This window comes from Eublepharis macularius, chromosome 2, assembly GCF_028583425.1.
Source record: "Eublepharis macularius isolate TG4126 chromosome 2, MPM_Emac_v1.0, whole genome shotgun sequence".
In the NCBI taxonomy this organism is placed as follows: Eukaryota; Metazoa; Chordata; class Lepidosauria; order Squamata; family Eublepharidae; genus Eublepharis; species Eublepharis macularius.
In genome coordinates this window covers 229,769,626-230,343,098 of record NC_072791.1, presented here as the reverse complement: position 1 = coordinate 230,343,098, position 573,473 = coordinate 229,769,626, and the positions used below count along the sequence as shown (strand labels likewise).

At 46.1% G+C, this 573,473-nt stretch overlaps 1 protein-coding gene across 3 annotated transcripts; it reads left to right on the top strand.

The window, feature by feature from the left end:
- The first annotated feature begins 86,395 nt into the window (after positions 1 to 86,395).
- Positions 86,396 to 340,994, top strand: NRP2 (neuropilin 2). 3 transcript variants are annotated; one of them, XM_054970181.1, is made up of 17 exons: positions 86,396 to 86,838; positions 129,427 to 129,604; positions 180,074 to 180,255; positions 190,494 to 190,724; positions 191,736 to 191,891; positions 194,416 to 194,585; positions 196,774 to 196,929; positions 217,835 to 217,979; positions 222,959 to 223,308; positions 230,315 to 230,459; positions 240,983 to 241,099; positions 246,591 to 246,743; positions 278,071 to 278,333; positions 279,722 to 279,818; positions 286,478 to 286,522; positions 332,686 to 332,754; positions 335,903 to 340,994. In XM_054970181.1, the coding sequence occupies exons 1-17, from the start codon at positions 86,766 to 86,768 to the stop codon at positions 336,205 to 336,207; spliced, it is 2,835 nt and encodes a 944-aa protein (XP_054826156.1). In that variant the 5' UTR covers positions 86,396 to 86,765; the 3' UTR covers positions 336,208 to 340,994. The 3 variants fall into 3 exon arrangements, with proteins under 3 accessions (XP_054826156.1, XP_054826159.1, XP_054826158.1); XM_054970184.1 differs by lacking the exons at positions 332,686 to 332,754; positions 335,903 to 340,994 and adding an exon at positions 306,255 to 306,441; XM_054970183.1 differs by lacking the exons at positions 332,686 to 332,754; positions 335,903 to 340,994 and adding an exon at positions 298,848 to 302,252.
- Positions 340,995 to 573,473: the final 232,479 nt, after the last annotated feature.

Below are 573,473 nucleotides of genomic sequence, written 5' to 3'. Positions count from 1 at the left end.
AAATTGGCTCCTGTGTGGTGAAGACCGCTGTCCTAGCAGATCCTAGAGAGTTTTCCCCTTCTACATCCAAGGAGAACTGGTCTGAAAAGCCTGCTTTAAAATACAAAGGAATACGGCCCCCCCAGCCAGCAGCTTCCACCGATAAGGCTGGGGGCCGCTCTTTGGCTCCCTGGAAGGAGAAGGAGACAGAGCATTTCCATGGTATCTGGGTCTCAGGCCGGAGGGGCGGAGAAAGGAGTCTTATGAGGCAACTCCGCCCAGCCAGCTGGCAGTTGCTCTGCATGCTCGGCCTGAGCAGAGCCCACCTCAAGCTCTCTCAGCCAAGCTCCTCTGAGGCTGTTTTACCAAAGGCCCTCCTGGTTGTGCAGTGCCAGCTGCCTTGGAGAAGTGGTGACATTCCCCTGCTGGCTCCCTTCAGACTCCAGGAGGAGAGCCAGGGCCCAGCGCCAGGCCCAGGGGTTTGGCAGAGGCTTTTTCTTATTTACATTGGGGGGGCCTGTTGTCTCTCAGTCAGGAGGGCTGAAGCAGGATCATACCCAGCCCTTGCAGGCCTCTGGCCTACCTAGGCTCCCCTCCCCTCTCCCCCATTTTGTCAGAACCGTGGCTAGATAGTATCCTTACTCCAGTCTGCCTTCTGCAATTAGACAATAGTCCATTGTTTCCAAAAAGCATTTAATGAAGAAAAAGATCATTATAGTCCACTGGCCTGAATGCAATATTCAGGTTGGTACATATGCATTGTTACCAATGACTAGCAAAGCATGAGGTACAAAGTAACAGATGACAGAAGGCCCAACCTCCCCCCATAGTTTTCAAAACAACCCCTTTGAAGTCAGGATAGCGAAAGTTCCCAAGGCCGATTCTTGGTGGAACGGCGGTAGCCAAAACAATCCTCTTCTGTAAGATAGCTGCCTGGGAATCTTGGCACCTGGGGAGAGAGCACTTAAACACTGAAAGGATTAAATATGGAGTCGGTTAAGCAAAGCATACAAGACAGCATTCTGATCCTGACATTCTGCCCCCCCTAAGATGCTCCTCCCCCGGGTTTATGTGGGTAACGAGAGTGGAACGCTTTCACCAGTCTAGGAGCATGAACATGTATAGAATTCACCCACTCATCAAACCCAGAATCAAAGTCCTTCCACCTGATGAGGTAAAATAGCTGATTCCTTTTTATTTTAGAGTCCAATATTTGTTGCACCTCATAGTGGGTCTGGTCATCGATCAATGTGGGGATTGGAGGGGCCCGGGTGTGCCATTGTTCATCAATGGGGGCTTTTTTCAATAGGCTTACATGAAAAGTATCATGCACATGGCGTAGATTTTTTGGTAAATCTAAGGCAACAGTCACTTTGTTAATTACTTTGCGAACAGGAAAAGGTCTTAGGAACTTTAACGCTAGCTTGCGGCTGGTTTGAGTTACTTTCAGATTCTTCGTAGAAAGATAAACAAGGTCGCCTGGTTGTAAATCCCATTCCGCCGCACGGTGGCGGTCGGCGTATTTTTTGTAATCCTGTTTGGCTTTGTCGAGGTGTTTTTTGATTTGAGTCCATTGTTGAGCTGCTTCCCCCCACCATTCGGTGACGTCTTTGGAAGCTGTAGTAGGAGGGGGGAGCGCTTCAAACGGAAATGGTTTGAAGTGGAAGCCATAGACGACTTTGAAGGGAGTTTCTCCCGTGGAAGCATGGACGCTGTTATTATATGAGAATTCTGCCAAGGGTAGCAAGTCAAACCAATTATCTTGCTGGAAATTAATATAACAACGTAGAAATTGCTCTAATATCTGATTAGTTTTTTCTGATTGTCCATCTGTTTCTGGGTGATGGCTTGAACTGAGGCCTTGTTCAATGCCCAGTAGGTGTAAAAGCTCCCGCCAGAAGTTGGCAACGAACTGTCCGCCGCGATCCGAGATCACCTTGGATGGAAAAGAATGTATTTTTACAATGTTTTTGATAAAAATGTCCGCCAGTTTTCTAGCGGAAGGAATTGTGGTGCACGGTATGAAATGAGCTTGCTTGGAAAACAAATCAACCACAACTAAAATACAAGTATGCCCCTTTGAGGGGGGTAAATCAGTGATAAAGTCCATAGAGATTATTTCCCACGGTCGATTGGGCGTTTCTAAAGGTTGTAAGAGTCCCGGGGGTTTGCCCTTTCGGGACTTGGCGCTGAGACAGATGGGGCAAGACGCAACATATTGGGAAATGTCCTTGCGCATGCCCGGCCACCAAAATTGGCGTTGCACTAAGTGAAGCGTTTTTAAGTACCCGTAGTGCCCTGCCGTGGGGGCATCATGACAACGGTGTAAAACTTCTTTCCGCAAACTTTTGGGTACATAGAAGCGATCTCCCCAAAGCCATTCCCCTTGGGCGGACTGTTGCAGCTTGTCTTTGGGCACATTCCCCCCCTCCTTTTCCACTTCAGCTTTCAGCTTTTCTCTCCATCCCTGGTCGGGTTGATGGGAGGGGTTTGCGCGGCTGCGAGTGGTCACCACGCCCCCTAATTGCGTAGATGAAAAGACTGTGTCAATTGTCTCCTCCCTTTTGCTTTTGTGTTGGGGCATGCGTGATAGCGCGTCGGCCAAAAAGTTAGTTTTGCCCGGGAGAAAGTTTAAGGTGAAGTCGAATTTGGAGAAAAATTCCGCCCATCTCAGTTGTTTGGCGTTTAGCCTGCGAGGGCTGCAAAGGGCCTCTAGATTCTTATGGTCCGTCCAGACTTCGAACGGATGACGGGCTCCCTCTAACCAATGCCTCCAGTTAGTGAGAGCTGCCTTTACAGCAAAAGCCTCCTTTTCCCATACATTCCAATTCCTTTCCGCCTCTGAAAACTTTCTGGAAAGGAAGGCGCAGGGTTTGAGCTTTCCGTCCGCCCCCCGCTATAGCAGCACGCCCCCAATCGCCATGTCGCTGGCGTCGACCTGTACTATGAAGGGGCGGTTTTCATCGGGGTGTTGCAGAACGGGCTCTGAGACAAACTGCGTTTTAAGGTGACTGAACGCTGTTTGGCATTCTGGTGTCCACGACAGTTTTGCGCTCGGCTTTCTGGCCTGGTCCCCCTTGTCTTTGGTTTTTAACAGTTCAGTTAGGGGGAGTGTGATTTGAGCGAAATTTGCAATGAATTCTCTATAGAAGTTGGCAAAGCCCAAGAATGATTGCAGTTCTTTGCGGGTCGTGGGGGTTTGCCAATTTAATACGGCCTGTATTTTGCCTGGATCCATTTTCAAGCCCTCTTGAGAAATACAATAGCCTAAATAAGTGAGTTCTGTTTTGTGGAACTCACATTTAGAGAGCTTAATGGGCAGCTTGTTATTCATGAGAGTGGTTAAGACCCTTTTTACAAGGTCTACGTGTTCCTCTTCGGTCTCCGAATAGATTAACACATCATCTAGGTACACCACAACGCCTTTATATAAAAATTCATGCAGTACTTCATTGATCATGGACATGAAAACCGATGGGGCCCCGGCCAGGCCAAAAGGCATAACTAAATATTCATATTGGCCGAGGGGTGTATTAAACGCGGTTTTCCATTCATCCCCTTTTCGGATACGGACATGAAAGTAGGCGTCTTTTAAATCTAATTTCGTAAAGACCTTACCTTGAGCCACGACGTTGAGTAGATCTCTGATGAGCGGGATGGGGTAGGCGTTGCTGGAGGAGACGGCGTTAAGTCCCCGAAAGTCGGTGCACAGTCTTAAGCCTCCGTCTTTCTTTTTGACGAAAAGTACTGGCGCGGCATGGGGACTGTTAGCAGGGCGAATGAATCCCCTTTGGAGATTGAGATCGATGAATTTGCGGAGCTCTTCTCTTTCGTTGGGACTCATGGGATAGAGACGGCCCTTGGGCAGCGAGGCTCCCGGTATGATTTCTACGGCACAGTCCGTCCTCCTGTGGGGAGGTAAAGCATTAGCTTCTTCCTCTGTGAAGGCTTGGGTGTATACTCTGTATTGCTTGGGTATTTGGTTGATTTCTTCTTGGGTGAGGAGAGCAGATTCACTTGTAGTTGGGTCATTGCCCCAGTTTTGATCCCAACGATGATGTTTACAGGATTCATGGGTAAATGTGATACTTCCCTCTGCCCAGTTGATATAGGGGTTATGATCGCATAACCACCGGCTTCCCAGGATCAGGGGGTATTTCGCTGTGGCACTAATGACGAATGATCTCACCTCCCAGTGTTGTCCCATGCCGGTTATAATTGGAGTGGTTTCGGTAGTGACTGGATTCATGTTGGTGCCATCCATTTGCTCGAAAATTACCGGTATCTCCAAATTTTTTACCGGAAGCACTAGTCCATTAACTAAGGCTGGCGCAATAATGTCTCTGGAACAGCCTGAATCAATCAGAGCTTGTACACGGATATGCATTTTCCGGTCCGGATTCACCAACGTTACTGGTATGAAGAGTATGGACCCATGGGGTCGGTTTGGAACCGGAATCCCCGAAGGTTTGATCTGCCGTTTGGGCCCCTTTACGACAGATCCATTTCATTTCCCGATGCGGGGCTCTCTGGATTCTCTCCCCCCGTTAGGGCAGTCAGATCGTCCTCCATAACTTCCTCCAATTCCAGTCCTCTCTCGGGAAGGTTTCTCCTCGACGCTCCCCTACCTCTTGGAGCGGTTCTTGGAGCTGGAGTTGGGCGCGATGGTGCCGGGTAGGCTGCGGGGGCTGGGCGTCTTAGTTGGAGCAGAGGTCTTTGCACAGGCCGATATGGGCATTGTGCCGCAAAATGACCGCTTTGGCCACATTGCAAACAGAGCCCTTGTTGCCATCTAGCATCTCTTGCTCCACGAGTGGCATATCCAGCCCCCCGGCTCCCCCTCAGGGGAGTGGAGGAACGTCTTTGGTCCGGAGGTTGTTGGTGTTGTTCCACTAAACGAACTTCTAGTAGACGATTTTCAACTTCGCAGGTCAATTGTATCCACCCTAACAGCGTAGGAGGGTTATCTTGCATGAGAGCTCGGTCTAGCAATTTAGGATTCAACCCTTGTTTGTACAAAATAATCTTGGTAGACTCCTCGCATCGTGGGCATTTGGCAGCGAGCTGTCGGAATTTTGTAGCATAGTCTCTAGCCGACATGCTGCCTTGTCTAATTGCTTGCAATTCCGTTCTGGCCCTAGTTTCTTCTAGGGGATCTTCATACTGGGCGCGGATCGCATCCACTAGCCCTTGGAGCGTATCTAATTCGGGGGGCCCCATGTTATACAGTCCCACATACCAATCGGCAGCTTTACCTTGGAGACGTGATCCCAGGTGCTCTATTTGGCTGGCCTCACTCCCGAAAAGATGTCCCCATCGGTTGAAGAATTGCACCACTTGCACAAGGAAAAAACCCAATTTGGAAGGGTCTCCATCAAACGTAGCGTCCAGTTTGACCCATCCCATGGGAAGATCTTGTCTTGGAGCTGGTGCCGGCATTGGGTAGGCATCAATCGGAGCGAGTTGTAAGGGAGGCTGTCTCGGCGTAGGCGGTAACTGTGGAGGAGGATATTGCGGGTATGGTTGAGGTTGAGGTTGGTGCGGTAAGGGCGCTCCCGGAATCGGCTGGGGAGTCGGTTGGGGGATCGGCTGAGGGATTGGTTGGGGCCCTCTTGGTGCCGGATGCATTGGGGCTGGTCGAGAAGGTGTTGGACGCTCCCTCGGTAGGTCCCTGGGTACTGGTTGGAGGGGAGTGGGAGCTGGCCGCAACGGAGGTGGGAGAGGGGAGATGGGTTGGAGAGGGACCGTATCCCCTCGCGGTCCTGGTGTAGGAAGAGGCCTGTCCGCTCCTGGAATGACCGGCGGTGTGGTTCCTCCCGGAAGACCTGGGGGTTGGCTCGCTTGTGTTGTAGGTGGTGGATCTATTGGGGCAGCTGGCTCCAGCGGCCGTCTTGGTTCTTCCCCACCTCCTCCATTCCCATTGCCCGTCGGAATTATAGGGCGATCGGGACGAGGGTCTTCTGGGCATGGTTCTCCACCTCCACCGCCGGTGCCGACATCTCCTGGTACAATCGGTTGATCGGGGCAGGGATCATCTGGGCAGGGTCCTTCCCCGGTGACCGAGTCCTCGTCTCCCGTCTCTGGTGGCTGTTGCAGCCACAGTTGATTTTGCAGGTTAGCCAAACTTTGGCTAATGCCAGGTAGCCCAGTTGGCGGAACACGACCTCTGTCTCCCGCCACTAGCACCGACAGCAGGTGGACTGCATTCGCCAAACTTTCTTCCATATTTAAAAGTCTGTTCTCCAACAGCTGTACTCTATCCACAGGTTCCTCCTCCCATAATTCTGTGGACCCCACATCTCCCATCGTTTGTGAAGTCGGTATAGTTTCGGGCGGCGGTCCCGTGGTTAACGTCTGCTGCCACGGCAAGGGTGTTTCTAATCCTTGTTCCTCTTGAGATCTCGCCGCTAACACTCCTTTCGTCAGACCAGTGATTGCCGAGATCCCTGAGTCAATGGCAATCGTCCGGCTCTGGAGCTGCACCCATTTGTGCTCGCTTACATCCTGTTGCCCCGACCACGGGGTGACTTCTGCATAATCCCAACTCAGGGTGCCACGGCGGGACGTTTCCCATTCCGTTTGTTGGGTCATCCTGTTCCAAAACAGCCATGGTCGGCCACCGGTTTGCTCCGGTATGGATTCCAAACTGCGCCGGCTATCCAACTGTAGCTGTGTAAACATTGTGCTGGCCCTCCGCTCTCTCGTTTCCCTTGGCCTTGCACCCCACTGCGTCGGGGTGGGCAAGTTGAAGAGTGGCGCGGCTGTGGCTCTAGGCCGCGTATCCGCATTGCTGGGAGCGAGGGTATAAATCGTTGTAACCGAGGAACTGTCTCCCCGCGGTACAGGTTCAAGGGATTCCAAACCTTGAGAGCCGGGAGAGGCATACGGGTCAAACAAAGGATCCCTGACTGGGACAGCTTTGGAGTCCGTCTGATCCGGCTTAGGCATTGGAAAAGGTGATTGGTAACAAAATGTCAGAACCGTGGCTAGATAGTATCCTTACTCCAGTCTGCCTTCTGCAATTAGACAATAGTCCATTGTTTCCAAAAAGCATTTAATGAAGAAAAAGATCATTATAGTCCACTGGCCTGAATGCAATATTCAGGTTGGTACATATGCATTGTTACCAATGACTAGCAAAGCATGAGGTACAAAGTAACAGATGACAGAAGGCCCAACCTCCCCCCATAGTTCTCAAAACAACCCCTTTGAAGTCAGGATAGCGAAAGTTCCCAAGGCCGATTCTTGGTGGAACGTCGGTAGCCAAAACAATCCTCTTCTGTGAGATAGCTGCCTGGGAATCGTGGCACCTGGGGAGAGAGCACTTAAACACTGAAAGGATTAAATATGGAGTCGGTTAAGCAAAGGCATACAAGACAGCATTCTGATCCTGACACATTTTACTTTATTGGGAGAGAGGACTTTGAGCAGCAGCAGCAATAGGCTTGGCTGTAGGCCACAGGGGTGAGTTGCAGCCATCTAAAGGGTGCATTAATTCGTACTTTATTGCTCCTGGCCTAGCATGGTGGGTGCTGGTAGCCCCCCTCCCCCTGTCTGGGCTTTCCCCTCCCCTGCCATTACACTTACTTGGGAGGGAGTATTGCCAGCGGCAACAGCTTGGCCTAAGGACTTCAGGCAGCAGGGGCCATTTTGTGGGAGGGCTTGGCAGTTTATTCAGTTGGGTGCAGCCATTTTGAGAGTGGCACCCTGTGGCCTGCTTAGCCTCCTGGCAGTGGCGGCCATGTTGTGAAGGCATCTACAATATGCAGAGCTCTGGGAGGTGGCCATTTTGAGTGTGGCATTTGTGTGGCCTCATTTACCTCCTGCTTACTAGCAGTAGCAGCCATTTTAGTGGGGCTTTTGCAGCTTATCATGTGCTAGGGTGGCCATTTTGAGAGTGGCACCTTTGCTTAGCTTCCTGGCAATGGCGGCCTTGTTGTGAAGGCATCTGCAATATGCACAGCACCAGGGGTGGCCATTTTGAGTGTGGAATTTGTGTGGCCTGATTTACCTCCTGCTTACTGGCAGTAGCAGCCATTTTAGTGGGGCTTTTGCAGCGTATCCTGTGCTAGGGTGGCCATTTTGAGAGTTGCACCCAATGATCTGCTTAGTTTCTTGGCAATGGCGGCCTTGTTGTAAAGGCATCTGCAATATGCACAGCACCAGGGGTGGCCATTTTGTTTGTGGGCTTTGTGTGGCCTGATTTGCCTCCTGCTTACTGGCAGTAGTGGCCATTTTTGTGGGCTTTTTGCAGCTTATCCTGTGCTGGCAGTGACCATTTTGAGTGTGCCTGCTTAGCTTCCTTGCACTGGTGGCCATTCTATAGAAGCCTCGACAGTCTACACAGTGTTTGGGCTGCCGTTTGGGGGGTGCTGTGTGCCTATTGGGCTTTGAAGCTCTCAAAGCAGTCATTTTACAGTACATTACATTACTTTACTGTACGTTTCCATTATGCCACCCAGAAAAGGGTAGTAGCCCTGGGCCGTTTCCAGATGGCTTACCTTCTGCCGCTCCATGCCGCAACGTTGCGGCTTGTGCCGGGGAAAATGCAAAATATCGTGTTTTCTTGCGCGAGTTTTACGCAACGTCGCACAAAACTTGCGCGATATTTCGCGTTCACCCCAGGACGAGCTGCGACGTTGCGGCATGGAGCGGCAGGAGGTGAGCCATCTGGAAACGGCCCTGCTAAGGGCAAGCAGACAGCAAATAGGCCTCCTGCAAAACGGCCCTGCAGACTCTTCCTTTGAGGATGATGAAGCAGCCAAGGAGAGGAAAGAAATACTGCTATCAGTGTCTCTCAGTCAGGAGGGCTGAAGCAGGGTTAGGCCCAGCCCCTGCAGGCCTCCAGTCTATCTAGGCTCCCTCGCTGTTTTCACTTTATTTGGAGAGGGTATTTACAGCAGCAGCAGTACTTACAGCACCAGCACTTATAGCAGTGAAGGCCTGGCTGAAGCTCGGGTGGGGGGCTTGCAGTCATCTGAAGGGTGGTTTGCTGCACACATTGTTTCTACTGGCTTAGCAAGGATCTACAGTCCCAGAGTGGTGGCTGGTTAAACCCCTCCTCCTTTTTCCCTGCTCAGTTTTGCAGCCTTGGTGGGCCTAAAGAGCTGTTTTTGTTTTTTAGGTTTTGTCACTCAGGCCACCTAATGACATGCTGTGTTATGGCATCTGCTGAAGTCTGCAATGCTGTCACGCAGGGCACTGAAGTCTAAGATGTGATCTGATCTTTCTACTAGATTAGCACAACGGCCGGCCGGTAGCGGATCTGGCCTGGGCTGCTGTAATCCAGTCAGGTTGAGGTGTGAGTGGATGATTGACAAGGTAGGTAAGTCCACTGGCCCCTAGTGCTTGGTTGTGGGTGCTCTGGCGGGGGGCGGTCAGACAACAGTCTCCTGACTCCCATGTTCTGACTCCTGAGTTGTATCATCTTGGGTCTTGCCTTCGAGTTTCGCAGTTTAACCATTGGGCTGTTACTTGACTCAGTCCTAAAGGGACAGCCATAAAGGGAGCAGCATGTTGGGGGTTAACTTTCCTCTTCAGGAAGTGGAGGAGAAGAATGAGGTGGACCTGAGGAGGGAGACAAGTAAATGAGACGTAAGAAGGTTTACTGCACCTGGGCCAGTCGCCGGCTGGCCAGCCTTTATGGGAGCTCCAGCAGCTGGCGGGGCACCGAGCCTTGTCTCCAGGGTGTGGGCACCTAGAAGAGTCCTTGGAGTCTATGCTGCCTTGGGGCCCCATGGCTTCTGGGTTTAGTGCAGGGGCAGTGGTGGGCTGAGCAGTGGCCCATTGACCAGTCAGTACAGGAGTCTTAATCTAAATCATATATGATTGGAATTTTCCAATCCTCATGGCAGTTGGATTGTGGGGGAGGGAACTAGATAACCCCTCAGTCCATCCGAGCAGCATAGGATTTTGAGATGGGTCCTGGTGGGTTTTAGGTTTTAAGGCAGTGCCTTAGGTTTTAAGGTTTTAGGTTTTAAGGCAGGTTTTAAGGCATTTAGGTTTTAAGGCAGTGCCCAGTATTGCCTGCAGATGGAATGGTGCAGCTTGTCCCTCGGATTTCCTCTGAGCTATGCCTCCAGGGCTATTGTTGCTTGGCAACCGGGTGGATCACCCTCAGCATCTGGTGAACCTATGACCAAGTGGCCAGCAGTCTCTAGGCTGGGGTACCAGTTGGTCTGTAGGAGTTCTGCCTGAGCTGATAGATCTCTCCCACAGTTTCAGTGAACCAGTTTGGTGTAGTGGTGCGTTAGTGCAGTGATGACCCAAGCCCTTAAGGAAGGATCTGGTTGACTCCGCATTAGCCACGGGGGAAGTGATGGCTGAGCTGCTACTTCTGTTTGTTGGGATGTGGGGTCCTTCGCCTCACTCCTGGTCATTCACCTGGGAGTAATAAGCTGGGCTTCCCAAGGGCACAGCTCTTCCGTTACGGGCCCCAGAGATGTGCATGCATAGGCAAGGTGGCCCAGTGCACTGAAGGGGAGGAGCAGTCCTCCACCTCACATACTGGTCATTTACCGGGGCTGTAATGACCTTGGCTGCGGGGCATGGCCGTTCCAGTATAGGCTCAGGCAGATTTGCACACATAAGCATGGTGGCCTCATGAGCTGTAGGGGAGGAGTGGCCTCCATTTCATGTTCGGGTCATTCACTTGGGTGGTATGACCTTGGCTCACAGGGCATGGCCCTTTCTTTACAGGCTCACACAGGATTGCAGTGCCCAGGCAAGTAGTGGCCTGGTGTGTTGATGATTGGTCCTCAATGCTTCCATGTCAGTGTGGCGGGAAGCTTGGGACTCATTAGCCCCTGAGATGGCTAGACAAAAGGCTAACAGAGCCATAGAGAAAGCTTTGGGGGAGGGTCTGGGCATTTATTTGCCACACTTCCACATACTAGGCTGAATTTGCCAACCTCTACCGTGGTAATGGGGGTTCACCTGGCCACTGAAAGCAAGGAGGACATCTTCCTCAATGACCTAGGCAAGGGCTGAGGTTGGCACTAGGCCACCTGTGGGGCACTAGGGCCTAAGCAGAGGCTTGGCCCTGATGGTGGCAGGATACAGTTTGGGAATAGGGGGAGGGCCAGTGAGTACCCTAGGCGCTTCTCCACTGATGGGGAAGAGGGGTCTGCCAGGAGCGGATGGTACTGCTTGTGACGGCTGCCATGCTGCGTGGGCAGACTGCCTTGGGGAACCCCATGTGCAAGTCCTTCCCTCACTGCTGTATGGCTGAGGCTTAAGAGCTTGAGCTGGGAGGATCCATTTTGCTGGCCGACTGGGTCTTAGCCGTCCATAGGATGGCTCGCACCTGGGGCTTCGGGGCTTGCCCAGACAGGTCAAAGCGGAGGTCCAGGGGTGACCCCGTGGCTTGACCTGTACCGCTAGTTGGCCCTTGCCATATTAATGGTTGATGTTATGTTTAATAAAGTGGCCCTTTAGTTCCAAGCCTTGTGTCTGTCTCATTATTCCGACTAGGGTGGCAAATGCACTTCTCACTCCATATTTAACACTCAGAACCCAAATTGTTGACTGATCTAAGTGGCAGCGGGAAGGGAGGGCTGGTGAGAGGGTGACTCTTTCTTAATCTGAGCCCTGTTGAGCAGTGATGTAATGCATGAATAAGTGGGAAAGTTGCCTAGTTTGGTGAATGGAGAGACGGCCACTTTCAATAGCCTTCTGGCAACCTAGGAACAGACTTACCTGTGGAGGAAGGGATCTGCTCAGCCCCGTCAGGGCTCACGTCCTGGACAAGAAGCAGAGGAGCTGCCCCTGTTGCCTGCTTGCTCCCCTCTCTGGTTGGTGCCTGGTTCCAAGGGCAGCAAACAGTGGCTGCAGCCTCCCTGCGGCAGGAAACTGAGGAACTACAGGCACAAACAGAAAGAAAGGGACGGGATCCTCATACACTCCCTTGCTGGCTCACTTGGGGCAGCCCCCCAGTGGCTTCTCCCTGGCTGTCCCCCAGGCCCCCATCACAGTGCAATGCTTACCTTCTGGTGATGCTGACTTTGGACCCAACGATGAAGGATGCAGTTTGGCATGGCACTATCTGCTTCAGACCATAGGCATGTGCGTGTGCACGCGTGCGTGTGTGTGTGTGTGTGTCTGTGAGAGAGAGAGAGAGAGAGAGAGAGAGAGAGAGAGAGAGAGAGAGAGAGAGAGAGAGAGACCTTTGAGAATACAGAATCTGGCCATTCCTGCATAGTTAATGGTACAATGCAGCTTTTCGGAGGCGTCATCTCCAGCAATAGAACGTCAGTGATCATTGTGAAAATGCTAAAATGTTGCTACCCTGTTAGCACAGATGCAACAGGAAAAGGTATCCCATTCTGTATCACAGCACATAACATAGCCATTGTAATCGCCTGGGCACAGAAATTGGTGGCTCTCGCTCCTTCCTGAGCTGACACTTTCACTAAAGTGGTGATGGGGACTAGGAACTTAAGAATGTTCTTAGAGCTGTTCCCTTGCAAATACTGAAGAGAAGCATCATTGAAGCAGGAGAGCTAGAAGTGCATGCCATGTAGTGGAACTGCTCTGGGAACAGGAAGCAACGTCTCATGTATAATAAGCCCCAGCAACTTCAGTAGAAAGACTGCAAAAAATCTCCACGGGGCTTTGTTGATACAATTTTTTATTTCTAATCTGCGTGCCAGGGACAGACTGGGATGTTAAAGCAACCCTGGAGCAGGCAGCCAAACCTATACCCATTGTCACTTCTGCCAAGACCTTGGCCTTTACCACAAGGGCCACTTGGTGGCTCAACTTGTTCCTGGCCACTAGCGACCTTCCTCGCCACAAACCACTTCTCAATAAGTTAAAAGGCCAGTCTGCCCACATGTACAACAACAAAGCCCGGCGAAATGAGCTAAGCCAAAAGATGCCAAGGCCTATAAAATAAGATGTGGCTACTCTCCTATTTCCTCCAAGCACAATAGTGCAGAACCCTCCCTGATCTCTATGCTTGCTTTTAAGATGCTCTACGGCAGTGGAATCATTCATCACCTGCTCTCGGTCTCTCCTAAATACCAGGGCCGTTTCCAGACGGCTTACTGGCCCCCGGAACGTCACGCCACGTTGTGGGGAAAACGCGATATTTCGTGTTTTCCCCGCAACATGGCACGACGTTCCGGGGGCCAGTAAGCCGTCTGGAAACGGCCCAGCTCAAATAAACAAAGGTGCCTCATTTGAACCCACTTTGCATGGAGGTGAAGAGCTGCATAAGGCAGGCAGTGACATCCCCCAGGCATTTCAGAGAACCTGGTAGATCTCACCAATAAAAGCTAGTCATGCTCCAAACCCAGCCATCAGTTACTCAGAGGTGACTCCTAATTAAAATGTGGCATATGGTTAACCTTTCAGTTGCAATTCCCTTACCAACTACTGCAATAAAAGTGACTCTGGTATCATAAAGCATTACGGCTTCATTTTCAGCCCTAGCACCAAGTAGTCAAAGAAATGTAAAACCAAAGACGGTGAAACTATTTCCATCAGCAATTCTCTCTCTCTCTCTCTCTTATAATTTTATTACAGCTCAAAGTACTGGTGTGAGAAAAAATGGAATTGTTAACAAATTATAAGTTCATTCCCAGTATGGGTCTTGTATTTCACACCTTTTACCCATAACTAATTTTTAACAGATTTTACTAGTAAATGACTATTGGGTAATGAATATCAGAGGACCTAATAATGACATTTAAGTTCATCTACTTGCTAATGCGCCAATACGTTATGTCTTGTTCTGAGTCAACAATTCCTTTCTGCTCTCTACAAATGATAAACAGGTCAGTTCCTTTGCAAAAGAAAAAGTAGATACATATCTAACACTCAAAAAGGCAAGATTTGGAAACAAGCAGGGCTTTTTTTCAGCTGGAACGTGGTGGAACGGAGTTCCGGCGCAGAGGGCAATCTCAACTCCCCTCTATCCGGAGATCAGGGGGTGGGGCCACCGGCCATGTGACCATTTTCTCTGAGGGCGATTTAAACTTTTTAAAACTCTCCCCTTGTTCCAGCTGACCCAGAGTGACATCATTGTGTGATCTTGAGTTCCACCACCTCTTTTCCCAGAAAAAAAACCCTGGAAACAATTGGAAAAACATTTCAGCCTCCCAAGACGCACTGTGGTTGATCTCAATGTCAGCTTTCTTGAGCAAAAGAGCTGCAAAGGGAAACTCCAACTGCTCAAGCAGAATTCATCAAGAAATCTGATCCCATTCCCCAAGGACTCCTCAGCCAGGACAGGTGGCGTAGCAAAACTGGAGCCTTGCATTATCACAACTGTTGCCGTGATGAATAGTCTCTATTGTTCTTAATTAAGTTTAAGTTTACTAATGATTTCTCATCTCACACGTCCATGCATTTCCTGGCTTTCAGAGCTGCTGGAAACGCATGAAGAAAAAACTTCATAGCATTCTGTGTACGTCTGCTGAGTGAGGACACACAACACACATCCAGTCAGTGGAAGCGTAAGACAAAGCGGAGTGGAAACGGTGACTCTTAAGATGCCGCAAGACTCCTGCTGTTTCTTCCTGTCCAACTTCGTCTGCACACAGAGATCTCCCCCCCCCCCCCCGCCAGCTCCTGGGCTCTGAGATCGAATGTTGTTATTATGCTGCAGGCAGGCACATGGAACCAGCAGAGGGTCAAAGAGCCTGCTATTTTTTCTAGCCAAAGCATGCAGTGTGGAAGGGAGGGAATGCGGAAGCCCCTCCTCCTCCTGCTGCTGCTGCTGTATACTCAGGGGATGCCCTCCCCATACTCTGTTTTTAAGGCGAATCCCAATCACACATGAAATGCAAGTGGGCTGGGTTTCCCCCCCCCCCCCGCCACCCCAACTTGCATTTCACGTCTCATGTAATCCGACCCAAACAGCTTTTCTAATCCAGGAACATTGTGAGCTCTCCTAATGTGGTTAACACAAAGACATGGACGCAATGTTTTAACATAACTATGTTTTGAAAGACATAGAAAGGGTGGAAAGATTTTTTCCCCCTTTCAATTTAATTGAAGCAGTATGTTTTGTGACTTCCATGAGTGAAAGCCTGTTCTTAATGACCTACGTGAGTTTTTTGATAGTGATCTCAGTAAGAGCATTTGTAGCAGTGGCTTGAAACAATGCTCCTTTGCTCTGTCCCTAACAGTCCATCCAGTTTCCTGAAATGGTTGCATGGCTGTTCATTCTCCCCAGGGTGCCCAAGGAGAAAGGAGCTGGGGATCTCTCACAAAGAAGCCTTCGAACCATCAACACACTAAAAAGCCTTGAAAGTTCTTTGGATGAAGACATGGCAGTTAAAGCAGTATCAAACTGCTTAGGTTTGGAGCATAGATAGACCCCCCCACCCTCTCCTACCTCCCTTGAGCTGGGCCTATAAGTAGGCAGGTTTGGGGGATAGGGTTGCCAACCTCCAGGTGCTGGTTAGAGATCTCCCAGAATTGCAACTAATCTCCAGGGCATAGGGATCAGTCTCCTGGAGAAAATGGCTGCTTCGCTGGGTGGACTCTATGGCATTATACCCTGTTGAGGTCCTTCCCCAAGGCCTGCCCTCTGGGAGTCTCCATCCTCAAAACCTTCAGGAATTTCCCAACCTGGAACTGGCAACCCTATTTGGGAATCCTACAAAAGCAGAAAATTCTCTGTTGTTGATTCTTGTTTAGTATGTTTTACCATCCTCCGTTTGCAGTGCAATCCTAAATTGCACCCTTTCAAGACCATTGATTTTACTGAACTTAGCAGAATGTAACTTTGTTTAGGAGAACACTGTTAGTCTACTTCATGGCGTCTCTCAAAATGGTGCTCAAGTAAACATGATGTGTGCATTGAGTTCCCTGCACAGTTCTTCTAGTCTGAAATCTGGAGAATGGCTTTGCAGAGGATTCCAAAACTAGCAAGTATTTTTTATAAAAGTCGGAGTGAGTGAGATAAGTGTTGTGCAACCATAGAATTTGGGACATTTTAACTTGGAAACTCTGTTTTGAGAGGCTGAACCAACTTTTTTTTGTAACACATTTTTGTGCCTGCTTGAAAGAGCTTCGAGGGCTAACTTGGGTGTGGCATCTCTCCAGGGAATTGCCCCCCGCTGCCATCTTTTTCAAGCCCCTTTTCGGGAAGACGAAACAGCAGGAACAAACCGGACCTGCGAGTTGGGCATCAGGGCTCTGGTGGAGCCTTCTCTGTGCTTTAATTAACTTTCAACCACAAGGCTTGAGTTCATGGACTTTATTACCTTTATTGATGTTAAGAAATACAATATAGGCATTTAAATTTACTTGTTCATAATTTACCTTTGTGTTTGTTCACTTTATTAATAACCTAGAAAGTGATTGTTCATAATTTGAGCCACCCACTGATGGGGTTACACTGTTTGTATTACTATCCTTTTCAAGCCAGCAGATTTCATGTTGTCCTTATCATCCCACTCATGAACGTTGCATTGTTTGGACTATAAACACAGGAAAATGTTCAAGACAAAAATGAATTCAGGATGGTAGTTTTTTTTGCCAGGATAGTTCTTTTCCTAACAGGATATAGTCTTACAAGTTTCTAGATGCATGCATCTTAGAAAGTTTAAAATGTCATTGGGCAACATGGGAAGTTAAAGCTCAAGGTACCGGGCCACGTTGGGCCAGATGATACCATGCTAAATTTGTTGCAAACGAAGCAAATCAAAGTTCAAAAGAGAGACTTTGGCTTGTGAGTTCAAAGCAAGCAGTGCTAATGGTTCATCTAAAATTACTAATGCTTAACGAGTTATGTATTTAGCCGGGGAAAAGGTTTTTAAAGTTACAGAGGAGGCAATGCCTGCTCGGCATATATGTGTGTTATTCCTAGACTTTTACAGATAATAAAAGGAACTTCGAAGGATTTATGATGAACAAATGCTACACAAAATGATGTAATAATATGTTAGAAGGGTGAATGAGTTCACTTCTTACATTTGTCCAGTGTAAGGAAAATAGTAGTAGATTTTGTGTTTGAGAATGAAATGAAGGAATGAAGACGGAGCATGAAAAAGGCACCTTCTAGAGCCCTTGAAACTCATTGCCTTTGGAGACACCATTTCCCTCCCTCCACGCCCCTGTATATAAAGCTGCTAACAAAGTACACACTTCATGCATCTAACAAGTGGGCTCTGGTCCCTGGAAGCTCATATCACATTAAATCTTTTAGTCCTTAAAATGCTAGAAAACTCCTTTTTTCTTTCTTATTTTTGCTGCAACATGAGAACATGGGCGTCCCTCTAGAACTGGTCAGAATGTTCTATGTCCTCCAAGGCTTAGCTCCAAGGCTCACCCCTCGCTCCACACTGGTTTCAGCTGGGCAAGGGAAGCAAAGCAGAAGGGAGGGCCAGAAAGCATTATGCAGCATGTACGTCACAGTTAAGAGTGTGGGAGGCGCAATCCTTGGAATTGTGGCCAGTGGAGAGAGAGAGTTTTCATGTTCCAGGGGGGGGGGAGCAAAAGGTGTTAACTCCTTGCTAGTTATTGGGAGGATAATCCTGCCATTGCAGTGCTATTATCAGGATCACTTTGAAGACGAAGGGGGAAAACTATCTACATATTAAGCAGGATTTCAGTATGTACGGCTGTCCCGCACAGACGCACAAGGCAAGGAGAATGTGTGTTAGTAGCAGCAGTGAAGAACACCACCTAGGTATAGCATTGTGGGCAGGGCTTTTTTTCTGGGAAAAGAGGTGGTGGGACTCAGTGGGTTGCCCTCGGGGAAAATGGTCACATTGCTGGTGGCCCCGCCCCCTGATCTCCAGACAGAGGGGAGTTGAGATTGCCCTCCGCGCCACTTGGCGGTGTGGAGGGCAATCTCAACTCCCCTCTGTCTGGAGATCAGGGGGCGGGGCCACCAGCCATGTGACCATTTTCAAGAGTTTCCAGAACTCCGTTCCCCCGCATTCCAGCTGAAAAAAAGTCCTGGTTGTGGGCAGCATGCAAGGGCTTCTGTCGCAGGTAATCCACTTGTCCTAGTGCTGTGTGGAAGCCTCCTCAATGAACTCTCATCTAACTACTTACAGCATAAGATGTTTCAAGAAGTACAGGCAGAATTTTCTTTAAACGTCCCAAGTGCCAAAGCAACCAGAAGATATTGGCAGTTGAAGCTCTTTTTGGATTCCATACAATACGTAGTCCTTGTGAGGGGATTGGAACATTTCCCCCGTTTTGTCACTGATAAAATAGTTTTCCGTCATTTGTCAGATATGCTAAGATTAGGAACAGAGCTGCTCAAACACCTGCCAGGTCAGCTCATGGCCTGCTTGCTGGTTGAGCTGGTTTTTCGTTGAACAGTTTGAGCCCGTTTCTTGGATTACTTTTTAATTATTCAAAAGATACAGAAGAATACAGACGAGAGCCACCTGCAGTTTCACGCAGGCAGCTCAACCCACATTGCCCCGAACCCACAGATCTATTGTCACTGCTCATTGTTCAGCGGCCAGTCATATAAACAAACGATGAGGAAGCCAGTATTTATTAACACAGTATTTTTTTTTTAGTATTACTGTTCGTTTTTTGTTTACGTCTGTGTTATCCATGAATTTTTTTTGCATTTTTGCATGGCCTTATGAGAGGTAAAGTCCCCCCACTCACATGACTTAATTACCTCCCCCAAGCATCCCCAACACTGGGTAAAATCATATCTGCTATGCAGAAGCAACGTCCCAGCCCAAGCAAGGAAATCAAACCACTCCAACAGTTACTGCGCAGTAGGAAAACTTTTTGACCACCATTCTAGGCAGACGGCCGACACGTAAACACATTGGGCGCTGAGACTCCCAGGTTATTGTGGCTTTCAGAAACATTTTGTTTGCAGTAAGGCTCATGGCATCCCTCTTTAGGAAAGCTGAGTCGAATATGGTTGTGCCACTATCACAAGGACCTATCAGTAGGAAGAATTTGTGTGTCACCAATGGCCAATGATGTCATGTTATGTGCTGGTCACCAATGACACGACTTCATTCCCCAATGTGCACTATACCAAGAGTTCCCAGCATTCCCTTGACAAATGCCAGAAGATTTTGACGGCAGTGCCTGTAGAAAGGACGTGACATCACTTGTGTGTGACATCATCCAGCTCTAGGAATTTCTCCTAATCTCTGTGGTAAAAACCACAGAAACGTGGGGAAATTCCTAGAGCATTACTATAGAGGCCATTTTCTGGATGTTTTTTCTCCTCCAGTGTTTCATGGGCCAGAGGTTGTCCGTCACATGCAAGCAAAGGGTAAGCCTCCAAATGGTAACTCCAGCTGGTGAGCTGTGTATAAGTCAACTTTTGAAATATTTTCTTGTATCTAAACCACTAAAATATGCTCTTTACATAAATAAACAACAAGACTGCTGTGTCCACTTGCCCTCTCCTTCCATCAGTATGAACCTCTTCTGTCATCTCAGTTTATTTGGTGGCTGTGCATTCCCCCCCCCCCCGGAATCACCCCTCCCGTTTCCTTTTTGAAGTGGCAAATAGAAATACAATAAAGGGTACAGCAAATAAACAAATCATTTAGCGTCCACATCATTAATGGTCCTTTCCTGTAGGCACTGGACAAAACTGTCTGTTGCTATTTACATCTCAGTTTCTCCCAAAGGAGACTGGACACTTTACATTACAATTCCACATTAAGAACAACCTAAGACGTTGAATAGCCCTTAAATAATTCCACACAGAGCTCTAAAGTAGCAAGAGCAAGCCAAGGGGAGAACGTGTGGCCATTCATAAGGAATTTGTGCTGAACAGGAAGGGACAGAGGCTGCCATATCATGGCCCTACTCTCACTTTCCTGCACTTTGCTTCCTGTGTAACTTCTGAGTAATTAGAAGTTTGTAGCTATTATCAGTGGCGCTGCCAGGACTGTATTTCAGGGTAAAAGCCTGGCTCTCCACTTCATGATCTCCAAACCCAGGCTGTTGCTAGGAAGCCCTAATGAACACAGTGGGACGCGCCACAGAGTGAATGTGCATGGAAGCAGATTAGACCCTGTGGCTCATCTGTGGTGGGGGTGGGATGAGGCGAGCTTGTTTGAATGCTTCATTTTGTGCTTCATGTCTGAAGTATCCCTTGCCACCGAAAGGCCAGCCCTTCTCCCTCCCAATAAAAACCGTTAAATCGAGAGTCTGCAATTAAATGCACCACTGACCATTATCATCGCATGCCACCTGCACATTCGTGCTCAGCTGACGACGGTCTGCCAGTGAAATCCTGGCAGGACGGCAAGACGAGAACAAAAGGAAGGTTTGGGCAGGAGCCTTATCTCCAATCAGTGCTTGGACTTACAATGGGATGCCGTACAACCACAATGCTTCCTGGGGCAGCTTTTGTTTGGTTTTGGCTACTGCTACAAGAGGACAGAAAAGGGTCCTCCCTCTGCAAAGAGAAGCAAAGCTTCAGGGGAAAAACCACCCTCGCCCGGGAAGAGCCAAGTCAGCTGAAAGGCCTGAGAGCACACGGAAGTGTTGCCGTCAGTCTCCCAGGGCTTGGGATATGTTTGACTTACCCTAGGTGAGGCTGAACTCTCGCAAGTAGGGTTGCCACTGCCAGTCCCCCGCTTCTACCCTCCACCCCTACCCACGCTTACATGGCCAGCAGGGGAGGCACGGGCCTAGATCAGGCCTGAATCGGGCCGCTGCAGGCTGCGGCAGCTCCATGTCTTACTTACTCAAAGAGCTCTTTGGAAGATACATCCATTAGTGGAGCTGTGATGTTCCCCCAGAATATTAAAGTGCAGAAGTAAAGATGGTTTTTGCGTGTTACTTGGATTTAGGGAAACATGGGTGAGTTGCAGGCCTGGATAAATCTAGTCCAGAACTAGAAATCACCTCCAAACTTTTATCCTAGAGGACTAGTCAATGTTACTCGGTTACAGCAAAAATAAACAGAAGTCCTGTGGCCCCTTAAAAGCTGACAAGGATTTTATTCCACCATAACCTTTTAGGGACTCTGTCTGATGATGAGGGCCCTAGTCAACTTATGCTGGAATAAAGTCTTTAAGGTGCTCTGGTTTATATATGTTCCAAAATTTACCAGCCCTCTCTCAAAATGTACTGATATGGATATAAAATGCCTCATAATACAAAACATTACTTCATGCTGATTGGGCAATGCTCTTGAGATGTTCTAAAATGAAATATGTTCCAGTATGTCTCAGCTGAAAATAGGGACACCCTATTTTCTTCACAAGGGCCACCTTTTGTGTTCTTCTGCCTTTTACACTTGGCTAAAACCTCTACTTTATCCACTTCATGAAGTATTCATTTATGCTGAAAGAGCAGCCAAGGGGGTGCTGATGGTTCTCCTGGCTAGAGTGGTTCAAAATATTCCTCATCAGTAGGGTTACCAACCTCAAGATGCGACCTGGCCTTTCAACTGACCTCCAGATTACAGAGATGTGTTCTCCTGAGAAAATGGCCGCTTCAGGGGGCGGGGTGGATGGAATTACACCCCTGCTCAGCTCCCTCCGCTCCCCAAACTCGGCCTTCCCGAGGGACCACCCTCAAATCTCCAGTAATTTCCAAAGCCGGATGTGGCAGCCTGTTGGATAAGTATTGTGGCAGAGCAGAATATGCACAGCAGATAAAGAATCACAGGCACGTGTGTTTTAGCTTCTAAAAATAAACGTTTGTCACATACAAGGAAAAACAAGGTACACTGGAGAAAAATAAAGAATACCTAACTTAGCTCCTACAACTTTACATCTAACAGTGACATCCTAAGCAAAGTTACACCAGTCTAACTCATTGAAATCAACTGTAAGAAACTGGAGAGCAATGGTGTCCTGAGAATTGGAAAGAATATCAATTGCCCCCCAATAAAACTGGCCAGCCAATAATCAATCCTAGACCTGTTCATTAAGTATGCAACTCCCCTTTTACCCTGGCGGGAAGAACAACTGGACATCTAAGTGGTCTCATGCAAACTAGTTGTCTCTAACTAAACACAAACAAATTAACTCATGAGTGAAGAGAATTACACTTGTAAAAATCCCAACACAGCCTACTCAGCAGCCACCGTGTAATGGCAAGCTATGTCCTATGCTTGCATTTGAGCACATGTATTTACACAATTCATGTGGGGGCTGGGATAGAGGATGTAGATTTTACTGTTAGAGAAAAAGCTACAAAGAATTGCAACTCATGCAGAAGTTTTTAGCGAACCATCTCCAAAAAAGCAATGATAGGGACAGTACACAGCCAGAGAAAGGGGGTGATGCTGGAAGAGTCGGCCTCAGACTAGCTTCGTAGGGGCTGCCTGGCCTGGTCCCCCCCACCCCCAACACTTCCATTCATGTCCAGGTTTGCAGTTGGGAAGGGGCTAGTGCAGATTAACAATTTCACCACTGCCCAGGAGGACCCATGTTTGGGTTAAGATAGGGCAGCTGCAGCTATTGCCTGGGGAAGGGGTGACCCCCAGCCTCCTTCCTCATTTACATCTCCAGGCAGCCTTCTCCAGCCCCTGTCTAGCCACAGGCACATATATTTATATATTTTTTTCCAATTTGTATACCGCTTCTCTTCAGTTAAGATCTTGAAGTAGTTCAAAACAATTACAACAGTTAAAAACAATACAAAATATAATATTCAATAACATCATCATAAAAACAGCCTAATAGAAATAATTAAAAAACACTCGAGTCCCACTCCCAGCCTATAAAACCCTGCAAATAACATAAAAACTGCAGGTAGATAAAAATGCACAGACCACATGAGCCATGGCAGCGAGGGGGGCACTGTTTGCTCAACCAAATGAGTGGGCACTTGCAAATTGTCTAGCTCCTAGTGAGTTGTACAAGTTGAGTGCTCAAAAAACATCTTGGTTTCATGAAAAATTCCCCCATGGAGCTGTTGCTTTTCTGCTTTGGAGTTGGTACAAGTGACATGGAGAAATGTACCAACTCCAGAAGCAGAAAAGCAACAGCTCCGTGGGGGAATTTTTCATGAAACCAAGACATTCAGCCCACTCTCTTGTTCACTCTCCAGCTTCTGGAAAACATGGAAATCCACTGCTATGCCTTTGCCTTGATGAAATAGACTTTAACATACCAGAAGCAAGCTTTCAGGACCCTTCTTCTGCTTATGTGCTCAGTCCTGCCTTGTTTCTCTGCTGCAATTGGCCAGTATGTTCCACAGATCCAGGTGGACATCAGTTTTCTCCAGCTCTCCTTTTAACTTACGGAATTGGCTGTCTTCAGGAGGCCACTAGCTTGGATGGAGGTAGGCAAGAGCTCTTGGAGACCAGATGCCGTGGATAAGCACCGCGTCTCCTGCTATGAATTCCCTGAGGCACCCAGCTGGCCCCTCTCTGAAGTAGAATGTTAGACAAGATGGTTTTGTTTGAATGAGGCAATTCTTATGTCATACTATCCCCCCCCCCTTGGGGAAAGGGAGGGAAATAAGAGGGAGGAGGAATCAATGTTGGATTGCGAAGCTGAAATTTACCTATCTAGTCTGCTGCCTCTCAAGGCTAGAAACAAAGAGAAAGGGCGAGAGACGATGATCATGTTGGAATATAGGTTGCCAAGTCTGACATTCAGCCATTACGGAGTTCACGTGTTTACCCAGGGTTCTATTGTTTTCATTGACCTGGAAGGAAACCTGGCACAGAGCCAATAGCTTTAGCTTTCTCAAAGCCTGGAAAATAAGATGTGTTTATTGGCTAAAAGGTCAGGTGACTTCCTCTCTAAGGGTCAAGTGGTCCTAGTAGTGTAAAGATGTAGGAAATAGAGTTATTTGTTTCTGTAGGAATCCCGTGTACCTTTTTTTCTTTAGAAGTAAATATTTCTTTAAAACAAACAAGCGTCTGACTCTCTATTGAACAAGATCCATTACAGCTCTGGATTTAAGCTAGTTTAACCCACTTTTCCCCAACAGATCAAAATTCTATCAGAAGAACCCACAGTGTCCCTTAAAAGGCGTGCCATTTCCCATATTCAAATGTAAGCAAGCACATGAGTGCTGTTAGCAACAAACACTGGCATGGTACATCACATCCTGGCAGACTGACACCCGCTGTCAAAATAGGATTGATATCGACAGAGATGGGGCAAAAATGGAGGAAACCGTTTCAGGTATCATGTTAACTTGGTTATAGATACCAGGTGAGTGAAGAATGGAGATTCACTCCCTGCTTTCAGTATCTGGGGCACTACTTTGCCGTGGGTAACTCATCTCCCTTTCTGCAAACCAGCTGGATCCTGCACAACAGAGATGTGTTGTTTGGTTGATGTGTGTAGGTTTTTGCCAAGTCAATAAAGACAATTTGAATAGCATCAAAAGGCTAAAATTGTGTGCATTACTCATGGCTGTCTCTTCCTAACGTGATGTCAAGCGGTTATTATGCAGTGCCATGCCAGCACTTCACTCTCCCAGGTGCGTAATTCCTCATTACTTTTTGATGGACTATCGTGGAGGGTCTCTGATCATCTGAAGACACCTGGCACGGCCTCAGACCAAAGGCAAGACAGTGAAAAGAAATGTGTACTTATGTGGACGAGTGTGCTGCTGTCTCTGTCCAACTCAGCAGCAGTGTGCCAGTTTTGTGAGCTGACACGATGTGCACAGCTTGAAAAATCCTGTACAAACTATTTTTATGCATTTATTGGTTTTATGAACTTTTAAAAAGTATTTTTAATAAAATCAGTTTTCAAAGGCACGATCAAAAATATGTATAACCTGGATTCAGTTATTTAATTGTTTTCTTTCTCTTATTGGTCTTCACATCCGTTCTGTGAGACTGGTCACTCCATTTTCTTTTAATTTACCTAGAGATTTTGTGATTGAGGCTGGGTTAACACGTTGCTTGCTTGTCGATGGCACAATGTCCACAAAAAAGGTGTCTAAATATTCAGGTTTGTATGAGTTATACTTATGACCTCTACACTCCGGGTTTGGGGGGTTTGTCTTTATGTATTTATTTATTTATGTCATTTATGGTCCGTCTTTCTCACTGAGACTCAAGGCAGACTACACAGTGTGAGATTATCAAGGACAATTTACTTAAAAATGTTATAAGGTAAATAAAGACACATTTATAAAGACATAGCATGAGTAAGAACCCAATACAGAGTTGAAGAAATGCTGAAACAGAACATAAGCCATTCTAGGGCTGACATTAGACCGCATGAAGCACAGGTAGCTCATAGGAGCACATATTTAATGCAACAGGTAGTATGTAAGGCAACATAGTGGTGAAGTCCCTAACTCATTAGCGGAGCATCTGAGACCCCCACCCTACAAATACAAAAGCCTTTTTGAATAATTAGATTTTGCATTGTTTGTGGAAATCGTTTGCCACAATCGAGTGCACAATTAGGAATACATTCAACCATTTGAATTCAAGATGTGACCCACTCCCTGTTTGAATTGCTCCCCTTGTATTGTTCCTTCCTGCCAAGGAGCTCATTTAATGGAGATCCCATCAAATCCATACTTGAAAGGTTCTCGAGACACTGGAGGCCAGACCCAGATGTTGGACTCTTGTGGGCCACTCTGGCAAATTGTCACAGAAAGGAATTGAGAGCCAGCAGGGCATAGCAGATAGAGAGTCAGACTAGGATCCTGGGAGAGCCAGGTTTGAATCCCTGCTTCTACCATGGAAAATCTCTGGGTGACCTTTGGCCCATCACAAGGCTGGTCTACCTCACAGGGTGGTTATTGTGAGAGAAGGAAGGGGGAGAACGATGTTCTAAGCCTCTTTAGTTTATTTGATTTTTAGCCCACCCTCCCTACAAGCAGGCTCAGGGAAGGGTAGAACAAATAATAACAATCTCAAAGAGTGTAACTTCAGTGTTAAAATCAATGGGGGAGAAAAGTGGGATATAAATAAATGCAAAAATAAATGCAAAATGCCTGCACTTTAGTGCCTCCACTGCAAGTGGCTAGCTGGTGGTACTGCCACAATTAGTTCAGCAGGGGTCCTGTGACACAGGTTACCACTAGATCAGACTGCCGTTGCATGCTGGTTCACTTACCAGCTGATCACCTTATCAACCAGTTGCCAAGCTATTGTTTGCCAATCTGCCCTGCCTGCTTGCTTCGACTTATCCAGATTGTCTTGTGTTTGCATGCGTGCAGCCACTGCTGCCCTGGATTCTGTGTATGTTGAATAAACAACATTTTGAGACTGCAATCCCAGCCTCATTACTAGGCAATAAATCTCATGGGGCCTAGTAGGACTTCCTTCTGAGTAAACTTCTTCTACATAACCCGTCATAATCTGTATGTCAATCAGTTGCACTGTGCTGAGAGGGGTGGTGGCTGGCTTGTTGAACCAAGCTGCTGTCACTGATCAACACAGCCAGCATGATGTAGTGGTGACAGTGTCACATGCAGATCTGGGTGTCCCAAGTTCAAATCCTCACTCTGCCATGGAAGATCACTGGACGGCCCTGAGCTAGTCAGTTTCTTCACGCCTTAAATACTTCACAGAGAGGACAAAGCAGAGAAGAGCAGAACGAAGCTGTAAGGGCCCCATTGTGGAGAAAGATCCAGTGATAACGAGTATCAGAGTTCCAGAGGGGTTAGCCATGTTAGTCAGTAGTTGCAAAATAGTAAAGAGTCCAGTAGCACCTTTAAGACTAACCGACATTGAAGCATAAACTTTCGAGGACCGCAGCTCGCTTCATCAGATACAGCTGACCAGGGCTTTTTTTCAGGGGGAGCACGGGGGAATGGAGTTCCGGCACCTCTTGAAAATACTCAACAATAGTACTTGAAAATAATACTATTTCAAAGAATCCCATGTGTTTCTTCCTCATTTTCCTCTTGAGAGTTCCGCCACTTCTTTTCCCAGAAAAAAACCCCTGCATCTGACAAAGAGAGCTGTGGTTCTCAAAATCTTATGCTACAATAAAGTCGGTTAGTCTTAAAGGTGCTACTGGACTCTTTACTATTGTGGAGAAAGAGAGGTATAAACATTGAAATAAATACAAAGTAGATGAGACTGACAAAAATGAAAAAGATCATTAACAGTAAGGAGGAACCATATTCCAGCCTGGTCTTTTCCTTCCCTGCACTGCACAGACAACCCCAGTAGAGAAGAAAGTGGGGGGGGGGGGTCTTGGCCATTTTCACACTGCTTACTGGCCCCGGAACATCGTGCCAAGCTCCCGGAATGACAGCGGCAAGACCGTTCTTGCACGAAATCATGCCAGGAAGATGCTGTCATTCCGGGAGCTTGGCACGATGTTCCGGGGCCGGTAAGCAGTGTGAAAATGCCCCTTGTCTGCTGTAAGACAGGATCCCATCCAGACGGTTGAGGGGAGGGCAACATTCCCTCTGCAGTAAATATATTTGATAATTCAGTTACCAAGGGGGAAAGTGGCCTTTTTGGAGAATGCCTCATGTAGACAGGGAGACAAGGGAATACATGCCCTGTTACCGTCCCGGATGCAGAAAGCTCTCTGAGTAAAAGCCAGAAGGGTAAGTGTTGATGTTTCACAGGATCTCTGATCAGCAATCATAGTAAAGATAAGCACCCCGCAAACTGATAAGCCTGTGGCTCTCTCTAGGCATATGCTCTCTCTGTCCTTCTGCCCCCCCCTCTTCGAAATTTCCCTCCAATGAAGGTTTTGGCTTTCCAGCAACTGGTGATTGGACCTTCCCTGTGGAAGCCCTTCATTGCAGCCCCTTCTAATCCCACGGCTGCTGGCAAATACCAGCCGGGTGCCCTCTGTTCTCAGCCCCCAACGCACAGGGCACCCTCTGCTGTTTCTCTTTCTGCAGTTTATTCATCTCTGTGTCCTTGAAAACAGGCTTGGCTAAAGAGGCCACCTTTTATCCACTCGTTATCCCTTTACTGTAATAACCTCAAACAGAAACTCTTCAAAGCGCCAGGCCAAGTTTGATTCTAATTTGCTACCAGATTGGTCGTGTAGTGAAGATGCGAAAAGTGTCTGAAGAGTTTTGCTTCACAGACATCTCGTCAGAATAAGATGCAGCCTGTTGTGTTTTCTTTTTTATTTTTGGAGGGGGGGGGCACGCAAATCCCTCTATTACACTTCCCCTATTACACTAACATGGGAATAATCCCCTCAGCTCCATCACTCCAGTTTGGTCTAGGGACAACCTGTTAGCCAGCAGGCCATTTTGAACTCTTCCACTGTATGTCTCAGCAGGTCAGCTCTGGCGAACAACAGGCCCCTGCTGGACCTTCGTTAATCAGTGCCATAATTAACAGGGGCGAGGACTAGATTGGATGGGGGAGGCACAGGCCCATTCGATGTTGTAAGCATGGGGTAAATTTTTTGCAGATGTGCCAAATTCTGCCACTGGAATAAATGAATAAAACAAAAACAGTTGAAATTCTGCATTTTGCATGGTGTTAAAAGTTACCTTGGATAGCAGAGCCATGTTCCCACGTTCGAGTTTGCTGAGGTGTTGCTGTGTGTTATCTCACCTGCAGCGGGGGGAGCATTCCTTTTAAGATAGACACCTGGAAATGAAGAGCCTCGAGTTCAACACAGCACTTTAACCACTAAATCATATGGCTGTATTGGAATGGCTGTTCTCCCACAGCAAATCCCTTGCAAACTAACAGCTCTCTGACTGAACAGAAGTCAGAAGTTTATTTATTCTAGTTGTCAAGTGAAAACAGTGATTCCCAGCCAATTATCACTCAGTTTTGAGACTTTTATTTAAAATCATTCTAATCAATCTCGAAATGATCAAATATACAAAGATCACTATGATACAAAAAAAGTTCCATATGTCAAAGATATCAGAAAATGATAAGCATATGCCATCATCCCTTATCTATCTTAAAAGTTAATTTGAAGAATCTCACCAATGCGCTTTCAGAAAGATTAGATAGTCTCACTCAACCCAAGTCTGAGAGATTTCAGGATGTTTGGGGTGTGGCGAGATTATATATGCTCAGTTACATGAAACCCTTATGACCAGGGCTTTTTTTCAGCAGGAACGTTCCGGCACCTCTTGAAAATGGTCACATGGCTGGTGGCCCCGCCCCCTGATCTCCAGACAGAGGGGAGTTTAGATTGCCCTCCGCACTGGAGTGGAGTGGTGCGGAGGGCAATCTCAACTCCCCTCTGTCTGGAGAGCAGGGGACGGGACCACCAGCCATGTGACCATTTTCTCCGAAGGCAATTTAAACTTTAAAAAACTTCCCCCTTGTTCCAGCTGACCCAAAGTGATGTCATTGTGCGGTTCTGGGAGTCGCCCCCTGTGCTGGCAACCTACTGAGTTCCACCACTTCTTTCCCCAGAAAAAAAGCCCTGCTTATGACCATATCAAAACCTTCCAATTCATCACTTCTGATGGTACGATATGAGCACTTTTCTGAGGTTTAGAGGAAATTTCCCATCAGAATATGTAATCAAAACTTTTTAGACTAAATTGTTCAGATATTTGATTCTGGGCATCCATCTGACGTTTGAAAGCTCTCTCTTCCCAGGTTGGAACAACAAGAACTTAGCTAAGCAAGTCACCTGTACATGTTTTGTAAATATAAAACTGAAGCAAATTCCTGCTTCTTTGTTCAAGACTATAGTGACAAAGGAATGGGGAGCACGGGCGTTTCAGAGTCTTTGTGAGAAAGGCGGACTATAAAATTTGTCAGGGGGGGTTGGCTGGTGGGAGGAGCGCTTGCCTTTTCTTGCCCTGATGGGATTTCTCTTGCTTTGCCGTGCCCTTTGAGACCTTGGTTGTTGGCTATTGCAGATTTGAAATACCGACCATGCTTTCCTTCCCCTCACACAGGCACTTTTTCAGACTTGGAGGTCAGCTGGGGGAAAAGATTTGAAACATCCTGGAAGAAGCATTTGCAGTGTGCCCAGTGTTAAGGACAAACCGGGAGCAGTTCACTGAAGTACTTTTTGACTCCTGCAAGCCCTCCTCAATTCTGAAACTGTAGTTTATCGAGTTAGAGCTAGTGTGGTCAGAATGTCAGACTAGAACCAAGGCCTCAACAACACACCCCCAGCCATGATGCTTCCTGAGTAACTGGGCAGCCACGCTCTTTCCATCTAATTTTCCTCACACGCTCATGTATACTGCCTTGAACTGCTCAGAAGTAGGCCGGGATAGAAAACAAATTAAATGAAAATGTCTGTGTACTGTCAACTTTTTCCACTATTGTGCTTGCACAAATATTGCCGATTCCACTGCTGAATCACTCTTAACATTAAAAGGTTTTCCCTACTGTCCCGCTGGTACCTTCCCTCCTGTAGTTTAAACCCATTATTTCAACTCCTCTCCTCCGTTGCCAACAGGAACAGCTACACAGACAGCATTCCCATGGTCCGGTCGGCCTGTCACTTGATCATAAAAGGAGATGAGGTTGGTCTGGCAGGACCTGTTGGGGGAAAATCCGTGCTGACTTCCTCGTATCAGATGCTTGCAGGTTGACGCCTTTAATATCTGCTCCAGTATCTTCCCTGGGACAGAGGTCAGGCTGACTGGCCTGTAGTTCCCTGGATTGTCTTTGTCCCCCTTTTTTGAAGATTAGGATGACATTTGCCCTCCTCCAGTCTTCCGGCATATCACCTGTCCTCTAAGAGGCCTGGAAGCTGATTGGCAAAGGGTCTGCAGAGTTCTCTAAGCACTCTCAGGTGCACCCCATCTGGCCCAGGGGATTTGTACACATCCAGTGCCCCGTGGTTCTCAACAACTTCTCTGCCCATGTTAACCAGTAGCCCTGAAACCATGCCTTGCCTACTACCATCTCTAGGTGGACCTGTTTCTCCTTCAGGGAGAAAACTGAGGCAAAATAGGCAGTGAGCCTTTCTGCCTTTTCTCTAACCTCTGTCAGAGTTTCTCCATTTTCACCTAGCAATGGGGGTATAACCACTTTTCCTTTCCTTTCCTTTCCTTTCCTTTCCTTTCCTTTCCTTTCCTTTCCTTTCCTTTCCTTAGATCCAGTGATCCTGGGCAGCATATAAGGAGTCTTTCTTTCTTTCTTTCTTTCTTTCTTTCTTTCTTTCTTTCTTTCTTTCTTTCTTTTTCTTTCTTTCTTTCTTTCTTTCTTTGGCATAGTCCATCATTTTCTCCAGCCACTCTTCTACTGTAAGTAATATTGTAGTTTTCCATTTTTGAGCATGTAACAGTCTTGCTGCTGTACATCATATACAGAAACAGTGTGCCATGCGTACCTTTCAACTGTTTAGCAATTAAAACCAACAAAAAAGCCTCTGGTTTTATTTGTACATTAGTCTTTAGAATCTTCTGAATAACTGAGTGCATTTGTTTTCAAAACTTATTTACTTTGTTACATGTCCACCATAGATGATAAAATGTCCCCTCATATTGTTCACATTTCCTAAATCTATTTAAAACATTTTTGCTAGTCTTTCCAGTGACATATACCAGCCATTTTGTAAGAAAATTCTTTCAAACCAGAATTTAATGTAGTAATAGAATAAATAAAAGATTACTGGTGTTTAGAGGGACATGACTTTGATCAGACTATGACAGTATTTGAAACAGAACTCTGTACGAATGATGACCATGTTGCTGCCAAAATGTATAAATTTTTGTTGAGATTGGATACAGAAGAAGAAGAAGTTAAAGTACATATGATAAAATGGGCAAAGAACTTTGGATATAATATACAATTTGAACAATGGGAGAATATGTGGTTGAAGGATCTTGAATTTACATTAAATCCAAGTATTTATGTCTTTAAGGAAAACATAGTGGATAGATACTTGGCCACAGCCAACGTAGTCCTTGGGTCTGTATCCACCAAGAGATAGGAAACTATATTATCTTTTAATACAGTAGAAGATAATTTAGTTAAAATAGGGGCAATCCATAATTCATAATAAATTTATAATGAGGGCATTCCAATATCATATGGGACAGGGAGTCAACCTTTTCCAAAACTCATTGGCTATCTGAGTAAGGCATATTACAGTATCTCCCATATAAGACTGCTGAGAGGGCAGTGTTAAGGCAAGTGAACATAAATACTCTACAATAACAAGGATTCGTTAAGTGTTTAATGTAGGCTGGAATGGTTGGAGGTGGAAAGATGCCAAAAAACTGGGTAGAGCATACTCTCTGAGATCATATAACGGAGACTTTCCTTCTTAGTGGAGAAAAGAACCTCTAGCCGATGTTTAAATGCATGCAGCTATGCTTTGGTTTCTATAGATCCCTGGCCCAATTCTAATCTTAAGGCTATCCCAGCTATGCATTTTGGGGTTCCTGTAATACACCACAGAAAATGGCAAAGTGAGTGATCTAGGTTCTCATTTACTCATAGAATCCATACTGAAGCCCCATAAAGGAGTTGTGGAATGATTTCTACTTGCTCCTCACATACCCGAAGAAACTATTTTTGTTGTGGTAAACCCCCCTGGCCAGTCTCATCTCATTCTGAGCTTTGGCCTCTCTGATGGCTACCCTACAGTGCCTAACTAGCCCTATAGAAAAGAGTACCCCTAAGAAAAGAGCTCTTCATCAGAGAGCTTATGCTACAATAAAGTTGGTTAGTCTTAAAGGTGCTACTGTTTGCTATTTTGCTACTGACTAACACGACTAACACGAGAGCCTACTATTTTACTACTGCAGACTAACATGAGAGCCAGTTTGGTGTAGTGGTTAAGGGTGCGGGACTCTAATCTGGAGAGACGGGGTTGATTCCCCACTCCTCCACTTGAAGCCAGCTGGGTGACCTTGGGCCAGTCACGGCTCTCTGGAGCTCTCTCAGCCCCACCCACCTCACAAGGTGTTTTGTTGTGGGGATAATAATGGCATACTTTGTAAACCGCTCTAAGTGGGCATTAAGTTGTCCTGAAGGGCAGTATATAAATCAAATGTTGTTGTTGTTGTTGTTGTTACTAACTCCTCTGGATCTATAACTACCCCTAGATACTCCTCAGTTTCTTGAACATTGTCCTTGTCTTTCTCAGTTCATCACAGAGCTCTCTGTTCTTCCGCACTGGCTTTTTAGATCCTCTACCGCATTTCTGTCCTACTGGAATGGTGATAGCTTGAGCCGGCAAGAGCTGACAGAGAGAAGTTCCCCTGGAGAAAATGGCTACTCTGGAGAGCTCCCTCCCTAAACCCCGCCCTCCACAGGCCCCACCCCCAAATCTCCAGGAACTTCCAAGCCAGAGTTGGCAACCCTACCACCAGGAGAGAAGGCTTTAGAGGGGGATTAGACAGATCGTGGAATGGCAGGTGTCCATTCAAAAGAACCACCACATTTGGAGGCAGTAAGTCTCTGCCTCTATGCCCTGTTGTTGTCCCTCCAGAGTAACTCATTGTGTAATTCATGAGACAGGATGCTGGACTAAAGGAACCGCTGGTGTGATCCAGCAGGGCTCCTCCGATGTTTCAGCTGTTCCTGCCTCTCTTGCCCCATTCCCAGGCAACAGAACTCCAGCAGCATGCAGATGTTTCAATCGCGACCGAAAGGGGTTTGGGGGAGGGTGTGCGGAAATATACCTTTCCTCCCTGAAATCCAGAGCAGTTGATTGGGCTACTGGCTTGGCCTTCACTGCCACAGGAATATTCAAGCACTTACTTGTCAGAAACCCATGTAGGCTGGATGCTGTTGCTTTCCAAACAAGCAGATCTATCCCTCTCTCCCCCTCCCTTCCACTCTCTCTTTCTGGGTTTGTTTTGAATCAAATCCACATGGCCCTGAAAATCCTGGCTTCCATTTGCACATGGCACAGAAGAGCACATTCTGGAGTTTCATTTCCTTCAGACTGATGAAAGAGAAACAGGGAGGGAGAGGCAGAAAGGGCTGAGAAAGGCAGGTAACAAAGCACAGCCAAGAAGCAACCAGATCACAGCATTTCTTAAAAAGTGGCAATCCAGGTGCCGTCTGTTGAGCACAGCTACTGTGTGCTGTTCATGCAGATGTCTTTATGTAAAGTATGTACTGCCCCCTCCCAGTCTCTTTGTATGCTGGTGCACCAAAGGCTAGAATGAGAAACAATATAAATTAATATCCATTGGAATGACAGCTGTTTGTGTTTCACATTGCTGGGGACACGTGCCGTAGAACTCAGAGTGATTAGCACAAGCACTCGAGTGGGATATTTGGGATATTGATTGCAGAAAACAGCCGCTCTTCCTTTTATTAATTTTCTTCTAGCCAAGGGAGTTCTGCTATTCTTAGCAACAACAAAAAAATCATATATAGTTTGCAAACTCTTTGATGCCATTTAAGGCTGATTTGCTCCTGATGGAGTCAGTGGGGCTTTGATGCAATCAGCACCTTTGAAAGTAATTTTTGCTTTGTCTCTATTGCTATAACATAAGAAGGAGGGGTTCAGATGTCCAAAACAAAGGATGAACAAGATCTGATTAGCCTTTCCTTCTTAAAGCACAAGAGTGTTACTATGCAAAAAACGTGATTGTACCTATAGCCATAAAGAGATCTTTAATTTTGTTTTGTTCCCTAATTGTCTCTTCCCCTCCCCCCCACCTCAGTAAAGCAATAAGCTACTTGTCAGATGAGTGTCCAATTAGTAGCTGTAATGAGTTACAGTAATATGACAGCGGCTTCCATTCCAATTCCTTAGCAACTGTAATTGTGGAGACAGATTGCATGTTTCTTTTGCCCTAAAAAGAAGTTAAGTTACCCCGAGTAATGTTTTTAATGAAAATACTAATGGGCTGAATAGTAAAATCCAGCTGGTCTATGACCCATCAATAGCTTCTTTGCTGGCAAACAATGACTGACCGCCTATTCCATCCTCCGAAAATTCCCCCCTTTTTATTAGAAGAATTGTAATGTGCAGAGACCATTCTTTAGGATGTGTGAATCAATAGGGAAGGACCACCATGGAGTTGTGAAGTGCAAGCAACTGCTCAAAGATTAGACTGGCCAATCACCAGCCAGTCACAGGCTGTTCGTGTAATCCTAGCTGTGGATGCCGTATACAAAGAGCAAGTGAAATGTAGGCACATTTGGATTAAAATCAGTCAAGTGCCAGGGACCAGGTAAAGATGCTTTAGGTCCTTAGGCAGAGATCCAAATGCACCACAGGTTAATTTTCATGAGTTTGCGTGGCAAGCTCTACCGAAGATTTTTCAAAATATTAAATCTATCTGTCTATATAAAGACAAGTGTCCTGACTGACTCATCAACGCCCAGCCCAAACCCCTGGACCTAGAAGCATGAAATTTGGGCAGGACATTTCTTTTGTGATGTAGGGGCTCACTAAGAAGGGATTTTAAGAAATTTGCCCCCTAAGGGGGTAAAATGTGTTTTCCCATAGGGATAGAGCTTCCCTGTGTGGCTGGCAGGGTGCTCCTCCCCTGCCAACTGCCAACTCAGGCACTCTTCCCTGAGGTCATTTGCATATGCGGCCTTGATTGGTCATCTCTCCAGCATTTTAAAGAGTATATACTTGCTATTGGGAGTCACTGAATGTGTCCTGAGGTAAAAATACACCTCCCAGTCTAGGGTTGCCAATCTCCCTGTGGGGTCTGGCTTTCCTGTGTGTGTGGCTGGCAGGCTGATGGGTCAGCTGTGGGACTCTGTGTTCTGAGGTAAAAATCATGCAAAGGAAATAGCAGGCAGTTGAAGAAGGACAGTACAAGACCCCTGAATAGGGATTTTATATATAAGTCAGTATGGCAGCTGAGTTTTTAAATGGTCATGGGGAGATGGTGCACGGCCTTTCTAGGGGCCGTTTCAATGCGAACCTCTCACATGAACCTACCGAAGTGCCCACCATACCATCCCTCCCTCAGTCCAACTCTACCTCACACCTCTTGCAACCATCATCTCTTACTGCTTCCAAGAAGCCTCCTGGCAGACGTTGTGCAAGAAATATGCACATTGTACTCCTGCGGTGCACTGAGCAGCAGTGGCCAAGTACCAGCAAGCCCCAAGTCCAAAGGAAAGGTGACCATCCCTGCAGGCCTGGGCACAGCAGTGACGACCCTGGCAGACCTAACAGCCACGATATACCCTGATATCGCCACTATCAGGGAGTAGTCCATGGACGGGCTGTGCAAGCGTGCCATTCTGACCCCTAAGAATGGCAAGGCTGCCATCATTAATGAAACACAACTTAACTCCCTCGAAGGGGCAGAAATGGAGTACAGATCTGTGGACTTAGTGGTGCAAATGGATGATGCGGTCCACTACCCTGTGGAGTTCCTCAACATGCTCAACTCTCCTGGCTTCCCAGCCCACAAGCTTCTCCTCAAAGTAGGGGCTCCAGTGATGCTAGTCCAGAACCACAGCTCATCCAAACTCTGCAATGACACCAGACTACGAGTGAAAGCCCTCCACAGGAACATCATTGAGGCCACATTATTCATCAGCAGTGCTTGGCGGGGGGGAGGGGTCGGTGTTCATACCATGCATACCACTCATACCATCATAGAACCCCTTCAAATTCAAGAGACTGCCGTTCCCCCTCAAGACCTGCTTTGCTATGACGATGAACAAGTCCCAGGGTCAGACACTGAAGGTGGCAGGAATTGACTTGAGGGAGGACTGCTTCTCACATGGGCAGTTCTACGTGGCCTGCTCCAGAGTGAGCTCACCCAGCAGCCTGGTGATCCCAGCACCTGAGGGGAAAACCACCAATGAGGTCTACAAAGAGGTCCTTCAGTAGAAAAAAATAGAAGGTTGTATTTTTCACTTTATTTATTGCACTACAACCTTTTCCTTTTAAAATCTCTTCGACAAATGTTACATTTTGAAATTCACTTCATCAGTTTTCGGCATCAACATGCTTTGCTTTATTCAAACACCTTTGTGAAGCTCGGGTACTATACTATTATACTACAAAACCAACTCCAACCCCCCCAACCTAAAAATCTTACATACCCATAAGTATTATAACTGGAAATAAAGTAGTTAGCGAAGCACAGGCATCAAGCTAGTCTATATATAAATATATAAAGACAAGTGTCCTGACTGACTCATCAACGCCCAGCCCAAACCCCTGAACCCAGAAACATGAAATTTGAGGAAAACATTCCTTTCATGATGTAAACACCCACTAAGAAGGAATTTTAAGAAATTTGCCCCCCTAAGGGGATAAAAAGGGGTAAAATGTGTTTTCACAAAGGGATACAGCTTCCCTGTGTGGCTAGCAGGCTGCTGCCTGCTCGCATCTCTGCCCACTGCCAGCTCAGCCATTCTTCCCTGATTGGGCCAGCCTTCCAGGGTCATTTGCATATGTGGCCTGATTGGTCCTCATTCTAAACAGTCTGCAGTTGCTATTGGGAGTCATTGAATGTGTCCTGAGGTAAAATGCACCTCCCAGCCTTCCTTGAAACGTTCACTAGGGTTGCCAACTCAACAAACAAACAAACAAACAAACAAACAAACAAACAAACAAACAAACAAACAAACAAAAATGTTACACACCCATAAGTATTATAACTGGACTTAAATTAGTTAAATACCTTAGCGAAGCACGGGTATCAAGCTAGTCCCAAATAAATGTCTCCTTACAGCTTCAAGTACATTTTTTCGTTTAGATGTCAATGGTCTGATCATTTGTAGTGGAAGCTCTTTTCTCCACCTGACTGACACTGTGAGGGGACTCAGTCAAACATACCAACAGTTTGGGGAACAAGGGTACAGTGGCCAAAGGGGCACTGTTCATATGTTGATATTGCTCTGTAATGACTGAATTCCATTTAGTGTTTTCTAATTCATTTCAACACTATAGTGTGTGTGTGATGAAACAGTGATGACCACATCCCAAGAGCCAATGCGAAATCTTGTAATCCTGGCAAAAGAGAGAGAAAAGTCCACGGACAGCTCCCATGTATGGAAGTTCCATCGCCAGCGTGCCGGGAAGCAGCCTGAGCAAAGTCCCTCAGAGAAAAATTATGAGGAAAGTGGGAGAAAACACTGAGGTATATCATTTCTTTGCCCAGTTTCCACACACCTCAAAGTCTGTGAGAAATGAATTCGGCACTCTCAGGTCTGAGAGATGAGTGTGAACACCAAGAACAACGGTTAAGTCACACTCTTTGCAGCGCTCTGATTCTCCAGGGAGGGAAATAAATAGAAAAAAGAGAAGGTTTTGTATGAAATGAATGTGTGTGTTTATAAAATTCCCTGTGATGTCTCACAGCTATTTTTGCTATTGACTAAAGAGGAAACAGAAGGGACACCGACTCTGTGAGAGATCTGCTTTGAAACGGTGTCTTAGCAGCAAATCTTGAAAGGCACAGGTATGCTTTGGGGACTTCCATCTATTTTCCTGGGTGCCCCCTCCCCAATATAGGCTGGATGATTTCCTTGTTTTTATAGCTGCTTCTATCTTCTTTTTTTAAGCTGTAAATTCAGCGATAAAGCCATAAGGCAATCACAGGAGGGTGGTTTTCCTTCCTGAATTTGGCAATCATCACAAACACAGAAACGCAGCTACTCAATGCCAATTTCTATTTGTCCCCAACCAATATATTTTTTTTAAAACTTGGGCAGCCTCCCAGACAGACAGCAGGAGTAAGAGGTTGTGAATCCAAAGCCTTTCCAGATGAACTCCCCAGATTCTTGCATGTTCTGTAATTCCAGTCTCGAAATGGTATGTCTCACAGCTGGCTTGATAGGAAAGGACTGTGTATGAAGGTGGTGGGAGAACAGGGCTTTTTTTCTGGGAAAAGAGGTGGTGGAACTCAGTGGGTTGCCCTGGGAGAAAATTGTCACATGGCTGGTGGCCCCGCCCCCTGATCTCCAGACAGAGGGCAATTGAGATGGCCCTCCGTGCCACTCAGCAGTGCAGAGGGCAATCTGAACTCCCCTCTGTCTGGAGATCAGGGGGCGGGGCCACCAGCCATGTGACCATTTTCAAGAGATTTCGGAACTCCGTTCCACTGCGTTCCTGCTGAAAAAAAGCCCTGTGGGAGACCATACACTAGTTTATGCTTCCAGTGTTTTATCTGTGATGATTCATTCATACATGCAGATCACCAGATAACGGGAGAGGACTAATTTACCAAGCATTGCTTTCCTTACGAGGTCTCCCACAACCTCTCCATTACCTAAACTCAACTCCAAATTTTGTGGTTTCCAAGGGGAGAGTTCTTGATTCTCCCTTCACAGCTGGGGCAGGATTTGCAGCTCTTGAGATTATTTAAAGCAGAGAAGATATGGCTTCCATGGGATAAGCTTAGCCAAGTGGTTCCCAATAGACCTGCAGAGATCACTTTCCTTAGAACAATGGTGTAAGCTTGCCCCTCACCACCAGTGGTCCTCCAGCCACCCTTGTGTCTTAACCTATAGTTTGAGAGCTAATGGTCTAAGGGGAGCAATTTCCCAGTGTAGTGTAGTGGTTTTAGGCTCAAAACACACGAGACAAAATACCTAGATTCAACTCGTGTTCTCTTACCTAAAGGTTTGCTGGAAAGTGTAGGCGTCCTTGCAGCTTAAAGTTTAGCACTTACAGAGCAGCGAGGAGGGAAGTGCAGGCGTGGGGTGCCTTTCCTCCCACTCTCAAGGTGCATCACGGCATTTTCCCTTCCCCTCACCCGGCCTGGCCCTGCAGAGCGACGCCTGGCTGCACCAGGAGACTTTCAGCTGCAAGGACCCCCGGACATCCCTCTCTGCTGCTCTGTAAATGCTCAACTTTAAGCTGCAAGGACGCCTGCACTTCTCGCTGCTGCTCTGTAAATGCTAAACTTTAAGCTGCAAGGACGCCTACACTTCCCGACAAACCTTTAGGTAAGAGAACACAAGTTGAATCTTGGTATTTCATCTCGTGTGTTTCGACTGATAGTGTAGGTCTAGAATCTGGGAACCCAGGTTCAAATCCCCCATTCTACCATGGAAGCTTACTGGGTAACCTTGGGCCACTCTCATAATAACATTCGATTTATATACCGCCCTTCAGGACAACTTAATGCCCACTCAGAGCGGTTTACAAAGTATGTCATTATTATCCCCACAACAATTATCACCCTGTAAGGTGGGTGGGGCTGAGAGAGCTCCTAGAAGTTGTGACTGACCCGAAGCCAGGGTTGTTGATAGGATAAAATAGAGCCGAGGAAAGTGAGGTGTCAGTTTATGGAATTCACGTTACTCTGATTTCATCTCCCACCCCTTGCTGCAAGAAATCCAAGGCTTCTTGGTTCAAAGGTTCTTTATTGAAAGATTACATTCAAAGTACAGGTGTCCATTATTAATCCAAAGGCATGAAAGCTTCTGGCTGACCATGAAGCTTTGTTGAGAATGGCGTGTTAGTTACAAGTTGCAATATATCCAAACCTCCTTCCACTCTCCCCCCCCCCACTGCCCGGCTACAGTAGATGCCTGGGAAGGCGAGGGAAGCTCCTCCAAGGTCGATGTCTAGTCCGGGTAGATAAGGCCTGGGAACACAGCTGGCTCTCTGTGAACCTGTAGACAAATAACACTGGAAAACTACAGCATCAGAAAACAATATGGCGTTACTGTGGACAGCAGGCCTGACAGCTTTGGGAATGTATGCTGTTGGGTGGAGCAAAACTACATAAGTTGGTGGGAGCAGCGAATGTAGCTATTTCATTGGCTGTATTCTTAGTGAGTTGTGGCGCATGAGGGCTGTTTATTTTGAAGCTGGAAAGAGAAAATAGGGGAAGCTTTTTGAAAGGCTCCAAGCAACTCTTATGTTGTTGGGAAAGCCTCAGCTGAAGAAGCTGCAGGTAGGAGCTACAACAAAAACAAGTTCCGATGGACGAATATTCAGGATTTGGCTGCTGAGCCCATTTCTTCTGGTGTGGGCCTTTTTTCCTCAATTCACTTCTTGGACAGGTTGGCCCCCATACTGTCTTTTCGGACTGGAGGGGATTGTTTCTGGCAATTCTTTGCTAGTGGAAATCACTCCCTTGGACAAAATCTTTTCTTCACTTTGGTGGTCTGGAACTCAGAACTGCGGGTGCTGCAAGAAGGCAACGCTTCCAAGGCTGCGGGGAACCACTGAACTGCACTCTTAGGGGAGGCCATCTTCCACCCCGGGACCCTGGGCCTTTGAGGAGGGAGCTCCATGTGCAGCATTGCAAGTTCTGTTGTCTCTGTTACAATAAATGCAGTTTTGGTTATACCAAGGTGTGTGAGTAGAAAGTGGGGTGCTTTAAGAAAGGAGACCCTAGACCATGAACTCACCCTTCATTCCAACTCCTAGGTTACAGATGTAAACTGCTTTGGGTACCCATTACAGAGAAAGTAAATGGCATAAATAAACTTGCCTTTGACAACTGACACAACTGCCAGCCCTACTTAGGGCTAGTGCCTCTGTGCTGCCCTTTGGATAAAGCAAGGTTTGGAGGAACACAAGGTGCATTTTCTTACTCCTTCTTGTCATCCTTTTCATTTGGGATCCCAACATGTCCAAATGTGGGGGACACAACTGACTGATGGAGTGTCATGCTGGGCACAACGGAAGTGACATCATTACACCAGGGAGGCCGATGCTGCCACAAAACTGAAAGCCCCCCCAAACTCCCCGCTGGTGGCCAGGCTACAACCTGATGCTAACCTTAGCTGCAGGAGTGGACCGGGCAGTGAAAACAGCCAAGGAGCAAGCTAAACCCAGTGTCCCCTAAGGCATTACCATTGCCAATGAAAAAGTCTCTCAGCCACCATCTCTTTGAGTCTGTCTACACTAGACGCCTTGGCACGTGTTCATCTAATGTAGGAAGATGCAATGTTAGCCAGGAAGTGTAGTTTAAAAAGAGTCGGCGGAAATTGCTCCTCAGAGGGTTTGTTAATTTCATCTTCAACTCCCTGAAGGCTCTGTCAATTTCACCTCTCCAGTCTAAAACTGTGTGGGATGGCAACCAGAAGGCAGCCAGGAATGGAAATGGGCTGGAGCTGCCTTCCAGAGCCGGGCTTGGACCTGGGGAGGTTATAATGGGCTGAAGTTTCCCTTCTGGCATTTCACAGCCCCTTCACACTGCTCCAATGTATAGCAAAACCTTTGCCCTGCCACCAGCTCTGTCTTTTTAAACTACCCTTCCCCACTAACTGCACATCCTGACACGTTTTCTTCATGTGTCAGATGTCTTGTGTAGAGAGACTGTTTGTCTGGCCCCTTTGCAACCTTTGCATGGCTTCCCTCCTTTGTTGTACTCTGTATCCCTTCCAGTCCTCACATTTTCCCAGTTCTCTGGTATTTTGTCTTCTTTGATACTCAGGGACATTTGGGTAACCATCCATCTGAATATCTGTTTCTTTGTTTTGGCAGCGCCCAGTCACTGTTTGACTTGGTTCCTGGCTTCCGTTATTCACCAATGACACAACCTTGAACTCCCTCGCCCACCTTGGCCCCTTCCCAGCTGCGGCTGCTATCGACGCTCCTTCTCCCAAACTCTCCCCAACCACAATTTTCAGGAATGATGAGGCAATTAATATGCATTCTTTCAATATAATGGTTTAAAACAACAAGGGGAAAAATGTTTTTACAGCTACTCCCCAGTCAGAGCTGCTTTGACTATTGTGAGGCAGAAAACCCTAAGAAACGGCAGCTGTAAAACATATTATAGAGCGTTTTATTCATTCCTCCAACAATGTGGCAAAAGACACTAAATACAGCTTTCCGTTTGTTTTGCTAAAAGCTGCCATTCCACAGCCACTGTAATGGTAATGATCCTCACGCTTACAATCAAACACACACACACACGCGCGCGCGCGCACACACACAAACTTCGAAATTTACCCCAACTTTGCCGGAGGAATTATTGACGACTGGCTCTCTCACCAATACCATGCTTTGAAAAACTGACAGGAAATCTGAACGCATTGTATTTCTGCTGGGTGTATTTTTAAGAAGTACCAAAAATGAAAATCCTACCTGCATTCCTGATGTGTATTATTTTAACAGCTGGTACGTTTCTCCTGAGAATGGCAGAAAGTCTTGAAGGAAGAAAATGGCATTCCAGGGCCGTTTCCAGATGGCTTACCTTCTGCTGCGGCTCGTGCTGTGGCGAACGCAACGCCGCGGCTTGTGCTGTGGCGAACGCGAAATAGCGCGTTTTCTCGCGTGAGTTTTGCGCGATGTTGCGCAAAACTTGCGCGAGAAAGCGCGCTATTTCGCGTTTTCTCCGGCACGAGCCATAACGTTGCAGCATGGAGCGGCAGAAGGTAAGCCATCTGGAAATGGCCCAGGAGATAATCCTGAGGGGTGATTTTAAACATTTGGGCCACCGCACAGAAGCGACTGGGAAGCCGATCCCATTTGAAGGTGAAGCCCTGCAGCGGCTGGGATATTTGAAAGTGGCTCCCCATGTGGAGGGTCTCCACACACTGCCTCCCACTTGCTGCACAGCCAGCGCAGTGTAGTGGTTAGACTGTCAGACTAGGATCCAGCAGGCCTGAGTTCGAATCCCCACTTTGCTGTGGAAGCTCACTGCATGACCTTGGGGTGGTCACACTCTCTCAGCCTAACATACCTCACAAGTTTCTTGTCAGGATAAAATGGAGAAGGGGAGAATGAGCAAAATCAAAAAGAGTCCAGTAGCCGCTTTGGGTCCCCACCGGAGAGAAAGGCAGGATAAAAATAAAGTAAAAAAATAACAACAATAAATTGCTGAGCCTGTCGAGGACTCCCTCCATTGAATCAGGACAATTCCATGTAATGTTATAACCTCCCCCAGTGCGCTCCTATGCACAGTCACTCCAGTCTAAACTGATTGAAATCAATAGGCTTAGACTGGAGTAACTCTGCCCAGGCCAGGATGGCCCTGCTTGTCTCTGGTATCTGGAAGCCATTCCAGTGGCCTCCATGTCAGAGGCATCTTGTTTCCATTGGCTCCTAAATCTGACACAGCCCCTCAGCAAGTACCTGTTTGGGTGTTTTGGATTTCCTCTCTACCTGGCTGAAAAAAGCTCATAAATTCTCTTTCCCAAATGTGTGTGTGTGTTTCCGTTTTCCACAGCTCTATAATTCTTTTCCGTAGAAGCTGGAAATATTGCATCCTGGATGTCTGGAAGGGTTTCTGTGGTTTTAATGACTACGTCACAGGCAGGAAGGCAAGAATCCAAAGTTTTCCAGCAGGGAGAGGCACAAACCGAGGGAGCGTTGCCTCCTGAACTGCGGCCTGTCCTGTGGGAATCCTGCCAGGGGAAAGGCAGCAGCCTGGCTTTGGCAGCTATTTCTGGGGGCAAAACCTCCCCCCCCCCCCCGCCCCATAACTGAACTCCATGCTTTTTGGTTGCAAACTGCAACTTGGGAAGGGCGCCTCCTTCAGTTCTCTGGCAGACAAGAGAGTTAGAACATTTAGTGAGGGAGAGAATGTTGTCGAAGCAGTCAGATACTGGCCGCAAAGAGTTCCTCTTGTTTGCCTACAGGCCTACTAGTCATACTAGTCGTATCTGTTAACCTAGCCCTACATTAATAGATTGCTTCATTCTTTGCCCAGTATCATGCACTAGGGTTGCCAACTGTACATTTGGCAAGTCCTGGAGATTTGGGGGCAGGGCCTAGGGAAGGCGGAGTTTGGAGGGGAGAGGGAGCTCCGTGGTCATGTGTTGCCATTTTCTCCAAGGGAACTGATCCCTGTAGTCTGGGGACCAATTGTTATAGTGGGAGATATCAAGCAGCGGCATAGCATGGGTTGTGAGCGCCTGGGGCAACTCCCGGCAGGAGGTGGTGCCTGTGGCACCATGCACGCGTGCTCCCGGGCCCCTGTGTGATAACATCACTTCCAGGAAGTGACCGCATTGTGCAGGGTGCAGCTGCCCCCAACAAGTGCTTCTCTGATTCAGGGCTGTTTGCCTCCCCACCCCTTACCTCCTCTACCGCAGCTGCTTGCTGCAGCTGCCCGCGGCTCACCACGCTCCTCAGCCAGCAGCCGCAGAGGGCCAGCTTGGCACCCAGCAAGCCGGCCATTCTGTTGGCACAGCAGGCAGCCAAGGCAGCACAGGTGGCCTCCTGGTTCCCGCAGCCATGGCGCAGGCTTTCCTCGGTGGCCAGCGCCACCTAATAATTTGGCACCCAGGGCGGCCACCCTTCTGGACCCCCCATGCTATGCCACTGATATCAAGGCCCCTCCACGAGGGGCAATGTTGTAAGTATGAATTGATCATGGCTTGAGTTTGTGTAACAAGGTTGGGTAGATATCAGCAGATCATGTGTATTTTTGTGCTTGTGTAACATAGGGAAGTCTTGATTGACTCTTCACGGCCTTGAAAAAGAATATTTTGAAACAGGAAATGAGCTAGCATCCTGTTGGATGTGTTGTGGAGATTATATATGGTTTATGACTGTGGAACACTTTGACGGTCTGGCAAGCGCCTCTGGGGGATTTCCTTGTTGGACCAGCGGACCCGTTCCTTGTTGGACCCGTTCTTGGACAATTCTGGGAGTGATTTACATGCATCTGAAAAGAAAAGAAAACAGGATATAAATCAGGAGTTCTATCTTCATGGACTTACTTTGATTTGGTCCTCCCACTTATGCTGGATGCCTTGCCAGCTGGACATTCACGAGCCTGATGTAAGTGGGAAGCCGAGGAGCTTCTCAGCAGGACGTGGTCTTTTGATCTTTCGGAGATTCTAGAATTGGTTGTGAGAAATTAATGTGGATGGGAACATTGTTTAACATTGTCTGTATATGACCGTATGCTTAATGGTTAAAGTAACAGGCAGCTATATCTCTGCATCTAGTACTTATTGCTGTATTGATTGATCTTGAAGCACAGGGCACTTCCAGTGGTATCTTGGGATGTTTTAATGTCTATAGAGTAATAGCTTTGTGACACGGTGCACTTGAAGTATAAAACGGCTATAGATGAGCAGTTTTCTCCACGGAAGACTGTGTATCTTTCCTTCGCTACCCTCTGTGAGGTGGGCAAGCCGGTGTGCGTGCTCTAACAGAGGCCCTTTATGGTCTTCTTGGCAGACGAATTGTTCCTGTCAGCAACCAAAGTGCCACTAAGAGAAATGAGCCGTGATCCAAGAAGTTTTGGTCAGACTGTCAGAACTCGATTATCTTAGCTAAGGCCTAAGTCTTCATCTGTGATGTGGGACTGATAATAAGGCTGGCCCGCCTTGCAGGGGTGATTTGGCGATTAGGATGATAATATATTTGTGAAGTGCATTGAACCCTGAAAACAACATAAAAGTACTATGCTTCTGTCTTTCTGCAAACTCTGGAAAATAGAGCACTTTAGAGACCAACTCGATTCCCAGGATATGAGCTTTCGAGAGTCAAAGCTCCTGGAGATCTCGCTGGTCTTGAAGGTCTGCTGGACCCAAATCTTGCTCTTTTTTGGTATAAGTTGCAGCAGCAACGAGAGATGATGATGATGATGATGATGATGATGATGATGATGATGATGATAAGTTTGCAGAGTAGCAGAGTTTGATAATAGCACAGCGGAAATAAGTAGACAGACTTCTGTGATTCTAGCTCTATAAAAATACTTTACTACATAATAGGGTAAAAAGGGTACATTTGATAGGAAAAACAACAAAGAGTTTCTGACTACATCTTGATAGTCTCAACTAGGTACTAGAGAGAGAGAAGCTTAGACTGCATGGTCTAGTGAAGTAGTAGAAGTGTTGTAGCAGACTGAACAAAGAGCAATAAAACCTTAGTATATGTTGCTAGCTAATTGCCCCCCAATAAACTGGCTCATCCAATAGACAATCCTGGATTCCCTCATTAAGACTAAAGGCTCCCACTTTCTCTGGCGGGAACTTCTCTCGAGGCCTAAGTGGTCCTATGCTAACTAGCTATCTGACTAAACAAACAGAACAACAATTTAACTCTTTCACAACTGAGCGTAGGGCACTTGCACAGATTCCAACACTCTTCTGTAAAACAGTTGTTCGGGAGGGCATTTCTATAAAGGCAACATTAGAATGGAATAGTTCAAGAAGGTGCTTTCTACAAAGATGACTGTGGGCCAGACTGCTGTGAATAATATGCATTATATGTTTGCTGTATGTATTATCCTGCTCCCACTGCATTATCTTCCACATATAATACCAATTTGTCCATTGTTTAACATATGTCTAACACTTTTTGCTTTGTTTCTATGTGCATTTACGTTGCTTATTAGATGTCAGATCCTATTAATTGCACGGGTTCCCGGAGTCTCAGTGAGAAAGGCGGATGATAAATAAAATAAATACAAATAAATCAATTAGTATTTCCCCTGGCCAGATGCTTTTGACAGGAGATGGGGGGATTGCATGCAAAGCATGTGAGCTGTGCTCCTCCCTCGATATATTTAATGCGCGATATTGAAGTCCATGTAAACACTAAGGCTTCCAAACCCTTGAGGGATGTTTAAATTGGGGGTTGAATGGAGCCATGTCCTCAAAATGCCATTTGAGAGCCTACTTTCCCTCAGATAAGCGGGATAAGCGTCTTTCACCTTAGTTTTCCTTTCAATCTGGATTCATGCAACGTTCTGCATTCTGTCCTGTAGGGTTTTTACTTCTACTTCTGGCTGTTCGAGTCAGCCATGTAGAATATTCCAAGAGTTTAATTTAATTTAATTTATTGTATTTATATTCCGCCCTCCCCGCTTTCGCAGGCTCAGGGCAGATAACAGAATACAAATATACACATCATTAAAAACACCTTAAAAAACACAATCATCTCATCTACATCTATTACATATAAATAATTTTAAAAAAAAATTAAAAGCAGCACATAGCAAAAGTTTAGTGTATCACACAGCGGTGTTACCAGAGCAAATCCATACCGTAATAATAAGTGTGGCAGCAGCATCTGCGTTCACACTGGGGAATAGTTTAACCCCCCCTCCACGGGGGGGGGGCACCGCCCGGTGTCAGCCATATGCCTGGCAGAATAGCTCCGCCTTACAGTTGATGCAAACATATCCTGATGAAGAATTTCAACCCATCTGGGGAATTCCGGTTCTGAAAATTCCAATGCTGGGAACTTCTTCTCTATGTTGTGCATAGAATCAGTCATACATGCTTCTTTAGCTCTTGGCCATGATCTTTAATTGCTAATGAGATTTTTTATTTCTTTTATCCAGAGGAGTTAGCCGTGCTAGGTCATTGGATTGCTTTGGAAGGTCATTGGATTGCTTTGTTGTGGGCTGCATCATAGACTCAGGTGCTGTGTACTCCTCTGCCTACTTCTGTAACGGTTTGGTGGGTGAGAGTGGCCAGGCGACATGCGCACATGCTTGCCATGTGCTTGGGAACTACACTGTGGTAAGTGTCTAAAACAGAGAAAGGCAACTGTCTTGGACCACATGCCCCAAACCTCACATCATCTACCAGTAACAACGTTGGTGTGCTGGCAAACAGGGCTGGAGAGATGTGAGGGGCAAATACTGTAACAGATAAATTGGAAGCAAGCTGAGCCCCATTTATTTTTTAATTTATTTATTAAAATAATGATGCCCCGCCTTTCCTTTGGGCTGAAGGAGTCTGCCAGTGCCTCATAGGCTTGTCTCAGACAGAGAACAAGTCCTGCAGGCTGAGCAAAATGGCATTTGGCTGTTCAGAACACATACTGGGCCTTGTCTATCACCATCATTTTTGTTATTGTTATTCAGGGCCTTTTTCTGGGAAAAGAGGTGATGGAACTCAGTGATGGAATTTAGGACATCACTTTGGGTCAGCTGGAACAAGGGGGGAGTTTTTTAAAGTTTAAAGCACCCTTGACGAAAATGGTCACATGGCCGGTGGCCTGCCCCCAGATTGTCAGGCTATGGCATCCCAGATATCCAGAGTCTGCCTTCCTCCCTTCTGCAAGAAGCCAAGGTCTCTTGATTTCAAAAGGTTTATTAGAAAGACAGCATTTAGGCCCAGCTGTCCACATTCCAGGACCAAGATAGTCCTGGCTGAACACAAGCTTTGTTAGGAATGAGGTACAAAGTGAAAGTTGCTACACATCAGACTCTCTGTTCCCAGCCTCCCCCAAGAGTTCACATTGCTGAGCGCTCCTCTGTGGGAAAGCGGCCTACTCAAGGCCGATTCTGAAGAAAGCAGATAAGACACATCCTCTCCCATGGAAAGTGCGGTCCTGGCATGGCTGAGACCTGGAGGGAGAGAAAGACTAACAACTATACAGTTTAACATGGCGGAACTTAGGTCAGGTTCATAACTCAGTAACTTTAGAACAAAGACATAATTCTTTAGAACATAACTTTCAGTAACTTTGGTCAGGTTAAGAACTTGGAATATGACAGATCCTGACATCCTGAGCGGCGCGGAGGGCAATCTAAACTCCCCTCTGTCTGGAGATCAGGGGGCGGGGCCACTGGCCATGTGACCATTTTCAAGAATTGCCGGAACTCCGTTCCACCATGTTCCAGCTGAAAAAAAGCCCTGTAGTTAGCCTGCCTTTCTCACTGAAATCCAAGGTGGATTACACAGTGCAAATGGAAATACAATATAATCAACAGCTAGGATAGTTGCTGAGCAAAGTACAATAATGAACAACAGTTAGGACATTCAGTGAAAGAGATTCAATAAGGTATGAAAGCCAAAAAAAATGAAAAACAGGCATAAAGCTGACCACAGAGATGAAATCTTTCTGAACCAAAGTATAACTAATTTATTTGGCAGGTTTAGGAACGTGGAGACTCTCCTCCCCATCACACGTACCTGCAGAGGACTTTTAGGTCCAAGAGCCCCCCGGGCTCCCAACCTGTTCCTTCAAGGGGAGTGCGACCCCACCCAGAATGGGTGAAGCTTCATATCCTGCCTCAGACTCTCCACTTACCAGTAGCACGGGTCATCTCCCCCAACTGCAGTCAACAAAGCAGTGGCGGTGCGAAGCTGACGTCCCTCAGAAGTCAGGAAATTTCTGCTCTCATCCTTCAGCACAAATCCACGAAATTGCTTGTGAGTTGGAATATGGACCTGACATGACCACATCTTCCATATGAAGGGGGGAAGTTAAAAACAATGCCAAACCAAAGGAGGTTTCTATCTTCTGCCTCAACAACTAGCTATATAAAATTCTTTCTTCATCATCTGCTACTTTTAACATATTCCAGGAATGACAAAGGAAGGTATGTATGCTGCGGGCCAAGGAGTGGGCGTTTTGCTACGCCAGAGGGCCTGCTTCGCCTTGAAATCTTGTACACATGAAGCCACTTTCCACTGAATCAGAAGCCACAAGGGAGTCTGCCTGGGAGGGGTAAAGCTGGGGCAGACCCACCCCGGCCAAGACTCAGCCAGCCCCATCCTGTGAGAGGGAGGAAAACGCTGGGGATGGGGACGGGGCTTAGAAGGAAACGGGAGGCATGCTGGGATAGGTCAGCTCAGCTGGCAATATCTGGGCGGGGGGGGGCGTCAAGGACAGGTCAGCGCCTGGAGGGGGGCAGGAACCAAGACCTGGGATGGCCCCATAAAAGCGGGCATGAAAGGGAAGCCGGTGCGGAGTGCTGAGAGACAGAGTGGGTGAGAGAGAGAGAAGCCGGACAAGCCAGAGAGAGAGAGAAGGGGGAATACTGTCTACCTGACAGAAGGAGGGAGGGAAGTGGGTACTGTAACCCCCCCCCCTCCTGCTTCCTATTCTGAGGTGCCTCCTTTATCTAGACCACTGGTGAGGCCAGCCTGGGAAGGCCACCAACCCTCAGACGCCGACATCCCCGGAGCTGAGGCTGATACTGGCAATGGCTCTCCATGAACTTTTGCATTACCTCCTACTTTTTAGCTGGGACCTTCTGCACTCCAAGCAGATGCTCTACCACTGAGCCACAACATTGCTATTTCAGCAGGTGCTAACACAATCGCGGTCTTGTGCACCTATCTGCCAGGAGGTGCAACGGCCACTTGCTAAGAGGGAGGTCAATGATGGTGGGACATTTACAGGGGAAAGCAACCAGCCAGCCGACCATCAGCCCATTGCCAGCAGGCCCTGTTTGTGGGCATCCCTGCACCAGAGCATGCAGTGCTGGAAACAGGGCGCAGGAGGAGGTGGCCATTAGAGGGCTGCTCTCACGTTCTTCAGGACATAGCCGGCCCTGCCATGAGTGCAGACAGAGAGGTGACCCTCTTAAGGTCTGCAGCGTGGGAGGCCCATCATAGGCACAGTCCACCAGTGGTGATCATTGTAATTGAGAGAGAGAGCTCTGCAAAATATAGAGGGGGGAGTTATAGAGGAGAGCAGCCCCTAGGAGTTGGGGACTATCCAGGGAAGCCAGGATATTCGGCGATAAACAATGACATTTGCTTTTACTATGCTGCGTCCCTCATATGATTGAACCTCGACTTATCCCACCACCCGGAAGTTCTCCTATTTAAAACCCCTTAAAGCCTCAGAGCAGTCATTTCAATTAGATTTGATGGGGAATACTTCAGATAGATCTTACCACTTGTGAGTATTTATGTGCAGGGGGTAGGGAACCAAGATGTCTTCAGCTTCCATGCCATGCCATCCTGTCTTACCTTGTCTCGACCCGTCCCATCCCGTCCCATCCTGTCCTGTCCCATCCCTTTCCCCAAGGATCGCCGGAGGATGTCCTCCTCCATTCTGTTCATACAACAGAACTATGAGATGGGCTGAGAAGGACTGGCCCAAGGTCACCTGACAAGCTTCAATAAATTGCAGAATGGAATCTTGATTTCCAAGATTGTAGCCCCATATCAGAACCATATCGGCTCTAAGGATCGCCGTAAAGATGACAGGGTTCTCTAGGTGAAAGGCTTTAAAAGCTTTCAAGCTCTCTCTTTGTGCCAGTTGGTTCCTGGTCAATGCAAACTACTCTGTCTTGCGACCCAGGGCAGTTGCTGAGCCTGGGTCACTTGTAGAGTTTGGGGCATGGGCAGGGGGCACTGCCATAAGCTGGCTGCCAGGGGTACTGGGGCCAGTCCCCAAATGTTGGGAGACTGCAAGCCAGGCATTCTCCTATGAGGAAGCCAGAGATTTCAATCTGTGCGCTCCTTGCAGGCACACTTGGAAATTCACGGGAGCACAGAAATCCCACATCCAGATTTTGTGCAGGTGGCATCTGCCAGTTGCAAAGAGCCAGGAACTTGTCCCTCCTACCCTTTCTAAGCCAGCAGCCCAATCTCCCCTGTAAAGCCACACCACATCCAGCACTCTATCTGCCCCCGCCCCCAGAGGGCCACCCCCTACCCCCCCACCCCATAGTGCTATGCAGTACAGAGTTTACATGAACCAAAATTTTATTTCAAATGGGACACAGGAAGATGTAGAAAAGGAGCATTATATCACTCTGAAAGGGCAGAGTGGGAGGAGGAAGATGAGTCGAGGGGGGAAGGGGGCTGTGTACAGGTAAGTTTAACGCTTCCCAGGAGGAGTAGACAGGGAGCCAGAGCTGGCTCAGATGGCAACTCCATCTTCCCTGGAGGAAGTGGCCACTTTGGAGGGGGGGCTGTGTGGCTTTATAGCCCTCCGAAGGCCCTGGACTTACAGTGCAATCCTAAGAAGAGTCAATCCTAAGCAGAGTCTAAGCCCAGTGAAATCAATGGGTTTAGACTGGAGTAACAGCTTAGGATTGGGCTGTTAGTTGCTTAAATCAGTCCCCAGAAAGCGAAGGGCTCCAAGTGCTGGCAGGAGACAATGCCCAGCATGTCTTTCTTGGACGTCTTCCTGGTGAAAAAGTTCCGGAGTCTCTGCCATTGAGACAGTCTTTCTTGTTACCCCCCTGCAGGATTTCAGAGCAGAGACTGAGTGTCAATTTCAGAAGCGCAGCGCAACCGTCAGGCTCTGGGTAAATGCAGAGCAATTGAGGTTCATTTGAAAGGCTCTTTCCCAGTGCTCCCATAACTGGCAAATGCAAACCATACCTGCAGCATTTTTGACTGGCACAGGAGAGGCCCTCCGGCAATAGCGCAGGGAATGGAATTTGCATGGGAGCACTCCTGCACTTTGCACGGGGCCGATTCTTTTAGGATCAGTGTGTTTTAGGGCCCAAATAGGCCCTTGCGAAGTGACGCTGTCATGCCCCGCTGAGAGCACATCTGTGGTGTGCTTGCCTGGGTCACCTGATTGGCATGCCTTGGGGGAACCACCTTGACTTTTCCCATCACTGGTGGGCATCTGGGTAGCCTACCTGAAACTCAAGGGCATCCCAATGCCTTGTCTTGAGAGCTACATTGAGAAATGATGTGTCGGGCTGACCCAGGATGGGCCAGGTCTGCCCCATGTTTTCTCCACAGCTTGCTCCAAAGTAAGCAGAGTCTACCAGCAAGGAAGATGGGAGCGAGTTGCTCACCTTCTCCATGCAAAGGGCCTGCTAGGATAAGCATGGCAGAAAAGGAGGCTCCTTGGAGGTTTTGGAGCGGTAAAATCCCCGGAAGGAGGAGGAATGAGACTGGGAGCTCTGGGCAGTGGGAGTGGAAGAGCCAAAGGAAGGGGGGCTGCTGGTGGCCCACAGGTTGTACTTCTGAAGCCCCAGCTCTAAACCCATATTTTCTTTCTACCCCCAACCCCTTCAGGGACGTGTGTCAGCTCCCCCTGCCCTGATTTCCCTCTCCTTGATTGTCCCATAATGGAAATTCCAGTGGCAGAATAAATGAGATAAATTTGCTAGTTGAGGGATGCAACCTGGGGGTGGGTGGGGGGGTGGGCAGGTGTTCTGTTGAACTCTTGGAATTGTGTGTATGGTTCAATTTAATCAGGGTATCTTTTGATGTGGCTTTTAAAATATCTTGTTAAATACTGATATTTTAATGGTTGTTTTTATTATATGTACTGGTCACAGACTGTAATAATAAACTTGACTTGATTTGGTTGTTTTTATTAATTTATTGCATTGTTTTTAATTGTTGAAGAACCATAGCCCAGCCCTAAACGGACTGGGACCAGCATACCTGAGGGACCGTCTCTTCCCATATACTCCCCGGAGGGTGCTGAGATCAGCTGGTAAGCATCTACTGGTGGTCCCTGGCCCCAGGGAGGCTCAACTGGCCTCAACCAGGGCCAGGTCCTTTTCGGTCCTGGCCGCGACCTGGTGGAACTCTCTGTCTGAGGACACCCGGGCCCACCAGGATCTTGTCTCCTTCAGGTGGGCCTGTAAGACGGAGATGTTCCACCACGCTTATGGTTGAGGCCATCAGGGATTCCACCAAATGAGCCTCTCTCCCGGTCTCCTCTATGTCTGTAGGGGGTATTGACCATCTACCCCCCCCCATATATGAGTGACCACGCATGGTTAAGCCGCACCTCCACCTCCAGCAGATGCTATATAGTTTTTATATGGCGAGCAAGTGTTTTATTAGAAAGCTGTGTTAATTGATGGTGATTTTATCTTTGTATATTTTATCTTCTGTTGTGGCCCACCCTCAGCCCACTTGCAGGGAGGGCGGGATATTAACAACAACAACAACAACAACAACAACAACAACAACAACAACAACAACAACAACAACAACAACAACAGAGTGTGAAAAGGAGGTGTAGGCCTGTGGCCTTCCAATAAGGCCAGCTAATAGAAAAGTTGCTCACACAACAAAGCTTTTCTTTCCCCCCGGTGGTGTTTTTGTTTGCTTGTTAGCTTTGTTAGGAGAGGATTGGAAGGGCAAGGAAGCTCTTCAGCTGGAGTTGTCAAGCGAGCTGCATCCTGGTTTCACAAATGGACCACTATTAAAATAAACCACAGTGTCGCGTGACTCTAGAATTGAGCCTGTACCTAGTTGGTTGGATCATCTTCAGTGTTGAGTGTCTTACATAGAACCAAAGTTACTAGACTCAAAATCTGACGGTGTGAAAAATCTTAATATTTAGGACAGCGATATTGTATGATAACTAAAACCATACAACATACATTGTTTCCGTTGCATCTGCTCCAAGTGAGTCCGATGAATAGGCGTTGAGTTGAAAACAAATATAGCCCCTGAGAAAGTTAAGACTGCAAAACCAAATCGGTTAGCTATTTTGTCGGGCTGACCGAGAGAGGCTACTTCCTGGTACTGATTGGAAGTGATTCCAGCGGTTCTACATTTAATGTATTGTTTTTAATGAACATGAATTTTTAATTGTATTTTTAATATGTTGTTATCCGCCCTGAGCCCGCTCGCGGGGAGGGTGGAATACAAATTTGAAAGAAATAAAATAAAAATAAATAAAAATAAACTCCAGTACTACACCAAGGAAAGTAACCCTCTCAAGATAAGACACTTCTATTTGTATGAAATTGTCTTCTAATATTTATTGGACTACATAAATTTATGGACTATACCTTGGAACGACTTGGAAGAATTTGGATAATAGGAAATTAACTACATAGGAACATTTATATTGATTGGAGTGTGCTTTATATGTGGAAATTTGTAATACTATAATATTGTTGTTACTGTATATATACTTGCACATTTCACTTTTCTAGTGTTTGAAATTAGAAACTACAAGTTGGTAGACGATACAGTGTTCTTTATGAATTTATTGTATTGAGAACTATTTGAGAGGGACCGGCTTCTGTTGTGCCAATGTACATCCAAGACTGAAGAGCAGTATTTCGACAGGGGTTTCGCTGGGATTTTCCGTGAGACCCCGCAAGCGTGGCTTGGTCATTTGCTTTGGCCGCTACCACACCGACTCTCTTGCTCACATTCTGAGGAACAAGCGTACCTATTTCCCTTTCTTTTTGTGGCATAAAGATATGTGGTAGCCCTCTGTTATTCTAGCACACGAGCCAATGTTTTCTGGAATTTGAACTGGGCCTCTTGGGACTCATTCCTTTTTGCACTATGTTTGTGTGAGATACTGAGAAATTGTCTCCAAACAACAGGGATCAAGAAATTCTTGGCTGTGTTATTTGAGAGACTGTGAAAGCAAAGGTCTCCCTTTAGAAACAACAAACAACCTTCTTTGCAGAGGTGCCCTTTCAGGCGATGGTGGGGAAAGGGGGGAAAGAGTAGAGGGAGCAACCTATGCGAAGGCCTTCCTTTCCCCTGTTTGTGTGCCAAGAGAAGAAAAACAAAGCTCCGTTAGGATCCACAGAGATCCTTCCACGAAGAGGTGCTGTACCTGCACAGGGCAGGGCCCTGCCTAGTTTGTTCTAAGAGCATTAGCTGTTCCAGAAAAAGTGGAAAGATTTCTTTGATTACCTAGCTCGAAGCTAAGAAAAACTAAGAGTAATTAATACGGAAATAGAGTAATCATAACATAGAGACCTTTAAAAATGTTGAATATAAAATATGGAAGAGATGACTGATTAAAAACTATTGACATTATAGTTTAGGTATAAGCAATCAAGGAAAGGGTTACATAACTAGCTGTTACATAAGCTAGTTGTGCTGTCACATATTTTGAATATACTTTTCTGTTGTAGCTTAAACGTAGCTAAAATGTAGTGCTTTGTATTCTGCATAAGTTTCAATGCACTTTCTATTGTCATTTCTATTTCTTTTTTCAAAAAAACCTTTATTTTAGAAAAAAGAACATTAGCTGTAGCTGTAGCCCCAAACGGGGCCGCAATCGGCCTGCTACGAAGGGCACATGCGCTCCCAGGCCTGTGCGGTGACATTGTCACGCCACCCCAAAAGCATGCCCGAGAGGCCTGTTCCCCCGCTTTGCCCCCTGCCAGCTGGGTGAGTGGTGGCAGGGGGGAGGGGGGAGCAGGCGACTTCCCCTGGGGACCCAAAGCAGCTAATGTGATTCCCCTCCTCTCCATTTTATCCTCCCCACATCTCTGGCTGTGAAGAAGGTTAAACTGAGTTAGGCTGGGCCAAGGTCACCCAGCCCACTTTCCTGGCAGAATGAATAATGATAAGGACTGAAATTGAAAATAAAAGCAGAAAAAACCCAGACTGCTAAAAGATACTAGTTTCAAAGAGCAAGTGTTGGTTTGAAAGAGGGATTACTGTTGGTATTACATTACCCCACTTCCATGTCCGGCTTGGAAGTTTTACAGGCTTTTTTGCATTGCTTTTAAGCCTGTAAAACAGCCTGGGTCCGTAACTCAGTGCAGACATGACTCCTGACTAGGGGTGTGCACCAGAAAAGAAAATTGGGTTTCCTGTGTCAGTTAATTTGATACGGTATTTAAATCACTTCGGTATGCTCCATAAAGTTTCGGAGCATACCGAAGTGAGGGAAGAAGCTTCTAGCCCCCCCCCTCATGGCCAACATCCCCACCCCACTTACCTGGCCCTGAAAAGGGGTATTTGAACCCCCGCCAACAGCTGCTTGGCTGGGATGTCCCCGCCAAACAGCTGATCCCGGGGTGTAAATGCCCCTTTCCATGCTGCTGCGCAGTGGCAGGGAGAGGGAAATTTAAACCTCTGTCAGGCTGCACTCAGCCTCTTCTTAGGGAAACCCCCGACAAACAACTGATTGGCAGTTTAAATGTCCCTCTTCCTCCCGCTGCGCAGCATGGAGAGGGACATTTCAACCTTTTGACCCTAAGTTTCTCGAAGCTACACAAATAGCTTCAGGAATCTTTGATGTGGGGTTTCTGAAACAGCCCCAGTACACTGGGGCCATTTTGGAAATCCTGAATCTTTGTGAATCGGGTCGATTCGGGTATTTTTCCCGAAATAGAAACCCGAAGCGCACACCCCTACTACTGACTCAGGTTAGGGCTAACTATGCTTTAACTCTGGTTGAAATCACAAACCTACAATGAAACCACTCGGCTAAACACTGTCCCTGAAGAGGACATATGTTGGGGAGATGTCAGTGAGACTTGCTCCTCTCCTTTTCAAGCAGAGAGCAAGGAAAGACAGGGAAACGGCCTTATTAACCATGCTCTGCTAATATAAACCATGGTTTGCAAACCCAGTTCAGTCCAAGCATTCATCATCCTGCCTTGTGGCTGATCTTCAATTGTGGTTTGTTCTGACAATTTTTAACCTGCGGTTAAGGAAAGCAAACCATTGTTAAGTGTGATGTCTGTAGTGAGTCATCGTCAGGGAGGTTGTCTGTGTGTACATGCATGTCATCAGAGGGCAGTTCCCACATCTTTCCCCTCTTGCCTCCCCCTTGGCCCACTGTAACTTTGGTTCCTGCCACCACCAAACGAATTCCAGTCACTCTCCAATAGTTTGGCCTCTGCTGGGCTGGGAGTGTGTGCAAAATAGAGACGCCCTCACTTTCTCTACTTCCTTTTTCTCCTGTTTGCTCCTTGCCCAGTCAGGAGCCTGTCTCAGACCCTGGTCTGAAACAGATACTGGCTGAATTTAAAAAAAAAAAAAAAGCAGGCCCGATCATTTGCTTTAGCTCTATATTTCTCACTGTACATCCTTGAATAAGTTAATTCACAACAGTCGGATGGATGCCCAAAATAATCTAAACAATTTGCTTGAACAAGAACTACGGTGTGTTTTTTTACATTTATGAGGAAGGTCTTCTATAGCTCAGAGAGAACTTAAGACATGCCACTAGAAGTGATTCATTGGAGGATTTTGGTACGGTCATGTTGGTTTCATGGAACTGAGCCTATATAAGATAGCCACACCCGAAGACCCCTGAATCTCTCAGACTTGAGTTGCATGATCCTATCTAATCTTTCTGAAAGCAATTTGGTGAGATTCTTCAAATTATATTTTACTTTTCAGAACGAACATAGACAAGATAAGGGATAATGACATGTATGCTTATTTGTTTCTTCTGTCTTCGACAAATGGAATCGTCTTCTGTCCCCTTCATCTCTTTTCAATCATGACGGCAAGACAGGTTCCCTTATAGCGGTGGAGAGGCACGTTCAGATACTTCATCCCCACAAAAGTTCTCCCTCTTCCCCCCTGACCCGGCCACCCTCTTGGTCCAGAAATGCACTTCCAGCATAGGACTCCTTTCCTAGCTGGTAACGGTCATTTTTCTGACTCCTCCTCTTCCTGTGGTTGTGACTTCACATGACTTCCTGTGATGTTTCTGCAGCTCAGCAGGTCCATGGCTGCTGGTTGGCTTGTGAAGAGCAATGGTGAGCTTTGGCCTTAGCAGGAACCAGTACAGCTGCTCTTACGCCTTTATGGACAAAGGGAATGTGTATAGACATGATGGGAAGCAAAGATAATCTCTTTCAACTCTCTTAAAAAGAATTGTCGGCCTCCATGCAAAACTGAACGAGTCCCTGCATTCAAGCTGGTTGAACTGTTCAGCTAATGGGGCAGCTAAATGTATATGGGATTAATTCCCTGTACGGGTAGTGCATTGTGTGTGTTACGGGGAAAATATATTCCAAAATGTGTGTAAATATTGGGGAATGAGAGGTCGCAAACATGACAAAATCTTACGGGGTGAGTAGAAGGCAGCTGAAACATATGGAGATTTTGTTGCCAGGACGGATCAAAAGGAAAGTCAAAACATTGCAAATCACACTTTTCTTTTTTCTTTTTTGGAGGGGAGGGGAAGGGGATGAGGAAAGAATCACTTCTGGCCTGAGGATTTATTTGCTGAGTTCCAGGCAGGAGGGAGATGAAATATCCTTGTGATAATTTGGTTTGGGGATCTAAATTTTTATGACACTGTTTATAACAGAACTACTGGCAGAAAAATAAATATTAAATAAAATACTGCATCCAACTTCTGGAACTTAATTCTCTGCCCCTGGACGCTGAAATGGGGAGCGTAGCATCCTGGAGTGTTGAAAACTACCATGAAATGTAGAATGCGGTGAGGGACGCAGTTCCATAAAATGTTGCCTGTTCCTATTTAAGAACAGTGACAAGAACAACAATTTTAAAAACCTCCCACAGAAAAGGGTATGTGAAGATCTTTTTTCAAACATCTTTATAACCATCTGCTTTGTTTCCCTTTGTACCTCTTTGTGCCTGCATTTCTCAGTCCGTTTGTGGTTGCCATTATTGTTTTAAGAGCAATGGTATGTTCAGGAACATTTAATGTCTTATTTATTCACGCTGCAGGCATCTGCCTATGCATTCAGCAGTCACAACTTTCTTTCTTTCTTTCTTTCTTTCTTTCTTTCTTTCTTTCTTTCTTTCTTTCTTTCTTTCTTTCTTTCTTTCTTTCTTTCTTTCTTTCTTTCTTTCTTTCTTTCTTTCTTTCTTTCTTTCTTTCTTTGTGGAGAATCTTTTGCATTTAAGAAAAAAAGATGTTTAAGCAAAAGGTCAGTGAATTGCCTGGAAATATTTGCCGACACAGCCAGCCAGTGTGGTGTAGTGGTTAGAATGTCAGACGAGGATCTAGGTGACCCAGGATCGAATCCCCACTCTGCCTTGGAAGTTTGCTGGGTTGCCATGGACCAGTCACACACCGGCAACTTGTCCTACCTCGCAGGGTTGTTTTGAGGAAGGAGGAGGGGAGAATTTTGTAAGCCATTGGAGAGAAAAGTAGGATATAAATGAAATAAATATGTAAATATTTGCTGAAGCTAAACAGGGGTGGGCCACCACACCATATACCCTGTTTTTCTCCTAGCACAGTTGGGACCCAAGGTGGGCAACCACATTGAATTGTTAACCACTTTTATTATGTTTTATGTTTTTTATCATTTTTTATTTTGTGAGCTGCCTCATGCAGGTTCTTTGGAGAGGTGGCACAGAAACCTTCTAAATAAATATAGTACCAAAAAAGTCATCTATTAAAATAAGTAAAACACAAAATGAAAACAAGTGATTTAAACAGATCGTTAAAACGGTTATGCTGCAGTCTGTTCAACCTGCCCCAGAAACTCTGTTTTGTAGCTTTGCGAGAAGGACCCCCCCCGGGGTCGCTCGCTGCCCCCGCCCCATCCAGGAGGCTGTTTCATAGCAATGGGGCAGCAACAGAAAACCAGACTGTATCCTTGAGAGTGAGGGAACTGCTAAGGGATCTTGTGCTGGGGGGTGCAATTGCTACACAGGTTCGTATAGGGAGAGGCAGTCCTTTGAGTGTGTGGCCACAAGTCCACAAAGTGCCATCAACTTAAACTTAGGGTGCCAACAGTGGTTTAAAGAGTTCTTGAAGATCTGAAGCATGGGGAGGGGGGTTGTTGTTCGGGGAACCCAACAGGGACCTCCTGGTCCAACCCAGGAGGTGAGGGGGTAGGGGGCAAATAGGGTGCTTACCTCCGCATGCACGTGCTCCCATGCCTACCAATTGTGCTGGAAAAGGACATAATGACATGGACACTATGGGTTACACCAGGGGCCAATTCAGTAAAAATCACACCCGAACTTTGTGCTTGGGAGCGATTTTTAACGAATTGCCTCTTGGCACAATTCGTTCAGAATCACTTCCAAATTGCACAAAGCTTCCATGTCACGCTGTAAAACAATGACATTTTCTGGCAGGATGGACTTTTTGCCCATGCCTCTCTCCCGGTTGCCTCCCCCCACCAACCAGGTGAGTAGAGGCGGGGGGAGGGGCTGGGGGCAGGGAATCCCTTGCCCCCAGTGGTGATGGGAATGCCACCTTATGCCATGGAGTCCATCCTCCAAAGCTGCCATTTTCTCCAGCAGACCTGGGCCGATTCCAGACGGCCCTCTGCATGCCGAAACGTTGTGCGTTGTCGCACGGAAAACGCGAAATATCGCGTTTTCTCGCGCGAGTTTTGCGCAACGTCGCGCAAAACTCACGCAAGAAAACGCAATATTCCGCGTTTTCCGCGCGACTATGCACGACGTTTTGGCATGCAGAGGGCCGTCTGGAATCGGCCCTGATTTCTGTAATCTGGAGATCAGTTGTAATTCCAGATCTGCAGCTCCTGCCTGGAGGTTGGCAACCCTACATAAACTAGATCCAGAAACCCGCTAGGAGCCAGTGAAGGGACTTCATAACCAATGTGGTCCCCAGAGGCAGAGCCTGATAACAAATAGGTGGGTTGTTCCAACATTGTTTCCAGCATTCTGTATCGGATTTCTCTTGTTTCCAAATTTCTGCCACCCGTCCCCTATGGAAAGTCTCAGTCGTTGACCGCATTGGACTTTTACTGTGTAATCTGCCTTGAGTCTCAGCAAGAAAGGCAGCCTATAAATAACATAAATAAAATAAATATTCGTGATTGACAGGTCCATCCATGTCCACTATCCAGGCCAAAGGAACTCCGTATGGCCGTGCTAGGAGGCAACTCCGTGCCTCCTAGCCTCCGTGCTCCGCTTGTTGGCCGTCAGGGCAACTGGTTGGACACTGTACAAAACAGGATGCCGGATTAAACGAATCAGTAGTCTGATCCAGCAGGGAAACTCTTGTGTTTTTACATTTCAGGTGCGGAGTAAAATCCTAGGCACCCGACTGGACTGATTGAATTCCTTCCTCCCATTCTTCTTGTTTCTCTTTAGGCAGAGTTAATATTTTAACTCTGTTTTCCTGGTTTGATGATGGCTTGATCTTTAGGATGCTTTTTAATTAAGGGGGGTGGGGTTGTTGATTTTATATACTTTGTCCCAGGAGGAACCTGATAGTTGAGGGGAAGGCATATAAATCCTTTGTACAAACAAATAGGAGTGGTGGGAGAAGAGTTTGGAGCCTGTCTTTAGCATCTGTAAATAATTCTTGGTGGGGGAGAGGAAAGATCAAGGCCACACGGAGTGCTGCGTAGAGTTGCCCAGCATAAGGAAATCATAGCATCGAGAGGGGCTTTGTGGGCTACCTTTTCCAACCCCCTGCCCAGTTCAGGAACAGGATTCCCCTGTTATTTCTACCATAAAGAACAAATCCATGATGAATAGGGGCACCGGTGGGCAAGGAAGCTGATTGCACTTTGTGGTATAACATCCGATTTATATACCACCCTTCAGGACAACTTAACCCCCACTTAGAGCAGTTTACAAAGTGTGTTGTTATTATCCCCACAACAATCACCCTGTGAAGTGGGAGAGGCTGAGAGAGCTCTGAGAGAGCTGTGACTGACCCAAGGTCACCCAGCTGGCTTCAACTGGAGGAGTGAGGAATCAAACCCGGTTCTCCAGATTAGAGTCCTGCCGCTCTTAACTGCTTCACCAAACTTGTGCTACTGACTTCTGGGGTTTTATTTACTGGTCCTGTTGAACACAAATTTTCCAAGTCCTCTTCCAAGGCTTGCGGTGGACTTTGAACATAGGAGGAACACTTACAAAGGAAAAAGAAAAGCCCAAGTGACAAAGCGTTGAGAGGAGGCCCAGCATAATAAGGAGGGAAACACCATCCACTGAGATTCCTGATCACAGAGAGGTCAGCCGCAGACTTCACGCTGAGTCTCTTCCGTTCCTTAGTATTCAATCAGTAACATTTCCAATCCTAAGGCAATTCCTTGCTCAAGGCTGAGGCCTGGTGTGGTGGGGAATTAATAGCTGTGGAGGACCTGCCTCTTGCCAACAGCTCTTCTTTCTCTCCACCCCTCCCCATCCTATTCACCCGTGTGTAAAACATCCGTTTACAACCCTCCAGCCAAGGGGTTTTTCTCTGCCTAATGTAGCCACCCAGTAGGGATCCCAGCAAACATGAAAGCGGCAGAAGGAACTCTTTAATGAAGTTAACCTGCTGGAACCGAGAGCGGCTGGGATGGAGTGCACCTTGAAAGCCTTCGATTACACAGAAGCGGCTTTTTCTTTTTCTTTTTTGCTTTTTAAAAATCCACTGGCTCCTTTTATACTGCTGAGGTAATGAGAGAAATAATATAGCACCTTTATATTCAGGCTCATTTAGTTCACTTGGCTGAGGTCTGAAAGCTTTTTTTATTAACTTTGAAGGGGTGGCAGGTTTTCTCTCTCTCTCTCAAGGAGTTTTTGAAAAACTTAAACAAGCTCTTTCCTGTTTCCTCAGTGCTCAGTTGCCTTCCTCTTCTACTATAGTTATGTATTTCAGCTTTGATTGATTCGGGTTTTTAATTTGTCTTCTCTGTGATCATTCTTCCTCAATCCATGTCTTAACATTTTTCCTTTTCATCTGCTCTTTTCACTGGGTCTTTAACATCCAGCACGGCCCCTTTTGTTTCTCTCCCTGCCTCGATTCTCTCTTCTTGGCTATTTCCTTCCTTTTACCCGCCGCCACCGTCTCTCACCGTTCTTTCTCTTTCCATCTCATTCTTCTGGTTTTGTCCTTTTCTGGTCACAGCTGCCCCCTGATGGTTCCTGGGCACATTACAGGTTCAAAGTGATGCGGGGAGGGGGAGCAGTGCCTAACATGGATTTAATAGAAAGCTGATTAATCTGAGAAGCTATGCATTCAGATGTGCACCTTTAAGGGGGGAAAAAACGATGTTAATTTTCTTTTCTTGCAACTATTATTAAAAAGAAGTGGAGGGGAGGTGGGAAGCACACACCGAGCCTGGCGTGACATCCAGGAACAGAAGGATATAATAAGTCCGTGTGTGGTGCTCTACTGGTAGCGTTAAGCTTTGACGTGAGAAAATGGAAGTTCCCACTCGGCAATGAAACTCACCAGGTGGCCTTAGATAAGTCACTGCCTCTTAACTGAGCCCAGAGTTGTGAGTCTAACAGTGCAATCCTAAACAGTGTTACACCTTTCGAAGCCCGTTTGTGTCAATCAGCTTAGAAGGGTGTAACTTTGCTAAGAACTGCACTGTAAAAATGGTATTTTATCTTCCTTGGTGGAAGATTTTAGAAAATAACATGCAAGTTATATTGCATGCTAGAAGAAGCTGCAGCCTGTAGCATCCACCTTTGGCTGTAAACTCACAAGTGAACCTTACTGGAGCAAGGTTCGAATCTAGTAGCAACAGGGTTTTTTTTCAGCTGGAACGCGGGGGAACGGAGTTCCAGAACCTCTTGAAAATGGTCACGTGGCTGGTGACCCCCCCCCCCCGATCTCCAGACAGAGGGGAGTTGAGATTGCCCTCTGCACCGCTGGAGCGGCGCAGAGGGCAATCTTAACTCCCCTCTGGAGTTCAGGGGGCAGGGCCACCAGCCATGTGACCATTTTCTCCAAGGGCAACCCACTGAGTTCCACCACCTCTTTTCCCAGAAAAAAAGCCCTGAGTAGCACCATAAATACCAACAAGAATCTTAGGCACCCACCTACAATATAGGGATATCATACACTAATCCACTTCACAGGGTTTTGTGACATGTACTTTGAATCGTCTACATATTAAATTCTCCTTGTTCTGCGACTGTGAAAACTGGCTAAGCATTGAGCTTCAGCTTTCAGAATATTTAAGGTTTCACTCTTCAGTTATATGCAGTATCTAATGTATCCACGATCAGTTGACTGATTACAGACTGGCTGGCAAAATATACTATAAAATGGTTTTAGATTAATTTTAGACAATGTAATTGAATATTCTGTTAAGAAACAAAGCAAGCTGGGTTGGTCTGTGTAGGAACCCCTGGCCCACTTTTCCCTTGTAGAGATGTTTGATTGACATCTCTGCAAACTGTGTAGGAGTTTGATGAGGAGTGAGAGCTAATTGTAGTTGTTAGTTTGACCTGCTGTGAGGTCTCTTCAGTCCCCAAAGGTCATCTTCCTCCAAGTTGCCGTCTCCTTTGTTTCAGCCTTTCCAGATTGCTTTCACACTGGAACAATGGCTCTCTACCCAAGGTGCTAATTAAACTAACAGTAGTTTTCAAGTTTAGGGAGAAAGTAATTCAGACCACGGTATGCTAGAACAACAGCTCTGTTTATTCTGCCTCTGTCTAAATTTCCCCCCAAAAGAAATCTGACCCTATTTAAATAGGAAGTTGTTGAAGATGAGCCTTCATTAATTTTTTAAAAACAGAATAAGCTAAGACATTGGCTGTGTTTGGTCAAAGATAACATATTGGTTTATACTGTGGTTGCCAAGTTGGTACCAGAAGGGGGAAAGATACGTAATAGGTAAGGTTTTTTTAAAAAATAGGACCAACTATACTTGGTGGCTGAACTCCCCTGAATTTGGTTGATAATTGGTGTCCTTAAAATAGATTAATTAAGGGACTGTCTGCTGGATGTCTGAAATTAATTAATTTTTAAAGGGACCAGTTACAAATTGGCAGTGCCTCTAGGTCATACTATACTCACACACTGTTGGCTACTGAGCTGTTGTGGTATAGCCAGGGCTTTTTTTCTGGGAAAAGAGGTGGCGGAACTCAGAGGGTTGCCCTGGGAGAAAATGGTCACATGGCTGGTGGCCCCGCCCCCTGAACTCCAGACAGAGGGGAGTTGAGATTGCCCTCCGCGCCACTCCAGCGGCGCGGAGAGCAATCTCAACTCCCCTCTGTCTGGAGATCAGGGGGCAGGGCCACCGGCCACGTGACCATTTTCAAGAGGTTCTGGAACTCCGTTCCACCGCGTTCCTTGCTGGAAAAAAGCCCTGGGTATAGCTATCATTTGCAACCAGTTGGCTTGTCAACACAGGAAGATCCAGTTGCAATGGATCACTATTATACAGTAAAAGCAAAATATCCAATAATATGTGGATGCCGCCCTGTTGCTGTCAGGTGTTTATGGAGGCTCAGAAGCTTTCTTGCCCCCACCTCGAGTATGCTGGGAGCCCTCCTGGTCCTTTGGATACATTGCATCTTCACAGAGGCTCCTTTTGATGTTGCTGGGACCCTTTCCTTTGCCTCAGGAAAAACACACCAAGCAAAGGGTTGCATGAGATGGGGGTGGGGTGGGGGGATCCTGCCCTGCCAGGAGGAAGTGCAAACTACAGGGAGGTTTCTCTTGGGCCTTACTAAGGGCGTCTCCATGAGAGCACTGGAACTGGAACAAATGGAATCCCCCAAAGACATATTCCAGAGCAGATAGTTATGGAAATCTGGAATCCTTCCTCAGTACTTAGTGTAAGAATACACCATTTTTAGTTATACAACTCATCAGAAACACCTTCAACCGTATGGTTTGCCACCTATCCAGAATGAGTAACAACCCCCATCCCCAGCACACACCAGGTAAGTGATCAGCTAGAATCTCTGCTCAGGCTGCTTTTATACATAGATACAGACAAAGAGCAGATCTGATGAAATATTTTGTAACTCAAGTAAAACATATGAGCATACTATGTGCTTTCTTTCTTTCTTTTCTTTCTTTCATTTGGTATAGTGGTTAAGAGTGGCAGGACTCTAATCTGGAGAGCCGGGTTTGTTTCCCCACTCCTCCACTTGAAGCCAGCTGGGTGACCTTGGGTCAGTCACAGCTCTCTCAGAGCTCTCTCAGCCCCACCTGCTTCACAGGGTGATTGTCCTGAGGATAATAATAACACACTTTGTAAATTGCTCTGAGTGTGGTATTAAGTTGTCCTGAAGGGCAATATATAAACTGAATGTTGTTGTTGTTATTTATTGTCTCCCTTTCTCCCCAAATGTAGGCCTAAAGCTGCTCACAAGAAAAACATATAGGCCATTTCCACACACATTGAATAATGCACTTTCAATGCACTTTTGCAATCCTTTGGAAGTGGATTTTTTGTTCCACACATGGAAAAGCAGTTCCAAATGTTCACTAAAGAGTATTGAAAATGGATTATCCAACATGTGTGGAAGCAGCCATAATAACACAAAAACGAACAAAGAGGAAAAGAGAAAGCTTCTAAATGCCAAGCAGATCTTCCCCTCCTCTCTGTCTCTCTGCCAGGAAATGTTCCACCTGGCTATAGCTCAAGAGCTGAAGGCCAAGAGCCCTTTGGCTTGGCCCCCTGGCAATATCCAGGCCTTGAGGACCTGCCCAGAAGGGAGACAAACAGTCAAGGCAAAGCTACATGTTACATCTACTAGGAGCTAGCCTGGCTTTCCACAAATGATGCAAAACCGAATTATTCAAAAAGGCTTTTTACTCAGATAGGAGGGCGGTATTGTAGGGAGGGGTCTCAGGTGCTCTGCTAATGAGTTAGGAACCACAGATCTCACCACTATGTTGTATTGGATTCCAGCTAATGTCTTTGTGAACTTGTATCTACTTTCCCTATGGCTTTGTATATGGAAATGTTCTTGATATTGACTGTACTAATCTCACACTGTGTAATCCGTCTTGAGTCTCAGTGAGAAAGGCGGACTATAAATGGCATTAATAATGCTGCTGCTGCTGGTGGTTGTGGTGGTGGTGGTGGTGGGGATTTGCAGCAGGATACCAGCTGTGAGTTCCCCATGGGAACTCAGTTCAGAAGTCCCAGGGGGCCCCAACTTGGATTGGGACTGTGCTGTTCGGGGGAAGCAGGCCCAGTCTTTCCTTGTACTGTTTTTCTAGCCCAAAACAGCCTCAGAGGGCTCTGTTTGTCCCACATGGGGGCAGAACTTGCAAACATTCAGCGCTCAACCATTTACCCCAGTAGAGCAAATAACTTGCATGGCTATTTCGGATTGGGAAAGCCATGCAGAGAGGGGAAGACAGGAACACACACACCCCGCCCACCCACCCCGAATTGGACCCCTGCAGCGCTTTCTTTCCACCTGGTATCTTGTCAAATGCAGCCTGTAAATTGATATAAGTCACATGCAGGACACCTCCCTGGCCTTTAACATGTTTATGTTTAAGAAAGCTTAACGTAGCAATTATCAACAGTTGATCTGCCACACAATGTGGACAAAGTTAGATGATTACGAAACTCAGGCCTGTGTTTCTGCTGTGCATTGAAGCTCAGTGCCACTATGTCGTTTCTAGTTTCTTACCAGAAGGTCATTTTTTCTGGCCCAGTCAATGTGTGCTTATCTTTCTGGTGTGAATGATTTCAGATCCATGGGTGCAACTTTGGTTGCATCCATACCGCTATGGAATGGTTCATGTCAATACACTGTGTACCACAAATCTGGTAGCTGATCTGAGTTCCATGGCCTTGAAGCTAGTACAAAATGCACAAGTGTTTTTAAAATAAATGACTAGTTTCTCTAACCTATTTCACAAGGTTAATGTATGGGCTAAAATGCCACTCTGTTCTTTGAAGGAATTTCAGGACACAAACACAACAAAAAGCCCATCAAACAGAGGAGTAGGTGGGCTGCTATGGAAAGAGAGCTCCGTTTCTGACTTTTCCCGATCCTTTGCTTATGCTGCAGCTTTCCCCCTTTGCTCAGGCTTTCCCTCCTGCATCGCTCATGTTGGAAGAGACAGCCAGTACGTGCAGAGTTAGATTCTTAGGACCATGCATTCCCCCCAAATGGCCTAACTTCTGCCACCACATCAGGCAAGCAAGAGTGGGGACTCAAGAGGAATATCTTGCGGGGAAGGGAAGTTACACATGCAGTCACAGAGGCCCAACTGATAGAGGCAATGCACCTCACATTGTCTACATGTTCTCGTGGGGCACAGTCCCAGTCGTCAGAACATCAGATTTCTGTGGGTTTTCAGATTTCTGCAACCCAAACCCTACTGCATCATTTATTGGATATTCCAGCCATTCATCATATTGACATTGGCTGAATCCACATGTCCCGGCATAGCGCTAAACTGCCGGAATGAAATCCTGGCGTGATTTCTGATGACATCACGCCATGTGGCGCTATCATTCTGGCGGTTTAGCACTATGCCAGGACGTGTGGATTCAGCCTTTCACTGTGTAATCCACCTTGAGTCTCAGTGAGAACGGCAGACTAAAAATAACATAAATAAACTTCTAAGAATCCCTGCTCTTACGGAGATGGAGGAAGGTTCCTAACCTCTGTGGAATTTTGAGAATAGGAAGTGGACACCTCAACCACATTGCTGCCATGGGGAACTGTTTGTAATCACAAAATGGCTGCCACAGGGGCTGGGTCGTATAACTAGAACAATGGGAAATTCAAAAATGTTGTTAAGAGCTTCAAAAGCAAGCATCCTGTTATGGAGGGAGCGATTTTCAAATGAGTCATCCTTGTAGACACCAAGGTGATGCCTTCAGGGTTCTTCTGGAATTCCTCCTACTCTTTGCTTTGGAGGAGAAACAGATGGGCAACAGGAGACACGATAGCAGATGCCTTGGTGCCCCATGGACACCTTGTTGGGGATCACGTTTTGCCTCATGGGTCAAGTAACCGAAGGAAGTCCCATTCCAGATCACTCATTGTCTTGGGGCAGAAGCCCTTCTACAGGGCTGATTTAGAGAAGCTTCCATCTCTCGGTCATTCAAGTGTGTGACAAAAATATCCATCTTTTATCTATCTGCCTGCTAAGGTCAGAGCCAGGTCCATGTATGCAGCTAAGAATTCTTTGTCTTCCTCAAGTCAGGTCATCATGAAGTGAAGAGGCATCTTTCAGAGATAAAGAAAGGAAAGATCATCTTCAGAGGCAGTAATAAAAGGAGGGTAAGGCATTATATGGATGAGGGAAATCCTTTCTGTCAAAAAACGAATAGAGAAAAACAGGACGGGGTGGGGGGCAGGTTAGGCTGAGGGCTTCCTCTCCAGCAAGAGGAAATTCCATCTCATGCAAGCTACAGCCGGCACTTCATCTGTGAAATCCTTCCAGCTAAATTTAATACAGATGGTGAAGTAAACAAACTATTAAAGAGCAATTAAATTACAGATTGTCCTATTTTTCAGTGAAGTTTTGTGGATGTTTCTCATATACTATGATGGGGAAAAGACTACTAGTTCCAGTAGTGGGCTCAGGGCATTTGCTGATCCTTTAGATCCCAGTGAAAACAACACACGGGGCCTCATCTTCTCTACCCTTTGAACGCAGAGCTCCTGCTGCAGTTAGTGGAAATGCAGAAGCCGTATCCTGGTCAAGGGTGCTGGTCCCCAACAGCCATCTCTTTAGCTAGAGGCCACTCGATACACCCGTAGGCATGTACAGATTATTACAGATCAGGTACTTTCCAGATACGGGCAAAGGGTATGATTTTGTACAAGTAATGAAGGGAAAGATGCCTATCTAAGGAGTGAATATACGCATTCCTTCTCTTCTAAAGCACAGGATGTCCTATAACTTGTTCCTTCCCTATGATTTCCCTGAGAGGAAATTCTGTGTAGGTTGCATACAGCACAGACATTAGATTCTTGAGACCTTGAATTTTCCTTCTGAATTTTCAGTCCTCATTGCTGAGGAGAGATTGGAAAACATTGGTCGTTTTCACACGTCTTACCGGCTGCTCAAAATCGCACAAAACTCCCGAAACAACGGCGTCTTCCTGGCGTGATTTCTCGTCATGACTCTGGTTTACAAATGACGAGAAATCGCGCCAGGAAGATGCTGTCATTTTGGGAGTTTTGTGCGATTTTGCACGGCTGGTAAGACGTGTGAAAACGGCCATTATTGGCATCTGCCACACTGAGGAGAGGTGAAGTTATGGTGCTCTCTATGGCGACCAGTTTGTGGCCTCTTCTAATTGGTTCCTATCTGTATGCCATCTCTCCCTAAATCACTGATTTAACAAAAAAATGGCTGTGGTGACCATTTTGTGAACCAGCCCACTTCACCCAGCCTCCATTTTGTTGTGGCACCCACTTTGTGTTCTCAAAAATCCCCCAAAGTGTTCCCAGGTCCAACAAATAGCCCCCCCTCTCAGCATTTAGGTCTGGGAGGTCAGGGATTCTGTCACAGCAGAAAATCTAGACTATTGAGAGGCATTGCTCTTCCCTGTCAATGGGGCCACAGTTGGCAGGTGTATTAAACAAAATTAGCCCTTTCCTTCCTTGTATAATCTATTTGCATATTTTATTTTGGCGAAAAAATTGAATTTTTGATACTGAATATGCATTTTCCCGTCAAGAAGGTGTGGCTGATTTAAATGAAGACTTGACCATGTGGCTATTGTGATCTAATTGTTCATGGCTGTTAGTTGTGTAGCGAGCTATGTGGGTTGTCTCATTGTTAGCTATGTTAGTCATTACTGGCAAAAGTAAAAAGGAGTCTTCTGAAACTTTAAAGACTGGCATTTTTTTAAAATTCTAGCATAAATCTTTGGTCCAGTAGCACCATAAAGACCAATGAGATTTCCAGGGGATAAGTTTTTGAGAGTCAGAGCTCCCAGGAGATGAGCTCTGACTCTCGAAAGCTCATCCCCTGGAAATCTTCTTGGTCTATAAGGTGCTTCTACACCTGAATCTTGATCTTCTGCTACAGACCAACATGACTACCCACCTGAAACTAGGATAAATTTTTGTGAGCTAGAGCTCACAAGTTTGTTGTGTTCATCCTGCATAAATTGGCAACATAGGGAGGGTCCACTAACTGCACTGGAAAAAGCGGACTCCGGTCTACAGAATCTTACACTGAGAGGTACCACCAGAATCAATTTTGCCATATCATATTGGCATGGTAAATTTGTTTGAAACTGCACATTGTGGCCTGCCACAGAGAAAGAACACTGGACATCAGTTTCAGGTGGATAGCCTTGTTGATCTGTAGTAGACCAACAAGATCCGGATAAAATAACACCCACCAGGTGTAGTAAGAAAACAGATAAACAATTCCAGAATGACGCCAAGAGATGACCTGCTCCAAGATAAACACAAGACGAACAACAACAGAACACCACTGGACACCATACAGCTCCCAGCTCAAACCAGTTCAACGCATCATTCATTAGTGACCACCAACCTATGCTGGACAATGATCCTGCTCTCTCACAGGCTCTGGGAGGCAAACCTTTTCTTGCCCATAGACAGCCCTCCAACCTTAAACAACTCCTCACTCAATGTACTTCCCAACAGGGACATGAACTCGGTCCAGGGCCTACAATAAACCAAGATGCCAACTCTGCCCCCATATTCAACAACACAATCACTGGACTATGCCAGCTATGCCACCTCAGGCTCATTCACTTGTTCATCTCCCAATGTTATATATGATATCAAGTATCAGCAATGCTCTTCCATTCTCTATATTGGACAAACAGGTCAGCCTCTTTGCAAAAGAATAGATAGACATAAACCTGATAACAAAAATCACAACATTCAAAAACCAATGGAAGAACATTTCAATCTGCCGGGACAATCCATCGCTGACCGAAGAGTAGCCGTTCTTAAGCAGAAAAACTTCAAAGGAAAATTACGATGTGAGATGGCTGAAACTGAGTATTTGCAAATTTGGAACAAAGGTTGAATTAGGACATAGGATTTTTCTTGTATTACAGTTGCTAATTTTCTGCACTTCACATCCTTGCTCTGTCAATGTAATTACATGTCTTATAGTTAGTTTCCTGACACTCTAATTTACAATACCCCTCCTGCCTGGATTATAAAGACCCCTTTCCTCGTTCCACTCCTTGTATCTGATGAAGGGAGTTCTGACTCTCAAATGCTCACACTTTGGAATTAGATATTAGCTGATAACCTTAATTCTGGTAACCAATCTGTGTTTCTAAAGTGAATGTTTAATTTGGCAGAAATGCCATGTTGCTCTGGCTGAATTTTATACATTGTTTTCTAAACAAGCAACTTCATTATTGTACATTATTGTATTGTTTATTTCACCTTCATTATTGTACATTATTGTATTGTTTATTTCACCAGACTTGACAGTACAAATATGTGAGCCGTTCTCAGGACGCGTTCGCACCAAAAGTCCTGTTTGGCTGATGGGAGGGGGAAGGAGCAAATGTGTGAGCTAAGAGGAAGGGTTGTCCCACATATTGTCATTTCTGTCAAATTGATCCTTACTGCTTAGTAGCTTACCTTGCTTCTGAGTAACCCTATGGACATATCTGTGGAAATGATTTAATTTCTGAATAAAACCATTTAACCAAGAGCGTGGATTCGTGCAGCAATGGTACAGGGATCTATCTGCCATAGCCTGTTATCCATAGCCTGACATTTTGACAGGAAACCTTTCCTTATTTCCTCTGTACCTGGAACCTCTGGAGAATGGCTACTGGCTTCATGTCATCAGAGTCAAACCCGGGGACTATGGAGCCAGGGGACCTACCAATAACCCAGACCTGCAACTGGGACCTGGTGCAACTCCTGGAGGACATTCTAGAGAGCTGGTGCCTGTGACTCAATTGAGACTGGACTACCTTATAGACTCTAATATATCTGAGATGAGGGGACTTGGAGCTGCAGGGACCCTCCCGATGTATCCTGAACTGGGAGCGATCCCCAAGGCCAGGTCTACCTACCAAGAGTGGAACTTACCACCCAACCGTGAGTGGGCTCCTCACAGGTCCATAACTGCAGAGGAGAGGATCCAATGCCATGGGAGGATGGCATATTTTTGGTGCTCCCTGGGGATGGAGGAGTATTTTGCCCATCCTAGAGTAATGGAAGGCCCAGCGACCCGTCGTCGGTAAGAGCAATTGCTCCCGCAGGGTCAGCAGAGAGGAGCGCACCAGAGACCACATCGATGGAGCACCTGACTGCTGAGATCCTCAAATATTGACTTCATGGAATATGGGAAAAATGGGGGACCCTGGATTACCCCCCAGCAACACCACCGAGTATCGTGGGCTTACGCTAGAAGCTGGAGAGGATCCATTAAGCACATGTGAAATGGGGGCTGTGGCTGGGCCGAGCAACCAGGATTGGTGCCAGATGCCGCAGCTACCCGCGCTACCCGCGATACAGTCTTCTCCCCAGCTCAACTAGGAGAAGCAGTGACAACACACAGCCAGGCTGCGAAAACAGAAGGCAGCACGAAACCTGAGCCCTCAGAATGGGGAGAGAGGATAAAAGCTGAAATGGAGAAGGAGGGGGAAAAGGTGCCCAAAGCCGATTTGAAACAGGAGGAAAATGGCCACTGGTACCGAATGGGCAAATTATACATCCCAACCAGCCTGAGAGAAGAAATTTTACAACAGTGCCATGATGCCCAAACGGCTGGACATTTTGGGTATCTCAAAACCCTCCACTTAGTACAAAGACAGTTTTGGAGGCCAGCTATAAAAAAAGATGTTTCTCAATACACAAGTTCATGCCCAGTGTGCATAATGGGAAAATCTAGGAAGGGAAAACCCTCTGGACTGTTGCAACCTTTAGAAACCCCTCCTAGACCATGGGCTGTGATCTCAATGGATTTTATCACAGATCTTCCCCCCTTAAAGCGATATACAGTAATTTTAGTAGTGGTGGATTTATTCTCAAAGCAGGCTCATTTTATTCCGTGCACTACTATTCTGACTGCCAAAAAACTGGCCAGTCTTTTTATGAAGCGCATAGTCAAACTGCATTCATTTCCTACCAAAATAATTTCAGATCGAGGGGTACAGTTTGTTGCCAACTTTAGGCGGGAGCTTTTAAAAGTTGCTGGTATTGAACAAGGCCTTAGCTCCGTCCATCATCCTCAAACTAACGGACAAACCGAATGCACCAACCAAGTGCTAGAACAGTTTTTAAGATGCTACATCAATTATCAACAGGATGATTGGATTGATTTTCTTGATTTTGCTGAATATGCATACAACAACTCACTACACAGCTCTACAGGAGCTACTCCTTTTAAAATAGTACATGGATATGAAGGAAATGCCTTACCTTTTACTACAACACCTGACTCCGAACAGGCAGGAGATTTAGGAGAATGGTGGAGTAACTTAACCTCCCAATGGGAAATCATACAGAAGACTTTGAAAAAAGCAAAAGAGGACTATAAAAAGTTTGCTAACAGAAAACATTCTGAGCAATGGACACTGCAACCAGGAGATTTTGTACACATCTCCACGAAAAATACAAAAGGGGAGCAACCAAGCAAAAAGTTAGGGTGGAGATACTTAGGTCCATTTCATGTTAAAAAATTAATCAATGAAGTGACTGTTGAAATAGAGCTCCCCAAAAACTTAAGACAAATCCACCCTGTTTTCCACTTCAGTCTTCTGAAAAAAGCCCCCCCCCCGCCTGACCAATGGCATCTAGAAAAGGGAGCCCCTCATCCAATGCTGGTAGATGGACAAATTCACTATGAAGTGGAAGAGATCTTAGACTCCAAAATAAAATACAATAAACTTTTTTATCTTGTCAGGTGTAAAGACTTTGATGAATCTTAGAGAGAATGGGTGGAGCAATCCCATATGAATGCCCCTAGACTTATTTCAAACTTCCACAAACGTTATTCTGATAAACCTGGACCCTAGAAGGAGAGGGGCCATCTTTGGGTGGGGGGCAGAAATTTCATGTCTGTTCTTCATCCATGCCATTATTTTCATGCTGAACCAGTGATGCTGTTCTGAACCAATGTTTCATGCTGTAACTTAATATCATATTACCAATGCCATAACTGTTTTGCATTCACAGGCTTATAGAAGCTGCAGTGGCTTATCTAACGGACTGTAGAAACTCTCAGTGCTTCTGACCTTGTACCCCACTCACTCCCATGCACTGCTATATTACAACTTTGATCTCCTGCTTTCTCGGTGTCTAGATTTGATAGTACAAATATGTGAGATGTTCTCACGATGTGTTCGCGCCAAAAGTCCTGTTTGGCTGATGGGAGGGGGAAGGAGTAAATGTGTGAGTTAAGTGGAAGGGTTTTCCCACATATTGTCATTCCTGTCAAATTGATCCTTACTGCTTAGCAGCTTACCTTGCTATGGACATATCTGTGGAAATGATTTGATTTCTGAATAAAACCATTTAACCAAGAGCCTGGATCTTGCAGCAATGGTACAGGGATCTATCTGCCATAGCCTGTCATCTGCCATAGCCTGACACTCACATCTTTTCATGTTGAAAATCTAGTGAATAAATGACCTCATTTTCATTAATGTTTTAATAGACTGGTATTAAAGTTGCCAACTTTGTGTTGGGAAATTGGGGGGGGGGGTTAGACCCTGAGGAGGATGGAGTTTGATAAGGGGAGAAATCCCAATGGAAATGTGAGGCAATACAGCCTACCTTCTGAAGCAGCCATTTTCTCCCGGGAAACTGATAGCTGTATTCTGGAGATCAGTTGTAATTCCAAGAGATCTCCAGGCTCCGCTTGGATGCTGGAAACCTTTACTGATATAGATGGTAAAAGAGACAGATCAAAGAAGAAACGGCAAGTGGCAAAGACAGACAGTGCAAATCATTATAAAGGTTTTACAAGATGGACCTCTTGACAACCTGACTATATTGTACCAAGAGAGAGATTTATATTTTGAGTATTTGTGAAATATACAGATTTTATTGGTATGAATTCAACCAACAAGTGACATCCTTAGACTCTCAATCTCAAACCATTGCCACCAACTTAATTTTATTACATTGTTTATTGTATTTATTGAATGCCTTTATGCCTCAGACATTCCATTATGTAAAAAAAGGAGGTTTTTTTCTTAAGATACTTCTCTCCAGAGACAAAGTACACTCTCCATATAACCACTAAAAATCTGAACCACCAAAGAATCCTTTGTTATATTAGCAACTGACCTGGATGTCCAGATGTCAGAGGTCACCATTAGAGATGGGCATGAACAGAAAAAAAATGAACATGATGTTCGTTGTTCATTGCCATCCACAAACAACCACGAACATGGCCCTGTTCACGAACATGTTCATAGTTGGCTGTTTGTGGGGGCCAGCAGGCTCTCCTCCAGCCATCATCCAAGTCAGGATCCCTACTGCACCACTCCCAGAATCCTGACCTGAGCAGGCACCAGGAAAGGTACCGATAATAAACAATAGCTTGGCCCCAGAGCCTGGCAGCAGCCCTGGAACTTGAAGGGGTAGATCCCTATCCCACCACACACAAAGAAAATTCACGCTCCAATGCACTCTCTCTATCAAAATGCCAACAGCAACTCTCTCCCTCTCCACTGTCTGCAAACTAAGCCAGAGCTGGGAGCCCCCCTCCCCCCTGCTCCCTTGTAACCAATTTGGAGCTCCACAATTGAAAGGAAGACCTGCCTATCAAGCTAAATTGGGCTTAGATTGGGGTTTCCAGGGCAACAGCAGGAATTCAGACAGAGTTCAGACAATCCCTGCCTAAGTTGCCAAGGGAATTGATTGCAGGTGCCAGACTGTCTGGCTTGACGGACAGCAATGAAGGAGGCTTGCAACGACCCCTGTTCGTTTAGAATGGGGCCTCACGAACAGCTTGTTCACAAACACCAGATTGGGCTGTTTGTGGCTTTCCCCCCCGTTCGTATTGCTGTTCGTGCCCATCTCTAGTCACCATCCCTCAAGGATAATACTTAGATGATACTCCTGGTGATATCTTTCAAGGAGATATTCCTTGTTGCTTGTGATCAAAACATAGCGTAGGAACCCTCTGAAATCATGAACACTGTTATTTTAACTTGTTTGTGGCCGTGACCCTCACCCCCCCAAAGAGTCATTCTTGGCTCTCAAAACAAGAAAAATAAAATTGGGCACATAGTTTTATTAAAAGCTCCTCTTAGACATCTGTGATAAGCTTTGGAATATTACAAGAAGTTTAAAAAAATCATGAGCAGGTGCAACTTGTCATTAAGACAAAAATATACATTATCATACGTCTTACAGAAATACTTATTACAAATACCAATTTGCAGGATCTATGGAGAAGTTCTTCTGAACAAGAGCCAACAAGGGGATGATATATGAAAATCCAAAAACGGTAGACCCCTGGGTCTTCCCTGAGACCTACGAATCTTCTGGTACACTCACACACTTTACACCATGCTGAAAAAGACCAAGTTAAATAAGGTCACATTTGAAGAATGTCGAGGTCGTTCAACTCACCTTCTGTATACTAAAACCAAGCAACATTCAAAAGACTTTGCTAATATTTTAAGTTGCATAGTAGATGTAAGTCTATGTTTATTAATAATTTTAACCTTTAAGGATTGGCACCTATCTCTTGCAAAAATTCTTTTGCTCATCTTCACTTTAGAGTTGGATGCAGACTAAATTTGCCAGTCATGGAAGGGGAGACATAATCTCTGCCAATTCCCCCTCCCTGCTGCAAAAGGGTTCTTTGTCCCCCGGGGAACAGTATTTAGGGGAGATCTGGGGGGCTGCAGCTGGTGGGGCAGAGACAGGAAAGTTCTCTTCTGCTGATAGAGCAGCGTTCGTGAAACGTTTTGTCTGGATTACTGAGGAGCAAAACGCTTTCATGAAGCCTTTGTTTGGTCTTGCACCTTCTTCATTTATGCTACATGAAACTGAATAAACTGGCAGACCATTTTGCCCCAAATCCCTCTTGTACTTCAACTTTTGTAACTTCTGTTGTAATTGCCAGGAACTCTCTTATGAAGTCTTCAATGAAATAATAAGCATTTTGCTGCACCTTAGATGAAAACAGTCAGAATAAAACCACAGTCAGAACTCACTGACCAGGCATGCGGCTTTAGAATCACCCCGATGAATCCCAGGGCTGCATATTCATGCAACAATGTTCTATAAATAGCTCAGATACAGGAACTGACCCCCAGTGATCTCATGAATAATAATTTCCCTAAGTCACAAGACTGTTAGGGAAGAGACACCATGCCACGTCAATACAATTTGGGATCAGGTTTTATTGTAAGGGGGGGGAGTGCTCATTAAATTTTCTGATGATACCAAATTGGGAGGAGTGGCAAACACCCAAGAAGGCCTGAATACTCTGGAGAAGTGGGAAGTTGTGAACAGGATGCAATTCAACATAGATAAGTGCACAGTATTACATCTGGGCCACAAAAATGGGAAGCACAAATACTGGATGGGGGATACACTTCTGGGTAGTAGCGTATGCAAAAGAGATCTTGGGGTAAGAGTGGACTGTAAACTAAATATGAACAGTCAGTGTGATGCGGTGGCAAAAAAGGCAAAGTCTTGGGTTGTATCAAAAGGGCCATTGCATCGAAATCGCAGGAGGTCATAGTCCCTCTCTATACTGCCTTGGTCAGGCCACACCTGGAGTATTGTGTTCAGTTCTGGAGGCCTCACTACAAAAAGGATGTGGACAAAATCAAGAGAGTGTAGACGAGAGAGATGAGGATGGTTAGGGGTCTGGAGACTTAGCCCTACGAGGAAAGGCTGAGGGCCTTGGGAATGTTTAGTTTGGAGGAGGTTGAGGGGGGACATGATTACTCTCTTTAAATATTTGAAAGGCTGTCATTTGGAGGAGGGCAAGGAGCTGTTCCAACTGGCAGCAGAGGGTAGGACCCGAAGCAATGGGCTTAAACTACATGCACAAAGGTACCGGCTGGATATTAGGAAAAACCTTTTCACAGTCAGAGTAGTTCAAAGGTGGAATCAGCTGCCTAGGAAGGTGGTGAGCTCCCCTTCACTGGAAGTTTTCAAGAAGAGGCTGGATGAATATTGGTCAGGGATGCTTTAGGCTGATCCTGCACTGGGCAGGGGGTTGGACTAGAAGGTCTGTATGGCCCCTTCCAACTCTGTGATTAGGTGATTCTGTGCTATGAACATTCTGAAGTTCTGTGCAAGCCCTAAGCAGTATTATGATTCATAAATAATAATCATTAATAATGAACACTAACAAGGATTCAAATAGTGCATCTTTAATACCATACAACAATATTGTAAGGTAGGCCACTATTGCTATTTCCCCCTACTGCAGAAGAAGGTATGGGGGGGGTTGGTGCTGATTAAGGTCAGATTTTAGTAGCAACTTCCCTCATTCGCAAGCCCCACTTTGAACCACCAGTCAGCACTCACAATGTACTATTTCAAAAAGTAGTAACGTGAAGACATCTCATGCAGCCAATCTACGCATACAGTGGGGACATGTGCAACTGGAACCCCAGAAAAACAAACTAACCAAGGTTTGGAATGAGTGAAAATGTGTGGTGATGACTTAAGCCAACCAGATTTTTTTAAAAACTCAGAAGGAATGACAGAGAATTGGAGAACATCGGAGGCTGTCAAAATAATCACTGTTCCGCAAGTAAGACCTAGAGCCTCGTCCACAAGCACAGGACCCACCCACCCCAATACCTTCCCTTCCTATGTATTTACTTTATTTATAGTCTGCCTTTTTCATTGAGACTCAGGATGGATTTACAAAGCATAAAAACAATGGGATAAAGTAGTGTAAGACATAGAAGAAACAATGCAATACAATGATTACAAAAAAGAGAGCAATACAAATAAAAACACAGTTTAAGACAATTTACCTTAAACAATGCAAAAGCTGGATTACAAAAACAGAAAACAACGCAGTACAAACAAGAAGCAATAAACAGTGCACAAACTGCAATCCCATTCCCTTTAAATAAGCACCCTCCTGAACAATTCCATTTTACTACAATCCCATTCCCCTTACTTGTATAAGAATTATGTGTGATATAGCCTTTTCCCTTGCAAGGGGAAAGCACTTCACTTGTCTCAAAAATCCTTCTACTGATCCTCTTCAATCTATGTTAGATGGCAAGAGAAGACTTGAAGGGCAAATGCAGGTCTTGACTGAAGACGATGAGCTGCAAGGAAGGGGTAGAGGTGACCAGTGGACATGCAGGTAGAATGAGATGAGGGAGCAGTTATTGAAAGGAAGTCTTCGGAGCAATAATTGCTTCTGCTTTACTTTTCTAGTGTAAAAGAAGTATCATGCTATCTAACTTTGTGGCGGGGAGGGGGGGATAAACACACAATACAAACAATATAAACATGCAATTCTTTCTTTCAGAAGCAGTAACAGGGTGGTAGCGCCCATGGGCCCAACCAGATAGGCAAAAGAGGTGGCTCGCTAGGGTGTTAAGACTTTGAAAGAAAACCCAAATGAGATAGAAATGATTTTTTTTCCTCTATTTTTTAAAATGAATGTAATGTAATCTCTAGATTTCTCACTTTTCTCTATATTGAATTTGAGGTAGGGGCAAGGTCTTCGTTTTCATCTCTTGGAATGGCCCTAAGTAAGTTTGACATTATACAGTCTGTTAGACAGATGTAAAAGGACAAACGTGCATGTCCTTCTTATGCAGCGATTCTCACAACCAGGAAATGCAGTACAGTGCCTTTGCACAACTGCTTGAACCATTTCAGCGCATCTTCACAGCCTCAATGTATATTTTTGTTTGTTGACGTAAGGGTGATACTGAGAATCCACAATATTCTCACTCAGGATTCCGAGGTGAAGCTGAAATGTTTCCAGCCCTCTTAGACTCCTGACTGTGTGTGAAGTTGGGAAAACACACACACAACACACACACACACACACACACACACATCCAATCTTTTGTAAGAGTCCAGATGGGTAGCCGTGTCAGCCTCTACCAACAAACTAAAACAGGAGTCCCGTGGTCCTTTAAAGGCTAACATTTATTCCAGAACAAATACATTATAAATAGATCATGAAAGCTTATCCTAGAACAAATGTCTTTAAAGTGCGGCTGGACTTCTGTTCTGCTTCCCATCCTTTTTGACACGTGTGTTGCCACATTACCCAGATGACTAAGAAAGAAGTGCCTCCTCCTTCCTTCCTTTCCCATTGAGATTAATGATGATGTCTTTTTTGATATTGCCTCAATGAGAACAAACCAAAGTCTTAGTTTGGCAAAGATATCCCCCCCCCCACCTCCTCAATGTATATTTAGGAACAGTGTTCTCAGCGTGTGTGTGTGTGTGTGTGTGCACGCATGTGTGCATGTAGAGCATGCAACAGTAAATCAATGCCTGCTCTTATCGCAATGACAAACAAGTACACTGTTTTTAATTATGTGGATCGTTAGCATTAAATGCTGCATGTTTACCTTTCCCTTGGAAAGTCAAAGTGACTGATAGCCCGCTCAGGTGGGCTCATGTATGGGTTATTGCTGAGGTCATTTCAAAGACAGCCCGGAATGTGATACATCTGTGGATCATTCTCACCTTTGGGGCATGGCACACCATTCCTAAACATGTAAACGGATTCTCCACCTCAGCTGGCTTTTCATACACGCCTGCTTCTTCTCAGTGAAGCTACTGGTATATTAACCTCTTTTGCAGAGATGGTTTCTATTTGGCCACCAGACGTTTGGTAGAAGGCCACACAAGACAGGGTCTTGGATCAATTGGCACTGGGGTTGTGATCTTCCCACAGGATGTCTGCTTTGATCCTTTCCCGATGGGGGTTTAGGTGTCAGGTTAAGGCATTGGTTTTTAGAAGGGTTTTGGGGAGCCCCCGTTAAGTGTTTCCTGGCTGCTGCTCATTTCTGTTGCTTGACAAGTCTGTACATTATATCGATGTATCTAACTCTTGATGTGGCCCTACCTGTTACCTCTGGATATTTAAATCCAGAGAGAGGAGCCATGGATGGACAAGATAGATTTTTCTGCAAAGCCACAGATTTGTTTTAAAAAGCCTTGAAATCTTAAAAAAAAAACCAAATAAAATTGGGAGGGGTTTTAGCCCTCCAATGATAAAAAGAGTGTAGCTTTAAGAAACACATGCTCTCAGTGGCTGTTACTAGGCAACTGCAATATTATTGTCAGCCTCCAAGCCTTGGTTTCTGTCAGTAAACGGCAGGGAAAGGAGGGTAGGGTCCTTTCCAGGGCTGCTGTGCTTTTGAGGGAGGACTCATTGGGGCCAGGTCCAGCAACAATCACTGGGCAACTTGATATCACATGACTTGCATGGCTCACCCTCACTGTTCAACAGCCACCCCGGAATTCAGTATGGTCTAGTGGCTATAGTTTTAGACTAGGATCCAGGAAGCCCAAGTTTGGATGCTCAGTCTGCCATGGAAGCACACCTTGGGCCACTTTCACATTCTCAAATTATGCCATAGGGTTGTTGTGAGGATAAAAGAGGAGAATGATGTGAGCTGCTTTGGGTCCCCACTGTAGAGAAGGGTGGGGTATAAATGAAGTAAATAAATAAATAGAAGTGGAGACCCACAAGGACTTGCCAGAGACTTCTCATTTTCCCCTCCCCCACAATGTCTTCTTTCCCTTCCCTGTCCCCATAGTCTCCCCCTTCCCTGCTTCCTTTTCTCCTGCTCACCCACCTTTTCCTGCCTCCCTGTATTCACCTTTTCCCCTCTCCCTCAGCAGCCTGCCTCCTATGGTCCAATTGTGTGGTGCCAGCTGAACCAGGCCCAGTTGTGTGGGGGGGGGACCCACAAGAGCTTGATGGGAGCATCTAGATCCCGCCATCTTCTTTCCCTTCTCTTTTCATGCTTCCTTCTCTCCACCTCGCCCAACTCTGTCTGCCCCGTCTTCGCCTTTCCCACTCTCCCCAGCAGGCTCTCCCCTATGGTCCACTTGCATGGTGCCAGCTGAGCCCATGTGAGGAACCTGCAAGGAGTTGCTGGGGGAGGCTTCCCCCCCCCCGCCCACCTCCCCTTCCCCACACTATTCCCTCTTCACCTCCTCCTGGCAGCCTCCATGCGCTCACTTTCCCTACACCCTTCTCCTTCAAACCCACCAGTCACCTTTTATCTGCCCCTCCATCTTCACCTATAATTCTTAGTTTATTTCATGTATACGGCCTTTCTCCCCAATGGGAACTCAAAGCAGCTTACATAATTTTCCCTGCCTCCATATTACCCTCAAAACAACCCTGAGAAGTAGATTACGCTGAGTATGTGTGACTGGATCAAAGTCACCCAGTGAATTTTCACAGCAAAGTGGTGATTTGAACCTGGGTCTCCTGAATCCTGCTCTGAAAATTCTAACCACTACACTGGCTTTTGTTGGGGGGGGGGGCTGCTGTTGAACAGTAGCAAGCAGCCAGACCTCAGGAGTCATGCAACTCATGTGATATCAAGTTGGCGGGTGGTTGTTTTTCAGTTGGCCCCAATGAGTCCTCCCTCAAAGGCCAAACAGCCCCAGACACCAAGCCTGGAATACTGGCTGAACTTTTATGGTTGCCAAGCAACAGCCACTGCGGGCATCTAGTTAAAGCTACAGGTGCTCCTTGTATCACTTTGGGTTTTTACCCCATGTATATATATATTTTTTAGATTTCATATTTTTCTGTAAACCTGGCGCATTTTTCATGGGTGTAGAAGATATGTGTGTCTAAAGATGGGGGGGGGGGTCAGATAAAATGTGGGTAGGAAGGAGGGAAAGTTAAGGATATAGGGATTGCCAGGAAGAGGGAAAAGACAGGGAGAAATGAGGTGCCCTACACAACCCCTTGTGAGTTCCCCACGATGCAACAGGTCCTGGCTTGGCAGCCAGCACTGCACAACTCAGCCAGACTTTTCCCAGGGAGGGGCTGCCAGGGACAGAGAAAGAGGGAAAACTGAGTGGGGAGGAAGAAGCTAGTTTGGCTGGTGTGCGGGAAGAGGTTAAGGCAGCAGAAAAAGGGGAGAGGCTATGGGGACTTTCAGGAAAGGGAAAGAACGGGGTAGTGGAAATGAGCCACCCTCCACAATTCCTTGTGGGTCCTGTGCTTGTATTTATAGCGATTGGCTTTGCACTTCTTTATTTGTACTTTTAGCGCTGAAGATTTTAATTGTGATGATGTTTCCAATCTAGGTTTCTGTTAGCAGACTCAGTTAAAGGGAAAGGCTGGAGATAAGTATTTTAAAGAAATAAATTATCGTTAAGAGCTAGTGCTGGGGCTTTCTAGGACGGTGGGCTGCCTGCAGGGATACTTCTGGTTTCCAGGCCAGACAGCAGTTAACAGAACTCCTTGCAGTGATGCGCACAGCATTTGTTCGGCTCCTTTAAGGTGTTGGTTGTATGCACAAGCACACCAATAGCTCACTAGACCAGTCCACCACAAGCAAGAACCAGCGTGGTTTAGTGGTTAGAATGCCAGACTAGGTTCAGATCCCCACTCCATCTTGAAAGCCTGCTGGATGAACTTGGGGCCATCACACACTCTCGGCCTGGTCTACTTCACAGGGTGGCTGTGAGGATAATATGGAAGAAAGGAAAACAATGTCTGTAACCCCTCTTGAGTCTCCGGGGGTGGGGGGTGGGGGTGGGGAATGGGGCATAAATAAATCAGACAAATAAATAAGCGCTTTTGAAGCCAATTGAAACCGAGAAGCATCGAAACTGTGCGTAACAATCATGTGACCAGCTTGGCTTTGGTCAGATCTTTCGGCCACTTCTGGTGCAGTGGCATGTGCGGAGGCTTGTAGTGCCTCCTCTGGTGGAGGCTGAACCCATGCCAAACCCTTTGCTCATTGGTTTTGAAAATGGTGTTGCAGGTTTCAAAAATCAGCATGGCAAGGTGTGTTAAATGCTAGGGTTCACTGTCCCCCCATGTCGCTCCCCCACACTTGGTGCACGCAGCATTTCCATGTCAGGGGTTTTTATGAGAAGCAGCCTCTGAGCCCCACTGGGTTTGATCAACCAGGCTTCTCAGGAAATGTTGTTAGGAACATGTGACATGGGAACAAATAGAAACCAGAGGCCTTTCTTCCTTGGTGGAAGTATGTCAGCTTCCCAGTGACACAGAGCGCATTATCAGGCAGCCTCTTGCCTCATCGCCCCCCCCCCCCCCGCCCATTAAAGCCCGGGTCTTCTTGGCTGTCACCTTCAGCGCATCTTGGCATGCTTGGGTCGCATCCCGGAGCCGGTGTGTGTGTGTGGGGGGGGGGGGGGTTCTCGACTGCCTCTGGCAAGTTTGAAGGAAACCCTCCTCGGGGTGTTACCGCAGACAGGGCGCCTCCTCGGCGGCGGCGGCGGGCAGCTCCGGGCCGTGCTTTCCCGTTCCGGAGGAAGCCGCGGGAGCTCGGCGGGGGCGCCCCTCCCCTCCCCTGGCGCGCGCCTGCTCTTGCGCGTGTCTCTGGCACACGTCTGCACGCGGAGACCCGCCGCCAGGAGCGCCCAGCCGGGGATGCCCGCAGGAGGCGGCGGCGAGCGCGCGCGAGGACCTGTTGCAGGCGCCGAGGGCCGGGCCGGGCCCTCCGGCGAAGGAGCGCGCGGGCTGCGGCCGGGGCTGAGCCGGGAGCGGCGGCGCTGCGTTGCGTTGCGCGGCCGCCTCTCCCCGCCTGCGCCGCCGCCGCCGCCGCCCGTGCGAGTGGCGGCGAGAGGCAGCTCGAAGGGGCGGGCCCTGGGCGAGCGTGTAATCGGAGAGCTCTGCCTTGCGCGCTGACATCCACATGCCGCTCCGCCTGAAAAGGCTGCGAGGGAGCCGCCGGGGAGCAAAGGCGGCTGAGAAGGCGCCGGTAACGCAACGCAGCGCAGCGCACCGCCGGCAGGAGCGACAGGCGGGCAGGCAGGCAGGCAGGCAAGCAGGCGACGGCCGCGGACGAGGAGCGGCGCAGCAGCCCGGCCCCCCTCCCGCCTGCAGCCCGCCGCGCCACACGCGCAACTGAGCGGCCGCCCTCCGCCTCGCCACCGCCGCTCCGCCGGCCCCGGGCCATGCCGGGGCGGCCAGCGAGGGATGCCTCCGCCGCCGCCGTGAGCGGGACGCCGCCGTGAGCAGCCCGAGCGCGCCCCGCCTGCCGCGGACCGCGGAGTTTCCCCGCCGGGGCCGGAGTCCGGAAGCCCCGTGGAGGGCGGCGCAGCGTAGCGGGCTCGCCCGGGCCGCGAAATGGATACCGTCGCTGGCCTTGCGGGATTTGTTCTCCTCTGCTTGGCCGGATCCGGCGCCCTGGGGCAAGCAGGTAAGGCCAGCCCGCCGGCGGAGCTCCGCGCCGCGCCTCCCTTCTTCAGGGGCAACTTTTGCGCCGGCGGCGTTGCGCGGGAGGCGGGGAGCAGCGGTGGTTTTGCTGCGCGGCCGCCGCGTCTGGAATAAACCCGAGGCTTGGAAATTCTCCGGCGCTGCCTCGCCTGCCCCCAACTTTTCTTGGCGCCGTTGGAGGTTTGGCGGCGGGCGGCGCGATCCTAAGCGGGGCTCCTGCAGCCTCGGGCCGTCGAGAGCCGCGGGCTCGGAGCGGGGTGACTCTCCCTGGGATCGCGCGGCTAAGCGAAGACGGCTCTGCCCTGCGCTCCGACGCCCACACGCCGCTCTGCCGGAAAAGGCTGCGAGGAGGTCGGCGGCCGTGATGGGCTCTGAGGTGCTTCTGGACCCGAACCTGGCTGGCAGCCCAGCGGCCCGCACAGCCGTTTCCAAAGGGGAAGGGGGGACACCCCGCGCTCCGCGACGCGCTGCCCCGGGGCGACCGGGCAGGGGTTGGCGCGCAGCCCGCTCCCGCCTGGCCTCCGGCCGGCTGCGCTCTCGCTGGGGCCTGCCTGTACAGAGCGGCAGAGATGCCGCGATGAGCGCCCCGGCCGCCACCCGCGAGGCGGCTTCCTCGCCGCGCGCTTAGGAAACTTTTCCTGGCGGAACTCGCCCGCCGCGCGGAGGACGGACGCGGGGCCGCGATCACGGCGATGCGTCGAATCCCGGCCGGCGATGCTCGCCCCGACTCTCGTTCGCGAAGGCGGCTGGAGCTGGGGCCCGTTGGCGGGCGACCAGGCGCACCAAACCCGCCGCCTGGCGTGCCTCGGCCGGCTCCGCGGGGAAACGCCGCGCCGGGAGGAGAATGCGTCGCCCGGCGATTCCTGCGGCTCGAGGCGGGTGGAAGCGGCGCGGCACCCCCTGCGGACCTCCTGCAGCCGAAGTCCTGCGGAAGCGACGCGCTTGGGCCGGAGTCTCTGCGGGGTTCGCGCTGCGAGTGTGCTGCGCGGTGCTGCCTTTACTCGCGGACGGGGCCGAAGACCTTGCCGGGCCGCCTCGTGGCTGCCGGCGAAGCGCCCTTTTCCTGGTGCGGCAACCCAGGCTGCCGGCTGCTCGTGGGGAGGTGTGGAGACAAGAGCGCCTCTGAGCGCGTGCAGAGCTCCTCCGCCTCCCGGGGAGGCACCCGAGTCGCCCCTCTGGGGCAGAAGGAGACGGCCGAGGGGTCTTGGAGCGACTGACGATGGCCTGGCGGGAAGCAGAGGCGCAAGGGTTGCCAGTCTCCAGGTGGCGGCTGGAGACTCCCCAGCGTTACCACTGAACTCCAGACCAGGGACACCAGTTCCCGTGTGTGTGTGTGGGGGGGGGGGGTGGCTGCGTTGTGCCCCGCTGAGGAATAAATGAAAGGCTCTCCGCCCCAGCCTCCAGGAGTTTCCGAACCGGGAGCTGGCAACCAGCAGGGCGCCCTTCCTAGGGCTGCTTTGGCCAAAGGAGGCGCCGGGGAGCCTGGCCGGGCTGCGGCCCCGCAGTCCAAGCCGGAGCCCTTCCCTGCGCTTGGCTGCTGGGGCGCGGCACGTGGCGCCGCTCCCTGCCCGGGCTCGACGAGCCTGGCTTTGGGGCCGAGGCCGCCTCCGGGTTGGGCTCTCCGTGCCCGGGGCGAGCCAAGCCAATCCAATCCAAGGGCCTCCCGCCTCGGGGCTCTCGTCGGGCGGGTCCAGGCCGCCTTGCTTCGGGCTTCCTCCCGCGAGCCTCGGCCTTCGCCCTCGCCCGCTCTCCTCTTGCCCCCGTGCCCGGCCGGCTGCAGACGCGCCTTCGCTGCCCAAGCCCGCTGCTCCGGCCACTGCAAGGAGCCCGGCAGAAGTGCGCGCCTGGCTCGGGGAAGCCAGGCGCGGGGCCGGGAAAGGCTGCGGATCCCGAGCGGCCGTGGAGGGACCCCGGCCGGGGCGCTGGAGGCTCGGCTCGGCCCGGCCGGGCTCTTAACGGGCAGGGCGAAGCCCCGGCGGCGATGGCGGAGCAGGAGCGCCCGCGGGCGGAATCCGGAGCCATGCGGGCGCTGCTCCTGGCTCGGGGCGGGGGATCAGGGCGGCGGCGGAGAGCCTGGAGCGGAGCCCGGCTCGTCCCCGACCCTTTGGCGGCGGCGCCTTGCCGCAGAGGCGACTGCAGCCCCCGCAGCAGCCTCTGCGCCGACCCCGGGCGCGGGGGCGGGCGGGCGGAGGCGCGGCTTCGGGGAGAGCCGCGGCCCTCCGAGCAGCCCTTGCGGCGCAGGCCGAGCGGCTCTGGAGCGAGCAGCGGCGCCGCAGCAGGGCAGCTTCCCCGGCCGCCCCGCGCGATGGGAAGCTCGGCGCGGGCAGCGGCCTCCAAGGCGCCCCCGCGCGTCGGAAGGGGCCGCCCGGTTGTTCTCCTCCTGGGCTGGGGCTTTCTGGGGGTCCCGGAATTACCCGGAGCCGATCTCCAGGCTGCGGAGATGGGGGAGGCAGGAGAAAGGGACGCCCCTCGCCAAACCCCGCCCTCTTCAGGCCCCACCCCTCAATCGCCAGGAATTTCCCGCCCTGGAGCTGGCACCCATGAGTTTAGCCCCGTTCAGGGCAGCAGGCAGCAGAGGTGGGGGCGCCTCTGTTCACCTTACTTGGGAAAGACACCTGTGCCCGTTGGATGCTAAAAGCTCTTTAGCGGTGAGGTTGAGGCCAGGCTGGCTGGCAAAAACCATCTGGAGCAGATTTATTATGCTAGTTTTGTGTGGGGGGGTGCGCACCTGTTTGTGGCGCTTGACGGTCTCGATTTGGGGGAGGGGAGAGGGAGGGGCTGAGAAGGTGCTGGTTTCCTTGCTGAGGACTGGGGGAGGACACCTGGGCCTCCCCGGTGCTGTGGCGCTGTGAAGGAGAAGCCAGGGAGAGCGCCTTGCAGCCGGCTGTCTTGGGAGTCCTTGTGCGCAGGGAGGATTTTTTGCTGGCGGTGTGGTGCATGGAGGGAGCGCTGCAGCACATGATGTAACTTTTTCAGATCCCTCCGGGGATTTCCTATACTGTTAAATTCTAACTAAGGCTTGATGCAAACCAAATGGCATTGTTAACTGAGTTAGGAGAGGTGTAAATCAGGTGACTTGGCTTTTGGCCAGCAGTAATCTGGTGGAACTACAACTTTGCTTTTTCCCCACCTTGCACGTGGGCCAAAGCACAGCCCTGGAAGACGAGATTCCAGAGAGCTGCCTGCCGGTGCCTTCCCCAAGGGGGGGGAGGAGGGCTGTCTGTTTGCAGCGAAGAACAATCTCTTTTTACCACTTGGCATTGATTTGCTTGGGCCACTGAAGCAGAAATGAAACCCAGGCAATCTATAAAAATTCTATTAAGACAAAGATTACCCACCCAAACAAAATACAAGTACAGAGGCAAGACAAAACAGACCCCTGGTCTGCTCCCAAGCGGTTCCATTCGTGGGACTGAGGTGGAACATGGGAAGCTGCTTTAAGGGCCACCTCAGCGTGAAGAAAAAAAGGCGCACCCAGGGGAATGTTCCTCAGGCTGTGGGATAACATACATTGATGGCTGAAACTACCCACAGCTTTCCTGTTTGGCGTTTTAAGACTTTAGAAAGCCTGCCTTTCATTTGTTTTCAGGTTAAGTGTCTCGTCCTCAAGTTTCAAAATTGGAATCTGTTGGCAAACCAAAGCCAAAGGCCTAGAAACACGGATGTAAATAAAAGAAGAAAAGCCCACCGTCATGAGGTCCTGAAATTCTCAAGATATGCAAATCCCAAGATTTTTTCAAGGGCTGGCACACGTTTATTCTGTTTGAAATTTCGGAAGGAGGATACTGCAGCACAGCGCCACATGTCCACTCACTGGAGTTTAGCATCTGTTGTGTTCATGAAAATGATACGTAAATTGCATTAATGACACGTAACAACAGCATGCAAATGAGCTGCAGCTCTGCAGGCTAGTGATGTATTGCCGGCTTGCTTGCTTGGCAGTACTGCTGCAAGGAAAGGAAGGGCTGCATTAGAAACTGGGGAGGGGAGGTGTCTTGCAGGGGGAGACATTTGGGGATTGGGACTGTTCCCAATCTCCCAGCTCCCTGAGGAACAGTCGCAGTTGCAAATGAACCCCCCCTGCCCCTTGTTGCTTTTCCCACATGCGGAGGAAATTGTGGCTAATGCTTCATTTCAGCTGATTGATTTCTCCTTAATAACAGCATAAAGTTAATAGAGGAGAGAAGAGCTGTAATTAAGCCGTATAGTCCCAACTGCTTGACTTGCTTTGATTGAATCTCTGCTCTTTACAAATATAATCAAAGAGGCCTGAAACTTGTTTTGGATCAAAAAAACCAACAACAACGAGTTAACAGTAAAGAGGAGAGAGAAAAAGAACCAGTTGTACCCAAATGTGATGTAGCACTCTTTGTCTTCAACACCAGTGTACTTGTCCCATACTATATATATATGGGGGGGGGTGCGTTGTCCTTTAACACTCCTTGATCATCCCACTAAAGCAGGACTAACAAGTGGCATGTCAGCCCTGTTGAATTCAGTGGATCCAGTCGGATTAATTACGCCCCCCCCCCGTCCAGTTCTGTATTTAAAATAACTGTTCTGGAGTGCTAACTGTAAGTAAAAGAGAGTGAGGAAAGAGCATGTGTTCTCGGGTGTACACAAGCAAATGTGAGCGCTTACACTCAGGGGACAACCACTTAAGAAGCAAATCTGCTATCAGTGGAAGTTTCTTGTGCTGTAATTTGAGTTCAGCGTTCATTGAAAGGCACCTGACTGGGAGCCGCAGAAAGCAAAGTCAATCCACCCCCCCCACCCCTGCAGCAGAAGTAAGCAGCGGCTTTCTTCTTGTGCCCCCGTCCTGACCCAGGCAGACCACAGCTGAGGGAGGGGGTGTGGAGTTTTCTCTCTGGCTGTTCTCTTCTGCTCTGCCCTTTTGGCTTGGTCTCCCAATTAGTTCTTGTAATTTAGAGGAAAGACATCTGCTGGTTTAAGCTTCAGGTACAGCGTGTGAGAAACTCCCATGTTGCATGCAGGGCCTATGGACAACTTCAGCTTCTGGAGATCAAAAGTTCCTTTGTCTATAAAAGTGGAAAACTGTATGTTAAGTCCAAAGGGAGAATTAGGAGAAGTACATTCATCAGGGAGAATTGGGAGAAATAGTCCTTCTATTGCACGTCTTGAACGAAAGCTGCCTAGCAGCTCAACCCCATCAAATTTAACGATGTTGCATCAAAATTCCGTTGTATGTATGGTTCTTCCAATACTGCTAAACCAGTCTGAGAGAGCAAGCTTATGCAGGTTTACACAGCATCGTACTACTGTGTCATGGGGCTTACTCCCAGGAAAGTGTTCTTAGGATTTCAGTGTGCGTATCCAAGATTGAACGTTTCCCCAGTGTTTGAGTTATTGTGTCCTCAGAAATCCCAAACATAGAGTAATGGAGGTGTGAGGTTTAGAAACGTTTGACTCCTAAGAAGGGCCAGAAGTTGACAAGCTGTTAGTAACAACTCCCCCTGAAGACCAAATGAGTTACTTCATAATTCTGAGAACTCAAAATATATACAGAGGGAAACTTTCATCTCCTTTGAAGAGTGTCCCTTGGGTCTGCTCTCATCCAGTCCAACACTCTACAGTTAAGCAACATTTATAAGCACAACATGTTACTGCATGCTAAACTCAGCATACTTTACAAAAACGAATGTAAACATTCCCAGCGAATGTACCTCATGTAGTTTTGCCAAGTGCCACTGCCTCACTGTGGCAATGAGAGAACAGTTACATTTAAAATAAATGGAGAAACCCAGAGGAAAGATTCCTTGCTTCCGTTGCTGCTGGCGCAGCGGGTGTAAAATGGGGAGGGAAAATTCTTGGGGGAGCCTTTCTGATAGTGACTGTGGCAAAGGGCCGGGGCCGGGGTTGCAAACATACATGCTTGGAAGCAGGGCTTTTTTTCAGCAGGAACGCGGGGGAACGGAGTTCCGGAACCTCTTGAAAATGGTCACATGGCCGGTGGCCCCGCCCCCTGATCTCCAGACAGAGGGGAGTTTAGAGTGCCCTCCGTGCCGCTTGGCAGCACAGACGGCAATCTCAACTCCCCTCTGCCTGGAGATCAGGGGGCGGGGCCACCGGCCATGTGACCATTTTCTCCGAGGGCAACCCACTGAGTTCCACCACCTCTTTCCCCAGAAAAAAAGCCCTGCTTGGAAGTAACTTCTATTGAAATCAGTGAGGATTTCTTAGGGGTAAAATGTGTTTAGGCCTTTATGCCATGGATCTTTAAGGTGATGTTTTCTCTGAAATAAGTCTCAACATCTTCAGTGGAGCAGAGCTTACTGTTAAATAAATGGGTTTAATGACTGCGGCCTTTGGGCTCTATGAGCTCCGAGATCAGCATACGTCTGCTTCACAGCCCTGTTGATTGTGCCGTCCATTCCCTTGGTGTGGATTTTCTTTGCCAAGAATTGATGCTGTTTTGGGTAGAAGCATTTTTTTAGCAAAAGAGCTGCCAAAAAGTCTGGAAAGCACCTTTGTTCCCAGAGCCTTTCTGTTGTGCTCTCTCTGATCTGTTGTGATTAAAGTTAGTGCTGGTTTTAATCGAGACTTTAAAAAAATGTGTTCTGTATTAACTTTTTTGAAAAGGTAGGTTGTTAGCCACTTAAGCAGGGGGTATACACCATAAACAATTTTTTGAAAAGCTTGTTTCATTGGGCTGTGTTTTGGGGTGCTTATTTTATTCCCAGAGACTTTTTTCTGTCAGACTTTCTTGACTATTCAGCTGTGCTGCCGGTGTTGTGACACTGTCCTGTGATCGCTTTGCTGCCTTGCGGGATTAAAACCCCCAAATGAGGCCTGCTGCTGCGAAGTGAACCATTCTGTAGGCAGCTGTGAGGGTTGATTTGACCACTGGTCTCTCGTCTTAGGGTTGCCAGCTCCAGGAGGGGAAATTCCTGGAGATTTGGGGGGGGGGTGGAGCCTGGAGTGAGCAGGGTTTGGGGAGGGACCTGTGTGTGCTGTCACACCATAGAGCCCCCCTTCCAAAGCAGCCATTTTCTCCAAGGGAACTGATCTTTACCGCCTGGAGATCAGTTGTAATTCCAGGAGATCTCCAGCTACCACCTGGAGGTTGGCAAACATGTCTAGCCTTGACTAATCAGCTCTCCAAAGCTTGAGAGTCCTAGACAGCAAAAGGATCTCAAAACTACCTCACTCTCCATTTGTTTGGAGAATTAGGCTTGAATCAGGAGAAAGAGTTGCCACCTCTGGGTTACGAAATTCCTGGAGATTTAAGGGGTGGAGCCTGGAGATGGTGGAGTTTGGGGAGAAGAGGGACTTCAGCTAGCTATAATGCCATGGAGTCCCCCTTCCAAGGCAGCCATTTTCTCCAGGGGGACTGATCCCTGTCACCTGGAGATCAGTTGTAATTCTGGGAGATCTCCAGCCACCACCGGGCAGATGGCAAACCTATCAGGAGACCTTTAAACCTATGATTTGGCCTCCAGCCCAGCCAGGCCATTGATCTGGGTTGCAGAGAAAAATAACCTGGGCAAAACAGAGCCTTGGGGCCCTTCTTCAGTACCCCCCCCCATGCTCTCTGTAGACAGCATATACTGAAGTACATGCATTGTCAACATCAGTGTATTATGTAGTGTTTAATGATGACAAATGCATTAAAAAACCACAGATGCCAGTTCGGTAGACAGGAAAATGACTTCTTATTTGTCTCTGCAAGCCGTGGCCCTGAAGAGCAAAGGTTGAATGGCTGCAATAGGATTGCTAGACCCATCTACTATCCTTAAGCAAAAGAGGCAGTATGTTAGGGCCACGGTTGTCTGCCTTGCCCTGCAGCGGTTTGGTCCCCTTGCCTCCCCCACTTGCCTCTTGGCTTTTTACAGAGTGGAGGGCATAACCTGTTGAGGCCATGAGGCTGCTGAGACTAATGTGGTAGGGGCATATCAGGAATATAAGAATGGACAAGCCATGCTGACGTGGCGTGCACCTGCCCTCCCCCCTTCTCCTCAGAGTTCGGGGTAGCAATGCCTCCGTCTTCCCTTCGCTGCTGCGCTCTGCTAGGCCAGCAGTCCGGAAAGCATTATGTTATTTTTGCATGGCATTGCTGAGACTTGGTTGAATGAGACGTCAATTTTAGTGCTTATCCATTTGGCAGCTCCTATAAGGAGGCTTACGATCTTTTTTTAAATTTGCAAGTTCAGTTTAATGGGAGTAATTGGAACAGTCTGAAGGTCATCTGTTTCCAAAATACGGGGAGGACATTTGTTGAGTTAATCAAAATTGTGCCTACAACTGTACCTTTTGCAGCCGGTAAACTCATTCATTTTAAAGACAGAGAGAGAGTAATCGGTGACTGATATTTGGGAAGAGAACAGAAGAGGAATAGATAAATTTGCCTCACTCTGATAACTGCTGTTTGTTTATGCTAGGTTTGTGGTGTGGAATGATGACCGACTAAAATATCACAAAGCAGTGGCTGCCAGTTCCCCTGACCTTTTTTTAAAAAAAATCAGGTTGGATGTTAAGTCCCAGGAAGGTGGAAGGAGAAGAGGTGTTCCAGGGCATGTTGGAAGAGTCAAAGGTCTGCAGTTTGTAGCTTGCATAAAATGTTGCTGACACAATTAGATTGCAGGGGGATGGACGCAAAATTGACTTCAATCTTAGAGGTTCTTGGAATGAAGAAACAAACAGAAAAATCTCTCTCACTTTGAGAATATAAATTCCAGCTATGAACCTTTCTCCCCCCTTAATATCCAACTTGATGAAGAAATTCTCAGGAGCTTAAAATCTTATGATTATTTTGGTTGGTTTTAATAAAAAAAAAGTATAAGATTAAAGTAGTTTCAATAGCAACAACAACAACAACAACAACATTCAGTTATATACCGCCCTTCAGGAAAACACCCACTCAGAGTAGTTTACAAAGTACATTATTATTTATTATCCCCACCACAACAATCACCCTGCGAGGTGTGTGGGGCTGAGAGAGCTCTGAGAGAGCTGTGACTGATCCAAGGTCACCCAGCTGGCTTCAAGTGGAGGAGGGGGGAATCAAGCCCAGTTCTCCAGATTAGAGTCCTGCCGCTCTCAACCTCTACACCAAACTGGCTCTTCAAGTGGGTAGCTGTGCTGGTCTGCAGGGGGCCAAGATTTGGGACTGGTAGCACCTTAAAGACCAACTAGATTTCCTGGTCATGAACTTTTGAGAGTCAAAGAGCTTTCTCTGACAAAGAGAGTTGTGTTCTCGAAAACTTACGCTACAGTAAAGTTGGTTAGTCTTAAAGGTGCTACTGGACTCTTTACTATTTTGCAACTACAGGCCGCGCAGGCCACAGCGGTTAACAGGGCTAACTCTGCCGGATCAAAGAGCTTTGACTCTCAAAAGTGTGTACTCTGGAAATCTCATTGGACTTTAAGGTGCTACTGGATCTGAATACTGGAGTAAGCCAAGGTGGTGACCTACAGATGTTCCCTCTCAGTAATGGGATGTGTTGTGCCTCCGTTTGCTGGGAGTAAATCATATTGGGGTAATGATTAGAGTCTGTGTAAGGCACATTGTGATGGTCACAGGAAATGGAATTGCTTGGTTATGCTCCTAATTCTAAAAGAGTACTTTTCAAGGGATACAGTTCAGATGTTCTGTTGTGACTTGTAGTCTAGTCGTTAGCTGTGGAACGGTAAAAGTGTATGAGAAAATGGTTTTTCCTCATCAACAACAGTCACTCACTTGAGTGTCATATCCCTCTCTGCCTCTGCCCAGCTCTGGTTAATTTGGAAAAAAAAATGGATCCAGTGTCGAATCTGGTAATTAAATTTCAGTCCTGTTTACGGCGTTAGGACCTGTCATCAAAGGAAGAAGCATGATATCAGAGATACAGTAGTACGACTTCACAGCATAATCCGGCAAATGATAAAGATAAATTGTGACAAGGAGGAAACCCTGACTTCACCACAGATGGCTTTGGTAATTAGCAAAGAAGAGTAAGGGGGAAAAAAAAAACATGCTAGCGGTAGATAGATTTATGTCAAAATCTGGCATGTTTGAAAGCTTTTCCCCATTATGAAAGTCTCTCTCATCTCCCTAAAGGAATGTAAGATGAGGTGGGGGGAGTTTTAAATAGACAATAATATGATAATCGACAAAAGGAGGGGGTGGGGATGCCGCCTTCGAGATGTCTATATAAAGTGTCTTTTATATATATATAAAAGGTGTCTTTTATATATATATATATATGAAAAAAACTGGAGGAGGTAAACAGTGTAGCTGCCAATTTGTAGGCAGCAAGCAAATGTTAAGATAACAGTTTAAGGTGGTGGGTGGGAGCCCAAGGGTCAATCAGATGCCTGGACGACTGAGTCTTTTACTCGTCGCCAAGGGAGGTGGAAGAAGCAAGCAAGAGGAAAAAGAGAGCGTTTCATGTGACCGTGGCCCAAAGCAATGCAGATATTGTTGATGCAACTCTGAGCAATGTGTGCTCATAAAGGCTTCGAAATGTTTTGCGAAGAGCTAGTATTTTTAGACATGACTTCAGTAAATCTAGCAGAATGTATTGCGGTACAGGGGGAGGCCTGCGGCAAAACATTTTGTACACACTTGCTGGTTTTGTTTGAGGATTCTGAAGTTCTGTTTTTGAAGTGAATTCAGCTCTTACTGGAAACAAGGAAGTGGACAGCTGTCACAAACATCATTAAAACATCCGAGCTTGCCTTTAATTAAAAATCCTAATCCCTTAGTGGGTCAGTGGCATTTGCTTTGCTAACTTCTCTGGCCTCAAGTTGGGAGATCTGCAGTAACCAGCAGATGCTGTTCCCCAGCGGGCTTTGAACGTCGGCTTAACCATCCTTGGACACTTCTGATGTTATCCTTTGTCTGGGCTTGTCCTTCTGCTGCTCAGAAAGATCATTCACTCTTGAATGCCTGAAGAGTAGCTGTATCGGGACTATGCACAGTGTAGCTGTTATAAACGCAACAGGGTATTATCCAGCCAAAACAAAATACTTGGAAAACTCACTGATTTCAGTTTAAAAAATAGAAACAGAATTATAGAAACATAGAACGGAAAGGGGTCGCAAGGGTCATCTAGTCCAACCCCCTGTACAATGCAGGAAATTCCCAGCTACTCCCCATCCCCCCAGTGGCCCCTGTTTAATGCCAGTCGAAAAGCCTCCAGGATCCCTGCCCAATTTTCCTGGAGGAAAAATCCTTCCTGGCCCCAAAGTGGTGATTGGCATTACCCTGGGCACATAGAAAAGGGGCACGAGAGCCACGGTGGCTCCTCCCGTTTTGCTCTCAGTCTCACAATATGCCTAAATCCATGCATGCTTACATAGTTTCCCACAATGCTGTGTATTGTGGGCTTTGTGCAATGGAACTTACCTGCTTCCCCCTCCTGCTGCAGCCCGCCGAGACCTCCCAGAAAGTTTGTTCCTGCATGGGGGGAGGGGAGAGTGATTTTGCACAGGGAGAAAAATGTGGGTCCATACTTGGAGGGGAAGTTTGTTGGGAATCGTCACCCCCTCTCCTATTAATGGAAATGCTGTTATGTCAGAAGAACCGTGTGGTTGGGTACATGCCAATGAATTCAAAAGTGCTTCACTTTGACTGGGTTATGTACCAATTTCTTAAGGAGAGTACAAACAAGTGTAACGTGGGGAAAATAGCACATGCGTATTACACAAGGAAGGTGCCATATTCTCTGACCAGCGTTTTACCAAAGGAGTATTTTTTAGAGGAAATTTTAACACCTCCGTGCACAATTGCGAAGCCCAGCACACAGAGGGGTGCCCTGGGCCTCACCTTCCCTGTTTCCTGCCCCCCCATGCCCCTGAATGATGTTCACACACATTTTAAGACGTGAATTAACTCTAATGTCTTAGAACAAGAAGGTGACACCACTAATAGCTATCAGTGATAAATCAATCTAGTTAGGAGTAAGCGATGTATGTAAAGAAGCCAATGGCAATTTCAGGGAACGCTCAACCTTCTTTCAGTTCCCATTCATGTATTATTTTCTTCTTTAGATGTTGAGTTGTTTTCTTAAGATTCTGTTCAGACACAAGATCTCTGAGACAGATGTCTGTGAAAGTGGTTCTGTGACAAGATCCCTGCGAAAAAATCACTGCACCGAAGTTGAACCTGCTCTGATTCCTTGGAACCCTTCCTGTTGTTGGGAACTTACGTGGCCGAACCGTGTACAGCGCTCTGTGAAACGTAAATTCGTGTTATTTCCTGATGCTGTTTCCCACCTCTGGTTATGTGATAAAGCAACTAGTTGACTCCAGAGAATCTCCTGTGGAGCGATACTCTTATTCTTCTTCTACAGATAGGAACCAGGTTCTAAGTGTTGAAACAGGCAACGGTCAAGATGTGGGGGGAGATCTGTAATTTGACCCAACATTTAATTTTTTAAAAATTATAAGCAGCAAAGGGGCTTGATTGGATCAGCATGGATTGCTTAGTTTTACCAGTTCACCCCACACTATCAGCCCTCAGAGAAAAATAATACTGGGGGAAAAGAGTTAACTCCCCCCCCATTTAACCCTGTTGCCAAGTGGACTTGGCTGAGCGGCGCGGAGGGCACTCTAAACTCCCCTCTGTCTGGAGATCGGGGCGGGGCCACCAGCCATGTGACCATTTTCAAGAGGTTCCAGAACACCGTTCCCCCGCGTTCCAGCTGACAAAAAGCCCTGCCTCCACTATACCCTCACAACAACCCTGTAAGGTAGGTTTGGCAGAGTTTGCGACTGGCTGGTAACCCAGCAAGTTCCCATGGCAGATTGAGGATATGAACCTGAATTTCCTAGATCCTAGTCCAACACTCTAAGCACTACTCCATGTTGCCATGGTCATAGCGAACCCATGGCATTTTACTCAGAAATGTTTATTGGCTCCCTGTTCGCTTCTGGGCACAAGCCAAAGTACTGACTTTTAAACATTTACATTATTTATATTAGTGGGTGTTATGTAGTCCTGAAGGGCGGTGTATAAATCGATTGTTGCAATTGCTATTATGGTCTGCCTTTCTCACTGAGACTCAAGGTGTACTTGAAATACAGTCAACAAGAAGGGGCATCCAATAAACAGCGCAATAGGATTTGGATTGTAAAACTTGAGCCAACCTGAAATCTAAAATGGAGCTGAAACAAACCTGACAACGAAGCACCAGCATTTAAACGTGACACGTTAACCGATTGCACACCTTGTATGGAAAACCTGGGGAAGACCCACATAGGGTTGCCAGCCTCCAGGTGGTGGCTGGAGAGCTCCCGGAATTACAACTGATCTCCAGGTGACAGGGATCAGTTCCCCTGGAGGAAATGGCTGCTTTGGAGGGGGGACTGTAGGGTATTATACCATTCTGAGGCCCCTCCCCCAACCCCACCCTCTCCAGGCTCCACCCCCAAAATCTCCAGGAATTTCCCAACCTGGACCTGGCAACCTGGTGTGTTCTCTGTTGCTCTTTTGTTTCTTTTTTTGGTGTTAGGCAAAATCTGTCCATTGCATCTGGGTTTTAGCCATACTTGTTTTTGTGCATTTTGATTTCCTCCCCTGTATCCATTTCTTATTATTTCCCAGACCTTGGAAATCTGACTGGTGTGATGTTCCTGGTTTATATTGGCATTTTAATATATTTTATGAGGAGCCCCGTGGTGCAGAGTGGTAAGCTGCAGTACTGCAGCCCAAGCTCTGCTCATGACCTGAGTTGGATCCCGGCAGAAGCCGGGTTCAGGTAGCCTGCTCAAGGTTGATGTCACTTCCAGTTTTATGCCAGACACTGTGCATTGGCACGATGCTGAAGAGATTGCCCCCCTGTTCTTCCACTGGGGTGCCAGCTACAGGTGGCAACCTTATTCTCCCTGCTGTCTCTCAGCCTTCCATCCTTCCGAGGTCGGCAAAATGAGTACCCAGTTTCCTGGGGGTAAAGTGTAGATGACTGGGGAAGGCAATGGCAAACCACCCCGTAACAAAAGTCTGCCAAGAAAACGTCATGATGTGACTCCCCCCATGGGTCAGTAATGACTCGGTGCTTGCACAGGGCACTACCTTTACCTTATGGCTTGTTTTATTTGGAGATTCATAAGCTGCCTTGGATCCCAAACAGAGAGAAAGGTGGCATAGAATTTAAAAAATAATGAATTATAGAACAGTTCCAGATATTGTATCATTTTGTGCTGTTGGACTCCTGTGTAGGGCCATGGGGCTGTGTTTAGGAAGCAAACAACTCCTGTTTTTCTGTATCTAGGTTTTGCCAAAAAGCCAGCTTTCTTTCTATACCTCAAAACAACAGCAGTCCGTGCACACAAGAAAAAACAGAATGTATGAAGAATTTGGTTTGGTTTCCTAAGGATTCCAGAGCCTTCAAATTCCAGGACGCAGCGGCCTTGTACTGCCCAATAGCCTTAGAGGAGAAAGCATCCTTCATATGCTTTAGGAAGCTGTCTGCTTCAGATAAGGCTGAGATCCCATCCTGTGGGACCCTCCATAGTATTAATAAGGAAAAATTAATTTTTAAACACTGGGATGGCTGCCAAATCATGTGACCTTTTGGCAGCCCAGCTGTGCTATAAAAAAATAGCAGTTATCTAAGAATGGTTTGGGGAGGGGCGAGGCCCTCTCTCAAGTCAGAACGGAGAAGTATGAATTTATTTGTAATGATGGGGGAAGGGTGTTGTTGTGCGCCGAAGAGAGAAATCTGCACAAACCTCTCTCTGCTCAGGGATATGCAGCCGCAGATGCAGGCATCGGTTCCCCCTCGAGGTCCCAGATTAGACGTCTAATCCAGAAAGTGTGGCGAGATGACAGTGAATGCCCTCTCGAGGGAGAGAGGGAGGCGTTAACAATTCCAGCTTTACTCTCGCCCTAACCACAACCCTTTGACACTTCTAATTAATACACAGGCAGACGGAAGGAAAATTTAGTTCTTTGCAAAAAAAAAAAAACATCCCTCTTGTGTCCAACTGTCTGAAATCCTGGTAGCCATGGTTGTGTATTATAAATCTTCTATTTTTATCCTGATTCAACACTGGTGCTTAACAGAAGCATGATTTTTCGTCACCGCCTTGTAAAATAAAGGGCTAGCCCCTTTTGAAGTCCAGAGTCGTATCCAAACCTCAGAGGACTAGGTCCTTGTGTTTTTCTGTGTGTAATTACAGACAGAAAACCATGGAACAAGATGGGAGTTTCGCCTTAATAAAGCCTCCTGGAATTTACCAGCATTCAGCAGTGTATATTTTTGAAGACGAGGTTCCAATTCTCAGTTGTTTGCTTTGTCAAAACATGACAGTGGAGACCACCTGGTCCCCCCCTCCTTCCAAGTGCAAACTCTTGGGATCGTGTTATTATATATAGTTTTTCAGACCTGCTTAAAAATCTGACACTCCCAAGCTTCAATTGGGGGGGGGGGTGCTGGTCTCTCTGTACCAGAGAAGCAGAACCCTTGTCCCCAGCCCCAGACTTTCAGGGTCTCACGCAGGCAGCCGATGGGCATTTTCTGCTCTAGTTACAGCCCTTGGACGTCTGTTTTGCCACTGAGGGGTGGGGGCAGAAAGAAGCTCTCTGTTGTTGCTTAGCAACTACAAAAGACTTGCTGGTTTTGAGTGACAAACTACCAATTTTTCTGTCAAGCTCCCATCCTCCCTCTCCGTAGCTTCTAATCTTCCATTACTTGGCAGAGTTACCTTTATCCCCACACCTGCCCTTTGCTAAGTTGGCGGCTGTGGGTTGTCATGCTTTTCATGCCACAGGTTTGAAATGCCCTAAGAGCCTGTGCTGGCAATGGAAAGCGTGTCCAGGAGGGAGTAGGGGTGGGACGTACCTCTTTGGCTTTTGGAAATGTGGAAGGTACACAGGCCAGAGGAATTGTAATGGGTGCGTAGGAGTGAGAGAGGGTTCTTGCTTCAGTATGAAAACAGGCATGTTTATGTGAGGAACCATATCCTGACTCGTCGCACTCTAGCGTGCCATAAACTTTTCTTGCGTTCTAGTATCAGGAGAGGGGGCAGAGTTCAACTCCCCTCACCCACACACCCTGTTTCGTAATAAGACCTCCTTTTGTATGTGAATGGGGCAAATGCTTTGGTAACAAAATGTCTGCCCCATCATTCCTAGTCCAGCCTTTAGACTTTGGTCAACTGTGGCCAGTTGGAGTTGACGGTAATTGGCTGAGTGGACACTTTCTGTTTCGAGTAGAGTCCCCTGCCCTTCTTCTCCAACTCAGTATGGGAGGACAGCTGATATCCTTTCCCTTCGTTTGAGCCATTGTAATTGCTTGGCAGAGAGAAGATCAAGAGATGCAGTTTCACTTGTTATGTATTATGAGAAGATAAGATTCTCTGGAAAAGTCAATAATGCTAGGAAAAGTGGAAGGCAGCAGGAAAAGAGGAAGACCTAAAACTAGATGGCTGGACTCAGTAAAAGAAGCCACATCCTCCAGTTTGCAGGATCTGAGCAAGTCTGTTAATGATAGGACCTTTTGGAGGTCTTTCATTCATAGGGTCGTCATAGGTTGGAGGTGACTTGGCGGCACATCACACACACACAGTGCTGCCAAGATGGAAGGGGCTGTGGCTCAGTGGAACACCGACCATCTGTTTTGTAGATGGAACGTCCCAGATTTAATCCCCTGCACCCCCCTTCCCAATTAACAGAACCAGGCAGAAGGTGATGTGCAAAGACCCCAACCAGAGACCCTGGAGACCTGCTGCCTTTAAGAGTTGGCAATACTGGCCTTGATAGACCAAAGATCTGACTCAGAATGTGTCCATGTGAGGGGAACCTATCCACCTGAGGTGTAAGAGGAATGGGATAGCGTAAGCATCAGCAGGAATGGGATAGAGTAAGCATCAGTCCGGCATATTGATGGGTTCCTGCCATGCTTGTGGTAGGGCAGGATGGTTCCTATCTCTGGAATCAAGAGTACCAGCATGGTTTCCTCTTGGTTGGTCCCAAGTTGCTCATTTGACCCATGAATTTGAAGCCAACCCAGAAGCGATTTTACCCCAACTATACGGGCTATTTTGGGTGCGCAATGGGTCTATAGAATCGAATTCGAACTTAAGTTTTGTCAAACACTGAGCGACTTTAGGAATTTTATAAATAATTCACCCTAAAATGCTAGGACAGATGTGAACTGTGGATCCACATGCTGTTTGGGAGCTCTGACTCTTGAAAGCTCATACCGTGGAAATCTAGTTGGTCTTTCACGTCCCGTAGCTCCTTACTTTCGCTCTTCTGCTACAGGCCAGTCACCTGAACCCCCTCCTTAATCTTCCTTATTTTCTTCCTGATAGAGTTTGTTCAGTGGAGACTGATGTGTGTTTAGGGCAGTAGGCAGAACGGATAATCAACTCTGTCTTGGCACCCAGACTTACAGCAGGAGCTGAACTGGAGAAGGTTATCCTAAAGACAAAATAGCTTTCACTCAGCAAGGCTTTTAATAGTCCTGCCTCTGCCCTTGCCTCGGTAGAAGAGGCCCTAATCTAATGGGTGTGGCAAGATGGCTGCTGGGGATTCTTGCATGTTGGGTGCATTAGCACAGGGCTGGCAGGCCTGCTGGACACCCCCCTGCCCGTTGTTCAGTGAAAAGCATGGAAGTCGCTCAGCAGCTTCAGCGGAGTCGTCATGGGTAGCAAGGAGCTGCGTTCTTTGGAGGCTGAGGGTTTCTTAGCCACTTGTATACTAGGCTGGTTCCCCTTCAGGATCACACACAGATGTGATCCTGAGCGCACACCCAGAATGCTGTTACATAATTCTAGTCTGAAGAACTGCAGAAAACAGGTTTGCAAGAATAGTTTGCTTCTGTTTATGTTTCGGGTAGTGGGCCCAGACTGTCCTGCTTCTGCATGTGGGACTTATTCAGACTTTATGAACACAGCAGGGATCTCTGCGGCCAAATCCTGCTTCTTGGGGAAGGGTGAAGCAGCCCAAACAGAGGACACCTGCATCTGGGTCTCACAGCGCTCCCAAGCTGGGAATCTGCTCTTGTTGCGGGGGGTGGGGGGAGTTCAGCCCCATCTAGGACAGGCTGACCCATCGACTCAGTCTTATTTGGATTGAGCGTCCGGTGTGCTGGGCTGTTCTCTAGCCCATTCCCAGCGTTGTCCAGCCCCTGACCAGAATGTCAACAGCTTCATCTGTGTCTGAAGAAGAGAAGTAGACCTGGTTGTCAGTGCAATGGCCACCTCATTTTTTCCTTCTTTTCCAGCCTACTCTTTAGTACTGTAATGAAAACTTGTGACAAGACATCTGGAAGCCGTGAGTTTCCCCACCCTTGTAAGTGTCAGGCAATGAAGTAGAGCAAGGATGGGGAAATTCTTAACCCGACCTCATGTTACAGAGGGAAGGAGTGGAGATGATGTGGCCTAACATGTAGTTCCAGCTTAAACGGCTGGCTTTCCTTGCTGTATTCTTTGAAGCTGTAATTTTTCCTTCTGTGTCACTTGCAAGGAAACCCAGCCAGTTGAAGACATGCACCCATCTGCAATCCACGCTTTGCAGAAACACGTGCTTTGTATTTATGTCTAAGAACTGTAGGTACTCAGCCCTTACTCATCTCTGTCCAGAAAGATAGCTGTGTTAGCAAAAGTAAACAGGACTCTTGTGACACTTAAAAGGCTACCAAGATTTCATTCCATTTTTGATTTAAAAAAAAAATATCCTGCATCTCCCCCTTTTAGAAAAGACCCCACAACTCCAGCCCCAGTTTACATGCAAACAAGAGGACCCACATGGGTCCCTCGATCACATTTAGTTTGTCCCTTGGATTCAGAGTATTTTGAATAGATCTGTCATGTGAAACAAATTTATGTATGTCAAGGCTATTTGCAAGCCTGGAGTTGATTTGCATACTTAATTTGGGGCATGGGATTTGAGTTTCCATGTTGGAGAAATCGAGATTCCTTTTCACAAATGGATCTCACTATTTTGGGGAGGGCTGGGAGGCAGCAGTATAGTATCAATATACCTTTATGTACATACATTGCACTGGAATTGCCCAGCATGTAACCTTACATTATCTTGTGCTTACAACTACAGATTATGTCCCTCCCAAAAACAGATGGCAAAATCATATGTTAGAGTTGGAATAAAGACGGAAGATTCATGAGTGGAATACACATTTTTCACGTATAAAGATCTATTAGAACATAGCATTTGGTGATTCCCAAATGCTATGTTGATATTAGATGTCCAGATGTGGGTTTTGGACAGGAAGAATGCCCCGACTTTGATGTGACAGCACTTCTCAGTGAGAAATCCCAAAAGTTGCGGACACAGCTATCAATCAGTGCTTGAGCTAGAGAAAATACTAGTTACCTCTTTTTGCTGTCTGGGTGAACAGCAAAACAACCCAAAGGATGGAAGAGCGCTCATACGCCATTCAGCTGCATTATCCAGCTGTGCAATTGCCAGTGTTGTGCACACCTGTGTTTTAGGAATCAAGCAAACATCATGTAGGGCTGGTTAGAGCCATGTTCTTTTCAGGACAGTGATGTGCGTTCAAACTGGCTTACGGTGAAATCCTAAGCAGAGTTACTCAACGCTGTCATTAGTCTTGTTGAAAATGCCCAGGCCTGAGTGTGTCACTTTGGATGCAGACAAAGTAGCATTCAACATCCTGCTTGCCCCAGGCAACACACCCTTAATATATATTTTAAAATTATTAAATTTTATTCCAGCCAACTTCCAGGGGGCTCTAAGGAAGGGCGCAAAGGTCCTTTTCTTCATCTTACAAGCCTGAGAGTAGAGTTCAGCGGAGAGAGTGGCTGAATAGGAATTTGAATACCCAGGTCCCCCAGTCTCAGACTAATACTCTAAAGCCACCACACCACGCTCCACAAATGGCACCAGAAACTTACTTTACAATGTGAAGAGGAAGCGACAAAGCAATAAAGAGTATACAAACATTCATATTAATAATATTCATATTCATAATATCCTAAGTGTAGTTACAGCCTTCTAAGTCTGTTGGGGATAACTGTGCTTAGGAAGATACTGCAAATCAGCGTTTTTAATAGAGGTCTTGTTCAAAAACAATTAACGTTTCCATAGAGTTGTAATATCAGGAATAATGAAACACTGCAATGAAATTTGGGGATGTAGGAATGGTATCTTATTTTTCATGGGAACAAAATAAAGGGGTTAAGTAACAAACTAAAAATATATTCGAAAATATTTATTATAAATGTGCACAAATGTAGATTAAAAACAAGTTTAAAACATAAGGCTTGAATGGCAGGCTACATGTATTTGCTAAAACTTGCTAAAACATCTCAAGGTACAGATGATGGTACAGTGCAATGACCAACACAAATAGACCAAGGGACAGTAAAAAAAAAAGCAGACGCGTTTCGGCCCTCAGGCCTTCTTCAGTGGTCAATTGTAAACAATTTATAATCAAACACACCCACACATATAGAAACCAATCATGAAAAGCTCCCGGTGTTTAGAGCTGTAACAAAAGAAGGGGGGAGGAGAAAATGTCTTAATATAGTCTATTAAGTGCTAGAATGATTTTAGGCAAAATACTAAATCAAAATTTACCTCTAGTATTGTGTGTGAAAATACAAATATTGCAGTAGACCGAGGACTGCATTCACACAATGCTCTTCATTTATTGTTGTACTCTAAAGGAAAAATATACCAAATTAGATAATTATTCCATAACAAGCTCTTAATTATCCCCCCAGGTTCTCAAAACCCAATCACAAACCAACCGGAGGCTTGGTTTCCAATGTATAAGGGTGTGTTACATCAATCTGCAGTAAAGATAGGATGGCACTTTATCTTATTTTTCCTGGCCAGGCTGTTTTTCCTTTGGCCAGCTGTGTGCCAGGCAGAAATTCAGAGGATGCAGCTTCTCTCAGGCTTTTCCATGTTGGGGGGAAAATGGCTGGCTGCTGTTCTGCTTGCCCAACAACCATTTGAACCAAGCTCTTCTTGGCGGTGGGCAGCAGGGCCCTTGCTGCTGACACGGGTCTGATCTTTAGCTTTTGCCGCTGAGTTGTTTGGCTTTTTAATCCCCCCTTTTACAAGCTGAGGGCCAAGCTAGACGTGACTCCCTCTGTGAGTCTGCCGAGGAGACGGCCTGCTGCCGCACTGGAGAGGAGCGTTTCCAATGGGAACTGCTTTCCAAAGTGCCTTGGGGGCCCAACTCTGCTTGGGAGCAGGGTATGGGGCGGGGGAGGATGGGCTCCTGTGTTCCTCACTCACCATTTCCCCAAGCTGAATGCACACCTGGGGTGTTACTTGCCCCATGGTGGGAGGCCTGGCTTGTTGAAAAGGAGTTCCCAATGGGAACTTCCAGGGCTTTTTTTCAGCTGGAACGCGGTGGAATGGAGTTCTGGAACCTCTTGAAAATGGTCACATGGCTGGTGGCCCCGCCCCCTGATCTCCAGAGGGGAGATCTAAACTTCCCTCTGGAGATCGGGGTGGGGCCACCAGCCATGTGACCATTTTCCCCGAGGGCAACCCACTGAGTTCCACCACCTCTTTCCCCAGAAAAAAGCCCTGGGAACTTCCATTTCCAACGTGGCAGCGAGTTCCCGTGACGGACGCTCAGGGGGTGTACAATCTAGCTTGGCCCTGAGCTGCTGAGGTTCATCATGCTGGTGTGTTTACACACCATGTGAGCGCCCTCTGAGGCACTGGGCATGGTGTGTGTGGCATGAAAATACAGTGCCAGGACCAACCTGTGGCTAGAAGCCTTTACATGTGTCTGGACTTTCAACAACCAACAGCCACAGAAGCAGTGGGGGCTGCACATGGTAAAAGTGCATGCAAACTGTGTGGGTACTAACTAATATTGTGCAAGGCATTTGCTTGGCTGCTGCGTATCATGCAGAACAAGTGATTGTTGATGTTGCTTTAAATGGTAATTGCTATCAGCAGTGACCCCAGAATTGCATTTGCAGTAATGCTTAGACAACAGGAGACATAAATATAAATTAACACCATTAAATCACATATCCTATTGGAATTACATTTGTTTATGATCTAAGATGACAGATAATGATGTTAGCGTGAGCAGCATTATGGGTCAGTCAGGATGCGAAATCTCATCGGAGTAACATTTGTTAAAAAGCAAAATGTGGATATTAAAAGATAAATCTTGGGTTGTCCCTCAGCCTTTCTGAAGATGGATTTGTTCCGTTGACTGTCTGGTGGTTTGGTCGATCAGCAAGCTGCGCATCACACACAGTGCATGCAAGCTGTGTAGCAAAGCCCTAGTGGCTCTTTTGTTATTGTGAAATGGAAATTGGCTTTGTGTGGAATTTCAAGGGTAGAAATATGGGGGGTGGGGGGGAGGGATGCTTAACCATTGTTGGGTAGGTGGCTTGAGGGGTGGGATCTACAATGGAAGGGAAAGGGTGAAGCGTCGTTTCCCTGCTTCTCTGTTGTAAAAGTTTCCCTTTCCAAAGCTGCTTTATGTGTTTAAAATGAGTGTTGTGACTTCATGTTTTATACCGAGGCAAACTGATATAACATGGATCCAGAGGACTTAGCCGTGTGAGTCTCTTGTTGCAAAATTGTAAAGAGTCCAGTGGCACCTTTAAAACTAACCAACTTGAATGTAGCATAAACTTTCAAGAACCACAGCTCGAAAGCATCTGGCGAAGAGAGCTGTGGTTCTCGAAAGCTGACGATGCCTCTGACGAAGAGAGCTGTGGTTCTCGAAAGCTTATACTACAATAAAATTGGTTAACCTTAAAGGTGCTACTGGACTCTTTATTATTTGATATAACATAGTTTGTGCCTAAGTTATTCTGGCTCCATAGACGTAGCAGGTGATGCTTTAGTTTCCCTGTAGATTGAAAATTCTGCTTCAGGAATACATTTAACCAAAAGTTTTAAGTGCTACAAATATATACATTTCACACTCATCTGAACAACAAAAGAATTCCTGGTATACTGTTGTGTGTAATCACCCATTGCTTGCTTATTACATATTGTGATACAGATTTAGGGCTAAAGGAAGAATGAACTGATCTCATACACGCATATTTATCAGATTCTGGGAGGAAATGAGATTTCTCTTTGATTAGTATTGCTAATTGTATTGCCCTTGTAAATTATCACATTTGTATTCCACCACTCCTCAAAAAGCTCTGGGGGTGCAAGAGGGGTTGCATGTTTGGTGAGCCCAATTTATACAGTTTGGGATATTGAGAGACTGAGGGCCAAGCTACACATGATGAATGATACTTGAACGGCAAGTGGATTGAGTGGAGGGCAAGTGAACAGGGAGAAATACACTTGCTGTTCAAGTGTCATTCGTCACTTGTAGCTTGGCCCTAAGTAGGTCTACTCAGTGTCTGACTCGGGTCTATTCAATGGGGCTAACCAGGGCTTTTTTTCTGGGAAAAGAGGTGGTGGAACTCAGTGGTTTGCCCTCGGAGAAAATGGTCACATGGCTGGTGGCCCCGCCCCTGATCTCCAGACAGAGGGGAGTTGAGATTGCCCTCCGTGCTGCTGGAGTGGTGCGGAGGGCAATCTCAACTCCCCTCTGTCTGGAGATCAGGGGGCGGGGCCACCGGCCATGTGACCATTTTCAAGAGGTTCCGGAACTCCGTCCCCCCGCGTTCCCGCTGAAAAAAAGCCCTGGGGCTAACTCCCAGGAAAGAGTTCTTAGGATCGCACTGTGAATATATGAAATCTATAGCTCTAAATATGAAAGACGACACTGAGTCCAAAATCTAGACTTCTACTGTGTCTGAAAACTGGACATTATTTCCCAAATGAGGCAAACATCACTGATTTTGGGGGGGGGGGTAGCAGTGGTGTTGTTGAATATAAATTATGCCACTAGAATTTTATACATAGGACTTATTTGGGGGTTCAGGTATTGCTAGATATTTATTAAGACTCGTGTGCGGTATTAAACACTGTACTAGAATTACTTAGTATGGTATCATAGCTGGATGGTTAGACTTTGAGAAGATCTGTTTGAATCCCTGTTCAGTCATGAAGCTTATTGGGTAATTTTGGTCTTTACCTATCTGATGAGGTTGTGAGACTGAAGGGAGAAGCGGCTGGAATCATAGACATCAGTTGGAGTCCCTTGAAAGATAGTAACATAATAAATAAATACTGGCAAAAATAGTTGAAGTAAAGGTGACACAGGGCTGAGGTTTGAAAATCTTGGGTGTGGCCTGTGAGTGAGAAAGACAGCTCTCGTGTGTTTGAGAAAGGAAGGTTTTGATTGGTTTCTTCTTGTGAAAATTCACCAGAAAAACAAAGCCATATGCTGAGGTTTCAAGAGTTCCTCTCCGACTTCGGTTCTGTGCTATGAAGGGGATATATTCTATACCCTTCCCCACTTTGCCTTAGGAAGTGGTCAAATGGCTGCATTCCTGAGCTGACGGGCTCCTTTTGCTTAAGCCCAGACGTGGCATTTATGAGGTGGTCTCATGACGAGCTGAAGTCACTTCGAGGACAGCAACAGAATCCTAGTTCAGGGGGTCAGGGGGAGGGGGAGGCTTACAAGTCTGCTTATTCATGTCCCTAGCATGAAATTTAGTTAAAAATCTGCTGGGGGAAGGAACACTGAAGAAAGAATTCCTATCACTTGGAAGTTGCCAATGAAAAGTTGTGCGTGTGTGCATGCATGCATAAATGTTACTATGCTCTGAAAAAAATATGTGGCATTATACAAGTGTAAACATATTTGAGATAACGTCTCTTCCTTATTTTTAATTTTTTTTTGCAGTATTATTATTTTAGTTCAGGAGTATTTTAAAATGTACCCCCAGGGCACATATTAAACCAGTGTTAAAGCAGCGCGACAGGGCTATTAAAAATGTCCTTTGCCATCAGGTTGAAACTGCCTTTTCTCCACCTTATTAGTGGCTCCTGTCGTGGATGTCGCTCTTTGATAAATCATTTTCATAAGCGCTGTTGTTTAAATCGGAGGATGTCAGATTTACATTATTGGATCCCTCTTCGTGCCTCTAGGCCACAGCTTTATGTTGGGACTTTGCCTTGTGATCTTTAGAATATTCTTTTGCCTCTGATACTTCTAAGCGACTGCACAAAACCCAAAAGTATCAGTTCTAAATCTTGTCCTAGAGTGAACCTTCTTAGAACAGGGAGCAATATTTGATTTAGATGGAACACGGGGATAGGGCTGAAGCTCCCCAAGATTTCCTGCCGCTGCAAATGAATCCCAGATGAGCTTGTTGAAGTCTGCGTCTTAAGAAAAGGCATTGGTGTTGCTAACCATGTAACAATCACTTTAGATGCTACCACAAAAGAGGAATTCTTGTGTTTGCACTTTAGAATGATGCCATCCCTTCTGTCCTGTTTGAAAGGCACCAGCATGTCTGAAAAAGCACAGTAAACGTGTACCCCGGTGTGATTCCTAGAGATGGTGTATGCTGTGTGTTTTCATGCATCCTATCATGCTTCAGATGTTGCAGCGAAGACACAAGACAGCTTTCAGTGGAAATTCAGGGCACATCTTTGCTGTAACTGGTGAAGTGACCCTGAGCAAATGGGTGTTTAAGTACAATGCAGAGATACTTAACATCCTGCAGGACTACAATTCTAAACTGTTGCTCCATGCATGTGCGGTTTTATGCATATGTAGTTTCTGGGCTCTGCTGGGGAAGTTACAGTTCTCAGAAGGCCTGATGTAGGGTGGTGCCAATCACTTTCCATGCTCATTTGCCTGGAGAGCTGAAGGCATCCAGCGCTTCTTGCAAGAGGCACTCCGTCTCCACTGGATGCAGTCAGCAGTGAGCTAAAAATGGACACCCGTGCGGGTGGGAAAAGCTGCCTTCGGGGAAATCTTCCCTCTACTGTACAGAATTGCGATGAGCAGAAAATCTTCTTTGCTCAGAAGGCAGGCAGGAGTTGAGAGGGGATCCAAATGTGTGTGGCATTTAGAAAAGAGTAAATACAGAATTCAGCTTCAGGGGATGGAGCTCTGGCAGCTTAGAAATGCAGTTTTCTATATTCTTCCTTCTTGGTGCTCTTAGCTGGAGATCCGTAGCATCAGTTCTTCCTCGCTGTTATTGCTGAAAGCAGAGGTATCATTTCGGGAAGGCCTTTTGTGGCACTAACTCATGTGATGTTCTTGACTGCAACATTGCTTTTATTTTCCCCTTGGGGTTGGATGATTTTTATGGCAGTGGGCAGGGCAGCACCTAGAATTCAGGGCTCCCAACAGCGTTGCTATTTCACAGATGCTCCCGAATTAGTCGCAAGGAGCTTTTCAGTCTCTGTCTTTCAGGTCCCTTTCTCTGCCTATCCTCTTCCAAAATGAGAGGTCAAAATTAATCTGGTAGCTTTATCTGTCTATTTACCAGGAGCCTGTTAAAGTACAGTGAGGTGGTTCAAGAAAAATTGTGTTCAGATTTTCTCTAGGCTTTTGTTCGGCAGTGTTTGTCTTATATGTTTTAGTATTTTCAGTGTTTTTCTATGGGGGGGGGCGTTAAATGAGAAATATATTGTGGTTGTGCTAATTTGCTAGGCTGGTAGGAAAACATCTGTTCAAACTGCTGTTTATAATGTATGTGGGGGGCGGGCAAGGATTCAGTATCCTACTATATAAAAGGCTAACCAAGGTCAAATCCATATTCACCCATTACCCGCATGTTTATTGGATATCTTCCATTTGCCTCCAGTACGTGATTTTTTCCTCTTTGTTCACATTCTTGCTTCCAATCCGTCTTTCTCGCGCGTCCCTCCAGTCACACGGCCGCTCGAAAACCGCTTTTTTGGGCGGGACCTTTTTTCCCACCCATTTTTTTTTATTTTTTTGAGCGCACTTTTCCGTTATTTTGATCTTGCCTTATAAAGAAACATCATTGAAGATAATGATGCCTCTCTTTCCCCCACTGACAGCACTGATGGCTCTCTCCCGTTTCTTTTTTGGAAATTTGGAAGCATGTGGGAGGCTTTCGTGGGCATTTCCTATGCAGGACAGTTCAGTGCCTGAATTTTACTGAAGTTTCACTTCCTTGGAGTGTAATTATTTTGATATTTCGTAATTTCGATATTACAGTAATATAAAATAAAAAAAAATAAAAAACAGTTAAAAAGGAAGTTTCGCGAATCCGTTCTGAGGATGGATTCACCCCAAAATGATTTTTCAAACTACCAGATTTGATTCAGAAACAGCATAGTCAATAAATCCAATGCTATGATGAAGTCAAAAACAGTCTTTTGCAGACTACGGAGCACTTGCAAGTTGAATCAACCAATAGGAACTCTCGGAACGGCCGGAGAGATAGGAAGGGGGGTGGTTTTTTTAAAAAAATGCCTAAATTGCACATTGGCCTGTTCACGGCCACCGTGAAACTCCCGTTGAAAACCTGTGACCACATATTCCGGAGAAATGAGAATGAAATGCGCCTGTTTAATGAGGTAATGTGACCGGCACTCGGGATTGCGTGGGGAATGCGGGGAACATGCGACTTAGAATGAGTAATGTGGATTTGCCCCAAGTTCCAGACAGCTCACTTCCTACCCTGGAGCGCCTCCAGAGCGCGCTGCTGTGGAAGGAAGCCCAGAAGAGGCAGCCCGTCCCTCCGGAGAGCGTGTCATGGTGGGAAGCCCAGGCCGGGAGCAGGCGCGGAGCAGGTGGCAATCCCCCCCCTTCACCCAGCTGGGATGGAGCAGGTAGCAATGCCCTCCCCCGCCTTCACCCAGCTGGGATCAGCAGTGGAGCAGGTGGCTATGCCCGCCACTGCCATCACTCGGCCAGGAGCAGGAGGCAATGCCCGCTCCCCCCTTCACCCAGCCAGGATCAGGAGCAGAGCAGGTGGCAAAGCCCGCTTCCCCTTCAACCTGCCAGAATCAGACCAGGAGAAGGCAGCAATGCCTGCCTCCCCTTCACCTGGCCGGGATCAGGAGCAGAACAGGTGGCGATGTCTGTTCCCCTCCCTTCACCTGGCTGGTATCAGGCACGGAGGAGGAGGCAATGCCCACATGCCCACCCTCCCCTTTCTAGAGCCTGTATTTCCCGCACACAATGGGTTTTGTTACTAATCAACTTATAATTGCTTAGTGCTATAACTATATTTTGTTTTATTTGCTTAAATTATACCCACCTTTCTCCCCAATGGGGCCCCAAAGCATCTTGCATGATTTTCCTCCCCTCCATTTTATCTTCCTCCCCTCCGTTTTGTCCTCACAACAACCCTGTAAGGTAGGTTAGGCTGACGGTGTGTGACTGGCCCAAACTTCCATGGCAGAATGGGGATTTGAATCTGGCTCTTGAAGATCCTAGTCCGGCGTTCTATCCACTATACCACACCAGCTCTTTTTTATACTTTTATAACGGTGGGGTTTGATATGCCTGGAGGAATTCAATAAAATAACGACTTTTGTTAGAAGTGCTGCTTAATTTAAAAGCAGTGTTGGTTGGTGAGTTATGATACGTGACGGGCCATTTAATATGTATATATTTAGTTCTAGCTAGTGAGATGTTATTTATGATCATTCTGGATAGCAAGAGCATTAAACCCACCTGTAGCTAGGTTCTGAACAAAGGGGCCGTTCTCAAGGGACTACATGGTACTCTTATGTGGTGGAGAGTGCCCTCAAGTCATAGCTGACTTATGGCGACCCCTGGTGGAGTTTTCATGGCAAGAGACTAACAGAGGTGGCATGCCATTGCCTGCCTCTGCAACCCTGGTCTTTTTCTTAAATATTTTATTTTATTATAACTCAAAGGGAATACACAAAAAGAGGGATAAAAGAGGGGAACAAGAAAAACAAATAAAGAGCTGTGTGCTACAAGGATTGTTAAAGTACATAGTACGAAAATCATAACCTTTAAAGGTGATAGAATAATAATTAAAACTGTTTAGTGTATATATTTTCAAATAAACAACATGTGCAGAATTCAAACCTATTTCTACTAATCTTAAAAAAATAAAAAACTCATTATTCCATTATTACCAATATCTTATCATTACCTTTTCGTAATACAACTAATTATCATAACCTTTTAAGAGTGTTTAAAATAATATTGGGAATTCAAACCTATTTCTACTCCTTATCTTAACAATTTAAAAAGTCCTTATTTCCCCTGTTTTGTCATTACCTTTTACTTATATATTTCTTAACAATGACAATGTTGACTTTTTATCAGTATTTCAATATTATCTGTCATACATTCTATTCTACTGGTTAGCTTTATTTAACTAATTATCTTACAGTCAAATTATGAAACATCAATGTGTAATAGGGGTACCATTCCCCTACCCACCCAGGTTGGGGATCCCCTGGTCCCACCCTCCCCCAGCCCCCGCTTACTTGGCTGGTGGGGGGTGCATTTCCCGCAGCACCCCCCTGGGCGGCACAGCGTGCCCCTGGGCAGCACAGTGCGCTCCTGCACCCACAGTGGGCTGATTTGGCACCCTGGTGAGTGCAGAAGCGCTCCCAGGCTGCCCCTTGACCCACGCAATGATGTCACTTCCCGGAAGTGACTGTGCGCACAAACAGGAACCCAGGAACAGAGCAAAGTAAGGGCCATCCCCCTGATCTCCCACCAGGGGAGTGACAACCCTAATGTGTAATCGTATTCAAATTTACAGAGCTAAAATGTCTTATGAATTTTATCCGTCGTAAGCAAAATAGTTTCCCTGTCTCTCTTCAAATTCTTTAATTGGCCTTCTGTTTATATAACGTGTCAGTTTTGCCCTCACCACATAGTCTGATGTTTTGTCTTTCCAAATTTCCCTGGTTGGACATTCTTCTTTCCAATTGCTTGCCATTACTGTTCTTGCCACTGTCAGCAAATACTTTAATAGTTCACACAGTGTTCTGTCAAGTTTATCTGGTATTATTCCCTATAACATAGTCTGGGGGTTCATGGCAAAATCAATTCTTAAAATCTTCTGAATCTCAGTGTGTGTATCTTTCCAATTTTTTGTATTTTTTTACATGTCCACCACATACGAGCCATCTTCTTCCTTGCATGACCCTACGTATTTCTTATCCATTTTTTCAATATCTTCTGGTGTGACGTACCATCAAAAAATATCTTACACCAATTTTCTCTCAGAGTTTGGATTGCTGTAAATTTTATGTCCATAGTCCATAAATTTTCCCACTGTTGAAATGTTATTTCTTCTCTCAAATTTTGCGTCCATTTTAGCATACAGGTTTTAATTTACTCTGTTTCTGTATCGTATTGAAGTAGAAGTTTGCAACTCTGATCTTTGTTGGAGGTCTCCCATCCAATTACTAATCAAGGCCAACCCTACTTAGCTTCTGAGATCTGATGAGATCAGGCTCACTTGGGCTATCTAGGTCAAGGCAGTACTCTTTTTGCACTGTGTATAATACAATTAATGCCATGCAAGATAGTTTCACCCCCGCAGTTAGTGCCTGACTTACCAAACCATGCCTGGATGTCTAGGAGAGGGTTCCTCTGGGCCCACTCTGCCCATCTGCTAACCCTAGACGAGGCTTATGAGTGCCTCCTCCAGGTTCCACTTGACCCACCCAAGAGTTTAGTCCTTGCCTGGGCCTGTCCCTGCCTGAGCCTCCCTCCTCTGAAGGGTTGCCTCTCTCCAGGTGGTGACTGGAGATCCCCTGGAATTACAACTGATCTCCAGGCGACAGAGATCAGTTCCTCTGGAGAAAATATCTGCCTTGGAAGGTGGACTGTATGGCATTATGCCCTGCTGAGCTCACTTCCCTCAAGCTCCACCCTGCCCAAGCTCCACCCCCCCCCCCCCAAATCTCCAGGAATTTCCCAGTACAGAGCTGGCAACCCTACTCCACTGCTGCTCCTCCTCCTCTTCTTCCCAGCATCTCCTCATTCTCTACCATCTAGTCCATCCCCCCACTTGCTTTGCCCCACTGCTTTTATTCCCTGGTTTTGTCCTTGGTCCTGTCCTCTGCTGGTGGTGGCATGCCCTTGACCACTGTTGACTCAGCATGGGGCAGTGATCTCAGCTGGCATGTGCTGGAGGGGCAGAGGAAGGAAGGGGCTGCTGTGTCCGGAGCATTGGTGGGCTGGTGCTCCCCTCTTTCATGGCCCTCTTGATGTTACTGGCAGCAGGTGGGTTGGGCTTTGCCATAAGCTGCTCCAGAAGACAAGATGCCACAGAGAAACCCTAGAAGTTAAGTAGGGTCACACTGGACTTTTAGGCTCTTACTAGAGGTTGCTTGCATTGAATATGAATCTGTCATGTCCTGAGTATTGGTCTTGGTTAGGCTCAAGATTCCCATCTATGCTGTGCTGACCATAACTGAAGTTATTGGTCATATAATTATAAGTTTCTCCCATTTTACTGTATAAATAGCCTATAGGGTTTGGTTCACTTTGGGTTTCCAAAAATGAGGCAGTTTTGTGATACCTGGGGCAAAATGAGCTCTACTGCTCTGTCCTTGTTTCTTGTACCAGCTCTTCTGTGACTGCTTCAGCATTCTTTCAGGAACAGAGCATTCATTCAGCTCAAAAGGTAGTTGCACGGTGGACACACAAATACAGAGAGACTCTCCATTTAATATCCTACTCCCTTGAAACTCTTTGCAGTACAGACAGTGTTCTAAACTTCAAGGCCACCCATTTTCAGACTTGTCTTCCACCTGGGAACAGAGAATACCTGTTAATCAGTGGTAGAATGTATATATAAAGTCCCAGGTTGCATGCTCAACATCTCCAGTTAATGGAATCCAGCAACAACAACTTCTGCCCGAGAACAGGGCAAGCATTTGGGGCAAGACAAAGGTCTGACTTAGCCAAAGGCAGCTTCCTGTAGTCTCTGCTCTTACTTTTTTCCCCCAAGGGAGCGCACACATTATTTAAAAAGAATATGATTATGATTCATTGACAGATTAATGTTCCGTAGCAAGGACCTCAATTTGGCCATAGCTCTACTTAAAGAGTTCTTTGCACAATGGCTGGTTCAACTCTAGGCTGATGCATTGGGGTAAGAGAAAAGAAAGTGTCTGTTTTTTGAACTTCCCAGGGAAGGAAGATGAAACTGCAGCAAGTTTTCAGAGCTCATGCTTCTCAGAACATATATGCACGCATATCAGTATCCTCCGACACACTGAAATGCACACATGTTCTATATTTGACCTGGAACCTACACTGTGGATAATGCTGATAGTCTGTCATACCAAGATTTTTAAAAGGCTGGATTCATAGTCTTAAACTCCCCATATTTTGAACCTCTGATTATTTTATATTTCTTAAATCATAACCTTAGTCATCTGTGCATTACAAGAAAGCGTATCCTATTTTGATATGCTATTTAAAAAAACAAAGACAGCAAAGATTCAAACATTTTAATATTTTAATGATTTTTGTGCTTGTGTGACATCCTGCAATGTGTGTAAAATTTTTATATTTAGATGTTAAAAGATTTCAGGAGAGTTGAATAGGATGATGTGAATACCACAAAGGAATGGTATTGTGCCTGCAGGGAGCAGGGTTGCCAACTTCAGATTATGAAATTCCTGGAGATTTGGGGGTAGAACCTGGGAAGATGGTTTTGGGGAGGAGAGGGGTCTCAGTGGGGCATAATGCCAGAGTCCATCCTCCAAAGCGGCATTTTTCCTCTGGGGGTGCTAATCTCTGTTGTCTGGAGATCAGCTATAATTCTGGGAGATCTCGTGGCTCCATCTGAAGGCGAGCCACCTTAGGAACACCCATTCAGAAATAGCTGTCCCCACTGTAGAAGGATGTTTGGCTTGCATCCACCTCGCCAGTCTGTGATTGCTCCCTCTGTGACTGACATTTTACAGGCATGCCTCCTGTCTTTTCTCAAAATTCCAAAAGTACCCATGTTTTGGGGTAAGGTTATTAATCCATCTGGTGGTGTGTGTGTGTCTGTGTGTAAGATCATCCTGTTTGTGGTAGCAGCTGCTTCTTTCCTTTTCAGGTTCACTTACCTCAAGCAAAGATTTGCTATGATCTTGGGAATTTCAAATGCCTCCTGAAAAACTCCTCAGTGTAGGTTGAATTGCCCCATAAAATTACAAGTGTTTTGTTTTGTGGTCTTTTTAGCACAGTTATTCTTGGGTGGGCGTGTGTGTGCATGCCACAGATACTTGAAGTGTACTCCTAACAATCTGAAGTGTGAATGATGTAACTAGAATGCTAACAGATACTGAGCGTACAGATACATTGAACCAACACTAGTTGCCACTCAGTGTTCACTGACCAGTATATCTGGGTTTGCCCTGTATAATGCGTGAATGACCCCAGGTTAAAAGGTTGTTAGATTAGGACTGGAGTTAAAGAATGCTCTTCTTAGATATTGTATTCTGCTACAGGATTAGATCAGATAACGAGAGTTGCAAACTTCCCAAATATGATATAGCTAATACTGAATATTAACAGAAACGTTCCCTACTTTCAGAGGAGTTAGCTGTGTTAAGTCTGTAGTTGCAAAATAGTAAAAAGTCCAGTAGTACCTTTAAGACTAACCAACTTTATTGTGGCATAAGCTTTCGAGAACCACAGCTCTCTTCGTCAGATGCATCTGACGAAGAGAGTTGTGGCTCTCGAAAGCTTATGCCACAATAAAGTTGGTTAGTCTTAAAGGTACTACTGGACTTTTTACTATTTTGTTCCCTACTTTATCCTCAGTATTTCAGTGTGAAACTCCAAACCACTTAAGCGGTTAGTATGTTGTTTTACTTAGTTCATATTTGAGAAGTTGGCCCAGTGGAGCAAGTAAAGCATACATGCAAATCCTGTACTCGATGTGAACGGATGATGAAGTGTGGAAGGCGTGAACGTGTTTTCTTTGCTCCAAGGCTTCACCCTGTTCCAAGCAAAATCTAATCTGTCGCTTGCATATTTTTGTTGGAAGGGTTTACGCTTGTGCAAATGGCCTGCAGTTGTTTTCATGAGGAGGGTGGCAAAAGTGTGCACAGGAGGGAAGTATAAATTGCTGATACATCTGTATCTGTCAAGTAACTGATAGATGAGGGTGTCGCTTGCCTGCATAAAATCTGTGCTGGCAGGTTTGTGTGTGTGTGAGTTGCTTCCAAGCAAGAGGAAGAGATTTGAATAAGAACTGTGGGTTTGTGTAAATGTTTTTGTGTTGAGAAAGTTTTCTCCATGGAACAAAACCAGATGTTTTTATACGTTCATAGCTCTTAAATGCTTTCTGGTGAGATTTCTCTAGGATTTTTTTTTCCCAAAAGGGGAAAGTCACACAGAGTCTTTCGGATGTGTGAGGAGAAAGTGTTTAAATAATCAATGTGTTTAGAACAAAGCAACACACCACATAGACACGCACATGCACGGGAGATGGACTTTGTTGTGAGTTAAAAATAGACTTCTTTTGTGGCATAGGAAGTGATGACTCCCTTGTGAGGTGGGCAGGGGGAGTCTTGTGTGAAGGGGGGGGGCGGTTTCCTGTTGCTATTGTTCCCTTTTGCGGCTTCTGTGCGGGGTGCCTTTATGTTGGAAGGGAGGAGGGAGATTTTTCTTCCAGAGCATTTCCTCGAAGGGAGGCGAGCGAGGGCCATGGCAGTCTGCAAAGCTGAAGTGACTTTTGGGGGGGGGGGTGCCTGCCAGGAGGGCGGTGGCTTCTTACCGGGCCCTTCCCCCTTGGTCCCCCTGTGGTGTGCGGGATGTTGACAGCAGGGTTTCAGGTTTTCTGCCAGCGCTGGCAGTGCAGCCTACAAATTGGAAAATTATACCCTCGGCTGCTTCTGAGCCAGCTGGCACCTCCCTCTTAGTCACACCTGGAAGGCCAGACCTTGGCTGGGCCGAGTCCCTCACTGGGACGCTTCTGCGCTGGATGAGGCGCCTTGGCCTTGCCGTTCTCCTTTCACGGGATGAGCCCCCGGCCTGCTTTCAGGCACTCCTGCTAAAGAGACAGCCCTGAGGTCTGCTGTGGACGTGTGGGGTGCCGGGGGACCCTGCAATCCAGTTTGCGCGTGCCGTTGGAAGGGGCGGGTGGGGAGGGAGAAGAGCTTGGGCTAAGAAGCAGGATGATTTGCCGGGGGCTAATGATCTCGGCTCTCTCTGCCATTGTGTTAAGGACGGGTGTGATTGTTCGCCTGGGCCAGAGATCAGGCTTCCTCCTGCGAGTCGCCTCTGAGTACAGGGTTGGGCATCCCCATTAAAGGCAACGGCCTGGTTTCCTTACGTGATTTAGTGCAGCTTTAGTTTTCCACATCAAGGGTTTCCCGCCCGATGTGCAGAGGAGGCCCAGCTGCACGCAAGAATGCCGGGAGAATTGTGGCGAGGAAGCCGCGTCGTCCCCCCCCCCCCCCCCTGCTGCCGCCCTCCTGCCTTGGGCCCTTCAGAGGCTGCCGGCTGTCTGAGGTGGAAATGAGGGAGGAGGAAATTCATTAAGTTTGCGGTATTGGGGGGGGGGGGGGTGGCACCTTGCGCAGGAAGAAGGCCCCGTCCTCCTGTTGAGGTGACTGCTGAGAGGTAATATATAATTCACAAGGCCGTGCTGTTTTGATGCAGATGGTGATATTCAGGCATGACTGACGTTAGAGGAGCAGCATCTCCGCAGCCTCTCCTCTCGTCACCCTTTCTCCTTCCCGACTCCGCTGTGGTCCGCTGACGCTCTTGATGTTTTTTTTTTTAATCCCCTCAACCTGGAAACTTCTGGCAGTGTATAATTTCATGTGCTTCTGCTAGCCTCTAATGTCAGCCTTTGCTTATACATCCAGCCAGCTGAGGCAACATTTCCCACCCTCTTTTGTCTGAAGGACCAGGCGGAGATCCGACGCATTTGGGTAATCAGAGGTTTTGGGAAAGCAGGAATAGCATTTCCCATGGCTATAGTGGGTGAGTGGAGTGTGTGGGAACGCACACCTAAACATTACTGGCGTACTTTTTTTAAAAAGGGTGTTCCGTATATCTTTATAGAACTAAGGTGACCCCCCCCTCCCAAAAAAAGAAAACAGAGAAGGGAAGAATTACTTTTACACAGGGGTCATTTAGTAGAAAAAGAGCTGCAGGAACTCATTAGCATAACTCATCAGCACAACTCATTTGCATATGCCATGCCCCTTGACATCACCAGAAGTGTAATTAGCATGACTGATTTGCATGTGCCACACCCCCTGACATCACCTATCCTGGCTGTTTTGGACCCAATCCTGGCCATTCAGGGCTGAAATTGGGCCCCAAATGGCAAAAAGGGGCTGAAAATGGCCAAAAAGGGGCCCAAAGTGGTCAGGATTGGGCCGCTGCTGAGCGGGAGAGTGATCCACCACCCATCAGAGGCCCGATCCTGGCTGTTTCGGGACCAATCCTGGCTGTTTTGTGTCTGATCCTGGCCATTTTGGGCTCGAATTGGGCCGTTTCGGCCCCGATCCAGGCTGAAATGGGCCCAAAATGGCCCCAAATCAGGTGGGCGGTGCCACCTGACGTGACCTTTTTGGAGAACTACCGGAACTGCATTCCTGTGCGTTCCCCCTCAAAATGAGCCCCGCTTTTACATATTGTAGAGAGAATCAATGGGTAACCCTAGCAGCATAGTTGGACTTTGAGGGGGTTACATGTGTCCCAAGGACCCCCATATTGTACTTGTGCAGGAGATTTCCCTAGTATGGCCAAGGAAGAACTGGGAGGCATTTTTAACTCTCATTACCCTCCCAATGTAAACAGTAACAGTCTTTAGTAGAGTTCTCTCATCTCAGTTCACATACCCAACTGAGTGGCTGTGAGTTGGTTTCCCTAAAGGGGCAAGTAGCAGCTCTTGGGGCTTTTTTCAGGTGGGGAAAACGGCATGCTCGGGGACGGGGGAGCTTAAGCCCTGCACTTCTGCTTAATAGGACTGGGGGTGGACCTGGAAACAGAACCTGTGGTTAGGCCCTTTTATTGCATTTTCTTACCCTGTACCTTCTCCAAGAAGCTCCCTCTTCATCCATTTTATCTTCCCAGCAACCCTGTGAGGTAGGTTAAGTTGAGAGACAGACTGGCTGAAGGTCACCCAGTAATTTTTTGGCAAGTGGCAATTTGAACATGGATCTCTCAGATGGTAGGCCAGCTCTCCACTTCACCACACCAGAAGCCTCTGTTGATGTTGAAGCTGGGGAGGAAAAATTGAGAATCCTATGCCTGTCCTTCTTTGTGCATGTAAGTAAGTAATTGAGCAGAACTGTTTCTGGTTCAGCCCCTATCAGAATAAGGCCCCTATTAAAAAAAAACAGATGCTGACCCAAGGGCATATGATAATTCAGTGGAAGAAAAACAAACCATCGAGAATTCTTCATATTAGCCAAGTGGAGACCCTGCCTAGCACCTGATTGGCATTCCTATGCAAAACATCATGGATTCATAGACAACGATTTCATTAATGACAAACTCCAGGGTGCCCAATATTTTCCTTTGTTCGGTAAGCCTAATTCTCATAATTAAGTGTGTGGACCAGAGATTCAAACAGCTAGGAGAATATATCTTCTATGACAATTAAAGGTATTTCACTCTGTCTGGGCAAGTCCTTGATGGACACAGCTTGATAAATCTTAGTTCTCAGTGGCAGTAACTGCTGACCAACTGGGGCAAGATTTCCTTTGGTGATTCAGGCAGCACTGAATGACTTCCAGTCCCTTTGGTCACCTGTGGCAGCCATAACTGTTCTTTCTTCCATCCTGCCTCTCACCCTATGTGCCCTGACAAAGTTCAGGTTTCATCTGCTTGTGTTAAAACATACATGCTTTAATCTTGAGATTGTCTCCAAATCACAGGAGAAAAAAAACAATGTATTTAAATTTGTTCTTTGTTTTTCTTGGATCAGTATGGTTTAGCAGAGTTTTCAGTGCAATTCTAAGCAGTTACGTCTTTTTAAGTCCATTGAGTTCCATGGGCTTAAAAGGACATAACTCATTTTAATTGGGACCAATACAACACTTCCCTTCATGACCCTAGGGTGACTTCTTATGCTGGTGGTGCATCAGAAAGCTTTCTATTGCACTAGTGACTCAAGCCAAAAACTGGGCAGTGCTCCTTAGGAGGAGGTGCCAATGTCCACTCCTACTAACTTGGCTAATATCCATGAGAGAAAGCTTGGAGAGGGTGGAGTTGAGTGTAGAGTGTGGAACAAGAATTGAGAGAGCCGTGCCAGACTAACGCGCATGTACCTGGCTTACCATTTGATCGGGCGATCTGTTGATCTGATCTTCTTGCTGGCCCTTCTCAGAGCAGCAAAAAGAAAAAAAGAAAAAGTGTTACATGGTGGGTGGGGTGATCGTGAATTTGCTATACACGTCACAGTGCAAAGGCACTGCCGTGCATTACTGGTGTGACACCCGTGCTTTTCTCCATCCCAAGGTAGACTCGGGTGTTCAACCCAGAGCCAGTTTTGATCTCAGTTGTGAAAAAGTAGTAGAATAGCCCACCTGAATCCACTGCCTCTACCATTTAGAACAGTGAGTTAATAGGCTGTGGTAAAGAGGCCGGTAGCCCCTTTAAGACCAACCGACTTTATTGTAGCATAAGCTTTCAAGAACCACAGCTCTCTTTATCAGATGCATGTGACGAAGAGAGCTGTGGTTCTCGAAAGCTTATGCTACAATAAAGTTGGTTAGTCTTAAAGGTAGTACTGGACTCTTTACTATTTTGCAACTACCAACTAACACAGCTAACTCCTCTGGAAATACACTATGGGAATACCACCACCCCTTCCCGCATTTAGCTTGTGATGTTAAGGGCTCAGGTTGTTTTGACTTGATCTGAATAGGTGGTTATAACAGCCTGAGCATCTTCCATGTCTGGTCTGACTCCCTTACAGCTCAGATTGCCAACTTGCAAGTCAGAGATATGTCCTGTACCTTTAAATTCCAGGGTGCACTAGGAGATGGGGTTGCCAACAACATGGAGGGGGGAAATGTCCTGTTCCTTTAACAGATACTTAAGGTATAGAAATGGGCTGTTGATGCTTTTCGTGGAATGGAGGTAAATATCATCCATCATCTGGTTAAAAAAAACAACTTTCCATGAAATCTTCATTAAAATGACAGGTCATTCCCCCCCCCCTCGCTCCAGGTTGCTGGAAAAAATCCCTACTAGGTGATGAGGCAGTAACATCTTTTCCTGTCTAGTCCCACTTAGACACTCCTCAGGCCATGATCCAGCGAGCCTTGTATACGAGCAGCAAGTGTGCCTGCACATACGGCCTTCGAAAGCAGCTTTCCTAGAGGGTAGTGGACTCTGGTGGACAGAGTGGGCTGGAAGAGTCCTAGCGCACGTGTGGTTTGGATCATTCGTATTCCAGTACGTAGATGCTGGGGAGGAGCTGTGGCTCAGTGGGAGAGTAACTGCTTGGCACGCAGTGGCAGACCTCCACATGAGACCTCAGAGGGCCTCAGCCAGCCTGACGGACGGATCCTGAGAGCGCCTTGGTCTGATCGAGTATACGGCAGCTTCGTGTATTAAGATGTGAAGGTGCAGAGCAAGTTGTGGCTGCCTTGTTTCTGTGTATCTGTGGTGGGGGGAGCCCACATGCTGCAGGGCGGAGCTCAGGATTATATCCTGGCAACATTATTTTCACACTGACCTTATTTACTTGGACACAAACCCCTCGTGTTTCAGACTGCAGTCACACATAAACCAGACATCAGAGGCACACACAATCACACAGAGACAACATGTTTTTGTATGGGTCTCTCTGTATAGTTTGTATGGCTTTGAGTTTCGGGGTGCAGAAAAGAATTCGGGAGAACAGTACAGTGCTTCAATTATTATGTGGCTGCACTCATAATAATAACAATAACTGCGCTTATAAACTGCTCTTCTAGACAGATTAGTGCTTCACCCAGAGCAGTGAACAAGTTAGTGTTATTATTATCCCCGCAATACAGCTGGCGAGCTGGGGCTGAGAGGCATGGCTGACCCAAGGCCACCTACTGAGCTCATGGCAGGAGTGGGATTTGAACCAGTGGAGTGCTGATTCACAGCCGAACCACTTAACCATTGTGCTACAGCAACTCTCATAAAAGGCAACCTGCTCCATTGCCCCTCTTCCCTTATCAGCTGTCCCCAGGTCCATAGCCATTCGAGACAGACAGTCCATGGACTTCCTACAGGGCGAGCCTCTTTGGACTGCTGCGGGGGTAACATCAGAGTTTTGGGGTAGAAATAGTATGGCTGTGCGGCTACATCACTCTTGATGGGTCCAGGGAAAATAAAAGCAATGTGCCTTGTAGACACTGTGTGGGGAAAGGGGCATTATTGGGATTCTTCAGTATGTTATCAATTGTGTGGATGATGCAGATTTTCCCCCCTCAGCCAGTAATGAAATAATAAATCAGATTTGTGGCATTCATAAGATGAAATGTTTTCTTGAAGATGAAATCACCCTCCAGGGTCTGCTGTTATAACCAAGGGCTGAAAGTGCTTTCCTCACTCACAATGTAATTGTTACCAGGCTATTTGTGGGCCAGCGCCACAAAAACCACCAGGGTTGATTATTGCAGTCTTTAATTCCAACTGCTTAGCTTGGCTTGAAATCTTGGAGGAGAAGGGGAGGAGATGAAGGAAAAGCCAAGAGGGAGAGAGGTCTGGGAAGGGGAGAGGGGTGTGGAAGCACAGCCTTGTGGTTGGATCTGGAACAAGGAATCCCAAGATGTGATCTGGAAGCCATTGCTGCAGAAGCCTCCTGGGTGGGACACGTAGACCTTCTCCGCAGACCGAACCCTCATGTTGTCAGGGTGGATATTTGTCTAGATTGCCGGCCTGTAAAAAGGCTTCAGAGCTTCTCAAGTTGCTTCCCGTACACATCAAGGTTTACAGCAGCACCACGTAAAACAAGTTCAAGCCATGCTCAGGTTATTCCTCTGGAGAAGCACTATAGTCCTGGTTCTGCACACTCCTGTGACTGGCCTTACAAAAAGTCCAGATATTTGGTATTCATGATGAAGGCACACAACCCTTTGCAAAAGAAAGAAAGAACAAGAAAGATTTTCTATTACCCCCCCCCCATTATAATAATTTTATCAACGCAGAATGGTCTTCCCTTCCCTTCCTTGAATCTATATCCCAAGTAGAGGTGGGTACGGACCGGAAAATGGACCAAAATTTGACATGGCCTGGCCCAGTTCAGAGTTCGCAAACCGGCAGGTCATGGGGCGCCTGTTTTCCATGGACCCCACAACTTTTTGGTTGGTCCATTAGTCTGTGGTCTGTGAATCCAGACATGGGTGGTGGTGGGGGGGGGGGTTAAAGCACTCCCGCCGCCGCTTGCAAGTGGTGCTGGGAGTGCTTTAAAGTTTAAATCCTTCCCTTGCTCCACTTGACTGGCAGGGGTTCTTTCTCCCGCTTGCCTGGGCTGGGAGAGTGGTGCGGGGCATTTAAATGCCCTACACTGTTCTAGCTGGTCTTCCAGGCGAGGCAAGAAGGAAGAGGGGGTTCCTTCTCCCGCTTGCCTGGGCTGGGAGTGCGGCATGGAGCCCGCTAGCCAGCTGGAGCAACAGAGTGCCTTCCGCACTGCTTGCAAGCAGCGCGGAGGGCATTTTAAACTTCTCCCCCTTGTTCCAGCTGACCGGCAGAGCCCCACCAACCAGCTGGAGCAAGGGGGGGTTAAAGCCCTGTTTCCGTGCCTCTTGCTTGCAAGTGGCATGAAAACCAGTGCTGACAGACCATGGACTGACTGGTTCCCGGACTGGGGTGGGTCCGTAAGAAGTTCGTGGTCCGTGAAATGCCACGAACCACGGGCCTACAGCCCCGTGGTTTTTTCCTGGTCCGTGCCCACCTCTAATCCCACGACTGGCCTTTAGCTCCTGCTAAATATTGCCAGCTCTCCAAATCTTGAAAGCTCATACCCTGGTGATCTAGTTGGACTCTAAGGTGCTATTGCACCCGGATCTTGCTTTTCTGCTTCAGATCAACAGCACTACCCACCTGAAATCCTCCCGAGAGATCCTTTCATCCAAGCTAAAAAAGTGCTCTTACAGGACTGAAGAGCAATCAGATAGTTCTGTGCTAGGCAACCACAAGCATGTTCCTTTCCTAAAGTCACATGACTGAGACATAGTATTGGCAAGTTGTGATTTTTACTTTGTCATACATATGGGGGAGGGGAGGAGTCCAAGGCTTGGGAAAGGAGGGTCAAGGCAGGGTTACCGTGCATCTAATTTTGTCTGGGGCATCAACCATGTTGGTCCTACGACGCCTGTTTTCTATTGTAAAGCAGGGATTATATCTTCCTTCTCCCCTGCTTTGCAAAGGGGGAGTATTGTTCAGTTTGGATCTAATAATGTCTGTGAGGTACTGTTAGGGTAAAGATGGATGAAGGCCATAGAATTACTTGTAAAAGAGCTAACAGAAGGAAAGAAATAGAGTCAGTTCCATTTCCAAATAATCTGATGTCTGTGTTGTCTGAAAAAAAAGACATCTGAAATTGCGTAGGTGGGCTCATTTATAGCTGTGCTTTTTTCTGGTCTGCCTGAGATGTGGTATGTGTCCGTGTGTGGGGAGGATTGTTGTGTATAGTAATCACCTTCACTCTGAGTGTCCAAAGGTTTCCTTTGTACTTGGAGACTATATGTCTGTAAAACATTTTTTAAAAGGAAAGGAAGGAAGAAGAAGGGGGAAAAAACTGAACTCAGGCATCTGCTGATACAAACTTTGAGGAATAAATTGTAATGCATTTGAAGTTCCTAACTGATTTCAGCTGCTGTTTTTATTTCAAGCCTTTTGGTTTGTTTCTTTTTTAGCTCAATCGTGTGGGGGCCGTTTGAATTCCAAAGACGCTGGCTACATCACTTCACCTGGCTACCCCCAGGACTACCCCTCCCACCAGAACTGCGAGTGGATCATTTATGCTCCAGAACCCAATCAGAAGATTATCCTTAACTTCAACCCTCACTTTGAAATCGAGAAACACGATTGCAAGTAAGAGCTCCTACCTGTGACACTCCCCTCCCCCCTCAAATTACTAGTTCCTTTTATTCCTGGGCTTTCACTGCTCTTAATCTCACAGTGTGAGGGGTGTAGCATAACCATAAAAACTGATGCTGAGGAATGGAACTATGAGCAGGAGTGTGGGTGAGTGGAAGGGGAGATGTTGTGCAATTTGATTATGTCATTCTTCCAAGTTGCATATATAATAGACTACCTTGATACCATGCTTCGCTATGATATTTAACTACTTTAAAATGAGCCTTGACCTTCCATGGAAGTGAGCGCCTCTCTACTCGGCTTCCAGGATTACTTTGTTCATAGAGAGACTCTGCTGCTTTGTGCACCTCAGGGTGATCTTGCTGGTACTCAGGAGGGGGAATGCTCCGGAATGCTGTTCCGGCAGCTTTAGAATCTGCCCACGTGATTCCTTCCTCTTTCGGCTCTGTGGGCTCTGCAGAGGAGGTTTAGCTGCTTTGAGTTCATTCTGCTTTTTTTCATTGGTGAGTGAGAGAGAGAGAGTGCAAGCAGATCTGCTGGGGCCGGCTCTCCGGAGGAGGTTTAGCTGCTTTGAGTTCATTCTGCTTTTTTTCATTTGTGTGTGCGTGAGAGAGAGAGAGAGAGAGAGAGAGAGCTGGGGCCCAGCATGAGCTCTGCAGAGGAGGTTTAGCTGCTTTGACTTCATTCTGCTTTTTTTCATTTGTGTGTGTGAGAGAGAGAGTGCAAGCAGAGCTGCTGGGGCCAGCTCTCCAGAGGAGGCTTAGCTGCTTCGAGTTCATTCTGCTTTTCATTCGTGAGTGAGTGTGAGAGGGAGGGAGAGAGAGAGTGCAAGCAGAGCTGCTGGAGTCGGCTCTCCAGAGGAGGTTAAGCTGCTTTGAGTTCATTCTTCTTTCTGTTTTATTTTCATTGGGTGAGTGAGTGAGTGGGGTTGTGTGTGTGTGCTGCTTTGAGTTCATTCTGCTTTCTTTTCATGGAGGTTGTGGGGGGCTGTGTATATGTGCTGCTTTGAGTTCATTCTGCTTTCTTTTCATGGGGGTGGGAGCTGTGTGTGTGTGTGTGTGTGTGTGTGTTGCTTTCATTCTTTTGTTGACTGAAGTTGACATTGTTATGGTTCCCACAGCTTTTGAATGCAGATTGGTTCTGGGTTAGTTCAAGTCAAGTCAAGTTAGCCTTTATTGGCATATAAGGTTAGTTAAATATATCAGTTATGGTTATTTGTATTAGTTAAAATATCAGTTATGGTTATTCCAGTTTTATGCTAGGAAGGGATAGCTGCATCCAAGTCACAGAAGGCTTTCATTAATATATTCATCAGTGTATGTGTGTTCTTATGTCTTAACAGCTGTAACTCAAATGGTTCTCCCCACCCTCAGCTGATTAACATCACTAAAATTGCAGTGGACATAGGGGTGTTAAGGAAGTATTTATGAATATTGTTTGTCTGGGACATTGGAATATTTATTAGCATCTCACAATGTCACAACAGCTTAGCCATTGGTAAGGTAGAGTTGGCAGGCAACAAAAAAGCCATTTTAAACTAAATTGAATGCAGCTAAAGTTGAGTATCTAATTTTGAATTGCTCCAGTAAAGCAAAACCCTCCCTGAAAATTTAAAAATTCAATATTCATTAGATTAGGAATTTCAGACTTTGTGGAATTTTGAGAAAGAATTTTTGGAATTTTTTTTCTACGCTGGCAGAGTGAATCTACTAGAATTTAGATTTGTGAGATGAGTTTTAGATTTTTAGAGGCCCTCTCCTTCTTGCATATTTTAAAATATGATTCCAAAGAAATGAAATGTTTGGGAAAGGGAATGGGAGATTTCGCTTTTTGTACAGGATACAGAAAGGAAAAAAACCCTTTCTTATAATAGTGTAATTTCCCAAGCTTACTAACATTTATCTCGTTGTAATGCATTGTGCTGGTTCTGGGAAGCGGCATCATTTCCAGGAGTGATGTCACTTCAGGGAATGACATCACTTCCAGGAGCACGCATGCACTTTGCGCATGCACATGTGATAATAGTTCCACCACCTCTTTTCCCAGAAAAAAAGCCCTGTTGGTACTTGGCCACAGCTGTTCGGTACATCACAGGAGCACGATGTGCATATTTCTTTGCTGCATCTCTAAGTTGCTTCCTCCTTTTAGCGTCAGTGTATCTTGCTCGGCGTCTGCCAGAAGGCTTCTTGGGGGAAGTAAGAGGTGATGCCTGCGAGAGGTGTGAGTTGGACTGAGGGAGGGGTGGTATGGTGGGCCCTTCAGCAGGTTCATGTGAGAGGCTCGGATTGAAATGGCCCTAGAAAGGTCATACACCATCTCCCCATGAACATTTAAAAACTCAATTGCCATACTGACTTTTATATAGAATCCCTATTGTAGTCTTGTACCATCTTGTACCTGATTTTTTCCTCAGAACACAGAGTTCCAAAGCTGACCAAGCAGAGACAGGGAAGTGCAAACAGGCAGGAGCCTGCCAGCCACACAGGAAAGCCAGGCCCCACAGGGAGATCGGCAACTCTCGTGAACAGTGAGGGGAAGATTTGACCTCAGGACACATTAAATGACTCCCAGTAGCAACTGCATACTGTTTAGAATGTGAGGGGTGAGGATCAATCAGGCTGCAGATGCAAATGGCCTCTGTGTTCCAACTGTCTTGGGGAAGGGATGAGGTGTGGAATGTTGTGAGCCCCAATCAGCCTGTATATGCAAATGACCTTGAAAGGCTGGCCCAATGGGGGAAGAATGGCCGAGCTGGCAGTGGGCGAGGGTGAAAGCAGGCAGCAGCCTGCCAGCCACACAGGGAAGCTGTATCCCTTTTGGAAAACACACTTTACCCCTTTTTTCCCCTTAGGGGGTGAATTTCTTAAAATCCCTTCTTAGTGGGTGTTTACATCATGAAAGGAACATTCTCCCCAAATTTCATGTTTCTAGCTCCAGGGGGTTGGGCTGGGCGATGATGAGTCAGTCAGGACACTTGTTTTTATATATGTATAAAAATTCTGACATTCTAATGGGCAAACTGGAAGACTGTGGAGTGGACTACAGGACAGTTCGGTGGATAGGGAACTGGTTAGAGGACTGCACTCAAAGAGTGGTGGTCAACGGCGTTTCATCAGATTGGAGGGAGGTGTCCAGTGGGGTGCCGCAGGGCTCGGTTTTGGGCCCGGTACTTTTCAATATTTCTATCAAAGATTTGGATGAAGGAGTGGAAGGGCTGCTCATTATATTTGCTGATGATACCAAATTGGGAGGAGTAGCAAACACCCAAGAAGATAGAATTAAATTTCAACAAGACCTGAATACTCTGGAGAAGTGGCCAGCTGTGAATAGGATGCAATTCAACAAAGACAAGTGCACAGTATTACATCTGGGCCACAAGAATGGGAAGCACAAATACTGGATGGGGGATACACTTCTGGGCAGTAGTATATGTGAAAGGGATCTTGGAGTAAGAGTGGACTGTAAACTAAATATGAGCAGTCAGTGTGATGCGGTGGCAAAAAAGGCCAATTCAATCTTGGGTTGTATCAAAGGGGCCATAGCGTCATAGAAATCACAGGAGGTCATAGCCCCTCTCTATACTGCCTTGGTCAGGCCACACCTGGAGTATTGTGTGCAGTTCTGGAGGCCTCACTTCAAAAAGGATGTGGACAAAATCGAGAGGGTGCAGAGGAGAGCAATGAGGATGATCGGGGTCTGGAGACTGAGCCCTACAAGGAAAGGCTGAGGGCCTTGGGAATGTTTAGTTTGGAAAAGAGGAGATTGAGGGGGGCCATGATTGCTCTCTTTAAATATTTGAAAGGCTGTCATTTGGAGGAGGGCAAGGAGCTGTTCCAGTTGGCAGCAGAGGGTAGGACCCGAAGCAATGGGCTTAAATTACATGCACAAAGGTACCGGCTGGATATTAGGAAAAACTTTTTCACCGTCAGAGTAGTTCAAAAGTGGAATCAGCTGCCTAGGGAGGTGGTGAGCTCCCCCTCACTGGCAGTTTTCAAGAAGAGGCTGGATGAATACTTGTCAGAGATGCTTTAGGCTGATCCTGCGCTGGGCAGGGGGTTGGACTAGATGGTCTGTATGGCCCCTTCCAACTCTATGATTCTATGCAGATGTATGTCATATTTGGAACATAGCTGAAAAACAACACATGTCCGTAAACATGTATTCTGGCACACTCCTTTCCTCCTGGATGCACACTTCAGTAGTTATTTCCTGTAAATCCTTCCAGCCCAGATTTGCATTCTACTTTGCAGACTATTGGGAATGTGTGGAGAGCGCTCCTGTGGCGGGGTTTGAAAGTGTCATTGCCTATGAATGAGCATTGCAATAACTGTGTTATCTCTGTACTCTCATAAAAAAGTGGCCATATTAACAACAGACAAATGTTACCATTTTCAGTTTCCTCAGGTGGCCATTGGTTATCAGATATGGGAAAGGAATTGCTACCCTCTTCTAAGCTTCAGGAAAATTTAAATAGATCCAGACTTGCATAATCATGAAAGCCCTGATTTGATTAACTTTTCCGCATTGCAATGTTGATATTCTGCTCAAGAATAATGACCATCAAATTCAGTGGAACTGACCTTGGAAAATGCAGTTAACATAATGGTTAGCCTGGCCACAAACAGTGCCTCTTGGACTAACTTAAGAAGTTTGGGCCCTGCAAAGCCTAGTGAGAGCTTGCATGAGCAGGTTCTGAAACTGGTGTCAGGGTGGCTAAAGGCAGGACGTAGGCTGGAGATGAGTTGGCTGGAAGCCAGAAGTGTGGAGACGGAAAGGGAGGTCTCCCCCATGTAACCTCCTCCAGTGTCCCAGAACGGCACTCAGCATTACTTGACTTTCCATGGTGGTTGGATTAGGAGTTGCTGAGGCTCTCCACTGTCAAGCTATGTACCCCACCCCCCGAAGAGTCCTATGAGCTAAGCTACAAGAGACAAATTGGATGAGGACGTGCACGTGAAGGGAGTCGCAATGTTAACTGGGAAGCTGAGTTTTAAAAGAGATTGGAAGGCTTTGTGAATTTCCCCTCTCTACAGAGCCAGGGAGATGGCTGCTCAGCAGGTTTGTCAATTTCCTCTTGGCCTCCTGAAGGCTCTGTCAGTTTCACCTCCTGTTCTAAGAGGCAAAGAGGAAACAAACCTTCTGGGTGGTGATCTGTAGAGAGGGGAAATTGACAAAGCCTTCCAATCTCTTTTAAAAATCAGCTTCCCTGCTAACATTGCGACTGTCTTCACATGCTCCTCCCAGCCCCGGCGCTAGGGTTTCTTGTGCCGGAGGCCAGCCTTGCGTGCGTGCTCTGCGTGCGCACGCCCCAGACTGCATGATGACGTCATCACGTAATGATGTCATCACAAAGTGCCGCCGGCGGGTGGCTGGGGCGGAGCGAGTAAGCCACCCGTGCGCTGCACGCTGCCCCGGCTGCCTGTTGTCCCTGGCCTGTGGCTGCTGCGCCCACCCAGGGGCAGGCAGCTGTGGTGGCAGCGGCGCGGGGCTGGCCGGTGGCGGCACGGGACGCGCGCCTCCACTCCCGGCGGCCCCTCTGGTGGCACCCGCGGCCCCCGCCTCAATGCCTCAACGGTGGCGCCTGCCCTGGCTCCTCCTCATGTTATTCGTCTCTTGTAGCTTGGCTCTAAGTGTTACAGGAAACCAGGAAACAGTGACTGATCCATGGGGCACCTGATCACCTAATTTAAGACTTGCAGCTCCTGATAACTATCTTCAAGAGTAGTTAACTTTGATGACGGAGGCATAGCAGTTCCCATTGACAGTGAAGGATTCTGGTTTTGACCATTGGTGAAAAGAATACCCGTATCTCTCTAACATCACGCGTCAAAAGTACAGATGGGCCTTTTCTAGAGCACGTTCTAGATGCCTTCCCTTCTAGTTTGCTGCAGGGAAGGTTTCTTCCCAGGCCTATCCATCAAAGATGTGGTATATGCTTAGAGAAGGAAGTTGAAACTGTTATTCCTAATCTTTTACATTGTAAGTTATATTCGGAGAGAGACAGCAGTTAATATATCCATTACTTTCCAAGTTTAAACCTCTGGATAATTATTTGAAATTTGCAAATGCTGTGCTGCTGAAATATTTGCTGGAAGACACCAAGAAGACTGTAACCCCGGCAGTAGCAAAATGGCTATAAACAAGCAGAAGTTTTTAACGAAAGGAGAGACTGAAGATAGCTCTATTTTTAAGGATATATTATCTGCAGAGTATGAGTATAGTTTTAACTAGATCTCTTGTGCAGATAGGAATTGCGGTTTGTATTTGTGATCCTTCCTTTTTATTGTCATTGCTGGTCAATTGACCATAATAAATTTGAATTTGAAAGGAATACCACCCCTTCTGCTACTCTTGATTGTAGACTTAAATCTCATTCCTAAGGAGAATACTCTGTCTGAGAACTATATAAACCTACTTTCAAGTGGGTAGCTGTGTTCGTCTGTAGTAGGAGAGCAAGATTCAGGTCCAGAAAAAGAGCTGTGACTCTCGAAAGCTCATCCCCTGGAAATCTTGTTGGTCTTTAAGGTGCTGCTGGACCTGAATCTTCCTCTTCAATAATAGTAAAGAGTCCAGTAGCACCTTTAAGACTAACCAACTTTATCGTAGCATAAGCTTTCGAGAACCACCGCTCTCTTTGTCAGATGCATTGTCAGACAAAGAGAGCTGTGGTTCTGAAAGCTTATGCTACAATAAAGTTGGTTAGTCTTAAAGGTGCTACTGGACTCTACCAGGGCTTTTTTTCAGTGGGAACGCAGTGGTACAGAGTTCCGGCACCTCCTAAAAATGGTCACATGGCTGGTGGCCCTGCCCCCCCGATCTCCAGACAGACAGGAGTTTAGATTGCCCTCCATGCCACCAAGCAGCATGGAGGGCAATCTAAATTCCCCTCTGTCTGGAGATCAGGGTGCAGGGCCACCGGCCATGTGACCATTTTCGCCGAGGGCAATTTAAACTATAAAAAACTCCCCCCCCCCTTGTTCCAGCTGACCCAAAGTGACATCATTGTGAGGTCTTGAGTTCCACCACTGAGTTCCACCACCTCTTTTCCCAGGAAAAAAAGCCCTGCTCTTTACTATTTTGCAACTACAGACTAACATGGCTAACTCCTCTGGATCTTCCTCTTCTGTGTAAACCTGTAACTTGTAGCAAATTCAACAGTCCGATTTGGGTAGGGTAATCAGATGCTGTGAGGCCAGGGCTTTTTTGGCAGGCGCAGCTTGTCACACATGGGTGAGGAAAGCTATCTCTGCCGAAAATATGTCTGCAGTCTGATTACTAAAGGTACAGGAATCTTGTCTTCCTTTGCAGCTGGTCACCCTAGACCTAGGATCTAGGTCTGCAGTATACGTTCCCATACAAGAGGCATTTCCTCTTTCCTGTCACCAGTCTGGCATATTCTGCTGCACTTGGTGGGTTGCAAGACTAGGGAGTTGGATGTCCAAGAAAAACAATTAGCAGCTCATAAGAAATAATTAACAGCTTCAGTAAGCACCATTAAAAGCACGAATTAATGAGGTGGTCCCTTGGGTCTGATAGCCCTGTCTGAATGTCTGTGGCCAGCTAAGAGGCTGTCTAAAATGTGCAGCTTTCTTGAGGGCCTAGAATTGAGTCTTACTCTACATTCTTTCCTGTTTATTTCAAATGGGTGGGATGCAGCCGCTGACAGGCTCCCTCACTGGCTGCAATGATACCAGTTGTGGCAGTAGGTCTTGCTCTTGTCGATATGACCAAAGAGAAGTATAGTGATTTCACTGAAGTTGGCTTGTCTTTGAAGCTTAGTGTGTATTTTTGTTGATGGTCCAGAAGACATCGAAAGCAGTGGATGGTTCTTTATGGGAAAAACAACTACACAACTCAGACATCATCGTGGATCGTGCTAGCCATATTTTAGAAGCCAAGCCATCGTATATGGCTGATTGCCTGCCTCTGTTTTCTCTCCACTTAGCAAAGCATGATTTGGATCTGCTTGCCTGCTTGCCTATCTCTTCAGCATTTCCATTTCTACAGGGCAGGGGCAGAGCAATAGCCAACCATAGGTAGTACAAATAAGAGGTCTGGAAGCCCATTTAAAACTATGTCCTCATTCTGACATGCTTGCTGATTGCAAGTTGCAGTTTGTCAATTTAGACATCATGCCAAACCATAGTTAGCACATGCCGTGGTTTGGAAATCAACTTCAAATCACAGTTCTTGATTCTGGTGTGCTGGCTGATGGCAAACCATGGCTTGTCAGTTTATGCATCCTTCTAAACCATGGCCAAGTCGACCTTAATGGAGGAGGAAGTCTAAGCACCTCTGCTCTCCCTTCCAGCATTTGGTTTCAAGGATGGTTAAGATTAAATTAGAGCGGAAGCCTACTTGGGGGCTTGGGGTCCTACTCCATGAACATCTCTAAAGTCAGACCGTTTTCTGTGTTACATTTTTGATATCAGATCGGCAGGTCCATCCCCCGATCAGATTTTAGTCTTTATGAGATAGCTGGATACTCTACCTGTTCTAACAATATTCCCTCCCTTCATAATATTGGGGATGTGGGGTATACTAAGTTTATATATATTTGGCCACAACTTTACAAGAATTAATCATGGGAGACATGTGCTGTAGCATAGGACACAAGGAAGTACACAGCTTCAAAATAGAACTAAATGTTTAAAAATGGCAAAAAAGAGAGAGCAAGGGAAGGCGGCTAGCTGGTGTTTTAGATTTTTTTTGGTGTTGTCTGGTCAGTTTTGTCAGGGGAGGACCAAATGTGACCGCAGTAGCAACAAGGGTCTTACTAAGGCATAGCTGCATAATTTCTTGGTGATTAATGTGGTCGGCTTGAACTTGCCTCATTAGAAACCTAGTTGAATATGATACGGTTACACTTTAAAGGCTTAGAACCTGATCTTGGAAAGTGCAAGATCCACAGATGCAAAGTGGTTTTTAAAAGAGTCATATGCCAAACAGCAGAGTGCGTTGTTCTACATTACAAATTGCTGTAAAATTCACCCAGTATTGTTGCAATGCTGTATTGTGGAGCACATTCACATGTATGTATGGAAAGAGTCTTGCTGCATTAAGACAGTAATATGGTTGCATGCAATTAGCATACTGTAGAAATTCTCATCTTTCAGATACTTGCAATGTAACTTTTACTAGACTTGAACAAAAGCCACTTCACATTTTTTGGTAATGTTGAGTGGGGTTTTTTTTGGCATTCCGTGTAAAAATGTTTAGTTCTGTCCTTATTCTCAATTGTTCTCATTTGCTGTTGGCGATATCATTATGATGCCAAATTTTATTGGTTCACACCATTTCCTAAGGTTTGGTTCTTGATTGAGTGGGGTCACCTGTGTGATTAATTCAGGAAAAAAGAAGTAGTAATTGCTGAAGGAGGGAGCATCGAAGACATAGTAACCGCATTTTAAAAAAGCGAATGCAAGTATCGTTCAGGGGGAAAAAATACTACCCCGCCAAAATGAATCAGTTCTACCTGAGAATTCAAATTGAGAATAAATTCATGCTGATCTTCAGAGAAATGTTTGATTTGCAAGACTGAAATAATTTATGTAAAAAATACTGTAATAAACAGGGCTAAATGAAGGGCAGTATTTAAATCCCCATTTGTATTCACGTCTATTTTACGGAGGTGCATTCATTCATGGAAATAGTTAATTCTCTCTCTTTTGGGCTTTGTCCATCTGCATTAGGGAAAGGCTCTGTGTCTCTCTTCCCTGCCATGAAAGGAACCATTTGGCACAATCAAAGCCTCTTTCGCCCCTACGGCTTCATTTCTGCTCCAGGAAAGCTCCTTAGTTTTGGAAAGCACTTCAAAACCCAAGGAAATTGGCTTCCTTCTGTTATTGTACCCTGTGTGTGTTTGTGATAGGCACAGCCGGGACCCTTAATACTTGCAGGATGGGCACTTTTCTGAAACGAAGGTTGGAAGCTGAGCCATTGTCTGTGCCGCTGCCCTTCAGAAGCAATGACACAGCAGTAAACCAAGAGCGAAAGGGGAAAGGGGAACAGAAGCTCTGATTAGAGGCGTGCCAAACTATTTGGAAATAGCTGTAATAGCCCCCGTCTGCTTGCCATTTCTTCCTCTCAGCGCTGTGAGTGCAGCTGCCGTTTTCCTACCGCTGTTCTTCAGCCCCCCATGCCGTGGGATTGGGTATCTGCTATTTGAACCGGGAAGCGGCATCTCGTTTGAAAAGAGCATGCTGCTTTTTTAAAAGGTTGCCATTCTGTCGTGTTACATCGGGTAAAGCCTCACTGCCCAGTCCCTGCCAAGGTTTATTTTTGATCTCGGGAGAGACTTGAGCCGGCCTTCCTGGAGCTGAGTGATGGGGGTGACTTATTCCTCTCACCCCCCTTCCAAGCCCCACTTGGTCACGTAGCTGTACGGCCTGGCCCTCTTGCAGTGGCTCCTTCTCAGTTCTTTGCATTGGAAAAAATTTCCGCTCTGAAATCTCACAGGTATGTGAATTGCTGCATTGGAAGGCCCACTGTTTCCATCCACTGGCTCCCTCCTGTAGCCTCTTTCAAATTCAGGTTTCTCTCTGGAACTCGTATGTGTGCATTCCCCTCCTTCACACACACACACACACACCGCACCCATCCAATTTCTGAATTAATGCTGCTGAAATCTGCCACCCACTGTTCTACACGAGACTAATCATCACGTTGAAGGAAGGTACTGGGTGTTTCAGCAGGCTTTTCATCCCAAGTCTGTCTTGCATAAACACAGCCACTCCACATTTTCAGTGGGGAAAGCCTCACTCCCGCTGCAAACAAAGACATTTCAAAGAAAGAGCCATAATAACTAGCCCAGTGTGTTTTCTCCGTCATCATTTACAGAACATGACATTCAATTGAATTATGAGTAATCCAGCGGACATCCTGTCTCTAGTGCTCTCACGTTTGGGGGGGGGTGCTTTAGCATTGATAGCTTGCAGCCCCCTCTGCTGGTGTCATGTCAAAGAGGACATACAATCTCCTTAGACTTTGGTTCTTCAAAAATGATGACGATTGATAGTGGGGGGTGTTGTAGAAGATATATTATGAAATCAGACTTAAAGAAACAAAACTGAATCATTTAAAATCTTTGGGAATATTCACCATTCACAGGGTGATGCAAAATCTGTTTTGTTGTTAAATTAGGATGCAGCGTGAAGAAATTCTTAGAAATTCCCATGTTATATAACTGAGCACATCTTCTTTCACCCTGGCGAGACTTCTGAAAAGGAATTTCAAATAGATAACTCATATTAGACACATTATGCATTATACTTTGAAACTGCTGACCAGATACTGGAAAATAGATCATCTGCCTCCAGAGTATATTATCAGCATTGATTTAAAACAGATTTTCTTTTTGTAGTGTTGTAATGTTGCAGTTCAAATATTCCAGCTCATCTTTGTTTTGGGGGCCCTGTTTTCAAAATTGTGTGAAAAATTCTACAGTTGGAGACTTTCCAAGTCCTAAGGTGTTTTTTTTAAAATTAAAAGGTGGAGAGTATGAACAGACGAGAAGCAACTCGAGAGTGTGTTAATGGTAACTGCGGCATGTGGACTTTGTTCTTAGGTGCTGCTATCAGAATACAGCTCCCTATCCACTAGCCCCCCCCCCTTCTGTCTAAAGCAGCAAACTCCAATTTGGTGCCCATCGGCACCATGGTGCCTACCAAACTCTCTTACTTCTTGAATCTTAGGGGTTAAAATCCAAAGGGTTTTGAATGGATCGCGGGAACTGAAAAGACGCCTTGGCTATAGACATAGACTTTCTCAGGGCTTTTTTTTTTCAGCTGGAACGCGGTGGAATGGAGTTCTGGCACCTCTTGAAAATGGTCACATGGCCGGTGGCTCCGCCCCCTGATCTCCAGACAGACCATGTGACCATTTTTGCCAAGGGCAATTTAAACCCCTTGTTCCAGCTGACCCAAAGTGATGTCATTGTGTGGTCCTGAGTTGCACCACCTTCTTTTCCCAGAAAAAAAGCCCCGGACTTTCTTACGACTCTGGGTTTGGCAACTGCTCCCTGAGGCCGTGCAGGAAGCAAACCCTCTACTGTCTTTGGAAACTATAACCAAGCAGCATCTCTTCTCTAAATCAGAGAGCCGACATCCCGTGGCAGAATTGTTGTGATTTGCCCCATCTTCCATGACTGCCAATTTTTTAGTTGTGCACACTACCAAATTTCACTATTCCAGAAGTGCCCGCTGGCTTAACAGTGTTAGGGACATCTGACCAGGATGGATAAAAATCAATGATTTTTTTTAAAAAATCAAAAAAATCGGATTTTTTTAATTTAAATCGGATTTTTTTTATTTAAATCGGATTTTTTTTATTTAAATCGGATTTTTTTAAATAAAATGCTTTTTGAGGAAAATATATTACCATCCAAAGGTTATTACATCATGAAATAAAGATTAGTTTTTAATTATGTAGAATAAGGCTGTATATGTTTAATTTTTTTGGTAAATAAATTCCATTAATCCATTCACAATGTCATGCTCTTCCAGAGGTTTTTGTAAGATTATTGGGCAGTTTCTCTGCCTACAAGATATTATCACAGATGCTTGGTTTTGCAGTTCTCAAAACTGAATTTGTGTCAGCTCAGCAGAGATCACATGCCTCTTCTTCACAGCAAAAATGTTATAACATGAACAGAGTTGAGAAAAAGACCTTAAAGACAATGCTGCAAATGTATCCAAGATGAGAAGAAATTTAGAAGAGCAGGAAGGGAATACAAAGCTAGTAACATATGGTTGCAGTGCTCATTTGCTGCACCTCTTAGCCAAAGACTTAAGTGTTCCAGAAATAAAGACTAATGTTGTTGAAATTGCTAAATACTTCCGTAACAATCCTTTTGCTGCAGCAGCTCTGAAAAGGATGGGTGGAACCAAGCTAACGCTCCCACAAGATGTTAGATGGAACTCTGTGGTGGACTGTTTTGAGCAGTATATCAAGAACTGGCCTATTCTGATGACAGTTTGTGAACAATCTTCTTCTACTTGCATATTAAAGTTATACCAGCAAGAATTAGTCTTTATGTAGAAAACTATGATTTAAATCAAGCCTTACTGACTAGTGATTTAAATCGTGATTTAAATTGTGATTTAAATCAGTTTGATTTAAATCAAATCCACCCTGCATCTGACCTAAGGTCTGGTCTAGACATGCAGCAGAATTAGGGGCATGAAACTTGGTTGCACCAACGGCGTGATGCCACCAGAAAGGACGTCGCCACGTTGGCATCACGCTCCAGGATGCTCCAAACCGCACCAACATGGTGATGTTATTTGCTGTAAGCAGAATGAGGGGGCGGAATGCTGAGATGGTCAAGTGGATTGTACTGGTTCAGATGATAAGTGATAGATTATATATCGTTCAGAGCTCCAGAACATTACAAATTCCCTGTAAATGGAAGACTAGCTCAGCTTGTGAACAACTAAGAGCCAAAACACACGTTAAGAAATACCTAGGTTCAGCACGTGTTCTCTTACCTCAAGGTTTGCCGGGATCTGTAGGCGTCCTGGAAGCTTAAAGTAGGCGTCCCGGAGGCTTAAAGATCTGTAGGGGTCCTGGAAGCTTAAAGTCCTGGAAGCTTAAAGGATCTGTAAGCGTCCTGGAAGCTTAAAGGCGTCCTGGAAGCTTAAAGCTTAAAATACAGGCTCCTGTATTTCCCTTCCCCTTTTTGCTGCTCTGTAAATGCTAAACTTTAAGCTTCCAGGACGCCTACAGATCCCGGCAAACCTTGAGGTAAGAGAACACGTGCTGAACCTAGGTATTTCTTAACGTGTGTTTTGGCTCTAAGCTGGAACATATTTCCCTGTTGTTTTTGCAGGGAGTTTTTAAAGGGGGAAACATTAATCAAAATGTGAGTCGTCCCCCCCACCCCGCAACATGAGCTCTGAAATAGTATGCCCTGTCCTGTTTCCTCAATTGGCTATGTGTGTAGACCAAGGCATAAGGGACTGAACAGCTGTAAGAGGAGGCAGTACCCAATTTCTGCTCCTCCTCAAGTCTAAACTCTTTCACAGCTTGCTCCAGTGTCAGGTGGCATTATGTCCCAGATGTGTGCACGAGGAAACTGAATCAAAGTGAGATTTAAGCCATGTTACACTTCATTCTTGCCTATGTTATGTGCCGTCAAGTCATGGCCAACTTATGGAGACCCCCGCAAAGGGTTTTAAGGCAAGTGAGAAGCAGAGGTGGATTGCCAGGGCAGGTGGGCCCCACCCGAGTACTGACCCTGCTTAGCTGATGAGATTGTTCTCTATATTCTGTTGATGCCGGAATGACTTTTGCGCTCAGTAGTTATTGTTGTGTGCATTTCAGAATAATTGACTATAAATGACATTTCATAAATGTTTGTAATGATTCTTTATTGTTATTGTATCACAGCTTAGTCTGTTGTTTGAGTAAGTTGATCACAGCACGTTTTTCCCTTGGAGTAAATTTCACTGCAAGGTGAGGCTTACTTCCAAGTAAGCATGTTCAATGTTGAGGTATATTAGTATTTTGAGGTTTGTTAGTAATTTTTGAGATGTATTAGTAATTTTTCTCATTGTCAATGAAGCCTAGGACTGAACTGACTGAGCCAAGAGTTTTCCTAGGTACCATTAATTACCTCCGATAACTGTTTGGATTGTTTACTGATGATAAAGCTGATGGATTTGATTTCGCAATGGCGTATTCTTGCATAGGATGGGGAAGAGGTTGGAAATAACAGTAACTTTACAGTTAAAGAATTAAACATTCTGCCTCCGCCTCGTGTTTTCAAAGCCTGGCTGCTGTTTCCCTATAACAACTCCCCTCCCTCCCAAGGGCAGCTTTGCTTCCAAGCAGATGTTCTAGACAGAAGTTGTTAGCTGGTACGGTGGTGGTTCTCCGACACAATGGCATTTCCGTTGGTGGAAGAAGGGCTCGTGGTTGCTGATGAGTCCCCCTTTCCACTGCAGACCTCTGCTTTGCTTCCTGTGCTTTTCCTGAGGCCCCGCCCCCCAGGAGTAAAGGCTGGGGCTCAGTGGACTACAGCAAGAGGGGGAAGCAGGAAAGCCCCACTCTGGGGGGTGGGTGGGTTCGGATAGGCACAAGTAAGTGGAGCTCTTTGCTCTCGGCAGCTCCTTTTTCAAGTGGAATCGGGGAGGCCATGATGCCTGAGCAACTGGTGGCGAGGTGGTAGTCATCCCCATTGGGGAGGATCTAGATGGAAATGCCTCCTCCCTTCATTTCTAGAGGAAGGTTGGGATGAAAATGTGATAGATAAATTTTAAAAAGCAAAGAATCCATTGTAGTAGGGTTACCAGGTCCTCTTACCCTACTGGTGGGAGTGTGGGTACCCGGCACTAGCGCACACACGCTCCCATGCCTGCATGATGATGTCACTTCCAGGTGACATCATCACACAAGCTCAGGAATGCTTACACCTCCCAGTGGGCCAATTTGAGCCTGTTTGGGGCCCAAATCGGCCCTTTGCAAAGTGCAGGAGTTCTCTCGGGGCAGCGCGATGACATCACTCCTGGGAAGTGACATCATCACAGGGCCCATTCCTGCATCATTCTCCCCTGCCAGCCAAGTAAGTATGGCAGGGGGTGGAGGGTGGGAGCGAGGGATCCCCCTCTCCTACTGGGGGACTGGTAACCCTACGCACTAGTGTGGTGCTGTCAATTATAGAAATCTTAAAGGACGTTAGCAAGTGCCTCAGCACATTTCAAGGGAGCGTGGTTCATATAATCAAGACCCAGTATCTGATAGGCCACTTGTGCAGAGGTGCTGGGGTTTTTTGCCATACAAAGAGAAAGGTGTAACTGCTTTTTGGACAGTATCAGCCTCTTCTATCTGCTTTCTTCCGATTAGTGCAACTTCTGGCCTGCTTGGAGGCCCATTTCCTTACGTGCACCATTTTCTTCGGCTTGAGAAGCAATTTCACAAATACAAGGAAGGCTGGGAGCAGTAGGCTCCTTCCTTTCCCTCCTTGCCTGAGAGGAACAGCTGTGAGTGGGAGAAAAAGCGAGGCTATCGCCTTCCAATCCTGGTTTCTGAGGCACTTGGGAAGCACTCTGAAAATGAGGTGAGGGGGCATCCGGTGGGATGGCATGCAGCCCGGGCGGCCTGCCCTCTGGCTCCCTCTGAGAAATTACAGCGGAGTGTGGACCCACGGAAATCTCTCTGGGGTTTCTAGGCTCATTACATAGTAGAACCCACAGCTGTCTCACTCTTGGGATCACAGCAGTACCTCTTGTCCCTTTTTGAAATGAACCCGGTATGCGACTGCAGGCAAATGATGTCTTAGGCCACCATATTTGATATTGCAAAGCTGGCCAACTCTACGTGGTTGTTGCAAGTCTTAGACGGAGGTATGTATATGCTAGGAACTGTGGGGGTTTTGTGGGGGATCTTCATAGAAGAATGACAGCATTATGGAAAGGCGTGTTAGCAATAAGTACGCTTGCATACTGATACAATATTATAATGTTCTGCAGAAAGAGATGAATGTTATGTCAGTTTAGATTTCTGGGGATTTTTTCTATTGTTCTGTTGTTGTTGTTGTTGTTGTTTAAATGAAGGAAGCAGAAGAGAAGATAGTGAGTCAGTGAAATTTGGCTGTGACTTGACTATGTACTCACTAAAACACTGAGCAATGATTGTAATTTCTGTCCATCAGCCCTGGCTGTGTCCTTCCATGCAAGAATGCCATGTCACAAACAGTTTTCTTCCAATCCGCAGAGGTCCAAAGAGCAGTTGAGGCAGCAATTACTGGTGAATAATTAGTCTTGTGTTTTGGAAATTGATGAATAATTAGCTCATGTGCAAACATTTGGAAAACAATACAGATTTTGCTCTAGAATTGAGAAAGCTGCCAGAAATAGGAACCATTCCCCTGAAACGTGGCAGCATTCCAGTGGTTTCTCCTCCCTGATGTTTGGCCTGTAGTGCCTTCCGTTTGTATGTGTGCATTTTCCAAAGCTAACTGGATTGTTTAGACATCACCTAGAAATGTCTGTTCCTAGCAGGCCTGATGCTGATTGGTCAGCCCCGTTCTATTGGTGGACATCATCTTAGGCATTCCACAAGCCACTCCCCTAATTTGATTTGCTTTGTTTTTTCTGTAGCTCTCTGTAAATGTTATACTATTTTCTGTTCACTCAAACTGGGATCCTGCCAAGCACGCATATTGGGAGCGCATGGTAGCGCAGAGAACCCAACATGCAAGGTCAGTGTGCTGGGTAAGGCAAGCAGGGTACACCTTCCATCTGTGTGAACTGGAATGTGGAAAAGATTCTGGTTTGTAGGAGTGGAAGGTGGACCTGCATGGAATATCCACGTGTTGCACAGTTCATACTGTATTGTGCATTGTGGACTCTCCGTTTGTGCGAATGGAATGTTGCTTAATGTCTGCACAGCTCTTCTATTCCCTGCTATTTTCTTTCTAAGGCAGCAGACCTATGCTTGCTTATGTGGGAGAACGACCCACTGAATTCAAAAAGGACTATAAGCTAGGCTGTCCAGCTTGTGCTGTTACCACATAGATATTTCTGTATGTGGAAAATAATGTGGCACTCAAACTGAACTGCTACATGTAAAGGGGGTTCTGCTGTGCATTTTCACTCTATAACGCCATGACTTTCCAGCACATGTGTACTTATACCTTTGTCAAGCAAGTAATACTTGAGCGTTGAGTCCCCTTGCTGTATCAAAAATTACCACACACTAGATGTAGATGGTCATGAAGCATCTTCTGCAAGCACATTTTAACATGAGGATGGAAGCACGGATTTCCATCCTCTTGGCAATGTGACCCCTCAGCTACTGCCCAGGGATGGTCTTAGTGATTCTAGGCAAAAATCCGGGATGGGGCCACCGGATCACTTCCACTCTCACCCGCTCCCTGCGGCAAACACACCAAGGCCAAGCAAGTATGGCCATTGACCATTGCAAGCTAGGTGTAGGGTTGCCAGTTCTCCGCTGGGGGCAGGGGATCCCCCTGCTCCCACCCTCCACACCAACCCCAGTTGCCTGACAGGTGAGGGAAAAGGCGGGAGAACACACCTCCTGGGGCGCACCCCTGCACAGTGCGGTGTGCTCCTGTGTGCCGCTGCAGGCCAGTTTCGGGCCTGATTCGGGCCGCAGTGGAGCACAGGAGCACTCCAGGGCCCATTGCGCCACCCTGGCAGCACTCCTGCGCTCTGCAGTGAGTTGATTTGGGCCCAGTTTGGCCCGTTGCAGAGCTCAGGATTACTCCCAGGGGAGGCACATGGCCTACACGATGATGTCACTTCCCAGGAGTGGCGTCATCATGCAGGCTGGGAATGCACATGCATGCACATGCGCTAGGGCACCACTAAGGTAAGTGCCAGGTTGTCCGCCTCCTGCCTGGAGGGTAAGGGGACCCTACAACCCCCTCTGGAAACCAGGTCCTCAAGACCCTGATGGGAGAGGCGTGAGTCACATGGCAAGAGCCTGTGCTGCTTCTCCCCCCCACTCCTGGGGCGGGGCAGGAGCTTGGATAGTCAGGTCCCCCCTCCTGCTGCGGGGCCCAGGGCAACTGCCCCTTTTGCCCCTGCCACTGTGTGGGACGTGTGCCTGGCTTGTTATGTGCAATGATACCTGTATTAGGACCCAAGTAGATGTGATTGTCAATGTTTCAAACCACATGTAAGAAACATATTAATATTGACAACTTTTCTGAAATATGGAAGTTACTATTAAGGGCAGCTTATATTATCTTTTGGTACATGCATTTTTAAGACCAGAATTAGACGTTTGTGTTGCGTGGCTGTTGCCACAAGGGAGGTTCTGCTTCTGCTCCTTCTCTGTCCTCGAGCAATGTGTAGTAATGCGAAAACATGATGCGGCGCTGTTTATGATGCAGCATCTCCACATTACTTAAAGTGGAGTACTGGTGAAAAGACTTGCAACATGTCACACATCTTGCGTTATTGAGTGTTAAAGGATGACAAGACACAAGGGCCACAGCTTTCTCTGGTAGCTATATATCAGCTGCAACATTTCATTCTGGTCTGCAGTGCCCACATGGAAGTGATCAGAAGATGTAGAACTTTGTAATGTGCAAACGGTTAACATTTGCTTGGGAGGAGGAAAAGTACAATTCTCCCCCCAAAACGAGACGAAATATACAGGTAACAAAATTTCACATGCTTATTGTTAAAAAAATCCAGCGTGTACAGCCTCAGATGTAACAACCTTACAGTTGTTACGGGGTCAGTTCCTGAGATGATTTTTGGTACTGCTGCAGGCAGTTGTCGTATCTATTATCCTCTACTGTATCAAACAGAGAACTTTTTTTGCAATTCTTATAAAAGAACTCTTTTTCATTTATTCCTTGCATATTGCTCTTTCCTAGCTACTTTGGGATTAAGTGGCTTTAACTCAAGAAGCTTTCTAAATATTGGCACAGCGATTATTATCCATCTAATGTCTCTTGCAGTTTACAACCTGACAGGTTCTTACAGTACAGTCCTAAGCCGCGTTATACTTTTCTAAGCCCATTGAAGTCAATGAGTTTAAAAGTCTGTGACTCTGGTCGCTTCCACACGTTCTTAACGAGACAGCCTGCCCACGGAACTTTGGCGCATTATCTCACTCATTACACACGTCATCGTTTCCCATGCGCGAGCAGGTCATGATGATCCCAGTTTTTAAGCATTTTTTGTGAGACCTGTTTTATTCTGTTTTCATTTTTGAGGCCGCTTTTTCTGCACGATTATTACCATATGAATGCATCTGGAGGCTTTTTTGCACTTTTGAAGTGCCCTCCCACAAATCTCCAACCCCTTATCTTGCCATTACCCCTCCCACACTTGTGTCTGGCTCGCATGCACAATCATATAATTCCCCCCCCCTTTTAAATGATATTACAGTGTCTACATATATTGCAGTGCTTGCTACATTCGATTGCTCAGCAATCAGAGTATCAGTCAAGGATGAACATTGAGAATGGAATACCATTTCTGATTTTATTTTAAGCTATCAATAAGGCCTGTTGTTTGGGAAAATACAGTGGGCCCTAGCAGCGGTTCCCCCTCACCTCTCCCTGTGGCATCAATCAAGGGGGGGATCGGGGAAGAGAGTGGGGGCTCCCTCCTCCTCCTCTGACCCCTTGGCCTCCGCTTGCCTTGAGCGCAGCCCTCCCAAGGCCCTGTGGAGGTGGCGGGGAGCCCTGCCCCCACTACTGTGGGACCTTGTGAGTCGCGGCAGCAAGGCCCTCCCTTCTTACCCCTCCGTACTGTGCCTCTGTGGGGATAAGGAGTGAGTGGTGGGGAACACGGTTTGCCTTTTATATAGTAGGATATGGAATCGCACAATCATGCTACTCTGTTGTTCGTATATTTATTAAACATTTTTGCATTTAAAACTTTGAGTGGGAAATCAACAGTAGAGAACAGAGTACTATGCATGCCCAGTTTCTACAGAAGCTGAAAGACAGGACAATGGTATAGCGCAATCCCGCACGCACTAAAAAAAAAAAGTTACGTGGGAGTGTGCCAACGTCATTTGTGACGAGGCCCAGATAAAGAACGTGTTTTCTGTTTGGGGACTTTTTTTTTTCTGTGACAAACACCCACAAATACTCATGAGGACGATGCATGTGGCAAGTGAGTTCTCGAAGTGGATTGGGAAGACGTGGCTTTGGGACAGGGAAAACTCAAAAAAATGGGAGTGTGTAGAAGTGACCTCTGTTTAGGATTCCATTCTTAAAAACTTCTGGGTGAGTGAGTGAGTGAGTGAGTGAGTGAGTGAGTGAGTGAGTGAGTGAGTGAGTGAGTGAGTGAGTGAGTGAGTGAGTGAGTGAGTGAGTGAGAAAAAGAAAGAAACCAGATTTTTTAACGTGGCTTTCTGCTTGCTTTTTTTTTTTTTAATCTAGGGACAATTTTGAAATCCCATTGAGGTTGATTTAACAATTAAAATTTTGGGCCAAACGACATATTCAGATTTTTAATGAGTTAGGTCTGGGTTCCCCACAGCCGCAAAGCAGCTGTGGAGAATGGCTTTTTTAAAAAAGGAGATCCCAGTTGGGCTCGGAATACTTCTGTGTGGGGAAGAAGGCAGGAGCCATTTTCCCAAGAAGAAACAGCATGGGTGTGTGTGTGTGTTATTTCCCCCGTTTTTGCTGTTCCCCATGTACAGAATACTTTGTGGAACCCCTGACCCAACTTGTTAAAAACCCAAATGTGTGGTTTGGCCTGATGACTAATGCCATCGGACTGCTCTTCAGATGAATGCCAAGTCTGTGGAAGATGTGACGATCAGTCTGAGAAGTTTTTGCACTTTTGCATTTTTAAATTTTTTATCACAAACATTGGGGTATTTTTTTGAGTGCACAACTGCAACAGAGATCCTAGGAAATACGCATCTGAGTGTTACAAGGTTGCTGTTCTCATGATGGGGTGGGTGGGTCCCATCCTCCTCCCTCCACCACCACTCATCTGGCCACAGAGGTGCAAATCTGCAAGAGGCAAATCTCAGTAAAAAATACACTGACTTGAACAAAAGGGATATAGGACAGGTGAGATGATAGAAATGGACAACAGAGAGCAAGTAAGGAATGATCACCAGCTTTATGATGTAATATTCCAACTGGGATCTTTTTTAGTTTAAGGACACAAGAAGTTATAGCAAAAGATAGTTTCTAGATTTCCACTGTAAGTTGACTACATCTTTTTCTTAACTTTTGAAGTATGATTCTAAGTTTTAAAACTCTTAGTTATACACATACCTGGAAACCTTGATGAACAACATCTTCTAGACATATGTTTGCAGAAAGGTGAATGATCTTTTTTAAAATTGAGGGTAAGTATAAGGGTTTTTTTTAGCAGAGGTGAACAATTGTACTCTTCTGTACTGTAGAAACAAAATAAAAATCGAAACCTCCTTCAAAATTAGCCCTCTGTGCTCTAAAAAAACTAATTTGTGTGTACATGTTGGCACACACGGCTAATTTTGAAGAGGTTTTTGTGATGCAGAAGTGCATAATTGCACTCCTCTGTACCATAGGAACAAACGAAAAAGTAACAGAAACCTGTTTGAAACTAGCGTTGCATGCCAAAAATTCTGTGTTCTCGGTTTTAAAAAATGTTTTGGCAAAGGGGTTTGGAGGGGCTTTTGTCTTACAGTCTTTTTCATTTCAATACATGGGTGTATTTTTCTCATGATCTCCAATTCTGGGGGTTACTGAAGGTCATGCCCATAGAACTTAGCCCCACCCCCACCCCCGGTCCATGTTCCTTGCCGGAGTTATCACCATCAAGGTGATGCCTGGAGTTAAAATTGCCAACTCTAGATAGACTTACCCAGGGCCGGCGCGCTCATGGAGGCCAGGTAGGCGGTGGCCTCGGGCGCGCGGGCACTGGAGGGGCGCTGGAAGGGGTGTTGGGGGGTGGAGACGCGCGCAGCGAAGCTGGCATGACTTGGCTGCAGCTACTGCTGCAGCCAGTCAGCCAGCCCCTTGCTGCCACGACCGCTGCCACACACCCCAGCCGGGCGCAGCCTCTGTGCGCCGCTTGAGCCCCGCTGCCGCCGCCACACTTCCCAGCCGGGCGCAGCCTCCACGCACCGCCCCAGCAGCGGCTCGCAGCTTCTGCTCCCGGCTGGGGCGTGTGGGGGCGGCGGCGGTGGAAGCACGGGGCTGGCTGGCTCCGTTGCGTGCTCCTCCGCCCCAGCCGGGCGCAGAAGCCGTGAGCTGCTGCTGGGGTGGTGCACGGAGCAGCCTCTGTGCGCCGCCCCAGCCCCGGCTCGCAGCTTCTGCGCTCGGCTGGGGCATGTGGCGGCGGCAGCACGGGGCTGGCTGGCTCCGTTGCGTGCTCCTCCGCCCCAGCCGGGCGCAGAAGCCGTGAGCTGCTGCTGGGGTGGCGCACGGAGCAGCCTCCGTGCGCTGCCCCAGCCCCGGCTCGCAGCTTCTGCGCTCGGCTGGGGCATGTGGCGGCGGCAGCACGGGGCTGGCTGGCTGGCTGCAGCTACTGCTGCAGCCAGCCACCCCAGCTCTGCTGTGCACTCCTCCGCCCCAGCTGGGCGCAGAAGCCGTGAGCTGCTGCTGGGGCGGCGTACGGAGCAGCCTCTGCGCGCCGCTCCAGCAGCAGCTCGCAGCTTCTGCGCTCGGCGGTCCTCCACACGCCGCCCAGCCCCCCTGCGGCGCGTAATGACGTCTGCAATGACGTCATCACGCAGTCCGTGGCGCGCCCGCGCGCACACGCCGCCGCGGGCGCCAAAACCTCTGGCACCGGCCCTGGACTTACCATTTTCCCACTCATGGCAAACAATCTCCAGGTAAATTTCTCTAGTGCCCGCTTCTTCTCCAAGCAGTGGCAGAAGAAAAATAAATAAAAATAAGTCTCTGAACAAGTTGCCAACAGGATACTTCTGGGGCATGACCTGGAAGTGACAGTGTTAGCTCTAGGAATTAACAGAAACTCTGTAGTAAAACTGTAGAATTTTACCATAGAGATCTGCATTTCCTAGCGCTACCCATTGCCACTTCTGGTTTGTACCCTGGAAGTGACATGCTGGTGACTAGGCCAGATACTTATTTTGATTTTTCTCCTGCTGGCTGCCAGACTCGGCCTGGTAAATTACTGGAGATTTCGGTGTGAAGCCTGGGGAGGGCAGGGTTCAAGAAAGGGCCTCAGTGGGATATAATGACATAGAGTCCACCCTCCACCCTCCAAAGCAGTCATTTAATCCAGAGGAACTGATCTTTGTAGTGAGGTAGCCACTAATTTGAAGTGGAAACTCTTTAGGGTTGCCAGCTCCAGGTTGAGAATTCCAGGAGATTTGGGAGAGAGTGGGGTTTGGGGGGGGGAGGGGTCTCAGCAGGGTATAATACCATAGAGTTTACCCTCCAAAAGCAGACATTTTCTCCAGGGGAACTGATTTCTGTTGGCTGGAGATAGGGTTGCCAGGTCCAGGTTATGAAATTCCTGGAGATTTGCGGATGCAACCTGGGAAGGCAAGTTTTGAGAAAGGGAGGGACCTCAGCAGAGGACATGGATGAGAAACTCCTAGAACAAATTACGTTTGCAAGGAGATGGGACACAGTGGTCATGGGAGATTTCAATTACTCGGATATCTGTTGGAAGTCTAACTCTGCTAAAAATGAAAGATCAAATAAATTCCTGACTTGTCTTGCTGACAACTTCATTTTTCAGGAAGTGGAGAGGGAAACAAGGGGGTTCTGCTATCTTGGACTTGATTCTTACCAACAGGGAAGGACTGGTTGACGAGGTGAAAGGAGTGGGCACCCTGGGTAGCAGTGACCATGCAATTTTGGAATGTTCAGTCTTGGAGGAAGGGGAAAGCTGTTCGTAGTCAGACATATAGGCTGGACTTCAGGAAAGCAAATTTTAACGAACAAAGCTTGAAATACTTAAGGAGAAGCGAGTTCAAGAGGGGTGGGAGTTTCTTAAAAGCGAAATAGGATCAGCATAGAGGTGGTACGTAAACACCTCGTTTCTTTAAATGGAACTAAGTCCTCAGGGCCAGATGAATTGCACTCAAGGGTACTAAAAGAACTGGTAGATGTAATTTCTGAACCTGTCCATTATTTTTGAGACTTCTTGGAAATCAGGTGAGGTGCCAGAAGATTGGAGGCGGGCAAATGTTGTCCCCATCTTCACGAAGGGGAAAAAGGAGGATCCAGGTAACTACTGACCCGTCAGCTTAACATCTGTGCCTGGAAAAGTCTTAGAACAAATAATCAAACAGTTAGTCCTTGAGCATTCAGGAAGGATGGCTGTGATTACTAAGAGATGGGATGGATTTCTCAAGAACAAGTCATGTCAGATTAACCTTATCTCTTTTTTTGAGAAAATTACTACCTTGCTGGATCAGGGGAATGCTGTAGACATAGTTTATCTCGATTTCAGTAAGGCTTTTGATAAGGTTCTACATAATATCCTTTTCGATAAGTTGGTAAAATGTGGTTTGAATCCTGTTACTATTAGGTGGATCTGTAATTGTTTGACAGATTGCACCCAAAGAGTTCTAGTTAATGGTTTCTCATCCTCTTGGAGAAGAGTGACAAGTGGAATTCCTCAGGGATCAGTCCTGGGACCTGTTCTGTTCAACATTTCTGTAGATGATTTGGATGAAGGAATAGATGGAATTCTTACTAAATTTGCAGATGATACAAAATTGGGAGGGGTTGCAAATATGGTCGAAGACAGAGTCAGGATACAGGATGATCCTGACAGGCTGGAAAACTGGTCTAAAACAAATACAAGGAATTTCAACAGAGATAAATGCAAAGTTCTGCATTTAGGAAACAAAAATCAAATACATAATTATAGGATGGTGAGACTTGTCTTGGCAGTAGTATGTGCGAAAAGGATCTAGGGGTCTTAGTAGACCATACACTGAACATGAGTCAGCAGTGTGATGTGGTAGCTAAAAAGGCAAATGCAGTTTTGGGCTGTATCAACAGAAGCATAGTGTCCAGATCACGAGAAGTTATTCTGCTCTGGTTAGACCTCACCTAGAGTATGTTTTGGGCACTACAATTTAAGAAGGATATAGACAAGCTGGAACATGTCCAGAGGAGGGCAACAAAGATGGTGAGGGGTCTGGAGACCAAGTCCTATGAGGAAAAGTTGAAAGAGCTCGGAATGTTTAGCCTGGAGAGGAGACGACTGAGAGGTGTGATATGATAACCAATAAACCAATCTTTTCTCACCAATGATAATCTTAATCAAATACCAAATTAGACATACAATGTAATGCTTTTATCATGGAGGTAATCAATTGCAAACCACCATTCCACAATTATCTTAAAGCAGAACCAATGCTTCACACAAATTACTAATTATATAGAATAGTCCGTGGTGATGCACCAATTGTCTTTTTGTACTTTGACTCCAATGCTTTGAATTTGATTGATGTTTATTGTGGGTTTATTGTGGATTTATTACTTGCACTTAAAAGAGGCTGGTGAAGAAGCAGGGCGAAACGGGATGTCTTGAATGCTGATGCACCCGTTGCCAACTCTTCAGGAACATTACCTCCTATAGGTTGGGACCTCCCGCCCACGACAGTTTGTTGCCTGCAAAGTACAAAAAGACAATTGGTGGATCACTATGGACTATTCTATATAATTAGTAATTTGTGTGAAGCATTGGTTCTGCTCTAAGATAATAGTGGAATGGTGGTTTGCAATTGATTACCTCCATGATAAAAGCATTACATTGTATGTATAATTGTATTCACTATTTTGGTATTTGATTAAGATTATCATTGGTGATAAAAGATTGGTTTAGACTCCTTGGACTCAGTCCCCTTTTGTTTTGCTATATATTCAAGACTATTCCCCTCTTGTTAGTATCTTGATATGATAACCATCTTCAAGTACTTGAAGGGCTGTCATATAGAGGATGACGCAGAGTTGTTTTCTGCTACCCCAGAAGGTCAGACCAGAACAAACGGCTTGAAATTAAAAGAGCTTTCAGGTAAACATTAGGAAGAACTTCCTGTCAGTTAGAGCGGTCCCTCAGTGGAACAGGTTTCCTCGGGAGGTGGTGGGCTCTCCTCCTTTGGAGGTTTTTAAGCAGAGGCTAGATGGCCACCTGACAGCAATGCTGATTCTGTGAACCTGGGCAGATCATGAGGGGGAGGGCAGGAAGGGTTACATCAGTGCTTAGTTCTCGTGGCCCCTTCTTACATACCCAGGGTAAGGCCGATTGCCACCTTGGGGTCGGGTAGCATTTTTCTATGAATTAGAGGTATGGATATATAGACCAATTATCAAATCATATCAATAAATATAAATTTAAATATAAATGTAGTCTTTGTTACATAAACTTCCTCCAAACCAACTGGCAAATATTTGTTCTTATATAGTATAACAGTCCATATTACTGTTCCTTTAATAGATGCATAGAAAGTCTGCACAAAGGTAAGTGGATAAGTAAATAAGAATACATCGTCCAAAAAGATGCAAAGTTCTTTTTCCAATATTGACCGGTACTTGACTTCTAGAAAAGTGGAGGTGCATCCAGATAAAATCCAGGATATGAATAAACCAAAAGCCCAATGGGTTTGCCAGCATGTTTGTAATCCCATTTTGATCCGCATTTCATCAAGGGCAGAAAATACATTTCAGTTGTCCATATTCTGCAATTACATTCTATTCCTGCATAGCATCACACCATCAGGAATTCAGCCAACTTGGTGCAGGAACAGAATGTGAAAGTCAACCATAGACCTGCTACTTCCTTTAACAAATAATTGACATTCTCATGGGCAGGTTTATGTGACAATCTAGGAATCATTACTTCAGAGTTGGGTTTACAGTTGTCATCTCTGGGTGGGGATATTGCTGGAGATTTGGGGGGAGAGCCTGGGGAGGACAGGGTTTGGGGAGGGTATAATGCCATGGAGTCCACCCTCCAAAACACCCAAGTAGGATTGCCGGGTTCCTATACCCTTCTGCAGGGGGGAGGGGGACCTGGCACTTACCTCTTGTCAGCAGTGTGCTCTGGTCCCTGTGTGATGATGTCACTCGACTCAAGTGCCAGCCTGTTTGAGGACCAAATCAATTTCAAACAAAGCGCAGGAGCGCTCCCTTAGCCAGTGCACCAACATCACTTCCGGGGGTGACGTCACACCTCTTGAGATCGTGTGTGCTGCGTGTACTTCTGGGGTGCCTGCTGATGGCAGGTGACCTCTGGGGGGCTTGCCACCTCCTGTTGATTGCTGGTGGATCAGCGGGCAAGGATGCAAACTCCGGAATTCACCTTCTTTGTGTCCAGGTGACATCACTGTACAGGTGCAGGAGTGCGTGCGAGCTTTACAGTGGGCCAATTTGGGCCCCAAATGGGCCCCATTCATCCCATTTGAGGCCCAAATCGTCCCACTGTGAAGCACAGGAGTGCTCATGGGTCAGCACAATGACATCACTCCCAGGAAGGGACATCATCACGCCACCCCAGGGGCACCTCCAGGAGACCTGTTCCCATGTCCCCCGCCCCCGCAGGCCAGGTGAGTTGTAGCGGGGGACAGAGGGTGGGAGCAGGGTATCCCATGCTTCCACTGGGGAACTGATAACCCTACCCCTAAGTACAGTTTCAGAAGGAAAACTTCATAGGATTTCTTCTGATGGCCAGCAATTGTAACATCCATTGTCATCTTGGTCATCAAAGGCTAGCTTGAGACTGGTCTGTAATTCTCCCAGTCTTCCCTTTCCTGGGCGTAGGGTCCTCTTCCACTTTCGTCTGGAGATTTAGGGCATAAGGACTTGAAACAGAATGTCAGAGGAAGTCACTGGCTCGGAACATTCTAAATTCTCTCGCCTTTGCTGTTGGGTACCAGCTAAACAGGAGCCCTGAGATGGTGAGAGAGACGTCCCTGGCTGAGCTGTCGAATTGGGGCGGGGGGGGGGGAGGGGAGGGGAGCGGCAGAACATCTTGGCAGTGAAATAAAGCATTGACGTAATGGCAAAGGAGAAATGTTTCTAAGTGAAGCCGCGTGAGAGTTCCTTTATTGTGAGTTGGAGGGCCAGTCTTTTATCTCTGAACCTTATCTAATTACAAGAGCTTCTGTATCAGTCCATTCCTGCCTTTTTATTTTCTCTTGTCTCCTCACTCATTTTTCCCTCCTCCTTGCTGACCTATTCAAGGTAAGCTTTTGCCCAATTCTCTATTTTCATTAGTCTCAGCGTGAGAACCCATGGGTATAGCGAAGTACTTGTATTCCCCCCCCCCCCAGAAGAGTTCATGGCAGGTGAGGGGACGAAGAGGTGATGATCAGCAAAACCGAGAACAACATCATCAAGAAGGGAAAGCTTAAGAAATTCCTTCTCCTTGGGACTAAGTCACAGCCCCAGTATGCATTGTGGAAAAGGGGCAGAACAAAAATCCCAGTAAGCTGTAGTAGAGGTGTATTAAGTTGGCCACTAAGTGCTCATCCATTTGCAGTAGTTGCGTTTTTCTCATGTGAGGGGGGGGGGAGGGAGGGAGGGGAAGGAATTTCTGTTGGTTGTCCTTTTCCCCTGTAGATACCCATGTCGTGCCACACACCCTTCCTGAGAGTTCAGTGACTTTTGGGAAACAACAGGCTGCAGGAGGGAAGAGAGAAACTTTTGCTCTGCAAGAAGTATCCATTCTCTAGAATGTGATCTGTGAGCCCAGAGGACAGCTGGACACCAGCTAGAGCATTTCGGAAGGCCTGCCCTGGTACAGTGGGAGGAAAATGGAGCATTATTGCTTCCTTCCACTGCAGCTCAGCACCTCCCAGTGAAACTTTTCCAAGAAACAGAAGACTTTGTTATGATGTAGGCCTTGAAAAGTGGGGTGTGTGTGTGCATGCATTATTTGGTAATCCCTTGTGACAGGTTTTCAAAGCACTTTGCTGTTTTGTTTGATAGTAACTCAGATGTATGCTTGCTGTCGAGGATATTGGACAGAGGGTTTTTCCTAACCCTCTTCCCCTGAAATCCTTTTTAAGCAATGATGCCATAGAAAAAGTTGGAGAAATATGAAAATCATGTTGTACTTGAGTGAGCCTTCGCCATTTACATGAAACCACTGGGGGAAGTTGTTCGGAAGTTTAGGGGTAAGTGCCATTTTTGGCTGGTAGTTTACTGTGTCTTTTAGACATGAGTTCGATAGTATAATGAAATGCAATCCAGTTATGACAAGTGTTGATGCTGGTTAGTACAGCTGATCAAGAAATAGGCACTCATCCTGTCCTGTACACAGTTAACCTCCCCAAAGGATCAGGTTCATAGCTTGCGGGTACTCCTTAATCCACAGCTGCTGATTGATTCTCAGTTTGCATTAGTGGGGAATGCCTTTTCCCCATCTATGTTTGGTACTTCAGCTATACCCTGTCTTGAGAAACAAGACGTTGTTACCATGGTGAATGTCACAGAAATCCCCCAATGGACATACTGCCACGTGTTCCCTAGGAGCTGCCTTTGAAGAGTGTTCAGGGGGAGCTATGATCAGTTCAGAATGAACTGGCAGTCTCTTTTTAGGAGCTGCCTGTAGGAACTATGTCACACCAACCCCTCAAGGAACTCAGTTGTTCCGTGGTATCCTGGATCCAGCTGCAAATGCTGGTGTTACATCCTGAATTGTCAGGTACCGAGGCTTCTGAAAAAGCCTCTTCTTCCGTAGGAGCTTCTCCATGCTTCCCTCATGCCTTGCCTGGAAGGTCTTTATATCTGTCCCCTTTATCTCGAGACACCCAGCAGTGGAGGTTCGGGTCTGGGTAGTGTAACTTTCTTGGTAGTGTAACTTCATCTTTGGAAGTGCCATGTCATGGATGTTGGCCAATTTTTTCCTGGTATACAGGAAACAAATCTTCAGGGGGAATTCTTTGTTCTTTTTATAAATGAAAAATTTGGTGGTAATTGTCAAAGGCTTTCATGGCCGGAGAACATTATTTGTTGTAGATTTTCCGGGCTGTATAGCCGTGGTCTTGGCATTGTAGTTCCTGATGTTTCGCCAGCAGCTGTGACTGGCATCTTCAGAGGTGTGGCACCGAAAGACAGAGATCTCAGGGTCAATGTGTGGAGAAGATGTTAGCAGGTAATTTGTATCTACTCAGGAAGGTGGGTTTGGACTGAGTTATCTTGTAAGAGTTTCCCAGGGTGTGGCATGCTAATGTGGGGAACCTTCACTGTATCCTGAGGAGGTTCTTTTGCATATGGATTGGTGGTTGATATGCTATTCTTATCTGCAGGGCTATTGTAAGATGTAGAGTATTTTGTTAGTCTGGTGTTTTTCAGGACTGGAAGCCATGCCCTATTCATTCTGGTGGTGATTGTTTTGTTTTTGCCACTTGGTTCCCTCTGTTAGCCTCAGCCCTCATTTGTGATATTTATACCCATGCTCTCCCAACCATGAGTACTGAGACACCTTACAGCACAACTATAATCAGGGCTTTTTTCTGGGAAAAGAGGTGGTGGAACTCTCAAGAGGGAAATGAGGAAGAAACACACAGGCCCCCTTACAAAATGGCCATTTCCTCCAGGGGAACTGATCTCTGTCTGGAGATCAGAGGGTGAGGCCACTGTGCACAAGAGGTGCCGATACTCCGTTCCACTGCGTTCCCGCTGAAAAAAGCCCTGACTATAATAAAAATGCAGATCAGCAGTATTAAATTCCATCATCAAATGCATAAAATAACAGAAGCTCAGGCCTTGAGATTAGAAGCCATAGTGCTGAACACATTTGAAAAATACTTGAGCTGGTAAGATCTATAAAAGCCAAAGTACTGACAGTGGTATTAACAAGATCAAGTGCATTAAAATATAGGGATATTTTAGCAAAAGTCTGGTAAATTAAAAATGTCTTCACCCAGTGCCTGACATTCAACAGAGCAGACACCAGGCAAAGAAATGCAAGCAAGAAGTTCCTTAAACAAGGGGCTACACAGAAAAAGTGGTAACCACCCACCACAGATCTGAAGATTGGGGTACACAGGGCAGGATCTCTGAAGATCATCGCAGTAACCAAGTAGGTTCATAAGGGAGCAGGTGATTCTTGATTGTAGGCCATTTAGGGCTTTAAAGATTAGAATACTGGTTCTAATATTGAGTTGTGACCCAAAACAAATTGGTAAAAAATTGTCCTAGATAGTTAACCATCCTACAGCGTACCAGTTTCAGGATTCTTTGGATATCACTGGAATAATGGTCAGGCTAAAACTCAGGCAATGCGTAGGCCCAAATGCTCACAGCAGATACGTTAGTCAATGCTTGCTTGGCGAGAACTCTGTGATTTGTCACTCTTCGATTTGCTGAAATGGTCTGGAGTAGCATTTTTCCCCATGGAACTGATCATGTATGGGATGGGATGACATTATTAAGACATGTTCTTTTTTTTTAAAGGTGAAATACAGTAAATGGAAGTTTCTTCTGTTATTCAGACCTTGTCACTGCACACTGCATGAAGTGCAACCACTTCCCACCCCTCCCCAGGGCACGGGAGGAAAAATTCAGTCTTCAATCCAGCCTCATTGTGTCAGGTCTGCCTTTAAACCCAGCCAGAACAATATCTTCATAATTCATCTGACAGGGGAGGTGCCAGCCTGTGAACTGGAGGGGAGCTCAGAAATCACTGAGCAAAACAAGCTGCTTCAGCAAAAGAGGCACTGCGGTACAGCTTATTAAGCCCCTGCCATCGAAAATAAATACAGTGCTGTAAAAATTAATGTGCAGTGATGAGTCTCTTATTTCCATCTATACTTTGCAGGATTATACCCGTGCTCTTTAATGCTTTGAATACTGTGAGCTAAACAATAATAACAATAATTTGTAAATAATAATAATAGTTGTTGTCAGGGCTTTTTTTCAGCTGGAATGCAGTGGAACGGAGTTCCAGCACCTCTTGAAAATGGTCACATGGCTGGTGGCCCCGCCCCCTGATCTCCAGACAGAGGGAGTTTACATTGCCCTCCGCGCCGCTCTAAACTCCCCTCTGTCTGTGGAGATCAGGGGGCGGGGCCACCTGCCATGTGACCATTTTTGCTGAGGGCAATTTAAACTTTAAAAAACTCCTCCCTTGTTCCAGCTGACCCAAAGTGACATCATTGTGCAGTCCTGAGTTCCACCACCTCTTTTCTCAGAAAAAAAGCCCTGGTTGTTGTTATTATTTTTAAAAGATAACTGCAATCATGTGCAGAGTTACTTCCTGTTGATTTCAGTGGACTTAGATGGGAGTAACTTGGCACAGTCCTTCTGAACCATTTTCTTGTGCAAAAAGCCCACTTGAATAATTCAGTTTTGTATAGTTTGTGGAAAGCCAGTAGGATGGGAACCTTCTTAACCTTTTCAAGCATGCCGTTCTATAACGTGGGGGCCACTGCAGAGAATGCACACGTATGGGCAGTTGTTGGTTTTGTTCGTTTGCAGTGGGGCAGCCGCAGAAGGGCCTGCTCAGTTGAGTGAAATTGTTATGGCTGACCCTAGGGGGAAAGATGGTCCCGCAGATATGAGGCTCCTGGGCCATGAAAGGTTTTGTATGTGATAGCCAGTACCTTAATTTGAGTCTAGTAACTGATGGGCAGTCAGTGAAATGACTGCAGAACGGGAGTAATATGCATGTTCTGCCTAGCTCCCGATAAAAGTTGAGCTGCAGCATTCTGCGCCAACTGGAGTCGCCAAATTGACTTTGAGGAGAGACCCTTGTAGAGTACATTACAGTAGTCTAGTCTTAATGTTACCATGGCATGGATCCAGGTGACCGGATCAGCCGTATCGAGGTAAGAGGCCATCTTCCAGGCTAGAGAAAGCATTTTTTGCAGCTGCAGTAGCTTGCTTCTCTAGCAGTTGCGTTGAATTAAGTATAACCCTCCAGGTTCTTAACTGAGTTAGCAAGGGTCAGTTGAACAGTGGGGAGCACAATGCCCTTCAAGATCTCTGCGTTCCCAATCAGCATTACCTTTGTCTTTGCAGAGTGTAGTTTCAATGTGTTCACTCTTAGCCATTTAACTACAGCAGCCCAGCAGTGGTTTAGGGCCTCTACTCCATCACCAGAAGATTTGAATAAGGATATATAGAGCTGAGTACGTTCAGCATATTAATGACAGCCAACCCCCAAAACTATGTGTGATTTGGCCTACGAGCTTTATATAGAGATAGAAGAGCATGGAGAATAGGATTGCGCCTTGTGGAACTCCACAAGTTAGGTCCCACATCCTACTATATAAGAGGCTAACCGTGTTCCAGACAACTTGCTTCCTACTCTGCTGCACCTACAAAGGGCGCTGCCATGGAGGGAAGCCCAGAAGAGGCAGCCCATCCCTCCAAGAGGGTGCTGCGGTGGGAAACACAAGCTTGGATCAAGCATGGAGCAGGCAGCAATGCCTACACCGCACCCCTCCCGCCTTCACCCAGCTGGGATCAGGAGCGGAGCAGGTGGCAATGCTCACCCCCCACCTTCACCCAGCTGGGATCAGGAGCAGAGCAGGTGGCAGTGCTCACCCCCCCACCTTCACCCAGCTGGGATCAGGAGCGGAGCAGGTGGCAATGCTCACCCCCCGCCTTCACCCGGCTGGGATCAGGAGCAGAGCAGGTGGCAGTGCTCACCCCCCACCTTCACCCAGCTGGGATCAGGAGCGGAGCAGGTGGCAATGCTCACCCCCCGCCTTCACCCGGCTGGGATCAGGAGCAGAGCAGGTGGCAATGCTCACCCCCCGCCTTCACCCGGCTGGGATCAGGAGCAGAGCAGGTGGCAGTGCTCACCCCCCACCTTCACCCAGCTGGGATCAGGAGCGGAGCAGGTGGCAATGCTCACCCCCCGCCTTCACCCGGCTGGGATCAGGAGCAGAGCAGGTGGCAGTACTCACCCCCCGCCTTCACCCAGCTGGGATCAGGAGCGGAGCAGGTGGCAATGTTCACCCCCCGCCTTCACCCGGCTGGGATCAGGCACAGAGCAGGAGACAGTGCGTGCCCCCCTTCACCCGGACGGAGTCAGGTACAGAGCAGGAGGCAATACCCATGTCCCCTTCACCCGACCAGTATCATGCGCAGAGCAGGTAGCAATGCCCACCCCCCTTTCACCCAGCTGGAATCAGGCACAGAGCAGGAGGCCATGCCCCCCCCCTCAACCGGCTGGAATCAATAGTGGAGCAGGTGGCAATGCCCACCCTCCGCCTTCACCCAGCTGGTATCAGGCGCGGAGCAAGAGGCAGTGCCTGCCCCCTCCCTCACCCGGCCAGGATCAGGTGTGAAGCAGGTGGCAATACCTGCCTCCTTCACCTGCCTGGGATCAGGTGCGGAGTAGGAGGAAAGGCCCACCCCCCTTCACTTGTCCAGGATCAGGTGCGGTGCAGGTGCAGTACATTGTCATCCACTAAAGCTCTGTAGTCCAATCTGAAACCAGACTGAAAAGGGTCCAGAGCAGATGAGTTATCCAAGAAGACCTGGAGTAGGTCCACTACTGCCCTCTCAAGCACTTTACCCTAAAAAGGCACTTAGGGCCAAGCCAGAAGTGACGGATTACACTTGAATGGCAAGTGCACAAACTCACATGTATTCCTTCCTGTTCACTTGCACTCCACTTGCACTCCACTTGATCACTGGTCGAGTGGAACAGGGAGGAATACATGTGAGTCTGTTCACTTGCCATTCAAGTGTAATCCGTCACTTCTAGCTTGGCCCTCAGAGACGGGACAATAAGTGGCCATTTTTCTGTATGGATTTTATTTTAGTAGTGAATGGATAACCACCTCTTTTAGTGGCCAAGGGAAGGTTTCCTCAGTTAATGATAGATTTATAACTGAGTACTCGTTGATGTGGTTCTTCCACGATTTTAGTAGTCAGAACGGGCAAGGGTCCAGGGCACAAGTCGTAGCTTTCATAGATCCCAGGATCTTGTCAGTATCCATTGTGGATGTCAAAATGGGTCCACAAATAGACCAGGTAGTGCATTAGGCATTTCTTCTGGTGTTAAAATTCCCCTTCTAAATCTTTTTCTCTGTTTAGCATTTAGATATTCAGTTTTGGGACTCCAACCTTGTGTAATAGATGTGCACATGTAAATATGCAGTGTTCTGATTCTGCAATGTCGCTGCTAGCAGAGCCCCAAAAGTGACGTTGGTGTGATTTCCCCCGAACTCTTTGGTTTTACTACAGAGTCCTGTGGGAGTACTGAATTGGTGTGCGAGGCAATGATGTCACTTCTGGAATTGTTCTGGAAGTGCTGTTGTGTCAGAATGATGTGTATTCCCGCCCCCCCCCCCCCCCCACATTTGTAATCCAGCCCTTAAAGTGGGGAAAATAAACTGGAAAAGATCCATCTGGCAAAGGTCTGTGATTTAAAGTTCTCTCCTGGCTCCCATCTTCTCAATTCCTCTGAAATGTTCCGTGACAGGCAGATTGGGCCTGCATATAAAGACATAATTCCAGATTGGCCTGTCATCGATCCATTGCCTTGGCTGATGTTCAGAAGAGAATGAACATCCTATCTTTTATTATATTTTTTACTTTAAGTGATCAAGTGGCACCGAGCAGTGAAAGTACAAGGAAATAGAAAGCAAAGTCCAATTTTCTCCACAATTGGCTTGTAGCCGCACTAGGAAGGTGCAAATACGGGCTTCTCAGGGGCCTGCATGTCTTGCATATTTTCCATTGGACCGGAGAGGTAAGTGCGCTGCTTCTCTTCAAGGTGTATTTTAGTCTAAGATTATAACAGAATGTAGAGTAAAATGGAAGTGATTATAATAGAATGTAGAATAGTATGGAAATGTTAGTGTTCTGTGAAGTATTTTTGACTTGACGTTCCAGATTTTATTACAAGCTTTTTGCCTTTCTTTCAAAATGCTGGCGAGTCCTCTCAGCAAAACAGTGCACCTGAAATCAGAAGGGCAACGAATCATAGAAACATAGGGTTGGAAGGGATGCCGGGGGTCATCTAGTCCAACCCCCTGCACAGTGCAGGAAATTCATAGCTCCTTCCCTCATACACACCCAGTGAGCCCTGCTTTATGCCCAAAAGATATCAAAATGCTGTCAGGATCCCTAGCCAATCTGGCCTGGGAAAATTGCTACCCGACCCCAAGGTTGCGATCAGTCTTACCCTGGGCATGTAAGAAGGGGCCACGAGAACTAAGCACAGATGCAACCCTTCCTGTCCTCCCCCTCATGATCTGCCCAGGTTCACAGAATCAGCATTGCTGTCAGATGGCCATCTAGCTTCTGCTTAAAAACCTCCAAAGAAGGAGAGCCCACCACCTCCCGAGGAAGCCTGTTCCACTGAGGAACCACTTCCTAATTTCTTCCTAATGTTTAGCCGAAAACTTTTTTGAAGTTTAGAGAGGTGGGATTTAGTTATGGAAATGAAAGTAAACAGGCCACTTATGACTTGGAGATGACAAATGGCAACTCCTCACAAAAAAAAGAATTCCTCGCTCGAAGGAATGGGTTAATACACGTTTCTTTACTTTGAGTGGTAGAACAGTTTTTTAAATTCCCTCTTTTTCAGTGCCTAGTTCTGCAGGATTTTGTCAGCAGTACCTCTAAAGCACAGCCTAATGGAAATATAAAGAAAGATTGGGGTGGACATAATCAGCAAAGGGAAAGAAAAACGGGCTATTTGTCTCAGGGTATGGAAATTCCTGGAGTTGGGGGCGGGGGGAGAACCCAGAGAGCGAGCTCAGCCGGGAAGTGATACCATAAAGTCCACCTTCCAAAGCAGTCATTTACTCTGATCTCTGTATAGGGTTGACATGCCCCTATACACTCCCGCTGAGAGGGTGGACCTGGCACTTACATCATGTCGCTTGTGTGGTCATTCCTTGTGCGCATCCCGGCATTTGTGTGATGATGTCCCTTCCGGAAGGGACATCACGCCAGCTGTGGAAGCACTCCTGCTCTCTGCATAGGGCCAATTTGCCCCGTTTGGGGCCAAAATCGGCCCCAAATGAGTGCAGGAACACTCCCATGGCCGGTGTGTTGACGTCATTTCTGGAAGTGATGCCGTTGCGTCCCCTGAGAGTGCATGCGCTGCACATGTTTCTGAGGTGCCTGCTGGTGGCTAATGACCTCCAGGGGCTTACCACCTCCGACTGATTGCTGGCAGATCAGTGGGCGAGGGGGCAAATCCCCATGAAGATCAGTCATAATTCCAGGAAAATTGTAGGCCACACTTGAAAGTAGGGAATTCTATTTATCTCCCTTGTCAGTCTCATCTATAAGACTGAATCGAGAATGAAATTTCATGATATACAATTAAAACAATGCTTACAGAAGCTCCCTTTCTGATTGGGTCAGCTTCCTTGAACACGTGAACGTGATTTTGAGCGCAATTTTGCATGAATGCAGATTTCTGTTTACCACATGTAGTCTGGTACAAAATGTAAATGAGCACTCGGTAAGCCAGTTGCCTGTTTTGTCCTACAGAGTAATGGGAATTTTACCCCTCCTCTGCATTTACAGGTACCTAATGCGAAAACACGGTAAGACTCTTTTCTCTCTGCTTGACAGAATGACACAGGCCGATTCCACACGGCTTACCTGAAGCTGGGACGTTGCGGAACATGCTGGCAAAAACACGTAAGATCGCGTTTTCTCACTCGAGTTTTGCACGATGTCGCGCAAAAGTTGCGCGAGAAAACACGATCTTCCGTGGGTTTTCCAGCATGTTCCGCAACGTCCCGGCTTCAGGTAACCCGTGCAGAATCGGCCACAGCCTTACCAAGTGGTTGCTCACATTTTGTTTGTTTGTTTGTTTGTTTGTTTGTTTGTTTGTTCAATCTTTAGCTTGCCCTCCCCAGAAGTGGGTTCAGGGCGGGTCACAACAAAGATAAAACAGTAAATATAGATATAAATACATTTTCAACAATAAAACAAATAAAATCACATCAAACTACAGTACCCCCCAAATTGCGGCACATTCTGTTAGGCCCTGCCAAAAAATGGGCTATTGTTGAGACACCACACCCTGACGTTCAGCAGGATGTGCCTAGGATCTCTGACCGACTCCTTTCCTCTACAATAGTGAGTGATTGTGTATACCAAGACGGGAGATATCATTTGCTGAGCATTCTAGAAAAGCAGCTCCCTTAACAGATACGGGACACGCCCAAACTCTGGTCGCCCATTCCAGCAAAGCAGAGATATATTTCGGCTCACTTGTGACACTGTAGACTTTTCCTACATACGAAATGTACTGCGAAATGTACTGCATGTTGCACTTCCTTCACTGTTACTATTTTCCAGTAAATATTGTGGATTGAATAGTTGAAGTGGTGGAGTACTGATTGTATACTGTTTTTCTAGGGGAGTCTTTAGTTTGGCGGCCTCAACCATTTGCCTGGCAGAACATCTTCTCTGTCTTGCAGGCTGCCCCCTTCCCTGCGGCGCAGGCGAAAGGCAGCGCAGGGGGCTGCGAGGCTGCCCATGCTGCCGCCTGCGGCACCGGGGGCAGACTACTCCCCCCTGCCCCCCTCGATCCGGCCCTGGGGCACTCTCCCCTACCATCAATATAACACTATGAAATGATGATAAAAAAGAACACAAAACCAGATGGGAGAAAGGAAGGTGAAAGGAAGGTGAGGAGCAGGAATATTTTAATGATGATAATTGTCTGATCATTGAAAAGTGGGTTGGAGGTGGGTGGGTGTGCGCGGCACAAACAAAACTGAAAGAAACGATACACATCAGGAAAAAAATTGACTTAAAAACGGTTTCCAAAAAAAGATTGGGGTAAAAAAATAATTGGACAAAAATGGTGGCGGGGGGGGGGACAAAAAAATCTGAAGAGAAAACTGGAGACAAAAAATAAAAAGTGTGTGGAAATTGGGATAAATTAAAGCCACCTGGGGCCAGAACTGATGGGAAAACCTGTTCTGGGAAATCTCAAACTTGTGACTGGTTTCATTGGAAGAAAAGAAGAGAGGTTAGATCCTTTAAAAAAATGATCAGCGAGAAAAGTGCGAAATACATCCAGCCTTGTATACTGAACAAAACACAAGTGCAAGAGAGAGCGTGGCGTATGGTTAGATGTTTGGTATTCTGATTTGATTTGTGATGGGTCCCTTGTGCCCTTTGACCCAACGCTGACTGCAGGAATGAGCAGTGCAAACAGTTATCAGAGGTTTTACAAGATTAAGGCTTTAACTGGTACCTAGTACCTTAATCTTTCTGTTTTTGTGTTACTTATCTCACTTGAGCTTAGTCTCCTGTAATATATGTCAAAGCAAATCTCTGTTCTATTTTAGGTTCTCTTGCAAACTTCCTGTGTGTGGGCAAAATACTGAACCCCTCTCCCCCCCCTTCTTTCCACCCTACATATGCTTGTGAGGATAAACTTGCTTGCATGATGAGTGCCACAGAAATAAATGCTTGCTGATAAAACTAATCATAACAAATGGCTGGAAAAGTTTGGATCCAGATTTTTGTTGCTCGCTTCTTTCTGTGAGATAACATGACTATGTAATTTCTGGAGACAGGCTAACTAAAATAATAGGGCACATCTTATCTTATCTCCTATTTCCCCTGCATGTGAGCAGTATACTGTGAAGAGCTATATTTCACTGGTGATCTTGGGAAGCGGTTAGTGAATTTTTCCTTCTATTGGGAAGAAAGAAAAAAGAATCAGTCAAGAGAAGACTAGGTTTTGAGGAAACTAGTGTAAACTAGTTGCTTGAATATTATATTTTTTCTGTTTTTAACTGCATTTAGTATTCACTCATCTGTCCCATAACTGTGTTTTAGAGATTGAGGGCAAAGTAAAGCTTGTTACTTGAAATTAATAGTTTTATCTTATGTTTGTTTCCACAGAGAATGAATCAGGGTTGACATTTCAGGTCTTCAGGGGATGGGTAAAGAATCAGATCAGGCCAGCTTTTTGAATGGTTGAAGATTTAAATGTGAACAATACAGTGTATTTTAAGAGTATTTGTGTGGCTACTGTTGTGTTGTGGCACAGTCTGAATCTCCTCTGTGCTCAAATAGAAACCATTTATGTACATGAAATATTTTTAAATTCCAAGGCCTTCTAGCAGTCGAAGAGTCAAACATTTATCTTATCCCAGCTTGCTTGTGTGCCCAGCTGGCTCCTCCTGAGTCCTCAAGATGATATGTGGCAGCTGGCTACTGCCTGAAAACTTTGTACGTCTTGCTGAGTCACGGACGGTCGGTGCTGCAAAACTTTTGTAAAGTTGCCACACCACAATTTTCAGCAGTGTGCTTTTAAGGCACGTTTTCACATCTCACAGTTAGCAGAGTTATGTAGGTCCTTCTGAGGAATAAATATATGAAGTTCACCTCACTAAAGTCTGCCCTTGAAAAGAATCTAAAAGATATTGATCTCCCATAAAGTCTTACAGTGCATTGTGAATCCCATTGGCAATCAGTTTCTTGGAACACTTTCTATGTTGAGGTTCACTGTTGCCCTGAATTGAGGCAGAAATGAAAAAAGTACCCTTGCATTACGGGAGGTCTTCTCTCAGTATTATATCCCCTTTAAATTCTGATTTGAATGGTGCCGCTGTGTCTGAGGACATTCTAGCAGTTATGGTTGCCTTTGGAGAAGCCATCTTGCCATAATCTCTGAATGTGTGGTGTGGGAAAGATTTCAGTTTACTCATTTACAAGATAATAGTTTATTTCCTGATTTTCTTGGGTGGTGCACTAGAACCAAGCTGCAGGACAGAAATGAAGTGACAGGTTTCCTCCCGAGTGCTATAAACTGAAGCAACAAATAGATGATTTTGTTTGTTTGTCTGTTGGTCCATCCCCCATTTATCCTTGCCTATAATGTTTTCAGGGCTAATGGAGAAAACAGAGGAATGAATTTCTGGGAAATGGATAAGTGTTAGCCACAAGAGACGGAAGAGACATTAGAAGCGGCTTATGTTGAATAATAACAAAACAGAACATCAGCATGCTTTTCTCTGAAGAGGAGAATATCTGTTTAATAAAATGGAATATGGAAATGCTTTCCTGGTTAAAAGCACTTCATACATTGGATTCTCCTCCTCACAAAAGCCCGCTATGATGTGACTGTGTGAGGGAAATTGCGTTGTCCCTCACCCCCATGACCTCTCATCCAAAGTAGTTTCTGTATTGTCTGTTTTTCTTCTCAAAATAAGAGCTGGTCTGTTGCATAAGGCCAGCCACGGTTAACTTGTGTCATAAGTTCCCTTTCACTACACAGCTTTTCCTTGGGAGCCTCGGTCTGATAGTCTCTGTTGAAAATATTAGGCTAGTTACGTATTTTGTGAAGTCTAGTATTGTGTTTGCAACAGTGACGAAATGAGCCATTGTTTGTTGGTGAAACATCTGCTTTGCATGCAGGAAGTCGCAGGTTCCAACCCTGCCATCTCCACCTAAAAGGATCAAGTAGTAGGTGGTCGCAGAGACCTTAGCCGGAGACCCTGGAAAGCCGCTGCTGCTCAGTAGACAAAACTGACCTGGAGAGAGAAAAGGAGTCCGACTCCGTGTCCTGTGTTCGTGTGTTCAAACCCCACAAACAGGAGACAAAAGCAACACCCTCCAAACTGTTTTTGCCAGCACTTGGTTGAGTGTCGCATGGAAGCCCACCTATCTCTGTGGCCGTTCTGGAATCTGTCTAATCCTTTGCTGTACCATTTACGTTAGCAATCATTGCCACTTCCTATGGCAATGAATTTTGTGTTGTGTGGAGAAAAACTTCTTTCAATAAAGTTATTGTTTCTAACTGGTCTCCACGTTTATAAAGACAAATCAGTCCTAGTATTATGGAAGAGCAAGAAGTTACCTCTGTGCATGCCCTAAAACTGATTCTTCTGTAATCAGGATTTGATCTCAGTCTAGAAATCTAGCTTTTCAGTGTCATGGCTTGATCCTAAAATTCATGGGCTAGAGCAGGGATGGCCAAACTTGCTTAATGTAAGAGCCACATAGAATAAACATCAGATGTTTGAGAGCCGCAAGACAGGATGCATTGAAGTGACTTCAGATGAAGAGGTGGGTTTGGGGGAGTGTCCTGAAAGTGACATCACAGAAAGGGGTGGGGTTTGGGTGCAATATGCTGGAAGTGACATCACCAGAAGGGGTGGAGCTTGGGAAGAGCCATCACCTGATCATTGACTTGGAAGTGACATCACAAAAGTGATGTAACATCCTTGCTAGGCTTCACCTCCAAAGTCCCCAAGTATTTTCTGAGTCAGACCTGGCAATCCCAACATTTTTATTGAAAATATGAAAGACATGGAAGGAAGGAAGGGAAAAAGGAAAAGGGGGGGAAAGACATGGAAGGAAAGAAGGGAGGGAGGGAAAGACATGGAAAGAAAGAAGGGAAGGGAGGGAAGGGAAGGGAGAGAGGGAAATAAATTAAACTCAGATAAAATGTATGGCCACGGCAATACTCAGAGACCTCCGGGAGCCGCACAATATGTCTAGAAGACCTGCAGTTTGGCCCCCCCTGGGCTAGAGCTTGCTTCAGAATCTAGCGTCCAACCTCACTTATAGCTGACTTTTATTTGTAACGTTGCTTTTTCTGTGCCTTTCATTCAGTTGCTGGAGAGAGATTCTTTTGCATGTGCCAAACCCTTTCCCCTCACACTGAGAAATCACAGCTGCCCTCTATGTAGGCAGCATGGTGGGGGGACGGGGCGGGGGGAGAGCTCCATACTTGTTGCGGAGAAACGGCATTTGGGCTGCTTGCATTTCTCATTTTGGAAAACTAAGCGACAGTATTAGCCAGTGCCACTGTGGTATGAAAATGAAAAACAGCTGTCTGAGGATGTGACTAAGGCAGCTTTGGATGCCACCATGGCACAAGACGGACCCACCCAACAACGGATGCGCTGATTCATAGTTTTCTGGAAACAAAACCAGAAATTATCCTATGGAGAGTGTGCGTGTGTGTGTTTTTGAAAACTGGAAAAGCGAAAGTCTGAGCCCTGGGGAACCACCCCCCTCAGATTTTAACATGCATTGAACAGTGACAGCCTTAATATGCTTGTATGTGAAAAATACAAATGTAAAATTGAAATGCAAAGCAGAAAGAGTAGCATTCCCCCATGCAATAAACTGGGATTTCTGTGTTTGTTTGAATGCCCAGGCTTTTGGAATGAAACCGTTTCTCTTCCTTCCCGCCCTGCCTACCCATTTTTCTGCCGAAGAAAAACATGCAATCTCTTGCCAGCTGCCCAGACAGTTTACTCTGGCAGCAGTAACATCATGATACAGGTTATCTCTCACTTTGCAGATCTCTTCAGGGGAGAAGTAAAAATACATTGAAGAATTTTGCCTTAAAAATAGAGTGAAGAGTTTTTGGGAGCATTTATGGCAAATTTGAATCTCTGGATGGTCTATAACACACACATGGTCTGTAAACACACATAGTCTATAAACACACACACCCTTTATGTTTAAAAAATTCTTTCCAAGTAGTCATGTAGGTTACCTTTGGGAAAGGGAGGTGCTGGGGTATCGTGCCTGCCCTAAAAGTCCCTAACTCTCAGGTGGGTTTTTTTGTGGGGGACAGGATTCATGAGTCATGTCCAAAAACTAGTTTCAGGTGAGCAGCCTTGTTGTCTGTAGAAGATTAACCAGGTTTTGGGTCCAGCAGAAGCTTAGAGACCAACAGGGCTTTTTTTCTGGGAAAAGAGGTGGCGGAACTCAGTGGGTTGTCCTCGGAGAAAATGGTCACATGGCTGGTGGCCAGATTCTAGTCTGACACACTAACCACTACATCACACTGGCTAAATCAGTGGTACGGGTTAGTTGAGAGTCCTCTTGATGACAGTTGGGATTTTAGTGTGGCTGCATTTAGTTGGACAGTCGAGGGGGGAGAGGTGGGCATGCTTTCATTTGCTGGTGAGGGAGAAGCTTTCTTGCCCGAAAGGCTCTCTCTTTGCTATTAGTCCCTCCGTGTGTTCCAGCCAGGGCTGAGCTATGGCATTAATAATAGGCTCTGGGGTTCTGGCTCAAATTAGACCCTGGCTGTTTGTGCAACATTTGTTGTTGAAGATATGCAGTAAGAGGAGGGAAAATGTCTTGAAATGTCTGGATGCAGCCAATGTGTAATGTAGCTGTGAGAGGAAAAATGCTTCCCAACAAATCAATTATGAAATTTGGCTTGTCTTTCGTACATGAATTGTCTGTGGCCAGATTGTTAAATCCTTAACTTTTCACTTGATTCGGGGGGGGGGGGGGAAGAAACCATTTCTAATAATGCCTTCTGCTGGTTTGTGGCTTTGTTGACAAATAATATTGCAAAATCCTTGTCTTTGAGAAGCAAATTCAAACAATACTGTTTGTTAGAAGATAAAACAGATGGCGATTCATCTTATTAGCATTAACAACAATAACAACTTCTTACAGTTTCTAAAATGTGCCCAGTGTCTGAAGGCCAGTTTCCTTTGTGCCTAATGGTTCCGAAACTTGAGGTCCCACTGCTTGTCCAAGATAGGGTTCCCAGCTGAGTGCTGAGTGCTGGCGACCGGTAGAAGTCTTGGGGAGGGCAGGGGAGTTGATGCCAGTTTTACCATAGAGTCTCAGTGGAATCCTAGGGCATCATCCTGAGGTGATGATATCACTTCTGGTGTGATGCTAGAGGTGATATCATGCCATTACTCTGCCAAGGATTTTTTTCTCTATTCCCCACCCTACTTAGCAGAGGCTGAGAGGTTTTGCTGAAGCAGCCACCACCTTTGGCCCCAAGTGGGCCAGGCAAGGGGATGCCTTTGTCTTTCTCATATAGTCAACAGAAGCCACCCTACATGGATTGGCTCTGAAGGTCCTTGCAGTCACCCAAGACAAGGTGTCATCGTAACCACTTCTCAGTGGTTATGGAGGGAATAAAGCTGGGTGATCTTTCTTGGGGCTGGGGGGGCAGTCATTGAATTTGGGTTGTGTCATGTTGGTTTCTTTGATCCAAACTATTAGCATTTCCTGCCATCAGATTTTTGAGTTTATGATTTGGACCCAGCACAGAATTTCTGCTAGAGGTCTTGTGTAAGCGGAAACACAAGAAAAAGACTGGAATAGCTGCATGCACTGAGTCAAACTTGCTGTATCGATGTTTAATTTCCACTTGTGCAACCCATTTCTGGACACTAACATATAAGGCTGAATGGCTAGGTATTTGACACAAACTCAAGGAAGCAGATCTGTTTATGTTTCCACTTGTGCATCTTTGGACCCAAGGCTGTTTTTCCTGAAAAGAAACAAATGGAAGCAGTGTCAAGATTTTAATGGGTGCCTTGCAAGTTGTACTAACAAGACTTGGACTGACATGAGGTTGTCAGTGTGAATGATGTGTTGCTCAGGGCGTGGGTCCATGCTTCTGTGGGGCATCTAAGAACAGACGCACAATGAGCTTGCCAGTCATACCCTATTGGATGCCCATCCAGTTGTCTTGGTTCTCCTTGCTTCCCCAGGCCTTCCTCTTACCTTGTGGAACTTTTGCTCTTCCCAGCAGTCTCTCCTGCAAAGGAATGCCTCTTGTGTGGGAGGCTTCAGTCTTGGAGGAGGGTGGTATTTAACATTGGGGGGGGGAGACAATCTTTCCTTGCAACTCTCAGTGGATTTCCTTATTGTAGAGGGTGTACATGTAACCTATAGATAGAGGCTAACTTTGCATCAAGCATTTGTTCCTGGAGCAAAGCCTGATTGACTCCCAGAAAGGAGTGAAATGCGGATGCTACCCAGTTGGTGTTTCTTGCTGGTTAGCACATTGAGTTCCTGTACGTTTGTTTAGGGTGGTTGTTTGGTGTCGTGTGCCTTGCAGGATAGGAATGAATCACATGAGAGTAGTTTCATGTCCAACAAGATATTTTTCCTCTCAGCTCTTGATTCGCAAGTCGAGGATCTTGTGACGGTGCCAAAAGCCTGGCAGAGTATCACTTTTCTTTTTCCTCCTCTGGCCCTTGGAGGAGGAGAGCGGTAGCATGCTGTTTTAGCATGTTGACACAATGCAAATAAACAGAGGAAAGGAGTCAAGCAGTTTCCTACCAATGATGTTATTGTAACCAGGTACTCAATGGCCGTTTTCACACTGCCTAACCGGCCGGCCGCGGAGGAACATCGTGCCAAGCTCCCGGAACAGCAGTGTCTTCCTGGCGCGATTTTGCACTGCTGTCCTCAAGTGAAATCGCACCAGGAAGACAATGTCGTTCTGGGAGCTCGGCGCGATGTTCCGTGGCCGGTAAGCAGTGTGAAAACAACCATTGTTTGTGTTTGTGTGTGTGGGGGGGGGGGGAGTTTGCGTTGGAGAATCTGTTAGACCCATTCAAATAAACATCCACGTGTAAGACGCAGCCCCCAGTGTTAATCCAGTCCTTATTCGTAGGATCTAGAGTGGCTCTCCCGTAGATTCTTCTTCTGAATACATGACCCTTCCCCCAACCTTGGGTTGTCTTGAGAAATTAATGAGAGATTGTTGAATGGAAATACGATGGGGGTGAGGGTTACGGTGCAGCTGTAGGAAGATCAGGCAGCTTGTGGGAGGGGCAAACGTGGCGGCAGAGATCAAAGGCAATGAAAGGAAAGCAACTGTGAGAAAGATATAGGAGGAGGAAGGAAATAGCGGAAGAGTTGGTAAGGGAGAGGGTTTCAGACCGGCAAGTCCTTGGTTTACTGCGTTCACTCACTGTGGATTTCCCAGCTGTAATAATACCCTGCAGAGCCATTTCTAAGTCCGTTGAAATAAATGAATTTCGACTGGATTTAACTCTGCAAAGGACAGCACTATTAAAAGGCCATTTTGACTCAGCCCGCTCTCTCTACTCTGAGAGGGGTTATATGTATTTATTTAAATGTATTTATTTAAAATATTTCTATCTTGCCTTAGCTAACAAGTTGCAAGGATGAAAAACATAACAGAAGAAAAAAAATACAGATTGAAAACACACAGCCGAAGCTGCCCAAACTGTCCCCCCCTTCCCCAAATGCCCACTGAAACAGAACTGTCTTGTGTGCCTTCCTAAGTGTAAAGCAAAACAAAAGTCTGGTGGCATTTTAAAGACTAACAACATTAATTCCAGCATGAGTTTTCAGGAGTCGGAGCTCATTTCTTCAGACACAATGTGAAGCAGGGGTCCCCAACATGGCGCCCGTAGGCACCATAGCACCTGCTGATATCTTTCCTGGTACCTGGCAAGAGTTTTCAGAAAGGGCCAGGTGGGGCTTTTGCCAAACATGGCTTCTGACTGGCCATTGGAGATTTCATTGGCTGGGCAGATTTTTAAAAACACTCCTTTGGCAGAAGCTGTTTCCACAGCACAAGGATCTTCACTGTGTGACTGAAGGTAAGCTGTAGCAGCCATTTTTTGGCTGGCTCCGCTTCCTGCAGCAGCCATTTTGAGCCAGCCATTTTGTAGTTTTGCCCACCAGTAGGGCTGCCAGGTCCCCCGGTGGGGGCAGGAAATCCGCACCACCACCACCACCCACCCCCTGCCACCACTCACCTGGCCAGCAGGGGGGGACACAGGCCTCCCAGGCATACTCCCAGGATGGCGTAACAGTGATTTGGGCCCCAAATTGGCCCGCTGTGAAGTGTGGGAGTGGACCCAGGCCTTGCATGATGACGTCACTTCCTGGAAGTGACATTATTGCACTGCCCTGGGAGGGCATCCCTCTGGGAGGGTAAGGGGACCTGGCAACCCCACCCACTACACTGTGTCAGAATCCAAAATGTGCACTCAAGCTCAAAAAGGTTGGGGACTCCTGATGTAAAGGAAGAAAATCCTACATTTAGCCAGTGAAGGGCACCCGGTTGTGTAGGACATTCCAGAGGACTGGTTCCTGTGCTGTATGGGCAATCCAGGGCTCTTTTTGAGGGGGGTGGGTTACTCATTGTTACTGAGTACTGGCATCTTTTGCCGGGGGGGCGGGATCTCCCAAGTCCCCGGAGGGGAATTGGTAGAAATCAGCGCAACTTTATATGTGAGTACTAGCACCCTTAAAGCTGTGGAACAATACAGTAAATAATATTAGCTCGCCTTAAGGTGTTTTTTTACAAGGAGTAATGAAAACATTATGTCAGGTTTTGAGCATGCTAAAGCACTATATCTTGTATTGTCGAAGGCTTTCACGGACGGAGAACAATGGTTGTTGTGGGTTTTCCGGGCTGTATTGCCGTGGTCTTGGCATTGTAGTTCCTGACGTTTCACCAGCAGCTGTGGCTGGCATCTTCAGAGGTGTAGCACCAAAAGACAGAGATCTCTCAGTGTCACAGTGACACTGAAACCTTACCTGAGCACCTCTGAAGATGCCAGCCACAGCTGCTGGTGAAACGTCAGGAACTACAATGCCAAGACCACGGCAATACAGCCCGGAAAACCCACAACAACCATCACTATATCATGTTAAGAATTATTAAGAAAGATGAGAAATAAGAACAGCAAAGAAATAGAAGACAACCTTTCTGAAAACCCAGGAATGTGGACTTCCTGGGACCATCACACATGGTGAGTCTAATGCACAAGAACAGCCTACGGTTCAAAAAGATTTGTGGAAGACAGACAACATTTACGTGATATTCACAAAAGAGTGTATTTATATCCCTTTAAAAATAAACATAACTAGCTGTGATTGGGAAGATAGCTTTCAAACCTTTGCTCTGCATTTGTGTGTGTGTGTGTGTGTGTGTGTTTAAAGTCCTGCAAAACATCTTACCCCTTGCAGAGCAAACACACATTTAAAATCATAACAATTAAAATGGATGAAAATCACATAAACAATAATTTACAGTTGTTTGCACCATGTCCAACAGCAAAGAAAACAGAGAGAGAAAACAGTCTTGTTGGAAAGAATGCAAAGATGATTTACAAAGAAAATAATTCTTGTTGGAATGGTCTAAAACTTTGGCTTCTAAGATTTAAAAGAGGACAAGAAAATTATTGAATGCTATGAAGAGCTCCTTCCATAAACAAGAGGAAAATGGACATGATGCCAAAGAAACACATATTGTATAATGAAAATAATGTCTGCATTATGCAAAATTCTCCCAGTTGGCACAATTCTTTTCCATATGTGATTAGTTTACCTTTAAGGTTACTTATAAAAGTGTTTTATGGATGTTTTGAGTTCGGGGCAAATAGCAGCGTAGTAGTAGTATGGCATAAGCATGCTCCTATTTTGATAGATTAGAAGCAGGGCTTTTTTTCAGTAGGAAAGCGGTGGAACGGAGTTCCGGAACCTCTTGAAAATGGTCACATGGCCAGTGGCTCCACCTCCTGATCTCCAGACAGAGGGAAGTTGAGATTGCCCTTTGCGCCGCTGAGCGGCACGGAGGGCAATCTCAACTCCCCTCTGCCTGGTGATCAGGGGGCGGGGCCACCAGCCATGTGACCATTTTCTCCAGGGGCAACCCACTGAGTTCCACCACCTCTTTCCCCAGATTAGAAGAATGAGGGAAGTCATGTATGGAGGCCATAAGAACTGCTGTGGTAGTTGCGCTGGGCACAGACTTTGCATGCCTTTTGTGGAAACTGCCAGACGATTTCATTGAAGGTCCTTTGAGCCACCTTTTCATTGGTCAAAATTCCGGGCTGAATTTTGCATGCAAAGGATCAGCCAAAGAGAACACCTCAAGGTACAGATAAAGGAAAGAAATCCATTGTTTAGACAAGTACATGAAAAACCCTAACCTCTAACTAGTGCAGTGAGGGTGTGCTCTGGTTTTATGTGTTTTATAAAATACATTTGTCATAAGGGCTGGCGGAACATGCTGACTGTTCAAGTCATGAAAAGTTTTGAATAAACTAACAGAAGTGCAGATTTCTCAAGGTTTTGCTGCTGTCGAGCTATTTAGAGGGCCTGCAGTGAATTCTGATCAACAGGATAATTGGAGAGCAAAAGCATAAATAGTGAGAGGCTGAGAAAAAAATATTAATAAAAATATGATGCTTTTATGCTTAATATATAAAGAATTAAGCCTATTCATCGGACAGTTGAGAGAGAAGTGGCTGAAATGCCAAAACAGGTAAGTCAGTATGCAAAATTCAAGGTATATATGAATTTACCTGGTTAATTTATATTGTTCTCCTAAATGTGTCTTACCTTATTTTCCACCTCTCTATTGACAGATATGACTTCATTGAGATACGAGATGGGGACAGCGATTCTGCTGACCTGCTGGGGAAGCATTGTGGAAATATTGCTCCTCCGACCATCACTTCATCGGGCCCTTCCCTCTATATTAAATTCACCTCTGATTATGCACGCCAAGGTGCTGGCTTCTCCCTGCGCTATGAGATCTACAAGACAGGTCAGTGAGTAAAGCAGCCTCGCGGCAGGTGACCTTTGGACCGTTGTCCGGACTCTTCGATCAGGATGCCTGACAACTTGCTCAAAAGCATGACTTCTTAAGGTGTGCCTGTCCCATGTCTTTCCCCCTTTGAGAAATCCTTTGATAAAAGCAAAACATCCTTTGGTAACCATTTGGTAGCCTCTTTTGGTGGTAGAGTAGTCCATATATAACAAAAAGCAGGAAGAAGGGATGTACTTTTTATTTCACTTTAAAAAATTTATTTTACCATCCATCTACTCCCTTGATCACAGCCCATACATATGTACAGTCTCACGAGTCGAAGGGGGGGGGGAAAGTCTACTGTATTTTATTTCTGAAATGATATAAATAGAGCATGTCACGGTAATGAGCCGGTTCTGGCATGGGAAAGTCTGGGATATTTGGGGGGAAGTGTCTGTGGAACGTGGAGTTTAGGGAGCAAAGAGAGCTTAGCTGAGAATCGGTGCCGTTCAGGGACTTCCGTTTCTCCTAGACTCTAAGGTGTACCACAGAGTCCTCCTTGCAAAGCTGCCATTTTCTCCGAGAGCACTGATCACTGTAGTCAGGAAATCAGTTGTGATTCTGGGAGAGCTCTAGGTCTTCTGGAAGCACTCAAAGCCTTGAGGTGGTAACTGAACTATCTGGGCCAGTCTTGATAAGGTCCCAGTATACTATACATGTTTCCCTCACTCCTGTCCAATGTTTGGGCCTCCTCTGCAAGCTGCATGGTCTTGCCTCTCCTCCACTAAGTCTGCATATGTTTTGATTTACCTAGATTGCTTCCTCTCGTACAGTATCCCAGTCCATTTAATGACTCCCTGTTTTATTCTTTCAAGTTGTCTTTTTTTTTTTTTTGGTGCTTCCCTGGAAAAACAAAATCCTGAAAACCTAGTCTTATTTGTTCACTTTTTAAATTTTCTGCTTGCTGGCATCCTAGAAAGTGTGAGCCTCACTGGCTGTCATTCTTACTGGCTCATTCAACCTGGGGGCTGCTAGTTAGAACGCAGAGCTGGCGCTTGAAGTGTCAGACGCTCGATTTGGATCCCTTTCAACTGCTATCACCCGTGAGTGCTGGGATATACAGCCAACAGCCTCCACATGCTGTTAGAGGCTGTATCTGTTATGGGGAAGGGAGGGGGGGACACCATCAGACAGAACAGGATGCTGAACTGCCTTCCATCTGCAGTTGTTCAGCCCCTGCTTTTAAAAAATCAAACTCTTGACATTGCTTACTCACTCGTTATCTTTTTTCAACCTTTACTTTTTGGAGGGAAGTGCTGTGTAATGGGAGTGATTACTATGCAGTTTCAGGTACATCTGGAAGCGATTGGTTTCTTTCACCTTTTAGCAAACTCAGTGAGATGACTTTGAGAATCCCTTATCCTAGCTGTAAACGAGAAGCTTATCCTATTAAAACTTCACATCCATCATGTTTTCAGCACAGCCTCTGTTACGTTCCTTCCCCTGCCTCCATGCTGCTCCCCTTTCCAAATATGTTTCAACAGTTCCAAGAAGGTAAAATATTTCAGTGGCATATTAGCAGTGCTTTTTTGATTTCTGATTTGGCAGGCTTCTTCATTAAATTATCTCACATATTCCAAGAGTAAAAAACATACATCTTTTCTCTGTGGCACATATTAAAAAAAACTTGTTAGAGTCAAAGCTATGCAACAGCTGTTCCCCTTTCTCCCTGCCCCCCCCCCCCCGTGTCTTTGTGATTCAAGCCCTGATCAATAGTCTTGTGTGTTACATTTTTTGAGAAGCCAAGGGTTTTCTAACTGGTGTGTACTGCTGGTTTAAACAGAGTGCTGTTGGCAGTGCCATCAAGGGTACAAGACGGGCGCCTCTTGAACTCGATATAAGAGGAGCTATTCATCATGACTTTCTCCAAGAATAGTTTTGTATTAAAAGGTTTTTTTAAAAAAGCTGATCAGAGGCCTTTTTAAATTGGCTCTGTCTAAATATTTGTCAGATCTGGTGTGCGTGGGGATGAGAATTCTCGAGAAATAAAAATAGCCTTGTTTTTGCCTGCTGGCGTGGGCGAGACAATGTTTTTGTGTGCTCGTAGAGAGCCCTGGCTGCATCTTGCACAGGATAGCGGGGGCTGCTTGGTCATAGGACCCCGGCCGCCTGCCCACATTCCAGTGCTAGCATCTTGGAGGGAAACGCACCGAAGATTTACGTCACCCTTAGAACATGAAACAAATAACATGAAGAGGCAAAAGGGAGGTGGTAGTGATGAAGTGATGTTTTTGAGTACAGGAACTTTTGAATACAGTGTTTTTCTGCCACAGCTGTTTAGTTCATGCAGAAGTGGGTGTTCTTAAACACGTGAGAACAGCCCTTGCACAGATTTGCATGTAATGGTCTTGAGCAGGGCTTTTTTTCTGGGAAAAGAGGTGGTGTGGAGGACAATCTAAACTCCCTTCTGTCTGGAGATCAGGGGGCGGGGCCACCAGCCATGTGACCATTTTCAATAGGTTCCGGAACTCCGTTCCCCCGCATTCCCGCTGAAAAAAAGGCCTGGTCTTGAGACTTCCAGACCTCCATTTTAAACAAAGTGCTCTGGCATACAGGGGTGGGTGCTATCATCTGGCTTATTCCTACGATGTGGAGAATATTAGCCATTTTTTATGTAAATCAAAGATCTAAAACTATGGCATAAATAATCTGCCTTGAGTTGAAGAGAACGGTTCTTCAAGACTTACTGACTCATAATAGTAACATAACATTCGATTTATATACTGCCCTTCAGGACAACTTAATGGCCCCTCAGAACGGTTTACAAAGTATGTTATTATTATCTCCACAACAATCGCCCTGTGAGGTGGGTGGGGCTGAGAGAGCTCTGAGAGAGCTGTGACTGACCCAGGGTCACTCATCTGGCTTCAGGTGGAGGAGTGGGGAATCAAACCCGGTTCTCCAGATTAGAGTCCTGCTGCTCTTAGCCACTACACCGAACTGGCTGTCATCCAAGTGCCATCGTGGCATAGCAGTTAGAGTATTGGACCCGGAAGTGGGAGACACACGTTCAAATCCCTACTCTGCCATGGAAGCTTGTTGGGTAACTTTGGGTTGGTCACACATTGGCCATTTCCACACACGTTGAATAATGCACTTTCAATGCACTTTCGCAGTCCTTTGGAAGTGGATTTTTTGTTCCACACATGGAAAATCAGTTTCAAATGTTCACTAAAGAGTATTGAAAGTGGATTATCCATTGTGTGTGGAAGCAGCCCCTCTCAGCCTGACCTCCCTCAGGATTCTTGTGAGGGTAAAATGGAGAAGAGGCGAACGATGTCAGCTGCTTTGGTTCCCCAGTGGGGAGAAAGACATGGCATCTGTTAAATAAATAAATAAATAAAATAAGTCACACATGTATGTTTTATAGTTCTGAGATCACTTGGATGGGCAGTGTTGTGTGGAAGTAATGTGTCACACATGTACATTTATTACATTCGTATCCTTCGGGGGAGGCTCATGGTAATTTTTCCTCATAACAACTTTGTGAGGTAGGCTTGGGTGAGAAATGGTGATTGGTTCAAGGTAAGTGGATAAAGGGATATTGGTTCTTCTTGGCCTAACTCAGGTACTTTGACCCTGAATCTCTTTTAACTTTTGTGCAGCTGGCCTCTGGAACCCAGGTGTAAGGTGTGGGCATAGACACCTGGGGACACATTTAAGAAATTCATATTCTATTTAATCGGAAGGAGTAGAGCGCATAGTGTCCGAGTGGTTCTCTAGAGCATCACTGAATGGTTCATTGATCCCAAGGGGGTATTCTTAATCTACGAAGGCTGTTAGTGGCATAGAATCTCACCTGGGTGGCCTCATCTCTCTTTACCCAAAAACCTCAGTCCTAATTTCAGCCCTTCATTAGAAATTTGAGAAGAGCCCTACTGCGTCAGACCGTGCCCATTTTAGCTTCTCTAGGGCTGTCAAGACCCACTAGGGCCTCCAGACAAAGTTTCCCTTGGGGCTACTCAATACATTCCATGAAATGCAAACTAAAGAAGGCATAGAAACAAAAAAGGGTGTGCAAACACACACACACACACACACATGTTGTGTGAATGTTTTTGGCTGGGGACGGAGCTCACTGAAGCTTAAGGGGCAAAGTCTCAAGGAATCCAGTCTTTCACTTTAACCCTTTGCTTAACTAGCAAAAACATAGCAAGGGGGGCACTTACCCTGTCTACTGCAGGGGGCGGGGGGCCCTTCTGTAATTTTCCAGTCAAGTGAAAGGTTAAAATGAGCAGTTTTGGATTCCTAAAAGGGACTGGAGTTGCTGCTGAAGCCCTGAGAGTTATGGTGTCAGCCTGGACCAACAGACAGCTGCCACTTGCTATGACAGAAAGTTGTTTCCATGTGGAAGCAGCCACAACGTCAAGGCCGAATGAGAAAACTTGGGTTCGGACATCCACTCAACCATGGAGTTCATTGGTTGACCTTGGGCCCGTTTCTCTGACCCTCAGCCTAGTCTGTTCTTACAGGTTTCTTGTAAGGATAAAATGAAGGCGGGGAGAAATATATGTGCTGTCCTGAATTCCTTGAAGGAAGGGTAGAATACTAATGAAATAGAAAAAGAGTCCAGTAGCATCTTTAAGACTAACCAACTTTATTGTAGCATAAGCTTTTAAGAACCACAGCTCTCTTCGCCAGATGCATCATCAGACGAAGAGAGCTGTGGTTCTCGAAAGCTTCTGCTACAATAAAGTTGGTTAGTCTTAAAAGTGCTACTGGACTCTTTTTATATTTTGCAGCTACAGACTAACACGGCTAACTCCTCTGGATCTAAGGAAACAGAGCAAGTAAATTTATATAAAGGCATACTGCAAGTCTCAGGTCCAATCTCACCTTAAAGACCAATGAGATTTCCAGGGCATGAGCTTTTGAGAGTCAGGGCTCCCTAAAGAGCGTACATTAAATAAATAAATCTTTTCCACACTGTGACACTGAGAGATCTCTGTCTTTTGGTGCTACACCTCTGAAGATGCCAGCCACAGCTGCTGGCGAAACGTCAGGAACTACAATGACAAGACCTCGGCAATACAGCCCGGAAAACCCACAACAACCAAATAAATAAATTGTTCACACTAGTATGTTTTATAGTTCTGAAATCATTTTGTTGGGCTCCTAAAGGGAGCTCTGACTCTTGAGAGCTCCCGCCCTGGAAATTGCAGTAGTCTTTAATGTGCTGCTGGACCCGAATCTTGCTCTTCTACTACAGACCAACACGACTGCCCACCTGAAATCATAAGGGCATACTGGCCACCTTCTTTTCAGTCACTTTCCTAATAACCTGAAATAAGGGGGGGGGGAGGAACCCTTGCTTTTTTCTCCCATCTGCTGCGCACACAGCTGATATTTTTATGGAAAATCCATGATTACCCAACATGCCTTTCCTGGTTAGTCACCACAAGTTCAGTCTCTATCTGAACTATATGTGAGATTAAGACTTTTCTTTTTGCTGTACGTAATGGTTATCACTTTCTATTTATTTAAATTGAATTTCATTGGCCGTTTTGTCGCTGAGTTTGGACAGAGTTCTGTGAAGTTCTTCATAGTCTACTTGAGTTTTCACCCTCCTATGTACTTTGATGTGTTCTGCAAACTTGGCTACATGATTCCTCACCGCAGATAATTCACAAATAAGTTTTAAAAGTGTCAGTTCCAGTGCAGATCCTCGGGGAATCTCACAGATTACTTTCCTCTGCTGTGAGAATTATCCATTTATTCCTACCATCTGCTTCCTATTCTTCAACCATTTATCAATCCATGTGAGAGTGCATCCTCTTATCCCATGACTGTTCAGTTATCTCAGGGGCTTTTGATGAACAACTATATCGAAAGCTTTTTAGAAATCTAAACATATAGTATTCTCTCAAAGATCTCCAAAAAGATGGCAATGCAGGACTACGCTTTGCAGAAGCCATGCAGATTCTTCCTCTGCAAGGCTTCTCCTATTTAATTTTATTAATTGTTCCTATGAATGATGTTAGGCAAGCCAGTTAACTTCCTGGATTTTCCCAGATCCCCTCCTTTTTTTTTTTAAAGTGATATTACATTGCCTTTCTTTCAATGTACTCCTTTTTTGCTTTTCCTATTCTTCAACCATTTATCAATCCATGTGAGAGTGCATCCTCTTATCCCATGACTGTTCAGTTATCTCAGGGGCTTTTGATGAACAACTATATCGAAAGCTTTTTAGAAATCTAAACATATAGTATTCTCTCAAAGATCTCCAAAAAGATGGCAATGCAGGACTACGCTTTGCAGAAGCCATGCAGATTCTTCCTCTGCAAGGCTTCTCCTATTTAATTTTATTAATTGTTCCTATGAATGATGTTAGGCAAGCCAGTTAACTTCCTGGATTTTCCCAGATCCCCTCCTTTTTTTTTTTAAAGTGATATTACATTGCCTTTCTTTCAATGTACTCCTTTTTTGCTTTTCCCGTATTCTAATTCCATACTATTTCCTATTTGTGAAACTACTGCCTGGGCTGTTTTTAGTTAGGTGGGTAGCTGTGTTGGTCTGCAATAGAAAGCAGGATTTTAGTCCAGTGGCACCTTTAGAGACCAACAAGACTTCCAAAGTGGGATCTCAGACATGGGATCTCCACTCCTCCCTGCATCTGTAGAAAAGACCTCTGACTCTCGAAAGTTTACACTCTGAAAGTCTTGTTGGTCTCTGAGGTGCCACTGGACTAAAAAGGGCTGTTTGTAGCCCTCCATGCTAGAAGAATTGCTCTTCTGTACTGAGACAGTCCACTTTTTGTTCCAGTAAATGCTGAATTTCAGTGGACATTTTCCCCTGGTTTTGCACATTTTTTCCTGGTTTTGCTACTCACAGAGAGGAAGAAGGTGCTGCTGCTGCTGCTAACAACAACATTCAATTTATATACCACTGACCACTTAACGCCCATTCAGAGGAGTTTACAAAGTGTGTTGTTATTATCCCCACCAGGGCCGGCGTGCCTATTAAGGCCAGGTAGGTGGTGGCTGCAGGCGCGGGGTGCCAGAGGAGGCGCGGCAGGCGGGAGTGCGCGCCACAAAGCACCAGCCTCCTATCCCTCCCACCCCGCGCCGCTGCCGCCGCCAGCACAAGCCCCCGGCCAGGCGCAGCCACTGCGGGCAGGCATCTGCGGCGGTGGAGGCAACCGAGCAGGAGAGCTCGGAGGCCGCCCACTGCAGCAATCGGGCCGGCGGTGGCGCACGTGCTCCCGTGATGATGTCACGCGTGATGTCATCACACAGGCTGGTGCGCGCGGGGGCGCCCGGCCGACCGGCCGCGAGCGTGGCAGACCCTTGCGCCGCCCCTGATCCCCACAAAAAAACACCCTGTGAGGTGGGTGGGGTTGAGAGAGCTCTGAGAGAGCTGTGACTGACCCAAGGTCACCCAGCTGGCTTCAAGCGGAGGAGAGGGGAATCAAACCCAGCTTTCCAGATTAGAGTCCTGCGCTCTTAACCACTACACCAAACTGGCTTCATTTGAACACATGAAGCTGTCTTAATGCTGAATCAAATCCTTGGCCCATCAAGGTCAGGACTGTCTACTCAGACTGACAGCTGCTCTCCAGGGTATCAGGTGGAGGCCTTTCACATCACCTTGTACCTGTTTTTTTTTTTAAATGGAAATGTCGGGGATTGAACCTGGGACCTGCATGCCAAACAGATACTCTACCACTGAGCCACAGCCCCCTCCCCTATGTGGCATTGATTGTTCACTCTCAAGTCACTGGAAATTGCATTTGGCAACTGTGGCTTTGGAGTTTTTACTAGGAGTTTTCCACAAATATTTGCCCCCAGTCATATAAGGACCAGAAAATAGCGGAAAGATAACTGTGGTTCTTAGGGGGCTGGATTCCACGTTCAGTACTGCATTCTGTTCTTTTTTGCTCTCCCATGCAGTTGTACATATGGCCCTATCCATTGCTGGCTGCAAAATGGCTCCACAATGACTTGTTTGTGTGGTATGCCTCAACTAATGTGTGAGCGGGCTTTAGACTTGTGGGCTAGAGTGGTACAGAAGGTCCTTGGTATACCCTGTGCCGTTGTGTGAGACAACATGCAGTCACTTGAACAGGGCCAGAAAAATGTGAGCATTCTAATATCTTTTTGCCAGGGATAAATTTGAATGCTTCTTCCTTCAGTGCTGCTGGATGAGGCAGCAATTCTTAGGGGTTCATTGTGAATCAAAATCCATATTCCCTTTCTGCCGTACAGGGCAAAATTTGACGACATAACTAACATTTCAACTTGCTGCCAAATTCCAAAGTGATGGAGAATTCTTTGATGAGTGTGTGTGTGTGGCTTTCTGACTGAGCAGGTTCCTTAAAATCTGTAGTGCCTGAGCTGTATCCAGGGCTTTTTTTCAGCTGGAATGCGGTGGAACGGAGTTCCGGAATCTCTTGAAAATGGTCCCATGGCTGGTGGCCCCGCCCCCTGATCTCCAGACAGAGGGGAGTCGAGACTGCCCTCTGCACCTCAGGTGCGGAGAGCAATCTCAACTCCCCTCTGTCTGGAGATCAGGGGGCGGGGCCACCAGCCACGTGACCATTTTCTCCGAGGGCAATCCACTGAGTTCCGCCACCTCTTTCCCCAGAAAAAAAGCCCTGGCTGTATCTATATTTTTTGAGTTAGTTTATGGGTTTTTTTGTGAAGTGTAACTCAATCCATAGAGTTATCTACCTTCAGTCTTGAGGTGATTAAGAGGAAAGCAGGCGTACAACTATTTTAAATAAACAGTGGCACATAACAGCTGGTTCTCTCCATTTTTGTTGCTGTTGAAAAGGAAATAGCAGAGGACCCCTCTTTTTTCTTTCTGGGTTGTGTTTGCCACAAATGTGCAACAGTGCATGGATAACTCAAGGCCCTGCTTTAATCCTGAAATGACGTAATGGGCAGGCATGTGACCAGAAATTCATACATCTTTAATTTTACTCCAGGAAGAAAAGAAGTGGCAAATCTTTATAATCTCTGGGTATATTTGTATATTGGGGTGTACGATACCCTGAGAATTCCCGTAAATACAGAAATACTAAATGGCATCGAGTTCATTGCTAAGAACACTATCTGATGATCACATTCAGAATAGAGGGTCCTTCCATTCCGTATTCATTGGCAACAGTCTTTAAATGAAAAGAAGGTGGGAAGAAGCCAATTACTTGAGAAGTGTTGGATTAGCAAATTCAGTTATTTGTTTTCAGAGGCATATTTCTGTGCTGGTCAATCCAAGTCTGTATTGCTGGGTCATCCAATTAAGTCCCACTCATTTTCGAAGTCATTTGATTAAATAAATATCCATAGCTGTTAATATAACATCATCATGAATTTTTTCCCTCTTCCTTAAAGGGGCCGTCTCTCTTAAAAACACAACCAAATTCACATATAATTTTTTGGGTGGGGGGAAGTGTCAGTGTGTTGGAAATTGTCCTTTCAGAATTGGAATGGTGCTTTTTCCAAGTCGGTTCTGCATAATAAAAGTCAGAAGAGTTATGAAAGTTAATCCTTTGTTTCAGCAGTGGAACTGTAGGGTCTTGTAACGTTCCCTGTCCCTCCCTCCCCCTTCCCTCCCAAATGACCCGTAGAGTAGGGAATTCAATTGTTAATTGTCTGGTCCCTATAGAGCAATAGTTTTAGTGCAGTCATAGCGTGAACAGAATGCAGCCTCTTTCTCCCTCGGGCACCTTGGGTCGGCAAGAAACAGAGGCACTTAGCCGGCTGGGGCACAATGGAGGCCAGTGCTGGGGTCATCACGAAATAAGTGGTAATATTGTCTGCGCTGCTGGCTGCCAGAGAAATAACTTACATTTCTGGTGTAGATAACGTGGACCAGTAAGAAAGGCAACTCTGTTTCTTGTTTCAACGAAATCCGTTGCACATACACCCTTCCTATCCCAAACACTTTTTATCTGTGTCATTGTGACATTTGGGGCCGTTTGTGCGTCATTTTGCAGCTCTTAGGATGCTAGCCTTCAGGTGTCACTTCAGTGAGACAGCTTTACTAATTGCCACTCTGATGGAAAATAAAATGGGGACAGTAATAATTAATAATTAATACTTTTGCAAGGCTGTAGCAATTTTCTGCATGAGGGATTTGAGTGCTTTAAAAACAATTACGAATTACGCCTTTTAGCCTGGCTAACTGTTGGTGAGGTGGCTGTTGGGTAGTATATTTATGTCCTTTATTCCCCTCCCCCCTGTCTTTTGCTGTAGGTTCAGAAGATTGTTCTAGAAACTTCACCAGCTCAAATGGTACCATTGAATCCCCAGGATTTCCTGACAAGTATCCTCATAATTTGGACTGCATTTTCACCATCGTGGCCAAGCCAAAGATGGAAATCATCCTTCAGTTTCTAACCTTTGACCTAGAACATGACCCCTTGCAAGTTGGGGAGGGAGACTGCAAATATGACTGGCTGGACATCTGGGATGGAATTCCTCAAGGTAAGGATCAAAGGGGGTATAGCTTTTCTTTTAAAAACCTGAACATGGTCCACATCGTACTTTTTATGAGGAACAAGCAAATGACACACAACATTGTGCGAACTTTCGAGCTCTCCAGAATTCTTCTTCAGGGTGAGTGTTACAAAAAATAAAATCATATAAAACATTTTTAACGAGAGAAAGGAAAATTCATCAGGACATAATGGTGAGTCCTGGATATACTGCTTCAAATGGTGCTGCTTTCAGGTCACACCCAGTGCGTTTGGGCCAACAGGGTTACAAAGGTTGTAAACTGCCAGCACTTCACAACTCTGTCCAGTTTCATATGTTTATATTCTTAGCTGAGGACAGAAGTTAAATGGAATGGAGGTGGAGTTCCTTTGTACTTCCTTTGTACTTCTTGGCTCAGTGTACCTGTAGGAGGTAGTCAAAATATGCTTTGAATAACTTGGTTAGACAACCAGATCGTGGAGTTGAGAAGTGGAACCTCTGAGTCACTGGACCATCCTGACCTTAGAGCCCCTTGGCTAGAAAGCATAGGTGAAAATTTCTTCCACAGCAGATGGGTTTCTCCATTTTCTTGATCGCAGTTTGGTAGATAAGCAGCTAATAAATGCTATTAATCCATAAATAAGGAAATCATAATTTCTTATGGTCTCCTATGCCATTGAGAGGAGAAGTGCATTAGAAATATTCATGGCCGTGGATTTGTATGTGGCAGTTGTCCTATTGCATGCAGAAAATAAAAACGGATGGGCTAGTAAGTCTTTGTGGTATACTAGTAACTTTTGGTGGACCTATTTGTTAGGCTGCGGCAATTGAAATGAAGCATTAATGTTTGTTTAGACCTATGTTCCTTACCATACTTGGAAAGAATAGCTCTTAAAATTAGTGATGTGTTTCTCCCGTTGTGCTTTACATATCATTTTCTTTTTCCACCAATGAGCAATTGGCTGATTAGTTTGTCAGACTGAAACATAATAGAGTGTTCTCCTGTCGTTTCTATTGCAGTTGGCCCCTTAATTGGCAGGTACTGTGGCACCAAAACACCATCAGAGATCCGCTCAACAACCGGCATCCTGTCTCTCACATTCCACACAGATTTGGCAGTGGCTAAAGATGGCTTTTCAGCTCGCTATTACTTGGTTCAGCAGGAGGTGCCAGAGAGTAAGTTGGCAGGTTGTAAAGTCTGCCTATCCAAATCTGCATTCTTCAGTGAAGACATTGAATGAATCAGAGAGCTGTGTTTGTGTGATATTTTTTTCTGAATCCCCCATCTCTGAATGCATGTACAAAAGTCAAGGAGAAGTAACCAAATGTTTTTGAGGGCACTGTAGAGATGTAGAAAATTAAAAGTTTAAAATCTTACAGAAGTTTTAATTCAAAGATTTTTCAGGACTTTAGAATTGACATTAGTTTTAAGTGTCTGCGGTACAGAAGAAGGCAGGCAGGCCCTTGAATCTGTGTTAAGAATGTGGGAAGAGCCCGGCTGGATCAGACCAATGGTCCATCTAGCCCAGCCTGTTTTGTGCAGTGGCCAATCATTTGCCGTGGAGTGCCAACAAAAGCCAAAAGGGAAGCCCCCGGGGGCTACAAGATATACAACAACAACAACCGGAGGATGCCACAACAGTAATAGTTATATAATACTTTATAATAAAGTGCAAAGGTGCAAAGTGTGTAAACAAAGTACAAAACTTCAAAAGGTACAATAATTACAATAAATACAAAACAGCAGTCTGTCGCCAAGGTAATTAATTTTACAACGGATAGTGAGTATTTATTGTTATATATGTTTACAGTTTTGGGTGGTATATGTAGGAATGTGGTCCAGCTGTGATTATTTATTATTATATTGTATTTAATAACCCCTAGAGACTAGCCCTGGAAGAAGAAGCTCCGAAACGGGAATTGTAAATGGAAGCTTTAGCCCGTCGGCTAGCGTGGTCCCTTTTACCCTTTGTGTGATCCTTTGGACTGTTTTCTCCAACCCTTCCTTACTGCACTCTCCACCTCCAGTTGAGCCCATCATTGAATGGTTGTAAAATTAATTACCTTGGCGACAGACTGCTGTTTTGTATTTATTGTAATTATTGTACCTTTTGAAGTTTTGTACTTTGTTTACACACTTTGCACCTTTGCACTTTATTATAAAGTATTATATAACTATTACTGTTGTGGCATCCTCCGGTTGTTGTGGAGTGCCAACAGACAAGGCACAGAGGCCTCCCCCTCATATTGAGCATTTACAAACCAAGAGTTGGTATATTATTACCATACTCTTCATAAGTTCCTTCTCTTCGTGCTGTTTCACAGTTCTCCTGTATGCATCGTAAACAAAAAGTCAGGACGAAGCTTCCAAGAGTTGCAGAGCGGGCCTACTGCAAGCATTGTTATAAGATGTGGGCGTACATGCTAGCTTAGATGGCTTGAAAAAGGAATTGGACAAATTTATGGAGGATAGATCTATCAGCTATTAGCTATGATCCCCCAAGGAGTGGAGAAGTGTACTATGCACAGGCAAACTAGAATTTTATTTATTCACTTACTTGCTTACTTACTTACTTACTTACTTACTTACTTACTTACTTACTTACTTACTTACTTACTTATAGTGCAATCCTATGGAGAGTTACTCCAGTCTAAGGCCATTGACTTCAGTGGGCTTAGGCAGGAGCAACTCTGCATAGGATTGCATTGTTACTTACTTACGGTTTTTATAGTCCACCTTTCTCAGTGACACTCAAGGTGGATTACATAGTGTAGGTCAATATAGTTTACTATGGATGGAACATCCCATAAGCAATGCAATAGGTTACAACAACAAGTCAATACACAGTAGTATAGACTGCAGTCCCTATCCCTTTTCCCAAAGCATCTCTCTGAACCATTTTGGTGCAGTACAGCCCTCCGACCTGTGTTAAAAAAGCCCTCTTGAATAATTAAATTCTGCACAGTTTGCAGAAAGTCTGGGAGCCCTCCTACCTACATCAGGCAGGCTGTTCCACAAGGTTGGAGCCACCACAGAGAATATGTGTGTGTTGACAGTTGTTGATTTTGCCCATGTGCAGGGTGGCACCTGCAGATGGCCCAGCTCAGATTAGCAAAGGTGATGTGGCAGAGAATCAGGAGAGAGGCAGTCTTGCAGATATGAAGGGTTTTGTATGTGATAGTGAAGACCTTGAAATGAGCCCTGTAGCCAATGGAGTGACTGCAGAACGGGAGTAATAAACATACTCTACGTGATAATAACTAAGCTTCAGCGTTCTACACTAATTACAGTCTCCAAGTTGACTTTGAGGGGAGACGTATGTAAAGTGTGTTGCAATAGTCTAGCCTCAAACCTATGCACACTACCTGTATTTATTCAGTTTGCACAATCAAGGTTTTCAGCAGATTTCTTTGATTTTAGTGCCAATCCCCTGCAGGTGACTCATGAGGGAATTCGGCATCTGCAGAATCATTACTGATTTAGTGAATTCGTTGTGAGCTGTTTCGATGTCGTTCCTGAACATCAGCATTTTATTAGTAGTTGCCAAGAGACAATCCCCTGTCCATTTCTGTAACCACAAAGGCTTTTTTTAAAAATAGGGTGCTAGGAGGCAATGAGTGGCAGTGCTTTGGGTTCGGAGTGATAGTCACAGGTCCCATAGAGAGATTTCTTTCCATCTTTGCTCTCTGCCTTCTCCAGACTTCCAGTGCAACATTCCCTTGGGGATGGAATCTGGCCGAATCTCCAACGAACAGATCACCGCCTCCAGTACGTACTCTGATGGCAGGTGGACGCCGCAGCAGAGCCGGCTCAATAGCGATGACAATGGGTGGACTCCTAATATGGATAACAGCAGGGAATACTTGCAGGTATGATCATCCCTAGTGGTTAGAGGAAGGACGTTTAGCCGTCAGTTAACTAAGCAAGAATACCAGCATAATTTGGAAAGGGAGAGAATCTGTCATATTAGGCTTAGCAGCAGTTGGGTTGTCAGACAGCTGGTGTGATTTGATGTTTAAGTCTGTTTTGTAAAATATGTGTCCTGTTAGTGCTCCCAGCTAGCATTTTGTTCTGTGAAAAGCTTGGCTTGGCATGGGCAGGCGCACTGCGTGTCCATGGAGGCAGTCTTGGCAGAACAATGCTATGGGAGAAAGCCTCTTTGTTTATCTTGGCAGAGGACAGCCACTACCCTGCAGGCCTTGAGGTTCCCCTCCCTCTCTTTCCTCCCTCTCGGACCAAACCTGTTAAATTGACCCCAGAATATGAGGCTTGTGGGATCTCCTGCCGCTGTTGTTGCCTGCAGGGAACCAGCAGGGGATTCTTGAACGGCTGTTTGGCAACGGGCGTTGCTTCGTTGACTCCATGAGCTGAAGGCAGCCCTGCTGGACCATTAACATTCCGACAGAAGTCTTGGCCTGACCCTGCCGCCCCCTGGACCCTGATGGACTTTCCAGAGGGCTAAGAGGGAAACAGCACTGCCACTTAGAAGCTCCGCAGTGGACTCGGCCGTGATCTAAGTGGGCTGGACTTTTTTTTGCGTGTGCTGGCAAGTACAGCTAGAATAATATTTATTCTGCTGGGGAATTGTAATGCATACCAGCATCTGGGAGCTCTAGCAGGACTGTTAGAAGGAAGGGCTTTAGGAAGGCCTACGTGGAGCCAGTGTGTGGTGGCAAAGAGTTGTGGACTGGATGGAACCCTCTGGGGTGGCAAAAGCTAAAGGGCATTCAGCCCTGGAAGCACTCAAAGGTCATCGTCTGCAGCCGATGGGAGAATTATGGGAGAATTCTTCATGGGAGAATTAAAGGCCAGCATGTCTATGACCTTTTATAATCTACATCCCTAAGAAATCTCTGGAAAGCATGAACTGGACATCATGACTTTATTGTGTTTGCCAAATAAGGCACACGTGCAACTCCTGCAAACGTGTGCTGGCCTCGGTTCCACCTCCTTTTTGGTGAAGATTCCATTGTTTGATCCTATGGGGAGGCTGTTATTTAACTTCACTGCCAGGAGCAAAATTTTGAAGTGCTTTGTTCAGCTCATGGTTACTATACTTTTTTAAAAAATTGTATACTAGCAGATATCCTGCCTGAACCAGAAACTGCACCCCTTCACACACACACTGCTGAAATCTGTTGGCGTTTGCTTGCAGTTGACTTTGTGAAACATCAGGGGTTCAGCTCTGAATGATTAATGACACACAAGTAAAGGGGCACACAGCCTGCTTATGCTCAAGTTACTTCCACTCTAGTGCATAGTTATTATTATTATTATTATTTATTTTTTAATATGACTTATGAGCGAGGCTGGAATTTGGTGGAGCTGGGTGTTTTGCAAAAAGCCTTATGAAGATTTTATCCCAGGGAGCTTTACAGTGCAGCCAGATGAGGCCAAGCGAGAGAGGGAAATGGGTAATTCCAAAACATGCTTCCCTCCCTACGTTTATGAAAACTGTAACAAAACCAGGCAGCCTGAAAACATTTCCTTCTATGGCTCACGTGCTGCCACATCAAGGAATGTTAACTCGGCTGGTCTGAAAATTGATCCTATTAAGTTCTTACACTGGAACAGAGCTGAGACCGAATAGGCAACTCTGAGCATGGCCAATGGCAAGAGCTACAGCTGTGTCACTGCCATCGCCTGCAAATGAAACACTGTTGTGCTAATTTATACCAGCTGAGCACCCGAACTTCAGCTCTACTTTCAGTCAGCCCTTTCTGAAGGCCCCAAAGAATGCCCTTAGCATAGCATATGCCGTTTTGCTGTTAGTCCTGCAGTGAGGGTATCTGAGACCCACTGTGGGTCAGCCGGAGGGAAGATGGAGCGATGTGGTTATTGCAAGGTCTGCGCTTGGTAGCAGCTTCCTGGTGCTCAGCATCTTGGTGTGTACCCTGGTTTTGCTTGGCAGCTGCTTCCAAAAGAATGTCTATAGAAGTAACTTCAGTAATATAAAGCAAAGGGAGGGAACCATGTTTTGGAATTACCCATTTCCTTCTTTAACCCCCACCCCACCCCCAAAACTTGTACTTCCACTTCCCATTTGTCCCCTCCCAGGTGGATCTTCGCTTTCTAACGGTGCTGACAGCTATTGCTACCCAGGGTGCCATCTCTAGAGAAACACAAAATGGCTACTACGTCCGTTCATACAAGTTGGAGGTCAGCACAAACGGGGAGGACTGGATGATGTATCGTCATGGCAAAAACCATAAAGTAAGTGCTGTTTTCTCTCTGCCCCCCCCCGCCCCCATTCTGTCTTGCAAAAGATTGTATTGATGGTGGAATGGAAGGTTTCAAATTAACTGGGGGCCGTAAACCAGATTTTGGGGTGCAGTTGGTGTTGATGCTCCTTGCCAAGAGGCAAAACTCAGAGTCTTTCTCCCCAAGTAATCTTTTTTACCTCTTGAAAGATGAGGAAGCCAGCGTTCCTTGGAAAACCTGCCCGCTGCTGTGCCTTCCTCAGTGGAGAATCTGCGGTATATTTCTTGACTGCAAATGAAGGAGCAAATGCTTTTGCAGCCTGTGTTTTGCCATACAAGATTCATTGAGCATTTATGGCCTGAGCTTCATCCCCATGCTGGGTTAACAATCACAAAACCACATGAAACTGCAGTTCAGGAGTTATTGAGGCTTGGAAAATGAAAGGGCACAAATCCTGAGAGGGGATCAGAATGTCCTAGAGAATAAAACCCCACAATAAATAATGAGGAGCAATTTGGTTTGTCAGGGATAGGGGATGTGTGGCTGCAGCAGCAGTTGGCAGTGATGCATGGAGCGCTCCCTGCTTCTGCCTGGTCTGTCTATAAATACAGCTGTGCTGACCCTTGCTGATCCCTGATCCTCAAAATGCTTCGTGTGCGCTCAGCAAGGGGGGGGGGCGCTTGTTCCATGCTCTGGGCAGGTGTATGAGAGAGGAGGCCGTATGGAGTACAGCTGTGTATAATAAAGCTGTAGCTGCTCTTGGGAAGGAATGCAGCTGCCACTCCGCAATGCTTTTCTTGGGAAGGCGCTGCTGAATTGACCCCATGTGCTCTGCTGCAGAATACTGTAGAACAGGAATTCTCAGACTTTGTCACAGTAAACCACCTCACAGGGGGGCGGGGGGGGGGTGGAGGAGGAGGACAAGCTGTGGAAACAAATGCAGAAGCACTAAGGTGACAGGTGTCGGCCAGGCAGGATGATGTCTTCATCTTCCTTGCCAGGCCTCCCTAAAGAAGCTTCCTCTTTTATGTGTCTCATTGGACGTCCCCAGGGAGAAAGGACTGGCCGATAGTTTCGGGGCAAGGCTGCCTTTGCAGGCTGCCCCCCTCCCCCCAGTCTGTATCTTGAGATGGGACACGTTAGCAGGGCTGGGAAGCTTTCTGTTCACTGCTAGAGGGAAGAGTTATAAATGGTTTCCCTTTGCCCTCCCCCTGCCACCCCAGGAGTAAGAGTTTAAAATGTCGAAAGGGCTCTTCCTGCTTAGGGACCTCATTGGACAGATGGCAATGCAGACAAAGAGGAAAAGCAAAGAATTTTTCAAAATGAGGCCTTGCTCTTCTTAAAGAGGTCCAAGAACTGTCTGCCGGTCCGCCACATTTTTATCCCACCCTTCCTTTAAGGGTACGCAGGTCTCCCTTCCCTTATTTTTAAACTCCCCCAGATTTCCAGTCCATTTTGGGTATGCATTTTCAGGGGGGTGGGGTTAAACAGTGGATTGGGGTTCACTTGGACTTCTCCCCGCTCCTCATTTCCCCACCTTTAATCAGGAGAGAACCACTTGCCTGCTGGCCCCACCTGCCTCTGCTTTGCCTTAGTCACACGTAGGAGCCCCAGATATTCCTCAGCTGAGATTCTCTCACCCCCCACCCCAAAGAAACCCTTTAGCCGTCTTTTATTTTTATTTTTTTGATGAACCTGAGCCAAGTTTCAGTTTTTAGCACAGGGAGATGATTCATGTGAGATTGTATCTGCAGTGCTTATGGATCTGGGGAATAGTTAAAATTGTGCTCAGGAAGGAAAGGCCATAAATTACATGGGGTTTGTCACTCGTAGGAAATTTGCCATTCGCAGCAAACTGAGATGTGAGGTGGGTTTTGATAAGATGTTCTTGTCACATCTGGCTATCTTCTTACCCGTTTGACGCGATAGCAAGTAGCCCTCCTCCAGAGTGAGTAGCTTACATCAGCAAATAAGTCAATGCTTTTACAATGCTGATTTATCCAAAGCGGAGCAACTTCACCATTTATTATTTTGAAAGGCTATCCAGAAAAATAATTTCCTTCAGATTTATTTCCCACTGAGATTTCCCCCTTCAAACAAAATCTAACCCCATTTTATGCAAACCAAAGGGCAAAGCTAGTCATTCGTTGTCAAAGATAGGACTCCCATTTTTGCTTTTGCTGTGCTGGAGAAGGGGTGGGGACATAGGTGAAACATGGATAGAAAGTCGGATTTATTTTACTTCATTTATACCCTGCCTTTCTCCTCCATGGGGACCCAAAGCGACTTGCACACGGAGACTGAATTAAACATGTACAAAAGAGCAGACTCCCTCCCTCCCTCCCTCCCTCCCTCGCTACTTAGCAGGCAGGTAATTCAGCAATTGCAGAAGAGGAAGGACGTGGCTAGATGTTCCAGGAAGTCCGCTGGGAGGTAACAGAAGCCAAAACTTCCTGCACAACTCATGTGAACCGAGTACGTTGCCTCTAAACATGGAGGTCCCAGTCAGCCATCTCAGCTCACTGCTACTGACAGACCTAGTTATCATGAATTTGTCTAACTGCCTTTTAACATCATTTATGGTAGTGGTCGTTGTGTGACATTGTGGCCGTTTTCACACTGCTTACCAGCCACGGAACATCGTATTGAGCTCCCGGAACAACAGCGTCTTCCTGGCGCGATTTCCGCGAAATTTCACCAGGAAGACGCTATTGTTCCGGGAGCTCAGCCCGATGTTCCGTGGCCGGTAAGCTGTGTGAAAACGGCTTGTATTCCCCAAGTTCTTTCTTATGTTTATCCTGTAGCTACTGCCCATCTGTTTCTTTGCTTGGCCCTGAGTTGGGTCATGTTGGAAGAGGCTATCCACTTTCTCCATTCCACTCCCAAGACTGGATGAATACAAAAGATGCCAGCAGGCCGTTATCATGTTCATGCCCCACTGCACAACTCAAGAGGTTTGCTAATATAACACCATGGCTGCCTTCTGAAATGGGAATGTGTCCTTTATTAGTATTGTTAAGGACAGCTGGAAAGTAGAGGTCCAAAATGTGTAAGTTTTAAACGTGAAGTACAGATTTACTAGCTTCTAAATATTTATATTTCATCATATAATGTTTATTGTAAGTCCACCCAATTTTTTGGTTGAAGGGTGTGATATAAAAATAAATACTGATATAAAACTAAAATACTGATGCAGGGAACACAACCCAAGGCTGATTCAGGTGTCACTTGTGAAAACAGCCTCAGTGCCTTGTGGGAAGCCAGCTCTGTTTCTCCTCTCTTCAAAGACTCTCTTCTTACAAAAGCTCCAAAATGCCCGCATTTAATGCGCATATTCCATGCTGGATTTGTTGTGTGTGGTACCTCAGTGCGGCGCTTTGCATGGTTCGAACTGAAACGTTGATTCAGTGATGCCAAATAGATTTGTCCATTCTGCTGCAGTTTGAGTTGGTGCGAGGAGAAAAGGAAAAGATGGAGGAGGACTTTGTCAAGTCCCACTTATGCATGGGGGGGGGGAGAGAGTGCATAAATAATATGTACAGGTAAGACTGCTAGAACCCTCAGTGAGTTTCTTTCTGCTGAATTTGAAAGGTGGGCTCACAGCCAAATTTAACTGGTGCTACCGACAGGTCAGCTAACATCTACATCTTCATAAAAGAAACTGAGAGGGAGAGAGAGAGAGAGCGTGCCAGAGAGACAGGAAGAGCCGCGTGAAGGAGTGCTGGAGAAGAAAGATAATATTTTCTTCAGAAAGCAGAAAGTAGCATCCTCCCCCTTGTCAGTGGCTGCTGGTTCTGAAAGAGACGGAAAGAAAAGGGAATGTTTCTGTAGGATGTTATGGCTAGGAGACTTCCAATTCCCTGGCTTCTATCAGTAATGATACCGTGCACCGAAGGCAAGAGAATAGCGATATGTGGGGATAAAGAGGAGGGAAAACAAGGTTAATGAGAGTTTATTTCGGTTTTTGTTTTTCGCGCATATGAGGGCTGCAGTTGGGGAGAGGGGATGAAAAGAGGGGGTTTATGATTTGCATGCCTGAGACCTGATCAGAAATGACTGCATCCCCCTCAGTGTGTCTACCCACAAATGTGTTCTTTATCCAGCAGGTGGAAAAGAATGCTTTTGCACATATGGATTGTAGTTGTGGTTGCACTCCCCCCTCCCCATCGAAGGTTTATTTAAGCATAATTATTGTGCAAACATCTGTGGAATAAGCAACTTTTATGTGAATTGGAAACAGGATTCCTGCATAATGGCTTGCATATACATTGCAAAAGGGGGGAACTGCAAAAGTGTCTTTTTGCAGGGAAAGGAGAAAAGTGGTGGGCCAAAGAGGGATATCTTTCCCCCTTTTTTCTTCTGTAATGTTTTGCCATATAAATATTTTTGTGTTTTTATTTCAGCTAGTTGAGGGGTTTTGAATATATGTTTACTATGGTTAAAAAGGCAGGTGTCTAAAGCAAGCAGGAGGAGGAATAGATGGGTGAGTTAAGCGTGCTGTTATTGGGTGGTAGCTGTACCCTAGCGGGGTGCAGTGAGCTGCAAGCTTTTAGAGAATGTACTGAGGGAAACAGTTCAGTCTGTTGTTCTGTATATATGATAGTTATTCTGTGAGTGAAGTGCTGAAGGAAGAAGTCTGTGTTTTTGACTTTGTGGCAACTTAGGATGATCCCCTAAGGGGAAAGATAAATCTTTGTGACTGAGTCCTTTTATAAATGTTTAAAGATCTGTACCTATCTTGAAACTATCACACATGAACTATTCTGAAACCAATACGCTTATGGATTACTCTGTAACCATTACGCATATGAACATATAAATAAATCCTGTTGCAAGTTAAGTGAAATGTCTATTTCATCTAGTTTAAAGGATCTCTTTTAATCTCACAGCCACCCCCTCGTACTGGCTGTTCTATCATACTACCATCTATAACAAAGCCTTCCTATAGTAGAAGTCGAAACAATTAAGGCGAGATATCTTTGGTAGCAGCAAAAATCTAATGGAACACTAAGGAAGGCAGGGAGGCAGAACAATACAGGTCTCATAAAAGGGGCGGTATGCCACACCTTCCGTCCCAGCTGTGCATCCTGCCTCAATGGATCTCTCTGCTGCAACCTCTCTGCTTTATCCACGAAGTGCCAGACTTGAGTAGAGGAACAGAAGGATGGTCTATGACACTACCTCCAGAGACATCCTCCCCTCTCAATCTGGAAGTTCCTTGCTCAAAGAGAGGGCCTGTGATGGGTCTCTCCAAACTAGTTGCCAAGAGAGCCATCAGTTGCAGCTTCTCTGCCCCCAGATGACAATGGCTTCTGTTAAACCTAACAAACACAGTTGGCTGAGGTGTCCCACCTCTGCATTTCTTACTGCTTCCAATATTTGGTCTCTGCTCCTCCCAGGGATGAAGCCTGCCCCTTTTTAAAATACAAAAACATATTTTCGTTTGTCTTCCTTCCACCCTCTGTTTTTGCATCCAGTGTGTTGGCATGCAATACAGCCACTTTACTAATCTGGAGGAGTGATACATGAACCTCCAAAAATGGAGATCATGGCTTGGGGAAGGAGGAGTCAACAGAGAGGTTGGAATTGGCCTGGCTCAGCTACTTGCCAGACATTGAAATTAGAGTACAGTGGCCCCTTCTTTGCCTGACTTTAGTGTAATTGGGCTATCCTTGTTTGCAACATATCTGCAGTTTTGTCAGCATATTTTATATTCATTAAACATTTCATTTATATTCATTATATTCATTAGTGATTAGGAGCAACAGGACTGTGGAGAACCGGGTTTGATTCCCCACTCCTCCACTTGACGCCAGATCAGTGACCTTTGGTCACTCACAGCTCTCTCAAAGCTCTCTCAGCCATACCCACTTCACAGGGTGATTGTTGTGGGGATAATAACAACATACTCTGTAAACTGCTCTGTGTGGGAGTTAAGGTGTCCTGAAGAGTGGTGTATACATTATCGTTGTCGTCGTCGTCGTCATCATCATCATCATCATCATTATTATTATTAAAGTAGTCCATCTGCTCCAGCATCATGTTTCACAAAGTGGTCAACCAATAGTCCTGGAGGGCCAAACAAACAGGGCATAGAGACAAAGGCCTTTCCTTTTGCCGCCTCCTAGCACAGGGATTCAGAAGTTTGCTTCCTCTGTAGACGAAGACTCCTGTCAGTCGATGGCTAGTAGCCGTTGATGGACCTTTCTTCCAGGAATCTGTCTAACCACCATTTAAAGTCATCTGTGCCCGTGGCCATTACTGTGTCTACTAGCAGTGAATTCTACATTTTTACTTGTTGAGTAAAGAAGTATTTTCTTTTGTCCATCTTGAACCTATTTCCCAATAACTTTGTTGGGTGCCCCCAAGTTCTAGTATTATGAGAAAGGAAGAAGACCCTCTCTGTCCACTTTCTCTACCCCGTGCATAATTTCACAGACCTCTGTAATGTCTTCTCTTAGCCATCTTGATGCCTTGATGAACGGGGGATAACAGCTCCCCTTCAGACACTACTGTGGCAAATCGGGGCCTTTCCTCCCACGGGTAGACCCCGCTCTGCCTACCCCTCCCTTTTAGCCTCTGGCCAGGCACCTGGAGGGGCTGTCTCCCTTCCCTGTCTCCAGATATTCGCTGCCACCACTGTCCCTGTATGGGGTCCTGGTTAGACGGGGCAGCCTCCTAACCGCCCCCCCCCCCCGCTAGTGGGCCCAAGCGGTTGAGGGACTATGTGGAACAGAAGATCTTTCTTCCTTCATAAATTCCAAAAATCATTTATTTAACTTCTAACTATACACAGGCAAATATACAGTGAACGGGAGGAATAATACAACATAAAAAGAAACCCCTACTCTCTTTCCCTCTGCTTCTCTATACTCATGCCCTAATTAAATGTTGTGTAGGGCAGGCCCCAATCCTTTGATGCCTGGGGTTACATTAGATCTACCTCTCCCCTCAGAGCCGTCTCTCCCTCAACTCTCTAGCCACCAGCTGTCAACTTCCAACTCCCACTGACTCGCTCTCCCTCCAATCACATTCCACTCCAGAACTGGCTCCTCCCCTCTGCAGCCCATAGAAAGGTAACCCCACCAACAGAATGGCGTTTCTCCACAACCACCACTGCCATCATGTCATTGTTAACCTTACGCTGTGCCCTTTCAGCGCAGGCAGGATTCGTTGTGCTTCTCCATGCTCTGGTCTAAACAGCATCTGATCATACAATAGTGATGGGTGACAACTGCCTAACATCTTTCAGGCCCTTGAGGCAAAGGGCCAGCCTGTGATTTTGCTTAAGCCGTTAACTCCCAAGGTAGATAACAAGGATATGTGGGTACAGACCAGATCGAAGGCGCTCTTGGAGGGAGGGCATAAGATTGGTCCCCCACATTCCCCTCTGGCCATGCCATTCATGACTCCAAACTGAGGCCCAGTGCTGAAACTAAGCACCCTCCTTACAGCCCCAAATATAAACGAAAGGAACTGGAGGTCCCTTCCAACCTTATGATTCTATGATTTTAACTCTCTGCAAATTAAGGCCCTAGTTGCAGTCTCTACCCATCTCATACCTGTAAAATAATCATATGTCAGAAGTAGGCACTTGGTTCCAAAATACGTGCTCCAGAATGCTACCTAGCTACCCTCTGAATCTCCTGCCGCATGCTACTGTAAAGGCAGCCCCAATATGGGAGGAATATATTCCAACTTGTGGGTAGGCAGGGCATTCCTGAACAAAGCAGCTTTAATAATTGCCAAGTCAGTGGAGTAGTATTTTCAGTTCATGCAAGGCCCTTCCATTGGATGAAGTCAGGCATTACTTGCCCAGCTCATCTGGACTGTGAGACAATGAGATTGTCTGTCCTCTGATCATGCTGTGAAAAATGCAATTGAAATAAGGCTTGATCGAGACTCAAACTAACATCCCAGGGCTGTACCTGCCCATTTCCTCTTGACTTAACCAAAACTTCAGTGATCCCGAATGCCTGGAAAAAACACGACGAAAGCTGCTGACCTAAATAAGCAAACCTTCCATGTGGAATGACAGATACGTTGAAAACAACTTAATTATGCCTGGTGTAAATGATCGCCTCTTATCTTGCAAGCACAGAGGGTCCCAAAACCAACCCTCTAACATCTGCCAAACCTATCCATAATGTGAGCATTTGCCTCTGAACCAGGCAGGGCTGACACGCCCTCCACAGCCTCTTCATGGGGTCTTTGCCAGGCCTCAGACTAGAGAGAAAGGAGCCAGCAGCACCCTAGGTCTTCCTCTTCTACTGCTCTCCTCTGAAGCCAGTAGGTTGGAAGGACTAGCATCTCCTCCAAGGCCTGAGTACCTGGCCTTTATGAGGCAGACTCCTTGGGGTCTGCCCCCTTCCTCTTCCTCCCTGAGGGTTGCCACCATCCTAGGTTGACTCCAGCCCTACCTGCGGCCTCCATTAAATGGCTGCCTGCCTCTCCCCCAGCCAGATGACGCAATCACATTGGCTGAGGGCCATTCCACTCACCAGCTGTTTCTCCTTGCCGTGTCCTTCTGTGTTGGTGTGCCATCAGCCTCTTGGGCAGGCCTGACTTTGAGAGACCTGACAGACGGAGGGTGATTTACTCTGCTGGGTCAGCTGGTAGAGCTGGGGCCAAATTCTGGTATATGCAGGTTGTTGCTGTAATTGGCCATCTGACCTTCACTTCTGGCAAATACAGGGGTGCGGGGGCCACCCCCAGATACATAATATTTTGGAAACCCTGTAATTTGGCATAGAAAGCCAGCACTGCTAAATGGCCAGCAGTGGCCTTTATAGCCAGCCCTTTCCCCTCAGACATGCCATGTATTCCATGAAACGGGCCTTGGAAGTTGACAACTCATCTAGTAACCCTAGCTGCCATCTAAATGGCTGAAATTCTCTAAGATTCCTGGTGTAGAAGGCTCTTCTGATAGGTGCCTGGATTGCAATGATGCAAAGATCCAAAGTACTAACAGGAGTGGCTACCCATCGGATTCTGGGTATAATTCAAAGTGTTGGTTCTTACCATTAAGGCCCTTCAAAGCCCCACTTCCCTGAACCAGGAAAATTAGGGGTGAGACAAGCATGGACCCCTGCCAAACTATAGAGCCTGGCACCAGGCCAAGATTCAAAGCAGCCACGTACTCCACTCCAGTTGGCTCCACGGGTGGTGGGTATCAACGTAAATCCACCACTGGTGCAAGCCACAGAGCCTGAAGTCCCTGGTTGGGTACGATTCACTCCATCCCAAACTCCCAAGTTGACACTTTTCCTCTGAGTCAACCCAGCTTGAGACACGGGGAAGGATGTTTGACAGCTCAGTTGCAAAGCTGCAGAAAAGCACTGGGACAAGAGTAGGGCTGCCAGCTCCAGGTTGGGAAATTCTTGGAGATTTTATGGATGGAGCCTGGAGAGGGTGGAGTTTGTGGAGGGGAGGAAACTCAGCAAAGTATATTTCCATGGAATCCATCCTCCAAGGCAGCCATTTTCTCCAGGGGAACTCATCTCTGTGGCCTGGAGATCAGTTCTAATTCTAGGAGATCTCCAGCCACCACCTGGAGCCTGAGAATCCTAGACAACAGGCTTACATGCCGCCAAGCCAAGCCAGCTTCTCTGTCACCTTCCAGCTCAGAAGAGCAAGAGAGGAGCAAGCTTGCATAGCCTGCTTGTCCTTCTCCCTGATTGGCTGGGGAGCCAGGACTTGTGGCCTGCCCACCAGAGATCTTAGCATTTTTCATGGTGGGGAAAGGCCACAATGGATGGGACCTGGGCCTCCTTTCACAGGCTGACCGCATCAGTTGGAAGTGTTGTCCATGCAAACTAGAGATGGGCACGAAACAGCAATATGAACAAAAAAAGGCCACGAACAGCCCAATCTGCTGTTTGTGAGGCCCCATTCCCCACAAACATGTCTTCGTTCCAAGCCCTGTTCATGGCATTCGCCAGCCGTTGGTAAAGCCAGACAGTCTGGCACTTTCAATCAGTTCCCTTGGCAACGTAGGCAGGGACTGTCTGAATGCTGTCTGAACTCCTTCTCTTGCCCTGGAACCCCAATCTAAGCCCAACTTACCTTGATAGGTCTCCCTTCCTAGCGTGGAGCTCCCATTTTGTTACATGGGAGCAAAGAGCAGGGGGGGAGGGGGGCCCTCTGTAGCCATGGGAATACCAATCTCATCCCTCCAAACCCTGTTAGGCAGTTCTGACTGCCAACCACAGACCTCCTGTATTTCTCTATGGGACCTCTGGTTATAAAAGGCACTGCGCTCCCAGCTCTGGCTTTCAGTTTTAGCAGACAGTGGAGTGGGAGAGAGCTGGTGCTGGCATTTGAGAGAGAGGGGGAGAATGCATTGGAGCTTGAATTTTTTCTGTGTGTGGTGGGGTGGGGCTCTACTCCCTCAGGTTCCAGGGCTGCTGCCAGGCTCTGGGGCCAAGCCATTCTTTATTATTATTACCTTTCCTGCTGCCTGCTCCGGTCAGGTTTCTTGACCAAACTTGGATGATGACTGGAGGAGAGCCTTCTGAGCACTCCCTGCGGATATGGGCTCTCTAAGTCCCAAGGGGGCCATTCTGGCCCCAGCGAACATCTAACCACAAACATGTTCGTGAACAGGTCATGTTCATTGATGTTCGTGAATCACTGTTTGTGGATGGCAACGAACAACAAACATCGTGTTTGTTTTTTCCCCTGTTCGTGCCCATCTCTAATGCAAACTAACATTTTTGGCACTGAGCAACCCTACTGAGCTAGGGAGGGAATGGAAAAGACATTTTCAAGGCCAGAGGCTTCCTTGGTGTTTTGGATAACCTTGGTTAAATTAGTTCACTGTGTGCCTCGGTTCCTCATTTTAAGAGATGTGAGTGCCACTCCTGTGCTTTCAGATCTGTTGATAAGAACAAACAGAAAATCTAAGCTAGTGGCAAAGTGGTACTGGAAGGCTCCTGAACTGTGTGCCTTCTGTTAATGCTTTGGTAGGTTACAAGGTTTGCAAGACCTGAGCAAGGCAGTCAATGATAGGATGTTTGGGAGGTCATTCATTCATAGGGTCACCATAAGACAGAAGCAACTTGATGGCACAGAACACACAGAGATTGTGCATTGCCAGTTTATTACATTACATTGGCTACATTGGTAGCCTGCCTTTCTTCCAAGGAGTTCCGAGAGGGTTAGGGTCATTATCACAGTAATCGGGGCTGGCTCAAGCAACCGTGGTCCTCTAGTAAGTTTCATAGCCATGCAACGAATTCAGCGTAGGTTTCCCAATCTCATTCGTTTCCTCAAGGGTTTAGCAGACTGAAACAATTGTGTATAGTTGTATTCTCATCATACAAAATAACGTGAGGCAGCTTGTTACACCACCCAAGCAAACAGACAAAATGTGATCATCCAAAGAGAGTGGTAAGCTGCAGTACTGCAGTTCAAGCTCTGCTCACGACCTGAGTTCGATCCTGGCAGAAGCCGGGTTCACATAGCCAGCTCAAGGTTGACTCAGCCTTCCATCCTTCCGAGGTGGGTAAAATGAGTACTCAGTTTCCTGGGGGTAAAGTGTAGATGACTGGGGAAGGCAATGGCAAACCACCCCGTAACAAAAGTCTTCCAAGAAAACGTGATGCGATGTCCCCCCATGGGTCAGTAATGACTTGGTGCTTGCACAGCGGACTACCTTTACCTTTGTTTTTAAAATAACAACAACAAGCCATCGGATCCTATATACTCAATATCCAGCTCAGTATCCTACACAGGCCAGCTAAATGAGGGCCTTGCTCTGCAGAATTGGGCCAAAGCCTTTGTTGCTTCTTCCGGCAGACAGTCCTTGCTGTCAAAAAGCAAACCCAGCTCTTGCCCAAACAAACGGTTCTCAGAGAGATCTCTGGTAAGAGGAGACTCTGAGAAGAATTAGCGCTTTCAAATTAGTCCTGTTCTTACCTCCACACATGACCAAAGTACACACGATGGGATGAGGTGTGGTTATTGTGTGTGTGGAGGAAGTGTGTAGTTATTGCATGAAAATGTGCGTGGTGGTTCAGGTGAGCGGAACCTTCCCCTGCCTTATATTGCTGTACTCTCGCATTTCAAGCACTTTTCCTTCCAATATGCCTCACCTTCCCTAACTTTTAATGTAAAAATTAGAACCCTCTTTCCTGCTCACTTTATTTGTGAATGAGGCACACACTTAAATAAACAGATATGACCTGTTTCCCCAAAGTTTGAGATCCCAGGTGCCCTCCATTGGTGGGCAACCTCCTGGCAGTTTGCCCGCTGGTCACTGGCAGCCAGCGGGAGGTTGCAGGCTACCACTGTCAGGCACCCCAGGCTCAAGCGCAGTGTGCACGTGTCCACCTGGTGTGACAACATCGCTTCTAAAAGCGATGCCATTGTACCAGCTGCAGGAGTGCTCCTGTGCTTCACTCGGGGCTGATTTTGGCCCCAAACAGGCTAATTCTCAAAGAAACGGCCCTACACGGAGTGCAGGAGCGGCAGCCAGCGTGATGAGATCACTTCTGGAAGTGATGTCATTGTGTGGGGTCTGGGATCGCACATGTGTGAGGGAGAAAAGTAAAGTGATTGATGGCTCCCCCTCCCACTGGTGAGCCCAGGAGATCTGGCAACCCTACCCAGAGCCCCCCTCGACAGGGACCACCTCCAAATGTCAAGGAATTCTTCAGTCCTGAGTTAGCAACTCTAATGTGAAGGGAGTGAAAGTTATGTGCGTTCATGTCTGTATGACCGTAACTCTTAAATTAGATACAAGGAGGGAAAGGTGTTCTTTTGGCCAGTGGGTAAGGGCCAGTTCACGTGGGACACAGATGTGTCCTTAATGTCTCACGCCAGAGGCCCCCCTTCAACAGGTGGTGTGGTCTGTGAGATGTTGGTAGTGCTACAGATCACTGAGCCGTGTTCATAGAAGCTGATCTGTGATGTTGTACAAGTTCATACCAGTGGGACACTTGTGTGAGGCTTTGAGCCTGCAGATCATTGTTCACATATCTCATAGGAATTGGCCTCATGATTGGGCCTGTTTAGTTTTCCTTCTGAAGATTCATGTTCACGTCGCTACTTTTTTGAAGTTCTGTGTCTGACAAAAATATATAATTCCACCCACCCCCTCAGAACTCCCTCTCTTTTAGTTCCTCCATGCCTCTCCATCTGGAATCCTCAACCCCTAATCCTGTTAGTATTGGGGGGCGGGTGAGTGCGACATAATCCGGAACAAGATCGAAATAGTCTGTGGAGACCGGCGGAAGCTCACACACACGTTGAGACATCCCTCCCAGCCGCTCCAGAAAGTGCAAATTCTTTCTCTTTAACATTCCAAGGAACTCTTGACGACAAAACCAGCCCTAAAAATAAATAAGGGTGAAGGGTCTTTGGGATCATAAGCTGCCCCCCCCCCCCCGCCGCCGCCGCTCTCTTTTGCTCTCGCTGCTCCTGGCAGGGTTCCCACACTCACTGGAACGAACGCAGCTTTTAAAAAAAAAATCCGTGAGCTGATAAGGGAACATTTTAACATGAAGAGCGACATAAGTTTGATTTACAGTGGAAGGGGGCCAGGGTGAGGGAGGGGAGAAGGAGAGGATTAACCCACACCTTCCACCCATGTCATTCTCTTTACTCCTTTGGTGTCTTAAAGCAAATTAATTACATAGGTCAGATTTCATTGATTACCGATACACTCTGCACGTAGTCCTGCCGACTGCTGGCCTAAGAAGGAAGCAAATGCTGTCTGTGCGAGGTAGGGGTGGAATGTGCGTACTGACAGGCAGTGTGGTGTCGCGATTACAGTATTGGAATAGGACTGGGAAGACATGGGTGCAGATCCTCCCCCCCCCCCAAGCTGGTGAGTTGCAGTGAACAATAGCTTTCCCCCAGCTGCTTCTGATGCCAAATAATGAAACAACTGCGATTAGGTAGAAGCACTTTCTAATTCTGTTCTTCTACTTAACACCCCTCCCATTTGTGTAGCCTTTCACTCTGTGTTTACATTCTCCATCTAGAGCATCTAGGCAATATTGCTTCCTCTCTTTTCAAAGCTCAGCCCTGCTTCTTGCAATGAGCCTTTGCAGCCAATGCCTCCACACCATTCCTGTGATCGCAACATGTGTCTGAGGGTGAAAGTTTGGAAGGGCGAGTCACTCCTGCATTTCTCCAGTGCTCCCTAAATTGGCACACTCCACTGTTGGTCCACCAAGCTGAACACAGCACAAAACTATGTATGGAGGCCCACCTAGGACTCGATGTACCTCTAGGGTTGCCAACACCTGGAAACCTGGGGGAGGAACCTGGAGGTGGTGGGGTGTGGGGTTTGGGGAGTGGAGGGATCTTAGTGGGCTGTAATGCCATAGAGTCCACCCTCCAAAGCAGCCGTGTTCGCCAGAGGAATTGATCTCTGTGGTCTGGAAATCTGTTGTAATTCTGGAAGATCTCCAGGTCCTGCCTGGAGGTTGGCAAGCATATATTTTCCTGTCTGGTGCTAAAGAAACCTGGGGATTATCAAGGCCTGAGTAGGATGCAATACAAGAGTGATGGTCTGCATTTGTCCTTCTTCATCAGGGGCTACTTTCAGTTCTATTCATCTTCCTTCTCTTCTCCCAAAGCCAAAGTTGTATGTGCCTTGTCTACCAAGCGATGCAAAATTGGGGCAGAGTGTTTTCGTTCTCGCCTCCCCTTCCACTGGTGTGTGCTGCGGTTCTGATGCAAAATAGCTTCCCGTTGGTTAAGCAGCTAACACGGGATATATGATAGCTGAGGGGAAAGATCTCAATTCTGAGTTAAGAGAGTGAAGTTCAAAAGTTCTGTGCTTGTGTGATCGCCTGCTTTCTAGAAGCAGTGGCCCTCACACATTTCCTTTAATAACAGAGCCTGTTGGTGCTGTTTGTGCCTGGAGAAGCTGTCTGTCTGCATTTCGTTCCAATAAACACTTTGGGGGCATGCAGTGTGCTCTCAGCAGTAGATCACGTGCAGAGATCCCAAGAGTGAGAGATGGAGCTTTGTGTTTTCCAAACGTGCCTTGGGTCTTGCAGCTCGCCTAAAGAAACTCGAAAATGTCCTGTTGTTCTGAATGCATTGAACACCAAGCTTGGGAAGAGCAACTCTGGACTCTGGAAACTTGGGCGGCCATCATTCCAAATTAGGAGCTGTTTGTTTTTTTGAAAAAAAATGTTTTCTCCCTTCAACGAGACTGCTTTCTCTAGGCAGAGAAAGATGATAGGCGAGTGTATGCTTTATTAATGATTAAAGATCATTTTGACTGTAGATGGTTCTCGCCATGTTACAGTCTGGGTGCAAGGGTACAGCTATGCATTACAAAGGCCTTGTATTTGTCGAGGAACAAACAAGGTATTTGTATCCCCTGAGCAACGGGCATCTCGTGCCCCCTATGTGTAGGTTTGCCAGCCTCCAAGTGATGGCTAAAGATCTCCCGGAATTAAAACTGATGTCCAGGTGACAGAGATCAGTTCCCCTGGAGAAAATGGCTGTTTTGGAGGGTGGACTCTATGGCATTCTACCCTGCTGAGGTTCCTCTCCTCCCCCAAACCCTGCCCTCTCTAGGCTCCACCTCCAAAATCTCCAGGTATTTCCCAACCTGGACTTGGCAACCCTACTTAGAGCCAAGCTACAAGTGATGAATGACACTTGAACGGCAAGTGAACAGACTCGCGTGTATTCCTCCCTGTTCACTTGCGCTCCACTACATGATCAAGTGGAGCACACGTGAACAGGGAAGAATACACGCGAGTCTGTTCACTTGCCATTCAAGTGTCATTCGTCACTTGTAGCTTGGCCCGTAGATACTCACTGGTTCTTTTATGTTTGGGATTGCAGCAGGCAGGAAGAAGCAGCTCGAGTGTCCCCACCCCACCATTTTCACTCTTGCAAACTGCCCCATGGAACCATTACTGGCTCTGTTGTGAAGCATGTAGTAGCTATCAGGGCTCTTTTTCTGGGAAAAGAGGTGGTGGAACTCAGAGGGTTGCCCTCGGAGAAAATGGTCATATGGCTGGTGGCACCGCCCCCTAATCTCCAGACGGAGGGGAGTTGAGATCGCCGTCTGTGCTGCCAAGCGGCACGGAGGGCAATCTCAACTCCCCTCTGTCTGGAGATCAGGGGGCGGGGCCACCAGCCATGTGACCATTTTCAAGAGGTTCCGGAACTCTGTTCCACCGTGTTCCAGCTGATAAAAAGCCCTGGTAGCTATTAAGTAACTTCTTTTTACAGTGGGACGAATAGCAGTTCCATGTGGCTTGAGAACATGAAAGGGGAGTGTGGGAGGTCCTTGCCGATTGATCTCCTGACCTAGTTGACTGTTCTCCATTCCCACCCTCTGCAGGTGGTGTGGACTTGGGGTGAGGGCCAGCAGAACCTGGGAGAGATGTTGTGGAAGTTGTAATCTCATCTTGTGCTGTGCAGGGAGGTTTAAATTAGAGGGCAGAATTCCTGATTGCATCCTGACTCTCAATATGCCCATAGCTATACGATATGGCAATATTTTGTTTTATCAGTCCCACCTTTTGGCACAAATGTATATAGGAACACCACAAAATATTATAAAATGGCAATGCTAACAACACTCTAATTTTTAACAGCGTCATTGATGCCCGTGCTGTGTGCTGCTGTTTTCTTCCTAGTGATTTTTCCTGTCACAAGAGCTCCACAAGCACTCCTGGGCCTAGCCCATCCCTTGCATCTCTCTCGTCTGTCAAAATTCTCATCTGGCTCTAGCCTTAGGTGGCAGCCAGATGGCTGATTTCTCTCAAAGTTGAATTTACACTTTAGTGCTAAACCAGAATTGGTGTCAGGAAAGTTAGAACAGGCTACTAACTAGTAGGGTGATCCAGGTGCAAAATATGACAGGACCTTGGACCTTTTAATATTTTTATGGAGGGAGGAATTTTTGTAGGCGAAGCTTGTCTTGTAGTTCCTTTTCTACACAACTACTAAGGGAAGGGGTAGGCTTGTCATCCATTGCATTGGGTCACCCTTTCAACTGGGTTGGGTTATGCTACAGTCACAGTTTTGGGCTGTGAAACCCATATTGATCCTCTTCCTCCTTAGTCTGAACTTCCAACAGTCCCCCCAGGGCCTTTTGTGGTATGCAGGATGGGTGAAAGCAGCCCCGTGCCTGGAAGCATCCATAGTGGGGCAAGCTCTATGAACTCATTTTTATCTTGATTGAACCACGGGACCACTTTAGGAAATGTAATCAGAAGGAAGTCTTGGGGGTGTTTTGAGGCACTCGTTCACAGCCAACGCACCAATAAGAGGAGCAGCCAAGATTCTCAAGCTGAATAGAAGGTAGGAGATAATATTGTTACCATTTAGAGCCCTTGAAAGAAATACCACCAGTAATTTGGTTTGGAGGCTGTGCTCGGTGTCACTCTGTGCAGTAGCAGGGAGACTATTGTTGCTGGGGAAAGGGCAAAGCCGTGGCTCACAGTGCCTGCTCCCTGGCCTTTAAAATGACACCGTCTGCCTGGGAGAGCTCCTCCGCTTGATTTTTATTGCAAGTTACGCGTACCTAATTCCTTCAATTTCTGCAGGAAAAGTGCAGGCTATAAAGAAATCTTTCGGCCTTGCCCATCTGTTTGGAATTAGGCATACGATTAAGCACCTGGCAGAATCCCCCTGAATGTAATGAAGGAACGTAGCCTGAAGATGTGGCGCAGAGTTAAAGGTTGTTAGCACTTTTTCTCTTTGAAATAAGACACTTACCAGAGGTAACCCGAGGGCTGTTGTTTAGTCTTGCAGTAAGCAGACGGATTTAAGGAAGAAAAAGGTACAACTGTAAAACTTTTGCGTCCCGCTCTACCTTTCTCTTACAATGGTTAAGTGGGTTTCTGGAATTGTTGGCACTCCCCAATCACTTCGGATTAAGAATTAGCCCCCATAATTTTCACACTGGCTAAAAACAGAAGTAGTGCACCTCTAAGGAAACCAGACGGGGTAAGGAGTAATCACCATATGGAACAAATCAGAGGAGAAGGTGGCCGAAGGGGGGAAAGATGAATAAATTCCAGAGAAGGAAGGGAAGAAGCAGAAGTTGAAAAAGCAGCAGAGTGGGATTAGAAGAGAACAAAGCGAGGTCAAGCATGCGAGCCGGATGGGGTTTGTTCTTTGGTTTGTAGAGGACACGCTGCAGATCAGATTTGTGGGTTGACACCAAGTTCTTCAGTGTTGAAATATACACACATTCTCAGATACCAGCACTCATGAAGACCACTCACAGCAGGCTCTGATGTTTCCAACCCTCCAGCTGAGAAAAGGGTATTTGGTGACTTGCTGAGCAAAGGGAGAATAGGGGGAAGGGGGTCTGCTGGGATAAAGTAGGATATTAAAAACACATCAACCATGCTGTGTTTCTAAACGGTACCAGCGTGATCTATATTTTCTGGATTAGCATTTCTGTTCGGCTCTAAATCTACTCCAAATCCCCATTACCCACACAGATTTTCAGGCAAAGGCTTCCTTCCTACCCTATCACTTAACATCGCTGTCCTTAAGGTAGGAGTTTGCCACCATGTGCCACTTAGTCCAGCTGTGGCAATGTTGTTCATGCGGGGAGTCGCTGTCCTGAATTTTAGCACTGAATTCTTCTTTGTCTGCTAATGCAATCTCCATGCATCAACATGCTGGACTCCAAGAGAGATGCATTAATGACGAGTCCTCCCGGCAGGCCTGTGTATTTCAAGTAAAGTAATAATAAGTTCTTGAACTCCCTGAAGGGAGTTTGTAAAGAACATCTCCACTCCTGGGTCAAGTACATAGCCAGCTCAAGAGTGGAAGGTGTGCATTTTTCCTCCCTTTCCAAGAGTAATGATATCTTCTTATACCCCCTTCCACGATAACTGTTCTGCTTCGCCTCCGTGCGCGTCTGGCATCAATGGTGACAGCACTGCGCATCCTCAAGGGGGCTTTCGCATGTTTATGGGCAAAGTGGGACCAGCCCCTTGCCCAAAGGCCTGCAAAAGCTGCCTGCTATGGTCTCTCCATGCCTCTCTTCCCACGCTTCATGCAGGGGAATGGCTATCCCATACATTCTTGCCGGGTGTAAGTTCATATAGAGGACACTCTGCTTGTGATACATAGGCTCTGGCAAACTCCATCTGCCCCAAGATAACTGACGTTAATTGTTCCAAACCCAGGAAACATCTGTATGATCCCTGTAAGGCAGGCTCCTCTGGAATATTAGGGAAATGCTCTGGATCTTCAAACAGCGCCTCGTCCTGAATCCCAGGAGTCGTGGATTAAGCAGTTTAACTTCTGCTTTACGTTCAGCCCTGGACAGTTAGCGTTGAACCTAGATTCTGCATAGAAGAGAGAGTTGGGGAGGCTCAACGTGAACCAGAGGACCGGACAGAAATTTCTTTCTTCATTTGAAATACTTGTATCCTGGCTGTCCACAATGAGCCTAAAGTGGCTTAACAATAAAACTGGACACCGTCAATAGTACAGCCATCAGCATCCAGCGTAGCGGTCACGGTCAAAGAGTCATCACTGGACGCACAAATCTAAAAGGGGATCAAAATCCTCCGCTCAGCGCTTGTCTGCATAGGTGCATCTTTAGCTGCTGGCCCTAGGGCATACGGCCTTCCCACAGGAGGGGATGTCAGGTGCCAGAAGGTTTGCTTTCTCTCACATCCAGCAGAGGAAGGTCATGGGGGAGGACCTGCCACTACTATCTTAATATTGAGGCCAGGCAGCAGAGTAGGTAGGAGGTGTGTTCTTTGGTTCTTCTGCCACTCTGTTGAGCAAAGTTTGAATCCTTCCTCTAGCATAAGGAGGCTTTCGCCAAGCTTCATTGGCTCTTTTGGTGAAGGAAGGGCCACCTAAGTTAGAGGAAGACTCCCTCGGCTGGAAGAAGGCTCCCTGGAGGACGGTTAGATCCAGGCCAAAGTCTTCTGCACCCAGAATACTGTCTTTCTTTCTTGAACCTCTTTTTCTTTTTTTACTCTTGTTCCACCCTGTTACATCAAAGACAAAGACAGGAACAAAATTTGCTGACACTTTACCAAGCTATTAAAATAATGGAAGGAAGTAGGGGGGAAATGTAAGGTCCATATGGTAATTATTGATCATGGCCATCTGGAGAGACAGCAGTTTGTTTGAATAATACTGCAACATACGTTGCACCAAATGAAGGTCTTGTTTTTTAAAAAAATGTTTTATTTCTGGAGCATGTGTGTAAAGGAAGTGACTGGTTTGCTTCTCTTTAGAGAAATTGTTACTCATGTTGAGGAAACCGCAGCATTTCGGTGGAAGCAATAATCAAGTATTAACAAACTGATATGAATCCGCATCAGTGTGGTTTACAAAAAGGAATAAGCATTACTACACCCACGTTGTAAATATTGAAAGTGAAGTACAAATGCGTAAAGTCATTAGTTCAACCGATACTGCTAATTTTTGCTTGTATGCTCCATTTCAGGCAAATGAGATCTAGTTTTTTAGGAGAGTTTCGAACATTTTGCTCTCCTTGGAAATATGCCAAGCATATTTCCGACTTGTCTATCCAAAACCATAAGTTCTTTCTGTTTAATTGATTTGCCTGAGATTGTATTTCAATTGCTGTCATAACAGAAAAGGACTGAATGGAAGAACCATTGGTTGAACTTAGCTGTTGCCAAATTACAAGAAAAAGCTGACCCCGTGCTTTTAACAGCAGTCTGATTTGGGACCGGAGGACTCAACTGGTAAAGTTTTTGTGCTCCTTTTATGGAGAGCAACATCACTGGTTCATGTCTGTAGATGAAATTGCTGCTATAAAAACACAGAAGGAATGTCTAACCTAGCTTACTCTCTTCTTTTTCATTACGTGTTACCACGAGGACAGGTGCCTTTTGTCCCTAAGTTCCTCTTTCTCTTTTTATCTATTTCCTGTTTTAATTAGGAAAGAATAAAACTGTATTTTGGCTTTTCCCCCATCTAGGTATTCCAGGCAAACACTGATGCTTCAGAAGTGGTTCTAAACAAAATCCATGCTCCAGTCTTGACTCGGTTTGTACGTATTCGGCCCCAACTGTGGCACAGTGGAATAGCCCTCCGATTGGAGCTTTATGGCTGCCGCATCACAGGTGACTGTTTTTAGTTGCTTCGTCTTTATTGGTTGAGATTTTCCTGTATCTAACACAGAGTCAGTCCTGGAGTCTGCTTGTAAACACAAAACTTCACGCCAGCTGCAGCCCCTGTCACAGCTGAAACACCTTCCAGGGCAGATGCTAGGAGCCGTTGTGCGGGAGGTGCACTCAACTGATTTCATGCGTTGATCGAATGGCAGGTTGAGGAGGCCCTCAGGTCTCTGCCCTCCATGCTGCTTACAGCTGTACCAAGGCTCTTCTTCTGGAGAAGCTTTTCTTCCAGAACAGAGGGCAGTATAACCAAGAAACACAGGATTGTAAGGGGCCTCATATGTTGCCTATTCAAACTCACTGCTCTGTGACGGAAATCCAAACGGAGCTTCCCTAAAAAGAGCTCTGTGTTCTCGGCTTGGAAACCTTCAGTGAGATGGATCCTGCCCACCCTTTCCTATGTGATTGATTCATTGAACTTCTCTTACTGTCAGGAAGTTTCTCTTAATCTGCAGCTAAAATCTACCCTCCAGGAACTTAAGCGCATTAGATCTGCTCTGGCCTGTGGAACAGCGCAGACGTGTGACAGCCTGTGGGTGTTTAAGGAGTTACCATGTTCTCCTCTCAGTCTGGTGTTCTTCAGGCTATACTTACCCAGTTCTTTAAGCTTCTCCTCACAGGACTTTCCAGGTGCCTGACCATCTTTATTGCCCTCCTCTGAACCCATTCTGCTTTTTCTTCATTTTTCTTAAAACGTGATGCCCAGAACTGGACACAGTAGTCCCGGTCTGATCTGACTAGCACAGAATAGAGCAGAAGCATTACTCCTTGGGTATGATGTTGCTGTTAATGCCGCTTAAAATGGCATTAGACTTTATTGCAGCTTGTGAGCCTCTGAATGCTACCCACATGCACTACTGTTAAGCCACGTATCATTCACCCCGCGAGGGGTTCTCAGTTCTGAGTTGAAAGGTTCTTGGAGATGTTGGGGTGGAGTTGGGGAGGGCAGGATTTGGGGACGGACCTCAGCTGGAAGTAATGCCATTGAGCCCACTCTCTAAAGTTGCCATTTTCTCTGGGAGAACTGATCTCTTGTCTTCTGGAGATCCAGTTCCAGGAGATCTCAAGGCTCCACGTGGAGGCTGGAAAAACTACACATATGATGTCATCCAATATATTCAATCTCATGAGTCATTAAAGAAAACGTACATTTTATTTCTCAGTGATGGTAACAGACCATATTGTGGCTGTGTCTAGACCAGAACCCTCAACAGAGAATCTCCCGTGTGGTATTATGTCTTCACAATTGTTTTAATAAAGGATATATTAATTGAGTACTGTTTCACAAATTGTTTATACAGAGTAAGGGATGTAATAAACAATTTATATATTCTTTTGTTTCTCTTGACACAACCTGTTGTGACAATTACATTACCGTGTTGCTCTATTTTGTTGTAGACCAGAACCCTGGCACACATGCCACCTCTGTTACTGGGCCCTGTTCTCAGCCTTAGCACCACCCCCTCCTCTAATATGAGCGCTTAGGTACTTCATAAGATACTGTGAGATTCACTGGGACAATGCAGTCAATCAAATATTTATTGTTGTAGCCATAGGCCATAACATCCTAACCCCGTACCACAATTCATTTCAGTAAAAGTTAGACCATCCATCATAACAAAATACAAATTAACCGGTTTTAAAATATCTGTACAAATAAATGGTACAATAAAACCCTAGAATAAAATATATTTATAATTCGGCTAAAATTCTTGTGAAAGCTAAAAGTCTTGTAGGGGCAGCCGGGATGAGTCTCTTCCTTATATGTTTGTTGATAGAAAGATAAAAGTGGCCCCCTTAAGGAGTAACATCTGGGATGCTATCAGCCAGCAAAGACTTAATAACTGGGACAATGTGTTAATGCATTTCAAATGTAACATGCAAGATAAATGCCAACTCTTCTTATTAGAACAACCAGCCCAAAGAGCTTTTCTTTGGCCACATACTATTCTAATACGGAAGAGAGAAGTGCCACGCATACTATCCTGGGCCCTTTGGCAGGAGGGCTGGATAAAAATGTGGTAGAGGGAGAGGAAGAGATCTCCGGATGCAGTCGAGGTTGCTAATGCGATGTAATCCGTTGAACTGCTTGGAGGTAGGATTCTCTGTTGTACCGTATCAGGGATCCCAGTAGGATTGGATTGTACCGTGTCAGGGATCCCTGTAGGACAAGAAAAGGTGCTTCCTCTTCTCTCCCTGGTTACTAGCCAGTATGACCTGTTCCTTCAGGATCTCTAGTATGATAATGTCAGACACTGAACAGGAGAGCAAAAGGTGCATCTGCTGAGAGCTGCCATTTCCCGCAAAGAAGAAGAGAGAGAAAATAAACATTGTGATAAAAAACAGTGCTAGTTTGCACATGCAAATTCCTCACTTTAAATCTGGTTGCTTGACTGCTCCAGTGCTTAATATTGAGAGAAGGGTGGCTTGCTTCCACACACAGGGACGGGATTGTGTGGTTTCCCTGTTGCTGGTGCAGCTGCAGATAAAGCATAGCAGCAGTAGGGCTTCCAAACGGCAGGTTCCCCCACAGTTTCGTTGACCCAGTCCCCCAGAAGTAGACACGCCCGTTCCCCTTGGCCACCACAGCTTTTGCATTGTTTAAAAATCAGCATTAGAATATTGTTGTATCATTTTACAAAATTTTTACTTCATTTATACCCTGCTTTTTTCCCCGATGGGGACCCAAAGCAGCTTACATCACATTCCTCTGCTCAGATTTTTTCTCACAACAAACCCAGTGATAGGCTGAGAGATTTTTTTATGACTGGCCCAGGGTCACGCAATGAGCTTCCACGGCAAAGCAGGAAATCAAACCCGTGTCAGTCAGACCCTAGTCCATCACTCTAGCTGCTATACCATACTGGCTCTTTACAGGTGAACCAAGTTGTATGAATTCCCAGCTTTTTTTTTAAAAAAAAAGTAAATCTCTAGCCCTTTTCCTTGTGAAGATATGCTTTCCCCCTTTCATCTCCATAATGGAAGGAGCTAGAGACTTTCCTTATTAAAAATTCAGAGAACTGGCTACACCTATTGTTACAACAGTATATTGATTTCATGATATTCCCATGCCCAGGGCTTTTTTTCTGGGGAAAGAGGTGGTGGGACTCAGTGGGTTGCCCTCGGGGAAAATGGTCACATGGCTGGTGGCCCCGCCCCCTGATCTCCAGGCAGAGGGGAGTTGAGATTGCCCTCCGCGCCGCAATGTGGCGCGGAGGGCAATCTCAACTCCGTCTGCCTGGAGATCAGGGGGCGGGGCCACCAACCATGTGACCATTTTCAGGAGGTTCCGGAACTCCGTTCCACCACGTCCCAGCTGAATAAAAGCCCTGCCCATGCCTATTTTTTTTTTTTTAAAAAAATTAAAACTGTGTGTTTGAGCGTGGGGGGATGGCTGCCACAGGGACCAAGAAATGGCTGAATTTTCCCACACACCCAGCAGCCATCCTGGATTTACTGTGATTTTTCCCAAAACATGATTGCAAAACAGGTTTGAGAAAGATCAGAGGGAAGCTGAGGAAACGCTTGGAGGCGCATGAACACTCCACAGTGCTGTGGAGAAACAAGAAAAAAACACACATCAAACTCGAGACAGATAACCCATGCAGAAAGGGCCGAGGTGAAGTGAGACAATAAGAACTGTAAATTATCTCTTGTCCCTCTCCAACTCATGTATAATCTATAATCTTGCAACAGTTCAGATGGGGCCAGATTCGTCAGAAAGCATTAAGCCCCTGTTATAGCCGGGCCATCGCCAGCCATCTTGTGGCTTGTAGCCTACAAAGCAGCAAAAAACAGCATGCGCTGAAAACAGCAATAACTGCCACAAGTCTTGTGGTGGAAAAAATCATTAAAACTTAAGAAAGAAGTGGGGAGGGGGGGGGACAACATAAGGGAAGAACTGCTGGAACTGTTACTGAGATCTTGTTGAAAAACTCTGCCTCTCCTCTTCTCTTGCAACCCAGAATGTCCCTGAATTGCTGCATCACAGGTCGAGGGGACCCAAAATAACCCAGCCCCTTGTTCTGGCAGCAGAAATCCTCAGTCCGATCTGTACCTGAGATAATTCAAGGTCACCTCAGAGAGAAAGACACTCTGGGCTCCTCTGACTGCGATGATGTGTTTCGATAACTATTTTCTGGTGCAAACCACCACTGATGTTCAGTCATCACATGGTCATCACATGGTGGGGAAGCTGCATGTTCACCCAGCTCTAACTTGGGGGCCATTTTAGTACGGCATGGTGATCTTGTGAGGGCATTACAGCTTGCTCCTTTCACTATGGCAACGAGACTCCTGACAGCTAAAGATTGTGGCTCATCCAACAGTTTGAAGAAATTCCCCAAAATTCTGCGCGGTGGTCATTATTATACCTCAGACTTGATGGAATATTTGTGGGCCTGGCCCCCTGCCCCACCCCACCCCTTCTGCACATCAGGCTGTGGTTTCAGTGGTATGTCACTATCATGTGAGAAGGGGATCTGAGCCTGACATCCCATCTGTACTGTTTAACATTATTGCCTCCAGTTGTGTTTTATCTCTCATTTGAACGGGCTTAACCGGTGTTTATTTTTAAGAGGTCTGGAGCTTCAGCCAGGATACTGTTATGGTTCTGATGTTTTTCCATTGACGGGGGGGGGGGCGGGGGGGAAGGCTGGGAAAGCAAACCTTAGCTGGAAGCAGAGAGCAATTTGTAAGGAGGCTGCAAAAGTGAGAATGCCCTGAGCGTCCATTGAGGGGCCCTGCAGCCCGTGATAGCTGTGATAAAGCAAAGCACAGCTGGCTTAAGTGTTTTGACATTTCATACCTAGCAGTTAGTCGCAGTGGGATGTCACTCCTCCAGTGCTGTTTTGGTACTTACATCTTAAACTTATCATTATGCTTTAGCCACTCATGCCCCCCCCATCCCTTTATTTTCTCCACAGATTCGCCCTGCTCAAACATGCTGGGGATGCTTTCGGGACTTATCCCCGACTCCCAGATCTCAGCTTCATCTACCAGAGAGTACCACTGGGCCCCCAGCGTAGCACGCCTTGTCAGCAGCCGCTCAGGATGGTTCCCACGCATACCTCAAGCACAGCCTGGGGAGGAATGGCTGCAAGTAGATCTGGGAGTCCCCAAGAACGTGAAAGGAGTGATTATTCAAGGGGCTCGGGGAGGGGACAGCATCAACGTGGCAGAACCCCGAGCCTTTGTAAGGAAGTTTAAAGTGGCTGCCAGCTTGAATGGGAAGGACTGGGAATTTTTACAAGACCCCAAGACAATGCAGCCTAAGGTAAGACTTCCCTGAAGGTCCAAGTGTGGGACAACTTGTGCCTCCATTCATTCATTCATTCATTCATTCATTCATTTTCTTTCTTTCTTTCTTTCTTTCTTTCTTTCTTTCTTTCTTTCTTTCTTTCTTTCTTTCTTTCTTTCTTTCTTTCGTGATATTAACTATTTGGGTGAGAACAGGGGGGGGGTCATAGTGATTTTGGGCAAAAATCCAAGGTGGGATCCCTGCTGGGCCTACCTCTGCTCCCAGGACCCAAGCAAGATCTGGCCCTTGCTCATGTGAGGTGGGTAGGAGCCACTGCTGCCCCCAAACGCTGGCTGTCCAGACCTCAGATGGGTGGACTTGAGCCTCTGCCAGGTTGGCTGCCTGAGGCCCAGATGGGGCTGTCACAAGAAATCACTGCAGCTAAACCGGCGCCTCCCCTTCTGTTGGGGGAGGGGATGGGTCATGAGAGGTGGGGCCCAAGGCAGCTGCCTCTCTCGTCCATTGGTTAAGACCACCTCCGGTGAAAACACAGGGGTGAGGAAACATGAAGGAAACGGTTGATTTGCTCGTGGGCCTCATGTGTAAGGCCATAATATTGCCATACATACCTTCCACACAGTTCCATTTCAAGTAATAAAGGCAGCCGATTGACCCTAATCTGTTTTGGACTGCTTTGACTACATGGCTGTGCTTTTATCGGAAAGCATTTGAGTGCCTTTCTTTTCCAAAGGAGTTAGCCATCTTAGTCTGTAGTTGCAAAATAGTAAAGAGTCCAGTAGCACCTTTAAGACTAACCAATTTTATTGTTGCATAAGCTTTCAGGAGCCAGTTTCTCTTCGTCAGATGCATGGAGGGTATGAAGAAACTGGACAGAGATATATGGGTGGTGCGTCAACTACACAATGGCTGTTTCCACACAGCTTACCTTTGCTTGGAATGACCCGGAACATCGTGCAAAAAACACAGCAGATTGCGTTTTCTCGCACGAGATTTGCGTGACATTGCGCAAATTTCGCCCGAGAAAACACAATCTTCCGCGTTTTTTGCGCGATGTTCCGGGTCGTTCCGAGCAAAAGTCAGCCATGTGGAAACGGCCAATCTCTGGTTTTTACAGCTGCTCATCCTCCAACGTGATATATGCCTTCGTGCCAACACTCTGCTCTGTATATAGGACAAACCAGACAACCTCTGTGCAAAAGAATAAATGGACACAAATCTGACATTAAAAATTGTCACACTCAGCCTGGATTGCGCACTCCACTTCTTTTATGACTTTTGCAACTGATTTACATTTATGTGGCCCTCACTCCCTGCACCCTCTCCCCCCTCCCCTCACCACTTACACATCTCTGGCCAGTTTCTTCGCACCCTCCATGCATCTGATGAAAAGAGCGGTGGTACTCGAAAGCTACAATAAAGATGGTTAGTCTTAAAGGTGTACTGGACATTTTGCTTCATACTTTGGCTACTCAACAAATGAGTGCAGGACAATATGAACTGTATTCTGTTCACCCCATTCTGGACAGTTAGCTCAAAATACTTAATTTGGAGCTCAACTTGCTAAACCCAGTGGCCTGGTGAATAATTCCCTCCAAGATCAATCAGTCCACTTCCAGAAGGTTGTCCTAAAAACCCTACTTGCTGTGCTCATCTCGAAGTGGATAACCTGCCTGTTCTGCGAGTCGCACAGCTTGAATCTGTTAAATTGTTCTGTCACTTCAGTTTGGGAATACTTGTTTCATTTATACTCTGAAGAACATGGTATCTCTTCACTGAGAGTTTGCCTATTAATATTCTGCCTGGTCACCACTCTTTTCTCTCAACTTTTGCTGAAAAAGTTGTACAAAAGCACCCCTTTTTGCACCTCTTCCTTTGTGGAACTTGCATTTATTTTTCTCGAAGCTTATGAAGCACCCCTTTGGGATGCTGGCAGTGTGTAACCTCTGACTACTGAAGGGGGCATTTCTTGAAGTCCGTGAGTGCAGCGAACGTTCCATTCCTTCACCTTTCTGCCATCGTGAAGGCAATTGTATCATCATCATCAGGGCTTTTTTTCAGCAGGAACGCGGGGGAACGGAGTTCCGGCACCTCTTGAAAATGGTCACATGGCTAGTGGCCCTGCCCCCTGATCTCCAGATATCAGAGGGCGGGGCCACCAGCCATGTGACCATTTTCTCCGAGGGCAACCCACTGAGTTCCACCACCTCTTTTCCCAGAAAAAAAGCCCTGATCATCATCATCATTTAATTTATAGCCCACCCTCCCTGCAAGCAGGCTCAGGGCGAGTTACAGTGCTACAACAGTAGATAAAATATACAGGAGTGAACAATAAAATCACAAATTTCATAGACACAACATTTCAGCAAAGATCAAGATTCCAACTAAATCTAGTATCAAGATTCCACCTAAATCCAGAACTCATCTACTTCCAAAACCCATTGCTGGAAACAAAAAAGCTATCACCGTCATTATGGGCTTACAGAGTGAAATCTTTCTATATGGATAAGACTGCTGCCTTTAGAGAAGACCCCCAAAAGTAAATGAGTATCTTCTCAACACCTTGTCACTGCAACAGGGCTCTGATCGCACAGTGCAAAGAACTAGCATGGCAGCCATTCTCAAGAACTAGCGGAGCTCACTTGGCAGGAGTAGCAGCTGTGTCTACCACTTTCAGTGGAGGCATGCTGTTACTGGGACTCTGCAGAGAGCAACTTGGGCTCAGCCGTTTATCTTTGTGAAGCATTATGCGCCTGGATGTGAGAGCCTGGAAAGATGCAGACTTGGGCCAGGCAGAATATTTTGCCTAATTTTCATGACAACACAGTTTCCCTCCACCAGAGAGGTCAGGTAGCTAATATTTCCCATAGGTGCGCTTACACAGAGACCGTGAAGAAGAGCAGGTTGTTTACCTGTAATTTATGTGTAATTCATCCTTCTTCCCAGGAATAGATGCTATTTACCCTGCTGCATTGTCTAGCTAAGAGATAAAGGTAAAGGTAGTCCCCTGTGCAAGCACCGAGTCATTAGTGACCCATGGGGGGACGTTGCATCACGACGTTTTCTTGGCAGACTTTTTACAGGGTGGTTTGCCATTGCCTTCCCCAGTCATCTACACTTTACCCCCAAGAAACTGGGTACTCATTTTACCAGCCTCGGAAGGATGGAAGGCTGAGAGATAGCAGGCAGAATAAGGTTGCCAGCTGTAGCTGGCACCCCACTGGGAGAATGGGGGGGGGGGCAATCTCTTGAGCATCGTGCCAATGCACAGTGTCTCTTCTGGCATAAAACTGGAAGAGACATTGTGTTGGGGCAGTGCTCTAGAATTCAGCTAAAATTATCTTATTTTGAAGGGAGGGTTTCTTCATAAAAAGGAGCCTTCTAAAATGTTAAACCTCACCAATGCAGTTGGAAGTACAGTCCACACCCCCATCCCCACCATTCTTCTGCATGTGTCAATCAGTCCTCAATGAAGGGGAGGGGACACAAAAATGCACGTCGTTTCCTTGACATGAGAGCTGTGTGTGATCTGATAAGATTGTAAAGAAAGGGACTTTTAGAGCCTGTTGCAGCTATTAGGGGTCATGTGAGCACCTTTCTAGTATGGGTGTCCCTTCTCAGGGATCCTTTAGCGCGCACCCTCCCCTCGCACATCTGTCCCTTCTGCTCCCTTCAGCCCTGGAGCAAACAAGGGCCTTACTGGCTGCCACCACTCTGGTCTGGGAGTTCAACTATGGAGGGCCAAGAGGCCACCCACCCATTATGCCTCCTAGCAGCAACCCTCTACTGGGGAGGGCATTGCCAGTACGGTTGCCAGATGACGTCCAGCCTAATATCAAACCCTGGGAAAAGGCTTCCCTTTCACATGTATATGCAGTGCATGTGCACTCCCAGGCAGTGCGATAACAATCCAGTAGGAAGTGACATCATCCCATTGACACCCCCACTTCTGGCTGGGCTGGCTGGCCACTCCTGGGCGGCGTGGTGTCAACACAGGAGGCTGCTTGGGCGCCTGGAGTGGTAGGCCACTCCCCTGGTCCAGCAATGGCACCGCGCAGCTGCAGGAGGCTGGGCAACTGACGGGGGGAGGGGGAGGGACCGGGACAAGTGTCTGGAATTCGGGGATTGTTTTCCTGGACAGTCCCCTAAAATACCAGACTGTCCAAAACCGGACATCTGGCAACCCTAGTTGCCCTAGTTGCCAGGTGACCAGTTGACCTTTAGGCAACAGAAAAAGTAAAGCAAATGGCTTTGTTAAATAGGGGCAATCACTAAACAGGTGGGGAACATGTTTGGGAGAAACAGTTTAAGAGGGAATACGTTTAGAACAAATAAGGCACAACGGACCCATAAAGAAGCCGCATAAAAAAGACTCCTAATGCCTGGCTGATCTCTGCACACCTGGCCCTTCCTGGGTCCAGCCCACCCTCCCTGGCTCAGGGCTCCTCTCCTGCTGGTGGCGGCTTCTCGGCCCCTCAGCTCCTGGGAGAAGAACCCCTTCCCCCTTCAGGGGGGCCTTATATTCCTCCCCCCCCCCACGGCCCAGTCTCCTTGCTTCGATCGGCCTTCCTTCTCTCTCCAGTGTCCCTTAGTCCTGTCCTAAAGGGAGAAGGAACCCGGGAAATGTGAGCCTGCAGGGCCATCGTCAGCCAGGCCTAAATTTACACGAAGGCCTCAGACTTCCTCTAGGCCGACAAGCCCAGGATCATGACTGAGCCGGGTAAGTCCGGTAGCCCACGCAGATAGTGGTCCACAGCCCCCCACCCACCCACCCAGATTTCTTCTAAGCGGCCTTGTCATACTGTAGAACAGATGAGCATCTACAAAAATGAGAAATCGGGCCGTGCCTCACGCTGTGTCCTCGGTAGGGTTTCAGACTAGCAAACATACATACCTCTACGTACTCATATTATAGGGTGGAAGAATGTAAGCACCACGTGTGAGGGAATGGTTGAGGAAACTGACTGTTCTGCTTCATTTCTCTCTCCTGTTGGTGTGTGACTGATCATATCTGCTGGTTGAACTTTTGCATCCCTGGAATGCTCTTAATCCAGCAAATCATGAGGACTTGAAGATCTCATTCCTATGGAAACGCAAGGCTGCGTTCCTAATGGCTTACTTCTTGGGCCGGTACATGTGGCTTCAAGGAGAGTTAGTTGCCTTTGGGACTACTCTGGGAATGGTGGAGGGAGTGAGGAAAAGGGGGAGGACGTATTAAATACAACGAGCCAGAAGCTGGTTGTGTTTGTACAAGTAATCAGAAAAGCTGTATCAGGTCTAAGTTAGCATATCTGGGATCAGGATCTGGTTAAGAGAATGCACATTTCGTGCCAGAGCTTGCTGGTGGGGTGGAACAAGAGGATGAAACGTTGTCTGATCTTGATGCAAAGTTCCGCTGCCAGATTTTGGAGTCTGGGCAGCTTCTCGGGTCCATGCTTTCCAGATAAAGATGTGTTGCTAAAGGTAACCCTCTAAGCATTATCATTCTGGGTACACTACTGTAGGAATGTTCCACACTGGCCCTTGATGCTCCCATTGCAGTGTACAAAAACCTACTAAACCAAGGGGATGGTCTTCCTGTTGACTAAATTACCAGCACAGCAACTGCAATACTTTCAAGGGTTTTATGCAGCTCAGATGAAATTGGAGCCAAGTGTGCATCTAACTGGTGCTGCATTGGTAGCATTCTATCTGCATCAAACTGATAAATAAATCGTTATGTAGGCCTCAGAAACCTAATTAAATGATTCCATGTTTCAGCCGTTAGCAGAGTTTATTGTTTGGCATAGGAAGCTCGTTCTGCTGGCTGGTGTGTGTGCAGAAGAGAAAATAATAAATCATACACTTGCTTTATATTTAGAAAAGAAATAAGAGTTCTTTATTGTAGGAACTTCATACTCTGATAGGGAAGGAGACAGATCTTAACTACCTATCTAGTTTAAGGATGGACATGGATGCTAGAGCAAGGCCTGCATCCATGCTGCCAAGATGGAGGGAGGAGAAGGAGAGAAGGTGTTGCCTGGAACAATGCCAGGAAGAGAAGTGAGAGACAGGATGTCAGGAGGAGGAAATCCTAAGAATCCTGAGAATAGCAATCTACATATCACAGGACAGTCAGAGCAGTGCCCTGACCTCTCTATCTTTCTAACTCTTTGGTTTGTCCTTCTCTGAAACCTGAGGAAAGGGACAGCACTGGATCCTCCTCTTCCTACGCAAACAAACCAGATTGAACTATAATAAAATTCACATAGCCTGGCCAGCAGTTGGTTTTGGCGACGAATATAGTTCAGGGGGACGTCATTGGTTATCTCGCTGCTGACAATGACAGGATCCACCTTAATAAACTTCCAGGGAAAGAGAGTCTACAGTTTCCCTGGACAGCTTGATGCTATTGTTTATTTATGCATGTAAGGTTAGGAAATGTTTTCTCGATGCTGCAAGCTAACCTTGATAGAGATTGCTCTTGCTGGTTTTTGACCTTCCCTCAGAGGCAGTGGGTAAACGATTGTACTAAATCTCTCTCTTTTTTATGGCAGCCTCTTAGATGCTTGTAAAGGGCTTTCACTCCCTCCACCCTTTCTCATCTCAGCCTGATGCCAGGATACTGTGCCTGGATGTATAAATAACGCAGAATCTAGAGTCATTTGGTTTGGATCTTTAAATGCCTGCACTTGAGGGAACGTGTTTGCGTGGAATGAAAGCTGTCCAGTCAGTTTAAAAACAAAACGGAGTTAGTTCCATTAAAGATATCACATCTTGACTTACCCCAAGATCCCGATTAAGTTTCTTTCCAGGATTCCTGTCTTGCTTCTTCCAGCGATTTGTTCTGTAACAACCAGCATTCTCCAGGTTGTCTTAATTTATTACATCAGGCATGGCTGTTGCTCTGTAAAACACAACATTGAAATGAGCTTGGAAGGGCATCCAGTTTCCAGCAATGTTCCAGCCTTTTCCAGAATGCTCTGTTATGCCAAGGAGTTTCATACTAAACTGTTTCATGCTAATGTCTGTTTCTCTCTTTAAGACGTTTGAAGGCAATATGCACTATGATACCCCTGAAGTTCGAAGGTTTGACCCGGTTCCAGCACAGTACATCAGGGTTCATCCAGAAAGGTGGTCTCCAGCAGGAATTGGCATGCGCTTGGAGGTGCTTGGGTGTGACTGGACAGGTAAGGCTTCTGTGAATAAATTGACTACTCCAGCCATGTGGTTATGCCATTTTGGGGTAGAGACAATGATCAGTAGAACCCAGTGAGTCTCTACACAAGACACCTCAGCAGGTGTTCATCAAGTGTAGGGAGACACAATGTTAGCCAGAAAGTGCAGTTTAAAAAGACAGAGCCGGCAGAGATCACTCCTCAGAGGGTTTTGTTAATTTCATCTTCGCCTCTGGAAGACTGTTAGTTTCACATCTCCAGTCTAAAACTCTGTGGGATTGCAACCGGAGGGCAGCGAGGAATGGAAATGGGCTGGTGCTGCCTTTCAGAGCTGGGCTTGGACCTGGAGAGGTTATCATGGGCTGAAGTTTCCCTTCAGTTTGGTGTAATAATAATAATAATAACAACAACAACAATAATAATAGATTTATATACCGCCCTTCAGGATGACTTAACACTCACTCAGAGCGGTTTATAAAGTATGTAGTTATTATCCCCACAACAGCAAACATGCTGTGAGGTGGGTGGGGCTGAGAGAGCTCCTAGAAGCTGTGACTGACCCAAGGTCACCCAGCTGGCTTCAAGTGGAGGAGTGAGGAATCAAACCCGGATCTCCAGATTAGAGTCCTGCTACTCTCAACCTCTACACCAAACCTGCTTTCCCTCATCAGAGGGTTTTGTTAATTTGTAGTGGTTAAGAGCGTGGGACTCTAATTTGGAGAACTGGGTTTGATTCCCCACTCCTCCACTTGAAGCCAGCTGGATGACCTTGGGTCAGTCACAACTTCTAGGAGCTCTTTCAGCCCCACCCACCTCACAGGGTGTTTTGTTGTGGGAATAATAATGACATACTTTGTAAACCGCTCTGAGTGGGTGTTAAGTCATCCTGAAGGGCGGTATATAAATTGAATGTTGTTGTTGTTGTTGTTGTTATTCTGGCATTTCATAGCCCCTTCACACATCTCCAGTGTTTAACAAAGCCTTTGCCCTGCCCCCGGCTCTGTCTTTTTAAACTGCCTTTCCAGGCTAACATTGCATCTCCCGAGACGTGTTCTTCACATATCAGATGTCTCATGTAGAGAGACTCATAGTTTACATACAGAAGATCTCAGGTTCGATCATGGGCAATTCCACATAGCAGAAGTTAGGTGTTTCTCTACTTCAGATCGTAAAGAGCTGCTGCCTGTTGGAATACATGATTCTGACCGATACTGCCTTGGTATAATAATAGTAACAACAACAACAACATTCCATTTATATACCGCCCTTCAGGACAACTTAACGCCCACTCAGAGCGGTTTACAAAGTATGTCATTATTATCCCCACAACAACAACAATCACTCTGTGAGGTGGGTGGGGCTGAGAGAGCTCTGAGAGAGCTGTGACTGGCCCAAGGTCACCCAGCCGGCTTCAAGAGGAGGAGTGGGGAATCAAACCCAGCTCTGCTCTCCAGATTAGAGTCCCACTGCTCACCAAACTGGCCAGTTTTGTTAGCTGATTGGCTGAAGGCTGGTCAGTTTCCTTAATTGATGGGCTGAGGACCGGTCAGTTCCCTCAACTGATTGCTGAGGAAACTTACAAGGTTTTTTTGATCTTTTTTTTTTTAATGGCACCAATGTTACAAAGTTGCTGCTTCAAAAAAAACGTTTAAACGCCAAAAAAATGGACAGGAAGAATGGACAGAAATGCACAGGAAGCACAGGTGAAAACTTTAAAATATCAAGTGGGATTGAACCAGGGCCGGATCGAGGGGGGGCAGGGGGGTAGTCTGCCCCCAGCGCCCCCAGGGAGGGGGCCCCGGGAGCAGCTGCCAGCTGCCAGAGGGCGCAGGCAGCTTGGCAGCCCCCCCGCGCTGCCTTTCGCCTGCCCCGCAGGACAGGGGGCGGCCGGCTTGCCACGCACCCCCTGTCCTGCAGAGCAGGCAAAAGGCAGCGCGGGGGGCTGGGAAGGTCATCACGCAGGTTATCACGCAGCGCGGGGAACGCACTGTGCGCGCGCACAAGATCGCCAACGTAGGGTGGCCCCGGGCGCGGGCAACCCTAGATCCGGAGCTGGATTGAACACTCTCTGCAGCATTTTTGTGTTAGACATATTGTATTGTGCACGTTGTGTTAGACATATTGTCCCTCCTCCCTCCCTCCCCCCCCCCCATGGATGCAAGGTTTATTTTTCTTTTAAGGCGCTAACGTTGCAATGTTTTAATTCTTTAAAAAAAAATCAGGGAAAAAACTGGATTGGTTGCTGTTCAACCAATCAGGATGCAAGGGAATAAACGGGAGGGCAAAAGGCAGGTCCAGGTCCAGGCCTTACACTGAAGAAAGCATTCTGAACTTCAAAAAAGCCCCGGTTTGACGTTGCCGGAAAAATGCCATTAGGGTTGAGCACAGGGAGAAAAGCTGCAGAAGCGCCAGGGAAAGAGCGGTTCTGCAGAATGCGGAAAAGTCCAGGAAGCAGTTTGGAGACTGAATTGGGGTATTTTGACCATGGCATGCAGAACTCTGGAGAGAAATTGATGCAGAATGGAGCCAGAACCGATGAAAAAGCCCCGTGCAGAAAAGGCCTAAGATAATAAGGATTGTGAAGTATTTTATGTATAGGGAAATGATACGTGGTACTAATAATGCTCTTTTATCCTGCTGTGTATTCATGGGAGGGTTGTCTGTTGGTTCTCAGTTCTACGTGTAAGAGTAAATAGGATGTTCATCTTCGTTCTTCTGTGCCTCCACACATGGGGACTGCGCAGGCGCAGGCCAGCCGCCGGAGAATTTTCTAGAGCTTCTATGGCTCCGAAGGGGCCGTCTGTCGCGCGCCTCAGCGACCGTCTTCCCGCCCAAACGGTCACGTGATCCTCCAGCGACCAACGGCCCCTTCCCTCAGTTCTCTTCTTGCCGCCGCTTGGAGAGAACGTGAGCTTGTGCTCTGTGCTTTGTGTTTCGTGCCTTTCTTCTGACTGATTGATCTTGGCTTTTTTGACTTCGGACTTCTGACCTCGACTGTTCTTCGGATCTCGCTTTGGACTTTGACGTGGACTCGGTAATACGACTCGGACTGTTTTGACCCTTCTCTCGCGTGCCCGTGAAGATGGCCTCTACGGCTCTCTTCAAGCATTGCTTGCAATGCCACACTAAGATGGCCAAATCCGATGGCCATGATCTGTGCCTTTTTTGCTTGGGGGAGACCCACAATGTGTCGGCCTGTAAGGTCTGCCAGGGTTTTACCAACAAGCGCGACAGACGGCCCCTTCGGAGCCATAGAAGCTCTAGAAAATTCTCTGGCGGCTGGCCTGCGCCTGCGCAGTCCCCATGTGTGTCAGCACAGAAGAACTCGATGAACATAAGTTACAGGTATGTTAACCCTGTTTTCTCTTCAAATGGTGCCCCATCTGCCTGTTTCTATACACCTTGACCATTTTTCTACTTGTACTTCACCCATATTTTTTCCAAACAGAAGAGTCTTAATTTTTACAGCTTTTTATTCATATTCTTGATGGGTTTTGTTGCTTATTCTATATATATTAAGCCAAAGAGATTGGTGGTCACATATTTTGTAACAGTGGCTCAGTTTAAACATAAAGTGAAGACATGATTTATTGGAACTATGGTTAGTTTGTGAAACCATGATTCTGCTCAAATCCTGGTTTGTCTCAACAAATACTGGGCCAATTCCAGACGACTAACCTGAAGGCGCTGCATGCCGCCATGTTCCGGATCGCGACGGGGAAAACACGATATTTCGCGTTTTCCCCATCGCGATCCGGAACCTGGCAGCATGCAGCGCCTTCAGGTTAGTCGTCTGGAATCGGCCCTGGTTTCATTTTCTTCTAGGAGGGCATCTCCAGAGAGCAAGCTAGGATTAAGGCAGGATGTCTGCATTCAAACATCTTGTGAAACATGGTTAAGACTAATCATGGTTAATAAATCAACATCAGATCCTAGTTTGATGGAGACTTAACTAACCATAGTTATTGGAGTGCTGTGCATTCAGACAATCACACTAAACCATTGTTAATTAAACTATGATTTCACACAATATCTGAACTGAACTAATAAGTAAGAGAGATGTAGTTGCATTTTCATACATACCGTGTATTTTCAGATAGTTAAAATATATTTCAGTATTCTCCATTTATTAACAGGTCTGTCTATACGGTTCATGGGCTTTTAGACAAGACAAATTTTGTATAAAGTTTTTTTAAAAGAGTAAAATACAATTGAACCAAAACGCCCAATCTAAACAATTTAAAAGTAACAAAATCAATGGCAGAATCAAGTGATTAAAACAAACTCGAATGAGTTAAAAATAATCAAAGAAAATTCGATTAAATTCCCGGGTAGTGATCAACCTATATTTAAATAAGTATTATAGAGTTAGTTTTAAATTGTTTAAATCAAGGGCTTGTGATTCCGTTTGTATTTTACTCTGTTTTAAAAACTTTATTCAAAATTGTGTACAAAGCCCATATGCTATATGAAAAAACCTGTTAATAAATGGATTTCAGTATTGTCAACATGGCTAGAACATTAAAGTTTTTTAAAAAAAATTAAACTTGGGGAACCTAATTCAAACAAAAGGTTGCTCTGGTTTGGAGTTCTTTATATTACATGAAATCCCTCTACAGACATTGGATCCAGTAACAGAACTATCACAAAATTCTGTAATTTTCAAATACTTGGTAACAAACGGAGCGCCCTGTCTGTCTGTTAAGAAAGGATTTGGTAAATCTCTCCTAGTTTGGGCCTGTCTCTGCTAGACGCTGTGCGACATCCCAATGCCAGACAGTCTCTGCCCCCAGAGAACTTGCTGAATAATTTAAAGACTGGAGAGAGAGAGAGAAAATGACATAGATTTACAGAGGCAGGCGGGCAGGCTTTAAACTGAGGAGCGATTCTTCTTCTGTGGACTACAGAGCATCAGTTTCTCATTTGAGAGGTCTTGAGATACGGTTCCAATACTGCTCAGTCGGTCCACGGAACCCCCATGTTACACAAGTTTATGATGTGAAATGCTCATCTTTGCCTTTACCCAGCTATAAACTGTGAAACCTGTCCACTGAATTTAGCCCTCCAGCTTCTAGTACTTACCTGAAACGACAAGAACCCAAAGGACAATATAACTGCAGTAGGAACCCCCACCCCACACACACACCTTTGGTTGCTGGCTGTTAGGGCCAAAAAGCCATTCTCTGTTATTTTGTTAAGATGTCCTTAACTTTCAATCTGCTTTCCAGATGGCTGTGGTAAAGGCTCTTGATTTCCATTTAGAAACCGCATCTGTAAAAAGCATTTTTGAATGCTGTAAGGAGCTCAAAACAAAGTAGTCCACGCCTAGCCTTTCACTGTACTGTTACTCTCCTTTCGATAATTATGCTGTATATAATAACCTACGGCAAGCACCTATCATCAGATTATAACACAACGAAAATAACAACAGGAGGCTTAAAAGTCTTGAAACACATATCAGTAAACTGCCCATTTCAGAAGCTTGGAAGTCTACCCGCGTGCTTGTATTTATCCTGCTGGGAATGTCTGCACCACAAACCCAAACTGACGGAATGTCAAGGCTCCTCTCTTCCCACTGAGGAGATCATGTGGCCTCTTCCTATTGTATCAACATGCTTTCATCACGGCAGACTGGAAAGAAACCGTGGTCTAGACTAACCACATGATCTGGGCATGTGACACTTTGCCGGTCCGATGTGGATCTTGCCCAGGGAGGATGACGCATTTTGGCAAGAGTCGCGGATCATCAGTAACATAGGAAGACATACCAGTTGCCCAAAGTTTTTTATCCTAGGGATAGAGAGCTTTCCAAAAGGAGGAGGGATATTAGGGATTCTATCTGCACACTTCCTTGTTAAGATTCTCGGATGGAAGGACTCTGGTTGAACAAAGAGTTTGTGGCAAAAAAAAAAAAAAAGACACGTGGCTCCACTCCCCTGGCATGTTGGCAGACAGTACAATGAACAAGGAGACCTTGCTTTGATCAAGCTCCCTCTGATGTGGATAAACTTGTTTTGGGGCTCTATCAAACTGTAAGGGTAGTGGGGGGTGGGGTAATACATCATAGGGGGGGAAATCCTGGCACTTAGAAAACTAGGTCTCAGGAATAAAAGTTAACCTACCCAAGTTTCTCTGTGTTGAGTTGTGTGGGGTTTTTTAATACAAGTTTATCGCCAGCACAAAAAGTAGATATTTACATCATTTTGGGAGAAAGGAGGGTATGGCTGCCTGTTTCATTGCCCAAGATACCCTGAATGTATGGGCTCCTTACTTTGTCAACCAGTGGCTGGTACTTCCAAGAGGAGATCCTCTTCGTGGTACAAAAACTGTTCATTTTCTCAATGAATATATTTGGAGGTAAATTCGGATTCCTGATCCCAGAATGCTTGTTTAAGGAACAGGTTTGCAGCACAGTTCCAGGTGCCTCTATCCAAGCAAACCACGGCCACACCTTGGCCTTGTTTATCAATTCACTAACCGCATTGATTGATTCACATGTTTAACAGAAGATCACTTCAGATGTAAAGTGTGTACTTGTACTTTGGGATGAAGAATTTGTTTTTGAGTACAAAGAAGAATTCCTGGAGCAGCCCTAATAGCAGCTAAGCTCATGACCTAATTCACCATTTATAGCTAGTTGGTAGGGGGAAGAACCTGAAGCAGTAGGTCAACAGCTGGCTTGTTTCAAGGACCTGCCAACATTTTTTTTTGCTCTGAAGATTGACGAACATTTGCTCATGACTGGTCTTCTCTCCTTTGAACTTGCGAACATCTGGTTTCCATTGCTCAGCAGCTTTGTAACGGGATTGCAGATGCCTCTTGCGGTATATACACTGCCTGGCAGGAGTGAAGCCATCTCTTGCTCACTTTCCATGCTTAGAGCAAGAGTCCTGCTGTGGTGGCAATTTTGCTTTCTTCTGCCATGAAACTTATACAGCTCCATTGACCACACAAGACACTGAAGATGTCTGAATTACAATAGCAGAGGATGCAGACGCAGTATGGGCTTTCCTATTCAAAGCTGTCTCGCACGGGGGTGTGCTCCTACTGTAAATCTTTGTATGCAAGTTTTGTGCATCTGCCTTTCAGCTTTGGACCTCTTGTTTACACAGGGTGTTTTTAGTAGTCATTTAATATAATTCTTTTTGTGTAATGTGCTAATTTTGGAGTTTTGTGGCCTTCCTCAAAACTGAATTTACAGATTAGGCAGGTTTGAGGTTGCATAGTATTCTCCTGAAAACTATAAGAGACTCTCGCAGGTTATTTTAGAATGTCCTGGGCAGACGATGGAATGGATTAGAACAATTTCCTTCTGTTTATGACTTTATTTAATGATAACCTGTGGGTGTAAATTGATAAAATAAAATTGGCAAGTTTTTTTTCCCCACGCAAAATCTGGTATTTAGTACAGGATTTAACTCTCAAGAGGTTCTGTTTTCATTAACAAAACATCTTCATTGATGTGGAATTTTGCATTTACAAAAGGCTCTAGTGCCAAAGAGCAAAGAATTTGTTTTGTGTATCTGCTTTTCGCCTTGGCAGTCAGCAGTTGGGCAAATGTGCACATCTCTTTGCTAACATGTGAGCAGAATGGGAAAGAGTTTGTCTTAGACTAAACAGCTATCAGGACGTGCGGTGAGACAGTTAGATGAAGGTTTCACCCCATGCTCTTTTGCAGCATGTGTTCACTGGATCCATCTGTCATCATGGGCAAAAAGGTTGTATATACTGGTCCAGTTGCCATGTGGACCAATATGAATTATTTTATTTTATAAATGTAATCTTATATTCTTACCCCTTCTATGAATAAAACACCCTGAAGGCAGTTCAAAAAGGCTAAAATTTACTGTAAAAGCACTATAAAATTCAACAGCACAAACACTCATCCAAATAAAATTTATCCTAAAATCCTGTTTGTTGGCCTTCCAGAAGACATAGGTAGCTGAGCAGCCTGCTGGTGTGCTATGAAGCTCTTGAGAAAGGGCGTTCCACAGTTAGAAGTAGTTGCTATCTCATGACAGGTCCATAATGCACCTTTGAGATATTCTTTTGCTGACTTAATTATATTCCCAGGCAGGGCTTTTTTCTGAGAAAAGAGGTGGTGGAACTCAGTGGGTTGCTCTCGGAGAAAATGGTCACATGGCTGGTGGCCCCACTCCCTGATCTCCAGACAGAGGGGAGTTGAGATTGCCCTCCGCGCCATATGGAGATCAGGGGGCGGGGCCACCAGCCATGTGACCATTTTCAAGAGGTTCTGGAACTCCGTTCCACTGTGTTCCCGCTGGAAAAAAGCCCTGTTCCCAGGCCTGCTTGAAATAGATAGCTAACTGGAAGCTAAAGGCTCTGGCATGCTGGGCCCTAAGGATTTATACAGAAAATGTGGCTTTTAGAAGAAAACAGTTTTAAAGGGTTTTTTCCCAGAGATCATTGGACCACAGGAGCACCTCCAAATTCAGTGCAAACACAGTTCAGTGTCTTACATATTTAGATATTTATACCCAACTTTTCTCTCCAATGGGGACCCAGAGTGGTTTATGACAGCGTTCTCCTTTCTTCCTTTTTATCCTCCTCATAACTATCACCACGTGACTTCAGTTAGGCTGAGGCGAGTGACTGCCTAAGGTCACCCAGTGAGCTTCCATGCCGGACTGGGGATTTGAACCTGCGTCTCCCAGATCCTAGTCCTACAATGAAAACGACACTCTGCTGGGTCTCTTGGGAAGATGATTCCCTGGAACACACACATCCATTCTTGAGGAGTGATTCCACCAGCCCATATTCTTGTCTCCAGAAAACCCACCTGTCCTTGACATCCTATTATGTTAAAAAATGAAGAACTTTCAAGTTTTGCAAAAACTCAATTATTGGGCTCAGAATAAAGCCCAATAAACTTCCATGAGTTTTGTTGATTTGCGTAGTTTTTTTCTTGCACAGATTTTTTTTTCCACTCCATAATTTCTGTTTCCATCACAATTCTTGGACTTTTGTTTAAGCACAGCATCTGAAAAGTCCTGCATCTATTTCATCTTACAAACCTTTCTAAAAGTTAGGCATTTAATATTCCTCCAATTTGTTGTATTCCAGCCTAGCTCTTTATTTTCATTAAGTAAAGCAGCAGTCGTCTACTTTGTAAGTTACTGTTGATCTTAACGTCGCTTCTTTATGGCTAGTATTGCTTTTAGGTAGGTTCCTTGAGTCTTGGGGTGAGAGTGAGATAAAGCGTGCAGCCAAAGTGTGAAACCAGATGCGAACTGGCAAAGAGCCACGGCACACCAGGAATTCTTTTGGTCCCCTCTGTCGGTGCATCGTTTGCCATGTTGAGTGACTTGTTCTTACACATTGGCATAATTGGGCTGTTTGTGTGACTCCCTTTCTTTCATGTTTTAGTCTTTTTATAAAGGAAAAGAATGTGTTGCCTGTGATCTCAATTTTCCTAGAGTTTCAGTAAACCTCTTTGCTTAAAAAGAACAGTAGGAATGTAAGTGTAAAGGATATTGTTGTCCGCTGGAGTCCAAAGATGAAAGAATCCCTTATTTCCTCCACATCCGTAAATCAAGCTTTACAAGTGATTTGAGCCATGTTGACATCTGTAGCATGTGGGAAAACTTGATGGCTTTTCTTTCATTACCTTATCACCATGTGCATAAGGAAGCTTTTCTTTTCAGCTTCACAGCTTAGATGCAGAGAGTCTGAATTCATTAGAGGGTTGCTTTAAGTTCATCAGATGTTTTGTTTCTTCTCTTTCTTTTGGGTCTACTTCCGAGGCATGTTTCCTACTCATGGGATCAAATATTTCCAAACATCACTCCATCCATTGGGGTGTCCATAGAATCATAGAGCAGACAGGGACTGGCATGTTACTGAGTATTCAGTGGGGGCCCACCGGCCAAATGCCACTCATTGTCTGTATGTCTTCCTCCCTTTTTCGCCCTTCACTTGGCGTGCAGTGGCAGCTGTCACAGTCTTGGTTGCCGTGCTTCTTTCTGCACAATGAGTGCCATAAGGAAGCGCTGAGGCTGCGACTGGGGTATTGGCAGACAACGTGAGCATCAGGTGTGTGGGCATAAGGGAAATGGATTAAACTAGTCTCTCAACTCTGCCCCCACCCCCAGGACAGCGCGTCAGAGGCCAGGTGGTGGCTGGTTCCATACTTCGACTGAATAAAACGTAGTCTGGACCAAACTCCATCTACATATTCTCTGTTTAAACCATCTTCTTCCAATAGCAGCATGCCAGAGCAAGACTGAGTGTGATGCTTCACGTGCCAGAGATATTTGAGAAATAGTTTAGCATAACAATCCAGTGAATAACTGGTGGAATGAGCAGCTTCGCAAAACGTGGTAGACCCTTTGCATGCATGTGTTTTAAAAGTTTGACCACTGCAAATAGTGTTTGGGTAAATTCGTAAGTGAGAAACCTAAACTCATGTTTTGTGGGAAGGCAGTGCTATCTAGGGTGGGAAAGGTTGCTATCCAGTCCGACTTCATTGCTGAACCCAATGAGATTTTCTCTCTCTTTTTTTCTTCTAAATGCAGACGTAAAGTCCACTGCAGAAACACTGAAGCCCACTTTGAAAAGTGAGGAGACCACCACACAGTTTCCCACCGATGAAGAAATCACGGAATGCAGCGATGGCTGTATGGAGAATGGAGGTATCTATTTATTCATTTAGTCATTAAGAAAATTTATATGCTACCTTTTCAGAGACCTGCTTGAGGCAAGATAAAATAAAATCATTAAAATAAACTGTTGAATCCCATAGTATAAACAGCACATCACAAAATTAAATTCCTATAGTAAGAGCAAGATCTGGGTCCAATAGCACCTTAAAAGACCAACTAGATTTCCAAGGTATGAATGGGAGCTCTGACTTTTGAGAGCTCATACTTTAGAAATCTAGTTAGTCTTTAAGGTGCTATAGGATCTAGATCTTGCTTTTTGACTGCATGCCAATGCGGCTACCCACCTGAAACTAACAACGTTCCTATATTTAGTCCTCTGTCCACATGTATACCATTGTACCATTTATTACTTAATATGTGGCATGCCGCTGATCATCATGTGAGTAGAACATAAGAAGAGCCCTGCTAGATCAGACACCTTGTCCATCTAATTGAGCATCTTATTTTACATAGATGCCATCAGTACTAGTGACAATCACTATGTCTAGTGGCAATGAATCCCACAATTTAATTTCTTGTTGAATAACTTCCTTTTATCTTTCCTGAATCTGTTGACCATCAAGGGTGAGAAACTCCCCATGGAATGCAGTTTTTCTGCAGTATAATGTGCTTGCCAACTCGCTCTTTAATCGGCCGGGCACACGGTACCTTCCCTACCTCGGACTGCCTCTTTCTTAGGCTGGCTGAGAGCCAGGCTCGAATTGCTTGAGATAAGCATTTAGCTCCTGAGCTGCAGTTCGACTGCTGCAGTTATATTGTTGTCAATAATGAGTTTGCAGCTAAGTGATCGCTCTTGTGTTTTTCCCACTCACTTCTTGGCCAAGGCTTGCAAAATGATATTACTAGTGACAGGCCAAGCTCTAGAGAGACTTGGTCAGAAGTCAGATCTTATTTAACGCTAAGGAGTGAGTGACTTCACAGAACGCTGCATTGATTTATTGCACTGTTAAAGGGGTTTTTTAAAAAAAAGAGGACAGGAGTTTGGACTGATGCTTAATGTGTGTGTGTGTGTGTGTGTGTGATATTCTTTTGAGCCATCTGAAGGCTGTATTGAGTCGGTTGTGATGATAGACTGCTTTTAATCAAGTGGTCTGGAACATCATTAGTTGTACAAACTACATTGACATCAGAGCAAACATTGAATTTGGATGTTGGAGATTTTAATGCAGGTGTGTATGTGTGTCCGCACTCCCTCACACATGCATAGGTATTTGCTCTGCAGAAATATTTTTCTGTGTGATAATATTTTAGTTGCAGTATTGCTTTAATTATGAAGTGAACATTGCAGGAATGTTTGTAAAAAAAGTGCAGTCTAACTATCAATTTGACAGTCCTGTAAGAGGGAAAGTTTCCTGTTAGAAACATTGAAAGCTCATATCTTGGATATCTAGTTGTTCTTTAAGGTGCCATTGGACCAGGATCTTGTTCTTCAACTGCAGACCAACACGGCTACCCACCTGAAACTAATAGTGTGTCTATATGTAGTTCTTTGCCCACATGTAAGCTGCCATACCATTTATTACAGCATAATCTAAGTCAAGCAGTAGTACTTTTAAAGGAAAATTTCAAGCACAAACAACTATAGTAGTGATAATTATGTGCCATCAGGTCACAACTGACTTACGGCAACCCCTGCTGGGGTTTTCAAGGCAAGAGATGAGCAGAGGCAGTTTGCATAGGGCGGCAGATCCTCTTCCGTGGTTTCCCATCTAAAGACTACCACGGCTGGCTCCTGTTTAAGCTGAGTTCGAACAAGCTCGGAATGCCGAACTGTTCAGGCTGCTCACCTAACAAAGCACAAATTCCTGTTTCGGATCAAAACAGAAGACAATGTTGTGAAGCTTAGGCATTCTGTGGGTATTTTGATATTAAAGCTTCAGGACCTAAATGGCTGATGGGGGGCACCCAACATAATACTGAATTTTAAATTCTTACTTGAGTACTGAACACTGTTTATAAATGTGCCACTGGGATTCTATTCCACAAAGACAGAAGTCACGCACCATCCCTAGCACATAAACCTGTGCCGTTTCTGATAGATGGATGAGGTCATATGACTGAGTGTTCCTGCATACAAGAAACAATCTCCACACAATAGATTCCTTCCTCTGTGCTTTTCTTATTTCATGCAAGTCCTCCAGAACATGATGTGGCAAGGGGAGAAGTCCAAGCAGCGTCTTATGATGGGGGCCTTGCTCCCCCTCCTGCCTTCCACCCCAGACCCCCATCACCTACTGGGCAGTGGACTGGCTTGGGAGGGGCTCTTCCTGGCATGGCCTGTGGGAAGGGGACCTCCTTCCCTTCTCAAGAGCCCAGCCTAGCAGGCTCCCATGAGTATCCCGTGGGCCTGGCATCCATGGGTCCATTGTCACCCTGTGATTCACCTGTAACAGAAGTGGAGGGGGCAAGAAGGGGGTAAGGGCAACCTGTGGCAACAGGGCCTAGTACGCAGGGGAGGGGGCAACGACCACTCACAGCCCTCCCAGGGAGATGAGCCAAGGGATGGGAATGCAAGCGCATGTGGGCAGCCATGCGCCAGCCCATGCCGCGCGGCCCTGTGTGCCTACCAGAGAGGGTCTCCAACCCCCGTGCCTCTGAGTACCGCTAGGACGAATTGAGACTTGGAGCTAAACTACAAGAGACGAATTACATGAGGGTGCACACGTGAAGGGAGTCACGATGTTAGCTGGGAAGCTGAGGTTTAAAAGAGAGTTCGTAAAGCTCTGTCAGTTACCCCTCTATGCAGAGCCCACAAAGATCGCTCCTCAGAGAGTTTGTTAATTTTCTCTGCGCCTCCCGAAGGCTCTGTCAGTTTCACCTCCGGGCTGCGCAGGTGATTGCCCCACGGTTTGGCCTGTCCGCTTCAGCGCATGCTCACGAGTGGGAATGCTGTGCCAGATGGTGGACTAACAGGGCTGGATGTCGGGGGTGCTGGAGCTGCACAGGTTCGGGGATGTTGGCAGCCCTCCGGGGGGGGGGGGCTGTACAGGCTCTGGTCGCTGCTGGAGTGGGCTCAGCAACTGGCTGGCCCTGAACTACATCAGAGTCCATCCTGTCCTCTGCCCCTGTTGGATGTAAGCCTGAGAAGTGATATGGGGGAAACGGAGTGCAGTTTGTCAGTGATGGCTATGGCACATGAGCTTCTTCATCCCAGTGGACCAGACCTGTTGCCTGTTGAGGTTACCAGAATGGGTCTCCTTGCGAGTTGGGGAAACAAGGAGAAAGCTGCGAGAGGCAGTAACAAGCGAGATCCTCCACCAATTTTTACCAGGTCCCCTCCCCGAGGAAACTAACGAGAAGGGTGTTTTTCCAAAACAAAAAGTATTTTTATTTATAGGGGAAACTCAAACACATAGCAAGAGGCAAATATGAAAATCACAGGCATACAGGAGTCCTAGGAGAGGCAGCGAGAAAACGGGAAATAGTTGTAGGATTTGGGTAATAGTTACCTATCAGAAGAGTAGAGAGGTCCGTGGAGATTGAGGGATAGGCTTTTAGTTAGGGTTGTAACCAATGGGAAGAAAGGAGATTGGAACGTCTGAGGGGAGTTATCTCAAGCGCCGTTCTTGTCCAAGAGCTGCACATTCTGAGGCTTGGGCGGGTGGGAGTCAGTGGCACCGAATCGCTCAGCATCCCAGTCACACGGCACGTGCCTTTCAGTCTCCTGACCAGGAGCCAGCAACATCTTGCCCTGCTGGGCAGCTGGCTTACTGTGGCATGAAGCGCATTAGTTAAGGCCTTGTGATTTCTTTCAGTCATAAGCAGCTATTAAAACGGCGGAGAGTTAGGCGGACTGCTCACAGTTGAGGGCAGTGGTGCAGTCTCAGGGCCCACGTTCACCTGTTCCGTAGGAGCCACAGAATCGGAACTCGGGCTATGCCACATTTTTCAGTAGCATAACATTATGCCAGTGCCAGAAGAACCACCTCTGGTAGAGGTTTAAGGAGCTGACTGGCTCTTGCCCACCCTCAGGATGCTTCCAGCTCAGCCTCATTTTCTACTAATGTGGTTTCTCTGCTGGCACAGCGTCCCACGGGCATATCCTTGGGATGCACCAGCATAACACAGGCTTCCCGTGCATCTTCACCTCAAGATTTAGGATTATGCTGAGATAATCTAGGAGCAATCCTGTAACATCAGCCCATAGGATCATCCCCTGGCCCCAGGTTTAGATTTGGAAGGGGTTCAACTTAGGGGTTCAAGAGTAGAACCAGGGACTAAGAACCAGACTCTTAAGAGAATTATTCTGACCTACTAAGTTTTCTATGTACAAGGAACTTTTTTTGTGCAAGGGAGAGTGCTTCCCCTCCTAATCTTGAAGGAGTGCAGAAACACGTTTGCCAGTGAAAAGGAAGCCTTACTCAGGACTTTACTGCAGAGCTGGTCACTACATTTCTCCTTGCTTTCACCCAAGAGCTCTTGATTCACGTTTAATCGCATGCTTAAGGCCAGGAGTTGATCGTTCAGATTGTTTTTCTTTGATTTAACTGTAATTTTCATTCTTGGAGCGTTACAAACAACTGTACTCATTTCTCTGGAGGGATTTATGGAAGTTTAAAGAAATACTTCTTTCCTCAGAAGCAAAATTAGATTAGATCGTAATTTGGAAGGAGTCATGTCTATGAATATTACACTATTATTTAATTGTTGTTATTTCTGGAGCCAGGAAAAGTTCTTTCCGTTTCTCTGCAAGTAGTTGCCTGATGACTATCATGTGGGCCGCTGACCTCGTATTATCTTTCCAGACTTGACGGTTTAAAAATGTCCTCCTCATTCAGAAAAGCTCGGAAGAGGCTGCAGCCTTAATTGTTCTTCCTGGTTAGGAATGATTCCCAAAATTATTCCTCAGAAGGACTTTTTTGCTCTCACTTTGTCTGCTGATCTTTCCTTTAAAGTCTTGTTTGTTTACTGTATTTATAAAATTTATACCCTGCCTTTCTGCCTTCATCAGCGTCACCAAGGCAGCTCACAGGTAAAATGAGCATTATAAAAACACATCTGAAAAACCATTGAAACCAAACCAAAAGTCACCATCAAAACGATTAAAATTAAACTTCCTTTCCTTTTTTTTTGATCATCTACTCTTGGCACCACCACAGATGAGTATAGCACAGCTCAAGTGTACGGCAAATACTTCTTGATAGATAAAATGTACTTCATGGCGAAGGTACTGGTTGGAAGGCTGGAGACATGGTGTGCCTTCGTTTCTGCTCGCCTAGGTGAAGGACGGACATAAGTTCATTTTAATGATTCAGACCGTAAGATTGATCCTCACAAGTGGCTGAAACTTGAGACTTGTTAAAAGTATCCTGGAGCAGAAAGAGAGAGAGGCCATGGACGCAGGCCCAAGCCTCTTCCCGCTTGCTTAGCTATTTATGATTTGTCAGGTATGTTCGTTAGTGTTGCTCTGTGGCTAGCTTTTCTTTGATCCTCTTTTATGTTCTTTCGTTCTTGTTACAAGATTTCCAGCTCCCTGTAGGATTCAACTGTAACTTTGATCTTCTTGGAGACCTTTGTGGTTGGACGCATGATGCATCTACAGGATTTACTTGGAATTTCCATTCCAGAAACACCTGGACTAGCCATGTGGGACCAGGAATCGGGGCCTACCCAGGTAAGCCCATTTATGTTTTTCCAGATGCATTTTTGAGCTTTCTTTATCCAGTGCAAGATGTATTTATTCAGGTAGGAGGGCTGTACAGAAAGGAAGTAAAGAGATAGGGCCCATAGATGTGACTACTGAGTGCTACTATCATACTGTCTTTTGCTTGGGTAATTCTGTGTTGTTTAATATGTCAGTCTTAGAATTGCTTATACTCTGTTTCAGCATTTCTTCAACTCTGTATTGGATTTCTGCTGGCTTTAAGTCTTTGCAAATGTACATTTATATACCCTGTTGCATTGTTTATTGAAATTCCCTTGAAATTTACTGTACTAACTCACATTGTGTAATCCGCCTTAAGTCTCAATGAGAAAGGTAGACTATAAATAACATAAATAAAAATAAATGTGCAGAAGGAAAGATACACCGTGCATAATGCACCTGCTTGTTCGTTCAACATATTTTACCCTTCCTCTCAGTTCCCAAGGCAGCTAATGACAGGTGAAACCTAAATTTTTAAAACATCCGTTCCAACTGAAAGAATAATGTAAAGAACAATAAAGCACCATGAATTTGGAATTATGTGACAGATTACTAAAGCACCCTTTAAGAAACGTAACCTGTGTTGAAAACTCCACAATTATGGAGTCTTTATTAGGAGTTCCATTATAGGTTTTTTTAAAAAAAGGATAGGAAGGAAGGTGGTTTAGAAACGCACATTTAGAAAACGCACACAGTACAGCCATCCTGGGGAATCGCGTTTGATGGCTCACCCATTTTAAAAAGTAAGCGGAAAGCCCATATGGCAAGGAGGAGATTAGGACAGAACTCTTGTGTCTAATGTTTCCACCCACGCGGAGTTTCTCTCATGAGGGAGCCTTCATATGTGCCATTTGCTCCCCATTGGGATCAATTGGATGATTGCTTCCGAGGGGACAGTCCTGTGAGATTGTTTTCTGTATGTTTCAGTCGGTTCTGAGATATCCAGCTAGCAAACCTGACGCTGAGTTTGCCAAGTCTTAGAAAAGGTTGGACCTCATTTGAATCTTGGCCCATGTGACTTGACACATGTTATGTTTTATCTCCTCTACTTTCATCCCCACTTTCACACATGGGGTATATATTGCTTGGGAAGGCCTTCCGCTGTTCTGCTGTGCTTTTTTTGACTTTGGTCCCTGGGGCTAGAACTCACATGGGAACGTGCAAGATGACACCTGTGGCTTGCATGTCATACTTCCAACAGTTCGGCAGAGATTAGAGGATTGTCGTCTTAGAAAAGGAACACTGGGATCCTCAGGATTTTGTGAAGTAAGACCCACACAAAATGAATCTTTGCACGGCTTTGCATCCAAGGAGCAGCTGTGGCTCAGAGATGGAGCACATGTCTTGCCTCCCTGGATCAATCCCCAGCACCTTCAGTTAAGGATTTCAGGTAACAGGAAAGACCCTAGAGAGAATCTGCCAATCAGAGTAGATGATGGTTAGTCACATGGACCAACAGCCTGACTTGGTAGCCGGCAGCTTCTTGTATGTTCATGTAAGAGGTCTAGTTTCCCTGTATCTCATCGCAACGAGTCCTGAAACTAGTGCACTTAAATGGGACAGGTCAGGCAAGGTTCGCTGCTTTCTGAGAAACGTTTGTCTGTACTTACTCATTTCCAGGGCTTTTTTTCAGGGGGAACTCGGGAACAGAGTTCCGGAACCTCCTGAAAATGGTCACATGGCTGGTGGCCCCGCCCCCTGATCTCCAGACAGAGGGGAGTTGAGACTGCCCTCCGCGCCGCTTGGCGGCGCAGAGGGCAATCTCAACTCCCCTCTGTCTGGAGATCAGGGGGTGGGGCCACCGGTCATGTGACCATTTTCTCCGAGGGCAACCCACTGAGTTCCACCACCTCTTTCCCCAGAAAAAAAGGCCTGGTTCTGAAGGTCCTTATGGGGCATTGACCAGACTTGTTGGGCCTCTTCATTGCCCCCTGCAAACACTCGCAGCTTGACCCTGCAGCTCGATGCTGCAAGGGATGATCAATAATATCGGGCAAACCGTCTTTCTAGGAAGCCTGTCCCCCATCACTGACTTTCTCATTCATTAAGTGGCCCCTGATAAGCTTCCAAACATCACCTTGGTTACCTGGAACACTGACAACCCTTTGTTTACAGCGCTGCCGTTAGCTCCGAATGTTCTTTTTGGTGGAGTGTAAAGAGACCGATTCTCTAAATCCTCCGTGCTTCTGGGTGGGTCAGCCTCCCAGTGCAGATGGGATCTAGTGCCATATGCTTTGGAGGTGGGGGAGGGTCCAGTGTGCTGAACTGGAGCCCTGCGAAAGTCCCCCACGGAGGCCTTCTTCTACAATCATTTCTAATGTTTTCTGGGAGTCATTGCTGCGCCACATTACCTATTAAAACACGTCATGCCACTGGATCAGTCATGAAAGTAAATGAATAGATGAAACCATAGACCATAGATAGATTCTGGACAGTTGCCACTGCAGGATGAACCAAGAGAAAGTTGCATAGATTGGTGTACTGTGGCCCCGTACCTGCGTAGGTTTTCTTGCTTCTGGAAATTATTTCTGTGGGCTGCCAAGTGTCATGCCTGAAGCAACCGAGCAGCTTACAAAATAAGTCTGGTACAGAAAGGAACGTGAGTCGCCCGGGCATCTCGTTTATATCTTGAGTTGACACGGGGTCATGGAGTCTACGAGGGAGCCCAGGATGGGGGAGAAACATTTTCATATTTCAAGTGTTTATCTCTTCAGCATTTAGAGTGCTTTAGAAGATTAATATCAGAGGATGACTGGAGCCTCAGGCAACAGGAGAGAACACTTAGAGCCGGCCTCAGACTTCATCGCCCTCCCCAGCTCATCCGCCGTAATAATGTTTAATTAATATAATAAGCCTCCTGCAAGTAGGCAAAAATTACTTATTTTTTATAACTCAGACTCAATTTTTCATTCCATTTCCTCTCCCCTGACACTTCTTATAATTAATTGTCCTCCCCCCTTCTTCTTAAGCACCATGTCTGCATGTGTTTTGTAAAGAAGCAATTTGCTTTAGATTACTTACGTACAGATTAACCATTCCCTGTGACTCAGCCCATGTAGGCCTCCATTGCATGTGGAGCAAAACTTCAGGCACCCGGTTCAACACCCATTGGGTGATATTTTGTTTCTATATAATACATGGGGGTGCTGAGCACCTTTGCAGGAGAAACACCCTCGATCCAGAATGTTAGCCCCGATGCTCTCATCTCCCCCACCCCTGCCATATTCCCTCCCCCCCCCCCAATCTCACTAGATGCTCAAGCCAGTATTGAAGGAAGGAGCGTGCAGACTCCAGAGGAGCTTTAAAATATACATTCACAAGACAGTGCAGTGCTGAAGCAGGGAGCTGTGTCATGAATAACCGTCACTAACAATATCCATTACTGGCCTTGACACGGGCATCTATTTCTGTGGTGCTTGCACAGCAGAACTCCTCAATGGATTGCTCCCAAAAACATTACTCAGATTTTTCAGTGAAAGACATGATATGTGGACGGCTATGTCATACCTTATATCGTAATGCGTTTGTGGAAGCCGTGCCAGGAACAGTGCATACATCAGAGAGATGGGAGTTTCGAAAACAAAAAAAACTGGAATGGATTTTTTTTTTTTTAGTGCAGCAGGACTGGGAGGACCAAAATCACACATACATTGAAAAGTGAAGGAAAGTTGAAACATTTCTGTAAATCAGGCTTCCTGGCCTGTCAGTTGATTTATTCACAAATCTGATATAAGCATATCTCAAACTACCTTTCTGTCTCTCACATGTGTGAGAACCCTAACCAAGTGTGAGAAGAGGGCCTGCAGAGTGCTGTACTCAGCATTTTTGCATTTCGTCTCTGACTTCCGCCCAGTATTGAGGACAGAGTCTTGACAGAGTCCTAACACAGTGTCAATGTGAGGATGGACAAGGAATGGAGAACTTGCTTGTTGGGGTGGGGTAGGATTGTTGGAGAAGAACTGCATTTTGAGAAGCTAGTCAAAACGGAATAGAGGAAAGGACAAGGGTCTCTGGGCAATTTTAAATTAGCAAGAGTGGGTGGGGCAGTCTTAAATTCTAAAAAGGGAAGTGCTGCAGTTGTAAGACAATAATGCTCTTTGCCTTGTTGCCCTGCATCCTTAAGTATATACCTGGAAGCCATAGCTCTGTATGTGGAGAAGGTATAATAAATTCAGCGGGGAGGAACGTGCATTCTCCATATGCACAGAGAGTCTTTTTTGTCCTGGTACCAAAAACTTACGAGCCAAGGCACAACTGAAGCCTGGACAATCTACATGCAGAAACAAGCATTTCTGTGTGGATCAAAAGCCTGGACATACATTCAAGGGCTCTCTGCAGGACTGGAAGGAGTCTTACAGCCAGCATCCCAAATTGTAGTTTATGGTGCTTTTGCCCCACACCTGCGCCTCCAGGCAAATGGCTGCCCTAATCTTGTATTGAAGAGAAGGTGCTAATTTCTTCCCCCTCACTGGCAGTTTTCCAGAAGAGGCTGGATGTATACTTGTCAGAGATGCTTTAGGCTGATCCTGCACTGGGCAGGGGGTTGGACTAGATGGTCTGTATGGCCCCTTCCAACTCTGTGATTCTATGATTCTGGTACATCAAAATCAACAAGGCCTGGCTGGCCATCCTTCTAGCAAGGCTTTGCATTCTTCCCTGCATTCTCTACCTGTGGTCTTGGGACTTGCATGGTTTTATTTGTTAAAAAAAATAGCCCTCAGTTTGTTTTGCTAGGTGACCATTACGGCACACAATTCTTACAGTTGTTCGTCTCATGAGAAGTCTCTGTAGATTGTGATCTTCAAGGTGATCCCTGCCTGTCCCACCCCCACCCCCCAACTATCATAATTCATTTGCTTCATTTCCTTTTACTTGCTCGCTTGCAGAAGATGTCAGTTAAATGGAGTCTTCAGGCTAGAAAGGGGATATGCGTACTTAAAAGTAGGAATGGAGCAGGGGCCTTTTCGGCTCTGCTATCTCTTCTTGAACTGTAGGCGCCTAAGACCTTCCGCAAACGTAGCCTGCGTTCTGGGACTGAGCTATATCCTGGCCCTGGCAGCCGTTCAGTAAGGAATGGAACTGAATGGAACTGAGCCGGTGGGCAAGAGTATTGTTCACACTTGCTACAGGATGCGATTAGAGACAGCATGCATTTCTCTGGCCATGCAACACAGGGATCCTCTGTAGCCTGCTTGTGTTCTCGAGGACTCTGCATCCCAGGTGATGGTGGTGATCCCAGTCGTATGTTCTTATAAGTACTAAGACTTGGGCGGGGGGGGGGGGGAGATTTCGCAAAAAGGATGTTGCCGTTCCTGATGCCTGTGAGATGGGCAGTGTGTTACTGTTGCTATGATGCTGCCTTAAACTCCTCTTGGAAGTCCCATACGTCTTCCATACCTTTGCAGGAAGATCAGGTACACTTCCAGTAAGAGGCCAGGGGCTTTAGAGTACTCCCACCCAGCCACCCACATTAACGCTCTTGAGTATACACCTCATAGTTGGTCCGTAGGGCACGAAGATACTTCTGGGTCTCTTGTTTTAAGAAATGAAAAGGGAAGTGTCTTTCTTTTTGCATTGCACTTGTGTGCTGATATCCTCACCGTAAGTAATGTAGTGCAGAGGTTAGTGTCAGATCTGAGAGACCCAGGTTCGAATCCCCACGCTGCCATGGAAGCTTGCTGGGTGGCCTGGGGCCAGTCACTCACTTTGAGCCTAACCTCACTTGCAGAGCAGTTGTGAGGATAAAGCAGGGGAGATGAGAACGATGTAATCTAAGAGTAGGTAGGAAGGAAGGAAGGAAGGAAGGAAGGAAGGAAGGAAGGAAGGAAGGAAGGAAGGAAGGAAGGGACGGACGGACGGACGGACGGACGGACTGACGGACTGACGGACACAGCAGGAGCAGGAGCAGCTCGGGATGCCTCCGTCGGGGCTCACTCACACACTGATGGCCCCGTAGGAAGTGAAGACTGAGCCACACAGCCTCAGGCTCCTGAGAGAGGTGGCTGGACACAGCAGACAGGCCAGCGATGTTTCCCATGCAGGGGGAGGGGCGCAACAGCCGGTAGCATCATCAGCCGGCACCGGAGCCATCCCTGCACTGCAGACACCAAGCCCCAGCCCTGTCCCACAGCAGCTAAAGCATGCCAGGGAAGCCCGGGAGAGGGTGGGCAGGCAGCATCATTGAGGGGAGAGGTTTGGGCTGAGCCTGGTTCCTGGGGTGGTCCAACCAGATGGTGGCATGGGCCCAGAGAGAGGTCTGCAGGACTGGGGCCATACTCTGGACCAGTTGATGCTCTAACCCCCAGCCCTGGTCGTCATTCACGCCTTCGGGGTGGGGCCAGAAAGGTGGGCCTGGAGCAAATTCAGAGAGAGGGTGGAATATAAAAGGGGTTCTAGTAGCATTCCCCGGTGCCTTGGCAAACATGCAGTGTGTGAGCTTCCGGCCAGGTGTGATGATGTCACTTCCTGAAGAGACATCATCGTACTGGTCCTGCATGAAGTGCAGGAGTGCTACTGTGGCCAGCGCGATGGTGTTGCTTCTGGAAGTGATGCCATTACATGCTGGGCTGGAGCACGTATGCACAAAGAAATTGAAGCCCAGTAAGTACCACCCATCTTTGGCCAGTTGCCAGGAAGACCTGGAAACCTTAGGTTCCAGTAAATATACCAAGGAGGAGGGAGGAGCGCCAGGCCAGAGCTCCAAGGGAAGAAAGCAAAGAGGGAACAAGGGTGACAGAACCCCCAGTCCCAGTGCCCTTCCGGTTTGAGGCCTGGGGAGACCCACATGATGGGGCACTGCAGACAGAAGTTGGGCATCAGGTTCCCCTACAGAGGCATCTCACATGTACCCCTCTTTTTAAGATCCTCTCATAATGTCCAAGCTGGAGAATAAAGAGTTGCACACTCCTGGGTCCTTCTGAGGCTTTTCAGCTCACTCCTTTCCGTACATTCAAATGAGCCTGGGGTGGGGAGGACCATCTAGAGTTCTCCAGTGGCCCTTTCCAAATAGGCCTTTGGGCAATGGAACGGCGCTGTTTTGTAATCTCAGGCAGGGATCCCTGACCTCTCAGAGCCTTCTGGCACACTTGGCACCCTGACAGTGTGGTGGGCACAGCCACAGGCTGGCTGCCCCATTACAGCTGCTTCAGGAGACGGAGGCAGCCCCAAAATGGCTGCTGCAGCTTTCCTTCAGTCACACAGTGAAGATGCCTGTGCTGGGGGAGCAGCTTCTGCCAAAGCAATGCTTTTCCAAATCTGCACAGCCAGTCAACACTCCAGTGGCCAATCAAAGCCATGCTTGGCAAAAGCCCCACCTGGCCCCACCCGCTTTCTGAAAACACTTGGCTGCCAATAGGAAAGGTGTCAGCAGGCACAATTGTGCCCATGGGCACCATGTTGGGGACCCCTGGCCTAAGGCTAAACCAGATACGGTACTTCCCAAGTGCTGAGGATCTGTCTGTTTATCTCTCAGTTGTAGCTGCAGCGTGAAATGCTTCTGCACACCACATAAGGAAACATGGTATGCCTCATTTACAGGCCGGCATTGCAAAGTGTTTTCATGGCAGTGTCCGAGGAAAGAGGAATAAAGGCAGAACGGACTGGTGCCTATAGGCACAAGGCTACAAATAAAGGAGCGAAAGCAGAGGGAGAGCCGCATTGGGTGGCGATATCACCTAAAAGACATTTGATTGGATAGCCCTTCTGTCCTCTGGATTCACTCCTGTGCATTTCCTCAGCTGTCCTTGGACATTGTGGGTGGCTCCTGGAGACTGACAAGGCCCCTGCAGCTTCCATTTCACTTTTTCCAAGGTTGCCTTCCAGGCAGCTTCACATTTCCTCTTTTAGCACCGTGTTCCTTATACCTTGGGCTTCACAGATTATCTCCATGCCATCGCCTTGAAAGCTCCCATTACAAATTCAGTGACTCCTATTGGCCAAAAGCAGGTCCTTCTCCACCTGCCCACCCACATCCACCCACCCACAAATCCCATCAGGATTCCAGCTGTAATTCAAGGTAATGGAATATGCATCGCCCAATCTGTGGGCCCCCAGGAGAGATTGCAAACATTCTTTCCCTTATGGATGTTCAGATGCTTTCCATATGAAAACATTCCCTGGTCAGCTGCAGCAAGGGAGCTTGCCGCACTAAAATCAGGTTCAGTCGTGTCTTTCAGAATGAATACAGACATATCTTTGAAGAGGAGTGGAGGGTATAGTGGGTATAGTGTGAGCTCTGCCCCCCCCCCCCCCCGTGCTTACCAACAAAGAATAGAGCCTTCAGATCAAAAGTGTGTGCGCGTGCATAACCCACACACCCTTCCTCATATTTGGAGCATGCTGTGTTTTGTTTTGTTTTTTTTCCTGTTATTTTTATCTGCTCCAAAATTTGGATTTAATAAAAATTAAACTTTTGTCTTTTGCACAAGAGTTCCTCTGTATAAAGTAAGCAAGAACTTACTTTATATTTTAGATGCAAGTATCAGCCTAGCCTACTAATATTTTTTCCACCTTTTGTGATGGCTTAGCATTGGTAATCACAGGTGGAGAAAACATTTTTTCAGCTTGCATAGAGAGGGAACATTTTTCGAATTCCACATATGTATGTGCGCAGCTCAGGTTCAGGCAGAAGTGTAGGCCCTGCCTACTACCCTATGGAGCATATCCCAGTAAAATTGCATCACTCTGGTGGTTTGTTGGAGACATTCAACAGGCTGCGATAGCCGGAATTGTATCTCAACTTGCTGGGGGCTGTAGTTGCTGCGCACTTCAGAAAACCGGACTTAATTAAAAGAGATTGAAGCAATGGGCCTGATCGTCTTACTGGCTCCCCAAAATTAGATTACAGTCTTGACTTTGTGCAGGCTTGCAGTGTTGTAAGTCTTCATTGATCTGGCCAATAGATAGATTTTTATTTAGAAAATAAAATGGTGATGACTTGGCAAGTAAATTAACAAGTAATTGAATAGAGAACGTTTTCCTGCACGATGAGGAACAAACATTTATACCAACCGGTATAAACATTACACTTATTGATGATTGATTTGTCTTTATCAAGAAGACCGCTGCAGGGTAAGAACGATGTCGTGGAGATGGCAAAAGGACCATTTTAAAAGCACCGGCTTGAGTTTGTGTCCGTCGTTTCTCTTACCTCAGAGCTTTTTACAGTCAGTCGGGGTTTCATCTTCCCAGAATCTGCAAGTTATGGATTTGTTATCCCCATTCTAAAGATCACGGGAACTGGGGAAGTACATTGCAGCTGATGACTCTTAAAGTGCCTTTTGCATTTATTTTGTCTGTAATTTGACTGACTTTGGCTGCGAGGCACAGTAGACTTAAAAATCTGGCGCCGTCTTGCCTTCTGTCCTTGCATTAACAATATTAACCTAATATTCACAAATAATTCAAGAGAGGCTCAAGGGTGCTTTCAGGGGTCCTGTGAGAAAAATCCCACTTTGCTGCTGCCCGAACACAAAACCAGTAACTTAACCAGATACCCCGTAGTAGCAGAAGCTCCCACCTCCCCCCCCTGCCCCCCATCCCCCGCGGTCCTCTCTGTTTGAGCTAAAGGCAGCAGCCACCTTTTGCTTCCTAAGAGGCAGCTCTTTAAAGTCGCACTACGGGCTTTGCACTTTCTCAGAACATGATTTGTGGTTAGGTACAATGGAACATCCTTTTAAAACTTCTTGGAATGGGGAGGCAAATTTCCCTCCACAGACGGTCACAATTGCTGTGTTTTGCCTTGGTTAGCTACGTAGGCTTGTTGTTTCCAAATGTTTAAAATTCACCAGGCACTCTCACTGTAGTTGTTCTGCCTGCCTCTGGGTGGCTTTGTGGGAATAGGTTTTATTGGCATGCAGTACAATGGACCTGAGCAAGTCTGTTAATGATGGGATATTTTGGAGGTCTTGCATTCACTGGACCGCCATAACTCAGAAGCAACTTGACAGCACGTAACACATAGCCACACATAATGACACACTTTGTAAACCGCTCTGAGTGGGCATTAAGTTGTGCTGAAGGGCAGTATATAAATCTAATGTCGTTGTTGTTGTTGTTGTTATGTTGTCTATCCACATCTACTCCAACTACCAATTTGCTTGGGACTTCTGTGAACAGTATCCTTGCTGACATCTGATCATTTGGCCTCCGAAACATATGCTGTGCTTGGTAGGGGTAGAAGACACATTTAAAATTTCAAGCTCTGGAAGTTTCCAAGGCGTGCTCTATGCAGGAGCCAACCCTGTAGTGTGAATACCTTTGTCCGGCCAAAAAAACATCCGTTACAGGTGAGCAAACTGCTCTTCCAAGTAAGATGAAGCCATGAAAAATCTCAAAACGCTAAATTCTGTAGGCAGCAATTGAAAGTGATCGTTCAGTGGTAATCAATTGCTCCCTTTAATAATGTGGGGCAAGTTCTGGCGGAACAAGAAGTTTTTTGCAAGCCAAAGAAGAGCAAGCTCTAAGAACTTTGACTAACTGGCTCAGGGAAGAAAGAAGTCGTTTGCAGGCAGGCTGGTCCAAAAGCAAAATCTAAAACCAAGAACACGCTCCATGTAATTCATTTATACCCTGCCTTTCTGCCCAATGGGGACCCAAAGTCGCAATTCTTCTCACCTTCATTTAAAAACAAAACTATTTTTTCATCTTCGTTCTTCTGTGCCTCCACACATGGGGACTGCGCAGGCGCAGGCCAGCCGCCGGAGAATTTTCTAGAGCTTCTATGGCTCCGAAGGGGCCGTTTGTCGCGCGCCTCAGCGACCGTTTTCCCGCCCAAACGGTCACGTGATCCTCCAGCGACCAACGGCCCCTTCCCTCAGTTCTCTTCTTGCCGCCGCTTGGAGAGAACGTGAGCTTCGTTGCTCTGTGCTTTTTGTGCTTCGTGCTTTCTCTAACTGATTGCTTGGCTTTTGACTTCGGACTTCGTGACCTCGACTATTCTTCGGATCTCGCTTTGGACTTTGACGTGGACTCGGTAATTTGACTCGGACTGTTTTTGACCCTTCTTTCGCGTGCCCCTGAAGATGGCCTCTACGGCTCTCTTCAAGCATTGCCTGCAATGCCACACTAAAATGGCCAAATCCGATGGCCATGATTTGTGCCTTTTTTGCTTGGGGGAGACCCACAATGTCTCGGCCTGTAGGATCTGTCAGGGTTTCACCAGCAAGGCCCGGCAGGATCGCAAGGCCCGGCTAAATTCCTCGCTGTGGCAGAAGGTCATGTCGGAGGGAACCCCATTGCGTCCGTCCAAGGCCGGCCCTAGCCCCTCTGCCGAACGGCAATCACGAGCTGGCTCAGTGGCCTCCGCGAGGTCGGGGTCGAAACCGCGTCCCCCGAGTGCCTCGGCGTCGAGAGCGGCCTCTCCAGCGCAGGGACCGGTGCGGCCGCCCCATAGCGCGTCATCTACCAGGTCGGATCCGAGACCAGCTTCGGAACCGAGGATCCTGGTACCGAGTCCCCGGTCGGAACCGACGACCGGTTCGATCCCGATCAAGGCGAAGAGGTCTAAGCCGAGGTCCCCTTCGAAGGCGAGGAGCGCGTCGGTTCCGAGGTCTTCTTCGGAACCAGCGAAGAAGAAGAAGAAGACCAAGCATCACCGGTCGCCGCGTCCCGCTCCTCAGGAGGAGGTCATCGTGCTTCCTCACACGCATTCCCCTCATCTGGGCTCCCCGGAGCCAGAAGACATCTCCGTGCCGGTGCCGGATCCGATGGCCTTCGAGACGGTGCCCGCAGAATTCTCGTCGGGGCCGGAGCCGAGCCCGCGCCGTCGGAGCCGACCATCGCTTCCCCTTCGGTCGCCGAGGCTGGAACCGAGCCCGTCCCCTCGTCGGAGCCGTCCGTCGCCTGCCCGTCCGTCTCCACCTCCGGTCGGTCGTGAGCGGCATGGTTCCGGGGACAGTGTCCGATCAGTCCGGTCCGCTGCGTCCAGGCATCGACAGGCTTCCTACCTCCCCTCGCCATACCGTTGTCAATGGGAGGGGGCACCTGCGGGCTTCTCCGTGTCGGAACCGAGGCCTTCGACATCGAGGTCGGCGTGGGCTCCCCCTCCGCTCCCGGTTCCGGAATCCCAGCTCGGTTCCGATGAGGAGGATGTGGGGAGCTTTGGCGGCTACCAGTCGGAGTCCTGGTCCGAACCATCGCCGGCTGAGGAGCTAGTGCCATCGGCGGACTCGCCATTCGAGGACCTCCGCATCTACGCCGACCAGATGGCAAGGATGGCCAAGGCTCTCGAGATGGACATCTCTTCGGCAGTCCCCCAGACCAAGGACAAGCTCCTCAAACGTATTTACGGGGACAATCCGGCGTACGTTGGCTTCCCCATGCTCGAGGGTATTGAGGAGATTGTGGAGAAGGTGTGGCAGGTGCCCTGTGATCAACCTCCAACGTCCAAGCGCATCGAGCAGCTTTACAAGATCAAGCAGGGCACCTGGCCGGCTTTGGTGAAGCACCCTCCACCTTCCTCCTTGGTCACAGAGGAGTTCAACCCCCGACGATCGGGTCACTCCTCGGTGCCTGCCGATAAGGAGGGCAAGAAGCTGGATGCCATGGGCAGGCGCCAGTACATTGTCTCGTCACTGGGTCTGAGGATCGCCAACTACCAGACCATCATGGCAGGGTACCAGCTGTACCTCTGGGAGAAGTTGGCATCCTATACCCGAGACCTCCCTCCTGAGCAGAAGGCTGTGGTGTCCCTGCTGCAGACGGAGGCTGTGAGGCTGTCTAAGCAGCAGATGAACGCTGGGAGCCACGCTGCTGACACTGCTGCTAGGGGGATGGCGTCGGCGGTGGTCCTCAGGCGCCACTCTTGGTTGCGGTCGACGGCCCTGTCCCAAGAGGTGCGTTCCAGGGTGGAGAGCATGCCCTTTGAAGGGGACTCGCTGTTCTCCAAGTCCACCGACGAGACCCTGAAGAAGAAGAAGGAGGACAGGCAGACGGCGCGGTCTTTGGGTCTGGCTCCAGCAGACAAGCCCTCCTCCAGGTCACGGTACGCTCCCCGGTCTGGCCCTTACCATTACCAGGGCAGGTACCAGCATCAGCGGCCAGGCTACCAGCAGTATCCTGCCTACCAGCAGCGGCCTTTCCCTCCCACACAACAGCAGAGGAGGCGTCGGCCCTTCAAGCCTCGTCAGGCACAGCAAGCGGCCCAGCAGAAAGATCAGCAGGGCGCCGGGAGACAGTACTGACGGGTCACGCCAGCCGTATCCCCGAACTTTTCGGACAGACTTAGTCCACTCCTCTCTGAGTGGGAGTCAATAACATCTGACTCATGGGTCTTAACTATTGTTGAACTGGGATACGGGCTGGAGTTCGTTGAGCTGCCTAGATGCAGTTCACCCCTGACAGCTGTCAATAACACTATGGCCGAGCTGGATGCGGAGATCGTGTCGCTCTTGGCCAAGGGTGCTGTGGAAGAATTGCCCTATGAGGACTCTGTAAAGGGTTTCTTCTCTAGGTTCTTCCTGGTCCCTAAGAAGGATGGGGGCTTACGTCCCATTTTAGATCTGAGGGGCCTTAATGCCTTCCTCAAGGTGACCAAATTCAAGATGGTGACGTTGGCGGCTGTGATCACCTTGCTTAAACAGGGGGATTGGTTTGCGGTTCTTGACTTAAAGGACGCATACTTTCACGTGGGGATACGGAAGGAGCACAGGAAATACCTGAGCTTTGTTTACCGGCAAAGGGTTTTCCGGTATAAGGTGCTCCCCTTTGGCCTGTCCACTGCCCCACGAGTGTTCATGAAATGTGTGGCCCCTGTGGTTTCCTTCCTACGGGAAGAAGGCTGTACCATCTTTCCGTACCTCGATGACTGGCTCATCGTGGCTGAATCGGAGTCTAGGCTGGTGCAGGACATTGGCTTGGTACTTAGCACTTGCCAACGCCTGGGGCTCCTGGTGAACTTTGAGAAATCCAAACTGGTGCCCAACTGCAAAGTGTCCTACATTGGTGCACTGTTAGACTCTGTGGAGGGTAAGGCTCTGCTCCCTTTGGAGAGGGCTCGGTCCCTAAGGGGTCTAGTGTCCATGTTTAAAAGGAACCGATTCCAGTCTGTGCGCACTATCCAGTGCTTGCTAGGGCATATGGCAGCGGCCACCTCTGTGGTGCCTTTTGCTAGGCTGCGTATGCGCCCGCTCCAGAACTGGTTTGTGCGGAGGTACGATGCTCTGCTGCACCCTCCGTCCCTCAAATTCTCTATCCCGAGGGTCATCCTCTCCTCCTTGAACTGGTGGCTGTCTGATGACAACTTGTTTAAAGGAATCCCCTTTGGGTATCAGCACCATGACGTCACGGTTACCACTGATGCCTCTCTGTTGGGTTGGGGGGCTTACTGTGGTGATGTGTCTGTGCAGGATGTCTGGTCTGAGAGGGAAAAGACCCTCCATATCAATGTGCTTGAACTAAGGGCCATTCGTTTCGCACTTGTATCTCTTACAGCACTGCTGAAAAATCGTCAGGTGTTGGTGCAGACGGACAACACGACTGCCATGTACTACGTGAATCAGCAGGGGGGCACAGTGTCCATGGCCCTGTGCCGGGAAGCCACGCTCACTTGGCAGTGGGCTATCAGGAACGGCGTATCGCTCCGTGCTATACACGTGGCTGGGTCAGACAATGCCCGGGCAGATGCCCTCAGCAGGGTCCCTTTGCTGGACCACGAGTGGGAACTGAACGTAGAGTGCGTTGGGCCGATCTTCCAGATGTGGGGTCATCCAGTGATAGACGTGTTCGCCACTGCGGCGACCACCAAGGCCCACACGTTCTGTTCCAGGGCAGGGAGCGACCCCCTCTCTATTGGGGATGCCTTCCAGTTTACGTGGACGCAGGGCTTGCACTACATGTTTCCTCCGTTCCCCTTGATTCCCAGGGTCCTGTGCAAGATAGAGGAGGACGGGACGGACTGCATCCTGGTGGCCCCCTTCTGGCCACGGCAGGTTTGGTTCCCGAAGCTCCTGCAGATGTCCCAACGGACGTATGTGAGTCTGCCCCCTCGGCAAGACCTTCTCCTAAACGGGAGCCTGGTCCACCACGATCCCAGGAAGCTGCACCTAACGGCTTGGCGGATCGTTCCTCCCCGATAGGCTTTACTGACGAGGTACAGAGGGTCCTCCTGAATGCTCGTCGGCCATCCACTAGGCGCGCTTATGCGGCCAAGTGGCGCAGGTTTGAGCTCTGGGCGCTTGCCAGAGGAGTGGTGCCCGAAAGCAGTCCCTTGGGGGTTGTGTTCGAGTATTTGTGCCACTTGCGTGGCCTGGGCTTGAAGGTGTCCTCCCTCAAGGTACACTTGGCAGCGATATCAGCTGCTCACGCCCGAGTAGAGGGTGCTACGGTGTTTTCTCACCCACAATCCCGCCAGTTCCTTAAGGGCATGTACAATCTTTACCCACCTGTGTCGGTGCCAGTGCCTCAGTGGTCGCTGTCCTTGGTGCTCTCACGTCTCATGTTGCCTCCATTTGAACCTATGGCTACATGCCCCTTGGATATGCTATCCTACAAGGTAGCATTCTTGGTGGCCGTCACATCGGCCAGAAGGGTCAGTGAGCTGTCTGCACTGCGGTCTGACCCTCCCTTTCTTGTGTTTCATCCCAACAAGGTGGTCCTGCGTCCCTGCCTCGGGTTCCTGCCCAAGGTGGTGTCCGCCTTCCACCTCTCGCAAGAGATCTCACTGCCTGCATTCTTTCCTCAACCTTCCTCTAGGGGGGAAAAGGCCCTCCATTCCCTAGACTTGAAGAGGGCCCTAGCCTATTACCTGGATAGGACGAAGGAATTCCGCTCCTGTCCTCACCTGTTTGTCTGTTTTGGGGCCAAGGACAAGGGTAACAGGGCTTCCTCGCAGACCCTGTCTAGGTGGATTGTGACGGCCGTTAGCAAGGCCTATTCCCTGGCAGGGGTGGCTTGCCCGCTTCATGTCAGAGCCCACTCCACGCGGTCCCAAGCATCCTCTTCGGCACTCCTCAGGGGGGTGCCCCTGGTTAACATTTGTAAAGCAGCCACATGGTCCTCTGCAGACACCTTTGTCAGGCATTACGCCGTTGATGTCAATGCGGAGCAAGATGTATCTGTGGCCAAGGCTGTCTTACACTCCCTTTTTTCCTGAGGGAGTTTTTGGAATGACTTTCTGGGCGTACCTGTTGGGTACCCTTGATTGAAAGTGTGTATATATGTACCTGGGGGTGTGTATATATGTAAATATTGAGTATTTATGTGTCCTTACACAGTATTTTTACATAGATGTATATATGCATATCTATTTGTTGTTGATCTTGTTTGCTTAATAAAATTGTGTTGGACTTCACCCCCGCCTTCCTTATTGTGTGAAGCTTGGTACACTCCCATGTGTGGAGGCACAGAAGAACGAAGATGAAAACAGGGTTAACATACCTGTAACTTATGTTCATCGAGTTCTTCTGTGCTGACACACAACCCTCCCTCCTACCCCGCTGTGAACTCCAATGCACGATATTGTGATGGCTGTAACGGAAATTGGTGTTTTTAAGGTGTTATGGCTGGAGTGTGTTGGTCAAGCGGCGGCAAGGGAGAACTGAGGGAAGGGGCCGTTGGTCGCTGGAGGATCACGTGACCGTTTGGGCGGGAAAACGGTCGCTGAGGCGCGCGACAAACGGCCCCTTCGGAGCCATGGAAGCTCTAGAAAATTCTCCGGCGGCTGGCCTGCGCCTGCGCAGTCCCCATGTGTGTCAGCACAGAAGAACTCGATGAACATAAGTTACAGGTATGTTAACCCTGTTTAATGTATAAAAAAGGATTGGAGGGGGGATGCCTCACTCAGGGCACATTCAAGCCTGTGCTGTTTGTTGAATGCAGAGCAGACTCGGTCTTTAGGCGATAGATCAGTTACACTCCATAGGAAAAAGATAAGTACAACAAATACCTCTCATATCTCTCTAAACCAGAAGATTCGTTATCTCTTTTTAGAACAGAGAAATCACTTGGTAGGCATTGTATTAACTCAGGAGATAAATTTAAAGTGTTACACAAGGTATAGGGTCCTGTACATCCTGTCCTGAGGCATTCAACCCCCCCCCCCCCCCACACACACACACACAAAACCCTTCAGTGTGTTTTTTCATACCATCCAGCCAGATGAAGAGTTCTAGAGAACTTGAAAGCTTGCAGAAACTTACATGTCATTTGGTTAGTCCCAATAACAGATACTATGTGGGTTGAGTTCTTGGTTTTGGGAGCAAGGAAGAAATGCAGAGGACAAGCATTTGGGGCATTTTTGAGAAAGAATTGATGTCCAGTGAAGAAACAGCATGTAAGGCCTATCGTTGCACTTGGGTAATTGATTTGAGTGCAACCAGTGGCAATGTGTTGTGCTAGAGAACTGTCCCATATGTTCTGCCCTGACACCATCCTCCTTGGCTGTCATCCTTGGGAATTAGTTGTTATTTATTGGAGAGGCCAGGTTGAGATAGGTTGACCTTGAGAGAGAAGCTGTTGCACCACTTTACCTTCTGAGTGATGTGATGGGAGTTCCCAATTCCCACTTTGCTAAGTATTCCTTTAAGACACTTCAGCTCGCAGGACAGAGCAAAAATTACTAGATGAAAGTAATTCCTGTTAGCCAGATGATTTGTTTGGTTTTCCAGATGGCTGGTTGAGAAGATCAGTCCATGATTTATCTGGGACTCTCCGAGATGCTCACATCAAGTGCTGTTGTTTGCTGAGCAACAGTCAGTTTCACATTCGTGCCTCTCCTGAATCCAGATGCTCTCATAAATCTCTGGGCAAAGCAGTAGCTGCAGAAGCAGCAGTAGGCGGAAATGCCAGAACTGATCTGCCCTCAGCCCTCGGGGTCGCTTCTTTGAACATTTGATGCCAGCTTGATAGCGGCTTTATTTGCAGTCTTTTCTACAAAAGGGATGCTTTTTACAAATCAAAGAGACAAGGAGGGGTTTAATAGGCAGTTCTGCTCCTGAAGGTATTGATCACAATTTTCTGCAGCGTTCTTTCTTCAAATGTCTTGGGGTTGGAAAGTCGCATCCCTGCTGCTTCAGGTGCCCCCTTCCCTTTATCACTGATTTCCCCTTCTGTTTACCACATCAGAAATACGAATTACGGGAAAGGTTTGGCTCAGGCAAGCTTTCCTGGCAATTAGCTCTGCAGTGGTCTCCGCACATTGCAAGCCTTTGATCAGATGCCTCCAACCAGTTGGACTGACCCCACCAATTTCCTCTTCAGGTGACACAGGAGCCGGTCTTTCCTGCACTCTCCTCTCCAAAAATGCATTATGGCGTTCAGAAGATCCAGTCGCCTTTTGTACGTTACCCAAAGAAAAAAACTTCTCTATATAATGAGAGCATTTGAAATGGCCCCTGCAAAAGAAAACACAAAAAATTGATTGCTTAGAAAAAACATGCACACATTCATGCTCAGCAAGGATGTGATGCATTCTGTCCATGGTCTTTGGTTTCGGGCTAGCTGTAACCGTTTGGGCGCCCTAACCGACTACCTACCATTCTTTGGCACTCTCTCCCTGTGCCAATATCCAAACCCTCCTACCTTTGTTTACCCCAACTGTGCTGGGGATTTGAAAATTAAATACAGAATGTAGAGTATTTAAAACAGGTTATGTGATAGGGAAACCTTCAACCAACAGTCCCTCTTCCCCCCTACATCAGTGTAATGGGAGGGATGTACCTGCCAAAATAATTTTTCTGTGAAGAATTTTTCTTTCTTTAGGTTATAAACAAGAACATAAAAGTTAAAAACAATAAACACAGAAGGTAAGAAAAACCCACAGCATTCTAAAAACACACACAGACTAACAATACATATATACATAAAATAGCAAACAAGTAAAAGAAAAAAGAAACTAAAACTAGACTACAAATTGAGTTCCGATTTTCTCCGCAACAAATATAGATCATTTTCAAAGTCTCACTTACTCTTAAATTAAACATAAAGCCCTGTTTTTTCTATTGTTCATGATTCTTAATCCATAAATCCAGATGTCATCAAGTCCTGATTATCTATTTCATGTAAAAAGTCTATAAACGGTTTCCATTCAGTCAAAAAGGTAACTAATATCTTTTCTCTAATCAGTGAAGTAAGTTTTGCCATTGATGCAAACTCCAAAACTTTTATCCACCATTCCTCCACTGTAAGCAGTGTTGGAGTTTCCCACTTTTGTGCATAGAGTACTCTTGCTGCCATAATCAAATATAAAAACAAAGTTCCAAAGCTTCTTTCCAACTGGCTGTCCATTTTTCCCAACAAAAAAGTATCTGGTTTCAACTGGATTTTAATCTTCAAAATCTTCTGAATTGATTATTGAATCTGCAGCCAGAAATTCTTTGCTTTCTTACATGTCCACTACATATGATAAAATGTCCCTTCTTGTTTAGCACAATTCCAACATCCATTTGAAGCATCCTCATACATTCTAGCCAATTTTGCAGGAGTCGCATACCAACGATACATTATCTTATAAAAATGTTCCTTGATACTAGAGCTTAATGTAAAGTTCAATCCCCTTGTCCACATATTTTCCATTGCTCCATTAATATGACATGTCCACAATTGTTTGCCCATTTAATCATATATTTAATCATATATTAAATATATATATTTAATCATTTTACTTGCTCTTCTTCTGTCTCAAACTTCAACAGAAGTTTATACATTTTAGTAATAACATGTTCATCATTTGCACAGAGGGCAATTTTAAATTCAGTTTTAGATTGCTCAAAGTCATGATGTCTCTTATCTAGTTTAAATCTCTCCAAGATTGCTTATAGGAAAACCATTGGCAGGCATGCCCTTCTGCTGCTAAATCCTCTCTTCATTTAATTTTAACTTGACCTTGAGAAAATTCCAGCAAGTCATGATAAGTTAACCATTTAGTTGGACTCACCATTTCCCTTCTAAAATGAGCTTCTTGCAATGATAACTAGACATGGGCACGAACAGAAAAAAAGAACGAACATGGTGTTCGTTGTTCATTGCCATCCACGAACAACGAACATTGACGAACATGGCCTATTCACGAGCATGTTAAGGATAACTTGCTGGCAGATAACTATACAATAGTTGCTGAGTTTTCCTTTTATTTTTTGTCTGCTCTTTAAAAAGCTCATAATATATCGTAAAAAGAGAACTTGAAAGAAAGAGCCCTAGCTAACTGAGTAGAACTTCTGATTTACCTTGGCTCTGAGTAGAACTTGTTTGTATTTCCTCAACATAGGGCAAGGACAGACTGGCCCTTTACCTCACTGGGAGAGTCCCCTGGAGTGTTGCAGGTGATCAGGAACAAGCTAAGCCTCCACCTCACCTTGTGCTGTGGCCAAATCCTGTCAAAATCACCCCAATTATTTGAGGTGCAGGAGAAAAATGGGGGTTGGGTCAGTAGTGATGCTCTAGGAATTCCCTGAATCTCTGTGATAAAGAACAGAAAGATTGGAAGGATTCCTAGATTGTCACCTAGAAATGACAATACATATAATTTTTACCATAGAGACTGGAGGGAATCCTAGAGCATCATGAAGGATGTGACATCACATCCCTCTGAAATTCCTCCTTCCCCAAGCACTGCCCCCCAAATCTTCCAGAATTTGCTGTTGCCAGGCTGGCAACACTAGTACAGATATCAGCCAGATTTGACCAGCCCTAGCTGAGTAGGCACCCCTCAGCTTGGAGCTAGCTAGTGGCAAGATGATCAGCACATGCTTGCTTGTTGTCTCCTTCCATGCCACTGCCAACTGGGTCCAACCTGAGCTGGCCCTGAGGTGTTGCCAGTGCTGAAGAGTCCACTTGGCTTGGCTATTTCCTGGGCCATTTTAATGTCCTAGTCTACCCTGACCTATGGTTACCCCAGAGGTGTATTTTTATTTCCCTGCAACATTGACAATCAAAATGAGTTGGAGCATTTTCAGAAGAACCTGGCAGTCTTTCGCACTCCCAGAAGATAACAGCCAAATCCTACCATGTAGGGCCAGCTAGAAAATTCACATGTGATCTCTCCAATCAGAAGTTACAATCTATTGCTGATGGAGAGGGGTTAGGGTGAAAACCTGAGGCCCAATCCCGATTGAAAGGGCTTGAGTAGGGATTCACATAAAACAGACCCCTCTTTTTTGGAAACCTCTTAAGCAAAGTTGGCAAAGCTTCTTGGTTCTTCTGAATTTTTGACCTGAGGCGACTGAAGATCTGAGCACAGGGCCAGATAAGGCCACCTAGTCAACTGCTAGGGGCACCAAATCACCAGACGGCAGTGCCTGAGAGAAGGTGCTGGGCATAGCTTGTGCCTGCCATTGCCTCCCAGGCCCTTTGGCACCCAGGTCGAAGAACATCTCTGTAATAATAATAATAATAACAACATTCGATTTATATACCGCCTTTCAGGACAACTTAATGCCCACTCAGAGCAGTTTACAAAGTATGCCATTATTATCCCCACAACCGCAAACACCCTGTGAGGTGGATGGGGCTGAGAGAGCTCCAGATGTTCGTGCCCATCTCTACCCCAAACCCACCTCTTCATCTGAAGTCTTCAATGTATCATGTCTTGTGGCTCTCAAACATCTGACGTTTATTCTGTGTGGCTCTTACATTAAGCAAGTTTGGCCATCCCTGTTATATAATATATAATATTATTTTTATTTTTTTGAAAAGTGCTAAGTGCTGAAAAAAGTAGTAAATATTCCCTGCTTCTCTCTTGAAGAATCCCCAGTGAATAGAAGGATATCCAGTCATCTATAAGAAAAGAAACATCTATTGTGAGAAACCAGTGAATTTTCCTTACTCAGAACAATTCTGGAATACGTCTTCACCAGTTGGATTTTGGAACTTTGTGCCTTTAAGGACTACTGTGTCTGATTGTTCTCTTTTGATATCAGTATATTGTAATATATTTATTGTTGGCAAGAATCTATAATAATATTTACTACTTTTTCAGCCTTTATATATTGCACTTTCAGCACTTAGCACTTCTCAAAAAATAAAAAAATATTATATATTATATAACTCAGTATATATACTACATGATGTTAACCCTCCAGCAGGTTTTTCCTTTGTTGGTAACAGAAGCAGACCAAAAAGGCAGACGAGCTGCACCCCGTGGGCTTTATGAATGTGCCACAATTCCAGTTCCCCGTCACTCAGAGATGTCTGAAGGAAACCAGAGAACCATCAGAACTAGAGAATACAAAATATCTCTGTCCAGTACATTTTTAGCCCACCCTCCAAGGAACTCTGAGCAGCATTCCTAGTTCTTCTGTTCTCATTTTGTTTGCACAAGCAACCAAGTCCGTTGTGTGAACAAATACAATGGGCTCTGGAAAACAGATTCGGGGTGCCCCCTTCCAGCACCAAGCAGGTGCCATGCAGCGGCCTGGAGGCCAGAGCACGAGGGTGCTGAGGGGAGCACTTAGGCCATTGATTTGGGCCTGTTGCATCTCCTGGAACTCCCCCTCATGGCCTCCCCACAGCCTCCACAGCCACTGTGTGACCTTGTGAGGGCCATGCCAGTGTGCTGGGCTTCCTTGTCACCACCGCAGCCACTGCATGACCTTGTGAGTGCTGCACCAGCGTGCCAGGCCTCCTTGCTGCCTCTGCAGACACTGCGGGGCCTTGTGAGGGCCACGCCACTGCACTGAGCCTCCCCCATCACTCCCACAACTGTTGTGGGGCCTGCTGAGGGGTGTGGTGCCAGGCCAGACCTCCCTGCACCTCTGTGGCTGCTACAGGGCCTTGTCAGGCATGCACTGGTGCGCTGGGCCTCCCTGCCACCTCCACAGCCGCTGCAGGGCCTTCAGAGGGCCACTCCATGTCTCTCCATTGTTGCTGCAGCCTCTGAGGGGCCTCCGGAAGGCCACACCACCACACTCAGTCTCTCCATAATTGCTGCTGCCTCTGAGGGGCTTGGAAGTGCACCTGCACCAGGATAAAAAGTGAGTCGTTGGCAACATGGCTTGCTTTTTATATATTAGAGATTAGTCACAGATTCCTTTAAGAATATAATGTTGTTTTTCATAGCTTCTGCACAGGCATGCGTGTGAGATCCGTTCCTTTACAGGGTGAAATCTTCTGGAGCTGGCCTCATCCTTTCTTCATAAGGGGTGACACTTCAACAGTGTGCATTCTCTGAGAGGCAGACTAAACACTTTCCCAATTTATTCTTTCCTATTATTGTACTCTTCTGTTCTTCTTGTTGCCACATCCTCTATGAGGGACATTACCATCTCAGTTCTAGTTTTATGTTCTTTCTCTTGCAACTTTGCATCTTTAGTTTTCTCATGCCGGGCTTCAGACGTGGGATGCGTTGGTGGAGTGCACAGGCTGGACAGAGTGTTCACGTGCTTCCCTGGATGTGACTCCTCTATATCCAGTGACACTTTGATTATGTGTTTTTAATGAAGAGGGCTACATTATGGGGCCATTGTTGCGTGGCTGTAGAATTTTTGATGCCAGAGTGGCACTTGAGTGGCTGACACCTATTAATTTCAATAGAAGATAAGTGCCTGAGAGCAATTTTGCCTTTGAAAAAAATCTACTTCTTGGAAACTGAGCTCTCATCAGTCTAGATGTCACTTGCTTTTGGAGAGAAGGAGCATGAAAAATAACTTGAGACCACCATGAGCTTGTTCAGCTTATAGAAGCCGGCATGGCAGTGAAGCATCAGTTTCTTCTTGAGACAAGGGTGAACCTTTGCTGGGTATTGCCTTTGGAAAGACTCAGAAAGACGACGTATCTCAACATGGGAAGATTATTTTTTGTCAGGCACCATGTGGTTGGATTCAGGTCTGGCTTGCTGAAAATTTAGGTTGCTGAAAGCAAGTTGAACATGCAACACTTTGATGTGGTTCCTGGTGGCTCCTTTATGAATATGGAAAAGGTAAAATTGCCTCCAAGGGAGCCATTATATTGAGCTGAAGTCTAGGGTGTTTAAAAGTCCCTGCACATAGAGAACTAGCAAGTCGAGGAAATGGCTAACCTAGAATTCTCTTTCCTGCTGTTTTAATTTTATATGTGGAGGAAGGAATATTCAGTCATGCATCCTTCTACTTTGTCTCTGAGGACAACTTTGCCACCTGAGTCAGAGTTAGACCTTAAAGAAGAAAAGCAGGAGACAGGTAATGGATTGTGTGCAGAGAATTTCCCCTTGCCCACAGGCCAGAACTTCAATAATTGCACGGCAGTTTGTTCCCCAGAAATTCTCCACTCCCTCACACTGTCTGCCTTAGTAGCCTAATTAAATCAGCTGTGTGTAGTTCCAGACCCATAATATTCCATTACTACGAGGTGACAACTCTGCCACTTTGATCAACACCTTATTGGTTGTTATCTCCTGTAGAGTTGTGAGGTTGGCCATTGCCAAATCTGGAGCCTCTTCAGTAGGCACTCTAGTTTAGCAGTGACTCAGGAATAGAGATGGGCACAAACAAACAAAAACCGTACGTGATGTTCATTGTTCGTTGCCATCCACGAACAGGGACTCATGAACAACCACGAACATGGCCCTGTTCACGAACGTGTTCGTGGTTGGCTGTTTGTGGGGGCAAGCAGGCTCTCCTCCAGCCATCATCCAAGTCAAGATCCCTACTGCATCACTCCCAGCAACCTGACCTGAGCAGGCACCAGGAAAGGTACCAATAATAAATAATAGCTTGGCCCCAGAGACTGGCAACAACCCTGGAACTTGTAGGGGTAGATCCCTACCGCACCACTCCCAGAAACCTGACCTGAGCAGGCAGCAAGAAACATACCAAGCAATAATAAATAATAGCTTGGCCCAGAGCCTGGCAGCAGCTCTGGAACTTGAAGGGGTAGATCCCTATCCCATCACACACAAAGAAAATTCAAGCTCCAATGCACGCTATCAAAATGCCAACGGCAGCTGTCTCTTTCCCTCTCCACTGTCTGGAAAGCCAGAGCTAGGAGCCCCCCTCCCCCCTGCTCTTTGCTCCCTTGTTGTAACAAATTTGGAGCTCCACACTTGAAAGGAAGACCTGCCTATCAAGCTAAATTGGGCTTAGATTGGGGTTTCCGGGCAACAGCAGGAGTTCAAACAGAGTTCAGACAATCCCTGCCTAAGTTGCCAAAGGAAAAGATTGCAGGTGCCAGACTGTCTGGCTTGACGAACAGCAACGAAGGAGGCTTGCAACGACCACCTGTTTGTTTAGAATGGGGCCTCACAAACAGCTTGTTCGTCAACAGCAGATTGGGCTGTTTGTGGCTTTTTTCCCGTTTGTATTGCTGTTCGTGCCCATCTCTACTGGGGAAGCTTCCATGTTGCTGAGATGCCACAAGTTGAGTAAGGCAGAGTTATTCAGGATGGGGTTTGACCCTGACACCTCATTTTGATAGGTGTTTGTTAGTATGATGAATTTTGGAGTCCAGTTTTGGAAAAAGATGGGTTGAAAACGTTCTGCATTTTCCAGTGCTCTTCTACGTGGTCGATTATGCTGGTTTAAGTGATTCCACTCCTTGACTTGGATCCAGCCAGTTTTTCCATTTGTGAAAAGGGGTGGAGGGAATCCCCTCTGTCTACCAAAAAACACCATGCTGGAGATCACGTGGGAGAGGGACTCTAATAAGGAGGGGAAGTGGGTGAGATTCCGCTCTGCCATGGACGCTCACTGGGTGACTTTGGGCCCATCTCTCTCTCTCTCTTAGTCTAACCTGTCTCACATAGTGATTGTTAAGAGAGTTAAATGGAGGAAGGGAGAGTGATGTATACCACCCTGCGCTTTTTGGATGAAGGGCAGAATAAAAATGTAATAAAAATAGTAAAAAAAATCACCTTAAAAAACTCAGTGACATACATATTACTTAATGTGAATGATTTCAGAATGATATTTAAGTAGCTAGGCAGCTACACTTGCTACCTTTGTCTTCCTGGCAAATATTTTGATAGCTGTCCAGTGGGCACAAATCCAGCAGGCAAAGCATTCCTCATCATTATATCATCCCTAGAAAAGGCTGTACCTGTTGAATTTTTTTGCCACGTATCTAGGGTCCCAAGGTGGCTACAGCTACCTGAGGAGTGGTTCTAAGCAGTATCTCTAACACCGGATTTTATTTCTGTCATAAAAATTGCCTTCTTAATGCCTGAGCACCTGCTTTGTGTGCTCGAGTCACCTTTGCTAAGATCACCAACAGCCACAACTTCATCCCGCTGTTTGCGCTTGAGGGCCAATCACCCACAATATGAGGAAAGGGAAGCGAGAAAGAGGAACCGAGAGATGATGATGAGCCCCGTTACGCCTCGTGTATCATCAACTAAATTGTCAGCTAGGTTCTGATTGCAAAGTATTTACTGCTAGTGATGAACAGGGTTGGGGGAGGACCTCATGAAGAAAAGCCCCCCCCCCAACTTGCTTTCCCCAGCCCTGCGATCAGTTGTAATGTTAGCAAGCTGTGAGGTTGGGCAGAGGAGCCGGATCAGCTTCTGACTTGTAAACCGAGCAAACTTGAGATGGAATAAATATGAGCCCCCCACCTACCCATAATGTCATGATTACAGAGTCAGTTTTCCCCCTAACGATTGCTGCTCTTTCAGTTGTCCTAATTATGTCAATCTTTTGCCTTGAGCTTTTCGGGGTCTTAATCAGCAAACTTCCATACTTATAGCTGCTGGTAAAATAGACATCCACCTTACTGAGCTGTCTCCATCAATTGGCATTCTCTCTCTCCCTCTCCACTCCTTACCGTGAGTACTTCTTCTCAGCTCTGGTAGACCAATACCGGTTTGTGTGTAGTACAACAGCAGATACATGCTAGTTACTTGGCTCAATCTATGCTTGTATGGACGCAGTTTTTCTTTTCCAGCATGGTGTTTGTCGGTGCAGCATATCCTTTTTGTGAGCACCCTTTTTTCACCAGTGGGAAAGCTGGTTAGATCCAACCTTACAAGTTTTTCCTTTCAATCAGCTCTTTAGGCAGTAGGCTGTCCAGCCTATTGTTTTCAGATGTTTTTAACATCTGCATTATAAATAGAAATTTTAGCAGATGTTTTCTCCCCAGTGTGTGATGAGAAAAGTATTACAAGCTGAATCTCTGTTTGCTGTGCCCCTATGAAATGTGCAGAAGCATTGCTTTTTAAAAATTGGGCAGTCCTACTCTAGTGTGAAGAACGTGCTATTCAAGTCAAGATGTAGACGGCCCTGGAGGATCTGGTCTCTGGCAGGAAGAGACAGGGAGGTCTGTCTGTTGATAGGCAAGAAGACTAGAAGCCTGTAATGCTGATTGCTAATTCACCAGGCATATTGTTGTCGTTCCTCATTTGAGGAGAACTGCTGGAGGCAGCATCAAGCAGGCCTGGTTGGGTAGGCAATCCAGGTGCCAAAAAAAACCCACACTCCTGTATATTTCATAAATGTTCAGAAGGAGGAATTTCACCAGTTGTATTTTTTTACAGGCTCACTCTGCTAAAATTCCCTCTTGTACACAACTAAAAGTGAGATATTGAGGGCACAATTGCAAACAGTTCCAATTAGAAGGAAAAATGGGAGGTACCTAAAGAAGCCTAGGTGGCTCCATAAACAGCTTTCTAATGAGCTGAGAATTAAAAAGGACACATTTAGGAAATGGAAGGAGGGGCATACATCTAAGGATGAAAAAAAATAACCTGTGTTTATTGGGAGAGTGTTAGAAAGGCTAAATTTCAATATGAGCTTAGGCCAGTGCAAGATGCTGAACACAACAAAAGGGTTATTTGGTTGTGGTCAGAGCAAGAAAAAGAACAAGGAAGTGGTAGGCCCTCTGCAGACAGGGGACAGTGGAATTTTAACAGGTGATAGATAGAAGGCAGAACTGCTCTACTCCTACCTTGCCTCGTTTTTCTCTTGCAACGGAAACTGCTCAACCTGGCAAAGAAAGAACACATATTAAAGGAAAGGAATTACAGCCTAGGACAGGCATGGGGTGGTGCATAAACACCTAGAAGAAAAAAATCAAATGCATAGTTATAGGATGGGTGTAGTAGTACATGTGAAAAGGATGTAGAGGATGAACATGAATCAGCACTGCAATGTGAAGAAGCAGCTAAAAAGTCAAATGTGGTTTTAGGCTGTATCAAGAGAAGTATAGTATCCATCACATGAAGTACTTTTGGGGAATACTGTGTTCAACTTTGGGGCACTTCGGTTTAAGAAGGATGTTGACAAGCTGTCATGTCTGCAGCCATCCACGCCATTTATGTTTCTCTACTCTAATATATTGATCTCATGCATTGCTCATATGATTGTGCCTTGTACTGTAGTCACATAATCAAGTACCGATGTTAACCTGCTTGAAAACGAAAGCACCTTCCTCCCAGAACAAGCAACTGTTGTCTCTGAAAGTATGCTCAGTGACCTTGCAGCTGTAATGTAACTCTTCACAGAGGAAAGAGGGAGTTTTGATTCCTTGTAATCTTCTGCCTTTCTCTGTCCAGTCTAAGCTATTGTGTTCTCATGGAACTTTTTAGGATTTTCTAGCCTAAATGCTAACTGCTCAAAGGGAGGGGGGAAGCGTGCTCCTTATATCAATAGTGCATATGCTTGTATCCTCATTCCTGCCAACCTATCCCATCTATGGATGTACCCATGAACTTAATGGATCTCCAAATGAAGCCTTTTTCACCCAATGCACTGGAGTGCTTGCTGTGAGGGGTGTGGGGGTCTATCCACCATGGGCTGCCGTCCCTAGAACTGACACAAGCTGGAGTGCGTCCAAAGGAGGGCTACAGAGATGTTGAGCAGTATGGATACCAAGTTCTATGTAGAAAGGTTGAAGAAGCTGGGTACGCTTAGCTTTGGTGAGGAGAGGTGATCTGATAGCCACCTTCAAATAGCTGAGTGGCTGTCACACGGAGAATGGAGCAGAGTTGTTTTCCGTTGCCTCAGAGAGTCAGGCCAGAACCAATGGGCTAAAATCGAACCAAAGGAGTTTTGGGGCTAAACGTTAGGCAAAACTTCTGACCGTAAGAGCAGTTTCTTCATGGAATAGACTTCCTCAGGAGGTGGTGTACTTTCCTTCATAAGAGGATTTTAAGCAGAGGCTGGATGGCCATCTGTCAGAAACTCTGTGACTGAGTGTGAACTTAGGCAGATCGTGAGAGGGAGGGCAGGGAAGGGTGAGCCGGTGCTCTGCTCTTACGGCCTTTTCTTATGTGCCCAGGGTGGTGCGGATCACCAGTTTGGAGGCAGGAAGGATTTTTCCTCCAGGCAAAATTGGCCAGGGATCCTGGAGGGGTTTTGTTTTTGTTGCTAATTATAGCTTGGACATCTCCACCTCATTTTTAAAAAACAGATTAAAATGATGGAAGAGAGTAAGAAAGAGCAACTGGATTGCATGAGTTGTAAGAAGAGGTCATTGTTGAGATCATTATGGATAATTATGGTAAATTTGTTTACTCTGTTTTGTGGCGGTAATTTTGGTGCTTAAAAACTAGAAGAGCACCAATCCAGCCAGGACATATTTGGTACAAACTGCAAATTGGTTGGTGGGGATGTTATTCTAATGCATCTCCACAACCAGCTGAGGACTGGAAACTTCCTGAAAATAAAATACAGTGTCTGTGCTCAGGGCATAACTATATGTCACCCTAGAAATACATGTTAAAACAGTATCTCAGCTACTTTACAGGAACTGGGCGCTTGCAGAAGGGAATTATGCATTTGCAGAGGAGAATCATTAGCCAGGAGTGTGTTTTGTTGGGATTTAGAAAGTGTTTTTGTTTCAGTCATGAAAGAGTTAAACTGTTTGTGTTGCTTAGTTAGTAAACTTGTTTGCATGTAACCATTTAGGCCTTGAGTAAGGATTCCTGCCAGAGAAAGGGGACTCTCTAAGTTTAATGAAGTGGAGTTAGGATTCTCTATTAGGCAACCTTTTTATTGGTTGGGGCAATTAAGTGAAGATATATACTGAAGTTTTGTTGCTCTTTGTCTCAGTGTCCTCAGTCTTAAGTTTATTTTTCTGCTAGCAAGTTGTAGTCAGTTAGCAATTTCTTATTTTCTTCCAATGTAACCCAATTTTTATCCTTTATGTAGTAAAGTATTGTTACAGAGCTATACTGGAGTGTGTCTGTTCTCATTAATTCCAATGCTCATTTCTGCTAAACTCTGCTAATTAAGTATTAATCTCCTACATATTTTAACTCTTGCTCTACCTGTTAATTTTCTCCTGCAACGTTATCTTCTCATTTTCTGCTGTCTTGCCTTTGTCTGGTCTGAGAGCCTACCTAGCCAGGGGGCACGGAGATGGGGTTAAGCACCCCTTCCTGCCCTCTGTTCCTTCCCTACAAATGTCCACCCAATCTAACTTGGAAACTCCAAGCCTTCTTTTCAGCTCATAGTGCATCCGTCAGGAATTGTCCTTCAGATACTAGATTTCACCCATGGTCATAGATCCAGAGGAGATAGCCGTGTTAATCTGTAGTGGCAAAATAGTAACGAGTCCAGTAGCACCTTTAAGACTAACCAACGTTATTGTAGCATAAGCTTTCGAGAACCACAGCTCTCTTCATCAGATGCATGCAGAGAAGAGAGCTGTGCTTCTCAAAAGCTTATGCTACAATAACGTTGGTTAGTCTTAAAGGTGCTACTGGACCCTTTACTAGATTTCACCCAGAATTTGATCAAAAAGAACAGAGTGGCCTTGTCAAACCAAACAAGCTCTGAGTTACCTGCACTCCTTCATTGTTTCCTGTGGATGGTGTCATGCCTCAGGTGGGGTGAGCCCCCTTACGCTGCCACCACTCTGGGATTTAGGGTCCCTTGGGAAGGCCCAGAGTGCCCTCCCAACCCTTCTGACCTCCGTAGCTTGGCCAATAAACAGGCGTGAGGACCCGGCAGAGTAACCACAAACAAAATAGTTTATTTCCAAGGAGGTCAGTTAATATCAAACAAGCAAGCAACAATAGATGGGTGAAAGCAAAATAAACCAAAAGCCCTAGCACGACTGAACTCCCTGTCCCTCAGTCTGTCAGGCCTGCCTTCTCACCCTCCCTGGATGAGGGCCTCTCCCCCTAGCAGGAACCTCCTCTGGCCTGCTGCTCCCTGGGAGGAAGAACACAGGCATTTCCCCTCCCAGACTTATATAGCACTAGCCCCCTGTGTTCTGATTGGCCAAAAAGGGCACCAAAACAGCCCAGGGGCTCCTGGGAATCGTAGGCAGGCCTACTCCCTCTGCTAACAGGCTTCTGAGGCCTTGCTAGGCCTTCCTGGCACAGCCAGATCATGACAGATGGGAATGGTTATCGGCTTACTTTTACTTGGACTTCTCATTGGCTTAACCAAGAACAGCACATGCACACACTCACGACAAGTGCTGACTTGGAATTCGCTTCCTCCTTCAATAGATGGCAAGAACTACTTGAGGCTGCAGAGCAGCGCGAGAAGAGAAGGGCAACACGCTCGGCTGCTCAGCCCTGTGGTCTTCCTGCCCCGGAGCGCATGGTGCATGGTGTTCCATTACCAGCTGTCTGGCGGGACTGGGACGACGCTCCAAGTGTGGCGGGAAGCAATCCATGAGAACAAGCCCCTGTGGATCGTCAGGGGAGACCAGGGGGAGGAGTGGAGAGAAGGCAGGATCCTTCTGAGGGGCTATGACATGGAGTATCAGGTAAGCTTGGCCGGAGGAGGTTTTCGCTGGATATTTGAGTGGCATTGCAGCCCCGCTTATTTCAGATGCTTCGACAGACTCCATTTCATTCTTCATTAGTGAATATTGTTGCGCGGGGATTTTTTTCTTCCTGCTTCTTCATTGTGTTTCCCATGTTGCTATAGAAACTAAATGACATTGTATGTTGTTGTTCAGAATTTTCCTGTTTTATACATAGATTCAAGTCTTTGTTCTTTCTGTTGGCTTTTTGTATTCCTAAAGTCTGCCTTTTTGCAAATGTTTTTCCCCTCCCATTTTCTCAGACAATTTATCAGGTAGCCCGACAAGAAGATGTACGCACCGTAAGGGGGAAACACCAAGTGCATCTTGCAGCTAGACAGGGAGGGAACAAGAGTTTGTCTAGCTCCTTTCTTTAAAAAAACAGAGAGGTAACTGTATTCAGGGGGTAGGTAAAAAGAGAAAGGAAGACGTAGGACTTCCTTGGTTTGGGGTGCTGGTGAAAAACTTGGCTACCAATTTGGATTTGGTGTCCAGAAAGCTGAATATAGATAGATAACTAGGGGAGAGGATTCAGACACCTCTAAAGAGTTATACTGCAATCACAGAAATTCAATTCCAGAGGAACTTTCCTTTTTTATGGAGAAAGTAAAGCACTCCTAGTGTTCAAAATGTATCTGGCACTATCTACGCCACAAAACCTAGATTCATTTGCTTCTCCTCTTCCTCCCTCCCTCCCCGCAAGGAATGCTAGAAATTGTATTCTTGTGTTCATGGACCTTTTGCAAGAACTACAAGGTTCCCCAAGAAGGAGGGATGAATGGCTGTTAAACCAGCGTTGATCTGTAATTGGGAAATGAGCTTAGATGACACAGAGGAGGTATCCTCCTAAATTCATATTGAACGTTTATGTGCCTTTCTCTGGTTCTTTGAGACCAAACAAATATGTAGAATGTTGTATTTCATAGCTGATGGTCCAGTGGAAGATCAGTGCCAACTTTTTCATGCCATGTATTGGAGAGGGGGAGTGTGAACAAGCGTGTTGCAGTTGTATGCAGACCAGCTGTGATTTCCCACCACTTCCAGGCCAAACCGGGAGTGTTGGGCCATGTTTTGCCTTCCCTTCGTCATGAGAAGCTTGAACGGGGCACATGGGAGGCGTGAAGGCAGCGTTAAGCTGCTGCTGAATGGACGGGTGGGTTTGCTTTGGGGAGTTTTGTGAGAAAGTTTTCAGGGTGTTTCTCTTGGGATGCTGTTTCCGTTGCCTCTTTGAGAGGGATACCTAAAGACCGCAAACCCCGGCCTTTTGCTGTCTTTGCCTTTCTTTGAAGGACACAAGGGCTGTTTGGGGATCGAAAGCTTTAACACTCGCTATTCTTGTTTGCTCCTAGATTGTGTTTGAGGGAATTATAGGCGAAGGACATTCAGGGGAGATTGCCGTCGATGATGTCCGAATAGGCACTGATAGTTCCCTGGAGAATTGTATGGGTACGTATGTAAACACGCGTCTGATCTATAGCATTCCTTTTTTATTATTCTAGGAAACAAAACTCATTTGTTTGCTTGCAGAAGGATAGGCAAGTTCTAAAGGTCTGTACTGAGGATTGGTGATGAGCTCATTTCCTCACATCGCCAGCCTGGATGGCACATGCGGGCACTGATTTACATGAAAACGGGGCAACGTCGTTTTGGGTCTTAGGCCCACTTCAAATTTAACAGCGGCTACTTGGGTGGCAGCTGCTTGGCCTCACATCTCTGTTGTGACTGTGATGGACGCCTGTGTGGATCGGCCACCCCCTTGCAGTTTCCTTCGTCTTATGGTTCGTGGTGACGGCATGGAGCAGCCTGTGTGGTCAGACTCTCACCTCTCGGAACAGCCAGATCACACATGCGGTTTGGTGGCCTTCATGTGTTTCACGCAAAGCAGACATTAGTTGTGTCTTATTGCATCCACTGCATTCCATTGCTGGCCTGTTTTTGGATGATCACAATTTCATTCCAAAGCAGAATGAACCAGTCCCAAACAAGCCTATTTTGGCCCATTTGGGGCCCAAATCGGCCCCCTATGAAGTATGGGAGTACTCCTGGGGCAGCGCAACGACGTTACTACCAGGGGTGATGTTGTCACACTGCCCCAGGAGTGCACTTAGGAGGCCTCTTCCCCCACCTTTCTCTTTTGGTGGGGGACAAAGCGGGGGATTCTTCTCTTTGGATGGAATGGATCCAAGTCAGAGAGCCTCACTGGAGTGTGCAGAGGTAGCAGCAGTAGCAGCGATGCTGAGCAAGGTGCCCCCGACTGATTTCCTGTCTCTCATTCTCTGTGCCAGGCACATATTGCTGACTTCCATTGCATCAGCAGGGAGGGAAAAACAGCAAAAATGATAGGACAAAATAAATGGGAAGAGGTTTGCCTGTGACATGTAGCACGACACCACTGAGTAGCTTACGTGCGTGAATCATTGCTGCGTGGCGGTGGTTGCGGCAACTCTTCCATGTAGGCAGGCCTTCACAAGAATTCTTAAGGAGGGAGAACCCCTGGCCTGCATTTGTGATACGTTTCAGGGATTCATTTAGCTCGCTGTATCCTTCTGGAGAAAGTCAAGGAAAATGAGTGCCGAGGGAAGGCTTGCAGTTTTACTATCAGAGGCTTGGGGAGAATAATGTCTGTCTCTATGATGACAGGGGATGGCTGAAGTAATAGGTAGGGGAGTTTCCAAGGGAAAACGTATGAGAAAAGAACCTGAGCAAGTTTTACAAGGGGGAAAACAATCAAGACAAGAAACCAGCTGTCAGTTAGCATTACATGCTTGGCGGGGCTGATCAAATCATTGCGAGACTTTTATTAATATGAAATAATCAGTGGGGGAGTCCTAGAGCATGATTAACAATAACAAAACAGATCCCTGCACTGGAATTCATCTGTTTTAGAGCTCAGACATGAGCTAGATAGGAAGGTTTATTGCAAGCACCATGAATTTTTTTTAAAATAAAAAGTGACGTACATTTGTCCTGTGCTACTTTCCTGTCCTGTTGATCTACAGGTTGATCTACAGGTTTCTCAAAAAGTATACATTTCACTTATTTTTGTAGCACTTGATCTCCCACCCCACCTGCTTCCTCCAAGTAGTTTAGGGCCACCTACCTGGTTCCCTCATTTTTGTCCTTGCAACAACCTCATGAGGAAAGTTACACTGGGAGGTAACGGAATGATGCAAGACTAGCCAAGCAAAGGTTGTGTCTGAGTGAGTATTTCAAACCAGCTGCCAAAATCCTCGGTGTTACAAGTCCAAATGCTCTGTCGGTTGTATCTCCGTGGATTCCTAGATGCAGCCACAATGGGTTGGATCTGCTCTGGATGTCCTTGGATTTCAATGTCATGGCAGCATTTGATTCTGAATGTAGATGACCATCTGTCTGCCATTAGTCAGGGCTTTTTTTCTGGGAAAAGAGGTGGTGGAACTCAGTGGGTTGCCAGCACAGGGGGCAACTCCTGGCGGGAGGTGGTGCCCCTGGTACCACAGATGCACGTGCATAGTGTGCGCACGTTCCCCGGACCACGCAATGACATCACTTTGGGTCAGCTGGAACAAGGGGGGAGTTTTTTAAAGTTTAAATCACCTTTGGCGAAAATGGTCACATGGCTGGTGGCCCCGCCCCCTGATCTCCAGACAGAGGGGAGTTGAGATCGCCCTCCACACCGCTCCAGTGGTGCGGAGGGCAATCTAAACTCCCCTCTGTCTGGAGATCAGGGGGCGTAGCCACCAGCCATGTGACCATTTTCAAGAGGTGCCGGAACTCCATTCCACTACATTCCAGCTGAAAAAATGCCCTGACCTTAGTACTTAGGTAGAATTCTCCCTAGAAGCTAAAATGACAAAACTGAGGCTATTGTATTTTGGTCACATCATGAGAAGACAAGATTCTCTGGAAAAGTCAATAATGCTAGGAAAAGTGGAAGGCTGTAGGAAAAGAGGAAGACCTAAAACAAGATGGCGTGACTTAATAAAAGAAGCCACATCCTCCAGTTTGCAGGATCTGAGCAAGTCTGTTAATGTTAGGACGTTTTGGAGGTCTTTCATTGATAGGGTTGCCATAGGTCGGTGGTGACTTAATGGCACATAACACACACACACTCACAAGTACTGTAGTGGAAGTGGGTCACACCTAAGACCTTTAGAGTGCAGCAAGCCACAAGGGCCGCATTTCAAAGGGATGATGCCATGTGTGAGTCCCTTTTCAGTTATGAATTATAAGCAGTACTCTGGTGAGACCCTCTCTTTCACAGATTTCCCAAATACAGGAAGATGATTTCTAACATGCTCCAGCCAGTGCTTTTCTATGGGAAGCCCCTTCCCCAATTCTTTTCTGGGCGACTCAACATTCTTCGATTTCTGCCAGCTGCCTGGGCTTTTTTACTTTTGTAATGCTTCATATATTCAATTGCTGCGTGTCAACAGTAGACAGAGTTTTAGTCACTCAGCACCAGCAACGTAACAACAACAGTGTCCACCTTAATAACATTTCTCCATAATTTTAAAACATTTGAGGAGGGAAAAACCCCATACATAAAACAGTTGGTCCAGTGCATAAAACAGTTGGTCCAGTGCATATTTACATTTAAACACAACCTCTGGTTGGAAGAGTTGTCCAGTTCACCAGAATAGCCAGGAAATTTGTACGAATTGGACCCCACAGTTCCATTCTGATAATTCCAGTGTCTTCCTCTAGTGCCAGAGTCTCTGAAAGGAGGTGAAGGCAGTGCCTTTAGAGGAATGGATGCTCAGAGATCCAGTCCTTCATTTGTGTATTGTATTTCCATCTAAACCTAATACTGACGCCACCATGATAGCAGCAGTCACAAGAACATAACCCCTCTAAAAAACCCCTTCATTTCTTTGTTAATTTTTAAAGGGTTTGAAGTGATTAATGGTGCAGTCCTAAACTGAGTAACTCCACTCTGTTGTTTTTACTCCCCTCGGGAGACCATACCCCTATAAACACCTCATCTTCTCCCCCCATTTGATCCACAGCTTCTTCCCTTACCTGGGGTATATTGAGGAATGGTACTGAGTTCGTGAAGAGTGCCTTGAGTCTTTCCCTTACCACTGAGTACCTGCAACTCTGAGATTAGGGAGAGGAGCCCGTGATTTCCAGACAAGCTTAGACCCCGACAGGTCTTGGAAATGAAGGGTTGCCGAAAATCTCTGTTTCTTTCACAGATTTTGGGCAGCACTGTACCTCACACAACAGGCACACTTGTTGTGAGTCTTTTAATGTTTACCACTGCAAACAACAGACATGCGTTCTTGAACACCTGAGAACTTGATAGGGCTTCCTAGCAGATGTAGGTGGCATTTAAAGATGTGAAAATGTCGTCTGCGCTCCGGGGCTTGTTTGCTGCAAGAAATGCTAAGCATCCGTTCAGTTTACCTGCAGCCATCTCATCGGCCGTGAAAAGTGTGGACCTGCCTTTTGAGCCAAGCATGCCTCAAAGCAGGGATCAGATACAAACTTTGCCTGGAAAAAAACCCGTTCTTCTGATGAATCTTTCAGGCTGAGAAATAACGTGGGCATCTCCATCCTGCCCCTCTGCCCCTGTCAGACTCTGAAAGGGAACTGCCTAGAGGAGCAGGCTTCTGTTTTAACACTGCAATCCAGAAAAGTAATTGGATTCCTTTTCCGCTTCAGTCAAGGGTCTAATAGCTCACTACAGTATTGGGGTTTTTTTGGCCTCTGATAAACCTCCCACTTGCTTTCTGAGGCAGGGCGATTCTTTCGTAGTGCTCTGTTGAAACTCCTGCTGAGCCCAGGGCTTTTAGTCCCAGGCATAAATCTGGTAGTAATTAGAAGGTCCTTCACTTCCTCAGGAGGGGATCTGTAAGATGCGCTGGGTGTTGCTTTTCTGGTCCAGTTTTGTGTCCCAGGTGGTTTCTTCAAATGAACTTAGAAAGTATCCATCTGCTATCCAGGGGTTACTTAAGTGGGGCTCCTTGGTAAGGTGGAAATCCACAGGGAAGACAGATTGGAGGGTGTACGAGGCTCTAGATGAATAATAATAATTATAACAACAACAACAACTGCACTTACATACTGCTCTTCTAGACCCATTAGTCTAGAGTGGTGAGCAAGTTAGTGTTGTTATTATCCCCACAATGCAGCTGGGGCTGAGAGGAGTGGCTTACCCAAGGCCACCTACTGAGCTCATGGCACTAGTGGGATTCGAACCAGTAAAGTGCTGATTCACAGCCGAACCACTTAACCACAGTAGATGAAGAAATCTGTCAGAAAATCAGTCCTTCAGTAGGCCTACACAAAGTTGGTGTGCATTCTAGCAGTTCTGCCCTCTGCAGAAATTCAGGTGGTGAATATTCTGCCATAACTGCTATTATTGTATGCTTGGAAAAGCTTTACTGGCTGAATGTTTGGTTGGAAGACAGCTTGTAAAGGCATAGAGGCCTCACCAAGGAAAAAAAAAGGCATAGCATCATTCTTTGAATCTGAAATCAGAGGCAGACACTTCCAGCAGTGTTAGGATCTTCAGAATGGCTTCAAAGATCAGCGTTGATCTCAAGGGGCTGAGTGCCTGGTTTTCTCGCTGTACTTGTGTCCTATTTTCCTTGTGTGGGGTGTGTGTTTGTGTGTGTGCACGCACGCACCATCTATCCAAATGTGTAATCACTTGGGTGCATCCTTTAGCCATAAAGTCTCTCTTGGGTTGCAAGAGAAGTTAAGCTCCTTCAGCTTAATGCTGCGCAGGTGTCCATGAAGTGACTGAAGGAAAGGAGTATCAGTTCCACTTCCTGGAAGAAAGGGAGAGAGAGAGAGAAGATGATCCCGGAGAGAGGCTTGTCAGTCTTGTCTTTTAAAACCTCCCTCCAAGGATACTCCACCACTTGTTCTCAATTATTCTTACATTTTGAAAGCATTTTCTTTCTGACCCATCGCTTCTTGCGCTTCATCTAGAGGACCAAGGTCACGGAAACCTTTCAGATACAAGGGAAAATTCCAGCCGTGTTCTCCCCGGCCCCAACCAAATGCCCTCATCCAAGCTTTGTTCTGCAGTAAACACGTCCTGTTTCATAACGTTCATGTATTTCCAAACCCTGTTCTTCCTTTGAAGCTACGCTCTGAATCCTTTTTCTTATATTCTTCTTAAAACAAGCTGACTGAAATGGGACACAATGTTAGAGTCGATGTTGAGTAGCAGATATGGAATGAAGGTAGTATTACATGTGTTCACCCCACCAGATGGGGCCAATAAGGAGGTGCTGAAATACTAGACCAGGATTGTCATCATTTAGCTTTCAGTGCTATCTGAGAACTACAAGCTGTCGCTTCCTAAGCTGTTCAGTTTTCTGTGTATTAAATGGTATCACTTTTCTACCCCACCTGATTGCTGAAGAATTAGGGCTTTTTTCTGGGAAAAGAGGTGGTGGAACTCAGTGGGTTGCCCTCGGAGAAAATGGTCACATGGCTGGTGGCCCCGCCCCCTGATCTCCAGACAAAGGGGAGTTGAGATTGCCCTCTGGGCAATCTCAACTCCCCTCTGTCTGGAGATCAGGGGGCGGGGCCACCAGCCATGTGACCATTTTCAAGAGGTGCCAGAACTCCGTTCCCCCGCGTTCCCCCTGAAAAAAAGCTCTGGTGATGGCGGTCTTGGGCTTATTGCATTTTGCCTTGATAAGAACCTGAGAGGCAGCACCTTCCTCAGGGGTCATCCAGGGGGAATCGTGACTAAGCGGGAATGTGAACACAGCTCTGGCCAGTCCAAGTCTAATAGTCTACCTACTGCAGCACTCGGGCAAATGAGTACCTGCAGGAAAGATAGCAGGGGCGGATCGCCTCTTGGTTTGTTCCCAGCTTTGCTTTCTCTTGAGGGAAACTAGAAGGATGTTCTTTTATGCCACCAATTTGGACCCCAGACTTCTTAAGGAAGTGAATGTTGAGCTTGTCACAGAGACACGATAACATCGCCCGGGGGGAGGGTGTACATGGGGGGGGGACTGCAGATTTCCATTAGGGAAAAGCCACATAGATCGGCTTCTATGTATTTGTGCTCCCTGCGTTGATCACAAGAATTGTCCTGGAAGTTTGTAGTTTGTCACCTAAGAAATCCTAAATTTCATTTCTTTCTGCTTTCTTTTCAGAACCCATCTCAGCTTTTCCTGGTGAACACACTTTTGGAATTTCAGGTAAAAGTGCATTTATTTTAACAATATTTTAATCGCATGATTTTTTTTTAATTAAAAAAATTGAATGTGTGCGCAAAGAAAGAAAAAAACTAACAGAGTTTGCCGCTATGCAAGGAAAGATTTACATTTGCAACATGCTTTATCATTACCAGCAGGTGGCACTAGACTAGACAACATGGTCTGTGGGCAGCGGGGTTAAGCAGAAGCAGTGCTTAGAGTTGCCAGGTCCAGGTTGGAAAATTCCTGGAGATTTGGGGGGTGGAGCCTTGAGAGGATGAGGTTTGGGGAGGGGTTTCAGAATGGTATAATGCCATAGAGTCCACCCTCCAAAGCCGCCATTTTCTCCAGGGGAACTGCTCTCTGTCACCTGGAGAGCAGTTGCAGTTCCGGGAGATCTCCAGCCACCATCTGGAGGCTCGCAACCTTAAGCATAGTCAACAGTCTTGTATTGGGCCATTCTGAGGTTTAGTAAATCTGCAAACTTTGCATCTAAATGGGTCTCTATATCAGTAATACATATTCAACTGCAAAACGAAATAAAAATGGATGTGCTTACTGATGCATGTTTAGTGGCTCACCTACCAGGATATTCTGCTGTTAAAGAGATTGCGGGGAGGGGGCAGGGGGGTGGAATCAGTGGCCTTTCTACCTAGCTGGCACCTCAGTGCTCATCTGGAGATGGAGCAAATTTTCCAATGAACACAGAAAACTTTTCATCTAGTTTAACAACCTGTTATTCAGCAGGTTCTGCTTCCACTGTTACCAGTGAATGTCCATGCTGGGAAGTGCTCCACTGGTTGAATTTCTGTCTTTTGTGCAGCTGTTACAAGGCACAAATGCCTTTCTATGAGGGCACCCTGTGCATATGAAACAGCCTGCAGTGCCCGGTTGTCTGGACTGTTGGGGACTCTCCTAGACTTGAGGGAGTAAACGCCCCATGTTTCTTCACTCTGTGAGTCCAGTGGAATGGGACAGAAACGCAGATCTTCTGCATATGCCCTCAATTTAAGCACAGTTGGGACTAGAGCAGCTAATTTCGGGAGATTTGGGGGGCGGGGCCTGGGGAGAACAGAGTTTGGGGAGTGGAGGGAGGACAGCAGTGATGCGATGCTGTACAGTTCACCCTCTGAAGCTGCTATTTCATCCGGGGGGGGGGGGCTGATTTATGTCACCTGGAGATCAGTTGTTAATTCCAGGAGAACTCCAGGTCCCACTTGGAGGCTGGCAACCTCGCTTAGGACCCAGCCAGAAGTCTTTCCAGAGCGGTGGCTTGAAAAGGATATACTGCGAGAGCTGCGCTGTGGAACTAACACAGCGTCTATGACCCAATGTAATAAAATTCAAGGCAACTAATAACAGAGACAAATAGGGATACAGATGAACTCTTTTGCCTTTGCGATGCTTAGAGAGGAGCAGTGAAGCTTTCAAGATGTAAGACCAGGGGAATAAGCAGCAGCCACAGAGAGGCTTAACCCCCAAACCAGCTGTGAATTAGAAGCGCAATGAGGTGGCAACGATGAATATTTAGTGTGGAGGTGATTTCCTCCCCAGCCCCCAGAGGTGAGTCCGGGACTGCCCTGGGGGGGCTCTTCGTATGGGTTCAAGTTGGCCCGCCTGCACCAGCGGGGGGAAGGGGAATTGAAAGGCAGGAGCCACTGTCACCTGGAGTTTGAAGGCTGACATTTAGTAAGAGAGAAGCAGGGTGAAATGGTGCATTTAATAGCTTAATGCCAGCCTGAAAAAAAGAAAATGGGATGCTTCACGTTGATAAAAACCTGTAGAGGGAAACAAAAGGAGAAAGGAATTCACAGATAGCGGCCTCCTCATTAAACTTGTTTCTGAGTCAGTGGAGATGCTTTGGTGAGGGGGGGGGCGGGGGGGGGGGGCGGCACCTCCTTTCTGTCTGGAAGGATTTTTCATTTTGCTTCCTTGTATAATGCTTTCTGCCTTTCTTTCACCTGCGGGATGGAAAACCCCAGTGCGGCAAACACAAGGAGCATCCGCTTCCAAAGGCTTTCTGCTTATATTAAATTGTTCCCTTTTTATTTATTATTGGTTAGAGTGTTCTTCTTAGAGCAATCTCTCAAGCTGTTGCTGACATATTGCTGGCTTTGACTTCCAGAAGAGATGCATTTTTCAGGGGATGGGAGAAGTTGAATTCCCTGTGAAAAATATTTTTCAGGGTCTTTTGGGATTGCAACCCAGAGTCTGGTACAGCCAACAGGAAAGTTACACCAGTGTCCAAAGTGGTCTGCGTTGGTCTGAAAATGATTTCAAATGTTGTTTAGGTACCTGGGCCGATTCCAGATGACTAACCTTAAGGCGCTTCATGCCGCCCTCTTCCGGATCGCGACGGGGAAAATGCGAAATATCACGTTTCCTCGCGCGAGTTTTGCGCGATGACTCGCGCGAGGAAACGCGGTATTTCGCATTTTCCCCGTCACGATCCGGAAGAGGGCGGCATGAAGCGCCTTAAGGTTAGTCATCTGGAATCGGCCCTAGTCACAATTATTGTGATCCTTAATTTTTGCTGGCTTGTTTACAGAATGCGTGTGCGCGTGTGTCCCTAGTGAAGAGCTGCCATAGATCTAGATCCCAAGACTGACCTTGTTTCCGTGAGCATCACAATTCATTAGATGTTGCACAAATGTGAGATTTAGCATTGCTGGAAACTGTTAGGAACTAGGCTGAAATCCTTTGTAACTTCTACTGATTAACGGCAGGTAGTTGGGCGGGGCTATGATGTGATAATTGCAGCCATTGCAGGAATAATACGGTTTCCTGAATTCACTGCACCGGTCCACTCCTTTCTGTGATTCCAGGCCCTTCTGTGTGCCGAGGCCAGGATATGGGGGAAGCGCACACGTCCTCCCTCCCTCTCTGCTGCTTCTCCTTCCACTACCTTTCCCCCCCTCTACATATGTGGTTGGTTACTAGAGATGAGTGGGAGAAGCTAGGATGGACCCAAGAGCTAGCTACACTTAATGGGCAGGGGAGAATAATGCCCGTTCATCTCAAACTTTCACAAAGAACCCAAATATTTTATTTGTCAGAGTCTGGGTGTGTAATAGATTATTTTTCCAAAAACACAAGTGGTTGGCTTAGAGACACTCCCCTCTTCCAGACATAAACAGCCATGCACCCTTATTAATCTAGCTACAGCTGTATTAGACTCTTGTCCTGAGGGTCAAACCAGAAGTGGATGGTGCTCGCACTGCGTTCCCCCCCCCCCCCCCCCCGTTAAGGAGAAGGCATGTGGCTCATAGTGCCAGGAGAATGAAGTCCTGGCCTGGCTCCCACACTCCTTTCCCATCCTGGAGCTGCTGTTTGACCCCGAGAGGCCACCCAACAGGTGCCTCGTCCCCAAGGATAGCCAGTGTGGCCAAAGTACAGCCATGCAGGCTCTCTGCAGACCTCCTCTTGAATTAGGAGATGAGAATATGGCCACTGCGACTGTAACTAGGGAAGTGCTGAGGGATGAGAGCTCGTGTCGGGTGATTGATAAACGGTCGGATATTATTTTAGGCCTTCCGTTGTTGAAGACAGTGGGGGGAAGAAGGTTTGGGGTCCAGTTCTGACAGGTCCTTAGCTGACTAAAGCTCAGTCTTGCTCTCCTTCCTGCCTCGCTGTGAAGGAGGTGCACAATATTATCTCTATATGGTGTGCAGACATACCTTCTTAACATATTATGCATCTGTTTGTGTTTTTCCTCTGTTAATTAAGAGGGAAAGTACCCGCAATGTTCCCTGGGTAGTGTAGTCTTACAAAGAACAGCTGCTCGAGCTGATTCTCTGCCGGGGGAAGAGTGATGGGAGGGATTCTGTCTCTCTTGCAAAAAGCCTCCGCTTGGGTTTTCCTCTGGGAGCTCAGGGGCAGAGGGGGGGGCGGGGGGGATGCAACAGGAGGCAGGAAATTCAGGACAGCTTTTTGCAAGAGGGAGAGAATCCCCCCCCTCACTTTTCTCCCCGGCAGAGAATCACATGGCGGATTCTCTCTCTCTTGCAAAAAAAACCCACCCTGGATTTCCTGTCTCCTGTTACATCCCCCACCCCGCCCCTGAACTTTCCTGCCTCCCCCTCCACTGCAGCCCACTGACCCCACCACAAAATGCTGCTCTAGGGGAATACACGATCCCAAGGAATGACATGGAAAGTGGGAAGAGGGTAAAAATTGCATATTTGTCTGCACCCAAACCTAGGCTTCTAAGGTTGCAGCCAGCAAGTCCTTCTATGCCTTTAAGCCCCCTGGGGAATCTAGTGGCACCCCCCGCCCCACCCCAGCTGCAAGAGGTCACAGGTGGGCTAGAGATGGCTGCCTAGGCACACACAGTTTTGAGGATACAAAGAGAATCTCCAGGTTGCATTCTTCCATCTCCAGGCAGTTCCACACATTCCATAGCTGCAAACCCAGGTTTGCCCTAAACGTACTCTCAGTATGGACCTGATTGTGTTTTCAGGTATCGGTTTGCCACATTCATTCTTTACATATTTTACTGATTTATTTCCTTTATTTATACCCCACTTTCTCCCCAGTGGGGACCCAGAGCAGCTTACATCATTCCCCTCTCCTCTGTTTTATCGTCACAACAACCCTGTGAGGTAGGTTAGGCAGAGAGTGAGTAACTGGCCCAAGGTCCCCAGCGAGCTTCCGTGGCAGAGTGGGGATTTGAACCTTGATGTCCCAGATCTTAGCCCAACACCCTAACCACCACACAGAGCTAGCTCTCTAGTTTGGATATATATTGTGTGTACTTAGGTATACACATCCAATAGAATCTGAGAGCACAACTGTGTGTTAAGTTGCAGGCCATTCCATGAATCTTCCCCCTTTTAGCGATTAAAGCTGCAAGTGGATTCCAGACAAGCCCCGGGCCAGGAGAGAGGAGGCGGAGGTGGCAGAGGGAGTCTTGTCCCTTCCTTCTCTGTCTCTTCAAACTGTTCCCTCCCTGCCAGCTGCTTTTCTCCTTGAAAGCAACAGATACAGCATCTTCATCTTGCAGTTCTTGGAGAGAAAAACAGCTGGGATAAGCAACTTGGAGCAAACACTTGGCTAGAAAGGAAAGGAAAGCCTGCCACCCATCCTCAACTGGAAGCCCCTCCCGGCTGCCTGAGCAGGGTAGCTCTCCTTTTAGCCGGGCGCATACAAACAAAGAGTATGAGGAGCACAGCTCTAAAGGGCATCACTGTGTGTTGCAAGGAGCTGCTAAACTGTGGCTCATAGCTGCTGTCCTTCCTCTTTAGCTGCCAGATCTTTGGCATTCTTCTGCTTTCAGTCCAGGAAGGAGATCCAAAAAGAATCCTTTTGGGGTACCTTCAAGCTTTATTTATTTTATAAATATATTTAGTTATTGATTATGTACAAGACGGGGGATCCACAGAGAATGAGAAATCGCACCCCCCCCCCTTCCTTCCACCGGCTCCAGTTTGCCTCCCTCCTGCCCACCTTCTCTTGTTGCTGGCCACTTCCAGCTTTATTGTCTTCCTGGTCAGCCCAGCCACTGCTTTTGCGTTGTTGCCCAAACCTTGGCACATTTTTATTGTATCTGAACATGTGCAGGTGATGTTAAAATCTGGGATTGTTGCCCCCAAATTAAGGGCTTTCTTGACTAAGATTTTTCTGCAAAATGTGGCTTCGATGCCTGTGTTTGCCTATCTGCTGGGGCTGGGAGCTATTAGCTAAAAACCACTCTGAATCGTTTATTGTAAGCGTGCTGCAAGACACTCCTTTGTTTTCTATGACATGCTAATATGGCTACCCCTCTGGAATGTATAAGCAGTTGTCTCAATGAATCAAACCTGCAAGCCATCTCCGCTAGCGCTGTCACAGCAGCTTGCAAAACTTTTCAAATACTGTCTTCCCAAACTTTTCTGCTCGAGAATCTGAACACTGAGAATTTCCCTCCCTGAATGCTGTGTCATTGGCTGCTTGCTTAAAAAGAAGAAGGTAGGGTGGTAAAACACTCAGTGTGCTGATATCAGGGGAAGCGATAGTACATCTTGAAATGGGGGTCGAGGGTGCAGCGCCGATGTTTCCTGCAGCAGCCCCGTGTGTCCTTTAACATGTACTTCACCCTGGAGAGTGTCAGATAGGGGGGCTAAGAAAAACGTCAGCTGAAGGGCCCTCCAGACAAATGCCGCTGGCAATCAAGAGCCCTGGCTGAGATGGACCATCGGTATCGACTCAGTATGACAGTTCCTTATACATGTATCCAGGGCTTTTTTTCAGGGGGAATGCGGGGGAACGGAGTTCCGGCACCTCTTGAAAATGGTCACATGGCTGGTGGCCCCGCCCCCTGATCTCCAGACAGAGGGGAGTTGAGATTGCCCTCCGTGCCGCTCGGCGGCACGGAGGGCAATCTCAACTCCCCTCTGTCTGGAGATCAGGGGGTGGGGCCACCAGCCATGTGACCATTTTCTCCGAGGGCAACCCAGAGAGGGGTGCAGATAGGCAGCCCTTTAATGGCAGCAATAGCATGCAGTTTGGGGAAGGGCGGGAAAGGTGTCTGCACTAATCTTGCTCTGCTCGCCACCCCCCCCCCCTCACTCCTCCCTTCCCCTCATTCACCAGTTTCCCATTCCCTGCTGAGCCATGCTGTACCATTACAGCCCAGTTCAGTGTGAAAATGGAAGAAAGCCCTTTTAAGGTCAAAGGGAATGGCAGGTGGCAGCAAACTGCCCCTTGCCATTTTGAAAGTGGCAGTTTAGGTCTGCAGTTTCCCCTCACACTGTGAAAAAAACAGAATTTGTTTTTCTGAAGATTAAAGGGGAAAGCCCCAGGACTGCCGTGAGTCAGGCTGAAAATGAGCGTGACGTCCTGTGGACATTCCTTGTTAATCTGGAGCCTTCCTCCTTTTCATAAGGAGAGAAATCCCCGTGTGGAAGTAACCACAAACTAGACAAAGAGGTGGTATCTGACGAAGAGAGCTGTGGCTCTCGAAAGCTCATGCTACAGTAACGTTGGTTAGTCTTAAAGGTGCTACTGGACTCTTTACTATTTTGCTACTACAGACTAACACGGCTAACTCCTCTGGATCACAAATTAGACGACAATTAGAACCAATAATGGCTTCGGGTACTCCTTTACCATATCTACACCAGCATCCAGGGGTGTTCGCAAGTTAGAGGTGATTACCATGGGCTCAACGGCGTGATAGAAAGCAGGAGGGCACCGACCAGACATCCCAAAAACACAACGGTGGTTATGTTAGCAGGCCATCTGAAGCCGCTCTAAATGAGGTCAGCCGTTGGAACTGATGATTAGCGAGTGTGTCAGGCCTGAGTTTGTTCCTCAGAAACCTAATTAAGGATTATGGGAACACTGTGGTGTGATCTCTACCGCTGAAGTTCTAGAATTGCCTTTCATTTCTGTAGTGATGTCTTACAGGACGGACCCAAGACATTTAAGCGCTGAGAGGCCTGGAAGTTCTGTTCAGAGGAAACAGTGCCAAGAATCTCAATATGTTTGTGAAATTTCAACAAGAAATGCTCAGTTCACCGATTCCCTAGGTTATCTCCCCCCCTCCCTATCCAACTATGTTTCTGTGCAGAAAGGAATGCAGAATAGATTACATTTTAAGCAAAAATCTAGTACGGTTTATTTTCCACTGATAGACCTATGTAGTACTTAGTCGTCTTCACTCCATCCTGTCCTGCGACCCCACAAAACATGAAACTGTTCCTTTCGCTGTACAGATTTGTAAGACCACCTTTTTCATTGGCCTTTTTTCTTTCCCCCCTTTCAATTCAGTCTGGCTTTTCCCCACTCAAGCGGGCAAACATGTTGTTCGCCTAGTTCCCCAACCTGGCTGGGAGTTGGAGTTGTTCTCCTCCTGGTAGGAGTTGGAGAAAGGGAAACGGCATCCTTTCTTAGGGACAAGAAGGCTGCGTGGCCCTTGGGAACGGGGAAGTCGGTGCTTCACGTCAGTCCTGACTTCAGCCCCAACCTTGTGGCAAACGGCCCTGCCTGAAAATCCAGGCCTTCAGGGGCCTGTGCACTCCCCGGCGTTTGAGGGCCCGTCGTTTACAGTTCATTCCCTGTGCGGCTTGGGTGGCAAAGCAGGGAGATCAACTGAAGGTATTGACGTGGTTGATCACATTCCAGGACAGTCTGTGCTTGTTCACCGTCTCAAGGAGGTGGGCAGTTTTACTACTTCAGTGTTGTTCTAGGGCCCCTTTGGGGAACTTTTCTTCTCAGAGTTTGAAACAAAGCGCAGTTTCCACTAAAACAAACCTTTTGTTGGAGGGCATCTTGTTTGGGGGGGGGGGGAGACCAGGCTAACCAGAAATGCTCTCTGCACGCGTCATTTCCTCTCTTCTCCCACAGTTCTCAAGGAGCATGTCACAATTAGAACCGGCCGAGAATTGCCGCCCATGAAATGTCAGTGAGCTGTCACTCGTGGCCTGACCGATTACCATCTTGGAGCTCAAGTTGGATGGGCTGGTGGCTTGAGAGTAGTTTTTACTTTCTCCTCTAAAGCTCTCTGATTTGCAAACTCCCTGTAAGTGCTCTATACTGTAGGAGGAATTTGATAGATTGAAGCTAATGGTCCTTCCATGGGAAGCATGGAGGCTGGTCTTTGGTGGCCTTTGGTCCCTGCCCGAGCTCTGTTCTGCTGTCTTCTCAGATTTCCACTGGAAACGCAAACTGAATTTTCTTGTCCACATCTTGGGACCAGAGTTAGGATAGCTACATGAACGCAGCAAGAGGCCTCTTTGTCTGCATGTCCCAAAGCAGTTGGGTGAGAGAGACAGAGACAGAGAAAGCACCTCCTGTGAGGGAAACAGAGGCCAGCCCACCACAAACCACACTGCCTTTCAAACCTTGGCACAGCAGGAGGGCTGCAGGCCGGCAGCAACAGACCCCTCTCACCCTCCCCCCCCCCAGACTTTGTTCAGGGTGAGGATCCTGCAAGCTGATCTCCGCTCCAGAGAGTCTTAACATCCCAAACTCTCTAGTTATGCCTGCAGCAGGCTCAGAACATGCGGTTTGGCTCACGTTCTCCCTGCAGAGGGGTCGTCTTTGGTGGAGGGTGAGAAGAAAGGTCACCCTTCCATCACCCTTTCCCATAAATGGTCCCTCTGTGGAAAAGAGAGGTCACTTGCTGATGGCTGTGTGGCGCATGTGATGACGGAGAGTCAGTTTGGACTGAAAATCAAATCTTTCTTGCCTCTCCTTCACAAACGCCAGAGTGGCTGCTGATTCCCTGTCCCAAGGGAAGCCCGTGCTCTAGACTTTGTTCACTCTGCACCCCAACATATGTCTGCGTGTCTTTTGGGGGAGCACCTGAAATAACTCCGTAGGCAGATAACTGCAAGACAAAAGAGCATTGAACGCGTGGAAGCCCACTGCCGTATGTCTCGTGAAGAACAGGGTTCAGTCGTCTTGTGAGGGGGAAACTTCCCTGCTGTGTTTCTAGCCATGGCTTATCCCTCTGTATTTTGTTCTGCCTTTGGAATCTTCTCGGCATCTGTGGAATACGCAGAGATTCGGTTGCCAAGCAGCAAAAGCTGCCTCTGGGCTGAATAGCAAATGGACAGCAGCTTACAGAAGCCAAAAACGACTGACTTAAGGAAATGATCCGTTTTGCATGTATCCTGCATTATAAGTGTGGAGCAGGTGACCCGGGTGGGAAGATGCGTCATATACATACCCCATCCACTCACAGAATTTAGTTAGCTGCTGGTGCTGGTGCTGGTGCTGGTGCTGACTCAAGTTAACCATAATGTCCGAGGGCCTCTCCTGTCTTGCCTTTTCCTTACAGAAATATGCTCACTGGTAAGGAAACTATATGTGCCAGCTCTCTTCCACCCATGGGTATGAGCACACTATGGTTATAGCCATCCACATGTTTGGGGGTGGCGGGGACTGAAACTCACAGTGGCTTCCTTGTAATACATCTGTGCATGTTTCCCTACTCACATGTAAAGCCTCACACTAACAAACCTTTTCAGGCAAAAGATGCCATAGGAACCAGCCCAGAATCATAGGCTCATTTTATCAATGGCTCAGGATCAGTTGGGAACCATGTTTGTTTATTCACATCTGCCGAATTTGCACATCACATGGTGTGAGAGGGTGCAGCATGCTGCGATTTGCAATTAAATAGATGTAAGGGGAGCTGAACCCTCTCCTGCCATAAGTTACTGCTCTTGGACACTTCGGGCTCTTTTTGCCCAAGAAATGAATCAGGCTGAGATAAAAGTGCTTGAAGCAGCAGGCTGTTAGGGTGTAGGAGAGGGGAGAGATATGCCTCCCTCACCCACCCCTTTTGAGGTAAAAAGTAGGCCACTCCACCACCACCAATTTACCTCCAAATGGCACAAAAGTATCAAATAACAACGATAGCTGCTCTCTCACATCTGCTTTGGCCCTGAGATACGACTTGGGTCAAGCATGGTTCTAGGTAGAAGGATGCAGAAAGTTCAGTGCATCACACAACCCCCAGTGTCAGATCACAGGCCTAGTTTGCCACAGATTTGTAAAGCACATGTCAGAGAACCTCTTTTGGCTCTTTCTGTGAAAGCTGAATCCCACCCATCACAGACAACTGCAAAAAGTGACGAAGAGAAATCAGGGCCATCTTTCTTCATCATTGGAGTCATAACAGTTTGGGAAGCTGTCTCTGGGACGCCAGCCATTGAGCAGCAAAAGTGGAAACAAATCTCCCAGAGTGTATCCCAAGTTATTTACAGGGTCTTATTTCCTATTGCTGAGTGTGAGAGGTCTGAATGGTGTACACGGGTCTCTGGTTTCAGTAGGGAAGGGTGCTTGTGTAAAAGGTAAACAGCATTCTCTGCGTCTTTTGTGAGATAGTCTGGTTGTGTTTGGAGATTGGCAAAAGAATTGTTTGCGTATATCCATACAGAAAATGCATACTAAAGAGTCCTGACCTGACCTTTCTCAAAAGTATTGCTCCCTCTCCGGAATGATAAATTAGAGCCTCAGACTATAATTGGTTTAATTCACACATTAATCAACTAAAGTTGCAGTTGATTAATCAGTGAAGGAGATGTGAGTGAGTGAGCCAGCCAGTCAAGGACAGACTCACTTATTTTTAGATTGATGTATTTTTTGCAATCAGAAATAAGCAAAGGAAAAAATCTTCAATGGCCTTTTCTTTGACCAATAGTAGTTTTATTTCATGAATTGCTAGTTATTTTACACATCTTTTCAGTATCTATATATACAAAAACTTATATTGAGGTGTTAGCAGGGCTTTTTTTCAGGGGGAACATGGTGGAACGGAGTTCCGGAACCTCTTGAAAATGGTCACATGGCTGGTGGCCCCGCCTCCTGATCTCCAGACAGAGGGGAGCTTAGATCGCCCTCCGCGCCGCTGAGCGGCGTGGAGGGCAATCTCAACTCCCCTCTGCCTGGAGATCAGGGGGCGGGGCCACCAGCCATGTGACCATTTTCTCTGAGGGCAACCCGCTGAGTTCCACCACCTCTTTGTCCACAAAAAAAGCCCTGGGTGTTAGTGATGTTCAGATCCATTCAATACATTAATTGATGATGCGTCAACTGAAGACCATTGTGGCTGTCAACCCGGTTACGTATTATAGCTTGCTTTGCTTAAAATAGGGGCACAGGAAAGTATGAAACGGACAGGAGAGGAGTTCCGAATCAGTTATGAAGCCTGGAATGGTAATTTGCAGTCGTTAGGTGCCAAGTGACCAGGGTGCTTTCAGATACGCTTCGTCAAATCATAGCTTGGTCTGTGAAGACACGGCAGGGTCATGACAGAGTGGTGGGGGGTGGGGGGTGTATTGGCCTGTTCTGTTCAGAGGCGGGTGGGGCTGGTCTCTCTCTAGGTCTTTGCATGGCAGTCTGTGGAAAAGCACACTTTTGCTTGCCGAGTCCTTCCCCCTTCCTTTCCCCTTAGGAATGGAGCATGTTTTCCTCCCTAGCATCTTTCCTGTGATCCTGTCACAACCTCCTTCGTACTTTGCAATTAAACTCTGTCACTTGTTTTAAAATGTGATATGTTTTGTCATCACTTGACAAACAAGTGCCACGTAGAAACAAGACTGGGGCTGATTAAGGGGAGGGGAGCAGTGGAGAGGGCTGCTCCTACCAAATATAATGGCTATTAACAAAATTTACATCCTTCTTCCACCCCCACCCCACCTAATTAATGAATTGCTTTAATTTGCCTGCTTGTCAAAAATCTGAATTGCCATTCCTGCCAAAGAGAAAGCTCGGTCATGCAGACCTTGTTTAAGCTGCTTAAAACTCGCAAAAGCATGTGTGTGCGTGTGCGTGCGCGTGTGTGTTTTATTAGCATGCATGCATCCCACCTAGCAACATTCTTCTGTCTCTCCCCCAGGGGGCACCCTTCTGCCAGGGAGCGAGCCCACAGTGGACACGGTGTCAGTGCAGCCCATCCCAGCCTACTGGTATTACGTTATGGCCGCCGGAGGTGCTGTTCTGGTGCTGGTCTCCGTCGCGCTGGCCCTGGTGCTCCACTACCACCGGTTCCGCTATGCGGCCAAGAAGAGCGATCACTCCATCACCTACAAAACTGCCCACTATGCCAATGGGGCCCCTTTGGCAGTGGAGCCCACCTTAACGATAAAACTAGAACAAGACCGCAGCTCGCATTGCTGAGAGTGGAGCAACAAACACTGCAAAAAACAAAACAAAAAAAACACATTTTAAGACTTCAAATACGTTGCCTCAATTTTGCACTTTTCTCCTGACCCAGCATATATGTGAACTCTAGACATCTCTTTCTCACCCCGTTGTTCTCTTACAAACTCTTAACTATAATGCTGCATCTTGGATTGCCAGAAGAGACTTGCTTCCCCCTGTCTCTTTGAAAGTGAATGCTCCTTTATTATTATTATTTTTCAAAGACTTTTTCCCAGAAGAGAACTTGCAAGAAAATAGCAAGTCAGGAGGGGTATGGAAGAGTATATGGTGTGTGTGCTTGTATATCTTTATCTATATATCTGTATGTAAGCGTGCATGTGTGGGTGATATCAGCTGAATGGCTATTCAAAAAGGTCCAGTGGAACTTGCTTGGACTGCTGCCGTCTTCACAAGGAGAGCTTTTTCCTCCCCTGCCTTGTGGGAAGGCCTGGGATACCTTTTTGATTATGAATTTGTTTACTTGGAGAAGTGAACGATGCTTTTTGTTGCCTTATCTAGCTTTGGCTGGGTTTATCATTATCGGCATGTATCCTACCACTCTACGGAGCAAAATTTGAACCCTTCCTCCAGCCTAAGTATTCTTTGTCCAACTTCAGTGGCTCCTTCGCCCACGGAAGAGCTGTTTTAGTTGGCTAAAGACGGCTTTTGCTGGAGAAATGTCCTCCAGCCTAAGGTAGGGTACATACCAATATCCTTAAGAATGTCGGTAGGTTCATACCGGTAAGAAAAAGGAGAGACTGTGCCAAAGGAAAATAAAAATGGCAAGTCAAAAAAGCCACCATGGATGATTAGAAGAGCCAAGAGTGCTTCAGAGACAGTCAAATTTAAGATCTTTCTCCCCGTAGACATCTCAAAAACATAGCCATTGTTTTGGTAGTGGACTAAATCCCTCAACAAAACAAATCTTTTTCAAGTTGCCTTATAAAAGAAAAGTTCGTAATGAATGTTCCTTTTCTCTGTTCAGCCCAGCCTTAGAGTAATGCACAGACATCTTTAGATCAAAGGTTTTGAAAATGCAGATGCTCTGTGAATCTGAGGTTTATTTATTTTGATGAGTAAACCTCATTCTTAGAGATGCTTTCTTTTATTTGTGAGAATGAGGACATTTTTTCCTTGGATTTCTACTGGTAATTTACAAAGACAACTTTCCTTTGTTTTTCTCTCTCCGAGTTGACATAAATGACTGACCAACACAGTTTGTATTTGTGGTCACGTTGCTTCTTAAGACGTTGGTAAGGACATCTATCAACCAAAGCCCCAAGAATTGGGCTTGCTAAAATCCAGATATCTCTGCATCTTTTAGCAAAGGAGGCATAATGGAGTCTGCGATAAGCCTCCATCTATTGATTTGCTCTGAAGTAATGCAATGGAAATGCCTTGTATAGATTAGCCAGGGATAACACACAAAGGTGGCTGGAATGGTTCAATCAGATGTATTTTTCAGGCCACTGGATGTGTTTTCCCAACACTGTTTGCTTCTTCTTAAAAAAAAATCTCCAGTCATGACAAATCGTTGTAGCCTTCTTAAAATTTGTAGCCACCCTTTGACCCTCGTGAAAAACAGAAGCTAAGGAAGTAGCAGTGACCCTGTTGCACGAAAGGGCGAGGGTCTAGGGATCCATCCCACCACCCAGGACTTCCCCATGCCCGATTTCTGTTGTAATCAGCAGGGCGTGCGCAAGAACACTGGGCGGGCTCCCAAGGGACAGTTCTGCTCGTGCAAGAGCTCTTGCACAAGCAGAAACACAGTGCAGCCGTTGCAAGCAGCCCTTGCACTGAGCCACCTTGCCTCTGTTTCATCTCGTGCTTCTGGTTAGGGAAGACAAAGAACAAGGTTTGTTTCTGCCCTTATTTTTCCTGTGGCTCTTTTGCAATAGGCTGGCTCCTGTGGAAGAGGTTGAGATGTGCTGGCGGGAAGGGGGCTGGTTTTTGCCGATGTCCCACCTCACATGGTGGCCCTCCAGTTTCCCCTCATGCAGCTCTGGGCGGGGGGTCCAATGTCCCCCACAAGTAGTTTTTCAGGGGGCATTTCCGGCAGCTGTGGAAGAAGTGATGTGGGGAAGTCGCTCTTCTGTGCACTTTTTTTTAACTGGATCCAGCCCAGACTCTTGTGCCAACAGAAGCTGAGTAAAACATCTCTTCTCCTATCACATCATGAGACCCAACCTAATGGTGCACGCCATTGCCATTGATTTAATTGTGTAAGATAAATTGATGGTGGAATGAATCCCACTTATACATAGGGTTGGCATGGGCCATGGAAGAGACTGGAGGTTCTTTGCTAGTCCCCCAAAGGAACGCTTTGTCTGGGGACTGATGTCCCATTCCCTCCACCCTGTGTTGTTCAGGAAGCATGCTCTCGTGCATGTAGCAAATTTACTCTGCCAAGGTGCTTGCTTAGCTGGGTTAATGCCGCACAGTGCTGCTTAGTCAAGAAACTGTTCTTTAAAGTGCAGAGTGTATATGATACAAAATGAGCGTGTGTGCTGTTACACTGCATCTAGAAAGATGGGATATGGGAGAATAAAGTAGTTGCCCATCTTGTTTCACAATATGGGGGAGGGAAGGAGATGATTTTCTTGTTAGCAAGGTGGCTTTGTCTTACCCCAGGATTTAATCAGCGTGGAAAACAGCGTGGAAAACTGTTTACAGTGTGGAAATAATTTGTTTGCAAGCATCTTAATTTCTGTGATGCTGGTCCTCACGACAGGGAAAACCCCAAGATGGAAAAGAATTATAGGTAATGATGATGAACTTATTCCCGTCCATCGGTTTTCCCACTGCTGCCCCTCATGGCAGTCAAGTGTATATACAGTCACTGAAATTTCAGATTTCACCTTACGTTAATTATGCTCAATTTGGGTGTGTTTAACCTTTGATCCTGTTTTTAGAAATTCGCCAAAGACTTCCCTTTGCCCACCCAACACCAATTTTACTGCCACCTTTCACCCCTCCCCTTACCGCTGTGACATCATCAGCATCACCCAGTTGCCTGTGTGTGAAAATATCTTGTGGACTTTTGAAACTCTTGACAATGTATTGTGTGGAATGTAATAAAATGATGATATTTTTATACATATATCTGGTTTTGTTTCTTCTCCCTTTTGGAACATGAGAATAATGTTTATCTGGGGGGGGGAATGTATTTCCAAATGTGCATGCGTACCCCCCCCCCCAAAAGTAGTATTCTTTTGTAAGGCAGGATACCATAAGTATATAGGGTGGGGAGAGAGCAAAGGTGAGGTCTAGAAACCTGCTGGAAGAAACTGAAGCTGCTCAGACTATCTCCGTTTCGTTCTAAAGATGGCTAAAGCTTTTATGAGGAAGCAACAACACAGACGTGTACAAGCAGGAAGCCAGATAAGATTAAAGAGATTACTAAAAGCCACCAAGGGGGGGCATGGGGTCCCTCGAGTGGGGAAAGATGGAAGTGTATGAGGCTCCTAACCCTCTTAAAAGAAATAGTATTAAACCACCTGTGCTTTTGTAAAATTGGGGCTGTATTTCCCACGATATAATTTCTCTGGCAGAACAGTACTTCTGTTTGAGGAAAAGGGGGTGAGAATTTCTTCCAGTTCCCTCTTTGGACCCCCACTTTCACCCAATGCAGTTCCTCTGAGAGTCCACTTTGGACCCCCACTTTGCCCCAATGCAGTTCCTCTGAGAGTCCATTGTTCGGTCTCCCCAGGGATGCTCAAGGGGCTGTGGCAGGAGGAGGGCAGGAAAGTCCTGCCTCACAAACGGTGGGATACACACCACTGATGTGAAGGGAGAGGGAAGGATTGTTTGTGTATTGTTGTCACTGGTACAAAACTGCACGTTTTGTGCAGGATGAATTTATCCCAGAAATGAGCTTCCACCTTCCCAACTCCATGCTCAATCCCTGCTACAGTTTGCATGCGACCCGTTGACCTTTGTTGAAAGTCTAGATCAGTGATACTCACTCCATGGCTTGGGAGCTGCGTACGGCTCTTTGAAATGCCACCCGTGGCTCTTCAGAGCACTCTTCCCCAATGTGGCACCCAGCCTACGTTTCTGGAAAGTGGGCAAGGCGCTTGCCCAGTGGGGACTATGGTTGGCAGCTGGTTCCCACCTTGAAATAGCCACCATAGGAGGAACAGAGAAGCTGCAAGTTAAGGCAGAGTGGATATTGCTGGACTAGGCACTTTGGGCAATTCACTGCCTCCTCCTTCCCTGGATCTTATTGCTCACTTTTCTTTCACACCTGCTGGAGCAAGAAGGACGGTAGTTTTGCCTTACAGTGGGCAAGAGGGAGAGGTAGGGGACAAGCCTGGGGGAGGAGTAATGTCAAGAAGTGCAGGCAACATGGTGAGGACGAGAGAGGGAAGAGAGGCATTCCCGATCAGTGGAATTTGAGATCAACGTTTCCTGCACTGTCCTTTCGTCCCAGAGTTTGGTATAAGGTAAAAAGAAGGGCAAGAATTGAGACATTTTAACAGAGAGAGTTACAGGGGCAAACGTGCAAGCTTCATTTGCACCAGGGATCACAAAAGCTCCACCCCTCAAAATGTTTTTTGGAAGGCTGCTGAAATATTACAAGACATTAACAGGAGCAGCTGTGATCGTGCCCCTCACCACTGAGTAATTGCAGAGGGAACCCCACATCTGGAATGGGAGAGGTAAGAAGGACTCCCATCCCGAGTCCCAGGCGAGGACTTCTGGGTGGGTGGGCCTGAGTCCCGGCTCCTCTCGTTTTCGAAATGTATGCCCTGGCCTTTTGTATGGGTGGAGTTCTGCTGACTAATCCCATTAATGCACAGGTTTCAGGCTCTAATTGCAGCTTTTCCAGTTTTCTTTTCTGTCATTGCTTGTTAAGGATGTAATCATCTTGATCAGCTTAGCCCACTCATACGATTCGTCGGAGTAGCTGGAGTGGTCTGCTGCTGATGGTGATTATACCAGATTTCTCAGGGGGCAGACCCAGGAGACAAAGCACAGCTTTTCAGAACATCCCGAAGGATTCTGGAAAGCTCGGCTAGAGCAAAACGAGGCGAATGCTGCCGTTCGAACAGCACATTGGAAGAGCCTTCTTTAATTAAGATCTGGCCAGCTTGCCCAGTAGATAGATTTGAAAAATTACTTGAGCCAAAGTGTCACTTCAGTGCCGTTTCCATGAATCTGAATGAACTTGCGCACAAAAAATGTGGTGCCGTTTTGACCTTTAAGAAAATTTTGTTTGGTTTGGTTTTTTTGCATTGTGCAAATTCCAGGGGTGGGGTGGAGGGTGACATTTCTCAAAGGAGATTTGCACGTCCCTGTATAGAACCAGTGTCATGCAGTAGTTAGAGTGCTGAGCTGGGATTTGGGAGAACCCGATTTCTCACTCTGCCATGGAAGCTGGCTGGGGACCTTGGGACCGTCACATCCTCACTTCTAGGGTAGGTGGTGGAGCCCCCTTGCGGAGAGGGCGGAATAAAAGTCTAAAGTAAATATAAACAAGATACATTTCAGATACTGTCCAGTCTTTTGATTCTGTGTTCAAAAGGATATGGTGGTATAGTTCATTGCAGTATCTATAACTAAAATTGTTTTTGTCTAGGATTGTGAAGTGATTATTGAAGCAATCACAAGTTTCATTTTTAATTAATAAGTAAATTGGCACAGACACGCTTGTTTCAAAGATTTTTACAGATTCAGTGAACTTTTCGTTTAAAAAGAAGATCGACAGCGGGGGGGGGGGGGTCAACAATCTGACCCTGCAGCCTGACCCCCAGAAAGGGTCAGTGGTTTCCCCACTGGTCTCCATGACAGGTAAATTGGTGGGATCTGTCTGAGTGGTACCATCCAAACTAGTGAGAAGTGATGGCATAAAAGATTGTGCAATTCCATCCCTTGTTCTTTGCAGGCACCGTCTCCCCCACCGTCTCCCCCCACACCCCATCCCACTCGCTTCTGGTTTAGTGGTACAGGAAAGCTGCCCTCTAGATGTATCCTCGTGGCGAATGAATCATTGTTGAGAAAGCCATCTCGAATGCACCTAGATCATTCTGAACAATGCTATCAGCATTTAACACCCTTTTGCAAAGGTTAAAGGCTTATAAAACTCCATGTGGTTCCCTCTCCCCTCTTGCCTTCCTCTGTGTTCAGTGAACTGTATCAGTTCATCAGAGCAATTAGCTTTCAGCTTCGGCATTGTCTTAATCTGAGCAAAGCAGTAATGGAGAACAAAAATGGCCATGTTCTCAGCAGATATCAATTTTCATAATTCTCCTGTCTTCAGGCACATTAAATGGATTCACCAAAAGAGCCCGGTAGATTATTTTGGAGATAGAGACAGCCTCGAGGAACAAATGTGAGTTGTTAAAGGAGTTTTGATGGGGAAGTGATGGAAGTCAAAATGCCAAGCAGGTGGTTAGGGTCAGACTTCAAGTGGTTATCGCTTTAAATGGCCGTGCTTGTGGCTGCAAAACACTATCCATGTGAGAGGAAGATAAAAAGAGGAAGACGCAGCAGCAGCAGCAACTCTGGAAAGAGATGATTAAGGACGGGTTTGACTGAATGAGCAGCATTTAACTTACCCCTGTGAGCGGTTTGGAAGGCGTGAGACAGGAAATTGCATGTGTGCCCTTCTACGTAATGAGGGAAGAGCAGAAAGCCACTTGATCAGAATTTTAAAAAGTGAGAGCCGTCAAAACAAAACAAAACCATGTTTTTTTCCCCACCCTGCTCAATGTTAACCTGCTGCCTGATATGCTAATGACTCAAAATGATGTTAAACTTGGGCTAGAAAAATAACTGCACTTAATTGGCAAGGTCTTCCGAGCAATTCTCTTTGCTGCTCTCCAAACATCCAGCGGCGCTTCTGGGTGTTCTTTCTCTTGGTCATAAACAGAAAGGGATGCTTTTGCATCTTGCCCAACAGCTGCAAGCGTCTGGGTTTTGACAACTTACAAATAAGATTCTGGGCCGGAGGCCTCCTTGGTCTGCTAACAAGCCGAGCTCTTGAGCTGTACGAAGTCTAACCTACTTCAACCACTCAGATGTTTAAAGGCCTCTTGGCACGTTAAGAAGAGAAAGGAATATGTATTTCGCAAAACAGAATCACCATTTTTCTCTGCAGATGCCAAAGGAGAGAGGGCAGTGGCAACCAGGGAGAAGATGGTTAGTTGCACCCTCCTTGCAGCTGCTGTGCTGGTGAAGGTATAGCACGTTCCTCTGGGTGCACAGCACAGAGAGCCTCGACTTGTCTGGAGTCATCTGTGTGGCCAAACACAAGCCAACTTGCGGGAACTCTTCTTAGAGTTATGTCCTGGGCTTAATTCTAAACGTAAAAAAGACTTGGTAATAAAGTATATCCTTACAGCAATCTGACTGTCTTTTTGCACACGAGACTTAAATCACTTTTGATCCTTTCTTGTTTTAAAGGTAGAAAAGAGCAAGAGTCCAGTAGCACCTATAAGATTAACAACATTTATGGAAGAGTATGAGCTTTTGTGAGTCACAGCTCACTTGTGTGAAACTGGACTTATAGGTGCTACTGGACTCTTGCTCTTTTTTACTGCTACAAACAAACTAACACAGCTACCCATCTTGTGTGAAAGGAGTTATCATCCAATCACCATCCATATGGGTGGGGAAAAAACCACAGAGGCATTTATAATGCAAAAGAGCATTTTGGAGGCCAATATGGGCTTGGTTTTCACCTTAAAAAGCTCTTTCCAGCAAGAGCTGCTGGTACGCATCACACGTGAAAAAATGTCAAGACTTCAGAGGTTCTTCAAACGTTTGGAGGTAGAGCATCTTCTTGGCACGTGTAAGGTCCCAGGTTCAGTCCCAGTTATCTTCAGTTAAATGGATCAGTTGGGAGGTGATGTGAAAGACCTCTGCTTGAGACCCTGGAGAGCTGCTGCCATCTAAGAAGACAATTGTCATGTCTGTACCCCTACATCCACGCAATTGTTCTGTGTGGAACCATTGCTAATGCTGTACCTTGATTTCATTTTGCAAATGCTCTAACCATCACTTTCGTTTCTCTCACAGCCTGAGAACACAGCTGTCTTATCTTTTCTTAGAAGCTCACAGGAGTGACCTGATACTGTCTGAAATGTTACAGTTTACTCTCATGCATTCCCAGACCCTTTCCTGCGCAAACCTGTGGTCTAGCTGGGAGGGGGGAAATGAGTGGGTATTTAGAGTTGTACTTTCTTCACGTCTCTATTCCTGTCAAGGAAACATGTACTGCTTAGATGCTTTCTTGCCTCTGAGTAACTCTATGGACATATATATGGAAATGATTGGATTTCTGAATAAAACCATTTAACCAAGAGCCTGGACTTCTTGTTGCAATGGGACAGAGACCTGTCTACCATATCCTGTCATCCATAGTCTGACATTTTGATAGGAATCCTTCAGTTTTCCTCTGCACCTGCAACCCTTGGAGAATGGCTACCGGCTTCGCGTTGTCAGAGCCTGACCTGGGGCCAACAGCGCCAGAGGATCACATCGATCCACTGGGAACAGGTGAAACTCCGGAAAGGACTTCCAGAGAGCTGGCACCTGTGACCCACTCAAATTTGGACTACTTTGTGGACTGTAATATATCTTCAATGAGGGGACTTAGTGCTGCCGGGACCATCCCGATGTATCGTGAACTGGAAGTGATCCCCAATGCCGGGTCTACCTACTACCACTAGAAATTACCACCCACACGTGAGTGGGACCCTCGTAGATCCCTAACTGCAGAGGAGAGGACGCAATGCCGTGGGACAATGTACTTTCAACGTTCTATCAAGATGGAGGGGTACATTGGCGAACCGACGGCGAGGGGAGCAGCCGCTCTAATGGGCCACGCGGGGTGGAGTTTGAATCCCCCATGGATAGCTGAGACCAGCGAGTACCGCTTGTTACAAGACATAGCGGAGGATTTAGAAATATCAGGGGACCCTGGATTACCCCCTGGCAACGCCGTGGAATATCATGGAGTTACATTTGAGAAAGGAACAGATCCTTTGGACCTCTGTGAGTCGGGAGCTGTGGCCGGGCCAAACAACCAGGATTGGGATCAGACACCACGGCTACCCGCACTGCAGGGTAAAGCAACACAATCGGTGTTGATGGATTTACAAATGCAGGGGGACCGTGGATTAACCCCTGGCGATGAGCGCATGTTGGTGGATTATACCTTCGAGGAAGAGACAGACTCCATGGAATCAAGTGACGTAAAGGCTGCATCTGAGCCAGAAATCCCTATTGGGAGCCAGACACCGCAAACCGTGAGAGATGGGATGCATCCAGCTCAGGAGGACTTAGCTCATGCCTTGAGGATACAGGAAGAATGGGAACGAAGTCTCCTCAAAGAGCAAGGGAACATCAGTTCACCGGAGGCACCGGTGAGATCAGTGACAGGAGCATGCGGGGAACCAAGAAAACCCCCTATTCTGCCACAACCAGGGAGAGCCCTGCAAATTGGACAAAATCCAACAAACTTTATAGGAAGAGTGGTTTTAATGACTCCTGCACAGTTTGTGGATGACCAAGTAGTTCCCTCAATCTCAGGAGTAACCACAGGAACAGAGGGATAGAGTATCATTCCGCCTTCTCCCTTAGTGACTGCACCGAATATACTCTCCCGGGCAGTAGGGATGAGTCAGTATGGGAGAGCACAACCAATGACTGTTCCTTCGATCGTGGGTGGCACAGGGGCGCAAATTGACACACAGGGGATGAGAGTGCTGACGAGCTTACAAACTCAAACTCCCCTACCAGTGTCGACAATTCCCACTTTACCACCCCAGAGGGGAGTGTGGATCCAACCATTGAGGGTCCCATCTACTACAGTAAGCACAGGGGCACGGGTTGCCACTGCAGGGATGAGGATGCCCCAAACCGGCAATCACAGGGAGCCCCCGTCATTATCCCGATGGGGATTGGAGTACAAGTGGGCCACCCGCAAACGGGGTCCTCCAATATACCCCCCTCAGGGAGCCACCAGGGTTCAAGCACAAGCCTTTCACCCACAGTACGGAGGAATACCGCAGGCAGCTCCAAGGGGTTACGGAGCAGATGGAGCCTATCAAATACCCTTTGTGGGGCAGGGACATGGTCAAACCCCCCCCCCCGGGAGTGGCCCCAGTCTACCAGCTGGTGGAGTACCAGGGAGCAGGAGCTCCCACAGCGGGATTACTGCAAGGATGGTTCAAATTGGAAGCCACATTCGATGGGAACCCCAGGAACATAGGATTTTTTATAGTCCATATGTGGAATTTTTCCAAGATTGGGAACATTTGTTTCCCTCGGAACACAGTCGAGTGAACCACTTAGGATCTCAACTGGAAGGGGCAGCAGCCAGATGGTACGTAACTTTGCATGACATGGGAGCACCTGAGCTATATGACTGAAATGCTTTCATATATGCAATAAGAGCCCAATTTGAACACCTACTAGAGGGAGAAAGGGCTCGTACAAAGCTCAGAATGTAAGACAAGGATCCAGACCCATAAGAGATGCTGCCGAATTCAGGCAACTAGCCACCAAATGTCAGGACTATCATGAAGGAGTTAAAATTTAATTGTTCCAAAATGGATTGAATGCCAACCTGCTATATCAAGCACCCATGCAAGATGACCCACAAACCCTATTAGGATGGATCCAATTGGCATGTGAGGTTGAAAATAGAACCCAAGTAGTGAAACGTTACAATACAACAAGATGCTGGGCCAAGGAGACCCACCACTGCAGACAGGGACCGCGCCTCATTAGGTCAAAGAGACCCTATTCCTGGAGCTGGGAGAGAACTGAGATGGCAACAAGGACTATGTTTAAAATGTGGGGGCATTGGACATTTTGCAGCACAATGCCCTGTAAAACTGGCACAGAGAGGAAGAGGCCAAAGCATACCCAAACCTGGGGGGGGGGGGGCAAAACCCCTAGTTGGAAAGCGGCCCCGAAACGTGGGAAGCTAGAGACTGGTTTAGATGCCGATGAGAGTGCCCGAAATAATGAGACACCCACACAAAAAGAAACAGAAGAGGATTCCACCCCACCGTCAGGAAATGAGACAGACCTGCCATGAAAAGGTCCTGACAGCAGGTCCCTAAGGTGCCCAAACCACCAGAGGTGAAAAAAGGGCATATTATTTATGCCTGTGACATTATTGAATCCAAAAACGGACCTCATGTGCAAGTGCAAGTCTTAATAGATTCCGGATGTTCCCAGCACTTAATATCACCAGCCTTGGTTAACGGGCTGGGCTTAGAACTAATAGAACTCAAAGACCCTATAGTATTTGAACAAATGGATGGGTCTAACATGCATCCAGCACCCTGCAAAACTGAACCTACTCCTACGAGCATGGGAGATCATTGGGAAAATAGAACATATATAGTCAGCAATGTGGCTAAATATCCCTTGGTACTGGGAAGCCGCTGGCTATGGGGCCATGACCCGTACATCAAATGGCTTACTGGAATGGTGGTCATTAGAGATCATTGTGCAAAACATACATGGATTAAAATATCGGGCAGGGAGGCACCCTCCCCATTAGAGTCTGTATTATTGACTGCGGAGGAAGAGAAAGCCATTCCCTCCGAATATCAAAATTTAAAACAAGTGTTTGATGAAAAAGAAGCTGACGAGCTTAGCCCTCACAAAGGCACGGGCTGTGCTATTGAACTCATTCCAGGGGAAAAGTTACCTAAGGGAAAATTGTACTCAGCTGAAAGAAAGGAACTGAGAAGTTTTATTGACAAAAACTTAGAGTGAGGATTCATCCACCCAGTCAGTTCCCCCCATGCTGCACCTCTATTGTTCTGCAAAAAGAAAGATGAGGGGCTGAGACTGTGTACCGACTATTGGGGAATAAATGCTGTACCCATGTCAAATGCGTACCCCTCCCCTTAATTAGAAACTTGCTCAGTGTGGTGGCGCAAGGCAAAATCTTTTCGAAATTGGACTTAAAAGATGCTTATTTCCAAGTAAGGATAAGGGAGGGGGATGAATGGAAAACCGCATTCAACACCCCTTTGAGACAATTTGAATACCTCATAATGCCTTTCGGCCTACAGGGGGCGCCAGGTGTGTACAAGAACTTAATCAATAAAGTGCTGCATGAATACCTGTACAAAGGTGTAGTTCTTTATCTAGATGACATGTTGATTTATACTGCTGATAAAGAATCCCATGTGGAGTTGGGCCAGAAATGTGCTGAACACTTTAAAGAAACACAAACTGCTGGTAAAATTGTCTAAATGTGAATGCCATAAAGAAGAGTTGGATTTTTTGGGGTACCGAGACTCTCACCAAGGCCTGAAAATGGACCCGGCAAAAATCCAAGCTGTAGTGGGGTGGAAGCCCCCCAAAACAAGAAGGCAATTGCAGTTGTTTTTAGGGTTCGCTAACTTTTACTGACCCTTCATAAAAATTTTTGCTCAAATTGCCCTCCCGAATCTTTTGCGGTAAAATTGGCACTTACCACCTGGTGGCATTGGCCGTGGGGGGGGGGAGCTACTCCTACAACCCAATGAGGAGGGGGAACTGCACCCTTGCGCATACATTTCTAAAAAATTCTCTGAAACTGAACGCAGTTGGAGCATATGGGGAAAAGAACCTTTTGTGGTGAAATTGGTATTTACCACCTGGCGGCATTGGCTAGAAGGGGCTAAAGTACCTTTTGAAGTATGGACTGATCACAAAAACTTAGAGGCGCTATGCACCCTCTGTAGACTGAATGCTAAACAGTTAAGGTGGGAGGCATTCTTCTCTAAATTCAGCTTAATGTTGAAGTACCTCCCTGGCCAATCAAATTTCCTGGAAGACGCACTTTCGCACATGCCCCAACATGACAGCCAGAAGGAGGAGATAATTGATACAGTCTTCTCACCAGCCCAATTAGGAGGAGTGGTGACGACATGCAGCCAAACTGCAAAAACACAAAGCAGCACAACACCTGATCTCTCAGAATGGGGAGAGTAAAAGCAGAAACTGAAAAGGAGCTGTGCCCAAAGCTGAGCTGAAACAGGAGGCGGATGACCACTGGTACAGGAGGAACAAACTCTACATCCCAATCAGTTTAAGGAAAGAAATCTTACAACAATGTCATGATTCAAAATTAGCCAGTCGTTTTGGGTATCTGAAGACCCTTCATTTAGTGCAAAGATGATTTTGGTGGTCAAATATGAGAAAGGATATCTCTCAATATGTATCTTCCTGTCCAGTATGTATAATGGGGAAAACTAGGAAGGGGAAACCCCCTGGACTATTGCAACCTTTAGAAACCCCTCCTAGACCATGGGCTGTAATCTCAATGGACTTTATCACTGACCTTCCCTCCTCAAAAGGATATACTGTCGTTTTAGTGGTTGTGGACTTATTTTCTAAGCAAGCTTATTTCGTTCCATGTACTACTAACCCCACAGCTAAAAAATTAGCCAGCCTGTTCATGAAACATGTAGTCAGATTGCATTCATTTCCTACCAAAGTAATCTCAGATCGGGGGGTACATTTCGTTGCCAACTTCTGGCGGGAGCTTCTCAAAATTGCTGGAATTGAACAAGGTTTAAGCTCCGCCCATCATCCTCAAACTGACAGACAAACCGAATGCACAAATCAAGTGTTAGAACAATTTTTAAGACGCTACATTAACTATCAACAAGATAATTGGATCGATTTCATTTATTTTGCCGAATATGTATATAACAATTCAATCCACAGCTCTACAGGAGTTTCTCCTTTCAAGATAGCCCAAGGATATGAGGGGAACGCTGTACCTTTTGCTACAACCCCTGGTTCCCAAAAACCAGGAGATTTGGGAGAATGGTGGACCAACTTAACTTTCCAATGGGAAGTAATACAAGAGACTTTAAAGAAAGCTAAAGAGGACTGTAAAAAAGTTGCTGACCAAAAACGTTCTGAACAATGGCAGCTGCAACCAGGAGATCCTGTTTACATCTCCACAAAAAATATTAAGGGAGAACAACCCAGTAAAAAACTAGGGTTAAAATACTTAGGATCTTTTCCTGTCAAAAGAGTAATAAATGATGTAACTGTAGAAATAGAGCTTCCAAAGAATTTAAAACAAAGCCACCCAACATTTCATTTAAGCCTTTTGAAAAAAGCTCCCCCACCAGACAAATGGCATCCAGAGAAGGGAGCTCCTCATCCAACGCTAGTGGACAGCCAGATCCACTATGAAGTGGAAGAAATTCTAGACTCTAAAATCAAACATCATAAACTTTATTATTTAACCAGACTTTGATGAATCTTTCAGGGAATGGGTGGAGCAACCTCATGTAAATGTTCCAAGACTAATTTCAAAATTTCACAAACGTTATCCTGACAAACCTGGCCCCTGAGAGAGAAGGTCAATGTTTGGGGGGGGGCAGAAATGTCATGTCTACACCTACATCCATGACATTGTTCTATGTGGTGAATCGTTACTAATGCTGTATCTTAATTTCATTTTGCAAATGCTCTAACCATCGCTTTTGTTTCTTTAGCAGCCTGAGAACTCAGCTGCCTTATCTCTTTTCTTAGAAGCTCACAGGAGTGACCTTGCACTGTCTGAAATGTTACAGTTTACTCTCATGCATTCCCAGACCCTTTCCTGCGCAAACCTGTGGTCTAGCTGGGAGGGGGGAAATGACTGAGTATTTAGAGTTGTACTTTCTTCAAGTCTCTATTCCTGTCAAGGAAACATGTACTGCTTAGATGCTTTCTTGCCTCTGAGTAACTCTATGGACATATGTATGGAAATGATTGGATTTCTGAATAAAACCCTTTAACCAAGAGCTTGGACTTCTTGTTGCAATGGGACAGAGACCTGTCTACCATATCCTGTCATCCATAGTCTGACAACAATGCGAACCTTGACGGACCATGGGTCTGATTGAGCAAAAGGCAGCTTCGTGTGTTCTTGTGTTCTCTGCTCAAGGGGTAATTTGAGGGTGGCGAGTTTAGGATGTGTGAGGAGTTTAACGGCTCAGGCACGCTCCAGACTGCTCATTCATGAAAGTAAGACAAACATCTGTTTTCCCGTTTCTATTTCGCTGTCTTTCTCCTGAGATAGGCCGCACAACTTCTTTGTAGCATTCTGTGGATCTGAAGGTTTGGTGTTAGCAATCAAAAAGGCCATCGTGTGTGGAGTTCATACGGAACATAGGAATTGTGGAACCAGCCTGGAGTTTGTCAGGCTGACACCAGAAGCGTTTTTGTTTGTGGGTGAAGGCCAAAACATTTCCACTTGGCAGGGTTTGGTTTAACCGTTTTTACTTGGCACAGTCGCTAGCCCTTATGTAAACTAAAGAAGAGTTTTCTGGGGGAAAAGCTGTTTATCAGTGATCTGGACATTTAAGTCCCTCAGATGTTGAGCATGCACGGTGGGTAGCCTTGCAGAATATCTGTGGCAGCCTTTCTGTAGTCATTCAGAGAGAGACGGTCTTAGACTTGAATTAGGGCGTTTCAGTACATGGAACTTAAGGCCAAACTAAATATGATAGTGGGAGATCTGTAACTGGATAAAGTGTTTTTCCCCATTGTAGTCCCCCCCCCCCGCCCCCGTGCTGTTTCCCCTGGATTGGGCAAGATAAAAGTGTTTGGGTGAAGCCTAAACATTTTCCTTTGCAGGCAAATAGCAACTGGAAAGGGGGGAAGTTTTAAGATGGTGCAAATGTTGTAAGGGGAAGGGGTTAAATGCTCTTCCCCCTATGCCATGGCTCCATTTCAAATTGGAGACCTCCCACAGCTGCAGCTTACTTTTCCCAAACCTGTGTAAGATCTGTTCACAGATCTCCAACCATCATGCCTTGTTTGGGCTTTTGGGCCAGCAGCCTAAACTCCCTGATGGACGGGAATGGCCATTACAGGGGTGTGAACTGTGGCTTGGGAAACTCCTAGACATTTGGGGGCTGTGCTTGGGAAGGGCAAGTTTGAAGGAGGGGAGGTCTCAGCAGGGGTGTCATGCTATAGAGTTCACCCTCCAAAGTTACCACTCTGGAGACCAGTTGTAGTTCTGGGGGAACTTCAGTGCCCGCATGGATACCGGCAACCCTAGGTCATTGCTTGCCCAGGGAAGCCCAATTTTGTCAGATCTTGGAAGCTAAGTAGGGTCGGCCTTGGTTAGTAATTGGATGGAAGACCTCCAGCAAAGACCAGGGCTGCAGAGGCAGGCAGTGGCAAACCACTTCTTCTGGTCTCTTGCTATGAAAGCCCCACCAGCGGTCGCCATGTGACTTGACGGTACTCTCTGCCAGCACCAGGTCATTGCTCGTGGATATTAAATGGTAACCTACGTACTTATCCTTGGGATTTGGCAATTATGTTCTATAGTTCAATACAAGGGATATCCCACAGTAGTCTGGGATTGGCATTTGCAGAAGGGGCTTCTCTATGCACATGGGCAAAATCAGCCGCTGCCCACATGCGTGCATTCTCTGTGGTGGCAGCTACTTCAGGGAACGGCCTGCCTGATGAGGTCAGGAAAGCTCCCACTCTCCTGGCTTTCCAGAAACTATGCAAAACGGAATTATTCAGGAGGGTTTTTTACACAGTTACGATAGCTGTGCTGTAAGAAAATGATTCCAAGAGATGCATTGGAAAGGGATAGGGACTGCATATACTGCTTTGTACTGCCTTTTCGCTGTGGATAGTTCCTCATCATGTAATATATCATGTCAATTCGCTTATATTTTGTTTTCAGCTCCGTATCAGATCTCTGCTTGTTTTCAAATTTCTGCAATCCTTACCCTATTGTATGTATTATTTAACAAATAATCTTGTATTGACCTGCACTGTGTAATCGAGTCTCGGTGAGAAAGGTGGACCATAAATAGAACAAGCAAACACACACACAGAGACAAGCATCAATTCACATTATTACCTGCACCCCCATTCTGGGCAGGCCCCTAGACACGAGGCACCTAGCACCTCGTGTCCAGTTCCTAGAGACTGGCTGCCCAGGGCTCACGATGGTCCTGGCACAGACTCTAGAAGTTCCTCTGTTCCAGGACTGAGTTCTGCTGTTGACAACAAAATCCAGAGCTGCTGAAGCCTCAGCACAATTGAAGACCCCGTGACATCCAAGCATTGACAGTGGAGTCGGGGTTGGACCAAGGCTGAGTATGTTGGTTTCAATAGGGTTTTCTGTTTCACCGCAGCGCTCCTCCCTCCCTCCCTCCCTCTCTCTGCAAAATACAAACAAAACAAAGCCCCAAAACCCCCACACTACATCTTGGGCCTGTTCTGGACCCAGTGGTCAGCTCACTCAGATGGCCACGGATTGGGAGCCAAGGGCTCAGAGCACTTTGGCCCTTGGCATTCTGCTCTTGCCAAACTGCTTGTGCCTTTGGTCACACCAAGGCCTTTATCCACTTTCACAGCTGTGTAAAAGGTAGAAGGACATTCTGCTTCGCAAGCCTTCAGTTGTTGGTTATTCAACTGTGTGGCAGTTGTTGAAGCACAAGAACCCTGACAGATGAAAGACTGGCAATGCTAGGTTCTAGTCGATGGATACCCTGGCCTGGATAGCCCAGGTGAGCCTCATCTCATCAGATCTCAGAAGCTAACCACCTCTGTTAGTCTCTTGCCTTGAAAACCCCGTCAGGGGTCTCCATAAGTCAGCTATGACTTGAGGGCACTTTCCTTCACCACTAGTGCTGGTGAAAAGGGTACTCTGTGTGGGGGGGGCACCCTCAGGGTCGGTCTGCTGATGCTATTAAAACCTGCCCGTCCTTCTTAAAAACATATATATATCCCTGACTTCTAATGCACAACTAGGAAATAAATACGTTTATGTTTATGGACATGTTTTGAAGGATAATAATGGGAAATACGTCCCGCCTCCCCTCTGCCCTCTAATGCAGGAATATTTCCTGCAGGCTTCTCCCCACCCACCTGGGAGGCTCCTCTGAGGCAACAGCCAGAGTCTGCTGCTGCTTTTCCGAAGAAAGGCTGATGCCAAATGCTTCCTTTGCTTTGCTAATGCAAAATAGTCTTGGCTTAAGGCTCGGCTGTAAATCATGGTTTTTCACACCCAGTATATGTTATTAATGTAATTGTATAAATTTAAAAGGCTCTCATAGTAGACTTCCCAGAATGGCATGGCAGCTTCTGCAATTTTTTTTTGTTTCAGTGCAAGATGTGCCACTGCACTTTTAACAAAAATGCATATCAGCCCTCGTCACTGATGGTGGTTGCAGGGCATTGCAGCCAGCCTCCCTTCCTGCCATTTGTATCTTCGGCTGGATGCAAAAAAGGTTGGTCTCTGCTGGGGGAGGCTGATTGCAAAGGCACTGCATGAGAGCCGTTGAACCCAGGCTGCCCCATGACCAGAGTGAGAACTGTGGGCATCGGAGATTGGCTGCTTTTGTCTGATTCGTGCTTGGGCCTGACACAGGGATGATCTCTTCCAAGCTAATCAGTTAAGCCTCCTGAAGAGACAGAAGTCAGTCAAACCAGCCCTCACGGTATATAGTCAGTTACAAGTCCTCTTCGTTAAACTGGTTGGCTAATGCACAGGCAGACCTCCCACGCTGGGCCTCCCCATTCCCCACTGCTGCTCAGCAGGGTAGCAGTGGGGAAATGAGGATGATTCGGCATCACACCAATGTGCAACATCACTTCCAGTGTGAAACCAGAAGTGATGTCACCACAACACTCTGGGATTCACCCAAAACTCTGTGGCGGGTGAATCCTAGAGCATCACTCCAACGTGGTGATGTAGCTTTGAGTTTCACACCAGAAGTGACAGCACATTGGTTCATACCGAATCTCTTGTCTTTCCCGGCCCCAATTCTTCCACCAGGGTGCCATCAACCCTACCATTGAAATAGCTTACAGATCAGGCTGTGAGAAGCCGGGCAAAGATGCAGGGCCACCACTGGCATAGTTGACAATTTATTTATTAAAATATGTGTTTATTAAAATATTTATTGTTCCTTTATTAAAATATTTATGAAAATGTTTATACTCTTCCCTTTTGGTTCAGAGTATCTTACAATTACAGGATTGAAACCTATGCAAAATACTAATTTCCCCAAAGAAACGCCTGCAGCTTAAACTACAGTCCAGGCCCTTGCAAATTCAGTGGCTTTCCATCGTCTAGAGATGGTGCCCCCTCCCCTCCTCAGGGAGCCCCTTCCACAAAGCAGGAGCTACCATGGAAAAGGCACAGGCTCTCATGAATGGAGGTGGCAGCCTGAGGGCTATCGCTGGCGCATAGGGAGGAGGCGGTCCTTCAGACCACCCTTCAGGTAGGTAGGTCCTAGGCTGTGAAGGACTTTAAAGTCATAGCCAGCACCTTAAATTGAACTTGGAAACAAACTGACAGTCAATGTAGATGTTTTAAAATAGGCAAGATGCGTTTCCTGTTATCCGGTCTGAATATATACCTCAAAAATACCTCACTGGCATTTTCCGGGAATATTAGGGAATCCCAGTTGAATTCAGGATTCTCGGAAGTACCGATCCAGTTATATGGTTGGACAAATAGTGCAGCAATTCTTCCTAACATGCAATGCCATACATCTTTGAGAGTCACCTCTCTCCCCCTCTCTGACTCCTTAGGTGGGAAAGCAAAGAAAAGGAAAAGGGGGGAACTCAAGCTGAATTTGCAGGGCAAGGAGTTCTGCAAGGGATTCTCTGGTTCTATTGGGCTTTGTTAGTTTTGGGGGGGAGGCTTTGGGTTGGTTGCTTTTCTGTGTTTGAGTAAGCCTTCTTCATCCTGGAGAAAGAATGGGATTCCCCCTCCCCCATAGGCTACAAGGGAAACCTTGTTCAGGGGCCCATAGAATCAGATCCCTTAGTCCAATACACTTGAAACTTGGGCAGTTTTTAGACTGGCAGTACTCACAACGCTGCAATTTAGATGTAGTTAGCTTTAAAAACTGAGTCTCCAAACCACCACCACCACCCCGAATGTTTTCCTCATAGGGAATAATGGAGCCAAAGCTGTTCAGATTCCTGAAATAAAGCTGAGTCCAAGTACTATATTGGTATTTTTGGACCCAAATGTCAAGAATACTGATATTTATTTGATTTCTGGTACCTGAATCCAAAAAATACTTTTTCTAGTACACACTCCTAGTTCCTTCCTACTAGAGCTAAGCTACAAGAGATGAATTGCATGAGGAGGAGCGCGTGAAGGGAGTCGCAATGTTAGCCGGGAAGCTGAGTTTTAAAAGAGATCGGAAGGCTTTGCCAATTTCTCCTCTCTACAGATCAGGGCTCAGAAGGTTTGTTTATTTCCTCTTCACCTCCTAGAAGGGGAGGTGAAACTGACAAAGCCTTTGGGAGGCAAAGAGGAAATTGACAAACCTTCTGAGCAGCAATTTCCCTGGCTCTGTAGAGAGGGAAATTAACAAAGCCTTCCAGTCTCTTTAAAACTCAACTTCCCAGCTAACATTACAGCTCCCTTCATGTGCTCCTCCTCGTGCAATTCATCTCTTGTAGCTTGGCTCATAGACTGCTGCTGCATTCTGAACCAGTTGCAGATTAAAGTTGTTTTCAAGGGCAGCCCAATATCGAGCACATTATAGTAGCCTAACTACAAGTTTATAAAGGTGAGGATTAGTGTCGGGAGGGACCCTGTCCAAGGATGGCTGAGTGCTGTGACTGTTTCAAATACACTAGCCCTTATGGAGCCACGAGGCACACATGCCTTCTCCATCTAGACTTCAGAGCATCTGGTGGACACATGGATGTTTGCTTTCTTCCTGTCCCCAAACATTCTGTGCTTGAACTGCCTGTCATGTGTTGTCAGGACTTCATTTCCAAATAGGGCAGTGTTGCTGGAGCTCAGGCTTTTCCAGTTAGTATGTCATTGGCCTGGGAAAGCCTTCCTTGCTAATCTTAAATGCAAGAGCATAGGCTGTGGTTGACCCTTGCATCACTATTTCACGTATCCCAGAACTCAGTGATGGTGCTGAAAATGGATTTTGCTGAGCAGAGGCACACATTTTGGGAATTTTTGAGCATTATTCTGTTCTAGAAGAGGGATAGCCGAGCATCGGGCTCCATTCAGGCTCCGAAACGGGTTTTCTTGGCTCCCCTCCTGCATCAGATTGCGAGCATGAGGTTTGTCACTATTCCTGACCTGGCAAATATCATTTTTGTTTCACAAGGTGAGGGCTGCTTGCCAGGTAAAGAAATGCAGCCGCCTGTTTCTCACCATCTGTGGGCTTTGCCAAGGGGGGCTTCTTCACTCCTTTCTTCAGCTGCAGGCGAGATCCCTCCCCAACCCCCCAAGCCCCAGTCTTGTTCCTAGTTTTCAGCAGACCCTCAAAGACAACATAGGGGGCCACGTGAGGATCTAACATGGGAAAGAGAGACTGAAATCACTGGCCTGCCGGCTGAAAGGTTATTCTATCAGCAGAACTGCAGTGGTTGGATCCACGCCCATATTTCACATTCACAGTCTGGAGTCTGGTGAGTTGGAGAGTAGAAGGTGTTCCTTCCCCAGTTTGGGATCTCGATGTTCACCAGGATACAATTTCAAAACTTCCTCTTGGTTTCTTCCACTTGTCCTTCTAGTCTATACTCATACATTGAAAATTACCCTTTGTGATAGCTGGAGGTCAGAGGTGATGATAACGTGGTTTGCTATCATCTTTGGTAGTCACACGCATCATTTAAACTTGATCTAAGGAGGAAAGCCTCTTGGAAGGTCACCCGTCTGTCTGTGCACCTCTTTCCCCCATCTTTGGAACACCACATTCATTTTAAAGCACTTTACATCGTAGCCCCTTAACACAAAAGCCCGTCTCTCTCTCTCTCTCTCTCTCTCTGTCCAACTTCACACTCCATTTTGAGTGGATATGGGAATTGTATTGAACACGTGGCTATCCATTAAAGCTCCATCTTCCTTGTTCAGGATTTATAAATTATCCTTTTCGATAGCGGTGATCTGAATTACGTTGGGAAGCAGGTAACCAGCCATTTCAAAAACTCTCATTTAAATTAACTGTATCATTTCTTGTTTGTCACCTCCAATAGTTTGGAATTCGTAACTCTTTTTGAAAACATAACTGGGTAACCATATTTTTGTTAATCTTTTATTTACTAACCTTTTATAACATCAATTGATTTTTTAAAAAATATCAACTAAATGTAAGAGAATTAATTGGTCAAAATATATGAGTCACTTTAAGTGACAGGTACAGCTACTGGAACTCAGAAGTCTGATTGGAAATGTTTGCAATGAAAATGCCCCTCCCCCGAATGGGCATCTATACAGATGAGGGGATAAGATTTTTAATTGATTTAATGATTTAAAGTTCCTTAAATCAGAGGTATTCCTAATGGAGTTCTACCAAATTATTTGAGAGGGAGTAGATCAGAGATTGATAATGATAGTGAAATTATGTTTTGATGGGGAAAACATCACAAAAGATCAGCCAGAGAATTCTTGCAGGCTTTGGCGTTTCGTAAGTCCAAATGCGGTTACCTGACAGGCAGCTCAGTTCAAAGGACCAGCCCTGCGCCTGGGCATCAGCCTAGCCGCGGTGCCACTTCGCCGCTCCCCGTGAACTCTTGAGGGAGAGCCACACTGGCGGCCAAGCCCGGCAAGGTGCAACCGCTGCAGAGAGCATCCACCCCACCATTTCCCTCACAACCCCACCAGCACCAGCCAATGGCTGCACAACTCCCCTGACCAGACACATGACAGGCAAGCAATGGCAGAGCCAGTGTGCAGGCCGTGAGCTCCGCTGCCCTGTGACACCACCTCCCTCCCTGCCTGGAACAGGCAGCTGGGGACCACATGCCCTTACAGCCATGGCACCCGCACCAGGGTGCCTGGCCAGGGAAGGCTGTCTGGTTGAGCAATAGGTGAGTGTACAGCCTCCCCCCCACACACACACACCGGAGGCTGGGAGCAGCAACAGCCCGCTGGGGGCAGGGCCAGCAAGGCCCAGCCAAGAGTGGATCCTCCACAGTTGCCCCAGCAACACTGGCAGAATCTGCCAATTGGAGCACGGCTGCAGGCGACGGTGCTGTGAGAGGCCAGGGTAGCCAGTTCACGGGCTTGGCCACGCCTCCCTTCACCTGCTACCAATGGTTCCCTCTACCCTGCAGAGAGCAGGTGAACAGGGCAGAAAGACCCCCGTGGTCAGGCTCGCCACACCTTGACAGAGGCACCTGCCCCGTGAGGGGGAGTAACACTGAAGGTGCAGACAGGGCACCCGCCCTCTCACTCGCCCAAATCCCATTCCTGACAAGGGCCAGGATGGTGGCTGAAGCTCTGCTCCCCCACCCCTGCTGCCGCTGCCACCACGCTGACAAACATGCTCCTCCTCCTTGAATAATGGGACCAGAAAGGCAGTGGTACCTGGCACTCAGAAGCAACACCCGAAGGTTGTGGAAAGGCAGCTCCTTAGAGGCGAGCGGGATGGGTGGGTTCTGTAATAACTGATGGGACTGCCCATTGGAAACCGTTGGAGAGACTGGGAGAACCATTGGATGTGATGGGAACAGTGGACCTGCAGAGGCTCCATTGAAACACCTCACCACATCAAAAAGGCACAAAGGAAACACGGGGTGGACCTTGCGAGCCATGCACCAGTCCTGGGATGGCACTCCCCTGTGCAAGATTCCCGAAGTCCATCCTTGCCTCCACAAAGAGCAAACGGGAGAATCGTCTGGCACTGTGGGGAAGAAGCCCCTGAGATCCCAGGATGTCTCGCCACAATCTCGCTTCCCGCATGCAGAGGTCTTCTGTCTGCCTGATCGGATGCCAGAAGAGCTGAGAAGGAGAGTCTTCCATGGCATCCCACCCCCACCCCCGCGCCAGGCACAGATGGGCGACGTTCCAAGTCCCACCCCACTGCCTGCTGTGAATCTGAGGGGAGGGAGCGGGGAGGGAAGCTGGCTGGGGCCAGAGCCTCCAAGGTGTACCACTGGACACCTGCTGTGCCGGAAGCAGAGCCACAAAAAGGCACCTGGAGCCTCTTGGGAGCCAGTCTACCCGTACCAACCCTGGTTCAGAAACCATTCACTTCGCAGTGTGACGTGGCAGCCTGTCCAGTAAGTGGGGGAGGGGGGGGCTACTGTCATACACAGACAAGCAAACGGACAGGGAGTTGTTCAACACAGACTTTATTAAACTGCAGGAAGTGAATGGGATGTCTGGCAGCACGTCTTGCCTGTGTCCCTCAGCCAGGAAGGGAGCGCAGCAGTCGGAGCCACAAGACCCATTCCCGTTGCTGCCCTTGCAGGAGCTGCCCTGGGAACTGTTCCCTGGGATGGGCTTCAGTGGCAGTCAGGAAGGATCACCAGGGGCTGGGTCAGCCACACTCCATGGCCTTCCTGACCTGCCTAAAAGGGAAACAGACACATGTGTGGCAAGGCAACCAGCCTCACACAAGCCCCAACCTGATCCGTGATGTCCTGGGAGCGTGTTGTTCATGGCTGGGTGTCGTGGGCTGGTCCCGTAGTGAGGTCAGAGTCCATTCCAGAGTCCAGATTGCAAGGTCAGGCAGTCCAAAGATCAGTTAACAGCAAGTCCCGAGGGCTAGGCAAAGGCAGAGTCAAGGCACGGTCCAAAGGTCACAACAGTAAGGCAAGGGCAAGGCCAGGTTCAGTGGAGCAGTTGCAGCACGAACACGATTCTGACATGTTGCTTCCACACTTCCTAGGTGTCTGTGGCAGGCTTTTATAGATAGGCTGGGCTGGCGGCCAGCTGCTTGGGAGCTATCCTGTGCTTACTTCCTCATCGCTCTCCACAAGCAGCTGGCATCTGGCCAGGAGGCGTGCACTCTGCCACCTCTCCTGCAGCTCCACCCGCTGCTTCTGTCTACGGTGCTCCCTGGGTGAAGCTGGAGGTTTGGGTGTCCTTGACAGTGTTTCACCAGTGAGGTTGGAACTGGAGGGCATTGGTGCTGCTGGCTCAGCTGCTGACTGAGGGCTTTGGGTAGCTGCTGGCTGGGCTTTGCCAGTGGTGTTGAGGCTGACGGGTGTTGGGGATGCTGGCTCAGCTGCTGGCCGTGGACTCTGATCTGCCAGCAGCCGTTCCTCCTGATTCCCGGCTTCTGCTGCATCAGGGCTGGCTGGGTTGGTTCCACAAGGCTCCTCTTTCTCTGAGGAGTCCTCACTCTCACTGAGCCCCATGACACTGGGGGCAGCGGCTGCAGTGGCTCCATTGTGACAGGTACTGTCAGCGACCAGATGATGCGTTCCCCTCTGGCAGGAAAGTACTCCTCGTCTACATCTGGATGGTCTGCTCTCGCGGCTACCTGCAGCTCTGACCCTGTGAGGGAGACAGTCGAGGGGCTGCACGCCCACCATTGACAGGGAGTTACAAGCAGAAGCACCCAGTCACCCTGGCCCGTGGCCGTGCCCGCTCCCCTGTCTGAGCGGGGAGCCTGGCCCAGAGTGTTTGATCAGAGGCCGGACAGGGGCCACTGGAATCCGTCCACCCTGTGACAGCTGTGCCAAGCATGGTTCCTTGGGCATCTGCCACTTTGGCAGGCACGGACTGCGCAGACTTGAGGGCAGGGGCTGCGCCTTACCCCTGGCGACCCTCGTCCGTGGAGGTTGGGGCACCTGTGGGGAGGAAGGGGAGGGAATTGAAATCCAGGTTTCCAAAGTCCTGGTTTGATAATCCGGTCACTGCAACATGCCAACTGTCATCACTGTTAGCGTTGTTAGATGCTGTGACGGCTCCATCAGCCAGTGAAGCTCTGTGTATTTAATTAGGCAGCCATACTCTGGCCAACTCTGGAAGTGCAGCACTTTCTCTGGTCAGGTTTCCCAACAAGTGAGCTGCCTAATGCCAATCAGAGCACTAAGCATGTTGCAAATGGAAAATGGGCTGATGGGCTACCAAATGTAGTTTTACTCAAATGGCCATTGTTTGCTGGCTTAAAGGGTAAAAAGTCCACTAGCACCTTTAAGACTAACCAACTTTATTGAGGCGTAAGCTGTCAAGAACCACAGCTCTCTTCGTCAGATGCATCGTCAGCTTTCAAGAACCACAGCTCTCTTTGTCAGATGCTCTCTGACGAAGAGAGCTGTGGTTCTCGAAAGGTTATACCTCAATAAAGTTGGTTAGTCTTAAAAGTGTTACTGGACTTTTTACTATTTTTCAACTACAGACTAACATAGCTAACTCCTCTGGTCTAAAGGGGAAGACAAAGGACAGGCCTTGAATTGTGCTGGAGGCCGTTGTCATGATCGTGGAAAAAACCCACACATCACAACAGGGGTGGCAATGTAAAATCAAAAATCTAGCTCATTTAGAATGGAACCCACCTGGCCTCGTAATTGTAGAGCCACTGCTTCAACCTCAGAACAGTTTCCCACTAAATAGGATTACAGCTTCACTACAAAACAGAATTTGGAAAGGAAATGGGATTGTGAAGGATAAAGCCGTTGCTCAAACACAAGTACCAGCAATATGAGCAAAGGGAATAGAGAAAATTGCTAGCAGAGTAAATAGCGTTTTTGTGTTTAAATGTTCCGTTTATTCAGATTTCCCCCAGTGTAGATTTCTTCTTTCGAGGCTTGGGAGAGTGGATTTTCTTCAGAAAACATTGATTATCTGGTACACTTATATTGTTCCCTGCCACTCTACACAACAAGAACGAAAAGCGGAGTCGCAGTTTCACAGCCAGTTGCTGTAATCCATAGGACTGCATGCGCTATTAAGTTTGTGAAGGTCTCCTTTTCTCACCTCGACAAGATGATTCTCCACCGTTGGCTGCTGAAGAAAAGGCAAGAAGAGTAGAGAGGCTGCCAAGGCTTCTTCGGGGAGGGTTGCCACTCCCCCATGCAGCAGCCTCGTGTGCCGAGACCAGTTTGCCCAAATTATCCCTTGCTTAATGGGGGCTGTTGATCTTTGTTTCAGTTAAAACCAAGGATCGAGTGGTCTGGGGTACCCGGGCTCCGTTCAGGCAATGAAGGTGTATTTAGAGTGGAAATGAAGAGGGGGGTAGAAGCACGAGAAGGAATCCAGGAAGCCACATGGGAAACTCCATTCCCCCCCCCCCCCCGTTCACTTGCATATTTTTCCTGCACTGCCTATCTTGTGATGAGTAAGAAAAACTCTGACAGGGCATGAGGAACTGTCCCAGGGAAGATGGGGAGGGCAGTATTCAGAGGCACTGGGCGTCTAGTTTGCCAAAAATTTAGAAGCTGGACTTTTGACATCAAATGATACCATTTTTTTAATCAAGAGTGAAGAATAGATGGATATAATCTGATTGCATATAAAATCTCCATCCAAGATTTTCACGTTGGCAGCCTTTTAGCATTCTTTCGAAAGGAGCAATTGGTCCACCAATCCCTTTCGTGTGATTTGAGTATCTTTCCCCATTTCTTTGCTGGTTTTAGGGCTTCCACCTACTATGTAACACCGCCCCCCCCTTCCACTCTTCTTTGATTCTGTTCCCCCCTCCTGTTCTTTTTTTGTTCAGCTTTTGTTTTCCATGGTTTTTGATATCACATTGTCCTCAAAATAACCCTATGAGGCTGTTTGGAAAATGAAGAAAAGAAGATGAAAGCAACCTGCCCACAGCCAACTGGCAAGGCGGTGTGACTTAGCGGGGAGCCCAGAGCAGCCAGCCTCCTCTCCACCTGGCCACTCTATAATTCTCTTTTTGTTTACTCCTTCCTTTTAGAACATGTTTTAAACATGAATTTCCAGAGGACAAGCCTTCAGCATTTGGCAACAACTAATACTGCAGAGGGTATACGTTGCTGTTAAATACTGCCTGCGCCTACAGTGTCTCTAGAAGCCCCCTTTAAATGCAGGCTGTTCTGTGAGCACTGCAAAGCCACTCCTCCCAAATGTCTGGTGCAGAATAGACCTCATAGAGGCCCTGCATAGTTACGTTGCTGCTACAATAAACTGGGAAGCTGGACGTGCGCACGCACACACAAATGTGGGTCTCTGAAATTACCTTGTAGTCAGGGTCAATTCAATCCAGGCTGAGGAGGTTCCTCTGGAAGCAAATCTGGAAACGGCTCAAATTCCACACTTTTAAGCCCTGTTGATTTTAACAAGCACATTAAGTGCACCGTTTTTCTCTCACGTTCAATGTGCAAAATGTTTAACACTGGCCGTGTCGTGTACCTTCTGCTCCTCCTGTCGTTTTGGATCCGAGGGGCTCAGGCGGGTGAACCTCGCCTTCTGTTTCTTGGTTTGCAGTTGACACATCAGACACCCCCCCGCCCCCAGCGCTGCTCTCCTGTCTCAGTAACACCATCATACATGCGTGATTCCGAGAGGCACCCCGGCAGCCCTTCCGCTCTTAAGAGGGAAGATGCTTCCCTCTGGGTCTCTGGGTCCTCCTGACGTGGGCTGAGAAATCTGAACTAACTTTTTAAAATAATTACTTCCTGCAAATTTTACACAGTTTGGGGGGGTTTTTTTTGGTGTGTTGGTCTGCAAAACAATCTCTGTCATTCCCTCAGTTCTGATTCCAGCCGTGGATAGTCTGGACAGAATTACTTTCCAGAAGCGGCTGTTTGTATTCTATAACTTGGTCTGGCGGGGACTTCTAAGGCCTGCTTTACCATGAAGTAATAGGAAGCATGTGCTCCAGGCAAGAGATTCCAAAGGGGGGCACCATTTTCCTGCCTCCCATTTTTATCTCAGTGTATTATATTTTTGTTAAAAAAAGAAGAGAGCCAGTCCAGAAGTGAGAGGCCTAAGGCTAGCGCTGGAACTTCCCCTTGGGAGGGCCTGGCCTGCACAACGTCATAGGGAAACGTATCACAATGCCATACTGGGTATGTGAAGATGCTGTTGGCAAGGCCTGTTCTTGCTTGAGCAGTCCCCTTGCCTCTGCCATTTTTCTGTCAGGGCAGTGCCCCTGTTTGATTTCTCCTTGGAGTTTTTTCTCCACCGCGCAGAATGCAGCCAATTGGCTACTAGATATACTGCACAGATGCCAGTCTACCAGAAGAGAGGAGTTTCCGCTGCTCTCTAGCAATGTACTGGTTCCCATGGTTTTCAAGATCATTTCCCAAAATCTTATTCCTATAAGAAATGGCCTTTGGGGTAACATCAATAAAACCTGCAGGAAAATTTCCAGGTGGTCGTTGGAGATCTCTCAGAATTAGAACTGCTTTCCAGGCAATAGATATCAGTTCCTTTGCAGAAAATGGCTACTTTACATAGTGGAATCTATGGCATTATACCCTGCTGAGGTCCCCCTCCAAAACCTGTCATCCCTAGCCCCCCCCCAATTCTCCAGGAATTTTCCAGCCCAGAGATGGCAACCCCAGTAGGTACCACAGACTCCCATCATTGATCCCTCTGGTATTACTGTGTGTGCGTAAAGTGTCGTCAAGTCACAGCTGACTTATGGAAACTCCTGCTAGAGTTTTCAAGGCAAGAGATGTTCTGAGATGTTTTGCCATTGCCTGCCTCTGCATAATGACCTTGGTCTTCCTTGATGATCTCCTAGTACTAAACCAGCACTGAGCCTACTTAACTTCCAATATCTGATGAGTTTGGACTTGCCTGGGTCATCCAGGTCGGGGTATAGTATTATGATGATTTATATCCTACCCTTCTTCTGTCATGGGACTCAGGATGATGTACACAGGGTTCCCAGAAGATCTCCCATACAGACAGTGACCAAGCCCAAACAGGCCAAACATTAGCAAGGCGACTGCATCATAAGCTCTCCATCTAGGCTTGCCAGCTGCCTGCTGACGGCAGGCAAACTCCCAACATGGAGGAGAAGGAGACAACATGGGCAACGTGGTGACATTGCTTCCTGATGAACACTCTCAAATGACAGCACCACGTTGAGTGACACTCTAGGAATCCCTCCATTCTCTATGGTCTTTACCATAGTGAGGGAAATCCTAGAACATCGCTTAACACAGTGATGTCGCTTCTGGGTGGAAGTGATGTCGCCACATTGCATGCAGTTTTCCCTCCCTATTCCCCACCTCCGAAGGCTAGGGTTGCACAGGCATGGCAACTCTTCCTTCAACTCTACCCTGGCTCCATCTAGACCATAATGGTCTAGACTGGTAAGAGTTCTGCAAAATTTCAGGCTGAGGATGATCTTTCCCCCCCAGCCCTGCTCCTTGAGATCCTTTGACTGAAGATACTTGAGACTTTCTGTTCATAAAGCAGGTACTGGCCTCTGGCCCATCTTCATTGCTTCACTCAATTCCTTCTCCTACAAGAATGTAGTGTGCAAGCATGTCGGTGGTTTGGGAAGTATTGGTGTCTCTTGTGTGTGTTGCTGTTCTTTTATGTTCTGTATCTTTCTGTTAAAACTTAATAAAATTTAATTTTTAAAAAAGAATGTAATATTTATAAAAACAAAGCACGCCGTCTTCTACCCAGGAAAAAGAAGCTCTCTTGTTTGAACTATTGACTCAATTCAGACGTAATGTGAAACTGTATTTTAGATGACTATGGTTAATTTGTGAAACCATAATTCAACTCCAGGCAGTTCTTCAAGACTTGGTTTGCCTTGACAAAGGCTGGATTAGTTTCCCCCCCTCTCTGCGTTATCAGGCATCCCTAGAGAACAAGACAGGATGTTTGCATTCAGCCACAGCCATAGTTAAGACTGACTGTGATTAGTAGGCTAACATGATCCTGGTTTGGTGGAACCTTACTAGACACCTCCTACTGGCCTGCATTCAGACAATCAGCGTGGTGCAGTGGTTAGAGTTTCAGACTAGCCTCTAGGAGACCCAGGTTCAAATCCCCACTCTGCCATGGCAGCCTGCTGGGTTACCTTGGGCCAGTCACACAGTCTAGAAAGATTCTTCCCATGGAGCAACAGACCCCTGACCCAATAGCAAATATTGCACCAATATTTGATGCACGTTCTAGTGTGGGAGCCAGGAGACGTGTATGACGGGACTCCGAAATCCGTTTCATCCAAGCTGCTGTGTAAGTCCTCCGGCTCTTAAAATAAGCTGTGCGATTTTCATAGCTATACCCAGCTGGTGTCTGTTTCCAGCATTAGAGGATCTTATATATTTCTGCACAGTGATTCACATCTCTCTTTTCCCCCTTCTTGTGGCATGTACATATGTAGTTTTAATAGCTGCCTGTAATTTTTGAGTGTTGTGTCACCCCGTTGCTTGTGAGGAGGTTGTTTGCGCAATGCTTGTCAGGCACATGTTCATGTTTCACTTCATTGGCCTTACAAATTGTCAACAGGGTTGTTTTTTTGTCTTGTTTTGTTTGTATTTCAACTTGTGTGAGAGACGCTGAGCAGCAGAATACATTTTCCCCCCTGGAACCATACGAACGTGTTTGCACAAACTCCACTTCTGCACACGTCACCTGAAGTCATTTAAACTAAATTCCGTGCCGTTACTCCTCTCTGGAAAGCATTTGTCGTTTCGCAGTCTTGCGCACAAGCCTTTTAGGCCCTGTCCCCACAGGGCTACTCCCAGGGCTTTTTTTCAGGGGGAACGAGGGGGAGCGGAGTTCCGGAACCTCCTGAAAATGGTCACATGGCTGGTGGCCCCGCCCCCTGATCTCCAGACAGAGGGGAGTTGAGATTGCCCTCCGTGCCGCTCAACAATCTCAACTCCCCTCTGTCTGGAGATCAGGGGGCGGGGCCACCAGCCATGTGACCATTTTCTCCGAGGGCAACCCACTGAGTTCCACCACCTCTTTTCCCAGAAAAAAAGCCCTGGCTACTCCTCATTTGGTGGCTGCACCAACAAATGGCATCTGGCCTGTGTAATAGCCATTATAGGACAGAAGCCACAAAGTGTGACTTGGTATCACTTCAGATACAATACTTCACAGCAGAGAGAGTCCGTCCATTTTGGGCAGAGCCCTATCATACAGAAAGGTGGGAGGAGGTCTGGTGTTGGCACCAGGAACAGCAGGCAGGGGAGGTGTGCAGAGCCTAGGCGTGCCAGCCTCCAGTTGATAGCTGGAGATCTCCCGGAATTACAACTGATCTCCAGGCAACAGAGATCAGTTCCCCTGGAGAAAATGGCTGCTTTGAAGGGTGAACTCTATACCCCACTGAGGCCCCTCCCCTCCCCAAACCTGACCCTCTTCAGACTCCACCCCCCAAATCTCCAGGAATTTCCCAACCTGGACCTGGCAACTCTAGCAGAGCCCCTCCTCCTTGCCCATGGCTTATCTCCACACAGCTTCTTTGCTTTTCTCCTCAGCCCAACTCCAGTTTGGGAAGAGACCACTCCTGGGCAAAAATACTTGGGGAAAGTAGCCGTGGAGGTTAAGCAGCAGGTGCAGGGAGAGGTCAGCGTTCCTCACTCAGGTCTCTTTTGCTTTTAAAATCAGTCCTCCTCACCCACCCATTCCTCTTCAACCAGATGAAATCGCTGCCCACCCTTCCATCGAGTTTGGCTCTCAGTTGCCAAGCACTGAGTGATCCACAATGCAGTCCAAAACACAGTTACACCTTTCTGAACCTGTTGGCTTCAGTGGACTTAGAAAGGTGTGACTCTGCTTTATACGGCGCTGCAAGTGATACAAACGTGCCTCAGCTGAGCCTCTTGTCTTTGAACCTTTGGGACATTGGTGGCGGGGAGGGGTAAAATGCACGTGAAATTATCACTAAAGAAACATACAATATGATAAAACACACTCAAAATATGTATGTATTTATGTATTTTTTTAAAAAAATTATCAGCTTCCTCCCCCTAAAAAAAAATCTTCCGAAGGTAAGGTATAATGAATATACATTGTGGTGGGATCTTAGTGCAATTCTCTTGATATTCTCTGAACTCTTTTTATCCATTTCAAAGAACCAGCAGGAAAATCTCCACTAATGAAAGGGTTTCGGTTATAGAGATGATTTGCATAAATGCCTTAATATGGAATGCTTCCATCTCACTAGCTTTTTCTGGCTTTTACATTAATACAGGTAATGATGATACACAGCAAATTACCTTGCGTTTATTTGAATCCCGAGTTGAAAGAGGGTCATTTGGTCTTTGTATCCACTGAGATGCATGTCGGATGTTGACACGCAGAGCGTGCTAAATGGATGCTGTGTTAATGGTGACTAATGATGGGCAGTATTGAAAGTTATGGGGATAATACCTGTGATCGCACTCCTAATGAATTATAGCCATTATGAAGATGCTACTGAAAATATTTCAGTGGCCTTCAGAATGACCCGGTTTCTTTCCTCCCTTCTCCCCTCCACACCATCACATTTCCCTAAAAGCCAGTCGTTGGGTAGAAATGTAATAAAAGGTGTTATGAAGCACATCATCTGTTCAGGATTGCCAGTCTCCAGGTGGGACCTGTAATTCTCTCGGAATAAGAACTGATCTCCAGACTACTGAGATAATTTCCCATGGAAGAAATGACAGTTTTGGAGGGCAGACTCTATGGTATACCATGGAGTCCAGGAGAAACAGAAGTCTAGATGACATCACTCTTTGCATTCACTCGCTCACTAAAATCTGCCCTCCAGGAATTTCCTAAACGGCAGCTGGCACGCCTACATCCAAGAATATTCATAAAAGTTAGCCATGAGAGCCTTCAAATGGTTGAATGTTGCTTCTTTGAGCTTGCGGATCTTACGAACATTATCTGTTGTTGCAAACTTGTAAAATAAGTCTTTAACAGAAGTCATTTGTTATTTCAGTGGATTTCCCAAGGTTAGAGGATGGTGTTTCAATGCGTGGGGAAGATTTTGGAGAAGACTCCGACGATGGTGAGTGTGAATTTGTGACTCGCATAACATGTCTTAGGGCCCAGCTAGATGATACCTTGGCCGTTTCCACACTGTCTATAAGTAGCGTGAGACTCACGGAAGGCTGCCGGCTTCCTCCCGCGATTTTTGACACCATCTATTTACAAAACGCCACAAATGGTGATTTATGGCGTTTTGTAGTCGGATGGTGTTAAAAATCTCGCAAGGAAGCCGGCAGCCTTCCATGAGCCTCGCGCTATTTATAGACCATGTGGAAATGGCCCATGTCTCCGAGGTGGAGTCATGGATGTGGTATTGTCTAGTTCACAGATGTGTTGAATTCTCCAGTGTCCTGATGTTCATTCCTCCTTAAATCTTTTTTCAGTGGCCCTGTTTACAAGTTACAGTGACCATACACACCTTCTTGGTACAGTGTACACTTGGTTTTTCTTTGTATATGCATTGAGTAATTTTCATGTTACAGTCCGGGTATGTACAGCTGAACTTGTGATACCAACCCCACATTTATCCAAGTGCTGGTCTCCCGTTTCTTTCATAGTGCGAATGCACTTTGGCTGTTTCTTACAAACAGGTGTACGCCTGTACAGGAAAGGACATTAATAGGGCTAGTGATACACTCTGACTCAACCCCATGTCACAATCTTAATTCAGGAATCAATTCATTGGCAAAACAGTTCTGGAATGAATCAGAAAAGAAGCGTTAAAATCAAATGACATACAGATGTGCTGCCTGATTATCCCATGTACAAAACCATGATTTTTGGATGAGGTTTGAGGAGGTTCTTGAAACTGTGTGGTTCATATTGAATTCTGAAACGCCCTAAACGGCTCTCCATTGGAAGCAAGCATGCATACATGGAGTGTGTTATATGAATGTCTGCTGCCCTTTTGGTCTACAAGTGCATTGTGATGACAACTGGGAGACTGAGCTCATATTAGCAGAGGTCACACCTAACTGTCAAGAAGGATAACAGTGGAAATCTTTATACATTATAAGAGTACATGTTGTTTCAGCCATTCTTTTTGTTTTCTTAACTCAGTACACAGTTTTCATTCTATGGATGGCAAGTGATAGATTTGAGTCGGTTCACGTCACACACAGGGTTGGATCCATCCAGCTTTTTCACTCTATTCTGCTCAGTTCCCTTTCTTCCTACAGCACCCATTCCATATAGGTTCTGTCCACGCAAGTCCCATGATCTCCAGCACAGTGTTCTTGGTAGTCAAAGGGGACCCCTTTCTCCTTTTTTCACCAATGGAAAATCTGGTTGGATCCAACTCTCAGTTTCCTACTGGACTGTCAATTCTGGTCTGTGCCAGGAATACATGTTTAAAACAAAGGGTTTGTTTCAATTGTTATTTAATTCTACTTGTTTAATTATTACTTCCGCTTTTATTTCCATTGGCTTCAACGGAAAGCACGTTTACATTCCAGCTGTAACATTTTTATTTTCCATTCAATTGGCAATGAAGTTTTCAGAGAATATACCCCTCCTCTCATGGGGGTTTTGCCTTCCAAATTTCAGAGAGAGAGGCGAAATGGTCTTTGTTCTGTGGACAGAGTAAGCAGAAGGAAACGTTTGGCAAAATAACCCAAGAAAACAGGTAGCCTGTCCAATAGGGAGCAAATAATATAAAATAACAATGGTATATTAAGCAGAAATGCTTATCCTTTTCTATACTGGGCACACCAGGATCGAGTAAGGTTGCTGCCAGTGGAATCACTCCTCCTCCCTTCTGCCCCCTTGGGAAATGCAGCTACAAGGAGGAGCCCAGCCACAGCCTCTGGGAGAGGGGAGACTAAAATAACAAATGAATCCAAAAAGTATCAATCTTATTTCTCCTACTTGAGTTTAATGAAATAATGGCATTAAGAGCCAGTGTGATCTAGTAACTAGAGTGGTGGACTAGGATCTGGTGAACCAAGTTCAATTCCCCGTTCTCCCATGGGAGCTCACTGAGTGACACATCACACACTCTCAGCCTAACCAAGTTCACAGGGCTGATGTGGAAGGGAAAATGGAGGAGAGGAGAATGGAGGGTTTTAGGTGGGTAGCTTTGACTCTTGAAACCTTAGACCCTGAAAATCTTGCTGGTCTCCAAGGTGGATTCAAGTGCTGCTGTTTATTTTTAAATGTATTTTACTTCATTTATACCCTGCCTGGACTCAGTTCCTGCTGTTCTAGTACAGACCCAACACAGCTACCACTTTAAAAAAGTAAATTCATTAATCAAGATGCCCTTTTTTTGATCCATCGATTCATTAATATCTGATTGCGCCTGCCTCATCTATGCAGCTGCAATTCAGAACTTAAACTGGTGGAGTGGCAAATGGCCCAAGATTTAGTCTGCTGAGCCACATCACTCCTTGATGAGCCATTGAAACATCTGTGTCTCAGTAAGAGCCGCCTCAGTCAGCCAGGATGGCTTCAGGCAAGCTTTGACTTCATAATCGGGTAGTTAACGTCTGTACGGCACAATCGGCTGTGATGTAAATACTGAGATGGTTATCTGTAACGGTTGGAGAGGGCGTGTTGATGTGCAAAGATGGCACATCACAGAGGGACTCAACACTGAGGGCAGAGAGAAAATCCAAATCTGTTCCATGGATGGTGGGAACACCCCACACTCCTCTCTGGATCATGACAGATTTAGCACGGTCTACAATTTGACTGTTGCTTGGGAGAGGATATTGTGAAAAAAGCACTTTGTTATTTTACTCACACCACCCACCCTTCTTGTGAAGGCAAGCAGAGTAGTTTGCCAACCAAGAGCGCCATATAAATAAGTCATAGCCATTGTAATTAGCTTTATACATTTTCATTACCTTCGATCTTATCCCTGATAAATGAAGGGCAGCTTCATGAAAGATCTCCAGTAATCCCCACGAGAGCAGATAGCAGCGACAGGCAGGGCTTGCAGTGGTTCCTCCGCACAGGCAGGCATGCTCTGCCTTTCCAGGTCACACGAGAATGGCAGCGGGACGATTGCACACACCCCAGCTGCGAGGGTTCTGGGCGGCACTTGAGCCAACCCTTGACGCAGCGCTCTCCATGGTGCCTGCTGCCTCCTGAGCAGGCTGGTGTGATGATGCACGCGGGTATGGAAGTCCTCCCCCCCTTAAGGCTCTGCTTCTCTTCTGTTGCAGATTTCTTGGACCTAGACAAGAACTCCTCAGTATATTCTACCAACTCTCCGCTGACCCCCAAGGTGGACAAGGAGAAGAGCTGGCTGTACACTCTGGACCCCATCCTGGTCACCATCATTGCCATGAGCTCCCTGGGGGTGCTGCTGGGGGCCATTTGTGCCGGCTTACTGCTGTACTGCACGTGCTCCTACACGGGCCTCTCCTCTCGGAGCTCCACAACTTTGGAGAATTACAACTTTGAGCTTTATGATGGCATCAAGCACAAGGTCAAAATGAACCACCAAAAGTGTTGCTCTGAGGCATGACTGATTGCACCGGAATCGCATTTGACATTTCATTCCAGCAAGAGTGGCTGGTGAAGATTACTTTTTATATGGGAACCGAATGCCATAATCTTACACAAGCCAGTGCTGGAATACTGAAGTGGGGAGGGGGTCACCAGGAGCCCTGTTGGGGGGGGAAAGAAAAGGAGGCGGGGGCAAGCATGAACTTCCAAAGGAAGGCTGACAGTCTGCAAGGACCGCCGGCTCGTTGCTTGAATAAGGACTGGGCTGGGATGAAGAAGGGAGCTCTGACGCTGAGGAGGGGGTTTCCCCCCCATGTCTTTTACAAGTGAATCAGATCCACAACAGTCAAAATGTTTGGTTTGTGTTTAGGAAGTGAGAAGCAAAATGTTGTTGATTGTTGTTTCCCACTTCCTTTTCTCTAATGGAATGGCTGAGAATTCCTCTCCCCCCGCCCTTTTTTTTTTGGGTGTGGCCATTCCGTCTTCGTAAATTATACAGAATTACACACACACACACACACACACACACACACACACACACACACACACAAAAGCCTCCCCTGTCCTTTTCAGAAAAGGCTCCTTGATTTTATTCTGTGGTGCAGGAAATACAAGCCCAGCAAGCTGTGGCTTCCAGGTCCCCAGACGGAAGCCTGTCGATGCCTTTCCCCCCCCCCTGATCGAGAGGAGAGGAGAGGAAGGAGGCTGGAGGGTCAAGGGCAGCCGCCAACACCGTGAAAGAGAGAGGCAGCCTGAGTTGGGGGAAAGGTCCCCAGCCAACACTTCCTCAAAAGAAGGAGAAGAGCCTTAAAATGATTTGTGAATAAGAGCCATTTTTAAAACCCAAACCTTGGATTGCAACAGCAGTGGCCTTCTTCACCAGGGCCCTTTTTCTTTTACTTCCCTTTCTGTCTCTCCCCCCCCCCCCGCCCCCTTGTCTTTTTAAATCCTGTTCCTTTATTATAAGAAAATTGTTGCAAACAAAAGACACAATTATACAGTGCCCGAGAACTCAGGAGATGGCTTTTTATGTGCTTGAAGAGGAAAATATTTGTTGGGGCTGTGGCCACTCTGAAGATATGATGGGGGGTGGGGGTTGAGCAGTGTTCTCTCGCCCCCTGCCTGGTGGGCACAATGCCTCTGTCCTCTGACAGGTATGGCTTCATTTCTTCATTTTCTTAGCACCAAGGGCTCCAGCCTGCCACAACTAGCAGCAGCAGTGCCTGCCTCCTGAACAGCTGTGCGGACAGCAGTCGCGCGGCCCAGTCTGCTGGAGGCATGTGCTTTTTTGCAGAGCTGACCCTTCCCTGAGAACTGACCGTTGCGGTGCTTCGGGTTCTGGCAGCACGGCAGGGAATGGCGTTACGCAGATGCTCTTGCCTGGCTGCTGAATCACAGGGTCTGGGCCAAACTGCTTCTTGACCCTTCCGAGCAATGCCACTTGCTGCTTAGTCATTTGCAAAGCAGATGTTTGTTTTTGAAGGGTTTGACGTGCTTTTTTTTTAATCAAGTGCCTTAGAAATCTATTTTTCCCCTGTACGTAGAGAAGTGTGACATGTCGAAATAAAAAGGGAGGCGTTCACCCTTTCCCCTGTCCCTCTTCCTTTCCATTATTCTCCTCTTCTTTGCTGAATCTCTGCTGAGTAGAGCGCCGTCCACTCAAGTGGCTGGGTGTATTTCTAACACCGTCACGTGCATGGCTGTGCCACACTGGAGGCACATTGCAGACCAGCAACAGAAAAGTTTACAACGGCCCCGTTTCAATTCCCTGTGCCTTTGAGCCCAGGTCTTGGCACTGGCTTTCAAGCCGCCTTCTCTAGAGGAGTCCAAACAGCTTCAGCAGCGTGTGTGAGATTGCCAGAATAAGCAGTCAGAATCAGGAGCAGAACTTCAGAAATCTTTGACAGGGCAACACCTTGCAGCTGAGGTCTAAACCTGTATGCCATCGTTTCGTTGTGGGGTGCTGGCATGACATCCTGTGCTGTGACGTTGTGCTGCCGAGCTGATGCTCTCTCTCTCTCTCCCATAGGCACTGAACCATCAAGGCTGTGAGTAGTTTCACACATTACATTTTTGCATGCATGCCTTAAGAATATTTTTTAAGTGTACACCTGAAAATGCCAGTGGCGATTGCAACAAACATGTCTTTGCAAAACGTGTGTTTTGTACATGCGCGCTTGTTAGGGGCTCCTCTCAAGCATGCTGACTTGTAGTGTGTGAAACAGCTGTTAAAAAAGCTTTGAACAAACACGTCCATCGTGATGCATATCCTTGCTTTTGGGTGTCTCTGGTGCTCCCCATCATTTGTATGAGTTGCAGCAAGATGCCACATCAGTACACAGTTAGTACACAGCAGCATGGGGAGCATTAGGTTTGTTCTAAAGCACACCCTTGGTTCATACAGGGCCTCAAAGGCCTGGACAACGGTTTGTGCACAGATGCAGTGCCAACAGTGCATAGCAGTCCTCTTGCACTGCGAAGTTTGTGGCATGTGTCATCAATCGCAGTTTGCAGTGTGCCACTTCCTTTTTTGTCTTCTGCTGGTCGCTGGGCCTGGCCTGGCCCCACTTTCAAGCAGAAAAGGCAGGCGTTGATGGCTTTCCCAAGTCAAAGTGAAAACTGAGGGGCTTGCATGACTCTGGGATGTGCTTGTTCCTACTCTCTGCATCCAAACCCCAACGTGAACTTCAAAGGCCTCTTGCGTTGATGGAAGAATAATCAGGAGGCGTGGACAGTAGGGCTCCCAGGAGATTGGGGGAGCAAGCCTAGAGAAGGTGGAGTTTCTGGAGGATGTAATGTCACTTTCTAGTGACACTCTAGGCATTTCCTGTGATACCTATGATAATGAGCACAGCGACTAGTGGAAATTCCTTGAGCATCGCTATTGACGCCATTCCCCCCCCCCTCCCATTTTTCTCCCACTTCTCAAATTATTAAGGGTGGAGGATTGAGAACAAGGGTGGGCTGATGCATCACCTCCTAAGGATCCACATATCCAGCCCTCTTTTTTGAGCCTCAGTACAGCCAGCAGTTTTGGGGTGCACCTCCAATTTTAGTGGGCTGCTGATGCCCCTGGGCACACGTGAACCGAGTGTGTTATTTAGAAATGCTGCAGGAGTTCCAGGGCCCATGTGCTGGGCTCTCTGAGCAGACAAGCCACTTGGTGATGAACTCCCTGGCTGCCAAAAGCTTGAACACCTCTGCCTTAAAAACCGCCCACTCTAGAAAGAGCACGGGCACCTTTTTCAAGCTAGATGGGACACCCGTCTCTCTCCACCATATTCCATATACAAGCCCATTTTTGTCTCACCTTCTGGCCAAATGAGATGTGCCAGCGGCAGCCCCCTGCGTTCATGCACCTGCTCCTTATGCATGCAGAGCATTGCACCTTGCTACACTCTCAGGGATCGAGCACGTTCTCCTCAGCCCGGGTTGCTTGGCTGGGGGACGAGAGAGTCACGTTGCCGAGGGTGGCACGATAAGGTGGGGAAGGATTTAGGTCCCCTCACCTCCTTGCTTCTTTTCGTGTCAAAAAACGACAACCTGGACCCCTCCCCTCGCCTGCTTTATATGTGAATGGGACAGACATCTGTTCATGCCCTGCGTTTTCCAGCTGGGCCCTGGAAGAAACCAAGAATCATCATCAAACGTTAAGGGTCATTTTGCGGACAGATCTCCGCTACTACTGTTCTATACAGGGAGAAGCTCGATCCAGCCCTAATGAACCATATTTAATTCCTAGTGATTTCAATGGGAGAGTTAAGCACATGCTTACCTTTGGCTGGACCGTGTCCCCACTTGCTTTCTCTTACGCTCATGTGAAGAAGGGAAGGAGGACAGAGGACTGGGGCTGCATCTGTAAAGGTCACCTGACAAGAGTCCTAGATCTATTAAACAGTAACGTGTCCGTGTGTAGTAGGCATACAGAGAGTGAGAGCTCGTGGATACATCTATTTTGCTTAGATATGTGTTTGCGCATCCTTGTGAGTTCTCTGTACGTGTTATATTTGTGAATGGTTCTGTGTGGAACTACTCGTGTCTTTTACCTGAGACCGGAGGATACCAATTGACCTTGGTGTGAATTCCACAGGGGTTCGGTGCAAACGGCATTCCGTGGAAGGAACCAACTCCCTCTAGGAGATCTCATGTTTGGTATCCCCCATCCGTTGGCTGTGTGCACTAGAGGAGTGGAATCGGGGCCATAATGCTGCATAGCTGATACCTCACGTACCTCCCTGCCGGGTGCTTTACTGTTCTAATGCAGAAAACTGTGTTTGCTTGTACTTAATAAGAAAGTGAGAAATAAACTTTGGTGCGTATTCATGCCGACACATCTTCGTTTGCAAATATATGTTATATTTGCTGATCCATGTTCTTTGGTGATTCTCCCCCACCCGCCCTTTCCTAAACACAATCCAGCTCAGCCTCACCAATGCCTTTGTTGAAGTACGTGCTCCTTTCCCACCCCACCCCACCCCACCCCACTGCCTCTCAAGGTTGTCTGGCCATGGTCAATGGGAGGGCTGCATCATAGCTAACCTTTGCTTAGTAGGGAGCTGTCAACACAGAAGCAGGGGGAGAAACATCTGCTGGGGGAAATGGTTACGCAGGAAGCGAAATTTCTCACGTTTACCAGCTCAAGATAGTTCAACCCTTTACTGGCTGAGCCAGACCATGTGGACTTTAAAGCTTTTACTGTGATTCTTCAGTGTTTTAAAAAAAGAAGCAAATTCAAACTGTGTTTCTATGATTTGTATAAAAGCCTTTTAAAATTGCTATTTAATAAACATTATGGTAGAGATCTTTTTTCTGGCTCATTCTGCCTGCCTTCATGCTTGTAACTCCGATCCAGCAAAGGAGATGGGCCAGACAGAGCAGGCCACCTTTTCGGCATGCATTTGATGTGGGTGCAGAGGTGGCTATGATAATCCACTGCCCCGAGAACTATCAAGACGCATCTTTAGAGAGGGGGGGGGTGCTTTCTTCCTCCAGAGAAGAGGAGATGCTTTCTTCCTCCAAGTTACTGCACACGAAGACTGTATCTCATGGTAAACCGGCTGGCCCCTGTCTGGACAACAAAACCAGGAAAAATGGCTCATACACAGACATGGTTGTGGATTCTGCATACTTGGGGGACTTCCCAGTTAAGCAGAAAAATATGACTGCATTGTTTAGTGGCCTCCCCGCCCACTTGGGCCAGAGAGAAGAGCTGCACCATCTTGAGGAAGGCAGGTGAACCTCGTCCAGCCCAGGGAAGGTGGCACACAGCCAGTGGGCGCCTCACCCAGCCTGTGAAAGGCTGCTCCCAGCTCAGGCGTATTATTCCTCCCACAAATCCTGGTGGACCACAGCTTGTCACTATAGCTGACACAAAATGGGCTATGTGGATGATGAAGTCATCCAAGACAAGGGATCCCTTTCTGTTCAGGGAACTCCCTAGATATATAGAAAAATATGGCTTTTTAAATAAACCAGTACAGGGGGGAAAGCCCCTCAAAAATGGCATGATGAGGACTGGGTATGCTTTAGGAGGCTCTAACTATTGAAGGCAGCTAAGAGTTAAAATGGAAAGAGGCTCCAGGTCCCTGAGAGATTGGAGAAAGTCCTGGGGATTTCCAAATTCTGCCCCTTCCCACAGTCCCCCGTGGGTTCCCAGCTTGTATGTGTGGATAACTGTGGTCATGGTTATATTTCAATCTCATGACTAAAATGCAGAAACTAGCCAGTAGAAACATACTTATTTCAACAGACAGTACACAGCAGTATAACCCACAGTCCCTATCCTTTCTACTGCAGCTTTGAACCATTTCCATACAGTACATCCCTTCTTCAATCACTGCTCTGTTCACATTTGCAAGCCACACCCTTGAACATTAAAAAAAAAAGTCTGAATGCTTGGAATTGCATTGAAACTGTTCTGCACATGGATGTTCTCACACTGCTTCCCACATCCCCTCTCACATCTTGGTTATATGTGAAAAGAACTTTTTAAGCAGAGGCAGTTTTACAGCTGTTTATTCTGGCTTTGCACAATTTAGTAATCACAGGGTTCAGATTGCCAATATTTCTTTATTTAAAATAGTTTCAGCTGCCTATATTTGGAGTCTCCTAGAGGGCAAATGGTTAAAAATTCAGGCACTGCGCTTCACACCGCACTGTGCACTGGGCTTCCAGTGCAACACGTGGGAGCACTGCCGATGAGGCACGCTGATGTCCCTTTCACATGGCCCCAGGGAGCCGTGCCCTGGAGGCCTGTTCCCACACCTTCCCTCCCCCCACCAGGCAGGTGAGTTGGGGGGGGGAGGGTGAGAGCAGGGGATCCCCGACTCCCACCAAGGGAACGATGACCCTAGCATAAAAACACTATTGGACAGGGATTAACAGGAGTTAGCAAGGGAACGCCAAAGAAAATCAAAAAAGGTCTGTACCCGCTGGTGGAAGACAGTGATAGAGGGGGCAAATGAATCTCATGACCAAGTAGACCCTTTTGAGCCACAGGTGGTGGGGGGCACCCAAAGCAGGGCCTCTAAAGCTGACCAACAAAATGGTTGGCTGTGGCTGACTCCTTCCATCACCCATTCACCCAGCAGTCCCAGGAGGGGAAAAACCTCAACCCTGCTGAGGGCAGCTGAGGGGGCCGCATGGCCAGTTCAGCACAAAACTTAGAATAAAATGCTATAACTGAGCAGTCCCGGGTTCAAACTCTGCCATAAAAACCTTGTGCCAGTCTCTCTCTCTCTTTCTCTGTCTAGCCTACCTCACAGGGTTGTTGTGAGAATAAAACAGGGAAGGGAGAGTCATGAATGCCACACTGAGCTTCCTGGAGGATGTGCAGGATAAAAATCTCATCAATTGATCATTTTAGTGCCTCTTTGTTCCTTCGTATTAAATGGGTTTTGCGTATTTGCACTGATGCTTAGGAAGTATCGTTGAACCCAGTCAGTTCTGAAAATGTGTCTGGTAGCTGCATGGAAAGATGCTAAGGATGCAGCCACAAAGCCAGCACGTACCTGCGCGATCTGCCCTTCGGTGACCCTGGAGCATATGTACTGCCAGCAGGCCTGCCAGCCATGCTGGACGCTGCCGCTTTGCCAATGCAAAAACCACCTGCAATGCCGTATATTTTTAAATCACAAGCAAATCGTCAAGGTGATTGTAGGAGGTGTTCTACTCAACACAAAAATGGGCATTGCAAACAAGGTAACTTGGAACGTCAGAGGCATTTTTTTTTTGCCAAGTCCAACACCTAATTTATTCAAAGCTTTAAGAACAGCACAGGTTGGTGATAAACTACAAGCCGGTAGTTGCTGTGAAAGGCGCCTTGTGACCCATTTGGAGTCTGCTATTGGTCTCGGACTACCTTTTAAGTAGAAAGGCATATTCCTTATAAACACCAACTTCATAAACTAGACTAATTGACACTTAATTGTCAGGTTTAGGAGAGGTGCCTAGTAGAAGCGAGAGGCTAATGAACTACCCCCGGGGCCCCAGAAATTAAATCTCTTCAATTAAGCGGAGACAAAGAGCCTCACTCTGGCAAACACTTCCTATGCAGGCTGGCTCCCTACAGAACATGTTGATGGGTACAGGATACTGAGGGTAAGTTTCCACCCTTTTCTGGCAGGGCTTTGGTGCCTTTAACAGCAGGGCATTCAACAGAAACTTAGCAGGTGTCACTTAATATGGGAATCTGACATTGGCTAGAGCTCTGTCAGTTTAATTTCTGCCTGAAATTTGTACAAAAAAATTGTGCTAAAAAGGATACAAACACTGCAGAAGTGATGCTCAAAGTGTTCTGCCATACAGGGAGCCCTTCACATGCAACGACTCTCTGTGCAGAATGGGTACGTTTTAGAACGCAGCGTGCCTGTAAGCCTTTTGTTGGGTGCAAATTATCCTGGCCTTACGCTGATCCACTTGCATTTGTATGTTTGTGTGCACGTCTGTGTGTGTGTAGGAAGAATTGGTGTTAGTTTTCAAACAGGATTTCATGTCCCACAGTACTTAATAACAGCTAAACAGACACACCTCCAAATTAATCTGAAAACAACATCCCCATCCCCCCCCCCATTTTCCATTTGATGGCTGTAGAATCTAACGGTGCTCCAATGCAACACATTGAATAGGTTATGGTCAAAACCTGCACATGTGTGTGGTGTAGATGGACAAAAATTAAGACACTGACAGAATCAGGTATTCTGAAAAAACATTATTTATAAGGCGTGTGTATTCCACACACAAATATGGAGAGCAGTAACTCAAGCTCATTTTACCACTTAAAACTGACCAAAATACCATACTAGGGCCATGGGAGTAACATTTGTCTCTTTTTTGATGGTGACCAAATTTCTAACGGGCATGTGTTAGATTCTTCTTTAGTTTAATCCCTCTGCAATTCTTGAAGTGCTTTTACATCCTTCTATATTGGTTGATTCATTAAATTAAGAATCAGAAAACAAGCTGTAATGCTTACTTTTACGGGGGAGGTTTTTTGCCTTGCGCCATGTCCTTGTGGCAAAATATTTGACATTTCTAACGTATTAATAATGCCTGCTGGCATCTTGCAATCTGTTATTTACAAAGAACATTTCCCTCTTATCTTTCTTTTTTTCTACAAATGTTTACACAGGCCTCTGGAAAATGGTGCCAGATTTAGGCATGGCAGAGGTCTCCAACTGGAAGAGGGACAGGCAGCAGGGCTTGGGAAGAAACATAGACCATCTGGATCCCGGGGCCATTCTAGCCACTGTTGTGTTTAGAAGTGACATTTGGCTTTCCACTCACATATCTTTCTTTCAGGCTTATCACCGTTGGAACTAAATCAAGCCTTGTAGAATCTGGTGTCTCTGAGGAGGAAGGATCACCTCAGCTGTGGTGGTATGCACACTTGACAGGGTGTCTCTGCAGTGGTTGCGTTCAGTGTCTTTTCTTTGGGGTCAAAGATATTGTCTTTTTAAAAATCCTTCCCCCTCTTCACTTCGCCCTGTACTGAGTGAGTCCTCATTTGGGGTTACAACCTCAGTCATACCGGGGTTATCCGGTTATAACCGGGGTTATAAGAGGTTATCCTTTATAAGAAGCCATTTTCCAGGTTATGAATGGGAAGAGAGAACTACACCTAAAGTTGCTTGCACAGATTTTTTTTTTCCAAACCAGATCAAATATTAGACCTCACAGGCCTAACAGACCTCACATGTTTACATTTGGATGCCACAGCTTTAAGGGCACGTAACATAAACATATGCCAGCTGAGGTTCAAAGGGGGGGGGGAATTCTGCTCGAGGAGATACAACTGCTGTATCACACGTTCATACAATACTTGACCTTGAGATGCCACACTGTACCACTGCCCACTAAATTCTGACTGTTAACAGAGATCATTGCTTTTTATTTATCATCAGCTTTTCATTTTTTTCTTTTGAAAACATTAATAACAATGACCTCTTTATAGAGGAAAAAGGAGAAGGAATGTCTAGGATAGGCCTGCCAACCACCCAACTGGGGTGGGGCATCCCCTGCCCTGAGCTCCCATTACAGTAGGGTTGCCAGGCCCACTCAATCTTCCGGCGGGGGGACAGGGGCCTGGCACTTACTTTTTGGGAGAGGTGAGTGCGTGCGCACAGAGTGTGCGCACGCCCCCACAGGCGCAATGATGTCACTTTGGGGTGACGTCATCGCATGGCCAGGCACTGCAGAATGCGCCCGAAATGGGCCATTCTGCCGCGGATTGGGCCCAGTTTTGAAGCGCTGTGGAGCCAAGGAGTGTTCCTGCGCTCCACAGCGCCTCAAAAACAGGCCCGATCCGTGGCAGAACGGGCCCGTTTTGGGTGCTACAAAGTGCAGGAGCGCTCTGCAACTGCTGAAAACGGGACAATTTGCCGCGGACCGGGCCCATTTTGAGTGCTGTGGAGCGCAGGCGCTCCTGCGCTCCGCAGCGGCCCCGATTCGGGCCAAAACGGGCCCAATCCCAGCAGCTGTGGTGCACGGCCAAGGGAATTGATTGCAGGTGCCACACTGGAGCCCGCCACATGTTTACATTTGCACGGGAGCCCGCCACATGGCGGAAGGAACGAGCAAGGAAGGTGCGCGCCCCTCTGCTGCTCAGGTAAGTGGCGCCGGGGTGTGGGGAGTGGGGGCGGGAGATCCCCCGCCCCCACCAGGGGTTTGGGATCCCTAGTATACAGTGCAGGCAGGATTAACTTGAACTAGGCCTCAGTCCTGGATCACATGGTGCTAAATGACAGCTCAGGTTTAGTTCCCAAGGCAACTTCCAGCATCTAGCCTCAGATCTGGGATGTGTGAAGTTTGTCAGTTGTTAGGAAGAAACACCCCAAGTTGACCAGGCAGAGAAGCCTTACCAAACTGGTTCTTCTTGTTATTACGGCACAAATGGGTAACCCAGATGCATATTTCTCTAGACCCATTTGTGGTCTAGTGACAATGAGACTTATTTTAAAAGCTTTTCTTTTAATATATGTGGAGTGTCTCTCCCCACACTTCTGATTAACAGCAACTAGCCTACATGCACCTGAGATTAAAACGAAGGATGGATGACTTGTAGACAGATTTTGAGGCCAGCATCTTTTGTTTTAGAAAAAGAGATAAACCTATGAACCCAAGGCTGTGGCCCATTTGTATATTTACCTCAGAGTGAGCATCACAAACTTGGAGGGACCAGCACTGCCATCATAGGGTTACCAGTTCTGGGTTGGGAGGTCCCTGGAGATTTGGGGGGGGGTGGAGCCTAGAGGGGGTGGGGTTTGTGGAGGGGAGGGGCCTCAGCAGGGTATAATGCTATAGACTCCACCTTCCAAAGCTGCCATTTTCTCCAGGGGAACTGATCTCTGTTGGCTGGAGATCAGTTGTAATTCCAGGATATCTCCAGCCACTTCCTGGAGGCTGATATCAAAGCAAAGAAAGAAACACGGTACAAACCCATAAAAGCAAACAAAAAACCCACAAACTTATTAATAAACATGTTTGTACAAGATTAAACTTAGCAGTGCAGTAATTTAATAAACAATTATATACTTGTTATATAGACAATGAAGGATAGCAGGCTAACGTGACTCTCAGAACACAGGTGGAACAATCATTCATATAGGTGCTACATTTAAAGGACCCCGTACCTATGTATACATAAAGAAAGAGCTGCTGCTAAAGTGCTATTGTAAACATTAATATATCCAATATTGCACATTCATATTAAAGTGCAAGCGCATCAATTAGCACCAATAAGGCAAGCATACAACAGTATACATAAAACACAACACACAAGGGTCAAAAGTAGAGATGGGCACGAACAGCAAAGCAAACCAAAAAAAGCCACAAACACCCCAATCTGCTGTTCGCGAACAAGCTGTTCATGAGGCCCCATTCTAAATGAACAGGTGGTCATTGCAAGCCCTCGTTCGTCAAGCCAGACAGTCTGGCACCTGCAATCAATTCCCTTGGCAACTTAGGCAAGGATTGTCTGAACTCTGTCTGAACTCCTGCTGTTGCCCTGGAAACCCCAATCTAAGCCCAATTTAGCTTGATAGGCAGGTCTTCCTTTCAAGTGTGGAGCTCCAAATTTGTTACCCGGGAGCAAAGACCAGCGGGGAGGGGGTGCTCCCAACTCTGGCTTTGCAGACAGTGGAGAGGGAGAGAGACAGTTGCTGTTGGCATTTTGATAGAGAGAGTGCATTGGAGCTTCAATTTTCTTCGTGTGTGATGGCATAGGAATCTACCCCTTCATGTTCCAGGGCTGCTGCCAGACTCTGGGCCAAGCTATTATTTATTATTGCTTGGTACCTTTCCTGCTGCCTGCTCAGTTAAGGTTTCTGGGAGTGGTGCATCTACCCCTTCAAGTTCCAGGGCTGCTGCCAGGCTCTGGGGCCAAGCTATTATTTATTATTGGTACCTTTCCTGGTGCCTGCTCAGGTCAGGTTTCTGGGAGTGGTGCAGTAGGGATCTTGACCAAACTTGGATGATGGCTAGAGGAGAGCCTGCTGGCCCCCATGAACATCCAACCATGAACATGTTCGTGGACCAGGTTCGTGAGTCCCTGTTCGTGGATGGCAATGAATAACGAACATCATGTTTGTGTGTTTTTTCTGTTCGTGCCCATCTCTAGTCAAAAGCACTCAATATCCACACAGTCCACAAAGCTCTCTCAGATGGAGGCAATTTCAAGTGACTGTGAAAAGTCCTAAATGAAGAATAATCTTGGTTCTGGTTCTGACAGGTTGTCTAGATCCTTAATGGTCCCGTTTCAATTCACATCTTTATCAAAGAATACACGGACACTGGAAATAAATATATCTGATAAGAATACAATCATTATAAACATTCAATTGACAGCAAAAAAGTTACAAATTCCGTTCATGGCAATTTCTTACAACAAAGTCAAGTATCAGTCACAAAAGTGCCAGTCACAGTATTATTTATTATTTATTTATTTGATTTTATTTATACCACACCTTCCCCACAAATGGGCTCAGGGCAGCTAACAACATTAATAAAATACAGTGAATTAATCATAAAACTATAAAATCAAGAATAACGGCCGTTTTCACACTGCTTACCTGCTGCCGGAACGTCGCAAAATATCACACAAAACCCGTGGAAGATAGCGTCTTCTCGCGAGAAGACGCTATCTTCCGCGTTTTTTGCGCGATATTTCGCGACGTTTCGGCAGCAGGTAAGCAGTGTGAAAAGGGCCAATCTTAAGATTGTAAAAATCCTCAAATGTCTTATGAACCCTCCAATCACACAACTTCATTTCATAGGAACCATTTCTTAAAGAGAAGGCTGGAGGCTGGCAACCTGGCTGCCGAGAGCCACCATGGGGCCTGAAAAAAGATTCTCTGTGGATCATCCCCCCTCATCTATTTAAGGGAAACACACATGCAAGAGGGAAGGAGGGAGAGAACTCACCAGTCCTTAAGGGAACAGAGGATGGTCATGGCATGGGTAAATTGCTTGCTCTTCTTAGTTAGAAAACTTCACAAATCCTTTCTGGCTGCAGGCAAGTACTTGCTATGAAATCAAACGCAGGGTTCAAATGAGCAGCTATGGATTCCTGGAGAGGCTTCTAGTTGTTGCAGAAGCCACAAGATTGCAGGCATTGTACTGAGTGACAGCATAAGATCAAAACGGACGCCTGGTTTCTCAGGTCCTGTGAAACCACCTGGGCCCGGGGATTTTGCCTGCTAGTAAGTCTGTGAGCCCCTTTGCAGGCGTTACAGTAGAATTCTGTTCACATGTTACAGGAATCTACCAGCCATGCATTTTGGGAGTGTGATTAAGTGCAGTCCTGTAATGTGTGAATTGAGCAAAACATGGATTTTCCTTACAGGTACAGCCAACACTGATGTGAAGCAGAAACCTAATTTTCCAGAGTTCCAGTTTGTGCAAATGGAAAGTGTAGACAGACGGAAAATGCATGTGTCGCAATTCACACATTACAGAATCAAGTGTAACAGGTGCATCATAGATATTAATTTCTCCAGCTGTGGAGGGCAGGGAGGTGGGAACATAGCCCTGAAGCCAAAGTCACGTGTGTGCTGAAAGTGTTCTGCACGTTGTTAAACCACTCAAAGTCTGCAGAAATTATCAAAGGAACCATATAATAACATGGAGTCTGTTCTCATCTGTCGAAGTACATGTTCATCAGCGTTAATTTTTAAAAACCGGCATCTGGGCACTTGCTGTTAGCTGAATTTGCAGGTCATGGTAAATGGGACCGTTGCCAATATTGACTTTTGCAGATGGGGGGAGGTGGAAATCTCGCTCATCTTCACCTTTTGCTATCCTGCAAACTGGCAGAAATGCAGTCCTTTCTCACTAAAGCTCACCACTAATACTCCATTTTTGCATAAGCTGTCTTTATTTGATGGGAGCAACCTAAGAATTAAGTGAACCGCCCCCCGCCCCCCATGAGCTTTCTAAAGCCTTAAGGGCAGAGGGGGAGTCTACTGCAAATGTCTAATTCCAGCCCTGTTTGCATCATTTCTGCCAGTCCTCAACGTGGCTCTTGGGTAGTGCAGTGGAGTTTGTGATTTCAGCCCAGCATCTGACTTCACTCGGCAGCAAATATTAGTTTACTCTTACATTAGCATTTCCCCACTGATTATTGCTCAAAGGATCGATTGCCTGGGGTGGCAGGTTCAGGGAGAGCCAGCCAGCTGGAGACAGATGGAGAGATCGGGCTTTCTTCCTTAAAAGGGCCTCTTCCCCCTTTTCCCTCTCCTTCAAATATCATTCCTGTATACTCAGGCTGATCAGCCTGTGCTGGTGTCAACATCAAACGCAAGCCTCGCACGGAAGGCAGCCGACCTTTGTTTTGTCTGTCTTCATAGCACCAGCCGGTGCCAGCCTCAGCAATACGAGTTCTTTTTTTCTTTGCTCTCTCTGGAAAATCCCACTCTTTCCCTTGCATGTGATAGAATCCTGACTTTAATAAAGTTATAAATAGACATGGCTATTCTGTAGTGTTCTGTGTGTCATGGACGGAGCAGTATTTTGCCTCAGTAATCCCCAGTGTAATGTGGGTTTGTATGGAGATCATGACGACCAGCATCTGCATTCACAAGTCCCAGCCGGGTCAGATTTGGGCTTCCTGAGAAATGAAAATTCTGTACATCCAGGGCTTTTTTTCAGCAGGAACGTGGTGGAACGGAGTTCCGGAACCTCTTGAAAACGGTCACATGGCCAGTAGCCCCGCCCCCTGATCTCCAGACAGAGGGGAGCTTAGATTGCCCTCAATCTCAACTCCCCTCTGTCTGGAGATCAGGGGGCAGGGCCACCTGCCATGTGACCATTTTCAAGATGTTCTGGAACTCCATTCCACTGTGTTCCTGCTGAAAAAAAGCCCTGGATTTGCTGCAGGGCTTTGGATAAGGTGTCTTCTGTCTCAGTTCCCCATCAGTAAAAGGAAAATAAGCATACATGTGATTATTATCTTGGAGTAAACCAAGAACTGATTAAATCTGAACTTCAAGTTGGTTCATCAAAATGAAGCAAACCTAAGTATATTTTAAATTGCCCATTAATGGCCCTTTGTATTATGTTCAGGGGGAAATTACCATTAATTAATTACCATTTATGGGAAATGTAGGCAGCTTGGCAGAATGTTGGACAAGTGACAGTTGAAAAGTCCATTGGACAGCAGTCGGAGAGCCAAGCTGCAAGACCAGGATGCCTACATTTCCCATCAAAACTTGAGGGAAGCTGACAAGTGTCCAACCTGTGTCATTCGTCACTTGTAGCTTGGCCCGATGTACAAAAAGAACTGCCAGTTCCCAAAGCCTGGGACTGAACCAGTTCAGCAGTCTGAGCTATGCCCTGCCTGGAATATGTCACTGGTTCAAAACTCCTGACATATCAATATTTTCTTGGGCTTCAAATAATAAGCACAATTTGTGGCAGAAACTGGCCTTTTCGGACATCACCTAAGTGTTAAATATATACCATCACCCTGATCATATCACCTTCTCCAGCTTCTTGTGAGATTCCATCTCTTCAAAAATAAAGCAATTTGACTACCTTTTCACTGCAAGAGAAGTCTCCTAAAATATGCACCTTGTCAGAGAAGCCATATATCTTGAGTGCCATTTTGCCAGCTTCCCACTTTTAAAATCATTTTTCAAAGCTGTGAGAAGAAAATGTCATTGAGTCTGAGTGGGATATGGTCTGTAGCCAGACTTCAGCAGTGTCCTCCTCTCCAACCTTCTTTCCTTTATCAGCAAGAAAAATTACTGGAACAGTTGTTGGTTGGTATTTTAATCATCTTGACTGGCTTATGACAAGAGATTTGCATGTAAACAGGATTGCCCCCCCCCCCCCGCTCGCCGGCATCTTGTTTACGTCTTCCTCTGAGGCAACGGCATCCATGTCCATTTGGGGTCCACATCCCATAGTGAATTGCTAGCTTGGATTTTTTGAAGGCTTCAAGATCATGGTGATGACAAGTTGATGTGGCAGATGGGGCAATTCACGTTAACTCAAGCGATGTCTTGGAAAATGGGAGCCAATTGGAAGCCAGAAGGAGCAGCGCTGAAAGGCCACCCGTGTTCAAAATCCTTCTCCGTGCCTGTGTGTGGCTCTTTAAGCAAAGAAGGGCAGCTGGCAGTTTAGATGAATATGACAGTCAAAATGCAACCCTGACGGCTCTTCCCCTCACCTAGGCTGAAAGCACTGATGCGCTGATTGATACCTGAGGGAAGGGCTGTCATCGGACGGCCACGAAAAGGCAGATAAGCGACTCAATCAGTGTCAGGCCTGTCCTTCTCTAACGGCCTGTAAATCACTTTGGCTCCAGATTCCTCCTCCACTGTGGTGGAGAGCAAAAATTCAGGTAATAGAAAAACAAGAGGCGAGGCAGCTGCATTCGCTGGCTCTGTTTAAAGCCTAATAGATTGGGATATCACTCAGGCAACGTGCCGAGGAGAGGCACCTCCACTTCATGAAGCCTAAAAGCTTTTTCATTTAGCCTGGGAGGCAGAATTGGCTTTTTCTTTGTGTTGCTTTTTATTGGGGAGGCAAGGTAAAATGAAAAAGGCAAGCCGTCTAAAACGATGAGCCCTCTTTGCTAGTGTAGTTACGGGGGTGGGACGAGGGGTTTCCCAGATGTTGATTCATAGGAGTTGATTTTATGTGATACAATAGTAATCAAAGGCTTAACATTTTAATGAAAGCCATTTCTTTCTGGTCAGATTGCTCTGAGGCGGGGATCTGTTCACTTCAAAGCCCTCTCCAGAGCAGATCACTATCTAGCAAACATATCCCCCCACCCCCCACCCACCCCGCACGCAGACACATATTGTGCAACTGTTTAGAATTCCACTTAATGAAGATTAGGGGTATCCCCATTATAAAAATGTGTTTGTGTGAGTGAGTGACAGGTGTAAATTATATAATATATAACTGGCAAAGCAATAGAAAGGGTGAAAGTGCAAGTTCTAGCTTAATGAATGGGACAATTAATAATTGCTAGCAGGTGCAGGTAGGCTGGCCTCGGCTCTTCCCTGCCATTCTCTTCCTTTCTCCCAAGATCTTGTCACGTTCCTGTTTTAATTAACTTCCTGTCACCGAGGCAAGGAATCTTATCAAATATTCAAATGAATCAAACATGTCAGGACTTGGCTCTTGCACCTAAAAATTACCCACTGAAATAAATTGAAATAAAATATGTGAGCACCCGAAGGTTCAGCTTTATCTTGCTTGCCAGTTGCAAGCCAGCAGCAGATTTTTCGGCAAGCAGTTTGGATTTGTCATTCAGTTGTATTCAGTTATGTCCTTTTTTTGTGATTATGCTACATTCTTGCACAATTAGAGTACTTTTTCAAAGCGCTTCCCTTGCTGCACACCTATGGTTGTGTCCAATTTTAAATGGCACTTAGTTAAAAGAAAAAAATCTATTTGGATGGAAATGTGCTCGTCATGTCTCTGGGAGCAGGTCCACTCAGAAGTCCCATTTTATTCACTGGGGCCGACTGCCAGGAAAGCATTCCTAGGATTGCAGCCTCTGTGCCTTTGACATTATGGCCATGAATCCACTTCTCTGATGTTTGTCAAAGTATGTGGTGGAGAGTGCCTCAAGTCTAAACTGACTTATGACGACCCCTGGTGGGGTTTTCAAGGCAAGAGACTAACAGAGGTGGCTTGCTATTACCTGCCTCTGCAACCCTGGTCTTCGCTGGTGGTCTCCCATCCAATTACTAACCAAGGTCAACTCTGCTTAGCTTCTGAGATCTGAGAGATTGGGCTCACCTGGACTATCCAGGTCAGGGCTTGTCAAAGTATACCTTTATATTTTTTCTCGGTTTGAACATTTTTTCCCAGTTTTTCTCAGGCCACGAGGGGCTTTGTATGTGATGGGCAGTAACTTAAATTGAGCCCAGGAATTGATGGGAAACCAATGGAGTGGCACCAATGGAGTAATGCGTATGCTCCTCCTGGCTCCTGATAATAGTCATGCTGTGCTGTTCTGCGCTAACTGGAGTCTCCAACTTGACTTGGAGGGGAGCCCTATGTAGAAAGCACTCCTGCCATCTAAACCCTACCCCATTTTACATCTCCAGTTGTACAAGACTCTTGTGAAAGTCCTATTTTCCTTCTCAGTGATGTAATGGCAGCTGGAAATATGCGGGGCACCTCATGCTCAAAGCTCCATAGCGAGGCTCCCATCTCCTGGCCTGGACTGAGTGGCCATGTTTTGAACTGCACTTTACTGCTTCCTGCAGGAAATATTTCTTCTCCTTTTATAAACACTATTTTTGACTCTGAATTAAACAGGCACATTGTTAGCAGTCCTAGTCCATGGTCTGCCTCATAGGGAACGCTTGTGCTTCTATACTCAAAATAACAAAGTGTGAGTTAACTGTTGGGTAACAAACAGATGTGATGATCATGGGATTTGGTAGGAGATATCGACAAGTCCCACGGAGGGGGACTTGCCCTCCAGACAGAGGGGAGTTGAGATTGTCCTCTGCGCTGCCGAGCGGCATGGAGGGCAATCTCAACTCCCCTCTGTCTGGAGATCAGGGGGCGGGGCCACCAGCCATGTGACCATTTTCTCCGAGGGCAACCCACTGAGTTCCGCCACCTCTTTTCCCAGAAAAAAAGCCCTGGAGAGATGAAATTTTAAACTCCTCATCTAACATTGTGTCTCCCTACACTTGAGCATACCCGTGTAAGATGTTTCATGTAGCAGGACTCTAGGAAAGCTGATATTATACATTTTCAGTGCCACAGATTCGCCTCTTTCTGTGCTTTGGATAAATCTCCAAAGTTTAGAACTCCGCATATACAGCAGTGAGTGTTATCAGAGCTTGGATCAATATTACCAGCCACAGAATCTTCACCTCTGTGATGAGAAAGGAGTTTAATGCGCCCCAGCAAATACGAGCATCAGCTTCCCTTTCTCTTGGTTTGGTTCTTAAGCACTGAACAGGTAAGGAGCCTTTGATCAAATGGGTACTTTTCACCCCTGGAGGTTGTCCTTGGCTGATACCACTGAAGCCACTTTTGCAGTCTAGTCCTTTATGCCTGGTGAGCATTTCTGGAGATGAGGAAATCGTGCTGCAGGCGTACTGTGGAACAAGTGCCCTGTGTTTGGAGTTCAATGCCACCTTCCTGGTTGGTTATACCCTGAGGTGCTGCCAGCCCAGATGGAGAGGCAGGTGGGATTTCACTGGTGCGTCAGCTCAGCTGTCTGCCTCAAGCGTCCGTGGACCTTCCCTAAGCACGCTGGCTCCTCTTTTAACATCTAGTTTAAATCATTCTCTTTTTGTGTAAAGAGCTGGCGGTTCTGATCGTTTCCCTTAAGTCTCTGATTTGCTTAACAAGCTGTGGAGAAAAATGAGCCTCAAAGAATGTTCATTCAAGAAGAAAGCAACACCTTTCCCTCCCCATTTCAGCACCCCCCCCAGTCTGCTTTTTGACCTGCAACTAATATCCCCCCTACCTCATAATGTTTAGGGTTTCTTAAAAACAGGTTTGATTTGCTATTTACTGACAACAAGTTTCCTCCCTCCCTCCCTCCCTCCCTCCCTCCCTCTATGTTTCCTTCCTTCCTTCTTTCCTCCCTCTCTGATTCCTTCCTTCCTTCCTCTCTCTCTGTTTCCTCCCTCCCTCCCTCCCTCTCTGTTTCCTTCCTCCCTCCCTCCCTCTGTTTCCTTCCTTCTTCCTTCCTTTCTTCCTTTCTCCCTCTCTCTGTTTCCTTCCTTCTTCCTTCCTTTCTTCCTTCCTCCCTCTCTCTCTGTTTCCTTCTTTCTTCCTTCCTTCCTCCCTCTCTGATTCCTTCCTTCCTCCCTCCCTCTCTGTTTCCTTCCTTCTTCCTTTCTTCCTTCCTCCCTCTCTGATTCCTTCCTTCCTCCCTCCCTCTCTGTTTCCTTCCTTCTTCCTTTCTTCCTTCCTCCCTCTCTGATTCCTTCCTTCCTCCCTCCCTCTCTGTTTCCTTCCTTCTTCCTTCCTTCCTTCCTTCCTTCCTCCCTCTCTGATTCCTTCCTTCCTCCCTCCCTCTCTGTTTCCTTCCTTCTTCCTTCCTTCCCTTCTTCCTTCCTCCCTCTCTGATTCCTTCCTTCCTCCCTCCCTCTCTGTTTCCTTCCTTCTTCCTTCCTTTCTTCCTTCCTCCCTCTCTCTCTGTTTCCTTCTTTCTTCCTTCCTTCCTCCCTCTCTGATTCCTTCCTCCCTCCCTCCCTCTCTGTTTCCTTCCTTCTTCCTTCCTTCCTTCCTCCCTCCCTCTCTGTTTCCTTCCTTCTTCCTTCCTTTCTTCCTTCCTCCCTCTCTGATTCCTTCCTTCCTCCCTCCCTCTCTGTTTCCTTCCTTCTTCCTTCCTTTCTTCCTTCCTCCCTCTCTGATTCCTTCCTTCCTCCCTCCCTCTCTGTTTCCTTCCTTCTTCCTTCCTTTCTTCCTTCCTCCCTCTCTGATTCCTTCCTTCCTCCCTCCCTCTCTGTTTCCTTCCTTCTTCCTTCCTTTCTTCCTTCCTCCCTCTCTCTCTGTTTCCTTCTTTCTTCCTTCCTTCCTCCCTCTCTGATTCCTTCCTTCCTCCCTCCCTCTCTGTTTCCTTCCTTCTTCCTTCCTTTCTTCCTTCCTCCCTCTCTCTCTGTTTCCTTCTTTCTTCCTTCCTTCCTCCCTCTCTGATTCCTTCCTCCCTCCCTCCCTCTCTGTTTCCTTCCTTCTTCCTTCCTTTCTTCCTTCCTCCCTCTCTGATTCCTTCCTTCCTTCCTCCCTCTCTGTTTCCTTCCTTCTTCCTTCCTTTCTTCCTTCCTCCCTCTCTCTCTGTTTCCTTCCTTCCTCTCTCTGTTTCCTTCCTTCCTCTCTCTGTTTCCTTCCTTCCTTCCTTCCTCTCTCTGTTTCCTTCCTTCCTTCCTTCCTCTCTCTGCTTCCTTCCTTCATCTCTCTCTCTGTTTCCTTCCTTCCTTCCTTCCTTCCTTCCTTCCTTCCTTCCTTCCTTCCTTCCTTCCTTCCTCTCTCTCTGTTTCCTCCCTCCCTCCAGTCATCCATAGCAAGGGTGAATGGGGCAGATTTTCAGGATTACAGAAGGGTTTTTTCCCCTTATATATTTATTTAGACTTTCAGCATTTTTAGACTAATGTGTTTATATATATGTTTAATGCCTTTCATTGGCTGAAAACATTTCAAACTGTTTTTACAGTTTAATATTTTTTAATTTATAGCTTTCACACAATATTGCCTAAAAGTCCAATTACAAGCACGGTTATGTGTCCTATAATTGACATTAGTAATACCAATTATACTGATTATTTATTAATTAAATCCATCGCCAGTGTGCACTAGATTGATCTTCCAATTTCCTTCAATCAATTAAAAGACAAAATTTTAAGCAATCACAATGTTAATATTCTGATTACACCGTCTGTTCCATTAACTAGCAGACTAGTGCCAATTTTCATAATAATTTCTTATTTGCTTAACGTAACTCTTCCTTCACAGAATCCTGGCCAATATGCGAGTTTGACCATCTGCAAGGTATTCAGGTCCTTTTTAAGTTAATCCATCCAGTAACTCCCTTTTGGCTGTAATTAATAAATTAGCATTATATCACATACGTATACGAGAGGAACAGAGAAATTAAATTAGGCTACATTCAGACATTATGATCAAACGTGTAATGAGAATATACCTGGTTTATTCCTGAGGTTGTGTTCTTTAGAAAGTACTTAATCTAATGCTGTGGGTTCTGATTACGGTCTCCCGAAAATCAGGCCTGAAAATCAGGAGGCGGCACATTTTTAAACAGACAGAGAAAGGTATAAAGAGGTTCTGCAGGCACATAGTTACAGCAACAACAAACCCCACTTGCTTCTAGAAGATCCTTCCTTCCTTCTAGTTCATTGTGTATTCTGGAGGGGATTCCAGCATATGGTTAATCCAGGACAGTGTAAATACTGGCCTGGATCTGGGGCTGCAACTCTGTGCTGGAAAATTCTTGAAGATTTGGCACTGGAGACTGGCACTGGAGACTGGGAAGGGCAGGACTTGGGTGGGGGAGGGACCTCAATGGGGTGTAATGCTATAGAGCCCCCCCCCCGGGAACTGATCTCTGTCTTCTGGAAATCAGTAGTAATTCTGGGAGATCTCCAGGCCTAGCCGGGAGGTTGGGAACCCTACCTGGATCGCATAATTGAGTTGTGAGTGACATGCACCACAGTGATGTCCAAGCTGGGGCACTTTAACAAACTGCCATTTATTTTTCAGGCTTTAGAATCTCAGTTGGTAGGTAGCAAATAGTAATTGATTTGAGTCCCGATCTGGGTGTCCTAACAAACGGCATTTATAGTGAAGAGTTCCTAAACAGGGCAAGAGGTCTTCAGTCTTGGTATGGTGCAGAACAAGAATAGGGTTGGCTAATATTCTGGGTTGGGAAATTCCTGGAGATTTGGGGGTAGAGCCTGGAGAGGGCAGGGTTTGATGAGGGAGGGAGCTCAGAGGAGTAACCTGCCACGTTGTCCACCCCCAAAGCAGCCACTTCTCCCCGAGGAACGGATCTCTGTAGTCCGGAGACAGGTTGTAATTCCAGGTGATCTCCAGGCACCACCTGGAGGTTGGCAACCCAAAACAGGAAGGGGGATTGACGCACGCCTGAGCTCGATTAGAAACCAGGAAATTGGTCATCACAAGTCAGCTTGATTTTGTTTTCAATTATTTGAAGGTAGCCAAAGAGAAACTTGTTCTCTGTTGATTCTGTGCTGGTAACCCAAAAGAAAGTATGCCATGGTAACCAGGATGAAGGTCTCAATGTGCCCAACTTACATATTTATAAATCAAGCAAATATTACTAAAACACCAATAGCCTCCAGTGCGTGACCCTCCCAAGGGAACTCACCTAGGTAAAGCATGGCGGGGCAATTCAGGCTGCCGACTGCCGGATGAGGGGGGCAAGAAAATCATGCTCTGTGGACAGAAGTCCTTGTGCCCACAGAAAAAATGAGTCTGGATCCAGCGCATATTCCATTTTGGAAATTACAGAAACCATATCATGGGAATCAACTTGCAGTCAAAGATCTCCTTTTGGCCTCTGCTCCACGCTTGGCGCCTGGGCATAAGGAAACCATCAACTCTCCTGTCACATTTCACCGGTAGAAATAGGTCTTTGCAGATCTGGCGGCTGAATCCCTTCACATACTGCTGATGGAAGCGTTCAGGTTACTTGAGGCTCTAGAAAAGGTAGGCCCAAGAGGCATTTTCATATTAACGTTTCATTTTCAGGAAGTGCTGAATTATGAAGCTGAGGTGATGGTGTCCTTTAGCTTCCTCCAAGGGCAGTGACAGCCAAGCAGACTTCAAAGGCAGATATTCGGAAGACAGTGGAAGTGCTCCACTGTGTTGAAGAGCCCCTTTTAGCTCAGCAGTAATCCACCACAGCAGCCTGACAGGTCCTCCAAAGACCTCTGTGGCGGGGGAGCTTTAGCAGGAAAACTTTCTCAACGCCGAAGTCTCTCTTGGCCTAGATAAAAATGGGGAGCATTTCAGCACAGACCATGTATGTTTAATCAGAGAGAGTGAGCGCGCGAGAGAGAGCAGTGTACATGTCCCTCATCTGACACATCAGAGGGGGGGAAATATAAGCCGAAAATACATTTCTTAAAGGAAGAAGTTCAGCGTTTGTAAAGCCAGTTTTTTTTAGCACTTGCTAGCATTTTAATAAAAAGCACAACAAGGGCACAGCACATCAAGGCTTTGAAGAAAAAAAATGTCATTCCGTGTCAAGTTATGAAGAACTGACTGAGCTTATAAAAAACTAAATTCATTTGTAACACTTGGGGTTTTTTTTTTAACTCCCCTTTTCACTCTTGGCCATATACATTGAACAAATCCATTGCAAAATGGTTCATGAAAACAATCACAAATCATAGCAGGAAAGGTGAGGGACCCTATCGAGCATCTCAAAGGTCTAGGCGGGGATTGAAGATTAAGGCAAACAAAATTTATTGTTCGAGCATGAAAATAGTAAGGGATCCTTAAGAAGGGCAATGAATCTAATTTAGGACATGCCTGCCATCGAGCAAAGATGAACGGCTGGAGTTCCTGACAATATGTATAAATCTCAAACACAAAGTCTAATCAAACCCTATCCAGGAAGAAGTTTTAGCACTATTTTTTTTAAAAAAAAGATGAAGGGGGAAAGAGGATTATGGGAAATCAGTATAAAGAAAATGGAAACGACCAATTGTGTTGGTATTAAGGATGATATTTTCCAAAGTTCTCATGTTGAGGATCCCTATTTTTTTTTTTAAAGTACTGTCTGGATCTCTGTGAAAGCTCTAAAATTGATATTCTTTTCAAATGATTCTCAGCCTTCAAAGCATCACTAAATCTGCCGTTTTGCTTGCTTGTTTGTTAAAGGCTGTCTCAGAACTTACCAAATTTTAGTGGAGGCTCTGTCATTGGGTAAGGTTAGGGGACAGATTGAAGGAAACCATTTAGGAAGTCACTGTTATTCAGTTTGTTGTTATCATAGGGAGATGTCAGCTGGGTTTTCTGTTTCAAGCACCAAAATAATTCTGACAGAATTTCGTTGCAGAACCCACTGAATAGCTCACCAAAAATACTTCTAACTAAGCTAGATTTGTCAACTTCCAGGTGGGCCTGGAGTTCTCCTTGAATTACAACTGATCTCCTGACTTTCGGAGATCAGTTCCCCTCTAGACAGGGATGCTGAGGGCACAGGATTCCCCACTAGGGTTGCCAACCTCCAGGTGGTGGCTGGAGATCTCCCAGAAATACAACTGATCTCCAAGCTACAGAGACCAGTTCCCCTGGAGAAAATGGCTTCTCTGAAGGTTGAACTCTATGCCATTATACCCCACTGAGGCCCCTTCCGTCCCCAAATTCCACCCTCTCTGGGCTCCACCCCCCCCCAAATCTCCAGGAATTTCCCAACCTAGACCTGGCAACCCTATGCCCCACCCCAGCTGCATGCCCCCTCCACGCCTCAAATGGCAGGGGGGGAGAACGGAGAGGAAATGGGGAGAGGCTGACCAGGATGTAGACCAGGGATCCTGGCACATGCACACCTGCGTCCCTGGCCAATGACGTCATTCCTTGCTCTACTAAACAGGTCATGCCAGGGTTGATAAAAATGCTCTTATTTGGCCAATTTTTACTTAATCCGCCAGGGTGGGACCCATCGCTTGCAGGTTGTGCTTGAAATGATGTGATTATCTGGAGATGTGGGCGCATGTGTGTGCTTTACCCAAGTGTGTCCTGGTCGCCCCCCAGCTCCCGCACATACCCAGTTTTACTAAGGGGAACCTGGCCAAGTTGCCTGGAGGAAATGACAGCTTGGGAGGGCAGCCTCTATGCAATCACGTCCCTGCTTAACTTCCTCCGTTCCCAAACTCTTCCTTCCCATGTTCTGCCCCCAAATTTCCAAGGATTTCCCAAACTAGCTGTGGCAAACCGATTCTAAGACCCTGGATTTAGAAGAATGTGCCTCTGCTTAGGACTGCTCTGAGAATGCATTAAGGCCTTGGTGTCTTCCACCCAAGGACAGGATTGGGGGGTTTCCCCGTTGCTGGTGTGGCTGCAGATAAAGCACATCAGCAATGGGGCTTCCACACGGCCGGTTTCCCTGCCCCAGTTCCCTGCCAGTGTCCACCCCACCATCTCCTCGGCCAACAGGGGCTTTGCATTTTTTTTAAAATCAGAATTATAATATGATCTCAGTATACCATTGTACTCAGGGTTTTTTTCCGGGAAAAGAGGTGGTGGAACTCAGTGGGTTGCCCTCGGAGAAAATGGTCACATGGCTGGTGGCCCCGCCCCCTGATCTCCAGACAGAGGGGAGTTGAGATTGCCCTCCGTGCCGCTCGGCGGCGCAGAGGGCAATCTCAACTCCCCTCTGTCTGGAGATCAGGGGGCGGGGCCACTGGCCATGTGACCATTTTCAAGAGCTTCCGGAACTCCATTCCCCCACGTTCCCCCTGAAAAAAAACCCTGATTGTACTAATAGAAGTAGCAGGTTCTCAGAATCCCCAGGTTTTGTTTTTAAAAAATCTCTAGCCCCTTTCCTAGCAGAGATACACAGAGAAGGGGTTAGAGACTTACTTTTTCTCAAAATTAAAGCCAAGACTGACAGGCAACACCAGCAGCACAACAGTATATCAATAAAATGATATTCTAGTGTTAAAAAAAAGCCCCCCAGGGACAGAGGGAAAAAATGGCTGCCACGGAGACAGGGTCAAGGAATATGGATGCCATGTAACCAGAAAAACCATATTTTTTCACCCATATAACTTCCAACCTGTTTCAACGGCCCTGCACTTCTTTAAGGTAACATTTTGGGCTTGCTGTTTTCTTTGTTTTACTGGACACCATTCATTAGGGCTTGCCTTTGTGCAGAATTGCCTTTCTGACGGTCACTGAAGAGTCTGTTTCTACAAGTATTGCTACGTTTGGAGCAATTATATTTAGAGTTGCCAGATGGCTTCCCTCCCCCCACCAGACGGGGGCCCTGGCACTAATCTTTTTTTTCTTCTGCCCCCGGTGTGATGACATCAGTTCCATGATGTCATCACTGGAGAGTAAGAAGCCAGGCGGGTAGGCAGGTGCACTGGGTTGTAATGCCATAGAATCCACCCTACTGCCATTTTCTCCAAGGGAACTGAACTCTGTAGTCTGGATATCAATTGTAATACATGGATATTCGAGGGCTTCCGTGAACCAGCTCTCCATCAATGTAGGGATGACCATGCCCGTTTTTCCCAATCCCAGGGGGATGGTGAGCCCCACCACCAGCGGGCCACTGTGTGCTTTCACCTCCCTACTATACTCTGTGGTGTTACCAGGGGTTAACTCAGGGTCTTTGTAAGTCCTCCAGAATGTCACGCACAATCTGGTACTCCAAGGTCCCATCTTGTCCAAATCCTGAATGTGCAGGTACAGTCGTCATAGACAGCCTCACATCGCCCAGTTCTCTTTGCCACTGTTCACCGGACGCTCTCACCTCCTCCGGGTTAACAGCATACTCCAACTCGAGAGACCGTCGAAAATACACCATCCTCCCATGACGTAGAATTCTTTTCTCTGCAGTTATGGATCTGCGAGGGGCCCACTTGCCAGTGGGTGGCAAAGTCCATTGATAATGGACTGTGGAAAAAATTGAGGGACCCTGGATTACGCCCCAGAAATGCCGAAGAGCATTGTGAATTTCCAGTTGAACCAGGGATGGATCCCTTGGATGCGTGTGAAGTGGGAGCCATGGCTGGGCCAAATAACCAGGATTGGGGCCAGATGCCGCAGTTTCCCGAGTTACAAGAAATGACACAATCGGTGTTGGTGGATTTACAAATACAAGGGGATCCTGGATTACCCCCTGGCAATGAGCAAGTTATGTCGGATTATACAGTCGAGGATAGGACTGACACCACGGATACAAGTGAATCAGAAGCTGCGGCCGGGCCAGTGGAACAAGTTGGGGGCCAGATGCCACAATTAATAGAATCGGAGGAGAGACGCGCACCAAGCTTCTTTACATGGAATCCTTCAGAGGGCCGCCCACAAGCCTTGCAGGCAGTGTACATGCCAAAGATTTATCGAATCCTGGAAGACCACGCCCAGGCAATGAGGATATCACAAGAAATGATGACCTCGCCGAGGGGACTGGTGAGGAAAGTGCAAGCAGCACACAAAGAGTTAAAGACAGAGTTTATCCCACAACATCCGACACCGAGAGAATGAGGGGGAAACCCCCAGATTTGCCAGGGAATGGGGAGCATTGTGGGACTAATACTTTCCCAGAGGGGAAGACCACTATTAGTGACTGCTGCCTCTGCAGGGGGAGCTGAAGTAATCTCCCCCCTCACACAGTTGCCAGTAATATCTGGAGTGGGGAGAGGGAGTCCAGCTTGACTTCCCATAACAGTAGCTGCCTCTAATATACTACCCCAAGGGGCAGGGGTCATGCAAGGGGGGGAGCACAGCCTTTAATTATCCCAATGATCGCGACTGGAGCAGGGGCGCCAGTCACCACTTCAGGGGTGAGAGTACTGAGGAACTTACAGAGTCAAATCCCACCCCCCGCAGCAGTGACAGTTCCAAATTTACCACCCCCAGGGAGAATGGGTGGCCAACAGGGGGGAACACTGCCAGTGAGCGCCCCACCGGTTGTAACAAGTGCAAGGGCATCGGTTGCCGCACCCAGGATGAGAGTGCCCCAAAGTGTTCAGCCACAAGAAGCCCCAATCATAGTCCCTACGGGAACAGGATTACAAATGGGCCATCCGTTGACAAGAGGCCCCACAGTATACCCGCCTCGGAGAGCGTCGGGGGGCCAAACACATCCACTCCAGCCCCCTCCCAGAGTGATTACTCATGCTGCTCCCATTGTGTATGGAGTGAATGTGGCACCACAAGTTCCCCACATGGCGCAGGGACCAGTTCAACCACCTCCGAGAGCGGCCCCAATCCCGCAGCCTGTAGGCTACCAGGGAGTAGGAGCTCTTGCCGCAGGGCTGCTACAGGGGTAGTTTAAATTAGAAGCCAGATTTGATGGAAAACCCAAAGACTTGGGATTTTTTATAGTATAAGCCATGGAATTTTTCCAAGATTGGGGACATTTCCAACTGAACACAGCAGAGTAAGTCATTTAGGATATCGATTAGGGGGCCCTGCAGCCGCATGGTATGTGACCTTATATGAAATGGGAGCACCCGAATTATATGATTTAAATGCTTTTGTGTATGCTTTAAGAGCCCAATTAGAATCATAGAATCATAGAGTTGGAAGGGGCCATACAGACCATCTAGTCCAACCCCCTGCCCAGTGCAGGATCAGCCTAAAGCATCTCTGACTAGTATTCATCCAGCCTCTTCTTGAAAACTGCCAGTGAGGGGGACTTCACCACCTCCCTAGGCAGCTGATTCCACCTTTGAACTACTCTGACCCTGAAAAAGTTTTTCCTAATATCCAGCCGGTACCTTTGTGCATGTAGTTTTAGCCCATTGCTTTGCGTCCTACCCTAGAAGACCCGCTGGAAGGGGAAAGGGCCCGAACAAAGCTCAGGACCATAAGGCAGGGGTCCAGATCCATATGAGAGTATGCTGTTGAATTCAGGCAATTAGCCACCAAAGTCCATGACTATCACGAAGGAGTTAAAATTGAACTTTTCCAAAACAGACTAAATGCTGACCTGCTAGATAGAGCATTAATGCAGGATGACCCACAGACTCTGTTAGGATGGATCCAATTAGCGTGCGAGGTTGAAAATAGAAACCAAGTTGTGATACGAATGTAGCAACATGCAGGCCCAAGGAGGCCGACCACCAAAGGAAGGGTATGCACCCATGTTGTACCAAAAAAACCCATCCCAGGAACTGGGAGAGATTTACAATGGAGACAAGGACTCTGTTTATAATGTGGGGGCGTTGGACATTTCGCATCCCAATGCCCTGTACGGCCAGCGCCAGGGGGAAGAGGCCGAGGCGTGCTGAACCCCCCCCCCCCCCACAAGCCGCTGGGCCAAAGAGTGCCTCCAAAACGGGGAAGGACTGAAACCAGCTTGGATGCCGACGAGGGTCCTAGAGATGCCGAGGAACCCACACAGCGAGGAGGCGAGGAGAGCCTCATTCCGCCATCAGGAAATGAGACAGACCTGCTGTAAAAAGGTCCTGACAGCAGGTCCCAAAAGATCCCAAGCCGCCAGAGGTGAGAGAAAAAGGGGCCCTACTGTTTATGCCAGTAACTATACTTAACCTGAAAAAAGGGACACATGTGAGTGCAAGCTTTAATAGACTCAGGATGCACTCCGGATTTAATGTTGCCGGCCCTACTCACAGAATTAGGGCTAGAAGTTGTAGAACTCAAAGACCCCATAGTGTTCGAGCAAATGGATCGATCTAGTATGAATCATGCTGGTTATAGAACCGAACCCACCCCGACAGGCATGGGGAATCATTAGGAGAACAGAACATATGTAGTCAGTGATGTGGCCAAATATCCCCTGGTGCTGGGGAGCCGCTGGCTTTGGGACCATGACCCATATATAAAATAGTCTACAGGAGAATTTTTTTTTAAAGAAGATCGATGCGTAAGACATGCATGGACTAAAGTGGGGCCGGGATGCACCCTCCCCATTGGAGACTGTGTTGTTAACCACCGAGGAGGCGAAAACAATTCCCCTCGAATATAGGGATTTAAAACAAGTGTTCGATGAAAAAGAAGCTGATAAACTTCCCCCTCATAGAGCTACAGACTGTGCTATCGAATTACTTCCAGGGGGAAATTTACCTAAAGGAAAATTGTACTCTATGAGCACTACAGAGAGGAGGGAACTGCGAGAATTCATTGATAAAAATTTGGAGCAAGGATTCATCTGCGCAGCTAGCTCCCCCCATGCTGCGCCTGTATTGTTCCAGGGGGGAAAGGATGGGGGGCTAAGACTTTGTACCGATTACCGTGGAATAAATGCTGTCTATGTCAAATGCATACCCCCTCCCTTTAATCAGAGACTTACTCACTGTGGTGGCACAAGGAAAATTTTTTTCAAAATTGGACTTAAAAGATGCTTACTTCTGAGTAAGAAAAAGGGAGGGGGATGAATGGAAAACTGCCTTCAACACCCCCCTGGGGCAATTCGAATATCTCGTGATACCTTTCGGCCTGCAGGGGGCTCCGAGAGTGTTTATGAACTTAATTAATGAAGTAACTGTGGAAGTCGAACTCCCCAAGAACTTAAGACAAATCCACCCCATATTCCACTTCAGCCTTCTAAAAAGGGCTCCTCCACTTGACAAGTGGCATCCAGGAAGAGGAGCCCCACATCCAATGCTGGTAGATGGACAAATTCATTACGAAGTGGAAGATATTTTGGACTCCAAAGTGAAACACAATAAACTTTTTTATTTAGTGAACTGGAAAGACTTTGATGAATCTCAAAAGGAATGGGTGGAACAATCACATGTGAATGCTCCAAAACTCATATACAAATTTCACAAATGCTATCCTGACAAACCTGGCCCTTAAGAGGAGGGGCCAGTTTCGGGGAGGCAGAAATGTCATGTCTGTACCCATACATCCATGCCATTGTCTAATGTTTACCTGATGTTTTCCATTGCTGTAGCTGTGCCCTGATGTCATATCGCTAATACCATAACTTGCTTACACGGGCTCTCTGAAGCTGTAGGTGTCTTATCTAACACTTTCATAGAATCATAGAAGGGGCCATACAGGGAGTTGGAAGGGAGTTGGAAGGGGCCATACAGACCATCTAGTCCAACCCCCTGCCCAGTGCAGGATCAGCCTAAAGCATCTCTGACAAATATTCATCCAGCCTCTTCTTGAAAACTGTCAGTGAATAGGAACTCACCACCTCCCTAGGCAGCTGATTCCACTTTTGAACTACTCTGACCGTGAAAAAGTTTTTCCTAATATCCTGCCGGTACCTTAGTGCATGTAATTTAAGCCCATTGTTTCGGGTCCTACCCTCTGCTGCCAACTGGAACAGCTCCCTGCCCTCCTCCAAATGACAGCCTTTCAAATACTTAAAGAGAGCAATCATGTCCCCCCTCAATCTCCTCTTCTCCAAACTAAACATTCCCAAGGCCCTCAGCCTTTCCTCGTAGGGCTCAGTCTCCAGACCCCTGATCATTCTTGTCGCTCTCCTCTGCACCCTCTCGATTTTGTCCACATCCTTTTTGAAGTGAGGCCTCCAGAACTGCACACAATACTCCAGGTGCGGCCTAACCAAGGCAGTATAGAGAGGGGCTATGACCTCCTGCGATTTCAACGCTATGGCCCCTTTGATACAACCCAGGACTGAATTAGCCTTTTTTGCCACCGCATCACACTGACTGCTCATATTTAGTTTACAGTCCACTCTTACCCCAAGATCTCTTTCACATATACTACTGCCCAGAAGTGTATCTCCCATCCAGTATTTGTGCTTCCCATTTTTGTGGCCCAGATGTAATACTGTGCACTTGTCTTTGTTGAACTGCATCCTATTCACAGCTGCCCACTTCTCCAGAGTATTCAGGTCTTGTTGAATTTTAATTCTGTCTTCTTGGGTGTTTGCTACTCCTCCCAATTTGGTACCATCAGCAAATTTAATGAGCAGCCCTTCCACTCCTTCATCCAGATCATTGATAAAAACATTGAAAAGTACCGGGCCCAAAACTGAGCCCTGTGGCACCCCACTGGACACCTCCCTCCAATCTGATGAAACGCCGTTGACCACCACTCTTTGAGTGCGGTCCTCTAACCAGTTCCCTATCCACCGAACTGTCCTATAGTCCAGTCCACAGTCTTCCAGTTTGCCCATCAGAATGTCAGCTTTGAAGCTCTCAGTGCTTCTGACCTTGTACACTGCTCAGTCCCATGAATTAATGTGTTTCAACTTTAATCTCATGCCTAGACTTGATAGATAAAATATGTGAGAAGTTCTCAGGACGGGTTCGCACCAAAAGTTATGTTTTACTATGGGGAGGGGGAAAGGAGTAATTGTGCTCTATAATAGAATGATTTTTACACGTCTTGAGTATTCCTGTCAACCTGCTGTTACTGCTTAGCTGCTTACCTTGCTTCTAAGTAACCCTATGGACCTATCTGTGGAAATGATCTGATTCCTGAATAAAACCTTTTAACCAAGGACCTGGATTCTTGCTGTAATGGTACAGGAGTCTATCTGCCATAGCCTGTCACCCATAGCCTGACACCCCCTCCCTTCACTGCTTTTGCTGTCCTGGGTGGGCCAGATGGAATGCTGAAGTTATTTACATGAAATATAAGTACTTCTTAAACAAAGGGTTAGAGAAGGTGAGCTTTAATGGTTCCTTTTGATATCCCTTACCCTTTGGCCAGTGCTTTTGTACCAGAACAATAGTGGTTAAGTGGCTGGGATGCAAATCAGCACTCTGCTAGTTCAACTCCCACGACTGTGGAGAGCTCAGCAGGTGGCCTTGGGGAAGCCACTCCTCTCAGCCCAGCTCCCCAGCTGCGTTGTGGGGATAATGCTAACACTGACTTTGTTCACCACTGAGTGTGGCACTCATCTGTCCAAAAGAGCGGTATATAAGCACACTTGTTCTTGTTGCTGCTGCTGTTGTTATTTACTGGAGTTGCAGGTTGTGAGATATTCTCGGCATTCTCAAGTTAGGTTGCCGCATTTTTCCTATCCAGCCCTGCTCCTGTGATTTAACAGTAGCCAAATAAGTAGAAATTCAGCAAACAAAACTTTGCCTGCCTGGGGACTGTGGTGGGAAGAACTTCATTTACTACATTCTTGGCAGTGGGCTGCGGCTAGAAACAAACGAGCAAGGCTTGAGAATGCAGATTCCTTGGAAAGTCAGGTCAAATCTCAGATTAGCTAAAGTAATGCAAAAGGGAATGAAATGCTGGGGCTTGAATCAAAGGCACCCTTTGCTGACAGAACAGTACTTCCATCAGTAGAGATAGGAAAGGAAGTTTTGGCCTAGAGTTGCCGTGCTCTCACCCTTCCCCCCCGTCCCCGCTTACCTGGCCAGTGGGGGGGGGGGAAGCAGGGAACACATCTTCCAGCTTCCGGGCAGCACGACATGCTCCTGTGCTCCTGTGCACCGCAACTGCCTGGATCAGGCCTGGATCAGGCCTGAATTGGGTCACTGCAGAGCTCAGCAGCGCTCCTGTGCTCTGCAGCAGCCTGATCGAGGCAGAATTGGGCCTGGATCAAGCCTGGATCAGCCACCTGTGCAGCATAGGAGTGCTCCCAAGGTGGCAGGTGCCATGCGCAACAACATCACTTCCTGGAAGTGACATCATCGTGCAGACTGGGAGCATGCGTGCATTCGCAGGGGAGAAGACAAGGTAAGTGCCAGGCATCAAGCCTCCCACCTGGGGTGGGGGGCTAGAAGGACCTGGCAACCCTATTTGGGCCAATTTCCCCATCCTAGTGGTGGTGTACAGTGTCATCAAGTCACAGCTGACTTCTGGAGACCCCTCAATGGGTTTTCAAGGCAAGAGATGAACAGAGAGGTGATTTGCCATTGCCTGCTTTGGCATAGCGAACCTGGACTTCCTTGGTGATTTCCCATTCAAGTGCTAACCAAGGCCAGTCCTGCTTAGCTTCTGAGAACTTCTGATGTTACCAGAATAGGTCTCCTTGCAATAAAAGAATTTGTGGGAGGAATTAGCAAGCAAGGAAGACAGCTATACAAGAGGCCTGTAACTGCAGGGATCTATCACCAATTTTTACCGGGTCCCTTCCATTATAACAAACGAGGCTGGTGCTTAAAATCAAACAACTTTTATTAAAGAGCAAGATTTCATGCACATACACACAGAGTTTATGGGGTAAAATGGCTACACATACACACACAGAGTCCTAGGAAGTTTAGCCAGAGGTTGGGAATAGAGAGAGGGAGCAAATATCCTATCCAGCAAGCAGGGAAGTCTGAGGAGGGAGAGCTTCAAATGTCTAGCATTCTTGGCCAAGGGAGCAAGAGGCTTAGGGTAAACCTCAAGGGACAGCACTTTGGAAGCAGTAAGCGTGCACAATTTGAATGAGGCCAGGGCCCCACCTTTATAGGTAAAATGTGCCCTGAGGTGGGAGAGCCCACCTAGCCGTTAGAACAAAGGCTCCAAAGGTCAGTTCCTGGGTTTGACAAAAGGTTTGATTACCTTGATTGGTAGCTGCCAGGGTGTGTGAAAGCAAATGCAAAACATGTTTCAGTGCTGCACAAAAGGGATAGTTTGTTAGTGAATTCCACCAGAGCTAAGTTGATGAGTTTAGGTGGGGACTTTACTTTTCCAGGAACAACTGTATAAACTTATGGATGTCATATGATTAGCTCCTCAGTCAAAGGCAGGAGATCTCATCACAGAAGAAGGGAAAGGAATTTGTTAAGTGAGGATAACTCTGCGAGACCTTTGTTGCACTGGATTCCTTTGGGGCTGGAGAGACCACAAATCCAATCACCTCTTAACCACTCTGCATTCCTGTGCAGCATTCCATTCATGCCGTGTTGTCCAGGGTGGGACTCAGCAACTGTTGGAGGTTTTCTGGTGGCAATACAATGGCCATTTTAAATCCAGAGGCCTGGTGATATTTTTGATATCACGAGCAGCCATAGTAAAATGGCGATTAAAATGGCGGAGGCCGGGCCGACCGCTTACACTGAGGAGAAGGAAAGGGACCTGCAGCTAGAAAAGTACTCTTGGAATATATTTGGAAGGTGATGATGTCGATAGAAGGCCCCTTTCCAGTCACCTGCATGGAGTGTGCCATGTTTGTTTTCCTCCCAGAAGAGAAGATGGACTTCACTTGTCAGAAGTGTAAGCTGGTCAGGCTTTTAGAGGAGAAGATTCAGAGCCTGGAGGAGAGGATCACCACCCTTCAGGAAACCAAGGAAGGGGAGGATTTTATGGAGAGCCAGGGGGCTCTGCACAAGCATGAAGAAATAAGTCCCAAGAGAAGAAGGAAGAGTCAATCTCCCTTCTGAGCCTCCTCTCAATTCTGCAGTACAAACCGGAAGACATGGACTAAGGTGACGCTCTGGTCCACTGGAGCTCAAGAATTGTTTTGACGTGTTTGAGATGGTGATGGAGATGAAAGTGGAAGGAGAACCACAAAAACCTGGAGGAGGGAGTGAAGAAGGCATGAGGCCACACGGAAGTGGAAGAAAACAGAAGGTCATTGGGGACTCTCTGCTTAGGGGTATGGAATGTCATGTGTCCAGGCCAGATCCCCTATTCTGAGAGATGTGTTTCTTGCCGGGAGCCAGAATTCAGGATATTACAGACCGACTACCGAAACTGATCATACCGACTGATCAGTACCCATTTGTGTTGGTTCACGTGGGAACTAATGACACAGCCGTGAATACATCGCAAGAATTAAAGAGGACTATGAAGCTCTTGGAAGGCAGTTGAAAACAGTGGGAGCTTTACTGCTACACAAAGATTGCCCTGCACGTGTGTGTTCTGGTACACGTGTCAGGTTCCTGTCTACTGTTTGATTACCTTGCTGCTACAATAGACTGTGTAGTTCCCTGACTCCATGTTTGGTTAACTGCACAAAGGACTCTCTTCCTGGGCAGCCCTGCCCTGACCTGTATCTGGACCTCCCAGTGTGTGTTTTGGACTTTATTACAAGTGTGCCGCGTGCCTGCATTGCCATCTGCCACGGACCGTGCCTGTTCCCTGCTTTGGACTGTTTTACGTGCTGTTCCCCCTGCCTCCATGGAAGCCTGCCTCATCTGGGCCCAAGCCGCTGCTAGCAGCTGGGGGCCTGCCGGGGAAACATCCAGCGAGCCTGGCTAGGCGCTCCCTGGTCAGTTCCCGCCTGGAGACTCCCGCGGGCCGGTCCCCGAGCTTGCCCTCGCTACCGGGCAACCTGCTAACCAGCCCCAGCTAGGCCCAGCCGGCATCCATGTTTTTGGGCAACCAGAAGATCCAGGGAAGAAGCCTGATTTGAGAAGCCATTTCGGAGAAGCGGGCACACCACGTCCGCAGTGAGAGCACCTCGCCCCGCTCTGCATATCTTAGGAGCCGCCCCGGAGAAGGAACTAAGTGCTGACCATCCCAAGCACTTAGAGAATGCATCTCAAAGAAACCTCCGCATTCCAGAGCTGATGACATCAGGGCAAGCCCTGTCCACTGGAACATCCATTCAGCCCACTCGGATTTCCCCCTCCCTCCTTTGTCCCCTCTTCCTGAGGTGTCACTGTAACACAATCAGATTACCAAAGTGGCCCATCCAAGCCATTCAGTAGCCCATTAGAACCTTTGTTTTAACCGGTGAGAACCACCAAGTACAGCACCAGCACCAGGGTACGTTTTGGGGTATTTAAGCTGGTCTCTCAGACCACATGGTGCCCAGGCCATTCCTATCCAGAACCCCTTGCTGTCTGTCCATGGATCCATTGCTGGCATTGGACCACCTCGCTGTTGTGTCTCTGCTCCGCTTCAGGATAAGTGAGTATTTCCCTTACCATCGTTGGGAACCTGCTAATGCGACAGTCTCTATATTTCTTACTCTGTATTTACTAGTCCTTGTATGCTTTCTCGTGTGTATGTGCAAGTTCAGGCTTATGCCACACTATTAGTAAATACACGTGTTTGTTGAACCTATTTGTAGTCTGCCTCTTTGTCACTAGAGTGTCTGGAATCGGGACCTCTATAAACACTGGTTAGATCCGCGCTAATTTTAGTTCCAGACTGCTAAAGCTAATTTCCCCATTATAAAAAGCAGTTCTGGTAACAGGGGGCCCACCTGGGGAGGGCAGATCAAACAAAGGTACAAGGCTACAAGCACCTATACACCAATGCCCAAAGTATGGGTAATAAGAAAGAGGAGCTTGAGCTTCTATTTGCAAACAGAGGGCTATGATATAGTAGGAATTACTGAGGCTTGGTGGGATGATTGCTATGACTGGAATGTGCTAGTGGATGGGTATGAATTGTTCAAGAAAAACCAGAAGGGTAGAAGAGGAGGCAAAGTGGCATTGTATGTGAGGAGAGGGCTTAATTGTCAGCAAGTTCTGGAGAATGTGGTTGACAGCCCAGTGGAGAGTATATGGTTGGAAATAAGGGGAAGAAGGACAAAAGGTATTGTTGTTGGAGTCTGCTACAGACTGCCTGACCAGGGAGAGGAAATGGATGCTGCCCTCCTTGAAAAGATTGGTAGAGTATCCAGAAAGCAGAACCTTATAATTATGGGTGACTTCAACTTCCCCGACACGTGCTGGGAGACAAGCTCAGCAAAGCAACAAGAATTACGCAACTTCCTGAACTACCTAGCTGATAACTTCCTTTTTCAAACGGTGGAGGAAGCTACAAGGGGCTCGGCCATGAGGTGGGTGGGACTGAGAGAGCTCCTAGAAGCTGTGACTGACCCAAGATCACCCAGCTGGCTTCAAGTGGAGGAGTGGGGAATCAAACCAGGTTCTCCAGATTAGAGTCCCGCGCTCTTAACCACTACACCAAACTGGCTCTCTGTAGAGTATATTATAGTAGTCTAGTCTCGATGTTACCATGGCATGAATCCAGGTGGCCAGATCAGCAGTGTCAAGGTAGTGAGCCATCTTCCAGGCTATTCTAATTTGAGAGACGGTCTTTTTTGCCGCTGCATTTACTTGCACAACTAGCAGCAGTGCTGGATCCAATATAACCCCTAGGCTTTTCATTGAGTCAGCCAGGGTCAAGTGGACCCCATCAGAGGTCAGAAGGACAATGTCTTTCAAGATCTCTACTTTTCCAACCAGCATCACTTCTGTCTTGTCTGGGTTTAATTTCAATTTGTTTGCTTTCAACTATTTGACAAGAGCTGTCAAACTGCAACTCAGTATCTCTACAGCATCACCAGGGGATTTGGATAACGAGATAGAAAGCTGTATGTCATCTGCATATTGATGACATCCAATTCCCTAGCTACAGATGAGTTCTCCTAAAGGCTTTATATAGAGGTTGAATAGCATGGGGGATAAGTCTGTGCCATGTGGAACCCCAAAAGATAATTCCCATGTTGAGGATAGCTGGTCTCCAGTAGCAAACTTTTGAGTCTGTTCCATGAAGAACAATTTAAACCAGTCCATGAAACTTTGACTCCTAATTCGGCCTGCAAATCAGGGCAGAAATAGCCAGTTTGCTTACAATTCCCTGTGCTTGTCTGTCCTCCATTAGGTAAGCTTGAACAGACCAGTGCCCATCCAGAGGTGCAAGCCGAAGGTGACAGCGAGCACAAGCATGGCATAATTCAATAGTTGCCGCATCCTCGACTACCACACCACCGCTTAAAGTTCCAAGCATAGTTTATTGGGGTACATGTGACTGGGGACCAATGGGTTGAAGAAAGCTTACTCTGATGCAGGCTGCATATACGTAGCCTGGCCCATGAGAAAGGATCCAACTATTCCCTTCCATGCATTCAGTGACTCTATAAAGAGAGCTGAATCAGCCGTGTGGCTAACCATGCTGATGGTCCTCAATGAAAATCTTAACGCTCAGCCTCAGTTTTCCATCTATAAAATGGGAATAATTCTTTAAGAACAAAGGGCTGTTTTCAGGATAGTAATGTCACAAATTGTTGTCCTATTGCCCAGGGCCTTAAAACTAAATAACTACCCACCACCACCACCACTCCTTACACACTATAAATAATTAAGCCTTTCCCAGTGTTAATTGCAGATTTCACAAATATAATGCAAGCACTACCTAAAACAATCTATAAGTCTAATATAAATCTAATACATTTTTAACTCTACTCTTCTTCCAAGGAGTTCAGAGTGGCAAATGTGGCTTTTTAAATATAGGCCGCTTCCAAATGTTCCAATTTTTTCGGGTTTTCCCTGTCCCAAAGCCGTGTGTTCCTGATCTGCCTCGAGAACTCTTCTCAAAGCTTCCCGATCCACTTTCAGAACTCACCTTTCACATACATCGTCCTCATGCACGTTTTGTGGGTGTTTGTTGCCAAAAAAAGATCCCAAAACAAACAATGCATTCTTTATCTGCGCTTCATCACAAATGACGTTGGCGCATTCCCACCTAAGTTTCCTTTCTTTTTTTTTGAGCGCATGCGGGATTGCGCTACACTATTGTCCTGTCTTTCAGCTTCTGTAGAAACTGTGCATGTGTAGTACTCCGTTCTCTACCACTGATTTCCTGCTCAAAGTTTTAAATGCAAAAATGTTTAATAAATATACGAACAACAGAGTAGCATGATTGTGCGATTCCATATCCTACTATATAAAAGGCAAACTGTGTTCCCGACAACTCATTCCTTATTCCCCTGCAGGCGCAGTACGCAGGGATAAGAAGTGAGTCGGGGGGCAAAATGGTTTGCCTCCCTGGTGCCTCCTTGAGACCTTCAGAGGCCCAGAAAGGCTCAGTATGGTGTTGAGTCCCTCCCAAAGTCTCGGTGGCTGAAGGGGTGGGGCTCCCCACTACCTCCACAGGGCCTTGGGAGGGCCACACACAAGCTGAGTGGTGGCCAAAGGGCTGGAAGAGGAGAGAGCCCCACCCTGATCAGGGCCGGCCTGCCCATTGAGGCTGGCCCAGCAGCCACCTCAGGGCACTAAGGTGTCGGAGGGGGAGCCGGCCCGGGGGCAGGGGTGCACACCATGGAGCTGCCACTGCCGGCCAAGAGCATGTGCTGGCGGCGGCAGCGTGGAGCAGCTGAGCGGGCAGCCTCCCGTTCAGTTGCTCTGTGGGCCAGGCGCAGCTGGCGTCCAGGGCGTTCAGCTGTGCCTGGCCTGCAGAGCAACTGAATGGGAGGGCCAGAAGGCCCCCCCATGCACGCACCCAGCCCTGCGTGATGACGTCATACATAGTGACATCATCACGCAGTCCAGCGCATGCACAGAGGCAGCCCTTAAGCTACCTCAGGTGCCAGTGACGCTGGAGCCGGCCCTGCCCCCGATCTCTTCCTCGATTCCCCCCTCAACTGTTGCCGTGGTGGGAGGCACGGGGAGAGGAAGCGCTGCTAGAGCCTGTTGTATTTTCCCAAACGACGGACCCTATTGCTAGTTTTAAATAAAATCAGAAATGGCATTCCATTCTCAATGTTGTTCCTAAACTGATAGTCCAATCGCTGAGTGATCCGATGTGGCAAGCACTGCAGTATGATTCCCTTTGCATATGTAGATATCGTAATAGTGCAAGGACTGTTTAAAAAAGCAAAAGGGGGGTGGGAATTGTATGATCGTGCATGCGACCCAGATGCATGTGTGATGTTTAAAGGAGGGGTAATGGCGAGAGGAGGGGTTGGATCTTTGTGGGCGGGCTCTTCTGAAGTGCAAAAAAGCCTCTGCATTCATTGAAATGGTAGGATAATTGTGCGGAAAACCTGCATCAAAAATAAACACGGACCAAAATAAGTCTCATAAAAAATGCTTAAAAACCGGGATCAACATGACCTGCTCACTCACGGGAAATGATGACGTGTGTAATGAGTGAGATCACCCGCCAGATTTCCATTGGCAGGCCATCCCATTAAGGACGTGTGGAAGCAGCCTTCATTTAAGACGTTTTTAATGTTTTTATATGTTTTTGCTTGAATGCAACAGAAGCAGCATATAAATTCCCTAAAACATAAAAATACCTCTTCCTTATTTTGTTCTCACAATATGTGAGGTAGGTTAGGCTGCGAGTGTGTGACTGGCTCAGGGCCACCCAGCAAGCTTCCATGGCAGAGCATGGATTTGAACCTGAGACTCCCAGATCCTAGTCCAATGCTCTAGCTACTACCCAGCATAGGGAGGCCAGCCACCTGGTGGGGGCAGGGGATCTCTATTCCCACCTTTCCCCCAATCCCTCTCACTTGGCTGATGCCCCCCCATCAGCGAAGAGGAGAGAGGAGGCGTGCGGCATGCGGCGTGCGGCGTGCGGCGTGCGGCCAAGTGTGTGTGGGGGGGTGCGTTTCATAGGCTCCAATAACGAACGTCTGGTTAAAAATCAGCTCCAATACAGCGAGGAGAGGATGCAGGACTTGGCCCTGCTGGACTGCAGACCCCTCCCACTCCCCCGTCCCCTGCTTTGGGGGTAGTAGATCTCTAAGCCGGTACCACAGGTTGCAACAACCTGGTGCAGGAGAATGCTATATATCCTTCCATAATTTTGCCTTCTGGGATTCAAAGCAATTACTGGAGTTACCAGGAACTTCCTCTCTCAGTTGCTGATTGGCTAGTTTATGCAAGAAAGCAGCTGAAACGTAGTTCCTCTCCCCGCATCCCTTTCCTGTTTAAAAATGGAATCAGCCGTTCTGAATGAAAACTAAGTTGAACACGTGAGATGAATTAAACTGGCCTGGTTTTTATTTTTTAAGAGGCTCATTTGTATGAGAGACGAGGACAGATTTTAAATCAAGATGGGAAGCGGCAGCCAAAACTATTAGTACACTGGGAAATGCAGCGCAATGTGGGCCAGGTTTATTAAATGCTGTCTTTTAGCCAGTCCTCTGAAACACTAAACAAAACCAACAGTGAGATCCATTTTGGAGGAAAACAAGAAGCATCTGGTTCCCTTTGCTGGTGTACATAGCTGGAGAGGCTGTTGGCAACACATTTGATTACCATAAAAGAGCGAGCTACGCAGAAATAAAGCCGCGGTGCAGTCAAATGTCTGACTTTGTTTTGAGTGCATATTTGGTCAAAATGTCTACAGAGGTCGGCCCATGAAATGATGGAGAACAGCACAGGAATTGAAAGTCCCCGAGAGCAAAATGGCGGCAAAATAGGAAGCCACAAACACCTGTGAAGTTGTGGGTGTATGAGTGTGTGTGTGTGGGGGGGTGATTTCAATCAGGGAAACCAAAGGTGAGAGAAAGGTGCCAAACCTGTCCTCACCTGTCATGTTTTTGCCTCGCCGCCACACCCCTCAGGTGATAGTTGAAAAACAAACCTGCCTGTGGGAGCAGAAATGAGCTGGGGGGTGCTGTGGAAGAAAAGTGGCTGGTGAAGGAAATATTCTGCCTTTGGTCTCATCCCTCTGCGATTACAATCACCAAACCATACTTGAAATTGTCTGTCAGTGACTCCCATTTTGAGATAACACGTCTGCCACTATCATGTGTAGGTTTATCCTGAGTTAAAACCAGCAAACAAAACCCGTTTGAATCCACAGCCCCATGACTTTCGCTATCTCCACACAGCTGGGATATAGCCACCCATCTCTCATTTATTTGTTGTATTTGATTCTAGCCTTTCCTCTGAGAAGTTAAAGATGGTATAATGTGGCGACCTGCCAAAATCCATATGAAGCTTATCTAAAGAGCATTAGAGGTGGACAGACAAAGGTTGAATCCCACCCAGGATTACCCCCTAAGAAGTGTTACTTCTTAGCTGTAGTTCCCCAATGAGACTCCTCTACTAGTACTAATTCCCCACAAAGAAGCCATGTTCATGAGTTACAGTGAACACACTGACCATCCCTGTATGCTTTATTTTTCTTTATATATTTTAAGTCATTCTCATGTCACTTCAATGCATGTGCAGATGAGTGAGTGATTGAAATGGCAGATCTATCCAGATACTGGTCCCTGGTTCCATTTGTAAAATGAATGCACACTGGCTCTTCCTTACAAATAGATGTACATATATACATGCTGGATGTACGTGCATTCACTGAAACATGAACAGGGTGTGAATACATGCACAATTCATGTACAGTGTGTTGGGTCATTCCCAGGTTATACTCCAACTGAATATTTAATACAGGCAATTTCCACACGTCCTTAAAGGGACGGCCCACTCACGAACGTTGGTGGCTTTTCTCCTTCACTCCACACACCTCTGATATCAAAGCAGCAACAGGCTGTTTGGATTCTGGTTTTTGGGTTTTTTTTTTTTAAAGTGTGGGAAATTGCGTTCTCAGAAAAGGCACCAAAAAACGGAAGCCAAACAGCCTGCTGCCACTTTGATATCGGAGGCGTGTGGCGTGAAGGAGAAAAGGCACCAGCATTCAGTGAGTGGGCCGTCCCTTTAAGGACGTGTGGAAATGGCCACAGACTCCAAATTTGTCCCTACAGATAAATGCACATGGGCTGTTTTCTTACAAAATGATACATGCACATATATGGCATGATGTACATGCATTCACTGTAACATGTAAACAGGGCTAGATTAAGCTAGGATTGAGGGAGGTTTAGTGGAGAGAGGGAATGCAAATAAGGAGAAGCGTTTGTCAGTTTTTGTGCGTTAGAACTCCTGCTTTAATACTGGCATGACCCATGTTTGGTCATGCTGCCATTATGTCGAGCGTGGGCCTAAAATATGATGTCTAATCTAATGTCAGACAGGAAGCATCTAGTGCCATTTAACAACACCTTTCTGGGAGTAAGCTTCGTTGAATGGACCTAAGTAAGGTTCTGAGGAAACCTTCTTAACATTTCACCTAAGTGGGATTTGATGTGCAAACCTTAAATTGCTTCTGAAGTTACCACAGTACCCTGAAAGATATTATTACCAGGTAAAACCACTGAAAAAATCTCTCCACTAAACTGCATTAATATGGCTGTGGTTAAGCACTGGGGATCTGTGAGGCAAAAGGCCTTTATCCTCCAGTTGAGAAGGCCCCACATACCAAAACAAACATTTTATATAAGGAAAACAATTCTCAGCAGATCTGCTTACTGGAGAAAGAAATGCTAAATAGCGTTGCATGCTGATTTTTCTGAACTTCAAATACACAAACACTCCTGCTTTCCCAATAGCTTGTCCAATTTTGCATAGAGCTGCATAAACAAACTGAGGAGAAGGGAAAAAATGATTAAAAGTCTAGGGAGAGGAAGGGAGGGAAAGGGGTCTCCTGTTCTATTAACCCCTCTCAGTAAACTGCAAATGGCATAATTCTGCATGGTAATGTACACTGGGAATTTTTTTAAGAGGGGGAAAAATCAATAAATACTTCATGTTTTGTATCATTAGCGTTAGGCAGCCCACCGTCCTCGTGATCATATAAATACCTGCTGCTGATGCAAGCTTCCCCAAAGGTCTCCACCAATTTAGCCATAACGCCATAGTTTGGACTGCAGGCTGTGCAGTCTGCTAGGCCACCAGTTGGTTGCAAACTGTAGTCCCATTAGGAAGATTATTACAATTGGATGCTTACAGTCAGGGCTCATTTTGAGGGGGGAACGCTCAGGAACGCAGTTCCGATAGGTCTTCAAAGAGGTCACATGTCAGGTGGCCCTGCTCACCTGATTTTTAGCCATTTTGGGCCCATTTTGGCCAGGATTGGTCCCAAATCAGTCAGGATTGGGCCTCTGATGGGTGGTGGGTCACTCTCCCGCTCAGCAGCAGCCCAATTCTGACCATTTTGGACCCCTTTTCAGCTATTTTCAGCCCCTTTTTGCCATTTTGGGCCCAATTTTCGCCCTGAATGGCCAGGATTGGGTCCAAAACAGCCAGGATAGGTGAGGTCAGGGGGTGTGGCATATGCAAATCAGTTATACTAATGACACACTTCCAGCGATGGCAAGGGGCGTGGTATATGCTAATGAGTTATGTTAATGAGTTCCTGCAGCTCTTTTTCTACGAAATGATCCCTGCTTACAGTTATCCCTCTTCAAGATGATTGTTTTGCCGGAGGTATTTAAGAAAATGAGTCATGATACTCACCCTGAATGAAGGTTGCAACTCTCCTGCGAGACTTGGGGGGGGGGCGGGGTGCAAGACTTACTCAAGTCAAAAGATTATTTTCCCACACCTCAGCATCACTTGCAGCTATGAGATCAGAAGTGAAATCACAGTCTCATGGGATGGTAGATCTCTGCTGGTAAAAACCATAAAGTTTGGGGTGAATCCTAGAGCATCCCAAAATGTAGTGACATCACTTCCAGTTATGTAGATGTGATGCCACAGCATCAGAAGACTGCTGTTTCAAATCCCCGTTTCCCCCCTGCTGCCTCATTGAATGCTGATTGGGGACAGAAGCGTGTCAGCTGGAGGGCAAATGGCAGCCCTACTCCATGCTGCCTGGAGATTGCAGGGAGTTTGGGGAGGGGAGGAAGCTCAGCAGGGATATGCAGGGACTGTACCCTAAAGTACAATCTCCAAATCGAATTAAATAAATAAATAAATAAATAAATAAATAAATAAAGCTGCCATTTCCTCCATGGACACTGTTGTGTATAGGCCCTAGCTTCAATAAAAGTTAGGCTCCTCAGGCTTCGATTCTTATTGGATGTTACAGTTGGCAGCAGCCAATCAGTCCTCTCTAAATAAAGACCAATCGCTTTTGTGTAAATATGTTATATTGTATGTAGTCCATGCAAATGATGGTATTCTAGGGTGCTTGTTACTATTGGTTGATGGTTAATACAGGGGCGGGGTTTGTGTGTATATATTTGGTCTTATGTTCAGTTCTGTTGCGTCTGTCTGTTCTGGCTTGCAATAAAACAAGTTGTGCTGAGCTGAAATCACTCTGGGGCTGAAATCACTCTGAGCACCAAGCTCAGGACTTAATAGACACTGGTCTCCATAGTCAGGAGGATCTGTAATTCTGGGATAACTCCAGACCCCACCCTGAAGTGGGTGGGGCTAATCTAGACTATCATTCTTTTTTTAATTAAAAGAATTCTATCCCTTATTGCTTCAATACAGCAAATGTATGAAGTTATATTCTGGTCCAGGTAAGACTTTTGGCCGCCAGTGAACAGGCCTGGTTACAAGATACAGTGAAAGCACATACAATCCATGTACAATGTGCACTTGATTGTTCTTTGTTTGTGTGTTGAGGAATTCTCATGTAACATTCAAAGCATGTACAGCTCAATGTGTGATTGAAGCCCCACATTTATCCAGGGACTGGCCCCTGGTTTCATTTGTGTTGGCTCTTTCTTACAATCAGATGTACACACCTACAGGTATGATGTGGGTGAGTTTGCTGTAACGTGTGAATAGGCCTACAGTTCCTCCTCATGACAGATCTAGTATTCCTGTAACCTCTTCTTGCCTTCAGTTAATAAAAGAGCATTCTGTGTGTTAAAGAAAAAAGACAAATGCATGCAAACTGAGATGTTTATGATAATTATTTGCATTCAGCAGCCTTCCAATTTCAAAATCTGCTTTTTGCTCTCAGGGAATTTGAGGGCAGGATTAGTGCAAGAATCTAAATCCTGTTTGAATTCCAGTGGTGGTTGTGCATGAAGTGCATATATTTTGAACACCTCTGTTTTCCACCTATGCATAATAGGAAGAGAATAGCATGTCCCTTCTTCACAGAGAAGCAGCAAGATTAAATCTGCATCTCACTGGGAAACTCTAGATATTGCAGTGATAAAGGGGCATATTTAGTCATTCTTAGCACGGTTCTCCAGCAATAGGCAACTCTGCAGCTTTGCCGGAATAACTGGAATAACAACAACAACCTGCAGCAGAAATATACAATGAATAATTGAAAATGTTCAGCTCTTAGTTACACCACGGCAAGCCTCCTTTTGAAGGAATTTGCTGACTGGTGGGAGACCCTTAAGTACTCTACGAAGTTAATACTCAGGGTGAGAAAGCAGGTCTGCCATCACCAGGAAATAGATTGAACATTATCTTAAGTTTGCTATAGACTAAAGGTTGGATCCAAACTAAAGTTTCCACAGGTACAAGGATTTCTGCACACAGAGCATGATTTCTCCCCCCCCCCAACAGCCCCAAATGCCCTTCCAAATCCCAAGCCTGAGAACCGCCCCCCCCCCCAAGCACAGAATTTTGGGCAGCATTTCAGGTTGCCTGTGAAGAGGGAGGCGGGAGAACCAGGCTCCATCCTCGTATTCACAGAAACATCAGGTCTGTATAAAGCTGGATGCTTGTGTTAAAATGTGTGTACAATGGACCTCTCTCCAGCTCTGTATTCCTTGGTTTCATGTTTAGGAAGCAAAACATTTCCAGCGGTATGTCCCAAGACTTGGGCAGAATGGGTGTGTCACGTGGGGGAACAGCTGCTGCCCTGTGTTCCCCGACTAGCACTAAAAGAATTCACCTGTTCATACCGCTCTTTCCCATATTTGAGGATGCTTCAAGGGCCATTTTTCATTCATGTGAGCCTTCCGTGTTGTCTTGGAGCATGGACTCGTGCAACTCCACAAGTAACCCATTACGTGAGATCCAAGAGATTCTGGGTCTGGTCTGCTGCAGCAATTTCTATGTGGGAGCACTGGTAGCGGTTACAGCACTGAATTTTAGATGTGGGAAGGCCAGGTTCAGATCTCCACCTGAGACAGGAAGGAGGCTTGCTGGTTGACCTTTCACAACTCAGCACTTTACAGCTTGTTGTGATTACAAAGTAACCCCATTTCACCACTCTGAATTCTTCAGATGAAGAAAAGGGTTCCCAACACTGTCTTGGCAAATGCCGGCAGAATTTGAGAGTGGTATCGTGGAGGGGTGGAGTTTGGAGAGGGTTGGGGTCCCTTCCAAGAGATGCTCTAGGCTACCTCCTAGAAATTCCTAAAGCATCACTATGTGGAGGCCATTCCCCTCCCCCTGCTCCTTAGTTCCTTGGGGGCAGGAAATAGGGGCTGGGTGTGGGTGATAATAACATACTTTGTAAACGGCTTTGAGTGGGTGTTAAGTTGTCCTGAAGGGCGCTATATAAATTGAATGTTATTATGATGTTACTGTTGTTGTTGTTGTTGTTGTTGTTAATAAGCAGGAGGTAAATGGGAGGCCTGATGAAGGGTTGAGAAAAAGGTGTTTTTTAAAGAAGTCACCCCAGTGTGCCATTAATCCAGCACACGTTATTTTGAATGTGCAACAGATAGGGGCCGTTTCCACACGGCTTACCTTCTTTCGGAAAACAGCATCTTCACATGCGAAATCACGCGAGAAGACGCTGTTATCATGCAAAATCGCGCGAGAAGACGCTGTCTTCTGCGATAACTGTCTTCTCGCATAATAACAGTGTCTTCTCGTGTGATTTCGTGAGTGAAGACACTGTTTTCTGAAAGAAGGTAAGCCGTGTGGAAATGGCCAGGGACATCCACTGTAGTATAGTGGTTAACTGGTTGAACTGTAACTCAGTGCTCTGCTGGTTTGAATTCCACTATTGCCATGAGCTCAGTAGGTGGCCTTGGGGCTATATTGTGGAGATTACAATAATAACACTGACTTAGTTCCCTTCTCTGAGTGGGGGACTAATCTGCCTAGAAGAATGGTATTTAAGTGCTGCTGCTGCTGCTGCTGCTGTTGCTGTTGCTGTTACCATGAAGAATTGCACACCCTGCTCTAGTCCTTAGTCACACAGTTTGGGGTGAACACGTGCATTAGGGCCTGCACATGTATATGCATAGACATCTTTCATGGATGTTTAGAAACCATTTTTTATTCCTGGATTGCCTATAATGCACGCACGCACGCACGCACACACACACACACACACACACACACACACAGAGAGAGAGAGAGAGAGCAACCTGAGTGTGCACATGGGTTCTATGTAGATGCTTGCCCACACGCATGAAAGTCTGCAGAAGTTTACTTTTTTCCACCTTAAAATTGCAAAAACTGGAAGACAAGGATAAATGAGGCTGCAGGCTGTATCCCCCCTTTATAATCATATTTTCTTGAATGCTCAACCTACAGAAAAGGTCATAAAAGCTTATATACTGTTATCGGTTGGTCTCGATAACAAGCATTATATTACTGATCCTGTGCATTTTGCCCTCGTGGACCAATCTGGCTACCTAAATTTTACCCCAACGGAAAAAGCAAATTTGGAATATACTCGATAAGGCACACATATTGACTGAATTCCTGCCTGCTATGAAATAGCACTGGGCTGGGACAGATTGGGGAGTCTTGCATTGCAGGTCGTTAAGGGTACAGACAGATGCAAGATAAGAATATTTATTTCTTCTGCTTCTTCTTTGTAATAGCACAGAGCTGTTTACAATGGGCCCCAGGTGGTCTTTTCCAGCCAGGCTGTTTACTAGATCTACTGACCTTCATTCAGCAGTAGAATAATGTCATCTGCATGGCCATTATTTACTTCGAAATGCCTTTCAGTTAACAAGTTACCTGATCAGAATGGTTTGAAGGGTGAGATACCTACCTAAACACATACTTCTGGATGAAATGGATACACTATCCTGCTTGGAGGGTGGACTGTGAATTAAGAACCATGGGTCAAGTTCTTCCAGATGAAGTTAATATGGGATGGAAGAAGTTGATCAAGTACAGGTGACAAGAGAAGCTTATGATTTGCATAAGCTGCTGGCGATGATCCCATCCTTTAGAAGGGCCTGATGGACATGGGCCATTTTCACACTGCTTACCGGCCATGGAACATCGGGCCAAACTCCCAAAACAACTGCAGTTCTCACGCGAAATCGCGCCAGGAAGACAAGAAGACGAGAACTGCAGTTCTCACGCGAAATTGCGCCAGGAAGACAAGAAGACGAGAACTGCAGTTCTCACGCGAAATTGCGCCAGGAAGACAAGAAGACGAGAACTGCAGTTCTCACGCGAAATCGCGCCAGGAAGATGCTGTTGTTCCAGGAGCTTGGCACAATGTTCCGTGGCCAGTAAGCAGTGTCAAAACGGCCAGGATGTATTTCTGCTGCTGAAGCTAATCAGACCCAAGCGCTGTCTGGACAGGATGCCACCCGGACATGATATGTGGATCACACTAAACAGTATGACGGACAACAGGCTACAAGTTCAATAACTATATATTTAGATTTTTATATCCCATTTTTCTTCCACAGGGGGAGGGAGCGAAGCAACTTACAACATCATTCTCCCCTCCTTCGTTTTATGTTCACAAGAACAACTCACGGAGGAAAGTTAGGCTGTGAGATCGTGGATGCCCCAATATCATCCAGTAAGTTTCCATGGCAGAGTGGGGATTCGAACTTGCATCTCCAAAATCCAAACTATGCTGGCATTTAGTATGCAAATAAAACCTGAATTTACAGGGGACCCCTGGTGAGAAATAGAAAAGTGCAACAGTGAGATTATATTTCGATATATACTCCCTCATTTAGCTGACCATGGCACCATGAAATGGAAATTTTGTTGTGCAATCTACACCCATGCTGGAGAACGTGGGTCAGTGTGGGATGGCCCTCCCCTCCTCCCATGGTTGCTAGGCTCTCCCATAAATTGTGGTGGAGAAACATTAAGGGAGCAGAAGAACGCCATGCTAGATACTGGAAGGTTAATCATCCGTTTGATTGGCTGCTTTTCCAAATTAACAAAAAAAAAAAAAGTAGAATCAATTTCTGTGTTCTTGGGAGAGTTTTTTATTTTTTTTAAAAGAGAGATTTGATCGGTTAAAGCCAAAGCAGTAGGCTAAATTCATTCCCACTTTCTCTAAAAAAACTTAGGCCTCATCTAGTTGGAAACAGTATTCAAGAGAGAGTGCTAACAGTTTTCCGATCTTGACTGAAGTCCAAGAGTGCTATCAAAGTTAATCCAGAAGGGGCTCAGAATCAGCGATGCGCGTTGTACACACACCAGATTAATTAGCCTTGCTGACCGCTTTTCAAACATCCAACTCCACACCACTGATCTAATCTACAAAGCTCATTAAAACATACCAATGTCATACGCAGAGTGGGGGGTGAGGAAAATGCTTTCAAGCTTTCGGGTGTTGTGATAACAACGTTAAAACACCCTATCTGTAATCTGTGGAAAAGATGCTATCTTATAAATATGCTGAAGGGGGACTTTAATCAAAACAAAACAAAATTGCATGCAGGAATCTTGTAGCGGGTCTGATAAAAATTACGACTCGTTTTCTAGGATGCAGCAGATGAGAATTCAGGCCCACCAAAGCAGAGGATTCTAAAGGTGATTCTAAAGGAGGAAAACACTTTTCTACATCTGATATGTACGGAAGTACCGAGTATGGTAAACAGTGCATTGCTCAATGACTTAAAAAATGAACAACCCACCCTTAGGTTATCATCTCCCGGGTAATGACAAGGTTATGAATGCAGCAACGTTGCTGAAATTGAGGAGATTCAGTATCCTGACTCTGGAATAAGTTATGATGATTCCCCGAGATACTCGGGATGAAGCAGAAATAATGCTGATAAAACACATGGGATGCAGAGGCAGCGAGTCGCTGCTGCTGCTGCTGCAGCTGCCATTTGGAAGCCTAGAAAGAACATCTTAAGAAGTTTGAATAAGGCACTCTCTGGGTATGCCCCGTGCCTGAACACTGTCCTTTTAAGTGTGCAACCAAGAACCACAGACACACACAAAACTGTTCCTCTTACACATACACGCACACGCACACACACAGAGCAAACTCAGCTCTTGAAACAAATGACACACTCATTGACAAAATGCATACAAAATCAGCTTGTTACAGAAGCTATTCAATTTGAAAACTGAATCAGGTATCTAATTTAGAAAAAATTAGCACAGAGCAAAGGGGGATGGGATATTAGTTAGTTGCAAGCTCTAGTTTACAAAGTAGAAGTCAGCGTTAGGACAGTATCTCCTTCCCTCCATCTTCCTCTCCCACCCCCCTATCTCCCTCTCTGGTATGAATTCTCTTGTCCCATCCCTGGTTAGATTTCACCCTGGTTTAGATTTACATCCGCACCATGATTAATCTTAACTTGCATTCACCTCCTAAACAGATTTTGAAACCACAGTTCGAAATGCGTGTGTGAACCATGGTTACAAGGTCATCTGATTTACATGAACCTTGGTAAGTGTGGACACAAACGTAACTTTCTTACTTTTTTCTGACTGGCAACAGTAGGCAAGAAGCACATCCCCCATATGCTCTAACATTAAATCTCTGAGAGAATTGCAGTACCCTGAGATTATTCTTGTGAATTGTTTAGAATCACAGGACAACACAATCCTTTTCATGAGCTCTAAAGAAGTAACTATAAATAACAAAGGTGTAGAAAGGGGGATCACGGTGGCAAACCCTGATTATGTGTCCCAACTAGAGATGGGCACAAACTGAAATACAAACCAAAATTCAGCACGAACCAGGCCAGTTCGTAGTTCATGAACTGGCAGTTTGTCAGAGCCCAATTCTGACGAACCGTCACAAACTTTATGCTGGTTCGTTTGGTTCATTTTTTGGTTCATCACTGCAGACAGCCTGGCACCGATCAATCAGTTTCCTAGGCAACAGGTGATGGACTTTCTGCAGACCTTCTGCTAACCTGGAAATGGCCTTCTGCTGGCCTGGAAGTGACAATTTGCTGATCCTGATGTGATGTTTTGATGAACCAAACAAACTGGTTTGCGAACCAGGGGAGGTTCGTGAAAGTTTGTGGTTCGTGGTTCGTGAAATGCAACAAACCACAAACTGTATGGTTTGGTTTTTTCCTGGTTCGTGCCCATCTCTAGTCCCAACCTACAAGCGTGGTGAGAAAGTCCTTTTCTGCTAGTAGAAATCCCTTCCATCAGGGAAGTTGCCACTGGATCCAAGCCACTATTAGTGGAGCAGGGCATCTTATAGGGTTGCCAACCTACAGGTGGTGGCTGGAGATCACCCAGAATTGCAACTAATCTCCAGGCCACAGAGATCAGTTCCCCTGGAGAAAATGGAAGGAAAAAAGGGGGGCAGAACCCTACAGGATACAAAAATTGATTCTTTATATAATATTTTCAAAATTTCAAAAGTGCAATGTGCTCATAACGCTTCATACAGTGTCTTCAAAGTTTCAAAAATGCAACGTGCTCATAACACTCCATACAAGATTCAGTACATATTACATAAGCAATCTTACAAGGTAGGATGAATAAGAGATGATACCATTTGAAAAACCAATTCATGAAATATTTTCCGGGAGATAATAGCCCGCATAGGCTTAAGTCTTTGTTTGAAGTCAGTTTATCCTTCTATGTTATTATGACTTAAGGTGGAAATATCTTAGTTGTTATTTCATTCCAGCACGGTGCAGAGGTAATTGCCAGTGAGGAAACAAACGCTGGGGAGTGCTTCCTCCTGGGATAACACACCATAGAACGCTCTCCCCTGGAATGCTCTCAATCACTCAATCTGAGGCCGGCTGCGAACAGATTTCACGCCTGCTTCTTCAGGAGCTTCTGTTTTTAACCACCAAGTAAAAGTAAGCATCAGCCATACATTCATTCATCCCGGTGTGGGCGGCAGTGTCCTTTACACGCACTCCCCAGCGGGACACTGCCGCCCACACCGGGATGAATGAATGTATGGCTGATGCTTACTTTTACTTGGTGGTTAAAAACAGAAGCTCCTGAAGAAGCAGGCGTGAAATCTGTTCGCAGCCGGCCTCAGATTGAGTGATTGAGAGCATTCCAGGGGAGAGCGTTCTATGGTGTGTTATCCCAGGAGGAAGCACTCCCCAGCGTTTGTTTCCTCACTGGCAATTACCTCTGCACCGTGCTGGAATGAAATAACAACTAAGATATTTCCACCTTAAGTCATAATAACATAGAAGGATAAACTGACTTCAAACAAAGACTTAAGCCTATGCGGGCTATTATCTCCCGGAAAATATTTCATGAATTGGTTTTTCAAATGGTATCATCTCTTATTCATCCTACCTTGTAAGATTGCTTATGTAATATGTACTGAATCTTGTATGGAGTGTTATGAGCACGTTGCATTTTTGAAACTTTGAAGACACTGTATGAAGCGTTATGAGCACATTGCACTTTTGAAATTTTGAAAATATTATATAAAGAATCAATTTTTGTATCCTGTAGGGTTCTGCCCCCCTTTTTTCCTTCCAGTTTATTACAGGTACAGCCACCTATTTTGTAACCCCCTGGAGAAAATGGCTGCTTTGGAGGATGGCACTGTACTACACTGAGCCAGAGAGACAAACGCAGATCAGGAGTCTCAATGCGTGGATGAGACGATGGTGTAGGGAGGAAGGGTTCAAGTTTGTTAGGCACTGGGATTCTTTTTGGGACAAGCGGGAGCTGTACAAGAGAGACGGTCTCCACTTGTCCCGAGAAGGAACCCAGCTGCTGGCACTTAAAATCAAAAAGGTGGCAGAGCAGTTTTTAAACTAAATGCTAGGGGAAAGCCGACAAGAGATAAAGTGTCTCTGGTTCAGGATGGTTCATCTCAGAGAGATGAAGGGCTAGGTATAACACTTCTACAGGGAGATAGATTAGAGTTGTCAACTGAGATGGAGACAAACAGTGCAGATGACCTAACTACGTCTCGAGGCAAAGTGTGCCGGGGAAGTTACAGGTGTTTATATACAAATGCTAGAAGTGTCCGAGGTAAAATTGGGGAGCTGGAATGTTTAGTGTTGGGCGAATCCATAGACATTGTGGGCATATCAGAAACTTGGTGGGATGAGGAAAATCAGTGGGACACGGTGATTCCTGGATATAAATTATATCGGAAGGATAGGGAGGGAAGGGTTGGTGGTGGGGTGGCTCTATATGTCAGAGAAGGTATACATTCCAGTAAGATTGAGAAGGTAACTGAATTAGATTCGCTTCTGGAAATGCTATGGGTTGAAATTACGGGCCCAAATGGAAACTTAACTGTGGGAGTTTGTTATCGCCCTCCAGATCAGAAAATAGAGGAGGATTATAAAATGCTGACAGGATTAAAGATGGCTGCTAAACAAAAAAACTGTGTTGTAATGGGTGATTTTAACTACCCACACATTGACTGGGCCAATGGGTGTTCGAATCGGGGGAGAGAAAGTGAGTTTCTAGACTGTCTCAATGACTGTGCTATGGAACAGATGGTTACAGAACCTACTAGGGGAGAGGTGATCCTGGATTTGGTCCTCAGTAATGCTGAAGACCTGGTGAGAGATGTAAATGTGATTGCACCACTTGGGAACAGTGACCATAATGTTATTGAGTACAACATATGTATAAATAGGAAATTGCCAAATAAGACCAACACAGCCATGTTTAACTTCAAAAGGGGTAACTTTTCTGAGATGAGGGGGTACGTGAAGAAGAAACTGAAAGGGAAAGTAAAAAAGGTCAAAACACTTGGGGAATCTTGGAGACTATTTAAAACTACAATCCTGGAAGCTCAAATTAAATATATACCGCTGGTTAGGAAAGGCACAAATAGGTTTAGGAAAAGGCCAGCATGGTTAACAAGCAATGTAATAGAAGCTGTAAAAGGTAAAAAGGATTCTTTTAGGCAGTGGAAAACTAGTCGGAGTGAGGTTGATAAAAAGGAGCATAAGCTGTGGCAAAAAAAGTGCAAGTCTGTGATCAGACAGGCAAAAAGGGAATATGAGGAGCATATTGCAAAGAACATAAAGAAAAACAATAAACAATTCTTTAAATATATTAGAAGTAGGAAACCAGCTAGGGAGGCAGTGGGGCCCTTGGATGACCAAGGCGTAAAAGGATTACTAAAGGGTGATAGGGAAATGGCCGAGAAGCTGAATGCGTTCTTTGCTTCTGTCTTCACTGTGGAAGATAAGAAGTGCATGCCCACTCCGGAAGCACTGACTTTGGGAGGGGTTTTGAAAGACCTGAGTCACATTGAGGTGACGAGAGAGGAGGTGATGCGACTGCTAGATAATTTAAAAACTGATAAATCACCGGGCCCAGATGGCATACATTCAAGAGTTCTGAAAGAACTCAAGTGTGAACTTGTAGATCTCCTCACAAAAATATGTAATCTGTCATTAAACTCTGCATCTGTTCCTGAGGACTGGAAGGTAGCTAATGTTGTCCCCATCTTTAAAAAAGGTTCCAGGGGAGATCCGGGAAATTACAGGCCAGTCAGCCTGACGTCAATACCAGGTAAGTTGGTGGAAACTATTATCAAAAATAAAATTAGTGGGCACATTGATGACCAAAAGCTGATGAGGAAAACTCAGCATGGGTTCTGTAAGGGAAGATCTTGTCTCACCAATCTGTTAGAGTTCTTTGAGGGAGTGAACAAACAAGTGGACAAGGGAGACCCGATAGATATTGTTTATCTTGACTTCCAGAAAGCTTTTGACAAAGTTCCTCATCAAAGGCTCCTAAGTAAGCTCAGTAGCTATGGGATAAAGGGCCAAGTCCTCTTGTGGATCGAAAACTGGCTAATTAATAGGAAACAGAGAGTGAGTATAAACGGGCACTTCTCACAGTGGAGGGTGGTGAGCAGTGGGGTGCCACAGGGGTCGGTATTGGGTCCAATGCTTTTTAACTTGTTTATTAATGATTTGGAATTGGGATTAAGCAGTGAAGTGGCTAAATTTGCAGATGACACGAAATTGTTCAGGGTGGTGAAAGCCAGAGAGGATTGTGAGGCACTCCAAAGGGATCTGTCGAGGCTAGAAGAGTGGGCATCCATGTGGCAAATGAGGTTCAATGTAGCCAAGTGCAAAGTAATGCACATTGGAACCAAAAATCCAAAATATAAATACAAGTTGATGGGGTCTGAACTGGCGGAGACTGACCAAGAGAGAGATCTTGGAGTCATGATAGATAACTCACTAAAAACGTCAGCACAGTGTGCGACTGCCATAAAAAAAGCTAATGCTATGCTAGGGGTTATTAGGAAAGGGATTGAAAACAAATCAGCCGGTATCATAATGCCTCTGTATAAATCGATGGTGAGACCTCATTTGGAGTACTGTGTACAGTTCTGGTCGCCACACCTTAAAAAAGATATCATAGCACTGGAAAAAGTACAGAGAAGGGCAACTAAAATGATTAAAGGGTTGGAACACTTTCCCTATGAGGAAAGATTGAGGCGCTTGGGGCTCTTTAGCCTGGAGAAAAGACGACTGAGGGGAGACATGATAGAGGTTTACAAGATAATGCACGGGTTAGAGAAGGTAGAGAAAGATGTGTTTTTCTCCCTTTCTCACAATACAAGAACTCGTGGGCACTCTATGAAATTATTGAGCAGTCGGGTTAGAACAGATAGAAGAAAATACTACTTTACACAAAGGGTGATAAACACATGGAATTCGTTGCCACAGGAGGTGGTGGCAGCTACAAGCATTGCCAGCTTCAAGAGGGGACTGGACAAATATATGGAGCAGAGGTCCATCAGTGGCTATTAGCCACAGGAGATAGATGGTATTCTCTTTGTGGGGAGGTGGTGCTCTGTTGTCTTGGTGCTGGAAGGAAGGCAGTGGGAGGGCATCTGGTGTCCTGGCCTCACTGACAGTCCTTTAGATGGCACTGGATTTCTAGCCACTGTGTGTGACAGAATGTTGGACTGGATGGGCCACTGGCCTGATCCAACATGGCTTTGCTTATGTTCTTATGTTCTTAAATTCTGCTCTTTCCTGGCTCCACTCCCCAAATCTCCAGGAATTTCACAACCTGGAGCTGGGAACTCTAACAGCTCAGTATGAAAGCACAGTAATGGCTCCAGTACTCATTTTTTCAATCCACTATATTCAGTTCTTCATTAACACTTGCCTTTTGGCCCTGACCAGGAGTCAGGACTTTGTTGCATAATCAGGCATGTAATCCTTAAATAATAATCACTATTAGCACCAACAAAGAGGTCAATGGGAATTCCAGTCATATAATACCTCAGTGCTTTTGAAGCTACTTCCTGGTCATTGGACAAAGCAACTGTGCTATTATTAAACAGGAATGAGCGAGAGCCCCAGAAGATAATGCTTTTCTCAGTTTACTTCTGTCTCTACGTGGGCCTAGTCCTCAAGCAGCAATCCTAGGTTTTTTCCACTCCAGGGAGGTTGCCCAGATGATCAAATGATTCTGTTCCGAAAGAAGGTCCCACCACTATGCATGTAGAAAATGAAATATTGGGGAGAAGAATTCTAGCTTACCTTTTCCTATATCATGGTAGTTTTCTCTACACTGAGAATTTTCTCTAGAGGAGGAGGAGGAGGAGCCGTTGAGTTGCAATCAACTCATGCCAAACCCATCCATGGGGCGTTCTAGGCAGGAGATGAGCAGAAGTGGTTTGTCGTTGCCTTCCTCTGCAAACCAACCCCAGGCTTCCTTGGTGGTCTCCCATCCAAGTACAGAGTGTGGACAATCCAGGCTAGAGAGGTGTTCAATTAATGGGAGCCCACACTCCCTGAGTGAGAGCCAAACCATGGGCTGGGAGTACTATGTCTGAAATACCCAGCAATTTTTTAAAAACTAGATTATCAGAAGTGTGGGTCAAGTGGCATGAGGCGTGGAAGGATTTTAGCTTCCAGGAATCATCTCCCCAGTTTCATATGGCTCCGGGGAGCTGCTGCTCTCCCCACTTGGTGTAAATGTACTGTTCCAGACCTGGAAAATGACACCGGGGGGAGTGAGGTTTAAACCCTCTTGCCTCTCACATCATTGAGTCAATCACAATTGGCCTCATTGTGTCTGATAATTAATCTTTTTAAAAATCACAGAGTGCCCTGGGCACGGGGTCTCAATTTATCACCTAAATCTATCCACATTAGCCCTAGAAGGGAAAAAGACAAGACATCATGCCTTTTCCTGTCCTTTTCCCTTCCAGGGCATAAAGAACCGATTTTAGTTGGCAAACCAGGCCCCCACACCAGCAATTTACCTTTTGAGGAGCTGTTGATTTGCAACCAACTCATGCCAAACCCATCCATGGGGCGTTCTAGGCAGGAGATGAGCAGAAGTGGCCCCCCACATGAGCAGATGAGCAGAACCAGGGCCCCCACATCAGCAATTTACCTTTTGAAAAAGTGGAAGCATGGCTATACATGGATATCACAGTAGCGATTCTAATTTGGCTCCAAATGCCCACAGACACAGATATATCATCTCAGAGTGTGACTACAAGTGACTTTCTTCACATGGAGAACACTTGATTTTTCTCGCAAGTTTACCTGGGAAGTGAAGTCCGAGTGGTCCTTCCCCTCTCTGTTAGAATCGCTGCCTGAAGATCCACAAGAGGGCTTCGTTGGGGGGGTGGGCAGCTTCTACTTTCTCCCAGGGCGTCCTGCGGGCTGCCTGCTCCCGGGGAGCTGTTCTGGAGAAAGCGGCCGCGTCGGTGAAGCTTCAGCCGCAGTGGCAGCAGAAGGATCTGCTGCAGAAAGTAGCAGCTGCCCGCCCCCAAACGAAGCCCTTACTTGAATTTTTCTAAATTGAAAGTGGAGTGCCATTTCAGATTTCACTGTGGGCTGAGAATAGCTTTGGTTAGTTCTTGGGTATATGGAAGGTTATGTTTGTCAGAACTGTGGCTAGATAAAATCCTTACTCCAGACTGCCTTCTGCAATTAGACAAAAGTCCATTGTTTCCAAAAAGCATTTAATGAAGAAAAAGATTATTATAGTCCACTGGCCTGAATGCAATATCCAGGGTGGTACATATGCATTGTTACCAATGCCAGGCAAAGCAAGAGATACATATTAAATATCATAGCTGACCCATCCTCCCCCCACAGTTCTCATAATATTCCCTTTGAAGCTGCAAAAGCGAACGCTTCCCCAAGGCCGGTTCTTGGTGGAACGTCGGTAGCCAAAACAATGCGGGTCTGTGAGATAGCTGCCTGGGAACCTCTGCACCTGGGGAAGAAAGCACTGAACACTGAAAGGATTAAATATGGAGTCGGTTAAGCATAGGTATACAAAAGAGCGTTCTGATCCTGACATTCTGCCCCCCCTAAGAAGCCCCCCCCCCGGTTTATGTGGATAGCGAGAATGGAACGCTTTCACTAGTCTAGGGGCATGAACATGTACAGCACTGACCCACTCATCAAACCCAGAATCAAAGTCCTTCCACCTAATTAGGTAAAACAGCTGGTTTCGTTTAATTTTTGAGTCCAGTATTTGTTGTACTTCGTAGTGGGTCTGGTCATCGATTAACGTTGGAATAGGGGGGCCTTTGATGTGCCACTGGTTATCTGTTGGAGCTCTTTTTAGGAGGCTGACATGGAAAGTATCATGCACGTAGCGTAGGTTCTTTGGCAAATCTAAAGCAACAGTCACTTTGTTGATTACTTTACGCACTGGGAAAGGTCCTAAGAACTTCAGAGCTAGTTTTCTGCTGGTTTGGGATAATTTTAGGTTTTTTGTGGACAGATAGACAAGATCACCAGGTTGTAAATCCCATTCCGCCGCACGGTGGCGGTCTGCATATTTCTTGTAGTCCTGTTTGGCTTTGTCGAGGTGTTTTTTGATTTGGGCCCATTGCTGAGCTGCTTCCCCCCACCACTCGGTAACGTCTTGAGAAGCTGCAATAGGAGGGGGGAGCGCTTCGAACGGGAACGGCTTGAAGTGGAAGCCATAAATTACTTTGAAAGGAGTTTCTCCGGTAGACGCGTGTACACTGTTATTATAGGAGAACTCTGCTAACGGGAGCAAATCAATCCAATTGTCTTGTTGGAAGTTGATGTAGCATCTTAGAAATTGTTCTAATATCTGGTTAGTTTTTTCGGATTGTCCGTCTGTTTCTGGGTGGTGGCTTGAACTGAGCCCTTGTTCAATTCCCAGTAGTTGCAAAAGCTCCCGCCAGAAGTTGGCAACGAATTGCCCGCCGCGATCCGAAATCACCTTGGATGGAAAAGAATGTATTTTCACAATGTTTTTCATAAAAATATCAGCTAGTTTTCTAGCGGAGGGAATGGTGGTACACGGTATAAAGTGTGCTTGCTTGGAAAACAAATCGACCACGACCAAAATACAATTATGTCCTTTAGAGGGAGGTAGGTCAGTAATGAAGTCCATAGAAATAATTTCCCACGGTCGACTTGGCGTTTCTAAGGGTTGCAAAAGCCCCGGCGGTTTGCCTTTTCGGGATTTGGCGCTGAGACAGATGGGGCAAGAGGCTACGTATTGGGAAATGTCTTTGCGCATGCCTGGCCACCAGAATTGGCGTTGCACCAAGTGCAGCGTTTTTAGGTAACCGTAGTGTCCCGCTGTGGGGGCATCGTGACATCGTTGTAAAACATCCTTTCTCAGACATTTAGGCACATAAAAACGGTTTCCCCAAAGCCATTCCCCCGTGGCGGATTGTTGTAGTTTGTCTTTGGGCGCCTCCCCCCCTCCTTCTCCACTTTGGCTTTCAGCTTTTCTCTCCACCCCTGATCGGGTGACGGGGAGGGCTTAGCGCGGCTGCGCGTAGTCATCACACCCCCTAATTGCGTAGGCGAAAACACCGTGTCGACTGTCTCCTCCCTTTTGCTTTTATGTTGGGGCATGCGTGATAGAGCGTCAGCGAGGAAGTTAGTTTTGCCTGGTAGGAAGTTTAATGTAAAATTGAACTTCGAGAAGAATTCCGCCCATCGCAATTGCTTGGCGTTTAGTCTGCGAGGGCTGCGCAGGGCCTCTAAATTTTTGTGATCCGTCCAGACTTCGAACGGATGTCGGGCTCCTTCTAGCCAATGTCTCCAATTTGTGAGCGCCGCTTTAACAGCGAAGGCTTCCTTCTCCCACACATTCCAATTCCTCTCTGCTTCAGAAAACTTTCTAGAAAGGAAGGCGCAAGGTTTGAGATTCCCGTCCTCTCCTCGTTGCAATAACACACCCCCAATTGCCATATCGCTGGCATCGACCTGTACTATGAAGGGGCGGTTTTCATCGGGGTGTTGTAGGACGGGTTCTGAGACAAATTGCTCTTTTAACTGATTGAATGCTGCCTCGCATTCGGGTGTCCATGAAAGCTTTGCACCAGGTTTCTTTGCTTGCTCCCCCTTGTCTTTCGTTTTTAACAGTTCAGTTAAGGGGAGCGTGGTCTGGGCAAAATTAGCAATGAATTCTCTATAGAAATTGGCAAACCCTAGAAACGACTGCAATTCTTTTCTGGTGGAGGGGACTTGCCAATTTAATACCGCTTGTATTTTTTCTGGGTCCATTTTCAAGCCCTCTGACGATATACAATAGCCCAGATAATTGAGTTTTGTTTTGTGGAACTCACATTTGGAAAGTTTAATAGGCAGTTTGTTATTCATGAGTGTAGTTAGGACCTTTTGTACAAGTTCCACATGTTCCTCCTCCGTTTGCGAGTAAATCAACACATCATCAAGATACACCACTACACCCTGGTACAGAAATTCATGTAGGACTTCATTGATCATGGACATGAAAACTGACGGGGCGCCAGTCAAGCCGAAAGGCATTACTAAATATTCATATTGTCCGAGTGGGGTATTAAACGCGGTTTTCCATTCATCCCCTTCTCGGATACGGACATGGAAGTAAGCATCTTTTAAATCCAATTTAGTAAAGATCTTACCTTGGGCCACGACGTTGAGTAGATCTTTGATGAGTGGAATGGGGTAGGCGTTGCTAGCGGACACAGCGTTCAGTCCCCGAAAATCAGTACACAGTCTCAAGCCCCCATCCTTCTTTTTCACGAACAAAACTGGGGCTGCATGGGGACTATTAGCTGGGCGGATGAACCCCCTTTGCAAATTGAGATCAATGAACTTCCGAAGTTCGTCTCTTTCGTTGGGGCTCATAGGGTATAACCGACCCTTTGGTAGTGAAGCCCCTGGTAAAATTTCCACAGCACAGTCTGTCCTCCTATGCGGAGGGAGAGTATTGGCCTCTTCTTCTGTGAAGGCTTGAGTGAATGCCCTATATTGTTTAGGTATTTGGTTAATTTCTTCTTGGGTGAGTAGAGCTGAATCAGATATAGTGGGATTCCTTCCCCAGTTTTGATCCCAACGATGATTTTTGCAAGATTCATGGGTGAAAGTAATACTCCCTTCTGCCCAATCGATGTGGGGGTTGTGATCACACAACCATCGGCTTCCCAGTATCAGGGGATATTTAGCTGTGGCACTAATGACAAAGGATCTGATTTCCCAATGTGATCCCATGCCGGTTATGATCGGAGCAGTCTCTGTGGTAACCGGATTCATGTTAGTGCCATCCATTTGTTCAAAAATGACAGGTATATCCAAATCTTTCACTGGAAGTACTAGTCCATTAACTAAGGCAGGTGCAATAATATCTCTAGAACAGCCCGAATCAATAAGGGCTTGCACACGGATGTGCATCTTCTTGTCCGCATTTACTAACGTTACAGGAATGAACAGTATGGACCCCGGGGGTCGGTTTAACACCGGACCAGACTTATGTGTGATCTGCCGTTTGGGTCCTTTTACGACAGATCCATTTCGTTTCCCGACTCCGGGCTCTCGGGATTTCCTTCCCCGATCAGGGCTGTTTGATCGTCTTCGGTGATCTCCTCCAACTCCAGTCCTCTATCTGGGAAACTTTTTCTGGGCGCTCCCCTACTCCTCGGGGCAGCTCTGGGTACCGGAGAAGGACGCGGCAGCGCCGGGCTGGTTAGGGTAGCTGGGCGTCGTAATTGGAGCGGAGGTCTTTGGACAGGCCGATATGGGCATTGCTCTGCGAAATGGCCACCCTGGCCGCACTGTAAGCACAATCCCTGTTGCCATCTAGCATCTCGCGCTCCCCGGGTGGCATACCCAGTTCCCCGGCTCCCTCTCAGAGACAAAGGTGTGGAGGAGCGTCTTTGACTCGGGGGTTGCTGATGTTGTTCCGCTAGGCGAACTTCCAGGAGTCTATTTTCCACTTCGCAAGTCAACTGTATCCATCCTAAGAGTGTAGGCGGATTGTCTTGCATGAGCGCTCGGTCTAGTAATTTTGGATTCAATCCTTGTTTATACAAGATGATCTTGGTGGACTCCTCGCACCTCGGGCATTTGGCAGCGAGCTGTCGGAATTGTGTGGCATAGTCTCTAGCCGACATGCTGCCTTGCCTAATTGCTTGCAACTCCGTTCTAGCCCGAGTTTCCTCCAAGGGATCTTCATATTGCGCCCGAATAGCATCCACTAGCCCTTGGAGAGTTTCTAACTCGGGGGCCCCCACATTATATAGTCCCACGTACCAGTCAGCCGCTTTACCTTGGAGACGCGATCCCAGATGCTCTATCTGGCTGGCTTCGCTTCCAAACAGGTGTCCCCAACGATTAAAAAATTGCACCACTTGTACCAGGAAAAATCCCAATTTGGAAGGGTCTCCATCAAAAGTAGCGTCCAGTTTGACCCATCCCATGGGTAAATCCTGTCTGGGGGTTTGGTCTGGCATGGGATAAACGTCCATTGGCCCCAGTTGCAGCGGAGGCTGGCGCGGGTGGGAATGCGGTTGAGGTTGGGGGACCGGTTGCCTTGGCGTTGGCTGCGGGTGCAGAGGTTGTAGAGGCGGAGGGGCCACCGGCCCCGTTAGCGGTATCGACCCCGGAGATGGCAGGGGTCCCCTCGGTGTCGGCTGGCGCGGCGTCGGTCGGGTTGGCGCTGGTCGGGTGGGGCGAGGTCCCCTCGGCGAGGTCTGCGTTCCTTGAACCACCCGCGGCGTAATTGGTTGACTTGCTTGAGTTGTCGGTGGGTAAACTATAGGGGAGGTCGGCCCGCGTGGTTGTGTCGGCAAAGTTCCTGGAACCACTGTCGGTGTGGTGGGCTGACTCGCTTGGGTGGTTGGTGGAGGAATTATAGGGGAAGCCGGTCTGCGTGGCGGTTCTTCCTCCTCCTCCTCCGTCTCCTCGCTGCTGCTGGTATCAGTGGTTGCGGGCTGGTCTGGGTACCGGTCATCCGGACACGGTTCACCACCTTCTCCCGTCAAGAGGGATCCCCCTCCAGTGGCCCCAATCTCCTCACCCGTTTCCGACGGTTGCTGCGGCCATATCTGTTCTTGCAAGTTAGCCAGACTCTGGCTAATTCCAGACAGGCCCGTTGGCGGGGCCCGGTCTCTGTCTCCCGCCACTAAAACTGAAAGCAGATGTACAGCGTTGGCTAGACTCTCTTCCATATTCTGTAGTCTATTCTCCAATCTCTGTACTCTGTCTGTGGACTGCTGTGGATCCCCCGTATCCCCAGTAGTTGGAGGGGTTGTCGGGTGGTCCGTGCTCAGCGTCTGTTGCCACGGCAGGGGTGCTTCCACCCCTTGTTCCTCCTGCGACCGCGCAGCAAGTACACCTTTGGTTAATCCAGTGATTGCTGAAATCCCAGAATCAATGGCAATGGTTCTACTCTGGAGCTGTGCCCATTGATGCTCTCCAACATCTGGCTCCCCCGCTCTCGGGGTGACTTCGGAATAGTCCCAGCTCAGAGCACTTCGTTGGGAAGTATCCCCTTCCGTTCGCTCGGCCGTCCGGTTCCAGAACAGCCATGGACGGCCCTCAGCTTGCTCCGGTATAGATCCCAGGCTACGCCGGCTATCCAACTGTATTTGGGTAAACATCGCGCTGATCCTCCGCTCCCTCGTTTCTCTGGGCCGGGCGCCCCACTGCGTCGGGGTCGGCACGCTGAACAATGGAACGGCTGATGCGCTGGGCCTCGTTCTCTCCGTACTGGGAGCGAGGGTAAAAATAGTTGTAACCGTGGACCCTTGTCTCCTTGGCACAACTTGAGACGATTCCGAGCCTCGAGGACCGGGAGAGACATACGGATCGAACAAAGGGTCCCGGGGCGGGACGGCTTTGGAGTCCGTTTGATCCGGTTGAGGCATTGGAAAGAGGATTGGTAACAAAATGTCAGAACTGTGGCTAGATAAAATCCTTACTCCAGTCTGCCTTCTGCAATTAGACAAAAGTCCATTGTTTCCAAAAAGCATTTAATGAAGAAAAAGATTATTATAGTCCACTGGCCTGAATGCAATATCCAGGTTGGTACATATGCATTGTTACCAATGCCCGGCAAAGCAAGAGATACATATTAAATATCATAGCTGACCCATCCTCCCCCCACAGTTCTCATAATATTCCCTTTGAAGCTGCAAAAGCGAAAGCTTCCCCCAGGCCGGTTCTTGGTGGAACGTCGGTAGCCAAAACAATGCGGGTCTGTGAGATAGCTGCCTGGGAACCTCTGCACCTGGGGAAGAAAGCACTGAACACTGAAAGGATTAAATATGGAGTCGGTTAAGCATAGGTATACAAAAGAGCGTTCTGATCCTGACAATGTTGTGAGGAAAGAATGCATTTTAAAAGCAACTGTGATTTCCCCCTGCTTTTTGTACACTTCATAAAAACTATTAACATGTTATTAATAGTCTGCCTTTCTCAGTGAGATCCAAGGTGGATTACAACAGCGAGAGTGAAAACACAACATAGTCATCAGCTAGGACATTCACTGAGCAGACACATTTTTAAACAAGCATAAAGCCAAGCACAGAGATGAAATCTATCTGAAACAAGGCATACCTAATTTACATGACATGTTTAGCAACATGGAAACTCCCTAGTAGGTGAATATCTACATCAGCCGACAGTACCCAACAGGGCAGCATATAGTTCCTGCCACTAGCAATGCATCTCTTTGAGATACTTCTTACAACACAGCCATATGATCTGAGTAGAAAATCCTCCTGAATAATTCAGTTTTGCACAATTTGTGGAAAGCCAGCAGCGTGGCCATTCCACAAGGAGTAGTGGTGTCCGGTTAGGATCCACATTCTGACTTCTGACCATTCATTTGTACACATGGCCAAGTTATGTGTGCCTAGGTTCTTGCCACATGATTAGGAAACCTATGAGTAAGCAGGTTCCCAACTGCAGAAACAGTGCCTATGTATTCGCACTTAAATGCACAGAGCTCCTGTTTAGACCCGGAACTGGACACAAAAGTTGGGGCAGGAAATCCTGAGGTGATCCGACTGTTCTCTTCCTAGTGTTCTTATAGATCCAGAGGAGTCACAAAATAGAAAAGAGTCCAGTAGCACCTTTAAGACTAACCAACTTTATAGTAGCACTAGCAATAAAGCCTGTTGTGGGGAAAAATACAATGAGCTCTAGAAAGGGGAGGGTGGGCAGACAGACATTCCCTCCTCCTCTGTCTCTGAACCCAGCTGGATGAAGACATTCCCTCCTCCTCTGTCTCTGAACCCAGCTGGGCATGGCCACCTCCTCTGCACCTGATCCAGGTGGGTGAATGGGGGGGCATTGCCACCTGCTCCACTCCTGACCCCAGCTGAGTGAAGGGGCAGGCCTTGCCACCTGCTCCATGCCTGATCCAGGCTGGGTGAAGGGAGGCGGGCATTTCTCATGCTCCACTCCTGATCCCGGCCAGGTGAAGGAGGGCAGGCATTGCCACCTGCTCCACTCCTGATTCCTGCTGGCTGAAAGGGGTGGGCGTTACACCTCTGCTCTGTGCCTGATCCAGGATGGGTGAAGGGGGATGGGCATGGCCTCATGCTCTCCTCCTGATCCTGGCCAGGTGAAGGGGATGGGCATTGCCACCTGCTCCACTTCTGATCCCAGCTAGGTGAAGGGGGCGGGCATTTCCTCCTGCTCCAAGGCTGATCCTAGCTGGGTGAAGGAGGCAGGCATTGCCACCTGCTCCACTCCTGATACCAGCTGGGTGAAGGTGGGGGTGGGCATTGCAACCCGATCCCAGCTGGCTGAAGAGCAGGAGGTCATTGCCACCTGCTCTGCTCTTGATTCCAGCTAGTTGAAAGCAGGAGGCAGGCATTGCCACCTGCTCTGCTCCTGATTCCAGCTGGATGAAGTTGCGGGATAGGCATTGCCACCTGTTCCACTCCAGATCCCAGCTGGGGGACAGCGGTGAGTGGGTATTGCCACCTGCTCCACTCCTGATCCAGCTGGGTGAATGAGGGAGGCTGGCATTGCTGCCTGCTCCGCGTCTGATCCTGGCCTGGGCTTTCCGCCGTGGCACGTTCTCCGGAGGTCTGGCTGTCTCATCTGGGCTTCCCTCCACAGCAGTGCCCTCTGGTGGTGCACCAGGGTAGGAAGTGAGTTGTCTTGAATACGCTTAGCCTATTTATATAGAAGGATAAGCTTTCGAGAACCACAGTTCTCTTCGTCAGATGCATCGTCAGTTGCATCTGACGAAGAAAGCTGTGGTTCTTGAAAGCTTATGCTTCTATAAAGTTGGTTAGTCTTAAAGGTGCTACTGGACTCTTTTCTATTTTCCCACATTCAGTAGACTGAATGGTTATATGAGCACAGTTAATATTACCAATAAGACACTCCTCTTGTTTACATTTTTCCTTATTTAGGAAGGAAGTGGTTTGTGTATATCTAGGGCATCACACACACCTATTTAATTATTTTAAGAAGGAAGGGGGGCTGTAGCTTCCCATCCTGGTTTCAGACCAATGAGGTTATTTCTCGGGGACATCTGGACCACTGTCCAGTTCACTGATTCTGGAAAATGGGTAACTTGTTGTGTGCATACACACAACAAATGTGTGTATGTGCAAGGCACACATATACAATAGGATAACTCTTGTCGCATAACAAAAGAAAACGGTCCAAAAATGTCACCTTGTCCAAAATGAATCAGCCAGACTATTTTCAGGGGTGGGATGAAGAGATCGTATCAGCCCAGAGCTACCCATTTGTGTCCAGGCACAGTCCGAAGTGCTAGTGCTTACCTTGAAAGCTCTAAAAGGCTGGGGGCCAGGGTGCTTCAAGAACCACCTCCTCCCTTCTTGTCTAGTTTGCCAATTAAGATCCACCTCTAAAGCCCTGCTTTCTGTGCCCACTTTCAGAGGTGAGGCTAGTAGCAACCAGGGTCAGGGCTTTTTCAGTAGTGGCACCTTTCCCATGAAATGCCTCTCTCCTTGAAGATCACCTAGCACTATGGATCTCAGGCTCCCCCAGTGGGGATGAGGAATCTCCCGCTTTGCCCCCCACCAAAAGGGAGAGGTGGGGGAAGAGGCCTCCCAAGTGCACTCCTGGGGCAGTGTGACACCATCACCCCTGGGAATGACGTTGTTGCGCTACCCAGGAGTACTCCCATACTTCATAGTGGGCCGATTTGGGCCCCAAATGGGCCAAAATAGACTTGTTTGGGACTGTCATCAGCCCACTGCAAAGCATGGGAACACTCCCAGTCCCTGTGTGATGATGTCATTTCTTGGCAGTAACGTGATTGTGCCTGAAGACGTCCCCAAAGGTGGTTGCCAGTTCCTCCGCCTCCCACCTACATCATTTTAGGTGCCCGGCCAAAACATTTCTGTTCACCCAAGCTTTTAATTAAGGGGATGATTTTTTAAAACACTATTTTAGTCTGGAAACTTATTTTAAGCTATCTGTGGCCTATTTTTATTATCTATGTTTTAATGCTGGGCTGAGTTTTTTCAATGCTGGATGTTTTAATGTTTTGTTTTTATTATTTTTTATTTTGTAAGCTCCTTCATGCAGGTTCCTGGAGAGCTAGCATAGAAATGTTCTAAATAAATAAATAAAAATAACTGATTAACCTGCATTGGTCACTGCTATCATTAATATATAAGGTAGGAAAAAAGAACCATAGGAAGAGCTCTTTTTTAAAATATAGCAAAAATATAACAAAAAGCAATAAATCTTTACCCTTGTCTTGAAATTTCAAATGGTAATCCTGTCACCTGGAGTATTGTGTGCAGCTCTGGAGGCCTCACTTCAAAAGGGATGTGGACAAACTGGAACGAGCGCAGAGGAGAACAACCAGGTTGATCGGGGCCTGGAGATTGAGCCCTACACGGAAAGACTGCGGGACCTGGGAATGTTCAGTTTGGAGAAGGGGAGGTTGAGGGGGGACAGGGATTACTCTAAGTATTTAAAAGGCTGTCATTAGGAGAGAGAAGGGAGCTGTTCCTGTTTGCAGCAGAAGATAGGACTTCATACAATGGGTTTAAACTACAAGAGGGATTAGAATCATAAAATCATAGGATTGGAAGGGACCTCCAGGGTCATCTAGTCCAACCCCTTGCACAATGCCGGAAATTCACAACTATCCTGGGGAAAATTGCTTCCTGACCCCAAAGTGGTGAGCAGCATTGCCCTGGGCATATAAGAAGGGGCCACAAGAACTAAGCACTGATGTAACCCTTCCTGTCCTCCCTCTCATGACCTGCCTAGGTTCGCAGAATCACAGATTAAGAAAAACATCTTCATGTTAAGAGGAATTCAGCAGTGGAATTGACTGCCTAGGGATGTGGGGGTGTTCCCCTCATTGGCAATCTTCAAGGAGCAGCCAGACAAATATTTATCGGGGAGGCTTTAGGCTGATCCTGCATTGGGCAGGGCATTGGTCTAGATAGCTGGCAAGGCCCCTTCCAACTCTATGGTTCTATGATTCTATGTAGACATGGGCCTTAGTTCAGGGAAATGATTCTTAATCCACACAAACTGTGCCCACTGACTTCACATGGATTAGAAATACATCCTAAATTTCCTCACATCTGCCAGACTGACTGCTGTCTTTTCAGATTACTGTTATAAATTACTAAGTGGGAGAAATGCTGACTCAATACCTAAATTGATTCACACACACGGTATTTATCAATATCCTTCTCTTCTGAATTTTCTCACTCAACTCATCACAGGCTGCTCAGAGGTCTGGGCATATAATAAAGCAATTACTTTAAGGTGATTTTATTGCACACTCAGGACCAGTAATAAACATCCCATCATACTAAATTATGCCGGGAGTGTTTGAGGTCTGCAACTCCCAGTTTAAAAATTCAGGGTACTCTACTAGTCTCAGACTCAGACACTCTTGGAAGCTGTTGATTCGTAGCTGGTTGTGCTAGGCTGTTCCTTCATATCCACTGTTAGTTGCTTGGCAACTGGTGCTTAAGGCTCTAACAACTACCCAAAGACAAGTAACTTGTTCAGCACCAAGAAGCATATTGGAAGCGGCTCCTGAAATGCAGAGCTACAAGTGTCCATATTTATCACTAGAAACTTCACCTCACAACTGGCTCTTTGGCTGGTGCCTGTCATGTCACAAACACACTTCCTCTGCTGCAAGGTTGTGCCAGAGGAAATGCAAAAGGCACCCTGACCGATAGCTTTGCGGCGGGCTTGATAGTTAGTCCCCTGTCAGAGATCTTTTAAGATGATGGATGTATTGATGTCTTTCTCTGTAGGCAGTGGTTCTTTTAAGAGCTATTATCAATATTATTGGTAGGTTTTTGTCTTCTGAAGATTTTTAAAAAATTGTTGTTCTCTGCGAGTGATCACTGATTGTTTGTAATCCATCCTGAGCACAGAGTAAGGTGGATATAATATATAACAGCACGCTTATATACCACCCTTCTGGACAGATTAGTGCCCACAGATTAGTGAACAAAGTCGGTGTTATTATTATCCCCACAATGCAGCTGGGGAACTGGGCTGAGAGGAGGGGCTTGCCCAAGGCCACCTGCGGAGCTCATGGCAGCCATGGGAGTTGAACCAGCAGAGTGCTGATTTGCAACCCAACCACTATGATACAGCAGCTCTGTATACTGTATGGAAATGTTCCACTATATACATTTTTAAATCAAATACATAAATGTTAATATTTTGTCTCAGAGTCATAGCATCAATGGTGCATAGTCATGAGAGAGAGCCAAAATGGAGCAGTAGTTTGAATGTCAGACTAGGGTCTTGGCGACCCAGGTTCGAATCCCCACCCTTCCATAGAATCTTGCAGGGTCAGTCACACCTTCTCAGCCTAACTTACTTCACAGTGTTATTGTGAGGATAAAATGGAGAGAGAACGTTATAAGACACTTTGATTGCCCAGTGGGGAGAAAAGTGGAGTACAAATGAAGTAAACTAAAAGATACTCACAACTGAGTATCTGAAACTCAACTAAATGAGTTTACCGTACCCTTCTATCATTAGTTACGGCTGACTCCACAAACCATATTGTCACACTGTTTGGGGTTTTTTTTGTGCCGGGAGCAGGGGCCCACCAGAGATCAGTGAATTTCCTAAATCAAACATGAGAGAGAGCCAAAATGAAGCAGTAGTTTGAATGTCAGACTAGGGTCTTGGCGACCCAGGTTCGAATCCCCACCCTTCCATTGGCCAAGAGGCACATGTTACTCTAGGATTTCTATCTCTGAGTTTATTCCCACTGGCTACATCCAAACCCTACACCAAACTTCAAAAGCCCTAGGTGGATGACTTGTCTGTGCACTGAATCGCTGTGTGGGGAGGGCAAGCAGGCACAACAGAACTGGCCCCCCACTCCCCGCCTCTGTGTGATCACCAGGTTGTCTTCATGGGGCGAATGTGCAGGAGGCGTGTCCGTGTGTATGCTTCTCCAGGTGATCAGCAACGCTGCTTTCCCAACGTTGCTGGTCATGGGGGAAGGGATGTTCTCACAGGCACTTCCTGTGCATGCTGGCCACATGCAGGTCCGGGGTGGAGCCCGTGCTAGGGTCGCCAGATGGGAGGGGGGACCGGACACTTACCTCGTATCTTCCGCGCACTCATGATGCTTGCGTGATGACATCACTTCCAGAAGTGATGTCGTCACGCCAGCTGTGGGAGCTCCAAACGAATCAACCTCAAACAAAGCACAAAATGAGCCCCAAATGAAACATGGGAGCACTCCTGCGGCCAACACAACCATGTCACTTCCAGAAATGACGTCGCATCCGCTGGGAGTGCACAAACCGCACGTTTTCCCAGGGTGCCTGCTGGTGGTGGGTGATCTCCGGTGGCCCAAAACCTCCCACCAGTTGCCAGCAACCAGCAGGCAGGCAAGTAAACTGCCAGGAGATTGATTGCCTGCCCCTGGTGGACATCTGGGATCCCTAGCCTGCAGCCATGCCCATGCTCCCTTTCTGCACTGTTACTCACCATGATGCAGAAGGGGCCGTCTGTACAGGGCTAAATTCATCGCACAGTGGCGATGGCCAAATCAATAGGCATGAACACAGGCAAATGGGCTTGGTCGTGTTCGCTGATCATACTTTAAAATGCAGCTGCTAAAGGCTTTGTCACATGCTCATAACAGTTACAACTGCTTGTGTTATCAAATGATATACCAGTAATAATTATATACAGGGCTTTTTTTCAGCGGGAACGTGGTGGAACGGAGTTCCAGAACCTCTTGAAAATGGTCACATGGCTGGTGGCCCCGCCCCCTGATCTCCAGACAGAGGGGAGTTTAGATTGCCCTCCCCACCACCGAGCAGCGCGGAGGGCAATCTACACTCCCCTCTGTCTGGAGATCAGGGGGCGGGGCCACCAGCCATGTGACCATTTTCTCCGAGGGCAACCCACTGAGTTCCACCACCTCTTTTCCCAGAAAAAAGCCCTGATTATATATTAGGGGCTGTGGAGAAGAGCATGGTCCTGGCTGCTGGCTCTGGGTTCAACAGCCTCCAATTATCCCTGGCCGTCCCCCCCCCCCCCGCCCCCCGGCTCAGCTTCCAGGTGCCACCACAAGCCATAAAAGAATGAAAAGTGCTTTATTCAAAAGTTACCTTCTTATGCGTCAGGTATCACCAGCACCTTGTCTGCATATTCACAGGCAATCCTAGCAGTAGTTTTTGATCTCTTAGGAAGTTTTAAGTCAGTGTTTTTGTGATTTCGTATTTGAAAAGCTTTCTGGAGCCTGGGTGTGCCCTGGCAAGATGGCTTCCCTTCCTGTTTCTTTCTGAGGGGAGAGGCGAATATCTCCATCTTAAAAACCACTTGAACAAAAGGACTTTGGAACTAAAGTAAGCCTTTTGTATCGTACGCTTTTAAGATCTGTTGCCATTCTGTATAAGAAGCCTGTATTTCATTTCTTTTGAATGCCTTTTCCTCTCTTTAAAAGCTTTCTGGGGTTTTATTTAACCTGAAAATGCATCCCGATTTCCTTTTACAACAAATTTTCTTTAACATTTCCTTTAGACATCTATGCCAAGGACTCTTCATACCGTTCTGCCTGCCCAGGTTTCCGTGTAGGTTCTGTGGTTCCATATACAGGAGGATTATTAAAAGTTATTCAGTTCACCAGAGGAATCTGATGGAGGGTTGCCAGCAGCCCCAGGGGCCAAAGCAGGGGGCAGAGGCCTGGGGGCGAGGGGCAGCGGGGGTACTTACCTCCAGAGCATGCTCTCCCCCTCGTGCCAGAAAATGACATCATTTTCCAGCATGGCAGAGGAGTCACGGGGTGCGCTGAAGCCCAAGTAAGAAAAAATCACCTCTAAATGGGCCATTTTTACTGAAATGGGCTTCATCGCACCCCGCAGCTCCTCCAACGCTGATGCGATGGGAGAGCGCAGGGATGCATACATGTGCTTCTCCCCCCCCCCATGCTTCCCCCACACTCACTGGCCAGGGGAGCTGGGGCGGCAGTTGGGGGTGGGGATGTGTGACAAGCCTAATCTGATGAGGAAGGAACAACTAAGATTTTTATAGGTTTTAGACTTTTGGTTAAGTCAGTAGAGGTTGGCAGGAATTTGGGCAAAAAAAGAGCTCTGCCCTCTGTCAGCAGCCAAATCTTCACAGACTGGACATCATCCCAAGCATTGCCTCAAGAAAAGAACTGAATGATGTGAGCCAATAAGGCTCACCTGCCACGAATCAGTTACCACCTCCCCAATGACTGGCTAAGCAACAGCCAGCTAATTAAATTGACTTGTTGCCAAAATGTTCTAAGAGGAGACTGGAGGCTGCAGCAGGTACATGATGTCAGCCCCCTTCCATCACTGGGTGTGGGAAGTGACATAAAATTGCAGCCAACTTATGGCAACCCCATAAGTTGGCTGCAATTTTACAAGACAAGTGGAGGCAAAACCCATCATTGGCAATCTCTGTCCGGTATTCAGTCATCTGGTATGTTAATGCGCAACTTCGTCCAGGGCACTGTTATGGTCCATAAATTTTTTTTCTAAAATTCACTTTTTTTGACACAGCCATTGATTTCTCTTAGTCTCTTTTTCTGTTTCAAATTTCTCTTTAATTTCCCTTTGAGTTCTCTTCGCAGTTTTCTGTTACGCTGCACATTGGTGCTCTATGTGCCTTTTTGTAAATTCAGCCCTTGGACTTTTAAAAAAAATGTTTTATGTCACAGCGTGGTGCTCTAGTGGGAGGTGAGGAAGGTTTGGGAAAACATTGCCTGACTCTGAGCATCCTAACTAGAAAATAAATTACACCGTGATTATCTAACTACACTGAATGAGTCCTAAGTCAGTTATATAAACATGTAATTCAATATTTGAAGTATATACCGTCAGAAAATCATCAAACATCAAGCAGGTAAGTGCCAAATGTACATCAAAGAATCTTAACACAGTAATGTAAACAGGTGGTACATCAAAAATTAATGTTATCAGCATACATTTCTTAAAGAACAGTGCTCTAGTACAGTATACCTTTCTTAAAGTGCACAGTGCTCCAAGTATACAGTTATCAATTGCAGGAAAGTCCAAGGTAAGTCATGCCAAAGTTTTCCTGAGCATAAGTCCTTTTGTTGCATGGCCAGCCAATGCCTTCCCCCTAAGAACACCATCAAAGAATCTTAACACATGACTGTGTTAAGATTCTTTGATGGTACATTGGGTATTTACCTGCTTCATGTTTGATGATTTTCTGATGGTATATATTTCAAATATTGAATTATATGTTTATATGACTGACTTAGGACTCAGTCAATGTAGTTAGATAAGCATGGTGTAATTTCTTTTCTAAGCAAAATAGAAAAGAGTCCAGTAGCACCTTTAAGACCAGGGCTTTTTTTCAGTGGGAATGCGGGGGAACGGAGTTCCGGAACCTCTTGAAAATGGTCACATGGCTAGTGGCCACGCCCCCTGATCTCCAGACAGAGGGGAGTTTAGATTGCAATCTAAACTCCCCTCTGTCTGGAGATCAGGGGGCGGGGCCACCGGCCATGTGACCATTTTCTCCGAGGGCAACCCACTGAGTTCCACCACTTTTTCCCCCAGAAAAAAAAGCCCTGTTTAAGACTAATCAACTTTACTGTAGCATAAGCTTTCGAGAACCACAGTTCTCTTCGTCAGATGCATCTGATGAAGAGAACTGTGGTTCTCGAAAGCGTCTGTTACACATCTCCCTTGGAGATTTGCTTTTTGGTCAGGAGAAACTTGGTGCTTTGATCACCTAAGCAGGCAATAACAGAAGTCTGCTAAGAGCATGGTGCTCTTTTTTTTTCTGGGAGAGATTTGCAGGTGTGATACAGAAAGGTCATGGCAGAAACTGACCCAGGATAAAACTTCTGGAAAGAAATGTGACCTGCAAATGAGCAATGTCATGCCGCTGAAATTTTTGTGGCACTGCTCCCTTCCAGCAGCCATGATGTGTTCCTGGGTAAAGGTCTTTGGTAGTCCACTTGATGACATCCCATCCTTTATCACTGATAAGAATGTGACACGAAAAAAAATATACCAGGTATGTAATACTGCAGACAACAAAGTAGTCATGTAGTAGAAAATTCTTCCACTAGGCTGATTGCATGTCCTGGCTAGAACTCTCCCGTTCAACCTGAAGGAAAATAAATGTATATAACATCCATAAGATATTGTTGTATTATATGATAGTGGCGGCAAGAATTTTACATGCTCAATATTGGAAAAAAGAAGAAATACCGAATATTGAAGAATGGACAAGGAAGCTGTTGTACATGGCCGAAATGGACAATTAACTAGAAATTTGAAAGAGCAAGATCCAGAAACTTTTCTGGAAGACTGGAAGAAGTTTAAGAAATATTTGGAAAAGAAATGCGATGTTAAAGGACAATTGTGGTCTTTGGAGGGATTTTAAATTTTATTAAGTAAAATTTTAACGAAGGGAATATATATAAGATCTTTACCATGGGTAACATAATATAATTGTATTATAGTGAAATAATAATCTCTATGAATAAACGGGGAGTTCGAGTGTTGTTGGAAGTCAATAGAGAAAAGCGGGAGGGGAGGGGGTGGGGTTATATATTCAGAAAGGTTTAATTTGGATAAGTTGTATGTATTAACCAACTATTTTATATCACCTCATCCAATAAAATCTATTTAAAAAAAAGAAAAAAGAAAATAAATGTATATAACTTGGGTTGCATTATATCCTAATGAGATGAGCTTTTCCCAGGCGAAAGACTCTTTGTCAGTGGAAACCTCAATCTTTTTTGTCAACTAGCTCTCCCTTGTCTCTTTGTTTTGAAAGTTAGTTGCGGCTGAGTTTTCGCACTGTGAACAGATCGGTGGACTGGTGTTCTAGTGGTGCATACTTTGCACATTTTAACTGCAGTTACAGTAAATGTTTAGTACAGCAGTAATAAAAAATATGCAATCTGTAATGCAGTTAGGGAAAGAAATAAAAAGACAATAGAAAATAGAGCATTTCATACAAAGAATATTCTCAAACATACTACAGCGTTCAGAATGCTGCTGGCAATGGAGAGCTAGAGTTAAAATCAGCCAATATTAAAACATGCTCCATAAGGCACAATATGGAAAGTTCATTGTAAAGACATGTCATTCTATGCATATCAGACAGGGATTTTTTTTTCTAGATAGAGAAGTGCAGCCAAAAGTCAGTAGTAGAACACTACACCAGAGATTAGCACACTATTCCTACAACTAGTAATTTTTAGTTTCCAAAGTGCTCTATAAACTTTATATTGTCTGCCTGGATCCGCCTCATAAGGAGCAGCAGGCTGCACAGCACCCTTGTGTAAAAGGACCGGTCTGAAAACAGCAGTCTCGAACTGTCGTCCCCCACCCAATAGGTGATTCACACTGCTAAAGTGAGAGTGCCATCCAGCTGTTTGCAGCTGTCCACTGGCTCTAATTCAACAGGATGAGTCAAACACGAAGAATCGTTTTACACACGTCACAAAACTGAGCTAGAAGAAGAGCTGTATGTAGAATCTTCCTTCTGCAAGCTGATTGCTCGTGTTGGAGAGGTGCTAGGAACTGGGGACCCATTACAGAGCTAGTTTGAGGTGGGTAGCCCTGTTGGTCTGCAGAAGAAGAGCAAGATTGGAGTCCAGTTGCACCTTAAAGACCCACAATATTTTCAGGGTAAGATTTTGAGAGTCAAAACTCCCTTCATCAGATACAAGTAGGAATGGAGATCCCTGAGCCCTTATATCTCAGTGTGTTCATCGTTGAGAGATAAAATGAGGCCTCCCCGATCCAAGGGATACCCTGGACAAAGCAAGCTCTTACTTTTTGAGGTCTGCCAAGGCTTTGAAAGCACCTAGATACTAATCTGCAATTCTGGCTGGATCTTATGAGTTCTATGTTTTTATGCCCCCATTGTCAGATCCAAAATGGATGTGATAAAGGTCATGAATCTTTTCCCATGAACTGCTCAACCATGGCTCACCTTTGCTAATAAGACTGTGCTGTTATCAGTTTTTAAAGGGGGGGGGGTGGAACAACATCATTTAAAAATCCATCTTTCTCCACATTTGGCTGTTGGCCAAAGGGCAGTCTAACTGCATTTTAGCCTCTACATGTTCCTTCAGGTCCTTTTGCTATTTTAACAGTGTGACATAATGATCTGTACAAAATAGAGGGAGGATAGCTAAGCTTAATGAAAAGCATAGCCACACTTCTAGTCACCCATATTTAAAAAGAAATCTGCACCCTTCTGCATTCCAGGACAGAGCATACATCAGACTTGCGCCTAGCAATTAACTAATCAGAACATCAACTAAATCACCTCTGTTCTTTCATAGCACTTATACAGCGAATCAGATTACTAAATATAACTAACTCAGTTATTTCCGAAAAGCTATCTGAAGGGGCTCCTTAGAAGGCTGGCAGCCAGGCCCACAGCTACAGAGGGTTATACAGGAGCAAACTCCCCTTAGAAATATACTGAATACTCAGGTTTTGTTTTTTAAGCATCTATCTCTTTTCCTTGCGGAGATATAAGGGGAAATGTGCAGGCACTTTTTGTCTAGATTGCCTGGGAAGACAGGGGGAGGGACACTGCAAGAGTGAGTTCATGTCTTATTGACTAAATTCATTCTTATCTGCTCTATACCATAACGCTTTGAGCCCTTTGTTTCTTTTTCACCTTTTCTCTCCTCTGTTCACAGTGACAAGTCAGCAGAGACTTGCAGAAAATCAGAGGGAGATTTATATTATTTTGAGGCTGCCTCCTCTGCAGTGGGAAATTTGCCTCAGGATTAGATGGGGGCATAGGAGCGGTGGAGAAGGAACAGGGAACTGAATACCAAGTTTCACTGTCCAGTCCATTTTTAATAATTAATTTCAAGCCACCCTGCTGCCTTTTGCCTCTGTGGAAGAATGTGTGCCTCTGGTCATGTGCAGAATGCCTTTTGCTCACTAATGGATGACCACTGTCAAACTCCTGTTCTCCTCCCCCCAATCTGGGATTAGGGCCAATGGGGTGCAGTGCTCACTCAGGAAAACACTAGAATTCTCACTGCAGAAAAAGAAGAACTCGGCAAAGGGCCCAGGGGTTGAAGGAGAATAAGATCCAGGCAGTCTTAAGCCTCACCACATTGCACTGCAGAAAAATACAGGCTTTGGAGAATCTCGATACATTTGAGTCACGTTCCCATTCTCCCTGTATAGTGTGAGACCTCCCCCAGGCAACCCCCTAAACCCTGCCTACACTTGGCAGCCAGAAAGGATGAATAAAAAAAACATTGTCTTATCAATGGCATGACACCATTTTGAGGGTAAACCCAGAAGTGATGTCATACCAGTCTAAGATTCAGCAGATATTCTAGAGTTTCTACTGAATCCTAGAGAGGCGCGATGTCACTTCCAGGTTTGTCCTGGAAATAACATCACACAATGGCACTTCCTCATGTCCCCAGTCTCCTGCCAAGTGCCCGCCACTGGCTGGCAACCCTACCCGCTCTGAGAGCCAAGACTGCAAACATTCTAGGCATGTAGGATTTCCCCCACTGCACGGAAACCGCACCCATCTCCTTACTTGGTATTAGATGAAAGGATGGTTTGCAGGCAGGTATAATTGAAGAAACTCTCACTTCAGTAATTAAAGATTGAATCAGCACAGGTAACAGAAGCAGAGATGCCAGTTTGGTGTAGTGGTTAACAGCGCGGGACTCTAATCTGGAGAACTGGGTTTGATGATTCCCCACTCTTCCCTTTGAAGCCAGCTGGGTGACCTTGGGTCAGTCACAGCTTCTAGGAGCTCTCTCAGCCCCACCCACCTCACAGGGTGATTGTTGTTGTGGGGATAATAATAACACACTTTGTAAACTGCTCTGAGTGGGTTTTAAGTTGTCCTGAAGGGTAGTATATAAATCAAATGCTGTTGTTGTTATTGTAGGGTTCATTTTGCAACATTTTTCAACTTTACAAACAACAACAACAACAACATTATCCCCACAACAAAACACCCTGTGAGGTGGGTGGGGCTGAGAGAGCTCCTAGAAGCTGTGACTAGCCTAAGGTCACCCAGCTGGCTTCAAAGTGGAGAAGTGGGGAATCAAACCCCGCTCTCCGGATTAGAGTCCCGTGCTCTTAACCACTACACCAAACTGGAGGAGGCTAGATGGGGCAGCCTTGTGCTGAAGTTGTAGAATGTAAAAAAACCCTCAGCCATTAAAGAAATTTAAAAAAATATTTACACAATTGAGCCATGTGCATAAGAGAGATGTGTGTCAAACACAGCATTGGAGGCAACGTGGATCTGTCGGCACATATTTTCATTGTCGGTGGTCCTGCACTAAAATCCCAAGTTATTGGAAGGGCGCCCTCCTGCCCACCCATAAGATCACCGGGTTCAAGGTCCTCCTACAACTAGGAATCGTATTATTGAACCTATGGGAAGAGAATGCTATTCCGAACATTAGAAAGGATTTAATTTATTTTCTTCTTTCAGCTCTTAAAATACTTACAGCTTCTTCATCGAATAAAGTCAACCTCCCTTCAATGACAACCTGGGTTTTCTTCACAATGGAAAAAATCTCAGATCAGCTCCATTCCTTAGACAACCCCAAATTTCAATCTATTTTGTTAAACTTGTAGTATTTGTTCTTCAGCTGATGACCACTCAATGGTCAAATACAAATACCTGATCCATTCTTGCAACTCTTTGAAAACTGTTCTTGTTTGATCGTTTTATCCAGCCATGTGACCATTTTCAAGAGGTGCCGGAACTCCGTTCCACCACGTTCTGGCTTAAAAAAAGCCCTGGTTTTATTTATGTGAAGTCCGTTTATCTAGCTTTATCCTTAACATTGTTAAAAACTTCCTAGTTGTAGTGCTTGTATATCCGGGGGTGGGGTGGGGGGGATCTGTTTATTATTGTGAAGTTATAAACATGTTGAAAATAAAGTATTTTTTAAAAGAAGAGAGAAAGATTTGTGCCATTCTTTACCAATTGTCTTCCTCTCACATTCAAACAGATATCCCGCAGAGCTTGTCATATTTGTGCAACCACACTCCACACAGCACATCAATGGGTTATCTGGGGAGGAAGAATTGCAATTTGCTGGGCACAAAATGCTTGTACAGCAAAGTCCCACCACACCCTTGGGGGAAGGCAGAAGGGCTGTGTGCAGCAGATAGGAGGTCGCTGGGTTGGATCCAGACAGTTTTCTGCTAGCCGAAGGCACCTTCCTGACTCCCCCCCCCTCCCACCGCATCCCTTTGATCTCCCCGATAGCACCCTCAGGGAAGACGTGGATTGGGAGTCTGCAGCAGGGAGGGGGAATGGGCAGAAATTCCACTTCCCCTTCTGTTAGAGGAAACTTTAGTTTGGATTCAACCCACTATCTCCATAATCTGTCCCGGGTATGGTGGAGGTTGTTCATACTCAGCCACCAGCCTTGATGCCTGGAGAGCCGACTATGGAATCACAGACTCGAGAGGTGGACGGTAATTAAAGGGCACACAATCAAGTTGGCTTTTGCAGGAGTGGGTGTAAAAATTTTCAAATAATTTCGTAAAAGGAAAAAAAGTATCATTATCTCCCAATAGCAGAGAGGGCGAGGGTCCAATCACATCTGCTGTGAACTCCAAATGAGATGATCATCAGGAACGGGAAGGACTTTTCATTAGCTCCAGAAGAGGGCCCTTGTGTCACCGACGTCAGGCAGCTCCTGCTTTTCATCTCACCCATTGACGAGGAGTCCTTTTGTGTAAGAGGGGTTGCTGGGACTAGCTGTACTCGAGTGTGTGTATAATAAAGAAGGGGGAGAGTCGTTTGATGGCGGTACTTGTTGCTGCTTGAAGCAAAATGCGGCAAGCTTTTTTTAAAAAAAAAATTGCTGATGTCACTCACATTTGATGGGCAAGCAACTACGGGGCTGGAGACTTGAGGAAAGAAAATGGAGCGGCATCTGCAACGCCACCCGTTCACCTCTGAACCAGTCTAACTCTGTCTGTCTGTCTATCTAGTCTGTTTCAGAAATTTAATTTTGGCAATCCAACAGTGTGAAACGACTGTGTGCAACCCACAATCCTCCCCGTATAAATGGTCACCACTTTGTGTCAATCGGGCATCACGCTGTTTTTCCATGCATCTTTGATACCCACAAATGTGGTGGTGGAGAGGACCCTCAAGTCACAGCTGACTTATGGCAACCCCTGACGGGGTTTTCATGGCGAGAGACTAACAGAGGGGGTTTGCCACTGCCTGCCTCTGCAGCCCTGGTCTTCCTTGGAGGTCTCCCATCCAATTACTAACCAAGGCTGACCCTGCTTAGCTTTTGAGATCTGACGAGATCGGGCCCACCTGGGCTATCCAGGTCAGGGCACCCACAAACATGTACCCTCCAAAACCCAGGGTTCCATTTGCATGTACAAAGCTGGAAAGTATGCCTTATTCACACAAAATGGTGACTGCATGTATGGGAAGGATTGTGGATGACGCATGCACTTGTTATGCATGGCTGGTGCATGAAAACTGAACAGCCACAATCACATTTCTCCAAGAACCTTGGACTGGCACCAACAAAATCCCTTTGATTCCTTGCCAGAAATACCCCCGAGTGACAATGTTCTAGATCATACAATTGATGTGTCTCACAGACAGAATGCCTGGGGTTTTTGAGTGCCTCTAAAGTACATCCCCCCAGGGAGACCTGGAAACTGTAATTCTAAAAGGGGAAGGGTTATAACTGGGAATGCTCAGTATCCTTGCTTGTCACCATGGGCCCTTTATTGACTGCATTTTTAAACTTGGATTTATAAGTGTTATGTTTCTCAGGTCAAAAAATTCAGCTGTCAGGTGGCCTGTTGGCTGATTTGTGAATGTGAAATTCCTACCTCCCCCTGCCCCCCCCCCCCGCCGGCCGCCCCATGTTATGCTAACAGGATAAGTGCTAGCAATGCTTCCAGGACACGTCTTTGCCAGACAATTGCATGGAGAACGCGCAGAGGTCTGTAATGACTCAGCACTTCCCAGATGCTTGGCTCAGCATGACCTTTGTATGCACGAAGGATTCAGAGACATTCAGACCCATGCAGAGTTGCCAACTTTCAGGTAGTGGCTGGAAATCTCCTGGAATTACAACTGATCTCCAGGCCACAGAGATCAGTTCCCCTGGAAAAAATGGCTGCTGTGGATGGTGGACTCTATGGCATTATACCTCACTGAGGTCCCTCCCTCTCCCCAAATCCCACCCTCTCCAGGTTCCGCCCCCAAATCTCCAGCAATTTCCCAACGTGCAGCTGGCAACCCTAGACCCCTGAGATTCAGCACTGCATTGCCAATGGGAGTTTGGCTCGGCGTTGACTGATTGCCAACAACAACAACATTCGATTTATATACCGCCCTTCAGGACAACTAAATGCCCACTCAGAGTGGTTTACAAAGTATGCCATTGTTATACTCACAACAATCACCCTGTGAGGTGGGTGGGGCTGAGAGAGCTCTGAGAGAGCTGTAGCTGACCCAAAGTCACCCAGCTGGCTTCAAGCGGAGGAGTGGGGAATCAAACCTGATTCTCCAGATTAAAGTCCCACGCTCTTAACCACTACAACAAACTGGCTCTCATGAGCTTGACCTCTCCCCCACCCCTCCCCCAGTTCAATTTTGCAATGGCCTGAACAAAAACTATAAATTCTGTAGCCTATCTGGTTTATGATGATTTGGTGCCAAGCAGTGTAGGGATCCTTTCTTTCTTACATTTGATACTTTTTGATGTTTCTGGAAGGTTTCTAACTTTTATTTTGTAAATGGTGGGTGACTTTGTAATAAAGGATTTATTTCTCTTTTGCAAGTATAATTCTGTTTCTGGGAGTTTTTCAGACTGTTCTCTGCCTTCCTATGTACCACTCTGGTCCTGTGGCCAGGTTTCCTTCACAGATAGCATTGGGTTTCTTTTGCACCACAGCTGACAGGTATATGGGGCAACACCTGAAGTGGACCTTTGGTTAGTGTGATATGTGGGGAGTTCAGTCATATGAGGACTCACTAAAGAAAAAATAAATCTACTTGTTTATTGGCAAACAAACACTGTCTTCTCCTAGCTTCCCTGAGTTCTCTTAAACTCTTAGTGCCCGCAGCTCCTCCCCTCCAGTTGGCAGGGATCTTCTTTAAACTCTCACCTTCTATTTTCCTCATAAGGATGTGTCTCTAAATTACAACTGTCACCACAGTTAGGTTAGGAATGCCAGGCAAGAGTTTAGTTTTTGGCCAAAAACCCTCAAAGATGCTTGAAAGTCACATATACAAAAAGTATAGTTCCATATGGAAATGCAAAGATGGATGTTGTTATGTGCATCTGGGGGTATCTTCTAGCTTCCCCGGAAACTATTCAGCCAGGTAAAAAGGAACATGAAAGGTCTTTCTTTCTGAGAATAGTCTGATGATCCCAAGGGGCTTGACTACAAATGCACACTGCAAGCTGAACAGAATTCTACCAACTCTCTTTCCCTGATGCTAGAAGACAGTTAACCTTCCTTCAACATACACATTAAGTAGACTTATGCTTTAATGTAAAATTTATTGCACAGTGAAAAAAAGTATTCCTGTTCCATTCTGGCTGCTACTGAAGGCGCAAAGCTTCTTTCCATAAAAAATATGCATACCCATGGTGTGGTACTCTGTTTTCCCCTCTAGCAATTTTTTTTTAAAAAAATGACTATTTAGCCTAACTCCCATCCACTGAGATTCCATGCATTTTAAATCAAGTGATCAAAGCACCCGTTACAGATTTTACTCTCTTGTCCTATGTCCTGCAGACATGATGACTACAGGATAGATTTCTTTTTTCCCCCTTTCTATGGTAAAATGTTGAACGTGCTTTTCTTTCCTTCATTGTTTAGTTGGAATGAGAAATTCCTACCTTCTAAAAGCATCTTTCAAAGGAAATCAGAAAATTCTAAGTGTGGGCTTAAAGGTTTTTGGAACATGTTGGCTTGATGGGCAAAGTCCCCTCTCTTATCCAAATGGCTATTCTGGCCTCTAGAGGCGCCCCTCTGAGCATGTCCAAAGGCAAACCAATGCACCACCACTGGGTGAACTTTATACTGAGATCTTTTCCTATATATACCAGGGTCCAGTGGCAGGACTGTCCCTGGTTATTGTGAGAAAACATCACTTACAAGGGAGAGAAAGATCTCATAACTCTCCTATGTTGCAAACATTACTACCGGAGAATTAACATCTCCGGACCAACTTCAAAAGAACCACATAGACAACTCATGAGCTTCTAGTATAAAAATGTTAACTAACTCAAGATAGATATATACAGAAATGATAACAAAGGCAATAAACTGTAGGCATGGAGCTGGCACACCACACAGTCTACATGCTAACTCTTTACATTCCTGCATTCTTGATTCCTGGTCGATTGGCACACCACCCAGGAACCAGGAAAGCAGTGTCAATATGTTTCATCTGAGCATAGTAAGTCTCTTATCCTTCTCAGAGCACAATATTCCCATACACTCTAAGTAATATTCATACATGTCTTAACAGTCCACTGTGTTCCTCTCACTATGTTTCATAGATAAGACAAAAGCCTGATCACAGCATATTTGCGTAGTTGGCTGTGACTGGTTCAGGAATGTGTAACTGTTGCTACAATTGTTGCTATAGATGGCTTCTTAATAAAACTCTCGCCTCCATGTTGGAGGGAGAGACTTTGCATCCAGATCTTGTCTCGTGTCGTTACTATATCTGGCGCCCGAACAGGGACCCTCCCCCATCTACCAGCGCCTGGAACAGGCCCCTTTGAGTGCACTTCGTCGTTTCTGCGACCCCTTATCACTGGTAAGTATGGGCAGTTCATTAACGCATGTACAGAGCAACCACAAGACCACTCTACAGTACATTTTCCCATTCACAAGGCAGATGTACATGCCACTCTCAACCTAGTCAAAATAACATACATCATCAAAAGAATAGTTACTAAAGCAAAGATAATAAAAAACATCACAATGAAAATGTAAGCAAAGAGAGGAATGTTGACCTGCACGCATTTCATTAGCTTGAGTAGGTTATTTCTACCATATACATAACAAATGAACATAGTTTAATATTAGACACTTTGGGTATGATTTTTGCTTTCTGTATAGGTCTGGGTATGAAATAAGACCATACAACCTTTCCTGAAGAGACAAGACTAGAGATGTCTTTCTTCCCTGTTTTTGCTGGTAACATTCCAGATACGGAGGTACAAGATGAAAAGGAAAGTTTAGCATCACAGGTGCCAGATAGGAAGAGAGAGGACCCAATACTATTAGAATAAAGTAGAAATCACACAGATGCCCAGACATACAGAGCCACTGAAGGCAGCCAAAGTTGCATTTACACCTGCAAAAGAAGGTGAATCAAAACTGAAGGTAGGCAGGTAAGTTCAAGAGAAAGGGGAAAGTATTTTTACAGAAGAGGGAAATGAAGGTGTACAAAGGGGCCCAAAATGAAGTGTGCACAAAGAAAAGAAAGGGTGGTTGGGCTTTGGGTAGCCCAGACAGTGAAACTAAAAAAACTTGATCTGAAAAGAACAAAGAGAAATTCGATCCAGACTGGTCTTATATCCAGGAAGACTTGATCCTAAGGACAAAGGATTCGGAGCCAGAAAACATTAATGGAAATAGATCCAGAGAAAGGCTTTCACCACAAAGGACAGTCTTTTCTGTCAGACTATGGCCTCCCAGTTAGCCAGAGTCTGTCTTCCTCCCTTCTGCAAGAAACCAAAGTCTCTTGATTTCAAAAGGTTTATTTGAAAGACAGCATACAGGCCCAGATGTCCACATTCCAGGACCAGGAAGATCCTGGCTGAGCACAAGCTTTGTTAGGAATGAGTTACAAAAAGAAAGTTGTTACAGATCAAACCCTCCGTTCCCAGCCTCTCCCCCAGACTTCACATTGCCAGGCGCTCTTCTGTGGGAAAGCTGGTCTGTCAAGGTCGACTCTGAAGAAAAACAGATAAGACGCAGCATCCTGTCCCATGGAAACTGCGGTCACGACTTAGCTAGACCTGGAGGGAGAGAAAGACTAAACAACTACCCAAATTAACATGGTGTGACATAGGTTAAGCTCTCTTAGCATGACAGATCCTGACACTTTCAGGGTTATCTTTATATCTTTATAGTTAATGTGCCATGTAAATAAGGCTAATTAATATGAACATTTTGAACATGCCTCTTTTCCCGCTTGGGTACCTTTGCTTAATTTAGAGTGAGATTGGATATAGCTATACTGAACATATAGTGGGAAGGTTCAGAGGCCATGACATCTACTGTGTGTTTGGAGACGAGGTCTATCTGTGGTGAGATGTTTTGAAGTCCCTTATTTGTAACATCTTCATTGAGCCTCACCTGGAGAGCCCAGGTGAGCCCGATCTCATCAGATTTCAGAAACTAAGCAGGGTCAGCCTTGGTCAGTAATTGGATGGGTGACCTCCAAGGAAGACCAGAGGCAGAGGCAGGGAATGGAAAGCCACCTCTGTTAGTCTCTTGTCATGAAAACCCACCCGGGATCACCGTAAGTCAGCTATGACTCAACGGCACTTTCAGCCACCCACATGGAGGTGTTGAAAGAATGCCACTATGTCCCTTAAAACAGCCATTCTGTGTAACTAAGATTGCCATAATAATCAACTAAAAGATACATTATGAATGTAGCATCGTTCATGATGTATTGTAGAAAGGCGATGCATACCTTATTGCTCTGGAGTAGTGGCGAACCAACAGTGTTTTCTTGCAACTTTCTAGATCCTCCTTAAATAAATTCAAGCGCTACAATCCTGTAAGAAATGGAGATGTAAACGATTTCCCAGTCAATTGCCAATGCGTTAATCAGACAACTCAATTTTCAAGTGCGGTAAGAGGACCTATTGTCTTTTGTTCTCTTCATGGGCTTTCAGGGAAGATGCTTTAATTAATTTCAATATGTTTAGGGAACTTTGAGACCAGCTTGCAAAATTTCCCTGAAAAAAACAAGAGGACCAAATTAACCATTTGGTTTAGGTTTTTTTTAAAAACTGCTCATGTGCAAATATGCTGTCGAGCCAAACAGATCAGCAACCATTAATGTTGCTGTTTAGGCAAACTCTGAACAGTAAGGTTATTTTTTAAAAAGTGTTATTTATGATTGATTTACATGATTAGCCATTGATTTAATTGGCTATTTCAATAATAACTTGCCAAGTGGAGCAGTTGTACATTAAGGACAGGGAGAAGTAGAACTGAATCAGGCTATATGAGAATATGTATGAACAAAAACTTTATTATGCTGCGTGGCCCTGTTAAGAAGCAATATGGTGAAGTAACCTACCAAAGCAAGAAACAAGTTGACGCTCAAAAAATAGTTTCCTTGTTCACAGCCGGTGAACAGTATGTCACCCAAAACAGCAGGTTTTTGAGCATCCCTAGTGTAAAATAATCAAGGGCAGATGGATCAAATGTGATTTGTGTGTGAACAACCCCACGTTATCTGGATTCTCCAGTTTTGCTGGCTTGTGTGACAATCTTAACAAGAATTCAGTCTTTGCTGTTGCCACAGTTATTCATTGGAAGGGTTACAATTGACAGTTTCTATGGTTTGACGAATCGTCAAAGAAATTTAAAATAGAATTATTAGTTTCATAACTGATTTTATTGTTGGTGTCTTAATAAATGGTTTTACGGGTGAACAGCAACTTAGAAGCCCCTGCTGGAAGAAGGGTTGATCCACTGTTGGCATCATTTGTAGCTCCTGGTGACATTGGTAAGGTTAAACATTTGTACAGCAAGAGTCATAAGCAGTGGAAATCTGCCAATGTTTTTTTCACTCCCAACCCCTGACTACTGTAGGTAAAGAAACATTTGGGATTCTGCCAGCACTGTGTCTGTCCTGTGAGGCTCTTGATAATTAATCATGAAAACGCATCCTGTGACCTGAATTAAAGAAACCCAAAAAATCTGGCTTCTTCCCAGGTGCCATATGTCAAATGGTTATATACAGTCTGCAAAGCGGTACAAAATCTTAGGCTGAGCCAGGGAGCTGCTGTGCAAAGCCATCAGAGCAGCCGTGACTCATCAAGCGCCACATTCTGCGACATGATGCAAAAGGCCGGAGGCTGCCAGACCCATTGGCGTGCTCAAGGGGAAGGAAGCATGCAAATATACCTGTGAAGGGAATTCGTCTAGGCACAGATTGGCCGAAGTCTGCCTACCAATCAGAAACCACGTGCAGGACAAACTGGGAGGGCATTTCTCTTCTAACTGGGTGAACTCCCAGAATCCAGAATATCAATGGGGCATAAACACACGGCACATCTGAGATCTTTCTCTATGATATGATATGATATAATATGCTGGACCTTGCCTAAGTACCCTATGGATAGAATTCTGAACAAGCGTGACTCATTGTGAAGCAGATGCTACAACATTACCCCAGTTCCAAGGTTCTGCCAACATGTTAGCGAATCAAAGTGAAATGGGCCTGTTACATAATAAATCACAGACATTTATTCTGTGTGTGCTGGAAGGAATCCTGCTCTTTCTAAAATACTGTATCAGACAATCAAACGAGGAGTAATCAAAATATGCATTTGAAAACATCGAGATAATTCTAATGCGACAGACTGAAGTAGAATGCAAAGGGACACAGAAGGACTTCCTTCAAAGGTGAAAATGGTAGAAAAACGGGAATGGGTCCCTGGAGATCTGTTCTCTCAAACTTTTTTTTCCATTTGACTGTTTTGGAGGAGCTGTCGATGTGCTGCCCATTTTCTTGTATAGGGTTTAGGTTGGAGTCTCACCACAAGACGTCTTGCAACCATGTCTCTCCGATGAACACATTGGCTACCCTCCAGCTTTTCTCTTAGTTGTTACATTTCCAATTGTGGCCTTCGAATTTTCATTTTCCCAGTGGTGTCAGAAGGATGCATCAAGAGAAGGGTAGGGAGGGACTGTACACTCTCTTACTATATGCTGCCGTTTGCTATCTGTTGCTTTGAGTATGATCCTACCGTGTAGTTCTATGTTGTTTAACGGTGTTTAATGTATCAGTCTTAGAATTGCTTATGCTTTGTTTCAGTAAAGCTGTATTGGATTTCGGCTGGTTTTAAATTTTGGCATATTTGCATGCCAAACAACCCTATCGCGTTGTTTATTGAAATTCCCTTGAAATTTACTGTACTAATTCACAACGTGTAGTTCACCTTGAGTCAACGTGTAGTTCACCTTTTAGTGAGAAAGGTGGACGACAAATAAATAAATAAATAACCAAACAAACAATTGAGCCATATCGAGCATTTTTAGAGGCAGTCTATAAATAGTCCAAATAAATAAATAAATCTAACCATATATGGAAGTTCCTGAAAAGGATTCTCATATGGGGAAACAGTAAGTAGCGATCCCAAGGCCAAATTCAATTCCCCTTTGGTCCTCTCTCCCCTGTTGTCAACACAGGGACAGAGTATATGGAGGGACAGAATGCTGTGATATGAGGTGTGCTCAAGAAGACGTGCAAGACATATCTGTGTAAGCAGGACTTTTTTTCAGCTGGAACGCAGTGGAACGGAGTTCCGGAACGTCTTGAAAATGGTTCCATGACCAGTGGCCTTGCCCCTATCTCCAGACAGAGGGGAGTTTAGATCGCCCTCCACACCGCTCCAGTGGCACGGAGGGCAATCTCAACTCCCCTCTGTCTGGAGATCAGGGTGTGGGGCCACCAGCCATGTGACCATTTTCAAGAGGTTCCGGAACGCCATTCCACCACATTCCAGCTGAAAAAAAGCCCTGTCTGTACGTGAGGCCTTCCTCTCACTAAGATCCAAATTCACAGCACAATCCTCTGCAATCTCCTGCTGGAATTTTCTCTGGAGTAAAAACATCTTACAGGGAGAAAACTAGTATATAAGGGGAAATTCTCCCTGACATACAATATTTGTGTTTACCTGTTCATTTGATAACGGAGGAACATTCCATCAGCAACCTGCCATTTGCATTTTGAAGTGGTGCAATCCAAGAAAGAATAGTTTCAGGCCAGAATCACACATTTCATGAAACATGTGTGCCAGGATTGTTCCCTTAGAGGTCTCTCTAATATACAGGCAGGTGTTCAACTGGAGCAGTTTTTATAAGGAGCAGTAAAAGAGCACTTGCATAGAATACACTCAGCACACACATAGAACTAACTAGAAAATCAGTGAAGAAGTGGAAAAGCAGTTCAGGGAGGCCTATAGCCACCAGTCTTGAAGAGGAAGGTTCCATGGAGGCAGCAGCAAAGATGACCAGTGCTTCACAGAGAGAAGAGGGCTGCGATGTATCTGAAGGTTCAGAACACACACACACTATGCACATGATATTATATTGTCCAATTATATTGTGGAAAGTACCCTGGGGCAGGATCGTATCTTCTGCCCCTCAAATAATAGCTTAATGGCTGTCTCTGGAGGTGAGACATTAAACTGGGAAAGGCTTTCTTGTGCACATCTAGGCATAGAACTATAGGTGAAAATGGTGATTTTCACCTATAGTTCTGCCTAGATGTGCACAAGCAAGCCTTGGATGTGCACAAGCAATATTTGGATGGGGAGTTGAAGACATTGGGAGCTCAGGTGGTATTCTCTTCTATCCTTCCAGTCACAGGAAGAGGAGCACGCCGGGAGCGGACCATACTTGAGGTGAATCGTTGGCTGAGATGGTGGTGCCGGCAGGAGCGCTTTGGGTTCTGGGACCATGGGATAGGTTTTCTTAGAGAAGGCCTTCTAGCACATGATGGGCTTCACCTCTCAAGGGCAGGGAAGAAAACGTTTGGAACGAACCTAGAGAACTTCATCAGGAGAGCTTTAAACTGATGCCGCTAGGGGCAGGGGACGATCGACATGGCGACTTCAATGATGAAGTGAACACAGTGGGGACCCACCTGGGTAGGAAAGGTCAAACAAAGGTACAAGGCTACAAGTGTTTATATACCAATGCCCAAAGTATGGGCAATAAGAAAGAAGAGCTTGAGCTTCTATTCCAAACAGAGGGCTATGACATAGTAGGAATTACTGAGACTTGGTGGGATGATTCCCATGACTGGAATGTGCTAGTGGATGGGTATGAGTTGTTCAAGAAAAACCGGAAGAGTAGAAGAGGAGGTGGAGTGGCGTTGTATGTGAGGAGAGGGCTTGATTGTCAAGAAGTTATGGAGAATGGGGTGGACAGCCCGGTGGAAAGTATATGGGTAGAAATAAGGGGAGGAAGGACAAAGTGTATTGTTGTTGGAGTCTGCTACAGACCACCCGACCAGCAAGAAGAAATGGATGCTGCCCTCTTTGAACAAATTGGCAGAGTATCCAGACATCAGAACCTTGTAATTATGGGTGACTTCAACTTCCCCGATGTGTGCTGGGAGACAGGCTCAGCAAAGCGTCATGAATCACGCAATTTCCTGACCTGCCTGGCCGATAACTTCCTTTTTCAAAAGGTGGAGGAAGCTACAAGGGGTTCGGCCATACTAGACTTGATATTAACCAGCAGGGAAGAATTGGTAGATGAGATGAAGGTGGTGGGGACCTTAGGGGGAAGTGACCATGTCCTCCTTGAATTCCAGTTGCTGTGGGGAGCCAAGGAAGTTCGTAGCCAGACTCGTAGGTTAGATTTTCGTAGGGCCAGCTTCGATGAACTCAGAGGCTTGATGAGAGTCATTCCATGGGGGAGTGTGCTGGAAGGAAAAGGAGCGAGTGAAGGGTGGGCCATTCTCAAACATGAGCTTTTGCAAGCTCAAGCCTTCACTATCCCAGCAAGACAGAAACATAGTAAGGGCTCCAAGAAACCGATGTGGATGCACAGAGAGCTCCAGAATAAGCTAAGGGAGAAAAAGGAAATGTTCTGGAAATGGAGAGAAGGACAGACCTCTAAAGGGGAGTATATGAGGGTTACTAGGTACTGCAGATCAGCCATCAGAGAGGCCAAAGCTCAGTACGAGCTGGGTCTGGCCAGGAGGGCTCGCTACAACAAGAAAAACTTCTACAGATATGTGAGAAGCAAACGCAAGGTAAAAGAGGCAATTGGACCACTGTTGGGAGTAGATGGAGAAACTCTGATGCAGGACAGAGAAAAAGCAGACAGGCTTAATGACTTTTTTGCCTCTGTTTTCTCCCTGAAGAACTCAGGCACATCTAGAACTAGTAGAAAATGTGGCAGGACACCTGAGTGGCTAATTGACATTGATAGCGAGGTAGTGGAGAGGCATCTGGCTGCACTGGATGAATACAAATCCCCTGGGCCGGATGGGGTGCACCCAAGAGTGCTGAAAGAACTTTCCAGAGAACTTGCAGAACCCCTGTCCATCATCTTCAAGGCCTCCTGGAGGACTGGGGATGTGCCACAAGATTGGAGAAGAGCGAATGTTATCCCAATCTTTAAGAAAGGGAGGAAGGATGACCCGGGAAACTACAGGCCAGTCAGTCTGACTTCTGTTGCTGGGAAGATATTAGAACAGATTTTAAAGGGATCAATCTGTAAGCATCTGAAGGACCGCTCAGTGATCCGGGGAAGTCAGCATGGTTTTGTTCCTAACAGATCCTGCCAGACCAACCTGGTTTCCTTCTTTGATCGAGTGACCAGCTTGCTGGATCGGGGGAACTCTGTTGACGTGATTTATCTGGATTTCAGTAAAGCTTTTGATAAGGTCCCCCATGACATTCTGATGGGCAAACTGGAAGACTGTGGAGTAGACTATAGGACAGTTCGGTGGATAGGGAACTGGTTGGAGGACCGCACTCAAAGAGGTGGTCAACAGCGTTTCATCAGATTGGAGGGAGGTGTCCAGTGGGGTGCCGCAGGGCTCGGTTTTGGGCCCGGTACTTTTCAATATTTTTATCAATGATCTGGATGAAGGAGTGGAAGGGCTGCTCATTAAATTTGCTGATGATACCAAATTGGGAGGGGTAGCAAACACCCAAGAAGATAGAATTAAAATTCAACAAGACCTGAATACTCTGGAGAAGTGGGCAGCTGTGAATAGGATGCAATTCAACAAAGACAAGTGCACAGTATTACATCTGGGCCACAAAAATGGGAAGCACAAATACTGGATGGGGGATACACTTCTGGGCAGTAGTATATGTGAAAGGGATCTTGGGGTAAGAGTGGACTGTAAACGGAATATGAGCAGTCAGTGTGATGCGGTGGCAAAAAAGGCCAATTCAATCCTGGGTTGTATCAAAGGGGCCATAGCATCGAAATCGCAGGAAGTCATAGCCCCTCTCTATACTGCCTTGGTCAGGCCACACCTGGAGTATTGTGTGCAGTTCTGGAGGCCTCACTTCAAAAAGGATGTGGACAAAATCAAGAGGGTGCAGAGGAGAGCGACGAGGATGATCAGGGGTCTGGAGACTGAGCCCTATGAGGAAAGGCTGAGGGCCTTGGGAATGTTTAGTTTGGAGAAGAGGAGGTTGAGGGGGGACATGATTGCTCTCTTTAAATATTTGAAAGGCTGTCATTTGGAGGAGGGCAGGGAGCTGTTCCAGTTGGCAGCAGAGGGTAGGACGCGAAGCAATGGGCTAAAACTACATGCACAAAGGTACCGACTGGATAGTAGGAAAAACTTTTTCACGGTCAGAGTAGTTCAAAAGTGGAATCAGCTGCCTAGGGAGGTCGTGAGCTCCCCCTCACTGGCAGTTTTCAAGAAGAGGCTGGATGAATACTTGTCAGAGATGCTTTAGGCTGATCCTGCACTGGGCAGGGGGTTGGACTAGATGGTCTGTATGTCCCCTTCCAACTCTATGATTCTATGATTCTATGAGTTCAGGTCCCTGAATAGCCTAGATTGGGGATGAGGATGAGGGGAGATTTGAAACAGTGTGAATGAGATAAAGCAGGAACTTCTGGAAGACCTCTTTTGTCTTAAATCTTTGCACACCTCTAGGGTGTGGGGCTGATAGTCAGTCTTGCCTCCTGGCTCACATTCCAGTATTTTTCCATCTCCAGCCAGAGTCAAGAAGCACTCTGCTTAGCAAGGCGGCAAGTCTGGTGCTTGAAGCACATGGGGGGGAAAGGCTTCTGGTATGTCCTTATTCATAAGCTGTTCTTTCAGTGTGAGGGAGGGTTTGACTGCTAACATGGAGAGGGGCCATGGCTCAGGGATGGAGCATCTGCTTGGCCTGCAGAAGGTCCCAGGTTCAATCCCCGGCATCTCCAGGTGAAAGGACTAAGCAGTAGGTGACGTGGAAAGACTTCTGCCCGAGACCCCAGAGAGTTGCTGCCAGTCTGAGTAGACAATCCCGACCCTGATGAACCAGTTCAGTATAACTCAGCTTCATGTGTTCGTGCATGCAGAGAGCAGCAGGGTACTCTTCTTCTCTATGCCTGCATGCTAGCAGCACATTTTCCTAAAAGCAGCCAAAGGAGGGGGTGTCTATAGGGAGCAATGCAACGACTCTGCGGCCCACCTGAGGGTCCCACCCCATGTGCTGGTTTGGAACAACTTACCCATGTCTTGACCTCATGGCATTACATTTTCTCCTGTTCTCACCATAACTCCCACTAACAAAGTTGTGCTGTCAGGGCACGTGCTCAGTTGTTTCAGAAATTACAACAGAGGAAAGAGGCATTAAAAATAAGGACTTGGTGTTTGGGGAGGCAGCTGCTTGTTCGATCTATTGTCTGGCGGGAGCCTCGTATTGATTGCATCAGAGTGGCAGAAGGGAGGAGGACACACACGCACCCCCGCCAAGGAAAGGTCATCATGATGGTGAATGGCGTATGTCCCTTGCTCCGCAACGACCTTTGCTGTTCTTCCCTGGTTGTCAATTATAGAAAACCAGCTTGGAGCAGCCTCCTATGTGCAGTGCAGCTGGGAAAAGGTGGGTGGGCCAGAGCAGGCGGTTGGCTAGGCGCTGAATGCTTCCTCGCACTGTAGCAAACGCACCTGGGCTTGGGCACTGTTTCCAACCCCCTAGGGGGAAACTGCAAAACACACCAGCTGGTGATGGCTCCCCAGGACCCATCTGCTCGATGCAGAGTGCCAAGGCATCCTGTGCCCTAGCAGTTCTGCCTAACTGCCCCCTTTTCTGCCCAACTGCTCTTCCTTCCCCAGATACATGCGTAACTTCCCAGAACCGAGAGGGAGAGAGAGCTCATCTGCACCCGCTCTCTAGCAGCAGAATTGCCCCCATTCTCTCTTCCTCGTGCTGTTTTCTGAGCACAGGCGGCCTGAAGATCTCCTGCCTCTCTGTGTTTAGCACCGGCAACCAGGGAAGGCAACTGGATTAAGAAGGAGAAAAGGGGATGGCGCTCCAGGTAGCGCACAACGGCTAGCGCTGCTGGCTGCATTACAAATAATTAACTTGCTAACAGCAGCATATGTGCCTGCAAGAAAGCAGCAGTGGGGCTGCTGATGCCAGCATGACACATTTTGTTATGTTTGCAATGGGGAGGATTTCAATTTTGTGTTAATTGCTCTCTTGCAGATGGCGCAGGCATACCTTGCCACATCCGTTGACACTTTCCATAAGTGGGAGATGGGAGATGGGAGGTGGAGTTCTGTTGCGAGAGCCATCCCAGTGGCAGATGTAGCGTGGCTTAAGTGGGTTGGGCTCATGTTGCCCTTTGGCCAGTTTGGTGTTGTCCTGGGTCAGCTGTGGACGTTTGGAACAATGCAGCCATGCGGTAGAAAGTGGCTGGAGTGACTGCTCTTGTGTTTAGTGCTTTTTACCCAGGCAGTGCAGCTTGAGTCCACCTGACCTGGGCTGCAGCTCAGAGCAGAAGGGTGTTTATGGAAGTACTCTTCATTGGCGATGCACATAACTTTACTCTATCCGCTACAGGTCCATAACATTCATATTCATAATTTGCCCAGAAAAATAAATGTGCTTCTTCTTTATTAGGTTTTTTGGCAGTGGTTAGTGTGTTGAAGTACACAGTGGTGCCATTGACCTGAGAACAGGGATTTCCCCCTTATACCTCCACAATGAAAATGGCTAGTGGTGACTGACTTTTTTTAAAAAAAGGAATGATAGTAATTCAGGGGAGCTAGTGGCTGGTGGCAGTCGTGCATTAGAACATTATTGCACTGGTTTTTACATGGCCCTCTGGTGACACGGGTGGGGGATGCATAGAAAATTGTGGCTGGCAGAGGAGAGTGCACAAAAATTCCCTAGTGGACGACAGTCCATTGCCTGTGTGAATTCCTCGCATAAAACCGTGAGGACGGGGAAATGGAAAATCCTTGCTGTATGCATGCAGCCATGATGATGACATAAAGCGCAAAGTGCACTTTAGGCTGTTCATCTGGGTTCCCCTAGAACCCGAACAGTCGATTCACACATTACTGAGTAAACAGGTTGGGTCTGGGGTTCCCGTCCTGTGTTTACAGGCAGGCATGTGTTGTGGGTTCTCCTTAATTTCCATGTGTGTAATGCCCAATTCAGTGCAATTCCCTACCATTTTCCTGACCTGAAACAGTAGGGGGGGCTCTTCGGTCAGCTGGGGAAAGCCATGTTATCCCAGGTACACACGCAGGTTTCAAAAGAGGCCACTTAGTATTTCCCAGGGATTATTTAAGGCCAGGAGAACTGGGGGGGGGGGCATTGAAGCCCGTTCTCCATGTATACCATAGTGAATTAGGCATTGCGCATACAGGCACTGAAGAGAACCTACAGCTCACGTATGACTGTGGCACAAGGCGCTGACCCTAGTCCCAACCTTTTTGTTCTGTATTGTGTGAATGGGCAATGAGCATTTACATAAAAGCACGAGCAGAAACGTAAATGGACTTAATGTAGTTCTGCTTCCACAGGATCTTGGGCAACACCTCATGCTTTCCTTCCTATGTGTATTGTAATGCCCCCAAATTGACTGAACAAACTGAAACCCCGGTGGGGACACAAGCAGCTGGCATGGACTTTTTCTTGCTTTGCTGCTTGGGCCAGAGCTCCGGATCCGACCCTATGAGCCCAGTTCAGAAAGTCCAGATTCTTGCTGGACATGTTCGTACTGCAAGCTAGACTAATCTCACAGGATGCTGTGAGTGTGGAACTCTGTGATTTGGCTCTTTTGCAATGCCCGTCGTTTACATTGCTCCTCATCTCAGGTTTGTGAGCTAGATCGTTTTTGCCATGCAATAAGTTAGCAAAAGGGAAACCCTTTTTCAAAAACCGTCACATACACAGTGTACTATTCAGGGACACTTCTTTTGAGAATAGATCCAGAGGAGTTAGCTGTGTTAGTCTGTAGTAGCAAAATAGTAAAGAGTCCAGTAGCACCTTTAAGACTAACCAACTTTATTGTAGCATAAGCTTTTGAGAGCCACAGCTCTCTTCGTCAGGAGCATGGAGGGTATGAAGATTGTGCATCCCACCTCTTTCAGGACTTCTTGTAACTTAATTACATTTACATGGCCCTCACTCCCTGCACCCTCTCCCCCCTCCCCTCACCACCTATATATCTCTGGCCAGTCTCTTCATACCCTCCATGCATCTGACGAAGAGGGCTGTGGCTCTCGAAAGCCTATGCTACAATAAAGTTGGTTAGTCTTAAAGGTGCTACTGGACTCTTTACTCTTTTGAGAATGGTGTTGTATTTTGTACTTTGAAACTGTATTCCAGGCAGAAAAACAAAATTGTCTGAAGTCTCCCTTGTTCTTATTGGAAATAAGGAGCTGATGACATAAAGCTGATGAAATTTAGCCCTAATGACTAATTCTACACAAAGCAAAGATGTTCAGGACAGCTTGAAGTGTGCTGATAGCATCTCATGAATTTCTTTTTATAACAGATGATCATCAAAACATCTTGAAAGCAACTACTGCTGCACACGCGCACGCGCACGTACTCCAAGCGAACATTGTCATTTAGAAAGCTTTGGGTGACACTTCCCGCAGCTCATTAATCTGAGATCACTTCAGCTCAATACATGGTTTGGATTTTTTTAAAAAAATTCTGCAATGTTTTAAAAAAGATTAATTCTCAACATAAAAGAAATCAAGAAGAGGAGAAAAGTGCACGGAGGGTAAAGGAATGGGGTAAAATATGACTTTCTGTTCTTGGTGCCTGGAGAGGGCAGGGTCTGGGAAGAGGAGGGACATCAGCGGGGTATATTATCAAAGATTCCACCCTCCAAGGTAGAGCCAAGCTACAAGTGACGCCTTACACAGGTTGGACACTTGTCAGCTTACCTCAAGTTTTGATGGGAAATGTAGGCATCCTGGTTTTACAGCTGGGCTCTCCACTACAGCTGCAAGACCAGGACGCCTACATTTCCCATCAAAACTTGAGGGAAGCTGACAAGTGTCCAACCTGTGTCAGGCGTCACTTATAGCTTGGCTCGTAGTCACTTTCTCCAGGGGAGATGATGTCTGTTGTCTGGAGATGAATTGCTATTTTGGATGATTTCCAGGCCCTACCTGGAGGTTGGCAACACTAATTGTTTGTCACTGTTTTAGGCCCAGTTGCGAATTAATCTTTAATACAGGCTCACTTTGATTTTTTTTAAAGTTGTCCTTTTCTCTTCTGTGCAGCAGAGAATGTCCACCACCATTTTAAATTTCTCATCAGTCATGACACAGAATTCTTTTTCCTTTGAGGTCCGGCTTCCCCTCTCCCACCTCCAACAAATTTTAAGGCCCTCTCCCACCTCCAACAAATTTTAAGGCCCTACCTTAGCTCAGGTAGCAACCTAGTATCTGAATGGACTAGCCAACTCACAATTATGTTAGAGCTGGAAATCTGCCTCCCCTCTCAAAGTGGACTCTTTCCAAGGGGTCTTTCCAGGGCTGATCCTCCCCCTTCCTCCAACCGCTCTAACCAGCCATACAGTCACAGAAGTTGTAGGCATTCAGTTGTAGGCAATCTTGTTGCTTCTTACCCTTCGAGTCTCCGTTTCAGGATCAGAGACTATTTGGGCCATCAGAAGTGGCTTTGTTACAGCTCCTCAGTGTCTCCTTTGAGCCAGCCATCCGTATCGCTGCTTGGCTTTTCTTCTCCCGAAGGGCTGAACAAAGAGCTCCACTTTTTCCTTTAATACTGAAGCATATGGCGGCATGTCGTGGCTTTCGAGAGGTCAGGAAGATTGGGATTTCCACTACTGTTTATTCTCTTGTACGGAGATTAAAGAGAGACTGTTCTGTTTTGCTGAATTTTCAGCAGGGACTGGCATTAAACAGTGACTCCAGAAAAGCAGCGTTCCAAGCCGCTTGCTTTCCTAGCTACAGCATCACCTAGCCTCTCTTCTCTGCCTCAGTCTAATCCTCACAGTCACTGTTGAACAGAACATTTCTTCTGTTATCCCTTTTTCTTGCCCATCCTTATAATATTCCTTCTCTCTGTCTTGGGGGTCCCCAACTTTGTTGAGCCTGAGGGCGCTTTTGGAGTTTTGACAGAGAAGATGGACATCACAACAAAATGGCTGCCATGAGGAATACTTATAAAAGTTTGGGAGGCCCCAAGCCAAGTCTCCTCTTGTGACGGGTTGTTTCCACACGAATGCTCCCTGCATTCCCCAAGGCGCCCCAAGGTGACACCTCTTGGACTCTTCCAAAGTGCTTCCTGTGGACAGAAATCAGGAGTGGCTCTCTGCTTTGGGGAAGAAGCAAGAGAGGCACCAGGAAATAAATTAATGGGCACCATGACAGCACCCATAGGTGCCCTGTTGAGGATTACTGTTCTCTCTCCATCATTGTCATAGGACTTTCCACATCCCCGTGTGTTATACATACACTTCCCTCCACCATGCTCCTTATCCCACAGGTCTTTGCCCCCCAGCACCATTATCCCCTTCATTTCCCCTATATTACAGGTAGTAATATCTCTACTACCTCCTCCGTTTCCTCCTTCAGTGTTTTCTTATGCTCTGTTTCTGCCCCTGCCCTTGGAACCTCCTTGCTGAATACAGCAACATCACAGAAAGTGTTCACTCTCCCAGAATGTCATCCACTAGGGATTTTTCACATGACAATAAACCCAGGTTTGCAACATTTAGGTGCTTGATCAATCATGCCTCTCAATTGTCATACAGTCCAATATGTGCATTTCCAAACCTGTTTTTTTTTTCATTTGTGCATCATATTTGTTGATGTGTCCATTAAAAAGCCTCTATACACCTAAAAGATGTTGTTTGAATTGGCCTGGAGGGGGTCTCCGAAGCAGGCGGTTTGTGTAGCATGACTGTTTGGCTGTGCCAGGCAGGAGAATCTGGAGCTCGCTGTACCATGGGCCTCTAAATGGTGTAGCGTAGACTCAATCGCTGGGCTGTTGGAGCATCTCTGAGGAATGGCATTGCCTGAACATCAAAATCTGAGCATTCCCAGCCAATATCACGGCAGATGCTTTGCCTCAAAGTTTTCCTGAGAGAAACTGACTATGTGACATCACAGCAGAAAGGACATCAATGTGTAGGAGGCTACAGGAATCTAACAGGCCATGAAGCATTTTCTAACATTTGGGGAGTATGAGAGAGTGGAGTCTTTCAAAGGCAGCTCCGTTACCCAGAACAGGAGAATTTGGGCTATGTATCCTCCTAAATAGGTTTCTACCACACCAAATTTGATGGACGCAAAATTGAAACACAGCAGTAGCACTTGAGTCTGCAGTACAGTGTAATCTGATGCAGAAGGGAGGCACTCCAGTGCTGAAGAAGAAACAGCAACAGCAACAGCTCTCTTGCAAAAGCAGGGCCGATTCCAGACGGCCCTCCCCATCCCAAAACGTTGCACGTCGTCGCACAAAACTCGCGCGAGAAAAAGCGATATTTCGCGTTTTCTGCGCAACGACGTGCAACGTTTCGGGATGGGGAGGGCCGTCTGGAATCGGCCCAGATGTTATTTGTACTCAGTGGATTCATTGGCATTGCAAGCAGCGGTGTGCTCCCATGCAGTTGCCTTCACTACATGTGTATACACTAAATATTTTTTAAAAGAAACAAAGGGGTGGCTGGGTGAGTGGCTCATGATTTGTTTTTGTAACTCTTTATATTAAAAAAACGGTGACTCCATCTCTTTCAATAAATCTCTTTGCTGTATTTTAATAACATTTAAAGTACTCTAAGATAGTTTGCCTGTGAGGAGCGGTTGTGCTCTTCTCCCACAAGGAGCTGTAGAGGCAAAGGGGCTGGAACTAGCATCAGTTTGGAAGGAGGAGGCCCCCTTCCAGACAGACTCAGCCCTCCCCCTGCCACTGGGTAGAGCAGTGGGGGGAAATAGGCATTGCCCTGACACCATGACACCATTTCTGGGGTTGTGCTGGAAGTGACATTGTGGCATTGGTGTGATGCCCATTTGCATGCCCCACCCCTCTAAAGTTCCCGCTGGGTACCAACACTGGGCTGGCATTGCAGAATGACTTTGTGGCTGTATGAAGGTGTGACAGTCTGCATGTCTTAAAGAAACTAGGAAGGGCTCAACACACACATTTGCAGGACTGTTAAGAGTTAATCCTTCTCAGAATCAGAGAGCTGTGAGTGGCAGGTGACTCCAAGGAATCTGATTGGGTAGCATGAACTGGAAAGAGGAGAGTCTTATTTTCAGCCTAGCAGAGAGAGAGAGAGAGATTGAGTGTGAGGAGTTGGGAGACGAGTCCCAACAGAAATTTGGGAAGGAGGTGCAGACTCCCAAATGGGCCAAAGGAAAGGGAATAGATCTTCTAAGGAGAGGAGATTTTCCCTACCCAGTCAAACAGGAAAGGTAGCTCTGGAGAGTGGAGAGATGCATGGTTGGGTGTGGTTGGAAACTGCTTTTTGAAGTCCTTAAGATTCAGTAAAAACTGAAGGAAAGCACTGGTGATGGAAGAGAAGGGGCTTGGGGTACTAGAAACGGGCTGGCATTGCAGAATGACCTTGTGGCTGTATGAAGGTGTGACAGTCTGCATGTCTTAAAGAAACTAGGAAGGGCTGAACACACACATTTGCAGGACTGTTAAGAGCCCCTCCCAAGAGAAGAGGCTTGTGGTACTAGAAACAGGACCAGTCTTCCTAACCCCAGAAGAGAAAGAGAGTACTAAAAGAAAGTATATTAAGGTGCTTGGGGGAAAACAAGGGAACCAAAGCCTAAAAACAGAAGACTTTAGTATTTGTGAAGATCATAAGAACTGAAGTCTGTGCATGTTCTGAATTTTACCTCAGTGATAGTTACATGTGCTGAATTTTACCTAAGAAATTTTCAACCCCTGACTTCACCTGACTTTCCCCCTCTAATGTAAATAAACCAAGTAGCTTTTTTTTTTGGAAGTTTAAAAGCGCCTCTGGCGACATTTCTGTGGTTTAAGGACAAGGGAACATCATAGCAGGTTTGGGGTTGCATGTTTTATTTAGTTTTTTTAATGTCAATTTCATTTTCTGAGCCACTTGAAGCCCTAGTTTGGTAGAACAGTAGAGTAAAAAATACTCTGTTCAATAAATAAATACATCTAGATCCGTCCTACTGAGCTCATTAAGAACATGGTCCCGTTGTTGTGGTTGTGGATCCTGAAGAGGCCTCTGAGCTGCCAGTTCCCTAGCACCCTAGGGTGAAAAGCGGTGGTTTGATTGGGGTCAGCCTGAAGTGGATGGAAAAGAGAGCAGGCCACAGTATGTGAATGCATGTACATAGAGCTAACTGGGTTAAGCAGGCAAGACTACAGTTGCCAAGTCCGCTGAGGCTCAGTTCCTGAGGCTGAAGCCGTCTAGCTAAGGAAAAATGCGAATGGGTTAGAGGTAGAATACAGTGAAGCCTAGCAGGAGTGAGGGATCACATCTTGGAAGGGGAATCTGACAGGAAGGGGTAGAGCTCACAGCCAGAGCTTGCATGCCAAACAAAACAGCCTGTCCCTTGGTTCTGCTCCTTGTCACAACACTCTAGCCCGGCATATACAACAACAGGGTTTTCCACACACTTATTCCTCATTTTCTTAGCAGACAATCCACAAGCAGCATAATAGTTTTGGCTACAGGTCTTCAGCACGTCTGTCCTCCGTCTGCATTTTTACAGTTGTGGAGTCAGTTAATTTTCTTCCAGACATGCCTTAAATAATCAGGGATTTTGAGCGATGGTGTTGTCATCACCCCCTTTTTAATTTTTGCACATGCACTCTATTGCTATCTCGATATACTCCTGCAGGAGGGCTACGTCTAATTGTAAAGTGGCCTGTGGTGTGTGTTTAAGTAAACATTTTTGGAAGACAGGAGAAAATGAGTATTTTCCCCCATCCCCTTTGATTCAAATCTTATCCCCTCTTCCCACCTCCCCCACCCCACCCCAAAGAAGGGTGAGAAAGTTCTTTGGAAGGCAAACACATGGTGCAGAGAGAAGCCCTATAAATTTGCCCTGTCCTGGTAAGATTGTGACATTATTTGCTGGCATTTTCAAAAAGCCGTTCTTAGAAGCAAGGCAAGCAAAGAGCTCCTAGAGAAGCCAGAGTTGAGGAGAGTGAGCTTGGCCAAGCAGGGCCTGCACTCAAAGCCAGTGCAGAAGGAGCAAAAGAACCAACCTTAGCAGACCCCGCTCTAAAAACCTTGAGACTGGGCAATCAACAGTAGTTCCGTTTTGTCGCAAGGAAGAGGAGCAAGCGACTTCAAACGTTGTGTGGCCCAATAATTAATAACACTAACCCACATAAGTTTGAAGTACTTCTGTTAAATTTCTGGAATAACATACCAATACCTGCTCCCAGAAAAGAACTAACGGCACTTCTATTGACGGCAGCTAAATTTTTGATAGCACAAATGTGGAAATTGAATAAAATACCAACTATAACGCAAGGAAAAAATCTGGGACATGATAGTAATGGATAAAATATCAGACCAATTAACGACAAACGACAATCCAAACTTTCAATCAAACTTCTTAGAAAAATGGTTTCCATATTTGGATTACATCACAAATTATACACCATCAGAAACTGTTATACCGAAAAAAATATATGGACTTTTTATTTTATTAATTTCTGCAAAGCATTTATTCCCTGACACAGGAATATTATTATTGTTTATTGTTATTGTTATAAATGTTTGAAAATTAATGTTGTAGTTGAACTGTTGAATGTTTTATTGTTATTTTAATATTAAATGTTAAGTGTATAAAGAATAAAGAAAAAACTTTTTAAAAAGTATTTTAAAAATGTTGTGCAGCCAGAAGTAACCAGAGAGGAGGAAGGTAAGCTGGTTGGTTGGTGCACCTGTGGCCTGAAAGTCAGAGGAGGGGGTCCTCTGAAAAATCCAGGGCATATAACGGAGGAGGATCCAGTGGTGTGTTTGCGCCTCACTATGAGAATAGTTCCTGGTTCAGAGATCAAAAAGAAGCTGAGACAGGAAGAAGGGAGACAAGAGGGAAAGCCTAGAGTGTATTGTTAGTTAAGCCTGTTTAATAAAGTTGAGTTCTGCTTTCTGCTGCTGGCAAGGGTTGGAGTCTCTCAATCTGGAGTGTCTAATTGTCCAGCTAACAAGGCACTCATTACAACCCCCCACCCCACCCCATACACACACTTTCCAAGTCTTAGCGATGAGCCCGGAAGAATAATAAACATGATTCTGGGTACCATCTTTTTATAGCAATATCGCAATATATTGCTATAAGAGCGGCATGTTTTAAATAAAAACTTTGAAAATGAAACCAGGCATTTCCCATAGTGGAGAGGGAGGAGGGAAAGCAGAAGGGGTGGTTTGATGGTGAAATTCCAATCATTGGGTTGGAGGTGTGTGGCAGTGGTAGGCAAAAAAACTGAAGGAAACGTTTAGACAAATCCAAATCAGTTTCAAAAAAAAGATCATGGTAAAATTGGTCCCAAAAGAACCAGAAAAAAAGAGGGGGGGGAGCTCAGAGGAAAACTAGCAGCCTACAAAAACAGGTGGAAATCAGGGGATAAACCAAAACAATATGGGGCCAGAACTGATGAAACTCCAACACCAACACAAGTGGGGGAAACAAAGGTTTCACCCGACATGCTTGGAGCAACCCTAGCCCCAGATGCACTGCCCACATCTCAAAGATTGTGCCTTAGGGCCAAGCTACAAGTGACGAATGACACTTGAACAGCAAGCGAACAGACTCGCGTGTATTCCTCCCTGTTCACTTGCGCTCCAGTTGCACACTACGTGATCAAGTGGAGTGCAAGTGAACAGGGAGGAATACACGTGAGTCCGTTCACTTGCCGTTCAAGTGTCATTCGTCACTTGTAGCTTGGCCCTTAGACTGGGCTGGTGGCCATGCAGGGTGTGGGAGGCTATGATGGGCACAAGCCGTATTCCTGTTTCTGTCCTTTCCCACACTTTGTGGGACTGAGGCCTTAAACAGCTACCTAGCTGGCAGAAATGAACAAGTGAAATGTTTTTCAGCACGAAGGTGCAAAGAGCGAGGCCTGCTGGGTTTTGCCTTTTGTGCCTTTGCAGAAGCCGATGAAGCCTCTGCCCTTGGCAGAGGTGCCCAGCGTAAGACTGCATTCCAAGAGACACCCCAGGAAACATCCTGCTGCTATGTATCCTCATTTCTTTATCCGACCCCAGGGCATAGCGGGGGGGGGGGGGTGGCTGGTCCTTTGGGAGTGCCCATTTAAAAGGCTTTAATCATTCTCATCCTGCTTATAGCACTTTATATTTAAAAAGCTGTAAATGGCTTAAAGTGCTTTTTTAAAAACCAGCAACTGTGCATGCTGTTGAACTCAGGTCAACCAGCTCCCAGCTGCACCATAAGGGCACTTTCCACTTACGAGGCTTAAATCGCTCCGCAACAAAAATGTAAATCCTACACAAGCACACAGATTAGATTTTGCCTCCGTTCTTTTCTCTTCTAATATTCTAATCCTGTCTGTAAAGGGTCTCAGGTAAGACGCGCAGGGAATGACTTTTCTTTGCCTGAGATACTGAAGTGCTCGGCAGCCGCGAGCCAGAGAGATGGGTTTGTTGGCCACTGAAGTCTTCTTGCAAGTTGGGGGGAATTAGCCTGCAAGGAGAGGCAGTGAGTGGGGGCAACTTTGAGATCTCCACCTGTGTATATGCAGATTGTCCCGGCTAGAGAACTTTTCATAACCAGACAGATGTTTCTATCAAAAGGGTTTTTTAAATTGAAAACAATAAAGATCAACAGCATGCAAAACACACACAACATACACTCAGAGCTAACTGGAAAGCAGTGGTGAAAGGTGGGTAGAGTTTGAGGGATTTGGGTGATAGTTCCCATCCAGAAGAGGGTGTCCGGAAGGGAGAGTATTGAGCGAACAGTGTGTCAAGATGGAAGCGCTTGAACGGAAGTTCAAGGGTGGGTGCTGGATCCAAGAACATGCACATAGCTAGGGCGGAGGGACAGTCCAGTTATAATGTGGAACCTACCTGGGGGGGAATTGAAACTTCTGCCCCCAAAACAATGACAATGATGGTTCCCAGGGTGAGACAAAGGATTGAGAAGCTATCTCTGGGGCAAGACAATGAGCTGGCAAACTGTCTCCAGAGTGAGACAATGAACTCAGAAGGTCTGATAAGGTCTTCCTGGGTGGCAGTAAAGTTATCAATAATGATTGATGATTCGCGAAGTCTGGGTGGGTGAGGCGATCAACTCTCTGCGTCACCTAAGCATAGGCAAGTGGTTAAGGGAAGATCAATAGGACGTGTTGCACTGATTCATTCAGGGACTCCAGGAAGGCCCTGTTGTATCAGGACCCTTAGCACATCTCTGGTGTGTGGGGCGCTAAGAGCAGGCCTCCCCTGTCATCTCAGATGCTAACAACGTTCCATCTCCCAGCTAGGATGTGGCTTCCATATCTCTGCCTGCTTGGGCAATAACTTGTGTTTGAGACACATTCAGAGAGGGGCTTATGGCATAGTCGTATTCATAAATCTTAATATTGTGAGGACAAGTCTGACTGGTAACAGGCTGACCTTACACAAAGCTATTTCAAACATCCACACCTGGCACAAAAGCAGCAAAGGAAACACTCCAAACGCTGGCCGAGGGGGGAAGAGAACTCCTACAAGCAGTGACTGTGCAAAGCTTGCCTTGGGACCGAATGGTCAAGAGGACCCCAAAGCCAGCCTCTGTACTGAGGGACAACATATTGTCAGCATGTTATTGAGAAGAACACTTATTGGAAGAGTTCCCCACCGCCTGTTCCCATTTCTATCCTGTTTAGATTAGCCTGATTTGGGCTGAAACAGCTATGTCGGAAACCACTGCCTTATATCTGAGCGACTCCAATATGGGAATTCGATACAGCCAAGTTCTGTACTTCTGAATCTGTGCTTTGCACTGTGGTTGACAGGATGGAAAGATTTTGCCACACAAATTGACCCCCCCCCCCAGCTGTAAGCAGTCTGCCCTGGCCTGGGCCTGGGCCCCGCCATATTTAATAGCTGTTTGATAGCTTCCTGTGATATTAAAATCACAGGGTCCTTGGAGTAATGCAGTGTGATCTGCAGCAGGGGGAATTCCAGCCTGCGTTGCTGAGTCCCGCCCGGGAGATTAAAGCATGAAAGGAATGTTCATGCTAATGCAGAGGACTGAGGTGATTTGATTTACTGCCTCCCCAGCTGCAGGCGTGAGCTGTGATAAGAAAGAGTCTCATTGTGTCACCCACTTAGCACCTTCTGATACCTTCCTTCCATGATGAAATCCCCATCTAAGATCGAGGATCAATCAACCAGCACTGATAAATTTGTCTCTGGGAACATGCATTTTCATATCTAAATTCATCAATCCAGCTCCAGGGAGATTCATTAGCAAACTACCCCTTTGTGAGGCAGCAGGAGAGACTGCATTTCCTTTCACACACGCCGGCAGCAAGTAATCAAGATAATCAAACCTTTGTAATTCCCATAGACTGACTTTTACGGTCTTTGTTCCAATGGCTGAGGGGGCTCACCAGCCTCAGGACACATGTTGCCCTATAAGAACCAGGGCTCTTGCCCCATTCAAACTGCGCATGCTTATTGGATCCAAGCGCTGCTCCCTTGGGGCCACTTCCCTAAGTCTCTCTCTGGCCGAGAACACTGGACATTTGAAGCTCTCTTCCTCCACGGACTGCTCCAATCTCTGAGATTGGTAAATATACTTCCTCCCTCCCTCACTCTATTCCAATTTGTGGCTACCTTCCTAGAACTCTCACTCTCTCTGTGTACCATTTTTAATTGCCTCTTGTGTGTATGTTGGTTTTTCCTCTTTAAATAAAAATACTCTTTGATCTTAAAAGCACCAAGTCTTGTCTAGCACCTTGAGGAAAGGACTCCAAAAATACTGGTGGAGTTATCCTGTAGTTACACCTCTCGCGTAGCCTTGCTCCTTGCCGCTAATTCCCCCCACTTACTTGCCCTATTCCAGGTAACACAGCTGACCAGCCTCCATAATGGTTTCTCTGTGTAGCCAAGGCAGTATGTAACAATATCCAAAGAAAGAACCGAAACGTAATCTCTCACACGATTCTTGAAAAGAAATTTCTTTTTCTTACATATTACATTGTGGTCAACATTTTTACCTCACATTGATTAAACTTTGACAGGAGTCAGTCACAACTGCTTAGGAGGCATGCTTGAACACCCCTGCCAGTTCAGCTCATGAAATCCTCGACAGCCACAAAAAGAGTCAATTTCTCTTCAGCCAGTTCGGCTACTCATGAGGTTACTCAGATATAGAGATGGGCATGAACAGCAATACAAACAAAAAAAGGCCATGAACAGCCTGATCTGCTGTTCGCGAGCAAGCTGTTCACAAGGCCCCATTCTAAACAAACAGGTGGTCGTTGCAAGCCTTGTTCCTTGCTGTTCCATCAAGCCAGACAGTCTGGCACCTGCAATCAATTCCCTTGGCAACTTAGGCAGGGATTGTCTGAACTCTGTCCGAACTCCTGCTGTTGCCCTGGAAACCCCAATCTAAGCCCAATTTAGCTTGATAGGCAGGTCTTCCTTTCAAGTGTGGCGCTCCAAATTTGTTACAAGGGAACAAACACCAGGGGGGAGGGGACTCCCAGCTCTGGCTTTGGAGAGGGAGAGACAGCTGCTGCTGGCATTTTGATAGAGAGAGTGCATTGGAGCTTGAATTTTCTGTGTGTGTGGTGGGATAGGGATCTACCCCTTCAAGCTCCAGGACTGCTGCCAGGCTATGAGCCAAGCTATTTTTTTTATTATTGGTACCTTTCCTGGTGCCTGCTCAGGTCATGTTTCTGGGAGTGGTGCAGTAGGGATCTTGACTTGGATGATGGCTGGAGGAGAGCCTGCTGGCCCCCACAAACAGCCAACCACGAACATGTTCGTGAACAGGGCCATGTTCGTGGTTGTTCATGAGTCCCTGTTCATGGATGGCAACGAACAACGAACATCATGTTCAGTTTTTTTCTGTTCATGCCCATCTCTACTCACATATTGTTGAACCATTGCTAATGCTGTACCTTGTTTTCATTTTGCAAATGCTCTAACCAACACTTTTGTTTCTCTAACAGTCTGAGAACCCAGCTGTGTTATCTTGTTTCTTTGAAGCTCACAGAAGTGACCTTGTACTGTTTTGTAACTTGTAAGAATGCAATAACATGTGGGGTTGAGGAGGCCAACCACCGCAGACAGGGGATGTACCCCGCAGGGACTGAGAACCCCCCTCTGGCAACCGAGAGAGAGAAGTACATTGGAGACAGGGTCTGTGTCTGCAATGCAGGGGTGTTGGACATTTTGCAAACCAGTGCCCTGTACGGCTGGTACAGGGGGGTAGACACCAAAATGCACCCAAACCCACGACCCCTCACAACCCGCCTGGTCAGAAGGTAGCCCCAAAGTGTGGGAGATTAGAAACTGGCTTGGATGCCGATGAGATTCCTGGAAATACTAAGGAACCCACACAAAAGGAAACAGTAGAGGACTTTATCCCGCCGTCAGGAAACGAGCCAGACCGGCCATGAAAAGGTCCTGACGGTAGGTCACTAAAGAACCTACACCTCCAAAGGTGAGAGAAAGAGGGTCCATACTGTTTATTGAATCCAAAAAAGGGAACTTATGTGTGGGTGCAAGCCTTAATATATTGCAGATGTTCCCAGGACTTAATATCGCCAGCCTTGGTTAATGGACTGGGCTTGGAACTAATAGAACTCAAATACCCTATAGTTTTTGAGCAAATGGATGGGTCCAACATGCATCCGGCACCCTACAAAACTGAACCTACTCCTACAGGCATGGGAGATCATTGGGAAAATCAAACATATATAATCAGTGATGTGGCTAAATGTCCCTTGGTACTGGGAAGTCGCTGGCTATGGGACCAAGACCCGTACATCAAATGGTCTACTGGAATGGTAGTCTTTATGGGAGATTGTTGTGCAAAACATGCATGGACTAAAGTATGGGGCAAGGAGGCACCCTCCCCATTAGAGGCTGTGTTATTAACTGCGGAGGAAGACAAAACCATTCCCTCTGAATATCAGGATTTAAAACAAGTGTTTGATGAAAAAGAAGCTGATGAGCTTCCCCCTCATAGAAGCACGGACTGTGCAATTGAACTTACTCCAGGAGAAAAGTTGCCTAAAGGAAAATTGTACTCTATGAGCCCAGCTGAAAGAAAGGAACTGAGAAATTTTATTGACAAAAACTTAGAGCAAGGATTCATCCGCCTTGCCAGTTCCCCACATGCTGCACTCGTATTGTTCTGCAAAAAGAAGGTTGGGGGCTGAGATTGTGTACTGACTATCGTGGTATAAATGCTGTATCCATGTCAAATTTATTTATTTATTTATTTAAAATTTCTATTCCACCCTCCCCGCGAGTGGGCTCAGGGCGGATAACAACTGAATAAACTACAAAATACAATAAAAACAACATATTAAAATACAATACAAATCTGTACACATTTAAAACAGGATGGTGGACAGCCTTCACAGGGAGCGTTAACATTTTATACACCCCCCCCTTTTTTTTTGCATACCCCCTCCCCTTAATTAGAGACTTGCTCAGTGTGGTGGCGCAAGGAAAAATCTTTTCAAAACTGGATTTAAAAGATGCTTATTTCCAAGTAAGGATAAGGGAAGGAGATGAATGGAAGACTGCATTCAACACCCCTTTTGGACAATTAGAATACCCTGTAATGCCTTTCGGCCTACAGGGGGCACCAGGTGTGTACATGAAATTAATCAATGAAGTGTTGCATGAATACCTATACAAAGGTGTAGTTGTTTATCTAGATGACGTGTTGATTTATACTGCTGATAAAGAGTCCCATGTGGAACTGGTCAGAAAGTTGCTGACCACTTTAAAGAAACACAAACTGCCAGTAAAATTGTCTAAATGTGAATTTCATAAAGAAGAGCTGGATTTTTTGGGGTACCAAGTCTCTCACCAAGGGCTGAAAATGGATCTGGCAAAAATCCAAGCTGTAATGGGGTGGGAGCCCCCCCCCCAAAAAAGAAGGCAATTGCAGTCATTTCTAGAGTTCACTAACTTTTACCAACCCTTCATAAAAAACTTTGCTCAAATTGCCCGTCCCTTAATGGACTTGTTAAAAACAAAGGGGAAAGGACTGCAAGGGCTAAGTGCTAAGTGCCCAGTGCTAAGTTGAACTGGACCAGTGAATGCCAGGAGGCTTTTGAAAACCTAAAAAAGCTGTTTATTTCTGAACCGGTTCTACAGCACCCTGATGAGAACCGAAAATTTGTCATCCAAGTTGATGCCAGTGATGTAGCTCGTGGGGGAGTGCTCCTACAACCCAATAAGGAGGGGGAACTGCACCCCTGCGCATACATTTCTAAAAAATTCTCTGAAACTGAACGCAATTGGAGCGTATAGGGAAAAGAAATTGGTACTTACCACCTGGAGTCATTGGCTAGAAGGGGCTAAAGTGCCTTTTGAAGTATGGACTGATCACAAAAACTTAGAAGCACTATGCACCCCCTGTAGACTGAACGCTAAAGAGTTAAGGTGGGCGGAATTCTTCTCTAAATTCAACTTCACACCGAAGTACCTCCCTGGCCGATCAAATTTCCTAGCGGACGCCCTTTCACACCTTCCCCAACACGAGAGCCAGGAGGAGGTAATTGATACCTTCTCACCAACCCAATTAGGAGGAGTGGAGACGACACGCAGCCAAACGGCAAAAACACAAAGCAACACAAACCTGATCTCTCAGAATGGGGAGAGTAAAAGTGGAAACTGAAAAGAAGGGGGGAAATGTGCCCAAAGCTGAGCTAAAGCAAGAGGGAGATGGCCACTAGCACAGGAGAAATAGACTATACAACCCAGGCAATTTAAGAAAGGAAATCTTACAACGATGCCATGATTCAAAACTGGCTGGTCATTCTGGGTATCTAAAGACCCTTCATTTAGTGCAAAGGCAATTTTGGTGGCCAAATATGAGAAAGGATATCTCTCAATATGTATCTTCCTGTCCAGTATGTATAATGGGGAAAACTGGGAGAGGGAAACCCCCTGGACTATTGCAACCTTTAGAAACCCCTCCTAGACCATGGGCTGTAATCTCAATGGACTTTATCACTGACCTTCCCTCCTCAAAAGGATATACAGTCATTTTAGTGGTTGTGGACTTATTTTCTAAGAAAGCTCATTTCATTCCATGTACTACTAACCCCACAGCTAAAAAATTAGCCAACCTGTACATGAAACATGTGGTCAGATTATACTCATTTCCTACCAAAGTAATCTCGGATCGAGGGGTACACTTTTTTGCCAACTTCGTTGCCAACTTCTGGCGGGAGCTTCTCAAAGTTGCTGGAATTGAACAAGGTTTAAGCTCCGCCCATCATCCTCAAACTGACGGACACACCGAATGCACAAATCAAGTGTTAGAACAATTTTTAAGATGCTACATTAACTATCAACAAGATAACTGGATCGATTTCTTTTATTTCACTGAATATGAATACAACAATTCGATCCACAGCTCTACAGGAGTTTCTCCTTTCAAGATAGCCCAAGGATATGAGGGGAACGCTGTACCTTTTGTTACAACCCGATTCTAAAAAACCTGGCGATTTGGGGGAATGGTGGATCAGCTTAACTTCCCAATGGGAAGTGATACAAGAGACTTTAAAGAAAGCCAAAGAGGACTATAAAAAATTGCTAACAGGAAACGTTCTGAACAATGGCAGCTGCAGCCAGGAGATTTTGTGTACATCTCCATAAAAAACATTAAGGGAGCACAACCCAGTAAAAAACTAGGATTAAAATACCTAGGACCTTTTCCTGTAAAAAGAATAATAAATGAACTTAAAACAAATCCACCCCACGTTTCACTTCAGCCTCCTGAAACGAATGGCATCTAGGAAAAGGAGCTCCTCATCCGACACTAGTGGACAGCCAGATCCACTATGAACTGGAAGAGATTCTGGACTCTAAAATCAAACACAATACACTTTTTTACTTAATCAGGTGGAAAGACTTTGATGAGTTGTTCAGGGAATGGGTGGAGCAACCTCATATAAATGTTCCAAGACTAATTTCAAAATTTCATAAGCATTATCCTGACAAACCTGGCCCCTGAGGGGGAAGTCGATTTTTGGGGAGGCAGAAATGTCGTGTCTGCACCTACATCCATGACATAGTTCTATGTGCTGAACCATTGCTAATGCTGTAATGCTGCTAACGCTGTACCTTGTTTGCATTTTGCAAATGCTCTAACACTTTCGACTTCCTGTTTGGGATCCATGGAGGTCTAACACAGCTCTGGGAGCAGAGCTGACCGGGCTGCCGTTTTTAGTGACCGGTGGGGGCAAACAAGCCCGCGGTCCCCTGTTCTCAGGCGGAGAACAGGCTTTGAACGCTCAAGTACCTCAGGGCGCGTTGATCTCGGGCGAGGGGGGGTTCTGCGCAACGGACTCTCCCCCGTCCCTTGAGGTCCCACCCTAAGACAGGTCGGCCTATATCTCTGCGGCAGTTCTGGGGCCAGTGACGGCTGGCATAAGATCTACATGCCCAAGCATCAACAGGAGGAAAGAAGGTGAAAGAGAACCTGAGTTTGAAGCAGTGATTACAACCCAGAAAGACGTTTGAAAAGGTAAAGATCACTATCTCTTGAAACAGGATGAATTACTTAAAGTAAAGAAGCATTAAAGGGGACTTTTAAACTGCAACAGTTTGATTAAAAGTAGAGGAAGACTCGGCAAGAAACAGATTAGTAAAAGGACTAAGCTAAAAGAAGTAATTAGAGAAATTGGAGGATTGTTGTTCATACCTGTGGTTGTGAGGAGATAATAGACTGTGAGAAAGCTTCTACCATCACGAGAGCTGCTGTGAGGAGACGGGAAACAGGAAGTACGTAATTGTGATAGAGCTGCTGGAGAGAGACGGCCCTAAGGCAGACAGGAAGAGGGCAATCGCCATCTTTGAAGAGGGAAGGGCACGGGCTTTAGCAGAAGAGGAAGTATGCCATATTGGATTACAAAAATATAGAAAAACCATAGAGAAAAGACGCCCGGCATTTTGGATTTTGTAAGTGCTTTTTTTTTCCTTTTGAAACCGGGACATTTGAATTAAATTAAATTAAAGGGACACTTAGCCAAGCGCCACGGAGTTAAGGAAACGAGCAGATTCGTGGGAGCGAGGCAAGTCAAGCCCCACGGTGTCGAAAAAAGAGTGGCAGACGGCTATGGAAAATTTAGACAAAAGATTTTCGGAAATGTTAAAGGTCCAGCAGGAGCTGGTGAAAGAGATCAAAGAAGTTAAAGAGACAGTTAAAAGTGAATTGGCAGAAATGAAAAAGGGAATGGAAGCAACACAGCAAAAAGTTAACGTGGTGGAGAAGGCGATGGAGAATCTCTCAGACACGCAACAGACAGATATGAGGACGATGAGGGGCAGAATGGCTATTGCGGAGAGCAAGTATATGGAAAAGCAGCTAAGGTTTCGCGGTTTGCCGGAGATGGAGGGAAAGACAGCTCAAGAGCAAGTTGCTGAAGTGTTAGCTGGATACCTGGGGAAGGAAGAAGAAGAAATCGTGGCTATCCTAGATGTGGTGTATCGTATAAACTCAAGACTTGCGACCCAGAGGAAGTTACCAAGAGACGTGATTGTGCAATTTACAACCAGAAATATGAAAGAAATGATTGTGAGCAAGCAATTCCAAGACCCATTGGAGGTTGATGGCAAGGCGGTGATTATTATGAAGGAGTTACCTAGATCGGTGTTGCTTGATCGGAAAAAATATAAAGCCTTAGTCCAAATTTTGAAGGACATGAAAATCAGGTATAGATGGGAATTACCGGAAGGACTGGCATTTGAGTTTGGAGGAGTGAAAAAGCGCATCAGATCTGAATCTGAAATGGAAAAGTTTATGAGGGACAATGAAAAGGACTTACCAGCAACAAGGCTATGAATATGGAATGTAAGGTTATATCTTGGAATGTAAATGGACTTAATTCACCCAATAAGAGAAAAAGTACTTTTCACTGGCTATTAAAACAGAAATGTGATCTTGTTTGTTTACAAGAGACTCATATTAGAAAACAGGATGTAAAATATCTAAAACTGAGCAAATTGGGCACTCATTTTGCAGCGGCCACAAAAAAGAAAAAAAGGGGAGTGGTCTTGTATATTAGAGAGGAGCTGCAGCCAAAGTTAGTGTTTAAGGACCCAGAAGCCAGATTTTTAGCGGTGGAATGTACATGGAATTTAAAGAAAGTGCTGGTGATTGGAATCTATGCACCTAATGGAGCAAAAGAAAGCTTCTTTGAGGATTTAAGGAAGCAATTAGATGAACTTTCTTACGACCAGATAATTCTTGCAGGAGACTTCAATGGAGTTACAAATTTGGAGCAGGACAAGAAATCAGCAACTGCACAAAAGAAAAGAGGACTACTACCAAAAACTTTTTTTGCATTAATGCAGCAGGAAACTTTGGAAGATGTATGGAGAATACAGAATCCCAAGGGCAGACAATTCACATTTTTCTCCGCAAGACACTCTACTTTATCACGAATCGACATGATCTGGGCCTCAAAGGACTTAGTGTTATGGACTAAAGAGGTGGAAATAATGCCTATGGTAGGCTCAGATCACAATCCAATTATGTGGAAGTTTGGGAAAAGAACTAAGAGGAAAGGATGGAGAATAAATGAGGACTTGTTGCAAGAGGGAGAAAACTTGGAGATGTTGAGAAAGGAAACTAAGTTCTTCATACAATACAACATGAATCGAGAAGTACCAACCAACAAGGTATGGGATACCTATAAGGCAGTAATTAGAGGCATACTAATGGACTTAAACGGAAGAGCCAGGAAAAAACAAGAGGAGAAGAGACAGGAGATTACAGAGAAAATAAAAGCCAAAGAAATACTACTAAAGAAAAGACCAGGGAAGAAGAAAGTTTACCAAGACATTAAAATTTTACAAGAACAGTTGACAGCAATGAATAATAAAGAACTGGAATGGAATCTGAAGAGAATGAATCAAAAGTCGTTTGAAGGAGCAAATAAACCTGGGAAATATTTGGCATGGCAATTGAAGAAGAGAAAGGAGAAGAAGACAATAAATAAAATATGTGAGGATAATAAAGTATATCTGGAACAGACTGCCATTAGTAGAGCCTTCTACAAATTTTACGCTAAATTGTATAATAAAAAAGAGGTGAATAAAGATTCAATAGCGACATATCTGGGGAAAATGAGGCTCCCAGTGATCTCGGAAGATTGGAGAAATAAATTGAATAGTGAAGTGTCAGAGGAAGAGATAAGGAAGGCAATACCGTCAACAAATCTGGGTAAGGCGCCAGGGCCTGATGGACTCACAGCTAAATTTTATAAGGTAATGGTCAATGAACTGGTGTCATTCCTAAAAGAAGTGATCAATGGTGTTATGAGAGACCAAAGAATTCCAGATACTTGGAGTGAAGCTAATATATCATTGATCCCTAAAGAAGGACAGGACTTGACTAACGTCAAAAATTACAGACCTATTTCCTTACTTAACAATGACTATAAGATCTTTGCGAAGATCTTAGCGGAAAGAGTAAAGGGATGGCTATCCGAAATTATTGGGGAAGAACAAGCTGGTTTTTTACCGAATAGACAAATCAGAGACAATTTAAGGACAGTTATAAATGCTATTGAATATTATGATAGGCGTTGTGATAAGGAGGTTGGGTTCTTCTTTGTGGACGCTGAAAAAGCATTTGACAATTTGAACTGGGATTTTATGTTCGCCACTATGGAACAGCTACAGTTGGGAGAAAGATTTATCAGAGCAGTGAAAGAAATCTACAGAGACCAGAGTGCAGCAATTGTGGTGAATGACGAGGTGACTAAGAAATTGACTATAGGCAAAGGTACAAGACAAGGTTGCCCGTTGTCTCCACTGTTGTTTATAATGGTTTTGGAAATTTTGATGATACAGATCCGAGAAGATAATGCAATCCGTGGAATAAAGATAAAAGACTTTTCCTATAAGGTCAGAGCATTTGCAGACGATATAATGTTAATTGTGGAAGATCCAATTGAAAACATGCCAAGGGTAATAGAAAAAATCACAGAATTTGGAGATTTGGCAGGGTTTTTTGTAAACAAAAAGAAGTCAAAGATACTGTGTAAAAATATGACTAAACAAAAACAACAGCAACTTATGGAAATAACAGACTGTGAAGTAACAAATAAGGTGAAATATTTGGGAATTGAACTGACTGCAAAGAATATAGATCTATTCAAGAACAATTATGAGAAATTGTGGACTCAAATAGAGCGAGACTTGATTAAATGGAATAGATTGAATTTGTCATGGTTGGGAAGAATTGCAGCAGTCAAGATGAATGTGCTGCCAAGAGTGATGTTTTTGTTACAGACAATACCAGTTATTCGGGATTCCAAGCAGTTTGAGAAATGGCAGAGAAAGATATCGGACTTTGTTTGGGCAGGCAAAAAGCCTCGAGTGAAAATGAAAGTGTTACAGGACGCGAAAGAGAGAGGCGGAATGCAACTGCCCAACCTAAGACTTTACTATGAGGCAATCTGCTTGGTTTGGCTGAAGGACTGGATGATGCTTAAAAATCGCAAATTGCTGGCCTTAGAGGGATACAAAAAAATATTTGGATGGCATGCATACTTATGGTATGATAAAGTAAAAGCGGACTCTATGTTTTTACACCATTACATTCAGAGAAGCCTCTTCACAATATGGAAAAAGTACAGAGATTACCTACAAGAAGGAATTCCCTCCTGGGTGGTTCCTTATGAAGCGATAGATCCAAGAACTGTTGATAATGAACAACAGTGTTTAACGTATAAGGAGATAACACGAATAGAATTTTCTAAATTAAGAATAAAGACGCAAGAAGAGTTGTCTCCAAACTATGACTGGTTTCAATATAGACAGCTCAGAGACCTTTATAAATCGGATTGTGCCAAGGGAGGGATAAGAATGGAGAACTCGGACTTGGAGGAAGTAATTTTACAAGAAGACAAAAAGGAAATTTCAAAGGTCTATAAAGTGTTGTTAAAATGGTATACTGAAGAAGAGGTAGTTAAGGTGCAAATGGTGAAGTGGGCTATAAATTTTAATAAAGAAATAACAATGGAGGCGTGGGAATATTTGTGGAAAAATACTTTGAAGATTACGACATGCACTAACATTAAAGAGAATGTCTATAAAATGATCTATCGTTGGTACCTGACACCAAAGAAAATTGCACTAGGGAATGTGAACACGTCTAATAAATGCTGGAAATGTAAAAAGCATGAAGGATCTTTGTACCATATGTGGTGGACTTGTGAGGTAGTCAGGCAGTACTGGGGGGAAATAATAAGAGTAATAAGTGAGATTTTACAGTTTCAAGTTAATAAGAACCCAGAACTCCTGCTACTGAACTTGGGAATGGAAGATATTCCAGCACAACATAGGACATTGCTTTTTTACATGACAGCAGCGGCTAGACTTTTGTATGCGCAAAAGTGGAAAGTACAAGAAGTGCCAACTATCGAGGACTGGATTCACAAATTGCTGTACATGGCGGAGATGGATAAACTGACAAGAAAACTAAGAGACCTTGATCCAGGACAGTTTAACACAGATTGGGAGAAGCTGAAACAATATTTGGTGAAAAAATGGGAGGTGGGAGGAGAACTGTGGCAGTTTGAAAATTATTGAAGAAAAACAAAAGAAGAGAGAAGTGACTATACCGGGGGGAGGAGAGTTAAAGAAGAATTACTAAGCAATTATTCTATTTGATTATTCTATACAGTATTAAGTAATAGTTATTATGTGATATATAAGAATAGAAATTAATTAATTAATTATGTTGCTGGCAGATAGGGGTGTAATTGAGAATTAACAGAATTAAAATTCATGAATACAAGAAGGGGGGGAATGAGAAGTAGCATATAGAATATAGGTTAAATTGATTGACTTATGCTGAAGGTATTTTTGGTTATAGCGATATTTAGAAATGTGCAGAACATGGGTCAAATTGATTGACTTATGTCGAATGTATATTGTGTTTATAGGTATATTTAGAAATGTGTAGAATATGAGTCAAATTGATTGACTTTATGTTATAAAGATAAGAGATATAAGAGCTATAAGAGGAAGTAAAGAGTAACATATAGAGTATAAGTTAAATTGGTTGACTTATAAATGTATTCATCACTTATGAGTACTCAAGTTATGTATAGGGAGGGATAAATTGTTTGTCCCATATTGATGACATTAGAATGAATAAGTTAGAGTACAGGATATTGAGAATATTACCAGTATTATTACTATTGAATAACATGCCAGGAATGTATTAGTTAGTTGATAAGTGAAGGGAAATTGACTTAGTACTGTGTTATAATAGACTAGCTTAGAAGAGTGTGAAAGTATATGTTTAATTGACAAAATAAGTTGAAATGAGTAGGGGAAGAATAGACAAAGGGTTGGAAAACTGTTGGAAGTCAACAAACGGGGGGGGAGAAGGGAGGGGGTTAGAACTGGAATATTAAAGTAATTTGATTGTTATAAATGACAAAATATTTCTAATTCCAATAAAAATTTAAAAAAAAAAAAGCAAATGCTCTAACACTTTCGTTTCTCTAACAGCCTAAGAACCCAGCTGTGTTATCTCGTTTCTTTGAAGCTCACAGGAGTGACCTTGTACTGTCTGAAATGTTAGTTTACTTTTATGCATTCCCAGACCCTTTCCCGCGCAAACCTGTGGTCTAGCTGGGAGGGGGGAAATGAGTGGGTATTTAGAGTTGTACTTTCCTCAAGTCTCTATTCCTATCAAGGAAGTATGTACTGCTGAGATGTTTTCTTGCCTCTGAGTAACTCTATGGAAATACATATGGAAATGATTGGATTTCTGAATAAAACCATTTAACCAAGAGCTTGGACTTCTTGTTGCAATGGTACAGGGACCTGTCTACCATATCCTGTCATCCATAGCCTGACACATATTCAAACGGTACAGTACAACTCATTCGGCAGCACTGCATGGATGCACATTCTCAGCCTGATAGGAGCCCTACTTTCCCCTTTCCCACACACACCTGTTGTCACTCCACACTACTCACTTCATGTGTGACTGCAGCGGTCTAACATGGTATGTTCACCTATTGAACGTGGTTGTTGTGAAGTTTGCAGCATCCCTAGCAAACGGAGAGCTGGATCTATGCTTCGAGAGGCAGCTGTTTGCCCGTCCTTGTCATTAAAACCTTAAAATGTCTGGTGCTGCCGTTGATAGAATTCATTTTTTTACATTTGTCCCTACATTCTAATAATTGCAAGGCATATTTCCCCATGTAACCACACATGATTTCTTTCTCACTCTCGGCCTAAAGGCAAGGCAGAACAAAAGGTTATAGATTCTTCCCTGAGTCATTTCTGCTCTCAGCAGGACCGAACAGAGACTGCTGAGAGGTTTCTTTTCTAGTTGTTTCTGGAGGCCTAATGAACATTCTTAGGCCTGTTAATTAGTCAAGTAAAGAGATTGCTTAGAGGTCTTTTCACTTACAAGTCATTTCTGGTTGCTGTGAAAAACCAGCATCTGAAGTGTCAATGGCTATGTGACATGTTTTAATATAGGATTGGGGGAGGGGGTTGTCTTCCTCATCTACTAATTTTGGAATTGCAAAGATTTTCAGGCTGCAGTTGTAAAATACTGAGGCTGCCAAAGCACAGAGCTCTCCTGCAGCAGAAGACAGAGGACTCCTCTATGTCACAGTATGAGCAAATACCTCATGCGAATGTCACCCTTTGAGGTGGAGCTTGCGAATACACCGTGTTTGATCCTTCCGCATCTCTGAACAATTCTCCTCCTGCATCAAAGGAATCTTCAGTCTTAAGAGTATTTTGGAAAAAAATTAGACTTTTAACTTTGTCCTGCCTTTGAAGGTTTAGAGCCAGCAACAATATTTTAAAACAATTTATAAAACAAAGTAAAATGATAAAAGATCAAATAAGTGTGTCATTAAAATGATCCCCTGTACATCTCCATCCAAAGGAATGCTTGCCCAAATGAAAAAAGGAGCTTTCATCATTTTTTTCAGAAGGTGCTAAGATTGAAGGGGATCTTATCAACACATTTGCTCAATGTGTAAAAGTTATCCTGTAGTTACTGTCCCACGTATATTTTGCACGAGGAAGTGGCCAAATGAGCAGACATGAAGGGAAAAAAATGGTTGCTGCTCATATGCTGGAAACATTTGGAAACCAAAAGTATGTTGTATTGTCTTCTCTACACCTCACTAGTTAAGGCGGCCCGCTGTTTCTTGCTTATAGCCCCCCCAAATCCTGAAAACAAGTCGAACTTCATTTTGAACCACTTGATATTAAGTAGTTTTACACCTTCAGGTTATAGAACTGGTAACTGCAATGGTCAATACAATGTATAAAATCATCTTTAGTCTTCAGGTAGGGTTACTAACCTCCAGATGGAGCCTGGAGAATCCCTGGAATTACAACTAGGGTTGCCAGTCCCCCACTGGGGGTGGGGGAATCTCACGTTCCCACCCCGCCCCTGCTTAACTGGCTGGTGGGGGAGGCACGGGCCTCCCAAGGGCTTGCTCCCCTGCTGCACAGCGCAATTCTGGGGTGTGTGGCCCGTCCTCCAGGCCACATTCAGCCCAGATTGGGCCAAAATTGGACCGGATCAGGCCTCTGCAGAGCACAGGAGTGCTCCTGTGCACCACAGTGCCCTGATACGGGCTGATACAGGCCCAAATTGGGCTGAATCGGGTCCGGATAGGACCGCTGTGGACGGTGGGAGAACTCCTGCGCTCCACAGCAGCCTGATCCGGCCTGATTTCAATTTGGGCCAGATTCAGGCTGGATCAGGCTGCTGCCAAATGGGGGAGCACTCCTGATGGCAGTCGTGATCCATGCAATGACATCACTTCCCAGAAGTATCAACAGATAAGTTAGTGCCGGGTCCCCCACCTCCCACAGAGAGGACAGGGGAACCTGCCAAACCTAATTACAACTGATCTCCACACTAAAAAAATCAGTTTCCATAGAGAAAATGGCTGATTTGGAGGATGGAGCCTGTGGCATTAAACTCTAAGAAGTCCCTCCTTTCCCCAAGCCCTGCTTTCCCTACGCTTCATCCTGAAATCTCCAGCAATAGCCCAACCTGGATTTGGCAACCCTAACTTCAGTTTTAGCAAATCTCTTGGACTTAGGGCAATTTCAGAAGTGCGTGTACCTCACTTGATTTCCCCTAGTGAACTGACTCTACTGTGTTTGATGTGAGGGCATGTGAAAATTCTGTTTATGGTTGATCTATGCTGCAGTCATTGAGAGATGGAAATGTCTGTATGAACTGTTATTAGGAGGCTCTCCAAACCGAAGGTGTAACCATTAGAAAGACAGTGCTGTATAGTGGTTAGAGTGCTGGGTAAGTACTGGTGAGACCCGAGTTCATTCTCAATCTGTCATGAAGCTCACTGGGTGACCCTGAGCCAGTAGTCTCTGCATTTGAACCTAGCCTACCTCATAGGATTGTAGTGAAGATAAAGGGAAGAAGGAGAGAATCATGTACTTCACAATTCTAACCTCTTTAGATGGATCCCAGCAGAACATGGAAACTAATTTTGAATGGGATGGCACAAAAGTGAAGAATGAGAACTTTGGGAATTCCCAAAGATATGCACCTCTTCCCCGACCTCCATGATGGACAGGTATGTAATAATCATGCTCAGCAGAGGTTGCAGTGCTTCAAAAATGACACAGGCCATATCTGTAAAAAGATATTGTAGTAGGTGCAGAGAACAGTTAAACCGATGCAAGTGTTTTAAATGGTGTTTCCTAAAATATCCTCACCTCTGGATCTACAACCCTGAACCAATTTTCCTCCCCAGGTTCATTTCAGCTTTTTTTAAAAAAGGTGTTGTGGAGACCCCATCATCGGTTTCTGTTGTAACATGTAGCTTGGTGTGGTTTTTTTTTTAAAAAGAACACCATTTGTTACATTGTATATTTACAAATTTTATTTTTAGTGAGTAAGAAACAGGTGCATGCTAAGAGGACAGGAAGAATAATAGTTACAGCTGCTTGTAAAGTTTGGGACCCTGAGCTTGGCATGTGCAGAGTTCAGAAATATCTCCCGCTGTTTTTACAAGCCTCACTCACACTACCTGTTAATATTTATTTACTTATTTATTTATTTATTTATACCCCATGAAGACTCAAAATGGCTTATTGCATTGTTCTCCTCTCCTTCAATAGTTCTGTGAGGTAGGTTACATCAATAGAGTGTGATGGGCACATGGTAGAGTTGACAACCTCCTGGAATTATAATGGATCCCCAGACTGCAGAGTTTAGTTCCCCTGGAGAAAATGGCTGCTTCCGAGGGTGGCCTGTATGGCATTATACCTGGCTGAAATCCCTCCCCTCCCATTTAGGAGCTCTCTCCAGGCTCTAACCCCAAATCTCCAGGAATTTCCCAGCCCAGGATCGGGAACCCTAGCCCAAAATACCATGCCAAGCCTCCACGGTAGAGCAGTAATTGGAATCTTGCTGTCACAGTTCCTAGTCCAACGCTCCAGAGCTGCTACAGCATAGTGGTTCAGTGTTTGGGCTGCAAATCAGCATTCTGCTGGTTCGACTTCCATTGCTGGTTCGACTTCCACTCCTGCCATGAGCTCTGCAGGTGGCCTTGGGTAAGCGACTCTTCTTAGCTCCCCAGCTGGATTTTGGGGATAATAATAGCACTGAACTTATCCATCTCTCTGAGTGGGAACTGATCTGTCGAGAAGAGCAGTATATAAGTACAGTTAATATTATTGTTAAAACACCAGAAACAACTACACGTGCTAGATTTGACTTGTCAGCCATGAGGACTAGAAACAGAAACAAAATACAGTAGCTGCAGGAGGTCAGAACTGTGCAGGTTCAGTGTTAGCTGTCCTGTTGCATGCTCTGTGGGGTAGGGATCCCAGGTGTCTGCCAGTGGCAGGCAATCTCCTAGTGATTTACCTGCTTGCCCCTGGTTGCTGGCAACAGGCAGGACGTTTCAGGCTGCCTGGATATCACCCACCACTGGCAGGCACCACAGGAACAAGCGCAGTGTGGCGCTCCCTACAGACCAACAATGTCACTTCCAAAAGTGATGCCGTTGAGCAAGCCGAGGGAGTGCTCCCGCATTTCGTTTGGGGACGATTCTCAAAGAATCGTCGTGTTGGTGCCGGGAGCGTGCATGCGCCTGTAAGTACTGCCCCCGCCCCCACTGGGAGGGTATAGGGATCTGGGAAGCCTATCTGTGAGCCAGCCCTAGTTTTAAAAAAGCAATCTAGTCAAACTGGGTTTCAATGTCAATTGTAGCCTTTAGGACGTACTACAAATTGGACTGTGGATAAATTATTCCACCCTAATCTAACCTGCTTGCCACAAGATGTGATCAAACTGCCAATTGCCGCATGTGTAATCAATCTCTGTATGAGACTTCATTTCATTTTTGCTGTGCTCTGCATTAAAGATAGGCTGCGCTTTGTTGTTGGGCAGCAAATATTGCCTTTCTTCCTTTTTTTAAAAAAAACCCTCTTCTTACAGATTTGTTTTGTTTTTTGCCTTTTTAAAGGCAGAAAAGAAACCCAGTTTCTTATATCCGAGGAAGTTTAAACAAGTGCAAGGAGAGAAGAAAATTATTTTTAAACATTTCATGAGGCGAGGGGGGAGAAAACCCCTCCGCAACATCTTTTCCTGCAAGAAGTCTCTGGCCACTGGTTGCTTTGATTAACGAGACGGTCTCTTCAGCTGCTATTCACACAGCTCGATAAAAACACTGTGGGGTAGTTTAAGATTCTTTCTGGCATCTTGCTCAATATTCATGCTGTTTTCCATCAGTGTTATTATAAACCAGGTACAAAGGGATGTTGTTTAAAAGAGGGTGGGGGTGGAAACCAAAACTCTTCCTCTTTATCTGCTTGTTCGAACTGTCGTGGGTTCATTTTCCACCCAGGTGAGAAAAACAGTGTCATTTGACTGTGGAGGGGGGACCCTTTGAGCAAACAACAGAAGATATAATGAACAGGCCTGGTTCAGAATTGGAATCTTTCCCAGGCCCCAAAACGAAGAAACACCATGGTGTCTAAACAGAAATCTGGCTTCCTTTCAGGCCAGAGACTTATTAGGTTTGATGCTTCCCTGCCATGTTTTGTTCTGCATCCCTAAATCCTTCTTCTGAAGAATTATGTAGCAAACTCCAAGGAGCATCGGTCCCTTGGTCACCATAGTAACCCAAGTGCATTCTAGCTAGCACTATGCACCAGATAAAATATTCAAGCAATATACCCTCCCCCGGCCATTCCACAGTAGCCTACCCAGAGTGCTAGTAAATAGGGCTTCTCTATTAAACAACAGTTGGCAAGGGGCAGAAAAAGAGTTGGCCCCAAATTTAATAGCACACTCCACTTGAAGACTAGCATTGTTCTCACTGTTAAGTGCACCACATCCTTGTTTTCTGGACAATGGCTACCAAAAACCTAGCACAAATGAATTAAATGCAGAGAGAGAAAAATCTCAGTTTCTCCCAAAACAGCAAATGGCTTGATGGTCCCATGCTACTTCAATCTGGCGCAGCCATCATTTGTACACACAGTTATAACTGTGGTTCCAGACGATGTCATCTCTTTCCTGTTCTTTCCTTGTTATGTTTGCCAGAGTGCTGCAAATGCTTCATAGTTTGCACGAAATAGCAATGCAGTCTTTGTGGTGTGTGGACTATTTTAGGATTACTATTTTGTAACCCCCTCCAGGTAGTGGAGTGAGACTTCCCAATTTCCAGTTGGCAGGAAGTTGCAAACCCCCAGGCAATTGCCCACCACCAGCAAGCAACTCAGGAAAATGTGTGCTGGGCTCGCTCCCAGCAGGGCGCAATGACCTCACTTCCTGAAGTGACACTGTCATGCTGGCTGCATGCATGCGCCCGCCAATTTTGGCCCCAAATGGGGCTGAATTTGTCCCGTGCAAAGCGCAAGAGCAAACCTGTGGCCAGTGAAATGATGTCACTTCCCAATAGTAACATAATCGTGCAAGTGCACAAGAAGTCTCCCAGGAGCACCAAGGTGCCAGGTCCCCACCCCCTCCCACCGGGAGGGTATGGGGACTTGACAACCGTAAGTGGAGCAAAAGCTGGTTTTTCTTTTCACAAACAATCATGACTACTGACTCTATAATATCTTTCTCAATGCAGAGTCTGAGGCAACATTTGCATTTGAGGATGAGAGCGTGGGGAACCTAACTAAAAGTACTTGAAACTGAAGTGCAGCCTTTGGGTGGGTGGGGGAGGCATTGCACAAACAGCTCCCAGGGAATTAGATGCAGAATGACGGATTTGCTACTCTATTTACTGATTTAAGATATTATAAACCTGCTTTCCCCTTGAAAGGACCCAAGGCCGGCTATAATGCTATTTTAGAATTACATCTCAGAATAAACTACTTGACAATGAAACTCTACAAATACAGAAATGAAAACAGATAGAAACAACCAAAGATAAATTGATATGCCATCTACTGTATATTAGAAATAGTTGTATTTTTTGGTAGGACATTAGTAGCAGAGTTACTTAGAAGCATTTCCCCCAATATGCAGTAATTAATCCTCAGGCAATAAAATTGTAGAAAAAGACAGATCTCACAATTTATTGAGGTAGATTCAATTCACAGCAATATCTCGGTGTAGAAAGAAAAAGCCCTAGTCTAGAGAGTTACTTCCCTATACCAACGGCCAGCTAATCTGGCATCGAGGCTGCATGTAGCTGTGTTGATGAGGACTTCATGGCAGGAGCTCTAAGAAATACATCTTTACTCCTGCAAGACCATAAGGCAAGAAGGAAGGAGAATCTCCCAAGGAACAGAGAGACGGAGGAAGAGTCAGGAGATGTTCCCACCTCAGACAAACTAGAGTTACACATACTCAGAAAGAGACATGCAGCATCCCCCGAAGTCCGAGGCATGCAGAGTTGCCTGTTCCATCACTGTAGGCTGTAGGCAGCGAACCTCTTGAGTGTCAGGTGCTGGGATGTTGTCCTGCTCGTAGATTTCCTGGAATCATCTTTGTGGCCATTATTGAATACAGTCTGTCAGATTGTACAGCCCTTTTGTTCTGATCGGGGGGTTTCTTACATTCTTAACCTTTCTTAAAGAGAATCTGTATTTTCCACCCAGGTACCCCTTGTACATCATGTACATCTCCATCACAGAAAATATTTTGTAGTTCTTTCTCTTGCAAGTAGATGTATCTCCAAAGCATCTGGATAGTTCCTCCACCAAGTTTCCCACTGTAGCGGGTACAACCCATACAGAATAGATTGGTTCCATTTAACAGCAGTGTAGCCATGAAGTAATTGCGCAAATCTGCTCTCACTTAGAACAAAAGATAGCAAACATGGAAGGAGCCACCACTGTTATCAGGGAATGCTGAGAAGAATAACAGAATAATCTCCTATATGGATGGGAAAATTCAGGAGGAGATTGAATTCAGTCCTAAAGTATCCACTGACACATGGATCTTGCATGTAGCTGAATGCAAAAAAGGGGAGAGGGATTAGCAAAGCTACACAAAAAAAGTTATAGCCTGGAATCCTCTATTAGGACCTGGGAAATTCTTGTTTTGAACTCCTGGCTTGTTCCATGAACTCATTAAAACTCAAAAAACCCAAATATTTTAACTCTAGGGCTTTAGGTTCTGTGAGGGGTGTCCCGTCTTGTGGAAGAAGTCCCACATCTGGGGGAACATGATAATAATACCAAATAACATTAAAAGGGTTATTATACTGGATTTCTGAGGTAAACGTACATAAAATACTCTATGAATTCTTATGTAGTATTAATTAATACTCAAGTTGCACTATAATGAACAAGACTGCATGGCTGAAAGCTATTTATTTTTAGAATGTCTGTGTCACTTTGCCGTAACACCACACGCACAGAGCCTCCTTTTTACACAGCTTTTACAGTACAGAAGCCTGGCTTCCCCCTGGATAGCATTTTATCAGAGCAAAACTCTCTTTCCTCCAGCAACTTAAAAGGCCTTTTCCTCAGGTCCGGTCTGATCTTGGTTTCTTTTGGCATGGTTAAATATTCTTCCACAAAGGACCTTTTAAAGTTTAAATATTTTTTAAGTTTAAAGTTCACCTCCCTTTTTAGCACTGTTGATTAGCTGCTCTCAGCCATTGTTTTCCCTCTTTGGTATCATGTTAAGGTGGCTTTTAGCGTTTCTAGAAGCCAGTCAGGAAGCTCATAGCGAGCCTGGTAACATCAGGGTGCCCAAGTAGCCAGTCAGGTTGGCTACTAGATGGCCTCACTTGGGGCAGGGGATGCCAGTTCAGGGAAGGGCTTCAAAGCCAGTGTGGAGTAGCAGTTAGTGTTTGACTAGGCCTGGGAGACCAAGGGTGCTTCTGCACTAGGGAGATGTACGGTCCTCACCATGTTGTTGATGCAATATTTTCCAAATTAGTACTAGCAACAGACATTCCACATGACACAGTGTAATCTGATATTATTGACGACTTCTCTTTCACACCAGGCACGCATTACCATCATCCCTCCCTCCATTGCTGTCTTTCTTCCATCATGAATCCTCCCTACCCTCTTTTCCCTTCTTTTAAAATTTTTGGGCGCATGCATCATGCTGAAGAGGAATTGCACAATAACACAAATCTGTTTTTTAAAACAACAACAACAACAACAACAACAACCCTTCTATGTATTTATATAGTGCTGCTCAGGAATACTTAAGGTTGCCAAACTTCAGGTAGTAGCTGGAGATCTCCTGGAATTATAACTGATCTCCAGGCTACAGAAATAAGTTCCACTGGAGAAAATGGTAGCTTTGGAGGGTGGACTCTATGACATTATATCCCACTGAGCTCCATCCCCTCCCAAAACCCAGCCCTCTCCAGGCTTCTCCCCCCCCCCCCCCAATTCTCCAGGAATTTCCCAACCTGACGATGGCAACCCTATACTGCAAAATTTAAAGATTTCCAGCCCTTGTACTTGTATGCCTATATTGCCACCCTAGTCAGAATCAAGAGACAGACACCAAGTTTGGATATAAGGGCCACTTTATTAACTTCATACAACTACAACAAGCCAGAACAGCGGCAAGCGCCTAAAGCGGTATAGGTCAAGCCACGAGGTCCACCCAGGACCACTGCCTTGACCTGTCTGGGCAAGCCCCAAAGCCCAGGGTGCAACCCATCCATGGATGGTGCGGACCTGGCCGGCCAGGCAATTTGGTCACCCCCTTTCAAGCTTCTGAACACCTCAGCCATACAGCAGTGAGGGAAGGACTTGCATGCGGGGGTTCCCAAAGGCAGCCTGCAGCTGGCAGCCGTCAAAGCAGTACCAGCCCTTCAGGCAGGCCCCTCTTCCCACCAATAGGGAAGCGCCAACAGTGCTCACTGGGCCGCACCCTGTCTCAAACTCAAACCTGCCAACGCCAGGGCCAAGCCTCGGCTTAGGCCCTAGCAACCCCACTGGTAGCCTAAGACTAACCAGAACCCTTGCCACAAATCCTCCATAAAATTTTTTTATTGCCCGCTGAGGAAGATGTCTTTGCCCTTAGTGGCCAGGTGAACCCCCATTACCTCGGTAGAGGTTGGCAAATTCAGCCTAGTATGTGGAGGTGTGGCAAATAAAGGCCCATACCATCCCCGAAAACTTTCTCTATGGCTCCATTACCTTTTCCGTCTAGCCCTCTTGAGGGCTAACGAGTCCCAAGCTTCCCACCGCACTGACACAGAAGCATTATGAACCAATCATCAACGCACCAGGCCTATCAACCAGGCCTATCAACACACTTGCCTATGCATTGTAAGTCTGTGTGAGCCTGTAACGAAAGGGCCATGCCCTGCAGCCAAGGTCATGCCCAGCAAACCAAGGTCATTACCACGCAATGACTGACCAGAATGTGAGGCGGAGGACTGCACCTCCCCTCAGACCATCAGGCCACTACTTGCCTGGGCGCTGCAAGCCTGTGTGAGCCTGTAAGGAAAGGGCCGTGCACTGTGAGCCAAGGTCATACCACCCAAGTGAATGACCCGAACATGAAACAGAGGCCGCTCCTCCCCTACAGCTCATGAGGCCACCATGCTTATGTGTGCAAATCTGCCTGAGCCTATACCAGAACGGCCATGCCCCGCAGCCAAGGTCATTACAGCCCCGGTAAATGACCAGTATGTGAGGTGGAGGACTGCTCCTCCCCTTCAGTGCACTGGGCCACCTTGCCTATGCATGCACATCTCTGGGGCCCGTAACGGAAGAGCTGTGCCCTTGGGAAGCCCAGCTTATTACTCCCAGGTGAATGACCAGGAGTGAGGCGAAGGACCCCACATCCCAACAAACAGAAGTAGCAGCTCAGCCATCACTTCCCCCGTGGCTAATGCGGAGTCAACCAGATCCTTCCTTAAGGGCTTGGGTCATCACTGCACTAACGCACCACTACTGGTTCACTGAAACTGTGGGAGAGATCTATCAGCTCAGGCAGAACTCCTACAGACCAACTGGTACCCCAGCCTAGAGACTGCTGGCCACTTGGTCATAGGTTCACCAGATGCTGAGGGTGATCCACCCGGTTGCCAAGCAACAATAGCCCTGGAGGCATAGCTCAGAGGAAATCCGAGGGACAAGCTGCACCATTCTATCTGCAGGCAATACTGGGCACTGCCTTAAAACCTAAACGCCGGGACCAGTCTCCAGAACCCACCTCAAAATCCTATGCCGCTCGGATGAAAGGGGGTTAGGTACGGGCACCACTGCCTAACTGTATACATGAAGTGGGTTGAGGGTTATCTCGTTCCCTCCCCCACAATCCAACTGCCATGAGGACTGGAAAATTCCAATCACATATGATTTATAGTTAGACTCCCGTACTGACTGGTCAATGGGCCACTTCTTCTCAGCCTACCAGTGCCCCTGAACTAAACCCAGAAGCCAGTGGGCCCCAAGGCAGCATAGACTCCAAGGAAACTCCTAGGTGCCAACACCCTGGAGACAAGGCTCGGTGCCCCGCCAGCTGCTGGAGCTCCTATAAAGGCTGGCCAGCCGGCGACTGGCCCAGGTGCAGTAAACCTTCTTACGTCTCATTTACTTGTCTCCCTCCTCAGGTCCACCTCATTTTTCTCCTCCACTTCCTGAAGAGGAAAGTTAACCCCCGACTTCCGGTTTGGGATTTATGGAGGTCTAACGCAGCTCCATTTGCGGAGCTGACCGGACTGCCGTTTTAAGCGGCCGGCGAGGTGAAAATAGCCCGCGGCCGACTGCTCTCAGGCGGAGAGCAGGCAAAGAACGCTCGAGACCCTAGGGCGCGTTGATCTCGGACGAGGGGGGGCTCTACACAACGGGTCCCCTCCCGATCCTTGAGGTCCCACCCTGAGACGGGTCGGCTACAATCTCTGCGGCAGTTTTGGGGCCAACTCGGCTGGCATAAGACCTACATACCCAAGCTTCGATTGGGGGAAGAAGTGGAAAGGAGAATCTGAAACCGAAACAGCGATTACAACCCGAGAAAAGTGAAGGGAAGGTAAAGATCACTATCTTCCGATACGGGACAGATTGATAAAAACAGAGAGGAAAAAAAAGTAGACTTTTAAACTGCAACAGACTAGTGAAAAGGAGGGGAAGCTTCGGCAGGAGTTGTATTAGAAAAGAGACTAAGTTTAAAGAAGTTATTAAAGAAATCGGACTATTGTTTTGAATACCTGTGGCTTTGGAGCTGTGAGAAAAAGACACCATCGCGAGATCTGCTGTGGGAAGACGGGAGACAGGAAGTGCGTAACAACAATAGAGCGGCTGGAGAGAAGCGGCCCTGGCTGGAGGGCAGGAAGAAGGGAATCGCCATCTTTGAGAGGGGAAGGGCCGCGGCCTCAGCGGAAAAGGAAGTAGGCCATATTGGATTATAAAATCATAGAGAGACCATAGAGAAAAGACGCCCGACATTTTGGACCCTTTAAAATTAATTTATGCAAGAAGACCGGGACATTTGAAATAAAAAAGGTACTAAATTTAACGCCACGGAGTTAAGGAAGAGAGCGGACTCGTGGGAGCGAGCTAAAGCAAGCCCCACGATGTCGAAGAAAGAGTGGCAATCGGCAATAGAAAACCTGGATAAAAAACTTTTGGAGGTGATTAAAGAATTTAAAGACATGAAATTGGAGCTGATTAAAGAGGTTAAACAGACAGTAAAATCGGAGCTGTCAGAAGTAAAATCGGAGCTGTCAGAAGTGAAGAAAGGTATGGAAACAATACAAAGTGAATTACAAGGGACGCAGCAGAGAGTTAAAACAGTAGAAGGAGCGATGGAGAACCTAGCAGATACGCAACAAACAGAGATGAGGCTGATGAGGGGAAGGATGGCGGTTGCGGAAAGCAGACATATGGAGAAGCAGCTCAGATTTCGCGGCCTGCCGGAAGTGGAAGGAAAGACAGCGCAAGAACAGATGACGGAGGTGTTAGCTGAATACCTGGGGAAGGAGGAGGAGGATGTTGTGGCTATCCTAGATGTGGCATATCGTGTGAATTCGAGAATTGCAACCCAGAGGAAATTACCAAGAGACGTGATTGTACAATTTACAACAAGAAACATGAAAGAGAAGATTGTGACTAAACAGTTTCAAGATCCATTGGAGATCGATGGCAAGACAATTATCATAATGAAGGAACTACCCAGATCAGTGTTACTAGATCGGAAAAAATATAAAGGGCTAATCCAGATGCTGAAGGACATGAAAATCAGGTACAGATGGGAGCTCCCAGAGGTTTGTCCTTCGAATTTGGAGGCGCTAAAAAGCGTATCAGATCTGAGCGGGAGATGGAGCGATTTATAAGGGACAATGAAAAAGACTTACCAACAAGATTATGAATATGGAGTGTAAAGTATTATCTTGGAATGTAAATGGACTAAATTCACCGAATAAGAGAAAAAATATCTTTCACTGGCTATTAAAACAAAAATGTGATATTGTTTGTTTGCAAGAGACTCATATTCGAAAACAGGATGTAAAATATCTAAAACTGGGAAAATTGGGCAAAGACTTTGTAGCGGCCTCAAGTAAAAAAAAAAGAGGAGTGGTGTTGTATGTAAAAGAGGAGCTACAACCAAAATTTATAATGAAAGATGTGGAAGCCAGATTTGTAGCAGTGGAATGTACTTGGAATTTAAAGAGAGTGTTGGTAGTCGGAATCTATGCACCCAACGGTGCAAAAGAGAGCTTCTTTGAGGATTTGAGGAAGCATTTAGATGATCTTACATATGACCAAATAATTCTTGCTGGAGACTTCAATGGAGTGACAGACTTGGAACTGGATAAAAAGACTACAATGACACAAAAGAAAAGAGGACTATTACCAAAGCTTTTTTTTGAGTTGATTCAACAAGAGACTCTTGAAGATGTATGGAGGAGAGAATATCCTAAAAGTAGGCAGTTTACTTTTTATTCTGCAAGGCATTCCACGTTATCAAGAATTGACATGATCTGGGCCTCAAAAGATTTGGCGTTATGGACTAAAGATGTAGAAATAATGCCGATGGTAGGCTCAGATCACAACCCAATTATGTGGAAGCTGGGGAAAAGGAGGAAAAGGAAAGCATGGAGAATAAATGAGGATTTGTTACAGGAAAAAGAAAATATGGAAATATTGAGAAGAGAGACAAAGTTTTTCATTCAATACAACGTGAATAAAGAAGTACCAACTGATAAAGTTTGGGATGCTTATAAGGCGGTTATAAGGGGCATACTAATGGACTTAAATGGTAGAGCAAGAAAGAAGAAAGAGGAGAAGAGACAAGAGATTGAGGAGAAAATAAAAACTAAGGAAATACAGCTAAAAAAGAGACCAGGGAAAAAGAAATTATACCAGGAAATTAAAATATTGCAAGAACAGCTAACAGCAATGAGTAATAAAGAATTGGAGTGGAATCTCAAAAGGCTGAATCAGAAAGTGTTTGAGGGTGCAAATAAACCTGGGAAGTACCTGGCATGGCAACTGAAGAAAAGAAGGGAAAAGAAAACAATAAATAAAATTTGTGAAGATGACAAAACGTATTTGGAACAGAATACCATTAGTAGAGCCTTTTATAAATTCTACGCTAAACTGTATAATAAGAAAGAAGTAAATAAAGACTCAATAGCGTCATATTTGGAGAAAATGACACTTCCAGAAATCTCGGACGCTTGGAGAAATAAACTGAACAGTGAAGTAACGGATGAGGAAATAAGTAAGGCAATACAATCGGCAAATCTAGGAAAGGCGCCAGGGCCAGATGGACTTACAGCCAAATTTTATAAGACTATGGCTAATGAGCTGGCACCATTCCTAAAGGAGGTGATCAATGGAGTTTTAAGGGATCAAAGGATTCCAGACACTTGGTCTGAAGCGAACATATCATTGATCCCAAAAGAGGGCCAAGACTTGACTAGTGTGAAAAATTACAGACCTATATCGTTACTCAACAATGATTATAAAATCTTTGCGAAGATACTGGCGGAGAGACTGAAGGGGTGGCTTTCGGAAGTTATAGAGGAGGAGCAAGCAGGCTTTCTGCCAGACAGACAAATAAGAGACAATTTAAGGACAGTGATTGATGCTATTGAATATTATGATAAGCGTTGTGATAAAGAGGTTGGTTTCTTCTTTGTTGACGCTGAAAAGGCATTTGACAACTTAAACTGGGACTTTATGTTTGCCACTATGGAAAAGCTACAATTAGGAGAAAGATTCATCAGAGCAATTAAGGAAATTTATAGAGACCAGACTGCAGCAATTGTGGTAAATGATGAATTGACCAAGAAATTGACTATAAGCAAAGGTACAAGACAAGGTTGCCCGTTGTCTCCACTGTTGTTCATTTTAGTGTTGGAGATTCTGATGATGCAAATACGACAGGACGAGGAAATTCGAGGAATAAAAATAAAGGACTATTCATACAAGGTCAGAGCATTTGCGGATGACATAATGTTAATTGTAGAGGACCCATTGGAGAACATGCCAAAAGTGATAGATAAGATTAAGGAGTTTGGAGATTTGGCAGGTTTCTTCATTAACAAAAAGAAGTCAAAGATACTATGCAAAAACATGACTAAGCAGAAACAACAATTGTTAATGGAAACAACGGATTGTGAAGTAACAAGTAAGGTGAAATATTTGGGAATTGAACTGACTGCAAAGAATATAGATTTGTTCAAGAATAATTATGAAAAATTGTGGATTCAGATTGAGAGAGACTTGATTAAATGGAATAGGCTCAATCTGTCATGGTTGGGTAGGATTGCAGCGGTTAAGATGAATGTGTTACCAAGAGTGATGTTTTTGCTACAGACAATACCAATCATCAGAGACTCTAAACAATTTGAAAAATGGCAGAGGAAAATATCAGATTTTGTATGGGCAGGCAAGAAGCCTCGAGTGAAAATGAAAGTTTTACAAGATGCAAAAGAAAGAGGCGGAATGCAACTGCCCAATTTGAGACTTTATCACGATGCAATCTGCCTAGTTTGGCTGAAAGAGTGGATGACATTAAAGAACAAGAAACTATTAGCCCTAGAGGGATATAAAAAAATATTTGGATGGCATGCATACCTATGGCATGACAAAGTAAAGGTCAACTCGATGTTCCTACACCATTTTGTACGGAGAAGTCTATACACAATCTGGAAGAAGTACAGAATTTACCTACAAGAAGGAACTCCTTGGTGGGTGGTTCCATATGAGGTGATAGACCCGAGAGCTGTTGACAACGAACGACAATGTCTGACATACAAAGAAATAACTAAAATAGAAGCATCTAAACTTAGAATAAAGACGCAAGAGGAACTATCACCGAACTACGATTGGTTCCAGTATAGACAGATCAGAGATTTGTATAACTCGGACTCTGTAAAGGGAGGTATACGAATAGAGAATTCGGAACTAGAGCAGACCCTTTTTAAAGAGGACAAGAAAAGAATATCCAAGGTATACCAAGTACTGTTGAAATGGTATACTGAGGATGAGACAGTTAAAACACAAATGGTGAAATGGGCTATAAATTTTAATAAAGAGATAACAATGGAGGCATGGGAATACTTGTGGAAGACTACAATGAAGACAACGACATGTACAAACATCAAAGAGAATATTTACAAAATGATCTATCGTTGGTACATGACACCAAAGAAGATTGCGCTAGGGAACTTGAACACTTCTAATAAATGCTGGAAATGTAGGAAGCATGAGGGCTCCCTCTATCACATGTGGTGGTCGTGTGATGTAGCTAGGCAGTACTGGGGGGAAATAATAAGAGAAATGAGTGAAATTTTACAATTTCAAATAAATAAGAACCCAGAGCTCCTGCTACTAAACTTGGGAATGGAGGGAATTCCAGCCCATCATAGGACGTTGATATTTTATATGACAGCAGCAGCCAGACTTTTGTATGCGCAAAAATGGAAAGTACAAGAAGTGCCAACTATTGAAGATTGGATTTACAAATTGCTGTACATGGCAGAAATGGACAAGATGACAAGAAAACTGAGAAATCTGGACTCAGGGCAGTTTAACACAGATTGGGAGAAGCTGAAACAATATCTGGAGAAGAAATGGGAGGTGGGAGGAAAACTGTGGCAGTTTGAGAACTACTGAAATATAATAAAATGTAGAGGGGGGTGACTTTACCGGGGGGGGGAGAGATAAATGTGAATTTATAAGCAGTTAGATTAACAGATTGATATATATATAGATATATATAGGTTAATAGATAGAATATTGATAGAAAATAATTAATGATAAGGTTTAAATATAAGTATTGAGTAACCAACAATATTTTCTTTCTTGGATAAGATTTGTATAATGCACCAAACTGAATGTACAGAAGAGTCAAATTGATTGACTATGGGATGAGTTATATAGAATTACCATAAAAAGATATAATGAGTAATATATAGAGAATAAGTCAAATTGTTTGATTCAAATGTAAGATTTTTATGGTTTATGATATATAGGTTTATGATATATAGAAATATTTAAAACTGGAAATGGGATAAATTGTTTATCCAAGATGGGAACAAAGACTTACAGTTTGGGTATATAACAAGAAAAGTAGTTAAGGATGTACTGCTTAGTATAATGGAGAATGTATATTTGTTTTAGATAGAGGAATTTAATAGAAGTAAGGGAAAAGGGATAAAGGGTGGGAAAGCTGTTGGAAGTCAACAAAAGGGGGGGAAAGGGAGGGGGTTAGAAGTGAAAAATTTGGGGAAAATTGAATGCAATGTAAAAAATAACGGACTCTAACCCAATAAAAATTTTTTCAAAAAAAAAAAAAAGAGGAAAGTTAACCCCCAACATGCTGCTCCCTTTATGGCTGTCCCTTTAGGACTGAGTCAAGTAACAACCCAGTGGCTGAACTGCGAAACTCGAAGGCAAGACCCAAGATGATACAACTCAGGAGTCAGAACATGGGAGTCAGGAGACTGTTGCCTGACCGCCCCCCCCCCCCCCGCCAGAGCACCCACAGCCAAGCACTAGGGGCCAGTGGACTTACCTACCTTGTCAATCATCCACTCACACCTCAACTTGACTGGATTACAGCAGCCCAGGCCAGATCCGCTACCGGCCGGCCGTTGTGCTAATCTAGTAGAAAGATCAGATCACATCTTAGACTTCAGTGCCCTGCGTGACAGCATTGCAGATTTCAACAGATGCAATAACACAGCATGTCATTAGGTGGCCTGAGTGACAAAACCTAAAAAACAAAAACAGCTCTTTAGGCCCACCAAGGCTGCAAAACTGAGCAGGGAAAAAGGAGGAGGGGTTTAACCAGCCACCACTCTGGGACTGTATACCCTTGCTACACCGGTAGAAATAAAGTGTGCAGCAAACCACTCTTCAGATGATTGCAAGCCCCCCCTGCCCCCCCCCAGCCTCAGCCAGGCCTTCACTGCTGCTGCTGCTGCTGCTGTAAGTACACTCTGCAAATAAAGTGAAAAGTTAGGGAGGCCTAGATAGGCAGGAGGCCTGCAGGGGCTGGGCCTAACCCTGCTGCAGCCCTCCTAATTGATAGCCCAGTATTTCCCTCCTCCCCTTGGCCACTTCATCATCCTTAAAGGCAGAGTCTGCAGGGCTGCTTTGCAGGAGGCCTATTTTCTGGCTGCTTGCCCTTAGCAGGGCTACTACCCTTTTTGGGTGGCATGATGGAAATGCACAGAAATGTAATGTACTGTAAAATGACTGCTTTTAGAGCTTCAAAGCCCAGTAGGAACACAGCACCCCCCAAATGGCAGCCCAAACACTGTGTAGCCTGTAGAGGCCTCTATAAAATGGCCGCCAGTGCAAGGAGGCTAAGCAGGCCGCCGTGAGACACACTCAAAATGGTCACTGCCAGCACAGGATAAGCTGCAAAAAGCCCACAAAAATGGCCACTACTGCCAGTAAGCAGGAGGCAAATCAGGCCACTCAAAGCCCACAAACAAAATGGCCACCCCTGGTGCTATGCATATTATAGATGCTTTCACAACATGGCCACCATTGCCAGGAAGCTAAGCAGAGGTGCCACTCTCAAAATGGCCACCCTAGCACAGGATAAGCTGCAAAAGCCCCACTAAAATGGCTGCTACTGCCAGTAAGCAAAAGGCAAATCAGGCCACACAAAGCCCACAAACAAAATGGCCACCCCAGTGCTATGCATATTATAGATGCTTTCACAACATGGCCACCATTGCCAGGAAGCTAAGCAGAGGTGCCACTCTCAAAATGGCCACCCTAGCACAGGATAAGCTGCAAAAGCCCCATTAAAATGGCTGCTGCTGCCAGTAAGCAGGAGGTAAATCAGGCAACACAAATTCCACACTCAAAATGGCCACCCCTGGTGCTGTGCATATTGCAGATGCCTTCACAACAAGGCTGCCATTGCCAAGAAACTAAGCAGATCATTGGGTGCCACTCTCAAAATGGCCACCCTAGCACAGGATAAGCTGCAAAAGCCCCACTCACTAAAATGACTGCTACTGCCAGTAAGCAGGAAGTAAATCAGGCCACACAAAGCCCACAAACAAAATGGCCACCCCTGGTGCTATGCACATTACAGATGCCTTCACAACATGGCCACCATTGCCAGGAAGTTAAGCAGAGGTGCCACTCTCAAAATGGCCCCCCTAGCCACTAAAATGGCTGCTACTGCCAGTAAGCAGGAGGTAAATGAGGCCACACAAATGCCACACTCAAAATGGCCATCTCCCAGAGCTCTGCATATTGTAGATGCCTTCACAACATGGCCGCCACTGCCAGGAGGCTAAGCAGGCCACAGGGTGCCACTCTCAAAATGGCTGCACCCAACTGAATAAACTGCCAAGCCCTCCCACAAAATGGCCCCTGCTGCCTGAAGTCCTTAGGCCAAGCTGTTGCCGCTGGCAATACTCCCTCCCAAGTAAGTGTAATGGCAGGGGAGGGGAAAGCCCAGACAGGGGGAGGGGGGCTACCAGCATCCACCCTGCTAGGCCAGGAGCAATAAAGTACGAATGAATGCACCCTTTAGATGGCTGCAACTCACCCCTGTGGCCTACAGCCAAGCCTATTGCTGCTGCTTCTGGAAGAACTTCCTTCCAACAAAGTGAAAAGGGGGGGGGGAGCCTAGGTAGGCCCGAGGCCTGCAAGGGCTGGGCCTCACCCTGCTTCAGCCCTCCTGACTGGTAGACAACAGGCCCCCCAATGTAAGTAAGAAAAAGCCTCTGCCAAACCCCTGGGCCTGGCGCTGGGCCCTGGCTCTCCTCCTGGAGTCTGAAGGGAGCCAGCAGGGGAATGTCACCACTTCTCCAAGGCAGCTGGCACTGCATAACCAAGAGGGCCTTTGGTAAAACAGCCTCAGAGGAGCTTGGCTGAGAGAGCTTGAGGTGGGCTCTGCTCAGGCCAAGCAACTCTTCCCAACTGCGACTGGGCAGGGCGGAGCAGCCTCCCAAGGCCCTTGTCTCTGCCCTCCCAGCCAACCCCTGGATTGCAAGGAGGGGGGGTGCTGCCTCCCTCCTTCCAGGGTGGCAACTAATGGCCCCCAGCTTTAGCAGCATAGCTGCATGCTGGGAAGGGGCCATATTAGCACACACAAAAGCTCCACTCAATAAACAAGCTCCCCTGCCCAGTTTGCTACACTTCAGTGCTGGGCAGGAAACTGGGTGATGCCTCCCCCCCCCCCGATTTCAGGATTAATTACAGCAATGGAAAATTCACTGGGTGACACCCCCACCTTTAATGAAGAAGTTCCCCTCTCCTGAACGCAGGGCTGCATTTCAGTTCTGGGCAGAAGACTGTGGGTGATTCTCTCCCCTCCCCTTCTGAGTTAATTAAAGCACCCGGAAACGTGGACAACTCTGATTCTGAATTGCCTTAGTTGAGTAAGTAATAGTGTAATGACGTTACAACATTACAGGGATAAAAAAATGGCAAATGGAAACCAAAGGATTCCATTTGGGAAACCTCCCTTCACAATCCTCTGCCCTTCTTTATTTTTAATGCCTAGATCCAAACGGTGTAACAGACATAAGTACACGTTACTTTAAAAAAAAGCACATTTAGGAGAGTCGAAATACAGCCACCAACTTTTGCCCTGTAGTTGTGACAAACCGAGATTTTTTAAACTTAAAAATCTAATGAATAGGTGGTGGAATTGGGGAAGAGGCATTCCTTCTTATTGAAACCGAGGGTGCATCTTTCATTCTGGAGACACTGTAAAGAACGCCCTTGCAGGGAGGGCCATGCAGAGGAAAATCAGGTTTTTTTTCAGATTTTTACAAAAGTGTTTCTTTTAGCGAAAAAATGTGTTGCCCATTGGGGCTGCAGGACAATGTCATGTGAAAAAACCAATAACAACGATGAAAACAACAATATGCATGAGTTGGGTGACTGAAACATGGAAAATCCTCTCTGTGATAACAGCCCAAGATTTCCATCTCTGCTCACCCTCAAAGTCACTGGATAACTGTTGCACAAAAGCGCTTCCCCCTTTGCCACTCCAATTCGCTGAGCAAAAGAGATGAGACAGGTACAGGCTTCAAGATGAGCTCAGAATGTACCCCCAGAACATAGGAGCACATGTTACTTTTAAGGGCTTGTGACATCATTTTGGAGAAACGAAAGTCACATTCAAAATAAGGCACCTGATCTCTTTTACACCTTTAGATTGGACTATTGTCCACCTTTCAGTCTCGCGACAACATCATTTGCCATCCTATCCTAGTCTCCGTAGTAGCCTCTTCCTTCATTCCACAACTGGTTACTTTTCTACACAAACTCTCTTCTCCAAAGGGGGAGGGGGTGGAACTTATAATTCTCCCTTTGTCTTTTGGCGTTGCCTTTTCAGATGCCCTCAGGAATGTCCAGTTATCTACCCAAGGCTAGACATTCTCTCTTTCCATGTACAGCTAGGGAGAAAGAAAAAGGGGGGGGGGTGACCAAAGAGCAGAGACCAGTTACTTTAAAACATAAAGAATCCATCTTAATGCTTCTTGCTAGCTTAATATTATGGCTCTATGATTAATCCATAGTCTTGACTAATACAAATTTGCTAATCCCACATAACTTTGGGGCATTTCCTCTCTCTCAGCCAATTCTACCTCACAAGGCTGTTGTGAGGATAAACTGGGGTCAGGGAGAGCTAGATATGGATGCCTGGAAAGAAAGACAGGCCAAACTATTTTTAAAATATTTGTCCTCAATTTGAGTGGGCATTGGGGAGGTAAATGGAAATATGGTTGCTATAGGAACAGGTGTTGGGGCCGAGGAGTATGGCCACCACTTTGACTAGGCTCGCAAGGACTCCCACTATGGTGGGAGATCTCCCGGCAATCCCCCCTTTTGCACACTGGTACCTCAGGAGCTGGCAGGAGAAAAATTGGGGGATATTGTATGGGTGGGTTGGCATCATGCCAGTGCAGAGTTTACACCAGAACTGATGTGGGGGTGATGCTCTAGGATTTAAGCATCAATTTATGCCAAATCCTAGAGTATATCTCCCCACTTCACAGGAAGTGACATCGGTGCCAGTGTGATACTGGCACCCCTGTCCCCAAACCCCAAATGACCACCAAAAAATTATTAATTCTTCCATGTTTGCCAAACTCCAGATAGTTTCGTCATTTTAACATACACACGCAAGTTCAAGAACTGTCTGAGAATGCTTTTCACAATAGACTGTGAAAACTTCCAGCCACCATGTTGATTCAGCTCTATTTTTAAAAGCCTATTCCCACTGGCTTACCAAAAACCTTTTGAAATACACTTTGCTCCCTCAGAAGACTCCATGATCATCTGGCATTCTTGCTTGGCCTATTTCTTAACACATAATCCAAGGTTTTGCTTGGATTATGTAATGTGCTTAAAGATTACCTTTGTGGCATGACAACCTTTTTGGCCTGCCACATGTTGTTCCAGAAACATGTAAAAACACGACACAATTGCTCTCCTCGAGTGAGGTCATTGTGATGTAGGAACCTCCCACCCATATGGGTGCCCAGGGCTTTTTTTCACCTCTTGAAAATGATCACATGGCTGGTGGCCCCGCCCCCCGGTTTCCAGACAGAGGAGGCTGCTGGAGCGGCACGGAGGGCAGTCTAAACTCCCCCCTGTCTGGAAATCAGGGGGCGGAGCCACCAGCCATGTGACTACTTTCGCAGAGGGGAATTTAAACTTTAAAAAGCCCTGTAGGTGCCTGTTTACACACAAGACTGGAGCTGCATGGGACCAAGCCAGGCTGAAGTGGCTGTCACGCCACATGAGGAACATTTGTTTGGTTTGGCCCTGAGCCTAATCCTCCCCTTGTTGTAAATCAGTCTGAGGCTGTTTACACAAGTGGCACTTAAATCAGCTTTTGCATCTCAGATGTCTACGTTCTGAAAACTGTTCTCTCCTTTCTCGCTCACTGGCAGTGTTCACAAGTGATGCGTCCTAAGTAGAAAGTGGATCTTAGTTTCACTTCTAAAAATATTCAAACCCGAATTGAGCTCCCCTGAGGGACAGCGAAAGGGGTCCCTGCTTTGTAAGTAAGGATGCAAAAATTCTCTTCAAGGTTCTTCCCTACACTTACACAAATGGCAACTCTCCTGGTTTGTTTGGTGGCTGGAAGACCATAAGTGTTCGATCAGTTTGTGTTTGTAGTATAGACACTCCTTCAGTCCTTTCCTTTGAAAAGAGCTCAGCTATCAGAAGTGTGGTTCTGGAAACAGCAGAACGGACCCTCGACGAGGCACCCATCTCTTCAGGAGCCACCTTGGTTTACCTGCAATGTTGCCAGCCTTCCTTTGCCTCCATGGCAACAACCAGCAGCCATAAATCTGCTGAATCTTATTCTGAAAGAAATCTTAGCGGCCCTTACCTCATCTTGCAGCAATGGAGGCACTCAAGGCAATCCGTTGCGAGGCACACAAGCGGCGCACATCCAATCCGTGTTTTCGGTTCAGCATGAATCCAGAAGAGTGGCAAATATCTAGGGAACATATTCAAGGGTAGCTATAATAATTTGTTTTTAAAAGCATTTTAAAAAGTATTAAAAGAGCCTGTCAAGAAACTGACTTGTCCCAGTCTGTTTCTTGGTTCAGTTCAGGCGTTGGGTCTGGTCGAAGCCTGTGAAGTCATCGTGACAGCGGAGTTTCAGAGCTGGGACTGAACTGTGCAGGTGCAATGAGGTCATAGCTTCAAGGTCTTGCACCTGCATTGCATCATTCTAACAAAGGACCTTGGGTGAGAGTATGAGCGCTGTCCTTGATTGGCTAATTGGGATCAGGCCAGTTGTTACAATTTTGGATAAAACAAGGGTCCTCTAACTTGTACACGTGTGCACACACACACACGCATGACTCCTGTTACTTTGGACACTATATAGTTGCTGAAAGATTTCCACTACCTGCTTTTGTGCTCTGGACTTGCTCGCTTGAATCAGTGCCAGCCCAGGATTTCTGTCTCTGGATGGTGAGACTTTAGAACCTTGTTTGGACTCTTTTGGTTTAGCCAGCTGGGACACTGAAAGTCTGTTTGTGTGTGTTAGTTTAGTTATCTAGTGTTTATTGTTTTCCTCTCTATTTGCACAGTTGTATATCTGTATCCTTCTACCCTTAATAAACTCCTTGGGGTATAACCTTGTGTGCTCTTTGGGAATGTGCAAGCTTCCATCTGAATCCAGTACTTTGACTCGTTTTGGTCACAACTACCCAAATAGTTGTTTAGTGGAACTCAAACCGCAAAGCTTGTTACCTTGTCAAAGGAGGCTGGTGGCAGCTTGTTACCCTGGAACAGAGGACTCTCCCAGTTTTAAGCGCTTTGCTCTTGACCCACTCAGGATGGCTTGTGGCTACAGCCATCCTTCATAGAGCCTAGTTTAAACAAAAATTCATTAGAAGAGTTTTAAGTTTTTTTTACAGTCTATTTCCTGATTCATCAACTAGTAGAGGGGAACTCTGATGTTGGAAGTCAAAGAAATCAGTTTATGGAATTTATACTCAATCTATGAAGGGAGAGTTACGTAGGGCCAAACTCCAAGTGACGAATGACACTTGAACAGCAAGTGTATTCCTCCCTGTTCACTTGCCCTCCACTTGCTCTCCACTTGATCCACTTGCCGTTCAAGTGTCATTCGTCACTTGTAGCTTGGCCCGTAGACTTTGAAGCAGATATCAGAAAAATCAGGGGACAACTCTTCATTTGTAGCTGGAGTCCTAGAGTTGGAAGGGGCCATACAGGCCCCTTGATGCCAACCACCTGCTCAGTGCCAGAAATCCAAATTTAGAATATTTCCAGCTGATGGAGGTCCAACCTCTGCCTGAAGACCTCCAAGCAAGGGGGACCCTACCACCCCTTAGGAAACTGGTTCCATTGCTGAACCAGTCTTTTAGGGTTGCCAGTTCAGTTCTGGCATCCAGTGGGAGATTGTGTGGTGTGACTGGCATTGTGACAATGTTGCAATGTTGCTTCTAGCGCAGAATGGAAATGACATAATTTCATCAGCCTGCCACTTTAGGATTCACCAAAAGCTCAATGCTTTAACCGTAGAGTTTAGGATGAATCCTAGAACATAATGCTGATCTGATGATGTCACTTCCATCCGATTTGCTCCCACTGCTACATGGCATTCTCACCATTAGGAAACTTCTCCATGTTCTACTGAAATGTACACACCTGTAATTTAGGCCTATTAGATCTAGTCTTGCTGTTTGGAACAGCAGAAAACAAGTCTTACTCTCTTCCATGTGACAGTTTTTCAGATATTTGAAGAACATGTCCATCAGATAATGTTTAGAGACCATAGTCCCTCTTTAGGTCTTTTCTTGACACATCTACATATACATGGACTCTAACTGCACAGAAGGGAGCTGCTAATTTGCCCCTCTATTCGATGTTTGTGGCTGCAACAGTGGTTAACCCTCCATCAAAATGACCCTGCCGAAGAAATCAGGGATAAGGGTTTTAAACCTAGTCTTTTCCCTCATGTGCTTGCTAGGAAGCCATGTTGGTGTAGTGGTTGGTGTGCTGGACCACAATCCAGCAGAGCTATGTTGAAATCCCCATTCTGCCACGTTGCCTACCGGGTGGCCTTCGGACAGTCACATTTGCCTGGCCTAGCCTGCTTCACAGAGTTGTTGTGAGGATAAAACAGAGGAAAAGAGACCAAAGTACGTTGCCCCAAATTACTTGGAAGAAGGCTGGGATAAGACTGTAGTAAATAAATAGTTTCTCATGTGCACTGAGTTTTCTTTATGAGAGGGAATGTATTTAACTGTGATCTTATATCTGCATTCTGAAGTGGGATATCTCATGAAGACCACCACATACACCCGCTCCCCCTTCCAAAAATTGGAACCAAGAAAACGATCATCTCTTCTGGTCCCTAGTCCAAAATACAGGCTACACTGCTTCCAGCCTGGCAGAAATACAGTCATGCTAACTCACATCCTGGTAGTGTTTTATAAAGATTGGGGAGGGGGGTGGTTTATACATTTTATTTTTTAAAAAGCATTTTTAATGAGAACTCTTGGCTCGAAATATTCCATCCATCTGTACAGATTTTGCTTCCCTGTGGCTGTCCCTTTTGACAAAGCGCCAGCCGCTCTGCATTTTCTCTGCGCTTGGAGTGCTGTGTGCTAGCTAGAGGCTTCTGCGTCAGTGTTGTATTGATTGTGGTAAAGAAGAAGGGAAAGAGGAGAAATTCTGAAATAGCTTCCCAAAAACATTTGTTTCAGCTTTTGGAACTTATTTCTTCTTTACACAAAGCCATATAATACAATGGTGTATATTTTACAATGGACTTTAATCGCCCCTATGTGGGCAGGGGAGAGAGGATTATAACACAACTAGTCTGGGTTTGACATTGCCTATGCCATAACACAGTGGTTTTCAACTTTTCTGGACCCAGAACCATTTGAGCATGGGACCATGGAGAGGACCCTCTATTTATGATACAGAAGGGTGTGCCGGGAGACTCAGGCAGTGTGGCACCCTTGCCTTCTATGGATGTACACCAGAGGCGGGCATGAACCAAAATACGAACCAAAGTTCATCACGAACCAGGCTGGTTTGTGGTGTGCAAACCAGTGGTTAATGGGAGCTCATTTCTCACAAACCGTGATGAATTTTAGTCCAGTTCATTTGGTTCATATTTCGGTTCGTCACTGCAGATAGCCTGGCACCAATCAATCAGTTTCCTAGGCAATGGGGTGGGGAATGGGCTTCTGCTGACCTGGAAGTGACATTTTCATGAACCCGTTCACTAACCGGGGGAAGTTCATAAAAGTTCGTGGTTCATGAAACATGACAAACCAAATTAGAATTTTCCCGGTTCGTGACCATCTCTAATGTACACCAACAGCAGATCCTTCCACAAGGAGTTCTTTGAATAGTGGGTCTTTAGGGGTTTGTGATTCAGCAGATTAGGCGCTGACCGACAGGCTGAAGGTAACTGGAGTAACAGACTAATAGAGCAATCCTAAGCAGACTTCCTCAGAATCCTCAAATATATTCAATGGAGCTTCCTCCCAGGAAACTGTAAATAGGACTGCAATCCAAAGGACGCTTTCTTGAGAGTAAATTCTTTTGAAAAACACTTGAATAGGATTCACAGCAGACCTGTTTAGGATTGCTCTCTAGCTGTGTCTTTGCTTTGTTAAAAGCTGTGAACGTTTTCTCATAAAAGGGACCAATGTCCGGCTCATGCTTCTATGTTGACCATTTCCACAGTGCTTTGTTTCCAAAATAAAAGATGCCAGACTCCAGGCAAAGTGAGTGGCGGCACAGATGTTCCCTACAAATTCCGACCCATCATCTGGATATGCAGACCTTGTTTGGTTACTTCTGTTAGTGGGGGAGAGTATGGCAAAGCCTCTTGCTCTATTTCATGTATCCCTGGGACTTATATTCAGCGTCAGCGTCAGCATTCTGGTGACGCCCGGTCATTAAGGTAGAGGAGACATTTCTCCCAATCAACTGTGATTCTTAAGGACTCCCCCCAGCCCCCGTTTTGCACATTAGCACAGTTTGGTTTCTTTAGCCATCAGGAGGTACTTTTACTAAATGTATCCCTTTTTTTTAAAATAACAATTTTATTGGATGGGTTGACATACAATTCATTCATATCTTACAGATACATTTCCCCTTTTAACCCTAGATGCATCCCAACCCCTCCCCCTCTCCCCTTTTCTTTGCAGACTCCCGACAGCACTACGGTCCCATATTTTCTTATCATTTGTTCTATATTACTTTTCATTTGTCCCTACTAACTAGAGGTAAAATCCTAACTTACCATTGCTTAATACAATTCTGTAACTATTAATAAACTATCAAAAAAGCCATCAAAACATATTTCTTTTGCTCATATACGTGTCTTCAGACCATTCATTTATAATTCCCATTTTTTTTATATAGATACATTTAGCTTAATATTTTCCCAAATAGCACTATAGATTAAGATTAACAATTTAACCTTTCTCTTTATCCATTTGCATAGTTAACTTTACATTACATTTCCCAATTTTTCCATTTTTCTTATTTTACTAATTTCTTCATTTAACTCACGACATTTCATTTGCATCCTACCAATAAACAAGCAAACAAAAGAAAAAACTTTTAACAATTTAACCTTCCTCTTAATTCCTTCTACCATTTTATATATAAATTTATTTGGTATCAGTTACCTAGTTAACTATACATTACATTTCCCTTATTCAATTTATCCTAATTTACTAATTTCTTCAATTAACTTTTAATCTTAAAAACAACATACATCTCAGTTCTAAGAAATAAAAAATAAACTCTTCAAACTTTAAACTGTGGCCTCAGTCTTTTAAGTAACTCCCACTTGTTGCTTGATTCTTTTCTTCATATTACTTTTCTCGGCTTTCTTCTTCACTTGAATTCTTCTATCACTTGATGGCTTCTTCCATTTGAAGTAACTGGGGATGGCTCTCTCTTTCATGCTTGTTGCTAATCCTTGCACTTGATTCTTTAAAAATCCTGATGCATCTTCATTCAATTCTTCTTGCAAATACTGCTCCGTTTCTCCTCGTCTCTCGCGTTTTTGTTGTTTACATCCTGCTGTTTCGTACTCAATTTCTGCCACCTGCTCCTCTCCTTGAGTTGTCTGCCTAGTTGCTTGCTCTTCATCACTCAATTCCACACCTATTTTAACTATATCCTTGATGCTTTTAATTAGACTTTCATTCGTTTCCCGAATAAGTTGTATCAACGCTTTGTGACCCTCTACAACTTTTTCTCCCAGCGATTTTATAGCTGATCGCATGGCAGCCTGCCGTTTCTTCTCCACTCTCTTCAAATTTGCACTAGATTTCTCCCCCCCCCCCCTGACATCTTCTTTATTTTTTACTTTAAATATTCGTATTATTTTAATCTCACCAGATATCGGGCAGAGAGTCTCTGTGGCAACTTTAAAGTAGTTCAAAATAATGAATATCCGCTTCCTCTTGCCTTCTCGCTGCTATATCTCGCGTTGTTTCTTCAGGGTCCTCTTTGCTGCTTTACTTCCTTCTTCCTGTTTTCCGAATCAAGCCTCTCTAGGCAGTTCCGCTCGGTGTTCTTTTTACATTCCATTCTCTCACGATATTTACACAACCATTCCTCCACCTCCTCCCCTTTTCTCACAGCCAGCTATCTCTCTCCAAACCGCAAGTATGCATAAACAAAAGTTATTTTCTCTTCTTTTACGCTTTATAATCTTTCAAATTTCAAATCTTCCTTCAAAATATCTTGCTCCTGTCTTATTTTATCATCTCAGTCCACAATTTTCATTTTTAGTAGAAATTTTCCTTCTCTTTTTAAATCTGAAAGCCAGATAAAGATCTTTTACCTCGATTTGTTCCGTTTGGGTCTTTCGTGCTGCCTCATTCGTTACCCATTAGCCAAATCTGGTTCTGAAGCTTGGGTCCTGGCGGGCTTATGCCGAACAGTGACTCAAAGAGTGCTGCAGAGATGTTAACTCGTCCTTCTTCGAGAGTACCTCAAAGCGATGTGGGAGATCCATCGTCCTGGACCCTCCCCCCCACTGAGATCTCACTCTCTCTGGAACTTGTAGCGTTCTGGCTCCTCTCCTACCTGGAGAGGAGTGGCAGCCGATGATCAGAGCACCTGGCCTGCCCGAAACAGCCACTCTTGACGGTCCAGCTCCCTGGACCGCTTCAGCCCGCCATTAGCCAAACCGGAAGTCACTAAATGTATCCCTTACTGCACGGGCATTCAGGGAATAACAGAGCAACTTTCCACTTTCTTCTGGTTCTTTGATTGTAGCCTAAATTAGATCTCAGAAACTCTTCCTTCTGTGTTGGGATTGTAATCAAACGAGATTGCTTAATACAGTCTGCTCTACCAATACAGCAGTATTCATTCATTCACTCTAATCTGTAATTTATTCAATCCAAAATTAATCTGATGGAAACTACAAGGGATTCCTGTCTGATTGGGGGTTCTTTTCTCCTCCTTGCTGCAGGTTTTAATAGTTTGCTTGTGAGGGCAATAGTTGGGTCACTGGGGTAGATCCAGCCATTCCGCTCAGCAAAGCCTGAAGCCTTCGTCCTGTTTATGTGGCCTTCCTACCATTTCAGTGCCTCTTCTATTAGAAAAAAAGAAAAGAAACTTAAGGTAGAAGAAAACTCCTTAGGTTAGAGGAAGGCTTCATAGGTTGCTGAGCAGAGTGGCTGGATCTACCCCATTATTCAGAGATAACAGAAAGAGGTACCAGAAGTTTTGAATTCTCCATAATCACATAGTCATAGGTCCAGAGGAGTTAGCCATGTTAGTCTGTAGTAGCAAAATAGTAAGGAGTCCAGTAGCACCTTTAAGACTAACTAACTTATTTGTAGCATAAGCTTTTGAGAATCACAGCTCTCTTTGTAAGATGCATCGTCAGCTTTTGCGAACCACAGCTCTCTTTGTCAGATGCATCGTCAGCTTTCAAGAACCACAGCTCTCTTTGTCAGATGCATTGTCAGCTTTCGAGAACCACAGCTCTCTTCGTCAGATGCAGATGCTTTGTTAAAATCTGTGATGCATCTGAAGATGAGAGCTGTGGTTCTCGAAAGCTGATGATGCATCTGATGAAGAGAGCTGTGGTTCTCGAAAGCTTATGTTACAATAAAGATGGTTATTCTTAAAGGTGCTACTGGACTCTTTACCATAATCACATAGTAAACAGATGGAGCTGGGATAAATACAGCAAAGGATTGTGTGATGAAGTATTCGTTGGATTCCCACTTGAGCTGGTAGCCTGTATTCTACCACACCGCCTGACAAATATTCCCCCCACTGAAGGGGCCTTCCATCAGTGGAAGTGGCTTTTCTACCAGAGCAGCTTCTGTCCGTGGAAGGTTCCTGATGGTGGAGGAAGGTTTCACTCTTTGCTGGGTGCACTGATAGAATATAAACCAGTCGTTCAAGAGAATCACCTTGATCTACGGTCTCTGAACGAACTGTGCATTGTCCCAAGTCAATTGGTAAGACCTGCTTAAAACCTTGCCCAAGAAATACGCAGCTTGTTCAGGGGTTGTACATTTATTTTCACAAGAAACCTAGCCTTTCTTTCAAAATATTGCCCCGACCGTATTAGCTTCACCAAGAACTCAATTTCTGGAGGGATGGCATCGTTTAACACCGGCTGCAAAGTAACAGATGCATGCTGAGTTGTGCTGCAGTCAACATCTGAATTTATTGACTGAGACAAACGTAATTGAGTAAGGGTTTGCCTCGCTCAATATTTACCTGAAGAAACCATAAATCTTGGCATTGACCAACAACAAAAGTCAATAAATATGCGCTGTTACATACTTTCCTTTTGGCCGAAGCAGCCGTTCACGATATGGATTTCATTAAATATAGTTTAATACTGAGTTATAGTGTGGTTAAAGCATGACAGTATGTGCAGGAAATGTGGATTTGATAACATGGTGGCCACCTTTTGTGCGCATTGATCCCACAGTTACTGTGTGGGACAAGGATTGCTTTGAGACTAGTGAATTTTTTTGCTGACGGTCATATATCAAGAACTGGGCTTCAGAAGAACCATGTTAAACATGATGATGTCATTGTATTTGGGAGCAATGAAGTCCCCTATGAATATCTACAGGGTATTTGGCCTGCATGGGAATCAATTATGGAAAAGACAAATGGTGCATTAGAACAGCCTCTTGGTGTTTGTCTTGGTTGTAATGTATGTCATTCTTCTAAGTAAAAAATGATTTAGAAGAACCCAGGGCAGGTCATGTTCCATCGAGCAGGATGTTTTTTTTTAAAAAAAAATGTGGGCAGAAACTGTCTTGACAAGAGAACCAACCAGCTGGCCAAAAGTTGTGCAAAGCTTTTCTCTTAGATTTATAGTCCAATCCTAAGCAGAGTTAGCACCCTTCTAAACCTATTCACTGTTTAGTTTGCAAGGAGTTAGCTGGTCTTAACTGATGACTCCGAGTGCCTGAGTTCTCAAGCTGGCAGATTGGTCACATATGAGTTTCTGAGATGGCACATATATCACAAAGAGATGGACTCGTTATTAAAGTACGGCCTCTCTCTTCCACCTATCCTCCCCCTGATCCCCAGTCTCCTTTCATCAAGGCTAATTACCTCTCTAAATCTTTGTGGCAGCCTTCTGAATGATGTTCAGTTTTCTCTTTGTCTTAAAAAAAATGGATGTGGCATGGTGCCCCAATTGTGGGTCATGTAAAACGGATCTGAGACCTTCCTGTACCTTGAATGTTGTGATTCAGCAAACATCCTCGAATGCTGTGATTCAGGGATACAACATCCAACTACCTCTCCCCTCTCCGAACCATAGTCATTTCCACACGTCCCAGCATAGCGCTAAACTCATGCGATTCCTGGTGTGATTTTTGATGTCATCGCACCACATGATACGATAACATCAGAAATCGTGCCAGGAAGGCACGCTCGTTGCATGAGTTTAGTGCTATGCCGAGACATGTGGAAACAACCCATGAATGTCTGTACAGCACCTTTCTCAAGCCATGCTTGTTCATGTTGTAAAGTTTGAGAATATCAAAGGGATGTCTTCGATGTATGGGTTCAAGGACCTTTTCTTTGCATTATAGAAAAGGGTTAAGTAGCACCTTTAAGACTAACCAACTTTACTGTAGCATAAGCTTTCGAGAACCACAGTTCTCTTTGTCAGATGCATGGAGGTTAAGAAGAAATTCTTCTTACAAAGAATTTCATCTCTCTGACGAGAACTGTGAGTCTCGAAAGCTTATGCTACAGTAAAGTTGGTTAGTCTTAAAGGTGCTACTGGACTTTTTTGTTTTGCTACTACAGACTAACACGGCTAACTCCTCTGTTTCTTGGCATTAGATACTATTTATTTCTGATCTTCCTTAAAGCTTCACCAAATATCTTCTTGCAAGCAATCTCTTAACATTGTAATCTTTAATGTGAGACCAGTTCATACTGAACTGCTTATCAAATTTTTTTTCTTCTTCCTTCCAATTGTAGCCAGTGGAAACAATCCTTAAGAATTACCTCTGTGCTTTAGACCTATCCTTTTAGAAGTAACTGCACTGCAGGAAGCAAGTAAATTACAGAGAATTGTGTGTCATCAAAAAGGAATGGGTGCTTCCCTGGCTCTTTGCTTTATTTTCCTAGGTAATCCCACAGAGCATGCAGCTTTTCCCCTTTGGCTTCTATTTGCTTTTGGATGTCAGTGGTTTAGCTCAAGGGCTTCTTGATGAAAGCATCAGGAGAATGCAACCCATTACAATACGAATGCAAGCTAGTAAAGTGACGCTCTCGCAAAACAATGGAAAGCCACTTTGGAGTCCCAAAAGTACGATAATGGTGCTGCTCTGCTTGAGATTTTCAAATGTCCTGTCTTCATGAAATGCATCTTGAAAACTGTATCATTCCATTCTTACATACTGAAGCTTGCAAATATGTGTGTTTTCCTAGCCAGACAAAATAATGACTTGTGTGTATGGGTAGCACATCCTCCTTGAATGAACAGCTGGATTCCACTCAAAACATAATGTCTTTAAAGACCTGTTAGATTGCCGTCCCCTCCTCTGTGTCAAAGAACATATAATTCTGATCTACTTATTGGTTCTATACCAGTGCAATGATAAATTCCAAGCAGCTTGCACGCGCAGTCCAGAGAGTGTTTTCAGGGAAGCAAACATGTTCTCATCATTTCTTCGACCACACTTAAAATGCCAAGCCCGTCTTCATCCTGAGTGGCTTTAGTTATAAACAGTTAAATGGGCCTGTGTACAAAGTATGCATACCAAAGACTGTTTAAACTGTGTTGATAAGCACAGCCAATCGATTGCTCTTAAAATATACTGCCTTTCTTGCTATTTTATCTGGAATATATCTTGAGACAGGCTGTTGAACCTTGTTGGGGGTCTCGATCCCTGCTGAAATCTCTTTACCCCTGTCTCTGTAATAATGACCTTGGGTGTCTTTCAGGCAGCTTGTCATCCAACAGCCTCCCTCCCACCCCATTTTCTACTGGGGTTCCCAGGGGCAGAGGCAATCTCCTTTGGGAAACAGCACAAGGAGAAAGGATTTAAGTCCCCTGCCTCAGTGCTGTGGCCCCAATCCCATCACCGCTACTACTCTACACTACTGGAGACCCAGTTTGGTATAATGGTTAAAAGCGGCAGGACTCTAATCTGGAGAGCCAGGTTTGATTCCCCACTTCTCCGCTTGAAGCCAGCTGGGGTGATCTTGGGCCAGTTACAGCTCTCTCAGAGCTCTCTCAGCCCCACACACCTCACACGGTGATTGTAGTGGAGATAATAACAACATGCTCTGTAAATCACTCTGAGTGGGAGTTAAGTTGTCCTGAAGGGCGGTGTATAAATTGAACATTGTTGTTGTTACTGCTTTCAAATCAAACTAGATTTGGAAGACAGGTTCACAGATCTTCTGCATATTAATTGGTTACACTTGAATCCCCTGATCCTGTGAGCTGTAATAATAGTGGATCTGAATCCATTTGTTTCATGTGCCCTAATCCTCTCTGCCACTTTTCTCACCTATCTCCCTTCCCATTTATAGAGAGACAGTGTTGTGTAGTGGTTAGTGTTTTAGACTAGGATCTGGTAGACCCAGGTTCAACTCTGAGGCACTTGGGGCCAAACTAGACATTATAGGCTCTTTGGGCTCTTGAAAACTGTGTGTGTGTAGTGAGGAGGAGCTGCCACTCCCCCATATGCTACAGTCTCAAGTAGGATCAGGCCCCTGTGGCATTTGTAAACAGAGGGAATTCCAGTGGTAAAATGTTGGTGACATCTCTGGGGCATACCCAGGGACTCCATATTGCCTAGTGTGGCTTGGGAGCCTGCTGGGTGATCTGTGGCCAGTCACTCTGTCTCAGCCAAACCGAGTCCCACAGTATTGTTGTGAGGATAAAATGGAGTAGGAGAAAGGATGTTGCAAGCTGCTTAGGGCTCTCATTGGGGAGGAAAGCATGCAATAAAGTCTGGCAAAAGTGTTACGTGGTGGAACATCAAACACATCCCCTCCTTTCCACTACAGAAACGATGTTACGTGCGATATGGACCCCTTAGGCAGATATCCAATTCATTCCATTCTTCTCCCTCAGAAAAAGAGGGTGGGAATCATGTAAACTGAGCACGTGCCCTATGAGGTGTCTATGAGAAGTATCCAACATCTTCTATGACATTGGACTAGATTAGGGTTCCCAGCTGCGTTTGGACCCACGTGGAGTGTGGGAGCGCTCATGCGGCCGGCACAGTGAGGTCACTTCCAGAAGTGATGTCATCGTGTCAGCCTCGGGGATCCTCATGGACGGCACGAGGTAAGTGCCAGCTGTCCCTACCCTCCCGGCAGGAGGTGAGAGGGACCTGGCAACCCTAGGCTAGATCCTGTGATGTCTCAGCAGTTTGTGCTGCTTGTCACTGAACCTCCTGACTTTTCTCTCCCCCAGCACATGACGCTGCCTTAGACTCAGTCAGACCCTCAGTCCATCAGTTTCAGTGTTGTCTGCTCAGACTGGCAGGGGCTCCCCGGGTCTCACGTGGAAGACTTTCACATCTGCTACCTGATACTTTTAAACTGGAGATGCCAGAGATTGAACCCGGGACCTGCATGCAAAGCAGATGCTCTGCGGCGGAGCTGTGGCTCCTCCCCCTTTCTGACCCCAGGAAATTTTATTCCTGACTGTGAGGAGAAGGAAGAGGGCAAAAGTGCTCCCTCCTGCCTCCTCCCCCAGCACAGCTCTACTGACAGAAGAGGAAGAGGGGACTGACTTCATCCCCTTCCCACTTTGGCCTCCCGACCCACATGGCCCCCAACCCACATTACTCCACACTGGCCCCAAGACCCCAGGAACGTGCTCCTTCCCAGCAGGAGAAGGAGAGGCATCCATATATTTCTCTGCTGAGCCAAGACCTTTTAGACCCAGGAAATGGCTAAGCTGGGCCACATCAGCAATGCACTTCAAGAATGTTTAACTCATTAATGGACTGCCAATTTCCCTTTCATAAGTGACGGTTAAATGTTTTCAGCATGACAAGGAATTCCCATGGGTATTTCCAAGACAGCTGATTTAGGCTTGTTACTTTGAATTAGGCAACGCTAGTTCAGACATGAAGTGGCTCATAAGATGTTGTCTTTATGTCTTTCTGTACATGCAGAGAATATAAAACCCTATGCTGCTCTCTGTGTGCATTTTGCAATAAGGATCGTGAAATAACACTGATGTGATGTCATGGTTGGAGTGTCAGATTAGGAGCAAGGAGTCCCAAGTTCAAAACCTCACTCAGCCATGAAGCAAATTACCACTCAACTACGGGCCAGTCTCAGCTCCTCCTACCTCAAAAGCAGCGGGATAGAAATTTAAAAATGCCCATTGAGTTAATGTTGTCATGTCACTTATGAGGAACCTCAGAAGTGCTGTCAGTCCTCTCTAGGAATTGCTGGAAACCCTGTGGTTTTACCATAGTTTCTGGCAATTGCTAGATAGGTGTGATGTCACTTTCAAGTTTTCTCTGGAAGTGACATCACACTATTGTTGTCTAATTAACAGAATTTATTTCCTTTGCTAGTATGGCTGGCTAACCAAATCAGATACTGCAGTTTATTTGTTTCTGGGGAAGCCATGATAGTTAAACTGATTGAAATTCATACTGTGAATATATTCCTTAGCAATATGTACTCAGGAATCAAATAGAACTTCTCAGTAAGACTTATTGAGAGGAAGTGTAGACCTTGATCCTCCAACATTATCACCTAGTACAGTGACTTTAAGCTTTTCCAGATCTGGAATCCCTTCCTCCATGGAAACCACTGAGTTTCAAGCATGTGGCAGGAGTCCATTTTGTATCAATCGGTTGACAGGAAAATGGTATGGCAGGATTATGACCTCACTGGTGTTAAGGTCAGGACTGTGAGCAATAGTAATAATAATAATAATAACAGCAACAACAACAGCAGCAGCAGCAACAATAATAATAAACATTTGATTTATATACTGCCCTCCAGGACAAATTAGTGCCCACTCAGAGGGGTTGACAAAGTGTGTTATTATTATCCTCATGACAATCTCCCTGTGAGGTGGGTGGAGCTGAGAGAGCTCTGGAAGAGCTGTGAGTAACTCAAGGTCACTGATCTGGCTTCAAGTGGAGGAATGAGGAATCAAACCCAGCCCTCCAGATTAGAGTCCTGCTGCTCTTAACCGCTACACCAAACTGGTAAGATAACATGCTGTACCATAAGATCAGGAGTTGTGCCATAGTGACAAAGAAGTCAAGGGTCAGAGCCATGGAGAAATCCTCTCCAACTGGACTTTATTCGAAATAGTTATATTTTGTTCTGTAGTCAGAAGCATTTTCCCCAATGTGCAGTAATGAATCCTCAGGCAACGAAATTGTAAAAAGATAGAACTCAGTTTATTGAGGTAGATTCCATTCACAGCAATATCTTGCAGGAGAAAGAAAGAGTCCTCGTTTAAAGAATTACTTGTCCTATACCATGGCTACCTAGTGCAGCAGCAAGGCTACATGCGGGTGTGTGGATGAGACTTCATGGCAGGAGCTCTGGAAAAAAATCCTTCGCCTTTGGAAGGTCATGAGACAAGAAAAGAGAATCTTCCAAAGGAAACAGGACAGGACCAGGGCATTTTGGTCCAGGCACCAACCTGGTGGAACCTCGTGAAAGCCAGTTTGGTGTAGTGGTTAAAAGCAGCGGGACTCTGATCTAGAGAACCAGGTTTGATTCCCCACTCCTCCACTTGAAGCCAGATCAGTGATCTTGGGTCAGTCACAGCTTCTAGGAGTTCTCTCAGCTCCACCCACCTCACAGGATGATTGTTGTGGGGATAATAATAACATACTTTGTAAACGGCTCTGAGTGGGTGTTAAGTTGTCCTGAAGGGTGGTATATAAATCGAATGTTATTATTATTTATTATTAACTCTCTGTCCATTGAAACAAGGGTCCGGCAGGACTTACTGTCTTTCCACCGGGCCTGCAAGATGGAGATGTTCTGCCAGACATATGGCTGAGATCAAGGTACAGGTGGGCTTCTGGGCTTCCATGCTGGTCTCCTGGGGGGGTGGGATTGAAAAAAACCATCACCCCAGTTTCCCACTGGAATATTAATATATTCTGCCTGTTCCCATCTCATGGAATGTTTTTGGATGGAGGTTGAGCAACTTGGATTGTCGGCCAAATGTATTTTCTGATTTTTATGTTGTTTTTATTGTAATTATTTATTCATGTTATAATCCACTCTGAGCCCGTTTACGGTGACAGCAGATTTAAAAAAAATCCAATAAATAAATAAAGAGAGACAGGAGAAGTCAGGAGACGTCCTCACCTTAGACAAAGAGAAGCAGCTTACTTATTACATACACAGAGAGGGTCATGCCTTGCCCCCTAAAGTTCACAGCATGCTAAGTCCCCTATTGCGACAGACTTCACTTTGCTCTTCTACTGCTCCTCTCAGCATTTTTTCTTTAAAGGGCAGCAGGAGGTGTGATGCGCTTATTGTCTGGGTACGCACACTAGCAGCTCTTCCAAAAGACCAGAAAAACATATGGTGGCTTCCTGGCCCGGCATCTAAGTCTCTTGCAACCCCTCTGAGACTCTCAACCCACTAATCTGGTAGAACTCAGTGCATGAATTGGGCCATCACATCATGAATTCCCTTCCCCTGATGATAAAAATCAGTGATGTGGTTCAGGGGTTGGGGAAAGGACTATGTGATGGCCCCAGTTCACACAGTGAATTCTAACTAGATAACCTATGATCAGTGGTGGGAAATTCACCCCAGAGATTCTGCTCTAGGTAACATCTAGACCAGCTCTTGGAATGACAGATCTTAGCAGACAAAAAGGAAGTCATAGGGTGGCATGGTAGCCCAGTAATTCCACATGCTGCAAATTTATTTCCCTACATGAGATGGATAGTGATTTTCTCTCATATAGCAATGCCACTTCCACTCAACACTTACATCTGTCCTTCCAAACCAAACTCTTTATCAAGCTGTACATTTTACCCTTTTATTCCTGTACCAAGACAGTTTGAATATTATCTGCTCTCCTCTCTTTCATTTTGAATCGTTTGAAATTCCTCATTATAGGAAGACTAGGGCCTCATGCTTCATCTGCCGTGGATCCAGGCAACAAAATCTCCAGCTGATTTGTGGCTATAAAAATCCTATTGACTTATTTAAAGAAAAAGGAAACCTGGGCTTTTCCACTCTTTACTGTGATAGTCATACTTATGACATCCGTACATTAAAAAGCCCACGCCATATGTATTATTAACACAGCAAAACCCAAGGCATGTTGGCCCTGCTTGAATTCTTTGGGTCAGATATGCATTGGGTCTGTTTCAAGGTACATCAGATTTTTTTTCAAGACTGCACTCTGTTGTTGCTGCCTGTGCTGCACACATGCCATGGTGGCAGGGGCAGGGAACCTGAAGACTCTGGAGAAGTGTGAACAGGATGCAATTCAACACAGATAAGTGCAGAGTATTACATCGGGGCCACAAAAATGGGAAGCACAAATACTGGATGGGGGATACACCTCTGGGTAGTAGTGTATGCGAAAGAGATCTTGGAGTAAGAGTGGACTGTAAACTAAATATGAGCAGTCAGTGTGATGCGGTGGCAAAAAAGGCAAACTCAGTCTTGGGTTATATCAAAAAGGGCCATTGCATCAAAATTGCAGCCGGTCATAGCCCCTCTCTATACTGCCTTGGTCAGGCCGCACCTGGAGTATTGTGTGCAGTTCTGGAGGCCTCACTTCAAAAAGGATGTGGACAAAATTGAGAGGGTGCAGAAAAGAGTGACTAGAATGATCGGGGTCTGGAGACTGAGCCCTACGAGGAAAGTCTGAGGGCCTTGGGAATGTTTAGTTTCGAGAAAAGGAGATTGAGGGGGGATTGCTCTCTTTAAATATTAGAAATGCTGTCATTTGGAGGAGGACAAGGAGCTGTTCCAGTTGGCAGCAGAGAATAGGACTCAAAGCAACGGGCTTAAATTACATGCAGAAAGGTATATTAGGAAGAACTTCACAGTCAGAGTAGTTCAAAAGTGGAATCAGCTGCCTAGGGAGGTGGTGGTGAGCTCCTGTTCACCGGCAGTGAAGTGCTGTGCCTCCCTAAAGCACACCAGCTCTTTTCTGTTTGCAACCACAAGCTTTAGCCTCCTCTGCAGATACTGTTTTCACATCCACCAAACACCCCACAGAACAGCTATTGGCTCCATCATGAAACTTATGTGTAACCGTGCAAGTAACTTATTTTTACAATGGTGTCATGTGGTGGTTTAAGAACAAAAAATAGCTTTGTAGGGCGAGGCTAAAGCTGCTTGTCCTTGCCTGCTTTGGTCGCAAACAAGCAAAGAACTGGTGTGGATCTGGAGGGTGCAAAACTCCCATTGCACGGATGATAAAAAGTCCTTGTGTTGTTCCCCCCAAAACATGAGAGGACTTTGTCATGTGTAGATGGAGCTGTGGTTTTGCTCTTTCGGCAGAGGTAATGAGAAGCCGTAAGGGACTGTGCACCCCGTGACCAATAATCACCCTTATAGATTATTAAAAGGTAATTTCAGTTATAAATTCAGTAATAGCACCGAAAGAAAAGAAAGTAGCTATTATATATTAATTCATTGCAAGGGAGCACAAAAACAACTACAAAACAATGGGGGAAAGAGCCAAGAAGAAAACCAACCGACAAAGCCTGCACAAATCAAAAGATTTTGACCTGATCGTTGTCATGTTCTGAATATGTTTCGTTTATGTTCAAACCAAAGAGACTCCATTTTAATTCTGTCAGTATTTTAAGTGCTTCTTTTGCAGGTGGCAAGCAGTTCAGTAGAAGCTATCTTAGAGAAGAGGAATGTTATGACTACAACCTTTCCAGTCTTGGGAAACTGTCACTTTCTCAACATCGAGCCGTTTGTTTTGAGAACTGTGGGGGGAGGATGGAGCCTGCAGGGGTTTGCTATTCTGTACCTTAACCTTTGCCTGTCATTCGTAACAATACTCTGTATCAGCCAAGATCTTGCATCTTGGATAGTGGACTATAATGGTTGTTTATATTCAGTAAATCTTTTGAAACCAATGGACTCATGTCTAATTGCAAGAGGTAGTCTGGATTGCAACTTTTAGTAAGCCACTGTCTGACATTTTGTTACGAATCACATCTGTTCCAATGCCTAAGCCGGAGGAGACGGATACCAAGGCCACGTCCAACAGGAACCCTTTGTTTGATCCTTATGCTCCTAACTCGGAAGGACTGGAACCCACATATCAACCTGTTCGGGGGGGAACGGAGTCAAGCCGTACTACAGTGTATACCCTCATACCTGACAGAGCGGGAGCTCGACCAAGGGCAGCGGCGGAACCCCTGATATCGCTGCCTACACCGAAGCAGTGGGGTTCGAGGCTGAGAGAGACGAGGGAGAGAAGAGCAAGTATGGTATTTTCCAGATCGCAAATGGATGGGAAAAGAGTTGTCGGTGCGTCCGTAGAGAGGTCCAGTAGTCAACCGTGGTATTACTGGAACAGAGAATCCAACCAAATAGAGTGGGACCTAAGAGGTTCTGAAAGTACCCAGGTGTGGGAAACTTCCCGCCGCGATCCGATGAGTTGGGACTACACGGAAGTCACCCCGTGGACGGGGCAATGCAAGTCGAGTGATCAAAGTTGGCAGCAATTACAAAGCCGAACTTTAGCGGTGGATGCTGGAATTTCGGCAATAACGGGGCTAACGAAAGGAATCCTGGCGGGCATATCGGAGGAAGGAGAAGGTACCGGGGCCACCGGAATGGGAGAGATTCGACCTTGGCCCCGAGCAGCCGCCTCCTATCCGGAATATATAGAAACTACACAACTTCCAACTGAACCGCTCCAGGAATTACCTGAGGAGGATGTCCATACCTCAGCCCCAAGACATGTACAACAATTGGAAGAGAGAATCAGCAGCATGGAGGAGAGTTTAGCACATGCAGTTCACTTGCTGTCAGTATTGGTGGTAGGAGGCCCAGGAGAGGGGACCCCGCAAGAAGTTGGAGAAAGCACTAGAGTTTCGATTGGCCGAGGGGTGGCAGCCCTCCAGAGGATCTTACCTGGAGTACGTCCAGCAGCGGACCAGATACCCCCTCAGGATGAGCAACTGCTTTTACCGGCTGATGATCAGCAGGAGCCAGTGATGCCACCGCCTGATCAACCTCAAGGGCCACCAGACGAGATTCTGGAAGGGCCCCCCTTAGACGTGCCGCTGGGGCCTCCGGGACATGACGGAGGAGAAGGGCCACTGGAGCAACCTCCTCTCCAGCCGCTAGAGCAACCTCCCCTCCAGCCACAGGAGCTGCCAATCCTCCCAGGAGAACAACCTCTGCAGCCGCAAGCGCTTCCTCCGGGACTCCCGCCCCCGCAAGAGCGGCCGCCTCTTCAGCCTCTTCCACGGGGTCCAGCACCGCAAGGTCCTCCACCTTTGAGACCGCGGGGTCCCCCTCTACATCCTCAGGGTCCTCCAGCTCCAAGACCGCAAGGCCCACCACAGAGGCCACCGGGTCTTCCTCCTCCGAGACTGCGGGGGCTCCCAGAACCAAGACCCCAACAACCCCCTTTGCAACCTATCCCGCGACGCCCTGATGCGCGGCCGGAACAGAGGCCAGCGCCTTTACAGTACTACCCGCTACCATCATTGGTTGCCAGACCTCAGGAGCTACCGATGGGATGGGTGAAGCTGGAAGCTACGTTCGACGGGGATCCCGCAAAACTGGGATTTTTTTTAGTACAAGCGCTGCAATTTTTTAACCGTTGGGGACATTTGTTCAAAGATGAGGCCAGTCAAATCGAACACCTGGGATCCCGGCTGCAAGGAAAAGCAGCAGAATGGTATGTAGCATTGTATGAATTGGGGGCCCTGGAATTAGAATCCTTGCAGGGATTAGTAGCGGCACTCCGAGCCCAATATGAAGATCCTTTAGAGGAGAGGAGAGCCCGAACAGAGTTACAAACCATTAGACAAGGCAGTATGTCGGCCAGAGACTATGTTACTAAATTCCGACAACTAGCTGCCAAATGTCCAAGGTGTGAGGAATCCACCAAAATAATTTTGTTTAAACAAGGCATGAATCCCAGATTGCTGGACCAAGCCCTTATGCAAGATAATCCCCCCACACTCTTGGGTTGGATTCAATTGGCATGTGAAGTAGAAAACCGCATGCAAGAAGTACGGCTTGTAGAGCAACAGCAAGCAACAGGGCACCAGCGGACTTGAATAATTGTAAGAGGGGGAAGGGGAACAGGATACGCAGCCAGAGGAGCGAGAGATGCTAGATGGCAACAAGGACCATGCCTACATTGTGGCCAAAGCGGTCATTTCGCGGCACAATGTCCATTCAGGCCTGTGAAAAGAACTCCGTTCCCACCACGGCGAACAGTCTCTACCACCCCTCCCCCACCATACCGCCCAACGCCAACTCCTCGAACAGCAAGGGGGCGAGGTACTACCCGGAGAAATCCTCCCGAGAAAGGGTTAGAGCTAGAAGAAATTATGGACCTTGATCCAACCGCCCTAACCAGCGAAGAAGGACCCAAGAGCCCCAACTCAGGAAACGAGCTGGATCTGTTGTAAAGGGACCCAAACGGCAGATCAAGCCCCAGTCGATTCCCATAGTGGAAAGACCTCGAGGGTCCATATTATTCATGCCTGTTACATTGGTTAACTGAAAGAAAGACTCATGTTCGTGTACAAGCCCTTATCGATTCAGGCTGCTCCAGAGACATTATTGTACCTGCTCTGGTGAATGGACTAGTACTCCCAATGAAAGAACTCGAAACTCCAGTTATTTTTGAACAAATGGATGGTACAAATATGAACCCAGTCACCGCTGAAACAATACCTGTAATCACTGGCATGGGACAGCATTGGGAAACACGGACATTTGTAATCAGCTATACAGCTAAATACCCTCTGATTTTGGGGAGCAGATGGTTGTGGGACCACAACCCGGACATAGACTGGACAGTTGGAAGCATTAGCTTTAAACACGATAACTGCAAAAATCATCGTTGGAACCAAAATTGGGGTAACAATCCTACCCTCATGGAACAAGCAATATTAACCCAAGAGGAAATTAATCAAATACCTAAAGAATACAGAGCGTATTTACAAGCCTTCACAGAAGAAGAAGCTAACACATTACCTCCACATCAGAGGACAGACTGTGCAGTAGAAATCATTCCAGGAGCCACCTTGCCCAAAGGCAGACTATATCCCATGAGCCCAAATGAAAGAGAGGAGCTCCGCAAATTCATTGACACCAATCTTCAAAGAGGATTCATCCGACCAGCAAACAGTCCTCATGCTGCTCCAGTACTGTTTGTTAAAAAGAAAGATGGGGGATTAAGACTGTGCACTGACTTCAGAGGACTTAATGCAGTCTCCTCCACAAATGCTTATCCTATACCTCTCATCAAAGATCTACTCAACGTCGTGGCGCAAGGTAAGATATTCACAAAACTGGACTTAAAAGATGCCTACTTCCATGTTCGTATAAAAGAGGGGGATGAATGGAAAACCGCGTTCAATACGCCCTTAGGGCAGTATGAATATTTAGTTATGCCTTTTGGCCTGGCTGGGGCCCCTTCGGTTTTCATGTGCATGATCAATGAAGTATTGCACGAGTGTTTATACAAAGGAGTAATTGTTTACCTAGATGATGTCCTAATTTACTTTGAAACAGAGGAGGAACACATAAACTTAGTACAACAAGTCTTAACTACTCTAATGTGCAACAAATTGCCCATCAAATTGTCTAAATGTGAATTCCACAAAACTGAACTCAGTTATTTAGGATACTGCATTTCTAAAATGGATCCAAGCAAAGTGAAAGCAGTCCAAGAATGGCAAACCCCCACAAACTGTAAAGAACTGCAGTCCTTCCTGGGGTTTGCCAATTTCTACAGAGAATTCATACAAAACTTTGCTCAAATAACTCTTCCCCTCACTGAACTATTAAAGACAAAAAACAAAGGGGAACAAGCAAAGAAACCAAACGCTAAAATATTGTGGACACCACAATGCCAACTAGCTTTTGATCTCCTAAAGCAGCAATTTATATCCGAGCCAGTGCTGCAACAACCTGATGAAAATCGCCCATTCATAGTACAAGTGGACGCCAGCGATGCTGCGATTGGGGGTGTCCTTCTACAACGGGGGGAGGACAATGTTCTTAAACCTTGCGCTTATCTTTCTCGAAAATTTTCTGAACCAGAGAGAAATTGGAATGTTTGGGAAAAGGAAGCCTTTGCTGTAAGGGCGGCAGTCTCCTCTTGGAGACATTGGTTAGAAGGGGCCCGCCATCCTTTTGAAGTCTGGACAGATCACAAAAATTTAGAAGCATTACGTAGCCCTCGGAGACTAAATGCCAAACAATTGAGATGGGCAAAATACTTTTCAAAATTTAATTTCACTCTCAAATTCCTGCCCGGTAAAACGAATTTCCTTGCAGACACCCTATCGCGCATGCCCCAACTCAAAAGCAGGAGGGAGGAGACAGTGGATACAGTGTTTTCGCCTACGCAATTAGGAGGAGTGGTCACAACGCGCAGCCGCACAACGCAACCTCCTCAGTCAGATCAGGGGTGGAGACAAAAACTGAAAAGTGAGGTGGAAAAGGAGGGGGAGAGTGTGCCCAAAGAGAAACTGATTCAATCTGAACAAGGGGAATGGCTTTGGGGTGATCGATTCTATGTACCAACTAGTTTGAGAAAAGAAGTATTGCAACGCTGTCATGATGCCCCAACCGCTGGTCATTACGGATACCTAAAGATGCTTCATCTGGTCCAAAGGCAATTTTGGTGGCCAGGCATGCGCAAAGATATTTCACAATATGTGGCTTCCTGCCCCATTTGCCTCAGCGCCAAAACGTGAAAAGGCAAACCTCCTGGACTTTTACAACCCCTTGAAACCCCGCATAGACCATGGGAAATCATTTCTATGGATTTCATCACAGATCTTCCCCCCTCCAGAAATCACACCTGCATTTTGGTTGTAGTGGATCTGTTTTCAAAACAAGCCAATTTCATTCCTTGTACCACTATGCCTTCAGCAAAAAGTTGGCGGACATTTTTCTGAAATATATTGTAAAACTCCATTCTTTTCCATCGAAGGTAATTTCCGACCGTGGCAGACAGTTCGTTGCCAACTTCTGGCGGGAACTTCTTCAACTTATGGGCATTGAACAAGGTTTAAGCTCCGTCCACCATCCGCAAACCGACGGGCAATCAGAAAAAATTAATCAAATATTAGAACAATTTCTCCGCTGTTACATCAATTTCCAGCAAGACAATTGGATTGATTTATTGCCTTTAGCAGAATTTTCCTACAACAACAGTGTGCATGCTTCTACCGGAGAAACACCTTTCAAAATAGTTTATGGCAATCACTTTAAACCATTTCCTTTTGAAGCTCTCCCCCCCACTACAGCTTCTAAAGACGTTTCAGAATGGTGGGGGAGGCAGCTCAACAATGGACTCTTATTCAAAAACATCTCGACAAAGCTAAACAGGATTATAAAAAATACGCCGATTGCCATTGTGTGGCGGAATGGGAACTGCATCCTGGAGATCTTGTCTATTTATCCACAAAGAATTTGAAAGTTGCACAAACCAGCCGTAAATTGGCGTTAAAGTTTTTGGGACCTTTCCCTGTTCGTAAAATAATCAACAAAGTAACTGTAGCACTTGATTTACCAAAAAATCTACGTCATGTGCATCCTAGTTTCCACATCAGCTTATTGAAAAAGGTCCCCCCAGCAAATCAATGGCACACCCGTGCTCCTCCCATCCCAACCTTGATTGATGATCAGATCCATTACGAAGTACAACAAATTTTGGACTCTAAAATCAAACATAATAAGTTGTTTTACCTCATCAGGTGGAAGGACTTTGACTCTGGGTATGATGAGTGGGTGGAGTCTATTCATGTTCATGCTCCTAGGTTGTTAAAAGCATTTCACACTCTGTACCCTCTCAAACCTGGGGGGGGCATTTTAGAGGGGGCAGAATGTCATGTTCTGAATATGTTTCGTTTATGTTCAAACCAAAGAGACTCCATTTTAATTCTGTCAGTATTTTAAGTGCTTCTTTTGCAGGTGGCAAGCAGTTCAGTAGAAGCTATCTTAGAGAAGAGGAATGTTATGACTACAACCTTTCCAGTCTTGGGAAACTTTCACTTTCTCAGCCTCGAGCCGTTTGTTTTGAGAACTGTGGGGGGAGGATGGAGCCTGCAGGGGTTTGCTATTCTGTAGCTTAACCTTTGCCTGCCATTCGTAACAATACTCTGTATCAGCCAAGATCTTGCATCTTGGATAGTGAACTATAATGGTTGTTTATATTCAGTAAATCTTTTGAAACCAATGGACTCATGTCTAATTGCAAGAGGTAGTCTGGATTGCAACTTTTAGTAAGCCACTGTCTGACAATCGTAATACTGGTGAAAGGAGCCATAGAAGAAATCAAAGGGTTAGGCATTCTTTGAAGGGCCAAACCTTCAGTCAAAGGCTTTCTTATATGTAAAACCCACAGTCCGTGGGCTCATCTATTACTATCCGGAGTGACACTGACTGTACTGTTCCAGCAGGAAGCTGAATATATTAATCAATATGTACCAGACTAGAATGTGTGCCTATAGTTTTAAGAGAAGTGCATCTTGGGAGTTGTAGTATCTTACCTCACAGGTTCAGTTCCTGGGGCATTCAAAACTTGTTAAGGCTATTTCCTCTTTTGTTCATTCACACCTCAGCGGGGAGAGGAGCAAGTCATCTCTCTTTTTTCACCACATTCATTGGGTCTACAAAGCTCCATCAAGTGCCTTTATGCATGAAAGATGCACTCTCTCCTTTCGTTATTTAGGAGAATTGTGAGTAGAGATTCCTTATGTGTATGAAGAAGTTAAATAAAACCATTTAAGTTTGTAACCTGTGCGTGTGCATTGACACTTGACGACAAAGGGTTGGGATTCCCTCCTCGCATCGGAATACTGACCAAGAGCCAAACTAGAAGTGACGAATTACACTTGAATGGCAAGTGACCAGACTCACGTGTATTCCTCCCTGTTCACTACGTGATCGAGTGGAGCGCAAGTGAACAGGGAGGAATACACGTGAGTCTGTTCACTTGCCATTCAAGTGTAATTCGTCTCTTCTAGTTCAGAGGGAGTCGAACATCCAAGCATTCTCAGATCTTAACAAATGCACATTTTCTTCAGGTACACTCTTAAGTGCATCAGCAGCAATTTTAAACTAACACGTTGGTGTCAAACTTCTCCTCCACCTTGCTTCTTTGGTTCCAAATATTAGTGTTTTAGCATATCAGGGTCAACTCTTTCCATTTTTATTCACTGCATTGTCAGGAACTGGCAGAATTGCTGTTGAGGTCAGAAAGGAGGAGATGGAGGGGGATTTTTTAAATAAGCATATTAACTAGATCCCGTCGGACAGTGCCAAGCTACTGAAAAGGGCATTTGCCTTGCTCTTTGATTACTTTCATAAGAAATGTTTCATGAGTGCAAACTTTTATCTGGCAAACAGAGGACAGAGTTTAGCAACGTTGCATCCCAGGGCTTTGCCTGAGAGAGATTTAAGCATTTGTTTAAGTTCCCAGTTGAAATAAATGGAATGAAAAAGCACTTAATTTGGGCCTGGATTGTTCCCATACTCGAGTTTTTCTCAGACAGTTTCTCCACAGATCTCTCTTTGCCAATGTGCGTTTATATGGTAGATGAAAACGCAACCTCTCCCAATGCCCCAAATTCTCAGCCTCAGATGAAGAATCCAAACCACAATTTCTTATTCTTATTTATTTATGTGATTTCATACTTTTGTTATTAGAGACTGTAAGAGTTATGTGGGAATTACAAGCATCAAAAGAGAGGAATTCAGGAAGGGCAGCCATGGTGGTCTATGTTTTGTTATAAAGACAAAGCCCCTAGAGATATCCTTTCTATGAGCAAGTTCTTGAGTTGGTGTTTGCTTGTGTAAGACTAGGACTGCCAGCCCTGCACCAGGAAGTCCTGGGAGATTTGGCAGTGCCTGGGGAGGGCGGAGTCTTGAGGAATGTGATATCACATCTTCCACAATGCTCTGGGAATTTCCACAAACTCTGTGGAAATGCTATAGTGGCTGGGGGAATTCCTAGAGCATCACACATCATGAGATATAATTTTGGTTGGAGAGGAGAAGAGAGAATATGACATCATGTTTAGATGATGCTCTAGGAATCCCTCCAGTCTCTATTATCTATACCATAGAGTTTGGAGAAATGCCTAGAGCATCACCATTGCCACTATTTAGCCCTGCCCCATTTTTCTCCTGTTCCTCTAAATCATTGGGGACGGGATGTCTGCCCATGGTTAGCAGGTAATATGGCAAGCCTAGTGAAGGTGAGCCTCTGCTTGTTTGTCCATTCAGTGTGCAGCATGAGTTTTAGATTGTCACCAGTGCCACAACCACTCATGAATATGCTGAGGGTCTCCTTATGTCAGTGTTCCCCAATGTGGTTTTTGTGGGTGCCCACCAGTACTCTCCTTTGTACCTGCTGAATTTTTTAGAAAGTGGCCAGGGCTATTGTAAGGCAGGATTTGTTCTTAGCTGCACTCATTCAAATGAAAGAGGTTTCCATGGCTGAAAATGGGTTATTTTTTCTTCTAGAAGAGGTTGTATTCCCCCTTGAGGAGCAGGCTTTTAGTCTGGCGGTGCTGCTAGACCCGGTCCTCCAGTTGGATAAACAGATGGCAGTGCTGGCCAGGGTCCTTTAACCATCTCCAGCTGGTAAGCCAGTTGTGACCCTTCCTGGACAGGAAAGATCTTTCCACCACGATGCATGCCCCGGTAGCGCTTTGTGGGGTGTCTAGAAGCTTCATTTGGTACAGAATGCTGTGGCCAGAATGCTGACTGGAGTGAGTTGTAGGGACTGAATCACTCCAGCTTTGTTCCATCTACACTGGCTGCTAATTTGCTTCTAGATCCAGTTCTGATGTGACCTTGGCATCCCAAATCCAAGCTGATGGAATAGATGTCCTGTCCCCCAAGGCACGGGAGACAGAGGCAAACACTGCCCACCAACCGCCCCCCCCCCCCGCCCACTGCGCCTGGTCCTACCTTTTTTCCCCGAATGGCAGATTCCCCCCTCCTCCCCAATCCTGGGTTTGGGAGACATCCCTCTGAGCCCTTGAGGCCAGCCGGTCACCCATGCATGTCTCTGGCTTTATGGGCCATCAAAGGTCGCCCAAACAATCACCCTTCCAGCCTAGTTTGACAATTAAGCTAAATGGTGGGAGCTCATCTCTGCTCAGTGGCAATGTGAGATCCTTATTGCCCTCTCTTCCTGAGAAAGTCTTCCTAGAGTATGTTTTCCAGGGATGGGGGTCGATTAAAAGCCATCTTTGTATCTCTCTTATACAGCAAATAACTGTGGTCTCCCAGATCCTAGTTCAATTCTCTAGCTCTGAGGTCCCCACCTTTTTTGAGTCTGCGGGACGAAGCTGAAGTGGGTTCCCAGTTCCCAGTTCCTTATTCGCAGTTCCCAGTTCCTTATTCGCAAAGACAAAGAAAAATATTGTGGGGAAATGGAAAAGCTCTGAACCCCAAAATAAACTTTGCAGGGGCACATATTGTACACCTCCAGATTCAGCAGACTCAGCCCTCTAAGTGGACCTATACTGGGTCAGATCTTGAGTTAACAGCTTTAAAATAGGGTGCCCCCAGAACAATTCAATAAGAAGAAAGGGGCGGCAGCTGCAGCAGAAAAAAACGTCGGATCACGTCAAATCACGCAGCCCTGAACTCCAAACACTGTCCCCTACAAGAGGACATGTGCTGGTTCTGATCCAGTCTCTACTTCTGGAGCTGACGCCTACTATTTCACCTCTCACCGAGAACCTTGCATTAGACATTGCTGTGAATAAGGAACTGGGAAATAGAAGAGGCCTCTGCACCCCCAAATAATCTTTGGATCACCCCAAATCACACAGCCCTGAACTCCAGAGACTGTCCCCTACAAGAGGACATGTGCTCGTTCTGATCCAGTCTCTACTTTTGGAGCTGAGGCCTACTATTTCTCCTTTCTCCCAGAACCTTTTGTAAGCCTGTACTAGAAAAAGCGTTTGGGGCCTAGGGCCTAGCCTTGATTCATAGACTGCAGATAAGTAGATAGCCCAGACTAGCAGGTAACTGAGCTGTCCCTAGGGTTGTTTAATTTACGTGTTTAGCAAAGGCCCATGGGGCATGTGTATAAAAAAGCAGTCCCCATAACTTGGAGGGGTGGTATAATACAGGACAAGGAAAGACTGGAGGGGAAGAGAGAAGATAGTTGAAAGTGCTGCTTTTTGGAAGGCATAGCTTCTTTCCAAGCTTTGGAGTTCAGACAATCATAGAGCTGAATCCTTTTCCTTGGGAGAAGTGCAGTAACTGATAAGAGCTAAAGAAGCAAGGAAGAGTAAAAAACAGGAATTACTGGCAGCTGGACTCGTTCACTCTTTGGGGCACCCTAGTAGAGCTGCCCCACTTCATCTTGCTAGGAAAAAGGGCAACTGCTCCGAGGGCAACAAGCAAGCTCCAGGATTCAGACAGCATCTTCACAAACAGAGTCCTGCTGTGGCAAGGCCTTCTGGATATTTCGGATGCTGTTCCAGGCGTACCCTCCAGCCAAATCCACAGAACTGTCTGCGTACTATACCAAGGGATTCTGAGTAGGACTTTGCACTGGGGTCACTGGTTACTGGTCTACTATTGATAACTTTGGGAATGTTTCATAGTTGTGTTTAAAGAAATTGCATTTATACTTTGAATTGGTAAACATTGAACCTGGTCCTCTTGACTCTGGGGGTTACACTTGTATTAGACATTGCTGTGAATAAGGAACTGGGAAACATAAGAGGCTTCCGCACCCCCAAATAATGTTTATATCACCCCAAATCACACAGCTCTGAATGCCAGACACTGTCTTCTACAAGAGGACATGTGCTGGTGCTGATCCAGTATCAGGTTCTGGAGTTGAGGCCTACAATTTCAACTTTCTCGCAGAACCTTGCATTAGACATTGCTGTGAATAAGGAACTGGGAAAAATAAGAGGCCTCTTGACCCCCAAATAATCTTTGGATCACCCCAAATCACACAGCCCTGAATCCAGAGACTGTCCCCTACACGAGGACATGTGCTAGTTCTGATCCAGTCTCTACTTCTGGACCTGAGGCCTACTATTTCACCTTTCTCCCAGAACCTTGCATTAGACATTGTTGTGAATAAGGAACTGCGAAACATAAGAGGCTTCTGCACTCCCAAATAATGTTTAGATCACCCCAAATAACACAGCCCTGAACTCCAGAGACTGTCCCCTACAAGAGGACATGTGCTGGTTCTGATCCAGTCTGAACTTCTGGACCTGAGGCCTACTATTCCATCGTTCTCTCAGAACCTTGTATTAGGCATTGCTGTGAATAAGGAACTGGGAAACATAAGAGGCCTCTGAACCCCCAAATAATCTTTGGATCACCCCAAATCACACAGCCCTGAACTCCAGAGACTGTCCCCTACAAGAGGACATGTGCTGGTTCTGAGTATTTAGACAGTCTCTGGAGTTCAGGGCTGTGTGATTTGGGCTGATTCAAAGTTTTTTTCTGCTGCAGCTGCCACCCCTTTCTTCTTGCTGAATTGTTCTGAGGGCACCCTATTTTAAAGCTGTCAACTCAAGATCTGGGTTTTGTAGGATGACCCAGTATAGGTCCACTTAGAGGACTTCATTTTGGGGTTCAGAGCTTTTCAGTTTCCCCACAATATTTTTCTTTGCCTTTGTGAATAAGGAACTAGGAACTGCGAATAAGGAACTGGGAACCAACTTCAGCATCGTGTCTGCATACACATTTGGAATTCTGACAGTGTGGTGGGCACAGAAACAAAATGGCTACCACAAAAAGGCTGCTACCGCTAATGTGGGGAGGGTGGAATATAAATGTAATAAATTAAATTAAATTAAATTACCTTCAATCATACAGTGACGATTCTTGTGCTGTGGAAGCAGCATCTGCCAAAGCAATGTTTTTAAAAATCTGCACAGCTAATCAATACTCCAATGGCCAATCAGAAGCCCTACTGGGCAAAAGCCCCATCTTGCTCCACCTGCTTTCTAAAAACACTCGGTGGAAACAAAAAAAGGTGTTGGTGGGTACAACTGTGCCCAAAGGCACCACATTGGGTGGGGGGGCTGCTCTACCATGTACACCATGCTGCCTCTTGAATGTTGGCTTAGGGAAATCTTAATAGCCATGGGCAGGGCTTTTTTCTGGGAAAAGAGGTGGTGGAACTCAGTGGGTTGCCCTCGGAGAAAATGGTCACATGGCTGGTGGCCCCGCCCCCTGATCTCCAGACAGAGGGGAGTTTAGATTGCCTTCCACACTGCAATCTAAACTCCCCTCTGTCTGGAGATCAGGGGGCGGGGCCACCAGCCATGTGACCATTTTCAAGGGGTTCTGGAACTCCGTTCCCCCGCGTTCCCCCTGAAAAAAAGCCCTGGCCATGGGGGAAGTTTCCTAGGTTTTCCAGGTGTCCGAAATAGGTGGTGCAAAGGCTCTTGCGCTCTTGCAGGCCCCAAATATATTGGATTGGATCCTCTCTAAAATGTCCATGCGCAGAAGGAATTGTACATACAAGCGTGACTTGCCTCTTTCTCTCTCATCCTGCAGCTGCTGCAGCAGAAAATAGTAGTGAACCCCCAAGGGTAGCATGAAGGGGGAGTTGGGTGGCTATTATGGGAGGGAGAAATCAGCAAAAATCACTCTTCCCCTTTCCATGGGTAGATCTTTTTTACAAAATCTGGCCTATAATGTAAAATATGTGCCAACGTGTAGATTTTATTAAATGTTTACTATTAATAATGACTACTACGCATAATTAAAAATTAAGCAATAAATGGCTACCATTAACCATAAGAGCTAAATTAAACATGGACTATTCAGAAAAACTGAGCCTGTCCAGACATGGTCTTTGTAATATCTATCTTCACAATTACAGTTCCCCGATTTGAAAAAAAAAACAACTCATAGAATGGAAGGATACTGAAAAAGGTAACCCAGACAGTCCATCTTCCCTAAAAGGAAAGAATAAATCATATGGAATAATTTAGAAAATGATAACTAATTGTTATGCAGGCATGAACCGTTCAAAAATGATAAAATGTGAGAGTTTTTTTTGTTTCCTTCTAATAACAATTCAGGACTGATTTAAACTGGCATGAGTTTTCAGGATAGACCAAAGAAAGTATTATAACTAATGCAGATTAATGCATACAATTCACCACATGGTGAAGCAAAGCGCTAGTCCTCCACTGGCTACTTATCAGCCACTGTGCTCAGTTCAAGGTATTGGTTATCACATACAAAGCTCTTCATGGCCTTGGCCCGGCATACCTACGGGACCGCCTCCCTCCCTATGTTCCTCCACTGCAGCTTCGCTCATCTGAACAGGGTGTCTTGCAGGTGCCACCCTGCACATGGGCAAAATCAACAGCCACCCATACACGGGCTTTCTCTGTGGTGGCCCTTACCTTGTGCAACGGCCTGCCTGAAGGTCAGGAGAGCCCCCAATCTCCTAGCTTTCCACAAACAATGCAAAACAAAATTATTCAAAATGGCTTTTGTATTGTAGGGTGGGGGTCTCAGATACTTCGCTAATGAGTTAAGGACAATAGACTTCACCACTATGTTGCCTTACATACTACCTGTTGTCTTAAATATGTGCTCCTATGGGCTACCTGGGCTTCATGTGGTCTAATGTCAACCCTAGAATTGCTTCTGCTCTGTTTCAGCATTTCTTCAGCTCTGTATTGGGTTCTTTACTCATGCCATGTCTTTGTAAAATTGTGTTTATTTACCCCATGGCATTGTTTCTAGAAATGTCCTTGAAACTGACTGTACTAATCTCACACTTGCAATCCGCCTTGAGTTTCAGTGAGAAAGGCGGACTATAAATGACAAATAAAAAATAAAATAATAAAGAATTCAATGAATGCAAGGATGAGTCTAGCAACTATTATTAGCCACAATTGCTCAATGGAACCTCCATGTACAGAGGCTATCTACTTGAGTGCGCCAGGGAGAAATACTGGCAGCTGGTGCAAAATGCAGCAGTCTGTTTGTTACCAGGAGCTACCCAGCTGGACCATGTTACTTCCTTTCATCGGCTGGCTTAGTTTCGGAGTCCAATTCATGATGCTGGTGCTTCCCTTTAAAGCCCTTTTGAGGTCTCCTTGATTGGTCCCCTTCTGTTGCCATCTCCCACCAGCACGGGCAGACTTTTTTGTTTCATTTGGCTTTCCCTCGGTGATTGCTCCTGTCCAATGTTTTAATTGTTGTTTTTATGGCTTTGTGTGTATTTTAGTTTTATTTTAATGAAGTGTTGTTCTTTCTGGCTGGCTTTCATGGTTTTAAAACATAATTTTATTATGTATGTTTTAATCAGTTAGTTGCCTTGGAGGCCTTTGTGAGGATAGAAGGGTGGAAAATAAATGTAAGGATGGGATATACATTTTGGAATAAAATTTTATCCATTTGTTTTTATATTATTGTTATCCACCTTGGTCCTGAAGTGCTTGGGAGAAAGTTAGGTGGGTGCATGAATGAAAGATGAGCTTCTAGAGTGAGGTTGTTAACCTGCAGATGGGGTCTGGCGATCCCCTGGAATCATGCCTGAGAGCTGAAACAGACGTGACGAGATACCTAGGTTCAGCTCATGTTCTCTTACCTCAAGGTTTGTCGGGAAGTGTAGGCGTCCTTGCAGCTTAAAGTTTATGCAGCTCCGAGCCGCGCGGCTTCAGGTGGGGGCCAGGCGAGTGAGGGGGAAGATGCAGCGATGCCCTCGCCCAGCCCCCGCAGAGCGACACCAGGCTGCACGGGGAGAGCAGGAGGAAAGGCGCCCAGAGCATTGCTCCATCTCCCCCCCCTGCTCGCCTGGCCCCCACCTGAAGCCGCGCGGCTCGGGGCTGCATAGCTCGCCGTCGCTCTGCGGGGGCTGGGTAAGGGGTGGGTGGAGCAACAGTCCATGCGATCGGGGTAAAAGCAGAGCACGCCGGGCTATGCAGCTCTGGGCCTTGTGGCTTTGGGCAGGGGCCAGGCAAGAGAGGGGGGGAGATGCTCTGGGTGCCTTTCCTCCCAGCTCTCCCGGTGCAGCCAGGCGTCGCTCTGCAGGGGCCAGGCTGGGTGAGGGGGGGGGGGTAGATGAAGTGATACTCCATGTAAGCGGGGAAGGGAAAATACCATGATGCACCTCGAGAGCGGGAGGAGAGGCGCCCCACGCCTGCACTTCCCTCCCTGCTGCTCTGTAAATGCTAAACTTTAAGCTGCAAGGACGCCTACACTTCCCGACAAACCTTTAGGTAAGAGAACACGAGTTGAACCTAGGTATCTCGTCACGTCTGTTTCGGCTCTGAGGTCCAGAATACAAAGGTCTGGAGAAAACGGCTGCTCTGAAAGGTGGACTCTGTGGCTGTATACCCTTCTGAGGTCCCTCCCCTCCCCAACAGTGTAAGTTAATGCAGTCTGTAAGATGAAGCATCTATATGATTACAGAAATCTGAAACGAAGCAAAATGTATTACACATGATAAATTAACCAATGTAGAAAATAGTATTATATAAGTAAACAACAATGCAGTGAGAGCAAGATAACACTTACAGCACAGATAATACGTACTATATACAGCAGTATAGTCCATAGTCCTTGTCCCTTTATTGAAGTACCCTCCTGAGCCATTCTGATATAGCGCAGCCCTTTATAAAAAGGCCTTTATTTTTTAACAAACAAACCTTACATAAAAATGTCCTCCCAATCAAATCAGCTTTACACAGTTTGCAGACTGACAGAAGTGAGGGGGGCTTTCCGACCTCTTCAGGCAGGCTGTTCGACAAGGTGGGGGGCACAACAGGGAATGCACAACAGACTGTTGTGAATCTTACCCATTCACAGGGTGGCACCCATAGAAGGCCCTCCTCAGATGAACAAAGTTGTCATGGCAGAGAGGTGAGAGGCTGTCTTACAGATTGGATGTTTCAAAGCCATGAATGACTCTGTATGTGACAACCAGCACTTTAAATTGAACCCAGTAACTGAAGGGCAGCCAATGAAATGAGTGACTGCAGAATGGGAGTACAACAGGCCTTTTCTTCCAATTGAGGGAACCCACACAGCCTCCTACAATTTTGGAGACCTAGTTTTTGTTTTCTAAAGTGAACATTCCCTTCAGTTCTTATGGTAGCGAGTGTAAGGGCTTTGGGTATGTGCTGTGAGGCATGTTTTGTGGTGAGAAAGAAGAACTCAGAGATTACTGATGTAGGATGTTTAACCAAATAACAAAGAAGATTTATTTATGTACAGGTTTTTTTTAAAGAACAGATGAGCAATCGCGATCTCCTAATATTCAAAGGAGAAACCTGGCTGAGGCACATACATTTAAGCTAGGTATGGTTTCAGGTTGCAACTTAAATCCCTTTGAATGCAAACATGCTTTCACTACCTAACCACCAGGTTGGAACCTCTCCCACACACGATTCCATCTCCACTATCCTCCCCTTTCTCAGAAGTCCGACTAAAGGGTCCGTGGGCTGCTCGTCACCAGAGACAGGCCTCACGACAGGGAACTGGGTCCTCTCCCAGGGGTGCAGCTAAACCACTCTGCCATGCTGCCAGGCAGAGCTGTAGGCAAAACTACCTGCTCTCTTGCTGAGGCAGGCACTCTCTGGACTGCTGCTGACTTCTACTTGTATTGCCAGGAAATTTGGATAGAGAGAGACAGAAAGTGCAGATAACAAGCACTTTGTCGCAGTGTGTGGCAATGGCACTTTGTATTTCTGTCATCAGCATGTTGATGGTATCCAATTCCAAAACTATGAATGATTTCTCTAAAGGTTTTACATAGTGAATAACATGTGGGGGGGTAGCACTGAGAAAAACCCCTACGTTGATCCTGACAACTGGTCTCTGACAGCAAATCTTTTGAGTTTAGTCTATAACGAACTATTAATTAATGCTAATAAATATAAACATTTCCCTCCATGGAAAATGTATTAAATGACTATTTCACGCTTCACAGATTAAGGGAGCACCTAGATATTTATGCAGTGTACTCTCACCTTTGAAAGAGCTACATCCAATAGCATATACACACAAACTCACACCATTCTCATGTTGGGATCAACAGGCCACTGATTCTCCCTGTTACTTGCGCGAGCAGTGGAATAGATTTGTATTCAGAAATCATGCTGTGCGTATCACGTGTTCACACTCTATCCATAAAATTTGAAATGGCTCCCTGATACAATCTCTAACATGCACAAGGAACATACTGACAGCTAATGTCGCTTCATTCCCCAGATGTACCCTCCCAATAGAGCTTTGGCACAAGTGGGTGGGTTATTCTTTTTCTCTACATTGCCCACAACAATGACATCAGATATAGAATTCCCAGATACCTCAGATGTCATCCAGAACCATTATCACACATTTGTAATTTGACAACAATCTTGTGAAAGAAGAACAAAGAAAAAACACTTCAATAGATTTACCTGGAAAGAGGCACCCGCCAATGGGACTACATAATGGAAACGCTTGCAGATTATTTAGCTCAATTTGACCAGCAAAAATGCAATTCCCGTTTCTTGGAGCAATGGTTTCCAGTTTTGGAATATCTAACTAGCAATGATTCTACAAACCAAACATCCCCCAAAATAGAATATTATCAAAGACTGGCATATCTCTGACCATACTGTTAGAACTAACATATTCTTTCTCATGGCATTGTACCACTGTATATTTGTAAATTGTTTGTTGGCATACTTAGAACTATCTGTTAAAGAGACAGGAACTAAAATTTCAAGCATTCTAAAGTTGTATAATGTTTCTTTGTTTGTTAATGTTTGTAAAATTAAAAAATTACTGAATAAAATATAAATTAAAAAAGAGGCACCAAGAGAAATAGAGATGGGAAGGGTTCTTAGAGCAAGACAAATTACATGCAGATGCTCAAGTGAAGGGAGACACAATGTTAGCCTGGAAGCACAGTTTGAATTTCACCTCTCTCTATAGAGCCAGCAAAGATCGCTCTTCAGAGGGTTTGTTAATTTCCTCTTTGCCCCCACCCCAGGCTCCGTCAATTATTAACAAACCCTCTGAGGAACGATCTTTGCCAGCTCCGCAGAGAGAGGTGAAATTCAAATTACACTTCCTGGCTAACATGGCATCTCCCTTCACTTTCGCATCCTCGTGAAATTTGTCACGTGTGGTTTAGCTCTCAGATTAGTGCGTTGGTATCAGACAATTCCGTATCTATCATCAGAAACTGGCCACTTCATCTATATGCCATCACTCTGGATTTTAAAAAAGCTTTAAATTCTAACAGGAGGCCAGAGCTGTGGCATTTAAGCAAGTTGCTTTGGTCAGGTTGACCAGTCCTGAGCCTGTGAAACAAATATGATTAATGGTGGACAGCCAGTTACTTGTCACCATGCTGATTTTGACAGTGGCAGCCTACCTGGATCTTAATAATATCTTTATCAGTTCAACCTGTGCTGCAGCTGACCCATGTCAAAGTCCCCTGATTGGGTTATAAAATCTACTTTAACAGATAATTGAAAGGTCTGACCCCTCTGTACTTTGGATTTGTAGCTCCATCTGTTGTACCAGCCAAATATTGTTATGGAATGCTCTTTCAAGTGGAGAATGGCTAGTTCTGGCCTCTTGTATAGCATAATGGATTGTAAAATGGCCTTGAGAACTACTAAGTGCAGAAAACTTTTGTACAAGCATAGTGTGTGTGTACGCACATGAAGGTGAGCAGGTGCATCTGGATTTAAAGCTGGGTGATAAGTGTTACCTGAATTGGTCTCCTTGCGAGTAACATTGGGGGAATAGCAAGCAAGGAAGACAACTATGTAAGAAGTCGTAACTACGGGATCTTTTTCATCAATTTTTATGGGGTCCCTTCCAATTTAACAAACGAGGCTGGTGCTTTAAATTCAAAACGCAAACTTTTATTAAAAGGGAGAATGTATGCACATACACACAGGAATACAGGGTAAAAATGGTTACATGCACACAGAGTCCTAGGAAGCTAGTCAGAAGTTGGAACAGAGTAAGGGGAATAAGTACCTATCCTGAAGAGTAGTTCAGTCCGTGGAAGAAGAGAGTAGCTTCAAACGCCAGCATTCTCGGCCAGGAGAGCAAGAGGCTTAGGGCACACCACAAGGGAACAGTGTTTTGGATCCGGTAAGTGTGTACAATTTGAGTGCTGCCAAGGCACCCCTCTTATAGGGCAAAACGTGCCCTGAGGTGGGAGAGTCCACCCTGCTGTTGGAACAAAAGGCTCCAATGGTCGGTTCCTAGGAGTAACAAAAGGTTTCATTACCTTGATTGGTAGCTGCCAGGGAATGTGAAAGAGAATGCAAAACCTGTCCCAGCTGTGCACAAAAGGGTAGTTTGTTAATAAAGTCCACCAGAGCTAAGTTGATGACTTTAGTTGGGGAATGTACCTTCCCAGGAATGAATTATAAATACTTATGAATGCAATTTGATTAGCTCCTCAATCAAGGACAGGAGGGCCGCTTTCACACAGCTTACCAGCCTCCAGAACGTTGCACAAAACTCCCAGCAGATAGCATCGTCTTCCACGATTTCACACAAAACTCCTGGATAACAGCGTCTTCCTGGTGTGATTTCGCGTGAGAAGACGCTGTCTGCCAGGAGTTTTGCACAATGTTTCGGAGGCCGGTAAGCCGTGTGAAAACGGGCAGTATCTCATCACGGAAGGAGGGAAAGGAATGTGTTAAATGGGGATGATTCTGCGAGACATTTGTTGCTCTGGACTCTTCCCAGAGCTGGAGTGACTGCAACTCCAGTCACCACTGATCACCCTGCATTCCTATGTGGCATTCCATTCATGCCTGGGTCACCCAGGCAAGACTCAGCCACTGTTAGCTGCAATTCAAACTGCTATTTTAAATCCAGGGGCCTTGTGATGTTATATCACAGGTAGCCATATTAAATGGCTATAAAAGATGGTGGTGGCCAGGCCAACTGCTTACATAAGAAGCACCTTCCTTGTTTCCTTTGAGGGAATCTGAGAAGCCTTGTCTGACAAATATCAAAGTTACCACCTGTGCTTAGACATATGTAGACTCTAGACATGTGCCTGAGAGAAGCTGGTCTTTGCATGGCACCCTCCTTCACAAAAAGCAGTGTGGAGAAAGCTGCTGTCCTCTGCAGTCTCTTACTCCTTGAACTGTTTGGGGCAGCTTTAAGTTGACTGAAGCAAAATGTAATGGGGAGCAATGCTCAATACATTGAAAACACCAGTTAGGGCAATGCTGGTGTAACTTCTTTCCATGGGTTCCATGGGCTTAGGAAGCAACTTTCACACAATTTTAAGAAAGATTTTTTCTTTTTTTCCTTTTAAACTTTTTAACAATTAATAAAATATAACTTTTTTAAAAAGTAACTCATAAGTGCAACCATACAGAGAACTTTAAATCAACAATGTTTTTGAAAAGGTAAAACAGTTGAATATTTCACGAAGCGGTGAGTCCTTTTTCATTAATTTGAAGCAACTGTATCCCAGGCTTCTGTCTTCTTAACCAAACACAATACACAAACACCACTTCAAATCATATTGTTTACATACAACCAGGGCTTTTTTCCAGCAGGAACGTGGTGGAACGGAGTTCCCGAACCGCTTGAAAATGGTCACATGGCTGGTGGCCCCGCCCCCTGATCTCCAGGCAGAGGGGAGTTCAGATTGCCCTCCGCGCTGCTCAGCGGGCAACCCACTGAGTTCCACCACCTCTTTTCCCAGAAAAAAAGTCCTGCATACAACATTTGATTACCTTATTCAAGGTGATAAGAGCATATAAATTATTAAGCTCCCCAGCAACCAGCCTCCTCCTCCTCAGCAGCCTGCCTCTAGCTTCTGACTCCACCCTCTGGGCTAAATGAATTAACCTCATAGGGGTCACAGTGGCAAGAAGATTCTGTTCACTGAGTGTTGAAGGATCAAGTCCACAGTTATAGGGCAAAAAGCGTGTTGGCTTTGGAGCTGAGAAGACGGAGGTGAGGGCCCTCTCATGCATATCTAAAGAGCTTGGGTTTGTGAATTTGGGAATGAATTGAATTTGGGATGCCTCTGGAAGGATGGTGGGTTGTGAGGTCTGAGGGGCAGATTTACCCTGGGTAAAGGCAGGAAATGGAATGGAAGTAGCTAGTCCAAAGATGAGAAGGGAACGGGATGTGGTACTGGGATATAGTACCTACACTGCAAAAAAGCTAGTAGATAAATTATCTAAAGCAAATCAATGTATTCAAAACAGAGGGGAAATCTTCAGACAGAGATCATTTGTGATACCAGTAAAACAACAGCTTGAAAGCATTCCCACATGCACAGTTGGTGGAACAAGTTAGCAAAGGCCCTTGTGGTACAGAGGAGTGGGCTTGCTCTAGACCATTTCTGATTGCTCCTTCACATTCTCTCTCTCTCTCTCTCTCACACACACACACACCAGACACGAAGCTGAAATTGGTTCCCAGTTCCTTATTCGCAAAGCCAAAGAAAAATATTGTGGGGAAACTGAAAAGCTCTGAACCCAAAAATCAAGTTTGGAGGGGCACACATTATATACACCTCCAGATTCAGCAGACTCAGCCCTAAGTGGACCTGTACTGGGTCATCCTAGAAAACCCAGATCTTGCGTTAACAGCTTCAAAATAGGGTGCCCCCCAGAACAATTCAATAAGAAGAAAGGAGTGGCAGCTGCAGCAGAATTTTTTTTTAGATCACCCCAAATCACAAAGCCCTGAACTCCAGAGCCTGTCCCCTACAAGAGGACATGTGCTGGTTCTGATCCAGTCTCTACTTCTGGAGCTCAGGCCTACTATTTCACTTTTCTCCCAGAACCTTGCACTAGACATTGCTGTGAAAAAGGAACTGGGAAATATAAGAGGCCTCTGTACCCCAAATAATCTTTGGATCACCCCAAATCACACAGCCCTGAACTCCAGACACTATCCCCTACAAGAGGACATGTGCTGGTTCTGATCCAGTCTTTAAGTGAAATAGGCCAGAGCTGTGTGATTATACACGACAATGGCTAATAGATAGACCAGACTAGCAGCTAACTAGCAAAGGCTCATGGGACATGTGTAGAAAAAAGAGGTCACCATGACTTGGAGAGGTGGTGTAAGACAGGACTGGGCTAGCTGAAAAGACTGCAGACAAGGAAAAGTGCTGCTGTGCTGGTTGTTGATTTGGAACTTTGTTGGGTCTGTAGGTTGTGGGAAAAAGTTGAAATAGTAGGCCTCAGCTCTAGAAGTAGAGGCTGGATCACATCTAGCACAAGTCCTTTTGCTGGGGACAGTTTTTGGAGTTCAGGACTGTGTCATTTGGGGCGATCCAAAGATCGTTTGGGGGTCCAGAGGCCTCTTTTATTTCCTAGTTCCTTATACACGACAATGGCTAATAGAAGTGTCTGGGAGAAAGGTGAAATAGTAGGCCTCAACTCCAGAAGTAGAGACTGGATCAGAACCAGCACATGTCCTCTTGCAGGGGGCAGTCTCTGGAGTTCAGAGCTGTGTGATTTGGGGGGATCCAAGGATTGTTTGGGGGTGCAGAGGGCTCTTATGTAAGCCTGTACTGGAAAAAGGCTTTGGGGCCCAGGATCTAGACTGCAGATACATAGATAGGCCAGACTAGCAGCTAACAGAGCTGTACCTAAGGTTGTGTTAATCTGCATTTTTAGCAGAGGCTCATGGGACATGTGTAGAAAAAAGAGGTCACCATGACTTGGAGAGGTGGTGTAAGACAGGACTGGGCTAGTTGAAAAAACTGTAGACAAGGAGAAATAGTGCTGCTACTTTTTTTCCAGAACCTCCTTGGTTGCAGAAGATGCTACTCCCCAGGTTCTTGGAGAAAAGGGAAATAGAAGGCATCACTTCATGAAGTAGAGACTGGATCAGAACCAGCACATGTCCTCTTGTAGGGGACAGTCTCTGGAGTTCAGGCCTGTGTGATTTGGGGCGATCCAAAGATCGTTTGGGGGTGCAGAAGCCTCTTATGTTTCCCAGTTCCTTATTCACAGCAATGTCTAATACAAGGGTCTGGGAGAAAGGTGAAATAGTAGGCCTGAGCTCCAGAAGTAGAGACTGGATCAGAACCAGCACATGTCCTCTTGCAGGGGGCAGTCTCTGGAGTTCAGAGCTGTGTGATTTGGGGGGATCCAAGGATTATTTAGGGAGGGCTCTTATGTAAGCCTGTACTGGAAAAAGGGTTTGGGGTCCAGGATCTAGACTGCAGATACATAGACAGGCCAGACTAGCAGCTAACTGAGCTGTACGTAGAGTTGTGTTAATTTGCATGTTTAGCAAAGGCTCATGGGACATGTGTCTAAAAAAAGAGAGGTCACCATGACTTAGGGAGATGGTATAATACAGGATTGGGCTAGCTGAATAGACTGCAGACAGGAAAAAGTTCTGCTGATGGTTGTTGTTTTGGAACCTCTTTGAATCTCCAGGTTCTGGGAGAAAGTTGAAGTACCTGTGCCTGAGCTCCAGAAGTACTGACTGGATCAGAACCAGCACATCTTCTCTTGCAGAGGGCAGGTTGTGGAGTTCAAGGCTGTGTGATTTGGGGTGATCCAAAGATTATTTGGGAGTGCAGAAGCCTCTTTTATTTCCCAGTTCCGTCTTCACAGCAATGTCTAATACAAGGGTCTGGGAGAAAGGTGAAATAGTAGGCCTGAGCTCCAGAAGTAGAGACTGGATCAGAACCAGCACATGTCCTCTTGCAGGGGGCAGTCTCTGGAGTTCAGAGCTGTGTGATTTGGGGGGATCCAAGGATTGTTTGGGGGTGCAGAGGGCTCTTATGTAAGCCTGTACTGGAAAAAGGGTTTGGGGCCCAGGATCTAGACTGCAGATACATAGATAGGCCAGACTAGCAGCTAACAGAGCTGTACCTAAGGTTGTGTTAATCTGCATTTTTAGCAGAGGCTCATGGGACATGTGTAGAAAAAAGAGGTCACCATGACTTGGAGAGGTGGTGTAAGACAGGACAGGGCTAGCTGAAAAGACTGCAGACAAGGAGAAATAGTGCTGCTACTTCTTTTTTCAGAACCCCTTTGCTTGCTGGGAATGGTGCTGTAGGTTCTTTGAGAAAGGGTATGTAGGAAGTGTCACCTCTAGAAGTAGAGACTGGGTCAGCACCAGGATATGATATCTTGTTGGGGACAGTCTCTGGAGTTAAAGGCTGTGTGATTTGGTGATCCAAAGATTGTTTGGGGGTGCAGAGGACTCTCATGGTTCCCAGTTCCTTATTCACAGCAATGTCTAATACAGGTTTCTGGGAAAAATGTGAAATAGTAGGCCTGAGCTCCAGAAATAGAGACTGGATCAGAACCAGTACATGTCCTCTTGCAGGGGGCAGTCTCTGGAGTTCAGAGCTGTGTGATTTGGGGGGATCCAAGGATTGTTTGGGGGTGCAGAGGGCTCTTATGTAAGCCTGTACTGGAAAAAGGGTTTGGGGCCCAGGATCTAGACTGCAGATACATAGATAGGCCAGACTAGCAGCTAACAGAGCTGTACCTAAGGTTGTGTTAATCTGCATTTTTAGCAGAGGCTCATGGGACATGTGTAGAAAAAAGAGGTCACCATGACTTGGAGAGGTGGTGTAAGACAGGACTGGGCTAGCTGAAAAGACTGCAGACAAGGAAAAGTGCTGTTGTGCTGGTTGTTGATTTGGAACTTTGTTGGGTCTGTAGGTTGTGGGAAAAAGTTGAAATAGTAGGCCTCAGCTCTAGAAGTAGAGGCTGGATCACATCTAGCACAAGTCCTTTTGCGCGGGACAGTTTTTGGAGTTCAGGACTGTATCATGTGGGGTGATCCAAAGATCGTTTGGGGGTCCAGAGGCCTCTTTTATTTCCCAGTTCCTTACACACGACAATGGCTAATAGAAGTGTCTGGGAGAAAGGTGAAATAGTAGGCCTCAACTCCAGAAGTAGAGACTGGATCAGAACCAGCACATGTCCTCTTGCAGGGGGCAGTCTCTGGAGTTCAGAGCTGTGTGATTTGGGGGGATCCAAGGATTGTTTGGGGGTGCAGAGGGCTCTTATGTAAGCCTGTACTGGAAAAAGGCTTTGGGGCCCAGGATCTAGACTGCAGATACATAGATAGGCCAGACTAGCAGCTAACAGAGCTGTACCTAAGGTTGTGTTAATCTGCATTTTTAGCAAAGGCTCATGGGACATGTATAGAAAAAAGAGGTCACCATGACTTGGAGAGGTGGTGTAAGACAGGACTGGGCTAGTTGAAAAAACTGTAGACAAGGAGAAATAGTGCTGCTACTTTTTTCCAGAACCTCCTTGGTTGCAGAAGATCCTACTCCCCAGGTTCTTGGAGAAAAGGGAAATAGAAGGCATCACTTCTTGAAGTAGAGACTGGATCAGAACCAGCACATGTCCTCTTGTAGGGGACAGTCTCTGGAGTTCAGGCCTGTGTGATTTGGGGCGATCCAAAGATCGTTTGGGGGTGCAGAAGCCTCTTATGTTTCCCAGTTCCTTATTCACAGCAATGTCTAATATAAGGGTCTGGGAGAAAGGTGAAATAGTAGGCCTGAGCTCCAGAAGTAGAGACTGGATCAGAACCAGCACATGTCCTCTTGCAGGGGGCAGTCTCTGGAGTTCAGAGCTGTGTGATTTGGGGGGATCCAAGGATTATTTAGGGAGGGCTCTTATGTAAGCCTGTACTGGAAAAAGGGGTTGGGGCCCAGGATCTAGACTGCAGATACATAGATAGACCAGACTAGCAGCTAACTGAGCTGTACGTAGAGTTGTGTTAATTTGCATGTTTAGCAAAGGCTCATGGGACATGTGTCTAAAAAAAGAGAGGTCACCATGACTTAGAGAGATGGTATAATACAGGATTGGGCTAGCTGAATAGACTGCAGACAGGAAAAAGTTCTGCTGATGGTTGTTGTTGTTTTGGAACCTCTTTGGGTCTCCAGGTTCTGGGAGAAAGTTGAAGTAGCTGTGCCTGAGCTCCAGAAGTACAGACTGGATCAGAACCAGCACATCTTCTCTTGCAGAGGGCAGGTTGTGGAGTTCAAGGCTGTGTGATTTGGGGTGATCCAAAGATTATTTGGGAGTGCAGAAGCCTCTTTTATTTCCCAGTTCCGTCTTCACAGCAATGTCTAATACAAGGGTCTGGGAGAAAGGTGAAATAGTAGGCCTGAGCTCCAGAAGTAGAGACTGGATCAGAACCAGCACATGTCCTCTTGCAGGGGGCAGTCTCTGGAGTTCAGAGCTGTGTGATTTGGGGGGATCCAAGGATTGTTTGGGGGTGCAGAGGGCTCTTATGTAAGCCTGTACTGGAAAAAGGGTTTGGGGCCCAGGATCTAGACTGCAGATACATAGATAGGCCAGACTAGCAGCTAACAGAGCTGTACCTAAGGTTGTGTTAATCTGCATTTTTAGCAGAGGCTCATGGGACATGTGTAGAAAAAAGAGGTCACCATGACTTGGAGAGGTGGTGTAAGACAGGACAGGGCTAGCTGAAAAGACTGCAGACAAGGAGAAATAGTGCTGCTACTTCTTTTTTCAGAACCCCTTTGCTTGCTGGGAATGGTGCTGTAGGTTCTTTGAGAAAGGGTATGTAGGAAGTGTCACCTCTAGAAGTAGAGACTGGGTCAGCACCAGGATATGATATCTTGTTGGGGACAGTCTCTGGAGTTAAAGGCTGTGTGATTTGGTGATCCAAAGATTGTTTGGGGGTGCAGAGGACTCTCATGGTTCCCACTTCCTTATTCACAGCAATGTCTAATACAGGTTTCTGGGAAAAATGTGAAATAGTAGGCCTGAGCTCCAGAAGTAGAGACTGGATCAGAACCAGCACATGTCCTCTTGCAGGGGGCAGTCTCTGGAGTTCAGAGCTGTGTGATTTGGGGGGATCCAAGGATTATTTAGGGATGCAGAGGGCTCTTCTGTAAGCCTGTACTGGAAAAAGGGTTTGGGGCCCAGGATCTAGACTGCAGATACATAGATAGGCCAGACTAGCAGCTAACTGAGCTGTACCTAAGGTTGTGTTAATCTGCATTTTTAGCAGAGGCTCATGGGACATGTGTAGAAGAAAGAGGTCACCATGACTTGGAGAGGTGGTGTAAGACAGGACTGGGCTAGCTGAAAAGACTGCAGACAAGGAAAAGTGCTGCTGTGCTGGTTGTTGATTTGGAACTTTCTTGGGTCTGTAGGTTCTGGGAAAAAGTTGAAATAGTAGGCCTCAGCTCTAGAAGTAGAGGCTGGATCACATCTAGCACAAGTCCTTTTGCTGGGGACAGTTTTTGGAGTTCAGGACTGTGTCATTTGGGGCGATCCAAAGATCGTTTGGGGGTCCAGAGGCCTCTTTTATTTCCTAGTTCCTTATACACGACAATGGCTAATAGAAGTGTCTGGGAGAAAGGTGAAATAGTAGGCCTCAACTCCAGAAGTAGAGACTGGATCAGAACCAGCACATGTCCTCTTGCAGGGGGCAGTCTCTGGAGTTCAGAGCTGTGTGATTTGGGGGGATCCAAGGATTGTTTGGGGGTGCAGAGGGCTCTTATGTAAGCCTGTACTGGAAAAAGGGTTTGGGGCCCAGGATCTAGACTGCAGATACATAGATAGGCCAGACTAGCAGCTAACAGAGCTGTACCTAAGGTTGTGTTAATCTGCAATTTTAGCAGAGGCTCATGGGACATGTGTAGAAAAAAGGGGTCACCATGACTTGGAGAGGTGGTGTAAGACAGGACAGGGCTAGCTGAAAAGACTGCAGACAAGGAGAAATAGTGCTGCTACTTCTTTTTTCAGAACCCCTTTGCTTGCTGGGAATGGTGCTGTAGGTTCTTTGAGAAAGGGTACGTAGGAAGTGTCACCTCTAGAAGTAGAGACTGGGTCAGCACCAGGATATGATATCTTGTTGGGGACAGTCTCTGGAGTTAAAGGCTGTGTGATTTGGTGATCCAAAGATTGTTTGGGGGTGCAGAGGACTCTCATGGTTCCCAGTTCCTTATTCACAGCAATGTCTAATACAGGTTTCTGGGAAAAATGTGAAATAGTAGGCCTGAGCTCCAGAAGTACAGACTGGATCAGAACCAGCACATGTCCACCTGCAGAGGGCAGTCTCTGGAGTCCAAGGCTGTGTGATTGGGGGGGATCCAAACATTATTTAGGGGTGCAGAGGCCTCTTATATTTCCCAGTTACGTATTCACAGTAATGTCTAATGCAAGCTTGTGGGAGAAAGGTAAAATAATAGGCCTCATCTCGAGAAGTAGAAACTGGATCAGAACTAGCACATGTCCTCTTGTAGAGCACAGTTTGTGGAGTTCAGGCCTGTGTGATTTGGGGTGATCCAAAGATTGTTTGGGGGTGCAGAGGCCTCTTTTATTTCCCAGTTCCTTATTCACAGCAATGTCTAATACAAGGGTCTGGGAGAAAGGTGAAATAGTAGGCCTGAGCTCCAGAAGTAGAGACTGGATCAGAACCAGCACATGTCCTCTTGCAGGGGGCAGTCTCTGGAGTTCAGAGCTGTGTGATTTGGGGGGATCCAAGGGTTGTTTGGGGGTGCAGAGGGCTCTTATGTAAGCCTGTACTGGAAAAAGGGTTTGGGGCCTAGGATCTAGACTGCAGATACACAGATCGACCAGACTAGCAGCTAACAGAGCTGTACCTAGGGTTGTGTTAATCTGCATGTTTAGCAAAGGCTCATGGGAGATGTGTAGAAAAAAGAGGTCACCATGACTTGACTTGTAGAGGTGGTATAATACAGGACTGGGCTATCTGTCTGAAAAGACTGCAGACAAGGATGGGTTCTGCTGCTACTTCTTTTTTCAGAAACTCCTTGGTTGCTGGGCATGGTACTTTCCAGGTTGTTTGAAAAAGGTACAATAGGAGGCCTCAGGTCCAGAAGTACAGACTGGATCAGAACCAGCACATGTCCTCTTGTAGGGGACAGTCTCTGAAGTTCTGGGCTTTGTGATTTGGGGTCATCCAAAGTTTTTTTCTCCTGCACCGCCCCCCCCCCTTATTGAATTTTTCTGTAGGTACCCTATTTTGAAGCTGTTAACTCGAGATCTGGGTTTTGTAGGATGACCCAGAATAGATCTACTTAGAGTGCTGAGTCTGCTGAATCTGGAGGTGTATAATATGTGCCCCTGCAAACTTCATTTTGGGGTTCAGAGCTTTTCAATTTCCCCCAAATATTTTTCTTTGAATCTGCGAATAAGGAACTAGGAACCGCCAATAAGGAACTGGGAAGTGGGAACCAACTTCACCTTTGTACCCCAGACCCTTCCTATATGAATTATGTAGGAATTAGCACAGCAAAAAGAAAGGTACACCAGCCCTTTCCCTGATGTTTTGCAGGCAGTTATAAACAAATGTAACAGAACATTCAAAAATGAAAAAACCCTCTCTCCCTTGTTAATTGGAGAACTGCAATAACAAACTTTCTTCTTCACTTTAGCATACTGCACTTTTGTCTCTGTGAGATCTAGCTATGCCGAACTAGCAGGAAAACAACTTCCTCTGGCTCAAGGAGGAATCCTGTAGGAGAGCCTGTGTAGGAGAAGACATTTTGTCTTGAATACTAAACACACTGCTGAGACCTAAAGTATCTTCTCTAAGAGTCATTTTGAGTGTGTGCCTTACCACATGCATTCTGCTGCATGTAGGACTTGAAAAACACACTACCCAAAGGCATTTTCCCATAACACTTTAAAATTCCTTTCCCATTAAAAAAAGACTTTATTACATTTTCCCAAAGGGCTCAGGTACATGGATTTTGCTCACACCCACCATTCTCTAGGCCAACTGGTAGTGGGTATTCCCCAGCCCTTGCCCTCGATAATTGGAAGAACGGGAGAAAAAAGGGGGGGAAATGGCATCAATGGTGATGCTCAAGGAATTTCCTCTAGTCTTTATGAGATTAGGTGAAATTCCTAGAGTGTTACCTAGAAGTGATGTCACTTCCTGCTGAAACTCCACCCTCCCCAGGCTCTGCCCTCCAAATTTCCCAGCATTTGCTCTCATGGAGCTGGGAACCCTGACATCTCTGCAACAGTCTGAGGGTCCAAAAAACATGAAGGCCTAGAACTATAATCTTATGAGACTAACATTTAATCTGGCCTTTTACTCCCTTCAATCTCTGCTTTTTGTACCGGTCTAACCATAGGCTTTTCCTGCTCTTATCAGTGAAATATAACGGACAGTAGGTCTTATTCAACAAAATGGAGGTGATTGGAACAAAATGGAGGCAATGTGGTAATATTTACATATTACCTGCCCCCTTTTGCTCAATGAAATTTTTAAAAAGTAAGTAGGCATCACAAAGTCTCAGTATTCTCTTCTTATACAAAAAGTAACCCTGTAAAACACAGCCCCCAGAACACTTTCTTCAGAGAACAGAGAGAAGCTTTAAGCAATATTACTGAATTAACCTTAACCACATGGAAGTAAATTCCAGTGAATTCAGTGGGACATACTTGGAAACGGATATGCATGGGATCATGGTGGAAACAGGAATTGGTTTGACACCTGTTTCTTGTTTCAAGGAACTGCTCCTTACTTGGAATTAAAGGAAATACTCATGAGAAAGAAGAAATGCACCACAACTGCATAAAGAAGCTTTAATTCAGTACATTAGAAGGTTGATATAATTAAATAACATACTGTTAATGATCTGACACAGGTAATACATTTTTTTCTTACAGTTTCATAATGTGTTCCTTCTTCTGGAGCTCTGCAGATGGCAGCAGAGAGGCCAACTGGCCAGTTTTTTACTGGTTGACCAGTTAACCCCCCCCCCCACACACACATACTTCCTGACTATTTGCAAATGAAGTTTTTTCATATAACAAAGGGAATAGCCAGTGTTGAACAGTCAATTGCCTTTTACAGCAAAGGCATTTGCTGTTTTGCACCTTTAAGGTCTTAGGGTTTCTGGAGAAAAAAATGTCATGCCTCTTTGAAAGAGGTTTGATGTGTGGAAATGGGAAGCTGAAGGCCCCAAAGTGCTCCGAGATATGCTAAAAACCACTATGACCAGGACATGCTGCTCAGAGGGCTTCAAAAGGAGAGCAGGCGAAGGCATGAACTGAGGGCTCTCAAGGGCTGGAACCAGGAGGGCCAACCTGGGGCAGTGGTTAGAGTTTAAAATACAATGGCCGTTTTCACACTGCTTACCGGCCACGGAACATTGCGTCAAGATCCCGGAACGGCAGTTCTCGCACGAAATCATGCCAGGAAGACACTTTCGTTCCGGGAGCTTGATGCGATGTTCCATGGCTGGCAAGCAGTGTGAAAATGGCCAATGTCTTGTGAACAGAGAAGGCAGAAGACACAATACCTGCAGGGAGCAGCAAATCTGACAGATAGATAGGATGGGATAGGAGAGGATCCTTCTGTCTTCCTCTCTTCGGTCCTTCTTGCATGTCTTAGGCTACTTCCTTCTTCTTCCCGGAAGTCCCTCTCTCCTAGTTTAGTAAGGTAGTGTCCAGCGCTTTTTTTCTGGGAAAAGAGGTGGTGGAACTCAGTGGGTCCAGTTGTCCCATCTCCTTGTACAGGCCATTCTTCTTCATATCGTGACAGGGAAAATATCCCATTGGCTCACTCAGCGATGACACAAGGACAGGCTGAAAACCTTTTTATAATATTGTATATATTTACCAAGGGCTTTTTTTCTGGGAAAAGAGGTGGTGGAACTCAGTGGGTTGCCCTCGGAGAAAATGGTCACATGGCTGGTGGCCCCGCCCCCTGATCTCCAGACAGAGGGGAGTTGAGATGGCCCTCCGCGCCACTCGGCGGCATGGAGGGCAATCTCAACCCCTCTGTCTGGAGATCAGGGGGCGGGGCCACCAGCCATGTGACCATTTTCAAGAGGTTCCAGAACTCTGTTCCACCGCGTTCCAGTTGAAAAAAAGCCCTGGTAGTATCTATTCTATTTCTCTGCTTTCTATCAGAGTTGTAGTTCCTGAATAAACTCTCTTCGTTCACTCCTTAATCCAACTCAAGATCATTCCTAAGATATACCAGAGCCTACGTCAGAACGCCAGAGCGGGTTCAGATCTCCACTCTGCTATGAAAGCTTGCTGGATGGCTTTGGGTCAGTCGCTCCTCTCCTCCCTCACAGCCTAACCTACCGTACAAGGCTGTTGTGAGGATCAAATGGAGGCAGGGGAGTTCCTTGGAAGGTGAGATAAAAGTATTAATAATGATAAAGGATGCCAAGTTAGAGGAGCCCTTGGTATGATCCAGCAGTGATTTTATATTAAAAAGCTTTAGCTCATCAATTAGGCTTGAAGTTAAATAGAATTTCCATCTACACAGTGACTAAGACGTAATAACCATCACTCCAAAAGAGAGAGAGAGAGAGAGAGAGAGAGCCAGCCAGGTGCAAATGTTCTCTCTCCTGCAGATGTCTCGCTCCCTCACAGCTTGCTTTCCCATCTACAGCTCTATCTATTTTATGTTGTGTTAGCAATGAACTAGGCTGCAGGTTGTTAACTGAGTCTTGTAGCACTTTTTCTCATTGCTAACACTGAGCACTGGAAGTTATTATTACTGGAACATCCATTCCTGTCACTTTTCACAGGCAGCTTACATTCTGTGGGTGGGAAACAACAGTAGCAGAGTTCCAAAACAGGTAACAATCTAGCAACTTGTTTTGGGGGGCAGGGAGGGGTAAAAACAGGGCTTTTTTCCAGCTGGAACGCGGGGGAACGGAGTTCCGGAACCCCTTGAAAATGGTCACATGGCTGGTGGCCCCGCCCCCCTGATCTCCAGACAGAGGGGAGTTGAGATTGCCCTCCACGCCGCTCAGCGGCATGGAGGGCAATCTAAACTCCCCTCTGTCTGGAGATCAGGGGGCGGGGCCACCAGCCATGTGACCATTTTCTCCAAGGGCAAGCCACTGAGTTCCGCCACCTCTTTTCCCAGAAAAAAAGCCCTTGGTAAATACATACAATATTATAAAAAGGTTTTCAGCCTGTCCTTGTGTCATCGCTGAGTTGAGCCAATGGGATATTTTCCCTGTCACGATATGAAGAAGAATGGCCTGTACAAGGAGATGGGACAACTAGACCTTGACCCAGATCCCACAAAAATATAATTGGCCTACTCAGAGTATGGGGTTGCCAACCCTGGAGATCTCCTGGAATTGCAACTGATTCCCAGACTATAGAGTTCAGTTCTCGTGGAAAACAGGAGCGCTTTGGAGGATATGCTGTATGGCATTATACTGTGCTGAGTTCCCTTCTCGCCCCAACCCCCCCCCCCCAGGCTCCCCCGCCCCAAAAAAATATCCCAGGAGCTGGGTAGGCAAAGGAGAACTTAACTGTGGAGACAATCTCTAGAACTGCAACCCTTCATAACTACCGGCTTCCTCCTGCCTCCAAGAAAGCTCTGCTGAATTCTGGCATATTTTTATCCAAGCGCTCGCAGAGGAGCAACATCCTGCCCCCAGAGGTGGAAAACCATTTGGGAGTTAATGAGGTCAATGGGCATTGATGCAGCAAACAGTTAATGATCTGGCAGATAGGTTATTGCTCTAGCATGAGAAAACACCAGGATTTAGTGGCTAATTTTTTTTTTTAGAAGTTGTGTTAATGGGAAGTTCACAGGTCTTATTTCTCACACCTGTGCTTTTGAACCTAAATCCGCAAAGTCTAGAGACAGAAAGATGCCCTGTCATCTTACTTCCAAGCCTCTGAAAAATTCTCTTCTAGAGCTATGCTAATATTGTACAGCTTTTAGGATAAAATTAATCCCCCAAGAAGGTACAGGGTCAACAACCAGCAGATAAAAGCTGACCCAGTGTCCTTGATTTAGATACGTAGACTTAGCTACGGAGCAGGTCCAAAGGCACAGAAGAGTGACAGCATAATCAGCCCGAGTGGAGACTTTCCGTTGCATCTCGGGTTTAATTTAATGTTATATGCATACTGACTTGCTAAACTGTTTTAACACAGCCTGTGACTCCCCATGGCATGCAAATTAGATCAGCATGATACAAAATATTTACCACCATGAGCAAACATTTTCAGATGGGGGATCTGGCACATTGGTTTTCTCCAACATTAATGATTTGTAACTCTAATGTTGTTTTAAGACAAAGTGTATTATCTTCCAAACAAAACTGAAATTTCAGCAGAGGCAGCTTCAGTTGCCTTTAAACTAAATTGTTGATGAGGTGTTAAAAATCACTGCTGAGAAGCAGTGGCTAAGACTTAATTCATTTCTTTGTTTCAGCTGGCACTTTTTGTTCCTCCTCCCACCCTTGGTTAATTCCTTAGTCAACAGGAAGATCACTTAAATTAGCAAAAACAGATTTCTGCTTCATTAGTTCTGAAAAGGCTTTTGTGATTTATGCACATATTGTGCATAATTTCACTTGCGTTTATTTTTTAAAAAGCGAAATGTTGATTCAGTCCAAAACCTCCTGGTCACTCTCTCTGAAGAAAAGAACGATAATATTCGCTGAGTACAAAACTGAGTAGCTATAAAGACACGTGTCCCCCATAATCTCACTGAAGGCCACCACAAACCCTTTCTCAACTTCTGACCCGAAATCCTGATCCCCCTTAGCCCTTCTCACAGGTCAGTAGAACGAGGCAAGTGTTCTTGTGCTGCCAAGTTTCTAGCATGCACAGCCAATCACGGCCAGCCCCAGCCACAATAGTTGCCCGATGTCTGGTATTCACTTTGACAGTCCAGTATTTTGGGGGACTGTCCAGGGGAAATGTCCCCCAAATACTGGACACCTGGACCCTCCCCCCTTCCCTGTCTCCCAACCCGGCCACCCTGCAACTGTGCACCATTGCCATGGGATGGAGAAGTGACCAGCACCCTGGGTGCCCTGCCTCCTGCGCAGCACCCGCAGAAGTGGGCTGCCCGGCTGGCCTCCTGCAGCTGTGTGGCTCTGCCTGGGCCTGCCAGCCAGCTAGGGAGACGGAAGTGGTCGGACTGGTGATGACACTTCCCGTAGTGACATCATCGTCCTGGCCAGGAGCATATGTGCACACTGTGTGCGTGCCCAACTTTTACATAAAGGTTAGTGCAAGCTCCCTCTCCCCAGAGTCCGGTATTGTTCTGCACCTAATCTGGCAACCCTACCTGCCCCAGTATTGTTCCACGTTTTGGTAACTAGTAGCAAAGGTGGCCATGCCCAGCAGGTGAAAATGCCTTAAATTCCCTAATCAAACTGGAAACATTTATTGCTCTGAGATTATCTTCTTACCTGTGCTGATTCCCACTCTCTGCATCCGCACCCAATCCTGAACCTGAACACCAACTGGAAAGCCCTCTCATTGGTGAGAGCCAAATCAGTAAGTCACCATCACTTCCTCCTAGGTAATACGTCTCATGGAGGAGATGTGGTGGGAAGGTTGATTCTGAGCTGCAGGGCAACAGGCTGTTTGCTCCTGGTGCACCACCCTCTTAAGCAGTCACCGTGCGGCTACGGGCTTTCTGTTGCACTGCCTGTGTTGGCCGTTACTGATATCCTCCTCAGCCTCTACGGGGAGGGGGTACCTCAGGAGCAGGGCATGTTCCTGGCATGCATATTCAACCTCAAGCATCTCCCCTTCGAAATCAGAGCTGTTCCTGAGACCCTTCAGTCTCAGGAGTATTAATGCACTGGTTGGAGTATGTACCCCTCCCCCCCAAAAAGAGTAAATCTGAATTTTGTTTAACAAATCTGAGAAAAAATTCAGAATTATCTGAATTCCGAATTGATTCTCTAATTCGGTTCGGCTATTTCCCAGAAATTCAGCCCCCGTTTTCTATGGGAAATAATCAATCTGGCAGCTATCCGGGGGGGCGGGGGGCGCATTTTTCAACCAAACTTCATCAAATTTGGAGAAGACCGGCTCCTCTAAAGACCTCGAAAGACTCTCAACGTTCCATGAGGATTGGACCCCAAAGAAGATGCCCCCTTCCACTCTCCATTATATCCTATGGGGAAAACATCTGGGGGCTATCTGGGGGGCTGCGGATGGCACTTTTCAACCAAACTCCACCAAATTTGCAGAGGACAGTTGCGGTCAAAGGGCTGAAATTGTACAAATTGAAACTGAACTCAGACAAGAGGAAAAGGATGCTGGTTGGAAGGCAAAGCTCTTGAGGGACGTTGTGCTCCCCAACTTTCCGTGGGGTTTCAGCTGACCCTTGCAAACTTAGTTAAGAACCTAGGGGTTATACGGAATCCAGTACTGCTGCTAAGCAAACAAGTTAATGCACCTGCAAAAAACGCCTTCTCCCGACTAAGTTTAATCCAGAAAATGCCCCCCTACCTTGATACAACCAATCTGGCCACCTGGAATCACAATGTAGCCCGACTGTAACACACTCTACATAGGCCTCTCCTCCACGTCAGCTTGCAGACTCCAGTTGGTGCAGTGCAAAACACTGCAGCTCGGATATTATTGGGAGCTAGGTGGAGCAGTCACTCCATTGACGACTCATCAGTCATAAGACAGGCTCCATACAAGGTTTGGGCTCTCCCATACAAAGGTCTGAATGGCCTTGGTCCAGCCTCTCTCCCTGTGCTCCACCAGGGCAGCTTTACTCATCTGAACAGGGCCTTCTTCAGGGGCCACCCTGCAAACGGGCAAAGTCGACAACTGCCTGCATAGACACATTCGCCGTAGTGGCGCCCGCCTTATGGAATAGCCTGCCTGATGAGGTTAGGGGGGCTCTCACTTTTCGCACTTTCTACAACAGATGCCAAACCGAATTGTTCAGGAGCCTTTTTTTTTTTTTTGATAGGCAGGAGGGCTGTAGAGTAAAGAAATGGTTCAAAGAGAGGCATTGGTAAAGGAATAGGTTTTCTCCCTGCCTGGCCACAAGGAGAGGTTTTCAAGCTCCAGGCACATAAGCAGTTCTGGGTTTGTAGCCAAGCAAAGGGCTCTTGGATGTGCTGTGCCTGCACATAATGAGTTTAGTGCTTTGCTGGCCAGGAGCAACTCAAAAACTCCCTAGTTTTTCCCTGTGCCATTCAGCATTCTTGGAAGTTCACCTCCAAGGCTCAAGACGCTAGATGGGTGCTTGGAAACACATCAGTGGTCACAGGACACTTCTAGGCACCCTGTTGCTCACTGCATGAAGAGTATCTACATATAAGCCCTCTTTCTTAGGAAAGGGGCGTGGAAAATTGTAGGGACACAGTGACACAGAACAAGAACTGCTTGTTGGAAGAGGAGGGTCCGGTGCTGTCCCTTTCCTCAGATTTCAGAGGGGGACAAACCAAAGAGTCAGAAAGATAGAGAGGTCAGGTCAGGGCACTTTGTTTACAGTTTACTGCTCTGATTATCCTTTGATATGTAGATTGCTATTATCAGGATTTCCTCTTCCTGAATTCCTCCCTCTCACTTCTTTTCTTCCTGGCATTGTTCCAGGCAACAACTTCTCTCCTTCTCCTCCCTCCATCTTGGCAGCAGGATGCAGGCATCCATGTCCATCCTTAGACTAGATAGGTAGTTAGGATCTAACTCTCATCCTTTCCTATCAGAGTATGGAGTTCCTACAATAAAGGACTCTCATTTCTTTTCTAAATATAAAGCAAGTGTGTGATTTATTATTTTCTCTCCTGCACACACACCAGCCAGCAGTACCAGCTCACAACCACCTATAATTATGCTTCCTATGCCAAACGATAGATTCTACTAACAGCCCAAACATGGAATCCTTTAATTAGGTTTCTGGGGCCTACAAAATGATTTATTTATCACTGTTGACCATCATTCTCAGTCAGCCAGATGTTTATTGGTTTTATATCTTCCTTGGTGGTGGAGAGTGCCCTCAAGTCATCGTTGACCCTTGGCAAGGTTTTCATGGCAAGAAACTAACAGAGGTGGTTTGTTGTATTGTCGAAGGCTTTCACGGCCGGAGAACGATGGTTGTTGTGGGTTTTCCGGGCTGTATTGCCGTGGTCTTGGCATTGTAGTTCCTGACGTTTCGCCAGCAGCTGTGGCTGGCATCTTCAGAGGTGTAGCACCAAAAGACAGAGATCTCTCCACACTGTGACACTGAGAGATCTCTGTCTTTTGGTGCTACACCTCTGAAGATGCCAGCCACAGCTGCTGGCGAAACGTCAGGAACTACAATGCCAAGACCACGGCAATACAGCCCGGAAAACCCACAACAACCAGAGGTGGTTTGTGTTATGTATTGGGTTAAAATAGGGCTTAGCAAAGCCTCTGGAAGTATTGAGTGTTATGCACTGTGTTGAGCTTCAGGCTGAGTCAAGGTTCCTAATGTCTTTACTCTCATTGGTTACATTCTGTAAGCAGCAGCCAATCAGTCCTCCCTAATAAAGACCAATCACTAGCCTGCCAATCTAATACATTGTATATAGCTCATGCAAATGATAGGATTGTAGAGTGCGCATTTCCATTGGTTACTGGTTATTATCAGGGCAGGGTTTGTGTGTTTATATTGGCTCACATTGAGCTTCTGAGTCTGTCTGCTGTCGTCTGTCTGTTCTGGCTTGCAATAAAGCATGTCGTATTGAGCTGAAACCACTCTGGGCTGAAATCATTCTGAGCACCAGGCTCAGTACTCAATAGTTTGCCACTGCCTGCCTCTGCAACCCTGGTCTTTGTTGGGGGTCTCCCATTCAATTACTAAGCAAAGCTGACCCTGCCTAGCTTCTGAGATCTGGCAAGATCAGGCTCACCTGGGCGATCCAAGTCTTCCCTAAGTGGCTAATTTTCATCCAGGTATTGGAGAAAGAAGGAGCACGGGCCAGCTACCAAGGACAGATAAGATAACAACATTCAATTTATATACAGCCCTTCAGGACAACTTAGCACCCACTCAGAGCAGTTTACAAAGTATGTTATTATTATCCCCACAACAATCACCCTGTGAGGTGTGTGGGGCTGAGAGAGCTGTGACTGACCCAAAGTCACCCAGCTGGCTTCAAGTGGAGGAGTGGGGAATCCAACCTGGTTCTCCAGATTAGCATCCTGATGCTCTTAACTGTCAGAACCGTGGCTAGATAATATCCTTACTCCAGACTGCCTTCTGCAATTAGACAATAGTCCATTGTTTCCAAAAAGCATTTAATGAAGAAAAAGATCATTATAGTCCACTGGCCTGAATGCAATATTCAGGTTGGTACATATGCATTGTTACCAATGACTAGCAAAGCATAAGGTACAAAGTAACAGATCACAGATGGCCCAACCTCCCCCCATAGTTCTCAAAACATTCCCTTTGAAGTTAGGATAGTGAAAGTTCCCAAGGCCGATTCATGGTGGAACGTCGGTAGCCAAAACAATCCTCTTCTGTAAGATAGCTGCCTGGGAATCGTGGCACCTGGGGAGAGAGCACTTAAACACTGAAAGGATTAAATATAGAGTCAGTTAAGCAAAAGCATACATGACAGCATTCTGAACCTGACATTCTGCCCCCTCTAAGATGCCCCTCCCCCAGGTTTATGTGGGTAACGAGAGTGAAAGGCTCTCACAAGTCTAGGAGCATGAACATGTACAGAATTCACCCATTCATCAAACCCAGAGTCAAAGTCCTTCCACCTAATGAGGTAAAATAACTGATTTCTTTTTATTTTAGAGTCCAATATTTGTTGCACCTCATAGTGGGTCTGGTCATCGATCAAAGTGGGGATTGGAGGGGCTCGAGTGTGCCATTGTTCATCAATGGGGGCTTTTTTCAATAGGCTAACATGGAAAGTATCATGCACGTGGCGTAGATTTTTTGGTAAATCTAAGGCAACCGTTACTCTGTTGATTACTTTGCGAACAGGAAAAGGTCCTAAGAATTTTAACGCTAGCTTGCGGCTGGTTTGAGTTACTTTCAGATTCTTCGTAGAAAGATAAACAAGATCGCCTGGTTGTAAATCCCATTCTGCCGCACGGTGGCGGTCGGCGCACTTTTTGTAATCCTGTTTGGCTTTGTCGAGGTGTTTTTTGATACGAGTCCATTGTTGAGCTGCTTCCCCCCACCATTCGGTGACGTCTTTGGAAGTTGTAGTAGGAGGGGGGAGCGCTTCAAACGGAAATGGTTTGAAGTGGAAGCCATAGACGACTTTGAAGGGAGTTTCTCCCGTGGAGGCATGGACGCTGTTATTATATGAGAATTCTGCTAAGGGTAGCAAGTCAAACCAATGATCTTGCTGGAAATTAATGTAACAACGTAGAAACTGCTCTAATATCTGATTAGTTTTTTCCGATTGTCCATCTGTTTCTGGGTGATGGCTTGAACTGAGACCTTGTTCAATGCCCAGTAGTTGTAAAAGCTCCCGCCAGAAGTTGGCAACGAACTGTCCGCCGCGATCCGAGATCACCTTGGATGGAAAAGAATGTATTTTTACAATGTTTTTGATAAAAATGTCAGCCAGTTTTCTAGCGGAAGGAACCGTGGTGCACGGTATGAAATGAGCTTGCTTGGAAAACAAATCAACCACAACTAAAATAAAATTATGCCCCTTTGAGGGGGGTAAATCAGTGATAAAGTCTATAGAGATTATTTCCCACGGTCGATTGGGCGTTTCTAAAGGCTGTAAAAGTCCCGGGGGGTTGCCCTTTCGGGATTTAGCGCTGAGGCAGATGGGGCAAGACGCAACGTATTGGGAAATGTCCTTGCGCATGCCCGGCCACCAAAATTGGCGTTGCACTAAGTGAAGCGTTTTTAAGTACCCGTAGTGCCCTGCCGTGGGGGCGTCATGACAACGGTGTAAAACTTCTTTCCGCAAACTTTTGGGTACGTAGAAGCGATCTCCCCAAAGCCATTCCCCTTGGGCGGACTGTTGTAGCTTGTCTTTGGGCACATTCCCCCCCTCCTTTTCCACTTCAGCTTTCAGCTTTTCTCTCCATCCCTGGTCGGGTTGATGGGAGGGGTTTGTGCGGCTGCGAGTGGTCACCACGCCCCCTAATTGCGTAGGTGAAAAGACTGTGCCGGCACCAGCTCCTAGACAAGATCATTATGCTGTCATGTATGCTTTTGCTTACCGAATGGTTACACGTGCATTGTCACAATTTAATTTAATTTATTATATTTATATTCTGCCCTCCCCGCTTTCGTAGGCTCAGGGCGGATAACAAAATACAAATATCACATACCATTAAAAACATTTAAAAGCACTATGTCCTATCATATATGACATATATATATCATATATATTTACATATAAATAATTAAAAAAGCAGCACATAACATAGATTTAGTGTTTCGCACAGCAGTTCTACCAGAGCAAATACATACAGTAATAATGAGTGTGGCAACAGCATCTGCGTTCACATAGGGGCGATGGTTTAACACCCCCCCTCCATGGGGGGGCACCGCCCGGTGTCAACCATATGCCTGGCGGAATAGCTCTGTCTTACAGGCCCGGCAAAATGCAAGCAAGTCTTGCCCGGCCCTAGTCTCTCATTACACCAGGCAGGGGCCAGAACCTAAAAGGCCCTGGCCCTGGTCGATGCCAGGCGGGCCTCCCTAGGGCCAGGGACACTTAAACGATGCTTTCCACCAGATCGGAGAGTCCTCCGGGGCTCATTCGGTGAGAGATGGTCCCGCAGATACATCAGTCCCAGTCCACATAGGGCTTTGTAGGTTAACACCAAAACCTTGAACTGATTCGGTACTCCACTGGCAACCAATGCAGCTGGCATAGCACCGGTGTAATATGCTCCCACACCGGTGCTCCAGCAATGACCCGCGCCGCTGCATTCTGTACCAGCTGTAACCGCCAGATCAGGCCCATGGGAAGCCCAGTGTAGAGCGCGTTACAGTAATCCAACCTAGAGGTGACCATTGCTTGGACCACTGTAGTCATGTCACGGGGAGACAAATAAGGGGCAAGCTGCCTGGCCTGCCGAAGATAATAAAAGGAAGACCTGGCAACTGCAGTGATCTGGTCCTCCATCTTCAAGGAGGAATCCAGAATCACCCCCAGGCTCCTAACTCTCGGGGCCAGTGCAAGTGCTGCCCCATCAAGTGTAGGAAGCTGGGGTCCCAAAGCCATCTCCCCACGACCCACATACAGGACCTCCATCTTCGTGGGATTCAATTTCAGCCGACTTTGTCTCAAAAGCACGCTCCAGGGCCTCAAAAGCACGCTCCAGGGCATCGGGCCGATCCAGGCTGCCCGTCCAACAACAGATAAAGCTGGGTGTCATCCGTGTATTGGTGACACCCAAGCCCGAAACTCCGCACCAGCTGGGCGAGGGGGCGCATGTAGATATTAAATAATAACGGAGAGAGTATTGCTCCCTGAGGCACACCACATACCAGTGGCCTACGAGATGACACCCTCTCCCCAAGCAAGTAGCAGTACAGACCGAAGCAGAGTTGTGTGTGTGCTTAAAAGGCCGTGACGTCACATGCTGGGGGGTTTTCAAGGCAAGAGGTGAACACAGGTGGTTTGCCATTCCCTGCCCCCTGGACTTCCATGGTGGTCCCCCATCCAAGTACCAACCAGAGACAACCCAGCTTAGCTTCTGAGATCTAATGAGATCATGCTAGCCTGGGTCATCCAAGTGAGGACAGAGTTACCATCTTCTAAGTCCACTAAAGTCAATGAGTTTAGAAAGGTGTGACCCTGTTTAGAATTGCACTGCCCATCACCTAAACTTTAGGTAATGATCTGTATTCACCCATTCATTAATGGTGAACTTGCACTGAATTACAAGTCCTGTCTCTCTCAGTATGTGCAAGAGAACAACCAAGGGATCCTTTTGAATACTAATAAAAATAGATCCTTTTGAATACTAATATTTATGTATTGATTATATATCCAGTTGATAATGTATTGAAAGTTACCATGAGCCATGTGAAATAGTGGGATTATAAATGTTTTCATAATTTTTTAAAAAATTTTGTAAGTATGAAGAGTCGTGCAGCATGTGTGTGTGTGGGGGGGGGTGGAAGTGTGTAAGTGGATGTAGAATTTATATGCCCCCCTTTCTCTTGACCAAGTCATGACCTAGCAGAAAAATAAAATACAGTAAACCTATAAAAGACAATTAAAAACATTGAAACAATAAATACAATCAATTAAATTAACATTAAAAACCGTCACTTTAAAAGCATCCGGAGCACATGTCCCCCTTGTCCCAGGCTCAAACTGCCCCACGTGTTCTGCAAAATAGATGTGTTTTACAGCCTTGCTGGAATACTCCGAAGGTAAAAGCCCCCCTCCCCCCCAAGCCTCTTCCAGGAGGCTGTTCCACAAACATGGGGCAGCCACTGAAAAAGCCCAGCCTGGGTTGCAGCCAAGCCTTCCACAGACAGCCACGACTGACTGGCCCTGCTGGGAAGAGCAAAGCTACTCCACGGGAACGTGCTGGGAGGGGTATTGTGTAAAGTGCCCTCAAGTCACAGCCAACTCATGGCGATCCCTACTGGGGTTTTCAAGGCAAGAGACAAACAGAGGTGGTTTGCTATTGTGTGGCAACCCTGGACTTTGTTGGTGATCTCCCATCCAAGTAGTAACTCAGGCTTAACCCTGCTTAACTTCCGAGATCTGATGAGATTGAGCTAACCTGGGCCATCCAGGTCAGGGTAAAAAGCACTGTTAAGTCACTTTCAATGCAAGAGACAAAAGGAGGTGGTTTACCATTGCCTGACTCTGCATAGTGACCCTGGACTTCCGGGTTGGTCTCCCATCCAAGTACTACCCAGGGCCAACCCTGCTTATCTTCTGAGATCCAGTGAGACTGGGCCAGCCTGCACCACCCAGGTTAGTGTACAAGAGGTGGGGTGAGTAGTCTTTATTATATTTATTCCCTGCTCTGTCAAGTGGTTCTTCACCTAAGGGAGTGAACAGGTCCACATCTGGTCTGTTTCAGTCATGTTTCCGCTCCCACTGCATCCTTTAGGAATGGTAGTTTGACAGAACAAAATATCTGGCAGCCATCTCCCCATTCCAGCCTCTCCCTCCCCACCCACCCCCCCACCCACCGATGAGATCTTCCTGTATTCCAAACAGCCAATGGACTTGACCCACTGAGTGCAATGCAAAGGGTTAAACTTCCTTTAACGTCTTAAATACAGTTACAAGGTTGAAACAAAGGGCCAGTTATTTTCCAATACCACGCGCTTCTATAGCTTGTTCAAGAGTTTGCAACACTGATTAAGCACTCAACTAGGGCTGATGAGGTGTTCAATAAAATCAGCCTGTCGCACTTCACAGCATCGAAAGGAGCAAAATGAACAGAGCTCTGCTCTGCTGAAGAAGCTTGTGTTTTTTTCCCCGAGTAATTGAAAACACAGTGAATCTTTCCTCTCAAAATTAGTTGTAAATTTGGATTTCCTTTGTAGAGACAGCCACAGCAGAGGAAATCCTTCAAGCCATGGGCAGAGAACTTGCTTGTCTTTCCCATCTTGGCTTCTTTCTCCCCGCTGATGTGCTGATGCCAACTGCATCCTTTCCGTGGGGCAAAGTGATCACCTGAGTGGAGATGCTGGGCCGAACCGGGCAGCCCAGTCCTTCTGATTAAACATGCCCCTTTTCCAGCAGCAGGACCAAAGCTTCACATACTGGGTTATTTGTGCGAGGGCAAAACTGATTATTTTTTTCCTCTGGATAACAAAATCACTAGCCTACAGGCAATAGTATTGCAATATTCGGTAAGCAGGAAAATCATTACTTCAGAAAGATTTATAGCAAGGGATTCGTGTACACTGTAGTGTAACAAATGAGAATCCTGTGGCACAGCAACCCAAATTCTGCACCAAGAAAGGCTTAATTCTGCAAATGGTATAAATTAAGCATATTTGCATCTGAGAAATACTAATTTGCATAATTTAAGTTTATTTCTGCTGCTCACTGGAAAAGGAAAGTGAGCTATGGAGAATTCTGTTCTGGTTCCCCTTAGATTTCACTAGGTGTTGTCTTAGGCACCTTACAGGCTATCTTTGGAGCCATAACTGCAAAAAAATGTCTTTTTTAAAATGAGAGCTGAGATTCCCGAGATGCTGAATTTGGTGTTCAGCACAAAATACGGTGGCAGTCATCAACTACTTGCAGACTTGGTTTCGCAGCTGCAAACTGAACAGACCCTGGCTCACAATTTCAGGAAACTTGTACTAATTGCTTGAATTGTAGCAGCCCATAAATGCTTCTACTGGTCATTCTTTGTTGGCCCAGCCATTGTGTAAACATGGACAGAAAAGCCGCTCTGCCCCTCAGGAGCTTAAAAATCTAAATAGACAAGACAAAAACGCAAGAAAGGAAGCAGAGGTGAAGCGATTTGCCAAAGGTCAGTAGCCGCAGCGATGTGACCAGAATGCGGATGTTGAGGCAGGCGCCCAGCGCATGAGACGTCTCCCCTGTGCACTGGCAGAATGTGCGGCTCCAAGGAAGGGAGGTTGCAGACTTATTTACGGCAGCCCCAAATCTTGCCTCTAATGAGACGGTATCATTTGTCAGCTTTAGTGCTTTATTAAAACGAAGCAACCGAGCCTGTTTTCCACCCTTGAAATGTCAGGCATGGTTCCAAAATATCCAATTGTCCATCGAGGCTTGCATAAAGCCAGGTCTCAAAAATGCGTCTGGGCTGCCATAAAAAGTTCAAATCACTATATTTCTTTTCAGCTGGCATAATAACTCAGAAACTTATTATTACTGGAAATTTGAGTCTCTCCACCGAGGAGTCCCCAGCAGAATAAAAGCTCCCCCCCCCAAAAAAACCCCAGTTCCTTCAGCAGAGAAAGTCAACCTTCCAAAGGACCCGAATGAGGGATTCAGCGGTCTGGTGGGACTCTCCAGAGTGAATCAGCAGAGTCTAGTAGGCAGTAATGGAGTTAGTCCTGTTTATATTTGCTGAGGATGTGGCTCAGGGAGTGTAAGAGGAAATACAGAAGCCAGTACCTGCTGTGCTCTCAACAGCCCCTGTTTTTCTTCCTCCCTGGGAGAAACCGATGTTAGTTCCAGTACTGCAAACTTTGATAGGCAATTGTGATGGACTGCTATTGCTGTCTAGGAGGCACTAATAGAAAAAAGAGTAGCATGTAAGTAAAAACACTTACTAGAACTATAGATCTACTTAACAGGCTCGCCTGATAATGTATCAACACAGCTGGAAGATGTCTATAAAGGGAACTCAGGCTTGATTTAGGATAACATCCTGGTGGCTTTCGACTGGCGGCTTTTAGGCAGTGCTTTTCTGCTCAGCAGCGGAACACCAACCCGAGGAGCTCCTGCTGCAGCCCCATTAGTGATGCTCCTCCACCTTTAGGAACCGCACTAAGTACAGAAGGACAGACTTTCAGGCAGTGACGCTTAGCCTCTGGGGTGAGATTGCTTTGCTTTTAGAGAGGGGCCAGCCACAGTCACGGCTTCACGTTTAGCTTTGCACTAAGTCTCTGAAAAGGCTGCACAGTAGAAAGGCGCCTTTTCCGAGAGTGCGGATCCAAGCTGGTTTGTTTGGCTGGGGGGCTGTCATTTGCTTGAGGTGGGGCTGCCCCCGAAGGCGCTTTGAAGGCTGTCTCTAATGCAGCACTGGAGACAGAGGAAGGTCCCTGAGAGCCCATTTCACTGGCCGTTTGTGCCTTGGAGGGCAAAATCCAAAGGTCTGGCCTCTGGGAGTCATTCCCTGGCCTTTTTCCTTAGGTGCTGTCTCAAAGACTCTTCACACATGCACCAAACACAAGTTTTATGGGGGGAAACCCAACTCAACTCATACTCAACATGTGACCCAAAGCTTACCTGTGGGGGGGGCACAAATTGGCTCCCATGTGCAGGCAGCACCAAGCACATCTTCATTCCCTCCTTTCCACCCCACGTGCTCCAACTAGCAGACCTAGAGGGGGGCTAGATGTCTTACTGGTGGCTCCTAGCGTCTGCTCAGGATCTGCCCATGTTGTCTAATCAAGTCTAATCACACACCTGCTGCCTCCACATACTGGCAGGAGATGATCCTCCCCCCCCCCCCTCCATTTTAAAGATAAGCTTTGGGTCACATCTTAAAAGTGAGTTGAGTTGAGGTTTCCTCCGATAAAACTCGAGTTTGGCACATGTGTAAAGAGCGCCACAAAGAGCCCCCAGATCAGCAAGAGTAACTGCCAGCCGAGCACCAAATGCAGGCATGGGAAGGAGGTGCTCCACCCCAGAGGGCTCTTGCATTGACTGGGGATGTCCTTGGGGGGCCATGGCGCTGGGGGCCAATGACAGCCCTGGAGCAAGCTGAGCATCCTGGGATGCTCTCAGCACAGCAAGGGTCACACACTGCAGGGCTGTTTTGATGTCCCAGCCCTCTTGTGCTCCATGCAGACAGAACGCCCTTCCCTGCATGGGGGAGTCGACTCCAGAGCACTCAAATTCTTGCTTAAAGCTGGCTTCCCTATTGGGGTGCTGAGCCGCCCTTTCACAACTCTTGCTCCAGGGGCTTTAAAAAAAACAACGAACAGGCAGAAATGAGGCTGGTGATAGTTTCTGCCATCACTTTTTTCATGTTTCACTTTCATGTTGGAAAGTCAGGCTGGGTCTGTCTGTCTGTCAAAAAGGCTAAGGAAGTAGCCCTCTTCAGCCTTCTCCAGGAGAAGAGCCGGCAGAAACCATTGGTGAGTCAGATCCACTTTATTTGTGATCCTGGACTAACATGCAAAGGTCAAAACTGAGTGTCTTATTATGCCTGCCTGCATATCTGCCATGAATGTATTCTGTGTACTGTACTAGTCCTCTGAGGGCATGAGAAGTATCTTATTGATGTTAAGGCAGAAGGTAATCTCTCAAAGTATTTACTTTCTCTTTCCCCGCTGCCTCCAGAAGTGTCCTTGAAGGCTGCTTGCGGCCAGCTCGAAATGTATCTTTCTTGGGAACTGAGATGGTTTCATTCTTTGTTCTGTCTAGTCTAAACCGAGCTCTTCCCTGGCAACCCCCCTGGCTCTTTCACGCCCAAAAACTCTTAACGGTTCTTATCCTGATGGCGGGAACCTTCCCTATAACTAACATCACCAACCCCAGTTACGTCACTTCTGCCAATGCACTTGCCTGAGCACCTGGAACTTGCTGGATCTCTAACAAAGTTACTTCAACCAATACACCTGCGTGTTTGCTGTGGAGAACTGGGGGATTCTACCTGCCAAGGACTGACATCGAGACTATGTTGTGCAGTGGTTAAAGTCAGACTACAGCTGAGTTCAAAACCCCATTTATCTGTCAAAGATAACTGGATTGCCTTCAGACAGTCATGCTCCCTCAACCTAACCTACCTCACAGGGTTGTTGTGGGGATAAAATGAGGGAGAGAACCGTGTACTCTGAGCTCCTTCAAGGAAGGGAAGAGGAAGGTAATTGGAAGATTTAAAAAATCTTTTTCATTCCCTCCATAGGGTGATGCATCTTGAATTCACACGTCTCTTCACTGGAGAGACACGCAAGGCCTTCTCTCCATATTGTCCCAGTGCCACAAAGAAGCCCGCTTCCATGGCTGGCTTTTGCTTGTCATAAATTGACTCTCCACTTGCAGTCATCAACAGCTGCCCCTGTAGTGGAACAAGGAATCTGGCTCATCATGATAGGATATCCCTGCTTATTTCTCTGTTTGGAAGTACAAAGCCTGCCTCATCCCATACTCAAGGTGGCTGACAATCTATAATCAATCATTAAAATTAGAACCACCAAAATGTATAATAATCTGTTAGAAATTAGAAACATCAATAACTCGATGCAATCATTCTAGAAAATTTCAGCGCTCAGAAGAAAAACGAGTGATTGGACCCAAAATGAACTGCAAGCAGCAACTTCTTGCGGAATGGATCTTCCCCTCTTCCCCTGGCTTCTGCAATCCCTTGCACATATACACACAATACTCACACAAGGTGATCACACAACCACAAAGCCACCCTGGAGGCCTCTGATGTAGCCCATATAAGAGGCAGAAGTGTGTCCCAACTGCTGGGTAAACCGTTTGGGCATAGGAAAAAGGACATGCGCAGGCCAGCTATTGGCTGAAAGTCAACACAGGTGGAGGAAGGAGATTCCAGAGAGATCTGTGAGTTGTGAACAAAATGCAGAGAATTCTTAAGAGAGATCTGGGTTACAGTTTTTCCAAAAGCCCTTTCCAGAGGTTATGGCTGCAGGTGCTGGGAGCCCAGCAACCATGCATATCAAGAGGATGCTGCTCCCGTCCCAGTATGTGTGTCTGCTACATTACCAAAACAGGGTCCTTGTGTGTGTTTTGCACTTCTATATTTCAGTACAGGTGAACAAGAATCCTGGAAAATCCAGCGGTCAGTTTGCATGTATTAAGGTTGTATGTGTATGCCAAAGACACATGGTGCCCGTGTCTAAAAAGAGCTCTAGAAAGACGGGAATTAACAGTATAGGCTACAAGAAAACCAAGTAGCTAAAAATACGGCACTGAAAAATAGTATCACACTGATGCCTATGGATTCTAAAGAGGACTAGAAAACCTTATCCTGTGACTAGGGCCGTTTTCACACTTCTTACTGGCCACGGAACATCGGGCCAAGCGTCCGGAACGACAGCGTCTTCCCGGCGCCGTTCTCATGCGAAATCGCGCCAAGAAGATGCTGTTGTTCCGGGTGCTTGGCGCGATGTTCTGTGGCCGGTAAGCAGTGTGAAAACGGCCAGGGAAAGCAGTGAAAACACTAGAGGCTGACACAACGTGCTCAGACATAGACTGAAGATCTCCTTAGAACTGGCGGGCAAAAAGCAGGTGGCATTTAACAGATGAGTTGCTAACACTGAATTTAACGTTCCTGGGGCTCTTTGAAACATAAACTCCTCTGATGCTGGGGGGGGGGGCTGTCTTCGCCTTCTCCTCCCTTTTCCTGTTTTTGCTCTGCTATGTGTGCCAGTTGATATCCAGGCAGAAGGTGTGACAGTTGGGTCAGTAACAGGAGAGGAGAGAAGTGAGAGGTTGTTGTCTGTCTTTAGATACAAAACCTGTATTGTTAGCACTTGTATTGTTGCATTGAAACATAAAAATGGTGTTCCTGCTTCATTTCATGCCCCTGCAGAAGCTGTGCGAAGTAGATGAGTGAAACTGGGCCATAAAACGTGGGGGATTTTCAGTGTGTGTCTGTGGAAGCCTTCCAGACCCCAATGAATACCGATGTCAGCACTAGGTTAGCTGGGGAGATCTAGGTTAGCTGGGTCCATTTGGGAGATCGAGGGTGGCATGACTTGAATGAAGAATGGAAAATGCAAGAAAACCGATGAAGCTACACTCATGATGACATTGAGAAATGAAACACTCCAAAAGGTGGCAGAGGGAGAACTGGAGAACAAAATTTTCTTTCCAATGATGTTCATACCGTTGACAATGCATCGAATTTATTACTGATGACTTTGTAGGCCAAAAGCATGTGTTTTAAATAAATGTCCCATTTTGTCCTGCAGTTTTCATGTGGCCAGAGGTGGAGAGGGTCGAAAGTGGATGGTGCCAGGGAAAATGCTGAGAAGCAACAGGTGGCTTGATCCACCAACCAGCCCCTGACCCATTGTGTGTTCGGAATGGAGCCAACTGAGACACAGACGGGCATTTAGGTGGAACACCTGCTTCTAATGCTGGTTAGTTGCAACAATATTGCTGCTTTGGTACTTCTCGGGGTTTATACTAGAGCCTGCTGAAATGCTTCACCCCTTCCCCAGCTGTTGTTAGCTCATCCTCCGTGGAAAATGGCAGAACTAGGATCACTGACACCAAAACCACACAGACGCTGCTGCCGTGCGTGTGGTGTAAGATAATAGCTAGAGATGGTGAAGTATTTGCTAATGGAAAGCAGGTATCTGGGCAAAAATTCAGTTTTCCCCTGTGCTAGAGAGAACAGGATTATTTGGAACTAGTTAGGGCTGGCTGGCACGCCCCACGGTCTATTAGCCTGGAGCTCCATCTAGTGGACTGTATATGGAAAACCAAGAATGGTTATGGTTGGATCAGCGTTTTAGGGCCAACCAAAAATGACACAAAACATACTATGTCGTTTTGACTGGCCCTAATAAAAGGCATTGCATGGATTTTGGATTCTGTTTTGGATTTTACGTGGGCCACTGCAGCTTGGTGCAACTTTTTTCTGAGTATTAGGGTTTTTTCTAAAACAAAAACCAGCAAGTTCATAAGCGTGGCTAAAATGCTACGTCACACATTATAGTTCTACATTTATTTACATTATTTATAATTTGCCTTTTTCTCTGAGATTCAAGGCAGGTTACACACTGTAAATTAATATATTTTAAAGGGTTTTTTTAAAGCGAAGAGCTAAACCATGTGAAGGCAAGAAACGGTTATTTAGGAAAATGTATCATACAGGTAAACTCATCAGAGAGCTGGGATTGGCTGGCTCCATACCTCCAAAATGTTTGACGGGAAGTCCAGATTTGTTGCTGCATAATGTGTACAATAGACCTAACCCTGTCCTGGATTGTGGACGGTCTATTTAGCAGAATCATTATATAGTTCCTGAGCATTTACATATAATCCCAACAAACGTATTCTGCAATGGCCTTGGCATTTCTGTTGCAAAGGTTTCCCCCAACATCAATTAGCATTTTGTGGTTGGAACACTGAAGAGTGCCCATTATCACCACAAATGCGCACATACATAAGCAAAGCAGGACTGTGTTTGTGACCTTGGGCACTTGTTGTCGCTGCTTAGTAGCCGCAGCATCACCAGCAAGAATGAGCAGATTTCCCTCCTGGGCTGTTTTATAACCTTTGTAGGAAGTGATTATTTAAACATATATATTTTCATTGTTTAGTTCTCTTCAAATTCATGTTAATGCTCTATCACAGTTCTATCTTGCCCAGGGACCCATTTAGAGAAGGCACAGGAGGGTTGCCTCCTCATATGTTAATCATAGAATCATAGGGTTGGAAGAGATCTCTAGGGTCATCTAGTCCAACCCAAATATTTTAATAGAAACTCCTATATTTCTGAGCAGCACAAGTTCAAACACATCTATCCTGTGGAACATCTGACACTGATGGCCTGTGCTGGTGTGATTGGCTTAGAATCTTCAGTTGCTCAGGGAACAATGCAATTTGCAGTCCAGTTTCTATGAGGGATGGGATAGTTGTCCCCTTGGATAGGATTAAAACTTTACCTAGGGAAGAGGTTCTAGGACACAAGTAAGATAAGGGGCAGATAGCTCTGTGGCAAGAGCACTGAAGCAAAGGGCAATGGACTGGGAGTGGGGGGGAATTGAGATAATAAGGAAATAATTAAAAAGAGGGCTCTTCAAAACTACTTAAGAAGAAGACCTGTGTGCAGGAGAAGAGTTGTGTTATAGAAGTTGCTTTGTCAAGATGGCCCAAAAAAGTGTGGGGAAGTAGGAAACAAGGCAGGAAACAAGGAGGAAACATCAGAAAACAAGGCACCAGAGGGAACAATGGACAGCAACAAAATGGAATGGAAAAAAGGAAGACACCCACCCCCAAAGAACAAATTACATATGAACCTAGAGTTAGGAGGAGGAGCTCTGGTGAGAAGGAGGCTATGAGAACCTAAACTGTTTGTTTGTTTGTTTGTTTGTTTGTTTGTTTGTTTGTTTGTTTGTTTGTTTGTTTGTCACATCGTAGCCTGCTGCTTCTCTAGGGAACTCAGGCTTCCATATGTTGTTGCCCCCATCTCCACTTATTCTCAACAACAATACTATGAGGTAGGCTGACCCAACTTGGCTGACCCAAGAAAGCTTTTATGCCAGAGTGGAGACTTGAATCTAGGTCTCCAAGATCTTTGCCCAACACTCAAAACTACTACACCATACTGGCTATCTAGTGGAGCTAGTTGGGTTGGTGGGCTTTTTATTTTTAAAAAAGAACATCTGTTTTGAACCTTTTCAATCCAGTCTTTTGGTCTGGTCATGAGACGAGATCGCCTTCATGGCCCTGCTGGATGATAACCTAGAGATTGACAGAGGGGGATGCATCTCAACTGTGCTCATCGGGCATCTCTGAACCTTTCTTGATACATTCAGTTCTTTTGAGCTGCCTGAGCACCTGGCAAGGGCTTCCAGGATTGTGCTCTAAGAGATCCACTCCTTTATTTCACCCGGTAGGACTCAAAAAGTGACCACTGAGTGTTAACTTCCTGTCAGCTTCTTGAGGTCTACCTTGCGGATGCCACGAGGCTTGGTCTTGTCACAGATGCTGCTTAACATGGGCCTAAAACTGATGAGCCAGGTTACCTCTAGCAGTAGGAGTTGTGTGTCATCAATATGCTGACACCCAATGGCCTGCTTTTTAGTTAAGTATGTGGGGGCAGCCGTCTATATGCTCAGCCAGTGGCAGAGGCTCAGGTGAAATGGACGAGGGAGAACAGGCTGAAATGGAATCCAGACAAGATGAAAATAATGCTGGCTCTTATCCTACAGCTCCACTCACAAAACTGGAAGCTTTCCTCCCAACCTGCTTGGTACTGCTCCTTAAGTATGGACATATATGCATGTGTGTGTGCACTTGTGCGCACACACATGCGTGTTTGAAAAGGGATTTTATGTTCCTGTGGTATGGGAAGCTCAAAGCTGTCAGGTTCTAATTGTGTTTAAGCCAAAGAGACTCCATTTTAATCTCGTCAGTGTATTAAGTGTTTCTTTTGCAGGTGGGAAGCCGACGGCTGGAAGCTTTACAGAGAGAGGAGGATTGTTGTGTCTACATACATTTGCCTTTCTGACACCCTTGAAAAACTTTCACTTTCTCACCCTTGGGCTGTTTGTTTTGGGAACTGTGGGGGAGGATGGGGCCTGCAGGGAACTGCTTATTCGGTACCTCATCCTTCGCTTGGCATTCGTAACAATTTCCTAGTTCAGCTAAGATCCGTGTATCTTGGAATGTGTACTCTAATGGTTGTTTATCTCCAGTAAAGCCTTTTGAAACCAAAGGACTTTTGTCTTATTGCAAGAGGCAGGCTGAGTTGCAACTTTTAGCAAGCCACAGTCTGACAAAAGCAGCTCTTTTCTTGCTGTTTGCATGGCAAGAAAAGTGCTGATTTTAAAGCTTCCCACCGCCTTCTTTCACCTGATGGGAGAGGGAAGAGGGAACTGGTGGTGGGAAGCTTTGAAAGCAGCACTTTTCTTGCTGTTTGTAAATGGCAAGAAAAGTGCTGCTTTGATCTTCGGTGTGCTCCAAATCTTTATGGAGCATACCGAAGTGGTTTAGTACTCGAGTCCCGAAGTGCTTGCCACTTCAGGATTCAGGTTATTCCAGATTCTTCTTCGGGTGCACACCCCTGGCTGCTACCTGTCAGCATCTGCCAGGTGACCCTCAAAAAGACTTCACTGCATGAGTTAAAGAACTTTTTTGATAAGCTACCAGTTTCAGGATCTTACTCCAACTTTGACAGGAATGGCGTTTCTCTACAAGCACAAAGCATATATAGGATTCTAAGCGCAGGTGAATTCCCAAATCCCCCCACCCCCTCGAGGTAACAGTCAGCTAAGTTAAAGAGGAAGCCTCTAGGCAGGAAAGAGCAGAGCTGATGTAGGAAAAGTCCCAGGGTGTTGGGGGTCCGTGCAAGCACCTCTTCCCAGGCTCAGGCAAGAGGAGTGTGGGAGAACAGACAGGTAACAGTAGAGACAGCCCCTCCCTTGCATACTTTCACCTCCCAGTCAAGAAATAGCTTCAGCATTGAGTAATACCCATAGCATAAGAGTACAAACAAACATTACACAAGGTCTTGTTGGGTATGACAGGTGAACACCTGACATCCTGCCCCCCCCAAGCTCAAACTCCCCCCGGCTTTTTCAGGTATTTTTTTATGAAAGGCCTGCACCAATTTATTAGCTCTAACATCAGTTGCTTTAACCCATTCAGCATGGCCCTTTGAAAAATGTTTCCATTGGATCAGGTGAACACCTGACACTATCCGTCCTTTGTCCAACAGGCCTGACCTGGCCACCTGTCCGGTAAACAAATCACCCCAGGCTGACTTTTCCATACTTTTCTCATACTTTTAAATCTTGCCCATTTGGGGAGTTCTCTCTACCTTCCACTCCCCTAAATTCAAATCTTCCAATCAGATTCAAAGCTTCTAGCCTGGACCCAAATCCGTCTCAGCAGAGACACTGTCCTCCTCTCGGTGCAACTAAAGGTGCGTAAAAGTTCTCTCTCAGCCCCCAAACTCTTGTAGCTGGTTTCTGGGTCCATCCCCACAGTTGGTCTCTTGCTGAATTATTTAGTCTCCTCTGGGCTTCCTACAGACTACGACAGGGTCCCAATGCCCTGGATCATTCCTTCCTCTCGATAACTATGCAGAATAGGAAAGGTATATTTTTGCTCCCCATCTTATCTGAGGTGGAAAGTGCCCTCAAGTCATAGCTGACTTACGGCAACCCCTGGTGGGGTTTTCAAGGCAAGAGACTAACAGAGGTGGTTTGCCTTTGCCTGCCTCTGCAACCCTGGTCTTCGCTGGAGATCTCCTATCCAATTACTAACCAAGGCCAACCCTGTTTAGCTTCTGAGATCTGACAAGATCAAGCTCACCTGGGCTATCTAGGTCAGGGCCCCCATCTTATCTATCTCCCTTTATTTCCCAATTCGCACTGCACAACATATTTTGTTCCTTTTTGCTAGTTAGGGCCTCACAGCTGGAAAGACTAAACACTCACTTCTCTACTGTCCTGTTCCTCCACATTTACACCTCTAGCTGAGAGGTTACTCCTGCTTCAGGTTGGAATAGCTCTGGTTGATGTTTTCGAGTATTGTTAGGAAATGTGCTATTTGATTATGCTTTGTTTTAATATTTGCTAGTGTTTACTCAGGATAAGTTCCTTCTCCCTCGTAATATTGTACCAAATCTCTCAACAGACTCCATATTTCTTTTTCTTTTTTACCTTTTACACGTACTTCTGTTGCCCTGCCCCTATTGAATCCTGCTCCTCACAGCTCCTCAGAGCCACCCCATTAGGTAAAAGTTCCTCATTCCCACCCCCTGCAAAAACAAAAAAGCCAATCCCCCGTGCCAGTCTGAACACGCACATTCCTACGTTTCGCTGGGATTTGGAAATGGCTGTGTTTGTCCTTAGGAAAATCCCAAAAGCAAAAGCAGTGTGAGACCTTTTACTACTTCTAGGCTTGCTGGCGGGAGGGGGCGGGTGGGAGACCTGGCTCTTACCTTCTTCTCCCCCTCTTAATGATGTCCTCTTGCACGGTCCTGCAGTGGTGCGATGATGTCAGTGACGTCGTCGTGCTGCCCTGGGAGGGCACCTGGGAGGCCCATTCCCGTACCTTCCTCCCCTGCTGGCCAAGTAAGTGGAGGCAGGGGGTGGAGGGTGAAAGCGGGGGATCCCCCACCCCCACTAGGGGAACGGGATTCCTAATTACTACCAATCTAAACAACACAAGATGGTGTGCAAACTTTTGATTTCTCCAGAATATCCAATCAGGGTGGGTGTTAATAATAGAAAGGATGGAGGGGAGAGAGAAGGGGAAAAAATCTCCCAGGCCATTTCTTCAGGCCTCTGTGAATATTCAGCCTAGAATGCTTCGCTGACTCCAGTGGCCACATGGTGTGGCTGCTATCAGGTTGTGCTCTTGGCATGCGGGAAAGAAGCCAAAGAGGGAAACTATCCAATTGAACATATAACAGCCAGTAGTTAATGAAATTCTCTCTGACAACAGGTCCTTGAAAAGGTTGTAAAAGTTGTACAGCTATATTGGTCCACACAAAATCCAAAAATGAGAACAAAATCGGTGTACTATTTTGGATGGTCACTTTATTAGTTCCAACCAAATGGATACAAAACTTTGTGGAAGCTTTTCAGCTCATCAGAAGTCTCCATGAAGCTGGATGCTATAAACTTTAAAAAGACAGAAGGGTGGAAAGCACATCCCAGGCCAAGATGTCAAGATCTGATTTCGCACGAGTCCTGTGTGAGATGGAAGCAGGCAATTATCTTAACTTTATTGCCAGGATGTTGAGTTACAAGTACTAAAGCAGAGAGCAATGTGGTACAAGCCCACAACAACGAAAAAGAATACCCGCGTAAACTTACTACACACGTTAAGAGTCAGTATACTTTAACAGTGCAATACTTAAAGGTATTAAAGCTGTGATTGGTACTGCTGTAAATGATATGTGTGACCTTGTTATAAGAAACTGATTTAAATGGAATTTTGTCTGTGTATTCTCTGATAAAGATATGAATTGAAACGGGATTAATAACGATCTAGACTACCCATCAGAGCAGAACTAGAACAGAACCAGAACCAAGATTTCCCTTCAATTAGTTTTCTCACAGTCACTTGAAATTGCTTCCACGTGAAAATGCTTAAGAACTCTCTTACATCGTATGGCTATTGAGTGCTTTTGACCCTTGTCTATTGGACTCTTCATATATTGATGTGTGCTTCCTTCATTGGTGATATTTATGCATTTGCACTTTAATAGGTATGTGCAATATTGAGTACATCTAATAGCACTTTAGTAGTAGCACTTTATGAATACTTGATGACAAGGTCTTCCAAATATAGCACCTATGAGCCAAGCCACAAGTGACGAATGACTCTTGCCTGGCAAGTGAACAGACTCACGTGTATTCCTCCCTGTTCACTTGCCCTCCACTTGCGCTCCACTTGATCACTACGTGAGTCTGTTCACTTGCCAGGCAAGTGTCATTCGTCACTTGTGGCTTGGCTCTATGTGAATGATTATTCCAGCTGTGTTTGGGGAGTGTTAGGAATCTTTTCCTTCACTGTCTATGTAATAAATGCTTTAATACCTTTAAGTATTGCACTGTTAAAGTTTACTGACTCTTAACATGTGTAGTAAGTTTACGCGGGTATTCTTTTTCGTTGTTGTGGGATGTTGAGTTACAGCACAGCAAAAGAAAAACCTTAGTCATCCTTAAATTAGCAATACCGGTGGTTAATTTTAGTTGATGCACTTAAGTCAATGAAGAGTTCTGGAGATCTAAAACTTGCATATTGTGTTATGTTATTTTTATTTGGTTGTGTTGAAAGACGTTACATGATTATTGTTCATTAAAATTACATTATTCTTAACTTGCATATAGTGTAACTCGCTGAATCTGTTGTTTCATTCTTTTTGCATGAAGTATATTTCGATGCTACTTAAAAAGTCTTAACTTTCCTCAGAATTGTGTCCAATTCTGATGGTCTGTTCTTCTGGAATACTTGAAAGTGAGATAATTCCAAGGTAAAAATCTATGTTGTAGCACCTTAAAGAAAGGCCATATAAAAGACAAATAATAAGAACTGCCTTGACAAATCAAATCTAGTCACCATGGACAGTGACATGAAGTGGCCCCTTGAGGGCACCTTGGCAACTGCAGCCTGTGCTGTCGGTGCTGCATCTTGGGCGAAGTTGGGTAGGGAATCCCCTTGTCCAGGGGACTAGCAGCACAATGTGGCCCCCTGGCCCCCTTCCCTCCCTGCCCCACATCACCCTTCCCAGCAACACCCATGCCCACAACAGTAATGGACTGGGCAGACATAACGCTCACCTCCACTTTTGCATGGCCCCACTTTTGCATGGCACTTAGACTATGAGGAGGGGGGGGGCAATGTCAGGCCAGACTCCAAGGGCCCCGCAAGGGGAGCCCAGAGGGCTTGTGTCGGGGTGGAGATCATCATTCTCATAAGCGCATCCTTCCTGGGACTGGGTCCAAGGCATCAATGGAGCATGTTGTGGTCCCAGAGCTGGATCCGATTCTCCCCTTCAGCCTGGCCAGATCTTCCCTGCAGAGGATGAGTTTCTCCCGGGCCAGCTCTGGATGGACGGTTCCAGACACCAGCTGGTGGACAGATCACCAGGGTGCCGGTGGGAAGAAGAGGAACAATAGTGTGGCCATAGAGATATGCAGCAAGCAAGCAACCTCCACCCACTTGCAGGGCACTGGCTGTGTGGGCTCTGCATAGAGAGGTCTCTAGGGATCTGTTGGACCTGTGCAGCTGCTCACCCCGCCCCCCCCCCCGCATCTGCCCTGTTGGTATGTTGAGCTCCCACATGGCATGCCCATCACCCGAACTGACCGACGTTCCCTGTGCTGAGTCACTTGACATCTGGCCTGCCTGTGCCTAGACTGGGGTTTATATTGGCTGCTAGGCGCTGCCATTGGCTTTGCCAGGGAGGGCGGGGGGGGAGGGTCTGATGGGACTGGATATGGTGTCCATCAACCTCTTGTGATTCTTGGGGCACCAGAGGTGTGGCAGCTGTGCAGGGGGGGAGGTGTTGCTTTTTCCAGACTCCATGGACACCTATGGGCTATGCCACAGGTTTTGCTAGTGTAACTTGCTTCCTGTCCTAGGGGACATTCCTGGGCTGGACAGGTTGAGGGAACCAACTAACTCCCATCATGCCCTTAGCCCTGCTCCATCCCCCAGTGGTGCAAGGAGTTGTGTCAATGGCATTCCAGCAGGAGACTGCTGTGGCACCATGCCGGCACTTGGCACCAGCAGGGCAGTACCAGGGCACCGCAACTCTCATGTCAGCCAGCAAGAGCCCTGAATGCTCCCTGCCGCTCCCCCAGGACTATGCTCTTAGTCCAGCATTCAAAGAAGGGCATGAAGCTGAAGCTCTTTCTTTGGTGCCAGAATTTGATGCTCAACGGTATACACTCTCTCCAGGGATTTTTTTCAGCGGGAACGCAGCGGAATGGAGTTCCGGCAACTCTTGAAAATGGTCACATGGCCGGTGGCCCCGCCCCCTGATCTCCAGACACAGGGGAGTTTAGACTGCTCTCTGTGCAGCAGTGCGGAGGGCAATCTAAACTCCCCTCTGTCTGGAGATCAGAGGGCGGGGCCACCAGCCATGTGACCATTTTCACCAAGGGTGATTTAAACTTTAAAAAACTCCCCCCTTGTTCCAGCTGACCCAAAGTGACGTCATTGTGTGGTCCTGAGTTCCACCACTGAGTTCCACCACCTCTTTTCCCAGAAAAAAAGCACTGACTCTCTCTATACACAAATTTTATTTAGCTATCATGCATGGCTAATGGCCCTTGAGAGACTTGACCCTCTATTCAATGATTAAATCCAGGGCTTTTTTTAGCTAGAATGTGGTGGAACGGAGTTCCAGAACCTCTTGAAAATGGTCACATGGCCGGTGGCCCCGCCCCCTGATCTCCAGACAGAGGGGAGTTTAGATTGCCCTCCTCGCTGCTGGAGCGGCGTGGAGGGTGATCTAAACTCCCCTCTGTCTGGAGATCAGGGGGCAGGGCCACCATCTATGTGACCATTTTTGCCAAGGGTGATTTAAACTTTTAAAAACTACCCCCCACCCCGTTCCAGCTGACCCAAAGTGACATCATTGGTCCTGGGACCATGCATGCACTTTGTGCATGTGTATGTGGTACCAGGGGCACCACCTCCCGCCAAGAGTTGCCCCATTGCTGGCAACCCACTGAGTTCCACCACCTCTTTTCCCCCCAAAAAAACCCTGACTACATCCATTTAAAAATCATCTAAATGAGCTGCCATTACATCGTGGTGGTGAATTCCATAAATTAATTGAGTTCTAAATACAGATGTTCCTCCCCCCCCCCCTAATCCTGAGCCTATTGTTAGTCAGCATCAGTGGGTGATTGTGAATTCTCCTATTATGACGGAGATGTGCCACCCTGTGCTTCCCTCTGTTCGGAATTTCCTTTCACTGTCTTTTTCTAAAGGAAAAAGTTTGTATGAAATGTTTTATCTTTTCCCGCAGGGGATGCTCCATTCATGTGATCATTTAAACTGTTCTTTTCTGCCTTTTCCCCCAGGTATCTTTTTATAAAATGAGGTGACTAGAATTGCATGAAGATGGGCATGATCATGTCCAGAAATGTTCTGTTTCCCCCCCTGATTACTTTGTATTTCCTGGCAAAATTCTCTGCATTGTAATTCAGAGCACTGCTCAAACCATTGTTTAAAGCACAGGTGGTGGATTTTGTAGATTTCCAGCAAGAAAACAAGGTGCAACAGAATGAGCTGGATGTCATAGTTAGTGCCAAACTCTGAAACATTCCTGTTAAAAGCAGATGATGCTGTAACAAGTGATGTACACTATATCACTGTTACAGAGACACAACCAACACCGCCAGAAAGGGCAGATTCACTATCCAGATCTGGACCAGCCCAGGGATGCTGCAAATTTTGCACCAAACTTGTATGAGAGTCAAAGTTACCTTATTCAACTGTGGCCATTAGATAGGAGCTGCTCACTAGATGTGTTTGGATCAGCACCAAACGATGCAAATGTTTGCCTAGCAGGTTTGCATTGGGGCTTTCCCCCAAAACAATGCATGCACATGAGCTAAACGGATTGGCAGCCAAACACCACATAATCGACATATTTTTTTAAAAAACAGCATTCATTTAAGACTGATTTATATGTTTTCGAGTGTTTAAATTGTCTATTGCCTAGCAGAGAGGTGGCACAGTGACAACAAAAGGGGGAAGTAGAATTCAGTGGGGCTGTGTGTGAATTCACATGTTCACTGCACTGTACCACACTGTTAGGAATGCAATGAAGAAACCTGCTGAACAGCCACATTGAAGAATTATCGTCCTGTTTATCACTAGAGAAGTGGACCTGAGCCGAACCGGCAGGTATTCAGACATCTTTAGTCTGGCCTGGACAGGTGCACAAGCAAGTAGGTAGAAAATATATGAAGCTCAAGCCTCTAACTCTGTTCAATGGAGCTCACTCCTAGGTAAGTGAGGCCAAAACTGCACCCATCTTTGGACCGCTCCACTCCTCTGGCACGACAAAAACCAGGCGCAGCCCCCACATCTAGGCCGATTCCAGATGGCCAGAAATTGCGGTTTTTCTGCGGAAATAATCGCTTACCGGCCGCGCGTTCACTTTCGTCTCCATCCGCTTTGTCTTGCAGCGTGCCGTGCCGTCCCGCTTCCGGATGTTCGCACGGCCAACTGAGGTACCCGGGATTGGTTGTTTCCTCCCCATCACAGTTGACGTCGGGGGCCTTCATTGGTTCGCATTTCGGTTTTTTTTTTTTTTAATTATGTGTTTTGCGCAAATGCGCAAACGTGCAGGTGTGCGAATATGCAGCGCCGACTTTTGTGCATTTGTGCAAACATGCGACTGCGCAAATGGTGCCCGGTTTTAAAAAAAAATTAAGAGAATATTGTTGCCGGCCAGCCGGCAAAGGAAGGAGGGAAAGGGGAGGGCCTCTCCGCGGCAACGAAGCGTCCAGAAGTGTGCAAACCCACAATACCGCGTTCACACTGTCCGCTTATAGAGCGCAACTGAGCGCCATGGACCGTGGGTAAGCCGGGACAGGAAATTGCGGGTATTTATGAGTGAGGCCGCTGAAAAAGCGAAAGCACTCGCTCTATTTGTGCCCATCTGGAATCGGCCCTACAGTCAGTGCTGTTGGTGAACGCAGACAGGATACAGATAGCAATGGATAATTTAAATGTTACGTCCCAACCAGGCACACACACTGTTGGGACGGCCACAAGGCAATTAAGAAATAAAACCACCTTGTTCAATGTGATTCACTTGACCAGCAAGGACAAAATTCTCCTTTCTCTGGGATTAAGGAGTAAATCACTCTTGAAAAGTATTGGGAAGTGGAAACAAGAAAGCAAATGTTCTATTCCAGCCCATCTTTCACTCCAAGTGTCCCAAAGAGGCTTCACAGCACAACACTAAGCCGAGTGCTGAAATGAGAAAGCACAGACAAGTGCGTGGCACCAAAGCAATCGATGCAGGAGATTCAAGCAATCAGTCAACTAGAGGGTGTCGGTGCCCGTGAGGGGAATGAGGGACGAGCTTGGCATTTGAGGAGTGATGCAGTCTGGACAGTCCTGTCCTTTCTCAGGACTATTTCTTTTCGCAGTAGGCAGAATGGCTGGGCTGCAGCTACACTCCTGGCGTCCGCACACACCAGGCATTCAGCCTTATTCTGATGACACACCTTGTTCAGGAAATGTGTGAGGGGAGAGCTGAGAACTGACCTCTCTGATGAAGAGGAACTGTAGCTCAGTGACAGAGTAACTGCTTTGCAAGCTGAAGGGCCCGTGTTCGATTCCCGGCATTGCCGCTGGAAAAGATCAGGTAAGATGTGAGGTGAAAGATCCCAGAGTCTCCAAAGAGCTGCCCCAGCCAGGGTAGACAACGCTGACCTTGGTGGGCTGGTGGGTCTGACTAAATAAAAGGCAACTTCATGTAAACAGGGCCTACTGGCCCTAGCCCTTCCTTGTGCCTTCAGACGTACCCTTGCACAAACTCAGTACACAAAATGGAGGCACAGAAAATATCCACACAATCGGATGCTCTGAGAAGTCCAGTTCAAGTGTACTGTTTGTACGCTCGTAGGTTCTGTGCACACACAAATGCAGCTCAGTGACCACCTCCTCCCCAGGTACATTCACTACGTGAGAATGTTTGCCAAGACGGGTTTATTTATCAGCAAAATAGATAGAAATCTCTCAGTATTGCTTTCAATGTGTTTTTAGGTTACTGGTTGACAACTGCATGCTGGGAAATTCCTGGAGATGTGGGGGTGGAGCTTAGGGAGGGCAGTGTTTAGGATGGGGAGGGGCCTTGAGCCCACCTTCCCAAGCAGCCGTTTCCCGCCCTGGGGAAGCCTTGGTCGTCTGAAATTAGTTGTATTCCTGGGAAATCTCCAGGTCTTGCCTGGAGGTTGGCAAACCTACCAGTAATCTACTTTTTGTGCCTCTGTGAGCAGTTTGAGCCTTTATTCCCTTTTCATTTTAAGGGAAGAATATGCATAACTATGAGGGCAGTAACTGGTAGAATTAGTCAACTAAAGAGTCAATTCATTAATTAGCAAAGATGGATTTTAATTGGTGAGGGTTAAAGACTGTTTTAGTTTTAGAGGCATTTTTATTTCTCATATGTTCCTAAATGAAAAGAAAAATAAATGAAAAATAAAATACTAAAGGTGGGCTCTTCTTTCAACAAAAAATTGAGAATAGATTCTGGCTCTGGTCCAGGGGAGGATTTATGTGAATAGAGGGAAAGGCGATTTCCGCTGATTCCTCTCCTCTGCTGTCCTGTCAGGGACAGTATTTGAAGGGGATTTGGGAGACGGAGGCAGGGAAGTCCCACTCCATGGGTGGAAATCCTTTCTGTCAGCAGAAATTACTGCTGAACCCAAAACTTTAATTATTAAATTGTAACTTACCCTTCACTTGCTTCAGTATCTCAAGAAGTCTCCTATGCTGGCTGTGGTTCAGGCTGGATCTTACTTAGTAGACTTCTGATTACACACACTTAGTTAAGGGCAGATTAATGGGTCACCAAGACCTGGTAGAATTGCCTAATATGAACATTAGTTTTGATACTGGAGCCACATTTAAACGGAAGGTCTAGACACAGACGACGACACTTAAGTACTAACGATTTAACAAACGCAATCAAAAAGTCAGCTTCAAAGAGCTCACAACCTAAATCCTCTGATTAAAGGACAAGTACAGCGTTGAATCACACGCTACTCAACATTCCAGATCAGAAATTAAAGAAACCCTAGCGCACTCTCCACTCGTCCGTCATTCCTCGTTCCGCACTTGTCTCGAATGCTTCTGGGAACTACCAGATTTGTTTACTTTAAAAGGCAATTTTAATGCATTTTAATGGATGTTTAATCAATGTTTCAATTTTAAAGGGCTAGGGCCTGAAGTAAAAACATTAACTCAGATCTATGCAACAAGTTGACAAATAAAAACCTAACTACTTATCCTGAGACCCTGCTGCCAGATGTGGAATGTCACAGTTTCTCATCTCAGGCCCATTCCCTTCCCTAATATTTTAACAGTGAACACATTTGCAAATTTTATTAAAAAATCAAATACTAAGGAAAGTTATTAGTTTCCTAGTGTTTCTTCCTAGGAAATGGCTAATGTTGAGCTCTTTATCGCTTCTGATTTTTCTCAGTTGGTAAATCTGCTGTATTTGATCAGGATTCGGCCTGTTGTTATCCCATAGTTCAGCCAGACACTTTGCCTCTGGCTTTAACTCAAGTTCCAACAAAGGCCGTTTTCGCACTGCTTACCAGCCGTGGAACATCGTGCCAAGCTCCTGGAACAACAGCGTCTTCCTGGAGCAATTTCTCCAGGAAGACACTGTTGTTCCCGGAGCTTGGCGCAATGTTCCGTGGCCGGTAAGCAGTGTGAAAATGGTCAAAATAAGACTCTTATGTCATCTACTTAATGATACCATCTGTAGACCAGAAAGAAGGGAAGGAGAAAAGATTTGATGAACTGGGTTTCTAACATTCCTCATGACACATTTATTGCCATAAGCATATTCAGAGGAACTACTGACTAGAAGCATCAGGATGAGTAGCCATGTTAGAGAGACTGCTGAATTGCGACTGAGAATGAAGCTCAAGATAATTCATCCACCTGGACTGAATCGAGACATTGGCTTCCTGTCTCATTACCAACGCTAATTTCTCCACACCCAACACCCCTCTGCATACCCCACCCTATTTAATCATGCCTGCCTTTGTCATTCACCAGCTATTATCATTTGACTTCTGCAATCACTCCAGGACAGATGGACTCCCATTCTAGTTGTCTCTGAAGTGAGCTATGACTCACAAAAGCTCAGACCCTACCACAAATTTTGTCAGTCTTGTAGGTGCTACTGGACTCTTGCTCTTTTCTAATGCTAAATTCAGTTACAGCCCAGCTCTGCTCCTGGAGCTGAGAAAACACTGGGAGATGCTGACTGAGTGGACATTAGTCAAGACCAACCGCAATTCATACTTCTTGCAGTCGTTGTGTTTGCTGCCATGCTGTAGGCTGACTTTTAAGGGAGGAGAATTGCCTAGGGGACTTAGTCCAAGGAGATTATACAGCTAAATTACTCACAATCAATAATAACATTTATCAAATATCAGGGTTGCTAGTGTAGTCGTGAATGAATTGTATGGAATTGATACCAATGTACTGAAATTGATTGATATTTATTGCTTTGCATTTAAAAGAGGTTGGTGAAGAAGCAGTGCGAAACGGGATGTTTTAAACACTAGCGCACCCGTTGCCAACCCTGCAGGAACACCACTTCCTGTTGGCTGGGACTACTTCATTCATGATGGCTTGTTGCTTATAAAGAACAGAGAAGGATAAAAATAATTGATGGACTATAATGGACTAGTCTATGTAAAACTTAACCTTGTATTGTGAAGCACTGGTCACACTTAACAGTTTGGTGGTTTATGAGTGGTACTTCAGTTATAAAGGAATTATTATGTATGTATGACTACACTTGCAACCCTGATATTTGATAAATGTTATTATTGATTATGAGTGATTTGGCTATATAGTCTCCTTGGACTAAGTCCCCTAGGTAATTGTCGTATATTGGAGACTATTCCCCTCTTTTTGGTTTCTTTAAGGGAGGAGAACAATAAGCCAGTTTTACATACATATATTTGGGAAATGTATATGCCATCTCTCCAGAGAATCTTCTTGATGTAAATGTAAAAAAACAATACAATAAAACAAACTACAAAAGTTTTCTACTTCTTCTATAGTTAGCTTTCATTATCCATACAATGGCTAGCCAGTCTGCTAGCTGAAAATGCTGTCAGATAGGGCTTTTTTTCTAGGAAAAGAGGTGGTGGAACTCAGTGGCCTCGGAGAAAATGGTCACATGGCTGGTGGCCCCGCCCCCTGATCTCCAGACAGAGGGGAGTTGAGATTGCCCTCCGCGCCGCTGGAGCGGCGCGGAGGGCAATCTAAACTCCCCTCTGTCTGGAGATCAGGGGGCGGGGCCACCAGCCATGTGACCATTTTCAAGAGGTTCCGGAACTCCGTTCCACCACGTTCCAGCTGAAAAAAAATAAAAGTTCTGAAACTATTAGCTATTGCTTGCAATCCTGTTTCAGTTAAGGCTGACCCCAAAAAATCCAGTCGACAGGTATTGTTCCAGGGAACCTACTTAACATTAGGTTATGGGGACTCAATGCCTTCTATCAGAGAATTATCTACATTCTAGATAACCCCCATTGATTCACAAACATTTTCAACCAAGTCTGGGTGAAGGTTCATCCAGTTTAGTGACCTAGTTAGGGAACATCCAATTCAAATTATTTTACTTAGGAATCTTCATAATCAAAATTCTCTTTCATGGTGTTGGGCTACAAAATTGGGAACCCAAACAATGGGTTTAGTCAACAAAATTCCACCTGGCTCATCCCATGGGAATAAGCGATGTCACATGAGTATGCTACCTGGCACAGTCTTTTTCTCTTTTCTTAATCGTAATCTTACGTCCCTAATTTAAGTGCCTGACAAATCAGTTTAACTGGTGGCATTTCAAGAACTCTAAAAACAATTCTTATGAACAAGTGTCAAAGCAAGATTTTTTTAAGTGCTTAGGGAGTTAAGCAGGCTGATTTTTCTTTTTCCCTTTCCTCCCCTGTAAATCATGCTCAGCTGCTCTCAACATTCTGTCCATCCTAGAATATTTTCAATTATCGGGCCATTTTCTCTCTCTTTTTCTTTTGGTTAATTTACAAAGTGTTTCTGGACATCTGGGAACTCCCCCAAGTATGTAGAGAATGAGATGCCTACTGTGATGAGTTTGGGTAACAAGAATGAGTGCTAAAATAATTTTGATGAGAAAACCCTAACTCTGTATATAGTGTCCTTGGGTTCATGATAGTATATATATTGGTTTTGGGGATTAACTGAGGGCTACTTCCCTTACCCCACTTCCCCATCATATTACCAAGCACAGGTTTGATAGAGGTCAGAGTAATAGCTATTTACCAGCCTGCCAGTGCTTGGCACTATTTAGAGCTAGTTGCACTGAGGTAAACTGTGATAGAGCCCCTGAGATCTCCTCTGCCTTAGTAAACCCAATTATAACCTTTCCTTCCTTTAACACCAAGGAGAAGAACAGAGATTGAATACAAGACATAGGTTTATTTTACAGTAAGGGGATGTTCAAGACTAACTTAATACAAATGTATTACAAGAGAGATATGGAGATCCAGTTTCTTAATAGTATATTTGTCTAGTGGAGCCACATTGAGCCCAATTGCCTACATTGGTTCAGGCTTCCAAGATCCCACAGGGCCAGATTTGGCCTGACACCCTGGGAGTGGGATGTGCAGCTCAGTTAATTAATTGCACCTGTGAGCTGTTGCCCAGGGAAGGTGTCCTTGAGAGACAAGGGAGTCTTGGCTCTGCTCGTACTCCTTCTCCATTCTCAGGCTAGTAACGCTAATTGCAAGTGTGCCTCTGATTGGCTGACAATCATCGAAAAGATGGCTGCTCTCTGTTCTGATCAACCACGCTTCACACTCTCCCTGAGACTTCGTTGGATCCTCCTATGCTATCTTATTCCATCAGCATGTGAGAGACTTTGCTCCATGCCAGGCCTGAGATGCCCGTACCTGCCTGGCATGGTTTATGGACTCTGTTTGTGAGTATGAGCCTCAAGCCTCTTCAGAGAAATGCAAGCTAGCCAGCTTATGTTTTTAGTCAGCTTTAGTAAAGAATAGGCAAACTGTTTGTTATTTTAATGCCTTTTGCTTGTGCCTTAATAGAGTGGTTCCTGCACCCTGCACACACTCTTCTAAGTTAATAAAACATCTATTATATATAAGTCTTGTGTCTTGAGTGTCTGACCAACTGTGTGCAAGATCCCTCAGAGTAAAGAACCTGAAGACTGGTGAAGTAAAAAGTAAAAGTAAAAAGTTTGTTATTATTATCCCCACAACAATCACCCTCTGATGTAGTTGGAGCTGAGAGAGCTCTGAGAGAGCTGTGACTGACCCAAGGTCACTCAGCTGGCTTCAAGCAGAGGGGAGAATGCCAGTAACTACCGCTTCTGGACTTTAAAAGCTGTTGCTTTCTTAACCTCTTAGATTAAAAGGGAGCCTTTTAAAACCACAGACTTCCGTCTGCCCCACAGCTTCCAAATAATCTGGAAAGACTGTAAATGAGAGCCATCAACTGGTGTAAGCCAGTTTTCGGTTTCGTTTTCTCGGCCATGTCGGACGCTTCTCTCCGCAGGTCCAGGAGGAAGCGCCCGAGCAGCCTGACCGGGCGGCTGATCTGCGAAGATTAGCCCCCAGAACTCCAAGTGAGGGAGGCAGGGTCCGGAATGCGGCGGGAAGAGCCCCCTGAAATCGATGCAGGGGGTAAATTGCCCGTTTGTTCCTATGGAGGCCGGCAGACGTGCGCGGCACCTCGAGTGCTGCCGGGCCATGGAAAATGGCAAAGAGCAGAACTAGGCGGAAGCCTGTAAGTAAGCGAATCCCTTCTGTTATTACAAGTGCACGCGAAGGAGTGGTGGGATCTGAAGCTAAGAAGGCTCGTTCTTCCCCCTCGCTGAGTTTCAGAATTTGGTTGGCGGTCCCCCCCCCTAAAATGGCAGCGAAAAAGCAGAGTCCCGCTTTGGGCAAGTCAATTTCGGCTGCCCTGCAGGGGAAAGGAGAGTCGCTCGAGAACTTGGTGAAGAGGTCGGTTATCGAAGCCATAAAGCCCTTTGTTGACAAGCTGAATGAAACAGATCAAAGGGTGGGCTTAATTGAGAGCGAAGTGAAAACCATTAAGGAAGTAGCGGGGAGGGGCAGAGAAGTCTGCTTGGGAAAATGCGTCACTCGTGAGGGCAACGAATAAAGAGTTAAAGCTGGTGGAGAACCAGCTGATCGGGCTACAAGTGGAATGAACACAGACAATTTTGCGCCTCCAGAATGTGAAAGAGGAGAAAAATGAGGATTTATGGGATCTGGCCTCGGAACTATTGGCGATACCCGTGAGGGCAACTAAAGAAGAGGTAAAAAGCACCATTTTGGAAGTCCGTCGGGCTTCTTCAAAATATGCAACGAAGCGTCAGCTGCCTCGCGAGATCATAAGAGGATCCGAGACACTATCCTATACAACTCATACAATGCGGATCTGGACTTTCTGGGTAATAAAGTTAAGATACTGAAGGACATTCCATTTTTAGTTCGGAAAAGAAGATTTAAGTATAAAAATTTTGCAGCTCTTCTGAGGGAACGTGGAATAAAGTATAAATGGCTATTTCCGGAAGGTATCTGGTTTAGTTACAAAGATCAAGCTTACAAGATAACATCAGAAGATCAACTAAGGGATTTTGAGGACAAAAATCAAGAATTTCAGCAAGACACCAAGAAAGAAGAAAAGGATTTGAAGTCTGAAGGGGGGGGGAGGGAACGAGCACCGCGGTTGCAGTTGCTCAGAGAGAACTGCGTCCGAGGCCCGGGGGGAGAGGAAGACTTAATTTGGATTGTAATCTGTATTTTGCAAGGTCAACCACTCCATCAATATCTTACAAAGTTTTAATTTTTTAATAATGGCAGTATGAAGGGAAAGCATTATTTGTAGTGTAGTGTTGTTATATGTTGCTGTTTTTTTTTCTTTCCTTCCCCTGCCCCCCTTCTTTCCCTCTGTATTGTTAGTTAATGTAGGTAATAAAAAAAATATTCAAAAAAAAAACTGGTATAAGCCACCCCAGGGCTGTTGTCATACATCTTACCAGCCATGCAGAATGGCACAAAACTCCTGGAATGACAGCGCCAGGAAGACGCCTTCATTCTGGGAGTTTTGTGCAATTTTGCATGGCCGGTAAGACGTGTGAAAACAGCCCAGGTCACCACACTAAACAAGTTCATTGCTACCCGAAGTGACTGTAGACCAAGGAAGTTCTTGACCTGCCTAAGGAAGTCGTAAATCCTCTGAGATGGCAGCAGGAGTTAAATAGTTTTTTCTCCCTCTGGTCCCCCTCTTCCTGTCGTCCTCCGAAGGTTCCTGACTGGCTGTTGCTGGCTTTCTCTGCCAGACCACCATATAGGGATCCCATTCTCCTAGTGAGGGGGGGGATCCCCCACTCCGAGCCTCCACTTTCCACTACCACTTACCTGGACAGCTGGGGGAGGGGTTGCAGGGAATGAGCCTGAGAGCTCCACTATGTTCCCCCCGTGCATGCCCCGCATGCTCCCCTGTCCCATGGTTTGGGCCTTGGGGACCCTAGCAACCCTACCACCATAGTACAAAGTAGGTTGGCAGATACCAAATACAAGGACAGGCTTGACTCTGTCACACCCTACTTTATTTATGGGTGGCCCTGTTGAGAGCCAGTTTGGTGTAGTGCTTAAGATTTGGGGTGGGGTTTGATTCCCCGTTCCTCCACTTGAAGCCAGCTAGGTGACCTTGGGCTAGTCACAGTTCTCTGGAGCTCTCTCAGCCCCACCCACCTCACAGGGTGATGCTTGTGGGGATAATAATAACATACTTTGTAAACTGCTCTGAGTGGGCGTTAAGTTGTCCTGAAGGGTGGTATATAAATCGAATGTTGTTGTTGCTGCTGCTGCTGCTTGCAACACCCCCAGGCAGTCCAGCCAGTTTACTATTATAGTGTTGTTATAAGTAAGAAATTCATTATATGAATATATCCTTTAATAACAGCTGAATGTCAAGAAGACAAAAGTGATGACTACTGAGGAATTACACAATATAAAACTGACAATGAGGAAATTGAAATTGTTCAAGATTTCCAATTCTTTGGCTCAATCATCAACCGAAAGGGAGACTGCAATGAAGAAATCAAAAGACTGAGACATGGAAGAGCAGCTGTGAAAGAGCTAGAGAAGATCCTTAAAGATAAAGATGTCTCTCTGGGGACCAAGATCAAGATAATCCAAACTATGGTATTTCCCATTACTATGTACGGATGTGAAGTGAAGAAAACTGACAAGAAAATTGATTCATTTGAAATGTGGTGCTGGAGGAGAGTTTTGTGGATACCATGGATGGCCAAAAAGACCAATAAGTGGGTACTAGATAAAATCAAGCCTGAATTCTCCCTAGAAGCTAAAATGACAAAACTGAGGCTATCGTACTTTGGTCACATCACGAGAAGACAAGATTCTCTGGAAAAGTCAATAATGCTAGGAAAAGTGGAAGACCTAAAATGAGATGGCTTGACTCAATAAAAGAAGCCACGTCCTCCAGTTTGCAGGATCTCAGCAAGTCTGTTAATGATAGGACGTTTTGGAGGTCTTTTATTCATAGGATCGCCATTGTCATGTCTGTACCCCTACATCCATGTCGTTGTTCTATGTGGTGAACCATTGCTAATGCTGTACCTTAATATAATTGTGCAAATGCTGTAAACATCACTTTCGTTTCTCAAGCAGGTGAAAAAACAGCTGTCTTATCTCCTATAGTATTTGACCCTAGAGTATTTGAGCAAATGGACAGGTCTAACATGAATCCTGCACTCTATAAAACTGAACCTACCCCAACAGGGATGGGAGATCATTGGGAGAATAGAACATATATAGTCAGTGATGTGGCCAAATATCCCTTAGTACTGGGAAGTCGCTGGCTATGGGACCATGACCCGTACATCAAACGGTCCACTGGGATGGTAGTCTTTAAGGGAGATCATTGTGCAAAACATGCATGGACTAAAGTATGGGGCAGGGAGGCATCCTCCCCATTAGAGACTGTGCTATTGACCACGGAGGAGGAGAAAGCCATTCCCTCCGAATATCAAGATTTAAAACAAGTGTTTGATGAAAAAGAAGCTGACGAGCTTCCCCCTCATAGACGCAAAAAGAAAGATGGGGGGCTGAGATTGTGTACTGACTATCGTGGAATAAATGCTGTGTCCATGTCAAACCCCTTAATTAGAGACTTGCTCAGTGTGGTGGCGCAAGGCAAAATCTTTTCAAAACTAGACTTAAAAGATGCTTATTCCTGAGTAAGGATAAGGGAGGGGGATGAATGGAAATCCCCCTTGGGGCAATTCGAATACCTCGTAATGTCTTTCGGCCTACAGGTGTGTTCGTGAATTTAATCAATGAAGTGCTGCATGAATACCTGTACAAAGGTGTGGTGGTTTACCTAGATAATGTGTTCATTTATTCTGCTGATAAAGAATCCCATGTGGAGTTGGTCAGAAAGGTGCTGAATGCTTTAAAGAAACACAAACTGCTGGTAAAATTGTCTAAATGTGAATGCCATAAAGAAGAGTTGGATTTTTTGGGGTACCGAGACTCTCACCAAGGACTGAAAATGGACCTGGCAAAAATCCAAGCTGTAGTGGGATGGGAGGCTCCCAAAACAAGAAGGCAATTGCAGTCGTTTCTAGGGTCCACAAGTTTTTACCGACCCTTCATAAAAAACTTTGCTCAAATTGCCCTCCCCCTAACAGACTTATTAAAAACGAAGGGGAAGGGCCTGCAAGGGAAAAAGCCCGGTGCCAGATTGAACTGGACTCGGGAATGCCAGGAGGCTTTTGAAAACTTAAAAAAGTTGTTTATCTCTGAACCGGTTCTACAGCACCCTGATGAGAACCGGAAAGTTGTGGTCCAAGTTGATGCTAGTGAAACTGCCGGGGAGGGGGCGGTGCTCCTACAACTCAATGATGAGGAGGAATTGCCCCCTTGTGCATACATTTCTAAAACATTCTCTGAAACTGAACGCAATTGGAGCGTATGGGGGAAATAATTTTTTGTGGTGAAATTGGTAATTACCACCTTGTGGTATTGGCTAAAAGGGGCTAAAGTACCTTTTGTAGTATGGACTGATCACAAAAACTTAGAGGCACTACTCACCCCCCCCCCCTGTAGACTGAACGCCAAACAGTTAAGGTGGGCGGAATTCTTCTCTAAATTCAACTTCACGTTGAAATACCTTCCTGGCCGGTCAAATTTCCTAGCGGATGCAAATTTCCTAGCGGAAGAGATAATTGATACAGTTTTCTCAACCACTCAATTGGGAGGAGCGGTGACGACACGCAGCCAAGCTGCGAAAACACAAAGCAGCACGAAACCTGATCTCTCAGAATGGGGAGAGTAAAAGCAGAAACTGAAAAGGAGGGGGGAAAGGTACCCCAAACCGAATTGAAACAAGAGGGGGATGGCCACTGGTACAGGAGGAGCAAACTCTACGTCCCAATCAGTTTAAGGAAAGAAATCTTACAACAATGTCATGATTCAAAATTGGCTGGTCGTTTGGGGTATCTGAAGACCCTTCATTTAGTGCAAAGACGATTTTGGTGGCCAAATATGAGAAAGGACGTCTCTCAATATGTATCTTCCTGTCCAGTATGTATAATGGGGAAAACTAGGAAGGGGAAACCCCCTGGACTATTGCAACCTTTAGAAACCCCTCCTAGACCATGGGCTGTAATCTCAATGGACTTTATCACTGACCTTCCCTCCTCAAAAGGATATACTGTCATTTTAGTGGTTGTGGACTTATTTTCTAAGCAAGCTCATTTCATTCCATGTACTACTAACCCCACGGCTAAAAAATTAGCCAGCCTTTTCATGAAACATGTGGTCAGATTATACTCATTTCCTACCAAAGTAATCTCAGATCGAGGGGTACAGTTCGTTGCCAACTCCTGGCGGGAGCTTCTCAAAGTTGCTGGAATTGAACAAGGTTTAAGCTCCGCCCATCATCCTCAAACTGACGGACACACCGAATGCACAAATCAAGTGTTAGAACAATTTTTAAGATGCTACATTAACTATCAACAAGATAACTGGATCGTTTTCATTTATTTTGCCGAATATGCATATAACAATTCGATCCACAGCTCTACAGGAGTTTCTCCTTTCAAGATAGACCAAGGATATGAGGGGAACGCTTTACCTTTTGCTACAACCCCTGGTTCCCAAAAATCTGGAGATTTGGGAGAGTGGTGGACCAACTTAACTTCCCAATGGGAGGTGATACAAGAGACTTCGAAGAAAGCTAAAGAGGACTATAAGAAATTTGCTGAC

Coding starts and splice junctions, on each gene's coding strand:
- NRP2 (XM_054970181.1), top strand. CDS start 86,766: ATGGATACCGTCGCTGGCCTTGCGGGATTTGTTCTCCTCTGCTTGGCC. Junction 194,586..196,773: donor ACAGCAGGGAATACTTGCAG/GTATGATCATCC, acceptor GTCCCCTCCCAG/GTGGATCTTCGCTTTCTAAC. Junction 279,819..286,477: donor TTCCCTGGAGAATTGTATGG/GTACGTATGTAA, acceptor CTTTCTTTTCAG/AACCCATCTCAGCTTTTCCT.